At 44.2% G+C, this 576,716-nt stretch overlaps 11 protein-coding genes across 16 annotated transcripts; 5 read left to right on the top strand and 6 right to left on the bottom strand.

The window, feature by feature from the left end:
• The first annotated feature begins 5,015 nt into the window (after nucleotides 1–5,015).
• Nucleotides 5,016–26,410, top strand: MYOT (myotilin). 2 transcript variants are annotated; one of them, XM_075715549.1, is made up of 14 exons: nucleotides 5,016–5,078; nucleotides 5,631–5,772; nucleotides 6,404–6,427; nucleotides 6,984–7,103; nucleotides 7,707–7,965; nucleotides 14,410–15,012; nucleotides 17,190–17,340; nucleotides 20,218–20,319; nucleotides 22,354–22,403; nucleotides 22,978–23,110; nucleotides 24,223–24,430; nucleotides 24,904–25,069; nucleotides 25,596–25,729; nucleotides 26,238–26,410. In XM_075715549.1, the coding sequence occupies exons 1-14, from the start codon at nucleotides 5,016–5,018 to the stop codon at nucleotides 26,408–26,410; spliced, it is 2,328 nt and encodes a 775-aa protein (XP_075571664.1). The 2 variants fall into 2 exon arrangements, with proteins under 2 accessions (XP_075571664.1, XP_009491834.1); XM_009493559.2 differs by lacking the exons at nucleotides 5,016–5,078; nucleotides 5,631–5,772; nucleotides 6,404–6,427; nucleotides 6,984–7,103; nucleotides 7,707–7,965 and adding an exon at nucleotides 17,134–17,148 and having other exon boundaries at nucleotides 14,576–15,012.
• A 1,754-nt stretch (nucleotides 26,411–28,164) lies between these two features.
• Nucleotides 28,165–40,717, top strand: PKD2L2 (polycystin 2 like 2, transient receptor potential cation channel). The gene is made up of 14 exons (XM_075715616.1): nucleotides 28,165–28,216; nucleotides 28,384–28,485; nucleotides 29,768–29,901; nucleotides 31,165–31,421; nucleotides 32,181–32,402; nucleotides 33,016–33,244; nucleotides 33,686–33,856; nucleotides 35,394–35,575; nucleotides 36,868–36,988; nucleotides 37,708–37,809; nucleotides 38,975–39,054; nucleotides 39,170–39,215; nucleotides 40,034–40,155; nucleotides 40,609–40,717. The coding sequence occupies exons 1-14, from the start codon at nucleotides 28,165–28,167 to the stop codon at nucleotides 40,715–40,717; spliced, it is 1,929 nt and encodes a 642-aa protein (XP_075571731.1).
• Nucleotides 40,718–45,845: 5,128 nt separating this feature from the next.
• Nucleotides 45,846–84,993, bottom strand: FAM13B (family with sequence similarity 13 member B). Its single transcript, XM_075714803.1, has 24 exons — nucleotides 84,932–84,993; nucleotides 83,756–83,946; nucleotides 83,084–83,296; nucleotides 78,935–79,112; nucleotides 78,167–78,311; nucleotides 75,394–75,551; nucleotides 67,957–67,998; nucleotides 66,772–66,927; nucleotides 64,632–64,767; nucleotides 64,370–64,393; nucleotides 60,706–60,773; nucleotides 59,822–59,876; nucleotides 59,266–59,413; nucleotides 56,562–56,627; nucleotides 55,271–55,481; nucleotides 53,354–53,483; nucleotides 52,795–52,876; nucleotides 52,288–52,517; nucleotides 51,845–51,928; nucleotides 50,554–50,649; nucleotides 48,053–48,136; nucleotides 47,772–47,944; nucleotides 47,236–47,337; nucleotides 45,846–45,999 (listed from the first exon to the last, which is right to left on the bottom strand). Exons 2-24 carry the CDS (start codon nucleotides 83,910–83,912, stop codon nucleotides 45,876–45,878), a joined length of 2,862 nt encoding a protein of 953 aa, XP_075570918.1. The 5' UTR covers nucleotides 83,913–83,946; nucleotides 84,932–84,993; the 3' UTR covers nucleotides 45,846–45,875.
• Nucleotides 84,994–108,934: 23,941 nt separating this feature from the next.
• Nucleotides 108,935–110,160, top strand: LOC104026783 (thymosin beta 4 X-linked). Its single transcript, XM_009489902.2, is given in 3 exon segments — nucleotides 108,935–108,973; nucleotides 108,976–109,105; nucleotides 110,123–110,160. Coding segments are annotated over 3 exon segments (207 nt in total).
• A 15,818-nt stretch (nucleotides 110,161–125,978) lies between these two features.
• On the top strand, nucleotides 125,979–129,539 carry WNT8A (Wnt family member 8A). The gene is made up of 6 exons (XM_009492702.2): nucleotides 125,979–126,049; nucleotides 126,142–126,175; nucleotides 126,389–126,527; nucleotides 127,526–127,651; nucleotides 127,776–127,918; nucleotides 128,973–129,539. The coding sequence occupies exons 1-6, from the start codon at nucleotides 125,979–125,981 to the stop codon at nucleotides 129,537–129,539; spliced, it is 1,080 nt and encodes a 359-aa protein (XP_009490977.2).
• A 20,970-nt stretch (nucleotides 129,540–150,509) lies between these two features.
• NME5 (NME/NM23 family member 5) lies at nucleotides 150,510–157,835 on the bottom strand. Its single transcript, XM_075715617.1, has 5 exons — nucleotides 157,707–157,835; nucleotides 155,321–155,526; nucleotides 154,854–154,954; nucleotides 153,710–153,828; nucleotides 150,510–150,596 (listed from the first exon to the last, which is right to left on the bottom strand). The coding sequence occupies exons 1-5, from the start codon at nucleotides 157,833–157,835 to the stop codon at nucleotides 150,510–150,512; spliced, it is 642 nt and encodes a 213-aa protein (XP_075571732.1).
• Nucleotides 157,836–169,041: 11,206 nt separating this feature from the next.
• On the top strand, nucleotides 169,042–197,952 carry HNRNPAB (heterogeneous nuclear ribonucleoprotein A/B). Of its 4 annotated transcripts, none has more exons than XM_075715025.1 (8): nucleotides 169,042–169,330; nucleotides 172,468–172,636; nucleotides 172,723–172,881; nucleotides 173,292–173,423; nucleotides 175,229–175,337; nucleotides 175,431–175,583; nucleotides 175,662–175,746; nucleotides 195,107–197,952. In XM_075715025.1, the coding sequence occupies exons 1-7, from the start codon at nucleotides 169,074–169,076 to the stop codon at nucleotides 175,730–175,732; spliced, it is 1,050 nt and encodes a 349-aa protein (XP_075571140.1). In that variant the 5' UTR covers nucleotides 169,042–169,073; the 3' UTR covers nucleotides 175,733–175,746; nucleotides 195,107–197,952. The 4 variants fall into 4 exon arrangements, with proteins under 4 accessions (XP_075571140.1, XP_075571142.1, XP_075571141.1 ...); XM_075715027.1 differs by having other exon boundaries at nucleotides 195,373–197,952; XM_075715026.1 differs by lacking the exon at nucleotides 195,107–197,952 and adding an exon at nucleotides 176,002–176,326.
• PHYKPL (5-phosphohydroxy-L-lysine phospho-lyase) lies at nucleotides 178,416–187,729 on the bottom strand. Its single transcript, XM_075715023.1, has 13 exons — nucleotides 187,671–187,729; nucleotides 185,667–185,785; nucleotides 184,649–184,808; nucleotides 183,906–183,980; nucleotides 182,958–183,045; nucleotides 182,749–182,865; nucleotides 182,442–182,524; nucleotides 181,915–182,140; nucleotides 181,492–181,646; nucleotides 180,870–180,959; nucleotides 180,517–180,647; nucleotides 180,027–180,084; nucleotides 178,416–178,599 (listed from the first exon to the last, which is right to left on the bottom strand). The coding sequence occupies exons 1-12, from the start codon at nucleotides 187,727–187,729 to the stop codon at nucleotides 180,056–180,058; spliced, it is 1,332 nt and encodes a 443-aa protein (XP_075571138.1). The 3' UTR covers nucleotides 178,416–178,599; nucleotides 180,027–180,055.
• A 3,078-nt stretch (nucleotides 197,953–201,030) lies between the features above and the next one.
• COL23A1 (collagen type XXIII alpha 1 chain) lies at nucleotides 201,031–394,034 on the bottom strand. Its single transcript, XM_075715024.1, is given in 30 exon segments — nucleotides 201,031–201,253; nucleotides 201,256–201,375; nucleotides 201,377–201,421; nucleotides 201,424–201,513; nucleotides 202,969–203,055; nucleotides 203,738–203,791; nucleotides 204,308–204,334; nucleotides 204,600–204,653; nucleotides 204,746–204,817; nucleotides 205,255–205,281; nucleotides 206,171–206,212; nucleotides 206,941–207,012; nucleotides 207,385–207,474; nucleotides 207,964–208,008; nucleotides 208,800–208,853; nucleotides 210,423–210,500; nucleotides 210,999–211,043; nucleotides 212,362–212,424; nucleotides 213,035–213,079; nucleotides 214,215–214,241; nucleotides 214,680–214,706; nucleotides 215,494–215,529; nucleotides 222,031–222,057; nucleotides 222,752–222,778; nucleotides 224,663–224,689; nucleotides 242,110–242,136; nucleotides 246,024–246,031; nucleotides 254,186–254,230; nucleotides 389,447–389,516; nucleotides 393,819–394,034. Coding segments are annotated over 30 exon segments (1,818 nt in total). The 3' UTR covers nucleotides 201,031–201,082.
• A 3,831-nt stretch (nucleotides 394,035–397,865) lies between these two features.
• Nucleotides 397,866–410,441, bottom strand: CLK4 (CDC like kinase 4). The gene is made up of 14 exons (XM_075715899.1): nucleotides 410,355–410,441; nucleotides 408,223–408,282; nucleotides 407,414–407,571; nucleotides 406,126–406,351; nucleotides 404,816–404,906; nucleotides 404,352–404,418; nucleotides 402,506–402,622; nucleotides 402,223–402,389; nucleotides 402,025–402,119; nucleotides 400,812–400,941; nucleotides 400,396–400,478; nucleotides 399,854–399,933; nucleotides 398,532–398,619; nucleotides 397,866–398,446 (listed from the first exon to the last, which is right to left on the bottom strand). Exons 2-14 carry the CDS (start codon nucleotides 408,274–408,276, stop codon nucleotides 398,309–398,311), a joined length of 1,494 nt encoding a protein of 497 aa, XP_075572014.1. The 5' UTR covers nucleotides 408,277–408,282; nucleotides 410,355–410,441; the 3' UTR covers nucleotides 397,866–398,308.
• Nucleotides 410,442–423,628: 13,187 nt separating this feature from the next.
• On the bottom strand, nucleotides 423,629–451,262 carry RASGEF1C (RasGEF domain family member 1C). Of its 2 annotated transcripts, none has more exons than XM_009492592.2 (13): nucleotides 451,086–451,262; nucleotides 449,342–449,464; nucleotides 446,650–446,787; nucleotides 441,005–441,217; nucleotides 438,783–438,857; nucleotides 435,091–435,186; nucleotides 433,901–434,003; nucleotides 433,715–433,794; nucleotides 432,978–433,073; nucleotides 427,716–427,811; nucleotides 426,220–426,343; nucleotides 424,068–424,140; nucleotides 423,629–423,653 (listed from the first exon to the last, which is right to left on the bottom strand). In XM_009492592.2, the coding sequence occupies exons 1-13, from the start codon at nucleotides 451,260–451,262 to the stop codon at nucleotides 423,629–423,631; spliced, it is 1,419 nt and encodes a 472-aa protein (XP_009490867.2). The 2 variants fall into 2 exon arrangements, with proteins under 2 accessions (XP_009490867.2, XP_075571430.1); XM_075715315.1 differs by lacking the exon at nucleotides 423,629–423,653 and adding an exon at nucleotides 444,643–444,645 and having other exon boundaries at nucleotides 424,064–424,140.
• Between the last annotated feature and the right edge of the window lie 125,454 nt (nucleotides 451,263–576,716).

A 576,716-nucleotide genomic window follows, 5' to 3' on the forward strand; every position in this document is an offset into this window, starting at 1 on the left:
CATCACTTATAACTTAAAGAAAAGGAGACTTGTCAGAGAAAACAGCTATCTCAGTGACCTCCCAGTGTTTTCTTGGACACTGAATGACCTCCTCTCATCTTTACTGCTACGTTGGACAGCCACATACACAGCCTCATACACAAGACATCTTTGCACTCGCACAGAAGCCCACTACTTCAATCACATGAAACCAACTAGCAGTAGCAGGGCTGCTCAGCGTCGCAGCCAGAATCCAAATGCTCTCAGTACATTTACTCTCCCAAATTCACTCTGCCCTTTGAAGCAGCACCAGCCACCACGTTCAGCACACCTGAAAGTCTCCTCATTTATAAATATCCTGAGCCCCAATGTCATTAGGTCTCAATCAAAACCAAGAAATTCAGACAAAAACAGTGACTGTTCTGGTGATGAAGCTTATAAGCCTTTTATCTATTCCCATGAACTCTCCTTTATCCAAATCCAGTATTAACAGAAAACATCCAACACACTCACAAGAAGCAAATTGTGAATGGAAGCACCACAGAACAGGAGATGAGAACAGAGCATCTAACATAAACCATGCACGTGAAGAATGAGTTTGTCTACAATACAGGGTGCTGCAAGCAATGTGGATTTCAAGGATGGCTTCTGCTTTAAACAGTAGATGCCTACAGCAGCCGAGCACCAACAGACTTCCCAGTGGTGGGGTGTCCTCTCAATTGCCTAGTAGCATCTCCTTTGGCAGAAGATTAGCCTAGCCTTCCTCGAGCGCTGGCAGCTGCAACATCCCATATAGAGCTGCCTGTATTTACTGTGTGAACACTGGCTGCTTGGCGTGTTACATGGCATCAGTCCAGTTTCGCTTGCAACTTTGACAGCCATCGTCTTTGGCCGTGGTCTCTGCCATACCAGAAGCGCCACACAACCGAGTAACTGTCTTGAGCACAAATGCATAAACTAGTGCTACTCCTGCTAGGTGCTAACAGTCAGTGCCTGTTTTATCATGGCTGGAAACTTGTCAGAAGCTGTTCTTACTCATTTCAGTAGACCAACCTCTCTCCAAGATCTTGCTTCTCACTCCAGATAAGGTGTGTCCAACCTTGCTGAGCAAGCTTTCTGGAGTACCTCACAGTGCTTTCTTTGCTCTTAAACCACAGCCTGCCACAGTCCCCTCTGACCACTTCACTTACTCTTGCTAAGGGGCACGTCTGTGCCTTCTGTTTCTGTGCATGTCTTGCCTGATTCCAGACCGATCACAGACTTGGAAACAGAGTGGAACAACCGAGCGTGATGGCACATCTACAGGAGAATTAAGTCTTCTGTTGTACAGAAAAAAAGGGGGCATAGGTCCTCCAATGCAGTTTTGTTAATGCTGTTTCAGTCATGTGGAACGATCTTTAAAGCAGATATGTCAGCCCAGGAACTCCTTTCACACTCTACACGTCTGATTTTTCACAGCCCTTTTTCTTTAGAGGAAAAAACCAGGAAAAACAAATCAGCCAATTTTACAGGTCCTGAAAACTGACTATACTGACCATTACCTGAGAGACTGCAAGGAGGCAATGCAAACAGCATCACAGGGATCTGTGGCGGAGTACAGCCAGGACTGGTTTGTGGCGGGAACCCGGGGCAACTCAATAACATTGGCTTCCCAGGCCCGCCTCCCACATCCAAGGGTTTGGGATTATCCAGCAGCCCTTGCATCACAGCACAGCCCTGTTGATGACCACGTGACATAACCTTGGACAGGAGCCATCCTTGAACTGCTTGAGAGATACTTATAACTCAAGAGCAACAGAGAGAAATATGAAGGCCATGGGTGGTCCATGTGTAACCGCTTGGCTGGATCAGGGCCAAGGGTAACATACTGCAGGTTCGGATGAGACACACAGTGACATGTTCTCATCAGAGACATCTGACTGCCTTAGAGCGGCCCATTGTCTCACGTGGCTGCCTGCAGTTGTCACATGGCTACACCAGTCAAATCCAACTAGACTGCAAAATATCCTTCACTGTCATCGGTTATGACTGTTCTGTAGAGTGACAGAAAGCAGGAGAGAGAGAGGCAACAGATCTCAAATAAATTATTTGGACCAAATGGCCATGCAAAGCCTCTGAAGAGTTCAGATGCATATACTGATTTTATTTGATGAGATGGGTGCTTTTGTAGCCTACTGACCTGTTCGAGGTAACTAAATCCTAGTCTGTAGAGGTGCCTCCATATCTCTGCACCACGCACCTATCTGCATCTCTACAAATGTGACTCCAAGACAGGGTGACAGTCAGCTAGAAGACCCCAGATTTGAAGTTGCTCTACCTACCATGTTACAAATGCTCTAAGTACCAAACAATACCATATGGAACCGGGAGCATCAAGCACAGGATACAGACCATGAAGAAACACATACATTTGTCTGATCTAGAACATTGTCAGGGTGCAAAGAAACAACTGTAACCTTAAGGAGAGACTTCTTACTTGCCAAGCCACAACCACTCACACGCGGTTCTTAGCAGGCTGCACACACAAAGCAAAACTGCCACAAAGGCAGTGGTTCAACAGGGGAGGAGCTCCAAAGGGGACAGTTACAGTGGCCTTAGCAACTGATTACTCAACAACAAACAACAGCTTTGTAACCATCTGCCAATACCTTAAGGTACTGTTTGCATGACCACAGACACATACAGGCGCAAACACAGGACTTGGCAGTGTGTGACGACAACAGCTACCAGATAACTAAGGCTCTGAATTTGACACCGCAGGTGCTAAGAGTGGGAGAGGGTGAACGGCTGGCTTAATGGATGGGGAACACAAATCCCAGGGCACCCTTTAGCACGTCAGCAACTGAGGAGCATTGCATCACACCAAACAGATCGGCAGGGGACGTATATTGCTTCCACAGCCAGCAGAAAGTCAATTCAGTTATTTCCATGACTTCTCCTTGCTGACAAAGCAGGTTCAATTCCTGTAGCTCAAAGGCAGACGTAGGAGTGCTGTCTCCACATCTCCCACATGCTGCTGTCTCTCAGTCCGGACCCACACTTTTCATGCTCACTCCGGAATTGGAGCGTATGACAACAGCACTGCTGCTGCTGCAAGTTATTTATTGAGACCAGCATTTCTACTAATGCAACGGTACACATGCGAAACAGCAACATGAGATCATTAGCCTGCAGTACTCCACCAAGAAAAAGCTCTCTTGCCATAGGGCAATGGAAATAAAGATGAAATCTGTAAACCCTTCATTAATGAGTACCATTAACTACTTTTTTGCATCAATCCAGGATGCTACAGTCCTCATGTGAGAAGGATCTGGTAGCTGGTTTATGAGGTACCATTTTCACTTTAGCTAAAGTAACAAGGGTTTTCTTTAGAATCTTCCATCCAAACACAGAAAAATCCTAACTCCACCACAGAGCCAGGTTTCACAGGTGACTTGGGTCTTTTTTGACAAGGGTTCATTTCAATAACCTTGGTTAAATGTCTCCATGCTCTGGAGGTGACCTGAACCTACTCTCAAATACTAAGGATGCTTCTATTTTCTCTGGCACATACCACTTGCTCTCCAACCAGCATATGCTCAGTTCACAAAAAAGCCAGCACTGTGGTGTAAGGAAAAGGAGAGAGTTCCAAACACACTGATTTATGTTTTTCTTTCCAGGTTCATAGGGTAAATCTGAAGGCTAAGCCTCCTTGCAAGTCTCAACATCCTGGCAGGGCCAGAGGAATGTCACAGTAAGTGCAAACACTGTTGAGTCAAGTATATTCTACCTCTTAAAGTCTCTGCCTTCATCCTGCCCTGTTTATTTTTCCACACACACTAGGAAAAAGTGGAAAGCCACTGGTGTTTTGCTGACCATTGGTTCCTCAGCCAATGAAGTCTCTAGCAGCCGTTCAGTCCACCAGAGTCACACCATTTTAATTCAGCCATTACCTATTGACCCTCAAAGAGTAGGTTACACGTTTTTTTAAATTATTATTTATAGCATTTTAAAAATATTTTGCGAGGGTCAGCTCAAGCACACCTTCAGCAAGTGACCAAGAGACAAGGGTCATCATGAATATCAAGATCTGGACCCTAAGCTCTGGAAAAGGGCTTTCTGGCTTGGAATATTTCCTAGCCAGAACTGCTAAGAGAATTGATGGAGCAGGTGACATGACTGGAAATGCTTGAGGGGCTGCCACACAGCTTAGCCATTTGTCAGCCTACTTCAAAGATTCACTTCAGAACAGATAGTTGATTTAGAGCACATACTTGGTCAAGAGCTGGGGAACTCAGACTGTCTAGAGACACACTCACATCTTAACTCATGCTGGGAGGGAAAGAGCTGGTAATCCAAGTTATTTCAGAGAAAAGGCAGATTATAAAAAGACCAGTGCCACAGCAAAACAAACGCAAGCACTTCAGTTGCACATTTATATGCAAGACACATGGTTCAAAAGCTAAATGAGACAGATATGAGTGCACATCAATGTTCCACCGTGGAACAAGGACATATCTTGCACTGCAAATATTTGATCATCTTAAAACTGCCTTTCTTGCTTAATCAGGGACCTTACTGTAACCTCTGTGTCAGCTGAGCTTTAAAGGAGGATGTCAGGACAGAGTACCAAAGTTCCTGCTCATTTCTCTACATTCAGCCTCACTGTAGTTACCACATACACCACAGAAGCCAAGAAAAGCTGGACCTGGGACCACCTAAACTATGCAGGGATCCCTGTAGAAGGGGCAACGCTGGTCTTTACATAAAGACTACAAGATGTGGGCAATTAATTGGCTTAGAGCTATAAGACCAGCAACACTTACTGGTTATCAGCTTCTCTTTCCACTAACTTGGTGTTCACAGTCCAGGGAGGCGTTTCCTCTTGGAGCACTTGAATGGAGACTCTCCACAGGGTATTTATTAGGTTGGCACATGAACAACAGGTAAAACACTCCGAGATTTTCTTCTGTTTCAAAGTAAAGTGCTAGCAACAGAGCCAGGTTTCTGCATATGAGAAATTCAAGCTATAAAAATCACTCTTCTTTGCTATATAGATGCAGAGTCCCTCGGCGAGCCTGACTGGGTCTGCCTACGGAAGCACACCTGTGTTTACAAAGGTAAAGAGCACAGGTTGTCTGAACAACATTGCTCGTTCTGCAACTACTAGCATTAGATTTTAAGTTTTCTTGCTCCATCAGAAGGTATTTTGAGGCTGGAACATTGGTTCATTTACAATTCAAAAAAGCCAGCATGCTTCATTAGCGAGGCTATCAAACTAACATCTTAGTTGGTAAACGATCCAGACAGACAGAGCCACTTAGAAGAATTCATCTCATTTATTTCCTACAAAGGAGGCTGAAGTGGAAACCTCTCAGAGTAACCTCCCTTGTTATGTTGTATCCACTGGAATAGATGTTTTTCCTGCATTTGTATCTTTATTTAAATGCATAAGCAAGCTAAAGCCTTTACTGAGCACCAGTCTACAGGTGGAAAAACCTCCACTCACAACCCACTGCAAATGTATTTAGAATTAAATCAACCATTGTAAGTAAAATAAAAATATGGGCATGAGATCACCTTCTTCACTGAAGGGTGTACCATTCCGTAATAATTGCTCCAGTGGGGAAATACTTATGTCAGCCATTTAATATCAGTTTTTCCTCCTCCAGGGTCTACAAAACATAAAAGCTACGAAGGGTCAATTAGTGGTATTTGAATGTCGCATTTGCGCTACACCCACCTTACAGGTTCACTGGTACAGAGAATATGATCAGATAATAGATTCTGCCGATTTCCGAATACTGCGAAAAAGTAGGTATTACTATGTCTGTTTGATGTGCAGTAATTTTATTGGGACAATGTTAAGACCGGAACAAGAACTGCTATAAAAATGAGGAGATCGTACATGTTCACAGAGGCAGAGTTAAGTTTAAAAGTGTCAAACGGCCTGAAGTCACAGACTGCTGTACAGAGCCTGCGCTTCCTCTGGCAACGCGTGAGCAGATCAGGCACGATGGGAGGAGATTGCCGTGTTGTTAGTTATTAATGAAAGTACTACTGAGCCATGGAGGCATTGTCGCCATATATTATAACTACTGATGAACTCAGGAAAAGAATTGGCAATATAAGCACATTTTAAACAATTTATCGTACTCCCAGGCATAAGGTCATAGCTCCAGTGGGCCAAATTCACAGTAACTAATTCCAAAGTCAGTGGAGCTCTTTCTATAGCACCTCAGTGGAGAGGTGTTTGTACCATCAGGTTCCAGCCAAACCTGAGCTTCCCCTGTCCGGATGGTATTTCTCTTGATGGACAGAAAGGGAGATGGCCCCTTTTGTAACTGGGGGGACAGCTGAGGTGGGAAAGGAGGTGAGGGCTGAAGGTCTTTCTTCCATTCTGACATTATAACCATTTAATTTTTTTCTTTCTTATTTTGAGCAGAAGCTTGCTCATCAGCTGTTCCTGGTAAGTACACTGCACATTTTTTGTTAGACATCTTATTGGTTAATTACCCCAAGCTTAGTTTTTCCCACTTCATCCAAGATGAAACAATAATGTTCAAAGGGGAGCTAGAAGATAATATTCAGAGTCTGGCTAAGAGCTTTCAAGTTCTTGGTTTTGACACAAACACCTGAAAGGCCCCAATTTATTTCACAACACAACGAAAAAGGTACCATCCGTTTTACGTTCAGTCAAAGAAAAGTACCCTATATATTAATGAAAAACATATCAACCATTCTGACCTGTGATCTTTTCTGGGGTTTAAACTTGTGCAAGAGAAGACAGAATTTAGCAAAAACTTTGTGCCTTGTTTCTTTAAAGAGTCACAGGAAGAAAGAGACTTCCTTCACCTTTGTTCCTTCCGAACCCCTTGACTTCCTATGCCCTTTACATCACTTTTTTTGCACTTCATTGCTGCCAGGCCCCATCACTAAGTAGCAGTCCTTCTGCAAGGACCAATTCCTACAAGTTAACATTTGGTTTTTATGCTACAACAACATATCTGAATTTGTCATTTCAGAGGAAGTCTGCACCCTGGTTATTACAGAAGCTTTTCCAGAAGACTCTGGAATATTTAAATGTGTTGCTGCAAATGAATTTGGATCTGCAGCATCCAGTGCTCGCCTCTCTGTTTCCCCAGGTAAGCACACGGATCTCTGAGCTGAGCAACTAAGCACAAGAGAATTTGCTGCTGCTCAGCATCAGGCAGCATCACAGATATTTGCCAAGCAGAAGCCAGACCCAAACACTTTTGCAGGCTCAGCAGAAGACAAATGCCCCAAAAACACAGTCTGCTTGCGTACTTCTCAAAGCTGGATGCAAGTTGTTCCACATTTCTGCTTTTGGCCCCTCTTCCTCCTGGGTCAAGCATGACAAGGTGGAGATGTTGTTTTCTCTCACAGAGGAGTCTCATCCCTGAGCTTCACCCCTTCAGGGATCCCAGCTTAGCCCAACACATTGACTGTATCTATACCTTCTTTATACACGACTTGTCTGTCTTGTGCTGGAAGCCATCTCCAAGCAGAACAGCACCTTGCATGGAAACCAAAGCTCACCAGCCCTGGTGAGAAGTCAGGTTTGGCTAGCGCAGCTGTGCAGGTTTTGGTCTACACAGACCCCAGGCAGGTTGAACTCTCATCCACCTGCGCAGACACGTACCAGTTTCCCTTCCTGTTACTGCAGCATGTTGTACTGCTGAACCACCACTGCTTTCTACCTGACTTGCGGATAATTCTACTTCCAGGAGCAAAAGAGCTGGAAAGCTTTGCAGGCGCTGCCCACAGGCCCGCTGTGCAAGTCACCATGAAGAAACCCACCTTCCCTAGAAACAGCCAAACAGGAGCCAAGGACCAAGAGGCGGCTGGCCTGCCATCCTACAGCGCAGAGACCCCAGGGCTGGGCGGTCGAGCAGAAGCCACAAACTTTGGCCAGACGAACTCCAAGAGTGAAGCTGAAGATTTTCATGGAGCTTATGAGAATTCGCCTCAGGCTTCACCTCTGCGGTAAGACAAAGAGGAAAAATCACATCCCTGGGTTAGTTTTACACAATACTTAGAGGATGAACTTTCTAGAGACCCTGGTAATACAACTGCAAAGCTCCGGTGCCCCATACCCTAACAGGGAAACGTGCACATGCAGTAACCTGAGCTGTTTGCCTAAATGACAATGGGAACGTGTAACACCAGGCTCATTTTGACAGAGTGTGTTACTGTCTAAAGGCTCAGGTAAGTGCCTAATGGCATTTGCAGACGTTCCTATCTGTAAGTAACTTTAAAAGCATCACCTCAAATAATTAGCCTCTAGAAGACCTTTGGCTCCATAGCAGAGCATGAGGCAAAGGTCATTATACCTGGGAAATTTCAAGGTACTATTCTGTTGGCACCACCTTCCTCTGTAACCTTGGCCAAGTGGCATCACCTCATGTTTCTGTTTCCCATTCTGTAAGACAGCAATAGAACTCGAGATCCTGTAAGCGTGGTGCAGATTGTACCCGCAAAGCACTCTGTGGAGGAAAAGTACTGAACCAGCGACCCACTGGATAGAATGAGAACCATCCCACGCCATGGTAGGGACACTCCTTGCCCAGGAGGTGGAGATTTTCCCCCAAGAATAAAGTGTTCCCTCTTAAAACAAGACTCCATCCAATTTCTGCCCCAAATGCAGCTAGCTCTCAAGTAGCTTTGTACTTATTGTATTATTAGTTATTCTGTTTAATTATCCCAGAGAAACAAAACAAGTCAGAACACACATCTTAGCAATTCTATCCCAGACTTCTGTAGTGTTTCTCGGGTGTTCATAGGAATAACGAAGACCAATGGTGACAGTTAAAAGGTCCAAGCCCAGCACTAGAGGATCTACCTCCGTCCCATTTGCAGAGAGCTATGAGGCAGACGTGTGCCTCCTCTCCCAGCTGAATGCCAGCGTTGCATTGCAGCGATACTGTTACATCGTGTGTAAATGGCTGTCCGTGACAGAAAGCATTCTCTGCGTTACAGATTATTTTTGGATGTACTCAGCCACTTTAACGAAACTGGTTATTTTAACAATTCTGAACGTCCTCCTCCAAATTCACTACAGGAGAGATCATATTGCAGTATAGGTTTCTCCATGCACACGATTTTTTTTTTTACTAAATCACTGAGTTAAGATGGGTTTGCTTCAGCAACCTGCAGATTGCTAAGGGGAGGCTCTCAGTTTAGCCCCAAGCCCCTCCATGAAATCCAGACATGTTCCAGGGACATCAGCCGGGACCCGAAGCAGACCCCACCGCAGAATCAAACCCTGGCTGAAGCTAACTTGCATGCACTTTGGGAGACTGCAGCGCTGCAAAGCTGCAGAGGGCTTGCCTGCAGCCTGCGATGAAGCCGTGCATGGGCTGTCGTTTTCTCCAAACCTCACGAGCCAAGCATGTGAATGCAGCACCGTATTCAACTCAACTCATGCTTAACTACCCCAGGTCCAAACACCTAGAGATAAGGCTGAGTTTGCTTGGGAATATCTAACACAGACCCATGTTGCGTTGCTTGCAATCTTTACCTCATGATTGTTTTAACAAGGGCAGGCTGATAATTGTCTTCTGAGCAAAACTGAAAGCCTTTTATAAAATCTCTGGCATAATTACCTCTTGGAAGGAACGGGGGCAGTAGGAGACATTTGCTAGCTGTCCTTTTAGAACACGACTAGTCTTCCAACCTCTCTCCAGATTTCTCAAAGGCAGCAGGAAGCCTGTATTTTGGCATTTCTAACAAGCAACCTGTGGGGAAGTTCTTTTAGATGATACTCGCTGCTTAGGATGACTACTTGTAAAGTTTATTGCTTGCAGCAGTACCAGTGAGCTGTGGTTGAGTTTTTATTTTTAAAGTTCTGGTTAGTTTGAAATGCAGCACCTCACGTGCTGCATAGGGGGCATATAACACACCACCAAAATCAGCTATGTAATAGCTTTTAAAAATGTGGGTTATATAAAACATTAACTAGTGTATAGAGCTGCAGAGTGCTTTTGATTAACAGCAATGCTGAAACAGATTTTCAAAGGCATTTACGTGTCTCAAGGTACAGAGAGAAATCTACTAAATTTTCTAGATATACCCATCTGTGAGCATTTAAATATCTTTAAAGCCCACAGTCCTATTGCCACGTGCTTTGAAACATCGTTATGAATGGGAGTCAACATTGTAAATGTTGCTGTTACCTCAAGCTAAGCAATCATCTCTAATGACTAGCTGTACAATAACTCTCTCGTTAGACAGATTTAGCCGTATAACTCGCCCATGCAGCTTATATGGTTGCAACTGTATTACCAAAGACAAAAAGAAATACCGACAAAGACAGTGATGACAGAACAAAGCTATTAGTGGGAATAACTATAAACTGAATGAAGTCCTTGTACTCATAATTCTCCAAATTATTGCTTAGCAACAGCCACTCTACAAAGGCTAGAAAATGCAATTCTAGAAGACTGCCACTACCAGCAGCTCCTTTCTGAGCCCTTTCTATTTGCAGCTTACAGCGTCCTTCTCAACAGCCTTAAAGAAGCAGAACAAAATCTATACTGATTATTAAATTTATTACAGGAACTTAATCCAAGCAAAAGAAGAGGCTTCAGGCACTAAGTATACTGCCAGGTCTTTCAGGTAGCTTTTAAAGATTCCTTAATAATTAGCAAAAGATTCTTAACTTTTCCCTAGCCATTTGTTGCTATATGACTCAAGCAACTAGGAGAACCCGACCAGACGCGACGTGTCACCATTCACAGAAAGCAAACTGAAGCAGTACAGCAAAGCTCGTCTCCAACACCTTGCAGTGCTGGGCAGAGCACTATTAAGTTACCCTAGCACAGGCTATGAGATTTTTTTTTTCCCCCCTACCTTCTGCATCTCACGTTTGTCTGTTCCTTCTCTTTCACACGAGTCATCCTAGTTGCGTCCAGCCTTTTAAGTGCATAAAGCTGTCCTTAAATCGGTGCCTTGCAGCCAGCTTCAGTTCTGAAACGAGCACGCTGCACCCTCATTGAGGTCGATGGGGAGGCAGGGAGCCTGCCTGAGCACAGAGCCTGACCTTTAACATGCTCACAGCTTCCTACAGGGCAAATGACTATGCTACAGCCACCTTTCTTTTAAAGCACTCAACCCTCTCTGTGCAAACTACAGCATTGGGTTTTGTTTGGTTTTTTTTTTTTTTTTTAACCAGAAAAAGCACATAACCTCTCCAACAACCAGGGACCCCCGCTTCCTCCCTTAATGACTTTCCTGACGAGGAATTTAAATAAATTAGCACTCAATTAACACCTGCTACGTAGCTTTAGCTCACGAACGCTGGGCTGATGTTTAAATGCAAACACTAAATGGGGATTAACTCGTGAAGATGGCTGTGCTGAAAGGCTCGCCGGTACAAGGAGAGGCAACCGAAAGGCCAGGCGCAGCCCGAGCGGCGGTATTTACGGGCTTGGGTTTTTTTTTAAACAGCCTGTATGTTAGGCAAGAGTTGCCCAAGTATAATTAAGATACTTAAACCACTCTAGTGCTAATTTAAGATGTAATTAGGCGTTGAAGCCTTCGATTAAAGAGATGCAAATCACTTAATCTGCCAGCAGGATCTGTTGCCGTTCCGGTGCAAACATCTTTTAATCCAAAATTCTGGAATAATACACGCAAGCAGCAAACTATCATCAAATAATATTTTACCATCAAATATATTTCGTGCTATTCAGTTCCCGGCTCTTCAGACACATCCATGAGCAATGCCAACTGCTCTCGATTAAGCTCCGGGCTCGGGGGAGGTGGGGGTACCGGGGGGCTCGGTCGGCTGCGCTGCTGGGCGGGTATTTACACAACACTTACGCCTGGCTTTCAAGTATCTGTTGCCTTTAAGTACACAGCCTTAGAAGCAGTTAAAAGAGTGTTTTCACTACAGAGGCAATTAGCTACAGCCAATTAGTAAATGGATTAAAAAAAAAAAAAAAAAAGGAATTCCACTGAGATAGCGAAGTGGGATTTGGGGATGTTTAAGCATATTGCAGCAGTCGTTCCTCGCTGCTCCCTGACGGCTGTTATAGGAAAAAAAAAAAAAAATCCAAACAAACAAAACAAACAAAAAAACCCCAAACCAAACAAAAACCCCCAAACAAACAAAAAAACCACACCACACCACACAAAAGAAAAACCACAAAAAAACCCCCAAGCCCCCCAAAAATCCTTGCTTTTCGGGTCAATAGCGCTCGACTTCTTCAATTCTTCCCCTTCTCCCGCTGAAGGCGGGGAGGCAGCGGGGAGCAGGGAGGGGAGCGCGGCCGCCCCACGGCCGGGCGGGGAGGGCCGCAGCCCGCAGCCCCGTGGCCGTGGCCGGGAGGGAGGGAGCCGGCCGCAGCGGCGGAGCCCCGGGAGCGGTGCCAGCTCCCCCGGTGCCGGCTCCCCCGGTGCCGGCCGCGGGACGGGCAGCCGTGCCGGCAGGCTCCGCCGCTGCCCGCGGGCACCTGCCCAAAAACCGGGCTCCGGCCCTTACCCGGAGGCGTCCCCGCGGGCCGGAGACTCTTATTGTGACACGGGAGCGGGCGGGGGGCAGCGGGGCCCCGCTGGCACCGCATTAAAGCCGCGGGTCCGGGGAGCCGCGCAGGGGCCACCATGCCAGCCCGGGGCAGGCAGTGACCGGCCCTCCCCAAAACACTGCTTAAAGCCGGGTGGCAGCTTCTAGGCTGTAGGTAAGGTGCTGTGTTTGCTCGGGTTGGTTTGGGGTTTCTCCGTTTGGTTTTTTCCTTCTTTTTTCCTTCGAAGCTGCTGAGGGAGCTGGCGTGAGAAACTGGAGCGTGCGGGGTAGGGCTGAGGTGACAATGCACCTTTACGGTAACGTGGGACGCAGCAGGGGGAGAACCAAAACGATTTTTAAAAAGCAAAGTGTCTCTATTATTACTTACTGCTTCCGGCTTGTAAGGTCAAAAGTCTCTTTGGGTTTCTTTTTTTTTTTTTTCACCCAAATCAAGGTGGAATGATTTGAGGAAAAACGTAACTTATCCGTCGCTGTGACAAGTGAATCTGCGCGGCGTATCTTGTTGAAGCGCAGTATGCCGGAAAATAAAGTAAATGCCGGTTTCTGTGCATAGCCTGTAGGTAAAACGAATGAATCGCTGTGCAGGCAGCGATACGAAAGTGGTATGAAAACAAGATTCAATGAGTTTTCTGCACTGGTGAATGAGAACGTACCGTGGACAACGCTCCTAAACTTGGAGCCAGCTTCAAATTCCAAGAGCATGACAAGGGGAAAGTTAGGTAACTTTTACCAGAAAACCTCTGTTTACGTACAGTTAATTTACAACTAATATTGATAATTACCTTTAGGAAAGGAAAGCTTTGAGTCTTTAAAATGACGGCGATGTCTTCAGCTGATCTTCCCCCACGGGAATTTATGACCTCGTGGAGCCCTTCTTTGGGCTCTCCGATGAGAGGAATACAATATACTGTGTATATATAGCAGCGAAACAGCTGATCTCAGTGGGGCAAGATTACAATTTTTTCCAGCACATGTAACTCTGTGGATTTATATTCTCATTTTTTATTAGTAGCTTTATGCTTATTTTGGGGGGTTATTTATTTATCCTGGAGCTGAAGTTGTTTGTCAGTTTTAACAAACTTGCTCCGTTTGCTCTAATTAAACTTTCCTTTTTTGTAAGTCGATGGAAAGCCCACATTTAGATAGCAAGGACCTGCAAAATAAATGCAGGACCTCTGAGCAGTTCGGCTTACCCTACTTTATCCCGCAGCTATGTCATTCAGGCAGTAACAGCAAATCTCGGGAAATCGCTTCAAACAGAGAATCACGGTCTTTGGCATTCCAATCCCAAATCTCAACTGGATAGAAAAAGCTCTGAATTCAAAAACTATTAGAGAGGAAATCAGGATAGTTGATTTCAAAGGTTTCATTTTAGGCTTAAAAGTGGAACCTGTTTCATGCTTCCCTATGGTGTAAGGAATTTCTCGGCACAAATAGCCAATTCTCTGAGTAATAGTACTTCCAGTTTTTTGACAGGGCACAAAACTGCAGGACCCAGAGTTCTTTAGTTAAGTTGATACGTGGCAAATTACCTTGCTTAGCAGTAGTATCTATGGTGATCTGTAGACTTAGGCAGGTGGTGGGTCGTCTCAATAAACCAATTCCTATTTCTTTTAGAATTTACTGGGCTCTTGCAGATAAGATAGCCATGGTGAGCACTGCACCTGAGTCAGATAGTGACTTGCGAGGGTCACCTGTGTGACTTCCTATTGTAATCCAAAATGTTCATACAGTTCTGGAATAGTTCTAATCAATCCTAAATCTCTTCAATTCAAGCTTAAGCTTTAATTGTCAGTTGCCTGAACTTCGTACGCTTTGGATTGCTAATGACTGCTCACGCCACAGTATTTTTGTGATTCACATGGTGATGTACAATTCATTTTATCTGTATTGTCTTCCTTAAGGGAAAATCCACACCAAGAAAGCCTCTATTCTGCAAGGCAAGGGTTCCATTCTATCCAGGAGCCCAGCCAAGAAAGCTTTCGTGGCCTACCACCTAGTTTTTACCAGTCACCTATCCAAAGCCAATTATCACCAACAAAAACCCAGGACAGCTGTGAAACCTCTCCTATGAGTGTCCCTAATTTCCCATCCGTTTCCTCTATGTGCCAACCAACCATGTTTAACTACGAACGTCCAAAACACTTTATCCAGTCTAAGAATGTGTGTCAAGGGCAACAGCAGCCTCCGGGACCCGCAGCCTCTACCGAGTCAAGCAGACAAATCAAACAGTCCTCCATCCTAATACAGCCTCGTAACCCAAGTGGGCAGAAATTCTCCTCCTCGTCATCGCTGAGCTCTTCAATCACGCTCTCCTCGCCTTCCTGTAGTGCCCCTAAGGAATCCACATATCCCGTCACACCTGCATCTGCTCAGTCTCCTGCTAGCTCATCATCCGGGCAACAGCTTATATCCATGCCTAACCAACCCCCTGCAGCATTCCTGTGCTCAGTGCTACCCTCGCAGCCCGACTATAACAGCCAAACTCCTTCTCCTATGGAACCTCAGTAAGTATATACAGGCTTCTAACCTCCCCTTGCTTTCCTCTGGCCTGGCCTCTCCCATGCACTGACCATCCCAAATCCAGCTGTCCGGCAAAATGCCAGCTTGGCCGAAGCCAATGGTACAATTCCCATTGACTTCTGATGTTCGAGGCAGGATTCTGCATGAATCGGGTTAAGAGGCTGAGCGCTTGCCCTTGGTGTCTGCGTGGGAAGAGATGGGTGTCCACCAGGAATTAAACTGCACAGAAGTCATGGCACGGGCTGCTGTGCAGGTTTTCTGGGGTAGGTTGAACAGTTTAGTTTGATTTGATGGAAATCTCTTGTTGAAGAGTATCCGAAACAGAAGATGGACACGCATCTCAAACAAACTTCTCTCAACAAACATGGCTTATGAATGGGGGGCAGGGAGGAAGGCAGTAGTATTTCCCGCATATAAGCAACTTTAAGATTCCTAGTAAGTCTCAGCACTATTTTCAGGTTCCACATCATGATGAGACTCTACGCTCACCTACAATACCGTTTCCATTAATCATATGTGCTAACAGAAAGGTAGCCACTTGAAAATTTTACCCCTTCAGACCAAAGACCAAATTCTTTCCTGAATATGTATTATATCATTTTGCCTTTGGGCTGCAATCCAAATATCTCCCAAGGTCAGTGAGATCTCAAAGGGAGCTGGGTCTGGCCTTCTCACCAACTTGTATTCCTGCCAATATTAGCTGGAGGTCCTGGGGAAAGTCAGTGTAGAATATGCAACAGACACACAACCGAGGACATTAGAAAGGTGACAGGGGCAGGGCGGTCCTGCTGGCTTGGATATAAATTGAGGTTTAAGCATCAGTTTGTATTCAGGAAATCTGAATGTTTCTGGGGGTTGGTCTGGTTTTGTTTTTTAACCGCAGCACTGTGGGAAGCAGAAAGGTAAGACGGAGCAGGCTAGCTGGGGCACTCAGGAGTGTTTCTTAGAAGTACTGCAGGAGGGTGTGGGGGTTAGGTATGCATCTTGAATAACCGCTGGGTTTTGTGTACGTAGTGTGGGCTTGTTTGTTTTCATAGCAAAGGGCTTTGGTGCCTCACTATGCTTTTCACATAAGCTGCTCTTAAATGCAAGATCCTGCAAGTTGAGGAATTATTTTCCTCATTATCCTAAAAATGGGCAAATGAGGACATGAGACACATTAATCTGTTGGGCAAATTATTAAACTTTTTAAGTTATAACTTGGGCAAGATATTAAGTCCAAGCAGTGCTGGGAATACATACCAGAATTATAACACTTCTACCCTATTCCAGCCAGCAGAACAAATTCCCAAGTGACAGGAGGAAGAGGATTTTGAAAATAATTGCTGAACGCAACTGCAGCATATGAAGCCCCGCTGCGTGTAACGAACGGGGTTAGATCCTGCCAGCACAGAGTGCTGTGACCTCTATGACCTCTAGTAGACCTTCGCAACCCGTTTTGAGGGATGCTCCTCTTTTCCTAGCACCTTTCAGAATCAAGCCTGCTATCTAACTGCAAGACTTGATTGTGTCTCTTGGCTATGGATTACGGGATCAGGCTACATGGGGGGGTTGCAGCAAGGGCTCTTAAAGACCCAGCCTAGCTTGGGGTAAGCTTGACTATTGAACATCTGGACAGAAACACGATATGAAGTAACTTTCTGGGGCCAAGAAGAGGAGGAGAACTAATAAGCTATTTGTTCATAGCTAATGAACTAGTTTGTGACCTTGCTGTGGATTTGCAGCACCCAGGGCCTTTGTAACAATTGAAATTGTAGAGGAATGCAGTTTTTGAGGGAGAACTTGCTCCTGGACAGACTCGCATTGCTCGGTGGAGTTAGTGGCTCCCTCAAAACACTCCTAGCCTTACTGCACGCACCTGAGTTGGGGCAGGGACCACTGCAGGGTGTAAGGATGCTGAACAGTGACCCACAGCAAACTGCTGCGAGTGTTGTGGGGGGACAGTCAATGACTTGGCTAGACCATGATGCTTCCCCTTAAGTTTTTGATACTCAATTACATCAGCTGGCCTATCTATGTCCCAAATGCTTTACAGGTTCATTTGAACCACAGTGTCTAGGTAGCAGGTTCACATTTTTGTATGTATTCATTCTATGAAGCTGTAGCAAACAGTCAAGCAGGTCTACAGGAATAACTTTGTTTTCTCTTCCTGCATGAGTAGTTACTCACAACCAATGTATAACAAACAAGCTAGCATCAACTCTATGCAGAAGACATCAGACCAAGAAATTCGAGGAACAAAAGAGGCCCTCATTCAGGACTTGGAAAAGAAACTCCGATGCAAAGACAACCTTCTCCAGAATGGCAACCAGGTAAGAGAAATCTGCTGATTAAAGAACCAGTTTGCTCCCACTCTCGGTAGTGCAAGCAGGGATGCAGAGACTAGTTCTAGTGCCCCAGAGCCTGGAGCCTCCAAAGTGAGCTGAAAGCAGAAGGAAATGCAGGAGCAACATTGCTCAAATACCTTTACTCAGCACCTCAACAGATCCCAGCAAGAGTTCTTTGAGCCATTTATGACCAGAATATTCTTTCACTGTGAGGTTTCTGAATTATTCTGTTAGAAATCTTAGAATCATAGAATCATCTAGGTTGGAAAAGACCTTTAAGATCATCCAGTCCAACCATTAACCTACACTACCAAGCCCACCTAAACCAATCAAGGGTAGACTAGACTAAACCATATCCCAAAGTGCCACATCTACCCGTTTTTTGAACACTTCCAGGGATGGTGACTCCACCACCTCTCTGGGCAGCCTGTTCCAATGCTTGACCACCCTTTCCGTAAAGAAATTTTTCCTAATTTCCAGCCTAAACCTCCCCTGGCGCAGCTTGAGCCCATTTCCTCTCGTCCTATCGCTAGCTACTTGGGAGAAGAGAAATGTTAAAAAAAAAACCAAATCTCTTCCAACGGCGACTCCATTTTTAATCATGGCTCAGGGCTGGTGTAAAAGGCATAATTCTCAAAGATTTACATCCAACCTCTTTGTTTCCCAACACCCCCTTCGCTGTCATTTTTGCTATTAGAATGCAAATAGCTGTACTGGTGGGCCAGGTTCAGCTCAGCCCTGAGAAGACCATTCCCAGTAGTGGAGCAGCACATGGTTAGTGCATGATGAAAGCTGGCCTGAATGTGTGGCAAGAGAGAGACAGTTGCTGTAAGTCTGTCTGTAGGCATCTACTGTGGCAACTGAACGTCTGTACCTCCTGTGACTTCAGTAAGGGATGCTTGACTTCTGAAAGCCTGATGCAGCAAGATGACTTGGAGCTGCTATTGCCTTTCCATCTTATCCTATCATCGTGGCTGGCACCCACCTTTCAAGCTGTCTTTGAATTTGTGCAGTCAAATTAATAAGGCTAGGGTCAGGAGCGAGGTACATACACACAAGAGAAAGGTACATGTTTAGAGCCGTGGCACAAAGCTGAACTCTCTGCTGGGGATCCTACTGCCATGTTTAGAGCCGTGGCACAAACCTGAACTCTCTGCTGGGGATTCTGCTGAACATCACATCCACAGACAACTAGAAACCCAGGGAGAATCCCTCAGTTCTCCAGACACAATTTCACCCTGACTTTCAATGCTAGGGTTAATAAACCACCTCATATCATTAGAAACTTGGAGAAGTACCAATATTTGAAAGCTTATTCTAGACACCATCACCACATGTGGTAAAACTCTTTGATTTCCTTTTATATGAACAACAAATCAAAGAAATTACATGAGCTTTTATCATAAAGTCTGTCTCCTATAAGAAGGTCTCCTAGTCTCAGAACCTACTTATTTATTCCGCAGACGGACAAAATGCAATCCCCATTATCAAGAAATCCAAATGTGGGAGACAAATTTGCTTACCAGTAGGGAAGCATATTACAGCGAGCTAGAGCGAGCAGGTCTCTAAGGTGGGAACCTTTCTGCTGGCTGCAGGCAGACTGGTAAAAGCCCAGTGTTTATAGTTTCCATCTTCTTTTCCCTGAAGTAGAAAGGAGTTTTTCCATTACCATCAGTGGGAACAGGTTTGTGTCATATATATATAATTTTAAATATTGAAGGAAGAAAAAAAACAAATTAGGTAAAATCTGACTTAATGTGTCCCTAACAGGAACGTTCTATCTGCTGTAAGAAAGCTTGCCATTGCAAGCCAGCTTTTCTTCCCATTGGAAGCCAGGCTAAAAATAAGGCTTATGCAATCGCCATTCTGTGTCCTCCTCCCCTTGTCCTCCAACAACGTCTGAACCAACTGGCCAATCTCAGCCACACTTGATACAGCTGTAATGACCTCAGGGATATTCAGCTCTCGCAGGTTTTGCAAAAGGTCTCCCTTGCTCTCTTCTAAAGAAAAGTCCCACAAGCCTCCCCAAGCCCTTATCTACGCAGGAGTAGCCACACACGTCCTGTACACAGCAGAAATTCAGTCAGAGCTTGTCCTCACTTTGCAAAATCCAAACCCAAGGTAAACATTGTTGGAAGTGAAGTGTCAGGTGTTCTGGTGCTCGGGGGACTAACATACTCAATCTCTTCTAAAGTAACCCAACTGACAGAACTTGAATTTAGCTCTGCTCACATTCATCCCTGTGTGCTGCATCCATATTGTAGGAACTTAATGTTACATGACCGAGATGCATTCTTGCCTCCTCTCAGGACAGCACACAACATTTCATAAGGTGGCTGTTGCGCTGGCATCAGCTTCCCTTGTGCTTTCAGGGGTACTGGTGCTCCTCTCTGGCTGTTTCTGCTTCTGGCGTGGCTCTTGCTTTTTTGGGGGTAGGGGATGCTAGCACCCATCATGCCTCCAGCTCCTGAAGTAAATCCAGAGCTGAATGACTTGGGAAGTTTTCCGAGTGCTAACAGAAAGGTACCCTGGGACTTACTCTGGTTTCTGAGCTAATGCCATCAGCTACCCATAAATAATCCCAGTGGAGAAAGAGGAGGAGTGGAAGGCCACAGATGGCATTAGAGAGGCTTTGATGAACAGGCAGTTTAATCTTTTATGCATTTCAGCACTGTATATATTGAGGCTGACTTCAGTAGGCATCACTGCCTGCAAACCCTCTGCAACAGACGTGGTGTTTCTATTCAGCCGCTGGTTTCATTGACAACAGCCTGAATTTGTGGCACATTAATGTGATCTTACAAGCTGATCTGAAATAGTAAATGGACTTCTGACTAGAATTCCTCTCCGCTCTGCTTTAAGCGATTAACTTATGAAGAAAGAATGGCTCGCAGGCTGCTCGGACCAGTAAATGCTGCATCTGTGTTGGAAACACAAAGTGAAGACAACATGCAGAACACACAGGTAAATGGGGACCTGTCTCTAGAACAATGATTTCCTGGTGACTGTGCTGTGACCTGCTCGTACCTGAATAGGGCAGAGAGTTGAGGTTTTCTTGGTACCAGTGCAGGAGAGGGAAGGGAAAGGGACAGCTCTCTCTGGCAGAGCTCTGGATAGTAGGGATTTGGGGTTTTTTTGGGGGGGATGGTGGCAGAGAGGGAGAATTTAAGCACTATCCCCTTGCTGGGCCTGATCTGTAGGAATGACCTCTCCAGGGAGGAATTACAACAGCTGCCGCGCAGCATGTTACACCCTGCCTGTGACAGGCAGGGAGCAGCACAGCAAGGGATACAGGTACCCACTCTCTAAAAGCCCAAGTTCAGACTTGGCCAGGACAGCAAGATTTACACCTGTCACTGTTTGGAATAAGTGACATTGACTACAAGAGGTCAGGGATCGGTTGGGTTTTAGCCCCTCCAGGGCCCTGCAATCATTAAGAGACAGCAGAGCAGTTATTTTAGCAGTCCACATGCTGATAGACAAGAATCTGTTACTACTGGCATTTTCAGAAGCATTTTAGTTGGAGACTTGCATCGTTCGTTGGTTATTCAGGCCAGTTAAAACCTCTCTTTGGCACTTCTGTGATCAAAGTCAGTGGAAATGTCTGTGATGTGGCACTGGGTACCTGTGCAGCCAAAGAAAACATCCCTCCTGCTGCATGCACGCAGAGAGGCAGCAGGCTGGCATACACCTTCCAAAGTGCAGTTAGCAAAACTCTTCAATGAAAGAGACACTTCACATCACAGCAAGGGAGGAATATAGAATTTGAGCTATTTCTCCCCAACAATCACCTGAAAACAGCAGGCAAGAAGGGAACATTATGGATTCCAGAGAGAAAGGGAAACCTCATCTTTTGCAGAGAACAAGGAAACATTCAGTCAAAACACGACTGACAACTTTTCAGGGTGCATCAAATGCTGCATAAAAAGCAGGATTGGAAGGAGCGATTGGCTTATGTTTGGAAGATCTTATTCCCATTGATCAGTCTTATTTTTAAATATTGTAGTCACTGATTCATTCAGCCTCCTGATTCCTCAGGAACTTAACTACACAGTCAGTCCATATAATAGAGCATTAGAATTATCTTCAGCAACCTCATCCCTACAGCATCATTTCACAAGACAGGTAATAATTGTACAGAACTTGTGTGAATGAGCAGGTACAAGCAATCGCCTTTGGACTCAGCATTGAGCTCAGTCCAGCAAAACCCTTATTCGTGTGATGCTCCCCCTGAACTGAAGACTGCTTCTGTGCTCGAAGTTTAAACCCAGGCTTAAACGTTCCACAGGACTGGGCTACAGAGCACAGAACCAAGCATGGTGATGGCTCAATGCAAACACCCCAGAAATTTCCATGCAGTGTTTCCACTGTCTGACTCCATTGCTAAAATGAGTCACTGGTAATAAATTCTGCTTGTATTTTCCAAACATCCAAGTTCTTAGCAGGAATCAATCCTGGGTACTTTAGCAGATTTACTCATGTGATTGTAGAGCTGTCGGCAAGCTTAGTTGGTGCTGTGATCTAGAAAGAAAAATATTTTCCAGCTCAGCATGTGTTCATTGCTATTGGTACCATATTTAAGTGGGCACAATACAGTGCTCTTGCCAGCAATTCCACTTCTATTCCTGCTATAGGGAAGGACACTCCGTACTTAGCTCTCATTTTAGATACTGCCAGTAGTACTACTCCCCTTTAACAAAGGTTACTGGCTGGCCAAAAGTCTTGTGTGCCAAAGAAAACTGCTGCACCTACCACCTGTGCAGAGCGATGAGAAGTTGTCCCATTCTATTAATAGTACTTGTTACTGTCATGGCAAAGCCTAGGGTGAAAATAGAGTGTATTAGCTCCTGATGAAAGTTTCTTTACCTCTTGTCCCAATGACTTCTGAAGTATTCAGTTTGCTTTTAAGCAGCAGTATACTGACTTAAAATGGCTTCTCGTTCAGTTTATAGATAAAACTTTATAAGCTAACTCACCTCTCCTCTTCCTCTTTCCAAGCACCAGAACGCAGAAAACGTCAGACTGCAGGTTCCTACAACACATGTAAGGTAATGCATAAATTCGTGCTGCGCTACTCTTCAAGATCTTATTTCAAATGTTTCTAGACAATGTTAGTTCTACTTCATTACTTATCACTTTTTCTAAAGTAATAATTACTAAATTCATTCACTCCCTTTCAACTAAAATGCTACCGTTTGTGGATGGTTGACGATGCCTATGACCTTAATCCAGTTAATTCTAAGCATAACACTAAAGGTTTAAAGTTTCCACGTACCTGGGGCAAATATGCTTCGTATTCTAGAAGATAGATCTCTAGACAAAGCAAGCGCCAACAATGTAAATGACAACACATAGCATGATGAAACACAGACTACATTGCTCTTGTAAATTCTTTTGGATATTAGGCCAAAGATGAAGGTTTCATATGTTTTGCTTCTGTGTTGAACAACTTGAGCAAGATTAGTGGTCGATCAAAACTTGCACCTTACAGCTGAAAAACAAACCAGAACTGTAGCGTTGGATTCCTAAACGTGTTGAAGGACTCTAGCTGCAATCGGTGCTTCAATGTCATTTGCGCTATGGTAACTTTTACACAATTAACTGTTTCTGTCCACTTTTTAGGAGCAGACCGTCCTCAAGAGGAGATGAACGTGGACATGATGCAATCCAGGAAAAGTTTTTTCAGCCACGTTTTACACAAGTGCCTGAAGACGTAGTTATTGAGGAGGGACGATTCTGCAGGCTCGACTTCAAAGTAATACCAGCCTTTCACTTTCAGCCCCATTAGCTCTGTGGGGTGTGTGGCATGGAGGGAGGTCTCTGAGCCGCAGTGTCTTTGCACTTTAATGAGCCAGAGCACTAACGGCAGATGGTGCAGGGTTTCTCCAGGCAACATCAACAAGAAATAGGAGAAGGGTAAATCTTCCAGCATTTTCCCTTGGAAAATGTAGGTGGAATTAGCTGCATAAGAATATGGTTACAGCTAAATAGTGGTGAATATGGACCACCACAGAAGACCTTCTAGACCTCACTGGGCAGAACGAATATTAAGGCTCTGCTGAAAGAAGGCATTTAAGGAGGTGACCTTGTGCTTTGCACTGGGGCTCCACTGACTTCAGTGGACACATGCTGGACACCTGTCCAGCAAGCCTTGTTTAGGACTAGCCTGGCTTTAATGAGTCTTCCCTGAGGTAACTGTGCCCTTGCTGGAGCAGACAGTCTGGCAAGGAAATGCCCCAGTTACAAACAGACAAAACGCCGGAATGGCCTGAAGCTGCACGGCAATTGTACCAACCCTAGGGTGAGAAAGAACCTAGGTCTTCCACACATGCAACGTGACTGCAAAGGCTATTTGCTGACTGTGGTTTGGCTCGGTTTTTCCTAATCACTTCCAATCCATTTTTCTTAAGTAAACTCTTGCCAGACTTTGGCATTACCTTTAGCCATTTTGGTGCAAATTGCTTAACTTCTGAACGTCACGGACAACCTGGAGCATGTCCGCTGTTTACATACATTATCAAAACAGTATGGATGTGAGAAGTGTGGGATTTAAAGGCTGTTTGTCCCCTCCATGAACCCACAATGAGTACCTTTGGCCTAATCCAAACTACCTCACAGGATGGGAACAACAGGGGTTTGCAGGAACAGCATCCACTGTCTTGTAGCTAAAGCTCATCTCTCCACAGTGCCTCACGAGCCTTCCTCTCTGTGCAGCTCCACATTAATATTCAAACCTAGGCAAGACTGTAAAATTTTGCAGTAGGATCATGATTTGATCATCTACGGGCATCAAACTCCCTATTGCATTGAAGGGTTTTTATTATCTTAAAGCTGTTTAACTCTTCACTGCTTTCCTCTCCTTCACAGGTTAGTGGGCTGCCAACTCCAGATGTGATGTGGTATCAGAATGGAAGGATGGTTCATCAAGATCAGTTCCATAAAATGATAGTGTCAGAAAAGGGATTCCACTCATTTATTTTTGAAGCAGTCAAATCATCTGATGCAGGGACATACGAATGTGTGGCTGTCAACCGTGCAGGAGAATCATCTTTTGCAGTAAAAGTGGAAGTAATTGGTAAGACTGAGAGCACTGATTACCTGGCCACACATGGAAAATCACAGTAATCTAATGCCTTCCTCTGTGTGTTTGGGACATAAAACAATTAAGAACCAGAGGTAGATGTCCAGATATTCAGGCTCAAACTATAACAAACACCTTACCTTTTCCAAGACTATTTTAATACACACATCTGGGATGCCATATTTCTTCACGGCACTTCTAGCGGGGTATTTAGATGTAGTGGGATATCCAGAATGTGAGACTTACTCATCTCCCAGAACTGATAATGTATGTTGACTGACTCTCCTCCTAAAGCGGATTGTGTCTACTACACCCTTATGCTCATGGGAATTGCCTGTAGGCTAAGGAGTTGCAGTAAGGAACATGTGCCCTCCTGAATTTAGTATTCTGAAATCTTAAAAAAACAAGCCTGATATTAGCGTTCAATACTTACAGTAACCCCTTCTTGTCTTTCCCCTTTAATTTAGCAAAAGAGCACCACACACCTCCAACTTTCATCTTCAAGCCACAAAGCAAAAAGGTTTTTGAAGGAGATACAGCCAGACTCGAATGCCAGATCTCTGCTATCCCAACACCCCGGATTTACTGGAAAAGAAACAACGAAATGGTACAATATAATACAGACCGAATAAGGTATCCTACTAATGAGTTGGCTGTTGGTGTGTTAGAAAACAATAACCAGTATTTGTTAAGTCAAATTTGAATTGGCTGGTTTCTAAAAGCAGCAAGCTGGAAAGCTCCATCTGCCCCTCGTTCATGACACATGGAGAACAGGCCCATGTGCTGGACAGGCATGATGCTCAGTCTTGTTTTGAGGGCACAGAGAGACCACTAACCAAATGTCACTGTGAATTCCAGCAGCAGTTACAAGGCCCACGGAGAAGCATGGCTTTAGGACTGAAACACCCAATGCATTCACCATGCTCTGAGGCTGCGGGGCTACAGAAGGGCCTTGATATCACCTGAATGGTATCACGATGTGTTATCACCGGTGACTTGTAACACAAATGCAGTGTTTATCTCTAAATAGTTTACAGTGCCCTGCAAGAATTGTTCTTGGGCTTTCTCAGCCCCTCAGCATGTAAACTGACTCCCTGATTTCAATGTCTTCACTCCTTCCTCCTCCAAGCACTTACACACGAACACCTTCGTTTTTCAGCTTGTTACATGACAATACTGGAAGGATTTGTCTCCTGATTCATAATGCAAGCAAGAAAGATGCTGGCTGGTACACCGTATCTGCCGTCAACGGAGCAGGCGTGGCCACGTGCCATGCCAGGCTGGAGGTTGCAAGTGAGTACCACATCACAGTGCCACAACCACAACCGCCACTGGCACTTGTATTCAGAACAGACCCCCAAGATTAAACCATAGAATCATTTTGGTTGGAAAAGACCTTTAAGATCAACGAGTCCAACCGCAAACCTAACGCTGCCATTAACCTAAGCCGGGACTGCTGGTAGGATTTCTCTCCCAAGATACTGAAACTAGACAGAAAGTAACTATCTCAGGAAAAGCTCATATTTGTTTAGTGCCAAGACACTACATCATGTGTCCTCTGCATGCTGTAAGCATCTGCTATCTGCGCTGTTTAAAGGCTACAACTTGACTGATACCAAGAAGGGTGGTGAATATAGTGCTTTCCATAAACCTCTGATGTCTGAGGTATGGGCTTGTCTATTAAATTCTTCCTATGGGATTCCTGTTTTATGTTGCAGATAAAAAGCAATTGGGTTGCTGTACTATGGGTCTTTCCACAGCCTGGGAAGACACTGCAAGAGGCTTTTTTTCTCTCTTCCAGCACATCCACACAAGCCAATCCCAGCCCCCAAGCTGTTACGGGTTCGACCAACTTTTAGCAAGTATTTGGCACTTAATGGAAGAGGACTGGATGTGAAACAAGCTTTCTCACCAGAAGGAGAGTTTCAGCGTTTGGCTGAGCAGTCTGGACTGTATGAAAGCGATGAACTTTAACTAGAAATGAAGAGGAAAACTCACACCTATAAAAGACAATTACAACATAGATGCAGTTAACTGGTGATTGCTCTAATTAGCAAAATACCTATCTACATATTTTTACTTTGACTCTTGCACATTCAGCTGTTCCCATTTTATCATGTAGATTTTATTTATATGGGTTGGTGAATATAACCATTTACTGAGTATTGTATTTTAACTATAAAGCCTAAGGAAGTAGGCTAATTAGTTTTTACAAGTGTGGGTGGGTTTAGTTCCACCTGTGCTTGGTTACATGCTAAAGTAGATTGGTTTGTACTGCTTCTCTAATATCACTCTTGATGATAATATCAGAAGTCTGTACTGTCTGAATACTAAAACCAAATAGACTAGAGTGTTTTTATGAGAATAAATTAGAGGCAAATAAAATTTTAAATATTCAACATCAGCTGTGACTCTTCCTTGATGTCCCAAAACCAGCTACAGATGCCCGCCATCACCTGCAGCCTGGCCAAGATGGATCCTTACCCTACAAGCCTGCTGCTGGTCCCCTCCCTTTCCTGCTCTCCCCATTTCTTGTCTTCTGACAGCTGTCAACTATTTAGCATAAACTAGCTGCTGGCACTCCCTTAGCACTAAAACACGTCAGTGAATACTTTTTCTCCTTGCACACCTGACCCAAAAGCTGCACCGTATATCATGAAGTGTTAAGGCTACCACCTTTTCCCCTTCTTGCTCTTTTAATCGAGGAATGGCTACGATTTATCTGCCTCTTTGCTCGCAACAAGCTGTTGAGTTGAATCAGCCGAACAGTTTGCATGCTGCTATTCACAGCCACCTTGCTCAAACAAATAATAAGCACCACAAAACCTGATTTTGCCAAACTCCAACAAACCTAATCTCTTAAGATTTTTCAACTGCAGTCGCTACGGGAAAATTTGTGAGGATGGAACTCGCCTGAGCTCCTCTCGGGGGGTGCACAGCAATGCTGCTGCTAGTCAGCAAACCCCGTGAGCAGCTTCCAGAACGGGAAAAAAAAAATGAGATCTTGGCTTCACGCCACACGGCTCTATCATTAAATAAACCCCCCCAATCTGAACCGCCCCACACCCACTATGAAACTCCCAACAAAACCCTGCAGCCCTACCGCCACGCTTCTCCTCGGGGCTGCCCGGGCGATGAACTACAGCGAAGTAGCTCCCCTGCGCTGGGCTCTTTGGGGCTTGGGTGATGGAACGGACTGGTCGCCAGGTCGCCCGCGGGCTTCTTTGGCCCGCACGGACGGCGCGATGCGGGGGCAGGGGCGCGGTGCGGGCGCGGTGCGGGCGCGGTGCGGGCGCGGTGCGGGCGCGGCCCCGCTTCGCCGCACGCCCGGCAGCCGCAGCAGCGCCTGGGCTGCCGCCTGCCCGCTAACGTGCACTGGCAGGAACGTGCCCTGCGTTCCCCGCCGCTCTTCGCGGCACGAAGGGAGTCTCCCAGTTGGCTGAATTTAGCCTGGAAGCAGGCAGACGCTGCAATTCGCCGTGCAACTTCCCCCCGAAGGACGGGGAGCTGGAAGCGCGGGCTGTGCCGGGCGCGGCTGCTGCGGGGCGGGCGGGACCCGCTCAACGCCGCTCACGGAAATAAGGCAGCGATCGCAGCCGCGCCCCGGCCCCGGCCCCGCCGCAGGCGGCGAGGGGGAGCGGCCCGGGGCGGGGACGGGCCCCGCCGTCGCCCTCCGCCCGTTGGGATTCAAACGGGGCAGCGGCGGGAGCCGGCCCGGCCCGGCCGCCATGGAGCCGGCGGCAGCGCGGCCCGCGGGGGAGCGGCGGGCGGGCGGCAGCGGTGCGTGAGGCGGCCCCGCTCCCCTCAGCGCCGGCGCCGCCCGGGCCGCCCTCGGCTGCCCTCACCCCGCCGTCCCCGCGGGAGGGGAGCGGGCTGCGGGCCTCGGCGGGGGCGCAGGGCTCTGTCCGCTGACTGCCCCCCCCCCCCGCCGCCATTTCCCCGACCAGGTGCCGTGAAACCCCGGGGCAACGGCAGCAGAGACCTGGAGCTGAAAAGCACCCTCCGGGAGCTGGTCATCTACATCGTTTTCCTGACAGACCTCTGTATGCGTAAGTGAACAGGAGCCAGCAGTGTGCCCAGGTGGCCAGGAAGGCCAACAGCATCCTGGCTTGTGTCAGGAGCAGCGTGGCCAGCAGGAGCAGGGAGGTGATTGTCCCCCTGTGCTCGGCGCTGGTGAGGCCGCACCTGGAACGCTGTGTCCAGTTTTGGGCCCCTCAGCACAAGAAGGACATTGGGGTGCTGGAGCGTGTCCAGAGAAGGGCAACGGAGCTGGGGCAGGGTCTGGAGCACAGGGCTGGTGGGGAGCGGCTGAGGGAGCTGGGGGTGTTCAGCCTGGAGAAGAGGAGGCTGAGGGGAGACCTGATCGCTCTCTACAACTACCTGAAAGGAGGGTGTAGTGAGGTGGGTGTTGGTCTCTTCTCCCAAGTAACAAGCGATAGGACACGAGGAAATGGGCTCAAGCTGCACCAGGGGAGGTTTAGGTTGGAAATTAGGAAAAATTTCTTCACAGAAAGGGTAGTCAAGCATTGGAACAGGCTGCCCAGAGAGGTGGAGGAGTCCCCATCCCTGGAAGTGTTCAAAAAACGGGCAGATGTGGCACTTGGGGACATGGTTTAGTCTGGTCTACCCTTGATTGGTTTAGAGTAGACTTGGTAGTGTAGGTTAATGGTTGGACTGGATAATCTTAAAGGTCTTTTCCAACCTGAACGATTCTATGATTCTGTGATTTTCTAAGTCATCAAATGACTGAGGCGACTTCAACTGTTTGCAAGTAATTAACGTGTAAGCTGTGCCTCTTCCAGCGTTTACTGCTCACCCCACCTGTCATCCCCCCAAAAGTGTCACTCTGTGCTCTGCCATTTTTTAGCAGCATGACTTAATGACAACTGAAGCGGAGAAGCAAGGTTAGAAGCTGTTGTCATCCTCTAAATGTCTTCACAGAAAGGGTAGTCAAGCATTGGAACAGGCTGCCCAGAGAGGCGGTGCAGTCACCATCCCTGGAAATGTTCAAAAAGTGGGCAGACGTGGCACTTTGGGACATGGTTTAGTGGGCATGGGGGTGTTGGGTTGATGATTGGAATGATGACCTTAGATGTCCTTTCCAATATTAATGATTCCTAGTTTTTACTTGCATTATAAATAATCCAGCCACCGAGCCAGGAAACATGAAATGGCTACTCTACCGTTAACTGGTTTAGTGATGGACTGGGTAGTGTTAGGTTGATGGTTGGACTGGATGATCTTAAAGGTCTTTTCCAACCTAAACAATTCTATGATTCTATGATTCTAATTTCAGCCTGCGAGCATCCCCTCTTTGCCCCTTCTTTCCAGTGACCTTTGGCATGGTGAGCACAGACATGTACTACCTGAACAAAGTCATGTCCCATGTCTTCCTGGAGCCCCGCTCCTCTGAGGACAACAGGAGTGGTTTTACGAGTATTGAGAGCAGAGCTGATTTCTGGAGGGTAAGGCTTTCATTGCAAAGGTGTTTTCTTAGAGAGCAAACAAGGGAAGAAGCTCCTAGTGTTAATTCGGAGCAATACAGTCTGGCGGTTCTCCTAAAAGCCGTGTGCTAAATGTTGTGCTTTCAGCTGAAGAAAGAGGCAAATAACTTCTTAAATGCATCTGGAGAAATTCTGGGTACAAACAATAATACTGATACTTCTGAATAGTCAGTGGAGGAAGACAACAGGCCAATTAATTGCTGCATCATAGTCTCAATATTAGGCTTGGTCTGAAAAGAGCTTCAGTAAAACCAGAAAGATTTAGGGTTTACAGTTCTTTTGACTTTCAGCTGTTAAAAAAAAAAATTAATGATTTCCACTGGGGCAGCCAGGAGAATGTACCATCTTGATTCACCTGGTTTGTTGTTACATTACATTCAGTGTATTACAATTTCAGTGATGGTTGCAAAACACGTATCTCTGTTTTCACTACTAGGTAGAAGACTTCCCAAAATTACCAGCATTGCCCAGCTGACAGCAGAAGGCAAAGTTTCTCACCCTACTCTTCCTTAAAAATGGAAATGCCTGGTTATAACAATTCCTTTGGAAGAATTGTACTCCCTCATTATGGTGTCTGTTATTGCTAGTCCATAAAATAGTGAGCCCTTGCTATACAATGTGTGTGCTGAGGTACTAGAAATGGTTGTAATACATAGTCAGATGGTGCCAGACCACGGGGGCGTGTTGTTTTGTACTTGGAATAATGTTATCTCCAAGTTTAGTGCTCTCTATCTGCATCTAAGAAACACCCAGAAGAGGAGGGATTTTTTTCCCTGCCTTCAATATTAAATACTTCTTCATTTAGATTCAGATGACTAAAAGCCTAGTCAGAAATATATCCCAAAACAGATCTTCAGATATTAAGATAACCAACAGATTTTGTTAAAACAACACACAATGTTTGTGTTTAAACATATTTGTTTAGAATTCAGCAGAATTCTTCAATGAAACCCCAAAACAGACGTATGTTATAGTCTTACCCTGAATAATCCCATTACATGGCTCTGATAGAATTGCATAGGGAATAGAATTCTCTCATAGTAAAAAGATGTAAATATATCATATTTATAAGACAGTGTATAGGTGGGAATTGTTTGTATTCTAGCTTACACTCTGTAGCTGTCAGGTACCTGAGAACCCTGTAGAGATTTGTATGCTAAAAAAGTGGGGTAATAATGGTATTTAAATCTTCTTTTGAATCTTTAACCTGACTTGTACATATAGTTTGCAGAGGGACCACTGTTGGATGGACTCTACTGGGACAAATGGTACAACAACATGACATTAACCCTCCAGAACAACAACAGCCATATTTACTATGAGAATTTGCTGCTAGGAGTAGCCCAGATTCGCCAGCTGAAAGTACGCAATGACACTTGCTCCATCTACCCATATTTCCATACATTTTTAGACGGCTGTTACAGTGAATATCGTTATCGAGCTGAAGACAGGTCTGACATCGGTCTAAGGAACGAATCTGAGTAAGTCATCCTACTTCAGCAGAGAAATATTTCTGAAAACCTAACCAAATCCTTAATGCCACTATTCTTCAGTCAGTAACAACTGTACGTGCAGTTAGCTGAGTTTTTCCTCTTGTCTACATTGAGATAAACCATGGATTTGTTTTTGTGCCAACATTATAGACAGCAAGGGAAATTTATAGCGGAGAGACAGGAAGAACTGGAAACAGCAAGTCCAGTTCAGCAAAAGCACATGTTAATGGACCTGTCTCCGCTAACATCTCTGGAGAAAGAATCGATTATATGAGGCCTGAATTTAAATCACATGTTTATAAATAGGAATCATGCTAAAATGCTCTGGAAACAGAGCCAAAAGGCCTGCTTCACACACTTCATTTTGCATTGATTTAACCCAATGAAAGAACACGTGAACATGCCATAGTAACAACCAACTATGTAAACCAAAGATACTCCATTTACCTATAAAGGTTTTAAGGTAATAAACTGTCTGGCCCACATTGGGTGAAATCCATATTCATGAGCAATTGCTCTTTTGTGAATGTACCAAGTATTTATCAAATAAGAGAAATGGGAACATTATAAGGCCATATGGTCTCGTACATACTTCATGTAAAGAAAAGTGGGTTTTAAGGGTCTGGCTTATATGGTCAGTTGTGGATGCAGAAGAACACAAGAACTAACGAGGATTGTATAAAATATAAGTTAAAGCTTACTTCAGTTTCCATAAGCTGAGCTGCTTTGGTTTCCCATTTCTGATAGATGGAAATACACCTCAGCCTCCTCACTATCCCCATGGTACTGGGGATCTATGGGCTTGTACAGCAGTGGAGGATATATGTTCACCTTGCCTAAATCGAAGCAGGAGAGCATGGAGAAGCTGGCGTTTCTCAGGCGGAACAGCTGGCTCACTAGAGGAACCAGGGTTGTGTTTATTGACTTCTCAACATACAATGCTAACGTAAACCTCTTCTGTATAATCAAGTGAGTTCTTACCTTTACTACATGAGAAATCCAATTTACTGCGGCATGATGCTTCCATAAGGACACAAGGAAGGGCTGGTCGCCTCAGGCATACGTAGCCATGTTACTCAGGTAGCAGCTGGCAAGACAGTAATTCATTAAAAATGCAGAAATTCAGTTAGTGCAGGACTCGGATCCTTCCTTTCCTTTTTTTTTTTTTTTTTTATAATAGTTGGTGTCTGGTCTGCACAGCTGGTTGCTGCTGTCTATTGGAATAGATTTCGTAGCCTTTCACAAGGTCAAAGACTGGATTATTAGGCCTGTTGTCAGCTAGTGGAGGGAAAAGACTCAGGGTAGGGTGAACGTTTGCTCTTCTGAGACCTAGTTTCTTTAAAGACTTTTAACCAAACACCATAGCTTGGGTATCCCAAGAGCTTCTCTCTTCCCCCCTCAACCTTCCCTACCATGTAATACTCTTTTCATGGGGGACTTAGCATAGCCCTTACAAGATGATCTTACAGATGTAGGAGTTCCAGTAAGGTATTATTAATGTCATAAAAATTAATATTAGAAAATTAAGGGCTGAGATGATTTAAAGGAATGGTACCTAACACTAGTCCCCAATTTTTTTCAGGTTGGTGGTAGAGTTCCCTGCTACCGGGGGTGCTCTCACCTCCTCACATATCTACTCTGTGAAGCTCCTCAGATACGTCACGTATTATGATTACTTCCTGGCCTCTTGCGAAATCACCTTTTGCCTCTTTATCATTACATTCATAATCCAGGAAGCTACAAAAATAGTAAAACTGAGAAAGGAATATTTCACAAATGCCTGGAACTGGCTGGATTTGCTGCTGCTGGTGGTGAGCTCCCCCTTGACTTTCACCTCTGTGCTTGCCAGTCTAGGCTAGCACTGGGTAGACGGCCAACGAGCCAGAACAGCCCAAATCTGTCTGCTTAGAGTCAGTCACCCCCTGCTCTGCACTGGAGAGGCCGCATGGCCCACCATGCTTCAGCACACTTGAACTCTTTTCTAGCATAACAGAGCTAACACAGTAAAATTAGAACGTATGCAGCGTGTTACATAGCACAGGCCCAGGATTATCACACTATACAATTACAAATTATTTGGCCGCTAAAGTCTCGTATATACAGTTTATGACAAAACATCTAAAAAGCTCAGGATCTTCAAATCTGACCAAGGGCCTTTTGAAATCAGTACAGTCTTTCTTGTGCAAAGTGACAAGTCTGAAGAGAGGGGGTGTAGCTGGACTTCAGCATCACTTGTTTCTGCTTTCCTTCAGGTATCCATCCTTGCCATTGCCTTCAACATCTACCGCACTGTAGAAGTGTCCCTGCTGATGGAAGGGCTGCTTTCTGATGCCCATGCGTATCCAGACTTCTATTTCCTTGCATTCTGGCAAGTCCTTTACAACAACATGATTGCTGTCAACATCTTCTTTGCTTGGATAAAGGTACTGGTTCTTATTCCCTTTTTTTGTACTCAAGCATCATAGTGTTTCTTAAGCATAGCATAAACACTCACTTTTACCTTTTCATGGGCAAATTGCAAAGGTGGGGCTAAAAGGGAGAATTTTGTTTATAAGATTCCAGAAGAGTTTAAAATTACCTCCTTCTCATAAACATGGGTCACATAAATTCCAAGCCCATCTAAAAAAAAAAAAAAAAAAATTTGCACATGGGCAGCTGTCTCCATTGGAGCAGCTAGGAAATTACCATGGCCAAACAGCCGCCTCAAACAGTCTTTTCCTAGACCCAGTAGTACCCAGGTCACAGCCTGACCGATACAGATGGCATGGCTGTAATAGGTGAAGACATTCATAGCGTTTGTAGCCAAAAGCTATGAAAACAGTAGCTACTTTTTAACTGCAGAGGAAGGCAAAATGTGTCTGAACTTGATTCAGAAGTGGCTTTGTGCCAGGACACCTTTAATTTCATTCTTACTTGCAAATAGATTGGCTGATCTCTGGGCAGAGTAGCAAACTTCTCTAAGATTAGGGGCTACTTCTGTTCCTAACCAGGTGCTCTGAGGCCAAATCAGTCCCACATGTTTGCACGCCACTGGCTCTGATCTCCTAAACCTTGCTGGCCCTGACTGGGGTCTGCACCCCTTCCCCTGTACCCAGCAGACGTCAGTGACTTTGGTTTGGGTGGCCTCAGCGTTCCCAGTGACTGCATGAAAGTTGCCCAAGCTTTGCCTGATCCCAGGCTGCTTACAGGCCCTCTCCACGCTAAGGTATTTGTAAAACACCCAGCGCAAAGCGGCTGCGAAACAGGCAGGGGAGGTGTTCACGTCTGCCAGAAGAGATCGCACTTTACAGTCCTGCCCCAAGTACCTGGACATAAGCTGTCATGAAAGGTTGTGTCCTTTTAAAATAAACAGGCTTTTGGCCTTCCTCCGCCTCCCGGGCCAAGGCTACAGGAGGAAGCTGTTTGGGAGCACTGGCCCTTAACCGGTTCTGGGGACAGTCTTCCTCGTTACATCCATTCTGTACCCCAGCTGCACGTTCTCCCTGCATCATCCTCCCCTCAGACTGATTACTGTTCATTTAGCAGCGCAACTGTGTTTATAATTAATGACTGTCATTGAACAAGGCTTTTGTTCAGGCCTTGTTTCAGACCCAAAGTAAAAGAGAGCTCCTTACCAAACTCAGCCCATCAGGGAATCCGCAGATACAGGAGGGTGGTGTGCCTTGCAATCTCCTTGGCCAGGGGTCCATACCTGCTAGAGCTGATTGCACGTACCAGTACCCAGAGACCTGTCTACACACTCTTAGCTTTAGCACATAGGCACATTTGCCCTGCAGAATATTTATCTTCTCCAGAAACACACCCAATCCTAGTTCTCCTTACAGATACATACCATGCAACTTATTTCTAGGTAAGACTTAACCTGTAAATTATGATTACAGCTAACATTCCAGAAATTCTGTTAAGAAGTTGCAATATATTTTGATCCCCCAATAACAATTATGTTCTGTTCTCTTGCAGATATTTAAATATATAAGCTTTAACAAAACCATGACGCAGCTGTCCTCCACTTTATCTCGCTGTGCCAAAGACATCATTGGATTTGCCATCATGTTCTTCATCATTTTCTTTGCCTATGCCCAGTTAGGCCATCTGGTCTTCGGGTCACAAGTTGAAGAGTTTTCCACTTTCCAAAACTGCATGTATACTACTTTCTAAACTTTTTGATACAAAATCCCCGCTCGGTCAGGTGCAAACCAGTTTGTGCTAAGCAGAACTTAAGAGTACAGGTCTCCAACAGCTCAACTTATTTCATAGAGCAAAATCAGTTTTGTTGGCCCTACAATCCGTTTACCAAAGCCTTGATACATTCAAGAGAGACCACACGTACGTTAAACGGGTCAGGGAAGCATAAGAAGGGGAAGCTCAGGAGTCATTCACCCGACAGAGCTGTCGGTCCCCGCAGCTCTCAGCACCACTTTGCCAGGGGTCACCAGGCCCCCGGGCAATCAGGCAGGCCTGGCAGCAGGCTGTTCTCTTTTGCCTCTTTCAAAAGCAGGAACGTGAAACTACCCAACAGACACGCCGCTGGGTACATGATACAGTCCCCTGCATGAAAACCACCGCAGAAGTGCTTGGGAGACCCAAGTGGCTCAGAGCGCAAGCCGAGCATGTTTGCAAACAAATTACAGCTCTTTGAAGAAAACATCCAGGTGCATAGCCAAGAGTCCCCAGATCCCATCTGCTGGCTCTGTTACTTTCTTCCCCAGATATGTTTTTCAGCCACTCACTGTAGCAACAGCATCAGATCCATTCCACAAGCCAGCTGGAACTGGTTTTGATGGTCCTTGCACCTTGTAGCAGCCCTAACCTGTCACCCGCAGTGTACATTGTGTTTTAGCCCATGGCGACATTTCTTACAACTTTAGAGAGTTATCTTTAGTATACCAGATTGTTTGAAAGCAGCTTTTCATCTAAAATTAAAGCACTTCTAAAACAGAAAAATAGCTCGTTTTGGATCCGCTTGGATGTGAGACAGTTCTAAGATGCTGCAATACAGAGAGATAAATATTTGTCTTAGCTAGGACTAAGATCCCCTGTAGGGGGACCTAAGGGACCTATACCTTTACCTTCTGTGCTAACAGAAGATGAGGGATTATGAAGCTAGAACACAAAGGAAATAATTAAAAAAAAAACCAAAAAAACCCACCACCAAACCCAGGTGATTTATCCAAAATGAAAGTATTTTCTCATCCAAGCCATTTAAAAATTCCTTTGTACTTTCAAATTCTCAAATATATGCTAAATGCAGTTTACCACTGCAGTATTATCCTGGCTTGCCTTTTGATTACAGTGATTAGGGTAATGGTGAATCAGTCTCAATTGTATCTTTTGGGGGTTTTTTTCTTTTCTATTTTTTTAAAATAATGCTTACAATACTTCTCTTTAGGAGAAGCCAGTCAACCTCATTCTTGTATTTTTTTTTTACTCCCAGCTTTACACAGTTTCGTATTGTGCTGGGAGATTTTAATTTTGAAGCCATAGAAGCAGCGAACAGAATCCTTGGACCTATTTACTTCATCACATTTGTATTCTTCGTGTTCTTCATATTGCTGGTAGGTATCATCTTAAAAATGCTTACTTATCCTTCTGCATAAGCAGTAGAGGAGAATATATATGTTGTATAGTGCTCTGAGGCAGGGTTTTTCACCCCAAGATGACGGCAGGCTTGCCCTGGCTGCCCCTCAGTACACCACGGCAGAGAGACAGTCCAAATTCTTTTGCAGGAGTTAGCCGCAGGCAAGACATTTCACAGCTCTCCCTTCCTCCAAACAGCCACAAAAGGGGCTTTTGCACCACAAAACAAGCATGTTGCACCTTTCACTCTGCCGCACCACCCATTTCTCGAGATTTTAATTTCTGAAAACTTCATTGGGTGCTCTTGAAAACTGTATAGTGTTAGCCTTGTCAGGTAGGAAGGTTAAAGAGAGACTCCGATGGGACTGTGCAGGTTTGCTTTATCAGTTAGATTGATGTTTTCATTACTTGCTTCAGATTGAAACACCATCAGAAAAAGCTACAAGTATACGACAGGAAAGCCGTTATCTCCAAGGAACTGGGCCTTTTAGCCCATACTGCAGATGGGAAATAAGTGGTCTCCCAAAAATATTCCCTAAGATCCTAAGATTATCAGATAATTTAACTGCACCCAAAGCAGCTCTTCGATTCTATTAGTTACGTGCCCTAGCATGGAACAGCCCCCAAAACAACAGCCCCAGCATAATACAAATGCAATTTCCAGAAACAAATATCTAACTGCATCCTTCCTGTGCAGAACATGTTTTTGGCCATTATAAATGACACCTATTCACAAGTCAAAGCAGACTTCGAAGTGATACCCAGTCAAGAACTTCAGATCAGAGACCTCTTCAGACAGGTAAGTAAACGCTTCTGTAACTACCTGATTTAACTGAAGATAAGAGGAAGAATTCTAAGCTACATCACGAGCAAAGAGCCTTAAACAGCTGGGCCATAACCATTTGAGAATACCCAGTATTTGATTTTTCACTATTTATTTAAACATTTGGCAGATACAGAGACATCCTTCCCTCAAACCCACAGGAGCTCCTAATAGTAAGAGTAGCATGTGGGTGAGGGTGCAAGGAGCCTGCCTTTACTTCACCTTTTTAAAAGCCCTATTTAAGACCAGCCTGGTTTGTGATACATCCTGTCATCAGTTTTCTTCAAGAGCTTATTGTTGCTGCTCTTCCACACTGAGAAAGTAAAGATCTTCTCTGCATTGGAAGACAATTAGAAATACATACCTTTAAAACTCTACAAGGTTCAGACCATTTTTATGTGCCAGAAATGAGTACGAAAGGGCAACAAATCTTTTCCTAAATTTTCAGTTCAACTTGAAATTATGACTCCTCCTTTCCTGCCAAACACATACACTGAAGCCAAAGAGATTGCATGCAGTTCTGTTGCTGGGACAAGTCAGTAGCTCTGCCTAGAAACCTGACTTTAACTGGGGAATACAGCATCAGCAGCGAGATAAATAAGATTGAGAAACCTGCACATTCAGAGCGTGTTTCTCCGAGTTGGCCTACACTGACTGCCCTGTAGAGGAGGGCTGGCAGCCATATCTACCTGAAATTTTCCTGTAGGATTTTCTGAGTGGCCTAGACACAAGTTACAGTGCTTCTGCAAAGCTTAGGTTTCATTAAGGAAAAGGAAGGGGGAGTCCCTGGCCAGGATACAGCTAGGCTGGGCAGCAGCAGCACGCCTTAGATTCCCCCACCCACGCTCATTCTTCCTTCTTACCCGGGATTATAGTAAGAGTTTAAGTTTGCAGGCATATTCAGTTTAAGTCTTGCTGGATTTGGTTGGCTATTACCTTCAGGGATTTCATGACAAATTTAAGATATTGCAGAGTAAGTTCTCTGAAGGGAACAAAGAACGGGATAGACTGGCAGGATTTCTGTTTAACTGCCAAGGCACAGTGCTGACTGTTTGTTCCTTGCATTCAAGTCCTTGTGCAAAAGTGTCTCTGGTTAAACGCAAGCCGTTTAACGTGCCTGGCTTTCCCTGTCTATGTTCAGAGTTGCAATAAGGCCCTTGTCAAGCTCAAGCTGAAGAAACCAGAGATGGATACAAATCCAGCAGACGAGAGCTTGGAAAGGTAGGATCTCGGCGCTTGCTGCTACCCCCTGTACTGAGCACGGACCTATTCTCACAGGACTTCTGTCTCTTCTCATTGTGTGAATGACAAGCAAGGAATTTTCAGCCGCTAAAAGAAAGGATATTTCGAAGCTTTCAAATGGAGAAAGTGCTAATGAAAAGGTAGGCTTTATTCTTTCCTATATTCTTAGAAACTGCTGATTATATTTCAGAAGTTGAATAATACAAAAGGAGTTACGGTTGTCCCCACGGTTACTTACAAAAGCTATTTCTCCACAGGACACTATTTTTAACATCATAGGAATAGCAAAAGCTAGATCTATAAATAAAGAAAAATCACAAATTATGCCCAGAACTTCAAATGAAAGCTTGTTCAGGCAAGGTCATACACTACAATGGCAGAGCCGGCAGTGGGGTGAGATCCGTGTGTCTTTGCAGTGGTATAAAGTTGTGAGCTGGGCATATGCCCAGATGTTAAACAGAAACAGATGTCCGGAGAACAAGTTTTACAGCAACCTATTGGGTCATAGGCTGCATCTACAGCAAGAAGATAGATTACTGTAGCTTCCTTTTGCTTTACAAAAATAACGTTTTCAGCAGTCTTTGGTAGTTCCATATCTGGGGTAAGCCTGTGCAAGTACTTCTAAAACAATTTTAAAAAAAAAAACAAACCCAACATTTCTACAATAAGAGGGAAAATCCCCTTGGCTAGCTGTAAACACTACTACACACAATGCTTGCGATCTCTCTCAACTCTGACAAGCCGTGGGTATTCCTAGATCCTGTCTTTTTGTAAGGGCCAGAAGCAGAATCTACTTTCAGATGGAGAACGTTTTTCTTCCCAAAGCTGCACATCTCTCTTCTTGCATGTGTGCTCCCTCCCTGCACGAGTGACTGTGTCACAGGTGTCCCAGTGAGCCATGCTGGCTTTGTCTGGTTTTTTGGTTTGTTTTTTTTTAAATCCCTCTGGTGTTGAATAGAGCCATCTGAAGTTATCACCGCCACAGAAAGGGAAAGAAGAGCTTCACCAGAGGTATCCATCTACAGAGGACACGGACTCAGTCACAGCTCAGAGCTACGTCTCCACTGCAGAATTTCAGCAGTAAGTGTGTGCCAGTCTGTTCTTGCAGCCTTATTCCCATCCCCAGGCAGCTGCAGCCCTAGCCAAAACCCTCACTGAGTGACAACCTGAGAGACAGAAGATCCAACACAGAGTCAGTGATTTTAAGATATTTTAAGTGCTCTTATACTGGCTGACAACAGCTGCCTTCAGGGAGGGAAGAAGGAAACAAAAGAATTTAGTAGAGCAGCTTCTAAGGACATCAGTCAAGAATGAGGTGGGACAAGAATTTAAAATCTTGTCACTCTTCCAGAACATCTCCTTGTGGCTGCCCAGGGAGGGGGACAGAGGCTGTAAGACCTTGTGCTTGTGAAAGGGCGTTTCAGGACTTAGGCCCTTTGGCAGCCGGCACAAGCAAGCAAAGAGGAAGGTTGCAAATGGGAGTTTAAGGGCAGTGGCATCTCAAGGGTCTGTGGCTGTATCTGTGTGTTCTAGGCTCTGCAGGTATACGGCTGAGTTGGAGAAGCAATTAAATAAGACAAATGCAAAACTCAGGAGAATTATGAAAAGCATGCAACAGCTGAAGGATGCTTCAGCACAGTAAGATGCACCAGCTCATCTGGTAACAGAGATGGCCTGACTCTTCACACAGTTTAAATAAATCCCAAGTCGTCGCGCCGTCCCCCCGCACCTTTATTTTTTTTGTATTTCTGGATAAGAGAAGCAGGAATGTTAATAAAAGTATATAACATTGTTGCTTCTGGGTCTTTTCTCCGAGTGTTTCAGGTGCTGCTTTAACTCTGAGAAGAACTGACCAACCTTGCTAGAGCTCTGGGTAGGCATCTCTACAAATGCTGGGACGACATTTATTCCTCCGCCTCCTTTTGGGGCCGCGGCGAGACACAGACATGTAACCATGAGAGCAGAACCCGAGCAATGGCAGCATCCTGGGCCTGCTCCATAGCCTCCTCTCAATCTGCGGCTCTGCGTAGCCCAGCGCAACCCTCCATGGCCCAGCGCAGGCCGGCACAGGGGTCACTGGCCCTCGCTTCCCTGGACCGCTTTCTTTTGCAATTGCATCTGCTGCCAACACTAACACTTATTTCTCAACAATTCTTGTTCCAGGTACCTGTTGCTCCCAGAACAGGTTACTGTTGCCTTCAGAGAAAAAAATATTCTTTCAGGAAATCAATCAACCATTTATTCTCTCAGGCCTTGGCAGCTGGAACCACTAGAGGGCGATTTGCTTCACCCTTGCACTGAATTTTCAGAACATCCTTTTTATTCCTAAATCCATTTATACCCCTTGCCTTAGAGACAAGGTGTTACGTTCAGGCCAGAAACTATTTACTCCTGTGTAGTCACTAATAGTTGTTAATTGCTGGGATTCAGCCACAAGAAGAAATAAACCATGTCCAAATGCCATCATAACGTGCCATGAGAAAACACAGGGCCATCACCAGGCTGCAACACCCCACCTGCACCACGCAGTCCCTGCCCGAGGGAAGCGCTGCTGCTGTACATCTCAGCTCGTGCAAGACACGCAACCCCCAGCCTCCAAACTATCCTGAAACTTGTATAAATCCCACAGGGATTTATAGTATTACAAAGCCTTATGTCCCGCAGAGCGCTATCAAGCTACCAGACAGTCTCTGGTCTCTCTGCATCTAATCACGCCGTGGAGGAGCTGTCTCTCGGAGAGGGGAGCAGGCAGGCATTCGAAGGGACCCAGAAGGAGATTGCTTCAGCCCAGGAGCACAACGTAGCCCTGCGCCCGTTTGCCTGTCAGCGTTCACCCATTTTGTACTTCAGTCTCCTGGCCAAGCTCAGACATCCTCTCTCTTCTAAAAACAACCCATTCAAAATAAAACTGCCTCTTCCCTTCACTTCCAAAGGGTTCTTGTTGCTATGCAGTATCCCAGGACACTTGTCCTGGAAAACACAGGTCACTGATGATCTGTTTATCTTGACTACTCAATAACCCAACGTGCAGGAAAGCAGATGTATTGCACCTTTGGCATCTCCGACCTTTCCTCCTCCTGGCAACCCCTCTCGTACAAAGAGGTCTTGAAACCTTTGGCCACACTTACTTACCCAGACCTTCATGGAAGAGCTTTCAAGCACTCCTCATCCTTGCTCTACTGCTCGGGGGCACAGGAAGCAATCTTTATGGCTCGCCTCACTTTTCCCAGCAAGCTCCTAGCCCTGCAGTCACACAAGGGCTCAAGCAAACCTCTTTGAAGAGGTAAAGCTTGGAATACTGCAGATTTGCATTGTCTCAGAACTGGGTCTTCACAGCAAGGAGGATCTGTCCCAGTATCACTAAGCTTTTTGCACCCTCAAAAATACCTGTTTCTCCTCAGTTTGAGCCAACGGTGTTTAAAACAGGGTTATTTTCCTTCATTAAAATCTTCATAGTTCATCGCTTTTGGATTTTCATTGCACATGGATTTTAAACAGTTCCCAGCAAACCACTATTTGAGGGACTTCTGTCTTCTCATTAGCATCTTGATCAAAGCAACCTTCATTGAATAAAAAATGCTAAGGAAAAATAGAGGATGTAGAACAGATCTGTAGCAACCTTGTTCATTCTTCAAGCCAGCACCCTAAGAATTTGGGCTTTTTCCCGTCTGCAGAGGAAAGACGTGATCAGAGGGAAGGTTATTCTGTCCCACCCTTACAAACGTACTGAAGCCTGCCTTCTGTCTCCTCTCCCTCACCTTCCCAGTTGTTTTTCTTCTTCCCATTTACGTGCACTGCCACACATCCACAAGCAGAGTCTTCCCCTTCTGGAGTTCTTCCATCCCCTGCCAGGCCTTAGGCTGAAGAAAGGTGGATTTACACAAAATACAACACAAGAGTCAGTTTGAAAGACCTCGATCACTTTTCGTATGAACTTACATCAATATACTATGGAAAAAAATCTATTTGGTCCAGGGGAAAAGCATCCTCTTATGTTTACAGAGGTGTGTGCAGTAACAGTGTTTTCTGGCCACAAACCCAGCAGTAACTGCTGTGATACTGGTTTTAAGGCTCAGAGATTGTTACGGATATAGAGAGAGACTCAAACGCTGCTCAGCAGCGGAAGGTGTGTTCATTGGCAGTGAATTAGCCCAGCAACGGCTGAACCAGCTCCCTGCCCCATCTACTCCCGAAGCTGCTACTGCTGGAGCAGGAACGAGCGGGACTCACAGTTTGCTCCTGCGTCCTCACGCAGCAGGCTGGCACCCCAGCAGGAACTGAAGGCCACATCGCACCGTGAGCCAAGCTGGCAGTTTCAGGAGCTGCTTTGGTTACGCTTCTGCTGTCTCTGCCGAGAGGCACAGTCTAAAGAGGTAAAATAAGGCTTACACTGCTGCAGCTTCGCCAAGGGCTGTCTCAGCGCCTTGTGCCGGTGGCTCTGCGGGCAGGCTGCGGAATTCGGACCTGCCTCAGCAGCACCCTGAAACTACATATACATATAGGAACAGCGAAGGACTCGGCACTTGTTTTTAGGAGATGGCACTGGAGGAAAAAGCATGATGAGAAACAAAGATGTATGACAATAAAGGTTAAGGTACTTTTATTATAAAAGTCTATACAATGAGCACCAGACATAGCAATGCAATTATATCTGGTTTAGTTATATATATTCCATATCTATATATCCATATAGATATATAGGTTTTGCTTTTACCAAAGTAAAACTGTTATATCACAAAATGCCTAGTTCTACCATTTATTTATTGCTCAACAAGGATGGCACAAAACACACTCAGCATAACTGTTGCCATGCTTATCTACTATACTGAATAAACAGCCAAACACTGCATAACAAACACAAAGCAGCTGTTAATTCTGAATTGGAACCAGTCTGATCACTCACTCACTTATAAAAATATTGGAATCATATAGATTTAAGCATTATAAAGGAGGAATATATTATTTAAAACATTTAAATAGTGCATATTGACATTTTGCATGTGGTATATAAAACACAAACATTCATGTACAACACTATACAGTACACATTAGTTTCAATGTTTGGATACACCCGTGTCTGCAGACTGATAGAAAAGTAACTGAAGTGTACATTGCACAATGGAACTGAATAAAATTGATAAATGGTCTCAAGACTAGTTTAACCTCATAATTCTTTAAGGTCCCAGATCATTTTGCCATTTAAAAAAAAAAAAAAGCATACCACCAGTGCTCAATAGTTTTAGTGCTTTTCTTTTTCTGAATTCCAAAATTACATGCCTACAAGCAGAGTAAAACAAAACAAGAAGTATTCTACAGTACACAGATGAAATCTGAGCACTAAAAATCCTACTTTCAACCTATTTCATATGCTTCATGACAGAACAGCAAGTCTATGAGGTTACATGCTAGCCATTTCTTACATTGTGAGAAAGTTCATTTTTGGTCTTTCATAAAGCAGTGTGAATAATAGCTATGTTGACATTAGCCAGTCATAGAAACATGCAGTGAGAGTAGGTGCATGCAAAACATGGCCACAATAAAAACTGATACACTGAAGGAAAAAAAAAAATTGAGAAAGCACCAGTTAAAATTAACACTTAGATTTTGCCAGATCAAAAACAGCTGCTGATGGCTGTTGCAGAGCATAAAGCTAGTAGCTAAATCATCATTCAGCACAGCAGATGTGATACTCAAAATGTTATTTAGTTTCAACTCTGAAGCTAAATCATGCAAGGCCCATAAACTGTTTTGCTTATATCATAAGGGTTAGATAACTTATTGTTATTCTCCAACTGTAAAACAAAATCGTGATAAAGAGCAGTGATTCTTTCACTCAAAACCGACAGTTCACCCTGTGGTGCGCGTTAACTACACTGATTTTAGCCCTTATTTCAGGTACAGCGGAATTTTAACTGTCCTAAGCCAGCTCTTTTCTGCTGGAGCTACGCAAGTCTGAGCGCCATCAGATTTCCCATACACTGAAATGTTCATTATGTTCCTCAAATCTTCCGAAAGTGGAGATGCAGTATCCAATTCAGACAAAACACTATGTCGCCACTAGTTGATAAACAATAACTGATAAAATGATAAAGTGAACAACAGTAACATAAGTCCTGTAGGCAGCATGTGATATAACTTTTCAGTTTTCCAAGTTTTAAAAGACACTAAGCAAGGTCACTTTCTGGTTCGTCCACTGTCATCTTTATCAAGGAGGAAACGTGACCACTAATGAGCAAAATCCATAGATGTTAATTATTACTGTGTTACAGGTGCAATTTAGAATACCAAAAATTAAAGTTGTTCCACAGCCGTCCTTTGAAAGGAATTTCAGTCTGTTTTTTAAAATGTTCCAGGAAAAGGAGCTGTACATTTAATTTGCTGGCTTTTTTCCCCCCATAATAAAAAATAGGCAAGAGGAGTAGTTCGGTGTAGCATTATGGTACTAATAATTTCTTCAGTAATGCAAAAAGTTGGTAATAACAAAAGTCTCAAAGTTCTTGAATGCTAAAGAAAAAAGCTATGGTTGTTTTGGAACAAGATGGATGCATCTGTAGCATCTGTAATACAAAACTTGGATGGAAAGCGTGTTTGCTAAAGTTGGATAGAGCAGTCTCTAACTTAGAAATCTTACTTGCTCTCTCGACAGGACTTACTTACCCTTCAAACATGTTATAGTGGCACCACAATAAAGTGCACAAACTGGATTCTCCCAACAGTGCATGACAAATGAACACAAGCACCCAATATGTACAGTGGTTGTATACGGAAACATGTTATTCAATGGTTTGGAGGAACATAATTTAAATTGATTTTGAAGAATCTTGTTTGCTGATAAGGACTTCTAACAGCCTAAGTTTGGCTTTAATTTTCTTGTACTCCCTGTACTCATCAAGCATTGGAACCCGATCTTCTTTCTGTACGTTCCTGTAAGAAGAAGCACACTTAAGTTTCAAGAAAATCCTCCATACTGCAAGTCAAATACAAAAGCAGCAATGTGCAGTTATCTTACAGCAGATAAAAACATTTTTGGCAGCTAGTCACCAATAATAGACACATCGTTATATTTTAGTTCCTTGTAGTTAAAATTGCCATCACCTAAAAATCTGAATAGAAAACCCAGCAGCATTTATTCAGCACAACTGTTGCAGCATTGTTTATAGATAATTCTCTCAGTTCTTCTGGAGATTTTAACAACAGGATATGAAAACTTTAATTACAGATCCTGTATATACATTACAGAAAAATACAAATAAATTTAAGTCGATCTGCATTTTCACTGTATGTAGATTGACCCACAAACTGACAGCAGAGAATGACTGTTATTTAAGACTGGACTGTAATAAATTAGTCTATTAATCTGACTTATTTTTAAATCAACCCTTCATTAACCACCTCATTATTTGCTATTAAAGTCAAAGGGAATTCTGTCCCAAATTCAGTAAGTGTGTGATGAAGCCACGTTAGTGGAATTTGTGTGACCAATGGTCCAGGAGTTTCTAGTTAAGGAGAAATACAGTAGAAAGTAAAGTGAGAACGTCTGCCAGTCAAGAAAGTGACTGACCTCTTAAGAGAGCGGCCTTAGTTTTGTTCATGAGGTGATATATACCTCGAAAAACCTCCTATGACACACCAAGGGCAGCAGTTCAATCAAAATCATAACAATATATATTCAAATAAGAAGCCTAAAAGAACTGAACAATACAGAGAAGAGTAAAAATTATCAACCCCTTTCTTGATAAAGCAAACATCCACTGTCAGGACTGACCTACTGGAATAAAGGACAAATACACAAACTTCCCTGCCCTCTGTTAAAAACAGAGGGAAAATCTGAGTGGTTTTTTTTTTTTTTTTTAAATACATATATATAAAAAATACTTATTAGAACAGTTATTTTAAAATGTTATTTTTTTTTAATAAAAAACTCACTTCTTCCACTTTCATTATTATGCTTTACAGGCTGTAGTAGAGGAAACAAAACTCAAGAGCAGGCTTCCTCTGCTATTAAAAATACACAAGAATGCTATCTCCTTCAGGAGAATATTAATAAGAGAGACTAAACCAGATGAGATTCCATTTGGCAACATTCACATAGAAAGTTGAAAAAATACTTGGCTACAAAATGAGGCTGCTGTCCAGCATCTGGTTTTGTGCTAAACAAACCTTCCATTCTGCTGATAAAACTCCTCTTCAAATTCTCGTAATGTCTTACGTAGCTTCTTTTTTTCAGCTCTGGCTTTCCACAGTTGCTCCAATAATTCAGGCCTAAAAGTTTCAAGTGAAAGAAAAATACTGTTGGCCATATAATTAAATTTGAATTCTTCAAAGCATACGCAAAAACAACTGAGCTAGCTGCACTAATGATAAATCTGTCTTGCTCATAAGGAATATGCTATCTGTCTGATGGTGGAATAGTGAGAACAAACTAGTAGTTAATAAAAGGGTATAAAATTTTCTGCTGTCTACACAGCTCAAGTAAGGCTGAAGAAGGTTTAGAAGACACTAACAAGTCACTGAATACAAAAAGATCGTAGGTCAGGCACGTCAGAGGAAAGAAGGCTCATTCAAGCCAAACGCTTCCTGAGAAATGCTGAACATGCCACTCCCTTCTACCCAACATCATCTATTTGGCATCGTGACTCTAAGTGCAATAATTGCAACTTCTATACTAGAATTAGTCTCTTCTTATTTTTACATACATAGAAGCAGCGCGGGTGCTTGACAGCCTAAGGTCCCGGGTCAGTTTCTCTTGACCATCTTCAACATCAGACTCGGAGTTTTCAACTGGGCTTAAAACAGACTGTGTTTGGACAGCAGTTTTTAAGATATCATTCAGGTCTGCAGACAAACCATCACTTTCCTCCTCTTCTTCCTGAAAGTCAAAGCAGAAATTCAAAACAAATGTGAAATATTTCAGTTCCCTATTACAAATGCTGGGAAGTTGTGTTTTGTTTTGTTTTTTTAAATGCACTGTACATACCTTAATTTCTTCAAAAAAATGGGCCGTTTCACCTTCAATAATGGGCTGTAACATCTGCCCCCGCCTCTTGGTTGATGGGGAACCCTGCAATATTTTAAATTTGTTTCATTATATGCAATTAGACATTAAATGCTGTGTGCGGTCAGGATTTTGTTGAAGGTGCCTAATACCTAAAGGTATTTCTTCTTCCAGAAAAATAAAAGACTGCAAACATACTCACAGAGCACAAACAAAATAATCATATAACCCAAAAAGCTCAGATGCCCAAAGCATCCTTGTCATAGAAGTAAATGTTGTAGCTTATAAATTCACGTGAAAATATTCTTCTTCGGACTGAAAATAAAAAGCACTCGCTCTCTCCATGTTCTGTAGAAAGTTCATAAAGCGTGATGATATCTCTGAATTTCCTATTTACTCTCGTTCCTCCCAAACCAAACCACAGGGAGATTATAAAGTTACACAAGGCCAGAGCCATCTTTTTTTATCTTCTGCCAGACATACACTGGGAATAACACTGCCAGTTTCTTTTTCTAGACTACTCTGAAGGCCCACAACTGCAAGAGCTATGTAAGAGTTATCTCTTGCCACCTCAGTGTCGAGATCCTTTGAACTTCAGCCTAAAGAGGTGCCACTGTGCTGTACCGGAATTGCTGCTAGCTGCCTGCTGCACACATGCAATTATGCCCTGCTCATCCGTTATCCCTGGATGGCATAAGCAATTTTAACAGATGGACTCTTTGAACAGGAGAAAGGTGGAACACAAAAGCCACACAGACGATGACCTGTCAAAAAACTTTAATGAAAAGTAAATATTTTCCTGCTTCTTTGGGCATTTCCATACAGGCTTCAGAGTATGCAATTAGTATACCGTGATGCCATCAGAAAGATCTCATGGAAGCAAGTGTCGTATAAACCATAAAACAATTCTCGAAATACCTGGCACTGAGTATGTCCTACCTAGAAGCTACTACTCAACAATACTTGGTTATTAGAGAGCTCCACTTATCTGTCTTGCAGGTTTCAAAAGCAGAGGCCTGTGAAAAATATTTTACAGGTATTGTCTGCAAAACGGATTAGGAATTATGTTTCCAAGATCTCTTCTGAATATAAAATCCTTTTGGTTGGCTATTACCCATCCCTTTATTTCACAGCCAAAAAAAAGAGCAACTATGATATAGTCATAAGGCTACTGACAGTCACAGAATCACAGAATAGTTTGGGTGGGAAGAGACCTTTAAGGGTCATCTAGTCCAACCCCCCCTGCAATGAGCAGGGACATCTTCAACTAGATCAGGTTGCTCAAAGCCCCATCCAATATCTCAGCTGAAGAGTCAGATTTTTGAGGTGAGAGATGGATTAAAACTCAACTAATCAAGGGCACCACCAATAACCTATGGCTCACCAGTCACAGAGGAATGCTTAGGCATTTAAGAGCAACCCGTGTTTATGGAGTTCAGAATGGGATACTCACATCAAAGCCATCAAGTTGCCCCTAAACTTGAAATGTGACCACAATGCCAGTAACATTCTTCTATAAAAGCAGCTACCCAAAAATGTATGTGCAAGAAAGGAATGATCTTGAACTGGTCCCTTTATCTCAACGTACCTCAGCTTAAAGGGGATAGCTGAGGACAGTCAGAGTCAACATAAACAACTGATTAAGTTGCTGCTGAGTAAGCCACTGCCCAGCTATGTAGATGTGGTAGAGAACTGTCTGCATGTAAACAGGTTATCTCTCATCAGCTATGCAGTCCCTTCCTTCTAGAAGGGTCAAGTAGCTAATACTAAAACTGTTTTGTTGCAAGTCTGAGTCAGCATGCAAGATTTTGAAGAGCAAAGACAGCCAGCTGGTTGTCATTCCACAACTGTTTTCCAGGTACTATAAACAAGGTTACATCCTTGCACGGTATGAAAACTTTTCTTCCTCATCTCTTACAAGACCACCGAGAGAGGAAAGAAAAGACTAGAAAGCACTGCAAGTTAGAAGGAAATGAAGTGAAAACACAATGAAAAAGCACAGATGTTGCACAGACGCTGCAGGCATTGGTAACGTGTCTCACACTGGGGAAGCGTGAAGGAATGCAATGGTTCTTACGGCCATCCTATCACTCAAACCTCTGGTGACAGTAACCTGCAGCACAGAAGAGAGGCAAGCTTCACTGAAACTGGTGTTACTATTCTTGGGAGGACTAGAAGTACAACATGTGCTGTGGATCCATACCTAACACAGTGACTTGGGAACGTTTCAGCCACGGCAAGCTAGAACCGCTTATTTACTTCCACCGGGAACCATTTACTTCCCAAGAGCCATCAAGGTCACAGACAGCTTTGAACTGCTCTGCTCTCAGCAGTAAATCAAATGCCTCAAATACAATGACAACAACATCTTGTATCTTCCACAAGAAAGATGTATTTTATGGAACAGTTTTACTAGCTCTTCTAAAGGCAGCCTAGCAGTTCAACAGTGGAAAAAAAATAGAAATAGCATTTATTTTACTCACAAGAATAGGAGTAATGCTTGCTCTAGTTAACATTTGTTTTACAAGTCTGTATCTGTCATAAAGTGGCTTCACAATATGTCTTTCTTCTCTAGTAACCTAAAGGCAGAGAAACCACAGAATTAATTATACCAGTCACTCAATAATATACAAGCAAACACAAAGCGGTATGCTTCTCATGCCAGGCCACATACATTCCAATTAGGAACATAAAACTAGTTTAAACTGTGTGTATGAAATGGGGTTTATGCAGATAAAGGGGAATAAGTGGGTGCTTTTCCTCCTCTCTTTTCTCACTTTAACTCCCTATATTTTTCAGGAAGAAGTTTTAAAGACTTCCTAGAAGTTAGGGGAGCTTCAGTAGAAGCAAACCCTCTATCTTTAAAGACCCATGGAAAAGAGGGAAAAAGGGACCAAGAACTGGGGGAGAAGGCTGTGCCTAGCAATGAAGATGATTCTACAGAAATGACAGGGGAAAAAAGAAAGATGAAACTGTAGAGAGATTTTATCCGCTATCTGATTTAGTCTCAATTCTTGGCCACTGTGTACTCTTAAGATCTTAAAGGCTATCCTGAACAGTTACTGGCATTTTCTCCCTCAGGGGATTGCAGAACCAGTGCCAGTATCTCCAAGGCCATAATTCTTCCTTGGCTTTTAGACTGAAAGGCTTGGTCAGACTTACACGGCAGCGCTGATTATAAAGCTAGTGTGCCAAGACCACAAGGCTGATGGAATAGTAACTAGAAAGATCTTGTGATTGGACTAGTGATGCTGATCACCGTCCAAGATACAAATCCAGAACAGAACTTCAGGCACTAATTGCTAGTCACTCAGTCTAACTTCTGTATCTCCACTTATTTAAGATACATGCCACAAACTTAAAAAAAAGGAAAAAAAAAGGAAAAAAAAAAGAAAAAAGTGTCTTTTCATTTCTGCTTTTGTGAAATCCAGAACATTATTTCAGGCCTTTTCCCAGGAAATTCAAGAGCGTTGTTTATTTTTAAGATTTCTCTTTGCTTCACAGACATACAAGGTACCTAACAACACCAATCACTTTGTAAACTCCAATAACCTGCTGATCAGTGGAAAATGGACCTATCAATACATAAATTTTTTATAGAAGTCAACGTAATAACTTCCTCTGATGACAAGATGGAAACCAATAGATAACTCTGTTTTGGAGAAGAAAAAAAAAAACCCACACCAGCATCAAGTTCTGGTTTTACTACTGCACAAGAGTTACTGTTGTCTGTGCATACATGAATATAGTTTGATGAAGTAAACCAAGTATTACCGGCCGTCCATGTTGACTTTCATAATACAGGAGGCTTTTCTGGAGAGATGTTTTCTCTTCTACCAAATGGTCTTTTGTCATTTTCTGTCAGAAGAATAATTCACATTTAATCAAACACAAGTCATTTTAACAGTTTTTCTACATTATCAGCTATACAGATGCCTTAGCCAAGCTTAGCTTGGTTAATACCATACATCCCACCTTCATCCATTTAGAGCCATCCATTACTGTCAGCACTTGTAAATATTCTAATAAAGAGTGAGCAAGGAAAATGTGGTTCATCTTGATCATTTCCCCACAGAGTCTGAAATATGAATGCTTGGTAAAGGGCTGCTAGATAGAGGCATCATTTTGTCGATAAAGTTGTATCTGAAGTGGCTGACAGTGCTCTATTTCCCTCTGTTATTCTCTTAGAAACAGCCTATCCATAACCTTATGCTTACTTTTATATCTTCTGGCAAACATCTCTCAACTCGTTTTTCCTTTAATCTTTTCAAAATGAGTTCAAGTGTAGCTTCCTTGGTGGGCTTCTTCTCTTTCTGCACAACCCGCATCTCATCACCATTTTCTTCATCCTCTTGGTCAAGAGAGGAACCAAAGCTTTTTGGAAGAGTGTTACTTCGTGGACGTGTTTGAGGTATGAATTCTCCATCTGGGCTCCTCTGCTTTGCATCTGAAATAAGAAAAATCGCTCAGTCCAAAGGTTTAAAAGTAATAACTCTCTCTGTTCAACTGCAAATAAAGGAACATAACAGTTTGCATGGGCAAAGTTTCTCTTCTAATGAACTAAAAACAAAGCCACAAGAATAATTTTATTTTCATTTTTTAATAGTACAGAATCTAGAAATGAAACACTTTTACGGTCCTGTGGAATTTTACTGAATGACTTAGCCATTTTAGTCATGTAGATAATGTGTTTGTAGAAAACCAGGAACTGTAACACCCCTTACCTTTTATTTGCTTTCTCAATTTGGTAAGTTCAGTCATCCATTTTAAAACTTTTGGATTGGCTGCAATATCACTATAGGAGGGCTGAAAAGTAATACAAACACACTACATTTTATGAAAAGAAACACACTAAAATCTTGTTTGTAAAGACTTCTGGCAAGACTTAGTAGTATTTATGACAGCAAATGTGACTAGTAAGATGGATGCCACCAGACTAGATCTCAGTGCCAACATAAGGGACAATACTTGTGAAAATAAACTTGAAACAAGACATCACAAGTTGAACCAGAGAGTGGTAAGATGCTTCTGTCTCTCCACATATCTCATCTGATATCCCCTCAGTCTCACTGCATAAATGTCACTGCCTGCCCTTCTTTGGGCTCAGGCATTATGGCACATTTTCCAGTCCTGCTGTTGCTCAGTTCACTTTTGCAGACAGCAGCGTATAACAAAATTATGCTCATTTGTGAACCCACAGTTATTGAGTGATGAACTACAAGTAGTAATTTAGCTGTACCGTGCAGTCATTTATCCTGAGTAAAAGCAGAACTGGTAGCTTACCTTACTGTTTTTCTCTTTTTCAAATTGTTCCTCAAATTGCTTTATTTTTTTCTGTAATTTTTTGACAAGCTGATAAGGTGTCTTGTCTTCCCTTTTGTCATCTTTTGAGCTAAAGGATGCTCTTCGTGTTCTGTATAAAAAACATTTTTAAAGTGTCATTTAAATAATTAAACAAGTGCAAATAGCTTCTGTATTTGAGTAACAGATTACTTATTTCAGGTTTTTTTTTCTCCAGTTCATAATCCATTCTTCTTAGGTTTTCAGTCAGAGCTATTTACTTACTGAATCAAAATGCTTTGATCTGCTGCCTTCAAAATGTGATGCGTTATTTTTTCCTCTCTAATTTCAGTAATACCCCTAACAGAAAAACAACATTTGAAATTCAAGCCTAATAAACTAAGGTACTGTTAATTACATGGTCATTAAAATAGTTCAGATCTTTCTGGTGGCTAGGCTACTTATCTTAGATACTCAGTACTTCTTGAAATATTGGGCACAGAATAAAGCCTAGGCTAGAACCTACCACTGAACAATCCTTGGTAATTAGACAGCTCCACTTAACTGTCTTAGGCAAGTTATTAGATACTTATCTAAAAACCATCTACATCACCTAATCTGTTGTCCTTACTAATATATTTCTAGAGTATGTGATTCTAGTTTTGAATCATCTTCTGCACTTGTTCAGCTCCTTGACATTTGCTGCTTGTGAAAAGCCTTTTTATTTCAAGACTGACCATGAGAATTTTCTAGTATGTTTATTACACAAGGTGCCCGAAAGATCCCTCGACGCAGCTAGCGACATCTACGTCGTCTGAGATACTAGAAATACTAACCTAATAATCTACTAGTGTAGATCCTGATTAGTTTCAGGATGAGAACAGCTATTACAATCAGCACTTTTCTGCAGGTCAGTCTTCTGCATCATTTTAACAGTACTTGTCAACTACCTTCTGCATCAATAAATCTATGTCAGACAGAGAATTGGAGATTCTCAACTTGGTCTTTCCTGTTCCAGATTTTCTCATTTTGACAAGATTATTTCCTCTCTAACAAGCATGGAAATTCTTCTTAAATTCCCGTTCATAGTAACAGTAGTAGACAGTACAGGTCACAGGTTATTTACAGTTTTGGAGCATCACACTCCCCAGTGCCACACAAATAACTTGCAGCTTGTTTAGTTACAACTCTGCTTTCACACACTGGGTTAAATGGGCTCGATCCTCTAAATCTGCAGGAGAAGACCTGCATTAAGAACCCTACCTCTTCACTGTACTGCTCTCCCATGCCTCTCCCTCTTAACGGCTGACGCTTCCCTATAGCCCTTCTGAATGAAGGCTTTCCACAGCCCAAATAAAGAAGCTGCCCAGACTGTTACTGCAGACTTTAGATGCAATGGTTTCTATAACCTGGCTCTCTTTCCTGGGAGTGGATAACATGCTACGCAAAACAAATCCAAAATTATGCAACATGAAAATAGATATTCATGCTACTGAAAAAAAATAAAAAGCCAAAACTTACTTAAAATCATAGACCAGAAGTCCAGTAAAGACTGGTAAACAAAGGATATAAATACTATCTTCAGCCCAGGAAGTGCCATTACAGCAGGTTGTCAGAAGCCCTGACCAAATGCCAGGGAAATCTGTGCGAGCTTGCCCTATTTTTAAACTCTTTCCCTCAGCATCTGCCAGTGGCCACTTTGAGAGACACGATACCATCCCAGACAAACCTCTGGTCTGACTCACCATGGCAGTTCCTGGGCAGACAAAACAGCCAAATGGCCATATAATGCTACACTTGACCTTGGTCTTCAATTAATTTATATAATGAAAACCCATGAGGTTCTTAAACAGCTGTATTTTCATACTGGCAGTAACATCTCCTGTCCCCATACCCACCAAATTGCATTAAAATACGTACCTAACAAAAGAAAGTGCTTTGGATGAAGAATCTAACGTTTCTGGATCATGTAAGAAACGCTGGCTTTGCCCAAAATCCAAACTACGATGTGACAATATCGGATGACAATCCTCTTCCAACGGATGATTAGTCATCCTCCCAGCCTGCGGGGAAAGCTGAGCTTCTCCAGATTCACTGTCCTCCTGCCAAGATTTGAAAGCAGGAAACGGATCTAGAAGATAGAAAAGGGACACAAAATGGTACTTTTCTGTTAACAGAATTATAAACAAGAGTCAAAAGGAAATAAAAACGCGTACCCAATGCTTAGTCTTGTATGCTATAAAGGATGTGGTGTCATACACAAAGTGAATAAAAACATCGAAATACATCAGAAAGCTACAAATTCTGTCAAATAACAATTGAAAGAAAAAGGTACTGAAATGAAGTATGCACACTAGGATCCCTTTTTCAAAGTGTATCTTGAGAGTATGCATTTCTGAACATTTCAGCAGTGCAAAAGAGCCTTATTTATGTATCAGAAATCCGAAGTTAGAAGAATATATTTATTGTCCATTGCAATATTTTGCTGTGGAAATTAATTTTCATACCTTATGCATGTACTTTGAAAGATTATCCTCTTGGTTTTGAAGAAGGTAAGCCTGACAATACCTCTTTAGGTACAATACCCATTTGCTTAAGTCTTTTTAAGAGAGTGTTGCTGGGTTTTTAAGTTTAAATCCATCTTGACACCACTGAGAAAAAGAGATTTCTTAATTTGTGGAAGGTGATTTCTTCTAGGCATGGGATTCCAAAACAATCAATTTTTTTTAATCCCTATAAAAAGTTAGTTACTAACATCCCTTACAATTCTCATATATGGTTTTCTTGCTGTCTAACAAAAAGCTGACATGGCCTTCCAAGCACTTTAATTTAAAATCCCACCCCCCTTTTCCTTTCAGAGAGTTGCCTATATTTTCCAGTTCAAATCAGAAATTTGAAAACTGGGTTCAAAGTGTGCAGAACAACAATAAAACCCACAAAGTAATTTTTAAAAAAAATAACCCTTGTACCTGCTTTCCATTATACATTTACTAAGTATTATTGGGATTTTTTGTTTTGTTTTTAAGCTATGATCTTGCCTGTTTACACAGTACAAGATACAAGAAGGGGACCTTTTAGGAAAAAAGTAAACAAAAAAATTGCAGATCAGAATATTCCCAAGATTAAGGGACAGCAGGTGAAGGGTTAGTTAGAAAGCAAACCATAAACTATCAAAAGGCAGATAACTGAACGTATGGCGAACCATACTTACCCTCCCCTTCTCTCTGCAGATGCATTGTTTTGAAATCAATGAGGGGAAAAGTGATAGGGCATGGCGCTAATAAAATGAAAAAGAATGGCAAAAATACTAAAGTGAACACACAGCACAGTCAGAACAAACTATACATAACATGTAAAGCAGGAAGATACAGTACCAGGGGAACACATCCCATCTTTTGGGCCAGGCCCTGAGCACTCTCAGCTTCCAAGCAATTTCAATGGCAGGTAAGGATGCTCAGTCCTTAGCGAATTTGAACTTTTTACTGAAAAGGTTTACAAAGAACTGACACAGGAATAGTAAAGACTTATTATAGTTTAATAAGAGTCTCACGCATCCTCACATTAACAAAAGACAAGTTCTAAATACGTTTTTGCTCACAGCTTGTAAATAGAGATGGTGGTGATTTCCAAAAAGCAGGACAAATGCAGAGAAAACACTCAGAAATACAGATTAACTGATCTGCATTTTTGCCTTAAGCCAGCAAGCATCTAACGTTCATTTTCAAGAACTCTGTTGATTACAGGCCCTTAAGTTTTCTATCACATAGGCTTTAACAACCCAAATCTTGATACAAGATTTGGACTAGTACAGATTTCTTTACAAAGCCAATCTGCTTCAGGGAATGCCACAAGGACTTGCAGTGCCTTGGAAGGCTGAGATCCTAATAACCATTCTAAAAAGGACTCAAGAATAGCCAGAGTTAAAACACTTTGCAATGAAATAACCCCTCTTGCAAAATATCATGATTTTACTACCAAGAAGCTTATAATATAAATTTATATACAGATATGCTATTTTCTTTTCAAAGTAAGAGTCATAAAGCTATTTGGGTAAGTAAAACCAAGGCAAATTTTATGAGCAGATTTAAGGAAATAATGAAAATGGAAGCCACAAACCTTCTGAGAATACATATTAAATCAGATTAACACAAATAGAGGATGCAACAAAATGTAAAGTGCAAGTAAGCAATTAATGTAAATAAAACACTGAGAACATAAGCAGGATTTTTTTTTTTCTTTAACTTTTTCTAAAGTTATTAACTTGGGCAACAAGAACACAAATCTGGACTCAGTGTCTTCAGATGCCTGCAAATCAACTTCTATATGACATGATGTACTCTGAATGTACAGTTTGCTAAGGCTCAAGAAGGCCAACTAGCAACTATTTTACAAATCTAAGTAAGCCAATGGCAAGTTGCAAACCTCATCATTTGTAAAAGGGTTAAAAGGGAAGTATCATTCATGAAGGCAATTAATTTGGCAAACAGTCAACACTGGTGACAAATTAACAATAAGTTATCGCCATTTGAGCTTCAGGACAAAGTTTTATGTGCCGACATATTAGAACTATATGCTGTACTGTTAAGCTACATACATCCCAGGTATACCTCACTAATTTTAGTATTTATAATGCAGCAACCAGAAGTTAAGCGCAGTCATTCTTTGTTACCAGTGTCTTACTAACATTTCACCGTGACACTTATGGGCATCTCAAAGAGTAGCTGTCACTGGAACAGCCTGTTAGAAGTTAAAACCTCATCCCTATGTAGTAAATCTGTACTGTATCTGCCAAGTTGTATTTGCAAGTCTTTAAAATTGGAAACAAGTGTACTGTTGGTGGCAGTTCACAGTACTTTAGCAAACTATTATCACTTGCATTTCTTAAGGTGTGATGATTCAAAATATCAACACTAGGCAGAGGAAACAGGATATAAGGAACACATAAAAAGATAAGTACTTTGAAAAGAAGATATTGACAAGAGTGTTTTGCTCTGGTTACAAAGGGGTTATGTTTTTACACAGGTAAAACAGTCTAAGCAGTTATTACCAGACATTTGAGCAACAAAGGTCAGTAAAGTCACAAGCTTAGGGGCTTGCTACACCTGGAAGGCCATGAAGAATAAGGTCACAAACATAAGGAATCCTGTCTGCAAGAAAACTATGTTTCAAACTTTTTGCTTTTCCTAAATTCCAAACAACGGAGGGAGAAGTGGCACAGAAATAACATCCATCTGCAACTTTAACTTTTATTTGAAAATTTAGAGCTATTTCAAGTTGTCCAATGACACGGAAACCAACATCTGACATTCCTGATGTTTAAAACAAAACAACCAACAGATTTTTCAGAATAAATTAAATATAAATTGCTGTGTTTAGTAGCTTAGTGATTTTAAGTCAAATTCAGTTAGTGTTACTAGTGTAACTGGTGTTACAGTTACTTCAGTAGCTTAAATTTAAAAAAAAAAAGAAAAAACCACCCCAAGACACAGTGTGAATAGTAACTGTATGACATAATCAGAGAAAGCATTTTTAAGGACTTGCATGAGAGACTCCGGGTCCTGGGAACCATAAGTCACTTCTCAGAAAAGAAAAAAGAGGGGGAAAAAAAAAAAAAAAAACAAACCATAATAAAACCCCAAACTTGTAGTATGAAACTCAGGCTTTTTTGCTTTCTTTAGCTGCTCCTTTGACTATTTTTTCTTTACAGTTTAAGGTCCTTAATTAAGTTGCAGATAGTCTGAAACAAGATGGGACCTATGGCACAACTTGGTCGATCTTACCATGTGTATAGGAACATATTATTCCGATTGAACTAAAGAAAAAAAAAGCGTAAGTTGTCTGCTGCTTCTACTTTGTCAAATGTTCTATTTATCATTATTAGCTAACTATATTGTGAGCTAAAGGGTGAAAATTACCTTCCCATTTGTCACCATCAGATACATTCTTCAGATCTAGACGTGGTACTTGGACACCCAGAGCTTCCTCAGAAACATTAATGTTGCCATCCGCTGATACCTCTGAATCAGTATTTGCATTAAGATCACAAGTCTTGGTACTTGAATCCTGTATTTAAATAACACAACAAAACAATTTTATTAATATTTAGCAACTGGAAATCAGGTACCTAATCAGTGCCAGTTCCAGCATTTCTCGAAATTTTTTTTGGGGGGGGGGGAAATCTTCTTTCTTAACTCAAGGAATTATAAACAAGCTTCCCTCCCGCAATAGTATTCAATTATTTGCATTACAAAACATTCCTTACACAAGATGCGTAAGTATAAGCTTGTTCTGCTGCCAAAAGTTTCTGTGAAGCGAGATGATGAGATCTCTAACAGAGGTTTTGCAAACCTTGCAGCAGGCCAACCAACCTAAGATGTTTAAAGCTGAAATTATTGTTTTTCTTCAAATCTGTATTTCATGTAAGTTTATAAGATGCCGTGTATCTGTATATAAATGAAATCATAATCTTACCAGAAACATCTCTGAAGATATTCTATCATTGCCACCAAGCAGTATACTATTTTGCCTAAAGAGAAGATAGACCTAGTTATCATTTTAAATACAAGTTCTTAATGGACAGTAAATACTATACATTCCTTTTACATTTCAGTTGTATATACACCAGTCCAGTTTTAGCAGATATGCAATGCAATTCCGTAAAGTGATAACTAAAATCCTGGGGAGCAAAAGTTACACTACTTTCCCCCCCCACACCTCCCCTTTGCTCTTCACACAGAATTCCAAGCTGAAGCATGTAAACAACAACTGGACTTGAATCAAGTTGGAAATAAAAACAGCTCAGACCTTTATTCTCGAACTGGGAGTAAATATTTTAAAACTCAATTCAACTCAAACTGAATTTTCAATCAGTGCTGAACTCAAACTGTAAATGAACTTAAAGTTTTCCGGCTAATCACTATTACCAGCATTAATTCTTCAATCATTAAGAGCAATAAAATGTGCCAAAATATTTTAAAGACAGTAACTTTTTCTTTTATTTCTCTTGCCCGGAACATAGGGTTGTTCACAAAAAACCCCATGATATATATCACAGAGGTTTGTACTTATTTTCTCTTATAAGTGCATAAAGTTCCATACCTTTTATATCATCATAAAAAGGTAACTCTTTAATGGTTGGACTGGATGATCTTAAAGGTCTTTTCCAACATAAATGATTCCACGATTCTATTCTATGAACTCCAGCTTATCCTCTCTGTTTTCACATATGAAAAGTTGTATGTTTAGTTTCACCTGCCTTATGCTATACTGTGTTGTCACAAGTCACCCATTTGGTACACTTTTCAAAACTGAAGTTACACATTCCGCCATGTAAGTGACAAAAGAAAAATACATACCTTTCACTATTATTTTCTCCATCAATATCTGCATCTTTATCACACGGTTTCAATAATATGTCTGCAGTCTGTTGGCAAAAAGTATGTTTAGAAAGATTTGGGAATGGCATTCTCAGCTGAAAACATTTCTATAATGGTCACTGACCACAAAAAACCTCAAGAACTAGAAGCAGAGCTTTTTGTGTGGGGTGGAAATCATACTTTTTAATCATGCAATATTTTTACATCTAAAGTAAGGCCAGTAACCAGGTGTTTTAATCACCAGAAGACAGACAATTACTTTCCATCTTCAGCCAAACCACTTTTTATTACTACTTTTAAATATTAACACCAACGGTTCTTCTGCTAATTGTCAATCATAGCATGAAGTTTGCAGTGACTAAAATCATGGCAGTAAGTATATCCTATCTCAAAAATAACCGAGTTGGATGTAGACTTGTGCTCAGCATATATGAAATGAAACAAGTCTGACAGACTTTCTAAAAGGAGCTACTAATCCCTGTTACTAAATAAAGCAGCAACAGAACTGGAAGGGGATGAAGAAATGCTGGCATTTCTATGACACCATCTCACAAAACGAGTTCAGATGAATACATGTCACCATTTTGTTCACTAAAAGTTGGCACAGGAAGATTGACTACTTTAAGCATTTACACCCAAGCTCAGTACTTGATTTCTTCACAAAGCGTCTTATTTGGGGGAATTCAAGAAATTTGAAATTTGAAATATATAATATGTCATTTTAAAATAACAGATTACATCTGGTTTCAGACTTCAAGAAGTTCTCACAAATGATCTTTAAAATGTCTGAATACAAAATAGTTACCTGGAGAGTTCAAATATACACAACAGTTGCCAGTTCTACACTGCTGACAGTTATATTCACCCTTATCAGACAAAACTCCATTATTCTGTTTACATTCTTTCAGTCCTCAAATCAAATTCCAATTTGGGGAAACAATTTTTAATTACAGTGCATCTGTCATACTCCTGCAGATAATTTCCACCCTGGAGAGGAGCTGTGCAAGTCTTGCATAGTCACACTTACTGTAGTTGTGGAAACAGGTGCTTCTGTTTCCATTTCAGACCCAAAGGAGAACTCACATGCACATTTTTCATCTCCTACAACCCCACATGCCCCTCTCAAACTCCTTTCATACCAAAGAATTGGTATATTTCCCTTTAACATCTCCCCGAAAGATACAACTCTCCAGTAATATTTGAAGTTGTGTATTAACAAGAATATAGAAACTAATATTGAAAAAGCAAAACTTCATCCCAGAATGCCACCTTACCACTGCTATCAATGGACAGAAATGTATCAGAAAGCAAAAGAGGCCAAGAACAACATCAGGTATGACAACAAAAGCGCATCTATACATGACCGTGTGCTCCCAAGCATCATGTTCCCCTTTATATTCTTAGCACAGGAACGTAGTTGGAACTCAGAAGTGTGCATACTTCATAAGGAGCGTAATTCACATTTCTCAGCTGCTCTTTGAAACAACTGAAACTGCATAAAATGCACAGAAAAGCCACCAATTTGCAATTTTTGTTTCTCCATCTACATTTGTACTTTCTGAGTTTTGATTTCTAAAGCTCAGCATGTATTTTAACTGGGAAGTCAGGAGGAAGTAAAGTGTTAGGAGTTAACGAGAAACTCACACTCTATTGCTTTTGAGGGCTTTCCTTGTCAAAAGACTGAAAACCTAAACCAACTACTACAAATAAAAGATGACTTACAATAGGCAGTCAGAAAAAGACTTATGGCAGAAATATGGAACTCTACCCTGTACTTTCAAAAGAGTTCTTGCAAACATAGCATTCACCTGAACTGGATAAAATATCATCTAATTGCACCATGTTTTATGCATTTTGCACTATAGGATAAGAATCTAATAGTTTTTTTCTAACAAGATTTGGCACTAATGCATCAGGGAAGAACCTGGGCAATCAATACGTCCTGTGAAATTTTGTTTTAGAATCCCATTTGTAAATTCATGTGCTAGTTTAGTGGGAACAACTGAAAAATTTGGCTTGTTCAGTGATTCAAGAGAGTCATTTGGGATCCATGCAAGCAAACAGAAGGCTAGGAGAAGAACACATTACAATAGTGAAAAGCGCTATGGCAACATTTTGTTTTAATAAACTCATAGATTCCAGACAAGACTTGCAGTTTCACTATGCTAAGGCATCCATTTCTATCTTTTCAAGTTCACAGGCCCATTAAATTCTTCTAGTTAATTTAATTCTACTAACAATAGGTTTGCTTATCCAGTTATCTTTCAGGAAACCCTCAGAAAGATTTATGGACTCACAGGCAAGAAGCTAAAAACCATTGTAGAAAGTTCTCTACACACGTATAGCAAATCTCTCTACCCACAGAATTCATCATTTAGATTTATGACAACAAAAGTTTTACCAAATAAACAAGGTACTACAGATATGAATTTTTCATTAGAAGCACTGATTTGACAGCTGCATATGTGCTATTTCATACAGAGCCGTAGAAACTATATTCTCTTGCATATTACTGTTATACTTGATTTCATTTTTGTCAGCACATATTTTACAGCTTTGCTTCATTGCATAAAGATACTCCGAATGAGAGAGTGATGTCTGCTCACTAATAAAAAATGCCGGTACAGTTCAGGCCATCATTACACATTCAGGCCACACATACTACAAACCTTCACATTTGATTGTATGTGAAGATCTAGTAATTTGCAGCTCAGAGCAAAGCTGAGGCATGTTTGTTTTATAGGGCAAACAATTATTTCAACATTTACAGTTGCTACAATACTGTGCTTCTATTTAAACTGCATACAATACTTCCTTCTTTCAGTGACACAAAGCAGTTCAATTCAAGCATAATATATAAAAGCAAAGCAAAAATTAAATGTATGACACCCAATCATCCTGTGGTTTGTTGTTTACATTTTCAGTTGCTTTCTGAACTTTAACAGCAACTCCAAGTATCATTAACATTATATTTTCTGACCAAACCATTTTTTTAAAAATACAACTAAGTATTTTATTTTTGCAAGCATGTTAGCATCACATTCTAGTATGTGCTCATGCATATGAGCTCATGTATGAGCTCATGCTCATGCAGACTTTTCTGCTTTGAAATACAAATGGTCAACCCTGATACTTTTCAAGGTGGCAATATTAAGTATTGAACGTCTTCAGAAGGTTGCAAGTCTAATTTTCTTTAATTTTTCTTTTGCTGAACACCTCAAGTGTAAGAATTCTAAGTGAACACATCAGTATGGAGGGACACGAGCTATCAGCACAGCAAAGTCGGATATCTAAGTAAAGAGGTCCAAGGAGAAGTAACAGAACCTCTTTCAACTAGAAAGGAGATGAAGAGGTGTTGAAAAGAACTGGACAGCTATGTCTACCACAAAAGAAACTGGTAACGGTGAGAAAAGGCTGTAATCGGCTAATTACAAAGCCACATCTTCCTAGCACAAGCACAGTCAAGAGGCTGCAGAGTCTCAAGGTGACTGTTACTTCTACCCTTTCTTGATACACAGTAAAAGGTGTGACGAACTGTGGAATATGCTACGATCGCAGCTTTAGATCTTCTGCTCCTCAAGAACACTTCACTAACACAGATGCTATTCTAACTAGTGCTATGCTTGCTGATACACTGACCTACCTGAGCAGAAGAAAGGGCTGGTACCTGTGAAAGACCAAGAGAAAAACATCAGTCAGGGTCCAAACAAGTTGCACCACAGTACACAAAAATTTCCCTGTGCGTGTCTATGAAATGTGCACAGCACAGAAAGCAATTAACTGCACAGAGCAACAGCACCGTGTAAGGCTACATCAGAGCTATTAGGAAAACTTGGATCTCTAAAGCACTTTGCTAAAGTCACAGCAATTTATGATTTTCATATACAGGAGGCTCTTCGTCTCACCTGAACGCTTTCTTCTTCCTCAGTTACAGTATCATGTTTCATAGCTTCACTGTCTAAATCAGTGCAAACTAATACTTCAGAGCAGTCTCCTCTGTTCTCACTGCTACCAGTGTCATTATCTTCAATAACATCATTCCTGAAGATAAGAACAGAAAGATTTTAGCAACTTGCTGTTCCACCTTTAAAAGGAAAAAAAAAAAAAAAAAAACCCCACACAAAAAAAAAACCACCACACCAGCCTTTTTTTTTTTTTTTTTCCTTCAACAGTATCAAACATCAGGGGTTTGGTTCTTCTCTTCTGCCCAACAAAATTATTCTGACTAAAGATACTGGTAATATCTACAACTTCAATCACCTGTAGGCAAATTGAATTATTTATACTTCTGATGTTTTCTACAACAGTATGTGATAGACATATTAAAGTGTATTTATTTGATTCTTGTATTAAGGGTCAGGCATACATCCCCCATTTACTATGCTGACCTGAGGAACAGAAGTGTCAACAGCCAGAAGCAATGACATATTGAAACTACCGCGACTCGATGAAGTTGCTGTGGCTACGCTCCTCTCAATATTGAAGCCAGCTAGTTTACAGCTAGTATCACTACATTCCCTGCCAGCGAGAAATCCCATTATTTCTAATATTTAATCTTCCCAGAATTCAACTCAAGGCTTGTAACAGTACAACCAGATTAAAACTAACTTATACTGTATTTATGTCCATATATTCTTTACATTACACTGTCACTGTTACCACATGATTCTGTAAGTTCATCACAAGCCTTTGACTTCCTTGCTCACAAAGAATTCCAAACTACTTTAAAAAATGCTCCTCCTCTATCAGATATACAGATACGAAACAGGATTGTTCAGAAATTAACATTTTAATCCTTTTTTTTTTTCCTTAATTCTGGCAATTATTTTAAGTTAGTTCTAAGAATTCGGACTGGATCACTGCTTTTTTTTAGTTATTCATTTAACCGTGTATTTGCCTTGCACATAGTCTGCTGGCGGCACTGCTTTAAAGGACCCAGACGACCTCTTTCAAGAACACTATCATGTATCCTCTATTACGGTTAATCCACAGTGGAACGATGATCAGAAGCATTTGAAATAGTTACCATGCCAGAAAAGTATATTGGTTTCAAACCTGCAGTGATGGTACTTTCAGCCACTGCTTCTGTGAAGTCAGCCAGCCTTTAAAGCACTTATGGTGCAACCGAAGGCATTCAGCTACAACAGGTCTTTCAGGTGATTACCCACTTACAAATTACTTCAAAGATGTTAAATCTCTAACACTAAAACTCAGTTTTAATTGATCATTACCAGCAACGATTATTATTTCTGTGATCAACTGCTAACTTTAGCCTGACCTCTTGTCACAGATAAGACTTCTAAAACCAGTGAAGAATGAACAATTTAGAAAACAGCATTTGAGTCTCTGAATATTTCACGTATTTCAGGCCCTGAGCCACAAAGGAATTTACATATTTAAGTCTTACTTAACTACACATTTTTGGAGTTCAGGTATTAATAATGACCATTTGTTTTTAATAAAGCGCCAAAACGTACCAACTTCTCGATGCTGCCATGGCAATCACTACACCCATAACCTAGCAAGATTTATAATAAAAATAAAAGCTGATTAAATACGGCTGAAACTCTATGCAAATAAACTCACAGTGCTCATTCTATCCATTTTTAGCTGTTTTGTTGACACTGGCAGCCAGAGCAGTAAAATAGCTATGGTGACGTGGAAAGGTGGGGTAAAGAAACTGAAGCAGCACCTACAATAGCTTTCATATGGTAAACCTGTGTCTTAAGTAACATCAGTGAGGTAAGAATGAAAGCACTAGGGTAAATATAAGTTCTTGTGCTACTTGCACAGAATTCAGCAGCAAAGCAGTTATACTTCACAACATTTTTAGCTATAAGATCTATTTAAAGTATTTGCTTCAAGGGCTGTTGATTACTGGCAACTGATGGAAGCTGATTTGGTTTAACCATGAGATAAACTGAAGTTAATAGCAAGTCATAACTTTGCTTTGGGTCGAGGTGAGGGACTGGGGTAGTTTGTTTTGGAAGAGTTAAAATACATAATCCTGTGGAATTCATTACAGATACAAAAAAATCATCTTACTGGTTGTTAGATCCTTCCTCATCCCCGCTGGGATTTTTTGCTTCATTGTTACAGCCCAGTCTGTGTTGCTGTATATGTTTAAGATCATTATCTAAGCTGCTCTGCAGGTCGAAAAGGTGCTGTTCCACAGCTGCTCTAATTGTTCTTTCTAAAATGCTAAAAAGAAAAAAGACAGAAAATCCGTATTAAGAACTCTCCTTTTGCATTGATCAACTATGCAGAAAGGCAGAGATAACAAACTTCAGACATGATGGGAATCTTTGATGACAAGTACTTCAAGGCAAAAAGAGACTAACTTTTCCAAAAAGGCAGTGGAAATCACTGCATCTACTATCTTTTATTTCGTAAGATTTACATAAAGTATTATGAAGTCTATTAACAGAATTTTAAGAGTAATCAACACATTACAATGACTAACTTTTTTTTTTTTTAGTAACTATCCACAAAAACTTATAAAAGCCTGATATATTAATGTGACAGTAAAATCGTGTGTCTCTAGCAGGTCAGAGTCAATCCTGGAGCAGGTACCGCTTCAGCACAGCTGGCCATAACCCCTGCTGAACAGGGCTGTAATCTTAAGAGGCAAGAGCCAACAAATAGCAGACAATGAGCAAGTACCTGATGAAAGACACAGGATATACCCAGATACATCAAGAAGAGAACAGCATTCTTTAAAAACAGACTACTCTGTTGAGTTCTTCTTAGCCAGCTCATCCAAAATACGCAATTAGGCCTATAAAAAAAATCCTCCCATAAGAATCTAAAACTATTTTACCCCATTTTTAACTCTGGAATTGTGCGTTCATTTTTCCTCTGCATTTGCACACATAATTCCACTGAACTGTACTCAATATTAACAACTAGAAGTGGTGCTAAAAATACAAAGTGAATGCTATCGTAATTTTAAAGTCAAACACCTATGACGTATCTAAGTATAAACCAAAGCGTTTTGGCATCTCGATTCTACCATACTGTGCTCTCGTGCTTCTGCAGTCAACAGCACTGACACATACTAGGTTTTTCCTGCGTTAGTGTTAAATGCCATAAGTGAAATACTTCGCACTAGAATGTCTTCATTCATAACTGTAATCATCAAACCTACTGCATTTTTTTTTCTTGAAAGAAGACGTATCTTCTACGCATGTTCTAGTAACAGCAAAATTCAAACATTTTCATTATACTTACTCTGCAGAGGCTGGCAAGATACTTATGGGAGAGATATGAGCACTGCAATAAAAAAGAAATAAGTTAATGTAATGCAAAAAACTTATCACACTAAATAAAAGTCTTGAAGTCAACAGAAAGCAACTTAGAAAATACTTAAAGACTGCATGTAGTGCGGCTAATAAAAGTAGAATACGTATGTTTTCTATGTACATACTGATTTGCAGCCCCTTTATTATTTAGATGAAGAAATCTTAAAGAATAAGACAGAAAGTTGTGGAAGTAGCAATGCAGATTTCTGTCTCTCAAGAGCCAATACTCAGTATATTACGCAGCTATAAGCTCTCAGATGTACGGTCTTTCCCATGGGAAATACTAATCACTTAGTCTCCAAAGATTTCCTGACACCTTGCTTAAGAATGTAGATTTTAACCTTGCTGCCTAAAGCAAATTCCAAATTACTCTGCCTTCCTCCACAGCTGCAATTCATAGAGATTCTTCCCTGCCTGTCAGACTGTTGCATAATTTTATTCTGCAGCATTCAACAGATCTGCAGCGCTCTCCAAGGACAGCTACGTTTCGAGTGCAAGGCAGGTACCTTCCACAGGTTTTGAGACACTAGCTAGCACAAGCCACTTCAGCCCAAACTCCTAGGTGGGGTGGAAGGGTGGAAATCAGCGTAACTTACTTGAGCTTACTTGTATTAGTTAACTTACATGTATGTGGTCCCTCTGCAATTTTCTAGTAATATGATCAAAATTCTCTCATTATAACCAGAATACTGAAATTTTAGACAAAAGCGGCAGTAAATATGCTAAGAATGAAATAAAAGAAGAAAACTCTACTGTAAACAGCAATGAGTTCCAACTTACATATCTTATTCAGAAAAAAAATAAATACTAACTTTATTTCAGCTAGGAGGTGGGGATGGAGGTAAACAAATGCTTTTTCTTCCTATTATATATAACTAAGCTCAAAAAGCTGAAAAACACAGTTTTAGTCTACTTTTTCTTTTTAAACTATGCAGTAACACTGTTGGTAGCCAAAGCTGATTTTAAATATTATTTTCATGAATGCATAAAGTAAACTCTGAAATACAAGGGAGCTTGCCACTCCACTGGAGAACTGAACAGGTACTACCTCTGCAAGATAGTTTTGACTGACATTAGCCTTGCTTGCGCTAAAAAATGTAGACAAGTCTCTGCTTACCCAAGAAGAGTTTTAATAGAGGAAGGAATATCTTGGTTAGACCTTATCAAGTTTACTAGCAGTTCCACCACCAGAGAGGTAAGATAATTAGACTACCTCAAGCAGACTTTCTATTTTTTCTTCCTCTAAGTAGATGAAACACAAGCAATAAAGGACTTTCAATTAAACACTGGCTGAAAGGGAAAGTGGTTAAAATATTTATTTGAAAATAATTATGCCCTTTTGCCTTAGGCAACTTGTACTGGGCCAACAGCAGAGTACACTGTGTTTAAACACCACCATGTAGCAACTGCACAAGCAGGTGCTCACAAAAGTTTTTAATTTCTTTTCTTTCTTTCTTGGTTTGTTTTTTGGGGTTTTTATTTGTTTTTTTAATGGAAACTTGATTTTGAATCAAGCTTTTTTATGATTTATGTGTTTGTTTGCCTAGGTGAAAAACCGAAGCAGATCTATTTCAAATGCTTTGACAGAACAGGCAGCTCTAAACTACTACTTCAAAATAGACATTGCCACATAGCTTTGGTAAATTAAAGCACCCAATGTAGAAGCCAGATCCTGTAGCCACTAATTTCAAAGCTGCTGGATCAAACAACTGAGAGTGAACACACTGGCATTTTGTTTTTTTCTTTCAAACAAAGAAATGGTAAAAAAAAGTTTACAACTTAAGATATTTACATTTCATTGATATTTCTGTGCACAAAAGCTCAGCATAGCCCTACTACTTCTACAAAGTAAGCTTTCTGATAAAAAAAAATTTGTTTTGGCAATACTTGAAATAAAAAAAAATGAAGACAGGAAGCTGTGAGTAAGTTCAGCTTCATGAACAAGATAAAAGAGAGGAGGAGAAGGAGCAAGAATCTCAGCGAAAAAAAACAGTAAGATTTCAAAACACAAAAAATGTAGCTTTAAGTATCCGATCTCAGTATTTTCAGTAAGTTCTACAAAAGCTGCATTATAAAAAGGTATGCTTATGTTCTAAAAGTACTAATACTAATTGTATACATTGAAATCAATTTACTATTAAAAACACAGTCACTCCTAGGACAAATTGGGGGCCGGGGGGGCGATCGGAGCACAGAACACTGCAACACTCTAGTTGTAAAAGAGAGCAAAAAAAATTCAGTCAAGGGCACAAGTACAAATACTATTTATAGGAAACTGTGATGGCCTGGAATCCTTTTATTCTACCACTTGAGACAATGAGGAACTGTGTCAAGAGTGGGGAGAATCAAACTCAGCTCCAAAGAATCCAAAAGATTTCTGACATGGTTCACAACAAAATTTTCCATCTTACTGTGTGACCTTCAGCCCCCAGCGCAGGATCGTGCACCCGTGCTTTCTTTAAAGACCTTTAGATGCATTAGAGGTACTCAGCAAAAGATGTCCATAACTCAGCAGTATTGCAAAGCCTGAAGAATCCTCTTACTACGTAAAGAATATCTTACGTCTTCAACTAATCACTTTAGCAATTAAGCACTTTTTGAAAGAAATGTGTCAATCGCTCTTAGCTGAAAATACATTACAACTTCCAAACCAGCGTACCACAGTCCAAGGATACTTTTTAAAAGCTGTAATTTATACTGCTACACAGAGCCTTCATGCAGCATGACACAGCAAGACCCAGAAAGGTAAACATCTTTGTTCCATAATGCCAACCCAGTCCCAAGAATCCCTTTTGCACTGTCTCCCTACCCATAAAAAGTCCCAGTAAACACATACCTTGAGATAGAAAAATGCATTGACTAGAGACAAAACACCTCAAAGTTTTTCTTGGTAACTTACTGACTGTACACAGATTCTTATTTCCCATTTAAAAAAAAAAATCAGTTGTGACATCATTTCATTTCACAATATCTCCAAAACACATTTAATCTCACATAATTTTAAAGTTAAAAAAAAGTCTTATTTGCAATCATATCAAAGCAACATTTTCCTTTCATATATTTACCTGTGTAGCAGAACTTTACAGGCCATTCTGATTATTTTTGCTATCCCAAATGAGCACTTCATGTAAAAATGCTTCATTTGAAAAACAGCAAAGCGTGATGTTGGCTGCTGGTTATGCATGCTGCTTGCTGGGATTCAATGGCTGCTTGTCAGACAGCACTTCTGGAGTGCTGCACTAAACCCTGCAGTCTAAATAGAAATAGACTGCAACATGAGGTCACTCCTGACAATAAGCTGCCCAATCAACACTTGAAAGCTTTCCTAACATGTTGTTCACAGATTTTCTAGGATGGCAGTAGGGAGAAGTATCTGGATGTTAAAAGAGAGCATTAAACTAAAACAATAATATCTTTTCCAGCAATTCAGGCAGTTGTATTTGGTTAGCCTTGCTATACATGCATTTTGTCTCACTTTGTTGTTGTTAATATTATTGCCTCCCTCTCTCTCACTGATCAGAGCTAATTAAAACACAAAAGGGTTAACAAAACCATCACACAAGCAGTGAGGAGCTCGCCCTTATCACTGCATTTAATATAGACAAAGCAAACTGTTTACAGAACTTACTACTTGTCATATCTCATATTTTTACACATAGAATTTTGAAAAGCCCGAAGAACACACCAAGAGTTTTTATATTAGGCTTTTGACTGACAATATTTGAGATGAACTGCAAAAAGTAAAGCAAATACTGCTTGGCAAAGCACAGTGATGAAAAATTTGGAGTAATGACAGAGGAGGATTCTAAAGTGATTATTTCAACAGCACGTCTTAGAAGTCAGCTGCAATGCTGAGTCAGTAATCCTTTTCTCTGAAAGTCAAGACAGCAAAACCGAGCGAGCCATGGCGAAAAGGCTTCTGACAACAGAGAATATGGTGTTTCCTTTACATACACAATGTCAACTTGTGCGCAACAAATGCTCCCTGATTGGGTAACGGGCTTAAAGATCACTCAACAGGTTTATTTTAAATACCATTTTCAAGCAGTCACTAAATCAAACTGCATTAATGATTATCCACATTCTCACCAGATCTCTAACTCAAATTTTAACACCATGCAGTGCATTAAGGTCGTATGTTTCAGAAAGAGCAAACAGAACAAGTAAAGAAAAAAGATAGCAAGCAAAATATAAGCAAGTGACAGTCCAAATAACTTCCAAATAGAAGGAAGGTCATATACCCCATCGTATGAATCAAAATAACCAGTCTTTAACCTCAGCATTAATTAATGCAACCTCAGCATTCTTCTCCTTCCCTCCACAGAGAGACCAAAATATACAGATATTTGGTTCCCAAAATCTGACAACAGCAAAGAGGCAACAAAATTCCAGGTTAAGGAGCTGCAAGAATTGTGTTTAAGATCTACTTCTCCTCCTCTTCCCTTTATAAGCTGCTGCAGGCCCTATGTCAAGACAAACATCCCAATAAACCTGCATTAACATTTGCTTTTCTAATTGCTTTTTTAATATCAAGAAACTAAAACAAAAAAAAGCCATTAAATGAATACTATGAAAGACTTTAAGTTTGGAAAATATTTACAGTATTTATAGTGGTTAAAAGCTTAATAAAGCATACTTTCCCATTCTAATGTTTTTTTTTTTTAAATGTTTCCTGCAGTTCTGGTTTTACAGACAAAATTCTCTTTCTTCTTCTTCTACAGGATTCCTCCCTATCCTTCCCCACAAATTATGTAAAATGCCAACCATAATTAATGCTTATTAATTTTTAATTAGCTCTAAACATCAAGTAAAAATGTTTTCCTCTTCAGGCTATCAAATTTAAACTCTCAAACATGTTGAGTTTGCCACTACTGCTGCGCTTACACATTCCACAGCAACTAAGTACTTGTGAATAGTTAAATTGCTTTAAAACTTTAATTGGAAGAAAAAGCACTTTTGTAGAAATTCCAATTGGAGCAACTTTTTTTTTTTAACTCAAACTAAAACTAAACAGCTCTATTGCTGACAAGGATAATTAACTATTAAATATAATTTAAATTATGAAACAGAATTATATTTCTCTTGTTATATTTTACAAATTCTTGCAATGAAGTAGAAGGAAGCGTGCAGCCAAGCAGCTGAACACATTTCAACCTGAAATCCACATTCTTGAGACTACTCAGTCTTAGGCAGTAAACTTACTTGTGATTTTCCCTGCATTATTTCTTTTTTTAGTCACGCTTTTATTACAGATCCTTCCTCATCCCTCCCTGCAAGTTCTTACATGCCCATACCTAACCCATGCTGTACAGCTATGTAAACTGTAATACAAGCAAAGCAGCCTTAAAAATTAAAACTTGTGTAAGTAAAACAAATCCGTGTATTACAAGCAAGTACACATAAGCTCTCAAATGGAAGTACCATTTTAAGTTAACGCATCTCCTTTACGAAGGCTGGTCTTAATTAAAAGCTGACTCCCACTCCAATACTCCTGCCTGTATTACACTTTGCAACTTCCAAACTTGCTCACAGCTCTCTACCAGCAACGCCTATCCAAACAGCATCCTGGCTTGTGTCAGGAGCAGCGTGGCCAGCAGGAGCAGGGAGGTGATTGTCCCCCTGTACTCGGCGCTGGTGAGGCCGCACCTGGAATACTGTGTCCAGTTTTGGGCCCCTCACTACAAGAAAGACATTGAGGTGCTGGAGCATGTTCAGAGAAGGGCAACAAAGCTGGTGAAGGGTGTGGAGCACAGGGCTGATGGGGAGCAGCTGAGGGAGCTGGGGTTGTTTAGCTTAGAGGAGAGGAGGCTGAGGGGAGACCTTATTGCTCTCTACAACTACCTGAAAGGAGGGTGTAGTGAGGTGGGTGTTGGTCTCTTCTCCCAAGTAGCTAGCGATAGGACAAGAAGAAATGGGCTCAAGCTGTACCAGGGGAGGTTTAGATTGGATATGAGGAAAAATTTCTTCACAGAAAGGGTGGTCAAGAATTGGAACAGGCTGCCCAGAGAGGTGGTGGAGTCACCATCCCTGGAAGTGTTCAAAAAACGGGTAGATGTGGCACTTCAGAACATGATTTAGTCTAGTCTACTCTTGATTGGTTTAGTGTGGACTTGGTAATGTTAGGTTAATGGAGTAGATGATCTTAAAGGTCTTTTCCAACCTAAACGATTCTATGATTCTATGAAACAGATCCCTCCACAGAGTCTGGCTCTTAGGCAGGTACCACAGGTCCCTCCAGCTTCAGCAGCCATTATACCTGTTTGGACAATGCGAGACCTTGGCTTTCTATACATTTTTCTGATAACTTTTTTCTAAAAGCCACTTAACAAATTAAACCTCAGCTTGCACACAGGTGCCATATCCTACATTGACATTAACAAAGAAACACCAGCCTCTGAGATAAATTTAGTTGGCAGAGTTTAAATTAACTGAAGAAGGATCTTCAGGTGTTTTACAAATATATTAGCAAGTCAACTTTCACAAAACAGGGTATCCAGAGCCTTCATTTCAACACAAATTAAGGAGACTTTCTGGACCCTCAAACCAAGTTTTTTTGCAAGCAACCCATTCTACGAAGTCTCACATATAAACTTACAAAATGCCATCTTTGGAGTTCTCAAAGTTTCCTCCACATTGCTCCTACTAAAGGCCTTTCTGGAACATCTAAATTCCAGCCTAAAAATCATTCGTGGTCACACTTATCCCACTTGCTCTCCACTATCCTTTTGGTCATACATAGTTCCCTCTTCATCCCTGGTGTTTTCTCTTTCTAGCATATTTTCAGGAAGTAATCACAGAGTCTTCATTACAATTGTTTATGAAATATATTCCACTGTACTCTAGTGAAACAAGAAAGTACTTTCCTCATTTAACACCTGAGCGTAGTGGGCATAAAAAACACCTGGACAAATTCCAACAGGTTTAGAAATTAATCAGGGTCATGTAAGGACACATCTCTGCTCACTAGCACATGACAAGTAGTCCTCGGATTTCCCACTGAAAGAGTGGTGGAAAGATGGCACAGAATGGGTTTGTAACTACCAATATTCAGATCCTTTTTATACTTCTGCTACAAAATTCACTGTTTAAATATCACTTTACAGTTTCACCAAACTATGCCCTTTTTCCCTTTCTCTGCATAAATCACCATAGTTAATCCAATCTGAGTTCTACAGGCATTCCTCTTCCGAATTTGGGAACCGTTATTTTATCCCATATTTTACTACTACAAGACCTGCACCTGCTTCTAAAGCTTCAGTTTGTAGACACCACCACTTATCTCAAAAGCCTGACAGCTTCTCTCTCTCAGACAGAACAGTCTATACTCCAAACTTTAAATCCAAACTCCAAGGCAGAAAAAAGTTACCTTGTTGATGCTGCAATGCTCCTGGAATCCGAGAGACTCCCGGTCACATCTAGATGCACCACAGCTGGCCTTTCAACAGGTTTCTCTGTGCCATCTTCTGGAAGTTCTTCAGACTGCTCAAGCTTTACATCTTCCTCCTCTTCCAAGAGATCATTTATCTAATAAAAAGATTTATTCGCAGTTAATGGCTTGAAGTTCTTTTAAGAGGTCTGAGGAATTAAAAGAGCATGAGAGGTATAAAAACAACATACTTGTAATTTTTCAATTTTAGAAAAACTGGCACGTTATACATGATTTTATGTAAAACCATACATTCTACATCATAAAAAACCCTACATAACCCTTTTGAAACATCCGACAAAAACTGCAAAGAAAAGCACCTTTGATGCAGTAAATGAACACAAACAGAATCAAGGAACAACAAAATCCCAGCCACACTGAAGTCTCGAGGCACAGAACCTTTCTTCCTCTACATATAAAGCAGGTATGGATAATTCTCCTCTATTCCATAGGTAGCCTTATCCATATGTGAGAAGCATTTCCAAACCCTTCTATGGAAGGCAATGTAGAAGCCTAAGAATCCAAACTTTAACATACTGAATGAATACCGATAACAGCAAATGTAACAGCAAGAGCATCGAGAACTTTCTGTGAAGCCCCTTGTCTATTTTTGTTTCTTTGTTTCCAAACACAAATGTTTTTACTGAAGCTGTAAAATATAGCCAATTTAAAAACTAAAACAATATAGCCAACTGACAACTGAATACAGCCACCTTCATTTTTTAAAAAGCAACTATGTCTAAAACATAAAAAGGTTTCGAAAACACAACAAAGTTGTGATTCGCAAAACCACTCTGTGATTGATTACTGATCTCCCAAACTTGCAAACCCAAGATTTAAAGTATCAGCAGTAGCCTCAGGAAAATATGCTTTGTAATAGCTGCCACATGAACATAAAACAAAACCGCGGGATTAAGAAAAATTGAAACTTTCGAAGTTTAAGACTACAGAGAAGGCAGAGAAGAGGTATGCATTTAAGAGGGCTGCAATATGTTATGTGGCACTACATTCAGGGCAAGAGATGTATTTATCCCTGACCCTCCTCTGTAATGGCAGGCAGATGTGCCAGCGAAGCAAGGGCAAGCCCACCCGCGCTTGGTCGGCTGCCAGTGGGGCTGTGCCCAGCGTGGACGGGCCCTTCTGCACCCGGGGGAGCGGAGCCAGACGAAGTGCGCGGTTGACATCTGGTGGAGACACCGCGAAATTAAAGGGACACCCCGCCAGGCCTCAAACTTAGGGAAAAAACAAAACCAAAACCACACACCACACAGACTGCTATGCTTGGGAAACCCTTTCACTAAAACATATAATGACCCACAGACAAGTCAGTAATTTCAAAGCATGGCAGCACAGAGACCAACTAACTATAAAGAGCAGTCACCCCAACCTCCGGTGACAGCCCTCGGCCTCCGGTTGCAGAAGTTACAGTTTTCTGCTTCCTGCGTGCAGCAGGGCTGTGTCACTTCTCAGCGCTAGACATATTCCTGCAAAGAGCTAAAAAGACAGCAAACGCTGCAAAGCTGCAGCACTTTGCTAGAAGAGCTAGCAGAGCAGAAGCTGCTCAATCCAGAACTCGCTGCCCACGCTTGGCAGGCCAGACCAATGGGTGAGGTGTCTACTGCAGTGAAGAGGAAGCAACCAGCTGCCCTAGTACTTGCCTTACCTGTCTTGCTAGAGGAGGGGTTCAGGGGATAGTTAGGCTTTAAAAATTCAGTATTTCTTGTTACCTTCCTTAGCAACCGCTGGTTATTTACCCTTTTTCCTCTTTAAAGGAAATGCATCATTTCTTAAGCCAACTGAATATGAGAAAATTCAGTTTATAGCTTTCCATATTTCTGAGGAAGGGTTTGAGCCAAGAGTTTCTTAACAATTCATGAACCTGGCTTTGATGATACAAAAAGTACTTCTGTGCATTATCACTTATATACCACGACTTGTTAGAATTAAAAGTATTTGCCAACAGAAGAAGATTGTATCACAATACCACATTTTAATTTCCCTAACAACTCTCCATCTCTATTTATCCCAACATGACATGGTATTAAAATACCACTTCACAAAGTTAACTTTGTTGTGAGGAAAGGCAGAAGACTGATAACCAGTCACATGGGCCAGCGAATCTGCCAATCCTGGCAGTTGAATAATACGACACAGAGTGTTTCTATTCTACTCAGCTTTGTTTCTCTAATTTCAACACTTTTCCCCACTAATGTCAGACGATATTTTGAAGTCTCAGAATCAGAAACACCATTCAAAAATTTTGGCCTAGGGAAACACCACTGATAACATCATCAAGTGGAGTGCGAGACCCTGCATGTTTCTGTAAGACACACCTAGAAATATTATTGACCAAGACCAACAACAGTGTGGTTCTGCATTCGCTTCAAAAACAGTTCTCCATTCCTAAAAAGGTAATTAAAAAGCTATACTGTGTATATGGCATAACACCACCTGTGTTGGGCAGGATACCATTGTTGGTTTAGTGACTATGTATTTTTCTACATAGCATAGCTATACTTACTACAAAGCAACAATTTCATAAGCATACCTATGTTAAGAAAATGCATTTAAGGAAATACCAGGTTTTGTCAGTTTGCCAGAAACTACGAAAATGCATACTAAAGAAAATTGTATTTCAACATATCTTTCATAAACATAAACATGTATAACAGATACTCAAGTGATAACATATTGCCATTTAAAATATTCTTACCTGCTCAGTTATTGAGCTTAAATCATTAGTAGATGAAAAATCTTCCTCTTCATTTTCAAAGAATTCATAGTAGTTCTCCAGAAGTCCCGCCATTATTCTGCTAACTATTTCTTGTTCTTTCAGATCCTCCACATCTGTGTAAATGCTAAAAGATTTCAACACTGTTTTAGTTTAAAAATCTAAATCCAGCTGTTTCCCCAAAGAACGCCTGTGAATGACTTCTATGAGTAAGGGCTACACTTCACACCATTATCCTTGATCCATTCTGAACACACAGAACTTTAAGCGTGCCTTCACACTACTGCATTATAAAGCTTTATACTAGTTTATATTTAAAAGTGATGAAGTAACAACTATTTAGTCAATTAACTTCTCATGAAGAATATTTAAAATTCAAGTACTTTCCTGTTGAGAGGAAACCCCAGTATACCTTTGTACTTTAACAGCTTTCTCCCAGCACTGCCTTCTTGCTACAAATAGTAATCTACACACTATCTCTAAAATCTCAGTATAATTACAGCAATGCAACAATCAAATCAGTGGTTTCTAATGCCATAGCTCATAGACAAGCTGTTGTTCAAATCCCAGCAAAAATGGTAAGACAGAACTGGGGTGAGGGAGTGGGGGGGGAAACAGAAAGAAAATTATTGCCCAAAATATATTGTGTACTTGCTACTGTTACTCATGGACTAGGAGAGACTTTAGACTACGGATGTACACTGTCAAATTCACATAAAAACACTACATGAACTTTTATAACTAACTTACTGAAAAACATCCGGGCCAAAGACTGCAGCTAAAGAACTTGCCGACCAAATTTCTTCATGATGCGATGCTACGTTAGCTAAAAATTTACACAGAAACTTTAACAAACTGTAATTAACAGGTGGAAGCTGCTGCAAGAGGAACCTCAACTTTCTTCCAAACTCATCTTCATTATTATAATCTGAAAAATGTAATAAAAGCATTTTAATCACAGAAATAAAATAACTGCTTTTTCACATTTGATATTGATCAACTTTTTGACTCTGACAACAATTACTTACTTCTGAAGTACAACTAATTTGGTCAGACCGCAGCCTTAAAATGTCAGAATTTTACTTACATTTGCTCAGTCTGAGATTCTCATACTAAATTTCTCCATGGAAAAAGAAAAAAAAAAACCCACCCACCCCAAACCCAAACATATCTGAAGGGTATTTACAGTGGTAGTAGTTCGTAACAATCTATCTGTCCCAGCACCTCATCCTCTCATTTCAGTCTCTGGATTAGTCTCTTCCTCTCTGATCTTTCCAAGAAAGGCTGATAACTCATTTCCTATTCCATCACTCTTCTTCAATGTCAGAGGTTTGGAGGGGCGGTAAAGAGGTAGTCTTGTTTCCACAGCACAGTACCATCAGATTACTTTCCCTAATGATAAATTAAACTATAAATTTAATTTCTTCTATAAAGCAGAAATCAATGACCTAAACCAATGATTTCCACCATATTCTCCTCTCCAAGTCCAATCAGTAGTTTTTAGCATGTTTTCCCCAGTTAATGCTCACTCAAGGGCCTGATCACACAGGCTAGCTCCTCTGTATCCTTTCATTTTACCACTGCTAATAACAGTTGCTTTGCAGAAGAGCTCTAGAGCAACAGCTCCAGAGATAGTGAGCTAACTTAAAAGCTAGTGAAATTCTCCCTGTTTCAGACAAGCTACTTTGATACTTTCTCCTCTACAAGTATCACATTCTCATCACTCTCCTTCCTTGTATAGCACCTCACTGGTGAATACAAGCAATCTCAATGCAATCATCTTAACGCATAACTTAGCTTGAAGCTTGCCAATTCCATTTCAGACCCGAAAAAGGGTCACCATAAAACTTCCTCATTATCACCCCACAGTTAACTATATCCTTCATCAGAGTATAGAATCGTTGTTAGCACCATGCTCTAACCAACTCATTTGTTACATTACCAGCCTTACAGGTGACAAGGTTCAAAGAGTTTACAATTGTTTGTACCTAACAGAGAAGTTCCGTATAAAGAAATGTCAGGAAAGCAAAACAAGGGAAAAATTTGATACTAACAGGCCTCCCCTTCTTTCTCAGACATTTGAAAAGTCTTCTCAAATCAGTCAGAAAGGGAAAAGGATGCTTGAAGATGATGAGCAGTCACTCTGCCTCTCTAAATGAGAGGTGAGACATCCTAGATGACCCTGCTCACTGCAGGCGGGTTGGGCTAGATGGTCTCTAAAGGTCCCTTCCAACCCAAAGCATTCTATGATTAATATCAAATCAGTGAGTAAATTCCCTCTTATGTCTGTACAACAATACCCAACAGCAACTGTGCAGCATTTCATTTGCTCAGACGCAGTCAACATCTACAGTATTTGAATACAGGTAACCAGGCACAGAAAAGTAGTTCTCTCAACACAGTAATACAATAAAATGAATATATTATTGTTACATTTTTACTCTAGAAATGCATTTAGGAAACAGAACAGCAAGAGACCTTAAAAAATTTTTTTTCACAACGTATACCTTCAAAAAGGAGAGCAAGAGAGAGAGGTGATAGACCACCTTGCACATACACATATAAATGTTTTGTCTAACCAATCTGTCCTAAAATTTGGGTTCTAAACCACAGCCAGAGACCTAAAGTGAGAACTTCTTATCTGTAACTGAAATCCTGTGACACTAAACCATGGATACACACTTCTGAGACACATAGCCTAGCGCATTGGATTCAAATTCACACTTCAATTACTAAAATCACTTGACTTTGAGGAACCACCATTAGGCCTGCACAGAATGAGCCTCAAAAGATGTATATAGGCCACACCTTGTGTAACTACATTGTTTTGAGAACTAAGCTTAACCTAACAATACAGAAGGGCTGCTAAAGACTGAAAATACCAGAAGCAACATATGAATCCAAAATTACCACCACCTTCTGCATTTCTGTAAGCAGTTCCTCTGCCTAAAATGCAGTTGATACTGTAATTCTGGAAACTGAGATATGTCTATCAGACAGTCAAAATATCGAAAGCCAAAACCTGAGTAGAGGAAACCAAAACTCTAATTTTAGTATCAGGAAACAATGTTTAAAAGTTTATGTGTTTTGATTTTCTTGGTACAGATAACTTTAAATCTTTCTGAAATCACTTTCTTTTACACTTTTAAAAAGACAGTAAAGACAATAAGCTGCAAGTTTAAGTGAAGTTTCTCTGTATGTTTAACAAAAGGTAACTAAATGGGGACTTACATGCTGAAGAACAGCTCTTTTCCCAAAACCCCCTATGTAAATCCTTCCACAGTCATCTATTCAAAGATGGAAAAAAACCCATTTTCACACTATATTTTACAAGTCATAGAAGGGAATTACACTGTCACACCAAGTGAGTATATCTCAATCCCATTTCCAGTCCTGATAGGTAACATTGCAAATCAAGGTTCACAGCAGTATTAGCTGAGCAACCAGCAGCATTCTGCATTACTGTCTTAACAATCCTTCTGCATTTTATCTTTTTTTTCAGGAGAAAAAAAAAAAACCAACAACAGATTACTAGCTACTTAGGTCCAATGAACCCTGACATTAGCAATGCAAACCATATAGCAGATATATCGCTAATGAAATTACCTGTCCACTTCAGTTTCTCATTACTGCACAGGACAAAAAACCAGAACTTCAGCCTTAACAAGCTTCTCTGATCACTAGCTTCCAAAAATTGTTTCCAGCACAAGACTGTTCAGTGCCTCGCCCATCAGTGTTCAGCCTCTGCTCACCAGCTATCCAGATAACCACCCCACATTCAAAACTTCAGGATATACAGGCTACGAAGGGAGGAAAATGAAGCAGCTTCACATCGCTGCAGATAACCCTCCAGTTCAGCACTTGGTAAATATAGTGTAACAGCATATGAAAACTATGCTGTACTCACTTGTCCTACAAACCAATTCCTACTCTGAACAAACAGGACTATCATGAGGGTTATCAAGTTCTTGTCAGGAATAAACTCAGCAACAGAAAATTAAATCAAACAAAAATGTGCACCTTACACAGCAAAACAAGCCCAGCCCTTGGAGAGAAGTACAAACTGACACTAGAAAATGAGCAACGCTCCTGAAGAGTCACAGCCAGCAAAACCATCAGTTATGTCACAGGGCGCAGAACTCCGACATCAACGTACCCTTTAAGGACATTACTAACGTAGTGCTGCAAGACAAGCATTTTTACTAGTCAAGTTATGAATCAGCTCCAACACCACTCAACACAGCAGAGGCCAAAAGACCCAGGAGAGTGGATACAGATAGACAAATTGGGAATTGGTAAAGAAAATACTCTGACAGCATATGGGTGTCAATTTGAAAGGGCAAGGGTTTGCAGTATATGAAAAACATACTTAGCAACAATATGCCAATGACAGGTTTTTTTCCTCCTACAAATGAATTTTAAACTGAAAAAATCCACAGTGGGAGAGAAAATATGACATGAGTATAGGGCTTGAGATCTCTTCTCTAGTATACAAAAGCTGTTAAGTGCCACGGAAGCATAGGCAGAGTAAGTGAAATTCAGAGGAAATAAGAGAAAAACAGACAAAACCATTCCCTAGGACTTTGAAATGGCTTTGACCAGTGTCCCAGTATTCACACACAAGAACGAACATGGAATATTCAGAACTAATCAGCATGATATGTGGCAGCTTCACTATTTTCCTGCACAATGGACAAACTGTGTCTTTGAACCCAGACTGAGTTTCCTAAAAAAAGACCTATTTATCTGGGGTTTGTGCTAAGAAAAGGTATATTTGAATGCCTCCTGATACACACATTGTTACACAGAACACCAAAGACACCCTAGTGCCACTACTTAATACTGGTTTTTACTCTTAAAATAATAAAATAAAAACACTGAATCAAAACCAATTATTACCTTGAGAAAGTTGCATCAAATGTATGTGCAAACTGCCTGGGATGACTGGCTCTGGAAGTTCTTGAAGAAAAAATCTAAGAAGGCTAATAGCTGAGGGTACATCTGCTTCTTTAACCAGGTCCACATCTTCTCCGTTATCATATCGTTGCCGAAGCCACTCCACTGTCTCAGCATTCCCATTGACTTGAAAAAGTCCTTCTTGTTCCAGACCCCCTGAATTAGAAAGAAGTTGCAGAAATAAACTTTTAGATCTAGTATGGACAAATGTATCAGAAAATACTGATAATCAGATATACACAATTCACAAATTGAATGAAAAGACTTTCTGGACAACAGTTTTGCAAGACTTCCTGCAGTCCTTCTCCCAGCAAACACATTCTTATGCCCAGCTAACAATACAATAATAAGGTAGATGTTAACAGTACCTAAAACACCATTTCCTCTGAAGAATGCTACTGAGCTGACTGCATTCGTGTTAGCTAGAAAACAGTGAAAATCAAACATAACAGAAAAAGAAAGTGTGCCTTCCCCCCCTCCCCCCAAAGAGCCCAACCCAAATCACATCCAATTAAATATAAGTAACTTAAGAAAACAAATACTCTTCAGAAAACCACAATCTATTCTGTAAGAATAACAGCTAAACATATTAAAGTACAGCAAGATAATACATACCATGTTCCTCAATATAGTCCACGACATGGCGGACTATGAATGGAACCTCATTGTCTGGTTGCCCTTCTTGCTGCAGCTCATCAAGTGGAATTCCAAATATTTTGTTAGCAAGAACAGAGTTGCAGTTACTCAAGGAAGGGGAGGAGCTCTTCCTCATATCTTTTTGCAGCCAAAAATCAAAGCTGTCTTTTCTGTCAAATAAGAGGAATTAAAACCAAAAATTCTACTTCAATGTACGCTGTCGAATGTATTGGACTGTAACACAATGTATTTTAATTACCTAATGCAAATACTCTCCAGTCTCTCTCAATCAGTTCACTGATTTGATGAGAAGTTCTGTAATGACTCCAAATACAGCTAATTAGGTAAGTTACTATTACTGAGGTGTTCTGTTCAATCCTCAACAGAGGTCCAAGAAGAACATACATAGCAGCAAAGCAAATTCAGAAAATACTAGTTACAACATTGTTACTTAACTTCTAAGGTAGTTTGGGAGAGCTAGATTCTTCAGTACATTTTCTGACTATTTATCAGTCAGGCTTTGAAAATCCAACACAAATGCCTCTCGAGAGGAAATGAAACTAGTGGATTGTACCAAACCAAAACCCCAAGTTTCAGTTACGTGAAATGATTAAGTATTTTGTGATACACAACCGCACTGCAATCAACTTCTAATATATTTGGCATTTTCTGGTCTACACAGTAAAGCTTTCAACACCTGCATCAAATTAAAACTTTTACTGAACATAAAACCCCTCAAACTAGTTTCTAGAGGCTCAGTGATGCCATTCTTCCTACCACGCAGAAACTCAAGCTTTACTTGCAAGTCTTTGCTTGATAAAGGATCTAGATAGATAACAAAGGTATTACCAAAGGCAGCGTTAAGTCACTCGGTTAAACTGTTATCCTGTCAAAACCAAAGTATTTCTTCTAGCGAAGAAAAACCTCTCTTTTCAAAATAAGTAATAATAAAAAAAGAAAACATACTTGCTTAAATGCAAGCAACCACTTTCACAGAGGATGGTACATATAACATGAAGTACATATGGTTGCAGTGCTTTGACTAACAAAACTTAATTCTCTGTTTACTAATGGATTGATAAATTCTAATAGATTAGACATACTGAAATCCATACTTCCTTTTTTAAAATAGCCCAAGTAGTTTAAGAAGCCTACCTCAGAGTACTTAAACAGCCGAGTTTGAAAAACGTTTTCTGCGCCAGCTGCCCTCACTGACCAAGCATTCTTTTGTCATTTATGGTTGTTTAAGATTATGGCAAAAGATCAGCCTGTAGTTCCTCATTGAAGAATAGCAGAACTCGATCAGTACTTCAGCAGTTAATCTGAAAATAAGAAAAATATTATTAGACCATAAAGTTTTCAACAGTTTTAAACTCAGTCACATGTCTAAACATCACATTTGAGAAATCCTCCTAGTCAAATCATCAGTTTCTTGTTCTGAATGAGAAAGCATGAAGACCACATTACTGTGGCTCACCAGAGAGCACGTAAAAAAGCAAATCCCCTTTTTCGCTTAGGAGTTAACCAAACTTAAGGCGAAAGTTAGCATGGGACATGTCAGCCTTAACAATTATGAAGTCATTTTCAGACTCATTCATTCTTCTTCCAGAAAATCACGAAGGGCTAAGTAGGTTAGACATAAGTGTTTTATACTACCTACTGTACTAAAACATTTAATGGCTATAAAATTTTTAGAAGGATCTCGGGCACTGGTTTAACACACCATATTTAAACAGCATGACCAAAACCAAAATCCTAACTAGGGAACAAAGAGAGTCAACCAGTTTTCAGTGGTACAGATCATCTTTTCTAGAAAGTTATTATGTGTCCTAACTGCCAGTTCAAAGTCCAAGTGACCATCAGATCTAGATACAGGAAGCAACTTCCCCCAAATCAGATTCCTTAGAACCACCCACATTTTTGCCACCTTTTAGAATGCCGATTATAGAGTCATAGAATTGTTTAGGTTGGAAAAGACCTTTAAGATCATCCAGTCCAACCATTAACCTAGCACTACCAAGTCACCACTAAATCAGTTAAGGGGAGAGTAGCAACCCCACGCCTCCTGGCTTGGTGGCTGGATCCTTTATAATGAAAGTAAAAACTAGCAATCATTAAGATTGGAAAGGACCTCTAAGATCATCATTCCAATCATCAACCCAACACCACCACGCCCACTAAACCATGCCCCAAAGTGCCACGTCTACCCCTTTTTTGAACACTTCCAGGGATGGTGACTCCACCACCTCTCTGGGCAGCCTGTTCCAATGCTTGACTACTCTTTCCGTGAAGAAATTTTTCCTAATATCCAATCTAAACCTCCCCTGACACAGCTTAAGGCCATTTCCTCTTGTCCTATCACTAACTAACACCCCCAGGTCCTTTTCGGCCAGGCAGCTTTCCAGACGCTCTTCCCCAAGCCTGCAGAGTTGCATGGGGTTGTTGTGACCGAAGTGCAGGACCCGGCTCTTGGCCTTGTTAAACCTCATACAGTTGGCCTCGGCCCATCGATCCAGCCTGTCCAGGTCCCTCTGCAGGGCTATCCTACCCTCCAGCAGATCGACACTCCCACCCAATTTGGTGTCATCTGCAAACTTACTGAGGGCACACTCAATCCCCTCCTTCAGATCATTGATAAAGATATTAAACAAGACTGGCCCCAAAACTGAGCCCTGAGGAACACCGCTCGTGACTGGCGCCAACTGGATTTAACTCCATTCACCACAACTCTCTGGGCTTGGCCATCCAGCCAGTTTTTTACCCAGCGAAGGGTACACCCATCCAAGCCATGAGCCACCAGCTTCCTAAGGAGAATGCTGTGGGAGACTGTGTCAAAGGCTTTAGTGAAGTCCAGGTAGATGACATCCACAGCCTTTCCTTCATCCACTAGGCAGGTCACCAGGTCATAGAAGGAGATCAGGTTGGTCAAGCAGGTCCTGCCTTTCATGAACCCATCTGGACATTTTTCATGTTCTCAGCTCTCAAAATAGCTAGGAACCACAGCAATAGCCTTTTTGGTTTTCTGAGGTACTAAAAATTTAAATTGCAGCTTCATGACACAATGGAGCTGATTTGACATCCAGATACAGTCAAAGGGTCACCTCAGTCCCTTGATCTCACCCATTACCTGTTCTAAACTCAAGCAACTGTAACTGGGCGAAACTAGCTTGCGACATACACACACAAACACAACACACATCACCAAAACTAGACCATGAAAAGGCTCTCCCTGGCTTTAAAGTATACATACTGAAACCTTCTGTTTCATAATTTGAGATCAATTGGAGAATTCAGCTGATGGACTTGAGAAAAGTACCTTCCCTCTCTTTGTTCCCCCGCATTGGCTGTTGCTTCTATTCCACATCAGAACAAATCAACTTCACCTTCAAAGTCCTGACAACCTACTACTCTCATTTCAGTACCAAAATGCCAATCCATTTGTTAGCCTATGACACCAGGAATCTGGAGTCCTTCCCATAGTTTGAATAAATAATATTTTCCTGCTCCCAATCCTCCCCATACTGCACCCATGTGTTATGGGAGCTGGCCATATGCTCTATACAAGTCTGCTTCGTCCTCCTCAAAGTTTTCTTGCATTGAGACCTAGAGGAAAAAATATTTCAGGTTTAAGTGTTTAAATCTTTGCCTATTGATGTAAGCAATACTGACCAATATTCTTTCCTGTTCTTTGTCATCTGTCTCTGTCTATTGTCTTGTATTACACACAGGTTGTAAATCTGTTATGTGTCTCGCACAAGTGGATCCTGGTCTGAGATCAGGACTCCAGGTGAGCTGACAACAGAAAATGAAGGGTTATATTCTAGTCAACAGGCTTTTTTTTTTTTTTTAAACCAATCATCTTCCAATCTGTCATTGTGTATTCTTGCTTACTAAAAGATCCTGCCAGATTTCAACAGTGAAGGAGTCACAATTCATATATATAATTTATGAAGACACTGCCCAGCCATTTTTCTTATTGTTTTGGTATATTAAGTGATAGTCAACATAATCTTTGCATTCAGGTAGATTTCAATCAATCCCAATGTATCATGCAATTTTTAAACCATGAAAATGCACACAGTCTTATGTTCTCAAGTTCTACCAAAGTCAGCCTATCCACAATGAACCAGAAAGACTCATGTTAGCCAGCTGTGGGGTTAATGGCAGCTGGGAAAAAATCTTTGATGGATCTGCCACAATGCTTTGGGCTGCTTTGCTAAAACAAACAAACAAACCAAGCTTCAAAACAAACATCACCTAAGAAAAAGAGCAAATTAGAAGAAACCGCTTCTTTATAATTCAGCACCAAATGAACAAATCTTGAGGTCCAGTTTTCTTAGCAAAGGTAACTTTGTGCTTAGTTAGCTGACATAAAAGCATAGCCATTTTTACCAGGTGCTGCAGACAAATGGGCTACCTGAATATTAGTTTCAATTCAGGAGACATGGGGGGAATAATTTTTAAGGGGGGGGGGGGGGGAGATCTATTTTAACTAGCTTGGCAGCATAACAACGAAGTTGAAACAGCCTGGTTGTCTCACTGTTACAGCAAAACTGGATTTACAACCCCAGAAGTTTTATATGGCTTATCATCACCTAAAAGAATTAGTGAAAGTCTAATTTCCTCCCGCTCAGATACACACATCCTGATATACACACACTTCAATGTATCATTATACACACCAATTTCTTTTCAGAGCATTTAAGTCTTTTCCCTTTTAGTACAGGCTTTGGTGCAATCTGTGATACAATGCATTTGATACTTACCGAGTCTAGAAAAAGCTAGAAACTTTTTAAAAGTTATCTGACTTCGAGTGAGTTTTATTTCCTGTTATTTCCAACATTGTAAAAGTGAAGGAAAGGCTCAGAAACTGTTAATAATTAAATATTATATCTCCACTTTTTATATTGATCAACAGCTTTCCCAGTTGCCCTCCCTTGACTCAGGATGTATACCACTTCAATGCAGACACATACGAAAACTAGGACAAGATATATAACCTTCAGAATTATTTCTAGAGTCTTTTACAAATACTAAGCAATACTGTGGGTTTTGTAAGGTTGTTTTTTTTTTTTGCCATGATCAAACATCTCAGAAAACAGGAGCTGATCCATTCAGTCAACTATTCCTACTTTTGTCCATATTATCCTGACCCTTTTGAACATGTGCTTCCCCCTCCCAATTTCACAATCTACATGCTTCACAAGTCCAGTAAATAGAAACACAATAATTAAAAAGAACAAAACAAAACCCAACTAGCTTGTGCTTTATAATAAATATTGTGGTTGCATCTTTCTCAGTCTACCTCCCCCCCTTGTTACTACAAACATTTACAAAGACTCTCTAAGCTACAATAATGTTCTACAAAACTTAATTACAGAAAACTAAAAATACACCTTATTATGACCACATATTATACCACAATTTTACAAGAGGCTGGAAAAAAACATACAATGTCTTACCCAACATCTTGACCCCAAGCATCTTAAATGAGGGTAAACCACCGAGTTTCATTCTGTTGTGTATTTCAGTGCTCTCATCTGTTATTTGGCGGGGGGAGGAGGGGGGAAATCTGTTTTTTGGGTTGTTTGTTTTGTTTTTAAATAAGGCAAGTACTTCATAGAGTCTGCTGGGAAAACAGCCCCACGGGTTTCATTTTGCCATCATAATAGCATTCACTTATCTTGGCAACTAAAGAAGTATTCACACCCACATGTGAAATGCCACTAAAGAAAACACAGAATACATGGCTAACTTAATATTTGATGAATACATATGAAAGTTTAGACTTAAATTTAGCTCAGCTTTTACATTACTGGCTGAACTACAAATATATGGGTGTCATTTTAAATTAAAGTCCTCAGGGCTCTACCACCTTTCCTTAAAACAAAGGAATGAAACAAGAAGAAGTAAAAATTAAATAAACAAAAAAGGCTACAAACTGAAACCATGCCATAGGAATGAAAACATTAATCCTGCATCTAGAATTTCTGCCACAAGTCTCAACTATTTAAGCAATTCTTTTATTTGCTTGTTTCATCTAGCAAGAAATTCGTATAATCTGTGAAGCCAAAAATGAAGCTAACTGTGACTGCCATTCTGCTCTATTTTTACTATATTATTTCGTGGAATTAGCAGACCTCATCAGTGATTTTTTGGAATCTATGAAAAGTAAAAAATAAATGCAAGATTTTTAGATAGGAAAAAAAAAACCCTACTGTTATAGGGCAACAAAATCACCTGTCCCTACTTCTCAGGAAATACACCTCAAGTTTAGAATTTGGCTTTTTCAGTCCGCAGTGCTGTTATCCTGTGAGCCACCCACATGCCTGCACACAGGGTCCTAAGAGAACATATACACATCCTCCGGTACAAAGAGGACCAACGCTCATTTTCTGCAATACAAGGAGGTTTATTTACAAATAAAATTCCACAAAAACATTAAGATGTCCCAAAAAATTAGTTTTTAATCTCTTACTCTACATTTGATAAATAAAAAGAATGTATTATGTTACTTACATGACTGACTTATAACTAGACAAAATCTGTGATGTCCCTCTAGATGCATAGAGTAAACATACTTTTAAATCCAAATAAAGAATTTTTTTTTTTACCTAACTTTGAAATGGTCAAAGTTGTAACAGATTTCAAGAATTTCAAAATGATGGCCTAAACTTGCGACACAGATTCCAACTTGGAATCACAGAAACTTTCCTTGTGTAATGACATCACCCAGAGCCAGCTGCCAGGTGTGAGCGTGAGCAAGGCTTGCCTGGGAAACTTGTGTGCACCAGCTCGCTGTAGAACATACAGCCCTATTTGACAAATGCCGTACTACACACTATTTAATTTATGATTTTAAAAAAACGGCAACCAGAACTCTTCCCTTTGCTCTTAAGTTTCATCAAGATAAAAGGAAACAGATTTTTTTTTTTTTAATGTAATACCATGATCATAACAACTGACACTAACTGATGGTTTTTATCCCATTTGTATACTCAAATTACTGTTAGCATTCCCAATGGATGAAATGCTTTTGGGCAGAAGAGTCATCTGATTTTCAGCTTTTGTTCAGCTAACAAGTAAAAACAGAGTATTTTACTCATTTGAATTAATCCAGTCAAAATTGAAAAGATGGCCAGGCTGGAGCAGGGGACACAGCTTCGAGGAAAATAAAAAAACCCAAAAACTGAAAAAAAAACCCCACCCAAGCTTTAAGCAAACAAACAGAACACTACCACAAACTTAGGACACAAAAAAAGATAAACAATACTTGTCTCAAAAGCAGAGTTTAAAAGCATGCAGAGCTGTGCAAGTGCTTGAAGAGATACAGAATATCCTCCATGTAAAAAGAATAACAAATTTTAAAGCTACATTTAAGTACTCATTAATATATTTGAGTAGTCAAAACAAGAATTATTTAAAGAAGTTTTAAACCCAGCAGAATTAGCTTAAAATAGATTTTTAAAGCAAGATTTCCTCTTTTTGACTGTCAGTGAAATCAGCTACTGAAAGGCATTTTAGTCAGAAGTATGGATTGGGCTCAGTTATTATTTTAACAAGCTGGTCGTCTTAAAAATACATTCCCCATCCCCATAAGGGCATAATGTTTTAAAATATGTATAACTACAGAATTCAACTTGCAGTGTTGATGGGAAACCATGTTAGAATAAATGTCTTTTCAAGCAGACGCGACTTTCCTGCTCCCCTCATTTCTCAGCACGGTTATTAACTCTTCACTGACATGTTTGCTTTCTGGTTAAATAGGAAGCAAAAGGAAACAAGCTTGTTGCAGTTTTGCACACAATCACAAAAGGAGTCAGAAGAAGAACGCAATGCCAGCTCTTTAATTAATAAGCTCACTACTTGCACATATGTGCCTTCACATGTGTACTCATACACGACCTCAACTAAATTAGCTGAAATTCTCCCTCATCTGCCACTAGCGCTTCTGAGAGAGCCTCAGAAAATAGTCAACTGGCAAAATACTGTTTATCCTGACAAAGCAAATAAAAGCATGAAAAATACATCATCAGATTTAGTAGAATGCAACTGTAATGCAATTTTTGTTTCCCGGAAATGCAGTAGCAAGCCTTCTAATTTACAAATTAAAACAATTCAAATTAAGCCTTTATGTCCTTACCATGGAGAAAGCAACAAAACAACTCATGAAAGCTCCTCTGAAAAAGATATTACTAAAATTGACAGAATTCTGGATTTTATTTTTAAAATTTATAAGCCAAGAAACCATAGTGACAGAATTCTGGATTTTATTTTTAAAATTTATAAGCCAAGAAACCATAGTATTGATTAGTATTTATTTTCCAGTCATTAAAGTTTAGTCTACAATTTCAGCTGACAGAACTTGATTACACTTTCTCTGAAAAAGCCCATCATCAAATACAGGTCTTCACAAGAGGCATATCCAATGTCCAGAAAAGTGCTTTAGTTAGACTAAATAGAAAATTTAGGGGGAAAAAAAAACCTACAAAACTTCAAATTTTAAGCAGCAAATTAAGTGTTTAGCAACTGTGTTGCAATAACATTAGTAAAGCTTCAATACAGTGACTGATTTAAGCCACATTCCAAAAAATATTACATTTTAAACAAGCTGAGAGATCACTGAAATCTGTTAGCTGATTTTCAAGTGTTTCGATATGCAAAGATAACATATTTACTTACTAGATAAAGTCCAAAGGCTTTTTAACAGCATCACAGCAACCCATAATCCTTCCACAACTATATTGTAGCAAGAGGAATTAAATAAAACCATCAGTGATACCAGAAAAAAGTAGATGTTTGCTCACTGCTTCACACCCACCACTGAACGCTGCCAGATTTGCTCTCAGCTGCTGCTGCCAATGCACATGTGCGGAATCATAAAGAAACTTCCTGCTCGCGCAGATCCCATCACGTTCTTAACAACAGTAGTTAATAAATAAAAAGGCTTTTGTATCTTGTATAACAGCTAATTATATTCATCCCACTTGCCTCCCCCCAAAGCAAAGCTGTACTCCACCAACCACACACGTGTAACTGCCACTATATCAGATAATACCGAACTTAAGTGCAATGGCAGTTAAGTACAGTAAAGTAACAGACAGGAAGAAATTATCAGTAAAACTATGCAACTTGAGAGGTTCACGTTATAAAACCAAAGCAGTTTAACAATTGTCACTGCTGTTAAGACAGACTTTGGAACAGAAGTCAAGCTACCACAGATACACCAAAAAAGCAAACCATAAATATATAATGCATTTAATTTATTATACATAAGTTATCCTATTACATACATTTATCATCAGCTTGTTTCTCTCCCTCCCAAACAAGTGGGCAGAAATACACATTGGACTCAAAACATTACAAAGTGTCATACATAGCCCATTCACTATAGAAATACTGCCTCTGTCATAACGATGACCACGTGCCACCAAAATAAAGGCCAGTCTTAGTATCCCCACTGAAGGAGTAAGGCATTTCAATGAAGAGTTCAATTCTGTAGCAATGACTCTTTGAATTGCAGGGGAAGGAGGGAGAAAGAGGGGGAAAAAAAAAAAAAAAAAAAAAAAAAAAAAAAAAGAGAGGACTGCTAATGAGTTCTCCTCCACAACCAATTCTTGTCACAACTTGATCATGACCAAATTTGAAGATACCACCAGAAATCACAAGGTTAGTTTTACTCTGCAATGTCTACTAATTTCTAAGTAACCTGATTACATTAAAAGAGTGAAAGACAACAAAAGATCTAATGAAATGTGAAGTTCAGCAAAAAGGGGAAAAAACCTTTCAAATATACACGCATTTAAAAAAAAAATATAAAGGAAGAAAAGCACCACATTTGTAAGATTCCAGCTCTCTGATCATTTCAATTTTGTCCAAGTATTATTATCCTACCCAGCTGAGCACAAATTTTAATCCTGAACACACTGCAGGGAACACTGAACAGAAGAGACGTACAAAGAGAGCAGCCAGTGAGACCGGAACATGGACAATCAATTTGGGGTTCCCACCAGATACTCTGTTCTGACCAAGCAGCTGCCCCACCCAAATGTCCTTATGAATGTCCAGACAGTGAAGAAAATAAACAATTTAAACCCGTCAATATAAAAAAGCCTCTGCAACCACAGTCTTTGTTACAAGCTGTTTGAACACAAACATAATGCAGCATCTTTATTTTGTTTGTTACATTTTTCTTCTTTTAAGACAAATATACAGGATAAAGTTTCACACATTCACAGGTGAAAAACCCTAAGAGCAGAACTGTTTCTTACTATTGCAACAGAACTATTCATTTCACTATAATCAGAATATGGTCCTAGATCCAGCTGCAAAATATTAGCCATTTCTTGTACTGAATGACTCCACCCATATGTTGCAAACTTAACAGGTTTCAGCACTGGTTTCAGCACTGTAATCACCTTCTAAACTATTTTTTTTAAGACTTCAAAACAGATCAGCTCTACCAAAAAAAAAAAAAAAAAAAAGAAAAGAAAAAACCTGGTAGAAGATGCAGTAACAAATACATTATCTTTTAGGCTGTAAGAATACACAGAATTCATCTGAATTGACTGAACTTTCACAAATCCCACAGTTGGCTATGAAGCCAGTACAAAACTACAAAGCCAAACCTGAATCTACTAAAGCCTTGAGACAGCTGATCTTTATTCTCAAACAAAGTTTTTGCAGGCAAAATTTATAACTTACATAAAATAATAGTCAGCAAGAGACTGAAAAATAAATTGCCCAATTTCACTAACTTTCCAGAGAGCAATGCAAGATTCTTCTATTCTCTGCCTGAATACAATTTTGAGACACACAGCCTCTCTGCTGAATAACTGATAGATCAGTCACTTTAAAAACTGCATGACAAGTAACAAATCTCCCTCTTTCAGAGCCCTTCATAGAGGATTTAATATTCCTTCAATTCTGTATCTCCTCCTCAGATGTTTCAGATAAAGTGTTATTTTTTCAGTTCCTAAGTAACAGTCCTCACATCTGAAAAGATCGATAAATATATAACTGGGTCTGCAATACAAGAAAAAAAGTTAAAAGGTTTACCATCTTTCATCCTCACAGATCCAAATACCGAATTGCCCTGCAAGATGTCAATTCACACTCATCCCAATGGCTACTAGATTTTTTTTTTTGTGTGCTAACATAGCAGCAAAAAATAATCCAGCGTTACGCACAGAATTTAAGGACAACTTGAAGGCATTCTCTTACCGACATCACTTCCTCTTCCTTAGAGCTGCAGCTTGAGGGTGGAGGGGGCGGGGGGGGCAAAACAACCACCAAAAAAAAAATCCAAACTAAAAAAATCACCTCAGACTTGGTAGGTTTTACTCACTTTCTAATGAGCCCTAGAAAAGGCCATCACTGCTGAATTCTAAACATTTGACCAGGGATCAAAAGGCTGAGTATTTGAAAAGGGAAAAAAAAAAAAAAAAACCACCACAAAAAGCCTTCACCCGCAGAAAGCAGGGGGTGTCACAAAACTTAACCAATGTCTGTTCCAAATGCATGGAATGTTTCTTCAGCCTCACCTGCTTTTGCAAACATGCCATTATGTACATGAGAAAGAAAAGCTTCACTGCTTGCACAGGTTTTGTATTATGAGCCACACATGACAAATGTTAATTTAAGTCTTTTAATGAGCTTTTAGAAAGTCCTCCAATGTTACAAGCAGCACATACAGCAAGAGCCCAAACTAAGACTGCGCAGATAAAAACTATCATTTGCCAAACTATATGTTTTGACATGTTGTCCATGTCAAAATTTACAAGCATTAGAAATTAATCAGGAGCTCCTCCTAGTCAACTTCTTCAAATGTAACCATGAAGCACTCTACTTGATTGATTTTTCAAAAATAATACCATGAATTTCCAGTTTGATGCTTTCAAAACATTGAGATATTTGATTCGTTATTGTCAAGACAAGGAAAGGACCCCTGTGGTGCTAAACAATATACAAAATACAGACAAAGCACATAAAAAAGATTCTAAATACCTTCAAATCTATGCAGCAAAGAACACATAAGGCAATTTACTAGTAACGAGCAGTAAAAAAAAAAAAGATGGAAAACAAATGGACTAACAAGACAGCTGAATGTCATAATATAGGCCAACAAACTAGCTTTTTTTTTTTTTCTTTTTAGTGCTGGCAGATTAAACTGCACAGAAGACAGAAAAACTTCAAACCTAAATGCTAATCCAGTTCAACAATTTATTCCAAAGTCACATACTAACTATTCCATCCCTGAGGACACTCAGGAATACGTGCCTGAAAAAAATAAACTGTGTAGGCTTTAATATATTCAGATTCTTTTTTTTTTTCTTTAAACAGGCAAGAGTGATTAGCTGGCATTTACTTTCTTCATTCATTACCTTCCCCCCCGCCTTGAGCCTGACAGCAGTAACACATTTTTTAAAAATTTAAAAATGCAGCCAGACCAAGGAACTCGAGAGTAAGAGAGCTGTGTACTAAAAGTTCAAGTTGCAGTGTTTGATTGCAAGTTTTTTTGTTGTTGGGTTCCCCCCCGCCCCAAACCTGGAAGAAGTACCCTGACAGTGGAACATCTCATGTTAGAGCAACTTTTTGGTAGCAAGAAGCATTTACACTCAAACGTTTAAATCCCTAAGGAGCTTCCAAGAACAATGGAAACCCACACTGAGAGATTCCTCAGGAGATACATTTGGTCACAGGCTGGAGCGCTAAGTCCATAAGCTAGCGTTCTTAATGCTAGCGTTGCCTTCGTATTCACAGAAGATTTATCGACTACCCTTCTTTAACTTCTGGAACCAACTTTGCTGGCAGGGAGCTGCTAGGCTAATGCTGTCAGCGCGCCAAGTCCCATCGCAGGGGGGGACAAGGCTGATCCGCCGTGGGAGGAGGGAAGAGGCTCGGCAGACAGCTCCGCGGGAAGAGCCAAGAAAGCCCTGCTGGCTGTCAGGGCCGCCTCGAAGGTCCTACGGGCACAAGTGCAGCCTGGGAAATGAACGCACCGCTTGACAGCTCCCTCCGAGAGGCTCTAGCAACTTCTGCACCACGCAGCCCTGCAACGCGCCCGGCTCCGCCACCTCCGCCGCCCAGACGAGGAAGTTCCCGCGCCCCTTATCAGCGCTGGTCCCGGAAGGTTCCTGAAGCCCGGCGGGACACCCTCCCTGCCCCACAAGCATCCTCCAAAGCCCGGGGGGGGGGGGGGGGGGGGGGCCGGGCCGCCGCCCCCGCGGCCGAGGGGCGACCGCACCCCCCCCGGGCCCGCGCAGCCCCGCACGCCGCGCATGCGCCCCGCCGCCCCTCACCGTTGCCGGGTGACTCGCCCTCCCCGCCGTCCTCAGCACCAGCAGCAGGTTCCTCCGCCTCTTCCTACCCCGGGGGCCGGCGCGGGCCTCTCCTCGCCGCTCCGCTCTCCCCGCAGGCCTCCTCCCCTCGGCCGCCGCCGCCCCCGCCGTCTGCCGCGGCCGCCGCGCTGCCCGCCGCCGGGCGCCGTCCGTCCCCAGAGCCGCTCGGTCGCTCGAGCGCGCCTACCGCGAGCGGGGGGTCCCCAACGGTAGCGGCGGCAACTGGCGGAAGTGACGCGCTGACTGACAGGTGCAGCGCGCGCCCCCTCCCTCGGGGTCACGTGCTGCGGGGCGGGGAGGGGTCGCTGGTGGCGGCGGGGCGGGGCGGCGCGGAGGGGAGCGGGCTGCCGCCGCCCGATCCGGTCGCCTCAGGCCGCGGGCGGGAGGAGCAGGCCGAGGAGGGGGGGCCGGCGGCCGGGGAAGGGGGCTGCGGCGGCCCGCCCCGGGGCCGGGGGCCCGCCGTCCGCGATGGCCGCCCGGCTGCAGGCAGCCCCAGCCGCTGCCCCCGGGAGGAAGGAGCGACGACCCCGGGCTTGACTTCATGTTCCTCTTGCTCTTAACCTTAGGGTGGCTCGGCCATCCACCTGCCTCGGCCCCCGCGGGCTCGGGGGGGGGCCCAGAGCCTGACCGCGGCCGTGTCACCCTGCGGGCTCCCGCCCCGCCACGGTTTTGCGCTTCTCGTAACCATATTAAAATATTTCCAGTAAATTTTCCAAATTCAAGCGTCGAGAGCGATGGCTCCCAAACGTTTCCCAAGTGCAAGCGCGCCAGAAGTAACAAAGTGCCCTTTGACAAAGAGCTAAGGCGTTTTGAAATACAGAATTTAGCACCCTGAAACGAAGTTAGCGTCAGTGAGCGAGGAGATGCGAGCTTACACCAGAAGTGTTAAGAGCCGTGCCTGGCAGTCTGCGGTTCCCACATGCCACGTCAAAACTACAACAGCTTTTGCTGTCACGCAGTGCCAGCAGCCATAGGTGGTGGGTTTAATAAAGCGTTTCAGGAAATTTAGGATTTAGTTAGTAAAAATCGTCTCGAGAAAAGCTTTTCTTCCTGCGAAAAACTGACAAAGAATATGTGAAAGGAGAAAAAAAACCATAGAAGTAGGATGGGAGTAATTGAAACTTCCGTATTGCCAATAGCTGGGAGGGTTTTGTTTCAGGTTTTCCAACATGGATTCTAAATTTCATCTAGAGATACATTTGTAAGACTCATTAAGAGGTTTTACATTTAGAATCCGAAGAAGGGAGAGTCACAATCCCACAGTAAATTAGCCTGGTTTTAATCAGATCTAAAACTATATTTTCCTGCTAGAAGACTTGGTATCATTAGGAGGTGCCGTACAAAAACAATAAAATGCGTAGGGTCAGGGGAAACGACCTCTCGGGAGGTCTGTATTTGCTGTCAGTCTGCTTCCGCAGCAGATTTCTCCACTTGAACAGCTAATAAAATTTCCTCGCATCGGGATGAGGTTTCCGAATTTGTATTTTGTATACATAGCTGTGTTCTTTCTGATTCATTTAGCCTCATCAACAAAATAAAGATCCTGAATCAGAACAAGCTGGCAATTTTGTTGATGAAACATGGGAAAGCGCGGACTCCAGCTGGCTCTTCAGCAGATATGTTGGCCAGTTGACAGGAATAAAACTGCAAGAAACCTGACACAGAAAACACACGCGGCGAGAGGAGACAGACAGCAGAGGCAGGCAGGTAGGCAGGCGCTGCACAGCACCTGTTCGCTGGGTTTCGGTCCAAGACAGCGTCTTCCCTCCTCTGAACTGGCTCCGAGTGCGCCATTTCGTGCCAGCTTATCCTACCTCCTTTCAAATGCTTCCAGCGTTCCTTGCAGGGGGCAGACATATGCAGTCCCAGGCTGCCATTTTAGTCTTTTCTGCTCACTTTGTGTTCTCGCTGCCTATGTCTGAAAGGTTGAGGAGAACCTGGGAGTCCTGGTGCTTTAGCCGCTTTTTCTAAGATAGTAAATATAGCAGGAAGGGAGGCAACAACTTAATGAGCGGCTGCCTGGTTACACCCCCAAAATACAGCTATTGAAGGCATCTGCCTCTCAGATCACCGCTAAAAATTACAATGGAGCGATGTGGTAGCTGTCCCCATCCGTTTTCCACTATCTCAGGGCACAGCTCAAATTTTATGGTAGCGTTTTGTAATTCTCCCGCTTACGTGGTGCGCAGACTGCCTCACAGCTCAGACACCCAGCCCAGTTTCAGCAGTCCAGACAAGACGGCGTGGAGCTCGCACAGGCTCATTTACCCCCTCCGAACCCACAGGCGCAGGCAGAGCAGCCCCAGGGTGAGCTGAGGCTGTGCAGGTGCACGGCTGCAGTCCCACCGCATGATATAGGACTGTCACCCGCATGTCAGGACATATGACAATGCACTGCCTTGCAAGGAGTCAGTGACAAGGCCGCAGCGTGATGCTGCTCAGGAGACAAGGACCCATTCCCCAGCTGCTGCGCAGCTCCAGGAGCTCGGCAGATGCGTCTGGTCAGCATCTGGCTCCTACGACCGAAGAGCCAGAGTGCCGTGGCATCCGTGTCTCATCAGTAAATCCATGTCCAGGGTCACACCGCGAAGGGTCAGCCGTTCCTGTAGCTCAGTGTGTTATCTTACAAGCCCAACTAAGTTGCTCAGCCTAAAAGTTTTGCAGAGATTTAGCTGCTAGGTGCTCACAAAGTAACTCGGTAGATCTGAAATGATTACTATCTTAATTCCCTTATTTTCAGGAAGAGCTATTCATGAGCACAAGTCATTATTACCAGTATACATCACAGAAGAACTGGAGCCATATTTCCTTCATGGGTCCCCAATGTCAGTCCTGACCTAGTATGACCTTAGAATAAATACTCTCTGAACACTTTAGTTTCCAATTAAGTCTAGTTCCAGCAACAGCCCTGCATTATTCCTCATCAGAAATTGAAGAAAATGAAAGAAAAATAGCCCTATCCCAACTGTGCTCACTGTTGTACAAGGCTTAGTGCAAACTGAGCTAGAATACTCCAGGACTTAAATCAATTTTGCAATGCCATCCAGTCCTTTGAAGGTTGATAGCCTGCCGTGCAATTCTTTACCTTCATACTGGGTCATTATCTTACTAGAAGGAAATGGAAATCTAATGCATAGCAAAGCAAGACACTGTCTGCTGTAATACCTGTATATTACATGCCAACAGCTTTTACTTGGGGGGAAAATTATCCATATGTCAGCAAAGTATTTGCTTTTGGTTTTAATTGTCCATCTACAAACAAATTGTTTGATATACTGCCCTGGACTTGGAAGTGCTCAATTTTTGTCTTAAATGGATCCTATTGATGTCTTGCAAAAATATTGACAAACGTTAAGTCCTTTCAACACCAAAGAAGAATTAGCAAACAGTAACACTTTCCAGCTGGTTGCTCTGCAAAATGCTTTCCTTTCCTGCATATTCCATCCAGAAACAGAGACATGTCCGCAAACTGAGTCTTTACTTTGTTGTTCTTTTCCAGCATGATAAAATTTTCTAACAAACATTTTCTTTCAGGATGCCCAGCACAAGATACTTGGCCATGTTGGACAGCCATAACTCTCCATAGAGGCTCTTGAATCAGCACGTATCCCGTTTCTCTGGCTCGTGGTGTCCAAAAGGGCACCTAAGAATCAAAGTCCATTTGTAAAGCTTTGCCCTGTGTTAACAAATGAAGCTTCACAACGCTCAAGCAAACAGGTGAAAGAACCTATTTTATGGAAACAGAAACTCCAGCACAGAGAAAACCATTCATCTTTCCAAAGACTGTCTGCCATTACTAGACACATATGTAAGGATTTTTTTAAACTGAATTCAATATCAAAGGCACATGTTCTACGTAAATGTCAGACATTTTTACTCATTTTTCGACCAGAGTTCTGTGATTAAAATAAACATTCACAGCATAAGATTTTTTTCCTGCCTTTGAATACTTTTTGGATCTGAATCTTGGTTTTGGAACATCTGTCTTTAAAGTAGAGATCTAGGAATATGGGGCAAATGTGGCTTTTAAGGCTTGTTCACGTTTTAATTGCATGGTTGCAGACTTAACAGGAGATAATTCTTCCCTTCTTGAAATTCAAGGCATTGAAAGGTTAATTCAATCTTCTCAGTTCCATTTCCTTCCTTCTGTTCCCCTTCCCACACTCCCCCCCCATCTGTAGACATCTGAGTTATTTGAATTTTATGCAAGCTAGTATTCATCCAAAGGGAAAAATCAGTCAATGTATGCATCAGACAAGTGAAAATTACAATATTGCACACTTTCGGTTTTCACTTCCTATTTGCTTTTCTCTGCATTCACCAGAATGCAGGGCTGTGGACAGACATGAACTCATGCCCTAAAGCTTGTTTCCACTGAAAAGTTAACTTGAATTAAAGCTGGAATGTCCCCATCCCTTTTGAATTCCTGTTCTTTGTGCTCACAAGGATCTATACTTGAGCTGCTGTGGTGTTTTATCTTGAGTTGGGGAAAGGCTACGGTTCAAGTTAGCACAATTTGTCTGCTGCCAACACAATCACTCTCTGCTGCTCCCATGTTATTTCATGGTGTGGTCACTCACACTCAGCATACACTGACTCCAGAGGAATCAGTTTGAGCGTGCAGAGAGCTCAAGTTAACCCCGTTACAAAGACATAGCCTAAATAAGACTGCAGCTGATTTCTGCACTTTATATATATTTGCAAGAAAAAAAGCCATAAAAGTAGTCATTGAAAACATTCTAGCTTGGTCAGGTTCTGAAGAAATAGGTGTTCAGATGCCGTGAGTGGAAAATAGTCTTTTTTTTTTTTTTAACATTTTAGAGAAGAAAACAGCACTTAATATACTCACAGCTTTCATTTGAACAGGCAGAAGTTAACAAACTTGGAACTTAGTGATTACCACTTTCTTACATAATTGTTGACCTTGTACACAGTATGTAATACCTATGCGTTTGGCTTACTCTGTATAACAAGCTTATAAAATTGGAAAATTATTTTTGGAAAAGATGACGTATGAATCCCTTCAAGTAGAAATACAGGTTTTTAGCCTGGACTGCTCACAGAGTTCAGCTAGAAAAGATACTTGGCTGCCTAGTCTGTTCCTCTGCTTCAGCAGCCTCGTTTCCTTAAGCAGCTGAAAAACTTCAGGGTTTATCTTCTTTTCCCCAAAACATAAAACGTACTTAAGCTGCCAGGAGGTCCCAGGCTATTGAAAGTGGAATGATTTGGCAACACAAAGAGAAGTGCTGGTTAGGCACCCATCAAAACTACACCCACCGCTGTGTGTCCCAAAAGTCAAGGATACCATGCCTCCATATCTACCCTGGCACAACGTGGATTGGAACAACAGACCCACCTATTGTCCTTTTTCCTCTGGACAAAAAGAAAATCTGAAGTTAATATCAAGTTAGTAGTTCTCTGGATTTTATTACTTTATCTTTGATTGTCTTGGATTATGTTGGTTATCTATTTGCTGCACACTGGGTGCCACAATTTAATCTTCATAAGGTGATTTTCCTTTTGTTTAAAGTAAAGAGAGTGAGAAATCCAATGGTGGATTGTTTAATTCCAGAGCAGCCAGCTGCATTGAGAAGAGCCACATTTGAGCACGTTCCCAATGCTCACCCAAGACTTCTCTGTCTTACTTTTTCCCTAAGACCTGCTGCTTGCAAGAGATGCTTCTGTCCAGAGACAGGAAGGAGAGAGATTAAAAAAAGACTGTTAGTGAAGACTGGAAGTCATTCTAAACTAGTGTTTCTAGACCAGTATTCATTACAAACTGTCATATGCTCTATAGCATATTAACTAATGTGACTAATACATCACATGCTTCTTTCCCCACCCTGTCTCTTTGGGAAAGAAGCATGTGCATGGACATTTTGTATTAATTTTTTTTTCTTTCATAATGCACGCATGCGCCGCCACATTTTGCTAGAAAAGGCCAGGCCAAAGCCAAGTACTTTATGTTGGAAGACACACTTCTGGGTCAGATCTCGAGAAAGTTCTGCTGCAAGAATCTCCATCTGGTTAAACTTTTAAAAATTCACCCCCATACCGAGTTGTATAAGACCAAAAAAGAGGGAGAGAGGAAATTTCCACTCCCACTAGCTTATGTTTTCTCCTTTTGCTCTTTGCTGCAATGGGACTCCTAGTATAGATTGTCTAACCTCCAGAGCTATTTGGAAAACATGGTGTTGGAAAAAAAGCAGAAGGACTATCTACAGCTAGCCTCTCCCCTCATCCTCTGTACGCACCTACTCTTACGGCTCAATGGTCTCAAGAAGGAAGATGAAACACCTCAGGTAATGAAAAAACATAAAGTAGAAGACAAGTGTTGAGTATTTACACACTAGCAGTGCAGCATTACAGCAGACACCCTGCCAAAGAGAGATCATTGCCTTCCTTACACCCCCAGGATTCATTGTCTCTTAGCCTGGGAACCTGTCTCCGTTCCCAAACATGGATATTTTTTTTGGCAGCAAGATGGAACAAAAGGCACAAAGAGAACTAAGAAAACCTTTCAGTGAAGCTGTAGTCTTTTTTTTTTTTTTTTTTCCTCTTCCCCTAAGGATGGGAAACCTTCTGAGGGTAGCTTATAACACACCCAATCCTTCTACCTTTCTGGAAGGTGCTCAATGCTCATAGGGACCTAAAGGAGTTAGGGTGCTTGCAGATTCCAGCCCAGCTTTTGACCTTGAAAAATTAATCCCTTACCTTTAGCACCAAAAATACCACAACATTTTGAAAATGAAATCACTGGTATATTTGAGTGGGTGTGTTATTTCGAGACAGGACTAATGTGATTATAAAATCAGTCGTGTCAGCTTATTGGCTCAGCTACAGACACTGATCTGCTCGAGCGTCTGTTCCTCTAACCGGCTGCTCGCGTTAGGGTGCTTTGTCCCTCCTCAGCCCTGTGTAGAAATAGATGTGATCTGATTCCCACTGTTGCACCAAAGAGAAAGAAACCGCTGCTTCTTGCAGTTGCCCACCTAGTCTCCATGAAACTTGGCATTTCCAGAGCGCCTCTTGTGCCAAACGTGAGCACAGCATCCCCCCAGCCCATGAAATGCTACAGCCCTTTTTTATATATATATATATATGTATATGTATATGTGTGTGTGTTCCTGCAGCCCAGCCCCGCGCAGGCTGCGCTCGCTGCTTCCAAATGGCAACAGCCAAGGGAAAAAGCTGAGTGGCAGCAGGCTTCCAACCTCCCAGCCTCACTCTTCAGACTCCCCTCTGAATTTTTCTTTGCACTTGAGCTCCCTTTAAACATTTCCTCTCACCTATTACTGCATCCTGGTAGCAAGTATTTGTTTTCCCCTGTTTCTCTGTGGGTGTCTGACAGACACTCGGTGGCTTGCGCTGCCAGGCACGGTTTATTGCTGTCAGTGGCGGGTGACTCACTGGTATCAGAAGTGTCAGTCCTGGCAGGTTTGACTCAGCCCTTCATCCTTTGGCAGCAGACTGAAATAAAATGCAATTTCCATTGTGTCTGAGGCAGCTTTTCAGACATGGCCATACCAATATGGCTTTACATGCTTTATGTGTATAGGATCTGTAAAGATCCTATAGTTTGCTTGCTCCGCTGGCTTGCTGGTTTTTCTCACTTCTGTATGCTGGACCATTCAGCTGCCTCTGTGCACCTCTAAGACCGTTGTGGTTGATTGCTACCACAGTCATCCCAAGGCCAGGTAAATGCCATGTTCCCCTTAATGAAGGTGGTGCCTCTGAAATCCTGCCATTAAAAACCTGACAAATAACTGCTTTGCTGCTTATATAGCAAGAATATCTCAGTTTCCAGTTAAAGTAAAAGACATCTGAGTAAAATATCACCTACCCAGCTTTCCCTCCCATGACCAGGTAAAATACCACCTACCCAACTTTCCTCCCATGACCAACCTCAACGCACTGTGCAATGCCCTCAGGCCCAGCTCCAAACTTTCCATATGAAAAACTACATATGGCTGGCTGTCCTGCACCGAGTATGTAAACATGTGGCTTGAATCCAGCGTGAGCTGTGTTTGACCACAATACCGTACTTACAAGCTTCAGAAACTTGACAGGCACTTTATGCAATGGTCAAGATGTTTGTTATGGAGATGAGTATCTACAGATTTCAACTGAGAGTGAGAACGTGTAATTTCTCATCATTATGCTACGTGGACTAACATAGTTGCGCCTTGCTCAGAAACCCAACCCAGTATCAATTAAAAGCTTGGTCATCTTCAGCCTAAAAAGCCAAACAACTCACCCCAGACTGTTTCTAATACTAGGTCTGCCAATAAATTGGGCAAGTAAAATGGTGGTGGTGAAAAAACAAGCGTGCCCACGCTGTCTTAGCATGTTTAGGGAAGCCTGAGCTCAGCTGTGGATGCTAGGGCCAAGCCTGTGACTGTATACAGAAAACCAGAAGGGAGAGTCTTCTCCTTCGCTGTCCTGCACACTTTGTTTGCTCTCCACATCTGAGAGAATTTGCACCAGTCTAAAAGTTTAGGAGTTTTTCCCTAATAATATCTTGTCAGATAAGAGTTCTGTTACTTGGAAGAATGGACAAATATTTAAAAAACTGAAACTCATCAACTGCCTCAATTCATGAATCATTCAGATTGCATTTTAAAGTCTTTTCTGATCTTCTAAATCTGATGTCCAACCTAACAAGAGGTTAATATTCTCTCTTTAAACAGACACTAAGACTTTTCAGTGCCAAATCTCAGCTATGGCGTACACCAAATATTCACCCAGTGGCCACCTTCCTGCTTATTTGCAGGGGTTTTTGGTCAAGAGCACAGCTTTCTATTTTTGATGGTTGGAGTAAGGGGATGGAAGGAAGGGAACCGACTCCTGACACTAAATATGACTGGTACGCACACACATTGATTTTGCATGGACAGTCAGCGCAGATGCAGAGGTAACCAAGCCAGTCTGCACAAGTCAACTGAGTTTTTAGCATAACAAAAATGTAGCTACAGTAGTGCCAGGACAATTTTAGGTCCAGAAGCAGCACAGCCAGGTTTGCATAGGACTGAGCTCAATGGGACCCAGACCATCCCTTTGGAGCTCCAGCTGAGCCGCGTTGTGTGGGTTTTTCCACCACTACAATACTCCATTCTCCTTTACCTCAAATACTGCAGACACAGCCACAGAGACAACCTAAGGGCTGCTGTTTCCCAGGGCACGAAGCAACCCCTGCACTCTCTGAAGATACAGAAAAAGGGATGGATAAAGGAAAGAATCACTAGGTGGAAAGGAACAACTATTTATGAATGCTGATGAGTAAAAATAATATTTTTTTCTGCATTTGTGTTCATTATTTTAATTTAAACACACAGTGGAAGAAGAGGTCCTTAAAACACATTTAAACACATTAAACCCATTTTCTCCATGCACACATATCAGACTCAAACCCACTCTACCTAAGCCTAGCATGCCAACAGAGAGATCCACAGCACCTTCCTGGGGCGCTCAGTCAGCTGTGAGACATCTCTGTCTCTCTGGGCTTGTTGTCCAGGCTCCCTTTACAATCAGTAGAGAAACCTGGATACTCCTAGGGCACAATTAATTTTATCTCAAGTTAGTTGCCTCCCTATTGACTATCATGGAGCCTAGACAAGTAATTCAGATGGAGACATCCACAGTTACACAAGAGGAAACCCACACCAGCATGTAGGAGAAAGTGCACAGCCCTTCCCTCCCAAACCCGAGGGCCTTGAAAAAGGGTTCCCCAAGTAGTTTTGTGCTGCAAAGCGGGAAGCATAGCTGGAGCCATGTCACAGCCACAGGGATGTCCACAGCCCTTGAGAGCAGTGGCTCTAGGAGGTTGGTACATGTGATGTTCACACACTGCACAATCTTCACTCCATTCAGTTCCTCATCTAATACAAAACACGTCCTGCAAATAAATGCAAGGGCTATTAGCCATTTTCATAGAATCATTTAGGTTGGAAAAGAACCTTTAAGATCATAGAGTCCAACCATAAACCTAACACCGCCAAGTCCACTGCTAAATCACGTCCCTGAGTGCCACATCTACACATCTTTTAAATACCTCTAGGGGTGGTGACTCCACCACTTCCCTTTTAAAGGTTTTTCTGAAATTACATCACTCAGTGCCTACAGCGCACTCTCCCTTCGCTTCAACTGAAGAGGTTCCCTGCAAGCAAGTCCAGCGTGGTCCACGCCATCAGGATGGGCGGAGTACAGGGAACGGCCATGCAAGAAGGCCGGGCAAACGCGGCTTCTTGCCAAGTGAAGGCAGGAAGGTCGGCCGTGGGCAGCTGCCCGGTCTGGCTTGCAGAGCCACGTGCCGTCGGGCTGAGGGAGGCACCAGCATGTGGGTTTGTAGCTACCAAAACGGGAGCCAATGAAAGATTCATTGTTGTGCCTTTCAGGACACATTCCCAGATGCCAGCATGGTGCTCAGGCGGTGCTTATCTCAGATTTGGCCCTCGATTGCCGCAGTCGTACCACGATGGTGCTTAGAGTCCTCCTGAGCCCCGAGCGTGTGCTTCTGCTGACCTTGGCTGGTGGGGGATGATCCCCAGGCGCTTTGCTGAATGCGCCTAAAATCTCCCCACAAACTGCAGCACCAGCCCTTAAATGAACTCCAAACCTCACATTAACTCTGAACCTCAGCACTGCAAAAGAAGGGCAGGAAGGGAAATTTAAATATTATTGTCTTGGTAAACGAGGAGAAAAGAAAAAAGAAAAAAAAAATGTATTTTGGCAGTTTTCCATGTCAGTTTTCCTATTTCCCTCCCTTGTGCACTTTCTGCAGCAGCAATCTGTCCTTTCGCTGAACGCTGAGCAATCCCAGCACCAAACTAATCAATATTAATAGCGATGGGCTCGGGTGGGGGGGGAGGAGAGGAGAGGAGAGGAGAGGAGAGGAGAGGAGGGATTACCCTGACCTTTTTCAACTCACACTGCCTCAGACGGCCACCAAGCAGCTGAGGAGAGAGCAGCCAGACGGTAATGCCATGTGGTTTTAGTAGCTTTTATTTTTTCTTTTTTTTTTCCCTGTGAATATTTACTTCTGTTGTCTCAGTGCAGATAGCAATGAAGTCTGATTGTCTTCAGGAAGGAAAAAATGTAATTATATCAGCCATCTCCGGGCCAAACCTCGCCTTGATGGGAAACTCCACTGAAATCAGGGGAATAATGCCTAGGCTGGATTTTAACTTGTATTTCTATTAAAAACAGGAATTGGATTAGGGAAGTTTTGACAGGTGAAGCTTTGAATGCCGGTGTGCTTTGTGGATTTCTCTTATAATAGGGTATAATCAAACCCATTGAGCCTGCGACCGGGATATTGAGTGCGAGAGCAAACAAAGGGCTGGGTGAACCGGTCCTCTATTGTTAAGCGCAAGTGTCCACAGCAGCTCATGCAGAGCCAGGGGTACGTACGCGCTCAGGAGAGGCTGCTCAGAATTAAAGACGAATCCTATTAATTGAAACAAAATCATAATTGAAGCTCTTTGTTCACATTGGATTTGGGGTTTATTGTAGGCTTTCTGGTGAGCAGCATTCCTTAAAATAGAGGTTTGCGTCAGGAGGCGCCGTGGATTATTGGCAATTAATGCATTGTCTTGTCTTTATTGAGATATTTTTGTTTCCATGTGCAAAATAGGATTTTTAGAAATTTTGTCTGAGAAATCTAGATAGAATTCTATTTATGGCTTTCATCTTTTGCTCTGAAAGAGCCAAGCCTCAGGGAGAGGTCCCAGATTGAGGTGTTAGATTTGTGGGGGTTTTTTGAATAAACATTTTCATGGTATTTTCATATTTTTTCTTTCGAGCAGAAAATGCTTTGCAGATGGCTGATATCACAGCACTAGCTAATGAAGCCACGGGTGTGTTTTTTTTCTTTCTTTGTCAGGACCCATCATGTCCGACAAACCAGATTTTGCAGAAATTGAAACATTTGACAAGACCAAGCTGAAGAAGACAGAAACCAGAGAGAAAAATCCATTGCCCACTAAAGAAAGTAAGTGCTTATGAGGCTATTTGAACTACGAGTAGTAAGGACACAATCTGTATCGCAGTTCATATGCAAAATGAATACTAATCATAGGATTACTGGCTCAAACTCATCCCTGATTTTAACTGGGGATAATATTAAGGCTTGTACTCTATGCTGGGCTTCCAAGGGTACGAGTAGTTACAACCGACAGCACGTTTTGTCCTAAAAATCCTTTCTGATGGGATTGCTCTTGCTTCTGCTAAAAGCAAGACCAGTTTTTCTGCTGGACGCAGGTAACAGGATCAAAGTGTTTGTCATTCCCGTGTTCCCAGCCTCTTCGGAGGCACGGGCGCCCAGGGGAACCCTTGCGCACCCCTGGCAGGCCAGGCAGCATCCCCAGAAGGTGCCCGGGCTCTGGATTTGGTGTTACCAGGCAGATGAGCTGCTGCCCCCCACTGGTACCTGCTGCCAGCCCTGGCCAGGAGAGCTCCAGGCTCCTCTGGCAACAAGGCAGCAAGAGAAACCCATCATCCTCCTCATCTAAAAAGGAATCTTCCTTAGCAAAGCACCCCTGGGCTTTTCTGATGCAGGGTCTTCTCCCATACACGCACCGTGCACAGGCAGCCAGGTGAGGGTTGTGATTCACATTCGACTTTGGATGTGAAAATGGCATTTCTCTGCATTTGGACCAGACATTGGGAGTGGTTTCCTTCAGAAGAGTATCACTAACCACTTTGGATGTGTCAGTACTGATAGCCACAGAGATGCGCTGTACCTCGACATAAGATACCTGTTTTTTCCCTGTTTTATTATCCCTACCAATGCTAAAGCCATAAATACAAGAGGAGGTTTGCACACCGTGAACTGCACCCTACTAGCTACGCAGGCATGGGAGCGGGTTGGCATTTCCAGGGTGGCCAAAGAAAGCGAGTGGGGACTTAACCATCCCCTAGCTTTGAGAATGACCGTAGAAATCTGTATCCTGCGGAGTCGTTATAACGTTTATTGATGATGGTTTTGTTTCCTCTGTTTTTCTGGCAGCTATCGAACAGGAAAAGCAAGGTGAAAGTACAGCCTGAGCATAAAATTGAAGATGTGACTGCTGCTTCTTCAGTGGGGTGTTGGCTTCTGAGTTGGGTTGTTTTGTTTTATCCCCCCCCATCCCATGCTTGTTGCCCATTTATTTTGGCAAACATTTGCTCATTTAATGTTCCCCGGGGAATAAGTTTGTTTTGTGTTTGTTGAACAAGATACATGTATTTGTATTCTTAAAACTGTAATTCTGAGTTCTGTATCAACCCCATTTCTTGCCAAAAAAAAGCAATTTGCATAAAAATTGTTTTCCTAAACCTCACAATAAACAGGTTTCTTCTGATCAGCTGTCTTTGAGCCTTGCAGAAATAGGGTTTACACTGCAACTCTTACTAGCATCCTTCTCACTTTGCATTGCCACAGCATCTAGAGAGCACAGCCAGGTTGGGAAGAGCTACCCCAGGCACCGACAGGTCCCCCTGGTCAGCACGGGGCCCCTCTCCATCAGCATGTACGCCTGCATCCTGCAGAATCGCAGAGCCCCAGGCAGCACTGACCCCCAGGCACCCCCCGACTGCCTTCGCAGCCATCTGGAGACATCATTCCCTTTCCCTGTCTCGCTCAAAAGTGTGTTTCAGGGGAACTCTGAGGGGCAAATTTTCTATGCTAGTAGCTCCTAAGCTTTTAAACCCCCAGCTCGGCAGCAGGCATGAATAAGATGGGAAGCTGCTGGCCTGCTTCAGTCCTGTCCAACAGTAGGTTAGAGGTCTCAGGGACAAGTACGCGCTTACAAATTCCATGAAAAATTGATGGTTGGGCTGAGGAAATACTCAAATTAGCATCCCAGACGGGAGAAGGGCTGCAGCACCCTCTACACAGCTTTTTTCTCTCTTTAGCCTGCCAAGATCCAGCAATCAACCTTGGGACAACTGCAGCACACATAGCCTTTGGCCCGTCTCATGTCAAGCAATATAGGAATGCGGGAAGGTGGGAGAAGGAAAGAAAATTTATTATTGCACAGATTTTCTGGGATGAGAGAGAGACTTTCAGCAGCACAGGGGCATAGGACACAAACCTTCAAAGCAAGCAAGGACTTCCTAAATTTTCATTACTGGTGGTGCAATAACATCCCCATTGGTGTGCAGAGGGCTTGGCAAAAATAGGCTCTGGTAGCAGCTCAGGGGACTCTCAATTACATGGTATCACATTATCTCTGGAATTAATTTGCAATCATATTAGAAAAACAAGTGCTTACTCTGGGAAGATAAACTGCTGTCCCTGGAGCTTCGGTTTGATCCTACTTGTGCAGTGAAATAGAAATAATCCTATGTACTTCAACACAGTTACTCAGGGTTTATAGCTGCATAAGGCAAGGCAGAAACTGCTCTACAGGCTTCGGAAAACAGAAATGAATGGTTAGAGTGGCATTTAGAAAGCTCTCATTTACTTAAGGGTTGCTTGACATTTAATGTGAATAGTCAGAACTGTAATTAAACAACGGCAGCGTAGCCACAAGAAAGGCGACTCTCAGTGGCAACAAAACGTAAACAGAGGTGGCCAGGAGACCAAGGGAAAAGACATGGCATGCAGGACTAGTGATTTAGTCAGAGCTTCACTAATGTCAGTGCTATTCAAAGGGCCAAGACTGCCGTTTGAATCGCTACTCATCAGTTCAACATTGCTGCTGTTTTCTTTTCATGACCAAGTTTTTTTTGCACATTCTCCTTTGAGGACCTCATTCCCCTTGGCACTTGACTCTAAGTGGGGGAGCGGGGGTTAGGGTCTGCTGGATTTATTAATACTCATTTTTATTTAAAGGGTGAAGAATGTAAAAGGTTGAGCAAGGAAAACGGTGCTATCTTCTTTGTGACACATGCCCTCCTCTCACCCCTGCACTCTTTGAGGTCAAAAAGCCTTTGCCATTATTTAAATATCTACTTAGATGACAGTTTCTTCATGGAGAGAGCATTCGGAGACAGCGCTTAGAGCAACACCACCCACTGGACACTCGTACCGCTAATACCGTTCAACCAGATTGCCCATTACTTTTCCGCAGGATGACTTTTAAGCACCGTATTGCGCTCGGTGGGTAAGCCTGCAGACTGGACTTTCTCCTTGTTTTTGCCAGGAGACAGCACTTTGTTCCATGTGACGATCTCCCTCCTTCTCTGCCAGTTCAGAGCATCTGCCAACTCGCTCAGCACAATAAGCTCTAAATGACCAAAAGCCTCTTTGGCACAACTGAGCCAGTGGCCAGTAGCTGTGCCCCCAAATTCTCCCAGAAACTGAAGGTCTGGGCTGTGTCCTCAAGCCTGCACTTTGCAGGAGGAAGGGAAGGAAGGTCTGGCCAGAGCAAGAAAACAACAGAGACATTCTCCTCTCGTGTGTGCACAGATACAAAGGATTAGCAGTGCGGCTCTCAGGCGTGATGCGAGAGATCAGAGCACTGGTTACAGCTCTGGACATACCAGATTTGTCCAAGCACTTGGCTCGGAGCTGCTCCTGGTGCTGCTGCAGGGCTCGCTCTGCCCCCATGAAACCTCCCAGTTTAGCTGTTTGCATTTAAAGCCTGACACCGTAAACCCGAAGTTTCAGCACTTTTATTCACGTATCTCACCCCACTGAAAAGGCTATATAGATGAGAAACACCTTAGCCAAGTTCTCCACCCCTGGATCTGACTGCAAAAGCTGTCGAGGTACAGCAGAGTACGCAGTAGCTGCGTGCTGGGAAAAACTCCTCGAGGTTAAAGGCCAGATCTTCCCACCCTTCACCCACCTGCCCCAGCTGGACCAGGGCTTTATGGAGGGGCTTGGAGACTGTTTCTTTCACCATTAGCAGTTAAGAGAGGCTTAAAGTTAAAGACATGAAGTTACAGTACCTCAATTTGAGAAGCGTCCCTCTCTGCTGCTGTGTGAAACCACCACGGCCCAGGAACTGGATCACAAGACTAAAATTTGTCAAGAGCAGGGACAGGTCTGGCTCCCTGTTATCTTGATCAAAGAGCCTTACAGCCCTTATCTGTGGGGCAAGCTGGGGACACAGACCAGGAAGCTGCTCCTCATTTAAGACCGAGACAGTGAATTTTCATCATTCCAGTCATTATACTAAGGAAATATTTGTTCCTGCCGTTGGAAGGGAGCTATGAGATGAGACAAGCCAAGCCAAACACTTTGCCTACACCTAGGAAACACCTTCTGGGTGTTAACCTGCTCCTCACCTTCACTCCCTGGAAGAGCATCCTCCATCCAGCACCGAGGCTCACCGACAGCCACCCACTCCAGGAGCTAGGGTCCTTCCTCAGCCCCCATGCTGGTGGGCAGCTGAGCTGCAGACAACTTCATCAGCAAACTCAACCAGCTCCAGGTGGGAAACTTAAATATTTTTGCCAATTAGCAACAGCCCTTTGCTGTTTGGATCCTTTACATAATGAGGCGTTACCTTGCAACTCCTCCAAGGAAAAACACCTTCCATGCTAATCCAGTTACAGCAAAAAAATCATTCTGTGGAGATAAGCACCTGCTTTCTTGGCATCACCATGAAGCCAATCTTGCCCCCGGTGTCCTGGGGACAGGGCCAACCCCCTTGGGATCCTGGCTGAGTCCACCTGCCCCTGTGAGCAGAGGAAATCTGCATTCCTGTCGTTATTATACAGGAGTTAATTGATTTAATAAATCCCCTTAGGCAGGCATTTGATAACAGTGAAAGCCAGGGAGGACAAACCCTGAACCTAGCTCTCCTAAGAAAAGGGGGTGTGTTGCATCTTGGTTGGAACCCAGCTAAAACCCCCTGGAGATCCTGCTGATCCCAGCTCTGATACCACAGACCGAGTCCCAAAGCATACGCGGGGTTTTTTCCAAATATATTTTGGGGTTCTCTCTTATTTGGATCATTAGCCCCATGGTTGCTGAGGCATCTCACAGGGAATCTTTAGGTCCAGCTGTGCAGTGATGAGGGCAATTAGCTTTGGCCGGGTGGCTGGTTTACCACAAGAAAAGCTGAGATGCCCCTGCAAGGCCAAGGCTGGAGAAGTCTTAGCTTTGGGGAAGCACCTTTGTGTGTTTCTGCTCTGCTCTTGGTGGTGCTCCTGACACAGCAGCGACCTCTCCTACTGAGTGAGGAACAGGGAAAGAAACAAGGGGGAGATGTGAGGGAACACAAGCTCGGTGGGATGGAGGGTCTGAGCTGCGGTGGCATGGGAAGGAGGTCGGGGGGCCAGGAGCACAGCGGGGAGGTGCCCACGGCAGCAGAAACTCGAGGCAGAAGCAGCCAGGGTGGCTCTCGTGCCTCTGCCCAGCTAGCCCGTTGTTTTTGCAAAAACACAGGGTGAAAACAATAGTCTTTTAAAAAGCACTAACCTTCTGGTGCCAAGCTGGGGGAGCCTCCCACACCGCGCACAGCCAAACAAAGCCGCTGTGTCCTCCTGGAGCCCGGGCACGGGCAGCCAGCCCTGGCCGCTCCGCCTGCTCCTGCCCAGCAGGTCCGTGGGTCCCCGGCAAGCTCCAGCCGTCCCAACCTGATCCTGGGCACCGCGACGTGTCCCGGCAGCAAAACCCGCTCAGCCTTGAACGTAAAGCGCGGTGCAGGGATGGTTGGGGCTGAGCCAGAGTATGTGGGAGCAGGTGTGTGCATGTGCGGGGGTGTTTCTCCAGCTCAAACCCAACACCGCTCAAACTGACAGCAGGGTAAGCTCTCGTTTCATCTTCTGCGGCGGGTATCTGTGCCGGGAAAGGCGGCTCCGTGTGCTTTCTGTCTTGTCAGAAGAGCTGGCTTGGGAAGGAACAGTTGCTGGGGATGGTTCACACACATCTTGTACTCTGTGCTGACAACAGCTCTTGACAACTCCTACCATCAGTTGCAAATCTTCCAACACTTCGTGTTTGCTTTGGGGCCCAGCTCCAGAATTCATTCGATCGATGGGAAATCAGGAAAATAGGGGGCAGAGGGGGGAGCAAAAGAGTGTTTTTAGCTGCTGTGGTCAAAGAGACCCGTGAAAATGTGGTCTTTTAGGGCTCCAGCAGTAAGCACTGAACGAAAAGAATGAGATTTTTTCAAAATAAAACAACAAGCTCAGGAATTTTAAGCTGGTCTTGTGAATTTAGAGGCCAACTCAGTATTGAAATTTTTGGATTTGGCAAAGTTGCAACAAGCAGGGAAGAAAAAAATTATGCGTGATGCCAAGTAGGTGTTTTCAAACAGTATCTTGTTTGGGGAAAATAATCCCTCTTGGTCCGCTTTGTTTTCTCGTGATGATGCTGGAAATAATTCTCCTCCTCAGAGGGAAGAATTGGGTTTTTCTTTTTCTGTCTCACCACGGGAGCTACTCCAGGTCACAACTGACCACAGCTGGTCCCCCCATCCCTCCTAGCACCAGAGTCACCACCTCAAAGTGTTAAAGAAACACATGTGCGGGTCCTATATCACACATTTCGTTTAGCAATGAAGCAATCACCCATGCGATGCCTTGGGTGAAGGCACACCCTTTTGGGGCTGAGCCCAAGGGCAGGGGTTGGAGGCAGCAGGGATGCCCCAGGGCAGCAGCATTGCTCCTAGGACCCTTCTCTCCAAGGAGCTGGAGTAGCAATAGCTGATAGTGCTGCAATAGCTCCAGAACGGCTTTATAATAGCTCCAGCCTCCCCACCGCTCCTCCTGACTTGTACCGTTTTATTTCTGTCCTGTCCAGGCTCCTATTTCAGCAGGAGCTGGGTAACCCAAGCCCACGGCGCTGCTTCGTGCCAGCTCCAGTCACCAGCCGACGTGCATCGGCTCGGGCACGGACCTCACCTGGTACTGGCAAGGGTGGCAAGGAGCGAGTGTGCTCAGAGGGAGGAGGCGTCGAACAACGTTCGTGCCAGCTGCAGTTCTCCCACGTTGGCAGACATCCCCAGTAACGCTAATGACTTTGGTGGCATTAATCCAGACGAGATGCGGGCAGCTACAATGATATTAGCCCGGGAGCGGGAAGGCTGCGAGCGCTGCCGGAGAATTGCTCTGGCCCACCCAACGCTCCCCACAGCTTGGTCATGTACCAAAGGGAGGTGTTAGCTCTGCGGAGGGCTTCAGAGCAGGGAAAACCTGGAGGAAACTCCCAACGTGAGCAAGTGGGGATTTGCCGTGACTGCATAGTAAATATGGGCTTGCCCAGACCTCCCCTGGCCATGGGGCAGCCCCGGAGCGGCACGGCACGGCACGGCATAGCCTGGCATGGCACGGCACAGCACGGTGCTCCCTCCCAGGCCTGTGCCACCCCACTTGGATCCGCGCTGGCATCGCCTCTTCTAACGCACCCAGCTGAAAATCATTGCATCTCTGTTCTAACATACCTCTGGCACCATTTTATTATCCCGCTGCTTTAACATCCCAAGCATGACACGCACGGCCGGGGCTCCAATTTAATTTTTATTTCTCTTTCAATGTGTTTCAAAAATATCCCGGGGAATTGCAAATGTCAGGACGCCGGTGTGGCTGTATCGGCCACAGGAACCTTCCTCCCTGTTCACAATAGATAATTGAAGACTATTTAAAACGGGAGCTGCCTCGACGTGAGCATTGCCTCCTCACAGCGCTGACCCCGGCTTCATTTATTTTCTAGTTGTACAAAGCGCTAATAAAGCTTTAACTTACCTGCTTTTCTAAACTTTACGTCTGAAGCATTCAGCGGTGCACGGCCAAGAAGGAAATAAAAGAGGTTAACCTAAAATAGCACTCAGTATTCAGAATAGGCTAAAAAATATAAATCCCAGAGCCATGCTGAAATGGCAGGGATGCTTCTCTCCGTAACGCTGGGCTAAATGTGCCGACCGGCAACAACCGTCGGTGGCTTTGGTCTCTGCATGGGTGTGCACCGAGTCCCTGGGGAGGGGTCCTGCTTCGGGGGGCCGTGCCGCACTCGGACCAGCTCGGAAAGGCAATTTATTGAGCCTCGAGATTAAGCGCTTGGGTGCTGCTAACTCCTGCATAAACTAAATAAGAACCAAAAGACGGATGGGAGCAGGGCCCAATTTCCTCACAGACACCAGGTGCCTGCGGGCGGACCTGCCAGTGCCCAGCTTACCCCGCGGCTGGTGTACGTTAAGGATGCTAGCCGCGCCGTGGGGGATTTGAGCAAGGTAAGGCTGCCAGGGAGGTGAACCGGGCAGCATTTAGGAAACCTGTGCTCCGGGCTTCTCCCCTTGAGCAAGTCTCATCATCTCATTACGCTTCGGTTTCACCACGTGTGAGCTGGGAGCAGTGATACCGGCCGCCTTCGTGTGCAGCCTCCCTCCCTCCCGTTCACACAGGCAGCAGAACTCTGGTGCCGTGCAGGATCCCCAGATACAGCCTCCGTTATTTCCCAATAGTTGCGTGCAGACAAGCTTTCCTGTCCCTGAAAGGACGCTGTGCTAAAATACAGCTCCTCCTCACGCCGAGCGTGGCCAGGCGAACCACAGAGCATAAATATATAGAGATATTTTTTATTACTCATACAGCCTGAAAAAAAAAACCAAACCAGGGATGGGCCAGCCAGGCTGAGCAACGAGCATTGAAAAATCCCTGGAGGTTGCTGGGGATCACTGGGCGGCTTCCGTCAGCTGCCGCTTGAGCTGCTCAGGTGGGGGGGCTTGGCCAGCCTCTCCCATCCGTGCGTGTCCCCCGGCCACCCAGGGGCCACGGGACGTGGGTGGGTGCACGCGTGGCTGGGACAGGCTGGGATGGGTGTGCGCTGCGGGGACGTCCCACGGGGGGGAGCCGCGTCACCAGCCTGCGGGGGACACTGCCACAGGGGATGGGGGACACTGCCATGGGGACACTGCCCGGGGACACTGCCACAGGGGATGGGGGACACTGCCATGGGGACACTGCCCGGGGACACTGCCACAGGGGATGGGGGACACTGCCTGGGGACACTGCCAGGGGACACTGCCACGGGGACACTGCCATGGGGACGCTGCCACAGGGGATGGGGGACACTGCCATGGGGACACTGCCCGGGGACACTGCCAGGGGGGGCGGGGGACACTGCCCGGGGACACTGCCAGGGGGGACGGGGGACACTGCCTGGGGACACTGCCATGGGGGACACTGCCACGGGGGACGGGGGACACTGCCTGGGGACACTGCCAGGGGACACTGCCACGGGGGACACTGCCATGGGGACGCTGCCACAGGGGATGGGGGACACTGCCATGGGGACACTGCCATGGGGACACTGCCCGGGGACACTGCCAGGGGGGGCGGGGGACACTGCCTGGGGACACTGCCACGGGGACACTGCCACGGGGGATGGGGGACACTGCCATGGAACACTGCCATGGGGGACGGGGGACACTGCCTGGGGACACTGCCATGGGGGACACTGCCACGGGGACACTGCCATGGGGAATGGGGGACACTGCCTGGGGACACTGCCACGGGGGACGGGGGACACTGCCTGGGGACACTGACAGGGGACACTGCCATGGGACACTGCCATGGGGGACGGGGGACACTGCCCGGGGACGCTGCCCCATGGACACTGCCCCAGAATCGCTGCCACAGGGACACCGCCACGGGCCTCCCCGCGGGCCGCCGCACCCTCTGCTCATGCCGTGCCACACCGCTGTGTTTGATCCCGGCACTGTAGGATTTGCTCCATTTCCACCCGCTCTGAACTGACGGATGCCAAACACGCTCTATTCATCCTCGATGGGGCTGGGTAAAGCTCCCTCCAAAACTACCACAGTTCAGGTTTTCAGGGGGGAATATGATCAAGGAAATTTGTTTCCAAAGGGTGCCACTGGGAAAAATTCATCCCACAGAGTGTCCCGACGGGTCTCCGTGCCTGGAGGATGCTGACAAGCCACACCGGTGAGCCAGATCCCCACCTTACACGTTCCCATCAGGTCAACTTTAAGCCAAACAGTAAAGGCTTAAAACTGGTTTAGCAAAGCCAGCGACCTTGCCATGAGTTGTCACCTCACTCTGAACTCCGGTAACACTGGAGACATCTCCTCCCACCTCAAAGATTAAAAAACGCACGGCACTGCCTTCATCCACAGACTGATTAAAGCGTGTATATGAACACAACATCCATGCCCTGCTCCATAAAGAAATGGAAATACGCAGCTCGACGCCTGTGAAGACAGGCAAGGCAAGAAGAGCTTCCTTGGGGAACAGAAGAGCAAAGTGCCGGAGCTGCGGTGGGCACACCGGGGGAGCAAGCCCCCGAGCAGCGCGGGTTCCCCACCACCTTCTTGGGGCAAAGCACGTGCCAGAAGCAAGTTTTCTCCTCACTTTGTTTTTCCCAGCAAGAGTCAAAGTGCTTTTAAAGTTGCTCTCCTGCCCAGGATCCCCCAGAGGAAGCCTCAGCTTTGTGCACTCAGAATCACCTCCATCCAAAGAAATAAAGATGAGTTTTAAGAAAACAGTCATAGCTCAAATCACCGTTTTCTTCTCTGAGTCTCAAAACCTCCCACACTCGGTGTGCCAGACGCAGCCAGCACTGTCACACGTATCCTCCAGCTCAGAAGTTAAGATCTTTGGGCTTACTCTGTTCCCCGAGACCCAAAGTGGGTGGGGGACAGGAGGCGTGACAGAGCCACAGCCGGGAAGGGACAGTGCAAGGAACCACGCTGGGAAAGGCTGGGGAGCACCACATGAGCCAGGTTGTAATCAGTTAATTTAACTCAAGTTTGGCCAGGAATGATTAAGAAGGAGGTGATAATTTTCCTCCGTATCAAGTGCCCGATCTCTTCCTGGACAGGCTTTTATCTGCTGAGGTGACACATTGCCAGGACAGAGATCTGCTCCCCTCGCGCAGATGCCCAGGCAGTAACCTATCTGCTGCACTAACACCGTTTTGCATGACACTTCCTTTAAAGAAGGAGAGAAAAACAAAACACTTGTCCCTACTTTATAAGGCTGCTGTGTAAACAGCCCCGTAGGCTTTGAAGGACGCACCTAAAGGAGGCAGGTGAGGCGAGGCTGATCAGGTCTTGGAGCTGCCTCTCCACGGCCGACCGGGTGGCTGAGACTTCTCGGGAGTTGCCGAGATCCGGAGGTTGATCTAAACCCCGGTGTTTTACTCTGCCCCGCTTTTCGGGGCAGCTCGCGATGCGGCAGGACCAAGTTCAGACACGTCACTGCCCGCAAGTAGCTTTGCATCCGTTTTGGATGCTGCGGGGATAGAGGCAAGGAGTGGTCACTGGGATTTGGGAAACTCAGCCAGGACGGACAAACAGCCCTTTTCCAGGGGTAGATGCTCGGCAAGGAACAGTTTTGCTCCGCGGGAAGGGCCGGGCAAGTTTGGGGCAGGAGGTGTGACCTCCCTCCGCAGCGCAGAGGCGATGCCGCTGCCTGCGCCTCCGCAGAGGGACGTGCCAGAGCTTTCATCGGGACATTTGACTCTGCGGGCTCATCTGCCCATTGCCCCCATGCTGGGAGGGCAAGGGAGCTGCCTTTGGGAGTTTGGAAATGGGTGAGGACAGGGAGACAGAGGCTTAGGAGGGGAGCGGGGAAGTCACTGGAGTGAGAAGATAGCGGGAAAGTTCAGCTTTGAAACACGCAATGCAAAACCAGGGGGGAGGAAGGGGAAGAAGTGCCCTTTATCTGCTTGCAAGGGAAATAGCCTTGCTCTTCCCATGAGCAATGTCCTGGCTTGGCTCCTGGGCTGCGGTTGCTGTCTCGAGCGCTCGTGTGAGCTCCTGCTTCGGCGGGCATGCAGCTCGCCCGTGCCTCCAGCGCAGCAGAGCCCGCAGCCTTCCCCAGACGGTTTGGCCGGGGGTTGCAGGCTTCCCGGCTCGCCCTGCACCGACAAACAGCCATCCCAGCCAGACAAACCGCTCGGCTCCACGCCCCGGTGCTGGGGAAGGCGGCTGGGATCCAGGGCTGGCAGCGCCGCATGGGAATCTGGGGACCAACAAGTGACTTTCCTCAGGGAAACCGGCACTTCTGCTCGCAGGGCAAGCACCCCCCTCCAGCCGCTGCCCCCGCGAGCGGAGGAGCCATCGATCGGGCTGGAGGGACCCCAACCCATCACCCAGCCGGTCCCCCCCCGCCGTGGCGGGGCTGCGCTCGCCCGTCTCATTCCTGACGCGTGATGTGCCCGCAGCAAATTAAATCTCCCCCTCGAGCCCCCTGCCCTGCTTCTCGCTAATGGAAAAAGAGGTTTTTCCTCCCTCATTTGCTCCTCCTTCTCTTGGCTAGCCCAAACCCAACGTCCTGTGCGCATGGGCCCGACAGCTCTGTGATGCTCTGAGGCCATTTCTCTGACCCCCATTAATGCTCTTCCCGAATCACCTCAACAGCCCTTGCTGGGAAGCGTCCGCGTCCCCAGCTGGCTTGTGACTGGAAAAAATCAGAATTTGGTTCCAAACCCCAAATTTTTGTTTCCTGAAACCAAAAGACCTAAAGCCCAAACTGTGCAACCTGGAGCCTGCTGTGGTCCTTGTTTTTGGCATCCTGATGGTCCTGTGTTCTATCCCAGGATGTGTTTCCTTCAGTAGCAGAGCCTCTTACCTTGGACTTGCTCGTTCCCAGCCTCTCTGATGAAGTTTGCTCCTTGCCCCATCACGCCATACAGGAGGCTGTGCTGGGAATCAGGATTAAAAGGCAGAGAAACTGGTTGCATTGGTACAGCCGGGGGGGGGGGGGTGGGCAAACAGCTATGGAGAGACAGGAACTCCTGGAGACAATTTTGTCACTAGGAAAGCACACCTAAACCATCATGGTTGGACGTTTTAACCTTGTTTTCAATGAATGTTGGGCCATTTCTAACTATGTGCCAAAATAGGAACGAAGAGGATTAAGCCCGTGGGATAAGCGTGGCATAAACCCCAATTTCAGTGTCACCTCCATCCTCAATTACCATTCATTGATGAAAACATATTCATTATACAGGCAAAACTCCCACCACTGTTGCTGGGTCCAGGGCTGGGATCCTGCTGGGAACCGCAGCAGCCCGTGGGGAACGTGCAGTGGGCAGAGCAACAGGGACCTATTTTCCCCAGTATGGGAAAGTTGGGAAGACTTTAAAAAAACCCCAACAATTCCTGCATAGGTCTGAGCATGCAGGAGGATTGTCCCAGGGCTGCAGTCCTCCGTGATGGAGTATTTCGAAGCGAAGGGACACGTCCCCTTTGCCGGCTGCGTACAGACCAAGGCCATGGCATCACCCGCGGGGGCTCGGGCAGCTTCCCGGGGGAGCGATGTGGGAGAGCACCATAAAACATCCTCCACCTCGCCAGCAAGGGGTTGGCTTTCTAATTACCCAGGTGGATTTTTATTGTAACGAAGCCAGCAATGCAGGATTTGACGCTAGGGGTCTGAATGTGTCACCCGCCGAGGGCAATTTAGCAAGTAGCCTGTGCTGTATTTTCCTGTTGCCCACAGCCACGGGGCTCGCTGCCCCGAAAACCCGTCCCTATGGGACCCGCTGCCCGGCAGAGTGCGTGGCACTTATATAAACCAATTTATCTCATGTCTGCCTTCTCTTAAACCCCATATTCTGATGTGAAGAAGGTTTTGTGGGTGCACGGGGCTGTATGTACTATTACCGTCTCTTGACTTGGGGCAGATACCAAAATATTTTAGGGTTTCGATTCTCCTGTGAAAAGCACTGGCTGTTTGGTCACGTAGCAAGAAAATAAGAAACAAAGCATCAATGTTTTATCAGTAAAGCCAAGGGGCTCCAGCTGATGTTCAGGGCACTGCTTTCCAAACAGCCTGCCCTGCAACAGCGCGTGGAGCCACGGCAAGGTCCTGCTGTGCCACCGCGCTGGGCGGCTGACGGCTCGCTTTGAGGTCCGAGGCTGCCCAGAACGACTGACAGTTTGCTGCATACCCAGATAAATTCAACAGAACATCCAGATTTTCCCCCCCCGCCCCCCATCCAAGCCCAAACCAAAAGCAAGTTTCCAGGCAGTGGGAAAGCCAAAGAGAAATCCTTCGGCATCATTTCACAGATGAGATCTGCGGCTCAGGCGGCCCAGGCTGGGACCTGCAGGCTCTTCCCCCGGGTGACAGGGCAGCACCCAGCCCTGCTGCAGTCCCCCTGACCCCCCTGATGTTCGGAGCAAAGCACCAAAATCAGCTGCCGAACAGCTACACCCAGTCCAGCTCTCCACTGATTTACCCTGAGAGCTCAAGACCGCCCAGCTCTGCCTCAGTTTACCCAACTGTAAAACAGAGGCAGCTCTATTTAATCTCTTTTCCTGCAAGGACATTGCAATGAAGCGCTCTGTAAGTGCAAAATTTATTAACACAGCAAGACCAAAGTCTGCTTTTGCCTAAGGTGGGAAAGTCCAGCAGCGATATGAGTGGGATGGTTGCAGTCCCATCGGTCTGCCGGGCTGGATAAGCCCACAGAAGCGCGAGCACTCGCTCGCCGGTACTGAGCTGTAAATACAGAAAAACTGCAGCAGCGCAAGAAGGCTTGTCCCAGCACACTGCTTTGTTTGCTGACAGCTAGCGCAAGTGACAACGTTGCCAGTGACTTCTAAGATCCCTGTGACTTTAATTGGAAGGGACATTTTTAATAGCCCGGGCAAATAGCTGTGCGATCCTGCCAACGGCAGCGACTGCTCACGGCACAGCTTCACGCCCAGAGATGCTGTTATTCTTCTGGCGTGTGATAGGAATATCATGTGTGAACTGACATAGCAGACACGCCATTATTTTTTTTAGCTGTACAAGCTCTCTCAGACAAGCAAAAAAAAAAAACCCCAAAAAACATCAATATGCCCCCAGGGACAGCCAGACACAAACCCAAGAATGACCTGCATGCATATAGCAAATGCCCAGCAGATTTCCAAACCGTATGCTTTAATCAATGAACTTCACCGATACACGGGCAAGACTTTATTCCCAGTAATTGTCCTTTGACAGCTCTAACAAGCAGGATCTGTTTGGGATGGTAATGATTAAAATGCTGACTCACAGAGGGTTTTGCCATGCTGGCAGGACTACACCAACTTTGTGCTCACTTGGAAGGTATTTTGCATCCCTGCTTTTCAACCAATCTGCAATTTTAATCCTCCGGCTGCAAACAGTTGTTTGCGGCTTTGCCCAACTGGCTCCAGGTTTCCCTTCTGCAGGTCTGAGGGAGAGGGTTCTCCTCTCGCTCGCTGACAGGCCGCGGGACAGGGAGAATCCCCGTGCTTTCTGCAGCCAGGAACGGCGAGGAGCTCGCCTGCCTGCTCCTGGGAGCAAGGGAGGGAGAGGAGTGACAGCCCCCCGGCTGCCTGGCACCTGAGCTGACAGACCCACGCTTCAGACATCCAGCGCCGTGACGTGTAAAGCCATGGCGCAGGTTGCTGGCTTTGCAATGCTCTCATGCGTTTCATGGCAAGACAGCAAAATACTTTGCAGAAGCATTTAGGGCACAGCCTCCTGCCTGACGGCAGCGCCGCTGGCTGCGGCTGCTCGCCCGGGTGCAAAGATGGGGTTTGTCCCCGCATGTCCCCTTTTGCTCGTGGCGCAGCCCCCCCCGGTGCCACCTGCGGTGCCGTCCCATTCCCTTGAACCTCACATTTGCAGCCCCTTCCCGAGTCGCCCTGCAGTAATTAATGCCAGGAGACGGGCGGGTGTACCCGGGGGTCAGCTGGGGAGCTGAAAGGAAGAGGAGGAGGAGGAGGGCAGCGGCTCTGCCCTGCCATGGAGCCAGTGCCGGGCAGATGCTGCACCCGTGTGCCATGGCACGGTGCCTGGCAGAGCCGGGGGGCTGCTTGGCACGGCACAGCACGGCTTTTGGGCTAAGCACCCACGCTGCCCTGCTCAGCAGGCAGGATCCCTGCCCGGAGCGAGCCAGCGCCTGGTTGGGACCATTCAGCCACAGAAAAACAGACCAAGAACTTTCCATGAACACCACCTCGCTGTTGCTCCATCCGCAGCATTACAGCTCTTTACAGCCCTTAATGATATTGGCCGTAACTATTAAGAGGCTTTTCTGGGTTTGCTCTGATAAGGATTTTCCTTTCCTGAGCACAGCCGATGGCTCGGCAGCGGTGGAGGCCCCTCGCTGCTCAGGGGGTGCAGGCAGCGCTCCTGCCTGCAGAGCCAGCGAGCAGCCGGGCTTTTGCTGCGGCAGCCTCCGCCGTAGGGAAATTGCTAACCCCAGAAAACTGTTCCCCTAATTGCAGCGTTGGAGCATGGAGCAAACCACATAAATGATTCACACAGTGTTCCCAAGCTGCAGCCGCGTAAATTAGAGAGATTTCCAAACACTCCCGAGCCGTGCACGCTGTTATCGGGACAGAAACGCAGCAACTTTCATCGTAAAGAGGCGAGGAGGGAAAAAAAGCCCCGCCGTTAAACGCATCTCTTCAAATCAAGAAGACCTGGGAGGTCTATCCCCTATAGATCTTTACAGAACGGTTGTTAAAACTCCTCGGGGAGTTCTCATAGGAGGGAGCAGGCAGATAGCAGGGGAACTATAGAAATGCATCAGCTTGTTCTTTCGGAGGGGCGCAGGGACTGAGCCTCCGCTGGCAAGCAGAGGATGAAAAGGAGAAGGCGAGCGGACTCGGGGCCAAGAGAAAGGGATGGCTGGCGGTGGGGAAGAGAGTTAAAAGTGTCCCATTGTTAGGGAAGTTTGCTGTTCTTCAGCCCATCCCGCTCCCAGGGACACCGCGCCGCCTTTTGAAGTGCAACCTTAGGCGGTTCCTTGTCACCCATTGGAGCGGGAGCTTTTTTACCACATTAAGTCATTGGGTAGCAAATGAATGGGGGGTTTTGACTATTCACAGCTTCACCTTATAAATATCAGGGTTGCAGGTTCCTGCAGCTTTCCTCCATCCCCGTAGCTCACCTTGGGAAGGAGCGGAGGGAGGCGGCCCTGCTCAGTCGGGGACCTGCGGCACGGAGAGCTGCGGATCAGCGAAAGGGATCTGACCCCGCTCCTTGTGACAGCCATGAAGAGAAGCACCTTCCTCATCCTCTCCATCGCCGGGGTCTATGGCGCCGTTCTCCGCACAGCAGCATGGTAGGGTCCGGCTCAGCGGAAAGGACATTTTTTTAGGGATGCTCTTCAGCCTGTGGTAAACTCTGCGATTGATTTTCCTTTCTTTGTTTCAGGTCTGTGAATAACTTTCTGATGACAGGACCTAAGGTAATTAACACACGGGCTGTCAGGAATTTAAGTAGAGCAATTTTGGTTTGCAAATGGGAAATAGGACTTTTCCAAGGAACCCGATTTCCTGGAGCGTATCGGCTCCAAGTCCCGCTGAGTAGCGAGGGAAAGGACTCACAACCCGTTTATGCCCGTTTTCATTGATAACTGGTAAAACGCAGTGGCGTTTAACCCCGCTGTTTCCCGTGCCAGGCTTACCTGACGTACTCCAGCAGCGTGGCGGCCGGGGCGCACAGCGGGATGGAGGAGTGCAAGTTCCAGTTCGGGTGGGAGCGCTGGAACTGCCCCGAGAGCGCCCTGCAGCTCTCCACCCACAACCGGCTCCGCAGCGGTGAGTGCGCCTTTACCTGCCGGCACCAGCGTCCCCATCCCGGGATGCCCTCGGGTACGAGCTGGGATGCGCCTTGGAGAGAGCTGGGGCTGCTAATTAAGCCAACCAGTGGAGAAGGGTTTCTGTGTCCCAAATATCATGGTTGTTTTTCCTCCATCTGTATTAATTGGATGTAATAAATAGCGCTAACATTTTCCTAGGAATCCCAGGCTCTCTCTGGGTCTCTATCCGTGCTAGGCTGGAGCTCTGTCCTTCCCGCAGTGCCGCTCGTGGGCTTGCTCCTGCCACTTTGCGTGCAGCATCCCAGGGTGTGCAATGCTAGAGGCACCTGAGCTCGCAACGGGGAGAAGCGCAGGAGAGGTGAAGAGAGAAACCAGAGACGGGCACTAAGAGGCTGTCTTCATAAGAAAGTTGTGGATATATTTGAGTACTGACTGCTTCAACAAGCAGAAATCTTTTTTTTTTTTTTTTTTTTTTTTCCCAGAGCAGCATCTCTATTTGAATCTGTTAGGAAAGCCAAAAAAGAAACTAAACGAGAAGAGTGGGTGCAGACAGCTGTTAGCACAGGTTCAACCACCGCCTGAAACAAGACCAATGACGATTTTCCCCAGCAGGCAAGATCAAAGCACGGATATACCCCCCGAGCAGGAGAGGACAGAGAGGAACCGAGTGCCGGGGGAAGCCAGTGATAACTGACCTTGGCCAGAGCAGGATTGGGGCACTGCCTTAAGATCCTGCTGCTGCCAAGAAACTCCATCCCATAGTGGACACCTGCATAGTATTATGCCGAATTGCTGAAACCCTTCATGCCGAAGCCTAAAGCATCCAGTCACAAGCATTTAATTTCTGTCGCACCTTACCTTTTGCACAAACTGGTTGGTTTGTTTTTTTTTTTTCTCCTTCTTGCACCTTTGCAGCGCAGGAGAGCTTCATTCCCAATAAACTAGGACTGATGTCTGTGTTTGCACGTGACAGCTTTATTTTCCCCTCTCCCCCAGCTACCCGGGAAACGTCCTTTGTACACGCCATCAGCTCGGCCGGCGTCATGTACACCCTCACCAGGAACTGCAGCATGGGAGACTTCGAGAGCTGCGGCTGCGACGACTCCAGGAACGGCCGCGTCGGTGAGCCGCCATCTCAAGACGCGCTGACATCGCCTCTCCCATCCCCACACGCATCCCCCCGGATTTCAGGGCAGAATTTGGCCCGACGGGGCGGTTCTGTGCTTAGCGTGCGTCTGTCTTGCAGGTGGCCGAGGCTGGGTCTGGGGAGGATGCAGCGACAACGTGGAGTTCGGGGAGAGGATTTCCAAGCTCTTTGTGGATGCTTTGGAAACAGGACACGATACCCGTGCGCTGATTAACCTGCACAACAATGAAGTCGGGAGACTTGTAAGTCAAATAATAATAATAATAATAATGATGATGATGATGACGACGACGACGACGTCTCTAATGAAAACAAAGTCTGAGAGTCTGGTGGGCTGTTCAGGTCCCTGTCTCCAGCCCTCTGTGACAATCTAGGCCCTGTAGTGTTCACATGGGGAAAAAAATACAGCCAGAATCTGGCCCTAAACCTGAACACGAGGAACTGCAGTAAGAGTTGTTCCCACTTCCAGCTTCTGCAGCTGTGTGTAACACAGTTAACTACTAGCACACACCACTTAGTCAGAAATGCGCAGGTTTTATACTCACCTAGCACTTGTCTGGTCTGTAAAACAAAGCAAGAACCACCTTGCTTTCTTGCAATATGCATTTCCAAGCTATTTGGCTGGGGAGGCCAGGTGTGAGCTGGCCCCGCTCACAAGCTGGCTGCCAGACTCGCTCCTCGCCTGGGCCGGCGGAGGCTTTCAGCATCCTGCCAAACCTCCTTGTTTGTAAAAACAAGGACGGCAACACTTAACATACCTATCTCATAGGGTGTGCCGAGGCTTAATCTCACATAGATACCAGCGATTGAGACCTTATAAATACCAGAGGGAGATAGGTAGATAATATCTGTGAAGTGCTTCCCTGGAGGAGATGCAGAGAGGTCGGGTATGATTATTCCGAAGCAGTTTCACACATTTTGAATGAAACCTCTGAAAGGGGTGATGGGTTGATGCTCTGATGAGCGAGGTGAGCTGCAGACTGGAATGGCGTGAGAAGGGCATGACCTGACAAATGTGCTTTTGCCCTGTCCTGGAGAAACAGCTCCTGCAAGGGCTGGAGACAATAGTTTGTGCCCACTCATTATCTCTGTCCTTTTAATTAGCGAAGAGGGACAGATGTTTTCCAGGAACCTAAATAAGAGCATCAGCTCATGTCTTGGAAGGACCTGAAGTCATGCCCAGCACGAGCCACTTTTGACCCATTGCCTCCGGAATTGGCAGTGCTGTAGAACCTGGTTTGGGGATTTAAATAACGATGCTCTGCCGCTCCTAATTTCTCCACCTTTTCCACCAAGGCTGTGAAAGCCACGATGAAGCGAGCCTGCAAGTGCCACGGGGTGTCCGGCAGCTGCAGCATCCAGACCTGCTGGCTCCAGCTCGCCGAATTTCGCGAGATCGGGAACTACCTGAAGATAAAATACGACCAAGCCCATAAGCTGGAGATGGACAAGAGGCGGATGAGAGCCGGCAACAGCGCCGACAGCCGCGGGGCCACGGCGGAGACCTTCCACCACGTCCACGCCACGGAGCTCGTCTTCCTGGAGGACTCTCCCGACTACTGCACGAGGAACGCCAGCCTGGGCCACCACGGCACCGAGGGCCGCGAGTGCCTGCAGACCGGCAAGAACCTCTCACAGTGGGAGAAGAGGAGCTGCCGGCGGCTCTGCACCGAGTGCGGGCTCCGCGTGGAGGAGAGGAGGACGGAGGTGGTGGCCAGCTGCAACTGCAAGTTCCACTGGTGCTGCACGGTGCGGTGCGAGCAGTGCCGGCAGCTGGTGGCCAAGCACTTCTGCGCCCGCCGCGACGCCGCCGCCGCTGCCCCCAACCACATCAAGCGCAGGAACAAGGGCCATAAGAGATAGAGCGCAGCCACGGTGCCCGAGGAGGACGCTTTGGTGTCCCCGTGCTCGGCAGCCACCGGCAGAGCTGGGTTGGGAAGGAGCGTCCCTGGGGAGCTACGGGGTCCGGAGGGCTGAGCGGGCATCGCGCAAGGCGATGGGGCCTCCTGCGGACGGATGCGGTGAGATGAGGAAGCACGAGGCGTGGGCGCTGAGGGACCACCGTCCTTCTTGCTTCCACGGTTTTTTCCTCAATAGTTACCAGTAGCTTCTTTCTTTTCAGGAGTCACTTTATTTGCGTGTTGGACAGAGGAAAGAATTTAACTTTTTCAGTGGGCTTAACCCCTTGTGCCACGTCCAGCGGGTCAGCCGAGCCCGGCGGCGGGGCTCCAGCCCCACGGCAGGCAAGGTGGGGACGGCGCTGCGGCCAAAAGCGGGTCCCACTGAGCAGCTCCGCCCCGACGGCTCATGCACAGTGGCTGCTCGGCAGTATTTCCAGCGGAAAACTTCATGCACTTTCTGATGCGAGAGGGGGTTTTGCAGCGTCGTGGCGTGTGTTATTACAATGACTGCAGCTTTTTGAGGGCTTTGATAGGTTTCAAGCCAGTGTTTACAGATTTCATCTCTTCCCCCCTCCCCTTTTTATATTTTGTATATTGGTACCAGCACCCTTGCCCCAAATGGACGGTAGCTTCATGTATTTGTACCAGATGAAATTAAGCTGTTTACAATTTCTATTTTTTTTTTAAATTAGCAGATAAGAATTCAGAATTCTTTATGCCTAATGTTGTTTATTAATAAGTTGTATTATTGCTTAGCACAATCTGTTTTCTCTATATATTTTGACAGTATCCCTAAAGAGTTAGATTTTGGACTGTATTTTGCAATAAACACCACAATGAAAAGGATTGGCTTTTTCCTTTCTGGCTTCCTAGCAGTATGACTTTCCAGGCAAAATTGTCCCTTGCTGTGTAAAACCCAGCACTTCCAAGATTTCTCATCATTAATCCAAAAGCCACTGAAGCCAGCGAGAAGGTTGATCTCCTAGACCTCAATAAAATTTGGCTCCAGCCTTCAATCCCCGGAGGGCTTGCTTTAATACCCATCACCGTAATATCTAACCTTTTTCAAGTGCTGAGTACGCAGGCACTGCCTGGCTAAAGCCGATTTTGAAGCTCCCAATGCCTCTTTAATTTGCCTGGGCCCGACATCCCCCAGACAATGCGAGGCTGCCCCGCTTTGATGTGGAAAGCATCGGCACTCACTGCAAAATTCTTGGAGGCACGAGAGGAGCCCTTTGAACTGGGGGCAGGAGAGAAAACTTGGGGACAGTTGTGAATGCGTCTGCTGGTTCCCTGCTGCTCGGCGCGCAAACAGCCCCATGCCACGGCGGGGAGGGCAGGAGGGGACACGCGCTGGCTGCTGCCATCCCAGACGGGTCCTGCTCTTCTCGGGGCTTCTCCGGGGCTGTACTTCAGCCTGGATTGCTCCCAGGGAGCCAGGGCTGTGCCACTGCCTGCACCCACCGTGCAGGGCCAAAGGATGCTCTGCCAGGTTTGCTTTCAGCCAGGGAAGGAGGAGAAGGAGGAGAGACAAGTGAAAAAAAAGCAAAAGATTGCGCCCACACTACAAATGCTTTGATGGCATTGCGTCCAGGTATCCCTACGGCTCCTAGTGCAAACACAGCCTCCACACACGCTCGAGCCACATCAGGAAGCTCGAGGTGTAAAACGCACAAGTCGGGAAGCACAAGTGACTTCCACGCATTTATTTTTGCAAAGAGTGGTTTTGTTAAAGCTGGAAGGGCTACACCAGCGGGACATCCATTTGCGGGCCTTGTTTGCTGCCTTTGGAGCAGCTATTTCTAAAATTTCCGTAACTAATAGGCCACACCACCAAAGCAAAAAAACCCCAAGATTGTTGCATAGCGTTGCTGCAATGGCATTTACAACCCACCAAAATTTAGGCTGAACTGGAAATGATAAAGACAGACCAAAAAAACCCCAACCCTTTCCTGCATCTTGCACGCTGGCTGGCTTCTCCGCTCAGAAACACAGGCTCTACTTCTGTAATATCTGCTGTGGCTGCCTGGGCTGCTGCTGCCCCGGGCCAGCGCTCGGCAGCACCAGCCCCACGCCTGGGCACCCCCGGGAGCTGCGGGCACACAGCACTGCCAAAATCCCATGGAGCCACAAAATGAGGTTACACGGAGCACAGGAGAGCTGCTGCTGGTGCGCGCTCAGAGGAGGGAAGCACTATTTCACCAGGATAACTCCCAAGCACGCATAAAAAACCATCTTGCTGTATACCAATAGCAGGGTTAATAAACTGCACAGGTAAATCCCAGAAGATGAGGGCCTCCCATGAGCGACCACGCTCAGGACATGCTGTGTATCTTACACGTCTCTCTGCAGCATCTTTTCATGCTCTCAGCATCAGCTTTCCTGGGGAAAGAGGCTGCAGAGAAGAGCAGAGATGCTGTGGCCGGGACCAATCCTTCTCCCACTGAACCCTCCTGTTCCCACCGACCTGCAGCCAGGGTCTTCCTGAGCCAGCACTCGTATCCACTGCATTGCATTTAAATGCTAGAGATGAACTGTTCTTCCTTGAATTTGTCTAATTGCTTTTTTTAATCCATTTACATTTCTGGCACCCAGACTATCTAAGGCAACGAGCATATCTTATGCAAAAGCCAGAGACCAAATGCAAATTGCAGCAAACTCAAGAGAAAGTTACGCACCATCCCATGATACAAATTTCCATTCTCTTTTTGCAGCTTGCAGAAATACTGAGTCTGAGAAAATACAAAAGACAACTCTGTGGCTTAGAGCTGCACCTTGCCAGAGATAGTACAGTCCTGGGAAGCTGAAGCTCTCTCATCCTCCCCGTTGTTGCTTGGATACAAGAGTCATCAATTCTCACTACATTCACTACAAAACAATAGAAATTCAGGATCATCTTAATCCATCACAGCACTGTCAGGGAGCCCCTACACCCCTGCCCACGGGCACTCACTTTCAGTAACACCGCACACAGAAATGCCACGGGCAGGGGGCAATAAACCCCAAGGCTGCCCGCAGGGCACGATCCTTCAGGCCGATTTCATCATTTCAGCGGTGATCTTACCTGGACAGCCAACTCCTGCGCAGCAGTTTTCAAAATAAATAACAACACACAGTAGGGCAAAATCCTGTCATTTACCAGTTTGCAAAGACTCATTCTCTAACCACAACCAAAGAGCATTTGAAAGGACTGGTGATGTCTTCAAACCTGAATGTATTTACTCATGATTACCCAAAGTCAACTCCAGTTTGGGACACTGATCCCAACCACCTGTAGCTCACTGCATGCTTGGAGGAAGGGATGGACTGGCCCTACGAACCCTTGAGAAGGAACCTGACCGCCATCCCGCGGGAATAGTAGTGAGCCTAATTACAATGAAAAAGTAAAAATCTTAACTGGGGCCAGGTGCTGCAGATGCTGTATAAACTCAAACCAAAAATCCTGCTGCCTGCCCCCGAAGAGCTGTCGGTGCTGCCTCTCCCCTTTGGGGCCGAAGGCTCCTCGCAGCACTGGGGTGTGGGAAGGGCTGCCAGGGATGCCCCAGAGCCTGGGCTTCAGGCAGGGTTGTGGAGCTGCTTGGACATTCCCGGAGGAGCACCTTCATGTTTGAACAGGCTTTGCCAGAGCTGCTGCTCCCGGGGCGCAGCCATTCCATGGAAGAGTAGCCTGTGCCATAAGAAACCTGCGGGACAGCAGCTGGATTGGCCTGAAATCACCGTTGGCTTTGCGGAGCTTTACCACCACCTTCCCAGCAGTGTATTTGTGCCTTTATTTTCAGGACAGACTGGCTTATATTCCATTTTTAATGAGAAAGGGAAACATATTCTAAATGAAGAAATAATACAGTCCAGCTACAGCGCTACCACGGACCGGGGCAGGTTTAAGTCAGAGCTGCCTGCTCAGCTATCGATAGGGTTTCAGAAAATCAGTGCTGGGATATTTGCACCAGGATAATGGCCCAGGCTAAGCCTGCAAGCCTTCCCAGACCTTCCCATCTAACCCAGGATCATCACCGTCCCTCTTTCACCTGTTGCCTCTTGGCCGTGCCGTGCTGCTGTCCAGGCGCCCGTACCGGCACCCTCACCGGGAGCCGTGGCGAGTGCTCAAAAGCCACAGCAGCCGCCAGCTCACCAGCTTTTCTTCTTGTTTCTTCTTCGCAGTAGGTGGAAATGCCCCCACAGCCTAATTCCCCTTTAGGCAGGGAAAGGGGCACGACTCCACACACGGTGTTGGCCAGGGTCGCCTCCCGCTCTGCGCGGAGGAAAGGCGAAGTCCAGGTGCACGCCGCGCCAGCACGCTATCGCCAGGGACAGATTGCGCATCCCGGGGCGTGCCGTTCACGCGGAGGCAGGCGGGCGTTCACGTTCACCTAGGCAGCGGCAGCGCAGACCTCAGAGCCGCCGGCACGGGCTGAGGATGTCACCCGGCGCAGAAATTGCATCCGCGCTGTTGCTTTTGCTCCCTCTCCCAGAAGAGAGTGTGGGGACGGCTCTGATGGAGAGCTCACACCGTCACCGTTGGCCGTGAGCCTCGTCAGCCTCTCCCCACGGGCTGGCAGGGACGTTTGTGCTCGGAGGTTGACGTACCCCGGTGGGAAATACCTGCCCCAGTCCCCCTCCCCTCGACAGGCCGTGTTGCTGTGCAGCGACTGTCAGCAAGCTGAGAATGGCGTTTATTTAATTGGCAAAGGGCTTTGCTGTTGACCACAGAGGAGCAGGACAGCGTCTGCTCGATACAGTGACAAGCCCGAGAGGGAAACGGAGCCAGGAAGGCTACCCACTGACGAGCCACATGCAGAGATGGTCTTTGCAAAGCGGTTTGGAAGGGGCCGGGTTTCGGCCCAGCGCTGCTCCTTCCCACCCCACTCCCACCCCAGCTGGGGGCTGTGCTCTCCCCCGGCGCCCCGCAGCAGCCCTCCTTTACCCCAGCCTGCTTCACTTCAGCTGTTAAACTCCTCGCCTGGTGGATTACCTATAATTTATGCCGCCAGTGCCCTTTCATGGATTATAATTCTGTATGAGATGTTTGTGCTGTATCCTCCCCCCGTATTAAAGTGTCAGGAGTATATCCCCAGGCCATCCATCTTCAACACTTCCGCATGGGCTTGGCAATTCTCTGACATGAATATTATGGCTCTCAATGCAGAGTCTCCATCACTCAAGCTGACAAGTGTTAGAATCTCCTCTCTTGAACAGGGTAAGTGACCTTTTCATATGCAGCGTAGATTCCCGGTCACGCTGCATCTGGTGCAGTGAAACCAGTGAGTGCCAGCAATTCCCTAAAGTCTTAAAAAACAAGTCACATGTCCTTTTCGACTTGCAAAACCAACCCTTAGCATGACAAAGTTAAAGGGCCTTAATCAGCCCCTGGTTAGCCCCTGCTAGTGCCAGTCCCATAGAGGAGGATGAAAAAAGCATCTGTGCGATGCCTTCTGCAAGATTTATTGACGGGGTTTTTCAGAGAAAGATGGGGAATTTGGGTGTCTGGCTTGCTGGAGTATATAAGAAAGATTTTTGTGACCAGTTAGTGACTTTGAAACCTCAACTCTGACCCTAAGCAACATTTTTTTCAAGTGAGGTGCTTAAAGTTAGATCCCTAAACCGCACCAGCCTGGTTTTCAAAGCTGCTAAGCACCTGGGCTTCCCACAGTGTGTGCAGGAGCTTCCCTCTACCTGTGCCTTGAGAGAAGCAGAGGGAGACAACAACCCTTAAAACCCCTTCCAGCTCAGACCTTCACAGCTGTGCTGCAGTGGGGACACTCCAGTCCACCTTGCTTGGCAGAAGGGGAATCCTCTGGAACTCTAACTGTGTGGCGGTTCAAGTTAAATCCATCCTACAGAATTCCCACGTTACTCCAAGTCTTCGGTTAAACTGGTGCCTAATTTTTTTTTCTTCTCTAGAGAGCAAAGGTACTTTCATAGCAACTTTGCCACCTTCCCCTACCAAGCTCCCCCGTGGCTCATCACCAGCCCAGCCAACAGAAACTTGTTAACACCTTTTCAGCTCCCTCTTATTAAAGTTATGGCAATTAACAGCTTCACTATTTACAAAACAAATCCTCTTTGTAACACCTGAGAAAAAGAGTTACAAGTGTTTCCCAAACATTTCTCGGTTGGGGAGGACACCTACAATAACTGTCTACAGGGAGCTGGTGCATCTGCTCTCCCTGGCTGGAGAGGACAAGTCCGTATTCACCATGAGTTCCTACTGTGCTTCCATCCAGGAGGCCTGATCGGCAAGCACAGGTCTACTGGCCAAGTTTCTTACCCAAGGGTTACTCCAAGGGGAAAGAGGTGTACAGGGAACCTGGGTGTGAATTCATTGCCCACCCGCTGGTCCTCACTCGCCTCTGGCCGGCCACGTGTGCTGCTGCACCAGAGCCGCTTGTGGGTAAGGTAGGTTGCTCCCCTCCGAAGATGTCCCCACGGGTGGCTGGGGGGCAGCGGGTAACGTACAGCAGTTTTACACCTCTGTGGAGGGATTCACAAGCTTTTCTTTTTTTTTTTTTCCCCCACCTCTTTTTCTGGTTCCCTGCTCTCTCCTAGGATACATCCCATGCTCCCCACTTTGCAAATCACTGCCCTGGCTTACAGTGCAGTAAATTCCCCCTTTTCAAACAAGCCCCAAGGAGATGAGCAATATAACAGAAGACTGATGGATTAGAGACAATCAAATAAATGTAACTCACAACGGACTTTCAAAATTCATTCCTTCCTCCTCTATTCCTCTCCCACCCCACCCTCCCTTTCTCCAAACACACACAGTGGCCCCTAATTTATGACCAAGAAAGGTGACCTGTTCCCTAACGAAAACATTATTTGGGTGCAGAGGTGAGCTGGGACAACTTCACACGAGAGCACTCCCAGCCAAAGTGGACTCGGTCCAAACACTTCTGAAGTTTAGAAAAGACCCCCTCTAAAGCCTATATCACATCTCAGACCCAAAGTCATCCCTTCCAGAGGGTCTGAAATGCAGAGGAAAGGAGAGGGAGTTGGTGGTAACTCCAAGTGCAGTAAGGAGCAGAGGCTGATGACCACAGCTAAGGAAATGGTCACCAAAAGCACTTAGGAGGCAAAGACGAATAGCAATCATGTGGGACAGTTGGACAGGGCCAGAAAATGAAACGGAGTAAGTCTAAATCTGTTGTGGAAGGGGAAGGTAGAAGTTTACAAGGAGAAGGACGTGATGGGAAATAGAGAGGGAGGTCTCGAGTAGTATTTCAGCTTTTGTTTGCCTTCCTTCACTAGTTTGTCTTCAGTGTCCTACACAACATTAATCGAAGCCACTTGTGGGCACGTCCAGAAGAGAATAGCTCGTCAGGGGACATACGACCACAGAAGCCTGGACAGTATACGGCCCTTAATTTCCTCTTCTGATGCTTTCAGTAGCTCATGGGACGCCATAAAAGATGATAATGACGAGGTCAGTGGAAAGACTGTAAAACAGTGGGGAGAGGCACAAGCGTTACCTCACTTGGGCTCAAACTCGGGCCATGCACGGACCGCGTTTGCTGGTTGCAAGCTCTTCTGCTTGGAACAGCGGCTGCACTCCATGTCCCACCACACAGCCTGGCTGCCAGCGCTCAAAACTGCGCTGTGATGAGTTACGTGGTCTGAAATGTTGGGTTGTGAAGTCAGTAGGACTCTTGTCATTGATTTAGATCAAGCCTGACAGTTTGGTCAGACACAGACAAGGGTGAGGACAACGGTTCTCATGTTTCTTCCCAATTCCACAGTTCTAACTCATAATACTATAGCCCCTGGCCTGACTTTTCTAGGGGATCATCCATCAAGAATATAGCTGACAGCTTTAAACACAGTAATTTCTATTTCTCTCCCTTTTGCCCAGTGCCTTGAAGCTAAACCTACTCTGGCCCAGATCTCCGTCCCCACTCCTGCCAGGCAGACACTTCTGCGGGCTAGCTGCCACCAACTATGATAGGGACAAGGCACCTCCTCCCTATCTATCACTAAGTGGATTTCAAAGGCAATAAGCAAGAGAATAATTAAATTAACTCAGTCCTGAATACCTCCCGAGGTGCCGAGCATTCCCAGCACTGCAGAGCACCGCAGGTGTCTGGAGAGCAGGTAATACCAGTCGGTGGCAGGCTGCAAACCTGGCTCTGGGGGACATCTCTGCTGGCCCTGGAGCACCGGCGGCAGCCGATCCTGGACAGCAGTGCTGGGAAGAGACTCTCAGGATGGCTTTGCTCGAGCCAGCTCAGGTCCAGGAGTAGACCAGCTATGTTTAAACTTTGATGTGCTTAAGTTAACAAGCCCTATCCCAGGGCAAACACCATTGTACTTCCCAGCTTGGACTACTTCACCCTCTGCTCCTTGCCTCATGGGCTTTCCCCCTGAAGGGTGCCAGGACTATCACCTCAGGCAGCAGTCTCAGCTCCTATTTTACCAAACAGCCTACTATTTAAATTCCCTGTGAATCATCTATATGCTTTTGACAGCAGCACATTCATTTCCCTCCCCCCCCCCATCTACTACAGCCTGCAAGACTTGAATCTGGATTTGAGACAGCCCACAATTTGGGAGCGATCAGGTCACAGCCTTTGCTCAGCTCCATCTCCAAGGTGTGCATGGGGAGCCTGGGCCAGTGCTGGCCAGGATTAGTGGCAGGGCAGAGAACATCCCCACTGCAGAGCTTTATCTCACCGATCGCCAGAGAGGTCACAAATCACCGTCCGGTTCCTTTCAAGCAGTTGGGAGCACTAAATTGTACCTCTTGTATCCAGACACCATCCAATCTCCCAGGGCCAGGCTAGGTACATTGATAAGGAGATAGTGTAAATGGTCAAACAGGATGGAGCCCAAAATTCACAATTTCCTGTGCTTTAACCCAGTAAGTGCCATATCTGTGGAGGAGTCTTGCTTAGGTCATTTTAGATTATCTTACCTTCCAAAGGGGCTGCTCTGGCCAAGGATTTGCCACAGTTCTGCTTCAGTGAAGAGGATGTCAGATCTCACATGAAACTAAGTACGGGGTGCTTTGTACACTTTCAGCACAAAATTAATTACAGCTATGATCAAATAAATATTTGGGAAGAGTAACAAATAGTGCTATGAAGAGAACTGAGAGTGGCAGTCGGCACCTTCCAGCAGGAAGCCGAGTTTTAAACCCCAGATGGTCTTTGAGGCACTTTTACTTTCTCTGTTCTGTGAAGAAGATGTAATTAATTTCCACATCACCATTATTTGTTCAGTATCGTATTAAAACCACCGTGCCTCGTAACCAAGCTAACCACTGACAAAAACTCTTTAACTCATCCCCTTGAAATCCGACTGTAGGAGGACACTGACCTCACCCCAGGGAACTATTTTTCCTGGAGACTTTTTCTAACGCTAAAAATGCAGTTACATCTTGGTAGGCTATTAAATCCACATGTGAAAATAAACTCATCTATGATCTTGTGCATGCAATTTAGTTTCCTTTTAAGGAGATATAAATGCATTAGAGCATCCCATTAAAGCAATTTGCATGTCTTGCTTTATTTTCCCAGACAGGCCCTTTCTTCCTTGGAGATTACTGGCTTTTGGGAAAATCTATCAACTAAGGAGTTATGCAATAACAGACTTGTCCTTCAGGTGCTACTCCCTGGAACAAATGCCATCCTGGCCTGTGTTTTGAACGACAGGTAGCTTTTCACACAGACCTCTTCACCTCTGAGATACTTCTTTTTCACAGCCGCATGGTGATGGGGAAAAAAAATTAAGACTCAAAGCCTGGAAAAATGAAAACAGCAGCAAAACACTCCTGAGATAAGCAGATCGGTGCTTACAGGGTACAAGACTTGCTGGAGAGATGTGCCCCGCAGGATATACATTCGGCAGCGTTCGTCACCAGGGTCGCAGATGTCTGGGAAGCGAAGGGAGAAGAGCCGCGGTGGCAGGTCCGCTCCCCGGCTGTAGCCCAGCATTGTCCTCTGCTCTGTCGACTGAAGGTCCATCAATCAGCGCTCGGCAGCTATCGAATGATCGAGGGGCTTCTCCACAAGCACTCGGCTGCTAGAGACAGGCAGTGAGCAACGGGACATGAAATCTCCAGCTCGCCCATCTCACCAGTGCGTAGATGTTTCAGTGACGGACCAAAGACATATCCTTATTTTCTGAGATACCAGGGAAGACACACACACTCATCTGCTTGCTGAAAGACATGGATTCTCAAGACAGCTAAATACAACAAACTAGAAAAGGACTAATGGTAAAAACCAACAAAAATCCTTGAAAAAAGCTTTGGATGTGCTAGTCTTCCTTCTTCATAGAATTATAGAATTGTTTAGGTTGGAAAAGACCTTTAAGATCATCCAGTCCAACCATTAACCTACACTACCAAGTCCACCACTAAACCAATTAAGGGGAGAGTAGCAACCCCACGCCTCCTGGCTTGGTGGCTGGATCATTTATAATGAAAGTAAAAACTAGGAATCATTAAGATTGGAAAGGACCCCTAAGATCATCAGTCCAATCATCAACCCAACACCACCATGCCCACTAAACCATGTCCCAAAGTGCCACATCTGCCCGTTTTTTGAACGCTTCCAGGGATGGTGACTCCACCACCTCTCTGGGCAGCCTGTTCCAATGCTTGACTACTCTTTCCATAAAGAAATTTTTCCTAATATCCATTCTAAACCTCCCCTGGCGCAGCTTGAGCCCATTTCCTCTTGTCCTATCGCTAACTACTTGGGAGAAGATTCTTATTCGACCTGTGTCCCTACTGCCATGGACACAGAGGCTTTCAGCCTGCTCTCAGAGGTCTGACTGCCAATCCACCCGCCAGTCCTCGAGGAAGAAACGCCCTGGAGATTTCACCCAGGTTAGAAATAGCCCTCACTTCTCATGACAGCCCAGCCGATAAGACAGCAGTTTATGGTCCTGACTGCTGCTGCTATGGCGTGTTTTCCATTGCAAGTCACGCTAGCAAATTACAAAGTGTTCTTTCGCTGAAATGCCTTCAGTAGTATTTATATTCAATAAAAGCTCCAGGTTGCACAGATAAAGTAGATGATGATGTGTAGTTTCTACATTTCAAGTTTTTTAATGTATTTTTTTCTAACCATCCAGCACTTCTTGACACCCGCAATTTTTTTTTTTTTTTTCTTTTACCTTTTTTGCAAAAGAGGTAACCGTTTCCAGCAGAAGGCAATTTCTGACTAACTTCACCACAGGCCTGCAGCGCATGACATGCAAATGATACCACTGCAAATACGCAAGCAGATGGGGAAAAAGGTGAGTAATGCAGTTGCTTGGCAGAGAATCACAGCAGCCTGTATTCTCACTTAGAAATTTTAGAAGGCACTTGCTGTGATGCAAGAAGAGATCACAACGGGCCAAAGGCCTGGAGTCACGCGACGCTGGCTTCTCACTCCTGCCCCACCAGCAATAAGGCTTTGGGAACACCGAGAGGTCATCTGGAAACACCCCTGGGCTGTGGATTGGTTGGACGGCCTCCTCAGCTGTAATTTTGTCCTTTTTAGGATGCCAGAAAAATCGGACGTCCTCAAATCTGGCTTCAATCTCTTATTATCTCAAAACATCCCAAGCCACGTGTTTGACTCCCCGGCTTATGGTCTGGAGGAGCGGACAATCTGCTTCCCAGGCTCTGTCACACGAGATGGTGGAGAAAACCAGATGTAATCCGTTTTGGCAGTGGTATACATTTTCGTACTACTTTGCCGCTACGTTTATTTCCATTGATTTTTTTTAGAAGTACTTGTTCAGGATCCTACACACAACCAGATACTTAAAAACACTCCTTCCACATTAATCATGTAAGAGGAACAAAATATTTTGTGCTTATACTTGGGCTGGAGAGCCCTTTTTTTCCTAGGGAGTAGTGCACTCCATGACACAGGAGGCCTGGACCAAGCCCGTTGGCGTGCCAGAGCAAGATAATCAAAGCAAGATTGTTACGTCAGGCTTGGATATCCCAGGGAAGGACGCACAAGAGAAGGTTGTAAGAAAGGGAGCAAATTTATGCTTCCTGCAATGGCGAAGATGAATGTATTGATTGTGCCTGAAGGGATGTAAGAAAAAAAAAAACCTACTCCTTTTCTGCAGGACAAACCATTAGAACTAAGAAGCCTAAGCCAGAAGCAGAGCCTATGGGTAAGTGATGGCTCAATTTAATTCATAAACTAAGTTTAACTGCTTTTGCAGAAAAAAAGAGAAACAAGCTAACAACAACAAGAAGAAAAACCAACCCAGTCATGGAATCAGTTTTTGAAGTGTTTCAGGCAAGGAAAAATGCCCTATCCCCTGCAGTGGGCAGTCAAGTAAACTTAGAGTGTGGCCGGCAAGTCAGATAGCTGTTACAGAAGTCAGGAAAAGTCAAGCCTAGAATAAAATGTGCCATCAGCTGTGCACGTGGGCGCAGCCCCCTTTATGCGGGGGGTACCACACGTCCTCCAAAGTGAAGGTCCAGTTACCTTCTCAGGAAATTGTCTCTGTACTTTCAGTCATTTGAGAAAGCAATAGTTCTTTGAAACTAGAGAGCAATGCCAAAAAAAAAAACACCCCAAAAATCTTGATTTCCGCAACGGAAAGTCAGGTATAATGGCACCGATGGCAAGGACAGGACTGCCCAGTCAATGTGGAGACTTAGACTACCCCAAGGCAGCCTCTCTCCACTGCAACCCTGCTTAAAAGACTCCTCATCTCTCCTCTCCAAAGCCTTACTAATTTAGCTGAATGGGTTAATTGTGACTCATCTTATTATTTCTTCCAAAGAAAAGATCCAGAAAGTTACCTCATTCCCCTTAGGTGTCTGCACCCCCTGCTGTGGCCTGAACTTAAGACACCAGAGGAGCTGCAATATTAGCTGCACTGGAATGTTTTGGTTTTCCCTTGCAAAACAGGCCCATCTCTCCAAGTGTGAATGTGCTTCAGTTACCAAAATATACTTGAGAGGGGGGGGAAAAAAGGAAATTTCCATTTTCTGTATTTAACTAAAGAATTCCCATTTTTGTTGAAAGCAAACAGAAAAGGGCATGCCTCAACGTGTTCCCCTTGCACTATATACCACAGTAAGAAGAAACTTTTGGAAGACAATTTTTTCTCTACAGATTGAACAAATTCCCATCAGCAATCTGTCATCTCCAGAAGACCGGCGTGCAAATCCCACAACCTCTATGAGCAGAAACAATTTAATGTTACACATGTGCGCACATAAAAGACACATTTTATTTCTGGAAAACCCACTTGGCACCAGATACCGCTATTTCACATGCACAGGTGGGTTGGCACATACAAACAGTGACTTCTGAAAATTCTTTTGTGTTTAAACTTTCTCAACCATAAGGAAGAAAACCTGTAGCAGAACAGCTGATTAATACTAGGTGACAATGAAACAAGTGATTTTCATTGGAACTGGATAGATAAATAAAGATCTAATTTCTCGTCAGTACAAGGGAGTGAAAAGCAAAAGCTGCCAGTTCATACTGTCAGGATGTTACATTCTCAGGTCATACCCAAACTGACAAAATAGCATTCACCTCAGCAGAATTACACCAGATTATAGCACCTAAGGACATGGCCCAGCATCATCTTCTGTAATAAATCTATAAAAGCACACATAAAACCTTTCCTTTCATTTTAAAAATATACTTTACCTTACACTTTTTCCCTCATGTCAGCTGATGAAGGTCACATCAACTGTTTGTACCCAGAAAACAGCACAGGGGAAAAAAATAGCTTGAAAATGTAATGGTCTGTCAGTCTTGTCTCTCTCTGTCCAGGTCAGTCCTGCCTACACACACCCGCGATCGTCACTGAGCTGAGCAGAGTTCAGTAAGAATATTAATATTTGCAAGGTGGAGGCATCGGGAAACATTTTATTTCAGCGTTGCAGGAACAGGGGAAGACACAGGCAGCTGAAGCCGAGTTTGCAGAGAAGAGGAACACGCCTGTCCGCATCTGGCCTTTTCTCTACCTGTTCTCTTTGTTTCACAGCTCCAAAAGATGGTGTAAGCGAACACACTGTGTGGTTTCTTCTTGGATCTTTGCCTTTAGTGGCTGTAGACAGCAACACAGAACAGAAAACAAAACAGTGGGAGATGCTGCTAGAGCAGGGTAACACGGACCCTCCTGGTCACAGACTCACCTGTGTCGCTGGAGCTGAACTAGTCCAGCCTCGGAGCTGCGCTCCAAACCCGTTCAATACCGACACGACACCAGAATGATGCCGGGTCTGCTCGTTTTCACTTCCACAGATGCAGCATGACTTCTCACTCTGTCACAGCTCCCCAGCCCCCCTCTCCCACAGCTGTGTTACGTGAAAGTTTTCTTATGACTATTTTCAGTTGAAATGTTGTTTTGTCTGCAATTTATTCCCACGAAACTGAATTTACATGTAATTATTACCGCAATGCCCTAGTAAGAGACATGCTAAAATGCCATCTTTTCCTTTACTATAAGACGTTCTTATAAGACCAACCGATTCTTTAAGGTTGTTCTGCAGTACGTGCTATTTTTAAAAATAAGCCTTGGCTGGACTGAAAGAAAACTGGCCACTAATTTCTGATCACTGATTTAGGAAGTCGAGAAGTCATTAACAGACTTGTAACAGGCATCACTACAGCGATAGCAGCTTTCTCCATTAACACATCAAATCACACGCAGAGAAATTCTCTACACGTATTCAGGTAACAGTCACTGTCTCCAAAGAAACATTTCGAAACATGATATGCCAAATGATCCAAGCACCAAACGACGGGCAAACCTTGAGAACACAGGTGTTAAACTCCCCATTCCTACGTACAAGTAGGTACTTAGACACGCAGATCCCAGCAGTGCATATGCAGTAACCATCTGCTTGTGCAATCACCCGTATTTCCACTCCAAAGTCTGGCGCAGGCAATAGGTGCATGAGCACTAATGCTGTAAGAAAGAGACTGTTCAGCCTAGCAGTCCAGGAGGTATTGGATGATACGTGAATATTTGTCCATGTTCAGATGGGTAAATTGAGACGTTTGGCACACGGAAGGCTGGTGGACAAGCCTGAATTCAGAGTTTGGTAGCCTTGACCTGTATTCTGTTCCAAAACAGACAGTGAAGAGACTTCCTCCACATTAACTCAGACGTTAGATTGGGCTACAGATCCAGTACATGGTGCCAAATCTCCTTAACTGCAAGCAGGTGGTTTTGTTGAAGAGATATACTGGTATACTGCTCAGCTGATATGACACAAAGCTGGAACTAAAGAGAGATGGTTTTATTCTTGATCCTGCTGCTGCTCCAAAGGATGACCTGAGGAGAGTCATTTCACTTCTTTGTCCCTGACCTTCACACTTGTACCATTTGTGTACTTGCTAGTTCCCTTGTACAGCATGGCCTCATCTACTGCGGAGAGATGTTATAAAGAAACTAGGTATCGTTACTAAAACTACGTTTAGCGATTACTTAAAACTGTTCATTCCAGGAATCCCATGTATGTCTTAAAGAGGAACATTTTGCAGAAAGAATGAGCAACTGGTGAAGATACATCATGGCTGCTTCGTAGTGTGGTGACATTCTTTGCCATATGTATTGATCAATTAATAGCAGTTATAACACTCAGTTTGGAGAATGCCTCGACACCGAGTCAGTGCTCAGGTGAGGCAATGCTTTATTGCAGTTCATTAAAAAAAAAAAGCAATAAAAGTCTTAAGAACCATCACAGATCCCAACTACATGAAGCTAATAATCAGTATGATAAACTATCATTTACATGAATAGGAAATTGAACGGACATTTCATTTCCCATGCCTTTGTTGCTCCCATTCAATTGCACTGATGGTGTTATTCAGGGAAGCCAGCATGGTGCCTGTTTACAAGAGAACTTTGCAAAACAAAGACAGTCACGGTCAAAACTTTGCTGGTCAATCCAGCATATTGACATGGAAGACCTCTGTAGAAAAAAAAAAAAAAAAGTATTCTGAAATAGCTTCATGGGATAGTTTGGTTGGAAGTGGTAAGTAGCAGGGGATGATCTCATGGCTATCTAGATGTGTGGTAGCCACAGAAAAAAGCATCTGGTTTTCAAACAGAGGCTCGATCAAACTTTCCTCGCCTCGTCCAAGGCGAAAAATACCATTGCACAATTCCCTTAGCAAAACGGCAAATGACAAAGTGTTCTGCATGCAGAAAACAGTATTGTCCAAGTCTGGCTGCAGAGAAGTCTGGCACAAACTCTTAGCTTTCAATAGGAGCGGAGAATGTGCCATGCCAACATCTGGCAACACATTTCAGACATATGTATAACGTACCAGCTGAGCAGCTCCCAGAAACAATCCGATTTTCCTTCTTTCTTTTAACTAAGAGAATGGAATTGCTCCGGATTTACAATGAAGCGAACTAAAAGCACAGTTGGAACCACTGTTTTTAAGAAGACCTTGCTATGTCATAACTTTTCATGGTTCAGTTGCTAAATTACACATTATAAAAATAAGTAAGTGCAATTGAGAGACTGTGTTAATCTCAGAAGTTTAAACATCACCCTGTAATGACTGCTTTATATTGGCCCATAGTAAAGTACTTTATGGGGCACGCAGGGGATTTATCCGCACGCGTATGTTAAATACTCCTGGGAATTTTCTCACATAGAGAGATGAGGCCTGACACAAAACTAAATACGTACAAAACATTGCCATCATTCACACTGCAACAGGAATGCCACCCAGTAAGAAAAAACTTTTACAACACCTAAGAGAGATAAGAACCGATAGCCAGCATAGCAATAAGATGTTGCTTTTGGAAGTGCAGGATTTCCTAACCTGACAATCGGTGCAGATTCTGGAAACATAAGAAAAAACCAACTGTCCCCTTGCAAGGAAGTGAGAGCTTAGGCGTTGACTATAAATAGATTATAAAGACGCACGGGTGGTTTGCAGAGTAGTTTACTAAAGCCAAGAGTATTTAGAGCCAAATTAGGTTCTTGCACATAAAAATTCACTGGAATTTAGGGTGAGTTCATATGTCTTCGCTCGCCCAGGCAGTCTGGGGCTGACAGACTGCACCCAACTGCCTTTCGCAATTCTCTCTAGAAATACTCCATCCAGGCTGACTCAGAGATCCCAAGTAAGAAGACTTTTAAATAAAGTAAATATGATGGTAAAAAAGTTGTCTAGATGGTACCAGTGTCTTTTTTTTTTTCCCCCCAAATAATCATGCTTCAGAATAGTATCGCAGCTAAGCAAGAGTGAGTCAGCCAGGTGTTCTCAGAGGACAAAACATGATACCATACAAGACAAATGTAAGCATACCCAGCAGGCCACTACATGAAGTACTTTGTGTGAAAGCATCACCTCCCTCAGCTGTAAAACGCTCAAAAGCAGTAAACTGAAGAGAATTCTTAATCCTTCAGCGTTATCATTGTTAGAGTATCATTCACCCACTTGTCTGCAAGCTGCCTTCTTCTCCTACCAACCGCTTAGTCTTACAACAATGCCTCATTTCTGGCTCAGAAGACCAACAATAGGCTCTCCCCTGAGCTTATGGCAGCATCTCCCTGATCACTTGGCAGGAGGCAGCATAACAATAATTTGACAGGCATCCTCCCAAGGAGGCTCAACACATCAGTCACGCTGCTGACACACTCCACACCCAGAGGAGCTCATCCAGACTGCGGAAGATTTCTAGGTATGGGCAGCTGGTCCTGCTGGAGCATAGCTGTTTTTTCTGTTTTGCTAACAGCAGAACAAGAAGGTACCTATTTCCTGCGATGGTCCTTGTGACATTGCCATGCTGGTTCGATCTCAGTCTGCTTGAGTAAAGCAAAGCAGCAGGTAATCAGTAGAGAGGACTGAAGTCCTATTTCTAGTCCAAGAACAAATCTACTTACTGGCATCTAGAAGGAAATAGTACTGCAAAACCAATTGCAAGTTACATTTTTTATGGTGTTCAGTCTCTCTTTCCAACAAAATAAAATTACTCTTCAGAATTTTTTAAAAAGGAAATTGGAAAAACCACAGTATTTTCAGAGGATGCACATGTTGTTGGGTAGCACCAAAACCGACCAACATTCACTGTCCAGAATAAGACAAACGTTCTTGATCTGATTGCTCCAACTTAACAAATTAAAATTGACTATGACCCTTATGTCTTTAAACAGAATCTGGCATTCTAATATGGCACTGAAAAAAGTAAGTTTGAGTCACTCCTTCCCTTCACGTAGTGCCATGAGACAAACGTCTATCAGTTTATCACCAATGTACCAATTTTGCTTAGACAACTGTTGTTTAAAGGACAGCCAATATTAATCAAAGACAGACAAATCCTTTCTTCTTTTCCTACGTGAGAAAGACAGGGGTTTGCAAATCTCCACATAACTTTTTTTTTTTTCTTTTTTTTCTTAAAGTTGCTGAATGAAAGTCCTAAGTTCTGAACAGCGACTCATTTCTGAAGCTCAGCATTCTGGGATGCTCTGACTTACACAGGCAATGGGAAACTGGCTGTGGTTGAGGTTTCTGCCACCTTTAAAGTATGCTCAAGTTCCCTGGCAGTTTAACTGCTCTTAAAGATAATAAATCCCTTATGAGACAAGGCGGCTGAACAATCATATACTTCAGACTAGCTCAATCTGTATAGTTCCAAGAATAACTTCCAGTGCAGGTATAGCAAGCATACGATAAGCAAATTTCCAGGAGAAAGTCTGTTGAAAAAACAGAATTATGGGAAACAGACTGAACTGCTGGTTTTATGGACATAGCTCTATTCCAGCACTCAGGCAGTAAAAATGAACTCCCTCAAAGTTAAAAATACCCAATAAAACTCAATAGGCAAGGTAATTATTTTGACTCAACAGAGGGAGAAGACAGGTCACTCATTCCCAGAGAGTAGCTCACCTTGCTGACACCAAATAGTAAAGCCATCCTTCAGTTCATCTGTTTTTTCCAAAGCTATGTTTTCTGTGATACAGATTTATAACACTGGCCAAGTCTATACCACTCTGGGCCAAATAAAAACCTAAAGACCAAAAGAAATGTAAGCAGCACATCCTCCAACAGCCTCTCCTGTGGTGTTGCAGCTCCCCCAGGGGACCAGGCTGGTTGTCCATTTTACATTCCCAGGACTGACCTTCTGCCCACATCCTGCTTACTAATGCAGGTTAAACTCAGCTGTGAGATTTGCTGGATCAGTACTTGTCCTATTCGTACAAATACAGTGAGTCAGGGTGGCACCCAAGGGATGAAAGTATCTTCCCTCTTTATACCTTTCTCTTAGAAAAACAGAAGAGAACACCAGTCAGCAGTTGAAGGTGTTAGCTCTAATATTAGAGAATAAATCCATGATAGACATACACTTGAATGACTGAAACTTTATATTGCATGGGTTATAAAGGTAACATTTGCAACATCAGCTGCTTTTGCCCTTTCTCCCGGGAAGGACCCACATACTCTCTATGGAAGTTATGATCTTCTATAGGTACGGTATAACACAGGTCTGTCACAACAGCAAAACTAAAAACTCCAGCAGTAATATAAAGGAGATATTTATTGTCAAGCAGTATCACATCAAAATAAGTACAGAAATGCCATAGTAACTAACAAAGTACAGGAGAATGTCTTGTGAATTCACTGGATTTTAGTTTCTGGCATCTTCAAAAAAGAAATTTTTTTGTTTGGCTGACAGCAAACCACAAAGCGCAACTGTCCTGTAATTGGAGCAGACATGTATGGGGACAATAATGACAGGCAAAATAAATTAGTTGTAAACAGATCTGTTTACTGTATTTCTAAACAACTCTTTTTTTTTCTTCACATTTGAGGGTATGAGCTTGCTTTTTTATCTTCTTCTCCTACAACTCCCAAGATTTTTAGGTCTCGGTACTGTAGGGACCAGTTTTCTAAATGTTTATTCTCTGGGCTGGAATACTGGTTTATTCCACTGAGAAGATAAACAACTAGCTTAAGCAAAGTTTAATGTTACAGACAAATGACTTATGTTTCTGGTAATTACTCAAGTTGGGGGAGCAAGTTCTTTGATGAAAAATTATGAGATTGCTTGTTTGTTTAGTATTAGTCAAGCATACTAATTTCAGAGTTGTGAAAATGACATTGTTTTCTCTATCCTAGTCAGTCAAACCATAACATACAAAGCTTGAAGTTAACAGTGCAAGTACAGCTCTTAAGAAAATGAAAAAGCCTCACACTCCCCAAAAACTGAGTCCAGTTACTTTAGAAAAGGTAATAGTGCCGGATTAACCCATTGCCTGTCGAATAGCATGGCCCCTAACCCATTCTCTTGAAGTTCTCAAATAGAACACACTAAAGTTCAAGGGTAAATAACAATAAAAGGAAAACAACAGAAATCGGCATACCTTTTAAGAGCAGAAGAATACAGAAAACACCCTTAAGATGAGCTGTTCCAATTAAGCACCTTTCTTTCAAACAAATGTTGGAAGACAGCATTAGTCCTTGACTAAAAAACACCTTTTGTGACCTTTAATGGAAATCAAAGACTGATTTATAATCACTGTGCCTTTTGGCACTGAGATGGGAAAGGTACATTCAATGTACCTTCACATAAGTCCTTCAAATTACAGTCTGACAACATACGTCAGGCTTAAGTGAATCATCTGCAAGAGTGACCTTAGCTTGGTGATGTAATCAGCAATTAAAATTCTAAAGTTGCTAGTATGTCTCCAGCAATTGCTTTCTAAGTTACATCCAAGCACCTCCCTCCATGATGGAATTTGTGTCTGCTAAAGAAATGCTGAAACACAACTCTCAGTTTCACAAAGCAGAGGCCAGCTGTATGTCATTTTTGTCAATAGAAAAGCTACTAGAGCCATTACATCCTGGTTAAGCATAAGGTTATTTATCCCATGAAGATGCAGGTAGTTATGACAATAACATTTACTTCAGATAATATTGATTACCATAGCCAAGGGATACATATATATTTGTAATTTGGAACACTTGAGATGGTTTCCACTGAGCTCTCACTCCTGATGCTCTTCCTCAGTGATCTGATGCTGTAGCCTAGGCTTATTAGGATTGTTTTCAATCAACCAGTCAGCAAGCCAAGTCTGTGGAACAAAAAACCCAAACATTTTCAGTTTTCTGTTGTTTTCTATTAAGTGTATGGGAGAATATTAAAAGCATTACTTGAAACCTCTGATACATACACTCTCCTACCGTGCTGCAAAATGAAGACCTTTCAGAAAAAAATGGACATACGAATAACCTGTTTTTTCAAAATGTTCTTTTAAATCTTCACAGCTTACATTGCTTCTGAACAATTCCCACATTAACCTTCAGAAGACAACTTTTCCTGGCAACGTCTATCTTTGTGTCTGTGTAAGAACATTTGAGCCATACTTCAAATAATCCGGTCAACTCTTGGAATGAGGCTGTACAATATGCATGAAACTGCTTAATGAAATATTATTCCTGACAGATACTTTATCTAGGAGTCATTCATTAAAAGTGCCAGTCTTCTGCACTGAAATCACCTTATAGTGTCTAAAACTTAAAACCAAAACGCGGTTACTTTTTGAAATTCATCTTGTAAGTTTTTTCAGCAAATTGTACTTAAATAAGAACATGGGAGGTAGGAATGCCTTGAGTCCTAACTTCATCTGCCAATGTCTCAGCCTGGCCTTAGGCAAATTAACTCTTTGCCTCGGTTTCTCCACTTGTAAAGAGATGTTTTTAACACATCCTTATTTACTTCACAAGGCTGTTGACGATTAGTTTCTGGAATGCTAAGTACAACAAACTTCATACCATACTGTCAAGTGAAACAATTGATAGAATAGTAGACCAGTAAGGTAAGCAACACTCTCCTTTTATTACCAGGTACAAAAAGATTGGTTTGCAAAGAAAAGGACAAGCAGAGCACTATGACAATCCTCCCAGGTTAGTCAGTAATAGCAGAAGAACAGTAAGAACTCAAGACAGAAATGGAAAACAAACAAAAAAACCCCAAATCCCAAAACACAAAAGCCCAAAAGCCCTTAGAAAGACTACTTGTGGGGGAAAAAGAAATGTTTAAATCATTTGAGCCTGATTAAACTTATCCTGTGTTACTTAGGGAATTAGCCGAGACAACCTCTGTGCTGCTAGCAAGTAGTTCTGAGTGGGCAGATAGTTTCTGATGCCATCTTCAAAAAGAAGGGGGGGGGCGGGGGGGGAGGGGAGGAGGAATTGCCAAATCACCCCAGCTTCAGTTCTTCAGTTCCTGGAAGGATATGGTGGGGAGGGGGGGGAACCCAAAAAAAAAAACAACCCAGAAACATTCCATCAATCTCCCTGTAAGTCACCTAGCAGATAACAAACTGAAAAGCAATAGCCAACATATATTTCTGAAAAAAAGTAGTATCAAATCAACATTATTTTCCTTCTATTACAAAATCACAGACATTATAGACAGGGAAGATAGAGCAAATACCATGTTTCCATTTTAGTAAAGCTATTGACACTGCTTCATATAACTTTATAGCTTTCTTAAAAGCAAGGAAAAGCATGGTCTCGATGAAGTTACTATTAGTTACCACGTAACTGGCTAGAAAATTCTGCTCAGAATGCAGAGGTTAACTGGAAGCAAAGCCAAACAATAAGTTAGAGAAATGTGACTTATACGGTAAGGGGGAGGGGAATCAGTTTTTCATATAGTGAAGAGTTGACTGAAGGGAAAAAAGATGGTAACATTCTTCAAATATGCAATAGGTTGCTGCAAAAAAAGGAGATATTACATTGTCTCCAATGTCCTCTGGGGAGAGTAAAAGGGGAAGAAAAAAAAGTAATGGGCTTAAAATCAGAGCACAGGAGGTTTAGGCTAACTTTTAGTGAAAGCTTTTTAACTAAGTATAATTAAGCACTGAAACAGATTGTCTAGTGGACTGCAGATTCTCTATCATTTGGAGTGTGAAAGAACAGGCCAGACAAACATTTGCTAGGAATGGTTAGATACAATTGGTCTGGCCTTTGGGCAAAGGGATAGATGAAAAGACTTCTTCAGCTCTGTTTTCTAGATTTCTATGGTAACAGTGCCAGACATACCAATAAAGTGAACAAGTTATAAAGCTGGAACAATCAAAGTACATTTAATCTGACCTCATGTATACCACATAGTTCATAGAAATACCCCTGAATTTTTCAGGCTTTTTTTCTGAAATGTATCTTTTAGAAAAATGCGATGTTGATTAAAAACCTGATAATGATGTAGAATCCACCACAACTGCCAGTAAGTTGTCACAGTGATTAATTATCTGCATTCTTAAAGAAGTACTAGTGTGAACGACTCGAACTTTAAGAATACAAAAAAAATTTACCATATTTTTCCAGATGAAAGAAAGCTAACTTTGTTTAGGCACTGAACCCTCCCCACCACCACAAAACAAACAGGAAATTAACTCTAGTCTTTCCGTGAAGAACTGTAATTTGAATGACATCCACAGTTAAGAGGAATAATATGTGAGAGGAGGGCAAGATGTGTCAGCTTGATAACTAGAAAGGGGTCACAAGAAGACAGAAGAATTTTCTGCCAGTTTGACTATTCAAGATAGGTTTCACCCGAAAGAATCGTAATTCCTTTTCCTGGTGAACTGTGAGAAACCCAAGTAAATGCTAATCAATGCTGTATAGTCAAAATAATAGCTTATCCTAAAGAAGGATTGATAATATTAATTTAAATAAACATAACAGTGACAAAATATAGACAGCCTTGCTAAGAATTCTACAGTATTTTACCCAACTGTGTAACTACTGCCAGTGTGATTAGCACTGCCAGTGTGATTAGCACATACAAATCTCTATTGTATGAGAGCTATTTCATCTCAAATTTACTTCAGAAACAGTAAATAAAGTAAAAACTTGTATTTGACATCATATGATAGTACCCATTTACCTTTCCAGCCATCTGTAACAACTATGTGTTAGAAAGAGTTTTATAGAAGTCACCTAAAACACGCTGTCATTTCATCAAGGCTGATTTCATTTAGTCCTGGATCTCATTTCATCTGTTAACAAACCAATCAACTTCTTGAAAGGCAAGTGTTATTTGATTAGCTCATTAGCAGGTAGCTAAAACAGCACAGCTCTTTAAGAAAAGAGTAGCTTTCCTATACACAGAGACTTTACTAACACAAAGTAAATGCATCACAAAGCATACAACACAACACTGATACACTGTACATACCATTGGATCTGCTGGCTTCTCTTTACACAGTGCAGTGAGCCCAGCTAGTAACGTAGGCTTTACATAAAGGTTCAAGTAATCCCTAGCTCTTTGCCCAGCTGGAATTGGCTCCAAGATCACTGTAAAGAGTAACTACAGGTGTTGGAAAGCAGCAGGTGTTGGAAGCAGAGTGATTAATAAAAGGCATTCTTTCAAAGGTTGTTTATATAGGAGCTGTTGTTTTCCTTAATAAGTTAATAATACATAATGGTTTTTATAGCTTCTCCCACAACAAACTGCAAAGAAACTACCTGAACCCCTTTACAATGTCCCTGAGGTCATCTTACTAATTATAGACAATTATGAAAGGGGAGGAAATAGGATCACCTGGGGAAAACCTATATCCTTGAAGATGCATTGGGGCATGAGAGAAACAATATATCCCATGCTGAGTACTTGGTTCTAGCAGTGTGAAGCTGAAGACCCTAAAAATCTCACCTTAAGTCCAGTTTTGTCATTAGGGTGAGGAGAAGAGACATGGTTTACAATGGGTAAGGTTTGTAGGGAAGTGCAACATCTTCTATTAAACTGATACAGCTGACAGAAACAGACAAGTTTTTCTAGCAGAGTTTCCCTTGCATCTTTCTGTCAAAGAGCAAAGCCATCTTTCAACTGTTACATTACAAACAAGAGATCCTCTCCCAGCCTTTCCAGGTTCTATGGCCCATTTCTCTGGCACTTAACTTTGGAATTGCACTATCATGTGAGCATCCAGCTGAGGTTGAACAGGAATTACTCAGCCTGAGCCCAAGAAGAGTCAGTCTTCTCAAGCCAACAGGAGTCCCCAGGGCTGACAGTGCCAGACACGCTGGAGCATAATAGCTTCCCTTTTCCTCTCATTTACCAGCTTTATCCACTCCGATTCCCAGACCACAGAGTTTGAAAAGTAGAACTGCAAGTATAATGGCTCTTCAGATACATTTTGGTATGCCTTTCATAGCAGAAAATATCAGCTTACACATAAAAAGACTCACATTCTCATAGAGCAAACAAACCCAACCCCTTCTAAATCCAATTGTATCTAGAGTCTGGAGAGAGACAACTAATAACAGGTAAGGACACTATCCTCCCAAAGATTGGCAATGGATTATTTGCACCATTTTACCTTCTGGAAACATGAATCGAATTTCTCTTTCTGCTGAGGAAATGCTGAGACTGCCGTGAAGTGCATTCCTCAGTTCATCAGTCCCATAGATTGCTCTTAAGCTAAAAACAAGAAAAAAACCTGCTTGGTAGGCAACTGCAAATCCCTTCCAAGTGTCTACAGTCTGAGAGCATATAAAAGCAATATATATATGGACTAATTAACAAGGCATTGGCTCGATTTTGATATGAAAAAAAAATACTTAGCTACCTAAAATTCATGTTGATGCACTCAACATTCTCCATAAAATGGGTGAACTTTACATACTAAAAAAACAAAGGTGAAAAGCTATGTTAGACAAAATTGAAGAGATAAGAGGCCACTCCAAATCTGTATCTCTATTGTAAAAAAGAGACAGGGAAATTCTGGTCTCAATTAAGAGAAAGACAAAATCTTACTGACTTCACCAAGGCCAATCAGTGAGTTACCTGTGAGGGTGAGTTCTCCTAGCTCTTATGCTGTTTGATGGTCCAAGCAATTCCTTCCAGTATGAGATCGCACCATGTCTGGCAAGCACCATAGCGACTAAAGGTCCAGAACTCATATAGGCTGTTAAATTAGGAAAAAACACTTTTCCATATTGGTCTGCATAGAAGTTGCTACATTGCTCTGGGCTTAACTGGAGCTTCCGTTTCTATAAAGCGTAAAAGAAAAAAAGAATGAAAAAAAGCTTGCCAAATTAAGATAGCTTGCTACCTCAGGTAGGACACAGTCCTCTGGTGCAGACATATCTTCAAGTGCAGGAGAGCAGACACAGAGTAATGTCCAGCCTACTCTGAGTCTCCCAGATCTGACCTTCTTTGAGAGACAGAGTAACAAAGAGCAAGAGTTTTCCAAGTTAATTAACCAGACAAACAGGCCATTTGAGTAAAATGTCATTTTAGCCTACGCAAACTACAGCATTTTAAAACTGCTGGATGACTTAAAGTACAGTCAGGGCACAGTACAGAAAAAGCGAAGAGCGTTACCAAGGGCAGGATTTAATTACTCACCTGCTCCGGCATAATGTTCTACTTTTAAACAATTTTCTCTTCAGCCCACACTGTTAATTTTGCAATTGTTCTATTTTTCATTCAGTACTCATACTTTATGATTCTCACAATAGCTGCCTAGCCTGCAGGTGCCCAGGATTAGGACAAGTTTGGGAGGTTATCAGAAGGCAAAGGGCAGTCACAAAAAGAGAAGTAAAGAAAAAATTTTTTTTAAGTGCATTCTTATGCAGCACGAGAATACCAGAAGTTCAGATTCCTAATAACCTTGGTGCCAAAAGTCACTGGAGACATCAGAAGACACTATAAACATCTTGCCGTTAAAAAAAGTAAATAAAAAAGATCTCATTTCTCTCATCTTTTGGTACATTTCATATAAATAACACAACTAGAAAGGTAAGGGAGGAAATTTAAAAAAAAAAAGTGAAAAAGGGGCATTTATACAAATAAGAAAAAATTATTACATTTCCAGGGGAGCGGGGGGGGAAAAAAAATCTTAAAATTATATCTAGGAGCGCAATCATTGCTCACACAGTGCCACAGAGCCAGCTACCACGGCCAAGGGCGCTGCCGTGGGGCTGGCATCGGGAGGAGGAGGAAGAGAAAGAGAAGGGAAGGAAGAGAAGAAGGAGGCGGCAGAGGAGGAGGAAGAGAAGAAGGAGAAGGAAGAAGAGGAAGGGAAGAGAAGGAGAAGAAGGAGGAGGAAGAGAAGGAAGAGAAGGAAGAGAAAAAGGAGGCGGCAGAGGAGGAGGAAGAGAAGAAGGAGAAGAAAGAGAAGGAGAAGAAGGTGGAGGAAGAGGAGAAGGAGAAGGAAGAGACGAGAAGGAGAAGAAGGAGGAAGAAGAGAAAAAGAAGGCGGCGGCGGGGAGGCCCCGGCCGCGCCCCTCCGGCGGCGGCAGGCGCGAGGGCACAGCGCCCCCCAGCGGGCGGTAGCGGGGGGGTCCGCCCCGCCACGGCCCGGTACCGGTAAGCGCGAGGACAAACGCCCTGCCGGGGGCGGAGCGGCACTGGCGACCCTCCCCAAAAATGCTGCGGTATCCTCGCTTCACGCGACCCGGCGCTCCCGCTTTATTTCCCAGATTCTGACGCACCGTAATGAGCGTTTTTCAAACGCTCTTACAGCGCGAGTGTACGGAGAGCCCCGTAAAAGAGGCCGGAGAGAATCCATTTCTTACTAGCTGCCGGCAAATCTTCTCTTAACGCGATCTCTGCTGAAAGCCGCGCTCTAGAGCCTTCCCCAGCAGCACAGGGGCTGCCACGGGGGCTCAAGGCAACGTTCCCGTGGCCACCGAAATGCAAAACGCGTGGCCAAAATGCAAAAGGACAAGCTCGGTAAGGCCTATTTAAACGAAACATTTGTAATACATTTGAATACCCGTAAAGCCCGCTTACATTAAAAACAGCGGAAACAAAAAAAATCCATCAGATGGCAACTGGCCAGCTATCTAATTCAATTAATTTTCCAAGTATCCACTTGGCAAACGCATGCCGTAGGAAACCTTGCGATGCCAGAACGATACGCTCTCCAAAGAGTTACTTCAGAGAGCCCACATATCTGCTACATATGTTTGCTAAATCCTAGTTTATTAACAAAGTCTGTGTTTTTCTGTGGTCAGCAAAATAGTCGGTCTGTTCCGTTCCATCCCATGCACCAACAAAATGTATCTCTGCAGAATCTGGCAGCAGTGGTTGATGACATATGAAAAATACAAATTGATTTTTGGACGCACTAGCTTTTAGTTACTGGCTTGACTGCTGAAAGTTAAGATAAATATTGTCCTGATTTACAAACTGCAGTTATTTTCTCTGGAACACAGCCTGTTACCTGAATGATCAGGAATCCTGATCGGAGAATGAGATCCTCTATTTCTTCTTCTTTATCAATGACATCTGGTTTGATGAGGGCCAGAGTTCTTTCCACAAAAATCTGAGGTTCAGGCATTAACATCTGCATCCTGGCTTCTAAATTAGAATTCACGTGCTCCTTTTGAACTGCAATGACACCAGTTCATAATATTTGGATTTTGTCTACTGCACAGTCACCTGCGGTGACATTTACCATGTAACTCTAGTGTCCGGGTTTCAGCTGGGACGGAGTTAATTTTCTTCCTAGTAGCTGGTATAGTGCTGTATTTTGCATTTAGGATGAGAATAATGTTGATAGCACACTGATGGTTTAGTTGTTGCTAAGTAGTGTTTACACCAGTCAAGGACTTTTCGGCTTCCCATGCTCTGCCAGGGGCACAAGAAGCTGGGAGGGGGCACAGCCAGGACAGCTGACCCAAACTGCCCAAAGGGCTGTTCCATACCATATGGCATCATGGGCAGTATAGAAACTGGGGGGAGTTGGCTGGGGGGCAGGGATCACTGCTTGAGGATGGGCTGGGCATCGGTCGGCAGGTGGTGAGCAATTGCATTGTGCAGCACTTGCTTTGTATATTCTTTTATCGTTATTGGTATTATTATTTTCTCTTCCTCTGCTGTCCTATTAAACTGCCTTTATCTCAACCCACGGGTTTTGCTTTTTTGCCCAGTTCTCTCCCCTGTCCCACCGGGGGGGAGGGGGAGCGAGCAGCTGTGTGGTGCTTGGTTGCTGACTGGGGTTAAGCCACATCTAGGAACAGAGAGGGTCACCCCCATTTCACAACATCCACCTGAGATTTTCTCTGGACTAGTTAGCGCTCTGTAGTTCACACTCCCTTTTTCAGTGCAGTAGCATTTTGCGGAAACCAAGCCAAAAATTCACTGTTGTTAGCCAATCGTAAACTGTAAACTATTCTATTTCTAATATTTCACTAATTAACTCAGACAATGTATGAGAGAAAGAGAAGCGTTATCATACACTGTGCTACATGCCAAAGCGAGCCAGGCTCACAGGCTCGCTGTACTCCCACATCCTCCTTCCACCAACCGTGTGTTCCACCAAACCCAAAATCTGTACTCTCATGCAAGAAGATTGTGGTGTGGGACTTACTACTTGGAGCTAGTCCATCTGTAAGCCTCAGGGCCTTTCTCCATTGTTATTTAATTCTCATATTTATGGACTCAAGACAAAGTGCCAGTTTTCTAACTGATCAGATCGGGCCATTAGCAAGCTATTAGAACACAAAATTGTTCTGTGAATAGAGGAACTAGTGCAGACAGGTTTCCTACAGACTTACGACCACTGTCCTCCTTTTCCCCACTGCCTCCACGCTCGCAGCCCCAGGTCTCTCTCCCTCTGCACTGCACAAGACACAGGTACGCAGCCGACCGGCCAGCTCACTGCTGCAAAAATCACACATAATTGCTCAAGTTATACCTGCCTGCTCGGTTGGGATGATCTTTTCTGCACCTATACCTTTGAGACTCCTCGTTCGCTCTCCAATTTGGACGAACAGGCGACGGGAGGCAGCTGCCACCGCCCGCAGGGAAGACGGAGAGGCGAGCACAGGGCGGCCGGGGCTGCCCTTGCCTAGGAACCAGGCTGAAAGCGCACACACCCGGAGCGCTCGGAGCCGCCAGCCCGGAGCTGGAACACCCCGTCACGGACACGGGCGGCCCGAGGGGCCCAGGGCTCGATGGAGACCCGAGGAAGCGGCTCCCTCCTCTCCACAGACCCCTCCCCGCCGCCCGGCCCGGAGAAGGGCTCAGCCCCGCCTACCCTGAGGAGGCCTACCCGCCGCCACGCCACCAGCTCCGCCTGCTCTGTCCCCACGGCGGCTGCGACCGGTCCCCCGGCCCGGCCCGGCCCGGCTCGGCCCGGCGCCTCTAGGCCTTTCCCGCCGGCGGCGCCATGCCACTCACCTTCCCGCTCCGCCGCCGTTGCTAGGCGACGGCGGGCCGGCTCGCCGGGCGGAGCGGCCACAAGATGGCCTCCGCGCCCCTCGGCTGGGCGCTCCGCCGGCGGCGGGGCAAAAATGGCGGCTGGGGCGCGCCGGTCTGCGGGCAGGCAGAGGCCGCCGCCCTCGGAACGCGCCCCGCAGCCCGGGACGGCCGCGGTCTCCGGGGAAATAACCGAGGGCCACATCTACCTGGTTATGGGCACCGCCGCGATACGAGAGTAAGGAAGGGAGCAGCGTGATCTGGAGGGGAGCCATCAAAAATCTCGCTTCTCCGTGACAATAAAAGCTTTTATGTCGGTTTTACCTCGCACTCAGGACCGCTGAGGGAGGCGTGATCTCACAGCAGGCGTTCATAAACTGGGGTAACCGAAAAAAAAAGAATAAGCACACCCAGCCCTTCTTCAGGTTATTTAAATACCAATATTTATTGTGGAAGCACGCACAAGGTTTCCTGTTTACATGCCTGATCAGCATCCGCGGAATGGGGAGCTTAGAGTGTGCAGCCTTCCGGCATACCAGACGTACTAACCTGAACCTACAGCTCTCTCATACTGTTTTTCAGCATTTTTGCTTGAATTACAGTTTCTACCCCGTGCTACTTCACTTCTATCACAAAAACAAATGTGTAATGACTTAGAAACTCTTATTTTCCCAGTTAAACCATAATGAGGTGAGCCATAAACAGAGCTGGGGAAGCCGCGTTCCCTGGGCATTTTTACCAGATTTTACCACCATCGGGCCAATACCCTTGCTCCCTGCGCACTCCCTATTTTCCTGGCTCTCCAGGGCCGCTCCTGCTCGCAGCAATTACGGTACAGCCATCATCCATCCGACGTGATCTTCACGCCGTAGCCTGGCCCACAACCTGGAAGCCGAAGCGTTGGGTGCCGTGGCCACAGGCCCCTGGTATGGCCGCCCCGTCCGCCCTGTTTACGCCGGGCAGGGCTGCGTGCGTTGCGGCCGGCTCTCCGTGGAACGCTTTCCAGCTGGCCCGGCACTATCGGGGTGTGGACCGACGAACGGCGCTGATAACTACTGAGCTCACTCTTTTGGCCATGTCTCCTCTCACAGTTGGGCCTCATCCCCTCTTACCACCCATTTCTCAAAAATTGTGGGAGCCGAGGTGCTGGTAAGACCGCTGGCCTGCTGGCGAATTCAGCTGTAACTGGCTGTTGCGTTTGAGTCCTTGAGGTGATGCTTACAAAGAGACGAGAGAAAACACAGGAATATAGGCTTCAATTTCTTAATGAAATCAGACTGAAAGCAGATGCAAAGGAGAAAAAACAAAAAAACCCACCTTAAGAGACATAGGTGCTGACACTGTGTACCCTGGTTAGCAGAGGAAATAGCAAATTTACTGCAAAAGCTGGTTTTAGTGTAAGAAAAATCCACTTTGCCTTAATCTTTTTCATCAGTAGCATAAATAATGTAAAAATAGAAACGAGAAACAAAACTACGCAATTATTTCCTTGCAGCCCGTTTGAAATATGTTTAAAAATCAAAGACTGAAGTTTTTATTCATATACCTTAAAAAATAAAGGTTCCAAGTGCACAAGACTGAGTAATTCAGATACAGGCTTTCCTTCACTGACACAGGCACATGGCGTTTCTTTCTTGAACAGAGATACCTGAGCCAATATTTAATTCGAAGACATTGTAAACACTGCAACTACACGGAGATAATGGCTGAACATTTATTGGGAAAAAAAAAGCTGTTAGAGTTCACCAGTTTTTTTAGTTTACTTCAGAGCTGATTCGGCAAGAGTAATTTCTTTTGAAAGTCAACGAGCACAATTCTGACACCACTAGCTTAGATTCAGCAGTTCAAAGGCTTCCTCAGCCTGGATGAATACTTAAGAATCATTATTACATATGAAATGTTGAATTTAGTATCTGTGTAGAACACTGCTAACATTAATCTCTTGCAATTTCTTTACTGTGTGCATATTTTTTTTAGCTAACCAAGTTGAAAAAGAAAAAAATTATCTTTCCGTGCATCCTTATACGCTGCAGTTTTGCCGGGAGCAGGGTCCTGTGCGCTTCACTCCCCTCCATGGGCCCTCAGCCTGTGTCAGAATTTCTCCTCCTCGCTGTTTCCAGAAGCATTTCTGGAGGGCGGAGATTATCTAATTTTAGTACCTTGGAGAACCCTCCGCTCTCCAATGAGCGGGCGCCTGCATCTGGAGCTGCAGCCAATTACCCCGGGTTTCCTCCCGCTATGCTTCCCACGATGGTTTAATAATGCAGACTTACAAATTTAAAGTGGCCCCACATGTTAAGAGAAAATAACATTATGTGTTCCCTAACAAAGACATATCTTTTTACAGTAGTAGAACCTTGTGTCAATATCATTATCTTACATATATTATCTTTATAGTGCTTGGAAAAATATTTCTGATAACTGAAAGGCTGGTCTGAAGCATCTTCCCTAACTTCTGTAGGCCAGGGATGTGATTTTAAGAAAAGAAACAAAAAATAAAATTATAATTACAATGCAGTGAACCATTACAGTTCTGAATACTTCTCTGGACATAGCTTTGCTGCTGGATCTTATCTGTTAAGCGGTTTAACAAGCCTTAGTCGTCTCACTTATTTTTAGCTGGCATGGAATATAACAACACTGAAAGATTGTGGCTGCAGGTGCATTTGCATTCTAGTATCAACAGAAAAGTAACTTTTTAAGGAAAAATATTATTTCAGGGCTTTGTACTTCAATACTGCAAGAAGGTGGAGAAACTAAAGTCTTGTAGGCTGTTAAAAAAGAAGGAAAGAAAAACAGAATGATGAAAATAACAGTGAAGAAAAGCTAAAGGAATAGTAGCGACTAGTTACATTATTCAGAAATGAAACTTGCACATCTTTTAGCTTTATTTGCATTTTGATGTTAAGCACAGAAAAATGTATTTGCTTTAGTAGTAATTTACTAGCTTGCATTTACCACACATACAACCTTCATTGGCCACTGACTTTTTTTTTTTTTGCTTCTGTCTCTCATGGTAAACTGTCATACCTACCCACAGTACCAGCTTACCTTCAGCGCTTGCTTCATCCATGCTTGCTTTTGCAGTGCAAAATGTCTCTGACGGAAATCCTGTGATCAAGCTAACTTCCTCTCCTGCAAGCCTGCTCTCTCCTCCATTTCTGCCTTCTTACAGCTAAACAATTCTACTTCTGCAGCTTATCTGCGTGCCTGTAATCCTAGCTGGCTTTTCACTGCTGCTGACTAACCCTTGTCAAGCCTTCCTTGCTGCTCTCCTCTATTCTCACCATTTTCTTTAAAGATGACATTTACAAAATAGTCTCTTGATGCCTTTCCTTTCTACAAGTCTATAAGTGGCAATAACAAAAAAATCTTATCTACACATCTTCTGTAACTCCATGACTTGCCCTATTAACCTCACAGTATTTCATTTTCTGATCTTCCTCACACCCACTCTTTCAGTTGTTCACAGCTTCAGTCATTCAGACTGCTCTGACACCCCCCCCCCGCACCCACACAGATATGCTTGTCTCTTTTACATTAAAAAAAAAAAAAAAATAAAAAGCCTTTGGTAGAAGTGCTTCTTGTCATCTCACTTTTACAGGTCTTCCAATCGCATCTCTTGTCCGGTTCGACCCTAAGTCCCCTTCAGACTTGGTTTTGCTTCCTCTCATCATCTGAAAGCTTCTCAACCCATCTTAAACCAATCTCTTCTTTGGCCTTCAGTTACGTTTAGCATAGCTAGCTAAGTGTCCTATCTTAGCTTTTGCAATTATTCTCACCTATTGCTTCTCCACTCACTGTTTCAGCTTGGCTTGTCAGTACCTTCCCTTGCGTTTCTTTCCCTTTTCTGCAAGGCCAGCGGTGAGTGCTGTTCTTGACTCTGCTCCCTTCCAGCCCATTGCTCAACAGCCTAATGGGCAAATACAGATGTCATTGCCTCTCATTACTGTCTCCTTTCAAACTTCATGTGTCTCCATTGCAATTTAAAGTCTTGGTAATGAGCGTGTTAGACAAACCACCTGCCTGAAAACCAACCACTTTCCTACCGAGTTCTGTTACAGCCAACTGTGCAAAGGAGCGGGTGGAACCTTGCAGCCAGGAGCGTGCGGTTTGGGCTCACATTGGTCTAAACTGCTGTGGAGACGTCAACCAAGATGCGATCTTTGTTGTTTATTGACATGGCTGGGAATCTTGCTCAAGCTCTCCTCATGTCAGTTATTGTTGACATCCTTTTCTCTGTCCTCAAGAAATAAAGCATTCGCTTCCATTCAGAAAGCTCTGCAACACCGTTTTCTTAGAGTATCAGTTTAACTATGCTAGTTCTCCACATCTTTCCAAAGAGAGTCTTCTCTATCACACACAAAACTGTTAGCCTTCAATTGCCAGCCCATTCACGCACTGATCTGGTCCTACGTACCTTTTGCTTGACACTGAACGCGTATCTCCTATTTCCTGCCCGCCGGTACAACTGAATTCCGCTACTGCACTTTCAGATAAAGACCTTCCTGCTTTATCCCATGATGAGCTCCTGTTGAACACCTGCAGAGGCTGGCATTCACAACTTATTTTCTATTAAGTTCCTCCTCACCTGTATATAGACATCATGTATAGATACTGCATATAGATATTAGGCTTTTACCTAACCTTTTGGAGCAGAAATGCACTTGCACACGTTCGCTCTTTCATTGTTCTACGTAATGTTTAACATAATACTGGCTTGGATTATCCCTGAGGCCACTAAGCTCAGAGATAAGTATTCAGTGTGATACTATCCACAATGAATAAATGAATGTATGAATAAACTAATAAAAATATTTTATTTGGCAAATTACAAGAGGCAATCAGTTAAATAAGGCTTTTTTTGAAGTTATACTGTCAATGCTTCCTTAAATGCATCTTCTCTTAATTCCACGTAGCACAAGGCATCCTTTTTGCCTCTTGAGCACTTACTTTCAGCTGTACCATTAAAATCAATGGGATTACTTGCGTAGAGTTGTTACTCTTATTAAATTCATTTATTTGTACTGTGCATAAAGACTAACTCAGACAGAAGCTTCCTGTATTTTGTATATAGCAGGCAGTCTGTGACCTGAGATGCTTACAATCAATTTAGACGAGACAGACATAGGGTGTGGGAAAGGGATAAACTACATCAACAGTTTCAAGGCAGTGAATGATACGTTGGTTCTCTTTTTTTTTTTAGAAGAGGGGAACTAGAAAAATCAACACAAAAATGAGGAAATAGAGAAGATAAAGAAGAAAGGGAAGGAGGCAATGAAGACAGGTATGGCACAAAACTGGTATGAACAGACAGCAAGGGCAGGGCTTGGAGTAAACAGCAAGTTTGACAGAACGGCAAAATTAGGGCCAAGATCAGAAAGCCCCTACACAAGTAAAATGCAATTGAATTTCAGTCAACACCATGAATATCATAGTAATTACAGGATTTTAAAAAGCAGCAAACAGAATGATAGTTCTTTTTCTCAGCAGTATATGTGTCAGGTAAGGAGGATTACCACCCAGGAAGGTATCTGTGTCTTTTCCTTTCATTAACCACAGGCTTTAAGCGGGGAGTGAAATGCAAGGCCAAAACCCAAGTCACGACCCAGAGGAATTCTTTAAAATTACCTGTGCATGATGGGGCCTGGTGAGACAAATAATAATCATAACAACCCATATTCTCAAGTTTCTTGGTCTTCCATGTCTAGATATGTAAAGAGTGACGTCGTTAGTCATGCCAGTCACAGTTTTCAAACCAGGCTGCTTAGCCAGTCCACAACCACATTGTTGTCCTGCTGTTGGATATGGGACATGTAAGGCATCAAACAGCTGTTACAGTGGGGCAACTGGGAATCACAGAGAGCCTTGGCAGTTGGGCACTGCTATTTGGAATTGCCAAAATGAGAGACTGAGATGGACCTGACCAGGAGAAATGGGCACTTGGAAAAGAGTACAGCTTTAAAGCTGTTAAGCAGGAAAAGGATAACAACGTGCCAAAGTACCAGTGAAGGGCTGTGAAAGGAAAGATGAGACAGGTTCAGGAAAGCAAGAGAAATGGGGGGGGGGGGGGCGGGGAAGAGAAAAGAAAGAAAAGGGAAACATATGGAGAAGTCGCAATGAAATGACAATCATTCAAGTCCTTAGCAAGGCTTGATGAAATACAAAGGAGCTGTCTGGGGCAGTGAATCTTGCAAGGAAATTAAGTAATAAATACATCATCAAACGCACTCAGGTTACATCCATCAGCTGAGCCTAAACTTACATGACAGACTCATATAAACTGCTGCCAATTTCAGTTTACTCTCAGGTGCTGGTCTCCAAACTTGTAATTGCAGCACAGATGTATTTCTGCCGTCAGCTGCCACAGCTGCACACATAAAATCCTGCAAAAGGAAGTTGGACAGGGCACGAGGGTGGTAGCATTTGCTGCTTCAGCCATCCCAGATCAACCTGCAAATATCAGTTTGGCTGTAGTCCCCTGTAGTGACTTAAGCAAACGTGTGATATTTTCTAATTGAAGCAGGCTAACAGCACTGTATAAATGAATGCAGTCAGCTGACAGACAGTGGCTTAGTTGTTTTTAATCACAAACCAGACCTTTTCGGTACAGACCTGATAGGTTTACAATCTAAGCCAAAGCTGCCTAAAAAAAGAAAATCAAAATAAGTTCTTGTGCTGGATGTGTGCTAAGTTCCTCTGAGATGGTATAAATTAGGATAAAGAATAGCTTCTGAAAATTTTCTTTGCTTCTAACATTTTATTTCAAGTTCAGTACAAGAAAAACAATTAAAAAAATATATTCTCATAAAGATGAGCATCTTTATCAGATAACATATACAACCTGTCCGGCGGACATTACAATTTTCAGGCGTACCGCGTAGGTACTCTTTGTACTGTCTTTACTAGACCTGACCTCATATAACATTGTTTCACAAACTTCAGCCTCAAGAGCTGGTTGTAGAGCTTGTCGGTAGTGTACCCTACCCTGTCAGCAGGCTAGTTGGAGATAAACATCTCTAAAGATAAAGTTCTGAGATGTTGTAGGTTGGGATGAAAGTGTGGCAGAATACTTACAAATTAATATCCATCACAGACAGAGCACCTGGCTGACAAATCACACCTATTACGCTATGCTCGTGTGTTCTTGAAATTACTTGTGTTGGGTACTTATTTTTAGATTGCTTTGCTACTTTTCCATTTGTGACCAGCAAAAATGTGGGTGGGGAGGGAAAATTTACAAAAGCAAATAGCCACTATGGCTGAGGATTTAAAATCCAGAAATTGTAAGAAAATCAGTTGCAATTCCAGTTACAAATATGAGGCAGTCTGGCTGCAGGTGTGTATGGGTACCAAAGCAGAAAGCTCAGCGTGGATCAATTACAGTGCAAGTACCACAAGCACCAAAGCAGAGTGGCTTGAAGTTCTTGGCTGTAGCAAGGGGCTGTTTTTCATACAAACTTCCAATACTAAGCACAATTTCCTTTTTTTTCTTCTTCCCCTTAAGATGTCTGGCTTATAGCCTGAACCAAGGGAATGTTTTTATTAAAAAAAAAAAAAGGCGGATCAGGCCCTTACTCTGAACAGACCATGTTGATTTTATTTCGTGTTCATCTTTAACGCTCTGCTGCTTGTACTGCTACAAAGCTTACAAAAGCAAACCTAATGTCCCGTTTTACCAAGTTCCTACTTCAGAAAATGAATTCTATAAAGGATAAAAAGTGCTCCAAAAGCAGTTCACTGAAGGACAACCTAGATCCTAGCCCAGATTACTTAACAACAGAATGGATCACCATTTATTTTTATTCACAAATAGCTATGTGCACTCCTTCTGAATTGTAACAGCAGATGAAAATATGCAAGCGGAGCCAGAGGAGATATTTGACAGAGGGTGGAGCAAGGAAGTAATAATGTATGCATTCATTACTACAGAAAGTTAGGTAATGTTATTTTTTGCCCACAAGCAAAGGACTTAACTTCTTTTTATTTTTATTTTTTTTTAAGATGTAGCAGTAAGCTTTGGCTGTCTATCCAAAAGCCAAACTCTGTCCCTTTGACGCGGGCAAACGGGGTATTAGGAATGGTATACTGTACAAGAATTTGAAGTATGATTACAAGGAGCCGTTGCCTTCTGCGCTTTTCACGCACGACTTTGTCAACAAGGCTGATACATCCTTGGGCAAAAGGAGCTGAGGCCTAGGCACGTGCTCAGGGCTCCAGCTCCCAGAGTTATGCAATATCCAAATCTAAGTTTCCATCAAAACCAACAAATTCTGGCCCTCTCGGTTGCAAAACCAGCGGAGCTGGAAACATTAAGTAAACCTCTCGTACCGGAGTAACTGACTCAGTGTACATACCACATCTTAAGTTAAACCAGGGCAACTCTGTCAGTAAATACCGCGCCCGAGTCCCGGTCTGTTTCCTAACTTCAACCGGGCGGGAGGGCCCCGAGGGCCGGGGCTGCCGCGGGAGGGCTCCGGCGGGGCCGGCGGGCCCGGGGCGGCGGGAAGGGCCCCCGCGGCGCCGCGCTCGGCTCCGCCGCGACTGAAGGGCGGGGGAGCGCTGGCGCTGACCGGCTCGCCCGGGCCCCGCTCCCTCAGGGGCTGGGCGTCCTCCCTGTCGCGCTTGCGATTTTCGAGAAGCGGCTGGCGAGGACGGTACCGCGCAACGGGGCAGCCGCCGGAGCGGGCCCTTCCCCGCCCGCCACACAGGGACAAGGCGGCGGAGCCGCGGGCCCCGAGGGAGGGCGGTGCTCCCCCGCGGCGCCCCGCGCCTCCCCGGCTGCCCCGGCGATAGCAGCGCGGCGGCCGCCCTGCCGCCCTCCTCCCCTGGCAGGCGGGCCGCGGCGAGCCGCCCTCAGCACCGCGGCGAGAGGCCTCTGCGCGCCTCGCCTGCCCTCCCAGGCCAGCCCGCGCCCGCGGGCCGCCATTCGCCGCGCCCCGCCCGCCCCCCGCGGCGGAGCCAACAGGAAGCGCCGAACGGCGTGACTGACAGGCGGCGCCGGCCAACGAGGAAGCGCCTTATTGCTATGTGGCTGAGGCTCCGGCGGTATAAAGGCGGCCACGCGTTAAGGCTCCGGGCCGGAGAGTACGTGTCTCGGGGGGAGGAGAAGGCGGCGGCGGGGCCGGTGCGAGCAGCCGAGCGCCGCGGGGAGGGGTGTCAGCTCCAGCGCCTGGGGGGATTTTAATCCGATTCCGGCCGGCCCGGATTTTATTGGGAGCGGGTTTTAAAGTGAGTACGAGCGGGATGGCGGCGGAAAAGGGGGGGAGGGGCGGGAGCGGACCGGATCAGACCGGCCCGGCGGGGGGGAGCCGCCTCGCTGACCCGCGGGCCGCGCTCGTCTCTTGCAGGCGCCTGTCGTCCCTCTCGCCTCTGCGGACGGGGCAGCATGTCCGAAGCGGAGCAGCAGTTGGCGGCCGCCGCCGGCGCCACCCAGAACGGGCACGAAGCGGCCGAGAGCGCCGGAGAGCAGCAGGCCGAAACCGGCGGGGCTCCGGCGGCGGGCGCAGCGGCAGCGGTGGCGGCGACGGCGGGAACGGCGGCGGCAGGAGCCGGACCGGCGGCGGGAACAGCGGGGGCGGCCGCCAGCCAGAACGGAGCCGAAGGCGACCAGATCAACGCCAGCAAGAACGAGGAGGACGCGGGGTAAGCGCCGCGCCTCCCGCGGCGAGCTGAGGCGGGAGCAGGCCGGGTGTTGTTCCCCCCCCCTTTCCCCGCCCGCCCCCGGGCGCCATGTGCGGCGGCGGAGCGCGGCCGCTAGGCCCCGCCGCGGCCCTTCGGCGGGAGCGGGAGCGGAAGCGAGCGGGCGGCTGGCGCGCTCCGCCGGCCTGGGCCCGCTCCGCCCGGCGGGGGAGGGCGGCGGGCGGCCCTGCTGCGGAGGGATCGGGCGGTGCGGCGGCGGCCGTGCAGCGGCAGCGCTTCCTTTGTTCTGGAGCTGCCTTTTGTTGGCGCCATGTGGTGGCTGGGGGAGGGGCGGGGAGCGGGCTCGGTGCCTTCCCCGGCCGTAAGATGGAAGGGGCTTCGCCTCGCCCCGCGCTCTCCTCGCCCCCGCTCCCTTTTTAACGAAAGGAGCGGGTGGAGGGAGTTGTTTTCTGTCGGGGGGTGGGCTGCTTCAAACTTTCGGCGGATTGCGTGACCGATCGCCCGCGGCGGCGGTGTAGGTGTTTTGTATAACGCATGCTTTAAAAAATAATACAAAAAATTAACCCTGGCTTTAGAAGCTAGTCGGAGTAAGCCAAGTATTTTTGGAGGGAGGGAAGGGAAAAACAGCCCGATTGAGGCGATGTGCGGTGCCTTTTAAACCAGTAAGAGCGATTTTGGTGTGCTGCTTGGCAGCATTGTCAGAAAACGGCTTATCTCTCGCGAGTGATTTCTGGAGCAGTCAGCGTAGTTTCGCTGTATTTTGGTAGTGGCATCCGTGTGTACAAGAGAGTCATTTCTTCCCTATCGTAGTTGGTCTGTTTATGAATATACATGCTTGCTTGTCTTGAAAATTACCTGCCTGTTTCTCAAGTGGGTCTGTGTGATTCAAGCTACCCCATGTATTAACTGGAACTGCCTTATCCCTGGGCCCTGAACCAGAGGGTCGGTTCCCTCGGGTTGAACAGAGCTGAAGCCACAGTAGCTTAATAGATTTTGGTTGTAAGGGGAGGAGCAAGACTTGCACAAGTTTTCTGTAAGCCAGGGCCGGATGTACCTTTTGCAGACACTAGAAGGATTGAGAACCAGGCCTTTTAGCTGTGTGCGAATTTTTGTTATACTTTTTTAGTATTCTGCCCTGAAAAGTGGGTGATACTCTTTCCTTTTCTTGCATAGGAGGTGACAAGTTTCAGCCCCAAATGCGTATGAAATGAAACTTATAAGAAAAGCAGTTATTTAGAGGGATTAACCTATGTGGAAAACTTAGCGCTGTGCTAAAACAAGAGCTGTCCAAGGCAGAGTTAAGGGTGCTGACATTAGAGTATTTTGTTAAGAGCTGAAACATGCTTTGATTTAGCTGCATTAATATACTCATGAGGAAAAAAAGAGGCTACATGTAAAGAGTGCAATTGTCCAGTTTGTGTGGCCTCTGAAGGCAAAGCCAAATACTAGGAATTTGGTCTTAATTTCAAAGGCTCTATACTGTGTTATTTAAATATGTGTAGGTATCAGTCACTCCAATTACAAAACAAAGGACTGTAAATTATGAAGTGCACTATCTACTGCTGTGGTAAGAGATGAATTTAGCATGTGGCAATATCTCTGTGTGTACCACAGCCCCAACTCGATGGCATAAAGCAGCTAAAGCTGCCTCCAGACAAATTCCTGTCACCCCTCAACCACTGAATTTCTCTTGATCATTCTGTAAGTGTAGTCAATGATGACAGGGTGTGCTGTGGAAAACCACTGTCGGTCTGTACAGATCATAGCAGTGGTGCTTGGTCAGTAAGCTGTTGTGATGAGAAGGAATCCATCAAGTTACCTTCCTTTCACCTGTTATTGAAAGGCTTAGTAAAGGCCTCTTCTGTAAGGCTGTATTGTAATAGCTGCAAGCACACTGACTTTACTTGGACCCTGTGTATCATGCTGCATTTGTCAGTTAAGAGTGCACAGCTTGATCTTCTGAAAAAAATAAGGCTTTACCCTACAAAGCATATGGTTTCATCCAGTTTAAGGAAAAAAGGCAAAAAAACCCTATAGCACATACAGTTTTTTTCCTTGTGTTGCCTTTTGAATATAAATGGATGCTCGTTCTAGCAAATCAAAGTTATGCATAAACAACAAAAGGCAATATTATTTAAACACAGTCTAGTTTATAAAGTGCTGCTGGCTTCTAGTGCCAAATCTAGGTTGCCTCTAAACAGAGTAATGACAACTTAAACTGCTTTAGACTATAGTTAGATAAAAAGGCCTGAATGCTTTTAAAAGCTTAGTTTGTTACCTTGGAAACTCTGAAAATAGAAAATACAGCCATGTTATTAATGTTTTCATTTGAAGTGAGGCATTTGAAAAGTGCTTTATTGACTGATCTAAGTTTTGTTTGTGTTAGCTTCACTTATGTATTGCGCTTCACTAGTATTTCGTTCTTTGAGATGCTTCAGAGCATAGTTGGTGTGGGAAAGTGGGCAAGGAAGTACTGCATTGGCCTTTCACGAAAGTAAAGACTAATGGTGGAGATACTCCTGTAGTACTGATGAAGATAGAACTAGGTTCAGTAACTAAGCAGGAAGAAGTGCACAACGCAGTAGTTAGGGCAGGTCCAAAGTCCCATCTGTCTTATGTGACTGTTCTCGGAGGTCATAGATACCCAGTTTAAATTTTGCAGGTTGTTCTTGGGACTAAAATTTTTACAGCCATTTGCCCAAATCCTAAAAGAGCTCAAGTATTTTGCTTTTGATGCCTTATTCTATCCTGAATGCTTTCAAAGCAATAGGAAACATCCTTTCTTTCCAAAAAATGAGTTGGCAGTACTTTGATAATCAAAACTGCTTTGTTGCAAGTAACAGAATACTGTTGAAAGAGTGTAAATTACTGGTGAGGAATATTTTAAGCAATTTTTACTGTTTCTTGTAGCCTGTAATAAACTTCAGGGTGCATTGTGTCACTCCCTCAAAAAGAGGAACCTTTGTGCACTCCTGTAGTATCACTGGCTTTTGACAAGATCCAAAAATGTTTAACTTCCAACAGTTGGTCCTGTTTCTGACAATGCTGCTGAGGTGTGTACCACTGTGAGCATCTTGCTGCATGTGCTTTTCTGTAGTACTTCCTGAACCTAAATAGCTCTTATCTCTTTGACATTTCAGGAAGATGTTCGTTGGCGGCCTCAGTTGGGATACAAGCAAAAAAGACTTAAAAGATTACTTCACCAAATTTGGTGAGGTAACTGACTGTACGATAAAGATGGACCCTAACACAGGAAGATCCAGAGGCTTTGGATTCATTCTCTTCAAAGAACCTGGGAGCGTTGAAAAGGTGAATTTAAGCTTTATATTTCAGATTCTTCACTTCTAGGGGAGCCTTTTTTCAGCTTGAGTTAATCCTATCAAACTATCTTTCAGGTTCTGGAACAGAAAGAACACAGGCTAGATGGGCGACTAATTGACCCCAAGAAGGCCATGGCAATGAAAAAGGATCCAGTGAAGAAAATATTTGTTGGTGGACTAAACCCAGAAGCCACAGAAGAGAAAATCAGGGAATACTTTGGAGAGTTTGGAGAGGTGTGTAATGTTAGTGAACACTGAAACATACAGCCTCCAGTTGCTCTTTAGTGTACTAATAATTTGCCAATTGCAAATGAAATTAACTTCAGATGTGTCAAGCCTTCTGTAACTGATCCAGAGGCTTCCTGTCTTGAGAGCAAGGAAGGCACATACTGCACTAGATGCTGCCATTGCTAGTTAGATACCCTTGTCTTTAAATCAAACCATTTTATCTGGTGTTAAAATTCTTTTTAAGAGCTGTAAAATTGAAACCTCTGGTGAGAAAGCCAATGTTTGTATAAAAAGAGTACTGTAACTTTGGTGTTGCATAATATGTGTAGATAGGAAACTTTCTGTTTTACTATCCTAAATGCCATGCACTTAACTGGCTAAAATACAAGTCTGAAAATAATATTTTGTGTCTTCAGATTGAAGCAATTGAACTTCCAATGGATCCGAAGACCAACAAAAGGAGGGGGTTTGTGTTCATCACTTTCAAGGAAGAGGATCCGGTGAAGAAGGTTTTGGAGAAGAAATTCCATAACGTCAGTGGAAGCAAGGTAGAAACTTTGACTTGTAAATTTTTGTCCAAGTTATTAAGTATAATACCACTACATCGATAATCTGAAAAAGATTTTGTAGACCTCTGATTTCAAGGTACCCAAATTACAATAAGGGCAGCTTGAAATTTACCACAGGGTTTTTCTTTGCCATAAGCTCAGTTGCAGAGGGTACCAAGGTTCTTTGCCAATACTTGTGGCTTTAATACTTGCTATGTTCTAGGGGCTTTTGTATGTAAGGTATCTAATTGCATTCATTAAATGCATGTGGAGAAACTGGCTTATTTATGTATCAGTCTAGCAATATAAGCCATTTCAACAGATACATACCTATTTTAAGCACAGAGCACTTGCATAAATTCAAGGCTTACAGACATGTAACTTTGTAAGCAGCTGGCTGAAACTGGCTCTGCCTGACATGGGGGCAGCTTCTGGTGTCTTCTCCCAGAAGCCCCCCCTGCAGCCCTCCCTGCTACCAAAACCTTGTAATGTAAACTCAATACAAGGATCCAGAGAGTAAATGTGTGCTTATGGCAACTTGTGCCTGGTCAGCTGGTTATGTGAACTACTGTAAGAGTGGTGTGAGATGCTCTGAACAGCTGACAGTGTTCATCTGTGGGAGTAGCTAATAGAAGCTCATGCATTAAGCTAATGAGAAGAGGACTGGAGGCAAATGATGTGTGCTGGCTGGAGGTATCCCTCTTCCCTTGCTCTGTGGCCAGTGCTGACCATAAGCTAACTTCAAAGCCCTATTAGATGTCGTCATGCTGTCTGACACAGTGACTTAGATTGCACTTAGCTTAAGACCGGTCTTGACAGAGTAAACTTTGGCAAAGCTAATGCACTGGTAGTTGTCAAGACACTGTGGTTAGCGATAAAGCTTGTTTTCAGGAGAGATGAATGCTTATGTGCCAAGGGAGCTGAGAAATCATACCTGTACCTTGTAACTATGGGTCGGTTTTGTGTCATAGTGATAATAAAAAGAGCATGTTACCTTAAAGCTCCCGTGGTGACGAATTCCAAGCCAGGCTTGCTCAGGTGCTGCTATCGCAGGGAGTTGTTCCTTTCCCAGCAGCAGTTTTCATCTTGGGCTGTGCACAGATTCAGGAACTAGGAAGCTGGCTGACAGCTTGAACCACAGCTTGGGAACCTGTCTCAGAAATGTCAGTTGTGGTCGGTTTTAGCTGTTCTTAGTATTTGATGATTTCAGGTGTTGGTAGGTGTACTGTACAGTCCAACACAGATGCTCAGTGTGTAGAGTGTATGAAGGCTGCCAGGAAAACTCATTCTGGTGCATTTCTTGGAGCCTTGTTCATTCTGTGCAGCTCAGGTGAAATGGTCTAATAGCAACAGCCTTGTCCTGGAGGTTGTGCCAGGATAGAGGGCAGCCTTGTGGCTCCTGCAGTGCGGTGGCTATGCTGAGGTGGCCTCAGCACCTCTTCCACAGCGGACTTGATAGTAGAGAATAGGCAGTATTAACATACTCTGAAAGCAGTGGCCTAGGTGGTAGGGTCAATAATGGCTAACAAACTTTCTCTTCCATGGGGAAGTTGGTGGTAGGGAATTGGCAGTATAAAATTCTCTGAAAGCAGTGCCCTGCTTTGAATGGCCAACAGTGACTTAACTTTGCCCGGATGGCACAATAAATCAGACGCTTCTGGATATGCATTAGTCCTGGTCGCCTGACTGAGCACAGCACGTTTCCCTCCTTTGCCTCCAGAGTAACCTCTGGCTTTCCTAGGTGGTTAGGTTGGGTGCTGCTGCTATAAGACAGTATACACACTCTTCCTTTTTTTTATTTTCAGTGCGAGATTAAGGTAGCACAGCCAAAAGAAGTATACCAGCAGCAACAGTTCAGTAGTGGTGGAGGAAGAGGTAGCTATGGAGGAAGAGGCAGAGGTGGAAGAGGCGGCGGTAAGTACTACACGCACTACTTTAGTATGGACACATTCTAAATAAGTTGTGTGTACTAAAATGGGATTTTGTGGATGGTTTTCCCTTCTATAGCTCAAAGTCAAAATTGGAATCAAGGTTATGGCAATTACTGGAACCAGGGTTATGGGAATCAAGGATACGGCTATCAGCAAGGTTATGGTGGCTATGGAGGCTATGATTATTCAGGATATGGGTATTATGGATATGGACCAGGCTATGATTACAGTAAGTAAAGAGAACTGTATTGGGTATAAGCAAGCGTAACTAATTAGCAGTTTAATGCATTTGTCTTCTTGTTCATAGGTCAAGGCAGTGCAAATTATGGGAAGACACCAAGACGTGGTGGTCATCAGAATAACTACAAGCCATATTGATCAAACTTATTCAGGTATGCAGTGGCATGGTCTCTTTTGGAAAATGACTGCATAGGTTTTGTATACAATGCTGTAGATGGCTATTTCAGTTCTGTACCAAATTTAACTTTACAATAAATTTCTATGGCCTGTTAAATGTGCATCTTACTTGGAAGAGCTCCCTGGAAATGTTTTACATGTTTAATACTTACAGATAACTAGTTGTCTAGACAGTGTGGTGTGTAAATTTCAGCCTTGCTGAAGATATTAATTAATGATTTTATTAATAGGTTAAACTGAATCTGATTTTGAGGGTCTGCTTAAAGCTGCAGCTCTGCATCTAGGGACTGCCTCTTGGAGTTAACTATGGACTCTGCATTACTCCAGTTGTACAGAATGAGATGCATCTTAGGGAACCAGTGTCACTTTCCACCTTTTTATTTTGTATTGTTTTTGTGTCATACATTTCCTGTAATGGAAGTGTTAATTTTACTGTACTTTTTGGTACCTTTTTGGAATCTAATGTATTGTAAGGTATTTTACATGTGTTCTGATTCACCATGACATGGATATTGAAGCTATCCTAGCTTTTGAAATAAAAAAGGCGTAATCTAGTGTCTTGTGCCATTCTTCAGCTTATGTATTAGTAAAATGCCAGTATACTGTTCCCAGAAATTAGTTCATGGCAGTACCTGGATAGATGAAGAGTTGTGATGAAATGTTTTTAATCTTAAAACTAGAAGGCTGTATTGGTAGTTGTGCTCATGTGCAGTTAAGTGGCAGCTAAAAACTGCAGGCACTTCTGCCTGGAGGTTATGGAAGAGAACTCGGGTGGAAGGCCCCAGCTGTTGTGGAGGCTGTGCTGGCATGCTGGTGGCTCATCTTCTAGAGAAGTACAGAGGCTCAGTGTAACTGTGTTAGTGTCTGCGTGGCAGGGCTCTGCCAGGAGGAGCCAGAAGAGGCATAGGTTTCAGGTAGGGCTAGGAGGTCTAGATGGCATTGCAGGAGGAAGCGAAGAGGTGTGCAAGGAGCTAGCTGCTCTTTCACGTTTCACTGTCTTGAGTCTGAGACTTTTCTACAGGTTCTTAATAGTATGTATACCTGCCTTGAAAGACAGGTTAGATGTTAAATTACCAATGCAAAGTCTGAATTTTTGCAGCCTTTTTGCATATCAGAAAAGGCTAAGGAACTTCCACGAAAGTTGTGGGAGGAAAACCAACAAAGCTGCCTCTAAAGAGGCAGCTCTTTCTCTAGAGATGAGTGACCAGCTGGAAATATGCTCTCCTTTTTTGACTAGTTTACCACTATTTTAAGGCAGTAACTTATCATGTGATTGCCTGTCTTGCTGCAGAATAGGCCCAATCTCAGGTTTATAAATAAGTAGCAAGTGCTGCTGCACAAAGTAAACTTCTAATCTTTGTTGCGGTAATCAATTTGATTTTTACTTTCCTCTTAAAAGGTAAAGTCTGACAATTTATTTCTTGTAATAAATTCTATTTGAACAAATGGGAACCAGAAGTGGGATCAAACCAAGTAACTAAGGCAAGACATAAGCAGATGTTACTAGTGACCTTTTCACTTTTTTTAACAAGGGATGCAGTTATTCCTGCAGGTACTATATGTGCTGCTCCCTGCTGGCTGTCCTTGAAAAGAAAAGCTTGCTGTAAAGTTAGAAGTCTGTAAGACTTTTCTGGGGTTAAGTGGCCATCTTGAGTATAAAACAGATGCAGCAGACTTTAAATCTGATAGTTGACATGACAACTTTACAGCTGGAGTATGTAACCTAATGCCCAACTTGCAAATTAAAAAATTGCAGACCACTGAAACATGAGTACAGTATTTAAAAGTATTACTGTCTCAAGATTTAAAATTGAAATGCTTTACTGCATCCTTTCACTTGTTTTCTTACGAAGTAAAGGGTAGCAGAATATTTTTCTAGCAAACAGTTTGCCGTCTGACAGGGAATTTGCATAGTATCAGGACTGTACTGCTGCAGTATTTCTGGCGAGTGTGTTAGCAATAGTTTGTCAGCTGGCTGTTACGTTGGTGCTCTTTGGAAGTAGGTTCTCAGGTAATGCATCCTTGACAGGTGCTGTGGCCTTAAGCAGAAATTGAGGATATTGGTACTTAAATGCAGAGCTGGCTTTCCCTGCTTTGCATGAAAAGTTTGTGATACAAAGAACACGCAATTAATTGCCTGGTGAAAGCAAGGGCTGGTATGCAGGGTTGTTGCTTATGGCTGTAATGTACTCTTAATTTGCTAATCCTACTTGGATATTTCTTGAGGACAGAATATTTCTTAAGAACCGGTTTGGGAGCCATGGCCCTCAGCTGTCTGTTCCTCATGCATTTGATGTTATGAATTTGGGACTGAAGCTTTTGACTTAATCTGGTCACTGAGACGGTTTGTTGGATATAGTGCTACTAGGGACCTTGTTATGAAACTGGCTACTGAAACTGGTCAGAGGAGCCTGGGAAGGACTGTGTGTACTGGCAGCTAGAATGGCGTTTGCATAGGCAGCAGCAGATATTAAAAAAAAAACACAACAAAAAATCCCCCATTGGCTCATCTTAATTTTCAAAAAGTCATAACCTGAAAGCATGAATTTAGAAAATGTAGTTTATAGTAGCTACTAGAAATACATTCCTTTATAATAAGTTTTAGATATGCTGTTTTAAATAAAAACCAATTCCACACTTCTGCCAGAGTTGGAACAAGCTCTTGTAAAATTTATTTCTCCTAAAGCTTTTACTAATAACAAGATAACTGAAAATAGCAAAATCAAAGGTAACTATCTGGTCTAAGGCATGCTAGGATGAAGATTAAATGTGCATTATTATAGTAGAATAATGTTTTGTAGTAGTAGATCTTGAATGTTGTTTGAAACCTATGGAAAGAAAATAATGTTACGGGTTTTTTTTTTTGTAAAAGCATCATTAAAAAGAATCTACTTCATTGCCTCATTTTCACTTACATTACATGTAAGTGTCATACTAGTGCTGTACTTAGTTAAGAGGGTTTTTGCATTCTTGGTTTCCTGTAGAAAATAAAGGCATTTTTCTTGCTCAGTTTAGATTGTAGACAAGAACGTTAAGTCAATAGGCCTCTTAAGTTAAACTAGTGCTGTTGAGTAATCTTTCTGTTCTCAAGAATAAGTAGTACAAACAGCTGTATGTCTTTCCATTAACTTGCTAAATAAAATATTAACACATTTTTCTCATGCCTGCTATACTAATATTGCACTGAACTAAAAGCATGTTTCTCCTTAGCTCAGGGCCATAGCACTGTGGATCCAGTATGGTGGTTGAGGCCACCAATGATGACATTAGGTACCTTCCTGTCCAGGTACCTAGAGTTTTATTGGGCACTTGGTTTAAAAAACACTTGGTTGTCTTTTTAGTCAGAGCAGGTTGAAGGAGGACTAAATGTACCAAAGGGTGTTGTTATCAAGGTGTTAACTGTGAGTGTACACTGTGCTCACGAGTGTGCAGCAAAATGAGTTGCAGCTAGATGGTCTCTGTAAGCAAGCTACAGAGGGACCTCAACAGATACTAAGATTTACAAGGCTTGGAAGACTTAACAGGACTTGGTCTTACTGATGCCCACAAACTTCTGAGTATAGGGGTAAATTGATGGTTAAGTGAGAGATAACAGCCATGAACCTGAAATGATCCTGTGAAGTAGTCAAAGATGCTCAAGAGAACAGAAGGCAATACTATTTCAAAGTCAGATGTTCAGTAAAACAGGAGCTACAGTAGTAAAACTGCTGTTGATAGCTCTTCATAAAGCTGTTAGCATAAGTGGAGGTTCCCAAATTGTGGCATGCAGAATGTACAGTGTTCCTGCCCTTAAGGGCAGTTAAGGGGGGACTTGCTGAGTAGTAGTTACGCAGCTGGAACAGCTTCTGTCTGGAGACTTAAGGCACCGAGTAGCTAGCACAAAAGCTATGGTTTTTGTTGTGATGTGCATGTCATTTGCATGCCAAGGGTTAAACCCAGTCACTCCTAAAGCTTCCCAGAAAGCATAGCATGCTCTAGTGGTAGGCATTTCTGGGACGTGTTGGACCTAGCTTGCAAACAAATGAATACATATAGTGTTACTAGAAGTGTCAGACTCTGATAGAAGGTAGCTGTGAATGCCAGAGGTACACAAGCCTGGTCCATGCTTCTAGATGGCCAGAAATTCCTGCAAACTAATTTCAAGTAAGAGCATCTCTGAGGAAACTTGGTCCTGCACTGCTGCCAGTGACAATGCTTGTGGTTATGTTCAAGAACCTTGGCTTTTAAATAGTAAAGGGTGAATATAGATAAATACCTGCTCAGGTAGAACCAAGTGGGTGTTTTCTATTGCTTCAGACATTCTTTTTCCATATCTGGAAAGAGAAAAGTAACAAACTCATGACTTTGAGACAAGTTTTTGGACTAACTTGGTTAATACTGAGTGTGCAGAAGTTGTATAAAAAGCTAAAGCAGCAAATGCGCACAGATTAGGGCTGTCAAGAATGAAATTTGGACAGCTTTTATCAGTTCCCCTTGTACAGATGGGTAAACGCTTCAACCTCTGCCAAAGCAAAGCTATTTTAAAAGGCATATGCATATGTGGAGTAAATAGTTTTGTTAGAGAACTTTAAAACAGAGTAATTTAGAAGTGAAGGCTAAACTTGCATTGACTAAGACTCCTTTTCCTATGTGCTCAGCATCTACCATCTTGGTTCTATTTTAGCACTTCTGAAAAGCAGGCTGGGCACTGACTTTAAGGCAGTCCAACAGCAACTCTCTATAAGGCAGTTTTTGATCTGTACTACCTGTTAGTAGTTTGTCAATTGTGTCCACAACAAATTTTGCATCCTCCATACTGAAGCACATCGGAGGCTTGAATTTAAGCACGTTCCTTCCTGGCCCGTCTGTACTCAGTAGAATATATTCTTCCTTAAGTCTGGAAAGAGCAATAACAAAGAATTATGTTTACCTTTGCATGTAGTTCAGAAAAACACTTAACAAGCATCAGCATGCAGGCTGTACAAACAATGCCTTTCTGCACTGACCGGTTTCTTTTTCTGCCAGTTGGCTATATTTTAACAACTGTTGAGTGGCAAGGTTACTTTGTAATTGTGTGCTTGCCTCCCACATTGAGGAACTACATGATTGTCCCTTGTACCTTCTTATTAGATACTCTGCTTCTGCTGTGGCTGGGGTCCTTTCTGCTTGATCCTTGATTAAGTCCACTCCAATGAATAAGCCAGAACCCCTTTAAATGAAATAAAAATAGTCAGTTTGTGTCAGAGGAAGGAACTGCAAGTGAACTAAAAAAACCGAGAAGGGTTTTTGTGAGACCAAACCCTTGCTGCATGAGAATTACCTGATGTTTGGCTAGTGATAGGAAAGGTATTGCTGCTCTGAAGAAATGTAGTAAATACAGTGCAGACTTTTATCTGCTCAGAATGCCAGTATGGGACACAATGTTAAACATATTTTCCATCCAGCTCATTAATTCTGGTCTTTGCGCACTTGAAGTAAGACAGGAAAGTGAATTCCTTTAGCAACTAATAAATCAATAAAGCAGTACTGGCCTAGAATGGCAAAGTATGTCAGACTTCTGGTAAGCTCAATTTTGTTTTTATCTAATGATAAAATGATAATAATCACAGGCTGGTGATTTTTGCTGAAAACACAGATTTAATTATATTGTTTTTTTAAAAACCACATCAGTTGGACTTGAGTTGTTTGACTGACTGAACAAAAAAAAAAAGCAGCTAAAAATGTAAGGAAGGCACTGATACCTGACATCACCAATGATGGGATGCTTGATTTGCTGCTCCTTGAGTAGCTTCATCAAGAAGTTTCCTACTTCTGTGGCATGAGCCTGAAGGTGTTCCTTCTCAATCACATCTAACACAGCTAATCCAATTGCACATGAAACAGGGTTTCCTCCAAACTGAGTTCAGGAATAGAACACAGGTAGCCAGGGAAAAGGAAGAAAGATGCAATCTTGTCACTGAAAGTGTAGCCTCAGTCATACAATGAGCATACTGCTGTTTATATTGGATGGAGCCAGTAAACAGAAAGTTATATACTAGAAAGGTACGCATAATATAAACAGTAACTGTGTGGGTGATAAAGATTAATAAAAATGCTGCATGATTATCTAATTTTAATACTTAGACTCCTGTAGAGATGGAGAGTTTGGTCAACTTTTTACTTACTGTATTAAAATACTCTACTCCTGTGGCTGCAAATGCTTCTGCAATTTCTTTTGTTGTTGCTACACAGGCAATAGGGTGCCCATTTCCTATTGGTTTCCCCATAGTGACAATATCGGGTATAAAATCTTCTCCTTGAAGCTGGAATGCCCAAAAGTGCTTGCCAACCCTGCCAAAGCCAACTTGAATTTCATCAGCAATAAATACACCTCCTGCCTTGTGCATGTGCCTGCAACATAACAGATTTTATTGTCTCTTAAGAGGAAAACAGAACATAATATTTACTGTTTAAGAACATGCAGAAAGCATTACTCTGCAAGCTTCCAGGAAACAAACTTGTACAGGCCTGTATTCTATATCATGTGTTTAGAAGTGGGTCTTTGCCATACAAAGTTTACATTGTAACATGAAGGCATAGGCCGCTTCCTGCCTTTCAAGCTATATGCTACAGCAGGCAGAGAAGTTCTCCATCACCTGTATTTAGCAAGTATGGTAAATTTAAAAAGTTAAGATAATGAATGTCCACTTACGCTGCAACCTTCTGAAAATAGCCTGCTGGTACAATGATTTGACCACCCACGCTTGGCAGAGATTCAACAAAAAATGCAGCAATCTGAAATACATGTAGCATGTAATGTTTTGAACCCAGTATGGAAAGTTGTGGAAATTGTATTAAGAGTTAGCAAGCTCTTTGTCGTTAGATGGTTCTTGCATGATTATGTGATCTTTGCTTTATGATAAGTCCATACCACTTAGCTCAGCAATCCTGAATGGCATTGACAGCCAGCCATGCTCATTTCTAAGGCAAGAAAAATGGGTGAGGAAATAACTTTTTACCTTTCTGCCTCTCTTATGTGCTTGCTCAATAATATTTTTCACTTCATTAGCATAGGCTGTTACTGAATCTTCATGGTCTTCTCTGTAAAGTCCTCTGTATGTGTCTGGAACAGGAGCCTATGCAAAGGAACATTCATATATTCAGTATATATTAAGTAAGACTTCATTAAAGTGACAAGTAGTTGATAGGTACAGACTGAAGTACATACCACGTGGACCCATTCCTTTTGTCCTTCTAGATTTCTGAATTTATATGGGCTTATGTCAATCAAGGATGTCAGATGTCCATGGTAAGCACTTAAAAAACAATTAGCAGAACTAAACAGTAATTTCCTCAATAGCAAGAGTTATTTAGGATTAGCATTACTGATAGCGGAGGAGTAGCTAGGCTCTGTCACCTGGGGGGAATACACAGTCAGTCACACTTAAGCTGAGAAAAGCTCTGAGATTTCTATCGATTAACTTAGTAGTATTCAGATTTCTTTTGCACATCTGAATATAGGGGATGCAGGGGGAACAGTACTCCTTGTCACTGGTTTGCCAGGGCCAGTGACTAGAATCACAGCAGTGTAAGTCATAAGCAGTATTACAAGACTGCAGAACGTGGGAAGGGATGTGGCTGGCCTACTTCTAAATATCCTCCAACGATGGAGTTTCCAGTCTCTCTGGGCATCCCATTCTAATATTTGACCATCTTCGTGGGAAAAGAGCTTTTCCCTATGTCTCATCAGAATTCTTCAGGTTTCAGCTTCTGTCCGTTGTCTTTTTTTCCTGTCACCATACATCTTCAGGCCTGGCTCCATCTTTTCTGCTCGTTCCCATTAGACAGTTGTAGTTACAGTAAGATCTCCCTCTAGCTGTCTCTTACAGCTGAACAAATCCAATTTTCCTAACCTCTTATGGCTCCCTGCCCATCATGGCAGGCCACTGCCTGCTTCCTTCCAGTATGTTAATGTCTGTTGCATACTGGAGAGCCCAACCTGGACACAGTTCTCTGGGCTGGTCTCACAAATACTGAACAGAGAGAGAAAAAATTATTTCCCTCAACTTCCTGGTTACAGTCTTTCCACTAGAACAGGTTTTCAGAAATCCTCTGACCACAGACCAAAACTGATTCTTGTACCCCATAGTAGATAAAATAAAGATAAAATACTTACTGGTCTAAAACTATAACATCTTCATGTTTTGTATACTGGCGTGCCAATCTTAGGGCAAGATCATTAGCTTCAGATCTACAATTGAAAAATTTGAGAAGTGTTTCATTGCAGATGTCTGAGTTTTGAAATTCTGACCTCCCTTGCAGTGCTGTTTGCATCTGCAGAGAACAGACAGAACTTGATGCGTGTTACTCACAGGTCCTTTAGTAATCAGCACTCATTAGGTAGGACTGTTCACCAGAACAGAATCCATCTTAAAAAGCTGGAGTACATTTGGAAACAGTTCTTTTTCTTTGGGCTTTTTTTTTTTTTTTTCAGCTGTAGCTTGCTTGGGAACAAAACCCCTGCCCCAAGCAGAAATATGCATTGTTGCATTTAATTTAATTTTGGTAATAGAAGTAATTCCCTGTTTAGAAGACAAGTCAAGTCAGACCAGAAACTAACACAGTAAATATTTACATTAATGTTTTGTGGTCTGAGGCCTTCTAAACAGAATAAAACCCTTCTTAAATAAAGTGCTAGTTTATTTTCCCAATAGAAAGCTGGCTAAACATGAACTTCAGAGTCACTGAAGCTCTAAAAAGGACCACAGTTTCTTAAAAAATGAAAACCTCAAACCATGTTTTTTGTCAGTATCTAGTCACCCACACCAGATACGCAGTTGGCTGTTGATAATGAAGTATTTTACTTATCTGTATATAACTAGGGAAAACAGAGTATCAATTCTCATATACCTCACTTACCCTGAATTCAGAAAATAAAAGACGCATAACTTCTCAGGTAGCGTTTTTGAAAGTCTTTCTGCATAATCGACCAAGTTGTCATGAAGATAACGAGAATTTGTATTTAACAATTGATTTTGTTCATGGGCTGCTTTTACTATATCAGGGTGACAGTGTCCAACTGCAAGAGAGAGTGGAGAATGGTTTGAGAGTTCTTCCATATTATGCGTGGTGTTCATTAACTAATGCACACTGACTTGCCACTCAGATTTCTCTATTAGCACAGAGCTATCGGCACTGATGATCGTATATCATCAGCGGGGCATTAATGATATTGTCAGCAGAAGGCAATGTCAGTATGCCTTGAAAGCTTTCACTTGAAACTTTCTTTTTTTGCTCAGAAAGTTTGAAATTGCCTGTTACTGTGTTCTGTGGTTTGTAGTTGAATACTGGAAATGGATATCCTAAAACAATAGTGTCTAATTTTGTATTTGGATTTAGGCATTTGAATAATTCAGGTAGGGGTTTGGGTATGCGCAGGTAAGCTTTACCATCAAAGAATTATTAGCCCTGCTAGGGAGCTAGTGACAGCACTGACCATTTAGAGAGATTTCGAGTATTATAAGAAAGAAACAGCTACTTCATAATATACAAATAAGGCACCACACTGAGCAGCAATCCTGTGACAGTACCCTTAGCAGTAACTTTCACAAATACAACAAACTGTCAAGCCATTTGTTAGTCTTGCAGTTAGGTGCTTTACTTGAGCTTTCATAGAAAAAGAAAAGAAATTGTAAATTTTAGATAAGTATGTTTCTAGGAAGACAGAAGAGGAAGCAAGTCTGGAAAGCACATTCATGCGCACAGAAATTCAAATATGAACTGTAATTTCCCAAACTATAGGCTCAAGAGAGGTTTCTTCCACTTTTCCAATTAAATAACTCCTCCCGCAACACAATGCAACAGAGGTAAAAAGTACTGATTGTTCCTTGTTCTGCTTAGGAAAACATGGTATCAAATAACATTACTTTCAACTTACCATGAGCAACGTTATTTATGCAGTCAAGGTACCGTCTTCCATTCTCATCATACATATACTGGCCTTTTGCCTTCACGATCTTCACCGGGTCATTAGAAAAAAACAGCTTGCAAGAAGAGCTACAGCAAGCACCAGAAAGCAAAATAAATCTTAGTGAATCCTAAAAGCAACATTTTATTTGCTGTATTTTTTTCAGTTCAGTCAGTTAATCAAGAGAAAGACACTTTCCCCATTTGCCAGCACACGCTGTTATCCTACTTCTGGCCCCTAGAAACAAAGCCTGGGATGGGGAAGAGAACAGGCCTTGTGCTCTAAATCAAGTCAAACGTTCTTAGACATGCAGAGAAAAAAAAACACGCTCCAGAACTGAAAATCCTTCGCTAGGAATCTAATCACAGCACACAGATAGGACTTCCCTCTGCAGACAGTTTCATCCAACCTGAACTACGGTTCCTTACTGTCTACGCTATCTGCCCTTCGTGTTCTTGAAACCCTCTTTGGTGCCTTCCTCTTACCTCGTGATCGTTTTTATTCTGTTCTTGCTAAGCTCTTGATTTTCCAGATAGCACGGTGCGGGTGATTGTTAGGTCTGTATAGAGCTTCCCTAACCTTAGCTGAAACAACTTTGAGTGATTTTATAAGGCTGGGTCCACTTAAGCGCATTCGTTTTGTTTCAGTTTTTAAATAAATTGCCAAACAAGTAAAATTGAAACACATGTCTGCCTAAGGAGGAGTTGCAGAGATTTTGACTCTGAAAGAGCAATGCCAAACTTACATGCTTCATTTAGTAAAAGATTGCTTATACAGAAATAAAATAATCTGACCGTAAGGACAAAATCATTGTCAAATGAACATCAAAAGACAATGAGCAAATGAGAAATTGCTTCAGTATCCCTCCCCTACAGGAATCCTATACTTCCTGCGTGAGCTGGCAGTAGAATGGTAAAACAGTCAGGTTTGGGGTTTTTTTTGTATGCTTATCCTGACTGTTCAACAGATGCTAAGAAAGCACTTACAGAGGCTGGGTCTTGTTCCCAGTGGCAGGGCAAAGTTACAGGAAGAGTAAATACACAGAGTGGCATTCTCTAGGTTTGTGCAACGGGCACAATTCTCTCATTCCAGCATTTACTTTCAGCCCAATTTCTGGATTCACAAAACATATAAAGATAAAAAGTAGCCTTGGTTTTGATTTTTTTTTTTTTTAAATGTATATCAAAAAGGTACAATAGGAAAGCATTCCCACAGTTAAATATAACAGTTCCGCTGCCATTCCTGGTAGCAGTCTGCTGAATTAAGAATTTTTTTTTTAGGTCAGTTGAAGCAACACGAGTAATCGGAAGTTTAGAACTGAGTCTCACACTTAATTTTGTCAAACTGGGCAGACATATGTTGTTAATTCTGTCAGTTTTTGGTGTGCTAAGTTTTCCGAAAGGCTGTACTGCCAGCGCAGCAGGCCAGCTGCTGAGGCTCCGCAGCGGTGCAGGTGGGGTAGGTTCAGCGCAGCTAAGCCCACAGGAAATGCTCTCTAAGCAGTTTAAACTTTAAACAGGCACGCTGGGTATCATACAGGTTTTATACTTTAGTTTCATAACCCCACCTCCTTGAGAAATGCTCATTACCGTTAATTACACCAGCGAAAAAGTCAGACTTTGCACGCTGACAGCGCTGACTTTGCCCCGCGACATTGGTAGTTTGACCCTAAATTCTGGCGAGGCAGGAACTGGGTTGCTCCAGCCCCGGGAGCGATGGCGGTGCCCGAGGGCCGGGCTCAGGGCCGGGCTCGGAGCCGCCGCGGCCGACGGGCCGGGGGAGCGTGTGCGGGCGGCGGGGGCCGGGCGGCGGGGCCCCGCGGCGGCCGCTCCCAGCCTGGGCCCGAGGCCGTGGCGCCCGCAGCGCCGGGGCCGGCGGGACGCGGCCCTGCAGCCACGTCAGGGGCCCCGCGGCGGGACGGGCGGCCCGGCGGCTCTCCCCGGCCGGAGGGGCGGCGCCGCCCGCGGCACTTACCCGATGAGCTGCCGCCGCAGGGCCAGGGTCTCCTGCCGGGAGCGCTGCGCCGGCCTCATGGCCGCTCTCGCCGCCTCCGAGGCGCCCGGGCCGGGCCGGGGCGGTGCCGCCTCCCGCGGAGGGCGGCCCGGGCCGGGGAGGGGCCCCGCCGCTGCGGCGCCCCCTGCAGGCGCAGCGCTGCCCGCGGGACCCGGTGCTGCCGGTGTGCGCCCGCGGTACCGGTGAGCGCCGAATTCACGGGGGGGGGGCGTGCCTTACCCCGACGTTTAGCCGAAGCTGCACAGGGGCACACGCGTGTCTGCTGCAGCAGCGCTGTAACTGCGCACCTCCCTTACCACAGAGCCCAGCCCCGACCCCCAGCCGCTCCCAGCCAACGTCAAACGTAGCTTTAGGCAAGCTGACCTCCCGAGTAGCACGGTAACTCACCAGTGCTTTCGGGCTCCTCCGGCTGTACGGCTGGACTCTTCGCTTACAGCATCAGGAGCGGCGACTTCATCCCCGAGGTCCCATAGCATAAATCGGGGAGAGGCTGCTGGCAGCTCGTGTGGAAAGCGTACCTCGTGGTGTTACACCAGTGATGGTGGCAAATGGCCCCAGATCCCATTCTCTCACCAGGCACCTCGGAGGTAATAACATGCTTTTAAGGGCTCTTCAGGATCAATTACTACAGCTGTATCGTTACACTCCCTCTTTTGAAATACTTGCACATTGAGGAAGTTTCTTTTACAGTTGAAAATAATTTGAGGTGGTAGCCTAAGTGTTACAACTGTATTAGTTGTTCAACACGTACTTCACTATTTAAGCAAAAGTAAAACCAAACCATTTATATTGTTGTACTCCTGTGTGTGTGGTCAGTGACAGATAGGTAGACCTGACTGACTACTTGAGAGCCAATCCTAGGATAGGCAACAGTTAGGATTGAAAGAGGAAATGCCATCAGCAGATTAAAATGGTCCTTCCTCTATTCCTGTTTGATTGGAATTATTTAAAGAAAAACAGGAAGATAAAGAACCAGAAAGGGTGTTGTGGGATGGGTTGAGTCCTCTGCCACTGCGGGTGTTGTATCCCATAACTGAGTTGATAACGTTATCAGGCTTCACTCTAAAAGATGCCAGACTTTTTTTCCTTCCAAGTACAAGTTTGCATCCTTTCGTTTTAAACCAACAACATCTGTTAAGAAGACTCTAGAAAGTGGAGCAGACCCTTTTTAAAACTACACACTTGGCAGACTTTGTTGCTGACTAGATATAGCTGTTAATAATTATCTATAGTTGCAGTTATTTGATAAACACAGGAGCAATTTAAATTTTCTGTAATACGGAGAATCCAAAACCAAAGTGCTACGCGCTTAAAGTTAGGTTGAACTTAGGAAGTCAAATTCAGTTGTTGCATAAAAGTCAGGTTTTAAGTAACAAAAGACAGTGGAGGAAAAATTAATAATGGCTGTTAATCTTTATTTGAACTCTTGTCTGGTTAAGGTATTTAGTAGCTATTTATAATAACAACCTGAACATTTACAATTTGGAAAGTCTATTCTTGGTTACAAATGCAGAGTTCATTATACATATTCACACAATTGTAAAAGCAATCTGTACAGAGAGACCATTTTTTAAAATCCAGCCTTTGCTTTTATTACAGAAAGCACCAGAAAAAATATTTTTGGAGGTCTCAAGCTAATGTACTGTCCATTACAGCTTTAAACTAGAAATACATGATGCAGTACTAATTAATACCATTTTAACATGTTAAAACAATGGATAAGAAATACTGTTATTAATGCCTTCATTTTAAAAGTAGTTGTTCCCCCAAAAAATGAGTAAATAGAATACTTCTCATGGCACATACATGATTAAAAAAAAAAAAAATCACAAAGAGTTTGCAAATAGAGATGTTAAGTACCTTTTCTGTATTTTTAATATCTGTATATATTTCTTTTTAAAGGTGATACATTTTACAGAGATTTAGTCAGCTTTGTATAAAATACCATGTAAATACATTCAGAACAAAACTAATTTTTGCAAGGTGTCCAAACTGCACACACACGCAAATAGCCCTTTCTCTTCTGAACAGCCTTACTGGAGTAATGCAACCACTCGCATAAATAAGGGACACTTGCATAACATGGTAGAGGATTAAGCCCTATCAGCATAATTTCAAAACAAATATGGACAGATAAAGCACACATTGCATGTATTTTTCTAAACCGCATACAAATAAGCGAGAGTTTCATTTAGATTTTAAACACCAGCGGGTATAGTTTCTCAAATTATGTTGTTTCAGAAGTGCTAGTGTACGTGCGAGTTTTAAAACTTTTCTATATCCAAAGTAATTTAATGCAACAGGGCAGGTGGCTTTCAGTTTTGACCGTGGTATTTTGTGCTGAACATTCATCATACTGAGTATTTTTGATTGTTTTTTAAGACACCAGGAAAAAGAACCCCAAATAGTAGCGCAAAATTTGCTACATTATGAAATTGTCTATAAAACTGCACTCTGTTTATGAAGCTAACCCGCAAACACAACAGCACTCCAACTCTCATTCTGGCTGATGGCAATTTACTACCTCTCCTGCTTAATTTGGAAATTCAGTGGGTAACATGGGTGCTTTTTGCTTTGCAAAACCAGATCCTAATTTTTTTATGTAAATTGCAGAAATGTGAGTTTGATACGCACCCACCTATACGTAGTAACATCATGTAAAATGCACTTTTCAAAGTTAAGCATACAGCACACAGAGCATATAAAAAAGCAAGTGCTGTTAGTGTCATTTACAGATACTTGGGACATCTCCATTTTAAGTTTCTGTTATTAGTATCTACATTGTGTAAGAAACCACACACAGACACAAGTGAGCTGACTGTTCCATGAAACTGCGCAACTATGAGGCAACTTCTACCAGAACTTAGCGACCAGGGATTGATTGCTGTCCTAAGACGTAGGAGAACCGCAAATGTTAATAATGTATTTCTTATTCCACTCTTGTTGTCAATAATGCCAATTCTTACGCATTGAAAACTCATGTTTCCCAGCTTTCCTGTGGTTTTTCCCCCAGGCTCTCTACAGTAGTAGAGTCATACAATCTATTAAGTCCTTCTTCCATTCATGTCTAAGTGACAGGTTTTCAGCACTTACTTTAGCTGCAGATTACACAATAGTTGGACAACCCTTTTGTTGTGCCATCTAATGGTACACAAGCACATGGACAAGTTGCAGTAGTTCACCTGGGGACGTGAAAATACTAGGAAGTAATTTTTAGCTTACAAATGTAAATGATAATCAAGGAAAACAAAGTTTAGGAAATGGATTTTTTTTACTCACTGGTTTGCTTCAGTCTGCAGTAGATTCCCCAAAGTGGAGCTGTGAAGTATTTCAGACTGTGCTAATTGCGGTCAGGTTCACTGCAGTGTCAGGGACACAATTAAAAGGCAGGTGACTCCAGCAAGTGACAGTGAGACTGGACTAACTAGAGTGACCAGATGTTTTCTTCCCCCCCCCCCCTTCTTTTTTGTAAAAAATCACTATTGCAAAAGGGTCCAAGAAATACTCTTACATAAATGCTGTCCTGTGAGGCTGCCGAGGTCAGCATATGCCACAGGGATTGCCTTGGCAGGCTAAAGTGTCTTAGGCCTCTTGAAATCTATCCAAACGCTTCACCTCTCGCTTGAAAAATCTTCCTGGTTAAACAACTGGAGGGCTGGCTGTGCTACTCAGCACGTCAGCAGATACTGAACAGGTAAAACTTCGGAGCTTCAAATAAAATAAAGCAGTACCAAGGTTTTACTCCACCCTTGGGCACCTACTGAGGACACTCCTACCTATGCTAGTGCAAGTTGGAACCGAACTCGCTGATCTGAATTCAGCCAGATACCTACAGTACTTGTCCAGGATAAGTGGTTTGGGGACATTTAAATTTTTACATTTTTATCATTTGTTATCATCAATATGTTTTGCATATCTTAAATATAAATCTGTTGTCTGTAAAGAAAATAATTCAAAGCTGCTGTGCTCTAAAATTTAAAAATGGAAACTTGACAGGTAACCTACTACAGATAGATTTTATTTGTATAACGCTTTAAGTTGTCTGGGCAACAACGGGACTTAAAAAAAAACCCAAAAGAAGTGAGAATATGATGGTATTTTCCAATAAAGAAATACCAGATTTGGAAAAAAGATTAAAGTTTCTATCTATGCGCTCCTGTTTTATAAATATCTATTCAAACTATATAGTTACGCAAATGGTGTGCCCATTCCTATGTGTGCTGTCAATTAAGGGACAGTGTCATGGCATAACATTTGCATAAAATTTGTTTTTCTCTATTAAAAAAATATCTCCTCTAGAGGGCAGCATTAAATCAGTATTCAATGACCAGGAAACCTAAGCTCTAATACTCCTTTATCATACATACTAAATTTACAGGCTAATAAGGCACAGTTACATTGACCAAGGATGGTTATTTACCATTATGATAAAGCTGGAAATTTCTGGCATCTTAGTATTTTAATTAAGCTATGCATTACAAATGGGTGACTTTGTTCATTCTGGCCCAAGAGTCCGCTATATTTGGCTGATTGCAAAACCATGTGCTACGTATAAAAATTCAGATTCATTCTGAGCTGTGGGCTGGCGAGACAGTAAACACTGCAGACTGAAATCTTTGCTGGCGTAATCTGGTTCAGCACTGTTACAGCCAACACAGTTGGGCTCAGTTACAGCAGCTGAAGTGGGACAACTGAAGAGAAGAAAGTACGCAAACTAGAACACAGGCTTTCTGGCACGAAAGCCTTGGTCATCACAAACGTGCTTCCTGGGTAGTGGGTTACTGTAACAATCTTAAATCCACGGGTAATGGCCTCTGTCATTCTCCGTGGATTACTTTTGATCATTGCATAGGATATCTTGAACTGCTGAAACCTCACACGTGTTTTCCTGGTTTGCTTAAGGATTTCAGATGCTGAACTTACGGAATTACAGAAGTCAAAAGCTCACCTAAATATTTCATCTATTGGTTTCCTAAAAAGAAAACGCATCAGAAAGTCTCTTATCGTTAGAAGAAACATTCTTATTTTTAAATACACAGGAGAAAAATCCATACGGAAGTAGATTCATCACCATTATATATACAGCATTAGAAGCAGTGTATACAAGAAAGGCGACTCCCCCCATGTCTTGATTTTTAAATTTTTTTTTTAAAAAACCTAAAATCCCAGTGCATTAATGCTTGGAAACAGTTTCAGTTTGGAGTCAGACCAGGTTTTCTTTGCCACCTGTTTCATAACCCAGAGAGATATTCCTGAAGTCACTGGCCAAGCCCACAATTCAGCTGCAAAACTCTATATCTCACCTGTCCCCATCAGCACAGGCCAAACCATCGGGTTCACGCTCTGGCAAGGGGCCTCCCGAGCTGCCAGCACGCTTTCAGCGCTGAACTGGAGTTACAGACATTGGGGTAATTTGGCCATCTTCCCTTCCCAAAATCCACTTCCCCCCATGCTTACAGTCAGCTGCAGCATCACCGTTCCTGGAGCACCAGGGACCAGGACCAACACAAACACAGCGAGCAGCAGCTCTAGCGTTAGCCACGTAATTTTATTTGCCATGTCTTGTGGCAAGGTAGCCCTGCCTGCAGAGCTTTGTGGCTGAAAAACTTTGTAGGGGTTTCAAGTGAGTCCATGTGCCCTTTGGACTCAGTTTGGGAACTTTGCTTCCCAAATTGATTAGGCTACGGTATGTTAGAGAGGGGATGTTGGTAACTGGAAAGATGTCGTTAGCTACAATTTTAAATAGAACAAGCCTTAAAGAAAGCTGCGTGTCCTCTGCTCCTGGGCAGCAGGCAGACGTGGTTATCTTAACATAATGGCAATCACCATGCTTTCATGGTCAGTTAAATTAGACTAAAGAATTTTGGTTTGTAAACTAGAAAACAAAGATAAAACGTAAATTTGGCTGGGCTTCGCAGTCCCCCAAGATCAGTAACTTAAATGTGTTACCCAAAATGTCTGTTGATGAATCCATGAAGCTAACATACTAAATATTTTAGTGATCAAGATAAATCAATTGCTAAGTCTCAGACTGACCTACATTTCATAAGCATTAGCAGCCTCCCTGTCAATCATCTTTAATTGCTACTGACATCTAGTGGTAACATTTAGCTGCATTTCTGAATTCCTGTAAAACAATCTTGCATTCTCTCAAACCAGACAAAAAGACAGCGGTTTCCTAGGGGAAAAAAGGCACTACGCTTTGTGGGAGGCTGATAGTTACTGAGTTTTGAGCGAGACTGCCACTACTACCTAAAAGTAAAATCTGTTTTCATGAGCTATTTGCAAACTCAAAGTATTCCAAAAGACCCACAAAAACATTTTCATATGGAAAGAGAAAGTAATCAACTGATCTGGTGTGAGTTTGCTGAGCAAAGCACATTTTTTTTTAACTCTTCCCAATAAGATCATGACCGCTCTGAAACAATTTAGCATTTAACAACCTACTCTTCTAAATATGCGTGTGTGGAAAGCACATGGAAGTCTAAACAGATTTCCTCTTAGACGCTGAGCAATCGATACAAAAATCAACAGTTCCTCCATTACAGTCCGTCGATCTGCATGATACGATCGATAAGGAACACTGAGTTCAGAATAGAAAAGCCAAATGCACTGATCTCAGTTGAGGACTGGGAAGGACTTCAAGTGCAGATCCCAGCCACAACCCCCCGCAGCCGCCGTGCCCGGGGATCTGTACCGCGCTCTGTTCCTGGGAGCTCTGCTTTCCACGGGTCTCAGCTGCTTTGGCGACAGAAGAGGTTGGTAGAGTAGATGTACCACCAGCAGATCCTTGGAGATCTGGTTAGTTCCGCAATGCCGAAGCGGCAATAGGTGCCGTATACAGCAAGATCCGTACCTGTCAGCATTTCTAGTGGAAATGAGAGCAGCAGAAGTCCAGAGAGGCTGCTGCACACAGGCTGCCCATCTGCACGTGTGCAGTAAATCAGACGTCCTGAACATGCCAGGCTTGCTGCAGGTACATACCTGGATCTCCTTTGTATGTGCTGGACTCACCATAGTCAGGATGCAGAATAAACCTATGCAGAGAGGGCGTTTGCCTGGGAATTTTCAAAGATGATCACTAAAAGGTTTGGCAGCTGAGGTGCGGATGGGTGTGGATACCAGCCGCGGTCCTGTGCTAGGAAGATAATTGTAGCCTTCCTCCTTGACTGGCATGGAAATGCTGTGAGCGGTCAGGCTGTGCCTCGGGGACGGGGAAAAACAACCCCGGTTAAGAGGTTTAGTCGACTCCAAATGAGCTCTCTTCCTCCGTTACGAGCAAATGTCTTGGGTTCTGTGGCACCAGAGGCTCTGTTGGGAGGGGGAAGGCTGCCATGCAGAGCGATTAGAGCAATAGGTAAAGCACTATTCTGGTATTCTGTATCAATGTTTTGCAGGCCTGGCAGTGGTCACAGTTGATGCCTACAAGCACTGGATATTCCACAAGTTGAAGACGGAATACTGACTTGTTTACCTGAAGATAATAGGACTTCGGGGTATTTCCTCAGAGAAAATATAAATTTTAATATAATTTCATGAGCTTTGGAGGTTAGCTTGTCTTGTAGCTTCAGTGATATCAAACTTCTTCAAGTAGGAGCTAGATAGAAAGCTGTTTAGTTTTTGCCAGCGTATGTAAAACAAGACTTTTCTATCTGCATTGTAGATTGTTTGTGGACACTTCCAGATTCTTGTGCTTTCTGCAGTCATTCTGGGGACTGAACTCTCATTGATATCAGTAGAGGTTCCATGAACAGGACACGTGCAGGATTTTGAGTGTAGAAGCCCACAGTGTGGTTTGGAGTAGTGAATTGCTTTTAGTTTGGAGACGACTGGGGGAGATGGGAAGAGCAACTGTACATTAAGGGAACAATTACAGATCTTCTTCCCGGTGACATCAATGAGAGATTTGCCTTCAACCTTCCACAGAAGAAGATTTTTAGCTTTAATTTGGGACAGTAAAGGGGTTTTTCAAAAGCACTAGAAGCCAGTGGGAGCTCGTTCAGCTGCTCCTTATGCCTTTAAAAACCCCTGCACCAAAAGTGATAGCTAACAACCTGAAATTGAAGTAAATAAAATGCATTTTCATTGCTGTTTTGAGTTACATAATTCTTGTTTCTTGATTTGTTAGTTGATCTGAATTTACATGGATTTAATCTATATGGTGACCAAGAAAATGGTCAGTAACTGGTAAAGATGCAAAGTATAGCCACAAAGCAAGCGATGTGTAGGTGTAGATCCTAAGCAGCTAACAAAGACAGGTAACAAAACTTCACTGCCTACAGCCATAAGTCTCTTGTGTCCACATCTACCAAGCTAGATGGCCAGTTCAGCATTTTCCAGCAGGTAACAAATGCTCCCAGCTGACTAAAAGGATAAGCTGAAGGACAACTAGGACCCAGTCACAGATAAGAACTCACAGACATCAGTCAAACGTCACCCTACCTGTGTGGAGCACTGAGCATGTTCCTACTGTTCTTCAGAATATCGGAGCCGGAGCAAGAGCTACCTTGGCGCTAGGTCAGCTAGGACAGGGCAGGTTGCCCCTGGACAGTTGCATCCCTCTCTCAAGTCCTGTCTGGCAGTAGCTGCCAGAAGAAATGCAGTAGAACAAGGATCTAACAGAGGGTTCAGATCTACTCGATACACCAAAAACGACTCCCTTCTGTATTCTCTAAGATCAAGGCCACGAAGAGCCCTGACATAATCTGGTTTGATACTGTGGTCAGGCTCTTTATTTCACCTAAGACTCCTACACAGAGCCTAGCAACTTGTATTGGGCTAAAGTATTTCCTCCAGAAATGATCTGTTAAATCAAAAAGGCATTAAAGTGATGGGGATTGCATCACTGGTCTGGTTAGGATTAACCAGTCTCACCATTAAAAATCCACGCTTACTTTATTTGATTTTGTGTAGCTTCAGCTTCCACCTGTTGGATGGATATTTGTACATCTTTCTCTGTTCAATTTAAGAACTTGTTAATATAAAGCATCTCCTCCCTGTAAAGAAATCCGATTGCCTCTTGATCTTCATTGTAAGCTGAACAGGCTTGGCTGTAAGCCTTTTTCTTCCTCCCTGAAATAATTTTTTATGGCTTTTTACTGCATAATCTATTTTTTTTTCAACATCTTTAAAAATGTGAACAGTGGAATAGTTTGCAAATTTTTAATTGATCTCACTTAATGCCATATGCAGATACCAAAATCATAATCCTCCTTTTATTCATTACCCTGCTCTGCATGGGATGTGCCTGAGATGAGATAATTTAAAGAAAGAGGCCGAAAAAGGGGAGAGAAGGAAGAGGACAAGAGGAGTGTGCAGAGTTACAGAGTTTACAATTAACACCACGTAAACCAAGAAAAAACAAATGCAAATGAACCCTACAAACCAAGACAATTAAACACTCCAAACTGCCAAGTTTTGGGAACCCCAGCAGCAACATTATGTGTTCTGTTGTTTAAGAAAATACTTCAGCAGAGGCCCCCCCATCCTACAACTTTCTACACTGAAAGTATTACTAGGTTTTTGTGTTTTGAAATTCTGCAGTGGAGGTTTCTTGGGGAATTTGGGTTCCACAGTAACAAAGCGCTTGCACATCTTTAGCCACAGACCCCAGAACAGGACCCAGAGGTGCTTCCTCTTGAGAAAAAAAAAAAAAAAAAAGCTTTTCTTGATAGTAGTGGAAATAACCACAGGTAGTCAAGGTTGTTCCGTTTAGCCAAAGAATTGCTATTTCCATCGTATCAACAGCAGGTAGCAATGAATGGAGCTTGGCTTTGTTTCCTCTGCAAGTTGCAAGTCCTCTTGTTTGACCGGATGGTTTACAGCAGCTTCTTTCATTTCTAGGGCTGCATCCTTTTTTTCTTCTTTGTTTTCAGCCAGTTTTTTTCACCCTTTTAACGTGCATGTGCAATGCAAATACAGAGTTGAGATCCAAATTAGGATAGGGATTTCTCCCTCCTCCATGCGATAAGGCACACTAGGCAACACGCTGTCTCAGTACTGTTAGTTCACGCAGCAACATTAGCAGTGAATACTATTCATTGCCAGCTACTGTCATTGGTACCTTTATCAAATCCTGATGTTATGCGTATCTTAATGGGTTTGGGAGCTTTACAATATTTTCAAAGTCCATAAACGACAGAATCCAGTATAAAAAAAGGTCAATATATTACTGTTGAAAGTTTTTTTTTTTCCTTTTTTTATACAAAAATTAAAAAGATCAAAATATATCACATTATGTACATATTGTGCTTCATGCTTAGAGATCACTGAAAAAGAACACACAGACAAACATTTTAATCAAAGAGAAACGCTCCATTCATTACACTTACTAATCTTATTGTTAATATTATAAGGATCGGCATTCAGCTGATTTCTTTTAATATTAACAGTACATCCAAACAACTTACCACAGAATTAAACACTTCTATATGCTAAGGGTGTGCTCACATTCTAACCAAGGGTTTGCAACCAGTTAGTAACATGCTTGCTGTTAACTTGAGCTGTGTCCACATACCACATGTTTGAAACTGGGTTATTAATTCCACTCAGCTTCAGTGTCACACCCTTGTCGGAGAACGAGCTTACAGCATCCTCCTCCGAGTCTGGATCAAATGCTCATCTTATGGGGGGGACACATCTCATTCTCCTGGCACAGCCACCTTTAGCACTTACAACCCCGGCTGTTCCGGGCGTGTGACAGTACAAATTGCCCAACCCACGTGCACCCTGATTTACCGATTCGAGCACCGAAGCAGCGTAGTGGTTGTGGATTATGATTACGATGGCAGAAAAGTCTTTGTTTGGAAATACACGTTTTGTAACTCTGCGACAAAGAGGTAACTCATTGTAAAAGTCTCAGCTAGAGGGGTATGGTCTAAGTCACACGAGCGCATTTTGCAGAACGCTGCAGCCTTTGCATGAGTGGCTCTTAAACTGCCTGGGCCGTAATAGAAGCCTAGCCTGAGCAAGCCTGAAAAAAAAGGCATTGCTACCAACAATATTAATGAGAATAATTTTTCAAGCTTAGCAAGTTTTTGGAGCGGTGTTCCTAGCACCAGCCTACAGCTGTGGGGAACAAGGCACCAAGCTAGATGGAATCCTGCCATCTCCAGGCATGGCGTTACGTCTGCCAGGCACATAACCTGTTGCTTAAAGGAAGTGCAGCAGTACAAACAATCACCATGCAGCAAACAAAATTACTCAGGACCTACTCAAGGATATACAATTATTATTATTACCGTACCTTATGCCAACATCCTGCTACTGGCAGTCCGTCTGGTCCCTGCAAAATTGAATTTACAGATTTAATTTCCGTTGACAGTGACTTAAGTGTCAGTCCCCAAAACCTGAAGCTCAGTCTTCACAACGATAACAGGTTTAGCAGCACTGTTAATTACCATGCAAAACCCCTTTACTGTATGGGCACAAAAATAAATATGCAGGCAATGTAATCCATGTGTCACGCACAAAATTGAACACACTCCAGGGTCAAAAAAAAAAAAAATTCTACACTTTCTTTGTCATTTAAACAAAAAAGGAAATGTAAACAAATATAAAAATCTGGAAACACAGTTAACTTTATAATCTGCTTTATAAGGTAGTGTTTTTTGCAATCAGACATATATGTGGAAAGCATGATGTGGAAATGTATTTTTTGTTAATATGCTGCGCTTTTCAGTTTGGAGGGGGTGATGTAATTTTTTTTTTTTTTTTTTCCGGATGATACCTAATCATGTTAAATTCGATCCTGCAGTACTTAGTTTCTTTAAGAAATCCTGAGTCACTGAACTGATTGAAATAGGATGAGTTGTGGACTATGCAAAGGGAGTGAAAATATTTGTCTTTTTCTGATGGAGATAAAAAAGAAACATACAGAAATCAGAAAGCCAGAAGAGCTTACTTAACCAGGAGGAAAACACTGAAAAGGAAGGAGCCCCTTAGAAGAGGAATGGACTATGTATGACCAACTCTTTCAAGATACTTTAGAAGAAAGAGCTGACTTCAGCTGCCTTTTCTGATGCTGGATTTTTTTAAGGCTCTTGGTTCTCTGATTGCATAAATTTCCGCATGTAGAGCTGCAGAGAGCACACATGCACTGACCCTTCCCTCAGAGCTACCTCCAAATTAACTAGGGGTGGGAAGCCACGAGGATGTGTACGCAGCAGAGAGAACTGCTAGTGCAAATACAGGTCAAGATGCATTTTTACATTTTTTACTGTAAATGTCAGTCATCACATTTTTTGTATTCTGTATTGATTTTATATGTAAAATAGCCTATGCCCAATAAAACAGATGCAGTGAAGTAAGGTTACCCTCTCCAGCTGCTCACAGTGTAACAGGTCAAGTTATTTTCACATGCTTTCCTATAACATTAGTTAGAAAACATACACATTTTTCTGCTGACACCGGTAAATATTTTGGTCTGTAACTATTCATAAAAAAAAGTGCAACTTGTAGATTTGCCAGAGTCGTCTGGGGGTGAAGAGTAAAGGGGACAAGGCGCAGAGCAGTTGTTTGACCTAGAAAGATCCTGACCTGCTGTTAAAGCGCATCCTAACACCGATGCTCACGAGGTTGGTTTCTGCCCTGGGCTTTTTCTCCCTCCCATGCACTCAAAATACTTATTTTGGCCATCATAAAACTCCACGCCTTTCTACCGTGTTTCACTCGAGTGATTCCAAAATGACTTGTCAACTTAAAAAGAGCTTTGCAACCTGCGCGTAAGGCTCACGTTCATGCTCCTGGACTGAAAGCCATCACTGAGAACCCAGCAAGCCTCCACCGCACGGTGGGGTGGAGAACGAAGGCAACGCTCCCAGCCGACGTGCAACTAACCCTCACGTACAAAAGCAGGAAGATGTGCAAGTGCTTTACTAACTGGTCATGTAGTAGTTACGTATTGGAGAAATCACCTACTGCGGTTTACAATGCCTTCGATACGTGTAGGTCTTGTGTTTTCTATATAGTTAAGATGGGAAATAGCTGGTAAATATAACATCTCTGGGGAGTAAGTACGAGGAGTTGAAGCGGGCCTGCTGCTAGGAATTGGTTTTTGACACATATGAAAGTAATTTAACTTTTTGAAAGAGAGACAGCTTACTGGCCTTTTGTTTCTCTGAAGACAACTGCAAATCATCTAGCATGCAGCATTTTCTATGGTTAAAAAAAAAAAAAAAGAAAATAAAACAATGACCTTTTTTAGCTAGTCGTGCAGTGCCCTGTTCGGGGAGCAGAGCACGAACCTTCCTGCATGGCTGCTGGACTTCAACCTGAGCTCTGCGGGGCAGAGCTACGTGCTGACAAAGCAAATGCCCTTCTGATGCCTCCAGCCACCGCTCTGCAGAACTGGCCGTTCATCTGGGGAAGCCGTTTCAAAACCCAGGCTCAAAGGGCTGCAGCAGCACAGGCAGGAGGGGAACCAAACTGGGCCATAGGTGCCGAGAGAAACCAGAACTAATTTTTAGCATCTGTTACCATAAAGGGGCAAGCATCCCCTACGTGATCTCCCGTTGCTGACGCTCCTTATCTAAAGTAATGTTAATTGTGGGAAGAAGGCACAACACGCTGGCGTCCGTCCCCGAGTGCCAAAGTGAACCATCTTGTTCCAGCTCTGCTGCCTTGCCTCCTTCCTCTCCCTGGAGGGATTCGCTCCTCGGGACGGGGCTTAAGCCACAGCAGAAACACACACAAGCCATGCAAGAAAGAAGGAGAGCAGATACTGTACCACAGGGCAGGGCACGCTCACCCCGTCCAGGCCTGGTAAACCTGGGTCCCTTTTGCTGCCTGCAATGCTACGATCTCCCTGTTTGAAAAAATAGCTGCTTGTTGAGAATGATAAAGGACATGGGGGTTACTCAGACACCCGTGTTTCAGCGGAGGAGGACGGGTCCAGAACTGTACACCTCCATTTCTGATGATACGGCAAATCAGCAGAGTGGTTTTATGGTAGGGAATTCACAGACACATAGAGTCTGTGATCTGGGAAAGATCTTCTATACACAAACCAGAGATTCATGTTTGTAATAGTGCAGTGAAAACGATGAGGGTTAAATCATCCAGCATGTTGAGGGAGGAAAGGCAATCATCAGAAAAGAAAAAAATGAATTGTAGTTCACATTCAATCTCCAAGCAAAATAAAGCATATTGACTGAAGGTGCTTTTCGCCAGTATAGCAGAGCTATACAACAGCTTTGGTTGCCATAGATAGCTGTGCTGGCAGGGCAAGAAAAAGTCACATATTTAGAAAAGAAATGGGTTTTTTGGAACATGTTGGAGCAGGTACCTGGCACTGCTAGTTAGTTGCAGCTGAACTAGGGGCTAAGAGGTACATTTAAGTAGTTCTAGTTCAATAGTTCACATGAATCACTCATCTTGCAGCCTCAAAGCATTTTAGGGAAAGGATCTCTCTGGTTTTAGTCATTATATGAAAAATAGTAATGCAAAGGAGGTGTATTTTACCAGGCCAGATAGCTTCTTATAAACCAGTATAGATTTTCTGGGCCTTATCAAAGGAATGAGAGGTTCTGGAAGCAGAGTTAGGAGATCCACTTTCCTCAGGCTCAAACACCCAGGAGCTTTCCTGGAAAGCCTCGTTGCGTACGCGCTGCACGGCGGTGGCCCGGGACGTGTCTGAGAAGGGACAGATCTGAGCCGCGAGCTGCTATCTCAGGCGGAGAAACACGGGGAGGTCTCTTCCCCCAGAGGCACTTCTGGGCAGCCTGGGGAGCTCCAGCTGACCCATCCGATACATCTTCGGCAGCACTAAGATGCTACCAACTCCAACCCGCTTCCTTCCCCAGGCGGGAGAGCGAGAGCCGGGCTCATCCCTCGCTCGATTTGCAGAGATGCAGGGATGGAGCTGACCTTGTTTTCGAATCGCCTCCCATCCCACTGCTTCGACTTACTCCCCAATTTCAAACCTACTCAAAATCCTGGCCGGCAGCTTCACCAGGGCACGCTATCTCCCAAAGAGCGTTACTGAAGCCCATTGTTCCCGACTACAATAAGAAGGTCTTTACACAAAGATTCTTTATTTTTACTGCTGTGGCTTGCTCCCATCTGGCCAGAGAGGAGCCCTTACAGCGAGCAGTGAACTTCCAGCAGCGCAGATAAAACAAACCATTAAGAAAAGTGAGAAAACAATAACCATCTGCTCTGATTTACTGCAAAATAAAGAACTACCAAACCCTCCCCTCCCTTTCCCTGGCTGCAAAGTCGCGGCAACGCGTGCTTAGGATGAGTGAAATAAGAGACGTACCACGGGACAAGGCTGATCCAGTCCAGGAGGGCCTGGTTCCCCCTTCTGCCCTTTGGCTCCTTTTCTCCCTGGTATTCCTCGCTCACCCTGTTGATGCAACAGGAAAATATCAGGAACGGGAGGGGTGACGCTTCGGCTTTAACTCACACAGCGCTTGCAGAGTCCCACACCTCACCCAGAGCAGGGACATTTGCACTAGTGTAACCCCAGCCGAGTAATTAAATCACTGTGAAAATCTTCAGTTAAAGCTGGGTGGAGATACTTTGAATAGATATTTTTATAACAGAATGACAAAATGACTGGCTTCTGCTATAAACCAGGTTGGTATCTGACAGTAAGCGGGAAGCACCAGCTTCCAGCTACTGCCCTGCGCTCAGCTGGGCTCCTGCCTCCGGCTGGGCACCCCTTTATTTAAGGATCCCTGTAACAAAACCTTTGACTTGGGTCCATTTTCAAGGCCTATAAACCAAAACCAGCAGTTCTTTGCAACCTGGAGCTGTCACGCTGCTCCATTTTCCCACAGTGGTTGTGCCGGCGTGGGGACAGGCTTGCAGGAAGCACTTCCAAGCGGGTAGGAATTAAGTGCATGTCCTGCCCTATACTGGGACCACGTAAATACCTGTGCCACAGAAAAGGCCTTACAGCAACGCCCCGAGGGGCTGGAGAGGGAACCAGCACCCAGGGCAAGCATCGCTGCCTGCTGAAAAGAGTAGCCAGTCCTGTCCCCACCCCGCTCGCCCCACAAGCATCTCTAGCCATAAGCACTCACCTTCTCCCCTCTTTCACTTCTCTCTCCTTTCTCTCCTCGGAGACCTGGGAAACCCTATCATGACAATTTTTAAGTGGAAAAAAAGAGGTTTGTAAGTTCAGTATGTGAACGTCCCGGCATCTCCGTTCAACATAAGCAATCTCCAGCAATCAACCCATCCTCCCATGGTGAGGAACATGACATTTTCTTCCTTGTTCACTTGGTATCTCAGCAAATTCTTGGGAAAGCTAGTGCTTTACCTACCCCAGTACCATTACATCTATTGGAGATTTTTGTTTCACTGAATCCAACACAAATATTCTCAACGGGAAAGGGAAACCCCCGCAGCACCTTTAGCGGAGCAGCGACATGCGGTGTGGCACGGTCCCTGCTGTGCGGTGGAAGTGGTGCAGCAACTGGCCTCAGCTAAGCCCTCTCCTACAGACATAGTTCCATGGGCACCATATTTAAGGGAGAATAGTCTATACAGTCTTAGCTACATATTTTTCTGACAATCTCAAGCAATTTGATGGCCTTTACATACAGGTGTTCACATTTCTACATATCACAATTAATGTTCTCCATACTCACATCCAATCCTGGCTCCCCTGGCTTTCCCTGCAGTTGTAAAAATAAAAATTAAGACATGTCATACTGAGTTTGGTGTTGCAGGCAAGCTTATATCTAATTTGCTGAAATACTACGGCAGTGACAGCAGGGGCTCGCCCAACAGCCCCCGGCGCTCTCAAGGGTGCTCATCGGGGTAGTGCCGGTAAGCCCGGCTCTGCACTTCTGGCTGGACCCACCGCAGCAGGGATTTTATCTGCCCCTCTTTTAGGATTACACCACAACATCACCGCTCCTTTCCCACACTGATGATTACCTTCTCTCCTTTGGTACCGGGTAAACCAATGAGCCCTGGAGCACCGGGGAGACCCTTAATGAAAAAAGAAACAAGGCATTAGGATAGTGGCTGTAAAGCAGGTTTCTGTCGACGGCCAGAAATGAGATAACGGGAAAACAACTCACAGCAGGTCCAGTGTCGCCGTGGTCCCCCTTCTCACCGCTGTCCCCTTTTTCTCCCTTTGCACCATCCAAGCCCTGTACAAATGAAACGGCATCAACCAAGACGACCTGGCAGCTCTGCCTGGGACAGCCAGCCCGCGCATCCGCTGCCGCATCCCACATCTCTGGGATGCTTGTACCCGCGCTGCCGTTAACATTCTCCTCTTCACCAAACCATATAAGAAAATAGTTGAAAATACAGGTTTAAGCCTGTGGGTTTGGAAACCCTGACTTGCACGTGCTGCTGGCCCTCAGGACTCCGTGCTGGAGGAGGATTTAAGATCATAAATACGTTTGGAAGGAAAAATGGCTTGTTTTCCAAAACACCAACTGCTGGACAGCACAACGAAGGGACGTGTTGTCACAAACAGTGACAAAAAAATCAGTCCCCAGAGCTGACAGGCCTTTGTGAGCCTGTAAATAATGCACTGGCAGCCTGGAAACAGCGGGTGACATTTAATTTATTGACTTACTTTAGGTCCCTGGATTCCTGGAGGACCCTGTGGGAAAGACAATGGCGCATTTGAAAAAACAGAATTTAAAAACCAAACCCCAAAGTTTGCTTCTCAAACCATTTCTTGCTCAAATTATGGGCTGACAATGGCCAAATACTTCTTTTCAAGACAGGTGGCAGTTTATTTGGTTCTCCGACGTCAAATCAGGGGGAAGAGGAACTGAAAAGGGCCGCTTTGCGTAAGATGCAACAATAAAAGCTCTGCAACACGAGCTTTGGGGAGCGAGAGCGCCGCAAGAGCTTTGCTGAAGCAAGTGACAGCAAAAAGCTCTGGAGGGTGGCACCCTGCCACCACGATCCTCCGAGCCTGGGCAGGGCTGGGGACGCTTCCCAGGTTATAAATGCTGCCTGGTTTTGAAGCGCTGTCTCTCAAGGTGCGTCTTGGACACAGCAGAGGCATCCTGACCTTCCTGATGCCCTTGACAGCTCCTCAGCCTTTTGGAGCATCCGAGGTACCAAACACCTTAGATATCTGCATCAAAAGTGCTCCATGTATTCATCACCACCCGCATCCTCTCCCACTGCAGCTGATGGCAAAAAAACTTACCGACTTGGGCAAATTTGTGGGAATACAGACACCATCACGGGGGAACAGGTTTCCCCATCCCACAACATTTTCTCTTTTCCCCATCCCAAGGAATAACTTGGTTATTTGCAAAATGTGCCACAAGCGCTGATGTGCTCTCCTAAATCTGGTGCTTCCATCTCTCCGAAGATGGCACCCAACGCTGTAGCGCTTCCCTGATTTTTTTTCCCAGATTCACAGCAGCCCACAATGATTAAACAGAGCGAACCACCCTCATCCTTAATTAATCACATGCGATAACAAATCTGCAGCAATGCTCAATTGCATAAGCCACTTTCCAGAGTCCTACCATAGGGCCGGGTAATCCGGGAGGTCCGGGCTCGGGTATGATCTGCAGAAGGGAATTAAATGGCATGTTAACGGGGCTGGACACAGAGAGAAGACAGTTTGGGAATGGAAACCTCACACGGCCCAGAATCATGATTTAATGCCCTCTGATTTAATGGCTTTAATCAAAATATCTGCTAATCAAAGAGTTGCTTGTAGGATTTATAGATAAATGAATCTTAGTAAGCACATGAATCAAGCTAGCCTCTGAAATGAGAGGCGTGACCCATGCTACTCAGTGAATTTACCAGTCGCAAAATGGATGTATTGGAAAATGATGCAATTTTCCGCACAGACTGAAGGAAACCAGCCTTTTTGATTAAAAAAAACCCCGAACAAAATTAGAGGTCTCATGTCATTAATAAAAAACTGTCAAAATCTACCACTTTTTCTTTTAAGCAAAAGGCGTGAATAAGGAAAAAACGATGTAGAAATCCTGTAAAACTTCAAAGAGCCCAGTATGTTTTTAGAACAAAACATTATAACAGCAGCATCCAAGATCTCAACCATCAATGCAAAATCTAAAGTAACTTTGTAGTGCTGAGTGTGCGAGATGTTATTCCCTAACGAGCACAACCCATTTAGACACATCTGAAAGTTCTTCTAGAAAACAGTTGGGTTTTGCTCCCCTCTGCTACGCTGACGGATACGGAACCGGCGGCTCCAGCCTGCACACCCCAGTTTCACCTGACCCCGCGCCGTGGAAGAGGCTTTGTGGTGCCAGGATCTTACATGATTATTCTGCAAACACGGTGACCCGGTGTCTCCTTTTTCTCCTTTGTCTCCTTTTGGCCCTTCTGCTCCCTAAAAGATAAAAGTGTAACGCTGATATGGTGCATCTTCCAGGAAAGCAAAGGCAAGAGAGAAAAATACATTTGTCTTCCTCTAAACTCCAGTCTTGGCTCAAGCAAAGCTCTTGTTCATCCCCGCAGGGCTGTTTGAGAGAAGGAGATTTTCTCCTCCTTGCTACCAGCTTAGATCACCTTCTGAATAAGCCGTTATCAGCATCATTAGCAAAGAAAATTCAAAGCTCCCGCATCCTCCAGCTCCACAGTAATGCGGTGTGGACAGGCTGTTACTTAGATCGGCAAATCCCGCCACATACCGAGCATTTGCAGAGATCAATGCATTAAAGAACCAAGCAGCAGATATACAGGGACAGAAAGAGGGACGTACCGGTGGACCCGATGAGCCCATTTCTCCTGTCTCTCCTTTCTGTCCCGTGATCCCTGCGCTGCCCTGGTCACCCTTTGCTCCTTTGGGACCCTGGGAGTTTACAGAAAACAACTTGCTTAGGAGAAAACTGTTAAACACCCCCCCCCGCCATTTCTGCCTTGCTGTTGTTTCTCTCCACATCACAGCAAGAGCTCACAAAAACATGTTTTAGCGTTAAAACTTATATATGCCAGTTTTGCAGGCGCAGCAGTATTTGGCTGGGCCGTAGCAGGGATTGCAGCCATTTAGGGTTGGGAAGGTTTACAACAGAATTTGAGACAGTGTCTGCTGAACCACATGTAAAAGGAGCCGCTCGGCAGACGTGGCCACGAGCAGCGTCTGCATGCTCGTGGCTGAGCGCAGGGCTGTAAGCGATGGGCCATTAATTCAAGGAGATGCAGCTGAACATTATGGGGCAGAGCTTGCTCCTGGCAGGCTGAGATTTGCTTTTCGCAGTGGCAGCTCTCACAGACACACAGGAAACTTCTTTTTAACTGGGCTCCTGCAAGGTTGCGCTCGATCCAGCCGTGCCCCACGCACCTTTTCACCATCCAGTCCAGGTGGACCCGGCAAGCCCAGCTCTCCCTGAAGTGACACGAAGAGCCCATGGTAAGTTAAATCAAGAAATCCTCTCGGGAAAGCATTTTGCAAGGAAATGAGTTATTCATGTGTATCAACCGTTGTGGTTGTGGGTTTGGCATTGCCAGGCTCAGGAGCAGCAGCAAGGAGGTTTCAGTGATGTGCCAGCATTACTGGCTCATCCGAATTTGAGCAACGCGGAGACCTCGCGAGGCACTGAAATGCTGCCCCATCCCATTCTCCCAAGAGATGCTTTTCTGCAAGTTAAATTCTTCTTTTAAAGAAACTACAGCTGACTGTAGGTTACTGGCTATTGCTTGTGAAGCGGGAAGACGGCGCAGTCCCGCTTCGACACGGTGCCAGGGCAGCAAGAAGCGCACGGGGAGGGTGGGATGGAGGGCGGCTTGGCACAGCTTTTGGCACCGCTGGCCGCTCCTCACAACCGCTTCTCCCATTTACTTCTGCCTCCCACCGCGTGCAATGAGGAAACCTCAGAGGGGCCAGGATTTCACCCGTCAGGTGTAGGACTGGGAGTGGATTCGTTTCTGAGACAGTGTCCTCTGGAAGAGGCTGGAGACCAAAGAAAGGGCAACAAAACTTTGGCTTTTGTGCAAAACCCTCCTTTCTCAGCCCGAGGAAGTGTTCAATAGCATTTCCTTTACCACGCGTAGTCTCAAGCCCTGCAGCCAGCATCGCCTGCCTTATTTTGGCTTGGGAGACACTTGCTACATGGAGAACCACTAGCGACCACGTTGCTTGCTAGGAAATACCACCTGCATGGCAGAGGTTGGGCTCACCTTGGGACCTGGAGCGCCTTGGGGGCCCGGTGGCCCTGGGGGACCTGGCGAACCCTGAAACACAGCAAACAAACCAGGCACGAGCATGAGTAATATGAATATGGCACACTATCCTTGTGCTGCTGGGGATGAGCTGGGAGCAACCACAGCCTAAACTTGTGTGACCGGGGTTGTCCAAACACCACGATGAGCTCAGCTGACACAAAGTGACCTGAAGGGCCCGTCTGGCACAGGGGATGGTCATGCAAAAGAAAACACAACCTGAGCTAGCTGGGTGTACAGGTGCAGCAGTACATATGTTAAAAGGCAAAATGCCTTCAAAATGCCTTTAGCCAGAGGTGTGGCCCCAAATCTGGTAGTCTCTTTTTGCATTCTCCCTCCTCCGGCCAGCTGGGCTGGGGAGAAGCATCCTGCTGAAAACAGCAACAACCGGCCGGGGAGGTGCAATTAAAGAGGGGTAACGAAGGAGTTTGTGTGAGCACTAACAGCAGGACAACCTTGCACGCTTAAGGAAGCTATTTTTCTTGGGCACTGCTGGGTGCAGAGACTGTGAACCGCCTTGAGATGAACAAATATTTTGCAACTTGCAAATTATCTCAAATAGGAAAACTCATGGTCTCGCTCAGCTGAAAAACAAAACCGTATCACATCCCCAAGCACTTTTTTAATATGACTGCACACTCAGAACCTGTTACATTTAATCACACTGGAAGCCATGTAAAGCCACTCCTTTCCAAAGCTCCGTCCATTAGACAGGTTAGTGCGCCAATACTGAAAATGGCTAATAAGCAGGAAAACGGGAAAGTTAGCGAAGTTCAATGACGTGCCCCTCGGCAATCTCCACATGCAGAACACGGGAGAGGGTCTGCGCCCAGCAGATGAAGTCTCCAGACATTTGATGGAGTTTCTCCAACCACTGCACTCCACAAACTCCACTCACAAAGCTGCATGCCGTGCAGACATCTGGCAAATGGTAATTACCATCACTTTGTGTATCCCTGCAGCCTGTCATAAAACAATTAGGATGGTTCTCAAATAAGTCTGTAATTAAGTATCTATTCTATTCAGCTTCTTTTGTCTTAATGAAAATGGCAGGTCACTGCTCAGTCGGGCAGGTTAGGGCTCGGGCACCGTTTCCCTTCCTCCCACATCCCAACAACTGCTTGCAGAGAAAACTGCTCCAGAGGACGTGCAGTGAAAACCACAGCTCCACACCATGCCATGGGAATAACACCCCACAGCTGGCAGTGTTCAAGCTGTAATTTGGCAGCTCACACGCGTTGCATCAGGTGTTTATATGTCACAGGCTGCATCAGGTTGCTTTTACCTGCAGGATATTAACTCACATCCCGCAGTGGGATCCTACAAGCCTGATACACAGCCTGAGTTCACAGCCTCGAGTTTTGCCACTGGTTTTGCTGGTACATCCTAAATATCCTCAGCCCGCAGATGCAATAAGCTCTTCCCTCCCAGCCAGCTCTGTGCTGAGACCAAGATCTCGGCAAGGAGAAGTAGGACAGGGACAGACACGGTGCCACAACGTCACCGTGGCAGAGCTCAGCAGTTTTTCAGTCCTTTCCCATTAACCTGCAGGAATTGGCACGGCCTTGGTGCGGGGCTTACCTTGAGCGCATCCAGGATTCGGCCGTCGTAGTCGATCACCACGGTGTCACCCTGTTCCCCTTTCAGGCCGGGGGGACCCTACAACCGGGGACGAATCCTATTTAGTTTTTGCAGCATCTGAGAAGCAGGTGGTATGAAAGCAAAGACCTGACAGCCAGGTGTTTGGGGATTATCACCTTACAAACACCACTGATTTAATCAATTCCTAGTCTGACAGCTGTAACTCTCATCCAACCAAACCTCAAAAGCACATAGATTTGTGTAACTGAGAAGTGCATCAAAATCCTCACTTGATTACCCTACTCACAGCTTCCCTCCTGCAAAAAAAGGGTCACGGGATGGTCACACTGATAAGAAAATGGGACTTGACTGCATTTCCCAGAGCTATCTCCCACAGCAGCGTCTGGTACCTACATAATGATTTGTTTAAATACGCACCATCTCCATTTTCTAGCACTGAACTGATCCTGAAGCGATTCAACCACATACTAAGCAGAAAGAGGTGGTGGGGAACAGCTCAGGTCGAGGCAAATACACAACTCCAAACTGAAAAAGCAAACCCCTGAACATCCATACCCGGGGGCCGATGGAGCCGATTCCTCCCTTCTCACCAGGTTCACCCTGAAAATCAAAATCACATTTTCGGTTCAAAGAGACCAAAGAAAATATAGGATAGTTATCTTAAAAACGCTGTAACTACATGAGATGCCAAGATACGGTTTAGATTAAGAAAAAGTATGGCACCAACAAGGAACTGCTTCTCCTAGCAAAAAAAATAGATTTGACTTCAGAGCAAATATATTTTGCAAAAAATAACGTTGGTGTGAGCTAGTTGACAGTAAGAACAGATCTCAGCGCAGAGAGAGCAGAGCGGCCCGCTCGGGGCCGAGCTCCCCGTAACGGTGATGTGCCGTGCCGCGCTCCGGCCCCGCTGGCTGCTCCGAGTGTGCCAAGCTCCGGCTCTTTGTGCTGGAGTTTCACATGGCGCTCTCTTTGCTTTAGGCTGAATTTTGCATGTGGAAAGTTTCAGCTGACACGTTTAAACCATTTTTGAGGGCGAGTTTAAGGAAAAGGGCTGTGCCAAATTTGTCTATTTTTTTTTTTCCCTTCTGCCCCCCCCCCCTTTTTCTTTTTTTTCTGAAAGTTGGGAAGTTTTGGAAAGCTGTAGCACTCCCACAGCAGCAACCTGAAATTCAGTTGAGGATTCAAAAAAATATACCTTTTGCCATACCCATGGAAATCCATTTGCTGGCCAAATTAAAGCCTTCCAAAAAGTAAAAAATGGTATAAACGTAAAGACTCTCCATAGGAAAACTCAATTCAGCAGATCTCAGGGGGAACAAACCAGCACTACTACTATGGTTTTAGAAAATAAAGTGGCTAAAAAAAAAAGTGGCTAAGGGTCACCCGAGCCGACATTTCTTCATCTTACACAGTTTCCTGCCCAACAAGGAGCCACGACTGTTTGATATAGAAAACACGACTGGATACAGATCCTACTAAATAAGAAGCAGCTGAGGGGGGGAATAACAGCCCACGAATGCTATCCGGGTCTCATCATCACGACTTAACATATCAAGACTGTCTTATTGCATTTCTTGGCTGTTACGAAGGTCAGAGGAACAGGACGGCACTTAAGTGCCCTGGGCTTTGAAGTGATACCGCAGCCATCAATACATTGGATCAAAATGTGATCAGAGGTTTAGCTCTCCTGGGGAGGAAGAGGCAATTCAATGAAAAACATGCAAGGAGACGATTTTAAAAACTCTTACACAGATCACCAGGAAAAGGTAAAATACTTCTTAACATCCCCGATCCGTTTCAGTTTGGGCATTTTATGAGCCTTTTAGAAGGCAAAGGCCTAAAACACCTACTCAGCTGAAAGCTTCTGCCTCAGCAGCGCTGTGCCCAGCTTCCCAGCTAATGGGCTTCTATTTACCTTGGGTCCTGGCAAGCCATCTGTGCCGTTCTCTCCCTTGGGACCCAGGCTTCCTTTTTCTCCCTGAAAACAAGACAATTTCGACAAATGCTATATGGGTAGGATGGAGAACAGATTTCTTCAGGTTATAATTTTCTTGCTTTATCTTTACTTTTACATACATGAGTGAGCAAAGCTCTGCTTTTAGCCTGAAATACGTCACGTTGCCTAGGTGCAAAAGGGGAGTTTTTGAGATTAAAAATGAAGCTTCCAGGCTTAATGAGTTGGCTGCGGGTGGTACGTTCAGCCATAAAGTTGGCCCCAAAACCACAGCATCTGGAGAAGGCTCCTGTGGGGAGCCCGCTGCACCCTGCTCTGGGCAGTGCAAACGCACATCCCGAACCCCAGCTCCAGGCCACCCCCAGCAATGCTCCCCAATTTACTTATGCAAGAGGAGCCTCTAAATGGCAATTCTCTGCCATAGTCAACAAGCTGTGTTTGCAAACTTCTTCTGGGCAGAGCTACCATGGTGGGAGGTGGGGGTATGCTTCTCTTTCTCATTTTTTTGGTTCTTTTCCCATGTCAGGAGAAATGTGCTTCTCAACCTGCCTCAGCTGTGATACTGTGCCAAGAAACCAGACAGCAAAAGATGCTGCCAATCACATACATTAGATGGACACAGAGCAGAACATACCTTAGGGCCCATAAGTCCTGGTTCCCCAGGGATCCCATCATCACCCTGATCAAATAAAATATAAAAAGTGAGATACAAAGAGCTTGTACACACTTATCACTAGGAACCGTTAGGATCCATCATTTGACCCCACTGAGCGTTGCACAGACCTGAGACCCACTCAGGTTTGCAGGAGACTGGGGGAAAGCTGCAGCAAGGAACCCAGGAGGCTCCAGCATGGTCTTCTGCTCCCACCCAGCTCTGCCTCCTCTGCTCCTGGGGCAGTGGATAGGCATCTCCCAGAATTTGCTTACAGCAGGCCCTGGGGAAGGTGCTCTCCTGCCTTTAATAGAAATTAGATATTTAATCTATTTAGGCTTTTTCGGTACCAAAGACCACCTGCAAGCTGCCAGCCATGCTCATGGACTTCACCACAAGTGTCCAGCACGCCCATCTGCTGGGAGGAGATTTTCTTGTTTCACTTGTCATGCTTCGTTGTTCTCCTGAAGTAAAACCCCTTCATAGGTGCTGAAGAGGTTAATTTTACTGGGCAAGTTATGAAATTTTTAAGCCAAATTCTGGCCTGAAAAACACCCATGGCCACGTCTGTTTTGGGGTAAAGCAGTAAGAGGGAAAGGCTGGGCCCTGTCAGCGCTTTGGCTTCAGCTAAAGGCAGTGATTTATCTACTATTTGATGGCACCATGAGAAGAAAACATGGAGAGCTAAGACACATGAATCTCCCACAGTCTTCAACGCCTGACCCAAGCAGCATGCCTGTCCTTAAAAGAGTGGGCAGTCCCCATGAGACCGAGGTGCTGTGTGGTGATGCCCATCCCAGGAACCTCAAACCCATCACGGGGGCCCATGGGCAGATAACAGCCTCCAGGCACTTCTCGGTTCAGCTTGAATTCTTGGAGCAAAAGGGCTCAAGACCTACTGCTTTGTTTGGCATTTGCTATTTTATTCTTTGTCTATTGGGCAGATGTGATTGCAGCTTCTGGCTTGCTTGTGGTAATGAAAACCAGGCTGCAGGCACAGCCGTGCCCATGCTTGGGGCTCACATGTGCGAAAAACCCCAGGGAACATGAGGAAGGGCTCAGTATGGACAGCTACAGCCATGGCTTCTCCATCGGTCTCCGGTAATGGTTTCCCTAGTCGAGCACCAAGGAAAGCAAAGAAAAAAAAAAATCACCGCTTTACCTTTTTCCCTTGGATGCCAGGCTCACCCTTCAACAGCAACATACACATAGAAGAAAGAAGTTTAAGGACATAACAGAAAATAAGATCAGTTGTATGGATACTCAAAATTAATTGTAAAATTAAAATACGCAGCTTGCATTGATCTTCTTTATCCCCCTCCTAAATATAAGAAAGCACATTCCCACAGCACACCACCTTCCAGCCCCCCGTGGCTCCCTCCACGCCCATTTTCAAGGTTTTAACATGGGCAGTGGCTGTGCTTTTTGTGTAGGTGACACATTCAGACAGCCATTTGCAGCTCCAAGTCAATGGCTAATATGATACCTTAGAAATTCTGTATCTGATCAACACAGATGAGTACAAGTCCAGTGCAAAATATGTATGTTCATCTCCACCCCCTTTATGCAGCAATATTTCAAAAACTCATGTTAAAATTAGACAGATAAGAAATTATTTATTACCTACCTTTGGTCCTGGAGGTCCCCTGGCACCCTGTTGAATGCAAGAGTAGTTGGTATACTTGTTTGACTATAGAGTATAACAGGATAAAAACGTTTCCAAGAGTACTTTAATTCCCATGAAAAAAGGTTAAACGGATGCCAACTTCTCATCTTCCCTTACAAATACAGCCGTAAGTTCTCTGTGCTCCCAGTAAATAATAAATATTCTTTTACAGCTTGTGTATTTTATGTATAATGAGCACTGTTTTATCTGACCTAGACCTTAGTGAATTGGAGTTACAATGCCAAGAGGCTTCAGAGGGGCAGAAGTGGGGATACAGGAGCAGCACATCCCTCCAGAGGAGCCAAAGGGGCAAAGACTGGCCTCTCTCCTCCCCAGGGCACACGTACCCCTGGACAAACAACCATTTTAGGGCACCCCTGCACCAGGGGAGGTTTAGGTTGGATATTAGGAAAAACGTCTTCATGGAAAGGGTAGTCAAGCATTGGAACAGGCTGCCCAGAGAGGTGATGGAGTCACCATCCCTGGAAGCGTTCAAAAAATGGGTAGATGTGGCACTTCGGGACATGGTTTAGTCTAGTCTACCCTTGACTGGTTTAGTGTGGACTTGGTAGTGTAGGTTAATGGTTGGACTGGATGATCTTAAAGGTCTTTTCCAACCTAAACAATTCTATGATTCTATCTGTAATTTCCCATGGGGTTTTTTTGGTCTCCATAAGCACCGACACAAAACCGCTTGCTGCAGCGAGCCGAAGGGTGACATAAAGCAAGGGGGGCGAGGGGCACTCACACACAGATGCTTCTGGGCAATACTAACCATGAGGCCATCCTCTCCTGGCTCGCCTTTGAAACCCTGTAAAAATAAAAAGGCCAACATTGAAACTATTATGCCTCATTCTCCAAAACGCATAGCGATAATTAGGACGTTCAGTAGCATTGTGTTGCAGCCTGGTTTTTTTTTGGTAAATGAATTGCCAGTGATCTAGAGATTTGCAACAGGTCATCTGAAAGCTACAGATCAGGGAAGAGATCTCGGCTCTCCGAGTTACAACCAGCACCCACAAATACATGCTTCGAGTCCAGCTCTTTGCTCCACAAGTGAAGATGGAAGGTCCCCTCCTGCTCCCGTGGCCCCATGCCCCAATGCTTTTCTGTATGAGCGGCCAGCAGAGCCCAGCTCCTGGCCCAGGCCCAGGCTGGGGACCCAGCAGTTGGGGTGGCAGCCCTGGGGAAGGGGACACCCTTCACCCTCCTCTCCCTCGCTGGGCTGCGGACTGCCCGGCATGTGCTCGCTGCGCATCTCCCGTCCTTACAGGGGGGCCTGCAGGTCCTCTTGGGCCATCTTTTCCCGTGTCACCAGGAGGCCCCCGGGCACCTGGGGGTCCTGGCGGACCAGGGGGGCCAGTGGGTCCATCTCGACCTTGATCACCCTGGAAGAAGTTCACACAGACATGGTGAGATGAAGCGGCATTGGCAAGCGGTGGCCGCGGGGTGCCCATGACACATGCACTGCATCCCTGGGCCATCAGTACCCTGGCCTCCACTGTCCTGCAGGAATTGAGTTACAGCTGCCACCTGGGAAGGCTGGGAGCTCATGGCCACTTCATGCCCTTTGGGTCTGGTTCCTTAACCAGGATTTTGCTCAATGCCCTTCCAACAAGGTTTTATCTCATTAAGCCCTTGCCCAGCAACTCTCTGCATGGAACCACCAATTCAACAGCACCCAGAAAGAACACAGACCCAACAACATGCTGGCATGGAGCATGCACACACTTCCATAGCTTAGTGGACCACACCAAAAAAAAAAAAAAAAAAATAGCGCTTAGTAGTATTCTTTAAATACAGCCAAGGTCATATACTAACACCCAACGTAGCTCACACCCTGCATTGCCTGGATGCAAAGAAAAAAGCAGCAGCTGTATATCTGCGTGATTGTGAAGGTTTGGTAGGTGCTCGCTCCAGAGGGGAGCACCCCGTAGGGCTTCGTCGCCCAGTTATCGGCTCCTGACCCACCACCGGCCACCGCAGCCCAGCCCCGGGGCTGTGGCCGGGCACATCCGTGTGGCTGCACAATGGAAAGCCTCACGGAAAGGCTGTCTCATAAATCTTTTAGCAACATCTGGAAGGGCTACCACTGAGGCAGCATGAGGACTGTATTTAATATATGGTCCACCCTCAAATCAGGGACAAGTGTGGGATTTTCAGAAGTCCTTAAGTGACTTAGCAGCACAAATCCCATGGCCTTTCAACAAGATCTGTGCTCCTAAATCACTTACATAGTTTAAAAAAAAAAAAAATCCTATTGCGAATGCTGAATGCTGCATCCAATTATGTCAAGAGTCTCCCACTGAATTTTGCCTAATTAAAACATCACATTTAGAGTATGAGGATTTAGACAACTCTAGTTTTAATGCATTTTATTTTACAATACCAGCGCTGTTCATATGAACAGTTATAGGACTTTGCTGCTTGATTCCCAGTCCTCACAAAGGACCAAATGCTAAAACCCATCACTTTTATGCCTCTCTACTTTGACAAAACTCCCCCTAAATTCTGATGAGATTTCACTCAAGCGTGCTCCCAACAAGCACCTCTGAACATAGCCACGGTAGTGACAATTTAAAATAGCAATAGCGTACCTTCAGCCAGAAAGAAGAAACAAAAGCAACTCAAAGAATCACAGCAAACCAGGGGCAGCAGATCTGATACATCTACCTTGAGCACTCGCCGGCTAAAGACAAGCTGATCGTTAGCCAGAAATCCGTGATTGAGCCGGGGAAAAACCATCTAGCCAGGTAAAGTGAAAGGCAGAGGAAGAAAGAGCAAGAGTTTAAGATGAAAGCAGAGCAGAATAATGAGTTTTAAAGACTGTAACAATATATAACAATTTTTCTTCGACAATTAATTGATGCATGAGGAAGAAATAATCTAGATAGCCAACAGTGGTTGTTTTAACATTCTGGACACACTGGACCTTGGTAAGCAGTAAACAGACACAGGGAAACAAGTATCTCTTAATTAGTTTACTGCACAATAGGACATTCAAAGCAGCTGGGATACAGAGGATTCCCCTACTGCAGGGCTTTCTGCAGAATAACAAGCATTATTCCAGTAAACCCCACAGGGGATACATCCCAGCATTTCTCTCGAGACCAAATATTATATTTTTTTGCAGAGGCTAAAATGAATGCCGATGTGTTCCACAGCCTGCAAAATGCAGCTAAATCTCTCAGATTTATATGATGCAAAAACAACGTCTTCGGAGCATGTCAGTAGTCGTTGCTATTGTCTTTTAGCCTTTCCACTTATCTAGGGAGAAGCAGTAAGACGTTTTCTCTCTCAGGACACTGCCTGCGTCTCCCTTTCCCCTGTCCATCCCTGCATACATTGTAGGAAGACCAAAGGGATGGAGCAAAGCCATGAGAAGCCCCGTGGGAACACACAGCACATCTTCTGTGAGGACTCTGGAGGGTTTCTATGGAACAAACCTCTTGTCCAAATTGCCCAGGGAGCTTTTAAACCTTTCACACAAATAACTGATAGCCCCAAAACTCAAATTTAGGGTAAATAATGCATAGGCAAGCCCACCTCCTGCCCAGCCTCCCAGGACAGGCTTAGCAGCAAGTGTGCACAGGTACCTCGAGCATGGATGTTTTAACACACTCATCTCAGAAAGGGAGGGGAAAAGCAAAGTCAGATAGAAAAAAATAATCAACCTTGGAACATAAACCCCTCCCATGATTTTTTTCAAGCTACAGAGAGAGGCTTTAGCTCAGCCCTCATGTAAATACAGTCATTTTGGGGAGGAACAATGCTGAAATCCTGAGATTTTCGAAAATCAAGATGATGCCACATCGAAATTAATGGAGACACAGAGCCCTTGAGCTTGGCCAGGTCCTCCAGATACTACAGAAACCACCAGAAAGGCTCTACTGTGAGCAAAGGGTTTTGTGGTAGACCCAGAGAACCTAGTTTTGTGGCTTCTATGTGCATGAAGATACACAAGAACATTAAGCGGGATTTTCAGAAGAGCCCAAGGAGCAAGACAGGAACTGAAACTTTCTTATCCCTCAGATTGTTGAGCACCAGCCAAGTAAACACCTCCCAGGCCCAGCCCTATCTGTTGCCACGTGAAATGACAATTTGCATTTGCTCCGAGGCCAAACACACCATATCCCACCAAATCCAGCAATTGCACATTTAATTTTAAACAATCCCTGTTACAGATGGACCCATGAAAGGCGAACAGCCCCGATGGCTATTAAATACAGAACCACCATCTCTGGCCCAAGAAACATCCAGGCCATGGATAACCAGGCTCCAGGGGGGGTGGTTAAGTGTGTTGGAATTACACGTTGCTACTCCACGTTTACACTCTCCTGATGCATCAGGACACTGGGCTAACTGGCCTTTGGGTCTGACCCTGGGTGGCAATGGAATCTTAGAGCACAGAAACCTTGATCACCAGCAATTTCCAGCTCTAAAGTACTCGATTTAGCCATTTCAATATAATGTTCCAAAATAAGAAGTAAAAGTAAGTATCCATACATCTCTCTGTTGACTGTGAGCTCTGCAGGACACTTTCCATGCTGAGTTTTCACCTGCAGCGTGAACTTGGCAAGCACTTAATCTTGTTGCAAAAAGTAAGAGAGGAAAAAAAGTACTTTTCTGTGTGCAGCCTAAACTCCAGCCTGTAGCTACAGAGCCAGTTCAGCCACGTGGCCGGGCAGTGTTTAGTCCCACAGCAGCCCAGGATACAGGTGCAGACATTACCGGTGCTATCTCCATTGGCACTGGCCATCAAGCAGGAGCATGCTGCATGGGCCACTGGAGACAAGAGCATTTCTCTCACAAGCTGAAGCCCCTTTTCTCCCCCTCAAGAGCAAACGCGGCACTGTTGCCACAGGCACTGTGCATCCGCTAGCCCAGGTGTGCAAAGATTCATCAATCCCATCATCTGTCTAAACATCTGAACTATCAGTAAAGAACAAGATCACCCAAGCTAAGGTAAGAAATCCAGAGTGGTCATCCCAGTGCTGGCTCAGGGAGTGACTCTGGCTTGTAACAGCAGTCCTTTTCAGAGGTGTAGTCATTATGTTTGATTTTAAGAGACAAATATAAGCACAAATATCAAGGCACAAGAGTTCCAGCCTCGGCAGCATCCTGCTTCGACTCTCTCCTCCCCAGAGCAGAGGGAATCCGTTCTTGGTTTCTCCCTGTAAATACGCTTACATGCATTTTGTCAGTATATTTGAGCATGTTTATTCTCCACCCTTGTCAGGTGAGGCTGCACAACAGCCTCCCTGATGCTGTTTGCAAGCATTAGCTTCAGTGCCTAAGACAACCTGATATGAACTCCCTTCCTCAGCTCTCCAAAATCACCCTCCAGCATCTGCATTAGGCACACTCACACGTACAATAATCTCTTTTATTTTTTTGTCTGCACTGGCAGCAGGTGTTTATTGGAGACAGAAAGAGAAGCAGTGCAGACACGAACAGATTCAGTAGCTAATCCATCATTGCCTTCATCTCACTTCCACTGCAGACAGTCCCTCCAAAGCTGCCCCAAGCATTATTCTCTTTTAATCTATCATTCCTAATGATAATATTTTTGTGTTCACTGACACACACTATCCCCACTCCACCACCCGTAGACATGCACATTTACGAGGGAGGCAGCATTGGATATATTCCTAGTTATTTATCCTCCCGTTGATGCGATGACTTGCTGCAACACATCTTTCAAAATCAGCTAAACAAAGCCACCGCTGAAACTTGAGGAAAAAGATAGATGAAATTAAGAAATAAAAAATAATCTGGGCCAGATGGTATTGAGAAGTTCCATATCCAATCCACAACCCTGAGTGTCTGGAGACATAAAGGAAGCTATTTTCAAAGCCAGGCACCAGTTATTAGACCTATTTGTGGCATGGCTCTGCCAGGCTTGTTTCTCTCCCTTTCCTCCCAAATTGTGAACCTTTTTCTTACTCTTGTACAAAAAGACATAAATAAATGGAAAAGTAAAGCAAAATCCGGACAAGTCCAGGTCAGGAGGAAAAAAAGCACATGTTTTTATTGGTAGATTAAAACATAGGGCAAGTGTTACCTTGGGAGCCGGCACCCACGCCTGCGAGTCCAGACGGAGTCTGTCCCCAGAGCATCTCCTGCAGTGCAAACAGGAGCCGCGGCAGGAGGTGGGTTCCCACGTTATCCAGCAGCACAGACCACAGGGGCTTCGGAGCCTGAGCATCTCCTCTGGCATCGCCCGAGTCGCCAGCCCCGAAGTCATCCACAGCCCCAGCCAAGGAGTGAAAACTCATGTCTACGTGCCACTGAATCACCTCTTACAGCCTTTTCTGAGTATGCATGTGGGCGCTTGAACTGGGTTGAGACCTTATGCCAAGCCCCTCCTCAGCCGTTCAGGGCATAAATCTATCGGAGAAATTTTTGGAGCCCAAGGGTGACATTTCCGAAGGCACCCAAGGCAGTTGGGAGCTGCTTCAGAAAATGATGCCAACTTCAAAAAGTGACTTAACAGCCTCTAGGGGAAGAAAGAAAAATGACTCTGAGGCATCTCTGCCTGACGTCAACCACTGAGGCCCTGGCTACGTTTCCAGCAACCGCATCTAAACCTACCAGCCAACTCTTGGGTGCCAGCTCCGAATCCGGCCTCTGTGCGGGGCCCACACGCCAGAATCCCAGCACATCCCCGCTGCAGGGTTTCCAGCAGGTGCCCGTAACCCACGGCCAACCGAACCTCCATTACTGCGACGGAGCTCACCTCAGAAATACCTCAGACCTCATGGTGAGCCCTCCCGCCTCACCCTTGACATGGGAGACTTTGTGTTACCGCTGCCATCGCCAAAACAGTTTTCCTTCATCGTACAGTTACTTTAAACCCTTTATTTTCAATCAAAAGGCAGCCCATGCTCCCGGCGGTTAGCTCAACAAGAGAGGAAGAACTTTCCATCATGCACAACACCGTGCTGGGCCTTTCCTTGGGACACCAGGTCTTACCTCCGCGTACTGGTGCTCTAATGCCAACAAACAAGGAGCACAGCTTCAAAACAAACATGGAGTCTGCCTCTGACACTGGAAGAGGGAATCAGGGATAGCAAAGACCAGTACAAGCAAAACCCTTCATGAGGTACCTGAAGGTCTTCAACTCTTGTTTCCCCATGGTCAAAGTTAGGAAAACCACCACCACAAAGAGCTCCAATGGCAAAATTAAACATTTCCAGAACTGTTACCATACCTCAGTTTGCAGCAACAAAGCTGCACAAAGCCTTGTTTTGTGCAGCGACCAAGCCCAACCAGATTTTAGAATAAATCAATGTGCTGTGTCACTACTTACCCTTGGGCCGATGTCCCCTGCTTCACCCTGTGCGTCAGGCAAAACAGCAAGGGTCAGCTATTAGAGTTCAAATTTCAACCATGAAGGACCGAGCGCAGGGTCAGCTGGACGCGGGAACAGCACACAAGGGAAGTGGCAAGAGTCCTATTGCTTAACGTATTCAAAACCAGGGAGAAGAAGGGCTCGAGACAACACAATAGGGAATGATTCTGCCCTGGCAGGCGATGAAACAGATAATAAATCAGAAAGAGTGGATTGTTTCCAACTCCAAGGCTCCCCTAGCAACTGCTTATATCCTACACACGCGAGGATTAACATCACTTTCAGTACAGTAATGACCTTCTTTGGCTGCTCTAATTTTGTGGGAGGATGTCATGCAAACACAGAGCAATGAAGCCCACAGCCTTGCTCTTGAAGGAAAGCAAGCAGAGAGTTGGATGCCACTCTCCTAACCCTTAAGGGGTTACCAGGAACCCTGCAGCATGGATGAGCTTTAAGGCCACACTTATTCCTCCTACGTCTTTGTAAACTCTTTCTGCCCTCCTCTTCCTAGGGCTCTTCCAAAAGCAACCCAAGAACTCGCTGTCACGGCTCCACGCCCCAACAGAACCCAGTGGTAATGTCATGCTGATGTATTGGAGTAACCTGAACTGAGAGAATTAAAGCAGGAGGAGGACATACAGCTGCTTCACCAAAAGCCACATGTTAATGGAGTCTTTACCTTCTCTCCTTTTGGTCCTGGAGGTCCCTGGAAATACAGAAGAAGGATCTGAGTTAAGAAACAGCAGAATTGTCAATGCACACGCCACCAAAACCAAGAAGATTGCGTTCATCAATTCACACACCTGAGACACGTTTGCTATTATTTTAAGTTATACACTGCTTCACATGAGCAGCACACTACCAAAAAGCACCAACGAGGTCCCATCTGCTCTTGCCAGGACAGAGGACCAGATAAGGACCGGGGCAGGGCAGGCAGCGTGACAGCCGCTTGCAAACACGTGACTCTAAGTAGATGCAAGAGATTTCTTGAAGTATTAAATCACTTCTAGAAAAACACATGCTCAGCATATCATTACAACAATTATACATCTGTTTGAAATAAACAAGGAGGATGGGCTGCTTTCTTTGGCCTATTTGTTGAAGACATAAGTCATCTTCTCTCTAAGCAGCTTTCTGTAAGACAGGCAGGCAGAGACACGCTGCAGCCCCAAAGAGAAAGCAGCAGAGCCACGCTTTGATGTGCCTACTCTGCATCCTCCTTCCAGCACAAAAAAATACTGAGTCTTGGGGTTCAGCCCAATTCATGGTGCTTGCTGAAGCGGGACCTGGTGGGAAGGCCAGCAGAGAGGCTGACAGCGGCAGCATCTGCACCCCCACGCAGCATCCCTCCTGCTGTTAATTTGGCTCTAAGCAAGGCTGCTGGCCCCTAGCTCTCATGGAAGAGATCATGAACAGTCTGGTTTGAGTTTGGCTGTTTGATAAGTTTGCTTTTTCGTTGAGATTTTCCCTGCCTCTCACCCAGAGGTCTCGCTCCTGCCCGGTGCACACGCACAACTCGCAGCTGTTTGCATCCACATGCGTGTCCAGGGCAGCAGGCGCAGGAGCGTGCTGCTGGGATTTGCGCTGCTCTTCCATCATGGGGTTTTTGCTGTGAGCTGGCCTTCCAGTTTCTTGGGATTTTTTCCTTTTCTAATGCATTATTTCCAGATTTCTTTTCATTCACATTTGTCATCTTCAGGGGTAGGATAAAAACCAACTGCAGCATTGTACAGCTATAACAAAATACTCCCCAGCTGGCTAGAAATAAGTATCTGGAATAACTTTTTGATTGCAAAGACTGAATGACTTCTACCTACTTTGAAAATCACAGTTGGTTTAGGACTGGAGCTTGAAAAGATTTCAAATGGTGCCCTCTAGTGAATGTGGTGGAATAGAGTGGGATTCGGACACAAAATACAGAGCTGTGACCTCCTGTAGCAACCGTCCAGCTGAAGGAATCGGAGCTGGCTAGTGTTCAGCTAGCATAAAAATAAAAAAGTCTGTGTTTATGTAAAGTAAGTAAGAAAAGAGCGGAGCACCTGACTACCCAAAGGGCTTCCAAGTAAAAATGAAGTCAAGCAAACAGCTCATAAAATGAAGTCTAGGCTGTTCCACAAAGTATTGCATGGACACCGGGCACTCTCAAGCAGTTTCCACCTGGGCTCCTTGGGAGGCAAACGAACCCAGTTTGGGAACAATTATTTTTACAATACCACTTTGCAGTGCCAGGAGCACGCAACCAAGATTACTGGCTTTGCTTCTTCCGAGGTGCTACTGGAGTTTATTTCCCAAATTTGGTCTGCAGCCCATCTGCAAAGTCTCCACTAGCTGAGCTGGCACATGAGTGGGGAGCAGCAGCCGAGATGAGCTGACAGGTAAAGAAAAGCTCACCTCTAGCTGTGCCGGCAAGCTCTGGCTCAGAGTTTAAACTTGCATGTGTTACAGACCACAGAATGTTTTTTCTAAATGCAATTTGTCTCCTAAACAGTTATATATGTAGTAACAGATGAGCAATATTTGAGAATTTGCCTATTTATTGCAGAGCAGCATGAATAAAGACACGTTACATTTGGCACTCGGTGCTACTTACTGGTTTGCCATCCAAACCAAGAGGCCCCTGAAAAGGGAAGGAAGAGACAGTATTACTAAAAAAGAAATAATAATAATAAAAAAAAATCAATTCACAAACATAGCAATATCAGTCATGCTCTGAAATAGGCTCTACTTACGTACAGTACAATCTTTGGCTATGTTTCTTATGTACCTAATCCTTCGTCCATGCAATCCAGCAGGAAGGTTTCACAGAAGTACAGTAAGAGGCATCAAACAATTTGCAGAGTATAAAGGAGCGTGAGAGGAAGCGACAGGATTAGTGACAGGGACAGGGTGACACTGCTCTGGCACAGCGCTTGGTATCCCTGAGGTTTTTAAAGACTCTAAAAGAGCAGCAGTAAAGCATGCCTGATTTGGTTAAACCAAGCAGATCCCAGGAGCGATTCACATCTACCTCAGACCAGAACCATTTGTTTTATCAAAAGAACTTGCTGAAACTCTACCATTCTACCCAAGATGTGGGGATCAGCCATCACCCTCAGTCATAATGGTAAATCTCATTGATGGGAAGAGGTGTCTTGCTATGGAGGAAGGAAGGGTACCTCTGCCCCGTGGGCTGACACCTATGTGCTTTGCTCACCCGCAGTGATACAAAGCTGGAAACACACCTGTATTTTCAGGACCAAGGAGTTGGTCACCCCAGTTCTTCCTCAGGTCTCCCCTTTCTAGGGTTGCCACAGGAATACATGGTAAGTTGACACGATAAATGGTTATTTCGCCATCGTTTCTGGCATGCAGCCCGTAATTAACATGAAGCCACTGAACACATTGGGCCGTAGGAAACCTAGCTTTTGAGAAAGCATGCACGTGGGGAGACGCACAGACGCTCTAAGGCCCATGGACAAAACCAAAGCTGCCCCTGCCGTCAGCTGGAGCTGACACACAGGCACTTGGGGATGAAGAGAAGCAGTTCAAAACTCAACAGTTACGGTAAATCCCAGAAGAACTGCATTTCCACCCATCCATGACCTGCCGCCTGAGAACTTAAAACCTTTCCACATTTAAACCCAAAGAAGGCTCAGCCCTGCAAACCGTTCCTGAAGAGACACAGCACAATGTCTGCAAGTCAGCAAAGCCCTCAGACACCCACTTCCAACCCCAGATTTCCAGCACACGCTCACGTGCTTTGCTGGGCGAGGATCCGCTCCGGAGGGAGCCGCAGGCTGTGCCGAACAGCGGGCACTACATCCCTGCCCCGTCCCCGCGGCAAAGCACGGCTGGCAGCTCCTGAGGTCTCAGCCACAACCCGGCCTCGTTCTCCTCACTGCCTACTGCAAATTCAAAGGCTACGCTTGCAAAATGGTACCTTGGGGTCAGCACCCGCGCCCTCCTACCTCTGCCCAGCATGGCCACACGTGCGCAGCACACATGCAGCCTCCTGGCTCCTTCTGCAGACGTGCTGGGCTGAAACATCTTCCCGCGTTACAGCCCTGTAAACCCGGAGGACCTACCAAAGCCAACATAGTTTGGGCTATTGCATAACGCAACGATAAAGCATCCAACTTTTCTGTATTCCTTAGAGAACCGATCAGGGTGAACTTTTTTTAGTTCAGCTTAAATCTGTGATGGTGAAATTGAGCAAAAGAGAGTAAGGTGTTTAAGAGAAGCCAAATAGCTGCATCAAAAATAGCATCCGCAGCTCTGGCCATCAGCAAGGAATAAATCAGTCTGCAGTGGCTGTGGTGACGAGGCTTAGGATATGGGACACACACGGCTCTGTCAGGAAAAAGAGGTAAATCCAGGCGGCTGAATCCTGGGCAGGGCATCAGTACCTATGTTATAAAGCCCATGGGACCTGTACAAGAGATGTCCACCTGAAAATAAATGGGGATTTCTTTACACAAGAGATTTCTGAAGTGACCAAACATAGGTTATACTGTTCACTTGACGTGTATTGTTTCTCAGAAGGACCTACCAGTACACAACTGCTACGTAGCAGTAACGAAAAATATAAATGAATGCAGTTGCGTCCATTAATGCAAAGGCTTGCAGGTCACAACCAAACTACCACTACTTCCCCTAACACCCCCTCCATACTTTATCTCACCTTGATTCCTTACATTTTAACACCTGGGAAAGGCATCAGGTCCACAGAGCATCTTTCCTGAAACTATGATTGACTGAGATGGTTCACCTGAAGCTCCCAATGCAGCTCTTTGACCTCCGAGGACAAGTTGTAGGATCTGAGCAGAGAACTTACAGCATATTCAACTTCTCAAAGGAGCAGAAGTCCCAGAGATGGTTGTGGGTTTTTTTCTTTTTAAATTTACAATACCAATTCATCAGCTTTTAGCTATTCTTGTATCAGTCCACAAAGGGACATCCAGAAGGAAAAACAATGGCCTATTCAAAGGATGCTTGTTTGAGGGAAAGCATTTAATTCTTGAGAGAAACAATATCCATTGGGCTTTCAAAGGGGCTCTTTGCCAGCTGCCTCGCTGAATGGACAAGACTAACTCAGACTTTTAAATGTTTTGTTAGTCTGGGCTGGAGATTAATTGACTCTTCTCTACCTGCCCAGCCAAACGTCTGCATGAGCAAAAGCAGGGTTTCTGAGAGCAGCCAGAGGATTGCATGTGTAAAGTAGGAGAGGACATGTGAAATCTGGGCTTGCTTACTTGATTGCCTGCAACTTTCAAGAGCACTCGTGTGTGGAGATAGTTATTATCTTTTATTTGAATTCTGCTCCGTGTCATTTTAACTAAAGATGAAGGAATCTTTATTTTATTTGATAACTAAGGAACAGGAAAACAACAATTAACCCCCTATTCCCTGAGTCAAAACTCACCTCTACAGAAGTTTTCATTTTGGGGGGACAAAAATCACTTCTACTTAAACAACCAGCACAAAGTATAAGAAAAAAGTGGGTATTCTAGACACCCCATTACAGGGCCCAAGTAAGAGAAAGCATCGCAGTGCCTTCATGCTGTGCTTTTTGCCCAGGGATAAATTTCACTCGTGTTCACCCACTCTCAATTACAATCCTTTCGCTCCGAATCACACACATGGTGATTGCACTTTACATGATTAAATGCTCACTACATGAAGAGGGGATGAACTTTCTGCTTAGGACAAACCTAATGCTTTAAAACAAGGTAGAGAGAAAATGCAATCAACACGGTTCTGACTAAAACCATCACTGCACCAGCCAAGCAGGACAAAACCTATCGATCCCGAGTGCTTCAAGGAAGATGACACTGATGTGGTCCCAGCCGACATCATTCGGTGGATGTCAGAGCTTTCTTCTAGCTGTAATCAATTCAGATCTCGTTTTCTGACCACGCAGCAGTAAGGACCACCTGCGTTTGGTGCCAGGCCAACACGGCTCTGTGGGGCATCCTCCATGTTTGAAGAGAAAAGAGGAAACGTTGCTGTCAGTTTGATAAAGAAAATATATCCAGAATATCTGGCTGGAGCCATCAGGTTGCCAGGGCAGGAGGAGCGGGTGACATAGAGCAGGGATGAGCAGTAATTGCAGTAACTTGTGATGGGTAAAACCACGGCAAAGAGTAACATAAGCGCACGGTGTTCCTGCGGGTGTAATTACCCAAACCATGGTGCATCCCCCCTGCCATTGTCTGGGTGAGGACATTATTTATATAATGATATCTATTTTATGGTATATATTAATGATGTGTTATTTAATAGTATATATTAACAGACCTACGGGGTTGCATGGCACATGTTAAGAAGAAATGATTGATCACCGGCTAATGGACAGAGAATGGGCAGAAGAGTGGAAACACCTTGACCATGTAAGGGCTAAATGTACTCTGATGTGTAATTGTCTGAAGGGAGCCCTTCTAAGATAGGAATTTAAACTTTTTCTTTTAAAACAACTCTGAATCCCTGGACAAGTTTTGAAAATGTTGGTGATTAAATCTAGGGGCTTGATGTTCCACATTAGGTAGCTCACATCAGCCCTTCCTGTTAAATGCCTATTGCAATATCCTAATTATTACAGGCTGCTAAAAGGGGAGTAGACTCTTGTCTGTAAACCCTGGATCTGGGACACATGACCCTCGCCCTTAGTACTGGTTAATTGGATTTGTTCTTTGAATCTACTAGGGCTCATAACATTCTGCCTGGAGAGATAGTGGAGTCCTCATCCCTGGAGGTGTTCAAAAAACATTTAGACGTGGCACTTTGGGACGTGGTTTAGTAGGCATGGTGGTGTTGGGTTGACGGTTGGACTGATGACCTTAGAGGTCCTTTGCAACCTTAGTGATTCCTAGTTTTTACTTTCATTAAAAAATAATCCAGCCACCAAGCCAGGAAACAGGAAATTAATTATTACTCTACCCTTAATTGGTTTAGTGGTGCACTTGGTAGTGTTAGATTAATGGTTGGACTGGATGATCTTAAAGGTCTCTTCCAACCTAAACGATTCTATGATATTTATACAATGATGCTGTGAATGCAGACACAAGTCGGGTAAGACATTGGGGCCTGAGCAGAGCTTGTAGCTACGTCACGCGCTCTTGCTGCATGCCTTGGTTTGGACATGCAACATTTCAACTTCAGAGGAAGGGGCTACATTCAGATATGTTTTAAAACAAATTTCGTTTTGTTTCACAGCAGAAGCTCAGAAGTCTTAAGATGTAGCACCAAAATGTCACCTCTCATTGCAAAAATGAGACTCACCCAGTGCTGAGAGCAGCTGAAGGCTTGAGAACAGTTTTAGGTTCTCCGAAGTGAGAAGACGTGGAGCTTGCAAGCTGCGATTCACACGCAAAAGCTCTTCCAATAAATAATAAGTATTTCCCCCGTCCATCCCTTACCCCTGCCCAGAGCAAGCCTAGGTGCCAGCCTGGCTAACTGGCCCTCTGCCTTCCTCCTCTGGTGCCATTACTGCTGCTGGCAGGGATGTACTTGCTCTAGCAGCGTTACAGGAATTTTAAAGGGGGAAAATATCTAGTGAAAACAAAGCCAGAGATTATTGAGAGGACAATCCTTCCGAGTTGGGAAATCTTCTCATGGTTATTTTTAATGTTTCCTGCTCTGCTAAAAATTAGCACAGGGGTCGGAAGGAACCCTGCAGTCAAATTTTTAACAAATTCAAAGGGCTGCCTTCAATCTCTGTCTCTGTGGTTTCAAAAAATGGTAAAAACTTACATTTGAAAAGGAGGAAAGTGTCAGAACAAAAGAGCATGACAATATTTTAGTATCCCTGCGAAGGGCCCTGGGTCATTAGGCGGTGTGGTTCGCAGCTCAGCCAGGAAGCAGGGACCATCCTTTCCTATAGGCTATGCTGTAAATCTTCGCAAGCAGGATGGTGTCTGCTGGCGATGCGGTTCCTCAGCACATTTTTGTATGAGAAGAAAGCTCTGGCAAAAGCTGTGGCCAAGCATCCCCTGCCAGACACATCACAAGGAAAGTGGAGAAAGGCAGCCAGGTTGCTGTGGCTCCTCTGAGCTTCCCAGCTGAAGGAAAAGGGGAGAAGAGGGACTGAGAAATGAAATGCGGGTCCTCTAAACAGCAGCTGAGGACCACTGGTGCTAACTGCGAATGAATTGAGTACAGTGCTCCAGGATGTCACCTCGTCCTCGTCCCCAGTTACCGCTACCCCCTCCTTCTTCCCTAAAGTCCTCAATGCAGAAGGACCAGAAGCCCTTATAAAAAAATGCAAGTTTTTACTCCATCCAATACCACCTCTGCTACAGTAATCATGTGCCCTTCCAAATAACAGCATTTGAACATCTGTGAAAAGATAGACTCTACATATGAAATTGGTTATACGAGGAATTATCCTGCGCACACACCGACTGCAATGGCTGTGAGCCCGGGCAAGTCCTTGCTTGGAGGTTCCTTCTGCATCTGCCCTGACCTCTGGGGTCCCCGGTGTGAGACCTCAAAATTGTGTCAGCCTGCGGCACGACACAGTGTTGGAAACATTCCTACCAGGAGCTGTCGTATTTAAGCATTAGGAGCATTAAAATCACCATAGCTTCACGTTTAACTATATATAGCGTGGATAGTCTCACTGGAATGGGATGGGATTGCTGCACAGGGGAACAGCTAGGCACTTAAAAATAAATAATTTTTTTTCAGCATGAACATGATTATTAACAATCCTTTGATAATAATTTTCTCTGTTTCTTCATTTGAATAAAACTATTTCTGTATTGTCCAACACAAACTGCCCTTTGGTCCATGACTGCATGCAAACCTGAAAACTACTTTTTCATTACTATGTGATAGCTTTTTCTTCATTTTTTAAAAGCAAATAGCTCCGGAAGTTCTCTTATAAGCACAAAACAGCAATGTTGATGAGGCATGTTTTTTAATGTTTGTAAGACTGATTGTTTTAATTTGGAAAATAATTTACACTTGTTATTCCACGCATCAGTATATTTGTTTAAAAAGTGGAAGCAAAGAGTATTTGAAATGAGGGAAGCTTAACTAGCTTAGCTGCTCCACAATGGATACAGGTCTTTCAAACATATTTTCTGGGTAAATCAATAAAATGCCTTTTTTTTTTTCTTCTTTCGTATTTTGAAAACCACTAAAAAGTGAGGAGCTCCAAAGCAAGTCTGATAAATACCCTGTTGCCAGATTTAACGAGGAAACCATTTACACATGACATTCACCGAGGTCGCACTTTTGCATGAGTTAAGCTTTAAATCCATCCAACCTTTGTGATTTAGCTAACACCTTTTTGCAAACACAAGCACCTCCGGCAGGGCAGGTCCCCCCTGGCCATGGTGGCAGGTAGTCCGGGGGCTGCTCTAAGCTCCCCAGGGCTGCTGCCACCCCCAAATCCGCCTTGATGGCACCTGCATCCTAACCGAGGCTGACAGTGAGGCACCGAGACCACAGCTTTCTGCACACAAGAATCGGCTGATTTACAGTCTTCTCCAAGAAGGCAGCAAGACGGCATAGAACTAAAAGACAAGCCAGACACGGGTATTTATTTAGCCATTAAGTTGTATTCCTGGATTAAAAACTACTTGAAATGTCAGGCTTCACTAGCACATTTATCATGAGAGCAGCACGTAAGAGAAATTATTATTACCAGTGGCAGCTCCCATTTGGGACAGCTCTGGATTTAAAGCACAGCAGGAGGCAGTTGTGTAACAAAAGATGTTGCACAGCGTTTTCATTCGACTTCCCTCGATAGACCAAACCCTACATGTGGGATAGCACAAGATGCAAGAGGACTCCGAAACCCATGCACGGCCGCTTCTGCCTGTACATGTGTATTACCCCGGGTCTGGAGACAGCTGGGTGTACAAACTTTTGGGGCACAATTGGCTGCCACTGAGTGTTTTGTGAATTTAATGGGAAACCATCTTCTGGTTTGGTTCTCTCCCTCCTCTCTTGCATTTGATGCCACCGTCCTGTGTGGCCTCAGAGCCAGGCTCTCCTTGTTTGGCTAGAAAACCCCATTTCATTTTACAGGGGAGGGCAATTAGGGGTTCCCCAAAACCCATCTCCCTATGAACCGCAGCCCTACATGTAACATCTGACCCCAGTCTTGGGGGGGGATCCCAACGGTGCTGCTCTGGGCAGTGGGGTGAACAATCCCCCCTTGCCCGCAGAGCCCCCCGGCAGTGGCAGCTCTCACCTGTCTCCCAAATTTCTTTCCAAAAAGGCCACCTGAGCACACCCAGCCATTGCCCACAGCACCTGGTGGGGCTCAGCATCACCAAACCCCCAAAAGCTCCTCCAAAACCTTTCTTGGGGTGGAACCGCGTCCCACAGCGCAAGCTGATGGCAATAAATCCCCCAACAGAGGTGTCAGGCAAACGATGCAGAGCAGCAGCCTGATAAGGGCCAAGCACGTGTTAACAAACGAACCAAAAAAAACACAAATCTGTGCTCTATTCCAAAAAAAAAAATCTGTCCTCAGACTGCTGGGCAGCCTCTGCCCATTCTTTGATGGAAACAGAGCAGAAAGGAGCAGTAATCTGCTAAAAACTTCACCCATAATGCAAACCAGACTGCGGAGCTCTGCAAGGGGGAGCAGCCACCTCGGAGGCTGGGCTGGTCCACGCAGGGCATCTGGTGGCCACGCACAGCCAGCCTCTGTGACAAGAGCCCAGCACAGGGCACGCATAATCGATTGCAAGGGTTCCTGAAATCCTTGGGAAACAAAACCATTAAAAAACCCCAAACCCTATCCTGAGAATGCTTTTGGGGCAGCGCCAGGCCCTGCCCACTGTTCAGCCCCTCCTTTGCATCACCAGCGTGGGCTCACCGGAGCACTTGGGTTCCCAGCTCTCTTCCCAGGCATGCCAACCACGTTTATCAGGGCTTCGTGGTGGAGATAAGGCACCTTTTCTCCTTTTCCTTAAACACAAGATGCTCCTCCTTCCATCTGTTCACAGAGCTCCCTCCTTGTTTTACTGGATGTCTTCTCAAAGACGCTCAAGAAAAACGCCTGGAAGCAAATCTGACACTGACTGGGCCAAAGGGGTGGAAAGCAAACGCTGGGCTGGAGCTGCATGGGATACGGCTTGGGTTTGCGAGCAAGGTTACTCGGATAAAACACAAAGAAATGCCACAACAGAGCCCGTTCGTTCACTCCTCCCAATGCAAAGGGAAGGGAAGGAGTCACCGCAGCCAACTGCCTCGATTCCTGGGCCAGCAGCGCTCTGCAAGGAGCATCCCAGCATGTCAGATCAGCTTATCTGCTGCTCAGCATCATTTCAGAAGCAAGACCTCACTCATCTGTGCATCACATTGCACCAGTTTTCTTCCAAAACAACAAAGTGCTTTTATGGAAGAAAGAGTCCCCCAAATTTCTGAGGCTTAAATGAGTTCCATGTGTTCTGCGCAACTGCTTGTTTCAAGCATTTGGTGCCCAATTGAGTTTTGGATATTTTTTGTTTCATGTCCAACTATGAGAGAGGAGATGGCTTCTGTGGTGGGGATGCAGTTTTGAAGTTGGTAAGCAATTGTTTTGGAGGAATATCGATGTTTCAAGCAAACACTTCAGCCTCTTGCTGTCTTTGTATTCTTCCCCCACCAGTGCCATCCCTGGTTGACAGCTGCTGTTTGGATTATCTCTCTTTTGTGGTTAATGAGCAAACTTCTTGGTTTTTCTCAGTTTTCCTCTGCCTACAAGCCAAGCCTCGGTACCATGCAGCTGTGCCCAAATGCACTGGAAACCGAGATGCAGATGCACCAGCTGCACTCGCACCTGAAGCGAGGAACCAGAGGAAAAGCAGTACAAGAAGCCAGAAACCAAAGCCCTGCTTCAACCAGGCATTGGGTGGTGAAGGACCTTTTCCACCATCTATCCTCACAGCCATCCTCATCACCAAGCCTCCCCCTGCGTGAGCCAGCTTGGGATAAAGCGGCCAGCTGGGTCTAAGTCATCACCTGCAAAGCCATGCACGTCCTGTGTCAGAAATCTGCCTGCGCAGAAAAGTTCTCCTTGCAATTTTCGTCACCGCCTTCACCAGGCCCACTCCTCTCCCTGGCCAGAAACACTGGAAGCACAGAAGATAAACAAATGCATCTGCAATTCCTCTACTGGGTGGGATATAAGACAACTTTTTATTTTCCCTGTGGAAGAATTACCTCTAAATCAAAAGAAAAATAAACTGCTGCCATGAAGAGCTGGTCTTTACAAAATCATTGCTGTTTCCACATCAGAGAGCCAGTAAACGGACATAGCAGGGAAACACGCTGGATCTGCTTTCCCTCCTTAAAGAGGTTTTCCCCTCTAGGCAAATAATTATGTGAATTGGCCACAAAACTGATATTAAAATAAAATGAAAAAGACTAGAACTACAAAGTTTGCCTTGTAAAATGAGTATTTGTTACTTCTGTCTTTTGGGCTCTTACTGGGAGAAGTATGTGTGCAAATGACTTCATTCACAGGAGACACTCCTTGAAGTCTGAATATTTATGAGTAAAGATACTCAAGAGAACAAACACAGGACCAAACCCTAAATTACAGTTGTGACCTTGGTGAACCTAGCTAAGAAAACTAAATAGCCAGCTTACCAACAGAAGCCTTCATTTTGGGGACAGATACCGATCCCATGACACAGTATTTGAAAATATCTAAAGTCTAGCGATGCCAGATGTTAAATACAAAGTTTTTTAATTCTGCGCATGCACAACCAAAATACCCATGGAACATACAGGCACTCTGTGTCTGTGCATGAGCTACCACCCAGGGTCTGGAAAGCATCCACCTACTGCGAAAAAACAGTAAAAGTCTGAGATCCACATGCTCTTCCCTACAGCCCATGAGATCTGACCATGTAGCATGGTCTCCCATATCTCACATGGGATTTCTGGAAGCCCTCCTGAAGAGTTAAACCACTGCCTGTTGCTCTGGTTTGAACATGGAGCAATCTCAAGCTACACACAGCTCCTGCGACTCTCCCAGACTGCACTCTGAGCGTGCCCAAGCAGGACTTGGAGATAATTGCATAGATGGAGACAAGTCATCAGGCAGTCCAATTCCAAGTTAATTCTACAGTTCTCCTGTAAAAACAGTTTATTGTTAATGTCACATCTGGTTTTCTGGTGTTGCCATTTCCAAAACGCCTGGCGAAGTGCATGTCTTGGAGCTTTCTGGTAAACTCTGAGGGACCACAGTGGGACGAAGGAACTGCCACTAGGAACGGGCTTGGGCACGTGTTCCCCATTTCCCACACATCAGCCTGTCTGTATTGATAATACGTTTATGGCTCACACACAAACAGCTTGCACAGACTTTCCCTTGCTAAGTTATCTATACTAATTGAAATTCTTAACAAAACCCCAAACTCTGTTGGTTATGGCCAAGGTCTAGAGCTGCCACCAAAGCCCCTGTCATGCTGCGCCACTGTACTGGGGTCATGCAAGTCAAGGAACCAACTTCCCCTTCTGCATGTGCTCCTCCAGCCCCTCTCCCAGGCATCACCTCAGAAAAAACCCAACCAACATTTGGCTTCACTTTATGTCTTGAAAATTAATTAAAACCAGAGTTTATCATCCTTACAAGTCGATTTCCAGCTACAGGCATTACAGCTGACTTCAGTGGATAACTCTGGATTTACAACACTGTAGCCAAAGGAAGATATTAAGCTCAGTGTGCAAGGCTCCCAAAATAAAGTTTCTGAAGCTGCTGAGCTGCTTAGCTCCAACAGTTCCTTAGCATGATGTGGACTTTAAATACAAGAGAATGGCCTGTTCAAGAGTATTTCAGTTTTGACCGAGCAACTATTCCCCAAAAGGCGTGCCAGCGTTGAGCAATGCCTGTGTTGTGTCTCTCCTCTACCATAAGTCCATTGATTATATTGGTGTAGTTACCTGTCATTAGAAAAGGATGCTACTACTGAATATTGAATTATTTTGAATAAGAATCTGCATTACTTCTAAGCAGGCAGAACCTGAAGCCCTTTTCTCCCTGCCTTCCCAAAGAGTTCCTACTGTTAAGAGACACAGGCAGGATGATGCCTGGGCTCTTTCAGGCAACACATAAATGATTTACAAAATTCAGAAGGCAAACATTATAGGCCAGAGGAACAAAATGAATAACACTCTGCTCAACTAAAAATAGATGCTAATATTCTAAGAAAAATGCATAAAATAGGAGACAACTCTGTTTCACATCATACTTTTTTTCTGCAAAGCCTCTTCCCTGCTCTGCTTTTTATTAATGAAGACATGCACATGAAGTAATTCCCCTCATTAATCAACTTCATTCTTTTGGTTTCTTCCCACTTGAAGTGACAACCCTCCATTCGGGATGTCACGTAGCGGCGTAGCAGAGACCGATTTTAGGGAGGAACAAGTAGCAGAGGCAGACAAAACTCTCAAGAAACAGAGACTTTGGCTTCAAAAGGCCTCTCTGGTAGATGGGAAGAGGGAAGGGAAAGGGTTCTGGTGAACCACATATGCAGCATCTCATTGGAAAAGAGGAGAAATATCTTGTAGGAGGACAGCTGAGTAGTGAGAAGGCAAGTATAAAGTCATCCCTGCATGGGGCAGGGGAAGGGACAGAGGCAAGGCTGCTAAAAGCATCACCCAACCGTTGCTTCTCCCCTCCATACATTATGCGACTCCATTAAACAGCTACATAATGGGAAGATCCGCCTGCATGGAAAGGTCAGCTGCAAAGCCTACTTCCAGTTCGGCTCTTCCATCTGCTCCTCATTTTCTCTTTTTTTTCCTCCTGCCCAGATGCAGCTGCCTGCCCTGCTAACGTAAGCAGCCGAAAGCCCCACTGCACCAGTCCTCTGCACAGCCAATCCCTCTGCTCCCCTCCCAGCTTTACGAGGGCAAATGCCCCCCGACATGCTGACGCACTGACAGCGCATCAAGTCGAGGGGAACCACTCCACAGTGCAGATGCTCCTTGCCTCAGAAAGCATGGCTCGGGACAGGTCCCAGGGGATCCTGGTCCCAGTGCCTGGTTCTGCCCAACAAGAAACACATTTCCATCGTCGCGGCGGTCACACATCTGTTTTTGCTCTGCTCCAGCGTGCCCTCGTGCAAACCCAAGCTCAAACTTCAGGGCTGTGCTTTGGTTTGGGGATGGGCCAGGCAGTCTTCTGGCAAAGGCTAAAGGTGTCATCCAAATTTTCCTCGTCAATCTGATCTAAAGGCTGCTGTAATCTCTTCAGAAAAGCTGGCGATGGGAAGCACCAGAGTGAAACGATGGAGTTAAACCAGCAGCCGCCGGTGGCCCTCCTGCAGCAACGTCCTCCCTGGCAGCAGGAAGACCTCAGCACGCCCTTGGACCTGTGCAAAGCCCAGAGTGAGGGCAACCGCGGACCCACCACGATACCCACAGCCACCGGGCAGGTCCCTGAGCGAGGGGTTGCAAACACAGCGATACCACCAGGCAGGGCTAACCAAAGGTAGATGAGGTTGCTCAGGACCTTGTCTAGAAAACTATCATTTTTCTCTCCTGAACTGCTCATTTTGCAGCATTTTTACCACTGTTTTTCCCTTAGAGACCACTGCATCTCAATGGAGCCCTGTAAGCAATCTGTAATTACCAATTATTCTGGGATTTCTGTATAAAGGAATCATTTATCCTGTAGTTTTCAGTCACTGACACTGCCGGTTCACCCCAGGGCACCAACCACTACACACCTCCGTGTTACTCCAGACCACCACCACCAGCACAAAGAGCCAGAGGAACATCATGGTGTGCTGCAAGGAGGACCACACAGATGTCTACAACTACCTGAAAGGAGATTGTAGGGAGGTGGGTGTTGGTCTCTTCTCCCAAGTAGCTAGCAATAGGACAAGAGGAAATGAGCTCAAGCTGTGCCAGGGGAGGTTTAGGTTGGATATTAGGAAAAATTTCTTCACAGAAAGGGTAGTCAAGCATTGGAACAGGCTGCCCAGAGAGGTGGTGGAGTCACCATCCCTGGAAGCGTTCAAAAAATGGGCAGACGTGGCACTTTGGGACATGGTTTAGTGGGCATGGGGGTGTTGGGTTGATGATTGGAATGATGATCTTAGACGTCCTTTCCAACCTTAATGATTCCTAGTTTTTACTTTCATTATAAATGATCCAGCCACCAAGCCAGGAGGCGTGGGGTTGCTACTCTCCCCTTAATTGGTTTAGTGGTGGACTTGGTAATGTTAGGTTAATGGTTGGACTAGATGATCTTAAAGGTCTTTTCCAACCTAAATGATTCTATGATTCTATGTCAGACAAGAAGTGACCTGCCAGTTCTCCTCCACCTTCGGGGTAAAGCGCTTGGCTTCCCCCCTGAAGTTGTTTTAGGTAATTTTCTCTAAAAAGGTCTTCCAAGATTAGTGTTTTGGCATCAAAAAGAGTAAAAGCCTTCCCGCTCCCTGGTGCCTTCATTTGCATTCTTGCAAGCTCAGGAGGTGCAAGGCAGGCTCTCAGACTAAACAGATTTGCACCCCAAAACCCAGGAACTTATGATAATCACTGCCACTGTTACTATGTGCATATTACACAACCAAGATGACAAAAACATTAAAAAATTGCAGGTATTTTGGACACTAAATAGGTCGTCTGCCTTTCTCTGCCCTCAGCTCTCCAGAGAGCACACACATGCACAACCCACATTCAAGCCCCTGCAGAACCCGAATGATATTCAATATAACAGCTCTTAAATTGGCTCTTGGAGACCCTTCTGCCCCCCAGGAGCCGGTTCGCTCAGCAGCTGAAGTGAGAGCACAGCGAGTTGCAGGGTTCTGCCTTGTTCACCAGTCACTGGGGTCCAGGCAAGCCCGCCGGAGCCGCCTCTGCCCAACCTGGGTTGAATGCAATTTCCACTGTGTGTAACTGAATTACCTGCAAAGGACAGTTTTTATGTTGCAATTTCATTATTCGTTTAAACATGGTTACCAATCTGGCAGTGCAATTTTCACCCTTCCAACATCAGCTTTCCTCATCTATTAGAAAACCCCTGAAAAAGATTAGATGATCAGTCTGGGGGTCAAAAACATTTTAAAAGCCTCCCCAGCACTGCAATTAAAAAAGAAACAGAAAAATCTCAGAAAGGACAATCTTCAGGCAGCCTCTGAAGCAACTGATAGGACAAAGGCAGGTTTACGGCAGCGTGAGCTCGTGCCTCACCAGGGATATCAAAAAGGCTCTTTTCCCCTTAACCTGCCCTTGATATCAAAAGTTCACATTAAACTAATTACCTGCACGGTCTTTGTCCTTCTGTCAAATTTGGCTGAAATGGGCCAAGCTCAAAAGTTACTGGTGAAAGAGGAGAGAAGACAGACCCATGCAGCCCGTAGCCCATAGGAACCTACACCGAAATTCAGGCTGAGGTATGTGCTGTCATCATGTTCAATGGGATGTCAAAACCAAGTCAAATGAGACCAGAAAAGCAGCAAAACCCAACATTCTTCATAGCTGTTATTGGTAGCGTTAGTAGACTATGCCACAGGCCTAAAAATAGAAACTAAATCCTTTCTGGAGTTTAACAAAATAATAATGAACCTACAGAACTTCATAAAGAAGAAACTGTTTCTGCTGTAAAGTTTTATTGTAGGGCACAAACCCCTCCCCTTAGGATGTTAACTATGAAAATACTGAAAGCATGTAATAAAAGCTGTTTTCTCTTTGGGTCCCGTCTAAAGAGCTCTGGCTCACTTCATCCCTTTAAAGCTTCCATTGCTGGCAACTCGGTTATGCACTAGCAGCTCACAAATAAACTCAAAGCACCGCTAGCCAAGAGATTCATCTGGTACCACACCTACACCTCTGACACCAAACACTGTTTATTATCCTGTTGCTATTTCTGCATTTGCACCACATCTACCTCCTGAAACAGCCTGGAGTTTATTTGATCACCCTGAAGGGAACTAAATAATTAAATCAATTTGACTACACAACTGGATGTGATAAAGCCTGTCCATATGCTTCTGCTGAATAAGTCTCTCAAGCCTGCTTTATATGTTTAGTTTCCTCCTTCTTCAGGTACACATATTGCTTTGGAAATGCAATTATCATCACCTCCTTATTAGATAAACCTTATTAGCGTAGCCACTGCCACATGGATGCAGTAATTCAGTGTTTGCTGGGTTTGGCTCAGCCAGTTTTGCAAAGTTAGAAATAAGCCCAGCTGCACAGCTCTCCCGGACTGCAGGTCCTGGGGGAAGGAGAGAGGAGGGAAAACCTTTTGGCGACATTAATGCCATTTTCCCAGTGCAGATGGGGAGGCAGAGCTGGAGGTCACTGCCAGTCCCTGACAGCACCCAGGAGAGCCGGAGCAGCACCAAAATCCCTCACCAGGAGCTGGGATGGGCACGGTGCTGGGGCTGCCCACTGGGACAGGCTGGGGGTGATGCTCCATCCTAGGGAGAAGTCGCTAATTCCTCCCAGTGTTTCTGGTTTTCAGAGCTCTGCAACTAAACCACACGCACGAGCTTTGCCAGAATATGACCGATGCAGAGAAGAAGGGGGCAAACCTGCCACAGGCACTGCTAATCCAGAAGTGGTTAGCCACATCCTGCAAGAGCAGAAAGCCACCCTAAAACTGCTAGTAAACAGCCCAACTAGAGCAAATTCTCCCATCTTAATGTCTAATAAATTAAACTCCGCTGCAGCCCCTTCCAGGGCAGGTACCGCCTGAGGGAGACAAACCCCCGCGCTGCGCCCGTCCCGGCCGTCCTTCCCCTGGCAACCAGCAGCCTTGCGTGCTCGCAGGCTTCCCCCGCCATTCCCTCATACTCAAGCTTAATTTATTCAAATAAATTGGTGGAGCCCCAAGTACTTTCATGTTATGGATGCAATGGCAGCACAGGCTTGTTCTGCAAAATTAACCCCGTCTCACACCTCTCCCCTTCTGGGGCTGGTGCTGCTGGGGAAACGCTGCTCTCTTCCCCAGGGATGCTCACAGGGGTCCAGGGGAAATGAAAACTAAAACCAGCTCTGTATCTCCCTTCGATCCTCCTCCCTTGAGCTCCCAGTCCATCACACAGAGAAAACTCAATAGATGTTTCCATGGTTTATGGGAGTTCAGGGAGAACCAGGCCAGGGCATGAGGTAGCAGGGATGTGTTTTCCTAACATGCTCCTTCGGGGGCAGGGGGAAGGAAAAAAAAAAAAAAAAAAAAAAAGGGGCATCAACCACCGGAAGGAGAAGGCTAACTACTTTTCTTTACCTGATAAATAGAACAGCAGGACAAACAGCCAAGAAGCCCCTTCTAGAGCATCAGGCGGTGCAGAGCTCACTGCACCCATTCAAAAAGCAGGAGAAGAGCTGGAAATGTGCTGTGAACACAGAGGATCTACACAGCGATTTTTACCAACCCATTACGCTGAGCGCATGCACGGGAATCGCTCCCTGACAAGCCACCGAGCCCCTCGGAGCCAGAGTACCGCAGCCATCCAAGTGCATGAACGTGGACTAAGGGAGCCAGGCTGCAGTTTGGGATCTGGCCAGAACAAGGTCTCCCTCCTCCTGCAGAAAGCAGCTCAGAGCCTTTAACAGCCCCACGTTACCAGCTTTATTTCTCCCCCAGAAGGCACCTCCCTCTAACACAGAGACATTTCTGTGGTGCCCATGGGCATGGGAAGGGCAGCGCATCCCCAGTTACACTTCCGAGTCCAACAGGCTCGGCAGGACACCTCTGCTCCCAGGGAAAAATTTTTCGAGATGGGTGAATGAGGACCTATCTCAACATCTGAAGCTCTTTCACCAATGTCCCCAAATTTGGCCACCTACAGCTGTGAGTGGGACAAAGCCTTCACTAATTTTGCAGTCCAGTGAACTCTTAGGCAAGAGTGTGATTAGTACTGTGAAAGAGCTCAAGTATTTCACTCCTAGAAACATTAATGGAGAATATTGCACAGGCTCCTGAGTTTTCGGGCTAAGCCCCTCAAAAGCTATCACTGATAAAGAGGGATGGGAGGAGGAAAAAAAAAGAGACCAAGACAGGCAAAGAAAAACAAGTGTCATGGAAAAGACGGAGAGGACCACGGAGTGCAGATTAAAAGCGAATAAAAATAATAAAAGGAATAGCAGAGTTACCGGGTAACCATCGCGTCCTGACTGCCCCTGTGGTGGGGGAACAAGTGAGATAAAAGTCAGTCAATGCACCCGTAGCAGCGTGACAACACATAGCAGCAGGCAGGAGCCGGGGGCCATTGGCCAGCCCCAGGACTAAATTCTCTCCAGAGAAATCTCTCGGGGCAATTTTCCTATCACAAAGGTCACACCTGCAGCATATTTCCCCCGGATTTTGATCTCGTGCTTCCCTTTAGCTACTTACCGAGGCTTTTGCCAACTCACACCCATCCCTGCTGCCTGTGCTCAGTCTCTGCCGCCCCGAATCCAGCGATGTGCAGGATGCACACTGGATCCTGGCCGTAAGCCTGCTCCGGGACACGGGCACCAAGAGGTACGGGAACACCGGGTGCTGGGGAGAGGCCGGGGAGGCTGCGGCGCTGCTGAGCCCGCGGCCAGGCCAGCCCGTCTGCCCAGGGGCAATCGCTGAGCTTCAAACTCCTATTCCAGCACTTGATTCAATGACGGTCACCCCCTCTCAGGATCCATTCATTTCCTTGCAGGATGCAGCGCTCTCCGCTCACCTCTAAGCTCCGCTTTTGTTTGCAACGAAGCGGAAAGAAAAGTTGATGCTACAGGGAAAGACCTTACTTAGTCCCTAATAACACCTGCAAGACCAGTGGAATAACGCACAACCCATTCAGGAATATTTCACCTTTTCTGCTCTCCTCGGGGGAGTTCCCAAAGGCGTTTACAGCTCGAGCTGCCGTTAAACATGCCGCGAGCTACAGCAGAGGAGCCTGCTGCAAGCCAGACGGAAGGCAGATTCCCCGGGAAGGAGCTGTTAAGTATTAGCTGGTACGCGAGTAGGCAGTAAAGCGTGTATCTGCTACAGCAATGTCATCTGCTACCATAAACACAGGTTATGTCAGCATGCTGCGGATATACACTCAGATTCATACACTTCTTACGGCGTGAAATAGCTCCGGCAGCCCCCTCCGTACCACGTACGGGGCTTCTCCCTTCTTGCTAAGTGCCCCTGCAGCTTTTAATGCCTCCTGCAGCGCTACCGATTCATCCAGAAACAACGTCGAGTTCACCAGCCACCTATTTAACCGACTGCAGTCTTGGGGTGAAGTGTACAGTGAGATTTTTATGGAGACGTATGGCACTGGAGCACACAGAGATAAATAGGAAACACTTGTAACTCCCAGCCTTCGCTCGCTGGTGAGTTCCCCAGCCAGCGTGCTAATACATAAAGTGTTTGTTAATATCTGGGACTGTAAATGTTTAATTACAGTCTGTGGTAAGTCTATCCTTCAATTGTAGAAATTTCCTACCCAGCATGTGATTTTAATACCCTCCGAAACAGAGGTTTTATAGCACATCTGAGCAGAATACCCCTTACCCACAGACAGGACGATCAATCATCCGACAGCCACAAATCCTGTACCACAAATTCTAATAATTTCATATACACAACTAGCTTATGACAGCCAAAAAAATAAAATACCAGAACAACTGCTACTAGGGAACAACAGAATTGAGGATACAGTTTTAGCAGAGCGGGATGCTGTACATGTAAGATGTAATCGATTCCTTATGGCCAAAATCAAGAAACAGAAGAAACTAATAGAGTTAAATACAGTACTGTTGAAATAAAATAATATTGTGGTTCTGTGGGTTCTAGGACTTTTATTATATATATTAGGTTTAAAGAAGTCTCTGGCAAATGCTGTTTATGCTAAAAATGCAGGAATTTTTTTTTTTTTTTAAATGAACTAAACCAGGAGTTGCCTTTTAAAGAAGGGCAAGAGGAGAGGGAGGGGGAAAAAAAAAAAAAAAAAAAAAAAAAAGTCTTGTTTGTGTTAAATCTCCCCTGTGCTCCGTTTGCAATTCAATAGTGCCGTGGGAACCAGGAAATGAAACCAACAAGAGACAAAGAAAAATTAATAGTGCACCATATGTTGCCTATGTCAAATCGCATACAATAAAAGTGAACAGACAGCACACGTGAGGAAGCATAACCCAGCCGGCTGCGTGTGGGCTGATAACAGCCTCTGAGCAGGAGCAGAGCCCAAACAGTTAAATAAATCCATTTTAAACAAGCCAAAGTACTTTAATCAAGAGGAAAACGTCCCTTAAAAGATGTATATATGGAGTTTTAAATAAGCAGTATCCTCTTCATTTGTAACCTACCGTTGAGTGAGGAATTTGGTTTTTTTTAAATAATTAAGCCAAATTGCATGAATTGCAGAGAGGAAAAAAAAACCCAAACCAAATCACCAGGCAGAAGCCCTGTAGGGACCGGCTCTAGCACCCAAAAGGGCTCCGCAGCCACACAAACCTGCACTCGGCCTCAGCAGATGCTCTCCACGACCTCGGGATCTTGCCCGACGACGTGACCGCGATGCGGGGTTTGGTGAAGCAGGCAGCAGCCGCGCTGCCGGGGAGCGGTGTCGAGCTCCGGGCCAGGCACGTGGGAATTCACCTCCCAACGGTGCTCCTGCAGTCATTGCCCAAGTCACCACTATTCCAAAAACCTCACAGAATGACTTTCATTGTGTGGCTTGGAGAGGCTGCGTTGCAGTTTTTAATTACAGAATATTTACAGGAAAATAAATTCATTGACAGACTACATTTCTAAACACAAATAAGAAAAATTCATTTGTTTGCATTTCTCGAGCCAGAGTTTTGGATTTATTGCTAATGCTGGGCACAACTTTCAGAGCAAATTCATTCAGATCTCCTGTAAGGATGGTTAAGCCAAAGCTGTTAAGTCTTAAAATTTTCCTGATTTGCTCCTTCAAAACCTGGCCAAATAATAATTTTGCTCAAACCTCTCATAAGTCTTTACATTAAAAAATGAACTTGAAATAGAAGCAAAAATTCCAAGGGCTGAAAGCCATTAACTAAACCCACAGGCAGCGCTGCCGATCCCAGGAGAACCCAAGCCATGGCGCTGTGACAGCCCCCACGCTCCACGTGCATTTCCTTGTCACCTTTTGGCTTTTAAATAGATTTACAGAACTGGAAATTAATTAGCCCAGGAATAGTTAGCAAATTTATTCTTCCTGAACAATCCCTTTTCAACCCAGTGATGCTCTGCAGGAAGAGAATGATGTGAAGGAATGTCTCTGTTCGTGCAACAGCGGAGGAGGAAACGGCCTGTGCCTTTCCTCCTCCTTTGGGGGAAGAAAGGTAGAAAACCAGAAGCACCTAGTGCCCGTAACTTCTGTTTTAACAATCCCTCAGCAACGTGGAGGGCACAAATGAAACGCTGCTTTCTCACTCCAAAACCAGCGGGAGAACATCAGATTTGGACGTGGTGGTGGCACAGCCAAAGGCACGTCTGAACATTTGGAAGGAGGAGTTGACACATTTTCAACTATTACCCCTTCAAACAACGAATTCCCCATAAATTTTCTGGTTGCATTGGTAGGAAGGCTTGTTATTCTCCCCAAGACTTCAAAGAGAGAAGCAAGCAAGCTACAGCTTTCCCTCTAGCCCCCCTTGTGAGGCTACCAAACCAGTATTAAATGATAGAAACACAACAGATAAGAAAAGCAAGACAGAGCTTTAGAACCAATAAACCCACTAAAATGTTAAAATATTAGTATAGCACTCTTTCTGCTAAATGGAAGCGGACTAAAGAACTCTTTAAAGGGAAAACTTTTTTTCTTCCTGAATATTTTCTGGGTTTAAAATTACTGGAAGTCCCTCAGGGCAGCAAGTTAAACATTTTAAAACTTTTTTCCCCTCTCTATTTGTCTACAATCACGAAAAAATAAAATACAGCAGCATCTGGTACCAATTTTACTTCCAGACACACCTCTACAAAATAGTGCTGTGCTTTTGCAATGACACTGAAAGGCAGGGGAGGGGGGAAGGGGAAGTCTTAACTTTGTTGATCCAACAGTAAAATCCAGGATACTTACTGCAGGTCCTGGAAAACAAAAGAAAAACAAAGAAAAAAAAAAGCAATTAATTAATTACAAAGAAAAAGTATAATCTGATGAAACAGCACATAGCAGGAACGAAAATCAGAACGATTCAGTAATTTTCAGCTCAATTCCAACGTGATGAGTTTCCAGATACACTTAATGCCATCTGCATCCTCCTGTTACGGCACCATCTCACCCGTGCTGCCGGCACGGCAGCGCTTGCGGGGTGTAAACTCACCCTTGTCCCACCTTTCCCCCCAGTGCGCCTCTGTTCCCCCTTCCCCCACGAGACCCCGGCCACGTCACAAGGCATCGCCCCCGTGCAGGGCCTGGGGCGTCGCGTGCAATCGCAGAGCGTCGCCAGCAAAAAGCAGACGCAACCGGAATTTTAGGAGCAAAAAGCGCGTTTTCACCGCGGAGCTTGTTTTTCTTTGTGTTGTGCAAGAGGAGCTGGAGATGTACTTGCAAAAGCCAAAGGAGCGGTGCAGCGCCGGGGGCACCTGGCAAGGGTGTTGCTGCAGCCGCCACAGATCCCAAATGTCATTGTCATTTGGTCCCCATCCCTCCCTGACCTCAAAACACGTCACACAACCCCGTGGTCCTGCGTCACCTCCACGCGGCCCCTGCTCGAGGGCTTTGCTGTGCTCAGAGGCTGCTTTAAATCCGGGGGAAAAAAACCCATCACATCTACAATAGGCTTTGGGCACCGGTGCCACAGTCTGAAGCTGTGATTAATGGCAGTAGAAAAAAAAAAAAAATCTTCCCGTATTCCCCCGGGGCACAGGGGTCTGCGCCGCCTGTCACACCAATTTCTGCAGCTTTCCCACTGCTCGCCCAGGCTGGTGCTATGTGGAGGTGAACACTGAGCCCCTAATCTAATGCAATCCACATTTCACTCCCGTTCGCAAGGCAGCCTATAGCTTTCTGTTTGGGGCTTCTTCATGCTCCATTTCCTGCCTGATCAAAACCAGAAACTAATCACAATTAAAAAAGAAAAAAATGTGGGAAAAATTAAAATGGAGGAAAAAAAAAAAAAAAATCAGCTTTGTCAATCTTATATTATTCAGTAACACAAAACAAGAAGCATATTTCAAGCTAATGCATTTTCAAGGTTTTTAAAATGTGTTTAAAAATTAAAATGTTGAAAAGTGGAATAACAAAACCCAAGAAAAGCCTAAGAAGAAGGACTGAAAGCAAGCCGGCGCCTGCTGCCAAGAATTAGCCCCTTAACCTGCGTTCATCAGCTTCACATAGTCAGCTCCGCACACAACCACAGCCAGGAGCCCAACCAGTGTGGAGGGGAGGAGACAACCTCCAAATCTGCCTCCACACCCAGAAGTCTATTTTCTTGAGTGCTAAAATTCACACAGGCTCTTAGTTCGCTTTCCCTGGTTTAAATTCTTATGAATACAGAAGTTGATGGCTCTAAGCCAATTTATTAACTGAGAATCATAAACCTGATTTATTAACTCACTTATGCCAAGCTACCCACAAAAGCCCTTTTGTAGGAAAGTCAAAACTAAGTCTCAAATAAGCGGCAGTCAGGAAATTATTTTAATATGGGATTTCAATCATGTACCAATTATAATCTCCTCGGAATTTGTTGCCTTTTTCCTTTTCTCAGCTACTGGTTTTTCCCAACACGTGCAGGCAAGCGCTCTTTGAAAATGCTTTCCTCTCAAATACAGGAATCAAATTTGGATAGGGGGTCTGTATATGCAACACGGGATGCTCTCTATCCGCATCAGTGGAGTTACACTAATCTTTAGCTGCGCCGTTGGCCAAATGGAGCTAGACAAATCTTCATTAAGGCATAAAGTCAAACCTATTGAACTGATCTTCTCTCCTCCTAAGAACAACTAACCTTCTGGCTTGCTGACCATGTGTTTTAAAAGCTTAGCCACAAGACGCTTGTTTCCTATGGAAGCCAACAATAAATACAGAAGTTAATCATGTGCCAAGGGGCTGCCCCCCACTTGGCCGTCTCCTTGATACAGGCCCGTTGCACAAGAGACACGCTCTTTTCAGAGAAATTTGCCAGAATTTAATTTTGACTAGTGAGAATCAGTTTGAGAGCTCGAAAGGAAGAATGAAACCAGTTGGAAATTCTTATTATAATGAACAAAAGTTGGAAATAGGCTTTGTGTATTTAAAACTCCATAACAAATTAACTTGGGGGTTTATTTCAGAACGAAGAGGAGGAAGACAAAATAACCTACAAATACACAGGTTTTGGTCTACAACTGATTTGCTGTAGAGAAGGGAAACCTGCCATGCTTTTCCATGATCTGCAGCATACGTTACTGCTATATTGCCAGGAGTGAACACCTAGTCCCTGAGCCTGCAAGGGCATGGAGATATTTGGAAATGCCAAGAGATTCCTTAAGAGCATGAACAGTTGTGCTAGAGGGAGGTGAAAATAGAAAGTCATTAAAAATAAATGACCCAGATTTCCTGATCGACTAACATTAATGTTCTTTTGTATATCCAAAGACCTAGCAGGTCATGATGGTATCATCCCCAGCAGTACACAAACATATGGGAAATGACAGGTCACAGTCATTTATTTCCAAGTATTTTTGCAGCTTGGGAATTTTGGGATAAGCTACCATTTCTTTTTAATCTAGAAATCATTTATCATCCAAGCTTTCCTGTCATGACAGGAGAGAGCACTGCCAGGAGGGGTAAACAAAACCAGCCAGACCTTTCCAACAGGCCAGGAAGAGTCAGAGGAGACTTTGATGCTGCCCTTAATGGGCGAAGGACCTGGGCCCAAGGTAGCACACACACATCTGCAGCTACCCAAAGATGTAAAAAAATGATAATTTTAAAAAATGTACATATACATACACATAAATATCTATATAAAAACATATGTATGCGTATTTATACGCACACAATATATATACACATACACACAGAGTTATTAATCCAGGATGCTATAAGGGGAGTAACTAAGTCATGGGCAACAAGAAAGGAGGACAACTGCTACAGTCGTAAGAAGTCACGGAGGTCGGCTCTACATCAATCTGAAAACGAGTATTTGTCACTGCCTGTTGACCTTAATAATTCCTATCCGTGTCTCAGTGCTGGTGCGCACAGGGAATACGCTCTCCTAGCAAAGAGGCTCATTACTGAGAGCAAATGTGGAATAGATTAGATTTTTTCCTGAAGTTCAGTTATAGCCAAAGTAGTCCTCAGGTACAGGGCTGTATGTATGCAACTCATCATGAGAAATGCAGGGAGCAATGAAAAGCCCTGAATAAATACAAAGTTCTGCATGATTTACCCACATTCACGCACGCACACACATGCTTACTGAATAACAACAACTGTATATTTACATTTGTCCACACAATCGCACGGCCAAGGGGTTTGAAAGGGTGTTAATGTGTAAAATATGGGGTTTAAGTACATGTAGGGCTGGGAGAGAAATAATGTTTCCCTGCACAGAAATTGCTTTGCTTTTGTTCCTTAAAAAGAGCTTTAGATTCTTCCCTGTTCTAAATAAGGATATTTCTGTAAACAGAATAGCTGTAAGAAAAAAAAAAAAAGTTTGAATCAAAACTTTGTTAGAAGTTCAACTTAAAGAAACAGTTGTGGCATAATGTAAACTTGGAAACAAAAAGTCATGGGGGGGTGGGGCAGAAGACCGTTTTATCCCATTTCAACAATTTCAAAACATTTTCTCTACAAGTTTTTTTGAAATTGAAAAATTTTGTAATCAAAAATTTTACTGCCAGAAACAGCAATTTTGCCAAATCAACATTTTTCAATGAAATAACACTTCATCAAAAAATACCCTTCCGGGCCTACCTGTAAGGGCAATTTTGTGCCTAAAATGGCCAACGCTTGTTCCCTTCTGCTGAAAGTGTGCACAGCTGATGCAAACAGGCACCACCCAACGCCGCAGCGATCAGCTTTGTGTGTTTACGTCCACAGCCAGCTCTTGCTTCATGTGAGGAGAGCAGAGACATACTCAGAGACTTCCCAAACTTAACATTTCAAGCGTATTTTCTCCTGTTTTTTCTTGAGGGACTTTGAGGTTCAGATCAGTTTTTGGATCAATCTCCAAGCCAGGAGAAGAAAGCAGCATGCCGTTATGAGACACGTGAGCGTCATCTCCCACCATCTAGTTGTACAAAGACTTTGAACCAGTATTTAAACCAACTAAATTCCCAAATCCTGGATCAGATTCATCCATCCTTCAGGAACACCCCGGTATGGATCGATCTTTACAAAAATAAACGTAAAGCCCCGGAATGGCTGCACAGCCATACCCCATCCCGCTCACGTAGCACCAGCTGGCAGCAAGAGGGGAAGCAAAACCTCCCAGGTCCCCTGCTAAAATCCATGTTATTTCACAAACGCTCACTACAACAGTTGAACAGCATCCTCAGTGGGACATATCACGTTAAAAAAATAAGCTAACATGACATTAAACATGATTTTGCCTTTGGCATGGGAAGGGAACTGTATCGGAGACGTGTAAGCTGGCTGTCAGGACCAACCACAACAGCTAGTGCTGCAAAACTTTCCTTCCACCTCCCACTCGGAGAAGGCTGCAAATCCCACGTAAGGCTGTATTAAAATGTGTTTTTCTTTTTATACACCAACTGTTTCCAGTGGGTGGGTGCACGTGGGTCTTCAAGGCTGTGCTTGCTTTCTAGCCGTGCAAGAAACCGCTGATGCTCGTGTGCGGGGAATAAGCACGATGGGATTTGCGCGTTGGTCGTGGCAGGACGGGATGGAGCTCGGGAGACGCTGGAGTGGAGGTGGGTGCAGGCATGGCCACGCTGGGGGACAGCTGAAGGGCCACGTTGGGAAGGACACCTCCCCAAGGAGGCTGCTGCTGTGAGCTTCCTGGCCTCGTGGTAGCAACAGCAGAATAAATTGGTTTTTAAAAGTAACCTCTTCAGCACTGGTAGCACTCAAGCGGCTGTCGCTGCACGACTCCATCCCTGGGACCAGTTCTAGGACGCACGTGCCACTCCCTGGCCGCAGCCACGGAGGCGATTCCCGCGGGGCCAGACGACAGCAAGAGTACATGAAATGGGTCAGATGGAGCCGTTCGACTCGATCGCTCCGTGGTTTGTTTAGCTGGGCTGACAGCAGCAGAAACGCTCCCCCCGCACCTGGTCTTTGTGCTCGAGGTCAGGGAAGAGATGGCAGCGGGGATGACCGTGCCGCCACGGGAAGCTCGAGCCCTCCCCGGAGATGCAAAGCAGGAGGGAAGGCTGGGGTTCAGCACGGCCCCCGCTGCCCGCCGGCTCCCCGGGCGGGGGGAAATGTTGCATTTATGCTTCTCTACAACCCAACACGCTAAGCCAAGCCCGGAGGCAGGGCCCCGGCAGGACCCACTGCCTGCCCTCGGCAGCTTCCCGGCGGGAAATCGGGCGGCAGCAATGGTGGTTCACCCCCGCATTTTGGCAAGTACTTTTTGAAGCACGTGCAGCCAGGCTTGCCACCTCCAAATGGTCTAAATAGTTAATTTTTTTCCTAGAAACAGTTTAAAATGAATCTTTTATGGTATCCTGTCTTTCTATGGTAGAGAGCAGTTGTCTCGGCATGCTTTCAGGATGATGAATTCTTAGTTTAGAGAAACAGAGCTGTTGGATTATTATTTTTTTTTTAATTATATGAATCCATCATGGCAAAAGAAAAAAAAAAAAGTAAAATTCAGTCTTGGTTTAAATCAACAAGAGGGTGCAACTGAAAAGGGACAGAATGATCTCTTAAAAGTTTCCCTGCTTCTTTCTAAAAATTAGAAAAAGTTTTTCAACATAACCATTTCAACAATTGCCAGAAAAAACGTTCCCCTTGGCAGGGCTGAGACCAGCGCTGAGCATTCTGGCTTTACAACAGCATTTGTCTGGAGGCTGTAAAGCTGTAACCACACAGGGTCCCCGGGGATGGACACTATCATGCTACGCAAACAAAGTTTTATTCACGTTTATCAGCTGTAGCAAAGGAACAAGGACCTGGTTTATGTGTGGTCAGGTTCTCAAACAAATATAGAAATATATATTCAAGCTATCTATGAAAACAAACATCTGGCAGCTGGGCCAAAACCAATATACAGAGGGACGTCTGCTCTCTGCTTTTCTGTCTGCAGTACAGGGGAGCAATCCGCGGGGACTGCATTGCATTGAACGGATTTCGGCGGTGTGCCCCACCGAGGGCGTGCGTGCGTTTGCGTGCGCACGGGCGTCTGCTGCCACTGCCCTTCTGCTCCAGAGGCAGAAATCCATTCCAGCATCCACGCCATCGCACGCCCTATGGATCTCCCTTCCCCAGTGGTATCTCACTGTCCTCGATTTTCCTCCACAGTCTCAGAAAAATTCAAAAAAGATCATACGTTGTTATTAATGACTGACCTTTTTCTTTTTTATTTTATAATGCTTGTTTTCCTGCGGGTCCTGCATTGATTCCCTGGCAGCTTTCCGCTGCGTCAGAGGGATGCTCAAGTGGTGCTTGCGGACGCACCGCAGCATGAGAACAAACGTCATTTTCCAGAAGTTCTTGCATGAAACAGGGAGAAATGGAGTGAAGGGCAAGGGCATGCTCAAGCTCAGCGCTATCTCCCAAATTTTTGTATGGGCTAGACACACACCTTGGACAACGTTTACCTAAATGCTTACATATAAAACCCAAATTCATTGGCTGACCTCACCAGCTGCCCGTGGTTGAATGCTGTGCCCCACTAAGGGCTTTAAGGAGCACAGTGATATTTAAAAAACAACAAACAAAAAAAAGAATCAAAGCTACCTGGTGGCTATTCCTACAGCCCAGCTGCTGGGAAAATGGGGTTTAATAAAGCCGGCTGGGATCCATCACCACCCCCATGAGTGCAGTATCCACTCCTTGGCCATGAGTAATCCCTGTTGCTTCAGGAGCAAAAATATCTCAGAAAACACACAACGCACCATGAAATACCATCGATGGAAGAGAGAAGGGAAATGCCTGTCTGCCTTCCATGGAGATCAGTCCATGGCCCACAGCACAAACCCCTGATTTCCTTTCCCCAGAGTTAAAAAAAATTGTTTAAAATATTGATGATCAGAAAATTACACTGCCCTTTTTGAAAACGCAGCTGTGTATTTGCTATAGCAACGGGCAGCACAGAACAGCCTCCTCGCTACATAAAAATCAACCTGGTCCCCATTAATTCACTCAGCATTCAAGGACCTAAGAGCTGAGGCGTGTAAAATTTCATCTGCTGCTTTCCGACATGCAGAGGCAGTTGCAAACTGTGTGGCTTTCTAGGTACATCCCTGTCTGACTGTTTTTCTTAGAAAGAGCAATGCCAACCCCGTCCCTCCCCTCTCCAACAGCACTTCAGACCTAACAGCGTAATGTAAACAGCACTTTTCCCCAGCTGGAACAGGGTCAGTGCTTTCCCATTTCACAAGACGGGGGAAAAAAAAAAAAAAAAATTTAAACCAAAACCCACTAGATACCAAAACGACAGGGCCATATAATTAAAGTAAACAGTTAGCTAAAATAAAAAATTCCCAGTGAGGCTGGTCTGTCGTTTCACCCAGTCCAAGGGTGCGCCAAGCACTCGGGGGACGTGCCCGATGCCGGTGGCTGAGGTTTGGCTATCCCCGACCCCAAAATGCAGACAGCATCCATCACACGTGCAGGACTGGCAGGCAACGTATAGACACGTCCACAGGCAGGGAAGAAGCCAGTGCCCACCTCCCACCTAGCACGGCTGCGGGGTTTCCATGTTTTTGTGCTAATCCACAGTCCCGCTTCACTGCTGGATGGGATAATAATGGCCCTGAATGCTGCAAGGGAGAAACGGGAGGACTGATAAAATATGCAACGTCAGTGGGTGTTGTGAGGTTTTGGTCATTTATTTGTTTTTTCTGGGGTGTTTTGGGGTTTTGTGGTTTTTTTTGTTTTGTTGTTTTTTGGGTTTGGGGGAATGGGTGGTTGTTTATTTGTTTGGTTTTTTGGGGGTGTGTGTGGTTGGTTTATTTTTTGTTTTTTAGAAAAACCTTCATATCCCAGCACGCAGGCATGCGGGAAGCCCCTGTTCCACAGCCCATTCGATGAAGGTGACCTGCACCGTTCTTGAAAGGTTCCCCTCCAGCCCAGTGACGCCCGCAGGGTGCCCACCGATGCCACTGGGGAAAGGCGATGCTTACCGGGTTCTCCGCGCCGGCCGGGCTTCCCCCGCCTCCCCGGAGGGCCTGCGGAAAGCAGAGAGCAGATGGTTAGCAACGCCCCGCGGGCAGCGGCTTCAGGAGGGGACCCGCCACGTGTCCTTCCCTGCAGATCCAGACCGCCTCGTGTCTTCCCCCCTTTCCCAACTACCAAGAAAATAGTAGGCTGCACATCTTAAATACTGCTTTTTTCACAAAACATATAATTTCGGTGAATCATAGAATCATAGAATCGTTTAGGTGGGAAAAAGCCAAGGCTGGGCTCCAAGACAAGCTGGTTTTGAAGTTTTTGATGTTGCCCATGTAGTAGAGGCCTTCAATGCTCCAAAATTCTGGAAAAGACTTTGCAGAGCGGCTGGCAGTTCTGCGCAGTCTGTGCACGCTGCACATGGCTGTTACAGTCTTGCAAATCACAATATTTAAAGTATTAAAACGAGGAACAGAAACCTTTTGCTACTAATCGTTATTGAGTCAGAAGAATGTCCCGCGTGGATTGCTAAAACAGCCTAGATCTGATCATATGGCCACAGTTCCAGGCCCAGGTTTCAGATGTAAAACACTTGCTTGTTGTCTTACCCTTCTGGGTAGCCATGGCTAAATAAAATACCACAAATGACAAAACACCCTCAAGCAAAAAAAAAAAAAAAAAAAAAAAGCACTTAAACAGTAGACACTGATGCAAAACACTGCTCTGGCACGCGTTGAGCATCCAGCTCCCCGACGCAGCTGCAATGCCGCGTCCTTCGTGCTGTTAGCTGACGCGTTGCAGCCGCTGCGCTGCAGCAAGGCTTCCCTGCCTGGGAGCTGGCAGCAGCCACGCTCCCGCAACACTTGCGTTGCCAAATGGGGACAAAAAGTCACTTTTTGTAGCCTTCTGCAGCAGGTCAGCCGGCTCCGGAGGAGCATTTGCTGGGTGACAGCAATGTTAACAACGAAAAGCAAGACCTCACTTTTCACCTGTGAGACTACACTGCTCCCTCTCCTTCCTGCCGCTTTTTTTTAGGTTTAAGGGAAAATGACAATAAACAAAGATCACTAAATATTTCTGCCCTCCTATCAAGATTTCCTTCTGCATAAACATCTCTGTGCCCAAACGTGTAATTGCATCTCCAGCCACAGCCTGGAGTTTTTCTCTTCAAAGTTAGGATAAACTGTACAGTGCTCCCTCTCCCCAGCCCATCTGCACGTCTCCTGCAGACGCCCCGGCCCTCGCAGGTGGGCTGCGGCAGGAGCTCCAAGCCCCACGCGCTCCTTTCACCATGGGGACGGGCAGCCACGGGGACGGGCAACCACGGGGGGTTACCGTGCAAGGGCTTGGTAGAAAAAGTCTGTCGGATCTCCCAAAGCAACTTGCTCACAATTTTTTTTGGGGGGGGAGTGGGGAGGGGAGAAGAAACAAAAGAAAAAAAGAAAGAAAAAAAAAAAAAAAGAGACATCTTTTCCAGCCTCCTTAATTCTTGAAATCACGCAGATGATTATGCCACATTAAACCCAGGAGGAACGTTTACTCCCTCCAGGCTGAAGTCAAGCTGCTCTGGAGGGGAACCACGACTGATGAAGCACCTTTTCCAACACCAGAGACCGGAGGTGACCGAGCGATTAAAGCTCATCTGCCTGTACCACGCTCATGGCTAATTGTGGTGGTCTGACCCCTGGGCAGAGCCTGAGCCTCGGGAGGCTGCAGCCTCCCCGTGCACCCACCGCTCCCCTGGGGTGCGGGGGACTGCTTTAAACACCAGCCTTGCTTAATCCTTCCGTGCCTTTTGCTAGACTCCTCCTGGATGCATTTATAATCTAGGGCGACTCGGTAATGATTTTACTTTACCTCTTCTGCTAGCAGTGATGAGAAAGCCCGGGGTTTCTTAGGGAGGAGGAAATGGCCTAATGGAGCTGTAGGAGAGGGAGGCCAAGTTTTTAAACGAGTGACTAATGAGTTGGTAGCGATGCTTTTAGGCAATTTAGAGGAGGGCTGATATTGAAGGGCGAATGCACAGAGCTCCCACATAAAGCTCGGGTTGGAGCCTTTCAACTGAGAATGGGAGAATCCTGCAAGAAGATTCTGTTTAAAAAGAAATTTAATACTGGTTTTTGTTTTTTTTTTTTTTTAAATTTAAGGGATTTCTTAATACTTCATGCCAAAAGGGAAAAATTTCATGTTGCCTACACTGGAACAGGCTGCCCAGAGAGGTGGTAGATGCCCCATCCCTGGAAACATTCAAGGTCAGGTTGGATAGAGCTCTGAGCAACCTGATCTAGCTGAAGATGTCCCTGCTCATTGCAGGGGGGTTGGACTAGATGATCTTTAAAGTCCCCTTCCAACCCAAATCATGATTCTGTGATCCTGTAACTCTTTCCATACAGTCTTCAAGGAAACCTGTAAGATGGGTGCAGCACATGGAATTACAAGTATGGCATGCTTGTGGCAACCGTGAGACAAACCAAGGTTGGGGGGGGCGGGAGGAAATCCATCCTTGTCTGTTTTACTTGCTGTTTTTACCTGAAAGCAATTTGGTTTAAAAAAAAAAGTGTAGTATTTTGGAAACAACATCTAGAATCCTGCTGCCATTCAGTAGGTGAATATGGAAACATCTGAGGAGAGAAAATTTCAGTGGTGATTAAAAGAAGAACATCACACCCAGTATCCACTTTAGGCAAGACTTGCAAGTCGCAATCCTGTGATGCAGATGTGAGCGAGCGGAAGGACAGAGACCGCCTGACTCCCCACATCGAGAAGACAGCATGCACGAGTAACCCAGGAGTCGTTAACACCATCTGCAACCTCGTCCTATGCAGACGTGACTAAGTCCATTGTCTGCACAATTGGAAATTATTATTTTACCAATTTCTAGCCTATGCTGGGGGGGTCAGCTTTGGATACCGCTAAAAGAGCTGGGCACAAAGTGAATCCATATTACACCTCTTGTTTCCAACCCCTTTAAGAGACTACAAAAGAAATTAAGGAGGCCTGGGAATTTGTTTGAAGATAAATGTTCACTGTAAACTGTTACCTAATGACTCCATCTCCTAAGACCTTGCAGTTTGATGCTTGTTCAATATAATTAAGATTTATGTTGCATTAACGTCAATTGGGTAATAGCTGAGCCTTTTCTTCTAATTGTGCCAGCTCCACTGTATCCGTTCTGGGAGTTCTTTATTTACATTGTTATAAAAGACAGTTTTGGAGAGGAGAATGAATACAAAGCATAAACCAGTCTATTTTTAAACAACTTGTCACATTCAAGCTGAACAGCCTTAATCCAGGGTATAATATGCGATTTCTGACAACACGGTAAGCTTTCCAGTGAGATAACAGATTTAGCAACCCAAAGACAAAGGAAGAGAATGAAATATATTGCTATTTGGAAGCATTACGAGGAAAAGCTGATGGGTGCATCTAAAGAATAGCTACTCAGATACAAGGTAAAAAGTTCACAATAAATAGACTCAGTTGACTTAACTGTTCTACTGGCTAGCAGCCACTTCTGTCATCTACTGTGGGCGAGTAAATGAAATATTAAAAATCAACATCACTTAATAGTTCACGTAAAATATTGTTAAAAGCCAAAACCACGTACTTGTTTACAGAGCAGTAAATTACCCGTTAGAACTAATTTACCCATCGCAAGTTGGGTAACTGCAAATCAGGCTGCGCAATGAACTCCACAATCCATCAATAGCAGGAAAACAGGTCTATGGCACTATGTGTGCTTAATGTCTTTTTACCCCTTGTAATTAAATCAAATCTGGTCCTTGACCCATGTTCCCAGGCTTGGGAGGCTATATTGCTGCCTCCTGTCTGTCCCTTCAGCTTGATGGGCAAATTACTGCCTGCCTTACTGTTGGGCATAAGGTGGTAAATCAATGTTCATCAAGAATAAGGTGAGTTTAAAATGCCAGCAAGAAAAAGAGCCACAGCCAGCAAAACCTCACTGATGCGGGAAGATAGCTGATGCTTTTTAAATGTTATGCCAATGAAGCAATTTGTACCCAAGAACTTGTGGCACCAGGCTGGTGCTATCTTTTCACTTACACTTCTCCTACACATCACCCTTTTCAACTGAGAACATAGACACAGACATATTAACCATAAATCTGTGCCCATCTCTTTCTTCAAGCCATATGCTGCTGGGGCTCTCGGGGACTTTTTTGGGGGTATGTTGATACAAAGATGTAGTTGGGAACAACATTGAAGTAAAAACCTTGGCCAAGTGAAATGAAGACCTATCTTACTGGGTATCTTTAAATCAGAGGATTTCTTTTCCCTCGCAAGCATAGCACAGTGAGCTGATGATGTTGTAACCTCTTAATCACAACTGCCAAGCTTACTTTTAGGGCCTTATTTTCTAGATGAACTCATATCTAGCTCATCATGCTCTAACATGGGATTAGGTTTTACACCATTTTGGAGGGTCCACCTACTCACGTGCTTAATTTTCTTAAATCATTTGCGGGGGGTTTGGGGGTTTTTTTATTTGTTTGTTTTTTGGGTTTTTGAGAGCTTGAAATGGTTTTGATTCTGTTTGCCCTTCTTCCCTTTTGGCATTTTTCAAGTTGCCTTCAATACATCGGTGTTTTTTCAGTTAAAAATGAGTCAACCAGAAGAACAGCTTGAACAAATTGGTTGGTTCAGCCACTCGCAGAAAAGTGGATTATTTTTTTTTTTTTCATATGGCTTCACTTAGAAGGAAGGAGAACTTTGCGGCAGCGTACCGCGGGGTCTGGTATTGAGCACGAGGAAACCGCAGCCCCGGTTTAGCTGGCTGTTCCCGCACAAAGGCCAATTTACTTTCTTGTTCCCTGGGGAAAAGGTTTATGGTTCATGTGCAGAAGTCAGATTCTGCGATGCTTGCTCAGCTGATACTCATCAGGTATTTAAGTCAGTCTGCGGGCTCTGAGACCGCAGATCTAAGATTAAACAGTTTTGGGTCACAACACTTTGCGTGAACCTTTTTGGCTTCGGATTCCAATGGACCCAAAGATTCAAAGCAAATACCAGGCGCAGATTGGAAACATGCAGCACCTACAGTCCACAGAAGTTTTCCAAATAAAACAAAAAAATAATATCTAGATTCATTTCAAATTTGGCCCAAGCGCCCCAAAAACTCTCTGAAATCCTGGGCTGTTTTATGTTAGTAGAAAAGCCACCCAGAAAGCAACCTCTGGTTACTAGCTGAGGAAAGCTCCTTCCAGTTGCATACGTGATCCAGTTGCTTTCAAGATACAGAACAACCAACAAATTGTTTTCCTTCTTATACCTCCACGCAGCCTTTCTGAGCAAGGATACACACAAGCATCCTTCTTCCAATGTGTCAGGGAGCTGTGCTCAACCTTGCGAAGAAAGCTCCTGCTCCAGGAACCAAACTTGAATATTGCTGTTGTTATTGGAATAATAAAGGGGCAACATTTAAGGTATGTTTTGGCTAAAGCACCTCAGGACCTCAGCACTAAAGGTTTACAGCCACAAACTCTCCTTCACCTACAGCTGAGCTAAAAGGAGGGATATCCAGCGAGAGGACGGGATATGGCACACAGCTGGGGGGGCACAGTCTTAAACCATCCCGACAAGATGCAGCAGCGCAAATCCGAGTCCCAACTCTAACGTCAGCACTGACGAAACCTGCACACAGGGTATATTAGCTCAAGATGACACAACGTTTCAACGCCAGAGACAAATTTAGGGTGTTTAAGTGTTTTTCTTAATTGTAGCCAACCGAGGATCCTCTTCCCCTGGGTGGATGCTTGTTGCAAAAGGAAAAAAAAAAAAATATTCAAGCTCTTTCAAAGAGTGAAATGGTATATACACACATGCTGAAACCAAAGCGCTGATTATGCTCCATGTGAAACAACTGAGATGGTGCCGCTCGCTCAGTACTCTGGATTTCCCCCCCAACACCCTTAAATATTTTTTTCTTTTTTTCTTTTTTTCCCCGACACCCAGAGACAGTTTCTTCAAACAGTCAAGTGCATACAACTCTTTTGTTTAGTCACCAGGGCACGAAGATAAACTGAATTTGAGATATAAATTAAGAAGTGACTGGAATAAAGCCACAACTGCACTTACATCAAACATGGGATTTTTTCCCTCTTGTTATGGCTGGTCTTACTCAGGCTATTTCCAGATAATACGCTGGCACAGCTGCAGCACAGCACTGGGCAGGAGCCGATGCATGCACTATACCCCCCTCTATTTTTAAAACAAAAGGATGCATATTTTGGCAGCTGTGGGGGCTGCTATATACAAGGTAGAAAGGTTTTCATGGCAGATTTCAGTTTTCCACATCTGCACCGAGACAGCTGCTTCAGTACGAGTCCTGGACAGAGACAGTAACTTTGAAAGTCTTTCAGAAAGTAAGTGTCTATGCACAAACACGTACACGTATTCGGTTTCATGTTTCTTTATGAGAACAGTGACCATCTCTCTGTATTGCACCCATATGCTCCTACACGCTTAAAACACCTAGAAAGGTTAAAAAAAACCATAAGCAAGTCACAGTCTCTTCTTTTCAGAGACTTACTGGTTAGGCAAGTCAGGCACAGTTTTCTCAAAGTGAATCTGGACAATGAACACAGACTCCTTTTTCTGCTACAGGTACAAGCTAGAAAACCACGTAGTGATGGAGCTGGGAAACAGAAGTGATGCCAAACTCACACTGGAGTCCTCTGATAGCTTTTGACTGAAATTCATCACCCTTAGAGTATCTTCAGCACTAGGTAACTTAAAGCATCACTGCCTGGAACAGACGAGCAAACAGATAGCCTCAAGGTCTGCTTTCTCAGAAAGCATTCGTAAATTAGGCGTTTTCCAGCTCAAATAACTGCTAACACAAAGCCACCTCCGGGAAGAAGCAAGAAGTCATCAGCAACCAAGTTGCACAGAGTTATTCAGTAGATGGAGATAAGCATTGCTCTACTTGAGTCACTAAATTTGCCCCATGAAACACCAGCCTGTTTACAAACACAAGCAGCACATGCACATATTGGGAGTGCCTCTATAGCATGAGGTAGTTGTGTATTTCTTGCAGAAATAAGATAATTTTCATTTTCCAAGAACTGCAAGACACTTCTGTAAGGTAAGCAAGATAATGAAGCACTTATTGCTTCCTTTGGTTTTCAGTTACAATCTCACATTTAAACAAGTTTGACATGTTGGATTACAAAATCTCTCGTGAAACATTCAGATCTGACACAAAGTACTTGGGTTTTGATGAATTGCATTTTTGGAGCATGGAAGTACTCAAAGCTAATGCATATTATCTACAATCAGCATTAGCCATTCCAGAGCCAGGATCCCACACCAAAAAAAAAAAAAATAATAATAAAAAAAAAAAATTCTTTGTCATTTTCAATGTTATTCAGTATGCAAAAATCGCAAGAGAAGAGAAACCAGCAAGTCAAGATTTTGAGAGCAGCTGAATAATGTGGTTTCTTGTATGTGCAGAAAAGATCCCAGTAACTATAGAGAAGTGTATACATTAGAGACTTTAAGCAAACAATCACATACTTTGTATTTAAATATTATTCTTACACGAACACATTTGCAGACATAGTCTACGTTTAATGCCCATTTTGGCAGGATTTTGCACCTTCGTTGTTTCTCAGCTTCCTAAAAAGGAGAGCTCAAGCTGCCATGTGCAAACCATAAAGCATCTGAGGGATGGGGCCAAGCCCATCCTAAGAGCAAGCCCACAGCGATCATGCTAGTATCACCAACAGATTTCGCTTCCATGTTACAAATCAAGTTTAACATAAAAATCAAAGTTTTCCTGTTTCAAAACTCATCCAACACTGCACTATTATATGTCACAATTTCAGCATCTTTTTTAAAAAAAAAAAAGCTGTTAAATTCTTCCTCCTGTGGTCTTCAAAAGAAACATTTTTCTTCTGTTTAATCCTCTCCTCCCCTCTCCCCCCCCCCCCAAGCTTTCTGCATGCGGAAGGCATTTTCTCCACCTTTTTAAAAACTACCTTGTTTTCTACACATTGCCCCACAAGCAACATCATCTTTATAGAGAGAGAAGATCAGGAATAGCCTATCAAACAAATATGAAGTCAGCTTCTGGAGCTGTTTCTATTTCCATTATCTGCATTAACCCTGGACCAGGGCTCCACAACGCCATATGCTTCAAAAGACAGAGCAAAAGCACATCTTAGCAAAACAAAACCCACACAGCAAAATCCCTTCTGCATGGGATATATATGGGGAGAAAGTGCCACAGCTAGGAATATTTTCTTTGAGACGATGGTACCAGCAAACTACCGCCAGCACACGCGTGTCCCAGCAGATGCTGCAGATCAAGGGAAACCAGAGAATACAACATCAGGGATTTAAGTTTTGCTCGGAACTGACTACAACAGTCATTTGGTATTTGTGTGCTCCCGGCCAAGTTCAGCATAAACAAACAACAACAACTGGTTTTGAAAACCTAATGGTATTATGTTGGTTTAGCTTCCAAAAAGCCTGCAGTCTCCAGTAAGGCAATCAGGCAATGAGCCTGAAATTTAAGGCTATACAAACCAAAAAATTAATCATATCATTTTATCACAATGACAGCAGTGTCACACAAATAAATGTTTATAAACTATGGATATTAACAAGTTTGGCTGTTTCAAAATAATTTTACCCAATATAAAATATCCAGTGAAACTACCACGCTGCCTTCAACAGAGTTAAGTGGTGGAAGATGGACACAGGTGATCCTTTCTCCCAAACACCCCAAATGAAATTGATGTGTGAATTCATACTGTCCTCTATTATCCAACAAGAAGTTCACCTAGGAAAGCAGACCATCTGCAAGCAGCCAGTTGCTGACACAAGAAAAAAAAAAAAAGAGAAAGTAAAAGTCCTATCACGCATACAGGGTGACCCTTCTAATGGCATAGCATTAATGGGGCTCCTCGAGCAGGGCTGGGGCAAACCGCTTGAGGACACCGCGTCTCACCCACCACCCAGCACCACGTGGGATCTAGAAGCACGAACGTGGGCAGTTATCTCTGAAGCCAGGCAACCACAGCTGATGGTTTCAGGAGAGGATTCTGAGATGAACTACGTTGCAGCACAGACTAGGACATTACGTGATTACTGACTGCGTGTTACTCAATTTACTGTTTGTGCCAGTCATAACACACGCAAGATAAATGATCTTTTTGACAATGTCATTTAAAGGAGACATGATTCAGCCATCAGGAACTCCACTCTCTCAGTAAACGTGTCAGTGGAACAATGCTGGGAGAGGTACCCTGAGCAATGCTGCTAAAATGCCACTCAGCCCACAGGAAAGGGCTATTATTAACATTGCAGAGATTGGGATTTGTCTGAAGACAGTGGCAACAGATTCAAAACGATACTGTTCACTGCTAGGAAAACATCATCTAACTGGCCATTGGTGGGATGGAAGAGCAACCAGAAGAAACACAGGTAACAGCACCAAGTGAATTGAGTGGATGACTTAACATATTCAGGGGACAGACCAGGTGACTTCAGGGATTTTTCCCATTTTATTTGCACACAAATTTTTACACTGTGCTTATCACATCGATGCACCTAAACTCTTAAAAAAGCTCAATAGCAATGCAAACTTCTAAATACAAAACATACATGCTTCAAATGTCCTCATTTTTAGTTTCTATGAAAATAAACAGGTTTTAGAACAAGCATGTAAATCCTCTGTTTTGACTTGTGATGAATAAGGCTGGGGTCACGCTGAGATTTTTCTAGGTACCAGCTAAGGGCAGTCACCATCACGGGAGAGGACATGACATTTCTTGGCCAATGGGGTTTTTGCCTCCCTTCTACTAATACATTGGCAATAAATCTTACAGGAGCTTAATCTCTAACCGTATGCTTACAGCACAATTCAAATTCTCTGGAGATTAAAACCTTTTGTGAAAGGGCAAGTGCACAACAGTGTATTTGAGAGATACAGCCTGTGCCTAACAGGGTTGTAGGAAATACTCTGCCTTTTTCGTAGCTAGGGAAGTTCCCTTCTTGGTAATTTGACTTTCTACTTCCTAAAGTGTGAAAAACATTGGTCTAAGTTTAAACACCACTGAGCCACAACGTTTTTTAGTTATTTTAAACATTCCCTCCATCCTCCCAATAACGTAGAAGTGTGGTTGTATGGAGGAGGAATGGCACAACTGAAAATCAACTGTCCCATGTATACTAGCTTCTGGTTATCTCCTGTATTTAGGAACATCCAAAGTCCTTAGAAACCCTTATTTAAGCCACTTGGGGATATCTGCCTTTTCCCAAATTAAGCTCTTCCCTGAGGTCTGTGGAAGCTTTGATGCCAAAAGGCTTAAATCATGGCAACCACTCCACAGCAAGGCTCAGCTCTGGAGGGGGTTCTCCAGTTCAGGCTGTGGTGGTCTCGCAGTCAGCCCTTGGGAAGAGGCACATGGCAGGAGGGTGTCCAGGGAAAGCCTGGAGAGCAGCTGATGAAGAGCACAGCAAAAATAGGAGAAAAAAAATAAGAATAGAAGATCTGAGGAAAAAAGAGCAAAATAAATCAAAAGCCAATTACATTAATGGCCAAAAAGAGTCTTCAAGTCTAATAAAATATACCCATACATCATGCTGGACTAGCCTTGCAAGGAAGTATTTTCCTACTTGCGATATATTCTGGAGGATTGGAGGTGAGAAGTAGAGTCTCAACCTCGTAGAGGCTTCCCACATCAGGGCTGAAATTATAATGGAAAGAAAAAGGTCAAATAAAATTATTTCACTCCCAGAGCAGCAGAAACAATGTAATTTCTTCTCACAAATTGGGACCAGGTAGGCTGGCACAAGGTCTTTGGCAAAGAAACAATTTAGCCTCAAATTTGAGACCAGAGCAATAGCATTAGATCACTTACTCAGACTTAAGTTGTGAGCAGCTGTTTGGCTTTCATTTCACACAAAAGCGTATACTGTAAAAGGAATTCCTGGCCCGTATTCAAATGCTATATTTGCTCGTAAGCAGTGTTTCTCATTTTAGTCCTGATAACGCAATGAAATCGGTGATGAAAAATTTTTTACAGAAGATATGCAGAGGAAAAAAAAGTATTTCTTTTTTAAAGACTGTGTGTTTGTTGTGTGTTGAAATGCAATATTTAGACCTTCAGTTTTCACCATGCAGATGATTTAATCACCAAGCTTCTCCTCATTTTAACTGAGCATATAATTAAAGGTACGATAGTCTTCTCTCCCTGACAACCCTGGGCAAACACCAGATTTGCTGTGCGTAAACAGTTTGCTTTCCCACCCACCCAAAATCCTTCCAACAAGGGTATATAGGAATTTTTATGGAAAACATAGTTTCCATTATATAGACAGAACCAGCACGTGCTACAGTCATATTCACTCCATAGAAAGAATATGGTGTTTCCTGTAGCAAGTGTGAATGATCAAAACAATATAATCCTTTTTACTGCCATGTATCTGACCTGCACCGCACAGCTTTCAGCAGAAATACGCTCAGGCAGTCACAGTTAAAATTGCTAGCCACACTTAAGAGCTCCGATAAAAAAAAGCAATTAGTGACTAACTTAAGAGCAGCATTTGTGTCTCTGAAGAATTGGGCTTCCAGCCATAGTGCTAATCCCTGTCAAGTCTGAATCCAATTAACAAGCAGGAGCACGACAACTAATGCAAAGGCATTTATTTAAAAGAAAAAAAAAAAGAAAAGAAAAAAAAAGGAAAAAAGCAAAGAGCATCAGCACTTTCAGGCTCGACGCAGGCAACAATTGCACAAGTCTCTGGGCAACCCCATGAAACATAAAAGGCCACTCCAGAGATTAATTACAACTGCCTTCAGAAGGCAAGAGAACTCAATTCTAAGATACCTCGCCACAGAGATATGAAATCTCCCTTTGGTCATGCCCAGCCCTAGGTGACCAGGCTGCAGAGGTCAGAGCCCCGGGTGAAGGAGAGCTCGCTCCAGGCTGGGATGTGGATGCTCAGTATACAGTTAGCAATGCGACCGAGTACAAAACAGCTGCAGGGAGACCGGAGGTGGGGGAAAGGTATTTTGGCACGTATAAAAACATAGTTGAGATACCAGAAAGCATGCTGACATTTCTTTGGCACATGCCGTGCCTCGGAGGTGGTTGGCACGAGGTAGGGAACAGGCGCAATTAATGAAACGGCACGAGCCAACGCTCACAGAAGTTGCAAAGGCAAACTCTGCTATAGCCCTTTTCTACCATGTTTTGGGCCCACTCTGGCCCAGAATTCAGTGGCAATGGGTGGTTTTATTAAAGTGCAAAGAGGCGATGATATATTGCTCACACATCTGGGGAATGTTTCGGTAACAACTTCATTTTAGACCAAAGTCTTCTCCTGGGCCAATGCATCGCACCAAGCTGCTTCCAAGCGCACGGCTCAGCCGACGGCTTTCCAAGATACAAGGTATACCGCGGAGCTCTGCAAGTGCACATTAAACTTAAGAATTACCAAAATTACCACCGTAATTTGTTTAACCATGTTCATTTGCTTCCTCGACGCATCTTATTTGGCAAATAGTTTGTTTTATTTGGCTGTGTCAGGATCACCAGTCTCTCAAACAGCTCAAAAAGCCATAATGAAGTGACTGACTTTGCTCAGCTGCTTCTTCCAGATGCTTAATTCGTTACCAAACAGCCAAAGGCACCTTTCAGAGATACTTAGACCATTTTCAGCTCCAAAGTTTTGGTTGTCTATAAAGCAATGGGTCTATAAAACTTTTGACATGATGCATTCTTTCCCATTTTAAAGTAAAAAAAAAAAAAAAAAAAAAGCAGGATCGATAGGATAGAAAGCCACCAGTGTGGGAGATGCACAGTGGGGTGTTGGGTTCTTTTTTATTTAATAGTGAAAAGCATCTCAAAGATCAAACAGGAAATTTAAATTATTTCTGAGAATCCCAAAGGTGCAACTTTTTACCTCCAGATACTTGAATTCCTATCATCTGTGCATTTTAGAGATCAGCTAAATAAATGCTGGATTGCCAGTTTAACTTACCAAATGATATCCAGGAAAGGTTCAAAGGTTTAGCGGAGATGAGGTATTGTTGTTCTTTAAACATTGAGATAAGATGAAAAGAAAGAGGCAATTATTCGGAGGAAAGCTATCCAATATGTTACTAAGTTTGGATACTACCATCAGTTTCCACTTGTACTTTAAAGTGTCCCAAGTTTGAGAAAAACAGTGCAAAATATGGTGGAAGCAGGACACAAGGCCAGAGAAAGAAGAAAGGGAAATGCACAAAGCATCCGACTTTCTTTTGTTTGGTGTTAGGGACAAGGGCAGTGGTGGGATCGTGTGGACTGAAGCTGCAGATGTGTGGGCATGGGAGAGACGGTGCATCCTTTTGTCACAGTAAGGGACAAAAGATATGCAAAGCAGAATCAATATGTGAGACTTCACCTCCCAAATACGTCAATTTGAGGCTTGATTGAACTGTTTTATCATTTTATGAGCCATTTTGTCCACAGACCGCTATTTTCCCAATCATATGCTTCAGGTACTGCATGAAGACTTTTGCTAATTCTCCAAGTCTACCTTGTTCTTGAAAGACAGTATAAAGGAAAAAAAAAAAAAAAAAAAGGCAGGTCTTTCCCCGAAGCAGGGCAGCAGGGTTGGCCTTCATCTTTCACTGATTAATATACGATGCCTATTGCCGCATCTTGCCAAGTTTTTAACTAAAATCAGACCTGGATTTAAGACGCAACACAATAAGCCGAATCCTGCTTTCAATTTTGCTTTCTGGATTCCAGGATACACTTTTAAACTATTGATATACTGGATGTAATTTCACCTGAGGATCTAAGAGTACTTCAAGTAGAAACCTTGAGAGTCCTGCATGAATGTAGATATATTGCTGCCTAATTCTGAAATGGAGATAAATGAAGCCTTTGGGAAAGGTAGTTAACCACATATAAAAGTGTAACGGATGGAAATTAACACTGAAAGCCGGGGGCGGGGGGGGAAGAAACACAACACAAAAAAGCCCCCAACCTATATTCTGGTTTCCCTCTGTGGGCCACCACCCTCCAAACCATGATCCACAAAGCCACAATGAACAGCCATGAGCTGGTCAGGGTTTCATTAGCTGAATTCACAATGTCTATAGGTAAGTCCATCTGTGTCCTGGAAAAGTCCTGTATGCTGGTAGTGGTCTACAGGATCATAACCTTTTCAACCCGCTGCTTCAGCTGGTATTTTTCTCACCACAGATGACAGTTTTCTAGCATATCCGAGTCATTCCTCCAAGAATTGGGTTGGTGTCATTTGATTATTAATCAGTATTTATAATCAGCCTTTCAGCATTTATTGCATCCACAGCTGAATAATGTACAGCCGGTTTGTGTTACAGGATAGGGCTTTGAGGGATTTAGGGAGTACCGAGCAACGAGGCGCAGTCTGAAAGCATACCCAAACCCAACTTTTCCACTCACTGTAGGCTTTAGAAAACATGTAAAAAAATCTTGTCGAAGAGCAGGAATACCTATAGATCCAACAGGGTATTATAGAAACTAAATGTGGGTCTGCAGCACTACACTAAGAACTCATACAAAATAACAAAAAATGGTATTCTTTCCTTCCCTCTAAGTTTTTCTAGAGTCTCACAATTGAGTAAAGATTGGTTAGAACATGGTGCTAAGAACGCCAAGTTCACAGGTTCAATCCCTGCTCACTGCAGGGGGGTTGGGCTCGATGATCTCTCAAGGTCCCTTCCAACCCAAAGCATTCTATGATTCTATGATCACTTCTGGTTTGGGATTTTCCAAATAATTAGAAAGACCACAAAGCCAGAGTACATCCCCAAACTATATTTTGTTTTGCGACCACATCGTCTCCATGTTCTCTTAGCACTACACTTCAGCCAGCTCCGCACATGGCTGTGCATCCCCTGCAAAGCATACATTGCCTGTGTCTTGGGGCAATGCTGCCATACAGCAGAGAGCAGGTGTTTCACATTGCACAGCCCTCTGCCATTGAAAAAAACCCAACCCTAAATTAATCTGATACAGAGCAATAACATTTACTGAACTGGGGAGCAGAAAATCTTGTCCCCAGAGGGATACTGCTGGAGAGCCCCGTGCCCCTGGGAAGCGCCTTCTCCCGCAGAAGAACCTCATGGGAGTCCCCAGTCATTATTGTACATCAGCGCTGCACACTCACGAGTGATTGTACAGACCCACGACCAGAAAGCCTTCTGCAACCACAGTTAAAATTTGTCCTAAAACAGACTTTTGGCTGGGAGGGAGATGTTCCCTTACCCAGAGGCAGAGAGGCGCAATAACCCGCGTTACCCAGGTGAAAGAAAAATACGAAGAATGACATCTGGTTTCTGCACAACTTGGCTGTCAAACTTCTCTCTTGATGATGTTTCTGTTTCTTATCTTTTTGCTTGCATTTGGAGCTAAAACAAGTTCCATCTGAGCAAAGGAGCTGGCTGCCATGGGGATCAGCCCTGATGGGCCTCCTGCGCCCCGGGAGGAAACCTACCACGGCATCTTCACCATGTCTGGGTGATCATCTGGTGCTGGGCACCACCCCATTTGGTATGAGCCTCCCCTAACCCTTGGCATCGCTTCACCTCTATTTTCCTCGAAAGCGACGCATGGCCTTCCCCTTGGAGATGAAAAGAAGAAAAAAACCCAACCAAACAAAAAACCTTACTGTCGGTCACAACTCTGTCTCTTCGCTCCTTTTCACAGCCCTCTCTAAATCCCTCCTGCTGCTGACAAAGGCCATTTTCCACCTTCATTTTCTTCTGGCACTGTTGAATTACACATGTTTACATTTGCTGTAATACCATAAAGTAGAGTAACTCTTGCAAACACTCAGCCTAAATCCATATAATAATAAATCAGATTCTCCAAGAAACTATGTGTCACTTGTACAAAGTGGGAAAGTTTAAAAAAAAATCTGAATTATCGCAGCTGCTCCCCATCTCCCTCCAGCAACTCCTCAGCCACCTAGGAAAGCTGCTATTGCTCTGATTGACGGGGCACACTAACAGCCCAATGCAAGCTGGCTGATTGACAAGCCCTTTTTGTGTCTGATTTCACTCGGTAAACCTTTTAAAACATGTCAAGCAAATACTGCAGTTCAACAGTTCCCTATGAAACTTCTGCCAACACTGTTCCCTCTGGAGTAGGCAATTACCTTATTTATAGGGTTTGGGGAACAAATGCTGAATTTCTTTTCCATAATCATTTATTAATTGGTCTCATATTGAAAAAATTACTTTGGTAAAATAAATAAGATCCAGCCCTCGCTTGTATTGCTGCAAGAAAAATTAATTTTGCAAGAGTAGGGCATCCCAGGGCCAGCCCATCATGAGTCGACTCTCATGATGCCTGTGCCCACTTGCTCAGGATCTGAATGGGAAACTGGAGAAAGCATTCAGGAAAAAGACTACCTGTAGAATGGAAAAAAGAGAAGAAAGTCCCAGCTTACACAGATTCAGCATGGTTCAACTCTGAGCATTTATTGTGCAACCAGGAGACTTTTTTATATTTTGCAAGATGCATGCATACAGGACTCCCATTCCAGAGACACTGCTATTCGATATACATACACGACAACAAAAATGAGTTTGAATAGGAAATGGATGGGATAAAGAGGAGGATAAACAAGAACTAGGGTACTACTATAAATTTCCCGTGGTCATTTAACTCCAACAGCAGCGACTCAACTCGAGTTTTATTGTACCATTTTACATCCATGTAGGAGAAGTCACTTCAATCTTGTAGGTGCCACCTCTTTTTTCAGTTCTCAGATCACGAAAAAGCACCTTTGAAATTTCAGAGGTATGAGTTTTGCCTGAAAAAGCACAATTCGATGCTTACGGGAAGGGTGATTTTCTGCCTTTTTAAAATTTTCTTTTTTTAAACTACAGCAGGAAATTGCAAGAAACTAAAGTAAACTGGACACTTGACAATCACTAGAAAATATTTACACTAATATAATTATAACTGCCCAAAGCAAACAAACAGTTGCCAGAAACACAACTTAAGTTGATGGAATAAGAAATAAACACAAGAATAATGGATGGGTTCAGCCCAAAACCTTTGTGCACGTATGTCGAGCAATCCCTTCTCCTCCAGCACTGCTCCTGCACCACCACCTCTCTGGTCCTGCCTGATGGGCTCCACTGTGGACGTGGCCCAGGACATACGTCAGCGCTTTCACTTAAGCCACTGAAAACCCCAAAGTCTAAAGCATTTGCCTGCTCTTCCACTGGTTAGAGGAAGTGGCATCGGAGCCCAGGAGAGAGAGAAGCAGCTCACGGGGACACTGTAGGAGGTTTGCTCCCCTGGACAACCCTATGGAAATTATAAGCCTTTTTAACTCCAAAAAAAATTCTCATTTTCAAGCAACTGCAAAACCAGCACCGTTTTGCCATTTCCAAGCAGCTGCGCCAACAGCGCTGGGGAAATTGCACCTTTGGTAGGGCCATGGTGACCTGCAGCACATGCCACCACTGAACCAACCTGCACAAAACCTGAGGGGTTCATTTACACCTGACAGGCAAACCTGAATCTGTTTTAATGGATGTTTAAGCAGAACCACTGTGACAACCTGAGAAACATCTGAGAGACACTTTATTCTTGAAGTGCTGCTGCACCATCCGCAGCGGCTCCTGCCCAGCAGTTAAAGAGGGCAATTAACACCCACGCTGAGTGTAGCACGGAGGAGCACCATCTCTGATTTTAGCTTTTGTTGACAGTGGATGAAATCCAAATTTGTTGCTATGCATCCAAAGATTGCAGTTTGCATTTGGAACCTGGGTGATTGCGCCCTGCATTTAGGTTTAAACCCTGTTATTGGCCCGTACGGCAGCATGGCAAGAAGGACACGAGCAACAAGCCACTGCTCTGGATCCATCCCATATCCCAGCATGGAACCTCCTGGCAGTCCATCCGGCAAACTGGAGAAACCCAAACACGAGGCCAAGGCCAGCTTTGTTTTGCTTGTGGTAGCTTCATACCACAAACTGTTTAATTTTACTTTTTGGTTTTGGTCGGCTGTCTTGCTCTGGAAGCTGTGCAGAAGCAGTTACATCTCAGATATATACTCTGCAAAACAGAGGAACTGTCACCTTGCTCAGTGAAAAAGCAGAGCCCTTTCAGCAAGTCACTCGGACACTATCACCATGTGCACAGAGCAAGAGCCGGCAGAAGAAATTAATTCAGCACATAAGGAACAAAGGATATTGGAACTGCCAAGAGAAATACTAACTTTTCTCAAATGTAAGCCTGTTTGACATTGTTTCAACCATATTAATTTGCATACAATATACATATTGCACAAAACCAGGCGAACTAATGACAAAGTGGATAACGTCACAAAGCAAAGAACATCAGGGCACAAAAGTCAGTTTTTCATTGTGGGAGTTCAGGTATTTGAGTCCCCCCAAAGCAAACAAAACAGGATCAAACAAGCCCAGAGCACTCTCGCTTTCCCACCTAACCCTGGGCAGAAACCCACGCCAAGCACCAATAGCAGCTTTGCCATCTCCCCACTCCACAGGCTGAAAGCTCCCAAAAATACCACAGCCCATTTGGAAAAGCCTAGGATGAAAGATGCTTGACATACTTCCATTTGCATCCTCATTTACAGCAGCCCCAGACTCTCCGCAGTGCCGCACTAATCCCCAGTTCAGCCATCCCCAACCTCTGCCTCTGCCAATTACCCCAACCCTGACCCACCGAGCAGCGAGATTTAATCCTCCCCTGAAACGCTTCCAAGCCAGATTCGAGCTGCCAAGAAAGAATCCACATTCCTCAATTGCTATCACCCTTGACTATATGTTTTGTTGGCTGAATTATCTTAATAGAAATACGTAAGTATTCAGATGTGAGTGCATGTATATCCCCATGTCCGGAGAGGAACCTGCTTTGCCCTACAGCGATCACCCCGGGGAGCCCCTATTCTCACCGTGCAATTGAGATTTGTAGATTAACCCACCAAACTGGACTGGAAGCACAGACCATCCAAAGCAGTTTTTCCTGCATAAAACCAAAGATCTATTTCTAGAACTGGTCCACCACTTCCATACAGATCACTAGAAATTTGCTCTACATTTTCCTAGAAGAGAAGGAAGATTTTTTTTCAGCCTAGTTGGACTTTGGACACACTGAGCATCCCAATTCATGCCCAGAAAAAACTCTTTGGTAGCAAAAGGCCAAATGGGTCCTCATTTTGACCAAACATTGGCAACAGTCCTCTGTCCCTCCTCCTTAAAACTCCTTGGACAAAGAGGCTGAAGGAAAAGAGTCCAACTTTTCACTGAGGGATGCACAGAAACACTCTGTGCCTCCTAACAAGGATGGTTTCCATGAAAGAGTCATATACAAACAACATCTGCAAAAGTACTATAAGATTTAGACTTCCACGGCATCCTAAACAGCTGTCTGCTTGTTTTATGTCTAGCAACACATTTTATCCAAGAGATCTACAGCGGCACCTCATGGGAAGGAGGAGTGGTGTTGGGGGAGACGGGGAGAGAGCTGGGGCCATGTCCTACTAAAAAAAGCAGGGACCCATCTGTGCCCCAAATTGTGCATTTGGGCCTAAATAGAAGTTAGCTTTTTAAATGTGGAGAAAGCTACTTATTCATTTCCCCAAAAAAGACTGGTGATCATCACATAGATTTAAAGTAACCGGAGAGTACTGGGGCTGCCTAGTGAAGAAAGATGCCCTTTCCAAATACTGGCCTTAAAATTTCACTCCCTCCAAAAGAAAATAACTATTTTTTTCCTCAAACATCCAGACCCTTCAAAATAAAGATCCCAACTTCACTAACTTGAGGAAGCACAGGTCGTTGCAGCCCTAGGGTGCTCAGCACAACAGGAATTTCTTCACGCCCCTGACAAGGGGTTCATACCAAATAAACTGGCAGCATGTCCACTCCCCATTAAAATGAAATGTGCTCCTTCCTTTCTTGTGCCACACGCAACCTCCCCCACTAAGTTTCAAATTATTTTTTAATCTAGTTATTAAATGAAGCGTCTTTTTTATCTTAGAAAAGAAGTTTTATTTGTTTATTTGTTTATGATTTCTTTTAGAGCCAATGTAAGAGGTCAAATAAATTCCAGATGACATCCAGACTGTTTTGTATTTGAATTTTTGTAGTCTTCTCTTTTGAAATTGAAAGGAACACAGTATCATGAGAAAAACTTGAACATCTTTAAATCCCTGAAAGCAGCAGCATTAGTTTCAGCTTCCACTTGCAACAGCAGCATTGTCATGGCAGGATCTGTGCCACAAGATACCAACTTTTCTTGCTCAGTGGAGTGAGCATCTTAAGGATGAGATTTAATACTGGTTTTATCTTTATTTTTCAACATGTCTCATAGTACTCACTGGTTCTTACAATGCCATGGACTGGAAATCAGATGGTAGCAGGAATTGTATCTGCCCTATCCAAAGGTATTTCCAGTTTAGCAGTTGTGGACATGTGGTTGAGCGCTCAATCACAAACAAGCCACAACACAAAAAGAGCAGTCACAAAGAGCACACATTTTATTGCTTAGGCTTAATGCTCACGATTCCTCATTTTTTAACTCCAAGTCAGTCAATGGAAGCTCTGCATACGTTTCAACCAAGGCTCGATTTCCTGACATTAATCACAGTTCTAATTGACCAATGCAACTACCCAGAAGAGGCAGCATGTTGCATCTCAAAGCCAGTCAAGTTTCAGCCCATGACTTGCTACCCTTAACCTAAACCATTTGATGATAGAGGAGTGCGGAGGGAAACACTCTCCCCATCAGCTCTCCTTGACAAGGAAGCTCTTTGCTTGGCATCTGACTGACCTTTAAGGATTGCACCATGCATTTTAATGCAGCCAGGCTGAAGCTGAAGGCCAAATGCTGGAGGCTTGGAAATAAAATATTAATAATAATAATAAAGTATCTTTCCCTACTCTGTTTCCCTGTCTGTGAACAGACTACAAAGGTTTTTACTTGCTCAGAATTGCTGGTTTCCCAGCATTCACAAATTTTGGCCTCAGCTGTAGCTACTTCAAAGGCAACAGATATGGCTCGGAGAAAAAACAAAACTGGAAAGAGAAAAGATGCTGGCATTTCAGCAAAACACTGGTCACTTAGTGGGAACTCCTTAGGATCTGCGAATTAATTTCAGATTGCTTGAAATTTATCCCCTTGAGTCTTTTTGACACTTCCCATTATTTGCTATGCATCTCTCCACATGATAGTTCTGTCTCCACAACCCTTGAAAATTCAAAGAAAAAAAAAAAATCAAACTTCCTTTTCCTACTCATGCAAATCATAAGCCAAATAACTTGAATTTACAAGCTTTCATTTTGAGCAAAGGGTGGGCATAAAACTAACGCTAGCTCTAATTGTGTATCAGAGATTCCAGGTGAACTCCTTCCAGTGCAAGGACACAAGTAGATATTGGGAACATGGAAATGAGAGTCCCAGGGAGGCTTTGGCAGAGCAGTACCTTCCCACCCCGCCGGGCTGCACGCAAGGCTTGGTTTCATCTTCACTGTGCAAATAGGGGGGTTCTACCTAAACGGGGCTTGGGCACAGACCTGATTTTGTGCCAGTCTTACTGTGCTCTTTATTAAGGGAAATTTGAACTGAATTTCTTTTCCAGTTCCTATTTGCTTTTTTATCTCTCAAGAGCAACAATTGCAACAGCACAGTGCAATCAACACATGAGCTTCGCATTTGTCTTTTTTAAAGCATCTGTATGAATACGCAGGTAAAAGTACACATTTTGGCTAATATGCCACCTTTGCGATTTCTCTCCTGACCTTGCTGAAGTTTCAGCCTAATCACATCCATGCCTGTATCTTAAACCAGGGACACAACCAAGGAGCTAAGCTGGTACCAAGTCTTTCACATCTTTAATAGCTCCAAGCGATTAAAGCCAATGGTACAAGATTTAAGATGAGTCTTTGGATCAGCCCAGTCACGTATTTACTGTCTACTCGAGATGAGTTTCAGCAACCTCAGAGACTCCCTCCTGGGTTGTACAAATGGCACAGCCAAACCCCTCTCCCCTGAGCTTTGGGTGTTCTGGTTCTACCCAGCTGGGTGGGAGAAGAGGTGATGCCCTGGGGCACACGGTCCATGAAAGGGAGGGGAGGATTACTGGGAGCTATCTTGAACACAATTTGAGGTTGTAGCTCTTGCAGAAAGTTTGCCAAATTCCTCCACAATTGCATGCAGCAGGTAGGAAAGCTGATGGAGTCAAATGTCTGCAAAGATTAATTTCCTGCTCTGTGGCAGAGACGGCGCTGACTGGCCAGGTTTAGTGAAACAATGAGCATGTCAGCTAGATCGTAAATTGGTTTAAATGCTAGAAAAATTATCTGTTGGCTGGCAGGGCTTAATGCACAACAAGCTGCCTGGTGTGGACAAAAATTAATCATAGTCAAAAACAGATAGAGAGCTCAGAGCTTCATGGCATGTCTGTGTACATGCAGCCATAAGGAAAAATTGAGATTTCATCAAACTGGACGAACAGCCTGGAGCACAAGGCATCATTTTTGAGCATTTCCCTGCTGAGCATTTTAAATAGGTAAATGGTATTTTCACTGCCGTTATGATGAAAGCCATTAACTTCAGCTTGCAGTTCCTAAGGAGAAGACTGATGGCAGGGAATCAAGAAGCCATTGCACATCAGTTCAAACAAGACACGATTAGGTGTCAAAGCCTGAATTGCAGTATCCTTCTTGACTTATATTTTATGCCTGTTAAACCAGCAATATCCAGTCAATTCCTGGTTTGACTTGAAAAGTACCACCATTTCAACTCCTTTCACATGTTGTGATAACTATCTCTTCCAGTGCTATAGTCACAGCCACAATTCTTGCCTCAGAGCAAGATAATTCACGAAGCCCGTATTGCTGCATTACTCATTGCATTGTGTCATTTTTAATCTGCCTATGAACACACTGTAAATGCAGACATTAAATTGTTGCTTCATCACTGCTACTATAGAACTTATTTTATTGTTAGCCACTTGTATTTGACTACAGTAAAAATCACTAACTGTGCCAAATGAATATTTTGCTTAAAAAAAGAAATATTTATAAATAACTTAACAGTCTCGTTTTTCAACAAAGGTTAAATCCAGCATTTAATATTGAATTCTTGGAATTTCCATAGAGCTTTTCATGGGAAGAGATCAAAGAACATTTATACGATATTGTTATTCATATTTTACAGACAGGGAACACAAATCCTCAGCATTTAAGATGTTTAGCCAATAATAGCAGTTATGGCCAGGGATAGTGTCAAGTTTTCTGGTTTCCAGTTCAAAAGGCAACACTCATTCCGGGTACCAGCTGGAGAGCTTGTACTGCTGTGTTCACCCATGTACATGCTCTATTGCTGGCTAACTTTAAGAATCGCTTAGATACTCCCTACCAATTAAATTCTAGATACAAAAAAAGCTTGAAAGCAAGCATATTACTCCTTTGGGTTCAAATTTCTCCAACTACCTTTGCTTTTTATACTCTAATCGGCTGAAAACTGAAGTGCAACAGTTTATGAGAAAAACCCCACGTAGTCTTTTTATATTTCATTCCTGCCTACATGAAATAACTCCATATCATTCTGCTGATTTGCCAGTGTCATGATGCTGCTTCTGAAATTCAGAGCATCTATAAAAGGCCAACATTGTTTTAGGTATCATTTCTGCCACAGAAAACCGAGACCAGACAACCACCACCTTCTCCAAAGTGTAAGGCCCAGATACCAGAGAGAAAGTGGGGGTGTTTTCCAGTGAATATTCTGACTTAAAAAATAAATAGCCAAGAATTCAACACAACCATTTACATTTTCCAATCAAAAAGTTGGAAGCGTTCTGAATTTTGTAAAAATTGTTTTCCCTCTTTTCTTTCAAAATAGGAAGTGTCCAAGGCAGAGGATATTTTTATACAGACATCCTGCTCTAGTGACTTCACTATGTGGATATGAAAGATCCCAGCAAATATTAACGATATTCCAGGTGTCCCAGAGAGATACAAGACATGAGTGACCACGGTTCAACATCCTACCAGCGAAGACCCAGCCAGGTCCTCGCACTTGGCCATGCATCACATCAGTTGGGACAGGTCCCTTTTCCCACCACCGTGGGTCTTCCCTCCTCTGGCAAATCTAAGGTACTTAACCAAAACATTTCCCAGGTCCATTGAACACCCCTAGAAAAAGCAGTCTTCAGAGAGAACACTGAACTTTCTGTATCCCACCTTACAGTACTGATTATGAAGGAAATTTATCCTTTTCAACTAAAAATCAGAGCAGCACATGGGCTGTTTAGAGAATTTTCATAAGATGACCACATTGAATTGATTTCTAACATTAAGGCCCCAAACGCTTGAGCAGCAACACGTTTCCACATTTTTTCCTCCCTAGTAACAAAGATGGACGGTGACAATCATCCATTCTGCATAAGGTGCACATTAATAAAAAAAAAATTATCTGGAATTAATTGAAACTTGTCTTCATACCAATGTGAAGTGATGCCTTGAGAACAGGACTCTTTACTATGAACATTTTTCCTTTTACCTTCAACTGATTATGGTTTCTTTGCTTTTTAAACACTAGCTTCAAGCCATATGTGTCTCCACATCAGCTTATCTGCTGCTTTCAACTTCTATCAGCCCCTGTTTTTACTCAAACAGGAAAGAATACAGAATGTTCTAGTTAAAGTCTATTTTTGAATATAATAAAGCTATGCAAGCCCATTTCCATTTTCTGGTGTCTCCAACAAACAGACTATCCGAGTTCATTAGGACGACAGTTTCTTGGCAATCAAGTCATTTTTCATTGTGTCTATAGGAACTTATTTCATTAATCCTTTGGCTCGCTTACAGAACCCCATGCTTAGCACCAAACAAAAGGCCCCGCATTCTGTCATCAGGTCCACACCTTGGGCATCTTATTGTTGCATATGTTGCTGGGGATGGTGGGGCAAGGGAAGAAATCAAGCAAGGGAAGATCTAAAAGTCAGCCTAAGCAGGTCTTCAGCCTCACTTGTGCTTTTCCAGCTATTGACCTGACGAGGGTTGGGGTTCCCCCCCTTTTTTTCCCTGGTATTTGGGAGTAACACATAGGCTTTTAAATTCGCCCCTTTCTTTAATCACCCATCTTGGAATCCACTTCAGAAAATGAAGCTGTAATCTGCTACTAAATGACAAGGAAAATTTTCTGAAGCCCCCTCAGACAATTTAGCCCATGAGCCACTCTCCATACTTGCACAACTACACATTTTGACAGGATTTTGCAGCCCTACCTGCGCTATGGGTTTATCTCAGCGTAGTTTGGGAAAGGCTCAGCGCAAAGCCAGCCACGGGCCATGCTGAGCAGACGGCAGCCACAACTCGCAGCGTGGCTGGGGTCTCCTTGGCTGCACAGGCAGCTCCTTCTGTTGAGCCGAGTACAAAATGGGGTCCAGCTCTTGGCTGAAGCTTGGAGGCATGAGAATAGTGCAAATGACAACTGCTTAATATTAAATAGTAATAAAAATGCTCATATTAACAATAGTAAGAGATATTAATGCATACATGTGCTCACCATACAACCAAGCCTCATGAAAGGGAACGTTCCCCTCCCAGCAGCGGAGCTGGACAGGAGCCGAAGCACCGACCGGCTCCCGGCTGGGCACCGAGGCAGCTCAGCGGCTCACACCACCTCCGACACCCTCACTGGAGACTTTCCACTCAGCAGGATTGTGCAAACAGTGGCCCTCTGCTGTTCCTGAGGTTTTAGACTTTAAGTTAACTTAAAAATCAAATACTCTCGATCCCTCCAGCCTGCTTGAAGCACACCGCGTCCTTGCCTTCCCATCCTGGCCAGCAGCACAGCTATCCCCCCCAGCAAAACTCACCAGCCCAGACCACCCTGCTCGCCTCGCCGGAGACCAGTGTGGTGGAGCCACCTCTTTATTATTGTTTTGAGCTAATTAATTCATTTCCAGCCACAAAGAGTACAAAATTCAATAAAGGCATTTAGCTTCTGGTTTCTTTTGGCACCCTTCAAGAACCACTAAGGCGGTATTGCCAGCCCCGAGGCCAGACCTGAAGAGCACAGGTCCAGGCTCTGTGACTCTCTGAAGCTGCTTTGCTCTGGCCACTGGCTCAGCCTCATTACTCCTTACCACCAAGTAAGTATTAAACCAGTAGGATATGTTGCCTTTGGAAACACATTTAAGCAGAACATCCAACTTTAGCATGGGATCTAAATAACTTCTCAACATAATCTCCAGAGTGCAAGCTCTTCTAATATACACAGGAATTCCTCCTTTCAGAAGAAAGGACAAAAAAAGGGACAAAACACTGAAAACTGATCTTGCTTTCACATCAGTGCCCATTCCTATCTGAACAGGGAACGCTGCATACAGGAAAACCTGGTCTTAACGTCAACTGTCAACCACCACTCTGACGCACCATGCCAGGAATGAACTAACCCAACACAGAAGGACAGCAACAAAACAAGGTCCCGCTACACGTTTGCTCAACAGAACATACGCCAAGAGCAACTTCAAAGTAAAACCCTCCTTGCACGACACAGGCAGAGCCCAACCAACATTGTGATGAATCAAAAAAATCCCAAGTGACATCATCCAAGTGCTCCGAGGCTGCACAGGCTGGGAGCAGCAAGGCTGGAAAGCCCTGCCTGGGACGCGGTGCCAGGCAGGCATCGTGCAGGACAGGTATGCCAAGGCTGGCAGCACCAGGGGCTGACAATGAAAATAAAACAGGATTTTGTGCATACCCCCATCATCAATATGGAGCGGAGAATCTCAGTGCTTTTTGCGTCAGCTGGTATAAATTCACCTCTAATTTACCATTTCATAAGCTAGGGAATCTCTGGGAAAAACTATTCTTACACAGATACTTTTTGTAGTATAAATACATTACCTGCTGCTCCTTGCTAGAGCACGTATGAGCACAGAATCAGGCAGCAGAAATCTCTTAGGATTTCTTGGAAGAAAGCCTTTATGCTCACAAGTAACCTTTTACATTGAGCAAAATACACTCATAAAGCTGATCTTTGCAAAGGATACCCGCTGAGAGACACACGTCTTGTCCTCTCCTGGACTACTAGGCATGGGCACAGGCAGCGAAGCCTTTTCAGATGAGGTCCAAGCACATCAGTTTTAGTCCCACGGCCATAAGACAACAGAAAGGGGATTCAATTTTCTTCCCTCGAGCTTGGAGGGAAACATCCCTTTCAAAACGTTATTGAAATAATAAAACATTTCAATAACCATACAGCTGCAGAGCAGCAGCGCTAGAAGTACACACCGCGTTAAAGACCCTGGTAGAATTTTACGAGTCTGCTAAAAAACAGAACCCCAAATCCTCTGCAATTCCAAAACATGCAGACACGCACGCAAAGCCCCCCAGCAACAGCTGGCTTTAAAAAAAAAAAAAAAAAAAAAATTAAAAAAAAAAAAAAATCATCCTGGCAGAAAACCTCCAGTCAATACCACCAGCACAGCTGAACACCCTTTTGCACTGGTGTGCAACTAACGTATGGCAACAGGCATCAGCAGACAGGGATGTCCACAGCCACCTTCAACAGGAGAGAGAGGCACAAAACACAAAATTGCAAAATTTCTCAGCTCCAGGTACGCAGGGATGGCTTTTTTTTTTTTTTTTTCCTGGTAGGTGCATCCTAAGAGCAACAGCTACAACTCTTAGCATTGGGACGCCCAGTGCTGTAGGAACCCAGAATGAAGACAGAGTCTTTGCCCCCAAAGCCTTACAGCTCCTCCTGTACAAACAGGGGAGAGCAGCCATTTCTCCTCTAAAGACATGCAGAACCAAATTCTCATTAGGACCAAGTGAGACTGGATTATTTATGCAGGAAATTGCCAGTGCCCTGGGACTCCTGTTGTGGGGAAGAGCTTTTCCAGCAGCTTCACTTGGCCATGATTTCTGACACAGTTACTGTGGCAGGTCCGGACATCTGCTGGGCCTCCTCCTGGGGAGCCCCCCCAGGAAGCAAGGAGCTGCAGATGCCACCGCATTCATCTACTAACTGGAAGATTTTAAACAAAAGAGAAAGGGTGGTCTCACCCTAGGGATTAACTGCAGCAGGAAGGTCTCCTCTTCCCCCCTGCCCTGGCGTTAGAGGCCAGTGAAAGCGAGGTAGATAACATTAACTCAATTGCTGTGATTTCTCAAATCATTACAGCCAAGTATTTGCAAAATAAGAGCTGAATCATCCCAGGGTGGAGCAGGAGGGTGGCCAGGGCCAAGCACTTTGGTTTTGCACTGTACCTATGCAAAGAAATCCCTCCCCGTATACACAGTCTATCAGCAGAGGAACTCTACCTGTAACTTATTGCATTAGGGAGCAAGGAGAAACTGAGCAGACCAGAGGAAAAAAGAGAGGCTACAGGCCAGGACCAGGAGCTGACGAAGCCGTTTTCATCACTTCCAGCCCGGATTCAAGAATTCTGGTTTTTGCAAGTGCCTGGTGATGCCCCAACAGAGAAGGAGGAGGTGGTGTGGGAACAGGCTGGGGAATTGCTGGTACCTCCTGAACAAGGACACACACATCCGCATCCCCACCCACCACCTTTGATCTGGAAATCCTCTGGCTTTACAGTTGCCTCATGTACTTTAGAAAAGCAACAGGAGCCTGTGTCTCCAGTTGTACTACAAGTGTGCCTTTTCAGCGCTGGTTTCATAGACAAAGGTCTGATACCTCCTCCACCATCTCTTGTATTGATCCAGCACAGCTGAGGTGCAGGCAGGAGTGCTGCAGAGACCTGGCATGCTGGGAAGGAAATGAAAGAAAACTAGAAAAAGAAGATCGTGCCTTTATTTAAAAAAAAAAAAAAAAGTTACATACACAAACATACCACACACATGCACATATTTTGTTGCGAGAAGTTACACGCTTGATTCCAGTCAGAGTTTGTAGCTACAACAGTTTAGCCCACAGGACTAAGACTTCCATATAATCATTTTAAATAGGGTTTTCCACCCATTAGGCATACAGTAATTACTATGGAGGCACAACACTGCCTAGATGATAAGCAGAGGCTCACCACATACTAAAATTCTCACAGTTTTGGGTAGCGTAGATCTGTTGCACAGACACCTGGCATGCAGAAGTGGTGCCCACACACCTGTGTACATATAGCTTTGAACATCATACCTAGGAAAAGAAAATAAAAGTGCTGTATCCTAAGTAGATATGCCAGTTCCTGCCTTTTCCTATAGCCATCCATGCCATAAAACCCAATGAGCAACAAATGAGCCCCAGCATCTCCTTCAGGCAGAGCAGGAAAGCGCAGGCTGACGCGAGACCTGGAGGCACAGATGATGAGCTGGACCACAGCACGCTTCTGGACTTGGAGTCCCTACCTCCAGGAGACCTCCAGGGACTCAGGTTCCCAGTTTGGAGCCACGTGCAGGATGACCACGGCTGTAATAATTGCGAACTTTCAATAAGATGTCCAGCCACCTCTTCCAAGATGAAACTGAATCACAGCAAATTCATTTCCTGGCACAATTTTGTGGGAAAATAGCAGCATTTCCTTTCCAGTTTTATTGAAAAGTAAGTTCAAATTCAATAGCAACAAATAAACTAAAAACATTCATGGCTCTGGAAGAACCTGCATCTCCTCTGCCTTTATTAACCTTGAAGATGTTTGTCTGCTTTGGCAGTGATACGTATTTATAAAAACAAAAAAAGAAGAAACTCAACGAAACTCAGTGATTTATGGTCCCAATAAAGGTTCCAGTTAAAATCTGTAAAACCTTTGCAGAAACATGTAAAAAAAAGCAAGACAATGAAGTGGGAAAACTTTTCTAATGTGCCATTTTCCTCTTAGCTAAGCAAACACTTCTACTGAAAGAATTTACTGAAACATTAGATGTCCTCTTGCAAAATAAATGCAAACTACACAAAAGTCCATATTTTTCAGAGGTCTCTGTGTCTCCTCCATTCAGCAATTGGGTATTGGAAACCTGGACAAATTGCTTTGCAAACTGAAAAGCCTGGGACACAAGTTGGTTTTACTTCTTGTACCCCATGGGAAGCAGAGAATGGAATGGCAAAACAGATACTTTCCACTAGTTTTGTGGCAGATTTCCTCATCTTGGCAAAGAAATAGTTAATATCTCCACAATCCAGACCTCTTTGTTGCAAACTGTATTCTATATTATACAAATATAAACTTAAAACGCCTCTCTGAAGCTGCAGAAAGACTCCTTATTTTGTTTCAACTTATCAGAAAACTAGCACACTCCCCAGATTTGCAGTATCTGCAGCACTTTAGAGACCACTTAAAACATTAAAAAAAATTTAAAGCTAAATCTTGCTAGGAAATGAGGTACTATACTTTATATTCCACTTACAAGTTGATTTCTCTTTTCTGAAATTCTTTCAGGTTCCTGTTCTGTCTCCATTATTAAAAACCCACTAATGATCCACAGTTTATGTGAAATTATTGTTCCAGGTGCTTTTCTTAGCAATCCATTAAACAACATTAAATGCAATTTTAGAGCTAGTTCTTTAAAAAGTCAACATAATTTTCTTTTTCATCCCAATCTTCTCCTATTTTGCATGTCAATCATCTAAGTCTAATTCTTTTCAGCTGGAATATAAAAAAAATTTAATCTATTTTAGTGTAATGACTGTAAGCAAACAGAGCATGGTTCTGTTTTCTATTAGCTGACATTATAATCTATAGTAGCGATGGAGCTCACCCCCCTACACACGCATACGAATGAGTGAATCGGTTGAAGGTGGTGTCACTTTTAACAACGTGCAGGACAAATGAATGATGCAGAGCAACAGGCTTTTTTGGCACCCAAAGGCGTCTCTGCTTTGATCCAAAAGTTTTACAAACTTGAGGGACAACTACTTCCACCCCAAGCAGCTCACCCCCTCCTGCTCTTCGGGCTGAGGCTGTAGGTGCAGAAAGGCACAGCCCCCCAATATTGCACCACATTTTGATAGCCACATTGTCCCACCATGCACCTTCCCCATGTCACCAACTCACTCAGCCCAAAACTGCCCAGTGCCGCTCACCCCAGTGTACGTGTCCCGCTGCAATGCCCACTGCAGGCACCGACTCCTTGTAGCAGGAATGAGCTTTTATTCATCACTGGTATCTAAGCAGACTTCAAGGTAAATGGTCAAATACATTCCACCCCTAATCCAACAAGCGCTTCTGCAGAGCCAGCCTTGACCATCACCGCTATCTTTCAAAGGCCTGCTTGCTTTGCAGTTAAGACTTGGATAACCAGCTTCAAAGAATTTAGAGCCTGGACCAACAAGCAACATCTGTGGCCATATTATCCAAAACCCTATTTAAAAAAAAAAAAAAAAAAACACCAAAACACACAAGCTGCCATTTCTGAAGTCTCGATCTGACTCTCGGGACATGCCCCAGGAGTATTTCACTGCCGGTGAGCTTGGCTGATCCTGCACCTCATGAGCTTTTCCAAGAGGGTTGGAGAAGTCATCAGTGGCAGAAAAGCTCGCTGTCATGAAAGCTCCAAAATAGCTCACTGGTTTTACCAGCAGTATGAAAGACTTCACTAATATTTTTTTTTTCTTTTAAACTCCTTTACTCAACACTGGCTACCTTCAGGTGAAGGTATTTCTAGTTTTTTCCACTTCAGATGTTGTTTCTGATTTACTACATTGGTCTTCATGCCAGCAACTTTGAAAATATAAGAAACAGACCCTATGTATATATATAGCATCCGGGGAGCAACATCTTGGACAAAATCATTGAAATAACAGTAACAAGTCTCCATTTTTATAGTCTTTGAAGATATTTAGGCACTAACAGCAATCCAGCTGCCAAGAAATAATTCTTATCTGGAAGAGATGATTCTTTGCATTTGACTTGCCCAGGAAACCACTCTAGTAGTATCCAACCCACTTTGCAGAACCTCCCCCATAAAAGCAGAGAAAAAAAGAGTAAAAACCAAACTTTTCCAAGTTTTTTTTGTTTTTAAACAAATAGAAAAAACACTTCAATGAGTGCTTATCACCAGAAAAATTCCCATTCCAGTAATACTGCACAACGCTACAGCTCTTCATCACTGCAGGTTTCTTCACTGCATGAACTCCACCCTCAGCTGCAGACGGCAATACAACAGCCCTCACCGCACGAGTAGAAAAGTGCGTTGTTGAAGAGGCCCATCAGCAAAACTGCAAATAAGTTATATCAAGCAATACAACGTGACATAGGGGGGTAAAGTTCCATTAACAGCTGGGTTTAGGGGCAAGGTTTCTGACCGAGAAGCGTCAGACATTCACACCAGGGTGGCTGATGGGGAAGCGAATATAAGCAATGGCAGCAGCACTTTAATTGACATCTGATAAAACCTTGCAAGGAACCCCGTGTTCACTGGTTTTAGATAACGCCAGCCCCAAGAGAGGCACCACCTCTGAAAGTCTACCCTCCAGCTCGAGCACTCTTGGCGTGAGCTAGCCTTCAGTGACATGCATCCAGAAAGGTGCCCCATGTCACTGCCACCCCAGCTGCTTCTCCCCTTACAGCTAGAAAAAGACATTAAAGCCGAGAAGGCACCTTGAGGGCGCGAAGGCGAGAAGCCACCGGTTGGGCTGGGATCCCACGCTGCCGCCGTGCCGCATGGCTAACGCTCCAGCCTCGGCCGATCGCTTTCAAAACAAATTTTGTGTTTTTTATTGGAACATTCCAGTGGGGAAGGAGGCTGCTGGGAGAGCCGGGGCTGGCTCGCCGCCAGCCACATCAGCTGTAATCAGATTATACAGTAGTGGCTTCAGAAAGCAGAAGCATGTTTATTATCAAGCCACTAACCAGACTGACATTAATTTGCTTGAAGCTAAGCTAAAACAGTCTTTCAGAATCATTTTCTGATTCAGATCACATTTACTTAGTCGATGTAAGTATTTTTTGCAAATTATGCTTAGGGAATGATGGTGGTTACAGCCTATTTTTCATTTGCGATTATACAAGTCAGTGACTTTCTGAAAAAGTTTCCACTTAATTAAATTCTACTTTATTAAATTACTACTTTAAAAAAATCAGAGGGAATACTGTCCGTCAATGGGGGACACAGCATACATAGTGCCAATTTAAATACAGGCTTGATTGACATCTCTCTCTAAACCAGAGGGGCTATTGGTTTTTGTCAAGTGTTAACATGTCCGGTCCTTACTTGCAGGCAGAACCTGAACAATATGTGAATATTTTTGGCTACAATCTCCTTAGCCTCCATTTATTGAGGAAAAGCTCCTACAACACCTAGCGATCACCAAAATAAATTTAAAAAGGGATGCAAATGTAGTAATGTAAAAGTAGTGTCCCAGACCGCTACTGATGAAAGAATATCAGCCTCATCCCTTTTTGTTTGGCTGGCAGACATAACCACCCACAGCAATGTGTGCCATGCAAGCAGACATACGCAGGGCAACTCAGATCCTGCAAACCCACAGACACGAGGAGCTTGGCACGAGCCAGGTTACTCAGCTCCTTCGCAATAAGAAGCATCAACATATCCCAAGTCTCCTCCGGAGCGGTGTGTACGGCGCACAAATCCTGCCTTTGGACACAAGCTTGGAGGTTCATTTTCCTCCTGTCTTCATGACGGATATGAAATGCTAGTGGAAGGGAAGGAAAAAGCAGAATTTAAAATATGGGGAGTCCAAACCCTTCAGTAGCACACCTCCAAGTGATCCCGCTGGATACAATTTGCCCCAATCCAGCTCCACTCCAGCCTTTGACAAGCCGATGCCATGCCACGGGGCTTGGTCTCATTTCCCCTCCATGATAAATTGACTTTTTTTTTTTTTCGCCCTTTTTAAAAAGTTTTTCTAGTGGCTATCTTCAGTACAATAACGAATGTGCAAGTGATACATGGGATGATGCATCTCCTGCGAGCAGCAGATGGGGAAAACCCGCAGATGTGGCCAGGAATAGCTGTGCTAAATTCTGGCCAGAGGAATTTCATTCAGCCCATTTAAAGAGTCCCCTGCAACCTCAGCTGGACACCGTTTATACATTTATTTTCTATTTAAGTCATTACAGGCGTAAAAAGTCCCAAGCTACATTTCAGTAGCAAACCAATGATTTTCATACTGCTCGTTTGCAGCCTGTGAAGTGCGTTAGGATGGAGAGCAGTGCTACAGGGAGCATGTTATCAGCTGTAATGTTTCCAGGCTTTCCCAACTCCACAGATCCCCTTTCTCAAGTTCATACACAGCTTGAGGTTTAAAAAAGCAGACGTTGAACAAGAACATCCACAACTCACATGAGACTCACACTTTCCCCTTGCACCCGGGTGGTTTCTGAGCAGTAGCTGCCCAGTTTGCTCACAAATACCCTGAGCTGGATGCACACAGCTGGCATTTGCCCAGCCTGGCATCAGTGTTTCCCACCAAAGAATCTGCTTTTAAGATTTGACATCTAAACCGAGTGGGTGGTGCTCGCAGGGAGATAGGAATATAATGCTTTTGTCCGTCTTCTACAAAAATTTCTGTGCTTGATTTCAGAAAACTAACCTATACGTTGGAGAGACTATACCTTCTTTAGGGTATTGCATATGAAGAGGCTGTCTGGGTATGGATTTATCCACTTAGGATATAGTTATGTGAAACCATCCTGTTATAAGGCTATCAGTGTCCAGCTCTTGCAGGCTTTGCAATTCCCAGTTTCATAGAAGTTGAGACCAAACCACATAGTCTGCAGGGTTCATCATTAACACAGCTCTGATGGCATCCCTGGACAGAAACTAGAATACAATATTGCAACAGAAAACTACAAGCCACAAAAAAACCAAAACCAACCCAAACCTCATTGGCACGTATCAGGTGTCAATTAAGGAAAAATCTGAGCTGGAGTTTATAATAGCAACAAGAATGGAGGGCCCAGCACTAGCAAGGGAGGAGGGCTGCTTGCCAGCTGACGACTGATTGCCAATTCACACCCCAACAGCCCCACCAGTTACAGCCCCATCACCCCTCCCAGCTCTCCCAGTATTTTGCAAACAGATGCGAGCAAGCACTGCTCAGGCTGCATCGGGGTGGAGGCACAGGGTGGTAGAAACAGCAGGCACTACGTCCTACCAAGTCTCCCCGAGTGCCTGAAACCTCCTCGTTCAGTGCATCACAGGTCCTGCGCTGGTCTGCAGAAGTCCCACAGGAAAGTGGGAGTCAGGAAAGCTCAGTGCCTTGCGGGGCAGCATTTTCCTCCTCTGAAGATTATACATGAATATAAGAAGGTCAGCCAGTCCAGACTGGTCCGTGTTAAAAAAAATAAAAACAAAAACCCCTGAAACAAACAAAAAAACCAAACCAAAACCCACCAAACAAAACCCTTCATCCTTTTGAAGGACATAAGTAAATCACCTGCTAGGGACCAGACTTGTCTCCAGAGCAGTTCCTCAGGAGCATCAGTCACAGGCTACAGTTGCAGCAGTAAACCAAGTCTACTTGGATAATTTGGTGTGTTCTGGAAGAGCAGCTCCATTTCTGGAGCACACTTTCAGATGGACATTTCTCTCTGTGCCCATTAAGATGGTAATGGAAGTGGAATAAATATTTACTGACTAGAGTTTATTACAAGCTTAAAAAAAACCCCACTGGATTTTTCAACCTGCAGAACTAAAGCCCTTGTGAAAACAGGAAAGCAGTCTTTCAGCTTATCTTGGTCTAGAGAAAGTCACCCCGATTTCCTGCAAGTTATTTTAGCAGATTGACAAACAGATAACGATATGGCTAATAACAAAATAGATTAGAGACCAAAACAAACCCCCAGGTTCAGACAACTCTATCTGCAAGATCTATAGTAAAAATTTCCATGTTCAGTACTGAAAATGCCAGAGATTTGGGCAGGCAGGTGCCGGACTTGCCCACTACATCCTTGTCATCGTGCGTGACATCTGGTCATCTGGCAAGGAAATACCAGGGATCATTTAGTTTTAATTCTGACCAAGGGGACAGGCAAGGGCTTGACACGCTGCTGCAAAGGAGAGCAAAGGTCCCCCCCGGAGTTTGATGCCAGGAAACTTCAAACTGCAAAGATCCTTTTCTGAAGGAAAGTGAATAATCTGCTATCGCAAAGGGGGTTGGGGGAAGAATAACAAATCAGGAGGGAAAAATGTACTGAAATATTTACACAGCTGTTTTTTCAGGACAGCGCTTTTAAGATTGGCTGGTTTTCAGCCACACAGTTCAAAAAATAGTCTTAATCCATAAGCAGAATTTCCACTGCTGTGACAGAAATCAGCTTGGTAAAACCACTGCATGGGTTGTACGTGGCTTTCCTTTGCTAGTCCCATTTCAAACCCAGGTGCATCTTCAGAAGGACATGACACTATCGTCAATCTAACATTTGTAGATGCTTTCTGGAAAGAACATGTTTACAGGTTGCTTCAAATAATTTTTGCACATCCTCCCCAAGAAACCAACCAAATATAAAAGAAATTATTCCTTTTAAAAACATCAGTAGGATTTGCTAAGTGTGAAGGTACTAAAAAAATAATCCAAAATTACCAAGTTATTCAAACGCAAGATAATACTGAAAATGCAAAGAGCTAAAGTAAAAAAACCTCACATCTGATTTTACTTTTGTTACTTACAAATTAACATCAGTACAATCACTGCTTTAGGGACGTGGAAATACAACAACACTGCGGCATTTTCATCAGTGCCGGGACACAGTGAACGCACACCCGCTTCGTTTCAAAGGAGAGCTCTTTGGATCCACAACAGCATTCTTGCACTTCTTGCACAAGTTTTTTTTTTGAATTGCCATCAGGAAATATAATAAAACTAAACCAATTAAACTCCAGAGAGAAGTCTGGCCTGGTATTGCCTTCTGAAGGTGGCTTTTAGCCGAAACATTTATTCCTACTTTTATTCCTTAACCAGCAGGAGCCAGAGAGGAGCAGGATACCAGAGGTCCAGCCTTGGCCAAGGAACCAGAGAAGCCTGCCTTGCTTAGCCGAGAAAAACAAAGACAGATGGGACAGATTGCCATCTACAAGCACAATAAGAGGGAGATACACCCAGTTTTGTTTTCAAAAAGCTGTTTAAAACTATAGGACAGCATTGGCATAAGAGTAATAAACTGACCATGAACAAACCGATGTTAAAAATTAGGAGTTTTGCGACCAACAGAAGATCTGGAATAGTTTTTGGACAGACGAGTATGGACAAAAAAAATTGATTTCAAGACAGAGCTTCACAGATTTAAAACTAGGATCAAACAAATGTGATTACTTGCTGGGAAGTGCTCTTGGGAAATCGATCATCCCTGTCGCGTTTCCACCTCCCCAGAGCATCTCTGAATGATACAGAGGGAGCTGAATCAAGAAGTTTCCTGCAGGGAGTCTGTCAGGACAAACCTGATAGTCCACAGTCACCAGAGCCAAGCTGCATTAGCAACTATAAAACCCCTGACTCTTGGTAATGAAACTTCACGTTACTGTTTCAGCACAGGAACTGGCTGTCTGATCAATGATGGCATTTGCTGGATATCCTATTTAAATGTTAGTCGACATCAGCTGTTCAAGCGCTCTCCAAAGCTCCTTGCATCAGACCGCTGAAGGCAACCAGAATACATCAACACTTAGCTGCTGCACCAGGAGGAGGATGCTGATGGCACTTCTTCACAGCACGAGACGGGTAAAGCAGAAGCCATATGGGAGAGACACTACCCAACACACATTTTCTCACTACAGAGATCTCTCTATAGAAGCTTCTTGTTCTCTCTCCTACAGATTAAGCCAAACGGGGCTTTTTGTACCTACAGCCCTTTCCATTTAGTGCATGTGCCCATGAAGAGTTTCTTAAAGGTTCTCTTTCTGCATTATAATTTAATGTCAGAGATGCGTATCAAACCAGAAGACTAGCCCCCGTTTGAAAGAGGTGCTTACAATAATACATGACTGATTTTCCCAAGATAGTACAGTTGCATGTCTTGAAAACAAACCACAGGGGGAAGCAAACGAAATGTAATACAGAAGGATTACTCAGGCATTCCATATTATAGGTCTCATCACGACACTGATTTGTCATTGTATAAAATACCTTATTTTAAATAAACTTCCTAAAGATAAAACCAGCAATGTCTTCCAATTTCTTTAGCATAATGAAATATGTTTCATTACTTCACTGGTTTGGGGTAACAGTATGGGGAAATACTCTGCTTTTAAAGCAAGTTTTCTTCTCCCCAGGCCTCTTAGCATACTTTCAGGCTTGGATCACAAACACAATATAAATCATTTGAAAAAAGGCACAGAGATTTTAAAATCACATGAAGCATTAATGTATTTGGTTTTTTTAAACATGCATTATCATTTGGAGCTGAAGTACCTGACAGTAGCAATTTAAACAATGTAAAAGGAACAGATATTTTTATTTTATGCATGTCCACTAACTCATTAGTACAAGATGAATAGATTTTCAACGTATGGTGTAACAGGATCGTTTGTTAGTTTTTTGAACCCTGTTGAAAAGTTTATCGAAGCAGCTATGGAAAGTTCAAGTTCTTGTAAATGGAAGGAGCAGTACTCAAAAGTTTAAGATAATGTATCAGTGCTTTAATAAGTCTTGCCCCTAAAACATCGATTAGAGCAGGTGATAATTTCTTTCACAGTTTAAAACTTTCACATTGCTACATAAACATTCATACAGTGCCAAGAGCAGAATGGAAAGTAATTTTTACTTTATTCATTTGAAAGTATCAAATTTAGCTTCCACAGACCAAAGCCAGGAAGGAAAACAATTCTCTAAGTTGTCCTAAATTCAGCTTAAAATCAGTACGATACTTAAGCTTAAAACCAGAGTTTTCTTCCTCTCTTGACTTACATTTGCCCATGTTTCCTTGCCATACACAGGGGAGAAGTCACCACCATCATCCTCTCAGAGCCACAGGCTTTACTCCAGCAAATAATTTATTAAGCCAGCAACGGCAGACGTATGCTGGGAAAACTGGGACTTCATTGAAAAATTTGCAGAACTGGATCTATCTCAAGTTGGAAACTTTTGGTGGGGAAAGACAGCATTTGTGGGCAAGAATTACTGATTAAGTAACTTCATGGTCTCAGAAAGACCATTAAAGTTATGTACAGAATGAACTATTTGTCTACTGGACACATACAAGTTTTAACACACTAAATATACAGCTGAAAGTAAAGAACTGTTCACAGACAGACTTCAGTGGTACAAATCAACTCCTACAATTGGGATGGTTCATAGAAACGTTTAGGTTGGAAAAAGACCTTTAAGATCATCCAGTCCAAAATTGATTGGCTATATCAATGTATAGACTTTCTTTTGCCCCAAGTTGAGATGGGGAAAGACAGGAGATAAGATCTCTTGGATCTTCTTGTGTTGCTTCAACAATGTTAACATTAGGGATTTTGCTGCTACTAAAACTGGTAAAGCCTGTTTTCACTGAAACTGGGTAACAGCTCTGTGAGCAGCTCAGCTGAGGGCCAGAGGGAAGAGGAGCTGCTGGTCCAACCATCGCCACAGCCGCCTGCAATGGGGGATGGAGACGACCCCCCTCTACAACAACGCACATGGGCAAAAAAACAGCGAGGAGATCAGACTCAGTCATGTTGCAGAAGTCAACAGAGCTATGCTTATTTACACCAGCACAGGATCTGGACCTTACCTGGAGAGAAGTGCTAATCATCACAACTTGCCCGCATTTATTTTTACATTGTTCAAAATGGAGAGGAAAGGATGGAAAACAAAATAATCTCCTAAGGACAGAATGCAGCTGGAAGAACATGCATGATACCAATACTAATGCATGGAAACATCTGGCCAAGATGGGAAGGACACCGTATATTTCTCCCTCCTCATTAATGGGGACACATTGAAACCTGACAACGGCTCTGTCCTATGGAAATACCACGGCTCTCGTCATTCAGGCAGTCAGGCCTGAAACGCTGACATCAACGTCAGAGAGAGGGGGAAAAATTACTCCACTACTTCTGCTTTCCATTGAAATAAAAGTTTGTAACAAAAGGCAAGCGCATGCATTTGTTTTCCTTGGTGTGTTTCCAATCATGGCAGTGTCTCTAAGTAGTCAGGCTGCATCCGAGCCTTAAAGCTCAACAGTGTAGAGAGGGCAGATGATGTCCTGATGGCAAAAGCGGCTGTGTAAATCATCTCCAAATGACAGTGTCATACATGGAGAGCTGCTTAATTTGGAATGTGCCAAACGGTGCTTTTCCTCATCTGGCATCATCTGTACATCAGCCAACAATTCCTTCGGGGATTGTAATTCTTGCCATAGACAAATGTACAACAGATGCTAAGAAAAAAAAACAACCCAAAAAATAAACCTCCATAGAGGTAGCACAGCAGCCACTCCTGAAGTCAAAAGCAAAATTGTAAACAGCCACGAGCCCCTCTCGGTCATCTGGCTACCAACCTGCAGCATCGCCCAGCAGTGACTAGGCAAGGCAGCGAGGAAGGACGAGTAAGCGACTGAGAATTCAGACCTGGTACAGCTCAACGCTCCTGTTTCTGATTAGGGGTTTCCAGAATGACACATTTGAGAAGCATACAAATGCTAGTCAATTCTCTTGTCCCTTTTTTTCCAAGTGACACAGGACCATTTCCTGCCCACACGTTCTTATCAGGTGGTAAGCAGCAGCACCAAAAGGGTTCAATAAAAAACACCCAAAACTATCTGCTTTATGCTACTGTAATATCATTATGCTTTAACACAGTGGTAAAGCAACCCCCTTCTTCTAAGTGAGCAGCATCTATCCCAATGTGTCTATATGAGTTCAGTCTGAACAGACCCCAGTACATCATCATCTTAGGCCAGTTCATGCATTTTGCCAGAGCTGTAGAAGTGACTCTCTGCTTTGCATCCTCTGCACCTTGTAATAAGGAGATCAGCACTGAGAAACCAGTCTGCTTATTCCCATATTTATACATATCCACATGCTCAGTCCTCTGAGGACGTGTGTACCTTCATTTAACCTATCTCAGTATCCCATAACCATGCAGGAAATTCTCCTCCATATGCTAAAAACAAAAACAAAGAAAAACCCAACAACAACAAAAAAACCCAAACCACCAGAGGGTACAGTAATTTTGAGGGATGGCAGTTCCATATTTATAAATTTCCAGGTTTTCTTCAGCGAAATTATGCAACTATTTTGTCAACCAGGAAGAGAGAACTTTTCTGCCTCTTACATATGCAATTTAATTTGTTAGGTAGAGACATGAGACGCTGAGCAAAGTGTGAGATACAGACACTGGCAAGGGAAAACAGTATCAAAACCCACCAGTCCCACACAGCAGTCACCTGGACGGTCAGAGTCCAGGGTGAAGCATGTCCCTTATCCAGGCACAGCCGTGGTGACAGAGGGAGAGCGATGGCAGAAGACCACAGGCTGCCCAGGGAGAAGGGACACCGTTACTGTCCCTGAATCCTACCCAGCACATTCAACCCAGAGACCTTCGGGTGCCAGACTGACCTTCTGATCTCAAATGAGCCCAAAGAGCTACGATGATAGCCGAGTGCCTCAGGGACCACTTCAGTGGCAAGCTGCATTTCAACAAATTACTTTTTGTGAACGGTTTTGGAAGCAGAAATTAATGTCAACAGATTTGCAGATCAAAAGGAGAATTATCTACTCCAGTATGCTCTGTGTCAATAGACAGTTGTGAGAAGCCGTAAAAGCCTTATGGGTACAAGGCACAGACTTGCATGACATGCTCAGGAGTTAGTCACCTGTTGAGTTTCAGAGAGAACTTCTCTACAGCTGTTTCAAGATCTTCAGGAGTGCCCTACAAAATATCTTGCTCCTCAACCAATGTATGACATGGTTTCAGGTCTTCCAAAAGACCAAGATTTGCTGTTACGGTTGATATTTTTCAGCACTTCAAAGCCTGGACTGAGATTTGCTGCCCACTCAGAAGCCTGCTATCTTTGGCATCCCCCAAAGTTGAAGAAACATCAGTGTTCGGCTATTTTTGCTGCTGGCTTTCTAATCTAACGTTAACAGCCAGTGTCCACAAACTACATCCTGGAGCTCTTACTCAATTCCATGGAAAGTTTGCTGGAAGAAGGGATGAGTAAAGGTTACAACATTTTTGTCTTCTTATTTTTATTATTAGGGAACGCACAACAGCTGTACATCCAAACTTGGTATTTTTACAAGCCAAAGAGCAATCACGCTTTTCTAAACCTTGGCATGTCTTTAGCTCACTGTGCAAAAGTTCCAGAGGGCATGAGTCAGCTTTACAAACCCATAAAAATTTAATTATGGCTGATGATCATCCTTTTGTTTACACTGTATGTAAAATGCTAGCTGCTTCTGATACTCACTGCAGGAGCAAGACTTACCATCAATCTTAAAACTGTTTCTACCACACCAACGTGACTTAAAATGGCCCATTTAGGATGGAACAGAACCCACACCACACACAAAAGGTTTTGCCTTATTTGCCAAAAACTTGATTTCTCTCTCATACAGCTACTGAAACACTGCATGCTCTGGAGTCGTTCTTAAATTTAGAAAGAAGTTCAAAAAAACCACATAATACAACTAAGTTTCGGTTTAAAGAAAGCAACACGCAGCAGATCCTCTCACAGACTGCATGGCAACAAACCAACCTCAGGCCACACAGGGAACTGATTTTCTGATCTTACACAGACCTGAGCAGTACTGCAACAGGCTCTGGATAGACTCACACAGAGGACAGAAAGCAAACTTTTAGGTAATCAGGGTTATAGCAATCCCACTGCCCTTTGAAGGGAAAGGCCAGGGAAGTGACCCTACTTCTCTGGACCGCTGCTGGTGGTCAGAAGGACCACTGCTGACGGACCCCATGGTGCAGATCCCATCAACCCACTGCAACAGGGGAAGGAGAAGACAGTCAATTTTCCCTCTCACATAAACTCATTGCTCTTCTTTGATGTCTTTCAGTGGCTGCCCCCAGAGAGCTGCAAGACACTTAACCAAACTCACATCAGGATCTGTTTTCCCCATAAAGTAAGTATTTGCTGGTCGAAATTGGGCTGCAGGGAAGCACAAAACACTAAATAAGGAGGGTAACTGGCAAAGGGGTTTATATTCCTCCCCTTTCCAGCAACAGGTGGGATTTTTTTAATTTTTTTTTTTTTTTTTTTAAACTAATTCCAAGCCTGCTTGCACATGTCTTGAAAGAAAAAACCATCCTCCTGCAAGCATGGTCTAGCTTGAATCTGAATGACTCTCAGAGGAGAGTCTGCCAACATGAAAGTTCTTGGAAAGCTGCACAAGGGCAGTCCAAAGTGAGATTTCTAAAAGAAATTCCATCAGATTTACGTACTGCTCATAAAACAAGCCCAGCAGCTGGAAAACCCAGGAAACTTTCAAGGTTAGCCTGATTCCTCCATCCCATTCTTCTCCCCCAGTGACAGTTTATTTCAAGTTGCTTTTTCACGCATCCTAAGTACAGGTACCATGGGAAAGGGAAGTGCGGGTGCTTTCCATACAGCTGCCCAACCCACTGCAAAATAAGCTCATGCACTTGCATAGTGCTGGTCATGCTCGCAAGCCATGCCACGGCATCCCAGCTATTGAAGTCACAGTATCAGCAAGCATCTAAGCGGGGGCAGAAAGGACAAAGACAATTTATCCCCGCAAAAATGTTAGTCTAAAATAAGCATCCTCAACAAGCAGTCCTGTTGTCTGTACAGTCATAAATAACGGTTGCGCTAAGTCAAGCCCTTAAACAACAGGCCCGGTTTTATTGCTCTTAACACCCACGGTTTTCTCAGTAAGAACTGGTTCTGCTTTCTTCACTGCTAGGCTGGGAATTCAAATAGCTGCTGCTGTTTGAATGATAATAAACCAGGGAGTATCTTCCGTAGCAACAGTGGCTGGACTGTCCCCAGCGCCGAAAGCCCAAGGCAAAGTTGGTGAAAGATGCAGGGTGAAGTACTGATTTCTGGTCTTTGGTGTAAGCCAGGGGTCCGTGATACTGGCATATCCAAGGGAAGACTCCCCCCAGACCCCTTCCCAGCTGCCCTCCAGGACCATTGCAGAAGCCAATAGAGAAGCAAGTATCCACTCTGTGCCCTTCCTTCTCTCCTCCCAGCCTGCTGTTCCCAACCACACATGCCTATGCACAGACACCAGGGTTAAGCAATGAGCTAAGAAACAAAGGATATAATTACAAATAAGAAATTAAATACTTCAGTGAGATGTGACAATAAAATAAACTTAACATTATCTCTGCATGAAAGAATAAAGACTTGCAAGGTGCTACCAGGGGTTGCAAAAAAACTCAAGCGAAAATAAGGTCCTGAAAAGCAGTATTTCTCTTCCCAAAATATTTTTATGAGCAGGAAAAAAAACCCAAAAAAACCCAAACAACAAAGATGACCCTATGAGTATTAAACTTTTGGCACTGTACCATGAATTTCTAAGTCATGGATTTTTCCAAAGGGTTTCTTAGTGCATCTTAGCAATTCATAGAGGAAGTGACCCTCTGGCACAAACACCCAGTTGTCTGGGCTTTGAAGCTGTGGAGGCTTTTAGAAACGTCTGTATGACCCTTACTCTGATGTCCTGCCTCTGAACACCAGCTTTTGACCTTTCATGCCTAGAAAGACTTTCTGACTCCCAACCCTGACTTACCAGAGACTATTTTCTGTGCCTTTACAGCAATATTCCAATTTCTAAGGCTTCAAAAGGGGAAGGAAAGCACTAATCCATCAGCCTTTTACCACCCTTCCGGTGTTACACGTTGATTGTGGTTGATATCCAGTTGTCTTTAATGAAAATAGGCTGTGTAGGTCAGATACTAAATATTCAAATGCCCCGATGAGAATAAATCACTGTAGAATTATGTTTTCCTCTGTGTTTTCAACTGTTAGTTTTGAGGAGTCTTTTGGTCCAAAAAGAAAATACATTTGTAAGGGTCAAGTGACACCACAAAGACAAACTGCCTTTACAAGATGTTTTACTTAACCTAGTTACTAATGCTTGTTTCTTTACTTTGAGACCAAAGTATAACAGTTTCAAGTGTTTCTACATAAAAGTAAATAAGGAATTTGGTTGTGCAACTACACTAACATCTAGTTACTATGAAAGTAACCCAAAACATTCATCGTTACCCAAGGTCACAATCCTAATAAGAGCAGTCTCATGAGTGAGCTGGTGCAAAGTACCAGGAGACACACAGGAAATTTTTTTTCTATAATATTAGTAGTATTTGAACCTCTGTTGAGCACCTAGCAGAAGAAAAATAAAAGCCTGCCTTCCAAGAAGTGACTAAAGTAGTAGATGATTCAATAAGAAGAATGGTAGGTCATGTAATACGAGATTTAACACGCTCTCCCCTCTTTGCCAAACTGTCATGATTACTTGAAGACTCATTTGCAGCAGAGGTTGTCTTGCCCTAGGTAAGGATTAAAAACAGATTGTGAATTATGTCTGCTTCGGTGTATTCTGTTTTAGGCTTTATAGCACATACTGCTCAAAAGCAGGGAAAACTCACTTGCAACATTAGTAGGTAATTGCAACTAAGGGTGAATGGTAAATTTAAGCGCTAATTACCATTTGTAACACAAGCTAGGATTTTCACACAGGTTTGTGGAACTGGAAGCCTCAAAATGCAGCATTTATGTGATTTTCACCCTCAGACAGCAATGGATTCACAGAGAGGTATTATAATCCATGCTGGTGTGCATGATCACACAGCAAGACCCAAACCCAGCTCTTCAAATTCCCAGCTCCATGCCCCAGCTGCGGGAGCTTGCCATTGCCCCATCCCACCGCACTGCCACGCGCCTCCCAAAATCCACTTCCAAAGGAATGGGAGGTTGGCTAACTACTGTTAAAAGGAAACATAGGAAATTCCCTGTTGGTCATGTCAATGAGAGAGATCACGCCCAAAAAGCCTGTGGGAATGACCCGCCTAGCTTCCCAGCCAGACCATAATTGAACTTCTGTCCCAAGTCAAGAGAGTTCAGAAGCAGCAAGTTACTGGCAGCAAACTTATTATCAGAGATCCGACACAGCTCTTTCATCTCAGAAACTCCTATTGCCTCCTACTACAGAGTTTAAAGAGGAAAAACTTTCCAAGCCCAAGGAAATGGCACATGCGAACGAAGAATCCTATAAAAGAACAGCAACTTGGAGTTTGTAACATCTCCACTCGCTTTAAAAAGAGCACTGAAGTGATGGGAAGAGTCAGCTAGAAAGTAATCTGAAGAGATAATTTTATTTGCTGTCAGCACAGAACTTCCACACTGTGATAAACTTCTGCCATGCAGACGGGAAGTCGCTCCCTTTCTCATAGTGACTAATACTTCAAAAATCAATACGAGTGTCCCTCGGGCATTTTCCTTTTAGAGGCTGCTCTTTGGTGTTTAGCACAGAGTCAAGAAGTTGCACGACCCACGTTGCCCAGACCCCTGTGGCCTCATTGTACCACTGTTGGAGGTCCAGTTTCACCCTTCTGATTTTTCAAGTCTGTAGATGCTTTTCAAAACTCGGGTCTCATTTCACACACTGTGCCGCTCAGCTGCCTGCACATAGCAGCCATCGCACTTTTCATAACTTGGGGTTAGGGAATGCGTGTGTGTATTTTAGTAGTACTGATGATTTGCACCATCAGGAACTGTTCGCTAAGATCAAAGACTAACCATTTCTTTTTTTGACCAGTAACACCTTCCCTTTTCCCTCTCACACGAGTTTTGGTTGCTCTTTGTTAAGAAGCATTATCTTCCTCTTTGGTATTTAGCACTAAATTATTTGAGTGTATGGGTTTAAACCTCATTACAAAGCAAAAATCATTCCACATTTCTCCCAGAGACACCATTAAAGCTTTTAAGTGGGACTAGAAACATCATCCATGGTGGAGCACACAGATACTTGAAACACGGGAAAGAAGAAAACACAACAGCCCAGGGTTTTATGGTGGAGACTTAAATATGGATTTTATTAATGTGTTTGTCTAGCAGAGGCAATACCCCAGTGTCATTTTCAAAGGAGGCAAATTTTAGTTCTTGGAAAGGGTATATTAAAAGCGGTATTTAAACTCAATTTTAAAAACAAGCTATTTTTGCTCTTTAGAGTTCAAACCACAGCTGAGGGGAGCTGCTAAGCTTTATTTCCCGCACCAGCAAAACTACAGTGGCTCAAAGCAGAGCAAAAATCCGCCCCCCGCGGTACTCACGAGCTGCAGGGCTATGGATTTACTGCTTCAGAGAGCTAATTCCTACAGCTGCTTCCCAACACTCTAGCTCCTCATTTCCGCTACACTGAAAACACCTGGCTGAGAATGGACAACCCTGGGAGACCTGGTTGTAGATGTCAGTCTCGATTTACTCTGCCCAGCCTGAGAGGAAGGAGCTCAGTATTTCACATTAAAAAGAGAAAGATACTGCTGAAGCTCCAATTTTGTTCTGACCAAAACCCAAACCAAACCTTTTTTGGTTTAATCTGCAAGAGGGGAAAATAAATTTTGTTTTTCCTTCTGGGACATGCCTGCAAATCCCTGTGTCTGGTCAGGAGTTGTTGTTAAGACCCACATGAAAGGTGTCTCCAGGCCAATATGAATATCCACTAACCCCCTTAAGGCACACCCAACAGCAGCAGGAGCATGCAGCTTACATCAATCCCTTTCCTCCCTCCTCCTTTCCAAGACAGCACTATATATCTAGGACATGGCTCCTGTGCTTCAAACAGCCAACTTTTTGCAACACCATCCCCAACAGTGGAGCAAACGCCCCAATGAAAACAGCAAGTTCATGAAAACCAAGGAAAATTCCCAGCCTGGAGTCCCCATGCTGTTGTGTCCCATCCCTCCCCCAGCACCGCCTTCTCTTGTGGGATAAATGACTCCGTGTTTGTATTAGGCAAGATTAACTTATTTAGATTTGGCTGCGCAGCTGTCGTAAATCAAAATGAAAGAAAAATATCTTAAGCATAATCTCTGTTTATCTAACTGTTTCTGCCCATGTCTCTAATTTCTTCTTAGCTCCACACTGGAGCCCTCATAGATATTCCCATCAGCTGTGGCCGGTCCGTCTGCCAGCCATGGCCCCATCCAACCGCACTGCCCACAGAGGGAATACCGCAGCCCACGAGTGACTTTATTGGAGGTGTCTGAGTGAGCACACTTGTCATCAGCCTCCTCGGACATCTGAAGAGTCATTGCGGCTCCCTTTCATTGCATGTTAGCACATCAGTGCTAACGCGAATCTGCCCCGGCGTACCAGACGATAACACACAATGGTTCTTGTATGCACCCAGTGCGTTTTATCAAACAACCTAACCTAATCCTCATGAAAACATTGGCTGATGAAGTATATTGGCATCTACAAGATTTTTGTGGGCTGTTAAGCTGTTTTGTTCTGCATAGTTGTGCTTCCCGTAGCACACAAGCGGTGCCAGCGCTGGCTCTCCACAACGGTGTGGGCAGACAGAGCAGCTATTATGTGATTCAAAAAGGGTTCGTGTCGAGCCCTTGGAGCTCAGGGCATGTTGTGTGGGGGCCTCCCAATGAGAAAACAGGATGGAAAGGGGCTCCCCTGTCTTTTGCAAGCATGCCACAACAATCTTTAATTTATCTGGAAAAACCACTCAACATGGGCTTAATGTTTTATCCAAACGTTGCAAGTGTCACGGTGAGACTCTCCCAACACTTTAGTGCCAGCATGGTGCCAAACCCAATCTAGAACCAGTAATAAACCCCTCGCTAAACCACATTGTAAAAGATCCCTATAAACCCCACAAATACCTGATGTGATTCACATTCTTGCACCAAGTCCAACAGTGAATCCCACAGATACACACGGCTTACGTGCACCTCCAAGACAATTTTAACATTCCCTGCAGTAGAGTTTCTGGACCCCAAATTCACTGAAAGTTTATTACACTGTCGTAATATTTAGCATGGACATAATTATATTCCTACATCAACTGCTCTAGGCAAAATCCAAAATTTCTTCAGAGGAAGAAAAAAGAACAAACAAATTCTGCTGGTTCCCTCATCCCAATCACTTACAGTGCACTTTGATTCTTTAGTGTTACAACATTTTGGATTCAAAGGCAGATAAAAGCTCTAAACAAGCTGTCCAGTGCATCACAGACCTGTTCTGAATCTCTTGAGTCATAAAACTGTCACCCAGAAGTGGGTGGGAAAGAAAATAAATTTACTTGGTTTTTTTAATACAGAATTTACTTTAGATGATTTCAGGTGAATTATGTCAAGCAAGCCCACAGCTGGGATGTTTTCCACACACATCCATCCTCCTTGCCTTTAGGGAGGTGACATGCTGTCGTAACTTGGCCAGCACTTTCAAGCTGAACGCAAGCCAACCTAGAGGTGTTACTGTTGGGCTTCTGAGCCTGGAAGAAACGCGAACAAATAACACAATTTCCAACTTGCTAGAGGTAAAATGCGTGACTTCTCTACTTCGGCTTTGCCACTTATCTAGAACCAGCAGCGCTGAGGATGAAGCAATTTATCTTTCTATTCATCCAAAGGTTCTTCCCCTGCTTTTGGGAAGGCCATGTATTGGAGTCAGACCAGAGCCATGAACAACCGCCATGCATTTCAGTAATTATCCTGAAGCCATGAAATAATTTCTGCACTTTACAGACAGTAGACAAAGTGACTACAATTTGTCAAGCTTCGTTCACACTGTGCTTGAGGTGAAAACCAAACCCAAGTGCTCTCAGCTCCTCTAGTCCTCATCCCCTTACCACAGCACCTTTCCTTCCTCCATTGGGTGACTTGGCTCGCCAGCATTTGTGCTTATATTTACTACTGACTAGCAGTAGGACATAAGCAGCAAAAGCTAAACCCACAGGTTACTCCTGTGCATGAAATAGCAAGAGCAGGAGAGATGTGGAGAGCCCAGGAAAACCAAGATGAGAGCTGGACAGTTCGTTGAAGAAAGAAAAAGTTCACCATCTCCTTTTCCATCCCAAGCTACACTTGAAGAAAATGACATCCATCCTGCAGGTTTCGCCCCTGAGGTACTAGGTGTATAACTGTCAATTGACTGTGCTTTGAAACCTTTGTTTTTCATCAAAGTCTGCTTTTCCACACTCTGTGTGGAAGTACGCACAACAAGAACCAGACCCATCCTGGGTGGTATGGAGACAGTAAGCTCATCAGGAACCACGTACTCTACCATATGAGACATCGTTTTATTTGATGCCAAAGAGGAAAAGGGGGTGGGAGGAAGGAGGATATGTAGTGCATTTTCTGCCTCCTCTCTCTGCCCAGGCACAATCAATTTTTGTAAACTCACAGTGGAGCCTGCTTCCACCCAAAGGGCACTCCTGCAGCTCTTACACACATGTTCTATGTCTCAACAAAACATCATCACAAACAGCTTAGAGCAAATGCAACAGCCTGTTCTCCTGAAATTTCTGTTAGGAATGTTATTGGAGGGATTAAAAGTGATCAGTAGGGAACTTGCAAAGCGCTCTACAGCATGTATTAAAAAAAAATCTATACAAATACGTACACAGCTAATATTATAAAGTTATGTTCACACTGAAGAACCAGATCACCAGAGCCAAAAGGTAGTGAGTGATTTTGTTCTCAGCATACTTTTACTGTAACATTTTACAACCGTTTGACTGACATCAAGTTCAATAAGACATCATTAATAGGATTTTTGTTCAGTTTCAACTCAGATGTTTTTCCTGTTTCAAATCTCTCCCTACAAATCTCAAATTAGTTTTTATACGAGGGGATTTATCAACGTTTAAAAGAAAATATGAACATAGCTGATGCTTGAATTAGATACACTGTAAAAGCACACCAGGATGCGTTTTTATCACCAACAGGACACACGTTAACGCATCGTAGCCCTATGCTACGGTTATTGCCGGGCAAGGCCAGTGCCGTTGTTCCTAGCGACTCCTTCAAAGGGAGGAAGAAACCAGAGAAGCAGTAATTCCACAAAGAAAACGTGAATAAAAAGATCTATAATATTAGATAAAAGGTTGCAGTGTAACAAGGCTGCAGAGGAGGAAAGCTTTCTCACTTTTGCTGTGCTCCCACCAGAAACCAGGGTGGCAACAGGTCACTCTTCAGTTCTTCTGCAACCACAGTATTACCTTCATACAGAAAAAAAAAAAAAACCCACACCAAACCAAACACACCCAAAGATGATGAGGTGGCTAACAAACTTGAAAAGGGCCTTGTAGTGAATTGACCAAGCAGAGGTAGCATAAGCACAGAGAGGACAGCTGTGATCTGGTGCATGCTGCTACCTGACCTCTAGGAAAATGGAAAAGATAAAGTTTAGGTTGGCAGCCAGGAGAAACATCCTATCAGGAAGATGTACGAGCTCACAGTGTAAGCTCCCACAGGAAGAGGTAGAAAAGCAGTTTCTTGCTACTTTTAAAAAGCACCAGAATGGTTTTGTGAGAGGGCACAATCCTGTACAGGAGAAGCCAGAAGCACGGCAGGATCGGGGGATCAAGGAGATTTATCTTGTTTCAGCTTCAGTATACCCCACCAGCAGGTTTGCTAATGGCATGGCAGGACCAGGACCCAACTTTCCGAAACCTCTCAAGCTGAGATATCCCCTGGCAAGGAACGTGGGCAGCATGGGCCCATTTTCCTGCTGCCTCCCCCCCACACCGCGCAGGGGTGCTGGATGGAGCCTTTTCCTACAGACGGACTGCGAGAGGAGTGGCGGGGGAAGTGAGGAATTAAGGAGCAGCAATAGGCACCACGCGTTTTACCTCCAGGTGATTGGTAGGGGGCCAGCACATGTTGGAAACAACTATATTTTTTTACTATTCAACAGGGATCTAAGTGCGTGTTAATGAGCGCCTGGCCCTGAGCCCACTGCCAGGGAGAAGCTGTCGATCAGTACGGCCAACTCTCCCAGCACTGTTGTGAGCTGCAGGAGAATCCAGGCACTGGGGAAAAGCCAGTTTTGTAATTGCAGAGAGAAACTTTGGGACAAGGGCAGGAAGAAAAAAAAAAAAAAGGCAGCCCCTATGCTGAGCATCCCAAAAGCTGCAATTTGATGAGACTAAGGAACCCCAACTAATGAAGCCCCTTCCCTCAGACTTTTGTTGGCAAATTAGTGCAGATGTATAAAATGTGATGGATGAGGGTTGGTGGCACAGTGGCAGGGAAGGGTGTCTGGAGTGGGTACCCCGTCAAAATCAAGGCTGCCGCTCAAACTGGAGCACACACCAGTTACCCTGGCACACACCAAACCATCGCTGTCTCACCCAAGACCAGCACCATTTCCAAGTCCCACGAGACTGGAGAACACATGATTTCTGAGCACTAACAGGACAGAACGATGACATAGGCATGCCATTGACTAAGTATCAGAAATACTCACCAAAACACACCAGCATCAGGAAGGCAATGGGGGATGACACCTGGACCATGTCTGACCTGTGCTAATTTTTTCACTTGGAGCCTGTCCCACCAGTCACTCCAGCATGAAGCAATGATGGGGCAGCAGGATCCCCACAAGGAGAAGATCAGCCACCCCAGCACTGTGCATTGAGGTGCTTGTGAGTGCTGATGAGGGTGGCTTGGCCATAACTCGTCTCCACCACATAAACGCCACAAGTGAGAAGAGCCAGGGGAGGAAAAACTTAATAAAACATCAAGAACTCAGTGTTACATTAGCATAGGTGTAACTGCAAACGGACTATGCAGATGTTGAGGGAGAAGAGACATCAATGCCTCAGCCCCACCACCCATCTTTGTGGTCCCCTCCTTTCAGCAAACCTCCCCCAACCCAAACCCATCCTAACTATAAACAAATTAAAACCAAACTTGGACTCTCAAATGACTAATTTTAGTTTTGGATTTGTTCCTCTTTATTCCCTCCCCTAAAAAAAAAAAAAAAAAAAAAAGGAATAAGGCTGTAAGGTATAATGAAAGCAGCATGTGAATGCAATAAACCAACTGCAGAGCAACCTAAACACCCATGTGTAGCTGATCTGAATTATGTAAGGTTGGGGGAGATTCACAGCACGGGTTCAGCTCCGGCTTTGCCACGCAGCAGCACCTACAGCCTGGCACCAGAGACGGGCACGTAGCTGCATCCACAAGACCCCAAACTGCCAGGTGCCACAGAAAAGCATCACACACACTAATGGTTGTATTTTTTCCCCTCTGCTACCCCTCACTCCATTTCTGGACTTTCCTTTTGAGATGTGCTTCCCATCCCTAATGGCACCCTTCGGTGAGCCAAGAGCACCAGTCCAGCGGGGGTAGGGCAGACATGCAGCTTTCCTTGGCAAAATTCCTTCCCCCCATAATATCTGATGGAGACCAGACACCTCTGCTTGCTGTGTCACACTAAAGCAAAGGTATTTGTACTTGTCTTGGGTCTTTGGGTCATTTTCCAGAGCCGCAGCAAGAAAGCCAGCAGCACCATGGCACAGCCTCCTGCTCTGGGAGTTGGAGAGGCTCAACTAGACAGCAGCATGTCTGTGCTTTCAGGCAACATGGGAGCATTTCCAAAAGGAAAACCACAAAAAGAGTGCCTCAACACAGGATACCCCAGTGCTAGCAATAAGCTTTTTAGCAATTAAAAAAGTAAGCAGCTCCCAAATTGCCCGTGCAAGAGTCAGCTCTGCCTACAGCTGATATTTCTGAGAGAAACTTGCTTTAGGTACAGCAGGTAAAGAACAGTTCATCCCTTGGCTCTTTGGGTTTCACAGTTCAGACAACATTTCACATACCACGTGAAACATGAACACATTGTGCTTTAAGGAGATCAAATTTAGTAATTATAAATGCAATACTCCAGCAACATTGAGATTCAGCTGGATTCATCTCTCTGCATTTCCAAACAATATGGGAATTATTGGCTTATTAAGGTGAAGGACATCTGTGTATTTTAATAAAGTTAATACAGCTCTAGCAATGACTACCAGGACCACGACCTAGAAGGGCTTGTGATCATTTTGTAAGTAAAATAAGCCATCAATTCACCACATGGCCCAGGGCAGATTGCTGTGGGCTTCCCCAGGCCTTTGTCAACCTAGCTGAAAATCTAGGTAAAAGCAAGTTGAAAAACAGGTGCTACTTCTCAGGTGATCTCTCCTGGGTAAATCAAGTACAAGAACCTCAGTCACATTGGCACAGCTGAGCACCATCCCAGCACTGAGCACTTACATCCATGAGCAGGACTGGACAAAGAGTCCGCCCCAACAAGCCCTCTCTACCTTTCAGATACATCCCCTTGCCCTTTTTTCACAGCAGCAGGTTTGAGGTTTTCAGATGGTTTTTGTTTTCAGATGGTTTTTGTCTAGAAAACAAGCAGCTAGCCGCATACAGCCTTGGTTACTCCATGCGGCAAGAGGGCTGCTGCAATTACCCAAGCGTGTAACACAAGAAGTATTCCTTGGGTGGCAGCGCCAGTGGTACCCGATCAGGACCTGGCCCAGACTCAGAAGAGCCATTTCCACATTATTTTCGTTAACTGAGTCAGTTCCCAGCCCGTTTCACCAGGCAGAGCAGCAGACGCTACTTATGCTGGCACTGCTGCTGCAAGAAGCATCAGTCGGACAACAGATTGAAATAACTCCCTACTTCAGTAGGGTAACCAAGAGCAGACCTTGGCTCCCAATTCTTCCAGCTCCTTTGTAGCTCTGGATCCTAAAATAGAGCTAGGGATATGTTTCGAAGTTCTGAGGTTTTTGTTGTTGTTGTTGTCTTCTAAACTCCAGTCTCAGAGTCTATTTGCAAAACCACAGACCAAATACAAGCCATTCCGCAGTCATGATACTTTGTGGTAAGATTAAAAAAAGTTTGGAAGGACCTCTTGGTAAACTACGCACATAATATTTCAAAGCCACGTATAACTTCATTATGTAGTAAATCAAAATGACTTCAGCGTTTAAGCAGCACAATATTCTGTGGAAGAAGTTTTTTTTTAAACGTTTGTCATATTACAGAATTTACAGTCGTCCCAAACATGAAACATGGGCTGCAATCACGCAAGAGGATCCGCAGACCCAGTATGTGCACAGAGCATCACCAGCTGCAGCGAGGTTCACAAGGACAGCGGGGTTTCCTCACATAACAGAGTACACGGAGCTGGGGCCAGTACTCCCCTACACGCACCTGCACTCCAACTTTCTCAGATGTTTTGCGCTAAATAAGCGGCAAAAAGGCAGGAAATCCATGTTTTCAGTTTCCGGAAAGGTGTTCAGTACAACACCCACATATTTTTAATATATATATACCGATGCAACTCATCTGCACACACACACACAGATAAATTGCATCCATTATATATATAAAAAACGTCACATACGTATATGCAAGAGAAACACTTTACAATGATATCCCAACAACTTTGCAATATACTGTATAATGCAGATCTACTTGGGGTGGGGGTGGTAATGAATTGAAAACCTTTTCAACTAACCGTTGGCTGACAAAGATGGTAGCTCAATTCTTCACCCATGAATTCAAATCTACAGACTATATTATTGCTTCCTTCCCTTTCATGAAAGTGAGGAGAAGAAAGTTGCCTCCAGCAACCCCCAGTGATGGAGAGCTCGAAGCTTGGGTGATCTCCCACCAGGAGCTCTTCCTGGTGAGCCCCAAAAACCCACTACAGAGTTCCTTCCCTTCCACAGCACCCTGCTCCTCACTCCCCATTACCATTTGCAGGATTAGACCTTGAGCAACCAGATGGATAAAAAGGAGGTGCTAAACCTCCAGGCATCCATCCCTGTCCCTCAGGACACCCTGCTGCTGCTGAGCAGCCAAGGCTCCTGGCCCAGCTCCCCTCCTCTTGCTGGGCAGTCAGGAGCAGTACATTCCCAGTGTGGCTTTGCGCCCATGAGTTACATGGCCAAAGAAGAAATACACACTGCATTTACACCAACCAACCTTTTCTGTTGATTAATTCTTCAACCAGACCATTTCTTCTTTAAGTCAGAATATTTTAATCAAAGACATTCAAATCACAAAAATCAACATTTAGGGTCCCCCTAGCAATCTTCCAACAATACCACGTGCACTATCATTTTCTTTCTTAAAGGTAGCTATGTCAAGGACTTCTGCTGCATCCTTTCCCACCAGTCCACGCAAGCGCTATCTTGCTCACGCAGGTGCCTGGGAGCAGTTAGCGGAGCTCGACACTTACAATGAGATTAGCGTGCTAAAACAGACATAGTTTAAGATACAAAATGGCCTTCGTATCCTGCCCTTACTAGGTCATTTCAACCCTGACCTTGGTCTGCTAGGACTTCTTAGAAACAGGACCTTCAAAACTAATTCAGAATTATTCCCTGGTTGGCTGCCAAAGACAACACCACCAAGGTCCTTTTATTGGCAGAGTCTCTAGCACGACCCTTGTAATTCCCTAAATTGTACATTCTCTATGGATGAAAAGGAAAACAAGTAGTAAACCCATGCTTTTTTCCTGAAAACGTCCTCCTTGGAAACCTATTGTGCTTGGAGCTACGCCACTCAAATTCATCAGAGAGGAGAATCTGTTTATTTGCACATCAAGGACATCTTATTATTTCTGGATGTCAGTATGTAAATTGTCAAGTAAAAATTTATTTTTCCACTAGCTTAAGTTTTTCTCTGCTCTATAATTACCATAATCCAAGAAATGGCATGTGCTTCAAAGAGCTCCATTTTAGCCTGCTACATTCACATATGATCTACAAATCTGATTCGAAAAATGTCCTACCGGTATTTAGGATCTTATTTTTCAGTTGACTCAGAACAAACCTCTCCTTGGCTCCAAGAGATATTTGACATCTCTTAAAATAAAAACTTTACTGAAAAAACCCAATAATTAACAACTACTAGTCTTTGTATACTGATCAAAACACAGAAACATGTGCACGTATTTTGCCAATGGCACCACTCCAGTGCTCAGATTAATCAATTCCTGTACAGTTTAAAAATGTCTCAACAGGGCACAGTTAGCTTAAAACAACATACATGAAGAGAAACTCAGTAAAATCAGAACTCCAAAGAGAAGAAAAGAAAGCTATCAAGAGGGATCCGAAATGAAGAGCAACCGCTCGACAGAAGCGGCTCCTTCAGCTGACAGAGACACTAGCATTGGCGACAGTCCCAGCTCCCCAAAACTTAACTGCAACCAGAGATGCTGTGCAAGGCAACCTCAGGAGAGGTGGACAGCAACGATGGAGGCAGAGACAAGACTACATCGGCAGCACGTGCCAAGAAGCCATCAGAAGGTGGCAGTAAATGGAAAACCTCTACAGTCACTCCTAGCAGGAGCGCCAAGGTGACCTGGGATAAAGAAGAAAGTTCAGAAGAGCCTGATCCATGGGACAGAAGACCTGACTATGCCCCAGGAGGCCTGGGTTTACTCACTGTTGCCCTTCAGTAGCAACTTGCTCAATGTTACGGTGCTGTAGCCTTCAGCAAGTAATTTCTTTCTGTGCCTTTGCCTCTTAGAAGGTTTTTCATTTGTTCAAATACTCATTTGTTCAGGACAAGGCGTACCGTCCTATAGTTTGGGTTAGTATCTCAGGCTCTGCGGTTCTTAATTAAATGCTGCTGCTAATAATGAAAGGATACAGGCATAAGGGATGGAGTTAATTTACTTCTCAGATATCCTATTAGCTGCTTTCAGTAATCACACAAGAGCTCGAGGGTGTACATGTAACTGAAGACGACCCAGCTATCCCCGGACAGGGCAGAAGTTTCTTTCAAGCTGTTATGTTTTACTATAAAACCAGTAAATAACTAATTTTGAAAATAATCACAACAAATGACTCCATGTCCTTCTAATATTCCAAAGATGTGGGTCTCACGTTCTCGCAGAAAGAAAACTGAAGAACTCAAATGCAATACCAGGCTTTGATACAGAACATAGATAAAAACAGTAAAAGCACACAGCCTGGATTGACAGCTGTTTATCATTTAAAGCCCACACGATATTCTACATTTCTGCTCATGAAACCAGAAACTACAGCTGGACTGGACACCGGGGAAAGTCAAGAAGTCTTAGATACAGTTTAGTGTGAGTCTGGTGGGATTTCTACTGGCCTACATGGGGCACGATAGTGGGGTATTTATTTCAGAATTAAAACCTGCTTTTCAGTGACAAATACTCCACATTAATAGCAGCTAATAAGACACCCTACAATACTAAGGCTGGTGGGGAATATGCTGTTGCATTTCATTGAAGGCTTCAGACTTAACTACAGCAGCGATCCATCAGATAAAATACAACACTGCTTTTTTTTTTTTTGTGCTCTTCAATTTCATAACCATAATGCTCTGTGGAAGATTGCCCTGACGCTTGCATTCAAAAACCAACTATCAGAGGCATCTGCATACAAAAATATTTTCAGAGAATCCCTTTTGGTAATGAGGAGCAGCACTCCCATTTCACAGAACAGACATGGGAATACATTTAGGAAATACATTTCTTTCTGTATATAAGTTTAAAACTTTGAGTGATAGAAATCATTGCATGCTTTGGAATAACTAATACCTCTGAGTCTCAGGAACACCAGTACATGCAGGCTAAAGTATTCCTTTTATAAGCAAAGTACTTACGCCAAGTGAATTTTGTATATTATAAAGTCGTTATGAAGTGTAACTACTATGTAGTATAAGCAGACCTGAAACTATAAGAAAAGAAAACATGGGCAGGGTTTTGCAGTCAAAACCAAGGAGCAAATAATTTACTTTCCAGAGTTTTTCCTATATAGTCCTCATGACTGGAGGCAAGGCTTAATAGGCTGAATGTGTGCATACCCAACTTCAGATCCAAGTTTAATGGATTCTCACTTTACAAGTAAGTTTGTCACCATCTGAAGCAAAATGAGGACAATTTCTTGACTATTTTAGACCACTGTCTGACATCATTTGTTAAAAAAGCTGTTGCAGAGGCAGAATTTCCCATAAAACCCTAAGCCAGAGTGCTAGGACTCAGACTACATGTATGAGTTTGTGATGTTTTCTGGAACTTATGTCATACATTAGGGTTTGGCAGCAGCATTACTTCCTTCTCATTTTCTGTTGTTCATTAAAACATGTTGGGAACAGGGCTTAGGTTGTTCATGTCTCTATTGCATAATTCTGTGCTTTAAATGCTTATCAGAAGGTGGGAAGTCAAAGGGAATTAAAGCAAAGAAAAACTCCAGCAATAAGAACAAAGTCATGTTTGGGGAAAACTATCCCTAAAGAAATAAACCAGCAGATGTGTCAGGTGTGCTGAAGACAGAAGGCCAGACTGCTCCTCTCAGCCCCTGAGCATGTCTGCTCGTTAGGGGAATAGAGGCACAATAAAGAGAGGCAAAGCAGCAGATCTGGTGCCAATTCTTCGGGAGTTTCTGTCAACAACATCTGTGCTCATGTCAAGTGCTCAGATGATATCAAGACAAACTGGGCTCTCCCGCAAACAGCAGTTTGTAAAAATCTAGAAAGGAAATCTGGAACAGGGCTGAGAATTAGCATTAGAGCTGCTTTCATCATCTCGGCTACAGAGCAAATGCTGCACTATATTTGCCCGTTCCTGTGCCGCCATGGTACAACAGGCAGCTCAGCACCACAGCCTGGGCTGCCAGCACCAGCACTCAGATGACCCATTGACGATAGCTCCCAGACTGCGTGCTCTACCGCACTTGTCTCTTCCTTGACGCTCAAAGCCATCGTGCCATGGTTACTGCTTTATTTCTTCATAACCGCTCAAGGCTGCAACTGTCTCTCCAGCCCCTGGTGCCTCCAACACTCATCTCCAAGCCTCTTCCACAAGGCCGATGCATCAAGGCAATTCTCGGGCACCGCTGCAATAGTTCAAAGGGATCACATCACCCTCAGCCAGCCAAACGCGCATCATTCCCATGTAAAACAGTTAGGTAGAAATTCAGCTCTGTTTATTTGCAGACTTTGTACCAATGTGGTATGAATCAGCAAGGGGAAGGGGCATGCATCCGTAACTGCTCTGGGAATAGACTGGTTTGCTTACTCCAAAGGAAAGCAGCAAATTTATTTAATGCAATAGGTCAGTTGTGCAGTACTACATCCCTGGGGAAAAATTCTTCTCTATCAAGCAGTAACAAAAATAAATAGATCATTCTGTCCACCAGTCACTTAAAAGTGCTACAGCCCATCTGTACATGAAAGTAGATTTTAAGAGAGAGTTACCCATAATAAATTAAACTCCAGCTCCTCATTTAGTAAGTTATAGTCCCTATACCACAACAAGATAATTGGAAGTAAGACTGCAAGAATGCACTATAAACCTAGAAAGACTTTTATCAAATCCTAAATTATAAGAAATATCTGCAGACTGTATCTCACTGCATCATTAAAGTAAACATTTGCTACTTTAATCTCTTCCTATCAAAGAATGCCATCCGTCAAAACCACTTCTCTGCTTAGAAAATGCAAGCAGTATCAATTTGGTTATTTAAATTAGGGGTACTAGAAAAAACATCCACACTGAAATAGCCCCAGTAAAAAATAACCCCAGACTATTATCCAAAATGCTTGTTACATTTTACAGCACTGGACAGAGATTCAAATATTCAAGCCAATCCTCACTAACAAAGAGTCTGCTTAAAATTTATGGATATATTTCAACTTGTTCATAAGAGAATGCATTATTGAATGTCACTAGAAAAACCTTTATTAGAATATGTTTCTTTCAGTGATGAAATATGAGCAGAAACTCACTAAGGGAATTAATGTATAGCCACACAAAGACCTATATTGTTCCTTCTGGAGGTAACCTTTGGAAGCACAAATGAAAGCTCTTCACTGCTCCAAGCTTCAGAAGCAACCCAAATACCAAAAAACGAAAAACAAAACCCACACCAAACCCCAAACCTGCCTCTTGTATCTTTACCATCAAAAGCCAAATACAGCTCCTGCGCTTTGCCATCGATGCCTCACAGCTTCCAAAAGCCTGCTCCGTTTTAAGGAAAGCAGATGAAGCCCAAGAGACAGGGCTTGGAGCACACAAACAAGTTCCCGATAATCCACAGGAAAGGAGATAAACGGGTTCAACCTAGACCCCCTTGAGAAGGAAACAAGAGGAAGGCCTCTTTCAACACCACTCCCCGAATCACACGCTGCTCCGTTTACCATCACAGCGGCCTGGCAACAAAAGGTTTCAGCAAAACAAATAACCTCGGAAACATGGCAGTTTTTAAGGCAGTTTTTTCCTGGGGCTGGAGAGGGAGGAAGGGGAGATTCGGACAGGCCCTGCTGAAAGGTGCCTGGAGTCCCACCACGTGTTTCTGGGTTGGGCCCCTGGAGACTTTGCACCATGGAGGACCTTACCTGAACTAGATGAAAAGAGCAGAGAACTCACCGCTGACTTCTCTTATCTTCCTCCCTCTAGCAAAAGCCATCTCACCACCACTGGCTGGGGAAACCATAGGCACAGTGTCAAGTCTGGTGGGCTCAGATACCACTAAACTTCTCTGCTCAAGTGGGAAGAGGAGCTTCCATCTCCATATAACTTTGCCTTCACTTAAAAAAAAGATTCCCAAACCAATGTTCGCGCCATGCATTTTTTTTTTTTTTGTTTCCCTGCAAGTCTCACCTAGTGAAGCGCTCCAAGACAGTTCTTGCTTTCCCAAGATTAGCAGGTCCCTGTACTTCAAGCTGTCACTGCACAGTAAACTACAACCCCCTTTTCAGCTATGTTTGGTCTCCTATTGGGCAGCATGAAAAAGAACATTTTTTCTTAGAAAAATATATTTCAAAAAGGCTTGTATTTGGTACAAAAGGTTTGGTGGGTTTTCATTCCTGCAAGGAACCCTCAGTGGAGACGAGATGCTCCTGGGAGGTAGCCAAGGTCAGTGCTGCATTTCCTCTCCCCAGGGCAGACCTTAGTCATAATAAAAATCAGTGGTGGTTTTGGGGTTTTTTTTTTGTTGTTGTTGTTTTGGGGTTTGTTTTTTTGTTTGGTTGGTTTTCTTTGTTTGGGGTTTTTGTTTGGTTTTTTTTGTTATTGTTGGGTATTTGTTTTGGTTTTTTTTGTTGTTGTTGTTTGTTTGTTTTGGTTTTTTTACAAGCAAGGGGCCAGTACCAGCATTTAAAACAATGGTAACTCAAAGCTGCAGAACAGGCTTTAATATCTCTTTGATGGCATTCAAACAGCGGACTTGCTTTCAGACTCATTCATTTTTACGTGCTCATGTTGAAAATATACCTCCTCTGTTCTCAGGACCAGAGGTGCTCAGAAGCAACCACAGGGACTTACAGCTCAGGGAAACACATCCAAACAGAAGGCAAAAAAATTACTGCATGGGGAAAAACTCACCGAGACCCCGGGCCCTGCACAGATCTCCCTAAATCTCCACCCTGACAGTAACAGCCACTTAGCAATCAACAAAACTTTCAACATAAGTCAGACAAGCCCATGGGGCAACATATGATGGAAGGCTTACAGGAACAATGAACATATCTTTTTGGTTATAGCATTTTCCAGTTGCACGATAAGAGCAGGGAAAGAGAGCTGGAGATGACACTCCATCCTGAAGGGGAAACTAAGGCAGAGAGATTTATCCAGCTGAAGCATGAACTCCTAAATCCACGGGCAGGAACCCAGGAATTCTCAGTGATGTTTATTATTCTCTGAATACTTTCTAATAAATTCCCTCTTTACTACAAAGCCTGACTGATCCAACTGTACATATTTACTTAGTATTCTTTCAAGTGGCTTACAGACTGACTCAAAAAAAAAAAAAAATCCCACAGTGCTTTTTCAAGAAAAGCTAGATTCCCTGGTTGGATGCAATGGCAAATGTCTTTTCATTGCACTCCAGATGGTCCTGAACCTGAAACCCACACCTACCAGACTCACAGGTTTGTGGAGGGTCCATCCACCCAGCCAAAGCATGATGCAGTTGAGGGGCTGTTTGGCAGAGTAAAATCCCTATACCTTGGGGCAGAGACTGCCAAACAAGGGGGGTGGGGGTGGTGAATCTTTGCATAGTCTCAAAAGAAAAAAAGCAGCAGCAAAACACATGTTCTCAAACCCATCAGTTCTAGAGCAAGCATCTTGTCTCATAAGCCAGCAGTGCTTCTTCCCGTCCAGTATGTATTTCCTTATTCCCTTCACGTCGTAGGACTGATTCTTTTATGCCCTCAAATACATCTGCTGAGCAGCAAATTAAAGAAGAAATTCAAACCTGAGTACATCGATAAGTTTGACAGAGGCACCTGGCTTATAGGGACACCATTTTAACCTGCAACGCCATAACTAATCTAGTACCTTATGCATGAGAGAGGATTTTTGCCCTTACATGGCTGCAATTTGTGAAGGTGTTTTGAGCTCCCTGGGCTGACAGAAAGCCTGTTGCTGCAGGAATGCCCCCCGAGGAGGTCCCAGCCCCTGCAAGGCTGATCTGCCACAGGGCAGCTGGAGCCACAGAGCAGCAGGGTGAGGGCAACGGGTGGTGGAAGACATCTAATAGTGCAGCACAGTGGTGGGGTGGGAGATGCCTGTAAGGGGATACTGTTGGGAGCCAAGGATAATTACCATTAAAACACGGACAGGAATATAAACATGAAAACAAACAGTTTTAAATTGCCCCCTGCCTCCCCCTCCAAATATCTTTTTGATTTTTTTTCCTCCTCCTAGATAACGCACTTCAGCAATTATGCCTGGAATTATTAAAATCAATAATCTTCTCCTTGATAACTTCAGAAATATTTTGGTACCATTCACAAAACCATGACCGTTTGTCCATCACACTAACAGCATTTGTGTTACACTTCATTGCCAGTAGGACAAGATAGCCCAACATAACCCCAACAACTGCTAACTAGTGCCCACTGGGTTTCTCTTCAGCAACGCCTATCAGTGGAAAGATATTTGGGGTGGGCTTTCATAGGCTTTAGAAAAATCTGCAGAAGTGCTCAGTGCACTGTCTTCCAGCAAAGCTCTGCTCCTGTTCCCCAGTGGGTTGGTTGGTGCTCAGGAACGGGTGCAATGGGGAAGCAAAGAACATTGCAGGGCACGGGCTGTCCCCTGCCAGCCGCCCACCCCACAGCACCACTGACAGACGCCAGAAAAAAACCAAAACAAAACAACCACCAACGAACCAGCCCCAGCAATCTCAGTTCAGCTACACTCCTGGAAAAGCAAGACCATGTGTTGTTCACCTCAGGGTGAAGAAGACAGGAAGCCTCAACTATTTAAGAGACTCAAAAATCTGGACGACAATCCTCAGTGCCACATATGGCAGCAGGGGTTACTTCATTCAAGCTAAAACAACATGTTAGTAGCTTCCCCCCCACAACACTACTTAATGGATGAATCAAGGAGAGCAACCCTGAAGGGCAAACTTCTCTTAACCCTGCAAAAGGCATGTGAACTAAGTAGTACAACACTTCTGGGATGCATTCAGCATGTCCTGGCCTCAGGCCCAGGAACATAAATCTGTTCCTTACACTGGATTGAGTTTGCTTCAGTCTTTCCACTGGATGCAGTCCAAAGCCCTGTCCATCCCAACAGCAGCGTGTCCGCACCCCTCCATCCGCCCTTGCATGGTTCAAAAGTCTGGTCAGCTACAGCTTCTTGATTGCTCCAGAGGAAAGCCCAGGCCTCAGAGCTTGTCATGCTCAGTTAGTAACTCATGAGGCATTGCCACCATCAGTTCAGGGAACCTGGACTGCTCTCACATGCTGGGACTTTTCAGAACGTTTTTAGCAAGGAGGAAACCTCTTCAGCCCATGGCACCATCAATTACACTCAACAGCACTGGTGGCGGTGGGGGGAAAAGAAAAAAAAAAAATTTCTCAGGGGAAGAGGAGTCTGAACTCATGTTCGTGCAGACAGGCTCATCATCCCCTTTTCTTGGTTTCTTATTATAAGAGAAAATATAAGCAAGACCCCAGAGGATCAAAAGACAAAGTGTCAGTGTCAGATGATTCATGACCGCCCAGTTCCTCTTCATTTCAAGAGTGACAAAGTAAAATAAATTAAATCCAGCTGACTAAAACAAGCCGACCTAATTCGGATGAACCAGGAGAATCAAAAGCGTATGACAGTGTAAGCAGGAAAGCCTTCTTTTACATGCAAACAGCCCTCACTGTGTAAATGGCCAATTAATTTATGGGAGCCAGATGTCCCTGTTTACGGCTGTTGTTTACCTTGCTGCTCTGCCCTTTGATGGATTGATAGATGTCACCATTTTTCAGCAGTGGGTGAGCAGCAGGGCCACTGCCTCCCAAGCTGAAAGCCCTTGCTATCCCAACCCTGATTAATTTGCCCTCTCCCCAAACTACATTCTCCTCTTTCCAGACTTGGTTTGCAGTGAAACGTGTTTGCCTTAGTAAATGAAATGAAAGATGGTCCTCCTGGTTTTAAGAAAATCTTGTATAGAAACCAAAGCCAAAATCAGACTCTCTCCATATCAAAATGGGCAGAGGCGCTGGTTCCTGACACACACACCACAGAGCTCCAGCACCGCTAACGCAAAATTAAATTAAATGCAGAAAAAACAGCTTCCCCCAAACATATTGTCTATTAATATTTAATAGGAAAAAAAAAAGGAAGGAAAAAAAGAACAGAACAAAGATACATTAGATATAGCCACATCACAGCATCAAGATAATAAGCAGAGCAAAAATTTTTTTAAAGAAGATATGCCAAAGTTTTGCAGAATCAGAAACCAGTTTTATGTTTGCAGTACGCTATAAAGTAAAATTTAAGTCTAAAGACAACTGGAAAATTATAGGAGGTTGACAGTAGAGATGAAACTGTTCTAATCTCCTGGTTCACTATTTAAATCCATAGATAAACAAAAGGAAGAATAAAAGTAGCTTAAACAGAGGTATAAACTCATTAACAGGCACATTGTGACAGTCAGAATGACCATATTCTGTGCTAACCATTTTTAGCAGCTACTCAGCAGTTTAACATGCAAAATGAACTTGCTTATGAGAGAAGCTGCCACAAATCGATATCAATGTCCTTGTGCTCTATTGCAGTTTAAAAAAAAAAAAAAAAAAAAAATCAATGCGCACTGCCAGCTGCTCCGTGCATGCTCTCACACAGCAATGCAAAAACCAAGAGTTCAAGATAGAGAAAACATATTATCTCGCATCCATCAAAACAGATAGGACATTCCACATCAATGGTGGTGTCCATTTGCCCCTGAACACTCATGTGCAGTGGATTTCCCAATCAATATGCCGCTCCAGCCCTCATTTTAACAACGGCGCTCCCAGCAGTGCCCCTCTGGGGAGCACGCAGCTGGGCACACACAGCAGCCAGCTGTGCACCCCATTTGGATACCCTGCCTCCCGGATAAGGGACGAGGTGTGGATTAAAGCTGTAACGCCACAGCCCTGAACCCGTAAAATACAACAAGTTCTCATTCCAAGAGGTGTTCCCCTCCCCTTTCTCCACTCCCCCCTGCCCCCCTCCCCCCCTTTTTTTTTTGAGGGGGAAAAAAAAAAAAAGAGAAAGAAGGGAGGACAAAGCACTGAAGCTCTCATGTTCTCTAGTTTTGGAGTTTTCTTTCTGGGTTTTTTGGGGTTTTTTTGGGTTTTTTTCTTTTTTTTTTAAATGGGGTTATTCTGTTTGCTTACTGATGTTATCTATAGCTGCGCTACAATAGATTTTGATCTCAGAGTCCTCTGTAATTGTCAAAACACCCACTTTGATGCAAGCAGCTTGGGAGTCTGTTTGGCACCTTCGCATCATGCTCGGCAACTTAACAAATACTTTAGGACACTGAAGCCCTTGGATCTGAAGCTCCCCCCCTGCCCCATACCTCCCTACCTCCAAACCACTACAAAGTAATTTATTGCAACACATACTATTCAATAGCAAAGGTAATCTCTTTTCAAAAGCCCAAGCTTCTAAGTGTCCATGCAATTTATTTCATTGATGAGTTCATTTTTTCCAGCGGTCTTTGTAACAAAACAGTATTATTCATGACCAAACCTTGAGGCTTTCAGATCATTTTTTACAGAGATAAAGCTTCTATTGCTTCTAATCTGTTTGTAGTAAGAGCTGATAAATTGAACAGAAACAAGAACTGAGCGTAATACTAATAAAGGAGATCTTGATAACAAGACCTCCATCAATTGGAGCAACGTTTCCACTTAAGACAATGCAGCTGAGACAGGTCAGACACCTAAGCCTTTGTATAACTTTATATACACCTGCTCACTTAAGTGACATTCATTGGGATTAACACAACCAGCCTAATTTCTCTGTATCAGCATATTAAATAAGACTGAAACCAGGTTTTTTCTATTTTTATCATTTAATTTCTTCCCTTTGCTACTGCTGTATGTGGAGTTCTGCAACCTCCCAGTCAGCACAAAGCACCAACTGCTGAGAGAAGGAAAGCTACGCTCGTTATTTCCCAGAGTCTTCCAAGTTTAAAGATCAATATTATATTATATTTTCCTCTACAGATTTTCATCTGTTCTGTCTTCAGTTTGAAATGTTCTCAGCAGTGAACATCTGTTAGAAAATCTCTTACAAAACCCCACTTAGTCTATGGCCCTTTAATCAAAGAAGGGTGAGGGTATTAAGAATTTAAAATAATATATCCAAGTTTAAAAACAAATACATGTGTTTTCTATTTGAGAATGTGTGTTATTACTTTCACATTCTGACCTGTTAAGTACACATGCTCTACCACAAGTCTCTCTGGAATTTTGGCAAGGACCAGCATTTATTTAATAAAAGGCCTTATTAATCGTAGGACTATATCGTTGATACTTTGCATTTACACAGCACATTATATTTTCAAAGCACTCCAACATTAAATAATTCAAACAACCTGTATATTTGCATAGATGGATGCACACAATTGTAAAGGAAATTATGAAACGTGTTCGCATGTTTCTATATCTGAAAGAAATTATAACAACTAAATTCTTGAGTAAATTGAAGATAGTTCACTATTCTTGGCACTACGTTATGAGAGCGCCTCAAACCAAAGCAAAATTATTCCAGCATGTTTGATAAGGATTTGAGAGTGGGATTTCTCTCACCTGCCTTGACTTGCCTTTGAGGTAGAGCTTGCCATTAGAGCTGGTCACGCAGACCCCTTTACAGTCAAAGGAAAAGGTTGGTCATAACTCATTTCCCCTTAATGCCAGCCTCCAGAGAGGTCCGCTGTCCCCAGAAGAGCTGGCTTCTCACCATGGACTTTTAACTGGGTCTAGGGCTGAGTCCACCAGATAAACAATGGGTACGTTTTGGCATTCAACAGTGCACACGTTTAGGCAGACAAATTCAGCTTAGTGTCTGCCCATCTCTGGCCTGTTTAATTGGATAACATTAATTAGCAAGTTTAATGTAGCACATAAAAGGACCAAAGGCATGTTCTTGTTAATGAACACCGTTAGTAAAACCATGCATGGCAAATTATTCTGAGCCCATCACTGGCATATGGCTACTTACAAACAGTTTTTTCTTTCAATATTCATACAAGTTTTTAGGGGTCCGAAGACTCTTAAATGCCTCCAGCTATCTTATACTAACATTTGGAGGGTCCTCCTTTATTTTGATATGACAAGACTCCCCCTTCAAGAAGACAAGCAAGACCAGTTCCTGTGTCAACATAAGACACAACCATTTGTCCAGCTACGTGATGCTTTATTAAGACCAGGAAATCTCACCTGCAGCTGCCTGATTTTGAGAGATGGTGCCTTTTTACTCCACGGGGTGGTGTGGGGGAAAAATCAACCTACCAAAAAAAGTTCCCATGTAACTTCAGACCCATCCAGAGCTCTAGTGAAATGAACAGAACCTTAATATTTACTTGATTTGGGTTGCACAACCTCCCAAAAAATAGCTTCAACAGAACTCAACCTATGGACATGTTTCAGAAATAACATAAGCTTAATTCTAATCAGAAAACCACTACTGGATTATTTTTAATGAAAAGAGAAGGCCCAGTGAATACCCAAACCAACAATCTCAAAAGTTTGCTGACAAAAGGGTTTTACTAAAGGACAGTGACTATTTCAGTGTTGCCTACCTGCGTAGGCTGTGTAGCAGGAGCCAGGTGCTTGCTTTAAGCTCCTCCACAGCTGTGCAAGGATTTGCCTGGGTTTTGGTGCTCACATGCTATTATAACAACTGGCCTGCCAAACCCACAAATCCAGCTTTCTCTATAGTGGGTTAAGACTGCATGCCATGAGTATGAACAGGATTTAGACTAAAAAAAAAAAAAAAAAAGAAAAAAAATCATTGGGGATGAGTCTTCCAACTGCACTGCATGAGAGAGTACAGCCGTGCTGGGGGAAGAAAGCATTATGTGGTTCTGCTGTTGTCAGTTTTGCTGACGAACATGACAGCATTAGGAAGAAGTTGAAACATGAACATGTGCGAGATGGCTCTTCTCCTCATTATTAACCAGTGTCCAGTGGTGGGGATCAGGAGGATGGTTCTCCCAGGCTGAGGATCATCTCTTGCACTGTGCATGGTCCCAACTCCTCCAAGTTCCCTGGGGCAGGAAATAACTGCAGGATCTGTGCTCATGGGGGACTGCATTTACACTCTTCCCTGGATAAAAACCTAAACCATGCCAACCAAAACACCTAGGGGCCTCTCCTTGCTCTTGGGCAGGTACATGAAAACATGCAAGAACTATCTGTTTAACCGTTCCTTGCTGTCCCATAACTTTCATCATCCTTTTCACCCTCCTCTGCGCACTTTGGAGATCTTCTATCTCCTTTTGGAGAAGGGAGAAGACACACATACTGTTTCAAGATGTAGGCGAGGCCTAAATTTCTCTCGTCTTTCCCAATAATTACTCACTTCTCTCCCACATGCATGAATATTTATCTGCACCACACTTCATCTGTCATTTTATCACCTGGCACACAAGCAGCTGTTCAGAAATTACAACACAGACACACCACACATGTATCTTGTCATTAGAAAACAACCCCCAAAACCCCATGTAGTGGAGCAAAACCCCAACTGAACCATCCCGGCGTTTTTCACAACACATGTTCAGCTTTGACCTCAAGGAAAGCTCCCTGGAGAGCTTGTAACAGATGCGTCCCGCAGGCTTGTCCTGCTTTTATAGGAACTGCTTAGTCAAACGTCCCACCACACCTTTCAAGCTACTATGACAGCTGTATCTTAAGAAGTTTGAGAGAGGCTGGCTAGGAATAGACAAAGGAGGGACAAAGATTGATCAGAATGACGCATTTCGGAGAGATACTTTTAAAAAAAGCACAAATAAAAGAGATCATCATTTGGGAGTGCTGTTAGAAGTTGTCTCCACAAACAAAAGTTACCTCCTAGATGCATAAACATCATAAGAATTTGTATCTGATTCTGGCCACATCACTTCTACTATAACAAAAAAATGTGCATTTATGTATGTTAAAAAACTGAGAAAATTCCAACTGAAGAACAGAAAAAATAATTAGTGAGCAGCGATTTTACAATACAATAAACCAAGTTCATTGCACATCTCACTTTCTTCAAAGTCCACAACCGGATCACGCCCAGCCAATACATTCTCCAAGAAGTTTGAGTCTCTTTTCCCTTCTTATTTCCAAGAAAAACACACTCATCTTTCACCCACACCACACAATTTCTCCACTTTACACTGCAGGATTACAGTGGTTTACACCAAACAGGGATCTCAAACCTCCCCTTTTCACAGTTTATCATCACAAGAACTGAAATCAGCTTGCTTTCTACACGAGTCCACAGACCTCACCACTCAATGTGGACGTGAAAGCGCACGTCAGAACAACAATATTCCTGCTACAAAACCTAACATATGAACATTTAGCAGAAGACTTCAAACAATATAGTTGAATCATGTTCTCAATTGGAAACAAAGTCCTAAGAAAATAAACACACAACTCAAAGTGTTTCTACTTTTTTTCCCCTTTAAAAAACAATTTCCATGGACTCCTTAGCCTTCAGGTAACTAACAGTACCCCGATGTCCTGGTGATAGTCGTCACAGAGACAGAAGTTTGAGAGCTTCCCCACAACAACATCCCAGTGTGCTACTCCACTACTGCCGTAGAGAGCACAGCTCCAAGGAAGGGACTGTCAGACGGAGGTTTACAACACTATTTGACCCAAAGTCCCCAAGTCATATCATCATCATTTTCTCTTTTATGGAGACATGCCTAGGATGTTAGTATATACCAAAACCTCCTTAATTACTGTGGTTTCCCTTTAGATAATAATCAGGAAAATATATGAGTCCATGAAATCTAAATGGTAAACAACATGCAAGGGAAAAAAAAAAATTTGGGAAAAGCACTAATATCCTTGCTCTTATTTGTGTATGTAAGAGCCTCCCTCTGGGACTAGAGCCTGGTAAAATTCCATGTTTACAGTGCTTATGAAATTCAAGTATAGAGAGAACATATGATGGTACAGATTCCTTTAAAGATTTTATTACTTTGAGTTCAGGTCTGGTAGAATTATGAAGGTCTTCCCAAGCAAAAGCAATAAAGGCTTTACAGCATCCTGGATAGTCAGCATGTTTGTTTTTATCTTCTTTCTAGCCTTGTTGTTCTGCTTCTCCCCCTTTGAAGTTCGCTGCAGAATAGAAATGTTTTGGTGTTTGATGGTACTAGTCAAATAAGATTTCTGTTGCACATTGGTAACAAAATTCATTAACCCTTTTCTAAAGGGGACTGTTCGTAAACGTAAGGGTAACTATTAGAGCAGAGTCATCCACCCCTCTATCTTATCTGCAGGGGAAGATAGTTACTACCGACAACTTGCACAAAAATAAAATTAGTTTGGACTACAGAAAGGAAATCTGCCAATACAGCTGCAGGAGCAGAATTATCCTGCCTTTGCAGCGCCAGCCACTTTTCTTGTGCAAACAAGCATGGCCATCAAAGGCAGCCAACAGCTGAACATTAAGTTTCACCCTACAGAAAACATACAATGCAGGAGATTTGGAGCCCCCAAATAATACGTGACCACCTGTTTCTTGGGCAGACGCATCCCGCATGACGCTCATACCAGTGCGCTCACGCTGGGGATATTATTTCATTGCCATGCGTACCAGCCATAAATCAAAGCAAGAGCCTTATAGTTAGTGTTGTTAGCACCGAGCATTGCATTTACATCTGCAAACCACAAAAAAAGTTGCAGTGCTAGCAGCACACAATTCCCTTGTGTGCTTCAAAAAAAAAAAAAAATTTAAAACAAGTAACATAGCCTAATGGGCAAGCATCAAGCCTAGAGCTTAAATTCCTCCTCTTGCTTTTGATCTGCTGCTTATATTTAAAGACCTCCCAGGTTATGAAGCTGTCACATCAAGAGGCTGGAGAATGACAGCTGCAAACCTCGTGCTGCCTGTCAAACCCAGCCCAGAGCCCAGGACATTGCTTATTTTTATTGCAACATTCAATATTTTTCTCCTATGTTTATCTCCCAACTCCTCCTCTCCGTGCATGTGTAACTGACCACTCCATTGACTCTTAGCTACTCTGGCAAACTACTACTGAGACCACTAACCACACAAACCATATTACAAACACTTAAAATATCTTCTAAAATAGAGAAGAGTCCTGACTGCTTGTTCCATTCTTCAAAAGTCATTCTGATGTTCAGCACTGGGAGATCAATTAATGAGAAGGAAGTGTCACTGGACTCTGAGAAGACAAACCATTTCCTCTCTGACCCTTCAGGAATGACTGCTCACTCCTCAGCTATGAACATCCTCAGGAGAGAGCAGCTTCAAGCAATGGGGACGTCTGCAGATCTGCCCTGGCTGAGCAGTGACAGCCATCGCACGGTCACACCAACGGCTGTCTCTCCAGCTAAACACCTGGCTCCATGTTAGCCATCCTCAAAAGCCCAGCAACAGAAGGAGGAGAAAAGTACAGGTCCCCTTTTGGTGGGTGTTTTTGGTTTTGGGTTTTTTTTTTTCCCCCCAGTACAAACCAATGTCTTCAGAGAACAAAAGCAATTCAACAGCTTTGGGAAGTGAGCACACAAGTGCCATCCATAAAGGAAATTCATTCCCTCTTTGGAAACTAAGCAGCTTTTAGCCCTGCCAGGCAAATTTTACCCTTATTAGCAACGCTTGTATTTTTTGGCATTACTATGTTATCCCACCCCAGTCATGCACAAGAACCATGGCAAGTACTGCATAAACACAGTGCAGAGGTAATCCCTTACCCAAAAAGCCTTCAATGCATAAGGTAACAGCCCAACCAAACCAAGACAGGAGCACAAAACAACCCTAACAATCAATGTAGTATCAATGTCCTAGCACTCAAGCTTTTTTTCTTTTCTTTTTAAAAATCTTGATAGCTACAAAGAAATTTATGAGTGGGAATGAGGATGGGAATGCTAAGATGGCTTCACAGATGCCTACGTGCAGCTCCTCCCAAGCATGAAGGTGCTTGCTTGAAAAATGTGAGAATTGAGCAATAGAAGAGCTGGCACCAGCTTTGTGTTATTTTTGATGAAGATCATTTATTTTTCTATGAAGTTGCAACACTAACTGAGGTAATGGAGAATGCGTGTTTACTCTACGAGATGATTTTAGAACTTTATGTCTGAGAACTGAGCATATATTTCTTTCTAAATACAAACAGAAATAAACTTTTGCAAATGTTGACAATCAATTACAACCTAATGCGTGAATCTGTGTTCTGGCTGGATCAAGAGACCTGCAGGACCAAAAAGAGCGATGTCAGTATTAAAAGACTCCACATTCACAACTTTGGCAAGAAAACAAGCAAGAGCTGGAAGTAACTCAGTCTGGCAAAGAAAGTGACTCCCTAACATCAAAAGTAGGCAGCAAGAGACCAGGGCGCCTCTCATCTCCCAAAAAATGCAGCTCATGACGGTAACTGGTGCGGGTTGCTGATGACTGACACTGCGTGCGCAGTGCACAGGGTATCAATCAAGCTCCAAATGTGCAGCAAGCCATGTGATTAAAGGCAAAAACCACTATAAACCCATGTTAAGTCTGCCCTGCTTCTTAAGGCATGAGCACACTCTTCCAGGGGTCAAGGACAGAGCTCCACAAACACAATGAGAGGTCCCGCGCCAGACCCCCGGCACCAGCTGCCATGGCCGTGCAAGGACAGGGACCCCAAGGAGACAGCAGGCTTTTGGCAGGGATGGCTGCAGCACCTCCACCCTCCTCCTGCCCCAAAGGCACAAGCTTCTCAGCACGCGATGGAAGCCACCATCATGCAGCAACTCCTGCAGTGGAATATTTCCAGCTGCAGTGGGAGGAAAGGAAAAGCCAAGACGACCTCAGAGAGAGTCCAAACACAAATGCCAACTAACAGGGGCAAAAAGCAGTAAGAAAATGCGATGTGAGCTCAGAAAATAGAGGAAGAAATGAAGCCATCATAAGCAGCCCATCTAGGGTTTTTTGGCTGCATTATAGATACCACCATACAGATGGAAAAGGACACCTTTCCTAATCTTTTTAAGGCAGTTTACACACATAATGTACTTTAAAAAGCATTCAGTACAAGGCCACGGGAGAGCTTATGTTCAGGAATATCGGAGGAATATCAGCAATTTTTAACCACCCCTTTGGAACCTCACAATTAAATAATAAAAATCCCATACCATTATAGTTGTATCTACATAAATTTAGGAACTCAAAAAGTTGCATCCCACAAAGAGAATGCTGTGGAAGGCAGACATGCATCTTACTCTTCCAAAAAGCCAAATGGGAGTTGGTCCACTTATGACTTGGAAAGTCTTCCTCTAAGAAAAAGGAACATCCAATCTGACAGAATCGCCAAAACCATTCCGATTAATTCTTAAAATAATGGTTTACAAATGTGTGTTTATTGGCAATGCTCAAAAAAAGCAATGCTCAATGCTACACATATGCAGCTTTTTTTTTTTTTTTGCTTTTTTTTTTTTAAGGGCACACAATACAAAAATCAAAACAGAAGGAAAAAGAAAGGAACAAACTTCTTGTGAAATAAAGCAGCCCGAGAGGTTTCAGGCAAAAAATATGTCTAATTACTTAATTCAAGCCAGGAGAGAGACCTGCACAGAAGATATCCAATCTATTATTCATAAAGGAATACTAAACAAAATTCTAATTAAAAAGCCCAAGAATTCACTTCCCTATTAAACTCATGAAGAGACAATTAAAAAAAAAACCCAAACAAAAAAATCTTGCCTTCCAAATGTTTTTTTTTCTGATAGTTCACTGGAGTTCTCACAAGATCATCAAGCATATGGTAACAAAGCTTTGTTATCACCCAGGGAAAAACATCCCATAAGGTAAAACACTCCAGGCTTCAATCTGTCAGCACCCGCAGGGCGAGTGGCACCCACCATGCACCATGACTTGGGAGCAGGGGTGCAAAATAAACAAACAATTACTATTTGCAATTACTTATACTAAAAAAGCAAAAGCCCTGAACACCATTCCTCACAGCATTTTTTTAAACATGCAAGGTAAGGCAGGCTGAGGAGCCCCAGCTACCTCCTGGGAGCAAAACAGCTGCAGCACATCAGCAAGGTCATCTCTGGCCATGCCAGAAGCTCATCACTTTTCTCAGTCCATCCTTAAACTGAACACACACAGATGCCAAATAACCAAATAACAGCCAGTCATCTAAAAAGGCACAGGCGTTTAACCTGGGAACGCTCTTTTGCCAACCCAAAAGGGGTTGGGCATGCATGGAAAGGACAGAAACCTGGAGGACATGGCTGCAAGTACTATGTACAGCAGAGGAGGATGCAGATGGACAGATCCATTGGATGGGGCCAGCCAAAAGCAGGGGGCTGCTAAAATTAGCCGTTCTTGTTCTTCAATTCCCCGTTCCCAACCATGCACCCAGTCCCGGCCCCAGGCACTGCACATCTTTCCCATTTCCCTTGTCCACAACCTCATTTAACTGGTTTTTAACCTGGACAGGAGATCGCACACTGGCACAGCACGGTGTCTAAATAAGGCTTAGCTTAAACTAAGGCTCAGACTGAGGAAAGCCTCTTCCATTTCCCTCAGTCATGCCCTGATGAACTGGGAATCCTCTGAGAAGCTGCTCAGAAGCCCTCTCTAGTGATGCTGTGAGCTGTGTTGCTCAACTCCGGAAAATTTATATGGAAAGTTTCAGGAAAGTGTTTAAAAGTATCCTCTCATACACTGAATAGCACCAGGAAACTACAAGAGGACACTTCTAGTTTAAGACCCAAGTTCTGGACAGCATCTTGCCATTTTTGATGACAGCTGATGGGCAAACTAATGAAGACAGCAACAAGGACACAGCTACAAAGGTCATTCTTACGGACTTTCAACAAGCAATGCATTGTATTTCCTGCAGCATCCGTACTGCTCCTACCCAAAACACAAACGACACTGCACTCCAACTACAGCACACAGTTCAACACAAAGTTATATTCCCCTTTTGGGCGGGCCACGGGTTTATTTTTTGGCTTGGCTAGGAACAAAACCAAACTAGAAACCCTTCTAAGTACATCCAGAGTCTTCTGCTTTTGTGCACAAGCCTGGAGAGTCACCGCAGGCTTTCGGCAGGCTGGTCCTTAGCACTCCCCAGGCACCCCTGACCTCTCAGCCCCTTCATTTCCTGCCCTGACTTCACAGATAGCTGGCCTGAGAAAGCAGCAGGAGGGGAGGAAAAAAAAAAAAAGAAAAAACCACAAAACACAACAAAACCACCAAAACCCTAAAATAAGATTCTCGAAGCTGTGCCTCCCTCTCCATGCTCCCTGGGAACCCCCAGTGTGTACTCGGGCTCCCTGGGAAGCAGCTTTAAAGAAGGAAAAAAAAAAAACAAAAAGAAAAAGAAAAGAAAAAAGTGCTGAGGGTCTTTGAGCTGGTGTCTCTCAGCTCTTGTACTAAAGTGAACGAAGAATGAACAAAACCCCCAGCATCAGCTGGGAGCTGACAGAGAGTGATTGAGCAGCTCGCTTCCCTCAAAGGCGAGCCACGTGCTAACAACGGGGGTGTAGCACTATGTAAAGCCCTCCACCCACTCCCTCTCCCCGTCAAAAAAGGGTATGGGATGGCCGTGCAAATTTTTTTCCCCTCCTATTCATCAGGAGACCGCTCAAATACCTTCTGTTCCAGTGAACATACCACCGCAAGTGAAAATCCCATAAACATAGGAGCCAGTTTTACAGAGCAGGACTCCTACAGACAGGGAAAGGCACAAGCACGCTATGGATGAGGAATGAACACACACATCCCTATTACCTCCGGTATTTGCGGTGCTACAAGGCATCCCAGCTAGCTCAGCCCCAGTTCTTTAAACACTGTAGAAGCGCACTATAAAGTTTTTTTAACTTTTGTTTCCATAAGCGCAAAGCGTGGGGAAAGTCATCCCATGTGCTTGTCCCATCCGATGCCATGCCACCACCAATGTCTTGTTGGCTCAGCATCAGCAGCACCAGGGGACCAACTCAAAGGCATTACCACTAGCAAGGAGCCGTGCGGTCCCAGTCAAACACTAACAGTGTTTTAGTTTTATCAACGTTAGTAATCTCTATTGTTTTTCCAAATCTTATGCTAGAATGGGCAGTTTCCCCCCAAACAGCAATTCCTGGAAGCTGGGCATTGCATAAAAATCCCACTTTCCACCAGAGAAGATTGCTATCCCCACGGCCAAACAAAGCTGGGAAAAGGAGGATCTGAATGCAACAGGGGACTGAACAACTTGAAAATATTTCAAAGATACACTTGAACTGTGATGAAAGGCCATGATTTTAAGATTTATTTTAAGTTTTGGGTTTGTTTTTTTTTTTTTTTAAATTTTTTTGTGCTTATCAACGCCATTGTTAAAAATCAAAGTCCTTCTTGGACAAGCTAAAAAAAAAAAACAATTAAAAGCATACAAATACTTATTTCATACATAACAAATACTGATTTTGCCCTGCAACCGTTGCGCAGCACGTCCTAGTCAAAAGCAAGCTGAAACAGCAGGACCACTAAAAAGTTGGCACAGCAGAAATGAACCCCCAGCCCATTCCTGTGCGGTGGGTGCCCAGGAGAGCTGGGCAGCGAGGGGGACACACACCTCAACTACAGTTTTCAATGTCTACATGGTTCAAGTTTCTCTTGCAGCTCTATCTACTTGGAGGAAAGAAACCCTCTAGGGAGCTGGCAATTTCTAACGAATCTGAAAAAAGAAAAAACAAATAAACAAACATTATGATCCTATTAGCACTAAAAGTCTACAAACCCCCAGAAGATGGAATTTATAACAACACTGAAACAAGTGTAGCAAAAAGCATTGATACACAGCACAGTATTTTCTTCCTATAATTTGAAGAAATAATAATAAACAGTCATCATGATAAAGCTAAATTCTCCAGGGCTTTTCCTGATGCACCTTTTTCATCTGGGAAAAAAGTACAAGAACCCAACAAAACAGCACGAAGAAACGCCTGCTCAGAGCAAGATCCTGGGAGGCCGAGTTTGAGGGTCGCTGCAATGCTGTTTGTGCACTTCGGAAGAGAAAGCTCCTGGTCATCTCCAAAACTGGAGTAAGCGGTCCTTCACCAAACCTCCAGGAGCTGGGCGAGAGGCTGGTTTTGGAGGGGCTATGCCATCACGGATGCTTGGCCAGATGCCACCACGGTGGAAGCAGCTTTGCAGCTCCTCAGGCTGTGGGAGTCAGGGCAGTGGACTGAACGGCCCTGACTGTCTGGGTGCTGGGGGAAAAGGGTATAGTTTGGGATAACGAGGAAGTAGCAGGGGAAAGGTGGGAAAGTATCAGAAGAACAGAAAGGAAGGTCCTGATCAAGTTTCTCCAGTTAAATAGGAGGCACTAGGAACATATCACCCATTTCATCATTTTTCTGCCTTTTATTCAGCTGGAAAATTGGATTTATTTTTTTTTCTTCCCTTTTCTTTTAAGCCTTTTCTTCAGGAAATAGAGAGCATGTTTCCTTAGTGCTGCAGCACCATGAAATGCAGGATGCCCTCAGTGCATCTCTTCATCCAGTGCTGCCACCGAACAATGGATCGAATCGGCCTGGGCAACGAGATTAAGCTTAATGATTCCCTTTGGGAGCTGGAGCCTGCACATCCGACTTCATATACATGCCATAAACCACCAGCCTCCTCCAGACTGAGACGTACAATCCCCACTAAAGGGCTATAAAGAGCTTCCTTGGCAGCAGAGCATTCATGTACGCTGCACAGATCAAACAATTTTTTATGTAGGCCACATCAAAATTATAACACAGAATTTTCCATCTTTTAACCCAAAACACAGGCAAGGACAGGAAATGCCATACAACCTCCAAACTCACCCTAGTTTAGGAAGAGACAGGAATCTTGACTCGAAGGCAGAAGGAAAAACAATTTTGCCATCCCTGGCACAGAGATGAAAACCAGGACAAGAACTGCTTGTGCTGTTTCTCTGCCCCGCGGCACCCAACCTGCCCCGCACCCCCCACGCAAAGGGCCAGCTTGTCTGGCGCCTGGCGAGCCTTCAGAGGAGGGCAGAGCCCGAAGGAGGAAGCGCTGGTGACCGCAGGGCTGTGACCTTCACCGAGAAGAGGGCTGGGGAGCAGAGGGATGGCTTCCTCCAGCACAACGGTGAAGGAGAGCTGCGATATGGAAAGGGACCACGACGGAGAGGACGGCAAAGAGCCCAGGTGGGGGATGACTGCGTGGTGCTACACGCATGGGCAGTGCCGCCCTTGGGGACACCAAGCCTCTTCCAGCTGCAGAGACAGACCCTGACACGACTGCAGCCTCCCAACCCGCTCCACCGACACAAGTGCGTTAAGCCCCATAAGCTTCTTTGTCACTCTTTTATCCTAGACAAGACATTTCTTTCATTTAAAGCTTATAGCTTCCCCTCACTGCAGCTTGGAACTGCTGAGTTTAGGAAAAAAAAAAAAAAATCAAATGAGTTATGTTCAATGGGCAAAACAAAAGTAAAGTTCCAACCTGCTTAAGTTTCTAGCATGTAAGTCTTAAAATAAAATAATCCTTACGACTCCTGGCACTACAATTTATGGCTTTGTTTGTTTTGTAATAAAGTGTTAATTATTTGAATTGCTAGAAACAGTTCTGGGTTGTCATGCAAGCCCCAGGCTGCTAACCAGCTACTATGTAGGTTGTAGTCAGCTTAATAACCAGCTACCAGCGAAGAAACATTGCCTTGCTCATGCTGATGACATGAAGAGAGGCACTTCCAGTTCTGACACTCTGTGGGACTTCATCTTGTCTAATCCTTCCCAAATTAACTGCTTGTTTTTACTCTGTAATTGATTTTGTGATTAGCCCTTTAGAAGAAGGGTCAACAAGGAAAGGTTTGCAAATCCACCCGAGCTGGTAACACTGAGTGAGATCTTTACCTTGCACATGGCTTGTCTGACTTTTACCGAGTTTGCTGCCGCTTGCCTGCCTGCGTCACGGATGCATCCAGAGAAATTCATGCCGCCTAACTGCTGTACAGTGACCCTTATTAGTAAACCCCACTGTAAGCACAATTTCTGTGCAGAATCATTACTTGCTGTATTTTGAGAACAACACAGCCTACCTCTTCAGATAACTTCAAGCCTAGGCTACACGCGAGGTCAGGTCAGCAGTAGTGAATCAGACACAACTTGTTTCTTCCAAAGTCCAAAACATGGTTTCTTCTCAGACTAGAGCTGAGCAGTTATGGAGAGAAAACAACGCCGTGGGTCTGGTTGGCACTCCTGCTCCGGGAATGTCTGTGGGCAGCAAACACAATCCTTCCAAACTGCATTGCAGTTAAAAGCAAACACAACAATGAGGCAGTCCCCAGCCCGGCGATGCAATCTGTGCCGGGAGGCACCTCGCTCAGACACGGCCCCACCAGCGACGCGACGCGACAAACGCGAAGCCATTTCGCAACGAGCTGCTGGGGTTCACGCCACCAACGCTCCCATCCGAGAGCTGATCTCTCTGAATCCCAAATGGTGACTTGTTGTCTTGGGTCATCCTTTCTGGAGGAGCGCTTTTCTTCCCAAGATGGCAAGGGCCTGAAGAAGCCACTCATGTCTTTGATCTCTTTCTCTTGCCACAATACTAGGTAGTCAAGATTTTAGTATTTTCGAAAAATTTGACCACTTTGCATGCGAACACGCCAATACCTGAAACCAAAGTAAGGAGAAACCTAAAAGGGACTGCGACATAGGGCTGCTGTCAGCCAGTGAGACCAAGAAAATCCTCTAAAGACCACTGCAGTGAAGATTTATTTTAAACAAAAGCAAAGCGCAAACAAAAAATTCATTAGTAGCCACTCACAAAAGGTTCAGAGAACTTTACACAAAAGAAAAAGCCAACCCAAAGTCAGTTCCTAATGACAGAAATTCCTATAAAGAAAAGTTCTTTGTGCAAATAGCAAAGAAAGATTCCTGTGTCACTAAACATCCTTCTCCAGCTTTTCACCAGTCAGAAAACACCTCATTAACAGTTAATGTCTACATAATGGTTTCTTTTTACCACCACCTGATTTTTTTAAGCTTACCCAGCCTTGTCAGTAGACATCGCAACTTTGACCACAGCACTAACTATATAACCTGTCTGTCAATATTCCTACCTTTCAAATACAGTTCAAGACCATTTAAGCTCCCCCCACCCTCAATTAACAGCCACTTATGTCCCACTTAAGGCTGAAGTTTATAATTTATGATCAGATATGTTTCAAATCTCTATAAAACATCTTATAGTTAAAAAATAGCAGATAACACAGATGCAGTTTATCTGTCAACAAACAAGTAATACAGCCTCTCCCCTTTGAACTGCTCTACTTTATCCAAGGGTAGATCGAACTTTCACTGAAGAACATGAAGTCAAGTTTGTTGATTTTATGCTTCTCATTTTCAGTCTTCCTCCCTTGCCACGCTCCTCTCCCGTAGGGACCCCCCCAACATTCACCAGCGGTGACAGGTTGTTACCTCACTGCAGCTCCTCACTTTTCACTCATGAAATCCAAAAGCAGCTGCTGACACGAGCTGGGACACTTGTACGCTCCCTCGGTTCAGTACGAGCTGCTTCTCCAACACATCCCCTCAAGAAAATGTTGTTTAGGATAGAGGATCAAATAGATTAATGAAGAAAGTGAGAAAATTTAAACCCACATGCCTCTGCCATGGGTTAAGCCAAAAGGAACAGACAAAGAGATGCTTTCAGGCATGTTGTGTTCCTGGCCAAGCTTTTGCAGTTATTTCGGTCTGTACAGGACATGAGCATGGGAAAGGGATGGATCAAGCAGAGCTCCAACAGCTGGCGTAAAACAGCAGCACCTGTGCTCAATCTTGCCCAAAAGCCCAGGTATATTGCTCTACTCAGTGCCCAAATACACATGAAAAATGGCAAAGCAGCTTCTGTGCAGCCATGCAAGAAAGAAGCCTGTTCACGTTAGCTCTCACACTCAATCCACCAGGCTCCAGTGGTCTGAGTTTGCCAGATAAGCTTTGAGCAAGAATGCGAAGCCTGGGTGCTGCTCCAAACCCAAATCTGAAATCTCTGCTGCTGGCCCATCGCTGTTTGACTAGCACAGTCTGTGATGGATGACTTGCCACTGCTTGGAGTCTTACAGAGGAGATTAGATACCTCTCTAAAATGAGAGGTTTTAATCTGGTTTCTGGAAAAAATCCTGCAGTGGGGGGGTATCAAGCACAGACTTAACCACCCTAACAATTCTTTCTTGCCTTTAAAAAAAAAAAAAAAAAAAAAAAATCTAATCTGTAATCTGGGGGTGTCAGGCATCTGTTATCCAGAGCCAAGATTACAACCGTGTTGCTCCTATGCAATCACATAAACCTACATAAAATCTCACAAGACTTATCTCAAAGGAAAAAAGAAAAGATAAACATGAAATGTTTAATAACAACTGACTTGCTGATCAACAGGTGGCCATGGCAAACTACAGTGCGTCTAGAGCTCTTTTCTCCCAAAATCCAGACAAACCTTGACTAAGCAGTCATCACACTTCTCCACTGTGCACCCAAGTGCCTCAGGTGGCTTCAAAGGGAGCAATAGCTCCAGCCCTGAGCACCCACTGGGGGGTCAGGGAATCCTCACGCCCACCTCTTCCTCTGCACAACTCGGAGCAATGCACACTCCCACCCAACATCCCAAGGACACATTGACCTTTATTTGAAGATCACACCATGTTTTCAGAGATCAGGTATTACTCCCTATTACCCTTCCTCAAAAGAGGAGCCGTGCAAGATTGCAGCTCACACTAGCTTTATTTAGTGAAGAATGAATGACTTATGCCAGATAAAGACAGATACACATTACTACTTGGACTAGTATTTCCCTAGTTGCTACTGCACCGACGCAAATGGTGCAACTGGATCATGAAGTTCCTCTTGGAGCCTACCAAACTTGGCAAAACCTTCATGATGTTGCAGAACCTCGCCGCTTAACTGGTTAAAGATCTTCCAATTTGTGGGCTAAATCTGCTCACCCAAATACTCATTTGAAATGAGACATTTAACTGCAGATTGACACTTTGATGCAAACTGCTGTCATAACAGTGTTGTAAACTGGATGTCATCACAAAATAAAAGCTTCACTTTGAGTTAATGTTTCATTAAAATATCCTGAAGTGCTCAGTCTTAATTAAGAGTCAATGCTTTTCGTTATGTGCATTTCCAAATTACCCCCCCATAATTTACCATTTTTAGTAGGTCTTATAAGCATTTTATCCTGTCCTATAAAACTCACAAATACCATCTATATTCTGGTAACTTTTGTTTCCTAGAGGGGCATGACATAGGACACTTTTGGGGTCTCCACTTCTACACCAGTACAAAACCTCATTTGTTTTCCCCAACCATTTCATCCATGCAATCGCACCCGCAGCCAGCCCAGGTCCAACCACCTTGGCCTGTTATCAGAAACGTGCCCATTGCACATTCCTTCTCGTGTTGCAGGGCGGCACTGGGCAGCAGATGAACCATGTCACACCTTCTTCAACCCCTGCTGAATAGGAAAAAAAGGCTTTGAGATGCTGAAACTCATTTGCCTTATTATTTCAGCATAACTCTGATTTTGAGCTAAGAAAGTATAACCTTATTACTGAAGGTTTAGTTACGTTAGTACTTTTACAGCCTTAGATAGTGTATTTATCTATCTAGATTTAAAAGGCTTAACACTCAGTGGAGGGGGAAGAAAGGCAGAAGACCACAGCAAAGGGACCGTAAGGGCTTCATTTCACATTCATTACCAGGAGGGCTGATACCAAGTGTGCAAACAGCACCAAAGAAATTCACGGTGGAGATAAGGGGCCACACAAGGTGTTGCAGCACAACAACTGCTGCCATTCCCCTCTTTCTAGGGGAAATCCCTCTTTCACAGCAGGCAATGGGAGCTTTAGGGCTCAGCAGTGTGACCAGAGGAGCCAAATCTGCTGTGAGCACCAGCAGGATACAGGCACCAGCGACCACATCCCTCTATTCAACCCGAGGTGTTGAAGTAGCTCAAAAACACTCCTCGGGGCTTCCCTCTTATCCCAATAAGCATGGACAGTATGGCTTGCAAATGTGCTAAGGGCCTGAAACCTCTGTTGAGTTCAGCCAAGCTCTGAGGTTCAGCACCTTTGGGATAGGAAAAAAGCCACCAAAACATTATGTATTTTAAAGCTGGCCTTACATGTATCACACACACATTGCGTTCAGACCAAAGCCTGTCCTCCAGTGTGCACAATCTCTCTTCTAGAGAACATGAGCATTTACGAACAGTCAGTCTTTTAAAGATGGGCCTTTGATCTTGTTCCCAGTTATTTATTGAGATTCACCCCAGAGAGCAGTAAAATGTATGAACTAGTGGGAGAAGGCAGATTTTACATTTTACCAAGTTTAACAGAGCAGAGAAAGCCATATGCATTTTAAATATGACAATTTGCGCCAGCTCCGTTGAAATACAATCATACGTTTTTGAGCAGAAAAAGTCCAAAGCATTTCTAGCCGGTTGGGATATCTCTGCACACTTCACAGCCCCTCTGCTCACCTCCATTCACCTCCAACCCAAAGCAATATTAAATGCAAAGGGAAAGCATGGACATGTATTACACGCAAATCCAAGCTGCTTAACAAAATCTGCTCCAATAACACAATTACACATGCAGTCCTTTTGCAAGACTAGAGACCCAAGCAGGGTATTACCTCTTCATTTACATTCAGCCCTAATCTAACATGTCATGCAAATGGCACAGGAGGGAAAATGAAACCAAAAAACCTCCCAGACCCTCTCTTATCCCTGAACTACCAGACCATCTGCAGTTTCAAAGAAATTCTAGCAAGCACAGCTCAACATCTGCACCCCATTAAGATCTAATTTGAAACAATTGCTATTTGCTATCTCTCTTGTTTTTCCTGGGTAAAGCAGCTTTGATGTCTCCCAGTCGACAAAAATACATAAGAAATAGGCATTAAAAAATATCAACTGGAAGGTAGGAATTCGTTCACATGAACAACAGGTATCAGTGTTCAGCAAACAGAAACCAGAGCCCCGAGCGCTCACGCCTCCCCGGACACAACTACTGTACGGGGCAGGCAGATGTTGCCCCACTTCTTCATAACTATCATGTTATGAGTAACCACAGCTCACTTGAAGGGCACAGCCTCTTTGAGCCTGGGATTGGGAAAAGAGGATTCCCCGTTATCCCTGGGACAGCATTATCATAATTTGTTTTGCAAAACTCTGTGACAATTGCGAGTTTGATTTGATATAAGCAAGGAATGGCAAACCAAGATGTGAACCCAGGTGATTCATCCTTGCAGATACAATGTGCATGTTTTCTTTTAATTCCTCATACCTCAACTCTGACTTTGGATCTCTGGCGAGGACCCACCATCTTTTCTGAATATACATTTTGCATAAGTTGCTCACTGATGTTTTAAAAGAAGGGCAATTAAATCAAAATGAATTCATTTCAAGTTCAATACAGTAGATGCCTGGTATTTTAATCAACAGGGCAATAGCTTTCCACTTCTTTAACCTACAAGAGAATATGAATGTGTCGTGAAAATCCATCCATCAGCTTCCAAATAATCCATGTAGTCGAAAAGCTGATATTCTCCCCATATGTTTAATCCTACTATGTGACTCATACATTTATTTTTATCCTTATAATGAAATTATTATTACTGGAAAACTTCTCTTTGCTAAGTCAGTCTCTGTAGGTGCCACACATGAGTTGAAAGCTTATGAAGTCAAAGAGGGCCTTTGGTTTTCAAGCTAAGTCAGCTGGTGACCAAATGGCACATGTACTCTTTAAATGCAGATTTCATAAAACAAAGCAGTTGCTTGCCTCTGCAAAACTTTGCCCAAGCACAAGCTTCCTTAGATAAGCCAGAGGTGGCTGAAAGTGTATTTAGCATATGGGAATTCTCCAGTTTGTTTTCATCAGAATAAGAAAGACTGATCCTTATACAACTGTGGAAATAAAAATAGAACTGAACAGAAAAGCTCCAAGGCTCTGATGACCCAGAACAAAGCTGCAAGGAAGAGCCAGCACCCCTCCAGCGAGAAACACAGGGTGATAGTGCAGCAGCACCATGGGATACAACCCAGTTTGTGTTCAGCTTTGATCATATCTATCCTGAAGTCCCACCTGCCCGCCAGCACGGTCACTTCTCCACATTTCACATTGAAAAAACTGTTGCAGATGAAGGGCTAGATGGGGAAACACCAATACACACCTGGTGAGAGCAGCGTCTCACAGTGCTGCTGCTCCCCGTAGACTGTAGCAGAGCCACCCTCTTCTACGCAAGCACTGGTGGGAAGGCTTGAGGTCCACCAAGCCATAGCACAGTTCAGTAGCCAAGTGCTTAGATTTGGTAGAACGGGGGGGGGGGAGGGGGACACACACACGACCTCCCACCTCATTCCTGCTGCTCCCCCCCTCCAAAAGCCCTCAGTACACCCTGACTCACCCAGCATCGAAAAAGGAAACTACCCTCTTGTTTTGCATGCAACTCAATAAGGAGAAGAGAAGGCACTTTCCTAGCAGGACAGAGAAGTGGCAAGTGGGTGCCCAGCACAGGGGTCCCCCAGAAAGTACTAAGGTCTTTGACTCCATGTAGCAGCTCCTGTAGCCTCAACCCACACAACATCCTTCAGCGGTAACGGAGATGGGGGAAGCGGGATGTGTCCTGCGCTTGCCCCAGCTGGGTTTGGCAGAGACCCAAAAATTTAAAGAGCAGAGGAAAAGCAACTTAAGGAGATAAGCTTTACAAGTAATTGGGAGATCTTCCACCAATTCGACAGGCAGGGGACCAGGTCACAAACAGATGTGACTTGCCAGTATTTTTCTAGCATCCTGTCACCCTCATCGTGCACAGAGGCCGGTTTCCCAGAATTTTAGGCTAATGTACACAAACTCAAGGAGAAAAACCCCCAGTAACAGCGCTTTGGATTAAACCCATCCCAGTCAGATTAATCCAGTTTTAAGTTGCACATTGTGCTGGCAAACATGTTTTCCCAAGTCGTAGGTTATAAATATTTACAATTTCCGCAGTAACAAAATGTGAACAAAAAAACTGTGTACAGCTCATCAGGAACGGCGCTGAGTGCCAGGCACAAGAGCTTGGACTTGCAGTAGTTTCAGTTTTTTCCCCTGTGGATGTTTCAACACACTGTTTAACCTACCACTGCCATCATGGGAGGGGTTTAATCCAGCACTGCCCCTGGAGGAGGCTCTGCCGCTCGCTCCCAACTCCAGCTCCATCTAACCCTGTGCTGGCCCATTGCCGGCGTGACTGCAGGGTGAACCAGAATAGAGACAGAATAGAGATTACTAGGGACAAACAGAGAGAACAAGGTTAGGTTGGATCCCTAAAACTTATGGCAACAAAGGGGAGGAGACGGTAGAAGGACGAGAGCCAGCACAGGGTTGAAGATGCTCTTTTGGTGGCAACATGAGTAGATCCGGTTCATGTTGCCTGGGAAAATGCATGTTATGGAGAGGTGTTGTGTTTAAATGGAGCAGTCTAAGAGCAGGATTTCTCCAAGTGTAGCCCTCTCTCGCTGCCATGGGACCTGGGCAGAGATCAATGCAAAGATCAACCCAACACCAAGCATGCCACCAGGGCCAGAAGGATGCTGCACCTTTTGGTGGCAGCTCATCGTTCATCGATTTCTTGCAGTGTGAATCCAGACTGGAGGCTTTCTCTTGCCTTCACAGCTGAGGCGCCTTCATGCATGACACCATACATCTGTACACATGCATTTGCATGTCTAAACACATCTGCAGAAAAATAAATAGACAAAACTCAAATCTGGCACACGCCTCAGAGTAAGTCTCCTTGGAAGGCTTCTTTCACACCAACATGTGAGCAGGATGCTCCACCTTGTCTTTCCTCCCCATAAGGACCTGGAACGTGCAGAGATCTAGGAGAAGCCTCCAGACATGGTTTAAAATATGGCATTTTTGAACTGCAGCCCAGATGAGGACAGATACCCCATAACACAACCACCACTGGTGCATGCCTAAAAGCAGGCAGCTCAGCCCTGCCCGAGCCCGGTTCTGCCAGGGCTGCGCCCACCCAAAGCTGGGGAGCCAGCGTTTGCTGAGGCATGTGGTACGTCCCCAGCTTGAACAAGCATTAAGTAAAGACGAACAGTAGATGCTCTTCCTCCCTCAAAGTCCCCTGGTGAAAAGGCCTGCAGAATTTATCAATGAGAGCTGTAAACTTCCAGGAGAGCCTGAGTGTTTCATGTGGTATTTCAGAGCAGGGACATTTTCAGTTTACGTAAATAAAGCTGACAAATGACTGGACAGACATCTGAAATCCCCCGTAAACTAAATGAGGCAACTCAGCTTAGAAGTATCTCATAATTAAAAGCACTAGCTAACCAAGTCTCACACATGGCTGTAAAAGAGCCTGAAGAACCAGCAGCTGCCAAGGAAAAGACAGTAAATAGTAAACACACACACACCTTAATCCTCCTCGCTCGGCTGCTTAGCATCTGCTCATCTTTTCTCCACTCCTTTTAGGACACACACTCAAGGGCAAGAATGGATCATTTTAGGACTCCTGTAACTTGGAGGTATTTTTCCAACCACTCTGAGCCTATGAGGGAAACTTTTCCCAACCACATTTTGCTCTCCCATGGCATGGGAACAGCAAACTTCTCCCCTCATGTCTCCCTGCTGCTCAGGGCACCAAGCTGCCCCAAAGCCCAAGAGCACCTGCAAAAGGGGCTGACAATGTCTTGGGGCCACCCAGCTACTCGCCACAGCCAAGCATAAGGAAAAAGATGAGTCCATGCCCTCCTTTTTGAGCTGCACCCAGCCACCACATCAGCCTGCATAAACATGAAACTACCCATAGTAGCAGGTCCTCGCAGAACGCCAGAGGGAGTTTAAAATGCAAACCCCATGACAATCAGTGATATTTACTCTTTGTATTAAAATACTTCAAAGTTCTTCAGTTATTTAAATAATACTTCCACTTCCTACGGAAGAAATGAGAAGTGAGAGAGCAGGACAGCTTCCCCTGCAAGACTGGTAGCCCCACGCTTGTCCCAGCCTGCTGATAGAGTGCAGCGTTGCATTTCTAAATTCACTATCTTCAGTGATTCCAATTATCATATTTTAAACAACAGCAAAGCCACCGCACACGATGCTATCGTTAGGAATCTATCAAATACAAGAGGAGCTTCCACACAGAGACCAGGCAGCACAAAGCCAAGTTTTTATCAGATTTGTGTTTCCAAGGTCGTGGAAATGCAGTTTTCCTGACGTTTATGAACCCTCCTGCTCCGAGGGAGCTCTTGTAGTCCAAGGTTTAGAGAGAGCACTACTCTTTTCAGAAATGTCTTAAATTATGCCCTTTGGGAACACTCTATGCCATCAGATTTATCTTTTAATTTCTTGCATGGTTTACTCTAATCACAAAGTCTGCTTGCAGCTGTCCTGAGCCATGCAGCCAGTCTCTGGGGAAGCAGAGTGCCATATGAGGGCAGCGATACCAGGGCCACCAACTGCCTCCTGTCACCCACCTACACTCAGTTAAAAATAATAATAGTAAAAAACTCTGAGTGTCTCTTCAGCCATCTGACTTGTCCTCAGGCCTGAAATGGGAAGCCAGCAACAAGCATCATCTTCCTCTGAGGAACACTGACCTTTCAGCTTGTGGCTGACTCAGATATGAGCTGTAAACAACTGCAATTTATTCTTCCCCCGTAGCCATTTGTTCTCCTCTCCGTCTCATGGCGCTCTGCAGAGTTCAGCCACCCTCCCAGTCAATGTGCACCAATACTTCTGTTGTTTGAGGTAGAGGAATCGCTTTGCTTGGAACTATGTCTACTACTGCAGCACAGAGTTTTATTCTTGCTCAAAACATCAATACTGCACAGAGCTAGAGTAACATCTTTGAAAGCCATACCTTTCTTTTTTTTTTTTTTTTGCTTTATCACCTTTAAAAAAGAAACAACAAAAAAATATTGTACAATCACCTCTCCCTGATATCTTCCTTCTCTTCAAGAATTTCCTTGCCATGCCCCACATCACCTGGGAAATCTGCTCATCCCCGATACCTTTTCCAGCAATTCGATAACATGCCAGCAGATTTTCCAGCACCAAAAAGGCAGCAGTTCTACTGGCTTGACAGCTAGCTACTAACCTGAATCCAAAAAAACCACTCCGGCTCTTTCCTTCAGCATTACAGCTGGTAGAGCTGCATTTCCAGTTAAGCCTCACACCTTTCACTCGGCACTTTACAGGACGTGTTATTGCACTGCTCTGTCAGAAGAGAAACTGCACTTTACGGCCACCCAGATCACTGATCGTTTAACATTACACTGACTGTTCAACACCAAAAATAATAAGGTTGCAAGGGTGGTGGGGGGAAATCACTCAGGTTTCGGGATATTCAGCCAGTCAAATTAAGAGCTGGTCATACAAGCAGCAGCACGGCCGTGGGGGTGACTATCCGAGTACGTCTGCGAGGTGAAGTCTCTGCGGGACTGAAGCACTCGTGCTCAAAAGCACATCTGTCTTTCATAAGCGTATCTGCTAGAGTAATGCAAAGATATTGCCTCTCCCCTGCAAAACATAAACCTGCATAACACATTACTGGTATGCAATCGAACAAGCCCGTAACTCATGAATCACACAGAGCCCACGTCGCTCCCTGTGAGCACAGGGCAAGAAATTCTCCACTCGATGAAGCCTGTGCACACACAGCGCTATTAACTCTGTGGAAGTAATTTGTTATTAAAAAGCCCTGATCAGCACTGTCAAGGCACTAACTGGACTCTGACATTGTGGTCTCTAAACACAGACCTATATGGTTTTATACACATGGTTTTATCTTTTCTGGCAGAGTCACTTTGGTGAGGATGAGTGAGCACGCAGCTCAGGACGGGTTTGGCATCTGCTGTTCTCTTCAGCGGACTTTAGCTCTCGCGAGTGCAGCAATTAGGCTGTCTTGGTAAGGACAAACGCAAAATGCAATGTATTTAAGCTGATTGAGCTGGCCAGGTACAGCACCCTCAGGGACCCTCTCGAGGACTTGAGCTCTTCTGGTCACCCAAAGTGATTTTAGAACTCCAGCCCTGAGTAGAGAGATGTAAATGTAGCCAGAGCCCACTGCCTGTGGCTCCCAAGCAACCCAGAGCCTCCGTAACTGATGGCACCAATGTCATTGCTACCGCCTCAGAATTCAGCACGTATTACACCAAAATATTTATATGGCAAGCATCCAGCTAAGTGAGTAAGGAAACTGTTTTATGGTCCTGATTACAGCACAAGTCTCCACCACCAGCGATGAGCTGGACGTTTGCCCCACTTTTAAGTTCTGCCAAATCACAGCGTTTCCGCCTGCTATGAAAGCCTGATTCAGCCCCGATCGCCACCAGGCAGAGGAGTTGGGGGACAATGACATTTCTGGTTAGTTTGGAAAGTTCTTGCAATCAAATAGAAAAAAACTCTGGTGTATTTTAACATCAAAAGCACTACTGCAGAGACAACCAGCAATGACAGCTAGTATCTACATCAAACCATACGCCACTTTTGTGATCAACGGATTGAGTGGTACAAGCCTCGGCTTTTCTTTAGTTTTCTTTTTATTTATAAATTAAGTTGATTAAGAACAGAAGGAAGCAATGACTAATCCCCAAAATAGAAGAAAAAGGTTGGGTCAAAGTGACATTGGGGGTGGGGGAAGCTGTTGAGGGACACCGATTTCAGCTCAGCAGCACTTGTGCTTATCAAATTGTAAACCATCATTTCAGATTTGGACAAAAACATAATTGTCCAGTTCAAAACTTTTTCTTTCCTTAAGCTATTAAAAGTTTAGTTCCTCAACAAGAGAAATTTCTTTATGGAAACACAGCAGCAATGCAAGAATAACACCATCTGAACCCATACACTTCTAAATTGCCTCTTAAACCAACAGGGCAAGAGGCATGAATCCAAACAGACCTTAAGGTATAACTCAATCCAGTATTAATTCAGGAACTAGAACACAAGAAGCTTTTCTGTATTTGGTATTTTTCAAGTTATGGACACGATTCCTCTCTTTCTTGGTATGTAAAATGAGAGCCCAGACCCAGGTTTTAATTGCAATCCTCCATCCGTCTCAGAAGGCATCGTGGAAACTTCACTGATGGTGCCGGTTCAGAGATGAAAGGTGAATTACCTTTAGCAAGTTACCTGCTCAGCATCTGCTTCTTCCATGTTCACTCTGAGCTACCAATAGCATAGCTGTGGTCTTATTACTGCCAAAAAATCCGTAAGAGACTGAGAGAACAAGCTTTGCACCTGGCTTTGTCCTCAAAATCTACAACTAGTCTTGTGTAAGAGGAAAACTTTTTCTATTTTTATTTGCCTGCATGTTTATGGTCAGCTCTCAACCACAGATTAAAGAAATAATTTAGAAAAGTCTGATACGGGCAGTTCATTCAGGGGTCCAAGTGCCTTAAATGCTCTATTTCATGCCCTTCCTGATCAGAGTAATTTTGAAATATTTTTGTCTTTTTCACTACTTCCCTGAAAATAATTTAGTTGTACCTCTTCCTAGTTTTGGCTACTTGTTCCACTCCCAGTTTCAGCTCAAAAGACTATAGTCTACTCACAAGCCAAACGCACATCCCAAAGCCAGACTCGAGGGACTTTGTACTTAATCAAGTATTAATACATTTTCTGTGTTAACAGCGAAGTATTTGATGCAACCAGTTCCTCCTTTCTGATGTCTCCAACAGAGCACAGAAATAGCAACATTTTAAAGTATATGAGTCCAAGCGATGCATGTGAATGTAATTGCTGGGGCATTTTATGTGCTGCAAGGCTATATTGCAAGATGATTGATTTCTTATGGCTGAAACTGTCATGTTCGGGCAACATTAAGCTTTGAGTCACGGTATTTAATCTGTACTGTGTCACAAGATCTAGATTAAAGAGGACAATTGCATATTCTTTTCCAACCTTCCAAAAAGTCAACAAAAATATACCAATTGCAACAAATTAGGGAACCTGCGTGTTCCCTTCCCTTTCTTGGCTACAAAATACCACTAAACACGTAACTCATTCTTTTTGGGGAGTCAGAGGAGATGAAATGCATAAGTCACTATGGGAATTTATTGCTCAAAAGCAACAAGGGGAGGATAAGATTTTCCTCTCGGACCCCTACAGAATTTTGGGGCTGTGATATGCAGCTCCGGTTCCATGCTCCAAACTCCCAGGGAGAGCAAAATATCACAACCAAAATCAACAGGTTCGAAATACCAAATTACATTCCTAGCCATCAAATAAGCTCCCCAGTGAAAGCACTGCCCCGTACAGCTCAGGAAACCAGTTTCCACACCATCCTCAACCAGGGATTAGAGTCACCAGAGCTATGTTTTATGGTACGTTTCCAAGACCAGCTTTGGTTCACAGCACACTTGGTAACACAATATGAGCGTTTTCTTTAGGGAACAGCTACTTTCCTCAGATTTCCAGGCTGTTTATGAACCTGAAAGACCGGGTTAATACGTCAGTAGGCTTGTACAAGATTGAAACTGAAAACACGGAAAAAATACGGAAACTAAAACCAGCAACAAGTCAGAATTGGGACACACGCTGCCAACACCGGCACCGGGCCGATGCACAGTGGCAGGAAAGACTAGCAAAAAAGAGAATTGCATAATTGGCATTACCCAACCCAGAGAAACCCTTTCCTAGAGGACATCAATGGCTTTTGATGCCAAGCAAGATGCCTCCTGTTCCTCAGTCCTCTCCAGAAATGCAAACCCTGAGGCCAACTCAGCAGCCCTGGTCTCAGCAAAGTCTCAGAGATGCCTCTTCAGAGGCAGCTCCACATCGCTCAGTGCAGTATCCGTCCTCCACTGCGTTCTGCATCTCTGTCAGTCCCCATTGCAGCCAAAGAATTGGCTTAATTAAAATGCTCTGATTCCACTTAAATAAAATATATACCAGCTTTCTTCTCAGGTTACCAATTTAAAGCATGAGACTAAAATGCCTCATAAAAACTCTGCAAAGTCTAGAAGTGCCAAATGCTATAAGGAGCTAGGGAAAGCAATTATCCATCAGTTTATTTAAACTTGTTCACTGAAAATATCTAAGCAGGAATTTCACGCCGAGATAAGCCACTCAGTAAGGCGAGAGGTTATAGTAAATATATGAGCTTTTGTATATGTGCGGGCATAGGTTATGGCAGAGAGCATTAGGACTGGATGGCATTTCCAATTTAATCCCCTTTTTCAGTTGCAAATAGCTTTATTAAACAAATTTTGCAAAGGACTAAAGTTTTCCATGCGTCATCTGAGCCCAAAGGCAGTTTTCCTTGTAAAACTTTAAGCAACGTTAAGTCGGAGTTATGAGCGCTAGAAAATAAGAAAAACACAAACCCATGTTTTAGACAACCCATTGGTTGAAGGAGGGGGGAAAAAACCCCGTTCATGGGAAAATTTATTCACAATTATTTTTACTTAAAAAGCAGAATATTTCTGAACATATGGGCATCAGCATTTCCAACTGGGAGAGGGGAAACCTCTGGGCTAGATAGTCCACACATAATGAAATACGATCCTTTCCTCAAAGCCCTGACAATCTGAGGGCTAAATCCAGAGACTCAAATAGGCCAGAAAAACTCAAAGTAATTCACCAGCAGCCCATATTCTGAAATATGGGGAAAATAATTTTTTTTAAAAAGGTAATTAATGCATCAGTATGCATTCATCAGTCATCTTGATGCAGTCATCAAGTAAGGACAAAGTTAGAAACTCCTATTAAAAAAAGAAAGGCATTATCACAGCTAAGTCAACACAGCATTTAGGAAAAAAACCTAATGTTTCAAGATAACAACTGTTAACTCAACCCCCCCCAATTTTATCTTCCTAAATAATATTTTGCAATTTCCATTCAAAATGGCAAGCAGGAACCTGCCGTTCCCCACAGCTCCCCTTCCCCCTCCAGCCAGCCCCTTTCAGGAGAACTGTGAGAAAAATGTGATGGGAAAAAAGTTTCTAAGGAGAGCAGAGCAATGCTTTCACATGCATTTCTCTCCAGTTATTCCTCTTCTCCCAACATTACAATGTAATTTCCTCTCCAAGGTATTCTTTATCGCTAGAGATTAAAGGCACATTCTGCGGCTGTTTGATTTGGCCTGAGCTCAGATAAACAAGTAAACTGCAGGAACGCAGAAGTCGACAATCAAGATCAGTTGAGTTGACGGCAACCAGATAAAAAGAAGCAGGTCAGGGTCTGGTTTACTTCATTTTCTTACATATCCTCTTACCCTGCTACAGACAGGGCTCTGGGAGAAACTATTGCTCACTTACACAAAACTTTTTTTTTTTTTTTTTTAAGAAAAGAATTAATTAATTTTTGGGAAAAAATCACAGCTGAAGTCAGCAATTCAACAGCATCATCTTTTATAGCTTACTTTTTGCTGGAAATTAAAAAAAAAAAAAAAAAGAAACACAGAAGGATGCTTTTCCACCAGGAAGTTCATATCACAAGAAGTGATGATTTTTCTGCCACCTTCTGCCTTCCTCACTTGCTCTAAAGAAAAGGCACAATAGTGTACTTGCTGTCTTTCCTGTCCTGAAATGACAGGAGATACAGTGGGAAAGATTTTGGAGAGCCAGCACTGGGAATAGGTGATCTGTTCTATTTCTACAGATACACACACACGCATATATGAATATATATATTAAAGCACTCATGATTTTTTTTTTTTTTTTTTTTTAAATTTAAATGAAAGCCACTGCTCCTGCATGCGGAAGCAAATCTGGAGCAAGCCCCACCACACTGCACTGGGCTCAACCTTGACTCCTTATCCAAGCCCTCACCTCCCCAAAACCCGCAGCTCTGTACGAGCTCAGCCTGCACAGTACAGGTTTCTTGGGGAAAAAATAACCAACCCCACCCACCATCCCCACCCCCCCTTCCCAGGCCTCAAGCCCCTTGCACAAGGGCGGCCACGATGCAGGGTGCGTCGATACCTTGTGCCTCCACTTCTCCATCGCACCCGCAGACACCCAGCTTAACCTCCACGACCTGCCATGTTACACTAAACCAGACATCCTCACAAGTAGTTAAATTTCAAGAAATAGGTGTTTAAAAAACAAACCAAGACAACCCACCCTACAACATAAAGCTGGGGCAGTCAAGAACAGCAGCACTTTTTCTGCATTGCGTAAGTTTTCTCCCTTTTACCCCAAAAAGGGCCAACGTGACACACAGGTTGTTTCAACCCAGTTATTTACCACAAAACCAAGCCACTAAAAGCTCAAAGCTTTGTAAATTTGATCAGCTCTAGAGGATTCAATTTCCTGTATCTCCAAAGACAAGTATGGCAAGCTGCCCATTCCTGGAAAAGTTTGCCAAAAGGTATTTTAGGGCCATTTCCTAAATTCATTCATTCATAGGTTTTTTATTTCTTTTGGTTTTGGGTTTGGTTTGCCCTTTTTTTTTTTTTTTTTTTAATTAAACATTTGAGAAAGGGAGCTAGCAAACCCCTTATTTTTAGGCTAAAAATGTAAACAATAAATGAAGTTCCTATAGCAAGAAGTTAAAAAGAGGCATTCATGGCATACTGCGCTGGGAGCTTTATTGATGGTTAAAGATGTTCAGTTCAGCAGAGCTCAGGAAACATATAATATTGTTCATAAAAAGAACAGATTCAAGCTGAGCAAACAAAAGCTATGCATTTGCACTTATCCTCATAAATAGTTTAACTGAGGTAGGAATAAGCATAGAAAGGGAAGGGAGAAAAGCTCTTAAAAGGATAAGAAACAAGAAAATTTCTCAATTCTTAGTGGATTTACTCAGTCTGTTGCCTGCTTAGAGCATATCGCAAGCAGAAGATGAGGACTTCAAAAAAGCAGAAAGAAACTGAGCTCTAATAAAGATCTTGTTTTTATTATTGGGGTATTTGTGAGGAAGACTGGGCCAAGGGTAAGAGAAGAACAGTTTGGAAGCAAGTTTTTTAAGACCAGAAGGAGCTTATAGTTTTCCCTGCCGTACTGTGAAATGTTTACGTGGAGCGCGCAGGGTTGAGCTCTCGGCTCGTGGCGGATCTTAACACGCTCCTCAGGAGAAGTTTTGCAGCAAACAGCCCGCCGGCATTTTGGAGACCCCATTGCACAGAGCAGCTCCTGTGGTCTGCAGATGTGCTGCTGGTAGATACAACAAACTGGGGGGATTTGGTGTTAAAATAGCTTCAAGAACAACAAAGCAACTCCTTCAGCCTGACCACAAAAATTAATACATCTAGTAAATGTATCTTTAGGTCACTTTAAACACACTGGTGTTTTCAGTATTGCGTGGGATGCAATAATGAACTCAAATCCCACCAGTCTTCCCACCACTCGCCTGCAAGCGTAGGTGAGGAGGAAGCACAAGGCTAGGGACCAGAGGCTTGCGGGCTCTCACTGCTGGCCATGCCATGCGGCAGGGTCTTCGCTTTGCCCTCTATTACCAGCAGGATTTGTTCCCTTCCCTGCACTGAAACAAATCCTCACACCTTCTGGCGCAGCAGTGCTTCCCCACTGTATTGGGTTTGTGTGGCAAGGTTTTGGTAACGGGAGGGCTACAGGGGTGGCTTCTGCGAGAAGCTGCTGGAAGCTTTCCCCATGTCCAGTAGAGCCCAAGCTCCAAGACGGACCCACTGCCAGCCAAGGCTGAGCCCGTCAGCAACGGTGGTGGTGCCTCTGGGATGACATATTTAAGAAGGGGGGCGGCGTGCAGCGGGCGAAAAACAACAGCCAAATAAAAAACCTCCACAACTGCAGCCAGAGAAAGGAGTGAGAATATGTGAGAGGAACAACTCTGCAGCCCCCCAGGTCAGTGCAGAAGGAGGGGAGGAGGTGCTGCAGGTGCCGGAGCAGAGATTCCCCTGCAGCCCCTGGTGAAGACCACGGTGAAGACCACGGTGAGGCAGCTGTGCCCCTGGAGCCTGTGCCGGCCCACGGGGAGCAGAGATCCCCCTGCACCCGGGGAGGAGCCCACGCCGGAGCAGGGGGATGTGCCCCAAGGAGGCTGTGACCCCATGGGAAGCCCGCGCTGGAGCAGGCTCCTGGCAGGAGCTGTGGGCCCATGGAGAGAGAGGAGCCCAGGCTGGAGCAGGTTTGGTGGCAGGGCTGGGGACCCCGCGGGGGACCCACGCTGGAGCAGGCTGCTCCTGAGGGGCTGCGCCCTGTGGGGGACCCACGCTGGAGCAGGCTGTGAAGAACTGCAGCCCGTGGGAAGGATTCATGTTGGAGAAGTTCATGGAGGGCTGTCTCCCATGGGAGGGACCCCACGCTGGAGCAGGGGAAGAGCGTGAGGAGTCCTCCCCTGAGGAGGAAGGAGCGGCAGAGACGACGAGTGATGAACTGACCGCAAGCCCCATTCCCCGTCCCCCTGCGCTGCTGTGGGGAGGAGGCAGAGAAAATCGGGAGTGAAGTTGAGCCCGGGAAGAAGGGAGTGGTGGGGGAAGGCATTTTAAGATTTAGTTTTTATTTCTCATTATCCTACTCTGGTAATAAATTAAACTCATTTTCCCCAAGTCGAGTCTATTTTGCCCGTGACGGTAATTGCTGAGTGATCTCCCTGTCCTTATTGTGACCCACGAGCTTTTCCACTGTATTTTCTCTCCCCTGTCCGTTTGAGAAGGGGAGTGACAGAGTAGCTTTGGCGGGCACTTGGCATCCAGCCAGGGTCAACCCACCACACCCATCTCACTTAGGACTATTATTGTGATAAGCAACCTCCCAACCATCCAGCTTCGGCACAAATGACTCGCAAGCACATGAAAAGACATTCTTAATACAGGACGTCTGCAAGGTTGCAGGGAAAGAAGGCAAGATGCCATCAAGTCGCATAACCATTAACCACTCAGTTGGTCTCAATATACTGGCAGAAAATCCAGTTGCTACTAATGGCCCCGCTGCTGACAAAGCCAACAGACCTACAGGAACTCAGCCACGCGGCCCATATGCGTCTGGAGAAGACAGGCAGCAGACTCATTTCGGAGCAAGGGTTTTTGAGACAAGCAAGACACTTACAGTAGGTGTAGGAAAGCCAGCAGCCATGAGACTGAGGTCAGAGGAGCAATACTCCTCATCTGGGCCAGGGGAAGAATTTGAACCATGAAAAATTATGGTCTGAACAAACTGAGGTCTGAGCAACCACACTGTGCGTGAACCGCTGTCAATTTGGCCAAGGCTTACAGAGAGAGTCCCCTAAAACTTCTCCCTTCTCTCATTCCCATGCCAGAGGCACTCAGGGCTAGAAGCAGAACTCCATGGGGACCATGGCCTCCAAGGTGAAACGCTGCCTCCTGCCAGCACGATCCATGGGAAAGGGAGAAAGGAGAGCAAATCCCCATGGTCAGAGACCTAGGGTCATCTGCCCTGCTGCATTTCACCTTGGGGAACAAGAGAAGGGCAGATGAGCCACGATGAATCAGAGGAGAGCCAAAAAGCTTCACAAAAGCCACTGCAATTCATGCAGCTGTTCCCAGGGAGAAGATGGGCATGGAGCTGGAGGCACAGGCTGAAGAAGAAACTGCTCATGCGGAAGGAACAGAACCAAGCCAGAAAGGATTTAAGAGAAAAGATAATTATAGGAGTCTTAATTCACTCTTTAAAACAGCCTCCATGGATGGTATCTTGAGCTCAAGTCAGGGAATGATGAGTCACTGGGTTTTAACACCGCCATTAGCATGTCCAAATGGTTGTACTGGAAACCCAGAGCTGCACAACATACAAACTTTGTCCATGAGCATTCACTCTCCACTAAATCCAAACGTACGTTATTTTGGCAAAAGAACATATTTCATTTCACGAGTTTAAAAATATTCACTTCTTTTGAAACCAGAACATAATAAAGCGAACATGAAATACACAAGCAGCATGATGCTCATTTATTTCTTATACAGCCCAGAAGGAATGTAATTTAAAATGTGAACTTTGGCAATTCATCACACAGTCTTTCAGACTTCAGAATTTTCAAAGCAGCAGCTAAAATGAGCAAGATGTTTAATGTTGAGAAATGCCTACCACAAACACCAGAACTATCAAACATGATATTTGCCTTAAATGCACCAAGTTCAACTTGTTTCTGGTGCAACTCTCCTCACTCTGAGACAAGCAAATCTGGCATGCTGCTTTGAACACATCCGCAAAATACTATTTATATCATCACATCTAAAAATTCAACATGATTACACGGAAGACATTTTTTAATTAAACTATTTATAGACTGCAGGTGACAGCGCCATTTAAACCTGTTGGGTAAATCATACCTCTGCAAGACTTGCACAAGAGTTAAAGTGAGGACGTGTGTTCATCACTGCTTTGCTGGATAACACTGAAGATTTGTGCTAGAGATCTAAACATCTGTCTTATTTCTGAACCCGATTTGTTTACACAGCAGTTTGATGTATAGAAATAGAGCTTTTCACATCAGTGTTCTTCACCTGGGTCAATCCTGGTCATCCCAGACATGGTGTCCCCTGGACCAGGAGGGCATCAGGAGCATCCTCCGGGCAGGACGAAACGTGACAAACCACTGCACAATTTTTTTTTTTTTTTAATGTTACCACTGATGGAGGAACAGTGGCTTTTCCATAGGATATGTTGAAGTAACCAGCAAGCCCATTCACTGCTTAGAGTTAAAATTAATAGGCAACCTTGCCCTTCCTTATCTATGCGGCAATTATTTCCTAATGCAGGCAGCACAGTCATGCCAATTTTGCCCTCTGGGCCCCATGAAGCACACAGCCTAATTCACATTATCCGGGAGCAGCCAAGCCAAAAATTTTTTAGAGGCAGAGATATTCTTATATCTGCTCTCATTAAGCAATTTCCTGTGGTATTTACTGAGCGGCTGCAGCCTGCCAGCATGCCTGACCACTGTACCCCTCCCAACCCCTAAGTTCTTCAAGGTGTCTAATGTTTTTTATTTTTCTTGGGATTTTTTTTTTTTTTTTAGGGACTTAACAGTGATGCCCAAACAGCTGAGAAGTCTGGCCAAGAAAGCACAACCCACCTCTATTGCCAGAGTTATTTCTGCTGCTGGCTCTGCAGGAGTCTAATGCCATGTTACACTCATCTGTCCTACCAGGAAAGAAAACCCCAACCTAATCTAATAGGATGGTGGTTGTTTTTTTGGGGAGGGGTTGGGTTGTTTGTTTGGTTTTGTTTTGGTTTTTTTGTGGTGGGTTTTTGTTTTTCATTCTCTCTAAAGTAACCTGTTAGAAAACAATGAGAACTAGTATCAGACCTATATCAAGCAACCAACCAAACTCCTATTTCTCCTGCAACTTCCAAGCATCCCAATCCCAACTAACCTTCCAGGACTCCTGCAAGTCAGCAGCCTAATTTATTTCACACCTTATCCATCACTTCTCTGCAACTCCTTGAATACAGCTATACCCTTGCTTGTTTGCTGGGGGTGGTAATGTTTGACTCCAATATCACCTTCTGGAGAAAAAAAAAAAAAAGTCAGAAATTACTTGAAACCTTCACATTTCACAAATCTTCTGACATTTGGGGCTCTTATTTATGTTCAAAATTAGCAATTCTTTTTGCTATTGTGAGGCTTAGATATTCATTTCTAGTGAGGACTAAATGTCTCATTTAACTAAACAAAGCAGCTCAGAGGGTTAATTAAACATTACAACACTCATGATAAACTCCCAAGCATGCATTTATTTTTATTTATTTTACAAGCTGAAAAAATATGAAAGATTATAAGAGAGGAAACAAACAGAAATCCCAAGCTAAGCACAAGTTGGATTGAATTAAATTTAAGTCAGCCTGGACTTAATTGGTGACAACCTCTGCGAGGGGACTGAATTCATAAATGCCTCATGAATGTGGTAAAATTTGAGCCGAGCTTGCAAGATAGCTCCACAGTGGACTGTGTTTCACCACTACAAATTATGCTAATTTTCTCTCATTTCTCTACAAACCATCTATCTTCTTTCTCATTTAGAGACTGACAACATCACTGTAGCTGGCGTGGTTATATACTCCACGACGTTTTGCTGCCAGGTACAGAGGACACCCTTCAGATAAGGGCTTATTTTTATATCTTAAAAGAAAAAAGCAAAAGCATTTTCTCTGCATTAAGTGGTCTTAAAGATGTGATTTGAACTGCTCTGGAAGCATTTATATAATTGAATTATAATTTGCTTCATTTGGGCTTGCGGTCTCTTGTGCACTGTCCAGTGCACAAATCAGGCATTTTGTACAATTCAATTACAAATATACTCAGGAACCTTTTAATCTCGTATTAGGTTTCATAATTGATTCCTGCTGTCAGCATCAAGTCTCAGTGTTTGCAGAGTTCTCTCCAATCATGGGCAAAGTCTAATGGTGACTTATTTCAGATGTTTACAGGCAAAAAAGGTACAATTAAGTGTAACACATAGGTTATGATCTGGTCCCTAAAATCTGGCTTAATTACAAGAGTGCGCATAAATCTATCCATGTGTGCAGGGTGAGAATATTCAACAGAGCAGCAGCAATTTGTACTTGTGACTCTTTCCCTGCTACTTTTAAGCTCTGGGTTTTCCTTGGAAAAAGAATATATACACACTACTGAACTGTAAGGCAAAACCTAGAGTGTAATCAGTTTGCACCTGGAAGCACGTCATCTACTAGAAAACAGAATATTTGTATTTTCAGAAACTGGAAAAAATCCACAGTAGTACATCTGTTGAACAACCATCTTTAAACTCTTGCGTAAAGTAATGGAAAATGTCATGCTCTCCTGATAGAGTAGTGTAGGCAACAAGCTCCTTTAAAAACTAAAACCAGGTGTTACCACTCTGGATTTTAGTGAGAATAAACCCTGAACACATCAGTTTACAGAATTTGAGTGAATCACATGGGTGTTTTTCTAGAGAATCACCATTTGTCCTGTCCTTCAGTCTGCTCCGGCAGCATGGGAGAGCTCACTTCCCACAGAAGCCCACTCCCTTTCAAAACTATCTGAAGATCAAGAGATTGCATTAATCAAAATGTTTTTATACAATTAAAACAGCTCCAGCAATCACAAGCATTGCCAATGCTTTGAATAACCTACCAACTTTTCTGCGGAATCTACTGATATGTTGGCTTTTGCAGACATCCCTCCTTCTTATTGAGAAATTAGATAGTGTGTTTTATCACTTAGGAAAAACCAAAAAGTTCATACCAAAACATGGAACTATCTTAGCAGTACCAAAGCTTCACAGGACTATTTTCCTATTCTTCAGGCAGGTATTGGATTCAGCAGAGCAGATCCAACTCTGCTAGCAATTATACCCGCACAAATTCACAGGTCTTGAAGGAATCATCTTGGATTTATTCTTCTGTAAATCACAGCAATATTGCATTAAAGCCACAACCACAGCTGCCTCTGGGGTCAGTGGCCTGTCCCACCTCTGCCAACGTCCTCCAGCCCATCCACATCAGCTACCATCTTTTCACAAGTTGAATACCCTGAGACATACATCCCTCTCTGCTTATTCTCTCATCCTAATCCCTTGCAAAAATACTTACTTTTGGATAATAAATTTCACAATATGTAGAAAGTGGTTACCATTATACACTGCCCTATGCAAGGCGCTACTTTCTCTGTGCAGGTAGCCCAGCAAACCGAGATGGATGCTATGAGGAAAAGGGGCAGATAGACAGAACGTTTGGTGTGACAAAAGCAGAGCAAGTATCCACTTCAAAGCCCAAATTTAGTAGAAGGACTGATGCTCCATTTACCATTTTTTGTTTGTTTGTTTTGATGGTTCATGCGTGCAGTTTCACGAAGCAGCATCCAATTTTTCCCTGAAGGCTCTTTTAAAAATAAGCCAGTGAGAAGGAAACCTCCGAACATCTACCTAAAGTGAACCTCCAGAGTCATGACAAGTGTCAGACTAAGTTTTTCCCCTGTATGCTGGGGTGAGATCAAAGAAGAAAAAAAGCTTTCCACCTTCCACACCATGTGTTGTGTGTTTAAAAAAAAAAAGTAGCGGTCTACGTTTTCAACACATGATATTCATAATCAGACCACATCAAACAGTTATAAATGCTCCTTCAGACTAAACACACTTAAAACAATGCTTTTCACAAGAGAATTAGACTGCTGTGGCTTATCACAATATAAAAAGCTGTAGCTCGGGGGGGTTCCACAGAGCTGCAACAGTTCGCGATATGCAAAGGGGAAAAAAAAAAAAAAAAAAAAAAAAAGCAAGCCCCTCCAGCATGGAGGCCTGCACAGCCAGACATGTGCAAGCACAAGTGTGAGCCTAACGGGTGACCTTGTATTCTCCCGCTGGCATTTGAGGGTGTCCAAACACAGATGATGGATTTTACAACGCGGACTGTTAAATGTCACATCCTTCGACAGCAAGGCTTAGCCTTACAAACTAGTAGCATGACCCAGGGTGGCATGGGGTGGGGCTGGCTAGAGGAGGACACCATATCCACGGCAGATTTATTGGTTTGCATTACCCAATAGCACCACGTGGGCAGCGGATTGAGAGCAGCACTATCCCCCACTGCCAGGGCTGGCACGGCTGCAGATGGGGGCCTGGACCCAGCTTTAGGCCCCCCAAATCAAGGGGGATGTTGATCAAACCCTTCTGCACAGGAGGCTGGACAAGAATCCTCCAGCAACCCCTTCCCACCGATGTTTCTGCAATTCAAGGTTCTCTTTGGAAGAAAGAATAGCAGCCCAAAAAGTTCAGATGACAATTTTTTTCCTGGGGTAACAAAAAAAGACTGCAGAACAATTTAAGATTAGAGAATTTATTGCCATAAAGTGATTGTTTGCTTTTGAAGCATTTTTGCCACTCTATTACAACTACAAGAGTTTTAAGCAAACCAATAAAAGGACATTTAACAGCACTTTTGGGATGCTCATCATTCCACCCAAGTAAGAGACTCCGGGTGGTACAGCTGTTACTACCATACATCAGTTCATACTGCTGTAATCGCATTCCGGATTGCCTCGTGTTGCTCCTTTTGGAGACCCTACTCTACATGTTGACCTTACCAAGCCATAATATGATGATTTCTATGCTTGTATCTCTTGTTTAGAGCTGGACCAAATGAGTTGTTCGTGTCACCAAGGCTTGTAAGAGTTTCTCTGTTATCCCTCAGTTTTAGTAAAGTGCATGATGAGCAGCTACGTAAAGGCTTACCTGGGGGTCTTGACTTGGTTTCACAGTTACAGATACCAAGAAAAAAAGTGATCCAGCTCCCAGTCCCCCAGGATCATCCCAAGGTCTGGAAGCCAAGCTAGGTCCTTCCCACAGGAAAGAAAAATCCTGCTAATGGTACACGAGCCCAAAAAGAACAAAAAAAAATCCAGCTTCTTCCTTCTTTGCTAAACTGACACCACATCATTAGGATAAGTAAAATCCTACCAAGAGGATTTGAAATACACATCTGCTAAAAATGAAGGTGCTATTCTCACGCTGCAGCATCAGAGCCCTGAGTTTTAATACTTACGAAACGTCTCCAGCCTTTAAGACTTGTTAAGCAAAAGCTAGGGCTAAAGCTCCCCCAGAGCTACAGTTTTTTTATACTGTAATTCAACAGCAGTTGAATTCTCTTGTGAAAAGCATTGTTTTAAGCGTGTTTAGGCTGAAGGAGCATTTATAACTGTTTGACGTGGTGTGATTATGAATATCGTGTGTTGAAAACATAGACTACTACTTTTTTTTTTAATAACATAATATACATTTAGGCAGTAAAACTCAGAAGGGAAATGCTGTAGTTTAAAAAGCACAGAAAGTGCCAAGTAATAGGCAAAACTAGATGCAACAGTTTTATCCTGGCAGCACCCCAAAAGGGAAGGAGGGAGGAAGGGGCTCAGCCCGGGGGGCAGCCACCCCCTCCGGACAGCTTTCTCCAACGCGTGACAGCATCCTCTTGAGCCGAGAACCCCCGAGATCCAAACTGAACCACAGGCAAGGATAAAAGAGACACCGACACCCTGGACCTTCATTAAGTTACTTTCACTGTTTATATGCAATTAAGCCACAGATTGCAGGACGTAGGTCACCAGCTGACATCAGGAAGTCCACTTCAATAGCAAGGAAAAAAGAAGTGGTTAGATAATCCCATCAGCAAAGCAAGCAACAACTGGCAGAGAGCAATCCCTGTGTGATTGCATCACCTGCCTCGCTCCTGCAAGAAATGAGGGCGAACGGGACTGACACAAGGGTGATGACAACCTCGGGACCTTTTCCAATCATCATTTTAGAAGTTGACTTAGAAGATGTATTTGCCAATGGAGAGACAGACACACACACAGCCTCCTTCCCTGCATTAGACAGTCATGAACACGGACTTTACAAGCACAAGACTTAGTTGAAGATAGAAAACATGTCATAGCAGGATGAATCTTAATAATCGATCAGGTTGCAGAGCAAGCTGGCTATGTCTGCAGCTACGGTGGAATCAGGTTTTAGGTGCTGATTTTGTGTCATCAAGTGCATGGCACCAGAAAGCATGCTAGTTTGTGAAGTTTTGGTTTAGTTCCCCAGGAATCTCCTGAGTTAAAAACAACCAATACATTAACCCACATTTCTCTCTGTCATAGCTTACAATGGCCATTTGATAGCAAAGCAACTTCCACCTTGGGTCTGAAAAAAAAGATGCTCACTTAACTCATTTCATCCATTCTTAAGAAAATTCTTCTTTAGGAAATTCAAATTACTGGAAAACACCTGTGTCCAATTTAAATCACATGAAGCCGGTCTTACATCATGAGGCAGGGGTTCATTAAGTCACCCCACATAGATATGAAAGTCACATTGCTATGCTTACTCAAAGAAAAGTGATGAGAGAAATACCTTTTTCCAAGCTATGTATAGAATAGAATATAAAAATTTGTAAGCAACAGAGCCAAAAGCAAGTATTTTGTGCATCTCCCATTGGCCTCTAAATCTTGCATTTACAATAGCACAACCTCTCCATGGTTCACAGGTAGGACAGAGAGGGACCAAGTCTGAAATAACACCCGAATTCACTGTGCTTTAAAAATCCATTTTCCATTTAGTCCTACTTGTGGCAGCATTCTTTCTTTCTAGACACTGGGCTAAAATGGAGCTTTTTTAAATGGATTTTGATATTACAAGCTTGATGTGCAGTGAGGGACAAAGCAAAAGCAAGCTGGCCAGAAGGCAGCACAGGGCAGCAGGAGATGCCATGCAGCCTGCGATGGGGAGAGGCAGCCAAGTGCTGCAGCACGCACCTTCCAAATGAGATCCAGATTTCCTCCCTCTACTATTTGTCCAGCCCAAGAGGATGGGCCAGATTGTCAAAGAACAAGTACACTTCAGCGTATTGCTCTTAAACATAATTACACTGTGGACTAAAATGTACACACTCAGGACAACCAGAAGCAAGGCATCCACACGTGCATCTGACAGATTTCATTATCCTCTCCTGCGGTTTATGCTGAAAACAGATTTGTCAAGTACTTTCTATATTGCTATACCACACAACCAAATACCAAAAAAACATCAGTAACACTTAATTACTCACACTTTTTTTTTTTTTTTTTTTTTTTTTTTTTAAAACCTGCCTCAGTAACAGTGCCACAAATTACAAGCCCAGGTCACTTTGTTTCCAGGGTGCATATAACAATGGTCCTTAATTGAGGTTTCTGGGTGCTACATATAACACCACATGCGCAACGCTGATATGAAAGAAAGAAAAAAAATAACAATGCGTACCTTGCCTCTCCCAAAACGCACACCCACACTCTGCATACAAATTCCAGAGCTTGAAGATGATTCACTTTAATTACTGATCACACCAAAGGCTTTAGTAACAATTAAAATGACTCTATTGTCTTTTTCGTCAGGTTCAGAAATATCCTGGGGAGCTTTGAGTGTATCTGCATTTCTACATTCATACACAGCAGCCTGGTCTATCAAGCCGAGACCAGAAAGGTTGCAGAGAAGTCATCTCATGGGACTTATTTGGATTTTCCCTTTCCTCTTTCTGTCCACCCCAGGTGAGATTTAAGTGCCTTGTGTGGTGTTGGGATATCACCTGTGCTCTCTAACCTCACAAAGACCATGGCCAGGTGCTACTGAGCACTCCCATGTTAACATATCAAACAGCCAAGAAAAAAGGGCATCTGGAAGGTTTCTCTGAAAGTGAATCATGCACAGGCATGGATGCTCTGCAAATGGGATCCAGTTGGTATCATACTCTAAATGCGTTCAGTGTTCATCATAAAAGTGCGTCATTCCAGAGGAAACAGACCTGTGATTTCAGCCATGTTTTACAGTTGATCTGGATGTTTTCCTAACAGGAAAAAAATACTTCTCAGGAAACATCTCCCCCCTACTAAAGATTCTGAATGCTTTTTGTTCAACAACATTATAGAGATAGGAGAAAAAGAGTTAAGCTGCGAACAAAGATTTAACTCAAATCTTTATATTATTCAAAAGAACTTATTAAGAATTACCCGAAACTGCCAGTAAATTCTGCAAGCAGGACAAAACAAAGTCTAGCAACTGATTCAGAAAAGCCATGATGAAATTTGAAAAGTGCATTTCTTCTCTGGTTTGAGACAGAACTCCATGGGGGACAGATAAAAGTCGCGACAGCCTGCCAGCAACTCAGTTACCTGCTGTTCGAGTGCAGCATATCTAGAGATCTCACTCGCGAATGAAGACCTCAGCATGATATCTGCTGCTTGCAAGCAAAATGAAGACTCCCAGAGTGCTTTGTCTTACCCCAGTCCCCAAAACACAAAGCATTCACACACCAAGTGGGAGTATTTTGAGATGTCTATTTGCTGATTATCCACGTTCAAACATGTTTTTGCAAGGCAAGTTAACCCAACCTGAACATCACAATTCTATATTTCTGCTGTAGATGATGATGATATCGGATTCCGGAGCAGCCAAGTTGGCATCACTTGTCAGGGGCATCAAAAAAAACCCTGAAGAATAATGACATAAATCAGAATCAAATACTTTTAACAAGGGACAGATTTTTAGGTTTGAATCTAAATAAAGATCTGATCTTTCCATTCACATGGACACCTGCTAATTGCACTGCCAAAAAAGCTATAAACCTGTTAATGAGCAGCCAACTACATGAAGTAATAAGTCTAGAAATAAAGTCTTCCCATTTTCTAGATTCACAGTTCCTAAAATGAACCACAGAGATAACCTCTGGTCAGTTTTTTTCCTGCAGTCACTATGAAAATGAAGTTGATTTTGTATCATGTTAGTTTTTCCATGTGTAACTCAATTAGCATGAAAACTTGTATGAAAACCACATCCTGATGTTTGTTGGCTGCAGGAGTACAAAATCACTTACGTAGATCCCAAGCTGCTCTGGCCAGCAGAGCTGTCCGTCATTTATTTCACAAGTGCATGGCATTCTGGCACACCACAGGTTAGGGTTTTTAAAGACATTTGATTTACCTCAAGAGTACCCTGAAGAGTCAGCCTAGCATGAAAACACATACACATTTCATAAAGGTCATTCAAAAGTAACATCTGCTATTGATTCAATCTGAAAACTCATAACTAATCACTATAAGCAGTTACTTAATCTTATCTTTACTAAAAATTACTCAAAAGGAGTAGTCCCTTCTCATGCGTAAGATAACTTTGTTATTCATCTCTTGATTACAGAAATATAGGGAGAAAAAGGACTCTGGCTGGAGAATTATCCTGGTCCCCTCCACACAACCACAACAACATCACTCAAGTAGAACCACCACTTAGCACTTGCAAAATTTCAATTCAGGTGGGAAAGTTGAAGGCATACAAGAGTGCAGTGGTGAGCCTTCCCCCGCCTCCTTTTTCAACTCACTCTTCATAGGACAACGCAGCCTTTTGTCTTTCTCCCAAGATTTCCTTTAGGACTGCAGCCACGTTCACCGAGGCAAGGCACACTCATCTATAGACCTGGTAAACATCAGACTTCCTGCATTCATTCTCCAGAACAACCCAACCCGAGGCCGCAAGTGCTGCAAGGTCCCAACTCACCGTACCGAAAGCAGCCCCAGCACCTCCTTCCCGAGCGGCCAGGCAGAGCTCGGGGTTTACAGCAGAAAGCTGGGTGCGTGCCCGAGCTACCCCAATTGCCTTGACATTAAAAAGGACAGCAGACACCGGTGTTCAGAGGGAGCTCCTGAAGGAGCAGCTGCTCTGAGGAGGACGAGGGATTTTGTTTAAGGCTCGTAAGTCACTTGCTTTGCAAATTTGCAGTGACTGACCATTGGGGGAAGGGAGGAACATCTGCCACCGTGAAACCTTCCCAGTGATCAAAGGCACTTTCATGCATCTAAAACAACTCCACCTGCTTTGCAGCTGAATGTGTGAAACCTCCTAAAGTGATTTTAGGAGCAAGGCATTTACTTCTTAACAGTAGTTCTGCTGCGTTATGTCAATCTGACTGTCAAGTCCTAAGCGGCGCTGTGCGTTGCCGCCAGTCCCATGAACGTACTGGGACAGACAGATGCAGGTCTGACCTGGTGGAGCATTTCTCGTGCAGGCCCAACATCAACACCCCTTCTGTCAAGAAATTCAGGGCTATGCTTTGTCCCAATGGGTAAAGGACCTGCATTTTCACCCATTTCACTTCCAAGTTACCAAATTCCCTCTCTATGACTGCACTTACTAAAGAAAAGAAACAGGAGGCTGGGGAAATAAGAGCTGTGTTAATGTAAACAGGGATGTTTTCAGGCTGAAACTATTCAGGCCATTTAGAGTTTTCCAAACAACCCCAAACCTTTTTTCCAAGTGCTTTTCCTCATGGTTAAGCAACAGACACACATTAATTAAAGCATTCATTTAACTCAGGTCAGCATTAGTTGAAGGCCTTTTGGTGCTCAGAGGAAAAAGAAAACTGGAAACCATTCTAAAGAGAGAAAATTATTCACTCCCTGGATTTCTCACTACCTGTTGCTTCCTGGGGATAACTGCTTATAAACAGTCTTAATTTGCGATTTACATGTCTCAGTGCGTTTCTGCAACGGTCCTCATAACAAGCCAGACAACTGCTTTCTCCTTCCGCCTTGGTGGTTCGGGAGATATTACATGCACAGAGATCCTAACTGAGCAAAGTCGCCCTGGTTGCAGACCTTGCTGTGTCCTCCCAAAGCCCAGCATGGGGACAGCCCACCCGTGGCTGGGGACTTCATTACGCAGCTACTTAACAACATCGGATCTTACCCCCCCAGTTACAAATACCAATACACAGAAGTTCATAAGACACAGTCCAGTCTGAAACAGTCAGGACTATTTCATAACAACACAGAGTAGGCCTGGATGCCCACCCGTCACATTTACAGGTTATTACTGATACCGTGGATGCTTTGAAAGAGAGAGAGAGGTAAGGAAGCAAGACCTTCTTGCTGAGTTTATGCCACTCTTGAAATACGCTTTTTATGCACCTACCCAGTAGTCGATCCTCTCCCACTATTGAAAACATCCTGCCTCAACCATCACTCTCTCTAGAGGGAAAAGCATGTATTCTTTATTTTTTAATATGGCTATGCACATATATACACACACGCGCGCGCATTATGCACACACCACTCAAAGGCAATCCTATGTCAGGGGTTGCAAGAAGAAATCACTGCAGTTTAAAGGCAGTGAAATCAGTCCAGGCTAAGTAGTGCTGTAACAGAGAAGGCATTTACAGCAGAAATGCTTATGGCGTCTATAAGCATCAGTGTGAAAACCCAGTCTGGCACAATTCTTTATGGTTAAGTGTGCAATAAACAAATGGGTTTTAAAATTTTAGGTATGTGAAAACACATTAATATGTCTGCCTGAAGGATTCCAGGGACAGCCATAAACATTGTGGACATGATAAACTCAATTAGTTCAGTAAACAAACAAGGCACTGATATATTCACTTAGGAAACGTTCAGTGGCACATTATCAGGTTTTGAGTCATACATCCTACATTAACAAACAAAAAGACATTTTTGCACGTAAAGATGCATACGCTCCTCTTTAAACCCACAGCTACCTCTGCAGCAATTCCCATGCTCTTGGGACAATTTCTTAATTATGTCTGTTGAGTGGAGATAGTCCAAAGCCAGCTCTGACCACAGGCTCACGCACCAGTAAGCTGAGCTTCACTGGAACATTTGCTTAAATTGTTATTTCCAGTCCCTGCTCCCAGTGGGGATCTTGCCTTTGGCTTTCCATAGCAAGCATGAGCTGCCCGTCAGGCTGCTAGGGCTTCTGGCCGTAGATAATCTATTGCTGCTGCTGTGCCCACAGCTCCTCATTAGCCAGGACCTTATTAAACTCCAACAAACTTGCTGCACTGGGGAAAAGACCCCATCATGCTCAACTGTACTGTTTTGTCTGGCTTTTTCCAGGAGTCACACCCCCCATACTGCCACCAAATGGAAGATGCAACACAGTCGCTATTGCTTCTTTCAAGAAGCACAATACAAACTGCACTAGCACAAAGCTTTGATAAATACATTCTCCACCTAATTCTGTCAAGTTTTTGTTCACCTCAATGAATTCCCTCCCCCCCGCCCAAATAACATTGCTGATACATTCTACAGCAGAGCATCTTCGATGGAGGCCAGAGGTGCTGCATGAGGGACTACTTATGCTGGTGGTAGAGGAGGCTGGGCATCCCTGCTCCAGTGAAACAAAATCTGCATGACTGAAGCCAAAGTACACACTCTCCAAGCCACAAGTCAGTGCCAATATGGGGGGGGGGGGGGGGGGGTGGGGGGGGAATCCCTTTTTTGCAAGCCCCAGAACAGAATTGTATTAGGTCTAAACTACCTGTGTGAAATCCAACCACGATCCCATCAGAAAGCAGAATTTAATCCTCTCTTCCCAGCGATTGGAAGAGTTGATGTTTTCCTTGGCAGTCAGGTCTGTTTCAGAAACACATATTAGGAAAACCACAGCTGGAGAGAGGTGAAAAGGTGCATTTTCAGAGCAGATCCTATTTGGTGTATGTAGCAAGGATGAAGTTCATTTCATCAACACAGAAAACCCAGGTAATCTTCCAGCTTTCAGGAAATTAACAGCTTGATACAACAGCAATTCTGGATGTAGTCACCCAGGAAACATCGTGTTGATGCACAAGTGGCCTTGGAAATTCAGACCTGTGGAGGCAAACGTTCTCCTGCTCCCAAAACATGGGTCCCCCGATACAGTCACCACCACACACTGATGTCCCGTGCATCTCAGATTCTGAAATCCCAATTTACCAGAGGATGACTAGCCAAGATAATTAATTCTAACTACATATCTGCACAGAGTGGAGGGAAAGTGCATCTTTCTACCTGAAGTCAACATTAAGTTCAGTTCAAACTATTTCCAGCACCTCGCCCCCCTTGAGGCGTTGCTTCCCGCAGATGTTTGTGTCCCTTCCCGCAGCCACACGCTTCAGCCTGGGGGAAACAGGGGGGTGCGAAATTGTGCCCGCTGGGGCAAATGCATCAGAACTGGCAAAGAAATCACTCCTTCCACGAAAAAATAAACCCACACAATCCCATGTAGGTAGACATTAAGCTCTACGCGTTTCACAGCAAGAGAGAAAGGGGTTTGTGCGTGCACAGCCAGAGCCCGACAGCACCCAGGGCAGTTTCTGAGTTTTTTCTTTTTCGTCCTTGCACAAGGCATACACTAAAATATAATAACAATTAAAAAAAAAAAAAAGAGCAGAAAGATTTTTACTCCCTGGGTTAGACACTGGCTGCTAAAATGCATGTTTGTCTCAATTCAGGGCATGGAAAGTTTCGGATTTTAAAAAGAATTAATCTGTTTACCACAGACTGTATTAATTAGGGTTTATTGCAGAACTGTATTCTGTGCTAGAAAAACACCACCACATATTTATCAAATTTTAACCATGATTATTGTGTTTTATTGTTTCATAAACTTTGAAAATGTCATGTCATGATCTATTTCATCTCAGACTTTCCTTTCCATCTAGAAACCATTACATGTGCTCCAAGGAGAAGCCAACCCAGCTGCACATGTATGTACTACAGGATTCTGTTTGCAATGAAAATTATCTGCAATTGACTCTCATGGAGACCAATCTTCACAGGCATTCCGTGAAGCCAGAGCTAAATAACAAAGTATTTGTAAAAAACCATACGTTTTCCTGCAGGGGAGGAAAAAAAAAAAAAAGGTGGGAGGAAATACAATTAGTGCACTAACAGCAATTCCAAGCTAATGGAAATCTCAGATATCAGCAAAGCGCCAGAGATGCCTCACTGTGATTTCAGATGTTGGAGCACTGTAGAAATCCACAAAAAAATTCCAAATTTTTGAAAAATATTCAACTGGCACCAAAGGAAAACTGCATGGTATAGAGCCAAATAGCATTGCTAGTGCTTCTGCCTCGCCTAAATAGTGATGCTGGTCCAAGTGCCCCAAAAGTAGATATGATGAACTCCCGTATGCCAGAATGACAGTGGAGAACCATCATGAGCAGGCTAGCCATGCTGCTAGAGGTCTGCAAACTCAATTTTACCCCCATTCTCTCTCCCCTGCTACAGCAGCACTAAACTCCCAGCGCTGTTTCTTCGCTTCAGTACTTGAGCCCTCACAAGCTCCAGACCCTCTCACCTATAGCAGTGGCCATGCCATGCGCCAATCCTCCCGCCCAGTGTATTCCAGCATTCATGTTCCCACGTGGGAATTTTATTTACAGCCCCTCTATGGTCCCTCTTCTGTGGATTTAATCAGTTCAAACTCTGTGTGATAAGGGGAAGATGTCTGGGTGGGGTCTGAATCCTGTTTGAATTTTCTGAATTTACCAGTCCAATTACAGGGGCTCCATGTCCTCCATCTTTCCTTACTGGTTTTCCAGCCTCCACTGGGGCAGGGGAGAATACTTGGACAATAAAGGTTCCGTCTGTGGATGCCTACAATTCCCCGAGGAGCTGCTGACACCACACTCAAAAGGCATTGCGCTACAGGCAATCTAGCAGAGTGCTGAAGTCTTGCTTTGCTTAGCCCGATATAAGCATCCCACCAAGAGACGGGGACGTCCATCACCCCAATTCTTTAATTGTAACTGAGCCAATACTAACGGGCACTTTGGGAAGCGAGGTGAGCTCCGAAGCAGGGGATGCTTTCCATCCCACCACCCAGGCGCTGTGCCTGGGCGCCAGAGATGCAGAGTGGCACGGCTGTGCCTGACCCTACGCGAGCAGAGGAAGGACGGGAGATGCCAGTTACGGACGCTGGCCTGACAAAGCTGCCTCCCTCCACTACCACAGCCCTTGCCGGCTCCGCACACCAAGTTATTGACCACCGACCTCAAAGCTGTTACAAATAAGCAAATGCTTGGCTGCCGAGCACGACGTGAACAGCGGGCTCCTCCTCTGCCCCTCTGTCCCACCAGGGTCAGGAGCCACTATCCCATGAAGTCTTCAATGCCAAAAGCATCCAGCACAGAAACTGGTAAAACCAATCCATGAATTGCATTAAAACTCCATTTTCATCTCCCAAAGCAAAGGCCTCTACCAAGGGAGAGCCCTGTCATGCACACGCAGAGCCAGGACGCTGCTTTTAGGGAAGAAACAGCCACACAAGCTCCCTCCACCTCCCCAAACACGCTCCAGACGCAGGGAGAATAGCTCCCGGGCTGGGCTGGCTCCTCTCAAGGACGGACTCAAAAGAATCCCCAAACCCTACATAATTGATTTTATGCATATTGTGTAGATTTTATGCACATTTCCTATCTTTCCTGGCAGCAGACTGGATACAAAAGGAATCAAGTCCATTATTACTTGCTAAACAGATGGAAAAAGTCTCTGTCCCCTGCAAGAAAGTATCACTGAATAAAATTCAAAGCAGCAGTGCTAAAACTGCAACATCTAGGCCAGTTTTGAGCACGAAGGACTGGATCTCTGCCTCTCTCTGACCTTACAAAAAACCAAACAAATGTCAAAAGCTTCCTTTTTCTTCAGCGCCAAATACACCACTTTATGTTCAAGAAAAAGTGCTTCTACCACATCTCCTCCACACTATGGCTTGCAACACTTTTATCCTGCTTCTTATAAAGCCTGGGGAGTTCCATATTAGCTGATAAATTCTGAAACAATAGGGTTTACAAGTGCAAGAAACACTTTTTTTTTCCCCCTTTTAAACTTCTCTATTTGAAACAGTTTGCTGGGACTTCTGCCAGGATATGGTGGAAAGTTTTCACATCTGGGCTGTACAATTAAAATGTCAAAGCCAGAGATTATGTAGTGTATTAAGAGGAAATCTAAAGAAAAGCCACACGTTTTTAAGAGTCATAGTCTTCGCTGAATTATGCCAGGACTATCTCCTCATTCAGTGTGAGCCAATATTTCATATACTATTACAACTATTACAAGGATCTACAGAGTTTTTAAACTCTTTTTGCCACTTTGCCCCCTTCCCACCCCAGATTTCTTCCTCCTGCCCCACCAGCAGCAACACCTCGAGCATTCCTCAGCACGACGTGCACCAGTGCCGAATCTGCTGCAAGCACGCACCATTTGCTCTGCTGGGTTAGCAACTGGGATGCAGTAGGTGAATATTTCCAAAAAGTCTGGATTGTGAGGCTCTTGACATCAGATGGCAAAATGCATCTGTGTTGTTCAGACACGCTTTGATCACTGAACTATCAGTTACAGTTTTAGATCTGAGTTATTGCCATGCAAATGAAACAAGGTAAAGCTGTTCAGTACAGCACATTCCCACTCACCTTTTCCAGGTTTGCACTGGAGTCTGCAGACTTGCAGTAGGTTGCTTACAGTAGATTAACAGCATCGGAATAACGCACTCAAAGCCAAAGAAAGTGAATGCACAAAATTGTAGGATTGGGGAGCGATGAGTGGGTGTTGGACTTGGGTTCTTTGGGGTTTGGGGTTTTTTTTTGTTTTGCTTTAATTAAATCTTAGATACCAGCAGGCTCATGGTTTCCCCAAGCTCTTCTGTGCTGGTGTGAGCTGCAGGGGAAGCGCAGTGCTGGGGCACCAGGAGCAGCACTGCTCCGGTTTCTCTGACGTAACTTGGTGACCTGCGAGTCCAGAAGAACCCAGAAAGCAAGAGCAAGCTGGGTTCCTACAGGACCGTTTGCTCATTTGGGTTCTCTGTAGGTAGCAGGGGAATGATGAATTCAAGCTTAATAAAAGTTTCCGTATGTCAGTGTTTGAAATAATAGTCCCAACATTTTCAAATAAAATTTTTACCCAGCAATTCAGGGGGGTGTGTGTGGAGGGGGGTGTGTGTGTAATTTACATATACCCAGTTTCTACCAAACCGCAATCAATCTATTTCCTCCTGAAAGTCCCTCCTGCAAAGCAAGAGGTGTCACAGACCAGTGCTGTCCGCATGGCTGTACAGGGACACAGCAGATATTTCGTGGAGCCCTCCAATCCCCCATGAGGGCGACCAGCACTAGCCAGCACCACTGCATTTTCCCAAAAAGAACGCACAGCCTGCCTCGTCCTTAGCCCTGTCACATAGGTGCCGCACCCTGAGCTCCCCAGCACACATTGCCGTGATCCAAATAAAACCAAAATAATTTAAAAAATACACTCATTTCTTATTGATGGGACTATTCAATCCCCTATCTCATTTTTGCCAGTACTTCGCCTCAGGCTGTGCAAATAATTATGGGTTTCATTAAGCCCGAGTGGAGCCCAGATTTGGATAGCAGCGCCCTTACCAAGAACTAGAACTAATGGCTTTGCGATTTGATAATGTGAACCAGAGTAAGGGGGAAATTATTTTGGCAGAAGAGAGCAGAACTGGAACCGAAAGGTCAATCTATTTAAGGAGCGGTACCACAACATTACAGAATATACAGTTAAACCGCCTGCAGGAAATACGATCTTCTTCTGGGAGATCTGTTCAACAAGAGACATTGCAACAACTGGATGAATCAATGCATACACAAGCCTATTAAAATTATCCATGTCCTAATAAAAACCTTCCAATCCTAATAAAGAATATTTACAATGAGGGTGGTGAAGCACTGGAACAGGTTGCCCAGAGAGGTAGTGGAGGCCCCATCCCTAAAAACACTCAAGGTCAGGTTGGACGGGACTCCGAGCAACCTGGTCTGGTTAAAGCTGTCCCTGCTCACTGCAGGGTGCTGGGCTGGATGACCTCTAAAGGTCCCTTCCAACCCAAAGCATTCTGTGATTCTATAACCAGAACCAATACTGACCAACAAAAGCTAGAACTAGGACTGATGGCAACCCAAGGATTCAAAATTACATTCCTATTAGGAGCTACCTTAAAATTACAACTGATTTCTTGGATACAGCAGAGAGACCTGGGATTAACTCAACAGTGTAAAGTAAGGCAAGGACTCAGCAAGCATGGGCTGCACTGAAGGCTGTTGGAGGAGGACAGGCTTGCTGACTAAGTCAATGTCCTTAAGCACGTTGCTGCAAAAATGCATATTCCTGCCTAGTTTAATCACTGTGGTTCCCTCCTGCTCTTTTGAGAAAGGATTCAAGAAAGGGCAGCAGGTACCGCAGAGCATTTAGCAAGGGAAGATGAGATGGGAGAGAGGCTGGAGCTGCAGAGCAGGTTCCCTTTCATGCCCAGGTAGTTTGCGATGTTTGAATTACAGGCCACATCAGTTGTCTTTCCCCCCCAAAGTCATGTCTTACCCAGTGTGAAAGATACTTATGATGGAGATTTGTCTCCTTTTGTTTCTAATTATTCATATGCAAATCCATTTTGGGAGAGTGGGAAGACCACGACGGAAATGACATGTCAAGATACATAAACTGGTAAGGAAGATAAGCGAACCAGAGAGGGCTCCTCCAACCAAAAATATCTGCAAACTAACAACTTCAGTTTGCTATTCACAATTTAGGATGGATTATATATAGATGAGAGCTGAAGAGTCGCATGTGAACAGAAACAGAAATTGAAGACTTAAATGATAACACATTAGCGAAGTTCATACATCTAGGCTGATCCCTAAAAAAAAAAAAAAAAAAAGATGCAGGCAGAAGGACATGTTCACCTCCGATGTATTTTTACCTAGATGAGATGGAAGAAGCAGATTTTGGCTGCAGCTCTCCAGCTGATCAGAGCTGCACGCAGTGCTTGGCACTGGAAAGCTTCAGTTCAGCCCCATTTTGTACCACTTGCGGCTCCAACCAGCCAATCAGTTGGTGCTGCTTAAAAAAATAATAATCCTGTCTGACTTTTTAAGAGAAAAAAAGAACATCCAGCAATGTTTAGCTCTCTTAAAACTAGCGGAAAGGACCCTTTCCCTGCAGCAGTCCCACAGAGGTGTTCAAAACATGGACCTCCCATTTTCCCTCCCTGGGAATGACAGCCGCGATTAGGACTTGGCTGCACAAACCCAACGAAGCGAAACAAAAACATTTCACAGCCCACAGCATTCCTGGCTCCCTGTCAAAACGCTGGCAGCTGGGAGAGCGAAATCAAACCCTCCGGTCCCAGGCCGAGCCTCTGTCCCTTCATCTTCCTTCTTCCAGCTTTTGCACTTCAAGCTATCAGATAAGTACAAATTGCCTTTAACTGGCATTATTATTCAACATCTCAGGTGCTAACGGCTGTATCATCCACAGGCCCTGTCAGTGTGTCCTAATTTGAGTGGAAACAGCTTCAGTAAGTGGCCTTAATCAGAGGGGTCCTCCATCAGCCTCCCAGCTGAGAGCCGTATTTCAGCTGGCCCTCTTCGTTTCTCCTTGGCAAGGGTACAACCCCAAGCAGAAGAGATTAATGGCTTAAACCCAGGGCCCCATTTTACATTAAGCCAGGCTATTGCTAACTTCTACCAAGCACTGAGGTTTAAGAGCAGAGAGTTTGGCACCGGCCACGCAAAACCTGGCACCCATCAGCAGCGACCTCCGCGTCCACCAGCCCCACCAACAGCCATGAGCCCGTGCTTCATCAGCACGCACGAGCAGCGGAACAGCAATCAGCACTCACAGCCCGTCACAGGGCAGGATGCCCTTCCAGACTGGGGCTTGGGGTTTTGGGGGGGTCTGTCCCCCCCACCTTTGCGTTCTGTAACACCCACCCCAGACAATGTTTCCTTTATCCATAAACATTTGCCTGACTCCACCCTGCCCCAATATAGACACTCCACAAAAAAAACAAATCCCAACAAAAATTCCCAAAGACAATAGTGCAGTCACACAACCGACTTGTGGAAAGCCTGCCACAGACAGAAGCCAATTAGTGTTATTACTAACTTTCCCCCCACTGCCTAGAAAACCTCTTCATCTCTAAGAGTCACCATTTTGGGATAACAACCCACTACCTCGTCTACCATTCTTGCACAAACCCCACGTTGATGTTTCACCAGGGCCAATGGCCAGGGTTGGCCCCTGCTCTCCACCAAGTCCTGACCCCCCACTGAACAAAATGGAAATCCGGGATGGAGGGTTCAACCCAGCATTCACCCATCAGCAGGGAGCAGCCATATCAGGGACATTTCTTGAGCACTCAAACTCCTCTTCTTTTACAGACAAACCAGCTGGGTTACCAGCAGTGGTTTGCAAGGGTCTCCAGTGAAAGCACTTGCTCCAGAGGGTGGGGGAATACACGTGGGCTCTGCATCTATTCCAGAGTAAAAGCAATACTTTACACAAGTAAAGCACTAAAAAAAAAAAAAAAAACCAGCCAGGAAGGTGAAAACCCCTCAGAACCACCCTGTGGTTTAACATCTTGAAGTTGGGCCACTTCACCCTTCTACTAAGGATTTCTCCTCAAGGTGCACATTTTTTAGACATTTCTCACATTCACCAACTACAGCATGGTCTGCAGCAAGCAGACATCCAACTCCAGAGGGGATGAGTTAAAACAGACTTCAAACAACACACTTGTGGCCCCGGTCAGACCAAAAGCCCCCCTGGGGCAGCACACCACCTCCTGCACCAAAGAGGGCACAGAGAGCCTTGCTACAGCCTCACACCTCCAACATCAAAAACATAAAGGACTTCTCAAGATAGCACCCAGGCTGCTTCCATAGCTACCCACAGACCAGACCTTATACGAGCTCTTCCACACACATGCATATATATAAATATATACACACCTCCGCTTTCCTGCCTGCTGGCAATAAGTTTCACTCCAGTACATCTTAATCCCTCCCCTGTATTTTAAAAAGCAGGAAGATTCAGATATTTTAAAGACACCTGTACATAACACTGATTCCCAGGCTGAAAGGCAATCACAGCTAACATCAGCACGAGTGCACGCTTGCAAAATTGTCCCTTTTGCTGTACCTTCCCGACAACTGAGAAACAGCAAATGCCATGAGACTCACCTCAGCCATGGAGAGCACAGAGCCACGTCCCACCAGCCAGGAGCCCCATCCATGCTGCTGAAAAACCCCACAAGGGCTCAGGGGATCAACAGGAGACCTCGCAGGAGCCCACCAAGCCCATGCTTTGCCAGAAGAGCAGGCGGAGCCCCACAGACACACCTGGGACAAGGTTGGTGCATCAGGAGCAGCAGCTCTGCAGGGTTACCAGCAAAAGCAGGTGACAGCGCTGCTCCGTAACGGGCTGTGTGTGCAGGGGGAAAGAGCACGCACCTGGCAATGCTCCCCTTTGCAAGAAGAGGGGGAGCCACCCTATTGCCTTTTCTGTTCTCTTCCCTCAGAGGAAGGGGAGATGCCATGCTCCTGATGTTGCTCCTGGCTCCTCGGGAAGAGAAGCAGCAGCTAGTTTTGGGGTCATTCGTGGGGGCAGGGGGAACATGGGAAAGGGATGAGAGAAGAATCAGGCAACGCAGGCTCAGTGTTGGGATTTTCAGCCTGCAGACAGAGCTTCTCAAGCCGCAGGTGAAGTGGGGAGATCCTCGCCCCAGTCCCTCCGGGGTCACGGCCCCCGAGCAGCGCAGCTCCACCGCTTCCCAGGCTGGTGGTCGGCATCGCTCTTCCTTTCACCGTGAAAAAGGATTGTGAACTATACAATTAAGAAATGTTGCTTATTTTGTCACTTTTTAAACACACATTTGGATTTTCTTAATTGCATTAAGAGCTTCAATATAAATAAGTTTTAAAGTCTACCAAGTATTTTTTATTATTTTGCCCGGAGAAGGATGCTGCGAGGCATTTAGAGGTCCAGGGCTCCCCACTGGGGCTAACAGCACGTCAGCCATCAGGACAGCCGCTAAAGAATAAAACACTCCTACATGTGAAGATGCTACAAAATGGCATTTTGGGTCTTAAATTACACAGCTTCAATGCGTGCGTTTCCTCTCCCTTGAGCGGGCGCAGTTTTATACCCAGGAAAAAGCCAACATTTTTGCCATTTGGTGGCAAAGGCCAAACTCCTTGGGGTATCAGTGCCAGGTTTGACATTGCCACTTCATTACAGCGTCTCTGCATGGGATTCCTACCAGCGGCACTGGGCTCGCTGTGTAAAGTGGCTGGAATCCCCAGGTATGGCAGGCAAAACTTCCAAAATTAGGTATCAAATCAATTTTAAAGCAAAACAGTTCAACAAACTGTTGGGTGCAAACAAGACATAATTACAGCTTAAACCAAATCAGGATGGAGCCACCCAATTTCACCCATTCCCCGCAATGAAATCCCCCAGGGACAAGCTCTTGGCACTGAGCCGTCGGTCAGGGCCAATCTGGAGCAAAGAGGCCCTAAAACCTGCAATAAGCAGAGCCCAGAATAAAACCCACTGAAAGATGGGCATTTATTCACTGAGGAGGAGGAACGTGTTTGTCACTCCCTGCTCCTCTCTTTTCATTGCATTTTGCTTTGCCACTTAACAAGCACTAAAGAGTACATACACGTATATATGGGTTTATATATAGGATGGGATATATATATGTATAAAAAGCCTTCTTCCTCATAAACACCACCATGGGATGAAGAGGAGGGGGGCCGTGCCCAGGGTGGGGGAGGTTGGAAATGTCCGCTGACCTGATGAGGTGGGAGGGATGGGGAAGGGGTGCTTCCAACTTCAGATCCCCTTGTTAATTCAAAAAAGTGAGGTTTGGGGGTATTTTTCTTGCTAAATCCCAAGTCCCTACTTAAAAGAAACACAGCCTCCCCTTCTCTGCTTTTTTTTTTTTTTTTTCTGGTTTGTGTGTGCGTAAAAGCGGAGAAGCCTGGCTTTTATCAAAGGCCTGAATGCGTCTTTGTGTTGCTATAACCAAGGGGAACCAAACCAGGGGGATGATCACGCTGCTGCTCCTCCATATACTCCAGACCTCATGCGTCTGATCATCTCCAGCACAGCCATCTGCCCCCAGCACCGGGGCACGACCAAGCGCCCGGGGATGCTGCGAGGCACTGATGCACTCTGACCTTATGTCTGTGTAAAGAAACACTGTGAATCTTTTCACTCTGAAACGAAATGGAGTTCCTTAAAGTCTGGCTTAATTCACATTAAAACAACCCTCAAGGAGCTAAAATACAGTGCTTTCATCCTTAAAGTCAGAGTGGTCTGCATAATCTCCCAAGTCAGAGTTGAACACCCCTTCTTGGGGACTTTAACCTTATCTTTGGAATTAAAATTAGACTTTTATACAGTCCTGATCTACAAAATGGATAGATCCAAAAAATAAAAAAAAGAAAATGCGGCAGAAAAGAAAAGCACGTGCAACATCTGGCTGGGGTCAGGGCATCTCTGCCTTCACGCTCCAGCGTGGGATCGACATGCACCCAGGAGGAGGGCAGGGGCAGACCCACACGCAGCGGTCACCCCAATAACGAGTCCTGATTCAAGCCCTCCAGGACTGAGCTGGAAAAGCTGTGGTTTAGGATGCAAAGTTTAGGACAAAAATTTAAAGCAGCAAATGAACTCGAGAAGTCCCTGCATCCGTGGCACAGATGAGCATTATCGCCCACACCAACAGCGTACAACCCACTACCAACAGCATGTTTCCCATCTAATCTGCTTAACAATAAATAACCAGCTGTTTTCAGCTAACAGCAGCTGCCGGTAGCCAAAAAGCCAGGCTTCCTCTTAAGAAATGGGATATACATTCCTTACAGTTCCCTATCAGGACCCATTTTTGCCATCAGCCATGCCCTCAAGTCCCCCTGGGATGGCGCGTTAGTCTCTTGACAGGGTGTCTGTGCAACACAGTTGAACATATTTAAATGTTTGCATAATAGGGAACCAGAAGCATCATTATTTGGTAGTAGTTACTGCCAGAGCTTCCCAAAATATGAAGCAGATCGTATCAATACCAACTGTTCTCATCTTCCAGACAGATCTGCTGGGGGAAAAAAAAAAAAAGAAAAAGAAAAAAATCTGTTCAGCATCTCATCCAAGCTCTTCAATCTCTCTTAGCAGTGAAGCAGCACAAACCTGCTCAATCCTCCTGCATCAAGCGTGCCGCACGCTGGAGTAGCACGAATGGGGACTGCTCAGAGACAGCACAAAACAGGGAGAAAGCCCAGACAAACTCGAGCCAGAAAGAAACATTTCCAGATGTACTGTACTGATAGACCTCATCTCTACTAGTATTTTTTTTAGAAGCCTGACCACAAGCATACAGATGGATGGGAACTCCATTGAACCTATTTAATTTTTCTTTGTAAATACTTCCCTCTTCGTGTCATACTTGCTGGGAAGACGCCCAAGAGCCTGGGGTGTGTGGGGTAAAATTTTTATGTGGTGCACAGAGCTTGAGTTTAGGAGGTCCACCCAGGGGCCACTGGCCTCCATATGCTGCTTGTACAGCCAATGACCACCGTCATGCTACGAAGAGCCAGAAGCAAGGAAACATCACACGTGGGCTGGATCCAAGTCCACCACTGGAGTTGTCTTGACGTAAATGGTCCCAGTCAACTTGCACCAAAGGGGACCTTCTGATGAACAAAGTCCTGTGCCGTCAGGGGTCAGTGGCTCTTGTCATGGGGTCAGTCAGGGGGTTTAAGTAGTAATTTGTGTTACACAGCCATCCCCAGGTAAAGACTGGCTTTTCTTGGCCTTCAAGTCTTGTCATGATTGCAGTCATTTTGAAAAAAACAAACCATAAAGGGCAGCCGCTGTTCAGCAGAAGCCAAGTTCTCTTAATGTCTTCAATAAATAATTACATAAATAGAACAAGTTTAAGTGTGCCAGAAACATGAACAACAGCTTCAAATGCAACCAGTGCAGCCCCAAATCCCTACCCCAACCGAGATTCAGTATGGCCTACAAGATGAATGTGAGGTCTTTCACGAATACCTCCAATCTGTAGAAAAAGGTGGACTTCTGGCACCAAATTAGCATTTAACGCAGTGACAGGCTCTCTGGAGCCCCCTCCGTGAGCCCCCTGGCTGCACTCGATTCATCCTGCTGGTGCAGTTTTTTTTCTCCTTCTTGCCCCACTAGGTCACATTAAAAAAAAGCAAACGAGCACATACTGGGTGGGCAGGGGGACATTCAGGACCTGCCATCCCCTGCATTTCCAGCAGCTCTTTGCCTTGCTCTTACAAAGGGCTGTGAGCTCGATCCATCTGCCGCAGGGATGAAACCCAAGAAGCACATTGTATTTGCACAGGCTGCCAAATCCGAGCGTCCAGGAGCATCTTGGCACCAGCGTATCTTCTGCCACATGATAAAACAAAGACTGATGGTGACAAACGAAGAACAGGTGGAGGTTTAATTAGGTCACCAAACCACATGATTGCAACCTGCGAGGCTGCATTAACGCAAATGTTTGCGCCCACCATACTCGCGCTCGGGGTGGAAAGCCACAGCCTGCAGAGACGATCAGCTTCCCCTGGGGCTGGATGCTGCGTACAAGTGGTGGGATTACCGTGGGGTCATAGCTGGGAAATGACGAGAATTGCTGCCTCTTGGGTCCGATTTAGAAAAGCAGAAAGAAATCTGGCCTTTTTACTGTCTAGTTTATCACGGCAGGACAGGTGCAATTAAAAAAAGATCAGCAACTGAATCTGTCTCCTCATGCTACTTCTCCTTGCAGTGTGTCACCACGAGGACCCGTCACTCAGAGGCTGTGTACCTTGCGCACGTGCGTGGCGAGGTCCGTTCAATGGTCGGTTCCTGCACATCCAGCACCAACCCCAGCCAGGTACGGCCACCGCGTCTCTGCCACCCCACCCAGCACCCCGGGGCCAAGGGACCCCAGGGACACCGCTGCAGCAATGCTGCCTCCAGACTCCTCACAACCACGGATGGACAAACCCGTAGCCAAATCGTCCACACTGGCTGCTTTTTTAAAATAGCTTTTCAGTGATTTCCTACAGCCAAACCAGCTTCACGAAAAACGTAGGTGCAGGAGTACTCGGTCACATGGCTGCAGGAGAACTGCCACCCCCCTTAACATATCTGGGGACAAACCTGCTGGTGTCACACCACCTCCCCATGGAGCAAGGTCCGGGTGCTCTGTGTATCAGACATGGAAAGTTAAATAATTTCACTGCTGATCTAGATAGCCAGTTGCTGCAATAAAGGTAAACCCTGGTCCATGCTCAGGATTGGTTGGACTGGACGATCTTAAAGGTCTTTTCCAACCTAAACGATTCTCTATGATTCTGTGATTAAGACCAGGATGCACCAAGCTCAGCAGCTACTAAAGACTCTGACAAAAGTAGGATTTTCATGCTGTAAAATTCCCATTCAGGTTATTGCAGCTTCAGCTAAGAAACCCTTCAGCACAAGAAAATCCTGCCTCCTTCCTCCGCACCGCTGGCTTAACTGAACAGCTCACTCAAGCTAACTTCCCAAGAAGTTCTGTTATACAAATGTTTAATGATCTAAGCACATTTTTCCCAAACTCTTTGGAGGCATGACCCACTCTCGTTCTTTGCCTTCACTGAGTCCAAGCAGTTCCTAGAAGTTATTCACCATATTTACAGGTTTCCCCCCTTAACCTCTTTGCATCTTACCAGTGAACTGTGACACGTATTTTGAGAAAATAGACAAAAGTTTCCCGATCTCTCTCTGCTTTTATGTCTGAAATAACACCTGGTGCCTTAAGTATGATCCCAGCTGGCATGATTGATGCTTGGCTTGTTTCGGGTTGGTCGCGGAGGGGCAGGCGAGAAGCGCAGCGATCCATGCTTGTGGCCAGTATTTGGATTCACACTCTGGGCCTCGTAAGCCAGGCAAGCCACACTTCCCAGTGAGCAACTGTTGCAACATAATTACTTGGTTAAAATCCTATTAGGACTCTCAGCTACAGCCAACGATGGGTCTCACTCTCCAATTCACCTTCCTCCGGTGAAAATATGATGGTCAAAGGATGAGCAAATTTGGCAACGCAAAGGCATGCTATTCGGGTGCTGGAGTTCAGAGGAATACTTTCCTTTAAGGAAACTCTATTTAACAAGAGCTGAAAGGGACTCTCTTGCCCAGAAATCTGTAAAAATAACCCAAAAGCTACTGACAGATTTGCCCCTTGGGGATTAATTCCAGCCTTTATTGGAGCGACATGAGCAATGGAGATGTATTTGGGTTCTTTAAAGCGCACTACACCCACTGCCCCGCAACCCTACGAAGTAAAACAAATGACCATGTCTCAGAGCAACAAGCAAACAAGGAGCAAGGAGCAAACAAGCAGCACCAGGGTAAGAGCAATGTTTCCAGTCTTTGAATGGCAAAAGAGGAGATAACACCAGGTTTACGGATAGCCCGGGACTTCTCAAGTGGGAAGCCAAGGGCAGAGGCTGGTGGGGCAGAAGGGGCTGTTTGTCCAGCCTTTGCCTGGGCTGGTGCACCCTGAGAAGAGGCCAGAGGGATGGTTATTTAACAGCACCTGTCGAGGAATGAAGCAACACCCACCCAGGGCAGCGAGAGCAGAGGCGTGACAGTCATACAGCCCCTCTGCTCCGGTTTGATTTTGACTGCCGTTACCTACACGCTCCCAGCCGCATGCGCAGGTGATCGTGCTTACTCTGCAGCATGTATTTGTGCAACGCAAGTCACGGAACATCAGCCTGGAGGTTCTTGGCGGCAGAGAAATAAGGCAGCTCTTGCTTCAGGAATACATCAGTGGTAGCTGACTTCCCAAAAATCATTTCTGTGCTAAAACCTGCTTCTATCAACACTGCATGAATGATAACATCAACCTAAAGCATGCTGGGGTTGAAACACATTCCCATCCTGTTACACCCAGGATCGACAGGAGATGACAGCACTACCAGCTCAATAAGACGGCATGGAGATACAGTAGGTACCGCGCCAAGCGCAGTCTATTTTCAATAATCAGTTCTGCAAAGCCAAGTCGCTGCTCACGTGGGTGACATTAATCCATCATTTGAACAAGAAAGAGGAGGAAACCAACTGGAAGCTGATGGGGAACTCCCAGGTGAGTCAGTCCATGAGCATTGAACCAACCTGCTTCAGAGCCTCCTCTCTGGAAAGGCAGCGCTGAAGGGGCTGGCAGCAAAAAATATCTGTGCCTAGATAAATGACTTCATATGTCGAGCCAAAGATAAAGTTACACAGAGCTTCTCACAGAGGATATGGTCATCAGGTTTATTTTTGTAGTTTTCATTACACTCAAAATAACTTTGGCAGACTTAGAAAAAATAAATTTTCAAAGCCTTCTCCCATTGATGTCACCAGTTTTAATTAATTTTTGCTGAAGTGGTTTAAAGATGAATGCTGCTGGGAAAGGGCTGGTTCCTGGTGTACTGCTCTGGGCCTCCGTGTTCAAACGCCGGAGCTGCACCAAATGCCACCAGGATAAATACTGCCTCGGTCTCACTGGGAGATGGCTCTGGCCCATCTTCCTGCGCCAGTGGTTTTGAGGCCAGACTGCCTTTTAGCTCACGCCTCTGACTCCGTGTCAGAGGCGCTGCCAGCTCTGGGAATAACACTGGTGCCACGCTATTTCCTGCCTCAGAAAGTCCTGGCCACATCCAGCATTTAATGTCACCTCGGTAGGACATTAAATGTCACTGCTGGCCGACACAGCAGCTGATCTGGTAGGGTATTGTTTGGACGGGTGCTGAGCAGAGGACGTGCCTTCCCTTGGACACCAGCGCGCTGGGGAGCTCGGTTTGAGAGCAGTCCCCAAATTCCCAGTCTCAAATCTCCCCTTTGCTGCACACCTGGCTGTCACTTGCTGCTCCCTCCACCACCATGAGCTCCTCAAGAGGGGTGCAGAGCAGTGCCAAAAGTGGCTTTGCAATAGAGGAAAGCAAGCCAGCGCCAGCAGAAGTCCCCCTGACACTGCCATGACATACCTGGCTGCGGCCGCCGTGCCAGCAACACTCTCCGGACACACAGCAAGCCACAGAGCCATGAGAAAATCATTCCTCTACTTTCAAGAGGAACTTTGGGCTCCTTCCCCCTTGCCAGCCGGCACCCTGCAGCGCGCAACACATGCGCGAGTCGGACGGCTGAGAGGAGATGCCAAACCAAGCAAGACTCCCTCTCCCCCATTTATTTCCATCTATTGCAACCGCTCAAGAAAACAACCCTCCGACTCATAGGTTTCCGTCAACGGAGAGTCCTGAAGCCACGAAACAACTCTCTAAGCAAAGCTTTAAGCTTCCCAAGGATGAGATGGGGGCCCACCACTCTGCGGCGGCTGCTTTCCGGGACCTTCTGTAAGAAGAGGGAGGGTAGCCGTGCCCGTCCCAGGTAGCTCCCGGGAGAAGGCGGCTGGCGGCTCCTGCACATGTGGCGTGCAGACACGGCTCCAGATGTCCTCAGGGCCTTCCACAAATATCCGAAAGGGACTGGGCAACCGTCGCCAGGAAGGAGCTGATGGAAGGTAGCCAGCAGTAATTTCTATGCTCAAAGAGCGTTCTTCCAAAAGCTGCTAAGATCTGCGATCAGATTTTTGAAGGGGTAAGATTTGAAAACACGTTAAACAGAAAGTAAGGGCCTGCATTTAAATGGCACCATTTGTCAAAAGTCCTTCCCAGCCAGTTGTTCTTCGCTACTGAGGTGCTTTAACGCTTGGCTTCTGGCTCATTTTTTAAAATCCTGGCACAGGTTTTTCTGTGCAGGAGAGAGAATTGTGATTGTGTTTGTATGTTTAGTGCAAAAAAAAAATCCTGTTTATATTAATACCGTAATTCTAATGTCCTAGCCTCCTGCAGGCAAAGTCAGACCGAGAAAGTAAACCCTGCTGAAGCGAAGTGACTGGCAGGGTATGGGAAGGGACAGGGTTCTCACAGAAACTGTGGCAAAGAGGATTTAGGAAACATTTTAAAACTTGAAGATGTTGTAAAGCTCTTTGTCTCATTCTAAATCGTAAAAATTACAGAAAAATACTGAGCTGTAATGGTTTCAGTAGGTAGAAAAGCATCTCTTGATGTGACAGTAAGGAATAGTTCAGACATTTAAGCTCAGTAGCTGCAAAGCAACTCAGAAAAGCAGAGATCACCACTAATTTAAAAAAGAAATACTTGCTTTCATTTGATGTTTTTTCCATAGCTGTTTAACAATCCTGAAGGACTCATGACTCAGAAATGCAGAACTACCGACCCAGATACCGAAGATGTAAAAAGACAGCAGTAATAGAGAGCTGCTATCACGCAAGAGCGCGAAACAAAGAGCCGGCGTTAACAGAGCTCAGCGCATCCCATTTGGCCTGCTGGAAAACATCTGCCGTTTGTCAGGACTACAAAGCAAGTAGAGCCCTCTCCTCCTTGATCTCCAGCAATTAGGGAAATTCTGTTGTGCTAATGACCTGGGGAGACAAGGCAGGGAGAAGGCAGATAGCGAGTGACACCTGAAGACAACATGTACACCAGTAAAAATTAGGCAGATAGTTCAAGTGGCTGGGAACCACAAAATGTACCACGCCAAACTTCCACAGCAAGCTGGAGAAAGCTGATCCCCGTGTATAAAGTTAGGGTAAAAAATTAAAAAAATAAAAATAACAACAACAAAAAAATTGTATAAGTAATAATAAGCACAGCAAGAGAGCCTCTGGAGTTGCTGAGTCTGCAGAGGTAAGGAGGATTTTAAATGATCGGCTTCCCCAAGTACACATGGTTTGAATTGTTGAGAAATGGAGCAATCCGCCTTCCTGCAGGCTGGAGTACCACTCCGCTCTTCCTGCTGCCAAGCCATTATTGGGAAATATTTGTCACATATTAACTGGAACATCGGATTACTACACTGAACGTTTAACACTGTTTTGTAATATATACATACATTCAAAAGCATATGACACCGTCTCAGCGTGAATTCAAGATGAAGACAGGGATATGCATCATCCGGAGGCCAGGAAATTTGGAGTTAAGGCTCCGGAGCGCAAAGCCTGCGGACGTACTGTTAAATAAAAAGGCACACGGAAACACAACGCATACATTGAAATACGCCGTGCAAGGGCAGCCGAAAGAGCTGGAGATTTTCACACCCTTGGTCTGCAATACAGCAAGGACTAGCTGCCAGGCAGGACATTTTCTGCAGACTGGGGCTTGTTTTAAGCCTTTTTTTTTACTGGACTTAAGAGGAGATGCTTGCTCTCAGGGTCTAGCACCGTGCATCCAGCACCTCGAGCTCTTGAGGGACCTTCTCGCGGACCCTGAAGACTTTTGGCGCGGCAACTACTGTATTTAAGAGCCTTTCACGCTTCAGGTTTCAGAAGACTGTGCTTAAAAATACAAGGGAGGGAATTAAAAAAAGACTCCTTAAAAAAAAAAAAAAAAAAAAAGGCAGCACTCGGAGGCCACACAACTGCAAACAAAGTGTTTGCGAGCATGAAGTTTTAGTCTTGCTTTCAACCCACCTCCAAGTGCTCATCAGCTGGAGGCTGTCCTAAATGCCGTATAAACAAGTGGTCCTGCACCTGCTGGATTTTATCTTGCAGCGAAGGCTGCGTGAGGATCCCACCAGAGAAAGAGGCTGAGCATAAGGGGACGAGGGGCCTCTCTGCAAAATATTACAGGCCAGGCTAAGGGAACGACAATAATAAAAATATTGAGCTGCTGTTCCGCAGCAAGCCAACATATGGGGACAGCCTGTCCTGGGCCTGCCCGGCGCCAGCAGCGTGCAACCCCTGCGGCCGCGTCCCAAATAGCCGGGGGGGCCGAAAGGCCGCGCTCCGCACCGGAGCGGGGTCCCCAACCCACCCCATCAAGGCGTTTCGGAGCCCGACCCGCACCTGGCCCAGCTGCCCCAACCCCCCAGGGATGCTCTCCTCTCCCTCAGCCACAGAAATGCCCAAACGATGAAGGAGCCAAAGTGACACGAAGTTGCTGTCATCATGTGTCCCCCCCATTGCATTGGTTGAATAAATAAAGCAAAACGGCTCAGAGCAGCACACAGATGCTGAGAGCAACTATGGAGGAACCCTTCTGCAGCATCCCCAGTGTCAGAGCCAGGGTAGTAATTTTTTTAAGCTTTAAAAAAAAAATTATTATTAACGTTTTTCTTGACGATTGGGATGCCTTCGTGGCCCTGACGAAACAGCCGGGCCCCCTCTGCTGGCCACTGGCCACTGGCCCCTGCGGCTCCGCAGCGGCTCTGGCAGCCCTGCCTGCCCCAAAAAGCCCTGAAGGTCCCATTTTAGAAGTCAAGCTGAGCTACAACCACCCAGCTGAGCCCTATAGCCAAATAGGTGACTTACTGCAGAGCGCAAAGTGCAAAACGGGTGGGTTTTGGGGAAGGGGGGCTTGGGGGTTTGGGATTTTTGGGGGGGTTTGGGATTTTTGGGGGGAGGTGTGGGAGGTTTTTGTTTTGGTTGGTTGGGGTTTTTTTACAAGCGCTAATTTAGAGCTTTGCTGTAGTCAAAATAACTTGAGCCTCATTTAACTTTTAAATGGGTCATAGTCATCTTGTCCCTAACTGCTTTTAATGCATAGCAAGTTGTTGTTATCAAAGTGAGCCCCAAAAAGCACCACCCCGCCCTCCGAACCCTGAGAGAACCCCAAACTGACTCGCTTCAAGGAAAAACAGGTCTTGTTTAAAAGCAGCCCAGCTCGCAGGGCGAGCTCCGAGCGTGCAGCCTGCTCCCACCGCTGCCCGCAGCTCTGCGGGGAGCGAGTCCCCCTCTTCCCAAAGAGGCACCAAGGGAGGGACCGCACCGGCGTGGCGATGCGGAAAGCAACACTATCGACAGCTCTTCGGTGGGCTTGCTTCAAATCCAGTGATAAGAAGTCTTCTTAAGCTCAGTGAGATTTCTGGAGGAGGAAAGTCCCCCAAGCCCAGGCGTTTAGGACACCCACCAGCTTCCAGCCGCCCCTGGGAAGCGGGAGCGGGGCTGCAGGCAGGGCTGCCGGCTCTGGCCATGCTCCCCACCTCCCCCTGCCTGCGGGCAGGATCTCCCCGTCTCGCTGTCCCTTCCGTGGAGGGGATTTTCTCTTCCCCAGGGGCTGCTTTTTTGGTGCGCGGAGGCAAATTGAGGCTTAGCTGTTAGTTTGCAACCTGGCATAACTCTGCAGCAAATGTTGGCAAGGGCCCTGAGTTCTTGGGATGTTTCCGGACCGGGCTCTTTAACTACAGACCAGAAGGCAATTCAGCCTTCTTCAGGAGAAAGAGAAAAAAAAAAAAAAAGAAACACCTGTAAAGATTCCTTTGATTTGCTCAAAAATAGCTGAAAGGCTTCAGGACAGCTCAGCAGAGCATCCTCGCCTTAGCACAGCGCTCAGCTCCCGAAAGGTGGTAGCCAGGAGCAGCCACCGATGCCACGGCATTTCCTACACACCAGGAAAGCAATCCTCCTTCCTTCGGCTCACAAATTACTTTGACGTTCGTTACTAATGATTTCAACGAGTATTTCAGCAGCACGTGGGAAAACCTTCCCCCGCCTCTCTTCCCCCCAACTCTCAAACGCAGCAACTGGCAAACCCAGTGACCTGGAACAGAACTGGGACTTTCCTGGCCACAAAGGAGCCTCTTCAAGCCCAACTGCTTTCTGCAGAGCAAAGGAAAAGCCTCCTGGCCCCTGAAGCGCACCAGCAGCGCCCCGGTTGCGCAGACCGCAGCAAGACGCAGCCCGCAGAGCCCCGTGAGCCTGACAGACTTGGCTGGCTCTGCGCATCAGAAGGGAGAAAACTGATTTGACTGGCGGTGTCTGAAGAGCTGAAAATAAGCATGGTTTGTGTCTCAGCTGACGGGGTTTGGCGATAAGGCAGGGGGGCGTACAGGGCGCCCACAGGAGCCTTCCACTGGAAAACCAGTGAGTACAACTGCAGCGGCACATTTAAGAGCATCGTTACTGAAATATTTCCGAGGTTATTACACATAATCTTATAGAGAAAAAGTCCATCTTTTTTGTCCTGTGAGTATGAACTAACGCTGTGTGTGTTCTGGCAGGATTCACCTCCAGCATGTCAGGAAAATCCGAGACTGCCTATTTGCCTATTGTGCATCTACATGTAGCGTTCAAGGTTTGGGTTTTTTTCCTTTAAAACCCGAATTGAACTATCTGCTGCTTGCAAGGCTTTGTAAGACGCCTAGGCGTTCTCCCCCATCAAAAGCACTGCACATCTTTCACCCATCTTTCGCTACTTCTGTGAAAAGAAAAAAAGGAAAAGGCTTGAAGTGCCTCAGCCCAAAGTCATTCATGCCGTTCAGTATAACAGCAGAGCACTTAACGGAGCATTTCTATAAATGAGATTCCTTTACAAACTAATCTAAGCTGTTTATTGTTTCCAAGGAGCATGCACTTCCACAGCAGAACAGGAAGTTTTGACAGTTTAAGAAGTTCATTAAACTCTGGGAGGAAATTTAAACAATCAGTGACAGCTTTCATACAGCAAGGCAGCGCTGGAGAAGTCGCTACCCTCCTAAAAGGCAGAGAGGCTGCAGCTTTTAATTATCACACTTGCATTAAGCCCCAGTGATTTTGTTACTACTTCTAAATTGTTTTGGCCCAACACCCAGGGCTCACAACCGAGTAAAGCTATTTGCTCTTTTATTCTTATAGCCAAACGTCGCTTTTGTCCAAACCTCAAACTCCTTTATCTGTAAACAGGCCAAAGCAAGGCAATGGCAGAAGTTAACAGTCTCAAGCACAAGAGAGTGCTTCAGCTTGGAAAAAACCACTTCTTAGCGCATTTTCCTTGATACGGAGGAATATAGAAAATAGGAGAGGAGGAGCTCGGTGGCGTCGGTCCAGCGAGCAGGCGGCTCCCGGGCGGTCTGGCGCTGGCCGTGCCGGGACGTTTGCCCTTACCTGGGGGGCACATGCAGTCTGACGGAGCCTCTCTCGCCGTCCGCAGCTTTGCTAGTCCTTCACCCAGCTTCTGTTTGGAGGAGGAATAAAAATAATCATTTAGAGAACACATTACATCTAAACGCGGACCGCGTGTGCATGCCAACAGCCAAACCATCCAGCACGCTTCCTTCCAGCGAGAGGTAATAGTTTTGCCCTGTCATGTTCAGCCTCTTGGGATAATACCTCGTGCCATCGTAGCACGCAGAATATTAAATGTTTCTTAGCAAGTCGCCAGTCTGCAACCCTCGCACGGCAAAGGCTCCTCCTGCACATCTCAAAAGTCACTTGTGCCAAGCACCGGGGGCTGGATTCATCCCGACTCTTACAAGTCCCGCGTTCAGACGTCAGCATCGTCGCGGGCCGTTCGGTGGCAGGAACAGCGCAGGGGGAGGGAGCCCCTCTGCTCCACCACGGCCGGCCCCGGCACCGAGGCAAAGGCCCCGGGGAAAGCCCCGCTGCAACCGAGCTGCTTCCAAACAGCCGGGAGGTTGCGTGGCAGGGTGGTGATATTTGCACAGCAGATGTGACCCGATTTGGCCGGTTTTGTACTTAAAAGTCATGCTACGAGGAGCACGACAGGTTCTTTAGGAGAGGGATGAGGAGATGAAGGACAGTGGGGTGGTCACTGCCAGCGAGACCAGGGTGCTCACCCACCCCCAGCTCCACCAAAAGCAAGGTGTTTCCATCTCCAAAGTGAAAAACTCATCAGTGGGACTACTAGAACACGTAAAAATTCACAAAACTGAAGCAATGTCTACGTGGCATATTGCAGACAGATGTGAGCGCACTCTGCCTGCTCTCTAAGCCAACCAAAATGTTCGTGCCTGCAGTTAGGACACTGCCAAGCCCAAGTTAATAAGCCCTGATGACAGGTAAGTTATATGAGCTCAGGCACAGCGCTTCGTGGCTGGGGCAGCCCAGCAAGGGTGGGAACATCTCATCTTCACCCGCAATCGTTGCTCTCAGTCCTCCAGGAATGCCCTGTCTCACCTAAAGTATTTACCAAGAGGGAAACCAATAATCTGATAACTGGCGTCCCCACATTTCAAAGAGAGAAAATTCAAAGCACTTTTTGAATTCAGGGTGCTCAGAATTGAATTCTGCACAGCTGATGACCCAGGCTATGTTCAAATATTTCAACACTGTGGACTATTCAGGAATTAGGCTACCTGTGAATTAGGTTCTTTTCCTTTTATTCTGGTGATTAAGCAGTTTTATCTGTTGTTGAAATCCTATGCTTTCCTTTCTAGCTGCTCCGACGTGATGCTAAGAGGTCCTGAAAGTATCGACATGGTTTCATAGCACCTGACAGAGAAGTTGTCCTAAGGAAAGCATAACAGCAGAACGACCTGGCTGCCTTCTACAGCACATACGCCTCCCTTGAGAAAAAGTGGCAAGAACGTATCTGAAGAGGCTTTTCTGACAGCCCCTTGCAGTCTGAATATTACAGAGTCACTCAATTTTTCTGTTTATTTTAAAGTAATTTGGACGATGAAGATGCTCAAGGAAACGAAAATAAGCTCTTCCATCCTTTTAGTTCAGCAGGCATCACTGGCAACAGCAGAGGAGATCTGCTCCGGTCCTGAATCCTGGAGCGAGTCCTCTGTTCTCCCATTGAATTGTTCTTGTCATGAAACTGATTAATCTGGACACTCTCTGCCTACCACGGACAATAAATCCTTTGTGAACAAAAGAGTCCAGCTTTGTTTACAACAACTGGATGCTTCTAAAATCCTCCCGTTAACATTTTCCCTTCAGTATGAAAACTGCGCGCTTCGAACTGGGGCTTTTGACGTAGAGCAAGCGGAGATGCTGCCATGTTCGGACCACGCTGCTGGAAATGTTTCGGAGGTGTCAAAGCAGGACCCCGCCGCCCGTCCCGCTAAAGCAACAGCCAAGGGAAGGGCAAGGTCCCGCCACGTTAAAAATCAGCAGTTTCTCCAAAGTTAGACGGGTGCCTGTCACAGGGCCAGAAACTAAATCCTCGTTGTCCAAATCGGCTTTCATTGCCTTAACCACACACTCACCCTTCCTTTATTATTTCCTATCCTCTTTTACTTGCCAAACATTGAAACAACACTAAAAGGAACAGAGCCAGCGCGTTGTTTGCTGCTCTTTAGATGCAGCTCTGCCGTAAATTACGCCAGCAAACCCCCAGATTGGTATATGGGGTAATGCTTTTTGGGCAGCGACGGAGAACAAAGTGTGCTGGGTCATGCACAGGGAGCGTATGGAGCTTTGGTTTCACTTCTGAAATATTGTGGTAAACTTCAAAGGATGACCAACACAGAATTTAACAAAAAAACTTGACCCCAGGCACCAGTTGATGTTCATGATGATGGAAATATTCTCTCACTCCAGAAACTCTCAAGCACAGAAAGGACAGAAGTTGCCCGACGAGCGAGCGGTCTTATGTAACGGAGAGGAGTTTGGTCAAGAAGCAGACACTTTCTGAAACGTTACCATGAATGAGTAAGTTCATTTAAAACAACTGTTAATAGATAGCACAATCACTACCGTGCATTCCTTGAATCTGTTCCTCATTTCAAAATTTGCTTTCAGTATTGACAAAAGTTTGGTCATACTAAATGTTTCAACAAGCTCACTCTTGCATTAGAAACCCAATTATGTGGGTTTTGCGTTATTTTCCCCTGTACAATCTCCATCTCGGCGTTCCCAGTACAAAACAAGCTTTCCACACTTAACTAAATCTCAGCAAGAGGTTGCACATGATCTTAGGCAGTGCCACAGAAACCATTCCCATTGCTAAACACAGTTATTGGAGTAATTGGAATAGAACCGCTGCCACGGCTGGCAGGCTAATTCCTGCCTGGAGAAAAGACGTTAACTAGATTTTGTGATTACGCCTCGCAGGCACCCCCCTGTTCTGGTATTCAGGGTTTTCACAAAAATATTTTCTAGCATTTCCTTTTTATCACGGCACATCAACGCAACCAAGTTTCCAGGAGAAAGGACACGCTGTGGCGGTGCCGGCGATACCCTCACCGTAACTCCAAGAGTAACGAAGATGCAGCAGGAGGAATCGTTCACCCGGAGCAGCCTCCGTCCCCCCTTGCATCCCACCCGGCACCCAGCTGAACGCGCTCCGCTCCCCAGAGCTGCTCACAGCTGGAAGGCACTGCATACAAACACATTTTTGCACGACCGAGGCTTGGTGGCTGTAACGATTTTAATGCAGCACCATGTTTTGTACCCCAGTCAGGCCATTAATAAAATCCCACTGTAAAAACCTTCCCCAGATGTCAGAATCGATCACTCGGAGCGTCCCGCGGCAGCCCCGTAAGCCGTGTTGAACCTTGCTGCACTTTATGAACTACTGTTTACACAAATCCAGCAAACCAGCTGCGGGATCGTCGTTTCCTATGAGTGATGGGAGCCCTCCCTGTCCCCCTTGCCTGTAAAAAGCCTGAAACCTAAACACCGGAGTCTGGGGAAAGATAGAACCCTGGGACCAAGCGTAACTTTCCCCAGAGATTTGGTTCAGTTCTGGGGAAGGGCATCGGTGTGGGGAACTGTTCTCCCAGTAGGTGAAATCTTTCAGCACTGAAATCTTTACTATCCTTCTCCTAGGAAGGGGGGTGTCTGCTATGAGATAGAATCAAGCACAGGAGGTGGCACTGGTGACGCTGAAATCTTTATTGAATAATTTCAGAAAACCCTGGGAATGAAAGTGAAGTAAGTAGTTGCTAGTCTTCTCTACCCGCCGTAAATCAGTTCAGCACCGCTGGACCGCACAATACCCCGTGACGGACGGTCCAGGTAACGGGGACCGTGTTCATACATCGCTAACACAGAAATTGAATTACAGCCCATGACATCCAGAGATAAAGAGCGTTTAGGCGCTCGGGATGCCTCTGCCGGTGAGCGGGGCGAGGGTGAACGTCGCTCGTCCTCAAGCATCGCACCGCTCGCCTTTGCACCCGGGGCACCTCCTCGGTCGGAAGGGCCAGGCTTTGCCACGCCTCGCCGCGCACTCTGATTCCCAGAGACGGCAATAAATAGGGAAAAAAGTTTGGTTAAAGGGAGGAATTTTTTTTTTTTTTTTTTTTTTTCTCCAAAGGAGAAGAGCGGCCGGCGGCGCCGGCCCCTGCGCCGGAGCGGGGCTGAGGCGCCCTCGCCAGTTTCTCGCCCCGGTGCGGCTGGTCCGGCGCTGTGCCCGTGGGCGCTGTCCCCCGTGGGCGCTGTGCCCGTGGGTGCTGTCCCCCGAGGGTGCTGTCCACGCGGGCTCTGCCCCCTCGGGCGCTGCCCCCCGTGGGTGCTGCCCCCCGCCGGCTCTGCCCCCGCGGGCGCTGCCCCCGCCGCCACTCACCTCACGGAAGAGCTGCTCCACGCGGGGCTGCAGCGCGTCCAGCAGCGGCCCGGGGCCGGCGGCGCCCCGCTGCTCCAGGGCGGCCAGCCGGCCCTGCAGCTCCGCCGTCTTGGCGCCCAGCAGCAGGCAGACGGCCACGGCGGTGAGCGAGAGGAGCAGGCAGAGGGCGGAGGTGGCGGTGCCCGCCGCGGCCCCGGCGCCGCTGCCCGCGCTCATCGCGCCGCGCTCCGCGCCGCTGCGCGGGGACCCGCTGGCCTGCCGCCCGCCCCCCCCCGCATCCAGCGCCCGCCCTGCGCGCTGCGCGCCCCGCCGCGGAAGTGGGGCCGGCAGCTGCGGAGCGGCCGCTCTCCTCCGCTCGCCCCGCCGGCCCCGGGTCTTAAACGGAGGAAGCGGGGGGTGGGGGTGGGGGGGTGGCGGCTCCCCCGCCGCCTCCCCCCGCGCAGGGGAAGGGGGGATGCTCCGGCGCGGCCCGCCGCTCCCCCACGGGGGGGTGGATTAGGCGGAGCAGACCCCACCCCTGCTGCCCGCCCCCCCCCCCCCCCGCGGGGCCCGCTCCCCCCCCGGGGCCCGGCGGTGCGGGGCTCGGCGAGGGCCGGGGGCAGCCCCGCTCCGGTCCCCGGGGCGGGCAGCGGCCGCGGGCGCCCCCCAGCGGGGCCGGGAGGGTCCCTGCGCCGCGACCGCGGGCCCCCGGCCCGGGGGGCACGGGGCTGGGAAATGGCCTCGCCTCGCCTCTCCCTCGCCCTCTCCTCGCCTCCCCCTCGCCCCCTCCCTCTCCCTCGCCTCCCCCTCGCCCCCTCTCCGAACCCGTGCGCCCCGTCAGAGGCGCCAGCCGTCGGCGGGGTTCGTTCGTTCTCGTGCTACGGCCCCGCTGGGGCCTGCGATCCCGTTTAGGGGAGACCTCATCTGCGAGGCCCGGTGGTTTCCCCCCCGCGCGTCGTAACGTGGCGATTTTATCACAGTGAAGCGCCCCGTCTGCTTCAGGGAGCCTTTGGATGAGAGAAACTATGCTCACCTATAAGCACGAAGTACCCCCAGACTTTGCCAAACATCCTTGCATTTTTCCTCTGTTGCAGATTGCGTCAAGTCAACTCTTAACTCGCCTATAAAACATCCTCGGATGACTTCATGCCTGTCTAGACTCTGAGCACGTACGATACAAACCCAAATGTACTCTTTGCCTCCTGGCCACAGACCCCCCGTTTCTTGAAGTAAGGAAACGGCCTCAAGTTGCACCAGGGGAGGTTTAGGTTGGATATTAGGAAAAATTTCCTCACCAAAAGGCTTGTCGAGTGTTGGAGCAGGCTGCCCAGGGCAGTGGTTGAGTCCCCATCCCTGGAGGTACTTAAAAGACGCGTAGGTGTGGTGCTTAGGGACAGGGTTACTTAGTGCTAGGTTGGACTTGATGATCTCAAAGGTCTTTTCCAACCTAAACGATTCTAGGATTCTAGTTCTCCTAGGATAGATGGGTGAAGCCTAGGACAGTTAGAAAAACGTGGTAGGAGTGGTGTCAGTATCCAGTAACTGTGTTAGTAAAACCCACGCCTGCACGCAGCCCGACTGCCATGTTGTATGTACACACTGCTTTTCTGTGGCCACTATTTCCAAATCAGCCAGGCACATCTGCATCACTTGCCACCAGCTATTCCCTGCCCTTCTTCACATGCCTGAAGACACAAAGGAGGAAACTCCTTTTTTTTTTGTGAGCAATCTCTTCCTTACCTTCTCCTCCCCCTCTCCTTTCTATGACCCTGCTAAGACTGTGCTGACAAGCTCCGGCGATCACAGGTGCGCAGTCACTCTGAGGGAGCTTCCAGGGTGCGAAGCATCGTGTCCTAAAACATGTCTGTGGGACCTGAGCCCCCCCTTACAACAGGGACACCTGGAAGCAAGAGGAAGGACTGATCACAACCACAGCTGCTCAGCCCTCTGCCCCGAAACTCCTAACCCCTTTCCTATTAAGGTTAAATCCCCAGCTTGATTCTTCCCCTGCCCTGCTCAGCTCCTCAAGTGCTGGATCTCATCCGCTGTTGGCACTTCAGAGACAAAGCCTGCTCTGTTCACTTAAAAGACAGCTTTATTTTGTCTCATCATCCACGTGTAGTCAAATGCGTAACTGACCCGTTATGGAAACACGTACCGTTGGTCTGCCTGGCTGAACCATTCACAGATGTATGGGCCGTATTTTTAAGGTACAATAGCTAAAAATCTGAAGCACAGAGAAAGACGCCAATGGATCTTACAATTATTTACCAACGGCTACAGGCAGTTAGCATTAGTTTGATCCAAATATGTAAAGATTACAAACTACCCCCAATTATATTCATGCATTAACAAGACGACGGGGGGTGTGCACGTAGAAATGTCTTGCCCAGCAAGGACAAACCCACTGAGGGCAGCCCAGAGAGCAGGAGAAATCGGGCTTACAAAAGGCAGTGCCCAGCGCCTGGCTGCTGCTGGGGGCCAACAGCTCCAGGCTGCTTCCCCGGGGAGCCCGGGGACCTTGGACGCGTGCCCCTCCACACCAGCACCTCTTCAGTACGTGCCGCAAGGCCTGCAAGACTACTTGGCGCCTCGCTGCAGATGCCGTATTAATCTTGAGAGTGCGTTTTTCTTTTTTTTCTAAGTTTACTGGGAAAGTTAAACAGGTTTTTATAATACACGTATTTTTTTTTCTAGCACGTATCTCTTTTAGCAAGTGCAATGCATTTTAGTAACCACGTTAACAAAGGCTAGTACTCCTTAGGCAAGAGTACACAATCTTCCCCTTTCTAATTTTCATACAACTGTTTTATAGTTAGTTTTATAGTTATAGCAGCATATAAACTTCTCCCCCCCCTCCATCTGCCTTTGATTTGCATTGCTTAGCTGATACGCTCAGCCCAGCCCTCGCTTTGCCGCTGAAAGCATGGGATGGAAAGCACCGTGAGAAGATGCAAGGGAAGGAATTCACTCCTGCCCTCCTCGGTGCTACCGAGCTCACCTGGATGGCACCGTGACGTTTTCTGTCATGCAGAGAAGAAACAATGATGTGAACATCAACCTCCTCGGAAGGGGGTGTCCACTATGAGAAAGAATGGAGCACAGGAGGTGGCACCGGTGACACAAGATAAGCTCTCAAAGCCTCGTCCCAGCTGCGTCCTACCCCCAAGTCAGAGATATGCGTGTCTGGAGCCTCTTGCAAATTAAGCCTCCTCCACATCAGTAGAACAAGGACACCTGTTTAAAATCTCACTGTGCATTAGGACTTGCTCAGCAAGCACAAAACCTGAAGTCAGGCTCCTGTGGAGCTGAAACAATTTACTGTTTCCTTCCTTAAGAAAGGCTTGCATGGTAAAGTCAGGACCGAAACAAACAGCCAAAACTTGCTCACTGCATCCACACTGACAGCCTGAACGAACCCTGCTATGGAAGCTTCCCTTCCTCCTGCTCAGCAGCCGTCCCTGCTGCATCAAACAGATTAAGAGAGCGTTGAACAAGACCAAGAAAACATCAACTTAAACATGGAAGAGCAAAAACTACCAAACAAAGTGCATTAATGGGGCTTGGCAAGTAGTACCATTTTCTTCTCAACTCAGCACCCAAGTTACACTGAGAACCTGTCCTCCTCCTTCCTATATTATAGTCTGATGACAGTGTTACTTAATTTATCAGTAATTAGAGCTCAAGCTCCACAGAAATATGTATTTGAAGACTTCAGAATGATCCTGTTACTATTGCAAGAGAAGGGCTTAAATATGCCACAGTTCTGTGGCACGTGGTATTGCTCTGCATTTTTCTCCAGGGGCAGTACAAGCCTTCTAAAAACTTTTATCATGAAAATGCTGCTCTTCAATGAATCAAAACAATATCAAAAATATGAAATGTTACTTTTCAGACCTTAACAAAAAAAAAATTACCTATAAATACTTAACACTGAAAGCATCAGACGAAGTTTCCAGAGACTAATCAGTCAGCCAGCCGGAGTGCGATGCGTGCCGTCTAACAGAAAATCTGGGAAAAAGGTGACCCCCAAAAGAGATACCTACTTAGAACATGCACTGGTTTCAACCGTGTTTCAGAATGCTGTCACAAAGTACTATACAGCACGATTACGTAGCCTTAGCCCTTCAACTCTTTTCTTTATGACTAATAAAAGGAAGCTAGTTAAAAACATTTAGTATTTTCAGAACATTTCCTATTTTCAGCTAGCCCACAGACTCCTCGCCTGAAGTCAGATGCTTAACTAACCCCATCTGCAAAAGCAGAGGGGTGCAGTTTCAAAGAGAAAACAATTTTCAAAAATGAAAATTACTTTTATTTTTCACTTTGATACCCATAAGACTACAACTGTTCAACAAGGTAAACGTAACAGTTATACAAAACATATGTAAATATTTACAGACTTAACTGTACAAAATAATTTAAAGTTTACAAAAGTTTCATGCAACCTCTGTTGACTGACACAGTCTAGGAAATCTCCTTGGAGAAGCATAAAAGATCTTTGAATTTGTTTATTTACTTAATGGTTCAAAAAAAGGATGCTGCAAGGCTTCATCAAGAGTAATTCTTTTGGCAGGATCATATTCCAGCATCCTGCGAACAAGGTCAAACAGATTTTGATGATCTGTGTCTTGGCAATGCATGAATTCCTGAAAGAAGAAAAAGGAAGTCTTTTAGATAAGAGATCTTTCACAACTGCAAATCTAACAAAATAATAAAAATGTTGTCTCCTACCTTTAGAGGCTTACAGCGTCTCCTAACATATCGTCCTGCAGAACTGTGTTCATCCCAGTCCAATTGGTCGTGGTGAAAATAATGCTTTCTGCACAATGAGGAAAATAATTTTAAGATAGTGTCAGTGCCTGAAGCGGGCACATGCTTTTCTAAGAAGTTCTGAAACACCACAGAAGTGCTCCTGTACATCCCTCTGCATCTGGGAGCTAACATCTCTTTTAGCTAATATTTATTCACAGAGACGTGTTGCCTTTATATTACCATTGCCACAATATTTAGTATTCCAATCAACAAAGAAGCCACTGAAAACCTGTCCTCCATTACTGCCATTTAAAGAGATGGATGCTTTAAGGTGTTCCGAGAGAACAACTTGGTCTCATCTGCTATTAACAAATAAAAGACAGCTTGTCAATCTACCAACTTTTTACAAAATCAGATGTTCCCAAACATCTTTAAAAAGTGTACTGCAAATACACAAGACTACCAGTGCAAATAAAATTCTGACAAATCCACACCTCAGCATCACATTAACACTGCTACGTAAGCAGCATTTTATTTTTTAAATGCTACCTGAATCTATCCCAATTGCAGCTTTCTAAGCTTTTTTCCCTCATTTTTCAAAGTACATTATGAATCAGCTGGACAACTGTAATAAAACTAAATACATTACTCAACCCAGAATTACTGGAATTCTACTATAACAGGAGTTACAGGATTATCTAGATTAGCTGGCAAGAGGACAATTTATTTCAGAAAGAGAATGGACCATCAAATCTCACGTGCTCTCAATTTTGGACATACAGTGGGTTAGGGCAGAACCCTGTGCTGGCTGCTTCTCTTTGCAATGCAAGTGGGAAACTCCTGCTGCATGCAGTTATCTTTGAGGAAGAGAGAAGGATCACTGAAGCACACGTCTGAGGGACATGAAGTGACAGTGGAAGAGGCTGGCAGCTGTATTAGCAAGACAGCACCCTCTTTTTCCTCTCAATATAAATATTCTGATGACAGCAGGTTCTTTATTCGCGTTTTTTATAGAAAAATGGGTGTCTAACACTGTTCTGGTGACCATACCAAACTTAGCTTTAAAGACTTACGAACATTCATACTCAAGTTACTGGTACCTCAGACTAAAACCAGAAAAGAGGACTACCGTCAACTATTTAATTCACCTAAATCTGACACAATTTCTTGTAATAGACTAATAGGTAACAAGAAGCCTGGAAGTCTCTTTATCTTCAGAAGCTCATAGCTAACAATAGAAACATTAAGACTTCTCTTATAATAGGAAAATATCAGGCAACTTACTCCTGTAACAAACTTACCTGGATTTCTTGATCATGTGAGCTGGCAGAGGCCCTAGTATTCTTTCCATCATTGCCAAGTGTTCTTTACTATCATGCGTCTGTGGGGAAAAAGCAACAAATGCACTTACAACATTTTTCTACTCTCAGCCGCTTGGTAACAACGCTCATCTACAAACAAGATGTTTGCCAGCGTATTGTCACAGTATCTTTATACATTATCACCTTAAATTATTAAAAATAGATTACACAATGCAGCTTGTTATATAGCACTTCCCACAGTTAGGATGGCCCCTGAACAACAGAGTTCATAAACCAAGTATCTCTACTCCTAATTCCAGCCAGTATCTTCAGACTCTAGACAGGCTTCATCATCTTAAATAGACTGAAGGAGATTCCAAGACGTCACATTTTCATAGATGCGTGCTGTCTTTACAGTCTCATCTATATAATACTTAAAAAGCCTGTAAGGTTATGCCCTTTACAGTAACAGTTAAGTACATGGCATTAAAAGATCAAAATCAGTAGTAACAAAAATGTTCAATGTAACTTTATGTACATACCTGAAACACTGTAAATCCTAGATAATACTCAATTAGAATACAACCAATACTCCAAACATCACAAGGCTGTGACCATCCCAGTGCTGCAAAATAGGCAAAGTTTATGTTTTACTTTTTAATATATTCTCAAAACCTGTAATCCACAAAGCATACGCTCATGTTTCCATGTGCCTACTGATGCCCCTTTTCCCCCTCCACACCTCTCCCCAAACCTCCGTGGGAGAAGTGGGAAAGGAACATGTTTGGACTGCTGTTTTTGGAATATTTCTTTTATTGTTTACTGTCAAGAATTTGACCATCACCATTTGAGAGAGGACTGAATTACTAGAACCATGAGCAACTACTCCAGTTTATGAAGTAAAGACATCTGAATGAACTGTAATTAACCGTCAGAAGGTTTAAAAATACTCACTGACCTAAAATAACCTCAGGAGCTCTATAATGCCTTGTAGACACTAATGTGCTGTGATGCTCATCATCAAAAGTCGCACTTCCAAAATCAACCACTTTGATGTCTGTGTTTTTTAAAGTGCGTTCATCTCGCTTCTGCAAGAAAACAAAAATGCTATTTGTTAGTATTTTTTGAAAGAGTGCTTAGGCAAAAGGTGTTCATCACATTATCTTGTTTAACATAAAATGCTAAAAATTAAACTGATGTAACAAAACACTCCTTCCAAATACATCAATTCCTCTTCAGCTCAAGCTCCAAGAAAAGAGGAGCTGGTAACAAAGTAATTTAATCTGAATACTCAAGAGAGCCGAGTAAAGAAAGACCTTTCCCACAGTAACAGAGCTCCTTTCCTCTTTTGTTAACCTCCAAGTTAACTTCAGTTAGTTGTTATCTCTGTCCTGTTTTTTTTTCTGTCCACTGGTGCATACACTTGTTTATATAACTTTTGCTCTAAAATAAAATCAAGCCGTATGCATAAACTAGAGGCCGTGAAGTTCATACTGCTTTTCTGTTTCTAAGAAGTTTTTATGCTTTGAAAAAAAGAGCAGCAACATAAAAAGAAACTTGTATTTCTGCCAGGGCTGGAAGTGATTTGTGCAGACAAGTTCTTACCCTAACATTGTGTCTTAGCATTCTCTTAGATCTAAAAGGAAGACACTGGTCAAGAATAATCCTACTCAGGGCCCATGCCAATTATAACACTACCCAATGATCAACATCACATGTTGATGACAAACAGAAAATTCATCTTAGCTAGGAAGCCAAGGACTGCAAAACTGACAGGCACTTCAGACTCCAGCGTAATCAGATAGAAAGCAAGAGCTGACATTCCTCTCAAAACACAGGGATGCTTTAAAGAAAGGGATTCAAATGGCTTAAGAAATATGAAGGAAAAAACCTGGCTAAACTCAAAGCCATTAAAACAATGCTCCCCATGAATGCCAGAACTTCATTAAACAGCACAGAACTGAACTAGGGATCAGATGAAGCAGTTTAGTTTGAATCAGAGCAAAGTTACTCACTTAGCAAAAAGTTAGTACATCTCAAAGAGCACAAAAAATTTCTAGGCAACAACTCTATCACTTGACCTTTCTACACATACTTTTTTTTTTAAAAAAAGTTCAGATGAAGACAGAAGCAGCCCAATTCAAGTTGGGAGAAACAAAGAACAAACTTACCATTTTGGCATTGTACTTCACTATGTAATCAGACTCCACAAACAAAATATTTTCAGGCTTTAAATCCGTATGAGTTAGTTTATTATGGTGTAAAACTACAAGGAAAAGAAGAATAGTATTCCATAATTAATACATTAATTTCCTAAAGAAAAAGACAAAAAAAGAACATATTTGATAAGAGTATTGAGATTTACTTACAGTTTATAGACTGGCAAATCTGATAAGCCATATTTCTAATGTCATTAATATGAAATGGCAGAAAGCTGTTTTCCTTAATGAAGTCATAAGTACTAAGTCCCAGTAGCTCAAAAACAATGCAAACATGGCCATGATGATCAAACCATTCGAGCATCTGGACACAGCGGCTTAAAAAGAAAAAAAAAATGAAAAAGGAAAGATAAAAAAACAAATGAAAACTCAATTTATTCAATAATTATCTTCTGCAAATCCTCAGTATGCTGACTTCTACTTTTATACTTACAAAGTGCTGCTTGGATCCATGGTGTTTAAGTGTTCCAATACCTGTATTTCTGAACGGGCTGCTTCCCGGTATCTACCAACATTTTTCACAATTTTAACTGCTACATGCATTCCTCTCCTTTAAAAGAAAGTAAAGCATCACAAACTGAATCAATTATTGTTAAATACCTTCAGCCCTAAAGCAGCTTGATTTTAATAAAAGAAACACAGGAAGGTGTTACAGTCAATAAAGGTCATGGAGAATTATGAGTTGGATTAGTGGAATCTGACTTAAGTACACTGCACTCTTTCCTTTGTCAAATAGTCATACTATATGCTACATTAACTACTTCTCAGTCTTATTATCTCATCTAAGGTAGAATAAACATCAGGAATCCACATGCAAGGTGATTAAAAAAAAAAATCAGTAAAGTTCTCATTTGAGCAAAGTACTGCAAAAATTTGACATTTCTTCCTGCAACTTGCACAACTTGTTCTGGCTCTTTTCCAGTGCTCCGATGGAATCAGGGGAACTCAGTAACTTCTGAAGTTTAAATTCTGAGTATTTTGTACTAGTGAAAACTGACCTGCACTCAGTGCAACATTCAAACAGTAAGGCCATTACTTAAATGGCACACAGATACATATGGTTAATTCTATCCCATTCACTCTCAGACAATTTTAATTGTCTCTGTAGAGCTATTTAAGATTCTAATGACTTAAGAATACTGTCTGCCCTCACAACATGATCTCAAGCTCCTGGACAGAACAAACAAATCAAAGGCAGAGGAAAAAATACTAGAATCATGTCACAAAACTGCAGATATAAAACATATAGTTAGAAAAATCTGAGTTTTACTAACTGTTTAAAACTCCTAGCATATACAGAAGTAGTTCAAATACAACAATTTTCTTCTTATCCACCAAACATGCCATGCACACAGAAGTAACCATTCCATCAAAAAAAGGACTGGAGTACTGTGCATTCAGAAAAAACTTCAAAGGCTAATTCTGGTTATGGAGACTGAGGAAAGAAATTTACAGCTCAACCAATTCCAAGCAATTGCTTTCACAAAGAACCAAAACTACTTTCTCAGCACCCCATAGAATCATAGAATCGTTTAGGTTAGGTTGGAAAAGACCTTTAAGATTATCCAGTCCAACCATTAACCTAACCATACCAACATCTCACTGCATCATCTTCTAAAAGTCAGCCTCCCAAATCAATTCTGTACTCTTTACATACCCTCACATTGTCTGGTTATGGCAACAGCACTTGTAGAACCAACAGAAAAACATAATGATGCAAAAAATAGTTCTCCCTCTTTAAAAAGGGCAGATGATATACTTAGTAATTAGTAGTAGTTTGCGCCATATGGTTATATAGCTTGTATAGAAAAAAAAAACAACCCTATACTTACAAAAAGGTTTATTTTTTAAAGAAACCCTCTCTAGGCAGATGCTTCCCAAGACAAATGAGGTTAAGGGAGTTTATTTTTAAAGACAGATTCTCAAAAGGAAAAACAAAGCATTTCTCTGTATACCATCTTGGATAAGGTCAATACCATCCAAGGGCCTTTCACAGAGCAGTAGAAGAAACACAAAACATTTATATTATTGGAAAAGATGGCTGCAGAACCTTAAAAACAATCAGGGACAGATGTGGTATCACCTGAAAAGCCTTAAAAATTTTAAACTAGAAATAAGCTTACAAGGTAGCTCTCAAACCCAGTATAATTTCTTTCTTAAATATACTGCAACGCTTTATTTGAACTGCGACTTTCCTTTAAAGAAAGTGTCCCTGAGCTTTAACTTCCAAGTAGTATCTTTTGTCATGAGATACTCTTATAAAGATACCCAACACTTACATATCATGATCTATGCACTCCACTACTTTTCCAAAAGCTCCTTCTCCTAAAGTCGCAACAATTTCATCTAAAAAGAACAAACACAAGTTAGAATTATAAAACTACTTAGACAAGAATGAACATTATTAACGTAGATTTAAAAAATGTGCCATTACAAAAGCATAATTACTTTAAATCTCAGCATCTGAATGCATTATTTTATTGGACAGGTGTCATGAAAACAGTTAGCCAAAAGACTATCTCTTGTTCTAATCTCAAGATTCAAGTTCATTTACTAATTGGAACTTTTTGAACACAGTATTTAAATTCTACAGAAAAGAAGATATGCAAAAAAACAAAAAAGCACAAAAAAAACAGAACAAAAAGAGCAATGAAGATTTCTTTAGCCCCCCTCCTCTGACATACTATTCTAAACAGATTTTTTGCTGAAAAGTTTTTAAAAAGTGTTGAAAAATGTTCTATACATCTTGCTCTTAGAACGTCTCCACTTTCACAGATCAGGTGACCCTCCTCATCATCCTCTACACTCCTGGATCTTTTCCTTCGGTGACTCTTCTGGAAACGGCACCAAGATCGTCCAGCCAATCAATATATCAGAGTGAATTCAGGGCAGAATACGCAATTCATTCAGCGGGGAGATATTCAGGCATTCAGTTACACACCAGGCCACGAACAGTTGGCAGGAGCAATTTCAAATTCAGTCCCCAGAAATTCACAGGGCACAGTTTATGTTACAGAAGAAAAACATGGCAAGGAACAGATTTTCAGATAAATACTTAAAGTGATAAAGCAACAGAAAAACACAACACAATTTTGTCTCTCAAACAGTGGCTTAACTGAAGACAGATTAAGAATGCAACATCACTATTTCTAATACTTTGCTAGCAAATAGCAAAAAACAGTATTTATTTACACGTCTAAGCTTACAGTCAGGTGAAATGTTTCTATTTTTAAAACATACACATTATATAATCTAAATATATATATAAAAAAATCAAGTAATTTTACTTCCCTCATGTTTAGAGAGAAGAAAAATTACTCTGAAGTCCTTTATTTGCATTATATAATCTAATACAACTTGCTGTTTCTATTGCAGAAATGTGACATAAAACACCTGGAGCTGAAGATGTACCAGTGGGCATCATGCCAATAATGAGAAATTCAGAGAGCATGCCTTCAAAGAAGGCAAGCAGCAAACTTTTCCCATGTTCAGTAAGACATTAGCTGCCATTAGCCAGGCATGTGGCTTATCGAAGTTTTCTGGAATCAGGTGTAGAACTGTAGAGCTTGTTCTTATCAATTTACCAGACATGCACGTTTCATCGTTCCAATTAAGCTTACATTAAAAAGGCATGTCACTTCAATTACTTTTAGTAATAGTATGGATGACATCTCACAGTCTACCTGAAAAAGCATAGTGCACTATGCTGCAAAACTAAAAAGTGGCAACGGTACTTTGAAATAGGATAGTTACCTGTCTTCAATTTTGAGATAACATTTTTCAGATTAATCCCAGTGTTCTTAACTACCGGCCACCTACGCTCCCAGTGTATAACTAGTACTGATGATAATCCCACCCCCCACCCAACACTCTGATCCAAAAGCCTCAACTAAGAACATATACATATGCTCATAAATGGACTCAACTACAAATCCTTTTTTAGTAATACAGTATTCCTTAAAAGTACTGTGACCAGGAATTGAAGTTCTAGCAGCCATTTAAGAAGTCTATTACCACTAATTCATTAATAATAAAGTTAAAAATTACTCATACCGAACGTGATTGGTGACTGGAGCAATGATGTCTCTTATGCTTCCTTTTATGACTACTTTTCCTGCTCCGACCAGAGGATTTGCTATAGTGATGATGGTGACTCTTTTCATAGTCTCTGTGATAATGCCTGTGGTCATACACTTCACAGAAGTCATTTCTGTATTCCTCAACATATCTCCGGTCATGATGGTCTCTTTCATTTATGGCTCTATCGTCCAAATAATGACTGAAAATATATTTTAAGTGAATGTTCTCCACTTCAAAAACTTGAGGTTCCAACAAGATAAGTGACTTGAGCTGAGTTACAGTGTTACATAGTGACTGTCTTTACACCAAGAATGTTTTCTAATTGAACTCCCTCCCCAAAAATAGTGGAGCTTTTGATGTTACTTTATTAGGAATCTAACAACATTGTCAGTCTCAAATACATAGCAGCCATCCACATGAACAATATATAATCCGTCCAGTTTGCACAGTAAATAAGAAACTGACTCAAAAAAGAGAAACACTTCCTAATATACTGAGCAACTCAATTACAATCTCCACAGTCACAGCATAAATCACTCTCGATACAACAATAATCCCCTTCTGTGCTTCCAAAGCGCAAAGTGTCAAAAAACAAAAAGAAAACCTGGAGACTGAGAGAAGTAGCATTGTTCTTAGCGCTCTGCATTAAACACTAAAAACCTCAGAGAATATGTGGATCAAGGATCTTCTGCACACAAAAAAAAAAAGCCTTTAAGAAAGCTGCTGAGGCAAAGAGCCCCCATATTACTGTACACCTACCCCTTCCAGCATTTTATAAGCATGAGTATGAGCTCTTAAAAGAATTCCATGGGATCTTCTTCTCAAGGAAAAAAAAACAGAAAAACACATCCTTCCAGTGAAAGCAGTGTGGGAGAAAAAGCAAACCACCTCCAAATTACTAGGAGAAACTCATACTTACCATTGTATTAAGTGATTAAACAAACCTTCTCTTCCTTTTGTTCACATTAAGTAAATGAAAAGCCATACTTTTTACTTGAAATTTAATACCAAAGGTATTCAATACCAATACTTAACTGACAACAGTGAAACGAACTAGTAACATTTACTTGCTTTTATTAAAGAATTTCTATTTAATGGTTCAGGTACTGTGTTAACAAAACCAAACACCTCTTAAGCTTGTCTTAAGTGAGCCAAACCTTAAGGAATTGCCAACTTTGGGCACTCGAAATCTTACCCTGAAAATGTATTTATTTTAAACGTTTTAAGAAACATTAGTGCTACTCAATTCAGAGTCTTATACCTTTCTGAAATGTGATTTGGCTTATAGTGCTTGCTTTCTTGTCCACTGCTGTGGGACCTTTTCCTGCGTTTACGGCTGCTACTGTGCTTTCTTTGATCCCAGCTCTTTCTGTCGTCCCATTCAGGACAATGAGATTGTTTTGAATGCCGCATCTGCCACTGAAAAAAACCAAACCAACAAAACCACATAAAAGACAAAAGCATTACACTGGTATTTGTAGATGCAAGTCAACTACTGTAGTTTGATCAAATATGACAGAACTAGAAAGAACCATTTCCTCAAATAATTCTTTTTCCTCAGCTTCCCCCACATGTTATTTTGGTTTGGCCAATAGACATAGCTTTCTCATCCTAACACTGTGACACTGTTACGAAACACAAACAGAGATTAAATAGGCCGACTCATCTTCATTTAATAGCTTCAATCATGTCATTAAAGCCTGTTTTAAATAAACTCTCAAGTGACTAAACAGGATCATTTCCTTAGAATCTTCTGTCGGAGAGAGACCTTAATCTTCAAATATCCTCTCCGACAAAACCTGGATTCAGTTCTTCATACTATATTGCACGTAAGTTGCTACATGAAAGTCAAGCATGTACTATCAGTCTAAAAACTGCTCTCACAAATCTATTTACAGATCACCAGCAAATGGATACTTTTTAAAGTTTTAGCAACAATCATGGTGAACTCTGATATATTAACACATAACTCTGTAGTACTATGAGCCAAGCCACTATTTTTGAACCCTATCAGCATGCAAGTATGCTGGTGTTTTACAATTCAGCTGATTCACCAAAGACAAAACCCACCAGCTTCCGTTGCTGGATGTTATATGCAGGAATTCTGTGTTCAAACAGGTACATGCACAACTGAAAAAAAAAAGGAAAGCAAAGCACAGCTGTAGAATTAAGATTATAACAAAACCAACCATTATTTGTTTACTCCTCTTTGGCAGGAGTTTTTGAAAATAAGAGTAAGCTTACATAGCTATTTCAGTATATTCTGAAGAATGAACTAACACAGGACAAGAAAAAGTGTCCACAGTAAGCAGTGACAGCAAGTAAAGTAGTTTAGAAACAAAGATAGCACTAATAAAAAGAATCACAATTGCGTACATTTACACAGAACAATGCTGGTTGTCTCTATACCAGCTGGAAGCATTAAGGAGGAAACTTTTAGAACATGTAAATGGCAAGCCTGTTCTGAAAAAGGTTTCCTGATACTTTCATATTTGTGACAGGCTGGTAGCTTAAAAAAAAAAACAACCCACAATAGACACCTGCACCAATGTTTTTTACAGAAATGTGTTTCTAAAATACAAATACAATGCAACCAAAGTGACAAACTGTGCAAACAAAAAAAAAGTGACTGGTACACTCTTTGAGTCAGTCATGATCTAGGTCTCGCAAAAATCTTATTCACTTATGATACATTAATAAGGAACAAAAATACTAATGTTATCAAATGACAAACAAAAACGCCTGAAAGATCAAGACAAAATTAAAACCAATTAGCATTTCATATACATGCCTGAATTTCTTCTCCTTACCCAGCTCCAAAGTAATTTTCCTCTATTTTCAACCTACATAACTCAAATTATGAAACACCCTCAGGTTTCAGTTATTCTACCTTTGAGGTGAAGAGTTCCCCCCACACACTCAGTTATAGACGAATGGAGGATTTTACTTATAATTGCCTCCCCCCCTGCCCCCGCCATTTGGCAGAAGGCAGGCTGCATTAAGGCCCTATAGTGGACAAATATCTAAATAAAATCACCATTAAAGGGTCCTGCAGAGTGGGCCTTGGGGGTGGAAGGATGGATATTTGACACAGAAAACTGGAGAAAATGTTTAGTAGAAGACTAACTGCTGCTTAACTACACTCAAGTGCACAAAGAATTACTGGAATTAAGTTGCAAATTCTGTCCCTAAAGCAGCCAAGTAAATGGAAATGAGTAGGAAATTGTTAGAATCGGTCTGTGCAAGGCCCAAAGTGGCCCGCAATCCGTTTTACAGTACGAGCCACCTTAAGATTTTTGGACTATTATGCACTCCCTCTAAATTTATGCACCAAAGCACTTCACTTATGTAATACTGACAGCTGACATGAGCATATGCATTCCTATAGCATGTGGTCCTAATCCATATCACAGGCCGTTTTCAATCCCACATTCTGCCATAAAGTTTCTCAAACAGGACCTTTTGTAAAAGATCCATACATAAAGTGCCTCAGAAAGGCCACAAAAGTCCTGCCATAAGCTGCCTACACAGCAATTTCTAAACGTCTCCCCTCGAAAACTTGGCAGGCCGTACGGATCGGAGGAGGTGAAAGGCTTATCCCTTTGAGATGGCCAAAGTCCGCCGGGCCAGGCCGTTTTGAGCGTCTGGGGTACAGACACGCGGGAGCGGGTCCTACAGAAGACACCCACTACCCCAACCCACGGCCATGAAGTCCACTTCCACGCCGGTCTTCCGTCGGGAGGCCTCTGGAGCCGTGGGGAGGGAGGAAGGGCCCGTCTCCGTTGCCATCTGGGCAGGCGCCAGACACCTCCGTGCAGGCCAGGCTGAACAGCCGAGCTGCGCGGCCCCCACCCCGAAAGCACCCACGGCACACGAGGCCCCGGCCCTGCCCGCCGCAGCACCCCCCCCCCCCCCCCCGCCCCTCCCCAGAGGCCCTTTCCGCCACAGGAAACCCTGACCGGGGGGATCCTGTACCGAGGATCCCTCCTCCCACCCTAACACCTCCTCAATCAACCCCTCACGCAGGGCTCTACGCTCATCCTGCTCCCCGCGCCGCGGAGGCGACGCGAGCAGCCCCCTTCAACCAACCCTTCTGCGCCCCCTCTGCCTTCCCGCTGCTTCGCCCCCCCGGAAACGTAAGGGAGAGAGTAAAAAGGGAAGAAGAAAAGAGCCGGAGGAGGAAGGCCGCCTCCACCACTTACAGCTGGAAAAAAAAGGCGAGCGAGCCCTGTGTCCGCCCTGCGCACACAAACAAAATGGCGGCGGCGGCCGAGCGCGCAGAAACTGCTTCCTCCTCTCCTCCCTCTCTCTCCCTCTCGCGGCCTCTGTGCGGCGTGACGTCAGACGCACAGCGCAGCGGGCGGGCGTAGGACCAAGGCCTCCCCCTAGTGGAGGTGGGAGGAGAGGAAGAGCCGAGCCCGGGCAGGCACCGAGGGGAGGGCAGAGGCCCCGCCCCCGGGGAGAGGCCCCGCCCCCAGAGAAAATGCCCCGCCCCCTGGCAGAGGCTCCGCCCCCGGGCAGAGGCCCCGCCCCCGGGGCGCCATGGCGGCCGCTGTGAGGGGAGCGCGGTGCTGCCCGCCACACGCCTCGGCCTGGCCTTGACCTGCGCCCCTCTGGGGGAAACTTCTAAGGAGCTTGAGGCCGTGTGGGCTAGGGACCCAAATTCGCGCAGGGGTACAAGCAGCGATCCCGGGTTCAAAGGCTACCACCGAGCTGCTGGGCCGCCCCTCCTCTGGTGCCCGCGTCAGCCCTGAGCATCGCCTCGTTGACGGGGTGGAGCGGCCCAGAGATCGCACCGCCAACTAATTGCTCCTAATGAACTCACCAAATGTTGTGCTTAAGTAGTTAAGTGTCGGGGTTGATCCTACTGTTAGGCTCGGTTTCCCAGTCGCAACGTTTAATAGCTGGCAGGTACGTCTTGGGGGAGTCGTTCCTGCCTGATGCTGACAGGCTGTACAGTAAAATCCTGACCAAATTGATTATCCGCCCCAGTCAGCAGCTTGCGGCTGCCCCCTCCTCTGGGAGTAGCTGCTCCCACCGCTGAAAAGAGCGTGTGCGTTGCTGAGCGCCAGCACCCCCGTGTTCGCTGGTCCTGCGGGAGAGGCCGCAGGGGAGCTCCCCGCAGAGTCGGGGTGCGGGGAAGGCCGGGTGCCCGGCCTGGCCGCCCCTGCGTTACGCTGCTGGGGCAATGCCTGATTCGTACCCGGAGCGATGTGCTCCGGTGAGTCGAGCTTAGTCATGTGCTCCCAGCAGAGACAAATGCTTGCTTGCGCCCAGAAAAGCAAAACCCTGCTGTCACAGGTCTGAACTAATGCAGTACTGTACAGTGGAAAAAATATTACCAGCTCCTCTAGCAGTCATTCAGAGAGAGAAGTTAATAAGCCTAAAGAGATTGTTTTAAAGAAAAGCAAACGCAAAACGAGGAGAAAGTGGGACTGAAACGCAAGCTTCCAATTTATTAACTTACAATGTTTTATTTGGGGAAAATTACAAATCTCTGAAGCTAGTGGATAAATCAAAAAATTCCCAAACTCAGTGACTCGTTCCCAGGATAATTTTAGCAAGTTTTACCTCTAATACAGCAAGACTTTGCAACTGAAGGAAAAACCAGAGTATCTAAGGTGTAGTGTACTTTTTCTTGAACAAGTGCTGGTGTCTTTTTAATGCCAGTCCCCCAAAGTATTAGGAAATAGTACTAAAATCAAAACATACGTTTGGTTTCATGGTTTTAAAATTTTCATTAAAATTTGTTTGCTGGTGAGCTTAAGGTAAGCATTTAAATGTGGTTTGCACTAGAGTGAAAATCCTGTTTCTCTTCTTGGTTTTTTATAGGAAGAGAAACCAAGATATGGAGCGTTGATGGTTGTTTGTTGCCACGTGGTTTTTAAAAAAAGAACCTTTTTACCTCATAGTCGTGTACCAAATCTGTCAATGCCAAATATGGCTTCGGTGCCAGTGATTTACTATTTCTCATTTAGCATGTAAATGACTGGTTATTATTTATAAAACTAGCAATAACATCTGCAAAGTGTTAAGAGTTTTCCCAACATCCACTGATACAGCCCCTGCCTGAGGAATTCTCTTGGACCGCAAGCAGCAGGAAAAAAGATAGAGGGATAAAATTATGTATAGGAGGAGCGAGCATGCACATGTGAACATGCATGCAGAAATGTTGTGAACATGCAGAAAACATCCATTGACCCGACACTAGCCAACTGTACCAGATAATTACAGTTTCTCACTGATTTCTTATTCCAAGGGGAATGTCTAGGAAGGGTATCTGGATTTTATGGAAAATTTCTTGCTGAAAGGCTGCTGGCAAACCAGTGGCTGGTATCCCTGGCAGGGCAGAGAAGATGGGATGTGACAGGATGATGTTGTCTGCCTGCCTTGCCTCACTGCCTCTTCTGGGGTTTTACTAGGTCTTACCTTTGCTATTTTTGTCTTCCCGTATAAATAGACAACAGGCCCTCCAACAGGGTATAGTGGCTCAGGGACAATTTGGGGAAGCCCCTTTTAATGGGAAAAAATAAGCTAATGCTGAAGACACTACCAGAACTGACTACCTGAAGCAGGAAAATTTTGGTTCTAGGGTATTTCAGTTCCCTCCTGTCGGGAAGAAGGGTCTTCAGCCTGGAATAAAAGAGGTGGAAATAACTGTTGTTCATTATGAAAATGCAATGAATGGGGGCTAGTAAAAATTTATCATTTTCAGTCAGAGGTTTTCAGCTGACACATGAAAGAGGAGTAAATCTATCAGAAGTTAAGAATAATTCGCTTTTCGGTTGTGAACCTTTTTGAAGAAGAAAAGTGGTGTATAAAGGTTGCACTACCTTCACATCAAACATAAACTAAAGAAATTTCACTCTGAAGCAAAAGCCTTGCAACAGATTTTATAGAAAGTAGCCTCCATAGACATTGCAAAGCAGTTTCAGCTGTTGCTCTTCGTGCTGAACAAAGTGCTTTCAAAACCCCCTCTATAGACACTCGAAAGCAAAGCAGTATTGAAAGCGGTTAATTTTCCTTCCTGTTCAGGAGGTGGCAGTGGAGAGCCAGCGGTAGAGGAATGTCAGCTGGAATTTAAGTGGTGTCTCAGAGAAAGATAAAGTCAGGAGAAATTCACTGGCCGTGACTGGGTTATGTAGTGCAAACAAAGCAAGAGCCCCTCTAGAAATGGCCATTTTTAAGACAGGAATAATCTAACGGGGAAGAGTAAATTAGAGAAATTTAGTCTTTACAACACTGGGAAGGAAACTCATTTGAGTGTAGTTCAGCTACTACTGCTGTCAACCCTTACGGCATTTACTTTTGTTTATATGAGGTATTTCCTTGTTTAATTAGACTTTACAACACCAAATGTATTCAAAACTTGAGGAGAGAGTAACACACAATGCAACTATGCTTTAGATTGCTTTGTACAGCAGAATATGTTACAATTTAGTGTAATTATCCTGGTGGGACACATTTGTGCATGTATGAAAAGCTACATTCAAAACATTCGCTTCAAAATGCAATTTTGTATGGTCCCTCTTTCAAATGCTTTACAACAGTAGGTGATCCATCCTCACAGCAGCTATTCAGGAGACGTGAATCTCATTTCGTGTTCTCATTGTTCGGATACAAAATTTAAAGCAGGGGTTGTCTGCCTTGCCCAAAGCCTCAGAAAGACTCAACGGCAGAGCCAAAAATTCCTGGCTTTCAGTACTTCCAGTGCTGTGCTTGCTTTCTCTTAATTAAAGATGTATTGGTTTTGTTTTTCCTCCTTCTGGTTAGCGTCAGAGGGTGGCTGATTAGTAGTTGTGCTTTGCCTTTAGTTGTTTATGGATTTCTGCAGTTCCATGGTTTGGTTTTTATACTGATGGAGAGACTTTCACAGAGCCCCTCAATTGGGTGGTACCAGCTGTAGCTTTGCTTGGGAGCTCAGGGGCAGAGTATTGACAATACTGAATATAAGGGACTGAACTGAATGGGGATCAGACAACCACCAGGAGCATTTCTGAGCTATATCAGGGAAAATATATTATTCATTTCACAAATCACTATAAATACTGATCAAGGGAGCCAGTGTCCTAGATTGCTGTGGCATATATAAATTCTAAGAGATAATAGGAGCTTGGATGGGTGGATCAGCAGAAAGGCAAAGCGAGAACCCACTGACAGTAGTATTTCCACTCCATGAGAGTTCATTTTTGAAATGGATAATTTTATAACAGATTTTTTTGCAGATTGTGCAGTAGAATAGAAAAATGCAAATACTTAGCCAGGTCAAAAAGAGCAAGATATGGTTGTGGCTCAAGGACAAATTTTCCTTGTTAATGAGTTCTTAGAAGTTTGCTTAGGAAAGCAGTGACCCAGAAACTTCGTGTGGGCGTGGGCACTTGCGTTCATTCACACGTGCATTGGTGAAAAGTTGTGGCCAAATAATAGGATGGTTCTCTCCGAGCTGTGACAGGTGGCAGACGGGAATGGCCTACACTGCCCTCAGCATGTTCATACATTGTCTTTAGATATTAAGGGCAATAGAAACACCATGCCTTAAACGGCTGGCAGAGTTCCACTCGGGCAAGACGTTTTCGCTCCAGTGTTTAGACTGGTTTTTACTTCGGTAACAGCGCCATGATTGTCTAGGTGGGATCACCTTGGGCTGAGCTGACCTGATCCATCCCCTTTTGTTGCAAGGCTCACAGGGACGGTTGAAACTTCAACTTTTCTCACTCTCTGTTTGCGGCACAACTGAGGATTGAGCCTTCTGAGGATTGAAATGTTTTAGCCTAATAAAGTTTTAGGGATTTGACACTGGGAAGCCTGAATAAGCTACAGTTTACAGAAAATTCAGCCAGATGGCTTAACAGTCCCTTTTGGCAAGAGTTCTGACACCGTAAGAACACTGTGCTGAGAAAGGGGGTTGCACATCACACTTCTGCAAGCTTTGGAGTGGGTGACGCTACTTACATAGAGCAGAAGTCTGTGCTTGGCAACAGCAGGCAGAACCAGGCTGTGCTGAGTAGCAGTAACACACTCACAGAACCAATGTGGTGCAGATGCTTAATGTTACATCAAGAAAACTCCACCACTTGCATGAGTTTCACCTCTGAGCCTCTTTCTTCTTTATTTAAAAGAATTTTAAGCTACTTGAAGGAAGGATGTCTTTTACTGTACACGTTTACTGAAATGGGTCCCTCATCTCAGTAGAAGCTCTGTTTACTGCAATACAAAAAAAACCCCACCACATTTAAAACATGAGTTTTACCGTGGAGTTTTATAGGAACAGACTAAAAATACTCAGGCCCAGTCCCAGCTTTTTCTTCTCATTACGAAGAAGTTTTGAGTCTAAGACTCCTATTATCCTAAGATAATTTGTCTCTTTTCCTTGCAGTGTACATGCAGTGCAATGTTCTGCATGTGTGAGGATGAAGAGAGAAGCAGTAAAGTGGAAACAAGAGGAAGAGCAGAAACCACAGGTACTTTTGTGCCTATGCGCATATTCATGAATTGCCGTGTACAGTCAGGAATATCTCCGTATTTTTGGAATTTCAAAGCAACCCAAGTTTCTTTGCAGCCTATTCTGTAGATTTGTGGCTGTTGAAATCTGTACTACAAATAAAACTGAAAAACAAAATCAACACAGCTGAGCCTTTTTTTTATTCTTATTATTCTTATTATTCTTATTTGACACTCACATTACAAAATTTAGAAACCATAGACAGTTCAGGCAAACTGTTAAAACACAGTATAAATTAGGGGCGTTTAATATATAAATTCTATACATAGGTAAGTTAGCTCGAACATGACTGACAAAAGGATTTCATAACAATCTTACCACAACTGTATAAAAAGACATGGGAATAGGATGGGCACTATAATCATGAATGCAGGTTAAGACATTTTCCACAACAGCTATAAAGCGTAACAATGACCATGCTATTCTTGCAGTGTTTATGTGGGGTACATTATGCATATTACCATTAAACATTTTGCAAGATCTATGTACAGTCACAAAATCATAACAGCCACTTTCAAGTAACCTTACTGTTTCCTGCCTGTGCAATTAATAAAGTGTCGGTATTTGTTCTGAGGACTTCTAACAAAGCTACATAGTTTGAGTATTATGGATGGTAGAGGGATTTCAATTTGACCTGAAAATGCTAATCATAACATGAATTTGCTTAATTTAAAGAAAAAGATACAGGAAAAGCACAGCGCCTCATTACTATCGCTCACATGATCAGTATATACCAGTCTTTTAATCCATATTTATTTCCTAGCTTTGTTCTTTTTGAAAAATAAAATGATCATTTAGCTGCCTTTTTTCTAAGCACAGTTGTAAAAAGGAGTTACACCAGAAGAAATGCAGAACTAAAATTTGGATATCTTCATGGGGTAATTTTTTGAAAGGACATGCTTCCCAGGTGACCCTGGACATGACATTCAACCTTTGAATTTCTCAATCTGAAAATAAGGACAGTTCTGCCTACCCATTTTTACTCTGTGTTTTTAGGGCTGTGAATAAATGTCTTAGAATACTATGTTCTTGGAGTTTAGGTTTAAGACAGCTGGTACTGTTGCTAAAAGTGAAAAAATCTTAAAATCTGATTCCTCACCTTTATAAGCTGATGGACACTTTGATAAGAGTTCTGAAACCCAGAGGATAATTTATTTTCCATCTGCGTTGCATACTAGCAATGGTCTTTTTACAGACAGACTCCTAAGGGAAATACTTGTACATTTGTGAGAATCATATCTTGAACACACTTGAATTTAGTAGCTCTGTGTGTGCCTCTTTCACTAAGTTTTAATAATCAGGAGGATTCTATTGGAACAATTCCTTCTAGTTCAAGGCGAGGACAGACTGTAAGCGATAACCCAAGTTGGGCTGTTATGGAAATACATATGATGTCAACTGTCCAGACTACAGCCCGCCTTTTCTCAACTCTGTTTACCCATGGGCCAAACATCAAGAAACCATCATATGTTTAGTTGTTTCAAAAAGACTGGAATTTTAGAAGCATAATTAAATCACAAAAGCAGTGACGTAGTACTGACCGGTAACAGTTCACCGAGGAAGTCACGTTTCTCTGAAAGGTAGCTGGACTATGGAATTTTCTGGTCAGAAGTCCATTTAATGGGCTGTGCACATTTTAGAAGGAAGTTTCCTGTACAGATATTTAACTTACAGGACTCATGAGCTCTGAGCTCTAAGTCTTCGGCATTCAACAAGGCCTGGGAACATTGCTGTACTGCAGTATTAGTCTGGGTTGGCAGTTTTAGGGCCACAGGGATGAACGGAGGACTCCTGTTCTGTTCTGACAGCTCAGAAGTACGGTTATAGAGCCCTTGCATGGCAGAGAACTAGAAAAACGTTCCTATGGCATTTTGCAAGAGCTGTTTATGGAGCAAAATACTGCTTCTGTGGAGGGAAAGGCATCAAGGGAAGAGCGAGCAGTCTAAGCCACTCTGAATTTACAGCATTACAGTCTGCATCTGGCCACAGTGCAAGGCAGGGGATCTAGACAGGAGTTTCTCATACTTAGCTTTTTTTCTGTAGCTGAGGTTATAGCCTGAGTTTCAGTGTCTTGCACCCGTGCAGAGTGTATGAAATACCACCCATACAAGCTATTAGCTTATCTACATTTTGCATAATGTAAAAATGCAGTATATGATGTCTTGTATGAGCACTAGCTTAATGTATTTAGTATTTTTTGCATATCTGAAAATATGCAAAAAGAATTGTAAAAGAAATTAATACAAAACAGATTAGCTTTCAGATCTGCTCCATCCCAAAAGGTAACTTGTTTGCTGCCTCCTCTGCTCAGCTCGGAGCTCAGCTGCTCCACAGCGCAGCTGACAGAGGTTGCAGGGAAAGGGACACACTCTAAGGCAGCGTGCTTGCTTTCCAACATACCCAACATTAAAACAAAAGTATTGGTACAGATTTCTGCAGCAGTATTCCCCTGTATTCTCTCCTGCCTTAGCCTGCCCAGCTGCCATTGATATCAACAGGAAGATATGCACGGATATCTTGTTCCGCTCCGCTGCCATGCTGTGAAATATGAAAGTTAACAACCATCAAGGTATTTCTCATAATTTTTTTAAGTACTTATTTTTCCATATTGCTTAGATCTTAAAATCTCTGTCAACTGAGTAACAAATTCTTCACTGTTTCAAGTCGTCTAGAGGAACCTCTTTTATTTCAAAGAATTTTATTGTAATCTTTCTGTTGGATGGATAAGGAAGTAGGCTTTGCCCCAGGTGAACTTCCAAGAACTTCCTACCTTCCCAAAGGGATGTGTCCCACCATCAGAAACCTAAGAGTGCAGGCTCAGATATGAATTTGCATGTCAGCTTTGTCCAGGATCATCTCACCACCTCTGCATCCCCCGTTAGTGTACGTGCTGCCGTACGGACACCACGTAAGCGTGTGCTGTTCCCCAGCCACAGTTCAGTAATGCCCTGCACCAACTACCGAGGTAATTTCACTCAACAGATAATGTTAAAAAGGACAAAAGAAAAGAAAGCGTTTGGCCCATAGTTGAATCTCTGAGGACTGACAAAGGGGCTTTTCCCTATTTCCTTGTCACTCCCTAATCCCATTCTGCAATTACAACAATGGAAATAACCCATTCACAATCAAAGGGGGTTTAATTTCCAATGAAAGAGACACCTGAGACAGTAAGCTAATTTCTACCAGTCTAAAAAGCAAAAAAGGTTCTTAAAGCCAGAAAGTCAAATTTTGCTCAGACATTATTTAATTCATTGGATCACATTTAGTCCTTGAATTTGCTGCTGAAACTTCAACAACATCAAAGAAAATTTTTGCTAAGGCTGGATTTTCACCCTGTTAAGTGCAACCTGCCCATCTGAGAGTTGCACCTGGCTCAAAAGAAAGGCCAGGGACTATAGCAGTTCTCAATGCAATTTAATCCCTATGAATAACTTAAAACTGTACCATAGTGAGCAATTGCAGGACTGCTCCAAAGCCCGTCAAAAGCAATTGGAGTTTTTCCTCTGGCACGTCGCTGTGCTTGGGATCAGTCTTGTTCTACGGAACACAGTCATTGTTGGGCCAGATACTGTTAACTGTGTAGCATTTTTTACACTGATATGCATAACAGGATCTTTTCTACTATCATGCCTTCTTTTTGATAACTCCAATTACATATTCAGTAATCTGAGCTCTGTTCTAAACTGGATTTACAGTCATGTGCAAACCAGTGCTCATGTGCTTTAATAAAAGGTGCGTAAACTATTGCAACAAAACATGATGAAGTAACCAAGCTATCAGTAAGGGAACGGCTTGATTTTAAGTGAGTGCTTATCTTATCACCACATCCTAACGCATTTTCAAGCAGAGAAAAGTATCTCTACGCTTAAATTGTTTCTTATTTGAAGTGCTTTAGCAGCTGTGTCCACACTTTGTTAAAGTGCCATCTCAGCAGTGGCTGGGATCAGAGTTTGCTTCCAGGTCTGCGTGTCCTCTACCCACATGGGGAGCTTCCCGCCAGCTGACGACAGGATTGTGTTCACTGCCTAACAGAGGGAACGACGATATGCCGAGCTCAGCGTACTCTGGGGCACAGGGTTCTTGTGTGCTAGACTCATTTCAAGAGTCTTTTGCCGTCAAAATTCAGTCACACCCAGCGGACCTACATTCATCCACCTTTCATTAGGTAACGTGATTGATGCTGATGTGAAGTTGAGGGCAAGATTGTATGATTAAGTGTCTTTTGAAAGGCATTGAACAAGTTCATCTACGGACTTCAACACAAGCTGAAGGCACACAATTCCCTCATTGTTTTTCACTCAGCTTTTTATCTAGCCCCACATTGCAGAATGGTGCACTCAAGAAATGAAAGAGTAGAACTTTTGCTACCACTTTGATTACACTAGAGGAGGTGCAGAAGCGATTTCGTATATCTGGTCTTTTAAAATATTGCTGTATACACAGAAGCTAAGTTAATGCTTCTGAAAGACTCTGTTATAATATATTCACATCTTATTAGCTTAGGGTTTTGATACTAACGCTACAGACCGATAGCTCTAGCTTTGTTCTCTTCTCTGTGTAGCATTAGTTCAAGCAGCTGTCAGGGAGGCGAATCCACTGAAAAAAGTGGAATTAGAAAGCCATGACATTACTAATAGTAACCTGTCTAGATGTTAGTCTCATGACTACATATCTTACAGTGGCTTAGTGCTTGGTGTTAAGTGATATTGCTTTCTTTTCAGCATGGTAGGATGCTTTACACGTTTATAGCAAGAAAACATTTATTATTGGAGGTGCTTTTTCTCATTTTCATGTAATGTTAGTACATTTTTGGAAGAAGTCTATTTCCCAAATTGTTACCCTTTGTTTTCAGTTGTACTCATGCTTTGTAAAACCTGCTGGTGAAGCAAGGCTCTAACCACTCTCCCGTCTGAAGTTCTACACCCTAGTTAGGCCAAATATGAATTACAAATGCAACTGGCAGCTGTAACTTAAGGCTTTACATTCTATTTAAATCAATAGGATTTTAGCCACAAAATTATGTGAAGACCAGCTATGATTCCTAAAGTCTGTTTTTTAAAAGTGCTGTCTTCTCATTATAAGTTGCTGAGTACTCTCATCTCCAAGTCATTTTGCAAAGAGCAGCCAGCATCTCTGAAGATCAAATACTACGGATCAACATGCCACGCATCTCTCTAAAGCAATAATTGCCTCGGTGTTCACCAAGAGATGAGGATGTTTAGCACCTCTGAAAAAAGACCTTTTAAATGTGTGACTACATAAAGGCTTAAAGAAAATTTGATGTTTCTGCAAGTCCCACTAAGCCCTTAATACCTACCTAAATCTGACCTTTATGCTTCCATTTTAAGCACTGAGGTTTCAAAGTTTCAGACTATGGAAGTGGTTTAGTTTGCAACAGTGATAAACTTTATGAGATCTAATTTAACTCATACTTACAAAATTGCCTGAATTCATGGAAGGTGCCCAAGAATATAAAGTATTATCATGAGAAATCACATTTTGATTCATCTTCAGGGTGTCATAATATCATCTGTACCAGCCTCTATTGGCTCATTAGAAAAGGAGTGAGGATTTGCATTTTAAAAAGCAGGTTTTAAGAAAGGGCCCATCCACCTACATTCGGTTTCAGATAAATAAAAAAACATTTCCACTATGAAGTCACACTCTGCCTGTTAAAAAGATGCAGACATGAAGAAAAAAATGACCATTTAGCAAATGCACTTAAGCATTAGCATTGTTGTAGATATGTTTATGGTTATTGCTCTGAATTTGGTTGGAATTTAACAGGCTTTTAATGGCATCATTTTGGAAACGGTTCTGCTTGAAGGAATGGCTTTGTGTGTACGTTTCTCTCTATAGCTCTCCGCTCATGTACATAAATTAAAAAACAGCATATTAACAGTATCACCAGAATAATCATTCCCTGGCTGGAATGATGTTGTACCATCCTTACACTTAGTTCTTCCATACAAAGCTTGAGTAAACACATCACATTTTTATGTTCCACCTGCTTGAATTCATGCACTGATAGACCTATACGAAAAGGAGAATTAAAGTTCTGCCTCAAGCCCTACATATGCAAATCTAGAAGAAGCTGTCCCGCTCATCTCAGCAATTGCAAGAGCAGTGGATTCCAGGTGGCCATGATTCAGACTGCACAGGTTTTCACAGATCAAAACCCAACGTAAGAACTGCACTGCAGACAAACCTTTAGTATAGCACACAGAGCATGGCTCAGGCTGCTGTACTCCCGATCAGCTCAATTGTCAGAGCTGCCCCCAAACACTAGCTCACCAATGCCTCACATTTCAACAACTCACTCGGGCATGGATAACTTCTGAGGCCTGGCAGAGGGCAGGAACAGTTCCAGTTTTCTGGCTAAATACATAGGCCTACACAGCCAGGTTTTGTGATTAGCCTAATTTTTCAAAACACTACAACCACTTGGAATCACTCTGTATTGAAATAAAACTATTACTGATCTCAAAGAAATGGTTACATCCTTCTGTTGTAGACAGAAAGACTGGAACATCTGAAAAGGCCAGCATCAAGTCAGTAATGAAATGCAAAGTTCGATATCAATGTGGCATTTAGGTTTCATTTAAGCTTTTTGAGATCTTTTCTGGGGCAGGTAGGAACATTCCTTCCACAGACAAACAATTAGTCTGCTGTACTGCTAGGGCTTAGTTTTGAATCTAATATCCATATAGTTCATTAGCATTTAATATATGTGTTACAGTAGCACCTTGATTATTGTACAACTTTAAACACAAGACATAGTCCCTACTTCATATTATTTGTAAGGAAATGGTGAACATGGTTTAGATCCTAAAGATAAAAAAGAGAAGAATGGTTACCTGCTCATGAATGACAAACTCTTTAGTCTGAAACCCTTTGTCTTTTTAAAGCATACCATGTAGTTCCCGAATTCAGAGCAATTACCTCCCCCTTCCTATCCTCCTAGTATCATGTTGCAAAATAAACCGCACTTTATCGATTGGAACCTGATAGATTTTTTTCAAATGGTAATGCAGTATCTTTTTTCTTGAAGTGTGATAAAACCCTCTAAAAGATGCATCTCAGCATCAACAAAATTAGGGAATACACTACATACATTAAATAGAGGTAAGCTGAGTCCAGAGTCATTTGCTTCTTCAGTTCAACTTCAGCTGGCAGCGGGGGTGTCTTTAAGCAATACCGTCTGCACTCTGTGCCCTCCTCAGATCTGCCAAGATTCACAGTAAGAAAAGCAACAACGGTGGTGGGAAGAATAACTAAGCAATAGTCATACTTCAGATTGTTCTCTGTAAAAATTCATGGGGTTTGTACAACTGTCCCATGCTGATGCGGTCTATATGTGACATACATGTGTACGTAGGAGTGAGCGACGTCAGTTTTCATCCGCCGGAAGCTTATACCTGCAGCAGTCAGTGCTTTGTTCAACAAGGCTGGGAGACTGCTAATGTAAGATTAAGTTCGTCTTTCCTCATTCAGCAATTAACCAGATTGCTGCTGTGTCCGTGTTTGATTTAATTTTACAATCCTCAGAGGGTTTAAAGAGCTGCTGTCGGAAGCACCTGCTTCTGAAATATTCACGTGTATTTTTTGCTTTCCTTTTTTTATGCTTTTCCATTCTCTTCTGCAGTACCATGGTTATCCAAGCTCCTGATTTTCTTATGTTTTCCTTCAGAGGCAAAAGTTACAGTGATCCTGACGCAGTTTGGGCACAGCCACGAATAGTCTGTTTGTCCTTCCTCTCTATGTCTCATAGTTAGAAAAGCGTCATTGTGCACACAGTTCTGTTGATTTCGGTGGATGAATCCAGTTCATCCATCACATTAGGCAGTCAAAAAACCCAACAAAAAACTCAAACAAAAGAAATTGTCTAAATCCCAAACAGGCATCTTTGGAATCAGTAGTGCAAAATGTTTGCGGATTTCTTTTCCTTGACCTACTGCAATAATCTCTTAATCTTCAAGTCTTTCCTAAAATAGTGGATCTGTAAATTTAAAACATAAGAAAAATGAAAAAAAAGCAAATATAAAGGTGAGTTTGTTTTTTTTTTTAAATCACTCTCTTCAGATTCTCACTTATGCCAAACCGTTATACATCTCTTATAAGAGATGTAAACTGTAGGAAGATCCAGTTAACCTAGGACATTTTTCATCTACGCCAGGCCTGTTCTGCATGGGTACAGCACTGTATAAATGTGCAAGTGATATTCTTTAAATGGTGGATAATTTGAGATGACAATTAGCTTTTATCAGTGCAGCCTCAGCTCTGTAGATTAGTCTTAAATGGAAAAGAACTCCATCAGAGGTCACATTTGAAATTCCAGCACTTTACAGGCTTTGACTATCAGTGCAGCATTTTGGAGGTACTTTAGAAATGAGCTGGTAAAATGAGTGGTTACCTTAAAGATTTCCACCTGTCTTTTTCTGTCTGGTTTTCCGGACTTTCACTTTCATACGAAGCCAGATACAAACCTGGAAAAGGTAAATATGTGTTATTCCAGCAGCAATGGTAACCCCAATCTCTGCATTCTTGTATGTCCTATACTGTACCACACAGCAAGAAAAACTGTAAAACTTCATGGTCCATGGGGTAGCTTGTAATCAGTAGGAGACCGATGTTTAGCTCACATGTCTACCTTTGGAAAACTGTTAAGTTAATTTTGATGGAACAGTAAAGGAGCCCAGAGTTAAAATATGTTAACATGACCTTCTTATAACAACTACTAAACAGTTAAATGGTCTCTGGCTTTGCATGTAGAGATCTGGGCCCCTTTACTCCATCACAGCGCTGCTACCGAAGTGTTATATGAACATTAAAAAAGAGAGACAGCAAAAGCTGACAGCTAAACAAAGAAACTTTTTAAAATTAAGAATATTCCCATCACTTAACATACCTTTATCTTCCTCAATCTTTTTAAAGCTTATGGGGACATGGTATCTTAAATGAATACAAAACACCCTCAAGATAAGAATGAGTTACAGAAGCCAGAGAAGGAACACAGTAGAAGAAAGTAAGTCTTTTTTTTCTGCAAAAGTTTGCATTGTAGGATGCATTTTACGATACCAAAATGTGTCTAGGCTGTAGAGTCTCCTCTGCAAAAGCTGGTGATGCATTAATAGCTCACTGTCTTCACAGTATTTTTTTTAAAGCAGGCTGTGATTTGCATTCACACATATTTCCTCATTTCCCTGTTAAGCGATGCTTTACTCTCTAATGCTCGAACCATCTCAGTATTCAAGTCTGTACTACAACTGAATTGCATTTTAATATTCAAGTGTTGGCCCGCTATTCCTCCACACTGTGACAAGCATAGCACAGCTGCATTTCACATACCACTGCTGCATCTCTCTAATATATTCTCCCACCGTTTACGTGGGGCCGGTTGTTCTGCTCTGCGCTTCCCCTGGGTAACAGGGGAGGCCTGCTGCGGCTCCTGCAAAGGGCATCTCATGAAAGCAGTATGGGTATAGGGGAGGGCATGAGAGCGAAAATCTGCAAACACTTAGTGGGTTGAGGTCACCCTTTTTTGGTCCAGCAGCCTGAAAACTGTACTTTTAAACACCACTTCTGGGATACCCCTGACTTTCACTTTCTGTCCCTTTGGAGCCTAAAGCCAGAAGAAATTGCTCCATCCTATCTCCTTTCATATTATTCATATTCATATCCTCACATATTACTTCAAGCACATTAATTATTCTATTTTGACAGTCATTCTTCTTGGGATTTAGGCAGGATTTCTGAAACAGTATTTTGTGTTCTGAAGTAGTCTGTGAAATAAAAACTGCCTGGTCTGCTTGACTTGAATTAGTACAGAAAACTGCTTATAGAATCAAGAAAAAATAAACCCAGCACCAGTATAGCTGATGGCAGTATAGCTGTAGACAATTCTGTGCGTGACAATGTACCAAGAGGCAGCTGACATGAACCAATATGAAATGACACAATCTGGCATGCTGGATACCAAATTAAAGAGGACACGTAAGTATAAAAAGACAACCAGAGAAATAATTTCAGAACAGGGCTTTCATAGATACAGCTTAAATTAATTACCAGAAAAGATTTTTCTTAAAAATTCTTTTCTGTAGATAACATGTTTCTTTGCTGTAGTGGAGGAGGTCAGCTGGACTACCATCGCCCGGGGCTGTGTTCGCTGAAGAGGTGACAGTGTTGGTTTGTGGAAGAGATTAGTTCTGGCTCCATCAATCACAGAACGAGTGGCTAAGGGACAGCTGATATTCATAGCACTCCACGACATGGCTGTGTGGCCTCTTTTCTTGGTTACAAAAATAGGGCCACAATGGCAACTTCCTAGACATTGCCTTACAGAGAAGCTATGGACTAAAGAAAAGCAATCAGGCAGCAGCTTCATGAGCTTGAAGGTTATATTTGCAAAAACACGTTGATAGACTGGGGATAAACAAGCTGCATGACAGGAAAGCTAGGAAAGAACCAGGACTGGTCAGAGAGATTACCAAAGCATGGACCAGGGTGTTAACTACTAGTGATGAAGAGACATATTTTCAGTAATTAGAGAGTGTACAGAGTCTTACCATCTTCAGTAAAAATGGGAGCAGTATGCAAGTAGTGGATGATGTTAGGGTCTTGTTCAAAGGGACATTCCACTTGCTTCCACGTTATAAATTCTCCTACTTGCTTAGCCAGTTCCAGAAATTTCTGTGAACATAAAACCATTCCATTCAGATACAGTAAGATTATCTCACTAAAACAACCACATCCAAGCAGAAGACTGGGATCCAGGATCCCTCATGCCAACCACAAGGATATTAGGAGGAAAGAGCCTTGTATGGTTTAGATGGGTAGATTTTCACAGTTCATTTACAGGGGCAAGAGAGAGGAAAGGGTGCGCTATGTTCCTTCTTACAAGGCGACTCAGTTTGTACTTAAACGAAAATGTATCCATGAACACAGTTATGGGTAACACATATGTACTTAAGAATAGAGGGCATCAACTTTGATGGAACAGGAGGGAGCAGAATTAGACATAAATTACATAAAGTGGAGTGACTCCAACACCTCACAACTCTTTAGGTCTTGTAACAGTTCTGATATAATTTAAGGCAATGCCAGGCTCAGTATTTTATGCATTACTGACTATCTCACAATGCCAGTAACTGAAGAAGAAATTTAATGCAACCAAAGTGATGCTGAAGAAATGATTTACAAAGAATTTGAGAGCTCAAGAACTATTTTCCCACTGACACAGGGCAGTTCTTTCAGAAGCACCCCACCTCTGCCCCGCCACCGGCATACAAGAACACAGCCACCGCCATGCACAGCGCAAGGCAGAGCACCTGAGTGCCTGCACACTGCCACTAGCAACAAGTTGTACTGGTGCAAACCCACCCGCTCCAGCGCAGAACTGGGACTACGCAGGATATGTGACTAATACTACCTAGCGCCGGGGCTCTGAGGGAATATACATCCTTCTACTGCATTTAATAGAAATTCTTCGGTGTAAAACCTACAGGCAGGAGATAATACATTCGAATCCTTACATTGGCAGCATGACATTTACCTCATGGAGACAGTGACTGTGTACTCTATATGTAATTCTGCTTGTATTCTAATTTTTCTCTAATGACCACAAGTAATTTATGTCTGTCTTTGCCAAACCTCTTTATTAAAAATGAGAAAGGGCTAAAAAGGCAGATAAATAAAGTATAAAGCATTTTATACTGACTTGTTTCTCTGTGTGTGTGTGTATAGGAAAAATAGTTTTCCATTTTCTGAAAAAGTCATCTTCCCCTCCAAGCCATAAGTATAATCATTTATACTACTGACGCTGTATTTCTAGCAGCCAACCGACATCAAGCAAGTTAGGATGATCTGCTTGTAATATTTATATAAAATATACATATTAATTCTTTATAAAAACATTCTGGGATTGGTTTAACCTTCACACAGTCACTTGAGATCATCCCTTCTGGCATACTCAGTCTTTGCTGGTCTGCACTGAAATTACAGGCAAATGGTCTCAGATAGCGCTATCAGAATGGAATGGATAAAAACATTTTTCAGATCTTACTTCAAAGTTGACGTGTCCATTTGGAAGGCGATTAGCACATCCTTCATTCAAAAAATAAATGTCTTTGATCAATAGGCTGAAGAAGGGGATCACAATCTGTGAAGAGAAATGACATAACTATTATCTTTCCAGTTCAGTATTTTGTCTGCATGAAAGAACTCCTCAATCAGGAGAGAGGAGAGAAAAGAAATATTAACTTTTCAGTGTGCTGTGCGCTTAAAAAGCAGTACAGTGACAGGCAAGTCTAAGGGCAGTAGGGTATAGAGACACCTTCAGCCATCAGGAGGACATACGCTGAAATAAATATGAACTGAACACAACGTTCACTGAGCAGATAACATGACTAAGGAAACGCTAATAACCCGGTTTATTATCAACAGCATCACTGTTTGATGACAACATCAGACAGCAAGGAGCAAAATAAAATTGCCGAACTCTTCCTTTCTCTGTTGGGTCTTTATAAGCAAAGATGTTGAATACACAAATCGAGCAATTTAAAGACAGCTGGGAACCAAAGAACCAGTATCATCCCTGAACAAGGAAAGACAGACTAAAATTTGATGACCAAGGACTTGTCTACAAACAGTTAATCAGGAGCCATTTCATTTTCAACAGCTCCATGCATGGCTACCTCTTGAGGCATGTAATTTCCTTCCTGGCGCCTGATTAGTACAACCTGCTTCTCCAAATTAACTTGTGGACAGTAGGATAGAAAATATTGTTAGTTGACAGGAAACTGCCAACAGTAGCCAGAGAGATCATTGTAGCACTCAAAATAAACCCTGGGCATCATCCAGGGCAAAGTGGCATGTAGCAGTGACCCAAGTCTTCTCAGACCTGACCCATCAGAGTCAGGTCATAATTTGCTATAGAAAAAGTCTACTTCTAGGTAAGACTCTTGAAATTAATGGAATTATAGCAGGGATAAATTTGATGCCAGATGTTGTACGGCGGAAAGCAGCAACAGCACTCCTGAAGCGCATCCGCAGCACTTCAGTGGAGACCCGGAGCGCAGCAGACTCCCTCTGGGTCCTCCTGTGTCACAACTCAAAGGGAAAAGAAAGATAACACAAAGGACCAGTCCATGACAAAGCTGGGCCCCAGGGCTCTGGGATTCGATATTCAAATCTACCCACCTCTCCAGCACTAGCACTGTGATAGAAAAAGGCCACTTGGAGGGTTTGAGCTACAAGGTCAGCAGCCACCTCTGTGAGCATTTTCCTGCGGCAGCAACACCTGTCTTTTAAGCCACTAAGTATAAACTTAATCACCATGAACTCAAAGGAAAGCACATCGCATGGTAGAGTGTCCAAATGCTTCCACTGTTCTGTTTGTAACTTAATTGAACCGTAGCCTGTTAAGCGTGGACCAAAGTTAAAGTGCCCTCATGGCAAGACCAGCCAAGGGAGCAATCCTTTAGTTAAGTATTTAATGTTGTACTGTTATTCCATCTCATGCTGTACATCAGCTGTAACGGGATATGAAATGGACCTAGAACAGGATTGGCAGCTGTTATTTTCCAGTCTACAGCCTTCACGATGCAACAGTGAGTGTGCGCAAGTCACGGACGCAAAAACACTTACTGAGGCAAGGAGACTACAAGCCACTACCAACTCTTGCTGTGAAAATGGAAGCCAATTTCTGTTTCAGCTAAAATACCACATGCAGTAAACTGCTAAAGATCTGCATCTCTGCTGGCTTTTTTACGGGACAGCCTTAGATAAACTCTGTAATGTCAGTGCAATAGCCATAAAAAAGCCTGGATTGACACTCGCAAGAGCCACCGGCATTATCCTGATACATCCCACTGATACAATACAGGAATAGAAACAACGCACAGCCTAACCCCCCAAAATCCTGAGCCCTCCTATCAGGGTGAGGTGGAGCAATTTCTAGTCAAACTGAGCTAAGTGTGTTTCAGGATTCATTTTTATATCATGCAAACTAGATCAATCAACCTGAGGTAAAGAATACAATTCAGCCTATGTGGTTTGTTTTCTACCAAAAACGATGATAACTCTGCAACCAGTGTGGTCTTAAAAGGTGGAAAGATAACAGAGAGCTGGAGCCAGACCCTGATCCCCAGCTAGAAACTACTGCCGGGTTCTGTCTACGTATTTTTTGAAGGCAGATGCGCGTATCTTCTGCCCTGCTCCACGCTGCCTGGGAGCTAGGTCACCATCATTAGTGGTACTAAACATAAACAAAACGCCTTGCTGAGAGGGACGGTGTATGAATGTGGGCTCAATGCCATGCTAATACAGCTATAAAGCCACCAGTCAGCTCAGAGTGTGGGTAGAGCTTGTTCTCATCTGCATCCAAAAGGCGTCAAAGACATACCCTAGGATACCAATTCTCTACACATTTCCAGGGGATTTCTGCCTTTGGGTCATCATTTATTTCCCCAGTAAAAATACGTTACCCTGTATGTTTTGTTTTCCAAATTTTTGTAGGAAAAGCAACAGAAGTGGATATAGCTACATGCTAATGTTGGCTTCAATCCAGGCCCTTTGCTAGCATAAAATCTGGGTTAGTGCCAGAAACTCGTATTTCACTCCCTTTTGATACCCCCCCTGTGCCATCCAACCCACCTACATGCTGAAGGACAATTGCCTCCTGCAGAAAGAGGAAAGCTAATGAGATCAGACGTGTTCATAGTATCAGACGGCAACAACACACGGTACCACACTGTACATACTCCCAACATTTCAAAGCCAGAGAAATGTCATTAGCACAATGCAGGGTTTCCCAGGGGAACGACTTAATTTTGGAGATGGCATAGGTCAGCTGACTGCATAGATAAAGCCAGACTTAGTTCCTAACAAGTATACCCCTCTGAATTCTGCATGAAACATCAGCCCTTCTTCATTACCAGTTCTCTCACCCTGCACTTTGGCAGGTTTATTTCTCCTGCTGTATTGCACCTCTCAGCTTTGAGAGCTGCCTTGCCGTGCCTTTTTACAAGCCTGCTCCTGAGCAAGTAATGAGTAGTTATAACTACACCGTTTACACATGGAAAGAAGGGCTGGATTAGAACAGTGAGGACTGAGGTCAGGGGATCCTCCATGGGTATGTTGAGATCCGTCTCCTACAACCTGTGCTACAGTCTCGCACAAGCACCCTGAGGTTGAGGATGGAGCGGGTGATGAAATCAGGCAGCGCTCTTTGTGCCAGAAGGCCGGTGTCACGTGGAGGATTTGGGTGAGATGTGTGCGCAGAGTAGAAGGAGGGAGGGTGCCCCAGGTCACTGGCTCACCCTGTCTCCCTCTGAGGATATCATTTAGCCCCTGAGCTGTGCTTCTGTTCAGCTGCTGTTCAAAACTCAGCAGCCAAGACACCAGCCCTGAGGAGAGAATAAAGTAATGTTTCTGGTCAGGCTGCCAGTTAAATATTAGCTCCTCTGAGCCTACAGGCAGTTTTTCTTCCTGCGAGACATAACCCACTGCTCAGTCTGTTGGTCTACAACAAGAGAGCTCCCTCCAGAGCACCTTCCTTCTCAAGCAGATGGACCTGAAGCCTCCATCTGTGCTTCTGGGGCAGCCACTTGTCGAGAAGAGGGATGGAGGGGACTGGGATCTCCAACTCTTGTAAGCACAATTCAATTTGAAGATAAAAATTTTCTTCAGTGAGCTCTGCCACAAGTTTGCCAAGAAACAACATTTTCTATCAAAAAAGTGATCATGTTCTTTCAATTTTATCCAAACATTAAAATAAGTAACTGATAATCTTGCTTATAAAAAAAACCCAAAATCCTTAATTCCTACAGCAAGAATTACATGATCTGCTGTATCTGACACTAAAATACCCGGTGTGAGTAGCTACCAAATCATATACTTGAGCATTTTCTTGGACTAATGCTGTCTACACAAGGGAAACAGAATATGGGCTTTTTCTTATGTAAAAGAGATTCCTTTCAATCTAATAACCTCTCTGCCCTCAGTCTTAACCAGCTGGGGTAGAGATATGACAGAGATTGCTAACTTCCACAGGAAATTAAGTCAAACAACACAGGAACTGGTTTGAATATATATGATGGTTGCAGAAGAACTAAACTGCAGAAGCATCTCAGACTGACAGGTCCTCGCTGCGGTGTGTACGAGTTAAAAGAATTTCTCTGCCAGTCACAAATATCCAAAGCCATCGTCTCTTCTTTGGACAGAGAAATGCTTTTTAGAACAACTCAGCGTGCTCCCATCGCAGCTGAGTCAGCCTGCAACCAGATGCTGATCTCATTTCACTGTAAATGCTGTGAGATTCCATTAGCTTCAGCAGATTTACATCAAATTTACAGCAATGTGAGATTAGCATCTGGCCTGGCTCCTCTAGTGAATGAATACTAAATTCCTTATTATGCTTGTTCATGCAGTATCTACTTTATCTTAGCCATGCTCTGCACGGAGACTACCCATCTATGACTATGAGCAATCACAATGTTAAAAACACCCCTCTTTCATAAAACAAAAAAACCAAAAGATAATTGAATGGAGAAATAAGAAAAGTAACAAGAAACACACTGAGGCACAAAACAGGAGGATCCTGCACTAACCTCTCGTCAATTTGATTTTTGGAGCATCAGTGACATCTCAGAAAGCTACAATCTGCCACGAACACTGATCAAACACTTCGATTCTTGCTCACTGAGATGGCAGCAACAACCAAATGAACTGAAAATTCATGAGGACAGAATTTCACCCCAAATTTGCTGCAATGGATTCAGACCAGACTTCATTGCAGGACTTGTGGTGAGTCATCTTTCCCTAATGTAAATGAAGAACCACCTCATCTCCGAGTGCTGTGCCCTTTGCTCTCTATCTCAGTTGCACACGACACAGTAGGGGCTTGTCTGCACGGGGGCCTGGCTGGCACAGTTGTAAGAAAAGCGCAATTCCACCCGGACCTGCCAGGCTGGTGCTCCGTACCAAAATAAAAGCAATTTTGGCCTGTTCCATCTGGTTTATCAATCTAAACAATGTCAATTTTCCAGGGACATAGAGATGCTTGCAAGAAAGTCCTCCATGCTGTGTTGTCCTGCCCTCTCTAGCTCCCCAACGTCTGGGAGCAGGTCCACAAAAGCCCTGTGACCCATTTCAGACTCCTTTCAGCCACAGATTTATTTTTCCAGTTGCATTGAGTGGTGCACGAGCCTTGCATTGGTGACCCATGGAAGGGAGGAGAGCATTTGCCTCAAGTCTTTGAGCCACTGACTCTCAGCAGCAATGCACACCATACAACTGGAGATAAATGAGATGTGGTCACACCTACCTTCTCCCTGTTGCTGTGTGCGGTGAGCGATCTGTGAGCAGCCCCCCGCAATGCTGTTCTGTAGTTATAGAAGTTACCAGTAGGGTCCATCTGGTGCTAGATACATACAGGAAGACACATTGGTTAGAAAGCAACCTGGGTCCTCTGAAGACAACTTTACTCGCAGTTGTAGCAAACCTTGAACAGAGCCTAGCTTACATCTTCAAAACTCCACATGCACACAAAAAACCATAAGCCACAGGTACAATGAGAGATCTACAGATCATGGCTGTTTGTACCTTTGATTCTTCTAGTAGCAGCTTACTGAGCTTTTATGTGAAGAATAAGGACTGCACATTTTATATACGCCAAATCCTAATATCCTCAATACAAAAAACCAACCTTGGACCTTGTTCACTCGACATCCTAGGTATAGCTTGGGAGCTTTACACTCAGCATTGTGTCTGTAGCCAAACAAAACTGGCGCTGGTGGAAGTACTATGGCTTGCATATAGGCTCATATTTTGGGGTTTTTTTCCTCCTCCTATCTGAGTGCTCCAATTCCCCTCTACATAGCAGCAGCTTCACACCTTCCCCACTACACCTGGGAAACTTCAGCCAGAAGCTGACCCTCTGCCTGTGAAACATGTCTATAAACATCTCATACCTGGATAAAATTGTGAAAATTCACAAACAAGAAAAATCCGAATATAATTCAAGCAGTGTATCAGCACCTTCTTTTTTTTTTTTTTTTTTACCTCAAGAATGAAAAATTTGGCTGTTTTCACTTTTGACCAAGTCTTCTTTAGCCTGGAAACTGGACTCATATTCATTCCAGCTATGAGTGAGAAAGAAGAAAAAAAAAGCCATGGATGAGCATCAGGTTTCCCCTTTTCCCCATCAGTGTCAGCTGATGGAGAGACCTGGTTAGAAGCTGTACTTACAAATGATTGCCATCAGCGAATTAAAATTCCCTATGTTAAAGCACTCTCGGGCAACATCAATAAAGAATTCGATGACTTGTGCTCGCTGTTTCTTTTTTGCAGGCTGCAAATGAAAATATCTGTAATAAGCATATGCAGAACTGGAGGGCATCTTAGGTATTTGTTACATACATAGCAGGGGGCCCTGCACAGCTTGGGTCATCTGCTGTCAGTCACTGGCCCTAGTTCTGTTCCAGCAATCCAGTGGATGCTGGTGACTGGCAGTCTCTAAAATCAAAGCTTTCATTGCAGTGACACAGAAGAAATGCACAGCAATTCCCAGGCTCGCCTCAGTTAATGTCTTACCGCTGGAACAAGCAGCCCAAACAGCCCTGGAGCAGTGCCTCAGCTCCCTGCTGGCCTCCCCCGAGTCAGCGGGCACAGCAGCACAGATTTTCCTAAGGGCAGGATTTCACACCCGTACAACAGCAGCATCTTTGTCCCAGAAAGACTTTGTTGCACTGCATTAATCCCTTTCCCATCTTCTGGCCCTTTCAGCAATATGGCCAGGCCAAATGCTAGCTTGCGTTTTAAATACACATTTTAATTGGACTGGAATCACGCCATCTTTTCCAAAGATGATCTTCAAATGGTAATGCTTTTGAGTCATGGGCTACCTAGGCTGTTTATACCCTTACTATTCCTCCCTTCCACACCCTTTTCAAAGGAGAAAACATTCATTTCATTTTCATGGGGCCAAGTTAAACAAATCCAAACCAAGTTAAAAAAACACTGTAGTCACAGCTACAGCAATGGTCAGCAGGACAAAGTGCCATGCAATGGGAATTCGCAAGCACAACAGATCTTTAGGATGACAGATAACAAATACTGCTCCACTAGGATCTTTTCCAGCAGAAACCTCACAGGATAATTCAAGGCATTTTTTCCTCTCCTTTTCCCTGCAGGGTTCATTATTCCACACTGTGCTCCTACTATATCAAGAGAACAGTGCATCCCTCGTGTGTCGCCAGCTGTTTTGCGGTGTGTTTGTCATTTATCAGGTCGCTTCTGTGAGTGCAATATTACTAAAACTTACCGTCAGATGCTTAGCTAGGTCATAAAAAATAAATCCCCAGGTTTGCTTATTAATGTACGATCTCAAACTGGTACTTCAGGCACGTGGTAAAACATGCCACATACTTTTCACTTACCATGCAAATTTCTGTCGCTACAAGGTAGCAGAGCCTATTGAACCATTTCACATAGGCCTCAAGGTTACTTGTCTTCTTCTGTTCACTGAAACAAGTCTGGGGAGAAAAAAGCACAGAAAGACGTAAGTGTTTCAGTTAGCTGCCTGATGGCTAAGATAAATACTACACAAAGGTAATTACTTGGCCCCATCTCTCTCACGCACATGGAATACTGCATCAAGGGCCCCGTTCAAAAAGTCAGTGGGTAGGTGGGTGGCTGGTAGATGCCCAGGGTCTAGCTGAGCGTGTCGTGCTGCACAGTTCACACTGGCGTACAGAAAACAGCCCCATTTTGCCTGAGCAAGCGTTCACCAACACAGCCTGCACTGACCCTCGTTCACTGGGACATTAACAGCCAGGGCACTCCAGGATTCAGACAGCAACAACAGCATGCAGAAGAAGTAAGGCAAGCACAGTCTTCCACAGCATGCTCAGTTTGTGCCTTTGATTCCCAGACTTCCTTCACTTTAGTAAATGCAATCACCCACAGCCCCTTTCTGGAGGGGAGAGACTGTAATTTAGTGAACAGGAGATAAGCAAAAGAAAACATGGTTCTAGTTGCTTCTTCATGGGGAAAAAAATATTTCCCTTACTGAGTTTACAGGGTAATAGGCTCTCTAGTGACCAGCTCTGTCTTGATGGCTGCTCTTGAACAGGTCACTTACATGCCAGAGATACTTCATGGATAAGAGCCATTACAAGAAGCTTTTTTTATATGAAACTTAACATAAATTCCCATAAATAACTGATACAGGCTGTGGGAGCAGACACTTGGCTAAACTCTTCAAGTTCCTTTTGACATCAACAGATAATTTGACCTCAGCGGAGTGATAGGGCAGTTCACACAGCCTGAAGATGTTGCCTGGGATTATAAAAATTCAAGTCCTTTTCCCAGCCCTAAATTCTTACGCTGTCCATCTAGAACACCCTGCTCTCTAGAGTTCACGTGATTTATTTGAACATTCATTAACATCCACTAGAGGGTATCAGAGAATACTGATTTTTTGGTTTATTGAGATGATCATTTCCCACAGCTGTCATAAATACATGCCACTAAGAAGAAAATCACAAAGCATAAACACAGATCCATGTCAATGGGATTACCCTTATTATGTAAGTTAAACAAGTGACTAAAACCCCTTAAGACATGGGGCTTAACAAGAGTCTCAAGGTAATTTAAGAAAATATTCACCTGTGATTCTGTATACTTTTATATACATGTTTAGAAACAGAAATCACAGTACCATGCTATGGAGCAAATCTTAACAAGCCTGAAATTCCTAGCCACTTTGTGAGCAGACTAAGTATACAATAAAAATAGATTTTAAAAGCATCTCAAAGGTAAATGTCAGCAAGCAGCACGTAAATATCAAACAAAACAAAGGATACCCAAAGCAGCCCCAGCATATCCACAGCAGCTGCTTTTCTTGCACTCTGTGGTGTTGCTCCTTGCTATAGCAAAAAAGTACACAAAACCTAGGTTTCGTTCTGAATATGGTATTTCCGTCTCAACACTGCTGTCCTGTGCCAGGACATATGAACCACAGCTAATACCACAAAACTTGTGAAAAATGTGCAACAGTTAAAGTTGAAACAGACTGCTTTTTAAAGGTTAAGCTTTATAAATGGCAACAGTATTTAGCACCTCCCTAGCATCTTCCATCTGCAACTCAAAGTGCTTGATAAACGTTCATAAGTGAAGCCCTTTGAAGCCCTCATGCAAGAAAGATGTTTAATATGATCTCCAGCTGGAGGGAATTCAGACGAGAGCCAACTCACTGTGGTTAAGAGGGGTGGTCTCCATGGGTTGGGGAATGATATGGCACTCCATGTAAGGTTTGTGCTGCTACGTACAACGTTCTGCCAGGTCTCACGTGATCCCTCAGCTATGCGTTACCCTGGTGCGCAGGCTCTTCTAAATCATTGCTGGGACCGCTGGTCAGCCCAGGGAAAGGGTGGAGAAAAGTTGCAGACTACCTTTGCTTTCATCAGCCTTGCTGACTTGAATCCCAATAATTTGTTAGTGCCATGTCTTGTGTGAAAACGTTACGGCAGTTTTTGCTTTACTAAGTAGATCCTCCTGGGGGGAAGACATTGCCTTGAACTTAGAAGGCAACGCAGTGCGCATCCCTGCTTTGCACCTGGTATTATTGCGCTTCAGCGAAGTCACAGAACTGTTACTGGGCAGCACTTCTGTGTTCAGATTTGTATTTGAAGAACATGCATAACTCAAATAGCTTGTCATAGTCTGTCAAGATGATGTGCTTGGATTCCCCATCCCACCGTTATTTTCAGGCTCTCCACCTCTCATTCTAATCCTTCCCATCCACCTTAGCTGATGTTTCCTTATGTTTACTTGGTAGCCTCAATTTCTCTTCACATCTTGGTGGTACCCTGTGCTGGCCCTGCATTTAAAATTCTAGACACCGCTATAGCCGTTGTGCACACATTAGTTCATTACCAAACATTTCCTTCTTCCTCTTAGCATCCCTTCCCCTCTGTGGCTTTACACAATTTGATTTCACTCACTGCTGCCTCCCTCCCGCTCTTCCATAGTTCACTCAAATTTAGTGCCCTCATTTGATCTCTTTCATGTTACTTCCATACAGATATTGATGACTGTTCATTTTCAGTCTTGTTGCAGGTTGCTGAAAACTCACTGTGGCTAGTTTGATATTTCATGTTTCTGACACATCTTTGCTACCTTGGGGTTCCTTCCTAAAGGATGTGATCAATGCTCAGAATACTTGAAACACCATCTCTGACCACTCCCCTCTCCCTGAAACCAACTGCACAATCTCCATAACTCCAATAAGAGAAGAGCCCAATGTTGCACTTTTTATTCATCCATCCATCCATCCATTTTTTTCACCATTACAAGCTATTCTGGTGCTCTTTGGGCAGCACTATAAACAGATGTCTTCCTGTTATGTTCAGCATCCAAAGATGAAATTCTGCCATTGATGTATGATCTCAGTGGGAGCCCATATGCAGTTCTGGGGAAGAATTTTCCACCCTTTTTCTTTTCTGGCAGTATGTGAAATCTCCGACTCTCCCTCTCCAGCCAGGAAGTCTCTTTCCTTACTGAGGCACTCACTGAAATGCTGCTTCAAACCCCACTGGAATCAGTGGAAAGACTCCAACTGGCTTCCACGGACTTTGGATGAAGCCCTGATCAGGCACTCCATTCCCTGCGGTGCTTTGGGTTAAAAGCTATTGTGTAGGGAGAGAAGAGTATGTTGATTCATGACGCACTGACTCATTACTGTGGTGTCTGGGCACACGCTATGGGCATTACATCACGTCCAGAGTCTTTATGCCTTCAGCGCTGGGAACAGACATTCCCTGGTTGTGTACAGCCACAAGCCATCTGCCCTGGTCAAAGCAGGTTAGAGGGAACAAGCCAGAAAGCAGAACATCAGGGTTCTGGCCAGTCTCAGGCCAGGACATACTCTCACCAGGAAGGAATGGCAATGACCTGCCAGCGAGAGCTCTACCAACAGGTCCCATCCTTGCCGTGAGAATACAGGTCGTCAGCCGGCCTGGCCCTGATCAACACGTGCCCCAGGCCCTGCTCTCATGGATCTCATCACACAGTTCATCTAGAACAAACAGCGATCGCAGGAGACACTTTGCATGCAGACAAATCATACCTTGGTGCCATCCAGAGGGTCTTTATGTACAAATGCCTGCACAAACTCCTCAGGTCCAATGTGACTTAGCCTTTCCTATTGGGGGTGGGGGGGAAGAGAGAAAGAAATAAGAAAGCACCCCAGAATCTCTTCTGTTTCTCTTGGTAAGACATCCCCGTTATCTATAAGCTCTGAATGGTGTTACTGAACTGGTAGACAGCCAACTAGCACCAGACATTAAAATTCATAAGAACAATTAGAGTTATTTCAGCAGAAAGAAGAAAATGAGAATAAATGTGTCTCATTACTGACAAGCCACAGTAAAAGCCCCCTCCACTGCACAGAGACAAAGGTGTTGGATGCACAAGGCTCCATCTGGGAGCCAGCAGACCTCAGTTCTGTGCTTGGCGCTGCCACAGACCTGCTGTGGTCCAGCATTACTCAACAGCCTTGTTTTCCAGCTGTTAAAATGGCAGTAATGCTGTTATCTGGTAACCATAGCAATCTGTTGCTCATCTGCACAACACAGTGCTCTGACCCTGCCTCCCTTCCCACTGAAGCTCAGGTGATGCCCCGGGGTGGTGGCTCTGTGCCACTGGGGAAGGAAGGCATGGAAGATGCATGTGCTTACATTAAAGGCATTGCTTAAAATGTAGAGTGTCCCAGGCACTACCCAAAACAAGAGTAAATAAAGCATCCAGATCTCTTCTACTAAAAGACAGGCCACCTCCACCAGCTCCTGACCAAATCTGGCAGTTCCAGCCACACACTGGCCTTCTTACTAGGCTTTTCAATTCCCTCAAATGTTTATTAGAAAAAAAAAATATTTTCAGCAGGTTGTAGGCCACAAAGGTATTTCAGAGGAGATATTTTGGAATTCCTACGGCCCAAACTTAGGACACTCAAGCAACCATAAAATAAACAGTAATTTTGCTTAAGTGAAAATTTTTTGGCTACTCCTATGCTATTTCTCTTGGCTTCTCACCTTGCCACTGATAACTGCACAGGACTCTTACTAACAAATAACTGTTATTTAATAAGTAGCAAATAATTCTTACTAACAAATAAGCATCAGACAGTTTCAGTGCAGAGTAGTTGGTGTACAGGATGTAGTAAGTGAAAAAGAAGGTAGAGAGCATTGATTACAGTAAAGTGGAATGAAAACCTCTAGCTGCATCAGTTTTAAAAGTGCAGCGGTGCCCCAGTTACAGGGAATCTCTCCTTGGAAGACAGTTACTGTGGAGGAAAAGAAAAGCAAGAAAAAAAACTCCAGGCAAAAGGACTTCTACTCCCTGGCTTAAGTTATATAAAGCAAAGAGCCAAAGTTGCATGTTCTGAAAACTAACCAAAGTGAGAAGATGATCCTAAATTTGGGGTTTTTGAACAATTCCACTTCTTGACAAATCAAATATCAACTACCTTCAGAATTCCCAAGGCTAATTCCATGATATTCACTCCAATCCACAGTCCATTTCATGGTTTGTTTTTCCAGCCTTCCTCTCAAGGATGAACAGTGTCTACAGGAGGACAGGCAGCAGGGAATCATTAGAGCATCAAGAGATCTGCAGATGGCAGCAATGTTTTATGTTCTTCTGTGAACATCCAGGAGGTCTACACAGAGGACCTGAACCTGGGAGAACGGTGTGCAACACAACAGTCTGTCCAACATCTTGGTACTGAAATTGGAGTGATTACCATCAAAAGCCTGTTTGAGAGTGGACTGCAGTCCAAGGATGGAAACAGTGGGACTTTGTGTGGGAATGGTATTTGCACACCTTTGTATGTCCATGCACAAAGTCCCAAAGGGAAGAATGGAAAACATGCCAGACAACTCAGATGCTTCATGTATCTGAAGGAACGGACTTGAACTGTTAAAATTTCTTCCAAATTAACAGAAGGGCTAATGATCAGCCATTTCAATAACATCTTCGGGTTGTGGGGCTCAGAGCACCTTACAGACGTGAGAACCCTTGACCTTCCTGGGACTATGACTCGCATTTCACACATAAGCAAGCGAAAAAGGTAAAGTGATCTGCCCCAAGATGTGCAGCAACACTCTGATATATAGCTTGCTTCCCAAGCATCTCTTAACTTGTCAAACCCTGCCTCCTGCTGCAGTGCTGATACAGCACGGGATGTGCTGCAGCAGTGCAGACATTTTTTGGTTGTGTCTGGAATACTTAGCAGCTGATGGCTTAAAATAATATCTCTGCCTGCAGAAGTTGGGAACCATTCCCACTTACCAGCTCCACATGTGTCAGCTGCTGAGCCAGAGTGTAAGGGTCACTGCAGACACTCAGGATTTCTCTCTGAATTGATGGAGGTTTACTTTTAAAGGCAACCAGCTTATCAGAGACAGCAGCACTGATCTTGACAATCCCTTCTTGCCCATGGCTGAGGGTTGCAAGCTTCTGATTCAGGGTTTGCAAAAGCTGATTCATCTTTTTCCAGTAGGCCTGGAGAGACAGGGAGAGAAAGAAACATAAACCACCCACAGAACTTGACAAAGGAGTGTTTTTATGCTGAATTTCCCTTCTGCAAAATACTCCTAAGCCAGCAACAGGTTACCATTTTATTTTCAACAAGCCTATTTCAGAATAACCAGTTGGCTTAATTACAGTTCTGTTCTCTGGACCACAGAAACAGACTGCAGTCAAGAGAAGAGGCAGGCAGGACTGGTGGGTTGGGCTGGCACTGATATTCACATGTTCCTGCCAACATCAGGATCAGAGGAGAGGTAATGCTACAACACGAGTTACTGCAGCTTTCTGGAGCACAGCAGTATTTGGTACCTACCCTTATGTCAGCTACGTGTTGGCTGAGAACTCTACCTCTTAGCGGTGCCCAGTCAACTCTTATTTATTAGGAATAAGAAATATTTCTAATGCTATTCTCTCCATCCTTTTGAGGTGAGAGCAGCAGAAGCATGCTGCTACTTGCTACCCAGTTGGAGTGGTCTGAGTGTTGTGTAGCTTTGAGCATTTAATATCCAAAATATTAATTGCTACTGAAGGAAGCTCACATTGCATTCCAAGCACAGCCATGTGCTCAGCAGGATGATCATTACTAAGTTGCTCAGGTTGTTCTCAGAGCTGGAGCAGGTCTTTACAGACAACAAGCGGAGCCGCTGGCCGTGGAGGGTCGGCAGAAAGGAATGCCTTCAACTCTTCATGACTGACAGATGCAGGCATCACAAAACTGAGATAACCGAGAGAACTGGTGGATGGGCTTTAAAGACCAGGATTAATTGGAAATGTCCTTGGGCAAAAGCCTCACATGGAGCACGGGGTGTACCCTGCTGAGGAACACGGCCTCATGGCTTTCCCAGCCAGAGAAAGGAGCATCAGGCAGGGGTGCAATGGGTGCTTGCTCAGTTTCAAAGAGCATGGTCACTTAGGAAAACACTTTGCAGGATGGCCTACTACCAGCTCCTCTTCCAGCACAAAGGCACACAGTGGAGAGATCCTCTGGCTGCTCACAAGTGTAATAACTCCTCACTCCCCATCCAAACAGAATTTAGTAACGTCAAGTTGACAGTAACATCAGTTTGTAATCTGTCAGTGTGAAACCAGAGCTGGCACAGAGCCCTCTTCTGTTACATCTGTACTGCGCAGCAGATGTACACCCCGGCACCCTCCACACAGTCCTCATCATCACAACAGGGACTTGTCCAGAGTGTGCCTTCCCTTGAAGACCAACACACACTTCTGTTGCATCCCAAGCTGGATGCAGCCCAACTCTTGGGAAGTACTCCTGAATCCCATGGTTTAGATACAGCCTTTGTCCTCTTCACACTTTTGTAGACTGTGGATAGTCTTCACTGTTAGGCACTGACAGCACTCATGTTTTAGGTGTTCAAGGTGCCAGAAGCCAGAGTCAGTGCTCTTCTCACCTACACAGGATCCCATCTGCACACTGGAAGTAGCATCTCCTACTACTTCACAGTGAAGTATAACATGCTCATGTCTACTCTGTTTCCATTACAGTCTGAGGCTGGAAACCTTCAGAACATCCCAAGTGCTTCAACTTCTGCTGCAACACTTTAACTTTCATACAGCTTTTCTAGCAGAAGGTTTCACATTGCTGAAGAACCTCTCATTTCACTATGGGAAGATGCTCTCTTGAGCTGGGCTGGAACATGGGCCAGATAAGCAGGATGTAGTCAGGCTCTTTTGCAAAATAGAGCACCAGCTCTTGGTAAGTCCAAAATGAAGCAAGTACCTAGAAGGCAGGAGGGACTTGTCTTGGAGAATGACAACACATGTTCTATTCGGAAGCAAATCACACAGCAATGAAAATTGAGTGAGGAAGATGTAAAAATACTTTAAATAATTTTTAGAAAATAAAAAATGTTTTTTCGGTTTTCATCTGTTCCTGATATACACTAGCTCCCATGAAGAGAGACTACTGGCCTTCTTCATGTAAATCCTCATTCAAACAGATGGTCACACTTTTGATTCACAAAGACTGTCCTGGACCCAAACTACTAAACACTATCTAAATATTTCTCTGGTTTACATCCAGGTGTTTGCAAATCTCAGCATAGCTTATCAAGCTCTAGGAACAGAATGTTACTTTTCAGTGGAAACTCAAATAGCGACATATTTGGTATTTTGTGAACATATTTTGTAAACAGGGGAATTAATTTGGGGGGGGGGGGGGAGGGCTGGCACAGCACTACAATCCAAGTCTTCTACAGAACATAAAACTTTTAGCTGAAAAGCCAGTTCTCTTTCAAAAAGGAGTTTGGATGAGAAATCTTGGACCAGCCATGTCTGTGCAGTATCAAATTCTGCACTGTTTGGATGAAAAGCCAAAGTGCAACATAAAATTGCTTGAAAGACATGCATATTAGTCAGTCTTTCAATAAATCCTTATCAAGAGATCTAGTTGCACCTAGTTCTGTAGGGAATATGGCATAATAATACAGATACAGACATCAGTAAACAAAGACTCAGGTAAGCCAACCACCTAATAAATAATGAAATAAGACAGGCACTTAATGGACACAAAAAAGATTATTTAGAAATTAGAGCTCTTGAAGAGACTCACTGAAAATCGGTTGGGTGTACCCTTGCCTAGAAAGCTTTTCTGTGTGTGTTAGGGGAGAAATTAAAAAAAAAAAAAATTCCCACTTTTTCCGTTTTAAAAGCATTTCCTGCCTTCTTTAAACCATGTTCACTAAGTGAAAACAACATTGTTCATTACCTTCAACAGGCTGGTAATTACCTTGCCACAAAGTGACCCCCCATTGTACAGGGGCTGCATGCTGGACTCTATCAACCCATTTCACTTCGTTGCCACATTAAGAGTCAAAAGAAGCATACTACTGTTTAATATTTAAAGAAAATGTTTTGTTCTTAACTGGGAAAGTTCCTCTGAAGATGGCAGGCCTCAGCAGGTGGCTTAGGAGCTCAAATTTTAATTAAAATTTCTAACTCTAAATGCAAATCACAGCACTTACTAAGAAATGCTTCTCAGCATGGACACCTTTATAAGCATATCACAGAGCCTTTAGAAAGTGGACTCTACAAAGGACAGGAGCATACACGGCAGGGGAAAATCCTGCATTAACCTACATGGACTAGATGACTTCACAAATCTTTCAATCTTTAATTTCCATGATCCACAATGGGAACAAGAGCAACTTTCTTCCAAACAACTAATGGGCACCACCACTCTTTCGTGCTGTCCCTTAAAAAAGGAAATGTGCATTTGCAGGATATGAGCTGTTTCTTAAATTAATTATTGATTTTGCTCAGGCATAATCACTTGCAATTATAGTGCCTAGTAATATCTGAAAAACAATGATTTACCCCAAAGGGCACCCATAAGCATTGGCACGCAGCTATGCCCACTCCAGAGTGAAGGTGTGCAGCACTTGCTCAGGTTAGGTAAATAACTACTGCTTTGTATGCAAAAAGTTGATTTTTAGCATTTATGGCTCTTCACCAGGGCTGCTACTGCTTTTAAAGAGCACCCATAAAGCCCCTGTTTTCTGCTCTTTTGGCTGGTTCCTTCTTTCCAGTGGACATGATTTTGGTGGGTCTGTATGGGTTTCCTTCACTTCAGATGCTAAAGGGCTGCAAGGCACCTTTCTCGGTGGTTGACAGGGGCAAGTTCATTGCCTCTTCCCCTTGAGGGAGAGGTTTTACTGCTCTGGTCAATGGAATTGAGGACACCTTGGCTCTTTCTGAAAGTCCTTTGTTTTCCCTTCACCTCCATCAGTGTCATGCAGCTTCCCCTTTCCCACCCCTTCTCTCCAATGGCTGGCTAGTCCAGCCAGCCAAGCCATGCCAGCCTACAGCCACCCAAAAGTGCCAGCCGTGACGCCAGCCCAGCCCAAGGGCAGCTGTTTCAATTTCTCTTGTGTTTCATGTGGGTAGAAGGGTCCAATTTCATTTCCGTTGTGCTGCAACCCTAATTCCTTCTCTCTTCTCTCCACCCCTCTCTTTCTTGGACTCACGGGTATGTGCTTTTTGTTCTACTGAATTGCACCCATCTGTGGCCTGATGCCAGGCCTTGATGTAGCCAATGGAACTGAATTCTTCTACATCCCATGGTTAACCTAGAAGTAATTAGAGACTCTCTATGTACAATTTGTTCTTATCCTTATTATTTTCATGGATTTTGTGGTATTTTTAATGTTTCTGAATTAATTTATGGGATTCACCCACCTGAATTTGCAAGCAGGTCTCCCAGAAACTCCATTCACTGTGTCCTACTCTGCCACACACATGACTCATGCATTTGAACACCAAGACCATAGATCCATCTAGACTGAGTTTTGCCCAGCAGGCCACACATTGCTGTCTTCTGCTGCTTTCACGCTCCCAGAGAAGCTACATGTCCAAAAACATTTCTGTTTTCTTTAAATGTAAGGACTGTCCCTTGCTATCTTACTGTATCAGCCAAACAGGCTGGATTCAACAGGAGCTATCTCTTGGCCCACAGATCCTGTGAACTTTGATGGGGATTCCAGTGGCATCAGTCAAACTGTGATCAGTCTGCTGCTCTGTGCCTGCTCGCCTCCTGTCTGGGTCCCTGCTTTACAATATCAACCAGCTCAAGCACAGGGCCTGTGAACTCTTTTACACAGGAAGGACAGGCGGGTATAAGCCAAACCCTTGTTAAGATTCACTAATGAAAAAGATGACAAAATGCAAATATTGTTTTAAAAAAACCTACCAGACTGAAGACATGTAAAGTAAGGAATGGAAAATTAGATTTCGGCACAGGTGATCAAGGACATAAGCAAATGGAGAAGGTGAGACAAAAAAGGACCATAAATGCCCTTTGGTGGTTACTCTTTCACAACCACTCATTTTCTTAGAGAAAGGAAGCCTTCATCAGGTACCTTCAGGCAACCGATGATCTTTTTTTAGCTCCCCAATGCAATCACTTGACGACTGGCTGCTTTCTCCACTCCTCATTCACTAACTAAACATCCTGGAGTGCTCCCTGAGCCACTGCTTGGTCAGGATGGTTGGTCTCAGGTCACGATACTTCACTCCTCTGCTAGACTATAACTTGGGAGATCACAGCTCTGTTACTATTTGAATTGTGACCACCACATTCAGTCTATGCTGTGCCTCAGACCTTCCACTTGTAAAATGGGAATGTTATTCTCTTACAATTCAATGTGCAGTAGATAAATTCCACTGATCACTCCAATGTGTCCCTGTGTCACTGCCACAGGGGCACCTAAACTGAGAGATGTGGCTTTCAGGGAAGCTACTACAGGTTTTAACCGTCAGAGGAGAACAAAACTGTAAGAGTTCCCAGAAAGAGGCACAGAACAGAATGTGGCAAAAGGAGGAAAAGGAGGAACCAAGTGGGAAAATGAACATAACATCTCCACACAATGTCCCAGGTCAGACATCCTCACCTCATCACACGGGGCTATCCTGTGAATCATGTCTTTCAGATGGCCAATCATCCGCTCTTCCTGAAAGTCATATGGGAATGTCTCCGTCCACTCTGTCAGCAACTGCAAGATTTTGGGTCCAAATTTTCTGATCCGTGCCTGAAGTGGAAACCAGAACAATGGATAGGGATTGAAACGCGTTTACTCATTAAAGCCTCCCAGCAAATACGTATCTCACTGACAGTGGGGCCAGATTTTCAAAGAAGGAACTGATGGTTGCACCTGCAAAATCTGCACGCATGCAAACACATAGTGTGGTGCACAAATGATGTATTTTGGCATGCAAAATATACCAGTACTTACATGCATGCACAACTGTCTGTTTTACATGCAGATTTAAATATTCTGCACATGCCATTGGCCAGTTTATGGTTGGATGGGCATTTTGTTGGTGCAACCTTTATACCTTTTTTAAAAATATCTGGCCTTTTTGCTCATTTGAACTGCATGTTCTTCCTTTTTGTACTTACAACCCTCTTATGTTTCCATCCTTCCCTGAAAAATGGATTGCAACGTATTTCTTGCCCAACAAAGAGGTGAGTCTTTTGCTTTCCAGCTGTATGAAAAAATGGCTTAGTGACCACTGGCAGATGTAACATGAAGAAAAAGAGACGGACAAAACACCAGCACTTTAGTAACTTTACCTGGGCTACTGATAATGTTGCTGTCTTCCCACATGAGCTCAAGGTCATGATAGGACAAGGACACCCACTCACATACACACAGCTGATGCCCACTTTAGTTTTGGTGTAGATTTATCTGAGGATGCAGCAGTGGGAATAGTCAGGAAGATATGGGGCAAGGAGGGAAACGTGGAGAACAGCACAACTGGTGCATTAGTATTAGCTCAAAAGACAGGGAGCTTCCATCCTCCATTATCCAAGAACAAGTGAAAAGGAAATCGCGTTAAACAACAAACTGCATTTTTATTTACAGAAAACACAGACCAAAACAAACAGCCTTCTTCTGCGTCCTACGTACTGTAGCTAAAGTGTACCCTGTAATCAGGAAAAATTATACTCTTGAGCTCCACAGCTCTCTGCTTTTCAACCAAGGTGGTTAAAATGCATATTTCAGCTTTCCACCAACAACAGGTTTCAATGAACCACATCTCTAAAAATAACTGCTGTCAGCTAGCATTAAGCTCACGCTCAAAGACCAGCAGGTGGCTGCTAAAGAGAAAGCTTTATTGGAAACTACAAAGGTCTGGGGAGACATTTGCTCCAGCTGTGTAAACTGCTATTACGAATTGAAGGACAGGACTTTGTGCAAGTCACAGGACCCAAGTCGGAGGACGGGAGGTCACTTGTGTGCAAAGTTTCAAAGTCAGTGCCACTCTCAGGAACACAAAATCAGCTATGTCGCACCAACTCTGCGTTACTACAGGCTAGTCCAAAATGCAGACTCACCTCAGGCAGACTGGGAGATCTTCGTAATACAATAATGTTTCTCATTTCTTGCAAGGTTTAATGAGCAGCAAAACTTTGCCACACTTGCATTTTAATCCTCCTAAATTTGCATCTGCCATAGCATTGGAAAACAGAACCCATCACACCTCATAAAAATTGTTTTGGATGCTGCACCTCATACAGATATTTCTATTTACGCGGACTGTATGGGCAACCCAAGTATCAGCTTTCTATGTAGTCTGGCTGATTGCTCTCCATAGTGAGGGCAGAGCTCCTGTTACTCATACAACCAGTCGCCTGGGCAAAAACAAGCACACGTGTTCAGATGTTGGTGAGTCAGTATTTGATGCCAAAAATACTGTTTCAAAGCTGGAAAGGCTGATCTTGAGAATCATTTCAGAATTGTGGAGGTTTTGGAAAGTTGCAACTAATGCACATTCCTCTTCCCTCCACTGCACTGAAGATGCATCTCCTGCTCCAGGTAATGTACTGGATAGGTCTTCATCAATGAATAGGATCCAGCGGGATCCATCTCCACTGTAGCATCTGTGGGACTGCCAGAGGATGCACATGTGTTCTTGCACACTGTATCAGTCTGCACAGTCCTTAGGGCAAAACAGGAGGAGTGCTGACGCAGTAACAGCTTGGATTTTCTCATTCTGTTAGCTTGTCACAGCCTCACTACTGCTTCAACTCATTCCTGGCGTGCCAGACAGCGCCGCTCTGCAGCACGGCTGTGCGGACGATCTGTCAGTGCTGGCAACGGGAGGTTAGTGAGTAGCTGCATGCTGTTACGTAGCATTCAAAGTGACAGGCAAGGCCAAGAGGAAATATTACTGTACCAGAAGCAAGAAAGCAAAAGGGCAGACGCATTAAGTGAAAATGGGAAAGAGAGTGGTGTGTTGACATCTGCATTGGCAGTGTGTGAGGTTTACATCCTACCTCCTTGCATCTTGCAGGCTTCATCAGAGCCTTAAAGGAGTTAAGAAGGAAAGTCACCTGGGAAGACTGAGATGGGGGGAAAGGGAAAATTAGAAGAAGATTTGAAGTGACTAGTGCCTGGAGCACTGCTCTTGGACATGGATACTAGGATGCCTCAATGTAAGGATCTCAGCAGCAACCGTCATCTTTTATGAGAAAGTTTCATTCAATCCAAAGGGAGGCAAAGGACACACACCGGAGCCCAGAAAATTCTCTGCCCATTGAAAATACCTCACATTTTTCTGCTGTAAAGATAAACTAACCTTGTCCAGCACGGGGTCGTCCAGCCGCTGCTGCTCAATGCACTTGTGACAAACTCGGGACAAAAGCTCATGGGGTTCAATGAAGAGTCTGGAACTCAGCAGGAATGTAAAGATATAAGCTTTCTGTGGGAGAAAGACAAGGAGACCTGCTGTAAGCAGCCACACAGTGGGTAGTATTAGCCATAAAAGCCCCAAACTCCACAGTTTTTGCATTTCCACTGGGACAGACCTTTATGTCTAAAAGACATAAGGATTCCTGACCCTGAAAATGGAACTGGTTACAGTGGGTGCCGGAGGCAGTGGCATCTCATTCCTCCACAGCATCCACTTCCAGCCTTTGGTTGCCCAAACCCTGTGCAAACATCCAGCGAAGACAGTGTGTAGGTAACTCTACAGGAGCGAGCCCAGGTATAGGAGACAGCACACCCAGGGATGCACGGAGGCCAGTGAAAGCTAAACGTGTAGACACTCAGGCATCTCTGTGTTGTACTGAGTTGTGAGCTGCAGATGCCCCCAGATTAATCACATCTTGCGATAGCCCTGCAGGTCTCACCCAGCCTGTTTTAAGGAATATTTCATTTATTCTACTAACTGCCCCAAATTCATTTCTATCAGCCAAGCCATGTCAGATGCAGTCCCACAAGTGTGAAGCTGTGGGAAGCAGGCCTGTTGGATAAATCCTTGGATTATTTAAAGTATTCCAGCAGTGAATTTAAAATATATGCATGAATCCTCAGTTGTTTGCATCCTGACCCCTCCTGGTGCTCGAATTATCTTGTTTCCCCCAGACCTAGCCATGCTCCTGAGTAGCAGGTATAATATTACACATCACACATTGCTTAATGAGAATCTCACAGCCTAATCTGTCCATTACCTATTTTTATTGCCTTTCTGTTCTTTTTTTCAATGTATATGCTTCTTCATTACTTATTTTTTGCTGATCAGAAACTGACCTGCAGGTAATTTAAAACATGCTGTCTGCTCTGCATTGATAACTTTTGTAGTCTTCTAAACTGCCCTGAAATCAATGCTACTCTGTGCTTTGAAATACAAGCCTTTCCATAGAGATATATTAGCACTTAAAAGTCTTCCTGTCAAGGAAGACTCTGTCCTGAATGCCACTGAGGATGTGCAAAATCCAGTGAAGTCAATGGCTTGCAGGACCATAAAACAGCTTCCAGTTTAGATCCTCGCTGTTGGTGAAGAAACACCAAATATTCACTGATGGAGCAAGGATTCGGATCTGGATGTGCTGTCCAGTGGTGGCAACGTCGGTGTAAATATAACCCTAGGTAAAAAACCCATCAGAAGGAGCATCTCTGTTGTCACTGAGGGAATGCTTTGTACGTGCAGACTTCAGCAGCTCCTGAAATTCAGCTAATTTAAAGCCAGTTCAGACTTGAAGTTTTTTGCTTCAGTCTTCATCTAAACCTCTCTGGGATGCACTGCTATTTTTGAAGTGCTCTGACTGCTGTATCACTGATTCATCACCACCACAGCTTTCCCCCCTTACCCTGCTCTCTTATTTAAAGGCAGTATCAACTTTGGGATCTGCTCTTTCATGGGAACAATTATAGAGCAGTGAAACAGCATTTAAAGCAATGCATCAATTTACCCAGCTTTAATTGTATGCAGCTTTTAAATTAGCCCTCTTAATTCAAAATTTAACACATTTGCACTTTTGCATAAAGTGCTGCCCCAATTCATCAAAATTAAACTGTTTATTATACTGTGAATTGCTTACTTCAGGGTAGTAATCAGTGGTAGGTATGAGATGCTGGATTAGAGCATCCAGAGATGCTGAGGTAAGGTTTCCATCCTGGAATATCAGTCCTCCTTGTTCATCTTCTTTTGAAGTATGTAGATGAGGGCTGAAGCCACATGGGGTAAACATACTGGTAGAACTCAGCGTTTGGGGCATGCCTTCCTACAAAAGACAGAAACTCACGTCAGGGACAAGATCCATCAGATTCACAGCCACATCTGTCTTCTGGTTGGTTTGAAAAAACACAAGCCATTAATGAGAGCTTCCTGTTCCCAAAATTAACATGATTGCTTCACTGTAACCTCTTTTGTCATTGTCATTGGCAGATCATGCCTGCAATGGGAAATACACAGGAAAATGGGACATTTTGACTTATGCCTTGGGCCAGAAAGGGACATCAGCTGCTTTGGGCTCCCACCCCAATCCAGAGTGTTTGTGATGATCCCCTTTTTGCCACCAGCCCTGGTCAGTCCCATGTAGGAGCGGCGAGATACTTGGGACTTGAATTCAGCAGGTTCCTGAGCAGAACAGAGCTGTTCATTTGAACCTCTGTCCCCCTGCAAATGAGGCAGAGAGAATTTAGGGTGAGAGAGGGAGAGAAAAGGGGTGCCACCCAAGGCTCGCTCAGGATGGAACTTAAGAAATGCTCTGTGGCTCCCACGGGACAGGAGAAGCGTCAGAGTGAGCAAGGGGTGGCAGCAGGAGCAGAAGTCAACTGGAGGAGGATGGAAAAATGAAGGGAGTTGGAGGGAACAGAGAACGTGGGAGCTGAAGAAGAGCCTAAAGAGCAACGACAAGAGAAGTGAGGGAGAGGGAGAAGGCAGACACCTGCGCTATTTTTGGAGCCTGAAGTTAGTCAGTCCTAGATCTATACTTAGGCACTAAACAAATGTTTCAAAAAGATCCTGAGCCCTCATCGACTTCACTAGAGATGCAAAGTGCTCAGCACCTTTGAAAAGGAGGCCAGGCAAACTTGGAGCGTGTAGCCCAGTTTCAAGCTCCCTATATTATCAGCTCTCTGGGCTCTCCGGGTTGCATTCCAGGCTCCATCTCAATTTTGTGGCTTACAATCAGCTTTTAATGTTTCTTCTGTTGAGCAAAGTTGGTGTGTTCCTGAATTGGTGCAGGGGGATGACAGATTCTGCCCTGAGAGCTTTAAAGCATCTCCAGCTGCCTCCGAAATCCCCCCTAGAAGCTGCTCTGCTCTCAACAAGGTGTAGCATTATACGATGTGGACTGGGAAAAGGACAGTGCATGCTCACTCCCAGGTCAGCAAATATATCATCCAGAGCAAGGGACCCCTCTGTGACCTGACAACTTGCTTCGAAATTTGATTTTACTTGGTGTGAGGGAGGATGGGAAAGAGATGAAGGAAGAGAAGGGTCCTAGAGCCAACCTCTATGCCCTTGAGCAGCTACAAAACAATTCCCAGGACTCCGGCCCTCCCTCCTGAGCTTAACCTCTGTCTGCTGGAGGAGCAAGATCTGCACCCCGCGGCCTGCTGAGCCGGCACCGACCTCCCACGTAGGAAGGCACAGGGCCACAGGCTGGCACTGCCTGCCTGCCGCTACGCCTCAGCCTGCCGCCTCGTCCTGCCTGCTGCTGCTCAGTCACAGGCAGGCAGCAGATATGCTGTATTTTCCAATTTGTTTCTCTGCTCTATTCTTTACCCTGTTCCATCCAGTATTCTGCCTCTTCACCAGCCCACACAACTTCAAAAGCTGCCCCATGGATTTGGCTTAAAAACTTGAGTTTGCATTTCTCCCTCATATATATTGGTAAATGTGCTGTGACCCAGACAGTCAGCTTGGCTTTAGTTACACGTACAGTACGTTGTATTTGCTCCTGAAAATATCCTTGCGTGCAAAAGCACCTCTCTGCCTGGCACAATGCATCTACTCCCCCAAGCTCAGGCTGCTGCAACTTGCCAACTCAGAGCAACCTTGGGCCACCGAGGATGAGACAGGCAGTGTGCCTGTATGCCAGGCAGGGTGTGAAGCCCTGGGAGAGGCTGGGAGCTGGGTCCCAGCACCCTGGGAGATCAGGCTTTATGAGCAAAACTTGGGTGACTTCATCCTTCAAAGGAGGGACCATTCCCTGGGAGCCAGCGGTTCAGTTACTGCATCTTATCTCCTTCTGGGAGGCTCACACAGGCTGGGAGCGCGGGCTGCCTCCGGGATTTGCAATCAAACAAAAAGGAACCAAAATGTCCAAACCAACAAATTCCTGCCTTGACTGAAAAATAAGATAGATGTCAGGGATTTTAGTTTAGTTTAAAGACCAGAATATCTGAATGTCGTCCCAGCCAGAATGGAAGTTGAAGTATCTAGTTTTAATGAATGCGCAGATGTGCCTGTTAATAAGGCTCTGAGAGCAAGTAATTGCTGCTTTTTGTACACAGCTCAGACTCTGTGTAGTAAATGGGAAAGACTGCCAAATCTCATTTGTTACTTCTAACACGCTCTATGTTACGTCTTGTTTCTATGGCAATAATCCCAAGAAGGATTGCATGTCCATATAGATCAAGAAATAAATCTCATGGACATATAGCTGTCTAGATGAGGAAAAGAAAAAGTTAAACCAGCTGTGAACTTACAGGACACATCCTGGCTTCAGCATGAAGCAGAACTCAAAGTCATAATTTATTCAGTGCAATCCCTCACTGTCAACGCCATTTTTATTATCAAATAGAAACATATCTAAACAGGATATTGCCTGAACCTTTGCATCTCATTACATGAGAAATCTTGCTGAAATACACAGTAATGCTTCTTAAGAAAACTTACCATTTTTTGTTTTAAACTGAATAAAAACAGCTGTACAACTGTCACCGAGACAACCGTCTTGGGTATTGTTAAGAAATTAAATTTGGCTTCTTATTATGAAGTTCCTGGTTTAATCTCAAATTTTCAGGCAAGGCCTGTGTCATATCTGAGCTGGTGCCTGGTTGCCACCTTACTTGCCACTGAAGAAGACCTGAAGGTTTTAACATCATGCCTTTTTGCCCACTGTTGACTGATACTGTTATGTTCACAGCAGGATGAAGGCCAACTGTACAGAGACTAAAAACCTCTTGCACTACTAAGCTTGATAATAACTAACATTAGTATTTGGCAGACAGGAATTTAGGACAGGGACTTCTCTGCTCACAACACCTCATTTCTTTTTCTGTTCATGTAGTTTCCAAAGTACTCTTTTCAAAAGCACTAAATAGAAACAAGATCTTGCTTTGAAAGAGCCCAAATATGTGATTGCCTGCTGCAGGCAGAAGATGAGGTTATGCTGCCAATCACTCGCAGAATACAGAAACAACAAGGGAAGCACTGAGAAAGGAAAACAAACAAGCAAACAACCTCAGGGAGATTTGTCTTATTGTACTGACAGTGGTTTGGATGATGGAAAAGGTAGGCGGTGTAGGTAGAGCCAGACCCTTCTCCGAAAAGCACAGTGACAGGATGAGAGGCAACAGCCCCGGGCTGCAGAAGGGAAATTCCAGTTGAACATTAGAGAAAATCCTCCCCTGAGCGCCACACGAAATTAGAAGAGGGACCTGGAAAGGATGTTCAATCTCCATCCTGGGAGATTTTCAGAACTCAGCTAGACAAGGCCCTGAGCAACCTGAGCAAACTTTGAAGTTAGCCCTGCTTCAAGCGGGAGCTTGGACTAACAACCACAAGAGGCCCCTTCTGATTAACTTTTCTGTGATTCTAATACATGTCTGTCTTAAACTGTTGCAGTATTTCCCCATTTCTGGGCTTTTTAATATAAACCATAGCAAGTAAAAATCTAGTCTGGATCATTAGATATTTGTAAAGAAGTTGATGTTGGGTGTAAAAACTTTTTCCACTTTTCCTGGAAACAACAGCCCACACGTGGCAAAAACGGCCCAAAACTTCACTTGAAGACCACTTGGACTTAACCTGAAGTCAATGAGATTTAAGCATGTGAAAATTCAACAGATCCCTTGAACTTTAGTTCCATTCAACACACAATGTTTTGCTTTTCCTCTCATTTCAGAAGGAAATCAGATGCCGGTGTCAACCAAAATTTGCAGGATGATACAGAGATCTCAAAGATGTCCGAGTTCCTCCATGTGCCATAAAGCTGAGCAGCTGGATAGAGGAGAAAGACCCAAATTATTGACCTTCTGGGCAGAGAGCAGTGATGTCTGCTGACCTGTTGCTGGGCTCAAGAGAACTTGTATGGAGCTGAGAGACCTTACAAACACACTAGCTGAAGGAACAGCATCCACCAACCTTGCTAAGTACAGGGAAATCTAATCATGCAAGAAAAAGCCAAACCCCAAAGTTCCACAAGTTCTGCTGCTCTGATGCATACCTACTAAGACCTGGAAACTTCCAGCAGTAAATGTGCTGGAGGGCTGGTGCCCTGACTTGGGAAGGATATACTGCTATATGCTGGTCCCAGAACCAGACTTAAGGCTTGTGGGTTCAGAAGGAGCAGAGATGCTTTGCTAACAGCACACAGGCTCTTGCAGCAGTGACAAGGGTAAAATATAACGTGTGCCTTGAAGGACTGCTTTGATAAATGGTGCTCTGGAGGGAGCGCTGCTGGTGGGGGGATCTTAGTGAAGGGCAGACTTCCACACCCTGCCACGCAAAATGACTGATGATACAGGTGGCTGAACACATACGGCATTTAAACTATCCCTGTGCTCTAAAGGACTGAGAGCTGGAGATGTGAAAATGTCTCTGCACTAGTAAAAATTAAAAAATAAAAATGAAAAAAGAAAATGGAAGAGGAGGCTGTTTCTGGGACCAGTTTCCATTACACAGGACCTTCCATGTCGGAGAAGGCAGAGCGTGTGGCTCCTTCCTTGCCTACAGAAAAACAAGGTTATAAAATGGAAAAAAGCAGGCTGGACTCAGCACTGACATCTGCACAAAGGCAACATAAAATGCTACTGAGCCAGTACCACAGCATTTTGCATTTATTTTACCAAAATGTTAAGACCGCTGGCAGTGGCACAGTGCAATCAATAATCCCAGCTCTGTGCAGGTGGTGCTGAGCAAGGGGGCACAAGAAAGGTCCCTCCTCAACAAGTGTTGGGGCACTTTGCAGTAAGGTGTCCTGGTGACCCTCTGTCCCTAGGAATGAGGAGGACAACGGTGTCACACTGGATCATAGTGGGCTCCTCAATGTTCTCCCAGATCTTGGGGTTGTGTGTTCAGCTGAGGATTCTCTGATTGGGAAATGCAACAGCTCAAGCAACAGCTTGTTCAACTGTGGCTTTTTTGGATGATAAAGTTGGGTTTGCTGGAAGTGAGCCCATTGCCACTGCAGAGGAAATGCACTTCTGGGGTGTTATGGTAATAACTGGAAGAGGGAATCTTCTCCTGTATTTATTTCTACCTCTACTCCTTTTTACTGTTCTTCAGTTTCATCATGCACCATTCTTTGCTTTTACTAGCTATTACAAAGTGCATTTTCTTTACATTCTTTTAATATATTTCATCCTTTCATAAAATTGGAAAAGAAATTTAAAAAATAATGGCAATATACTGCTTTTTAATCTTTCTCCACTGGCCAGGACTGCTACGTATTCCAACACAGTGATGAATATAGGCAATCCATAGACACTTCTCACTACAAATTATGCAGTTTGCACAAAAATATTTAAGGACTTGATTCACTGAGCCAAAGCATGAGACCAAACGATCGCCAATGCTTGGGAGAAAAGCTACCCACAAACTCTGCACCTATCTACAGCTGCAAGTGCCTTGAAACCTCTGGGAAAACAGTGCCCAAAACTGGAAAACTGACCTAGGCATGGCTTAAAGAAAGGACTGCCTAACCACGCACATAACATGGGCCCACCAATCTGCAGCAAGAGAGGTTCAGTGTGGTAGGTGATGGCTGACAGGCCAGGGTGCCAGCCAGGTGACCTGCAGCAGAGCCACAAGGGTAAATACCCCACCAGCACTCCCCAACTCCACCACCTGCTGTTACAAACATCCCTGTGGCAAGCACAGTTAATGCTTACGTGGACACGAAATGTTCAGGAAACATTTAATGTGTTTTTCAGCGGCTTTGATGTGATAAGTGCTTTATCCTTTTATCAAAAACGTAATCACACTGTTTACTTTTGATCTTCATTTCATCTCAGCCTTCCATCTGCTCTGCCTCTCTCGAGGGGAAACAAGAGCTGGTGCCATGTGACGAATGGAGCGGGTTGCAGACTTATCTTCCCACCCACTTAACTTTCAGATTAACAAAATAAATAAAACCCTTCCCACTTCAGGGATGAAAGGCACAAGCTTTTGACAATCTCCCACCAGAATTACAGGAGCTAGAGAGGATGGTAAGGGAAGGTGTGGAGGTTAGGGTGTCCAGTTGCGCCGTGAGGGAGGCTCCAGTTTCACTCGCTATCCTGACCGTGATGGAGGGCTCCTCCTTGCAAGAACTCAGGACGTGCAAGTCAGTGCTCAGTGAGCATGAGCAGGGGATAAATCAAGGGTACAGGAGCCTCAAGGTCAAGCATAATTTGGCAAGGCACAGGCTTTAACAAATATAGCTAATCTACAGTGAGTTGGACTGGTTCTTACTCCCATCTGGGAACAGAGGTGGGACACATCTCCCATCCCATCTCAATCCTGAAAAAGTCTTCACTGATCCAACTTTCACCAAACCAGACAATTCAAGGAAGTGAAGACGGTTCATACTAAAACATTTTGGAAAAACATTTTGGAGAATTCTTGGCCAGCTTTAGTAACCAAACTTATTATCCAACCATTGCTAATCTCTTTATGTGACTTTGGAAGAGCTTTGCTGAACTATTTCCTCGGCTCCAAAAGCATCAGGAACTAAAGGGATGGACTAGCAGGAAAACAGAAAGCATCACAAGCAACCAGCATCTTTCCCTAGATGGATGTTGGCTCAAACAATCTATTGGAGTGTACAGGCCTGCAGCTCAGAGCAGACATACAGATCTCTTCTTCAACGTTTAGTTGCAATACTACCAAAACCAAGGCCCTGTTTGTTCTAATTCACATCCAGCTGAATCCTACCCCAAACAAAAGTCACTACTGTGATGGACAAACAGTAGGATAGGAAACTGGACCCAAAGGTGATCTACTTCATGCCACAGCTGGGAGAACCACCAACTCCCTGTCCTAGTCATTGGGCTTTGGGGTCCAAGCTATAACCAGAGTTACCATCTAGGTAGCTTGGAAAAGACTTTTGACTCCTAAACTGAGACTCAAGTAGGTAATGACTGAAGAAGCAGAAACAATTGTGCTGTGGAGCAGGTTGCACAGTGCAGGCGAGTTTCAAACCCTCCCCATAGACAAATTCACAGACACACAAGCTAGAGCCAGAAGGGTTTAGCTGTTTGTAGATGCATTATTTGGCACGAAGACACTTTTATCAATGACGCTTCTCATCTCTGCCACACGCTCCCTGTGGGACAGTACACAGCGTGAGTCCTTCAGCTGTTCCCCATGAAGCACTCGCCTTCTGCCGCATCCCCTGGGGAACAAACCCTGCTCCATGCTCTCAGCCAGGACAGCACGAGACACAGTTGGGTCTCACCTGCCTTGGTACCTGCCCACCACTGCCATACAAACCCTAAATACCGGTGGGCTCAGCAGAAACTTCAGTAACAGATGCTCATTCTTCTTTACGTTACTTTCAGTAATTTTCCAGCTATTCATCTTTGCAGACAAAAAAAAAGTCAGAAAATAATCATACTGAGTTAAAATCCAGATTTTTCTCTTTTTTTTTTTTTTGTAGGGAGGGAAGCAGAGGAAAGAGGAGAGAAAGAATTCTAATGTTTCAGAAAACAAAAGGAAAACCACTGCAAAGTAATTGCTTCCAGTTGTCAAGGCCACAGTTATAAACATTTTTTCAGCAAGAGTACCTGGCATTAACAAACTCAATGTATTTGATGCTGATGTAATTAGGAAACTGGTAGCAGATGTAACTTTCTTTTCGCCAGGCCATAAAACATTCAATTTACAGTACTTGAAGTTGTGAGAATGCAGAAAACTCAACCTGTCAATCCCTATACTGTTGGAAATGGTTAAATGAGCAATATAATGAAGCTATACAACTTAGAAACACAAAAGAATCACAAGGGAAGAGAACCGTGGGACGGGAAATATGGGGAAAAACACTTAACTGCAATATTCTCCAAACTCAGTAACAACGATGACATCTCCATGCAGGCTGGCTCCCTCCCCTTTCCTACCCATTCCTTGCAGCAGCTGAGGCACTTTAGTGAGATGCCCATGAATGAGACTGCAAGAGCAGCAAGTGAATTTAAGGGTTTTGGATATTTAATCAGAATTAGACAACAACTCCATTTCCTTTGATCCCACCTGGTTCTCACCTCTTACTCATCTCCCCTCCCAAACCCCTAAAGAATTTATCTCCGCAATCCTCTCGTGTGGTGCTTCCTTTGGGTGTTGCAGATCAGGAGGGGAAGGAAAACTCCTGACAAATCTAAACCAGCAATCGCAAAAAGCAACCTTGGGTAAAGTAAGGGAAAGGAGAGCAGAGCAGCGGAGAGCGAGAGCACAGCTCTACAATGTGTTGTGGCACACGGCGCTTCAGAGCAAGGGAGGGATGCAGGCCAGGAGCTTCAGGGTGCCTGGAAAACTTTTTTCTTTTCTTCTGTAAGATTTCTTTTGGGGGTGATGGAATTCCATTAAACCCCTGGTTTGGCCCAAAATGAAGTGTTCTGAACTGTCCTGGGAGTTGCTGGAGCCTGAAGTTCGGGTGAGTGCTGCTGCCCATTCCTGGGGAGGAGGGGCAGGACATGGCAAAGACCCAGCCCTCAACGCACGGTGGGGAAGGGGATGCACTGGGAAGCTCCGAACGGGAGAGAACAGGCTACAAGAGCAACCGAGCACTGGAGAAGCACCTAAAGCACAAACCCTCTTCATCCAGTTTTTCAAGTTAAAACTGAAACCAAAGTGACCTCTGCTGTAAAAAGCAGCTACAAACTCACACAGTAAGCAATTCTTCATGGGCTTCCCACTTCCCCATGAAAAAGTATTCTAATCCAAAAGAGTAATTCCAAAGATTTAGACCAAAAACTGGGCCCCACACCTCCAAGCCAGCATTTACACTGCCCCAGAACACACAGAGAGGCCCTCAGGTCTCCATCCCCTCCCTGCTAGCATTTGTGCGAGTCATGGAGCAAAGGCAGGCACAAAAACGATCCCAGCTTCTTCCTTTGCAGCAAACCAAACCAGAAGGGCCTGGTGCGAGAGGCACCTGCAGCATAACTTCAATCCCCTAAAGACATTGCAATGTGACAGGAAAAAGATTCAACTCAAACCCCACAGAAATAACTGGGCTCTGCATCTCACATGTTTACTCCAGGCTAGAACAAGAGCTTTTATTCTCTGAGATATGCACATAGCTGCATTCAAAGCCAGCCAACACGAGAGGCATGCGTACGTCTACCAGCTGAATTCTTTCCATCGTGTCAGTGAGAATGATCACAGCTACTCTGGTGTTAGAGGTTTATGAGAAATATCTTGCAGTCAAAATACTACAGTGAAAAACCAACTACGCTAACCAATTACCTCAAAATCTGATGGACGTCCCTCAGAAAGAGGCCCAATTTGTAGGTAAGGAGGCATTAAATCAATTACCAGCACGATGCAAGCAAGAACAAGGTCACCTTGCTGAAGAAATGCTTCTGTTTATGCTCACATCAGAGTATTTTGTTCGATAAAGAAAAATGGAAACCTGGTTATCATGAATTTGGTAGACTGGTCTGAAGTAGAATGTAAATCAGAAACAAGAAGATTTATGGCCAATTAAATTGAACTCCAATCAAAATCCCATTCAGGCAACAGTTCCCTGGGGGCTTCAATTTGTTAGCGCCACATTTTTTTAATAACTTCTTTTTCATGTAACATCAGCAATAATAACAGCCCTTCAATAACAAGCAGAGCCACGAACACATTATTTATCTTAAAATGCCATCATTGCCTGGAATCAGAAAGCACTGAAAGGACAACCCCCCATAAAACTGCAATGGGTGTAAACCTTTTTTTCTTAGTCTCAGAACAATTTATCTTTTCATTAATCTGGTTCAAGTCTGAAGTATTTCTCCTGAGTATTTCACAGTCAATGCCTGAGTTGGCATTGACCCTGGCATGAGACTTAACGCAGCCTCCGATGTCTCAGACACTTTCCCAATATTGCATGTGCATGTAAAGTACAGGGCCAGTGGCATATCTGTGCCTCGACATTATCAGATTTTTAGTAATATTAGAAGGAGAATGCCTACCAATATATTCCAGACACCCTTGACAGTACTCAAATGTATGCTAAAGGCAGCAGTCTGGATTTCTCTCACTTTAGGCTATGAAATCTATTTTCTGCTCTACTGTGCCTCTCTCCCCTTACACCTCCCCCTTCCTCCTGAGTTCCTGGTAAAACCTTTCGACAATATAAAAACTCTTGTGGTGTATAGGATTTTTTTTCTTTTTTTTTTTTTAAAAAGAAAAAATTATCCTTTTTCTTTCCTTAAGGAAAAGAAGGATTTCTTTTTCCTTAAGGAAAGAAAATAGAACACAAATGGAAACGTAAACGGAACAAGGAAAATGAGAGTGCTTAGAGTGGGAATGAATTACTGTACCTTTTGTTAAACACAGAATTGCAAAATTTGCCCCAAGTGAAGTCAGAGCTCAACCAAGCATGGACAGAGAAGGAAATCCCGGAACGAAACCATGCAGGCAGTGTTCCCAGAAACCACTGACATCAACAGGAGCCTTTTGGCTCAGTTCAGTCGTCGCTGACGGGCCACCACTGCGACTGCCTGGAAATCAGTCAACACTTGGATTTTCTCGCTTAGGCAGTAGAAGTGGCAAGGAGAGGAAGTTATTTAAGGATAACTAGCAGTTGTCAATCTGAAGGGCTGTGGGGTTTTGTAGGGCAGCCTGGGCTGTGGCATCATCAGACTCACACTTATAAACGAGAAAGCTGCTGTGGGAGTTTTATTTAATATCTAAATACACGGGCATGGCATTGCAACTGCCTTCAGACCTCAGCAGCCGCCTCCTCTCAGGAACAGCTTCTTCCAGGCCAAACCTGGAGGAATCAGAGCGGCTTAAAAGCAGCATGGCAGAGTCTGGCCCCTGTAACACCGACAGCCTTGCATGAGCAAGGACGCCTCTCCCCATCTAAACGAATGCTGTCTCCACCGCATGCTGTCAGAATTACAATGGAAAGCCCGTAAATAAAACAAAAATGCAGACCTCAGTCCTCCTCTCATGACATCTTGGTGAGAACAAGCCCTGACAGGAATAAAAAAGCCTCCCACACTAAGCAAAGCAATTCTGCTATTTATGCAGAAGGAAGAAGGAAAGCTGTATATCAAACAAATAATTACAAGAGCAGCTTTATCAGTCCCTGCTGATTACTCTCAGCTTGGTTTGATGATTCTGCCAGCGCTCCACAGGTTGTTCAGAGGTGTGCATGTCACAACATTTCACTTGCAGTTCTTTCATTTATTAGCACCTACTGCTACCTGTCTCTTAGTCAAAAATCTTGGCATACATTTAGAAACTGGTCTCCTGGAGTCTGTCAGGGAGGTTTAAGAATGTATAAATCATATTTTTATATATACACATACGTCCTCAGACAGACTCCACACGTGAACATGAATGCATAAAGATGTATTTTGGGTGTTTTATATATATATATGCAGTTATATAGAGGCACACACATTTTTTTATATAAGTGCACCCCCACCTCCCCAATAGGTAAATACAGCAATTCAAGTAACTTGCTTATCACTGCTCCAGTTTGGGTGGGACACATTTCATTTGACTTTTTTTCTTCCCAAATTCACTAAAATATTAAATGGAATAGGGTCTAATCTTTATCTCAGAAAACATCAATGCCTTCTGAATAGCAGCATAAGCTCCAACTGTCACCAACATCAATTTATCACCACTGTTAATTACACTGTATTTGAGCAATGCTCAGTTACCAGAATAGCACAAATATCTCAGATTTTTGCTCTTAATTGCCACAGTCTGCAGGCATCCCTGAGATTTATGTCCCACCGCAAGGAATCCGTTGTGGCAAGCACCTCTGTGCTTCAGTGTGCAGTGCCGAGCCGAGGGGACAGGCAACCGAGCACCCGATTTATGGTGCTCACGTCCCCTGTCCTCAACTCGCCTTTGAGAGCTGTGCACGGGACTGGGGATGCATTAAAGTGAGAGGTCAGAGGTGAGCCTGTCAACGATGGATCCGGCCATGCAGGCACTTTGGCTAACTCCTCCCAAATATGTCCTCAGCCCCGGGCTGGAGAGGCACTGATGATGACACTCGAACACAGGGCCTCACTCCCTACCAGGGAAGAGGGACAGAGCACAAGGGGTGCACCAGTGCAGCCAGCATCAGCATCTGGTCTTAGCTATAGATTTGGGTTATTTCATCCTAGCAGCCCTGGAGGGCTCCAGACTGACAAGCAGGCTCTTGTGCTGTATGGATGACATATGGACGTGTCTCCCTAAAAGAAACGAGCTCGTGAGCTTCTGGATTTCCCCTTCTGGAGCACCATCTGCGCCCGCTCCCAGTCCCACCACCCACTACCGCGGCGTGACCCGGAGCAGCTGGGCACACGCTGGCACTCGGGCGCTCGCCAGCCCCACGCTTCTCGCACGAGGCGAGAAAGCAGCAACGTCATCTGTAGCTGTCCCCAAATTTAAACACATTCATGCTGGAATATGCTCAGCCCACGCAAGTTCAACCTTTGTTTGGGAAGGCAAGGAGTCTTCTGCTGACAGATTTTTCTCTGGCTGCATTAAGTATTTAAAAAAAAAAAAAAGGAAAAAAGAAGAGACTCTGCTGACATTTAGGATAACACAGCAAGTCTGTAGCTAGAAAATAAATCCCTCAACTTCAGAAAGAGTAAATTTCAGCTGCAGCCCAAGTTCTGCTGCTGCCTCTTTCCCAAGGCACCGCAGGTGAGGGTGCTGGGCACATGCGGGTCCTGCCAGGGCTCCCGCACCCCAGGGAAGCGCCATGCTCAGCCCCGACCACCTCTTCCCCATCGGGCAAAGGGCAGGGGGGAGTCACTGCTGAGCTGACTAATTGCTCATTAGCCAAAAATTAACTCTGCGAGACACTTCTGTGATCACTGCTAAAAGCCTGTCATTAAAAGGGACTGCAGACTTTCATTCTTTGCTTTCTACCCAAGCACCAGCTACGTGATGCTCTGGCTTCGGGATTAGCAATCTGCTCTCGGAGAAACATGGGAATCACCCATGCTGAGCTGCCTGCGGTCCATCCAGCTCACCTGCCTGCCTCTCATGCTGGCCACCATCAGACACATTGTAGAAAGGGGCAAGAGGGCTGTGGAGGGCAGAAATGCAATGGTGTGCTCACTACAACAGCCTCTTTCTGCTCTCTAGAAGCTAGAGACTAGTTCATATCCTGAAGCACAAGATTTAATATCCATCCAAAATCTGCTATTGTTAGTTATTCTCAGTGCCCATATAAAATTATAAACTTCAGGAACCAGCAAGCAGAAGCCTTCCTAGAGCTATGGCAGGGAGCTCAGTGAAATACACGTGTGTGTGAGGATCTGACTATAAATATCAGGGTATGAATTTTTTCTTGGCATCATTCCGCTGATTTTTGTGGTATAAAAACCAGGGGTGAATATGGTCCAAGATATACACAAAATGAACTAAATTCTGAAGTGCACTTGCTGACCTCATAACTCTTCAGCAGTTGAAATGTGGGTTACAAAGCCAATTTCCATAAAGGACATGTTCAGTTAACAGTGGGAGACTGCTGACTCGAGCTGTGTGAGCACACTACTGAGATATTTCCCACATAATCTACATTCATTCCATACTTTTTGGAAGTGCTCCTCAAAAGACGGTGTCAAGGGTGCAAATCCTATAGAGCAGAAAGATATGTGACCCGCCAGAAAGCACAGAGCTTTTTTAACTCATTAGTCTGGTGCTCTGAGAAGCCACAAACAACACATAGGTTTTTTTCTTACCCCCACCCTCCAAAGCTGCAGGGTAGCAGCTTGCTTAACGTATAGGCAGCCCAGATGGGGACATGCACACCCCTCTCCGTAGTGTTTGAAGCAGAACGTGCTGTACAGGGACACAGTGAAAATCCCAAGTTTTGTCTATGGATAGGGCCCAGCATAAAAAGCTATATTCATTCATTCATTTTGCATATTGCTTGAGCAACAGTGAGGTTTTTAAAGCAGCAGCCACCACTGTTACGAAACTGTACTATTTTAATAATGTAACAAACTACCTGATACAAAATTTGAATGTACACCAGAGTTGTTACCCTGTGGCTAAATGTCTCACCCTTACTTAATCTTCAAAGACTCCAGACCTGCACAGAGACATACACAACAGGACTTTAAACACTGTAAGGGAATTTCTGGTAAAATTATGCATGTACAGATATGCAAATACGTAGGATTTGCAAAAGGAAGAGGCTAATGTCACCTGTAATCTCTCAAGCCCGTAGATTTATACATGCAATTGAAGAAAACCCTTGACTTTCCACTCCACATGGGAAATTGGATGAATCGCATGCTCAAATTAGGTCTGGCATTGGCCCATAGCTGGGGCCAATAACCATCTTATTTCTGTTCAGTGGCCACAAACTCAACAAGCCCTTGAAATCAGTGTGACTAGTCAGAAAGTATGCTTCTGCGTCATGGGGACAAGGGGAGTCACCTTTGCTCCCCAGATACAACCAATTGCTCATGTAAATATTTACAGCAACAAGGTTAGATATCACGTTTAAAAATTCAGTCTCCGATACTCGCAAATTTTCTAGGAGCGCTAATAGCAAAGCCAGAAGTGCGCAACTTGTCTTGAAAGTTTATTCAGCTAAATAATCATTTCAGTTTGCATAATACTAAAGGACCTGAGCCAGCAGCCTTTTTCAAACAAATAATATTGACGGGAATGAGCAAACACTGGTTTATGCTCAATTTAAGGCAATAACTAGAAGAAACATACAGCACGTTGTCAAATGGATATAAACCAAGCAGGAATATGTGCTAGGAGAGAGAGGCCTCAAAAGCTATTTTAATACTACTTTTAAGTAATAACAGAGATTAGTGGTCAAGACATCAGCAGTATGTCCAAAACTTGCACGGATGGGTTCCCAGTGCAAAACGCCCTGCACAGACCCAGCCTTTGGGAATAGGACTCAGGCTGCACTCACACAAACATTTACTGTCACAGGAGTTTGCAGAAGGATGGACACAGAACAGGTAAAGATTTCATTGCTAAATGCTTTGCCGTGATGTCCCCAGCTGCAGCTACGATGGACACAGCGTATGAGAATCTGATTAAGAAACAATCTGAACACCATAAAGGAAAAGCTGTGGAAACGAGGAACATAATGAAATGTGCAGCATTCAATGCAACCAAAACATGGGTTTGACTGCTGGTTTGTAAACAATACTAATTAGACCAGAAAATATAAGAATGGCAGAGACTCACACAAGCCTTCGTCAAAGTTTTCAGCAGTACAGCCGAGGAGCTGAAACGCCACACACAAACAGCAATGCCCCTTCTCCTGGTGCACTATGACACCACGCTTTAGACGTGGTGTATGGTTATTCTGTTCTTTGGGGTGGCACTTTAAGATCCAGGATGCTTTCTTTGCATTTCAAATTTTCAAATCCCCATTTCAGCAGTCCCTGCTGTACTTTCAGATGGCGCTGAAATTTCACAGTCAGTACTTCCTCAGTGACACACGCAACTACCGAGAGAATCCATTTAGAAGGGAACCAGAGAGGTAACCAGCTCCAAACCCATGATGAAGGAAAGACTACTTGTTACCTTCCCGAGGGAGATGGGGGAGAGTAAAAGTTAATGGAAAGATAATCAGGAACTCTTCAGGGATATCAGTTTATAGGCCAGGAGCATATATAACAGAGACTTGTTTGCATATCAAGAGACTAGAGGAGAAGGTGTGATAGCCAAATGCAGCTTATGAAAATATGGCTATCTGTAAAGCCGATAGCTTCTTCGCATGTGAAAACACAATCCTAATGCTCAACTTGGCAAGCGAAGGCTAAATAACATCAATATGTCTGTTTTGGGCAGCCTGTACAGTGAAATCGCTTTTTACGACGTTTACAGTGTTTTAAGCAGACATGCCTGGGACTCAGACAAACAAGCTGGGTTTTTTTAGGGACTTCAAGGATCCCTGCTTAAAATATCCACAAAAATGAAATACTTGAGCTTTAAAACAACATGGTGGAATTGGGTGCTTTTTAATGGTCAGCGAAGAAAAAAACAACTCAGAGCTTGCTGAAGAACACCACGCTATGCTACAAGAACAGGACAAGATGTAATTCAGCTTTAGACAGAGCTCTGGGTATTTACGTTCTTCAAAGAGTTTTACCAGATTAAACTACAGAGAAGCTGCAGTGTCTGAAAGCACAGCTGTAGCGGCTATTTATCCACCCTGCAAACACGAAAAGCAGCGTGTGTCCACAGCCATGTCACCTCACCTGGAGACCTCCCCATATCGCAGCAGGGCCAAGACTCCCTGTCAATACTGGCATGGGAGCCCTTTTGGGAAATATGAGTTTGCCTATATTTCCTCCTGTGCTGTAATAAGCATTTTGTTCAAGTATTATCTTCTAAATAGAGATATCTGTGAAGATCCGCCCCTTCACCCCAATACGCCGATTCACTTCCATTCTGCACATTTAATAACCACCCCCCAGGTGGTCCCTGCAAGTGCCACCGTGCTTCGGCCAGATCTGTGCCCCAACCTTCCTGCCAAGGCCAGCACAAAACTCTCCTTCCCTTCCTGCTCTGCACTGGTTGGCAATATCGCTACAGCCTATTAAACAGTATGAAAAGGAAGGATTACTAAAAGCCTTTCACTGGGCTAAGCAATCAAATGCCGGATTTTATTATTAGAATCTGTTTTGTCAAAAGGAGGATATTGGCCAAGATTATCTCGGTCTGTTTTGTGATCATTTCAGTGAAATCTTTCATGTTGGCCAAATCCAGAAATGTGGGGGAAATTAAGTTATTTAGCTCATTATGTCTCTTTTACCATACTAATGATCAATATTCTTCTTTATTGTCCAGGGCATTTTTAAGTGTGCACCCATCTTTCATAAATATGTAATTGCTTTCTTGTTTATAATTTTTATCAACATAGTGAGTATTTAGATGGCTACCACATACTACTTGGGGAGAAAAAAATTCCATCTTCTATATGGTACAAATCACCAACATTTTCCAGGACTGTAGCCCATTTTACCAGCCAAGTCATTTCTCAGTGGGAACTTAATTCCAAAATTCCCAAATCCTCTGCTTTAAAAACATCCCTTTTCATGTTACATCGGCTCCTCATTCCGCTCTGCTGCCACGCCGCACACCATGAGAAGCTGGAGTCAGGAGGTTATTCCAGAGCTCAGTCCATCGTTATTCAATGCCCATTTCTACAAAAGCCTCCAGGGAGCTTCCAATTTCCAAACGACCCTCCCAAAAAGAAAGGTTTTGTTCCAGCATCATGTCTCCATCTTCTCTAGAATCCTATGAATCTTTTTCTCCCTCTTACATCTGCAGATCTTTGATAATTTTCACCTCTTCTAGGCAGTTCAGTGACACTTTTGATTTGCAAGTGAGTTCAGGCAGGGATTTTTCCGGATGAGTAGTTTTGCTATCTGCATGCATTTCACTATCACATCAGTACTGGCTTTCTTCCAACCAGGAGACTTAGAAGAATCCTGAAGAGGTCTTTGTATTCAGACCAAGCCTTCTGCTGAGCTGTGGGCACTATCTGTAAAGTGACTCTGTGAAAATGACATCACTGTGTGGCAAACGTTCTTCCTACAGTAAATTTGTTTGGCATGCAAAGTCAAAACCGAGCTTTTTCAAATTGTCAGCATCTTGAGCTCAGTCTTGCAGCTAAATACCACGTTGTGTTCTTTCTACTTCATGTCTCGCACATCAGCAACAATACAAACTCGGCAATCAAACCTGAGCTGGCGTTTTTTGTGATGACTCACAGACCTGATTAAAATACAATTGCTCTCCTAGATCTGGGCTTGCTCAAAACGGCAGCAAATGTATCAAAGAGGTGTCTCTTAATTCCCCACCCTTTGTTCAGAAAATTAAACACACGCAGAGAAGAGACAGATGCAGTAATGGAGTGTGCATTTTACCCTAGTTTGTAACTGGTCCAACTCTTAACTAATGGGGCATAATGTAGTTGTACATGATGATTTCAGATGGGCGTCTTTACTCACGCTGAATTATGCACTGCGTGAGTAGCAGTAACAAAACCGCGCACTCACCAACTGAAGCACTGAGAAATAAGGCTGGAGTGAGACTCTGTAAGTTAAAATGACATTTAGTAGCATAACAGCCACATAACCTCGAGACAGAGGCTCTTAACCCATAGCAGGCTTATTTCTAATGCTGTGTTTGTCACAGGTGACATGAAGTTACGTGCTCCCCAGACAGCCGTGACACACAATAGAGAAACCTTCAGTCTCTCTGAAGGCAAAAATATTTGTCCTTGTCACCCAGCGAAAGATGGCAGCTCCAGCCCAGCGCATGTTGTAATCACACCATCACAGCAAACCCAGGGGGAGGAAAATTAAAGCAGCAAAAAGGTAGTGCCTACCTTTTGAATCAATTTATCTCAGGGCATGCCGGTAGCCCTCCTCTGCGAGACACCACTGCTGTGCACTGGCAACCTCTCTAAAGCAGTCAACAAATATCGACCTCTAAAACGCCAGCCAGGCTCTTCTGTATGAACCTTGGATGTGACTCAGCGTGGGAATACATCTTCAAAAGCAAGAGTTTCAGACAGCATTCTCTTAAAAAAAAAAAACCAACCCTCCCAAACAAACAGTTCGTTTCAAATCACCCTTCCTTCTTCCTTTTGTTTTTAATTGCACCAGGAATGAGCTTTCTGGGCTACTATTTTAAAAGTCTAGGCCTAGGAGAAGTTCTGCCAAGTCCTAGCAAAACACAATGTAATTTTAAAATTACAGTCTGACAAACTGCTGCTTTGAGAGAATGATCATCTTCTAAATGACTGGGCAGGCTGTTTCAAATCGCTGCTTTACATGAGCTAGAGAAGGGGCGGCAAGAATGTGTAGTGGTCACTGCTCTAACTCCATACAGGCCCCCGACTTCAAAGACAGCTGAACATCACCGCACTGCTAGTGAAAATCCTAGGGAATTGCTCTGCAGCGTCCTTGCTCAGCCTGAATTTGGTTACTGCGTTGAAACATCAGGTGGGTACCAAGACAAGTCTGCTTGCACCTTCTCACAACTCCAGACGGATACCACATGGCCCCGTCAAATAACAATAAATCATGTCTCCCAGATATGATTAAGTCCCTTTGTGTTATTTAAGTCTGAGCTGGACTGAGCACTAGAGAACATTAGACAGAGGCTGGGCACACAGGGAACAGCAGCGATCACCTAAACACGTCTGATGCTCTAGACAACACTCTGGATTCAAGGTGGAGGTGGGACTGAAAAAGCAGTGACAGATGATCTCGGGGTCTCACCAGAGATGGGAGAATCATTTCTTTTCATTCCTCCAAACTCCTCTGCAGCTTTCAGACCTGTCAACAATAAAGCACTGCCTGGCAGGAGCAAAGTAGTCCAGGATAACTCTGCGACATAGCTCTTCCAAATCGATTGGAGTGATAGGCAATGGCACCTCCACTATCCGTCCTGCTCCAGAATCCCACTCAGCGCCTCCTGAGCCACAACATGAAGGGACACGCAGGGCAGATTTGAGAAACCGTCAAAGGGCAGAGAAGACTGCCACCTGCCCTTTGCTCCGCGCAGCCGTGCTGCAGGTACCAAGATGACGCACTGCACAGGAGAGGATGACGAAGGGCCAGGAAGCAGCTGGCTGAAACTGAACCCAAACTTCAGAGGCATGATGCTACTCAACAAAGAAAAGTGGTTTGGAGAAAGCTCCAGCCACAATGCTGTCTTGTAGCCCAAAACAAGCTTGTGCCCTGCAGTCATCCACCCTGGGTCCGGGCTGAGGGACAGCGTGTGACGTGCTAGCCACATCGCTGACAGCCTTGCTGGCAGGCAATGAACAGCTTTTTGTTCCTGTGTGTGAACGCATGTCCTTCAGCTAACTTCCCAGAGGCCATCAGACTTTGAACCTGAGTATCACCACGTCCCTACGGCAAACCATCCACAGTGCCACCTCCCAAGGTGCAGGGCCCCAGAGAGCCAACACCAGCAGCGCAACCTGGGGCCACCTGCACCACAGCTGCTGCCTCCAAACAAGCAGGGTGGGAGGGCGAAGCAAGAAAAATGAGTTGTCTGGTGAACATTCAATCATGGCACAAGCTGATTTACCCAGGGTGGAATTCACCCCTGAATTTGCCCTGGAGACGGAAGGGCAAATTCATTTTTAATAGTTTACATACTTGAAAAAAATTTAAACAGCTTGAGACACTGCAGCCCAAAGCAGGCATGTGTCCCTGTCTTGCAGCTTTAGCAATCTGCAGAGCTCTACTTGCTGCTGGCTGTAACCTAGAGCATTAACACTGTACAAGATTTATGTTTAAAGCATATTAGTAACACTTTTAATGATGAAGGAGGCATTTTAGCAAACAGTAAATTCTGCAGAAGCTGTGTTTGGCAGAGTTATCGATAATCCTACTTATGACAAGGTGCAATTTACAGCAAACTGGCAGTGGAAAGGAGATACAGGACTTACGTGAAACAAAAAGATAATACAATATTATTCCATTGACTGTGCTTTCTCTTAATTGCCTTGTTATGTACACTTGGGGCACACAATCTATCATGGATGAAGTTGTTTGTTCATAAAGCAGCACGCAAGAGGTTTTTAATCCAAGATCCCTCTAGCTGCATTTCAGGATTTATTTCAAAGTTGTCTTTAATTTTCCTATTTTGTGTAAGTTTATCCTAATATTAGGAAGCACTGCTCTGACAAGAAACTGCTGTGCTCAATTGTGCTACTCGTACCGGATTATGTGACTGCTCACCAAGGCTTTACTTGGTAAGACTGCACAAAGAGACATGATTTGCAAAACAGACTGCGGCTCTCGTGTCGCTCTTCCCTGTCCCCGGGTTTGCAGAAGGGCTGCTGGCCCTCAGGACAGAATCCAACTAATACTCATTCGTGCACGTCCAAGTGACCCATGATCGACGTGCCAGGTTCAGTGCACGTATTATAACCAAGGCATCAAGAATACGTTTTGCACAGTTATGAAGCAACTCTACCAAACTGAATGCCAGAATTTTAATGTAACAAGCAAACTCTACCCCCAAGAATGTATCTATCCTATTAACACATGAAAAGAAAAACCCACGCTGGAAGCTTTCGACATTGTAGAAAGATGCATTTGAGGCTTTAAAATTATTTAAATTATTTGTTTTCTTTCCAACATTAACTCATCTTCAGGTGTCTGTGTGGGAGGGCAGACAGATGGTTACTCAGCTGAGGAACTTGAGGCTGTTCTGGCTTTGTATAATGGTAACAACCAGCAGAAAGAAGATGGGCTTCAGACCAGGCCAAAGTCCAAATACAGGAGAAGAGGCCGTGGAAACGTCATTTAAGGGAACTGCTCAGATCTAGCTTTTGTGTGGTTTTGCGTCAGCTTAGGTTCCCAAGACTCTCACAGATGGATTTGGTCATTACACCACGAACAGCTAAAAAGCCTAAGGTGCACATTTTTATACCATATATAGTGCTAAGAATGCAAGCTACGCTGGGAATGAAGACGATGATGAATGAATTTATTTTATTTGTAGTTTTAATTATCGGGTAAATTCCATTTACCACCTAGAATGTGAATGTGTTTTATTACAATAATATGCCTCCGGCACCATGCCAAGACAGAGCTTCCAAGCAAGGGGGAGGGGGCATTAAATTGTGCTGGCTGGTGTTGAAAGCACTTGACATTTCTCCATTTCATTTCCTAGGTGCAACATCGTAAATAAGCTCAATAAACTGTTGCTTACAGCCCTGGCCAATTTGAAACCCTACCTGATAGATTTATTTCAAGTATACCCTGTCCTCCAAAGGTGCTGGGAAACAACAACTTATCACTGCCAACCTGTTATTTCTAGACCCTACATTGTCTGTAGCATCAGCAAAGCCATTTCCAGTGCTTGTTTGCAGAGCTGTTGAGAGTGACTGGAAGCTGATGGTTGCCTGAACTCATTGCTGAAGACGCAGCAGATAAGCCGAGTGACATTTAGTTGTCCTACGTCCCTTGCACTGCCAAAAACAGAGACCACAAAAATGCAGAAATAGATTTGGAATTTTTTTTTCCAATTCATATTCCACAGTTTAGGAGAACTAGAGAATTATTTCTTGCTTAGGATAATAACACTGGCCAATCTTTTTCTATAGCTTTACTCACACAGCAATCAAGTTGACTTGCACCAGAATAATTAAAAGTTTTTCAGAATTTTCTCTTATAGAAGCCATCAGCTTGGCATTACCTGCCTCTGGTAAACACAGAGCAAAAATCAGCTGAAGGTGTTTCTCGAGGTGTGCTTGTTAAAATACACACATGTGCTTGGCATCCTCCATGCAGATAACTGATGTTAAGAGGGCCAGGACTTGGAATTTCCAATTTGTGGAGAGCCTTACCTTAAAACAAACTGCAGATGAGAGTCACGGTCTGCTCCATTAGTTCAGGTATGCGGTGAAATTAGTGAAACCAATTCAGTCCTGGGATCCGCCGCCTTAGTGACAAGCAGTGCAATGGCTTTGTACAGCCGATGCAAGCTGGGAGCTCACACCACAAGAAGCGTTTGCAATGCACGCCTATCTTTGGGTTCTCCGACTCAGAAAGCTATTTCACACTCAGGCTGTTACGCTGCTCTGGCTGATATTTCAGCTTGCAAAATCAAACCCTACCCTGTTCATCCCTTGATACGGCCATTTGCCACCCACCACCCTCTGCATGCCCAGAGTCCTACGGCAGCATTTCCCTCTCACACATTCAATGCAGCAGTTTGGCCTCTGATCCCAGCTGGAGCTGCCAGGCAGAGAGAGACAGTCCAACAGACTTCCACATTATCATGGCTCTCCATGAATGACTTCAAAGGAACACACAGATCCTATCTTCAGGAGATTAGCTGAAAGTGTACCGCCTGCGTAGGCAAGCTTGTTCCAGTCTTTTATCCTGTAACTTGCAGGATCTCCATACAGCAGAGAGAATTCAAGACCACATTTGCCAAAGCCTCCTACGCTGGGTCTGCAGGATGGTCATTGCCAGCTGCCAGAGCTATAGAGAGGATGGGACAACCCTTACAGCCTCTCCTATAAGACAGAGAAGTGTTTATTCCAAGGTACACAGCAACTACCATTGTTTTGGTTAATAAGTATTCAAATCTTGTCCTGTTTTGAGTTCCAGAATTACTTTTACTGGTTAGTTTACACAACATAACATAATTACATTTCCACGAATACAAACTCCATTTCCTGTCGTGCCTTTACATTCAAATAAACAGCTCAGCAATACATAAATGCACATGTCTGAAGGATAGCAAGCCCCTGAGAGCTTTAGGTGCATCCTTACAGGAAAGAGCTTTGCCCGCAAAGCAGGGAACAGGAGCTGCACCTGCCATGAACAGTAAACAACACTATTTTGAAAAAGTACATGTGGGTTCCTGTGTGCAGCTGTTGAAGCCCAGGGGAAGCTCCATATGCTGCTAGATTTCTACTTAGCGCTGTCAGAGCTTGCTTGGGCTCTGCACAAGCTGCTGTGGATGGGGCTGGGACAATCCCTGCTCACAGCTCCGTGCAAACACAAATGCTTTTCCTGAGGTCAGATTTCCAGTAGCACTGCAGCTGCAGCAACCGCCAGGTAATGCCACCCACACCAATGCTCTCGGGCACATTTGTAAAGTTTCACAAGTGTCTCCATGTTTGACAGACTTTCTGGATTCCCAAACATCCTACCAGGACAGCACTGGAGAACAAGGGACAGAGAAAAGGCCCATTCTCCATAACTTCTGCAGCGGCTCACATGTATTGGAGAGATCTCAGTGAAGGAAACATAAGCTGAGCTTCACCTCCATGTCCTGCTCATGACAGCTGGAAGAGGAAGGATAGGGCAGAGAGAGAACAAAATCACCTGGTTGCAGTTTTCTCCCAACAGCTTCAGCTCAGTGCACTGGCAGGCTCCAGGCTGGGCTGCTGACTGGCACCCCAGCTCCAAGAGCCAAACCCCCTTTGCTCCTCCCAGCCCGTGCACGCTCAGGGCTCCTGGCAAGGCCTGCCTGCAGGGTGTTTCTGTTTCCTCACTGTAAACCAAAATGCAAGTGAACCTCAAAGTTACACGGCAGCAAAGATAAAGATGGTGCAACTTTCCCTCTCCTGGATGAAACTTTGGGTTGTGCCAACTGGTGCTGCATTATGCACATCTCAAACTGTTCCAGCTCTGCGTTAGCATTCTGGAGCACAGCTTTCGCCTCCTGCCTCAGAGACCAGCCCCTGCTTTACATAAATCTTTAATGAAAAGCTCTGCCTCAAGCACCGATGCCTACGCACAAAAGGCAGAGTTGAAAGAAAACATGGTTTTACCTCCAAAAAACAGAGCAGTCCTATGGATAGCACATGGAAATTATGCTTGCTACATGTCTCTAAGATCCCTGGAGCACCACTAAAGAGAGGGCAGAGCATCAAGAAGAGTGAGGAGCTGGGAACAATTATAAGTACTTTCCAGAAAGGCAGGAAGGAGAGTTGTTCAACTGTGGTACATGCTAAAACACAGCAGGACTGATCCAGTCTCCCGACACACATGTCTGCTCGATGCACATGCGGGAGGTTGTAAGGCTGTGTGTGCTGGGTCACCAGCATTGAATGCTCCACAGCAATCATCAGGAGACTGATGTTAAACTCTCGAGATTTAAACACACACGCACAAGTCTATCAACTTTATATTCCCTCTGGGATTCCGAGCGCTTATGGTTAATGCTGTCAAGTGTTTCTTTCACGAATTTAAAGGCTGTAAATGTCCATCTCCCGCCACAACACACGCTAAGTAGAAATAAGAAATGAAACTGAGACTGTACTGTTGTGAATCAGGACTAGGAATTGTGATTTTAAGACAAAACTAAGTACCATGAAACTAAAGATAAAATTTCAGGATCTAGCAACACAGTGCGATAAGGACAGTTGTGGTCTTGATGCAAAACAACAACCAGGAGATGTCACAAGGCCTGCAGAGCTCAGAATGCAGACTGCAATGCAAAGACATCAAGCATTTAGGGCTTCATACTATAACACCTGATTGATGTTTTTCAAAGCAGTCTACAGGAATTAAGGCATGTATCTTCCATTAAGATTAATGGAAAAATGTTTGTTTAAATCCCCAAGACTGCCTTGAAAAAGAAGTATTTCAGCTTCACAACCTGGATTGGATGCCTAAATATTCAATTTTAATATTCACATCTGCATGTAGGCCCCACATCAGTAAATCATTTAAACATGTGTTTCAACATGCAACAGCCAATAAGGCTACTCATGTGCTCAAAATTAAGTAAACATATAAATGTCCCATCCAGCAGAGATGGGGTTGCTCACATGGTTCTGTGTTTTGCTGAACTGCTGCCTAAAACCTGCAGAGTGGTTGCCATAAGGAAGTTACTATATTGCCAACAAATACCATAGTGTTACCATGCTTATAAATCAAGGCAAAAGGCACTATCAGAGACATGCTCCAAGTCAGGCTGGTGTCTCGGAGACATCGGTTACTTGTGCACCTTGGCTTTCTCATACATATTTTGGGCTCCCAAATCAGGGATCTGAACTAAGTTGAAAAACTGGACCCAACTGAACATTCTTAAAATATCCCTTTAGGTTTTCTGAGCAGCAAGAGTCCTGGACTAGGTCTTCTGTATCACATAAGCAGCTATTGTGAGGATTAAAAATAAAGCAAGAAAAACCCTTCATCCCCCAAAACAATACCTTAAAATAACAGTAATGTGGAGTAGAACAAACCCTCCTCCCAGCTAGATTTCAAATGCACAAAATACAGAGGGCTTTGGCAATTCAAAATACCCTCAGCTTTGGCTCTCCTTACCTCTACAGGACAGCACAGGATGCCTGGGGACAGGAAGTAAACTCAAGAACTTGAGCTGCGTGCCCAAAGATGGACAGGGGGTTGTTACACCCTTTGGGATGAGGCATTTTGGGAAGGACCACCATGAACATTTGGACCTAATCTCCGACTTGGGAACAGAGGTCTCTGAAAGCATGGAAGTATTTGGATCCCATCATCTGATTCTTGCTTACCCTGCTCAGCGTAAGAGTCTGACAATAAATTAATGACTTCATGCACACAACATTTTAGCTTTTTAAAGCCAAACAGCTATTTGTGGCTGCATTTTGAAACTCAGAACCTAACAATAATCATATAGAAGCTCAGCAGTTTCCATTTGCAGGCACATCCAAGGTAAGCAGTGTGTAGGTAAGACAGCAGTTGGATGTTAAACATAATCTGGTGCGACCAAGCGCAGCATGCAGGAGAGATCCTGCTCTCCCACCGCTGCCTGTTGCTTCCCTTGCAGCAGAGAAAACAACCAGCAGACAAGCGGGGTGAGTCTGTTCAGTCTGCTGATCTAGCAGAAAATTAACACACCAAGAGGTAAAAAACCCTCCAAGGACTGCTCTGCCCCTTACCAAAACTGAACATTACCCACAGGATGAGCCCAGGGAGTCCTCTCCCATCAGCCACACAACCTGCAGACCCGAGGCAAGGGAGAGGGAGGAGATGCACAACTGCAAAAGAGGGAAGAGACTGTCCCTTTTGGCATCAGTTCACAGGTAGGGTAAAACCTTTCAGCCACGCGCTTGGTGAGCAAGTGGCAGCCAGCACACGTGGGGAAGGAGACAAAGTTGTGGTTTTTTGGGGCTAGCCAGCAGACAGAGGCAGGTTTGCAGAATAATACATAACCAGTGCACGCAGAGATGAGCACATAAAAATCACAGCATGCGGCTGGCAATCTGCATGATACTTTCCCACAGCTGTGCCAAGAAGCACATTCAAATGGAGGGCGCACATTTGGCCTCCCCTCTGTACAGCTGTAAGCTTGGCTGACGTCTTGCCAAGCACAGAGGAGTGCCATTTTTCATACCAAATCCCTCCTCCCTCCCTGAAATCCTCCATGTATTTTTGTAATTCGGAAGAGCACACGTGGGAGAGAGGCAAGAGGACTCACCTAGCCAGTGTGCATTCATGGTTAGGTGCTGAAGGTATGCGGCCCATCTGCATGGGGGCAGCAGGCCCATGTCAGCAGGTACAGCCACCGCAGCTCACTGTTGGACAACTGTGCAAAATTCCACCGCCTTCCTCGGGTGGCTATCACAGTCTGAGCATGTGCACATTGTCCTAGAGGGACACTCAGCTAAACTCAACTGAAACAATCTTTTACTCATTGCACTGGTATTGCCAGCAGAGAGAAAGCAAGTTGCCGTATTTTCTGCAGCCCTTTATTCATATTCTATCTGGTAAGGTTATTATCCTGGCTCTTCTGCAGGCAAACACCTTTGGCACCCTCATCTTCCCAAACATACACAGACCCTTACTCCTACATTATGGCAAGACAAGGACTTACGTGAACAGGTACTCGGAGTCACAGCACACCCTGCATAAGGAATGGAGTTTCCTTGAATTCATTTCTGTGTGAATGACAGCCTCATTTTCAAAAAAAAAAAAAAAAGCAGCTCATTTTGATCCTTCTGAGTAATTCCACTGATTGGAGCCACCGGTAGATTGCTCTGTGGCTCATTGATTACGCTCAATGTGAATAATTGCATTACTAAAATAGGCTGGCTCAGGCACCGCTGCGTCAGAGCAGCCAGGGATGGCGGAAATGGTGCACCCACCTGTACGAGGGCCACCCGAGCACCCTGACTCCAGAAGGACTGTATAAGGTGCTTGCGCAGCTGCAGAGGACTGACCTCCAGAAGGTCTGCAGCTTGTCTGTTCTTCCCTATGGCTGTATCTTGCTCCCGAGTGGATGGGTCACCTCGTGCCATGGTCCCAGACGTGTATTTAGTATGCATGACGGTGCTCCTGAGGGCAGCGCCTACACGAAGCAAGGCTAAACATGCTGACAAAGGCAAGGGAAGTGACCTGGAAATGACAAAGTGAAGCAAGGCAAGGATCAAAGATGAGGCGGCCAAGGAGAAATGTTTGCATGGTTATCTCAATAAAGCCCACCAAGGAAAGGCGGTGAGTTTTGTCTGATACAGTTGGTGCAGTGCAGGCATTGCTAGGTGTCTCTGGTTTGGGCAAAAGCTCTGTAGATTGGCAGCCAAAAGATTAATCTTGTGCCGCCCAGAAGTGGTAGGGGCTACACATGGAAGGAAAAAAAGCTACTTTATTTTTTCATCACGTAGGATATTACATCAAACAGCAGAGACACACTGTCCTGAGCACAGTAACAGCTTCCTGGCAGCAAGCACAGAGCAGCCACACAATTCTGAGCAGCTTAAACTGTAATTCTCAAAGCTGAGGTCCCTTTTTCATAACAAGTAGCAGCAGAAAAATTACATTTAATATGCAGAAGAAATCACTTGTAAAATCAAAGACAAATTCTAAAAAACTAAAAAGCTACTTTCCATGACAGATGATGTTTTAAACACCACAAGAGAGAAGAAACTTCTCTTAAATAGGTGCCAGTTAATGAGATTTGGTAAATGAGTGCATTTCCTGTGCAACAAACTACAGACTTCCACTTCCAAAGTATATTACGTTATATTGGACAAAGGCCCATTATTCTGGAATGAAAGATTGCCCACTGAGGGCTTGCACTAAAGTAAGTATTCCAAGAATATCTTCATCCAGGAATACAAGCAGTGTATTTGCAAGTGGAGGCCAAGCAGCCCTTAAATATACTAATAACTCCTAAAGGAATTAGTACAGTCAAAGATTAAGCACTTAGTAGCCAAATAAAACACGGTAGCTGGGCCTATTGGTTTATGCAAAAGCTCAGGAGACAGAGCAATGAGCTGCCTCTTGTGAATATAAGACCCTCGGGGCAGGTGTATGCTCTGTAGTATAGAGTCATGGACTGCCTCTGTACCCCTGCACTACACCACACAGACATCACATCTCTCGGCCTGTCTCAGTACCCAGGGACCACAGTGTACTTTTGTTTAAACAGTGAACTACAGTGTGAGCTGGTTTGTCTGGAGTTAGCTGAGCATTTGGGCACCATGCCGCCTTGCGGGGTACGGACAGGATAGGGTGAGCATCTTTAGCACTGTGCAGAAGCCCATGGTGGACTTGGGCATTATCATCAAGTGGGTGAGTGCACAGCTTGAGCACAAGATAGTGGTGGAGACCACAAATGGGATATGTGTTCCCACTTTGCACTGGAGGACACAGACACGGCAGCTTTCCATTGCAGTCCCCCAGACACCCTAAACCCGCTAAGAGATGGCAGGGGTGTCACTAACAAAGTCGACAGAAGAGAGACCAGTCACAAGGCCAGTGTGGTTTATAAGGACTCTCCCCATCTCAAGCTGTAACGCTCCCAAAGCCACTTCCTCCAAATTCCTCCCAAAACCTTGCCTACAAAAAGCTTTACGCCTCAAGGGCTCTCCGTCCAAATGATGGGATGCTCACCAGCGATTCACACAGCAGGCTCCTGGGCAGGTAAGTCATTTGGGATAGATACCATCTTGACCACACACTCTGGGTGTCCGTTCCCTAGGCCAGCAGATGATAATCCTTAGCAGACTATGTACTACTGACACAGAAAGACTATTCAGGTGATTCTCTGGAATAATAAGCATCAACCTTACCTCCTCAGGAACGTCTCTCTGAGCTATCTTACTGCAAACAGCCAAAGTCAACTCACCAGGATACCAAACTCTTGACTTGCATTATGGTAAATTATTCACAGCAGGAGTGTCACTTTAGCAGTGTAAAATTCCTTGCTGTTATAAATATTTTCACATCATAACTTTCCTTCTCTTATACCTGTGGAGTCTTGGACCACACTGGTTTCCTCACCTTTAGACGATGCATAGCTGTTCCCACACAGAGGACAATCCCCAACTTACTGGAACACAGAGGAAAGCTCTCAAGAACCCTCTCTAGACCTTCAGAAAGAAGAGAATTCATTAATTTCTTACAGCACTTTCAGTGATTTTTCCCATTCCCCCCCAAAAAATCTCCCTTTCCTACCAGAAGAGCCAACTATGCACACACTCCACCTTCAGTATAGTGAATATATATTGATACAGGGTGAATGCCTCACAGTACATCTTTTTACTTCTTTAATACCCTGACTTTTCCCTATGGCTGTTTGAACTAAATCCGTTCTAAACCTTAACTGTATTTCTGTACCAATGATTTCCAATTCAAAGGCTTTGCATTGCCAATTACACACATGCATGCACATACCTACATGTGCATCTTCTGTTAATACTTTAAGCGATACTTGAATCCTTTAACGTTCTCTTCAAGGCCTTTTACTATTTTTCCACAATGCTATTTAGGCTACCAGTTAACCCCACTGAAACATCACTGTTGCCTGATGCTCTTCCAACAGCGGTGGGAGACAGGACCATGTCACAGAACCATGCATTCATCTTCGCATATGCAGGTACGAAGTCCTGGATTGCCTATAACCGTGTTTTTGCTAACTTATCTAGGGATGAAGACACTTAGTATTTCTTATTCACAACTCCGCTTACCCACATCTGTTTTGGTAGTTCAGCGCAGGAGTGCTGAGCCACGTTACGAGAATCATCACTTTTTCTTCAGTCATCTGTTTGGCATGGCCAGTGCTATCAGTTAACACAGATTTTGCACGTTAATAGAATGACTAGGACTGTACAGCAGCAGGACAGCAGATCCTATGCTATAGCAGCTAGGACACATCATGACCCTGATCTCCTATAGCATGCCACCCCTGAAATGGTAGCAGGGAGGAGCACTACTTTCCATTTCCAGGCCTGGTTTCATGCTGTCAACCACCCCGAGGCGTGGACGTGGGCAGCAGATTAACCCGTCACAGACAGGATACGGCTGATGTCTACAAAGGGCTTATCCTCCCCGCAGCTTGTGCCAAAATAGCTGGGGAAACAAGTGGAGACTCAAGCACCTGGGTGTTCCCCAGAACCTCAATTTACAGTCAACCTCCCAAGAAGCTACTTCTATATCTATAAAGTCTTCAGGACCATATTGGTCCTCACCTGTAGGTGGTAAAAGAAAAACAAGAGTAGAAATAGTGCCTTCCACAAGCCCTGGCTGCCTGTGCATTCTTGCTGGTAGCAGATCTTTGATTTCTTAGTCTTGGTGGTTTTTAAATTGTAATCACCTGCAGTATCCTGTTTGGGAAAGCATTTCTTAACATGCTTTTCTCCATTGGGTTAAATGCACATTTCTGTGCTCTGATTAAAAATTGAGACTTTTTCCTGATCAAAGGAACTGGAACTTCTATGTCGCATAAAACACTACAGAAATGAAAATACACTTTTCCTATTATGACCATAAAAAAAGAAAAAAAGAGAAACCTTCCTACATAAACATGATAGAACAGACACTCAAGTTGCATACTAAGCATTTTACAGTGGTTTGGGAAAGAAAAGAAATACAAAATTTGAAGTTAATATTCCTCATGGAATGAGATTAGAGATATTTATGTTACGCCCTACTTGAACCAGCACAGTTATTTTCATCTGCACTAATAAAAATAAATCAGAAGCTGATCTTCCATGCATTAAAATTACCATTTCATGCAACAGTCACAACGTTTCTGAGACATATGTGCCCTTTGGAACTCCTGCCACAAATAGAGCTGAATTTAGGGACTGCTGCATGCACAAATTTATTACATCAATTCTTTCCAAAGGAGTATATTGTCATGTATAAAATGCAGTGTGGACAGCTAGATAAAAGCATCCAGCACTGAGTAAAGACTCTTAGCTTTCAAGAGGAAAATAATTTGAACCGAACAACTAAAAGCAATAATCATATTGCATGGCACCAACTGTTAGGTGACCAGCAGAGCCTTGTTTGGAGCACTCATCACCCAGCCACAAATTAATGAATTCGCAAGCAGTCCCTCTGTCTGCAGCTCAGCCTCTCAGAAAGATGCTCATTTGCAGAGCAGGATACAACTTGCTGTTGGACAGGAGTTCAATATTCATTAACCAAAAGAGCCCCCACTTTGTGCCGCTGCCTGCAGTACAAATCATCTCCTCACAGGTTTTGTCAATCCCATCACCCGCCGTTTCGTGAATGCTGTACCTGGAGACACCGCACAATACATCAACACTCCCAGCCCTCAGCCGGGGCGTTTTCACAGCCAGAGCTCGGAAACCGCAACCGCTTTTTGAGCAATGCAAATTGAAAATGTTGGAAAGACAAAAGGTTTCATCTCAAATTTGCATACGGCAACTTGTCCTCGCCATAGTTCACTCTTCGAAAAAGGGCTATGTGAAAAGGGAGAATTGAAGCGGGCAGTTGCACGTTGGGAGGTTTACTCCAAATCCTCCCAGGGAGCCTGCGGCAGGCTTGCAAGTGCATGCTTTTCTTTTGCAACCCAGGACAGTAATACATTCAACTGTGCTAAAGCAAAATTGTCAGGTGCACAGATTTAAGGAGATAATACAGTAAAGGGCTCAGGGACTAGATAGAATCATAAAAAGATGCAGGCAGATGCTGCTTCTTCCTTGCTATTTACTATCAGTTGTCCCTGTTGTTGTATTGGATGGGGACGGCATAGCACAATTGCTTCAGAGGAAAGGGTGCCTGGGGTAACCTCTTCCTCAGCCGTCCATGGCATACTCTCATGACCCAAATCCAAACCCAGCTTGCCCCTGATCACCCCTGCTCTTGTGGCTCAGAAAAACTCTGGTCACCAAGGCAAACAGCTGCATTCAGGTCCGTGAGGCACCAGACATACAAGTGTTCACTCTGCCGTAGCCAGCACTGTCAGGTGAAAGTCTAAGTTGCTTAGAGGTCAAAGATGACCTTTCTTAGATTCTTCTGTGTCTACATTTCTACTGCTGAACTCTGCAGTAAGTCTTGGCAATGTGCAGATGATCCAAGAAGCTCAGTAAAGGCATGGATGAGAAATACCTAAGTATGGTAGATACCTAATACTATATAAGCTGTAAAAAAAACTAACCTGCTTTCAAATCTCTGGAAGCCACACAGAAAAGATCTTCAGAGCCATCTGCTTGGTCCCTGTAAGCACTCAGTCCCACAGGTCACACTGGAAAAACAAATCCAGCAAACTGGAAAGCCCCGCAGCCATCTTTCTAGTAGCACATGGGTTGAAATCTGCTACCCCAGCGCTGGGAACGCTTGCTTTATCTCTCTCTCCACTGCATGCTTGAAAATGCTCTGTTTAAGACACAGCTATGTCAAATAATCTGTCACCATCTTTCAAATAACTCACATTTTTCAAGTGGTCTCATAAAATGCGGGGCTGCACACGCCACAAACACTGACATATTTCACTAATACAATCCAGTAGCAGCAATATGGAGAATATTTATACAGGTCTTTATTATTTTTTATGAAAGGTAAACAACCTTTTGGGGAAATGGTGACTTGTGCTGACACCACCTTTGTTTCTAGGAAAAAAAATACCAATGGGAGGGTCAGAGGCTTTGCAAATCCAACTCATAGGTACAAATCCCTCTGGTCCTGCTGTGGGAAAAAAAAACATTCTCTTCTTCCCAAGATTTTACTGTCATTCATCTTAAAAGCTGGTCTTGCTAAACTAGTTACTTGACACAGTAATTAGTAGAAATAGTAAGAAGATATCTATAAATAAAATCCAGATATTGACTCAGTGAGTCTTGAAACACAAGTTCCCAGGATTTAAAAGTCACCTCCTTGATACACTTTCATATCTGGAGGTCAAATACTTCTAAATGAGAAAACGAGTGATTCTGCTCATCATTGCAGGACTAACGCTAAGCAAAGTTAGCTAGCCACATGCGCTGGTCTGCTACAGCATTCCCAAGGCCAGGAAGCAGTAAGATTTCACATGTCTGAGCCCAAGTCTTCTTAATTTTTGTTTTGGTAATTGGGGTGGAGCAGTTTTGTCATGATTTTAGCTGTTGATGAACAATTAAGTAGAATGCCCTAAGTAATTCCTTCCTGATCTACTGAGGAAAGCCAACACACATTCAAACTCAAGTGAGAGAAACCAAAACTAATCAGAATGATGCAATATTAGCACAAGTCTTCTCACCAGGTGGAAAGCCAGGAAACCAGCACTGGCTTCCCGCAGTGCCAACAGTGGGGATCACTTCAGCGCTCCCAGCCCAAGCTGGTGAGGTACCAAAACCTCAATTCTTTGCACTTGTGCTTTGCTTGCTGACAGCAATAACACCCTTTGAAGGCCATGCCAAGGCAACTCCACATCATTTTTTTTTTCCTTATGTTTTCTGGTATTCTGCCTTTGCTTTACAATATTGCAGACTAAAGACTGTTTATTTCTACTGATATTTCACATTAGCTCCTATCTTTACAAAAAAGATATCTTCCATTGCTAGTAATGAACCCAGCCCTCTTCTACTCCACAGGAACAAACTTTTCAATATTTTAAGCACTCACAGAATGCAGAAGGACCTATACACAGACTCTTGTGAATCAAGTAGTGGATCCTTGTTCAAAGCAGGGAGACAAGCCAAGGTAAAAGCTGATGTGTTCTGGTTTTTGGTTTTTTTAAAGCTGGCCTATTGATAAAGAAGGACCTCAGCCTCACTCCCTGCTGTCACAAACCAATACCGGGAACTGCGGGCTGAGCTGTGCCTTGGACCCACAGTGTTCGCTTTGCAGGTGCAGAAAGGGAAGAGGCCACCACGTTGTCATGGTTTAGCCCCAGCAGGCAACCAAGCACCACCCAGCCGCTTGCTCGCTCCCCCCCCAGTGGGACAGGGGAGAGAATCAGAAGAGTAAAAGTGAGAAAACTCATGGGTTGAGATAAAGACAGTTTAATAGATAAAGCAAAAGCCGCACACATAAGGAAAGCAAAACAAGGAATTTATTCAGTGCTTCCCATTGGCAGGCAGGTGTTCAGCCAGCTCCAGGAAAGCAGGGCTCCATCACGCGTACCAGTTACTTGGGAAGACAGAACACCATCACTCCAAACATCCCCCCTTCCTTCTTCTTCCCCCAGCTTTATATGCTGAGCACGACGCCGTATGGTATGGAATATCCCTTGGGTCAGTGGGGGTCGGCTGTCCCAGCCGTGTCCCCTCCCAACTTCTTGTGCCCCCTCAGCCTGCTCGCTGGTGGGGTGGGGCGAGAGGCAGAAGAGGCTTTGACTCTGCGTGAGCACTGCTCAGCAATATCAAAAACATCTCTGTATCATCAACACTGTTTGCAGCACAAATCCAAAGCATAGCCCCATACTAGCTACTATAAAGAAAATTAACTCTATCCCAGCCAAAACCAGCACACACATGCAGGACAACTGCTCCAGCCCAGCCCGGCTCTGCTGACCAGCACTTCAGCCCTGAGCTTGGCAAGGGCTGTTTTCCCATTGAATCAGCCAGGCACGTGCAGGGTCCGCATTCATGGCTCTGGTGCTGTGGAAACCAGGAACTATCTGGAGTAACTGGGAAAGAAATTGGGAAAACCCATTCCCCTTCTCAGCTACAAATCACCATGGAGACTTCAGCCAGAGCCACATGAAAGACCCAAGTGATGCTCTTCCAAACACCTTTTTCCTGGGAGGTTGTTTAAGATCAAGACCTGCTAACTTGAAACTGTCAGTTTTTACTACTTTCCCTACAATTTTTGTTTTGGTTCCCCTGTCCATCCTTCTGGGACACCCCTGGCTGGGCTCCTGCCTTCAGTCCTGACGCACTTCTCCAACTGACATTAGTGCAAGGTTGCCAGGTAGGCAGCTTACGAACCACCCCTTGACAGGAACGAACACCGGGTTCCTTACTGTGCTCTTTATTCAGGCACTGGAAAACCATTCATGCACTCACGCTCATGGGCTTTCCCAAGCTTTCACAACAGAGGACTAAGATTTGTCTTCAAGCTCTAGAGGAAGGTCTGCACTGAGGGAGAGTTTCTGCAGTCACCATGATGAAAGATGGGGAGCAGATCTCTCTTTCCCCTTTGCAACTGAATGGCATCTGCTCCCCAGATCACGAATTGCCCCAGGGTGCCGATGGGACAGGTCAGCACCCTCCCTTCCCTGCCTGCCTTTGGGAGCCTGCTACAGGGAACAGTGCCGGATTTGTGTGGTATTTGTTTGCCCTCCCGAGGAAGGGCAAAGGCACAGTATAGCCCGAAGGAAGAGTGATGCAGGACTCAAGGGACCAGTCTGGCTTTTAGGGTGCCAGCGCTTAACTCTTGTGCTCTGCTACATCACACAGCAGCCTCTAGACAAGTCCCATAATCTCACTGTCCCTCTGTTTCCGTCTATCAAAAGTGGATAACAGCCTGTCTCTAACATAGAAGGACGCCTTGATAAATGTGCTAATTATCACCAGACACCCCACCCAGCAAGCAAGAAAATAAAGGCCATTTATTTGCCTAAAAATCTTCCAGTTATAAAACCACTACCGGAAAAGTCTGCAAATCAAGACCCTGGAACCTGATTTAGTTAAATCAATGAGAATTATATCATTAATTTATAAGAAAGCTCAAACCTAACAGGAAATTGTTTATATTGACCAGCACACAAAATCCTTTCATCGAGCCGCTCAGCAGTACCTCCGCTGTCGAACAGCCCTTGCAGCCCAGCTGCACCTCCGCTGCTCCATTTGTCATCTCAGTGCACCATTTGTTCCTCAGAACACAGATCATCTTACCCAAAGCAGTTGTCATGCGTCTTCCTAGTCCCCACCATCTCAAGCACTTTACACATTCCTCTCCACACGTGCTCATAAAAATCACTTGCCATAAGAGTTTTGAAATGGGGCTTGTCAAAACATCGAGATAGAAGGTGTGCAAGACAGAACCTCAGACTTCTTGTGCTACTCGCTGAAACACTGGTACACACAGCCTTGTACAATAGGCTTTTCTTTCCACAACACACCACCGAGATATTTGGATGTGGCTTGTAAAGGAGAAGAATTCTGCCGGGAGGGGAGGCAAAAGAGACACAATCTTAAAAGGAAACTTCACGCATGTAAAAGCACACAAAAAGTAAATCTGGCTATCCATAACAGAAACAATTAGGAAGTGATTTAAAGCACTTTGGAAATACTGTTTCAGTGGCTGGCTGAACACCTCCTTTAGAACACAAATATTTGGCAGGCTATTTATAGTCCAAGGGGAAAAGCTCCCAATTTCCCCTACACAAGTACAGCAGGCCACAGTCTGTTCTCAGTGAAGAACATAAATTTTGAGCACCTCCAACAGACATGAACAAGACACTGGATTTATCTCGATTTAACTGACTTCAGAAAACTTAAAGAAGCAATACTCAAGACAAGCGCTCTCAATCTCAAAGACACTCCAACCCCTACTAGACCTGCTATTGTGTACTTAGCAATTGCCTATTTATTGACTGCAAAATGTTGTGGATCAAGCCTTAGTATTTGCTAATATCTCTGCTGAAATTGGCCTTTAACGGTCCAATCCAACTCCCATTAATGAGAAAGGAACAACACCTATTTTCTTTAATGAAGTTGAATGGAGTTGTCGCAGTTAGCATCTGATCAGGAAAAATAAAACATTTGGACCAATTAGTCTTACTGACTGCATTTTATCTGATATGAAAACTTCAAATCTAGGGCCACAACAGAGAAATAACACTGCTGTTTTCAAATTTAAAAAACAAACAAACAAACAAAATGTTGAGAAGTGGAAATCCACTTCTTATTCACTTGGTGTAATTCAGAAATAACCCTGGCAAAGCCAGGGCAGCTCCAGGAACATAAATACACAGTGACAGGGAAATCCAGCCTACCATTCACATCACATATTTCATGCTTCTTTCTATTTCACAGTAATACACCAAGTTAAGCTGCTTATTAGATGGGCACATTCTCCTAACCACAGCTAGACTTGTATTTTAAGTTGGGCTTGCCATCAGCACTGTAATCATAATTCTGCTGTCATTTATGGTTCCACTTTGGAAGATACTTGCTTTAATACACAAACTGGATAGCTGTTAGCACAGCTATACCCCAGAAGAGTGAGGCATATGAGTAATGCCACGAGAGGGGCTTAGAACTATCCCTATTTATACAAACCTCTAGCACATCTTCCTAACAATCTATACTCTCAAATACTTCGCAAATAATGACCTTCCTGAAATGACCTAATAACAGCTAATAACTGTGCCATAAAGAACAAAAGGGTTGTTGCACAGAAGGTCTTTCATGGAATGAAAAAAAAAAACCAACCAAATTTTTATGAGCAGAATCACTAATGGACACATGGTTCTCACGCAATCTATTCATTTTTAAGAAATACCTCGTATCAGATAATGAAGTTGTCCTAGAAAACAAAAAACAACCCCCAAAACAGCAATTTCAACACACACACTGCAGTCTGGCAGCTTATGAATGAAATGTTCCGTAGGTGTTTGTGTACATTTATAATTTACTACACCACATTAAGAAATAAGACAACTGCAAACGACAAGCTGATGCTCTCCCAGCTGTGTACACTATGTAATGATATCTTCTACCAGGGCTCAGCCAGTCTCGCAACCAACTTCTCACTTGGGAAACAGACAGAAGGATCCAAATCATCTCCAGCAACTGAGTAACCAACGGCAGTGACTCTGCCTTTATAAAGTTTGTATTGCTGATGTTTTAAAGCAATACACACTGAACATCTGAAATGCTGCTTAACATATGCATATGCCAGGAACAAAAGTACAAATCCCGTCACCGATGCACAGAACAAGTATGCGAGGCTTGCACTGACAGTCTCTACGGAGGCTGAGAGGAACAGAAATCTCTCCTCCAGGTCTTGGCGCAGCAGCAGCCATGAGAGAGGCTGCTCACCTTGTCCTCCAGCAGTGCTCAGAGATGGGAAGCACTAATTGCACCTCTCCCTCCATCTCCTCTCCTTGGAGCAGGACAGAAAATGCCAAGGGACACTGCTCCTTAGCAAGGACAAATACCATGGCCTGTTGCCTGGTTCTCACCTCTCACATGTCACATGCACAGGGCGCAAGTGGTTCAGTTAGGCCAAAGTTCTCCCTCAGGTCCTGAAAGAGAAGGGTCCCATCTCACCTTGCTCTACTCCAGACCTTGCTTTCATCCTGCATCCCAAACTTCTATAACATCACTGCTAATCTCACACAAAGGCAGACATCCATATCTGACAGCTCATGTAGGACCAAAGAGCCAAGTACTCGACATGGCAGTAAGAAAATAGCTAACAGCCTGTAGCCTTAATCTGCAAATGCCCAGGCTCAGATACTGTCCCTACTGACTTCTGAAGAACTGCTCACATGCCCCAAATTATTAAACTATTTAATATATCTGCAAGATTACAGGTTTAATATACATGTCAATTTGTCACAACAATGTATTTTAGAGAGTTCAAGCCCTGATCTTCCAAACCTTGCTTGCTTCCTGATTTGGCTGTGTTGGATGTGATTGACGCGGTAACCATTATTAAAATGACAAACTCATTTAAAAAAAAAACAACTAAACAAAAAACCCCAAACCACAGAACAACCATGCCAAACAAAAACAAAACCAACTTGAGCACAGAACTACTTGACTCTGTCAGGTCACGACTCTGATCATGTGCCATGACCCAAAAGGATAAGTCAATAAGCCAAATTAACTCCTTCACCTGTCTTTCACTTCTTTTTTCCCCCCTCCTTTTTCTGCCAATAGGTATTGTACCTTACCTTGACCTTTGAGAAAAACACAGAGGACCCCAATGCATCTGTGACCAGGTGACAGCAGGGGTCGTCTTAGGGACCCCCAAACATCTCCAACTATTAAAACCACTGGATTTGCAGCAGTTCCAGCTGTTAGATTGCAGGAAGGGAACAGGAACAAGCTGCTACTCGAGTAAAAATCACACCCAGTCTGTACGTGGAGAGTCAACCCAAAGATTTTAAGGCTTCGTACCCAAACCCAAGGGATGCTGTTTTCTGAAAGACATCAAAGTCAGAGCCACAGGCACTGGGACTGCAAGGTCAGACCCTCTGGAACACGGCACCAAACTCAGACAGCCACACACTTAGCTTTAAGCATGCTCCCAGCTCAGGAAGAAGTCTCTAGATGCAGTTTTAAGCACATAACTAATCCTATGAAACTTAGAGAGACGCAGGCTTTTCTTTACATCCTCACCAGGAGCAGACTGCAGAGAAATGCCTCGCTGATTCAGGCCTCATGCAGTGACTGGGTCACAGGATAATTTATACAACACGTATCACATGCTCTTGATCTTTCAAACTGAGTTTCTCTATTGGATCTGCTGTTGGCAGTTGCACCTGTACCCTTGGTGAATTATTTCATACTGTGTCATCCTAATGGCTGAATCATAAGTGACCCATGTAACTGTAACCCCAAACTCCTTTCTGTGCATGCAGATAAGGAAGCTCTGCAGTTTCAGTTCTGTGAACAAGATGACAGATTTGAATGAAGTAATGGAAAAGATTGGAAGATCTCAACAGCCATCTTTGCTCTCTGCAGACCCACTGAGTACACGCAGCATCTTACCTGTGTTCCAGCTTCAGTACAGCTACAGTCCCATGGCAGCAATCCAGGGACGGCCACTGAGCCCTGATGCTTTCAGAGGGCACCTTCTCCAGTCCACAGGGCAGAGCAAGGGACTGCGTGAAGGTGTTCCTGAAGTCTGTTCTCTTGCCTGACTTCTATCCCTCTGCATGATCCTCGTTCCTATACCCTCTCCTGAGCTCCAGCCCCACAGAAAGCATCAGGCCTTTTGCCGGCACCAATGTGGAACGTTGCAGCTTCTTGCATTTGTGGCTTTCTCTATCTGCTTTAATCTGTGGAAGATGCATGGAGCGTGAGCCCCAAGCCCAGATGACCAGGCTGTACATGGTGTATGATGTTTATACACATCCACTGGAACAGACTATACATACACATTCAAAACTGCTGTAATCAGGAAATGAGCCATGAAATGTGTAAGCAATGGCACATTAATAATCTGTTTTATAGCTTAAATTAGAATCTCTGGAATTTCACAGCCAGAGACTTTTAAATAGGTCAGAAATGTGGTAATCACACTTAATGATTGCACTGTGATATGCACTGCATCAGAGCTAGGAGTGAGGAAACCTGAGCAGAATGGATATGAACTACTGGCACATTCCAAAAAGCATTTAACGAACATCAAGAACAAAACATAAAGCCCAGGCCAGAAGTTTTTTTGCTCTTGGTCCTGCTCTTTGGAAATGAGCTGTGAGATTCCGTATGATCACAGAGATCAAATGCCGTAACTCTGTATCTTCCTTTTGATTAGTGCTGCAGATTAGCAAAGCATTTGACCACTTACAATTAGTGAGCATTTAGTGGTGAAAAGAAAGCCTTCCCCAACCGAGGAACATGGTTTATTATTGTACCTGCCCATGCACATTTCAGCCCAGGTAGGCAGAGTTAAAATACATTCCTTGGTATCAGCGTTTTGATTTCTTTTACAGAAAAGAGCAAGAATCGACAGACCAATCGCAGTAATCTTCTAGGCTCCAAACCAGGGAAACTCTTCACAATTTTTCTAAGTTTAGACAAATGCTTATGTTCTCTTCACACCAACCTGACTTTAGGTACAATTAACCTGATGGAAAAATTGTGGAAAGAATGAGAATTTCAGCAAAATAGACAGTCGCTGCTAATTAATCCTGTCCTGTTAAGCTGCTGAGGCATAACCAAAAAGGTAAATGAAGGAAAAAAAAAATAAACCAGCTATATTCTGTGAAAACAAAGTCAATGTTTGTCTACCATGAAAGTACAAAGTCAGCAGGGGAGACTGCTTGGAAGCTTATAAGAAAGCAGGAGAGAAATATTTTTTTTTGTTTCTTTTTTCCTCCAGTCAAACTTGGCTTCTTCTAAAAAACAAAGCAAGGCAAAAGATGAAAGGCCCTCTTTTCTGAAGCCAAAGATGAAGAATACAAAGAATATTAATGACTAAGAAGTCTGTCTGTAAATGCCATGAGCTTAGCTGTAGTAGGGACAAAAAGGAAGAACAGCACTGCTATTAACTAATGAAGTTTCTGATCTAACAAGCAGTGATGAAGGCTGATTGGGTCATTTACGGAAGGGAACGTTAGTTCAGAAGAACGCCGGTTCCCTACAGAAGATAAAAGGAAAGAGAGAAAGATGCCATTATACAAACGCAAAAGCTCAGGATGGTTGTGGTTCATTCACAAAGCACGTAAAGGCAGTAAATTTCCAATTAGGGCTTGGCTGTCCCTTACACATGTTTGCACATGGAGGTGCACCAGGCAACTAATCTGCAGGAAACTCAAGAATTGTTGCAAATTTGTCACTTGCCTTACATCACAAAACATTGGATTTTGATGAATCGCATTTCCTAAAGAAAATTTCGAAACACATGGATGCTCGCCTTTGTCACAGTTATTTGATCTGGCTCGAGCGTGTCTGGCCACCGCAGCTTCCGAGGACCACGGCATCCCGTCATGGTCCAGGAGGGCCTTACCGACGAAGGACAGTGCAGCAAGGTGGGCACGTGCCAGCCTCTCACCTCCACGCCGCCCTGTGACAAGTGCTGCCGTGCAAGATCAGTGCAAAGCACATTCTTCTGCATTTGAAGTTTGACCGTTCTCTTTTGAGAAATTCTGTGAACTCAAGGAAATGAAGGAAAACAAAACCAGGCAGGAAAAAACCCAAAACAAGTCGGAGCCAAAAGCGACACTACGCAAACTTCAGATTTGGAAACTGATTCATTTGCCAGCTCATAGGCATACAAACCTAATGCGTCTATATTTATATGCATGGACTCAGGCTCTCTGCTCTCTAGAGGCATTCTGAGTATTTTTCAATCAGCAAGAAATCAAGAATCACTGCACTTACAGGAAAGAAAATGGAAAACTCCCTCTTTCTCTAAGCTGTGATCATTCAGGTTACAGGAGTCTTGAGACAGCAGCTCTCCTTGCAATGTTCAGCAAGACTGAGAGACAGGACAGATACAAAATTTTCTCTGAGATTCTTCCTCTTGACAGGCCACTGCTCACTCCTGCACAGACTGTATTTTGGATTGGAGTCTGACCCAGTAGATGATATGAGAAACCTTTGTGTTGGGATGCAAATCTGGGGAGCATTCTGATTGTGTGAAAGATGGCAACGTTTAAAAAAGCAGTGCCAGAGAGCTGTGCTGCTGCCCCGGCCGTAGGGGCTGGGCATTAAAGGCTGCAAGTTCAATGCCCAGCTTCGTCCATAACCCACAGTGGTCTCAGCAGATCACCAAACTCTCTCAGCATCTCCTTCTGCAAAACGGGGATAACAGCATGTCGCAGCAGCATCACAAAGGTATGTTAATGCTTGTAAGCACTTTGTAGATAAGGAACATCAAGACAGCAGTTAGCAGAGGGATTTGGGGCACAGACAGACGTAAATCCAAAGTACTCATATCATATACTCTTTTTCAGACAAGCATAGCTGCAGATCAGCTCCCTGCATTTAGTGGTTGTGGGCTCCATCCTCTCAAGATACTGAGCGATCTGCCTTTGATCCAAAAAATGAGTCCGGGGAGAATATTCACATGTTTAATGTTAATCATATGCTTAGATCCTCTGAATCTATAAAGAGGATAAAAGAGAAAAGTGTTCCCCAGCTCCAAAACAAACACAAATTCCCTGAAGTTATATTTAGGACATGAGCAAACATTTGACCAGCAAAGGAAAGGCCTTCGCTATGCGCCTGCTAAGCTTCTGCATGCCTGAAGAAACCTGCAGGTGGGAAAAGTGTCCGGAGTGAGTTTGCTTAGACAAAATATTTCTAACATAACCAATGCAATGCTATTAGAAAGAAGCACCCCAGAGCATTTTCCACAGGCAGAACAGTCCTTGAGCAAGGGAATGAGGAAAAATAAATGAAGTTTACTTAGGAACTCACCACACAGATTTCAACTTATGATTATGAATGCATTTGCTACTACTAATTCCTTCATTTATTAACTGTCTACTGTGAGAAAACAGGTCTTCCTCAGAGGACAGGCACTGCCACCCTGTCCTCACAAACACCATGTGCCATCAGCAGCACCTAGGAAGCATCTTCTAACTCTGTATCGGGAGCAACAATACTAAACCAAATGCAGTGGATCCCCCTTAAAGCCTTGTTCATTTTAAGCACACACTGCTCTCTCTCAGCTATCTGAAACATCTAACTCAATTTACATCCTGCTAAACTCCTGGCGTAGCTAATGGCTTGGGGCTACGAGTCTCCTACGCTCGCTGGCCAGAGTGTCCAGAATCTGCTCTTGCATCAACCCCACCTTGACTTGTTTCCTGCAGGTGCAAGTCCAAGTCCGTGGAGCGAGGACACAGTGCTCCTTTTGCACAGCTGAGCTCAGCACGGCAGGAGCAGCATCAGGGTGCGCCAAGCTCCACGTCTCAGCACGGCAAGAGCAGGTACCCGCAGCATCAGGGTGCGCCGGGCTCCACGTCTCAGCACGGCAAGAGCAGGTACCCGCAGCATCAGGGTGCGCCGAGCTCCACGTCTCAGCACGGCAAGAGCAGGTACCCGCAGCATCAGGGTGCGCCGAGCTCCACGTCTCAGCACGGCAAGAGCAGGTACCCGCAGCATCAGGGTGCGCTGAGCTCCACATGGTCACAGACACACTTCTGCAGAGCAGAGCGCTTCAAGCTACATCCATGACTGCAGCATGGACCAGATCAGCATTTGCAGCATAAACAAACAACTGCCTTCCAGAGATGCTTTTCAAAACTCTGTTAAACAAGCATGTATAGCGAGAAAAGCCTCCGGCAATTAAAGGACCACTATCCAGAGCTTCATTGCTTTAGCAGATCCGTAAACATCATCCAGCTTACTCACAGCAACATCACGCTTCGCCAGCTATGTGAAAAGGACAAATCGCTCTCTTGCCAGCGTAAGTCGTCCAAAATGCTAAATAAGGCTGCTAATTACTTCTACGGATTTTTAAAGAATCCTTTAAGATTATTGTTCCCAAATTTGATTAAATAACACTTTAAATCCTTTCAGCTGAACATCATTAGGTGAAGTTGACTTGATGGTATAACAGAAACATTTTCTGCTCAACTAATGGCTTTTTGAGAAGCGTGCTGTATTTTAACAGTATACACCACTTTTAACTTGAACCAGAGGGAGCTGTATCATTTGCGCTTACAAAGGGTTAACAAGGTAATTATCTTCCTTGGTTGGCTGAATTAGAGCTATACAAAACGCCTTGCCTCAGAGGAGGCAGAAACGTATTCCTATGTTCACCTGCCATAAATCAAGAACCACGAGGGATGGAATTACATCTCTGGGTGAGGGTGCAAGAAGTCCAAGAGAAGTTAACACAGCAGTAGAAATGCTGGTTTTGTTTCTCCACCTCCTTTGCAAGACACTTTGCTGTCCCAAGGTTTGTAGGTACTACAGAACAACAGAAAGTTCACTGCTATTGCAACTCATTAGCACAAGCTGGCAGACCCCGCCACTGGGGAAACCCTCTGGAGAGGACTGACTTTCTTTCTCACCATTTTCCTGGAGGAAGCAGCGCTGTCTCTCATGATGGGGTAAGCTACAAGGCGTAACTCCAAGCCTGTGCAGTCTCAGAGCATCTCTGACAATAAGCGAAGACCTCTTAGACATCTCTTGTGCCTCTGCTTTGTTCGGTGCCTCCACTAATATCACCCAGGAGGACAACTCTAGCAGACATTATTGCCAGGCACCTTCCCTTGGCTTGAGCCTTGACTGCTCCTGTGCTCTACCATTTCTTTGTTGTAATCTACAGAGAGACAGAGGGTAACAAATGCACTCCCCATCCTCACCATTTTACCCAGTCATCCTTCCCCATCCTACACATGCAGTCCACTCCTCCTCCCATCCCTAACAAAATAAGTGAGATTTAGAGTGTCCTGGAAAGCAGGACCGGAAAGCGCCCGCAAAGCGCATCTTTCAGTGCCGAGGAGGGCAGAGACACCTCCAGGCAGGAGGTGCCATTGGCTGCGCCACAGAGCGCAGGTATCCCACAGCAGGAGCTGAACTGGGCGAGGACTGCCAGAATACACCTTTTGTGCTATACTGGCTTGAGAGCAGTAATTAAATTCCAGTCTAATTTCCTTCTGATCTACAGCTCTAACTCCTGAATGACTCCCATTAAGTCAATTACCGATGCGGTGTCACTCTGGATTTTTGCCTTAAATAAGGAGCCCATGAAGCTAATAAAACAATGACAATCTTTTTATCTATGAAACACCTGCCCAGGAAATTTCTTCTGTGGAATATAAGCGTCCATATTTTAGGTTTCAGTAACTACACAAGATGTGCTGCCACCACTACCCTACTCGAAAAACACAGGGGCAGGGAACTGTATTAAAGGACCATCAAGTCTAGAGAACACAATCCGAGCACAAATGGTTCCTCCTCTGCACTTTGCTTTTCCCCCCTCATCTCCCAGTGTTTCATGCTGGGCCAGGGCATCGCTGAGGGACCAGTGCCCAGCGTGGGTCCTCACACAAGCCCCCAAAACACCCCAAGCTATACGGTGTCACCCAGGAACACCCTGGGTATAAAGCCATCCCTGACAGATGGGGTCGGTGCAGCTGCTCCCATGTCCTGTTAATTAGGTACTACGGACACGCTCACGCTGTAAGCACATCTTTGACATAACATAGCATGACAATTTCTTCAGAGTCACAGAAATGCAGAGCATACAAATAAACCTGAGCGCTGAAACCATTTCATTGTTCAGAAGAATATGCACATTGCACCTGTTACGACCAAGGGCACTGCCTGTGCCTTGGAGCTGATTATTTCAGCCTCTAACAAGCCCGTCTGTCTTGGAGGACTGTTAAATTCCAGGAGTAAATAAAGCAGAACAAAAATTATTTTACAAAAGGAAATCATTACCTAACATACAGAGAGAGGTCTTTAAAGCCAAGGTAAAACAATCCTCAAACTGACATTTTTCCCCTGAGCTTCTTACAACCGCCGAGTCAGTTTCAAATTAAATTTAGCTGAAAGAATATAACTCTGAGATTGATATTGGTGAAGTCCTACCCTGAAACAAATGTTTGGGAGTCCAAGTGCAAGCCCCCCCGGGGCAGGACTCCTAGCAGATAGGAGGGCAGGACGCTGGCGGCGACGCGGCCGGGAGCGCTCCCGCGGCCCCCGGCCCGGCCGGGGGGAGCAGCCCGCAGAGGCGGAGGCTCCCGCAGCCCCCGGAGGGAGCCGGAGCCGGAGCCGGAGCCGCGCCGCGGGGAGCAGGTGGCAGAGCCGGGCGGGCAGCCGGTCCCTGCAGCCCCGCCGCCAGCCGGGCCCCCGCCGCCAGCACGCGTGGGGAGGGGGGTGCGCGGCGATTTTCAGGCGGAGAGAGGGGAACCGCAGGAGCGCGGGAGAGGGCGGCAGCATCCCCGGCTGCGGCAGCGCGCTGCGGGGCTGCCGGGGGAGGGGAGGGCGCCGGGACCGGCCGCGGCGGCACTCACCGAGCTACGCGCGCCTGCTGCCCCCGCTGCCGTCCATGGGGGCGGCGGGGCGACGGGAGCCCGCTGCGGGCGAGAGCCGCCCCGCGATCCGCCGCATCTGCCTGCCCGCCGCGGAGGAGGAGGAGGAGGAGAAGGAGGAGGAAGAGCAGAGCGCACCGCCCCGGAGCCCCAGCGCAGCCCGGCCGCAGAGCGCCGCCTGCCCGCCGCGCCCGGGATGGGATGGGATGGGATGGGATGGGATGGGACCGGACCGGGGGCGGCGGCGGGGGCAGGTGCAGCCGCCCGGGGGGGCGGGACGGGGCGGGACGGCCCGGCCCGGAGCCGGGCGCGGCCCCGGGGCGGCGCAGCGGGGGGAGCGGGGCCGGCTGCGCCCGGGGCGGTGGCGGCCGTGCGCGGTAAGGGGGGGGGGGGGGGGGAAAGGCGGAAGGCGGCTGGAAGCGCCTGTGCATAACGTGGCCGGGCGGGAATCCGCCCCGCGAGGGCTTTTAATGAAGTACAGATGTTCCCTAATATAATTATATCGTCCTCTTCCCGATAATTGGCTTTGGCAGTCGTGCCGATCGAAGTGCCCCGCGCGGCTGCCGTGCAGCCCCCGCCCGTTCTGCGGCAGCGGGGAGCGGGGGCCTCCTGCTAAAGCCGCGGCCGGAGCCAGCCCTGCGGACCCACGGCCACGGGAGAGGCCCCCACGGAGCCAGGACCCCGCTCCTGCGGACCCCGCATCCAGCGACCTGCAATTTCAGTGGAAGCCTTTGGCTCGCAGCAGGTGAAAATAAGGGGCGACGTTTATTTACTTATTTCTTAAAGTGCATGTCCTTAGAAAGCAAAAAGACTGGGCTGCTTGTGGGAAGGGAGGACAAAACATCCGAGTCATACAAATGAAAGGTTACTGCAAATGTTGGGGAAGGGCCATCTTACCGAACAGGAGCACGGCACCGTTTTAGGATGGCAACAGAGAACGTTCCGGCTGTTTGAGCAGGACCAGCACCCCCCCTCTGCTGCTCCTTCGCTTTACCTGTATTCTCAATGGGCCAGGTGAGCTGCAGCTGGTTAAAACACTCCAGTTCTCCCCAGCTTGGTTTGTCTTTAGAGAATTTGCCAAGGAGGACACGCTAATACAAGCCAGATGTGTGGGCGTTTTATGCGTGTATGTGGGGAAAATGGATCAAGCCCACAAATTCATCTTGCAGAGGACAAGCAGCCAACGCAAGGTAATGATTTCTAGTCCCTACAGGCCCCAGACCAGAGTTCTTTCACCCGATGACTCAAAGCTGAAACGCGGCCGTGCCATGCCTGCTGACACTTGGGTACTATGAGGAGTGTAAATACTTTAGATAAGCAGGATTAGGGAATTCTCCTAACCCAGGGTTGCTGAGGGGAGCAGCAGGCAGCCTGCACATCTGTACCTCTCTCCATACATCAGCCCAGGCAGTGTCTAAGGAACTGGGCTTTCCTGCGTGTTAACACAAAATGTAGGTTGGAAGTGCGCTCCCCCGCCCCCAAAAGAGAGCATGTCCTGCCCATTCCTCTTGCACGGTCCAGGATCTCAGCCACCAGTTTCTATCAACTTCTTTTTGTTTTAAGTGAAGGCAAGTGACTACAGTCCTTCAAGATGACCAACTTCTCAGCTCAAGCCCACAATGATAAGCCACACTCCATTTATTTATCCATTTAAATATCCATTTGGTATTTACCAGATGCACTGACATTACACCTGTGGACTGAGAATTATTTTGCACCTATGCGAAGGGTAAAGGGGTAGCTCTACCCAGAAACTGGGGCTACATCAGCATTAATTCTGGCCTCAAGGCCATGCTCCAAGCCTGTCCCCAGGCAGGTTTTCCCTTTGGAACAAACTAGCCCTCCAAACTAGCAGGCAAGCTCAGCTCCAAGAGGGTGGCTCTGCAGGCCCAGCTTAAAGACAGCTAGAGACACGCTGAATTGCCTGCAGCCACCAGCCCTCTGCACACAGATCTCTGTCAGGGATGGTAAAATGCTCCTTGTTTTTGCAGCTGTGCTCTGCAGATTTCTGAGGGACACAAGCAGATGGGGGGTCTCACAAGCTGTGCGTGGCATGGGGCATCTTTGGTTTGCCTTCAATTGGGCCCCTCTGGGGTTTTGCTCACCCTCTAATACCCCCATGGCTGCTCAGAAGACAGGGAAGCCTACATGAACACAGAGAGATAAGTGATGCTCTGTCTTCCAGCCACTATTTTTCATGTGTCTGCTTTCTGTTCTGGATTCAGTTGAGATCCCCAGAGAGTGAGGGCATGGGGAAGGTGTAATGTCAGAGGCAGCTGTGTGTATTCCCTGAGCACTCTGTGCCGCTGCAGCGGATGGCTTAGGAGGCAGGACAGGGATGAAGAAGCTAAGACTATTCTTTCCTCCAGTTTCACTTCAGCTATGGTAGAATCTTTTCTTAGAAGGATATAAATACAGAAGAGGTGAGAGAAACACAAAATCAACACAACCTGGAACAACATGGCTTGAACCAGAGGACAGGCAGCCTGACAGACTGACCCCACAATTTCTTTCTTAAGGTCTTTTCTATAAATGTTGACTTTTTTTATTTTAAAGACCCATCATAATTACAGGTTCTCACTCAGACTTTCCAATCTTCCCCTAAAACAAACATAGAAATCACTTCAGAGAATCACCGAGTTTAGTTTTCCCTCAAGAACAGATGCAGGAAAACATTCACCCACAATAGGGGAGTCCTCCAGCTTGTGAGCTCTTGAGTGAGGATACAAGTAGACTCGCACACTTACCTTATTGGCAACATCTTTGTTTTTCTTATGCTTCATGGTCCTTTCAGCAGTCTTTTCCTCACCCCAGTTCTACAGATCAGTAATTTTCAGCTGTGTCTCATTGACTCGATTTTTCTACCATCTTTCCAGGTGTTAAGCTGGCAAGTGTGTGATTTCCAAGGATCAGCTTTGTCAAAAAGAGGAGGAACAGTATACTTACTCTTCTCTGACCTCTGTTATATTTCCCATCCTCCACTCGTTATTAAAGGGAGATGGTTCAAAGCTGGCTTCAACTTGTTGCCTAGATATTCCAAGGTAATCTTCTTCAGGCTTTGCCCGTTTCAGTGTACGTTTTGTTTCTGTGCCCCTCTTCAAGTAGGTACATGTTGTTTCCTGAAGCTGTTCTCCTGGAAGTAGAAAACAGGGAAGCTTACTGTAGAATTCAATGAATAACAGGTCAATCATTGATTTTGTTCTTTATTTCATTCCATTTTAAGAATAAATGCTTTCTTAAAAGAAGGTAACGTAACTGTTTGATCCTGAGCAAATAAGAACAACGCCTTTTTTCCCCTGGTATAAGGCACCTGTCCAACATTTTATTAACTTTGCTAATTGCATTAAGCATCCTGCAGTGCTGAACGGTCCTCAGCTGCTAATTCCCAGATCACTATAGTTTAGTTGACTGTTAAATGAGAAAAATTCATAGCAGGAAAAAGAAAAAAAAAAAAGACATTTTAGACTCACAGTAGCAACCAAATGATCATACAGTTCTGAATTCCGATCAGCTCCTCGCTGTGATCGTATTTTATGAACTACTGGAAGATGATGTTAGGACTCAACACCATGAATACGACACGCTTCTAAGCTGTATGGGCACAAGTGAGATTGATTGATGGATCTTACATGTTCAGACATTTATACAAACAAGATAAATTAGATTTCCATATGTGAATATTTTATGCAGATTTTTATGCAGATAATTTGTATCTGCTCTTTCATTTTGTTACCTGTAGTATTACATGTGAACATAATAATAAACTGAATTTACATACACAAATTACTGGAAGGTCTGGATCTGGCACATTGGGGAGTAATTTATGGTTGGAATCATTAGCAGTGTGATAACTATTTAGACAACTATATGAAATGAAATAAGCACTTGTCAGAGGAAAAATGCATTGTTATGAAAACTGGAATTGGTATAGTCTCAAACAGAAATGTAGTCTGTGAAAGAGAGTTAATCAGCAATTCTCTCCTGCCACTCTCCTGCTTTACTGCTTTTCTTGCTTCTTTCCTCCTTTTCCTGGGGTGAAATCCTGCCACCCAGAAGCAGAGAGCTGGGGAGGCAGAAGCAGCCGTACCATGCTGCTCACATGGAAAAGCAGTAAAGCACCGCTCAAAGCAGAGGGCTGGCGGACTCCCTGCGCCGCGGGCTGGTTGCTCTGCCTGCAGGGATCAAACTGCACGTGCCCGCGGGGGACCCCATCCAGATATGGGTGCACCACACACCAGCACTGGCTGTGCGTGCACCGTAGGCTTGACATTTGGAAATGTTTGGCTTCATAGTTTTGGTCCTGACAGTAGTCAAGACCTGAATTCTGCTCGAGAAGTAACAGGAGAAGAACCAAGGCTAGAGGGGACGTATGGAAGAAGCTGCAACTGTCCTGCAACCACTGCCAGGCAGTGGTTTCCAAGTGACATGTATCCAATTTTCCACTTTTAAGAAGCCCGAGGGCCTTTTGACCATGTTTTTGTGAAAGGAGTATTATTTCTGCCTTTTCTTATTTGATCCCCAGGGAACCCATTCTATAGCCAACCAGAAGAAAACTATATGGAAGGAAGCAGAAAAAAAAAAAAAAAGCCAAAAAAAAAAAAAGCCAGTCAAGCTACTGCTAATTATATTAATTTATATATGTTTTTTATAATTAGCTTGTTTAAACATTCATTTCCTTTCTTCAATAGAGACCATATCTCTCCAGGACCCTCACCGTGTCCATTGTCTTTGTGACAGACAGTAGAGGTAGGTACCAATTACTCAGCTGTTATTTAGTAAGTACTCCAAAGTACTTTGATGCAGCAGCTTTGTAAATTCTCCGTAGCAGCTAATTGTCTCATTTTAATTCATTTTTAATGAGACACCTGGGAGAATGAAGAAACATCACAAAACCCCAAGAATATTTTTGAGTTGGTCTCCCAGTCCCTCCTTATTTCTGCCTTCCTGAAAAAGGACTTTTTGGTATTTGCACACAAAAGGTGCAGCCCCTTAGCTTCACCCAGCTGTGCGACAGCATCGTTCTCTGCCACATTGTAACCCATCTCCCATGGGCAAGGGAAGACAATGGTAGAATCTATAAAACACCATGGAAGGAATCCAGAGTGAAGAGCCCTCCGGTCCTCAGGCGTTCCACATCTTCATCACTTCTGTTTCTCTAGGCAACCCAGCCACATTTCCTATGTTGCTGGCAGGCTGTAGAAGGAAGGGTAGGGTTGTTGCTCATCATCATTTGACATGTAGATGTGATTCTCAGACAGAAAGAAAAAAAGGTGGCAAAGGGGTCTATTTCCTTCATCAGGAGCTGACTCACTCCATGCTTTTTTTGTGAAAGGTGTCCTCTGACAGCTTGGTTTCCTTAGTTAAGATCGATATGCAGCCTCTTGATTCTTACACTGCTTAGCGTTATACTCTGTGCTAACTTCAACATACACGTTTTATTGGCTCAACAGGGGAGTTAATTCCAGCAAGACAGAACTGCCCAAATCTCTATCAGCAGTTTGGCTTCAGGAAGTCATTGACACAGCATCCCGTTGGTCTCTGCTGCTGTAATGGCTGGAGGAGAAAGGAGCATGCTCCAAGGCAGCCATTAACTGAGCCACACAAGGAGCTCATAGATCAAACCCAGCACTGAGAATTGCACCCAGGAGAAAGAGCACTGGACATTGAGGAATAGATGTGGTATGTTCTCAGTTTAATTAGAAAGGTACCTGTGGTGACACATTGCCTATGTTTTCACTGAGGGATTTATCAAAAATCGAAAGGCACACCCAGTAAGCCTTTCACTAAGATTCCACTCTCACTTTCGGTAAATAGCTGTGCTCTTTTGTTAGCATTGTGATAATTTATACCAGGTGAAGCCTGTCAGCAGGCATAGGGCAGGTGCAGCTGGTCCACAGCCACCACAGGAGTTATCATCCCAGGAGCAGCATCTCCAGTTGTCCCCAAGGACAATGGCTGGAGCCCCTCATGGTGGGGCTAAGCCCCATCCTTGCCCCTCATTTTACATGACAATCTCTGTCTTTAGCTCTGACATCTCAATGAGAATCTGGCAAGTGGTCAGGTGTATAGGAAGACCCACAAGTTTCAGTAGGAGCTTGAAAGTAGCTGTGGATGCTCTCTTACGCAGAGCTACGGCTGCATAATCACAGACAGCAGATGTGCACCCCTGGTTGGTGCTGGCCTGCCCAGATGCCTTAGCCTGCAGTCACTAACTGGTTTCAGCGGGGGAGAATGCTGGTCCAAGCTCAAGATCTTTGATGCTTAACAGTATAATAACATTTAATACTATTAGTATGCCAACAAACTGGCTGCTGCTTTTGTATGTATTTTAGCTGCCTAATTCATAAAGGAGCTTTGCACGTTTGGAGTACTGAGACAAGGGGCTTGTTGATTCCAGCAGAAGAGCTCTCGAGCCTGTGGTACGGCCATGGTAGAGTGCCTAGCACAAACACTCAAGAGTTTTATCCTGCTCAGCTGCAAAACTCCCCTTGAATTTTGCTGCTTCTGGGAAATGCCTAAGAGTGAGGTGAGCTGGCTCCTTCCACAGAAAGCTGCAAAGCTTCTGAATTTGTTTGATGCTAGGGCCTGAAGGTTGTGTTGTGACCATAGGGTCAGGGAGAGCGTCACTTTTGGGAAATGAGCATTGATGTATTGAATCTAGTATTACAGAAGAAAAAAGCTAAAATCCCATAGCATTTAAGAGTCCTTTGTTGATGAAGATTATTTTGACAAGACATCCAGGAAACTTACTTTCTCACTGCAAATCCATTTTCAGGCTATTTTTGCCCTTACTGTGTTTCGTCTCGTTTTCTAAGATGGAATTTTTTTCACCACAGATGAGATCCCAATTTCTTTCCAGACTTGGACAATAGTGCAGTTGAGGAGGGTGACAACAACAAGCTGCTTCTCAAACTACCACACAAAAGACTTCAGTCAGGATATTTACAATAAATACAGGCACCGAGTGTGAGGGCTCCCATTTCCTGGCAGCATTGCTTAACGCAGTGTTTTCTCTGGAAGGAATCTATTACATCAGTGGCCTCGGGAACGTATATTGAGATGGTTTAATCAGAGTTGAAAATCACAGTACAGAAAGGGGCTTCAGTTCTTCTGGCTGGACACAACGTACCCAATTTGGGAGCCACTAAGGAATTCCACTGATACCAGACACATTCTTTAGCTCATCTCTGTCCAGCGTTAAAATGGCTGGTGGCAGCATCATGGCCCTGATTCAGCAAAGCACTGAAGCACATGCTAAACTTTAATTTCTTCAATTAGACTTAAATACGTGCTTTGGGCCGAGGATATGCCACAATACCCACAGAAATCACAGCGCCGTTCAACAGGTAATTTGTTTTGGCCAGTGAATACCTCTGTAGGTGAAGGTTTTGTCAAGTTTTCCATACTCCTGTCTGTTGCTTGGGTCTCCCTGTTGACTTTATTCTTACATTACTAGGCAGTCTTTCAGGACACAACACTTCCTCCTCATTATGTATTTGTACAACAGCAAGTACAAATAAGGCTGTAGTTTTATAGCTCTTGTAACACCACTAATAACAACAGGAATGGATTTAAGCACAGGCTTTATTGTCCTCTTAAATGGAGGCTTATATTTAGAGTCCTTATCTTTCTTGTGTTTTCCTCCACGTGCGAAATGGGTCTTTACTCAACCCAGCTTGCTTTAGATCCCCATGGGGCAAGTTGTCTGTGGGTGCAATGACGTCTGTTTGAAGGGAATGATATTAAGTGAAGCGTAAAGATTAAAAGGTCTGGAAAACTTCTAAGACTTCAGCTGACATGTTGAGTAATGTCAAGGTTGTGGCAAGATGACAGAAGCCATGTTCCAATGTGGCTTGGAAGCTATGGAAATGCAGAATGTTTCTGCAGTAAGTTAATCTGCTGATAAGAAATTAAAGCAGTGGTTAATTAAAGAGCAGGCTCAAGGGAAAGCTCAGCTGAGCCTACAAAGTTATTGCATCAGCGATACAGCGTGCGGTTTGAAAGGAAGTACCGTACGTAGGCAGGTAGCCTGCAAGAGACGGGCCCAAGCCCACTCTGCTCCACCAGCATAAAATTGATTGTCAGCAGGAGCAGATACAGACTGATAATTGTCAGTAAGTTTCGGCGAACGCTGGAATCGGCTGCTTAATTGCGTGAGAGTTGCAAGAGAATGATAAAGGTGGATCTAACTCATTATCCAGGGGCAAGTTCTAACACTGCCGGACAAACATTTTGCTGAAGGGTCTTTCTTAGGTATCAGGTTTTTATCTGAATTCTGTTGACTGCATTCCTAGGAGGAGGAAAAAAGCCTGCAAGAGCAAACCCTCACCAAGAGAAGAATAGTAAGTGTTTGACTGACAGTCATGTACTTTTTGTTTTAAATTAGATTTTTCAAAGGGGTAGGGTCAAGGGCTTTCTGTTGCAGAAGATCAAAGGTTATATCCTTTGCTCATCTAAACCAACTTGTCTTCATTGAGTCCTTTGTTGATTTGTAGCAGCTGAGTGTCTCTACCAAAAATATAGACCAGACACAGAATCAGCAGCACACCCATGCCTGCTCTCCAGTCATGAAATAAAACATGATTCATACCCCAAGCACAGAAGTGGAATGCAAAAAGCAAACAGAAGACAAGGTGAAAAGTAATTACATTCCCATAATTGCAGATTAAAAAAAAAAAAAAAAAGCGTAATGCCAAAAATTGTTTATTATATTCTTTCTCTTTAGAAACTGGTAAAACACAAAGGCGGGCTCTTTATCGGATCCCATTTTTTGGCAGAAAAATAAATATTGTTGTAGGAATTATTGCAACACACATACAATTAAAATCTTCAAACTAATATAAGAGCTATTAAGCTGGGCTGGAATATATAGATCATATTTAAACTGAAAGGAGGTAAATAATCTATTGCTCTTATGTGATTGCCATTAGCAGAAAAGGAAGTAATGCAGAATTATGATAAATGGTGCAGCCAGCAATGGAAGCTGTGGCTAGCGTCCCTGAAGGAGACACCACCCAGAAGCGGTGAGTAAAGAAAGTAGTAAATAAAGTAGTGACAAAACTGAAAGTACAAAATCCATTCCATAAACCGCAGGTTTGAATGTGGAAAGAGTTCTGATCTGACGACTGAAATTGCAGGATGTAGGAGCACCGGGGTAGCGAAGCTTTGGCTAACCTTACATTATAATTTGTTGCCATTTAATCCTGCTGTGTGACAGGCAGGTGGGTGGATGTGTGTGTGTATTGGGGCATGGACTGTTTTCCATTTCAGCCCAACCTGGAAGGTGATGGTTTACTTTAATTAGTTTTAACTGGTTCAAATTATGTAAACATTAATTTCACACTTACAGGTTGAGATAATAGATACTGTCAAAAGAAAAATTAAAAGAAAAATGTGTGCACAAGAGTAGAAAGGGCTCAGCAGCACAGCGGAGAGGAAAACTCTCTGTAGAGCTCTGCAAGATGAACAGAGCAGCCACCTTGATCAGGTATTACCCTGTAGGAACAAAGTATTTTCTTAGTGAGAACATAAAGTGATTTTTATTTTTGCCACAGAAAACATTTAGGCTTGCTGTCTGTGATGGAGTCTGTGTGACTTGAGAACCAGCAGAGTAATAGTGTGTGTGTCCAGTATAGTATCACAAAACACAGTTTATTTGCCTTTTCCATCAGAACACACTCTGTTCCTATGGAGGCATAATTTTAAAGATCAACTCTCTTGCTGCCTCAGAAAGCTTCTATTGAGACAGAAATCTCCCAGATAACAGAAAACTTCTAGGCCCATTCTCTTGCATCTCAGGCTCTGTCTGTCCATTCAGGAGTTTATAGCAAGCTCATCTTTGCAATAACAGAGAAACTTTAAAGGAGGTCTTAAAAGGCCAATGATTTCTAATAGTGTCCCTGTCCCCCTTCCTCCACTGTTGTCTCTTTTTTTCTCTCTTGTTTCTGGCAATCAGTCATCACTGCAGGTCAACTCTGGTAAAGAGAGAGATCTCGCACTGCGTTTGGAGGGTATCAAGATCTGGTAACAGTTTGACCTTTTGTAGCAACGTGTCCTGCAGGCAAAGGGTCCCTTCCTGGCAAGCTCTGTTCTGAACTGGCATCCCACCGGCACTGTCTGTAGCGCCACGTGGGTTCGTGGTAATGTTTGGTCTTGAATGTAAAGTTAGCTCCTGAGACACCTCCCCAGAGCACCTCATCACCGCACCAGGACTGTCCGCAAGAGCAATCGCTGCATTTCCCCAGCCTCTCATCCGCGTGCCTGCGCTGTGCTCTGGTGCAGGCTCTCCTGCCGGTGACTGCAGCTGCTTCTGGCTGCCCAACGGGGAGCCCAGCACAGCCGACCCGAGCTGCTCATAACAACCTCTTCACTGTTTCACATCCCTACTATGAGACTACTCCAGGTAATGTTTTTTTCCTAGAATGATGTTCCAGAGGCTCAGACAACAGTGAAGAGGCTAAAGTAGGAGTCCTGGACCAAACCTACTGCATCACTGAAGCTGAAAGCCCCTGGCAGGAGCAGTCCGTGCCCCCACATCTCCCCAGCTGCAGCAGGGCAGCCAGACCCATGTGCCAGGCTTTCCCCAGGGGGGAACCTGCTCCTGCTTGTCCCATAGGAGGGGATCACAGACCCTAGGCTCTTTTACAGAAAAATGACTAAATAAAAAAGAAAACAGAAATACAGCAGGCAGCTGCATTTCTTTACTTTCTGATTTAGCCATCCAGAGTTATACTTACAAAGGGATAGTAAACATTGTTATCTCCATGTACTAGGTGGGTGTGAAATATAACTTGAAGGACACACTCTCAAAGCTATTACTGGCTTGCTTTGTGCTGTAGACTTTTCTAATAGAGCTGAATTAAGTTCTCTGTACTGTATTACAGAAGGAGATGGCATTTATTTCATATCCAAAGACGCCGGCCCAGACAGGTGGCAACACAGGCCTCCACCAGCAGATAGAGAGGAAAAATACAGCCCGGTTCTTTAGTGTATTTGTTTTAACATTTTTCATTCCCAGCATTCAATTAGTCAGCAAGGTTAATCTTTAGCTAGAGCTCATTGCGAAGACTGTGTTTCTTTCCTCCTTTCTGCTGGAGTTCCCTGTGCATGGAGCCTTGAGGTTGTACATCCGCAAAGGTAGGGACTGACCTGGGGAAAATGCAAAGTTGTCCCCTCGTCCCCCAAATTCTCCCTGGCTGAGCAGGCAACACGAGGCTGCATTAGTACATCCGCTCTGTTGCCATGTTTCCCACTGACCCAAGCCTAGTCCAAAACAACAACAGCCCCAGCCAAACCACCAATGATGTTATATTTGCTCTTAAATGTCAAGCTGAGGAATTTGCTCCAGTCATGTCACTTCCTGTGCTGAAATCGAATTTCGGCAGCTGCACTGTCCACACCAGTCAGAACTAGCTCTTGGTGCATTTCTGAGTGGGTTTATTGCAGCTCAAAGCTGTCAGGAGAGGCAGAGCATAGATGCTTCAGGAAAAAAAAAAAAACCAAACCAACAACAAAACAAACCACCAGTAGTCATACTTCACACATGACCTCATTTTTTCTGAAGAATAGAAAAAATTGTTAAACCTCAGAACAAAACCTCCAGATTGTGAACTTTAGAACTCTTCCCAGCAGAGTACCCTTTTCTTGCCCCAGACTGAAACGCAGGCGTGAGAGTGCAGGGCAGCCGAGATGTGATCACTCCTTTTCTTTTTGTTATGCGGAAGTTATGGGAAGACCAAGCCAGGACAGATGATTTGTCTGTGCATTAGTCAGCCAAAGAACTCATACTGTTGCAAAACAAAACCACTACCAACAATAATTCAGGCCCTCCAAGGAACATGTCAGGGAATGTAAAAGCTGGAGACCAAAGACAAGTTGGGAGGAGGGGGAATACTTGCCTCCCCTTGACATGAGCAAAATACTGACACCAGTCATACCCGGTGGTGCACCACGTTGAGGTCCGCGAGCGAGCTCCGAGCATGGCCCCGGCTGCGCAGGTCTGGACGGTGGAGCAAAAGCACCTCACGTTAGTGCCATACTAACTGCGGAAGCTGGAAAGCTCCTGTTTGTGGAGCTACCGCAACCAAAATTAGGTGAGAGAACACCACCACACTCGATTGCACACTATAGGCTTGCGCCTTTGTATCTTTGGGGCTTTATCTTCCTTGATACTTCAGAAAAATAAGCTCTGTGAGACATTGTCGGTTACATACAAATGCAAAACATCAAGCAATGGGAGAGGATTTTAAAAAGCTCTTCACAAGAATGTGATAGGTCCTGTAAGCAAGGAGAATAACTGGACTATGAAATAGCCAGTCAATATAAAAGGATACAGAGAGGCCAAAATCCTGGTAATAGATTTTATCTGTCCAGACAAACTAGAAAACACCATCAGGGAAAATGAGATTGGAAGTCTGTTTGGTTTTGGTGCCGAATTGTGTTTTTATTGCTGAAGTGTATCCAACAGGGAACGGAGTTGTACAAAATTTGATTAAGCAATAAAGGGGCTAGACTGAAGTTGGGCAGAAGGGGCAGAACAAAGCACACGCTGGAGAGATTTTAAAGGCAAAGTGCACCAAAGGAGAAAACTAAACCTCTCTGAATGGTAGGCAGGCAGGCAAGATCAGTTTCCAAAGTACATTATTCTGTGATTAGATGATAAATCTAGGCATTATGTTATTTATTCCTAACAACATCCAACCCTTTTGTCTCCATTATTTACAAAGTCCACAGCTATTTGGCAAACAGGACAGAAGGAGAAGTGTCAGCTGTAAGGGGCTCCTGCTTTGAAGACAAATAGACAAGCAGACAAAGAGTCAAGGAAAGGCTCTAGTGTTTCAGCTGCGTGGCCGAGAGCCACTTCTTTGTAGCATATGGCATACACTAACAGGTTTATTTTCCATGAGGAGGATGTATAAACTGTCTGCAACTGCTCTTCACACTTGTCACTCTAAGTCAGATAATTTTTCCAAGGCATCCTGCAAAAACAGCCCCCCGGTTGAAGCTGAACAAAGAATTCGTGGATGCCTTGCGGATTGTTTGGGGAGCGAAGGGCCGGTCTGCGCAACCAAAGTGCGGTAAAGCACACAGGGAAGCGTGTCAGGGAAGCGTGTCAGAGAAGCTGACAAAGGCAGACGGATGCGATATGAAATGAGAGCAATTAAATGAGGAGGGGCAGGGCTGGAGGGGGGCACTGCTGGGAAATGGAGTGAAATTCAGGTCAGAGAGGAGAAGCAGCAAGTGGCAGCGTGTCTCTGCAGCTGTCCCAGCCGTGCTGCGGTCCCAGCCCAGCGAGCTCTCGTCTGCGCCGGCGGCCCTCGGGCTCTCGCCCCGTGCCCGGCAGTGACCGGTGGGTACGAGGGCCGGCCGGCACCTGCTGCCGGCCCCATCGAGCTGCAGCCTGCCCCGAGGCCCGTTAGACACCGTGATTAATATGCAGAGACCAAAGTGACTGGCAAAGATAATTACACAGTGAGTCAATTGGCTGGCAAAGTTAATTATGCAGGGAGTCAAATGAGTGGCAAACCCGAGTGACTGAGGCAGAATAAAGAAACATTTGGCAGTGACAAATGGCAAAACAAGTTACTCAGACAGGGGGTCAAGCAGGCTGGACACTGGATGCATTTTCCGGCAGCCGAAGCTGGCACGGTGTCAGCAAGAGCTCGCTGCCTGGCGGCATCACTCCCGGCATGGCTCCCCGGGCAGGGCAGGAGCGCTGGCGGCACAGCCCTGGCTCCAGCGGGACTCGCACCTCGATCTGCCTTTGCCTCAATTACTCCGTAACCTCAAGTCATTTAGCTTCCCTCTGCCTCAGGACTGCTCCCTGTCCCCATTGCACCATATGAGGAAGTATTTTGCATTCTTCTTCAGCCGAATATAAAGCAGATGTATTGACCTGAAAGGGAAAAATATTAACTAACTCAGAAGCGAATTGTGTGTGCGCCCTTGCATGCATTCTCAGTGCCACCATCAGCAATAACCTTCCGGCACACTCAGGAGCTAAAAGGAAAGTCACCGTTTTTCTTCTGCCATTAGCAGTCCAAAGGGGAAAAAACGCACGGGCTCAGACAGAAGGGTTTTTACCAATACATGCCATCTTAACTGGAAAACAGCTAGATTTATTTCTCCTGACTGTGAGCAATGGCATATTTTTCAAGGGCTTAGTGACGGAAGATGGCACAGAGCTTTGAGATCCCTTTGGGAAAGGTTACGTACTTTATTTCCATATATATTAAATTGCAAAAATAGCGAGAGCCCTAAAGTGACCTGCAAAGGGCTAAAGGGAAGCAGGTAACTGGGACCTTTTTATTCTTTACAAGGTATAACCAAACCCAGAAGTGCTGAGATTCTCATGTGTTTGGTTTTGTTCCTTGCTTGTTTCTACGTTAGATATCTAACATGAATGTTGGTGTTAGAGTCCCCCAAAATTATGATATGCCTAGAAATTACAGAAACAAAATTGAGCAATTGAAAAAAGAATGTTTAATCCTACTATCTGCAGTAGTTTGGAGTTTGTTAGTATTTACTTAATTCTGCTGGCCAGTTGGCACAGCTGGACAATGGAGGGCTCTGAGACCACATCTGTTGGGAAAGCTCAGGTATCTATAATGCAAATTTGCACACAAGCTCTCCAGTAAAAGAAAAGAAATTAAAAGTTAATGTTTCTTAATTGCCTACGAAGACAGTTTTTCCAAACTATACCTGGCATTTGATGGATAAACTCCATTCTTTACATGCAACATTTTCATATCTTACTTGAGCATTTTATTTGAGAGCAACATATTTCTTTTGGGGTGAATTATGCTGCTGTGGTCATGAGATTTTTTTAAAAAAAAAAAAAAAAGGAAATAAAAAGAAGGAAAGGCAACCCCGAAACACTAGGCAGTTTAAAACAAAGGAAACAAATAACAAAAATAACAATAGCAGAGAATCAATGTGGTACATGAAAAATAAATCCTTTCTAGGTCACGCTTAAATTTGCATTAATGGCCTTCTTGTCAAATTATCTCAGGGGAACTTCGGATTAGCATGCAAAAGAAGCATGATACAAACTAGAGCAGTAATACTTGTTTTATTTACCAGACCATTTTCTCCAAAGGAACTAAATGAGAGAATTTTGAGGGATCTGACTTTCATCTTTCGTAAAGGAAGCAGAGTCAGGAAAAACTCACTGTAATTAGCAGCTAGTCAAATAATATATCATTCCTCCCTGTATTTACTCAGCAGAGTGTACTTTAATCATGGAAAACATTAAACTGACCCTAGCCATCTCCTTCTATAGACCAGCTCAGGAGCAAATTGGTTCAGTTCTTGGATCAGCTCTTAAGAAAACAAATCTTACCAAGCGCACTTCAAAGTAAACACAGGGTATTCCCAAATCTGCATCTGAAAACATATTTGATAAATCAGATCGAGGGTGGAGGTAAAAAGAAGTCATAAGCATTTCATCCGCCAGTCCGATATCTAAGAGAGGTGAGGTCACCTAAGGTTTGTTGCTGTTGTTTTGGAGTAGCAGGGCGGCATTTTGACAAGATCTGAGAATTAATAGAGATCCTGGCTTTTATTGTCAGCTGGAGTCCCAGTGCGTGGTGAGTAACTGGGTATTCCCACTGCTTCAGCAGATCATGTGGGATACTCACCACATCGGGGTTTTGATCCACGCGCTCTATCAGCATGAAATGAGACCTCTGACCCTAATCTTTTCTTCTTATCATGCAGCTGTACAGAAAGCATTTATTGAGGATGCTCCATGTCTCAAGTGTTGTTAGTAGGTGGAATCTGGAGGTGGTTTTACACTGCTGCCTCTCTCCTGGTGGGTCATGGTACAACCTGTCAACTACATTTTTATTTACCAAACCTGTTATGGTTTACTACATAAGCAACCTACTGCTTGCACAAAGGAAGCCTGGAGATAACAAATGGACTTCTGCACCCAACTCTGAAGGGCATGTGAGCACACAGATATAAAGGCTGACACTCCCTTTGTAGGTTAGACATTCGTGCCATCGAATCTGTGCTGTCAGAGCAGGGAACCACACCAGGAAGCCTCTTCTCAAATGCTAAAAATCTCACCACTGTCTCAGCAATATACCAGATACAAGAACACTGCTGTTATCATTACTTCAGGCTGAGAAAATTGAAACAAATCCTTCGAATGAAGAGTCATCTTTACAAATAGCCGAGAGCTGCCACATCCTTGGACTTTGTTTTGAAACTCCTCTGAATTTTAAAGCTAGTCAAGACTTTGCAGCTGGAGTGGGAGTAGATAATCCAGCCCAGACACTGCTATGGGAAAGAGCCTCAACAGGGCAAGAGAACAGGCATAAAACACCGCAGCTGGTGGAAAGCAAGTATACCCACTTTATGGAGTCACCAATCGTTACAGGGAGCACAAGGCAGCAGAAAAATCATGCCAAAAGAAAATTGAAGACAGCCAGCACAGGACACAAGAAAGCTGCTGAAAACTTGCTTTTAAAGGTTTGGCACCTACAGTGAATACAGAGTTACCTGTTTTCATCCTGGTATTCAAATGCTGATTTTCAGAAATATAAGCCCCATATATTAACGTGGTTTGATCAGCAGTTTTATACTGCTCAGCCATGGCTGCTTTCATTATCTGCCACCCATCTGTACTGTTGGTATGCTTGGCTCTTTTACAGTGTTGATCATGTCTGATTTAACATGCCAGGCTACATTAACAGCTCTGAAACCCAAATGGCCACACAAGTCCTGAAAAAGCGGTTGGGCTGCTTTGCTGTTGTTACACACTATATTCCCCTCCTCATTGTCACTAAATCCAACTGGAGAAGCTCTTCTAGGGGCAGACCATTAGCCACTGAACACCCCAGGGCATCACAGCAGCCCACAAAGCTGATGCTTTCTGCCAGCCGACCAGCAGCTCTAAAATGTGCAGAGTTTGTAAGGTTTCTGGGCACCCCTCCTCCCCCCAATTAGTCATACCAGTGACTTCTCTGTACGAGGAATTAGGAAGAGGAAAAAAGATTAGCTTTTCCTCTGGCTTCCAATTTAATGAAAGGCTTAGAAGTTCAGTGAATTCAGAGAATGTAACCTTTGGGGCTTTCATGAAGAACAATGAAAAGAATAAGAAAATCTAATGTTTCTCATATAAGTATATCCCTTAAAACTGTTAGAAATCTTAGCTTTTTTGGTGGAAACTTAAATCAGAGGCAGATCAGAGTCTTGTCAGACTGCTATAAGATTAAATAGTCTATTAATCAGAAATCAGATTAACAACACTTTGTGAAAGCCAATTATGTGAGGAAAGCCAGCCTCTTGTTGCATTGCCAAAATATTGGATATATTTTTTTTTTCTTATTCATTGCACCATTTTAGACCAAATGTTTTGGCAGCTTAATTAGAGGCAGGTGGTGCCATTGCCATAATTACATAGAAGTCCTCATATTTTGTCATCATGCTTAATTAGAGCCGTTGATTCAGCATGAAAGAGAAGTATCCTGGCCAACAAAATATTGCAGCAGTCTTTATGGGAAATGCAGTGCACCTTTAGATGAGAGCTGCCTGGTTTAGAGGATGCCAAGTATTTATTTCAGGTTTGGGACAGTACTGCCTTCTCCAGTAGGAAATAGTTATATTAAACTGCAAGCTCTCAACCACAAATGAAACTCAAACCCACTGCAGTGAATGGCAAAATTCCCATTGACTTAATTGGGACCAAAACCTAGCTGGCTTTCCTGAACAGGGTAAGACTGATCTGTTCAGGGCGAATATGGGACAACTCCACAAATATAAGTGAGATCAGAATTTGGCTCGTTAATCTCACAGGAGTTGGGCTGGCTGTGGCCAGGGAAAGCAGGGCTGGGTCTGGCTTGCGTGACACCTCAGGATCACAACCCTTGGCTCGCTCCGCTCCGAAAGGGGATAACGCTTTTCTCACGAGGTCCTGGTAAGACTTATACTGAGGCTGTAAAGAGAGTGGTCATCTTTAGTTCAAGGTCATAAACAGAGCCTACAATTCATTCAACTAGGAGTCTGAAAAAATGGATAAAGCTTCAACCACTATTGCCACCTTCATGGATCTCTCCAGGTAAAACAGTCCTGTAACTTGCATTGCACCAGCTGGTACAAATGGGAAATTCATGTCTCATGCCAGCCAAACGGCTGATTTTTCAGAGTGACAGAGCAAGTGTGAATGGCAAAGTTACAGCCTGTACATCCCTAGGAGTCAAATAACCTCTCAGCCTCAAATGGTCCTTGTGGGCTAGGGAAGTTGTGTCATGGCACACAAGGGAGTGGCTCAATCTGCATCACATCACAATTTTCAGCACGCCAGACTCAACTCCATTCAGAGGTACCAGGGTAACAACCCAGAGTAACACCCCTGAACACACAGCGTGCACCACGGCTGATCCTAACTGAAACAGATCTGTTTTAACACCTTTGCCCTCTTTCCCATTTCTGCCATCCATTTTTTACAACCACATGAATTATCTTATGATTGTGCCCCATAGACTGAGCTCTGGGGGTCCTGTATAGCTCCAGCGTGTGGAGCTCCCTCTGATCTGGATATGGTGCTTCTAGCATCAGAAAGCTATTAATCAAAATCAGTGCTACAGGATGTAAGTAATAAAGTCCTTTAAGCACCACATTTCCCTTAAGCCTTCTCATTTATCCCTGAGATCTTATACTGCCTGTTCAAAGTTAGTGGCAGGACTCAATTTCCCATCTGTGCTTGCTAATTTCTTGCTGATCTTACAGGTTTTAGACCATTCAATCCAGATAGCTCTTCTATGGGGAATGAGGCCAAGCTAACATATCTCAAAGAACAGACCAGGAAATTCACTGGAGGAAAAAGCCCAATCCCCCTGTGACTCCTTGGTCATTTGGGAAAGTTTGAGGAAATCAGTGCCGTACTTCCCTCTGCTTCTTTGAATTTGGAGCTCACCTCCCATTTACATAAGAGAGGCAGATCAGTTACCAACCTAAATAATATTTTGATTTCCCTATCTCAGGCTATTTCTGTGAGCCTGATTCTTTTGGTGTAAAACTGATGGAAGCTCAGCTTCTTATCAACAAAAAGATCAGGGTTTTCCCAGTTCATCTGGGCACAGTGCTGTCTTCAAGAACTGTGAATAAATTGCAGCAATGATACATTTTATCCCATTTCTAATGTATGCAACAATTTTAAAACCTTGTGGCTACTATTACATTTAATGCCAATAACCTAGCAATAATCTTATTATAGCTGTACCTTCAATGAAGTACTTAAGATGTCACAAAGTCTTGTAAAGCGCAGTCAACTCAACTGCCTGAGTAAAGATATTGCAGATTATCAGATTTTAGGGTGTTTTCCATATACATAGCTAATAAATCCTGAAAGGCATTAAAAAAAAGCCCAACAACAAATAAAGACTGAGGCTATGAAAGACCTTATTTAAGATATTTTTGTAACTAAAAAAAACAACAAGTATGTCCTGGCCCTTCATATAAACTCTGAAGCCTGCAATGAAGGAAAAAAAAATCTTATAAAATTAATCCCTGGACTTTTAAGTTTTCAAGAAATAGAACATGCTTGTCTGACAGCATTTACCTGAAAGGAGTGCTCAGCCAAAAAGAAAAGCAAGACCAAAGGCTTGAGACTAAAACTTGCATTGTTTTTTGTACAGGGAGAAGGGACGGGAAGACAGAATTGAGCAGTTGTCAGAATCACAGCTTGATGTGTATTTCTGCATTTCTGTTTTGGATGGACTCCAAGTTCCAAATGAAAATGCTCTGCCCTATACTACAAGGGAGTTTTAATCCACCCCAAATTTAGCAGCAGCAGCAGCAGCAGCAGCATCCCTTCCCCCGTGGCAGTGAGCATTTAACAGAGCACTACTGCAGTCATTTCCCTCTTTTCCAAATCCACCACTACAGAGAAAATCTCCATGTTTCATTTTTATTATTTTCCAAATGAAATGGCAGGGAAGTTTCCCCAAGGGAAAACTCACTGCTCAGTCCTACAAGCTGGCTGGTTCAGCATGCAGCTGAGTAGCGGCAAAAACACTGTGAAGACTCCAGCAGAAATAGCAATGCCTTTGAAAGGCTCAGCCTGTGCTCCCAGACATGCTGGCACAACTCCACTCGGTCGGGTATTGTGCTGAGGCCAGGCTAGTTCAGGTGCTCCCAAGCTGTCATCCATGAATCCAACCCAGGCAGCTGAATGCTTCCCTCTATATATGCACACAGCTGAACGCCTACAGCCAGTAGCAGTAATGGTGGCAAATAGGTAAAGTGAGCTTTGGGAACCCTAGCTGAGTTGAAACAAGACTGTAATTCCTTTGGAGGGGAGAAAGGAAACATTGGTACTTCACACAATCACAGCTGGATGGCACGCTCCTCACTAGAGCATTTTGCTTTGTTTAATTACCCAGGCTTTTTCTATTTCAATTAAAGGTGTTTCCTGGAAATGGAAGAACTGCAGACACAACACAAAAAGTATGTCTGTAGATTTTAAGATGATTCTTATGATGGTCATAGCCAACTTACAGCATCAGAGACACTCCACATCAAGCTCTCATCTTGTTTGGACAACTGTACCTTTGAGATATTGTAGATCTGTCTGTAGGTGATGAAGAATCCACACCCTCCAGAGACCTTGATCAGCCCATCTGGAGTAGCATATCTCTACATTCTTATATGAGAAATTTCCCAGATAGAAGTAATTTTTGCTCAACAGACACATGGAAGCCCAGCCAGCAATAGGGCTGATTTTCCTCATGGAAGAGTCAGAAGCAAAAGCAAACACTTTGCCTAGCTCCATGAAGCACCCAAGGGGACCAATATGCTCATTATCCCTCCATCCATTGAAGTTTGGAATATGGTACTTCCTGAAAAGACGAAATTCACATCTCAGCAAACATTACTGATTCTAAATCCATGAATTACTTTAAATAAGAAAGATTCCAATGAAGAAAATAATTTTGGACCAAAACCAGTTCTGTTTCTTTGGTTTGGGTTTTCATGGCATCCTATAGCAGCGAACATCAGCTTCCTTGAGAGGAGATGTTAAGCCTCTACACAAGACAGATGCAGGGCAGTACACCTTCCTGGCACATCCCTTAGCCTTTAGTATAAGAGACTTGTTGCCTTCCTGAAGCATGAAGGTTTACCATGTACAATATGTTACAGGTCAAGAGAAATTATCACAATGATCTACCAGTGCATTTACACACATCTTGCCTTGCATTCACCAGGGCCATGCCCATGGGTTCAGGGGTTCCAGCTAAGCTCAGTCCTGGGCCTTCAGTCCCTGCTTCAGCTACACGGGAGGAGTACCTGTCCCCAGCTCTCTCGCACCACTTGTAACTTACTTCTAGTTTCAATTTTAGCGACTCCTGCTATGGTCTACAAAACATATGCTTTTCCCTGGCCATTATAATACCTATGCTATGTAAGGTTGGGTGGAAAGTGTTTTTATCTGAAAACCACTCGAAGCAAAATGATTCTTGTCAGTTTTATTCATTCCATGGAAGAGAGAATACAAAGTGCGTGTTGCTTTGGCAATTCTTATTCCTCCCTTGCTAGCTTGAAGAAAAGTGATTGTTGCCACTACACAGACGCAATGTGGGTAGGGCATGATTATACCACCTTTGCTGGTATGGAAGAAATATCCTATGACTTAATATCATATTCTTATCATTAGTATTCACCCTTTGATCATGCACTATTGGCTTTTGTGCTGGTTGATTCACACCCCAAATAAGTAACAATAAAGAGGGCTTAGTTCAGCACACGTGTTTCCTTTATGAAGGCTTTGTAGTAACGGTGGCTATTTGTTCATTGTTGCCCAATACTGGCGTCACTAGAAAATTTTGGAATGATGTGGCAGCCATCTCCCTTTCTGTTGTGACACGTTGTCTCCAAGAAAGGCCAGCTGAAGGAGTTGCAGGGTGCACAGTTCTGATTACGAATGAAGGGTATTTCTGACCATGCCGCTATGAGTGGTGCTTGAAACAGCCACAAAGAGGCTATGATCACCCCAGCGTGCTTAGTCCTGGTGTTTCCCTGTGCTGCTCAAATGAGAATTAATTAGGTCTGTTTGCAGCTCATGGCTTGGACGGGCGTAGTCTTTGCTGGGTAAAAAACTGGTTGGGTGGCCGAGCCCAGAGAGTAGTTGTAAATGGAGTTAAGTCCAGTTGGCAGCCGGTCACGAGCGGTGTTCCCCAGGGCTCAGTTTTGGGGCCAGCCTTGTTTAATCTCTTTATCGATGATCTGGATGAGGGGATTGAGTGCACCCTCAGTAAGTTTGCAGATGACACCAAACTGGGTGGGAGTGTTGATCTGCTGGAGGGTAGGATGGCCCTGCAGAGGGACCTGGACAGGCTGGATCGATGGGCCGAGGCCAACTGTATGAGGTTTAACAAGGCCAAGTGTCAGGTTCTGCACTTGGGTCACAACAACCCCATGCAGCGCTACAGGCTTGGGGAAGAGTGGCTGGAAAGCTGCCTGGCCGAAAAGGACCTGGGGGTGTTGGTAGACAGCCGGCTGAATATGAGCCAGCAGTGTGCCCAGGTGGCCAAGAAGGCTAACAGCATCCTGGCTTGTATCAGGATTAGTGTGGCCAGCAGGAGCAGGGAGGTGATTGTTCCCCTGTACTCGGCGCTGGTGAGGCCGCACCTGGAATACTGTGTCAAGTTTTGGGCCCCTCACTACAAGAAAGACATTGAGGTGCTGGAGCATGTCCAGAGAAGGGCAACAAGGCTGGTGAAGGGTCTGGAGCACAGGCCTTATGAGGAGCGGCTGAGGGAACTGGGACTGTTTAGCTTAGAGAAGAGGAGGCTGAGGGGAGACCTTATTGCTCTCTACAACTGCCTGAAAGGAGGGTGCAGTGAGGTGGGTGTTGGTCTCTTCTCCCAAGTAGCTAGCGATAGGACGAGAGGAAATGGGCTTAAGCTGCACCAGGGGAGGTTTAGGTTGGAAATTAGGAAAAATTTCTTCATGGAAAGGGTGGTCAAGAATTGGAACAGGCTGCCCAGAGAGGTGGTGGGGTCACCATCCCTGGAAGTGTTCAAAAAATGGGTAGATGTGGCACTTCGGGACATGGTTTAGTCTAGTCTACCCTTGATTGGCTTAGAGTAGACTTGCTAGTGTAGGTTAATGGTTGGACTGGATGATCTTAAAGGTCTTTTCCAACCTACATGATTCTATGATTCTTGATGGTCCACTTGTTTTTTTCTAACAATGTTCATTGCTGCTATCCTGGTCCAGTGTTCCTTGACACAGGTAATAAAAATTCACAGGAAAAAAGTGCCCATGAAACAGGAGGGGCTCAGAGGTGTCTGCTTGTTGGATAACTAGCACTGACCTGGCCATGCCAGCTCCTTTCCACAGCAAGCTGGTGTGGGGAAACGAGAAAGCTTCAGAGCTTTCCAAGTTTGCTGAACAAGGCTGTCACTCAGCAGCCCCATCAGATTTCAGGGTATGGACACCAGTCCCGCAGCCACAAGCTTGAGGAAACATGGAGTTACTTTTGACAGGGACTGCAGTCCTGAACGTGAGAAGCTGGGTGTCCCATTACCAGTCCCTCAAGCCCTGTCTCTGCCTTTTTTATATTTTGAAGCTTTCAGCTGTACTTCAAAGGCTTTGACCCTGCAATCCTTAATCAAGAAAATCAAAAGGAATTTTACTAGATTAAATCAAAAGCAGATTTACAAGATTAAAGACTGTAGAATGAGGAATTCAGGTTGAAAAGGAAAAACTCTGAAGTGCTCAATGTAGAGTAAAGAAATATAATTTCCTTAGGTGTCTGGGATGGGGATTTCCAAGTAGGTGTGATGCAGGAAAGCACCCAGATCCCACTGAAATTCCTGGGACCCTGGCACCTAATTGCATTAGGGCACTTTAAAAATCTCAGTCATGCTTAGGAATTGTCTGTGATAAAATTTAAGTGATATATTTGCCCTTCTGTTTTACAAGGCAATAGCCCAATTAATGTGTGGATAAACTAGGAGGCCAAAGGGAATTGGATTATGTCTGAGGAAAACAGAGGAGCAATTAAAGTATCACTGTTATAGGAGAGATTGAATTAACATAGTAATGAAAACATTCCTCCCTGTTTGTGAAATGGGGCCTAGGTCTCCAGTTTTGTGTCTGGGGATTATGAGCAGCAAGAGCCCCTTGTAATACTCTCTCAGTTGACATCCCAGCCATCATGTCATTGCAGACGAGGTGGCTGTACAGGGAGACTGGAAAAGAGTAAAGGTTCATGCACCTCTTTCTGCCCCAAAGCTCCACCTTCCTGCCAACCTCAGGCTCCCTCTCACATCCACACCCAGGGGCTGCTGATCTCCCGCTTCCAAGCAGTACTTCAAGTTTGAGTCTAAGTGAATGTTTTAATTAACAGAGAGCAAATTCTACGTGTAGCAATCTTACTAAACAGACAAATCCAACGCTGGTCATGATTTGCCCTCAAAATTAAAATGGTGCCTCCAAGAAAACATAAGACTGTCTTACAAACCCACAGAAAACTATAACCATAAACCAAAACGCCTTAGAGTAACAGAACAGCCTTATTTTGACCAGTCTGCCAAGCCTATGGCAGGACTGTAATTCTAGCCCATGGGCCTGTTTAGCTTTACTAAGTATAAAAGTCATGAGTGGAAAAAAAGTGTACACAATGTTTATTGCTAGTTCATGGCTTCTCTTCTGCTGTTGTGCAAGAGCCAGAGTCTAGCTTATAGCTCAGACAGTAATATCGGTGTGCACAATGGTGGAAAATAAATTATTACTTGGTGTAACAGAATGGCTTCTGAAATCATGATGATAATGCTTAATCACGTACTTTGCAGACTATGTTCCCCAGAGTCATAAGGATGCAAAACAGTGCTGGAAATACATTAGCAAGAGAAAGGAGGACTTCCACCGCTCTTACAGCTTTGTAAAACTCTGCATTTTGCATTGTCCTTTCTGGGGATGCGAGTTTAGCCCTGGGAATATTTAACAAACTGACAAGCTAATGAGTTTTGCCAATGAATAGGCTTTCAAATTTAAAGCTAGGGTTGGGTTTGTTTTAATTGAGAGTTTTGATAAAGCCATTTTTAGTTGTGTGCTAAAACGTACTTGCTCACACACCAACATGGATTATGTTATTGCTCAACTGGAAAAATAGTAGCAGAAAATTACTACTCCTAATCCACATGCTTGTGTTAGCAACCATATGGAGACTAGCTGAGATGATGTGTAAACAAGCTGGCAATATGGTTTGGGATTTTTTGGTTTGGTTGGGAGTTTTGTTTGTTTGTTTGATTTTTAAAGGTGAAGAACACATTATAGTCACAAGAAGCCAAGTTTCAAGCCAGGCCCTACTTGGGCAATCCAGCTTCTCAGTGTCCAGGCTCAATTTAGCACATTAGGCTGAACATCAAAGCCAATTTTATGGAAGACATTATTCAAACTTGCCAAAGTGATTTAGAGGCATCAGCTCCATTACATGCACCTTTAAGACTAAGGATGATTTATATGTGAACAGCCTGTTTGGGGGATGTGAAAGATTGGTCCTTATATATAAAAGATGAGATATACCTCAATTAGAATGTAAGGCAGGAAAACTCTTATAATGTTATAGAAGTCAGGCTGGATGATTTAAATGGCTTAATTCAGTCCTTAAAATATACAACTATGATTTTCAAAGCCAGCGACACTAATCCATACCAGACTATTGTTTAACTCCCTGGATTTCTGGAAATCTGCCTATCAAGGTGCGTGTCAGCCAAGCAATCAGGGTTTTGCCGAGTTTGGTTAAGAGCTCAGGGTATCTTCATTTGAGGGCCCAGATTCAAAGTCATTACCAAATATCTCCTTTGACTGGCTTGGTGTGGCAGGGTCATAGCAATGAGCCACCCTAGCAGAGTTCAGTGCATCCATATGTGGTATGTTCACACCGGCCGGGATGGGACAGGAGCTCAGCTTGGTCCATGTGCCTGCTGCATCCCCACAGCCCGTGCAGGACTTCAGTGGCATTAGCTCAATCTGCACTAGCACGTATACAAGTAAACCTTGAATTTCAAACACAAGTAGAATTGGGGCAAATTTCTTGCTTAAAACCCGAGCTAAACCAGAAGTGTATCTGAATAATACTAAAAGTCCAAGGCAAACATTCTCACTAAGTCCCTTCCACAGAACATGACGCATCTGTGAGCAGACCTGACGCATCTGTATGCTGTTGTGAAATAAAACATGGGCTTCTCGGGATCCCAAAGGCTTACAGCTGAACAAATGGCTAAGTCTGTACTTCACAAATATTAAGTCCCCTTCAGTGTTAAACTCTTAAACCTATCCTCCTAATCCACACTGACTAACAACAAAAGTGTCTTTAATCACATGTAATCTAATTGAATGCTTTCAATCTCCATGCCTGTAGATCATGAAACAAACTCACATTGCACATACGTTAGCCCAGTTTTGCAAAAATAAGAGGTATATCACCACCCTTCCAGAGAGTCACGTCAGTCTGCTCCCAGCGCAGGATATCTGCTCCACAGATCATCCTGTTAACCTGTAATAACCTCACAAAAACTAAGACACTTCACGGTAACCAAATCTTTCTTGTTAACTCTACTTCCTGGGGCAGGCAACAACTGCTGCAGGTGGAGTTACACAGCACAGCTTGGAGGCCAGCACCAAAGTCAGAAGTCCTGCTCTCTGCCTTGCTTCAGCTCTGACATTCATCAGCCCTTGTGCTGAGCCAACTCTGTGGCCATTCAGAAAAAAAAAAAAACACCAACCCCAAACAAAAACCTTTTGGTTTTGGGAGCCTAATTTTCTGCTTGATTAACAAATGGATTCAGCTCCATGCAGGGCCCAAGAAGCATTAGATCCAACATAATGCAGGTAGAGAGAGCAGAAGGGAATAGGGGAGAGGCCAAGCAGTCCTTTCCTATTTGGCACCAGTGGGTTGGACCCATGGAGAGCCTGCCCCGGTCCTTTCATATTGGCAAACACACACAGAGAGATATCCCAGTCACTTGCCCTTGTGCTAGTCTTGGTAGACAAACATAAACTGCTTCTTATTTGAGATCACTAGTAGTAAAAACTTGCAGCTGCTGTCTGTCCTCACCCCTACAGTTACTGTGACATGCCAACTGCAGACTTCATTCCTGTGCACTGCTTCGTCCCAGGGCTGTGCCCTGTGGAGTCTGGCTACGTGCTCCTAGAGATAGATGTGGCAAGAACTCACTCTCTACCCAAGCCTGCAAGCACCATGACAAAGATACTACTCTTGCTGTAGAGCTGGCTGCTGGCTGACTTTGCCCTTCTTGTTTAAAGTTGATTTGATCCCATAGGTTACAGCATTTGAGAAGACTGCAGGGGATGTGTGGTATTAAAAACCAGAAGCACTATAAGAAGCCAGCCCTGAAGATGCCTAACCAGAGCTGAGCAATGGCTATTGAGCAATAAATATAGAAGTTGATGAATTATTGAGGAAAGAGAAGCCTTTTTCATGCAAAATGTCCTTATCAAAATTGGCTGAGTCACTGACTGCAAACTAGATATTTGAAGACGTTATCCTGGTTTTAGCCAATCCCAGTCCCTATGAATGCATCCATTATTCCTAAATATCCATCAGATTTTGGATCCAGTTGCTGCAGTGAGACCATTACCAGTGCAATTAGCTTGGGCACATGCACACCAGGTCCAGTGTCCCGATGCGGACATAAAAGACTGATGCTCATAGAAGCAGCCAAACAAATTTTCTAGCTCATTTGATTTTAAAGTGTGCAACAGGAAGATCTGAAGGGACATTTATTTTTCCTCAAATTGAAATGCTTTTAATCTTCCTTGGAAAGGAAGCTTCTTCAGGTTCCTTCCTTACTTTCTTCTTTGCCTCCCCTCAAGCAGCAGCCCCTCTGCTATTCTAACAAGCTCCCAGTCTCTTAACACTTCAGTGCATTCAAACATTTCTTAACAAGTGCCTAGAGAGGGAACAGGAAGAAGGAAAATTATTATTTTCAATCCATTCGCTAGTCAAACTCTTACATTTTAACTGCACTTAAGCTGAAATTCATTAGCAAATTAAAGGTAAAGGATTCAGAATAAGAGTCAGAGCAGCTTTCTCAGAGATGATTCCCTGCACTCTGGTTATTGAATGGCTAAGGAAAAAAAAATCCCCATGAATATAAACATTTTTCCTTCAAAACCACTTTTAAAAAAAGCTATTCCTCTGAAACAGTGACATTTTTCTTTAAATGGTTAATATTAATAATTCACTAGTACTGAAGTGATTCCAGAATTTTATTTAATTTTTGAGCTAGAGCTTTGCTTTTATTTTCAGAGGTTTAAGTCAGCCAGCATATAATTGAGATTATGTTAACATAACAACACAAAGACCATTCTGTGGTTAAGGCCCTACTAATATTCAGGAGCTGTAAGCTCAATTCAGCTTCTGCTCTGGAACACATGTGGGACGCCGGGGAAGTCATTTAGTCCGTTTGCTCCCAAAAGCATATTTCCTGCATCTTTTCTATTAGACAATAAATAGAGCTTAATAGTAAATCAGACTTCAGTTTCAGGGGGAAAAAAAAAAAAAGAAAAAAGAAAAAAAAAGAAAATTCCAGGATCATTTTTGCCCAAGACCTGCAGCCTTTTCATGGAATTGAAGCCCTACACTATTTATTCAATTTGCATGGGATTTTGGAAAGGCTGGGGCTTCTAGGAAAGTAGGAAATAGTGGCCATTCGGACATGCATGTGCTCTGTCAGAAGTCTGGGAAGTCAGGTCATTTCCATAAAACCACTCAGATTTGACAACTGGAAAATTCCTGTTCAAGAAGTTCCCTATGAGTCTTGCATACAAGCTCCAACTATAAGTTCTTTAGGATAGAGATAAGCTCTAATTACCCAAATGTATAGATATTAGCAACGGAGTATACCTGCCATTACTTGATACTTCCACGCGCTAAATGATAGCGTGTGCCTAATGGGGACAACTTCTTTAATACGCAAGATTTGCGTTACGGAATTATGAGGAACCTTTTGACAACAGCCGCTTTCAAATGTCTCATTTACACTGTAAAAGCTGCTGCTTCCTGTAATAATTGGGAGGGAGAGGAGGCAAACCACAGGTAAGCTGATCTGCTCCTCCAGGTGCCTGTGCACACAGCTCCTGCCAGATCAAAGCGGAGCCACGCACGGAGGCCGAGGGGAGAACTTGGCCCCTGGCACTTTACAGAAAAATATGCCGGAGCATGCCTTGTATTTAGTCAGGACCTGGCACGTATCTTTGATGTGTGATAACAGCGAGGCAGGTAAAAGCGTAAGGGGAGGCCTAACAAGTTATAGCATAGGTGGGAAATGCAGTTACAAGTCCGGGGTAAGTTGAACAAAATAACATTTGTGCTTTTCTAGACATATATTCTCAGCCCTGAAATGATCCAGGCAAAGGCAGAAAAGCACAAGATCCAGAAACCTGTGGACAGTTAATAAACTTGGAGGTAAGATGAATGACCTGAGAAGTGATACCGCTGTGGCTGGTGTGGGGGATCAGGAGGAGCTGGTCGGACTACAGGCACATAGTTCATTCCTCTTTGCGCATGAAACCCCATTTCATAAGCTGCTTTAAGATAGCAGCTCCTTGATGCCAAGGTGGTGGCACCATGTTTAGACAGGTGTAACTCATTACCAACCAAACTTTGTAGACCTCAAGACACCAGCTTGGTTTTGGTTCCACTAATGTTTGCAGTATCAGGAGCAAACTGGATGTGAACAATGTATTTCTTATAAATTAGTATATTTGCATCATATTAAGCTTTCTCCCTAATGACAGAGATCTGGTAAACCACTTAGATTTTGGAGGTGGTTTCTTTTTGGAAATGGCCGCAGAAAACACACAGGCTGAGCCTAACCACCATCAACATTGCAGATCGTGTCTGAACTTTGGAGGTTTCAAGTACTCCTGTATAGCCCATCTTCTCTCTCTCTCTCCTTAATTTCATATATCTTTGTCCTACTCAGGAATTAGCAAAGACAAGAAACAATTCCTGCTACCAAATTTGTAAGATACTGTTTGAATAATCTTTATTAATCTTTGAGGAAGGAAACCTTTCTGCCTAGTTACCCATATTTGAAGTCTGGGGTACTTCAATGTGTAATGTTCATACATGTTTTCCACTTACAGGCCCATAGCATGAAGATTTCAGAAAGAAATTAAGTCAGTTTTCTGCTCTCCATTTCACATTTATTGTTCTTTAAGGAAAAAAAAAATCCTTGTTGGATTTTGTAAACGAGGCTTAAATAAGCACAGTAAATTTGTGCAGGGGAGTCATGTTTGTGCATGCTGCACACGTTTGAATGGCAAAAATAAGCTACTATGTAGAAATCACAATGTTGTTACGCACCTAACAAACCCCAAAAAAACAACTTGGCCTGATTTGACTGGGTTTACTTTTGGAGGATGCCTTCAGCAAGCTTTTGTTCATCTTTGACTTTACAAGGAAGCAAGTGCAAAAGGACTGGAAGATGTTCCTTTGAAACTTTTCTATGTAAGGGAAAGAGAGAATTTAAATTCCCTAGAACAATGAAAAAAAAATGTTTAGGCTGCTTGTGAAGATTCTTATTTCCTAAATTAATTATTTTCTACTCCTCTTAAAGATGCAATTGATTTGATGGTCAGAAAGAATATGACTACGGAATCCACTTGTTAACAGCTATGAATCATCAGCCTTCAGTGAGTGACCAAATGTTGGTTCAACCTTCTTAATCCTACAAACACCACCAGCAGGTCTGATGATTTTGGCGGTCAGCATCACCCCCAGGAGAGGAGGGAGGAAGAAGGCTTAGCAAGCTGGATGGTAAATAATGGCACCAGATCATCTCTGCCTTAGATACTGAGAACCTCCTGGTACAACTGGAATTGTCATTTAGAGCAGATAGCATTTTTTTTTTTTTCTTCAGTTGTGATATTCTGACAAACTTCAATTTCAGACTCAGAGTTCTTTTACAGAATAGTCCTTGAAGACTATGCTGCATAAGTACAAATCTAATTATATCCTTGGCTTTGTCCAATTAGTTTTTAAAACTCAGCTTTCAAACCACAGAATAAATTTGTTTAAAAGGAAAAGGAGTTTTTAAATAACAAGATGTCTATCGTACAGTTTTAACAAACTTCACACAAGAGCATGCCAACACTTTTCTGAGCCATATGTGGATTTCTGTTGTCAGTCAAAAAATCTTGAATACCCCGTGCAGGAACTACTGAATAAAGCTGTTTATATTATAGAAGTAAACAGAAAAATTTTGGATGATTCTTTGCATTTCATCATTATTACCAACTTAAGGCATTTTCAAACACATTAAAGTTTGTATTGTTCAAAAACCATCAAGTTTTATGATTAGAAAGAGACATTGCATTTAGTATGATCTTTAGAGCCAGAACAGCTGTAGCTGACTACAGAGCTAATGCTCTTCAAGCCAAGAGCCAGCTTTTTGTGTTGTGATTATACAATGCCTCACACCAGAAGTTTATCCTTAAACCAGTAACTCCTCTGACAGAGGTTTACCCTTTAGGGTCAACCTGGTACAGGACTGAACAGTCCCATTTTTGACTGAACCGAGTTCTTGTGACTCTTGTGCCCTAGGAAGGCTGAGGATTCAAACTTGCTATCACAGATAAATCCTAAAAGCAAGGAACTCCAGGGCGTCAGTTCCCTGTTCTATCTCCATCATCATAAAAAACACAAGAGCAAGGGCCAACACCACAGCTCACTCACACTGAGAGCTGCAAGCCACAATCCAGCTGCTTTGGCTGGCGCAGCCCTTTAATATCTCTGCAATTCCCCAGGCACTGCTCTCGTTTTGCAGCAGGATGAGCCTGAGCAGCTAGTTTGTACTCAGCCTGATGCTCAGCACACAGCATCCTCAGCTTGGATAGAGCCATCTCAGCTGTGATTAAAATCCATAAAGAACAGCAAACTGAAGAAATACTATTTTCTTTCCACAGCTCATCATCTGTGCTTGTGTTTTCCTGGGACAGCTCAGCTAATCTATAGGAGGCCACCGAGGGTGCACCTAGAGCGCTAGTGCGGATGGCACTGTTAGCTGCAGTGATGGCACATTAAGTCAAAATCCTGGCAGCATAAGAGACAGCTGGCCCTACACTGATGATGATGATGAACTTCTCAAACAGGAGAGGTTTCACAGCTAGCAGTGGGTTCTTAGCAGAAGCCACTCCTCTGAGTCAGTGCTCACCTCAGGTGTGGGGACGGAGTTCTGCTGGAGCAGATGGGGCTGAGGTTAAGCAGAGTTTTTAAAGATCTTGGCTTGCGTTTTGTAAAGTGAGAGTACTGGGATTAGCATCCTGGTTGATACCTGGCTCTGCCACCAGTGTTTTACCTCTTAACTGTTCTAACTATGCCCTGTGGTTTCTGGGGATGTGAATGGGTCTTTCCTGGGACTCAAGCTGCTGGGTAGTGGTTATTATCCCCGCTCTGGTCCAAGCTACAGAAAGGACCGCTCCTAGGGTCCTTCTGGGCTGGGTCTAATATTCCGAGATGCTGCTGGAATGCAGATGCTTTCAAAACAGGACCACCTGGGAGGCCATTTCCAGGTCTCCCACTGATATTTATTGATGCACAAGTCACCTTTTATTATTTATTTTGCAGAGCGAATGTGACATTAGAGTCCAAGTGTGCCAGGTCCCAAATAAATACAGCTGAGCAAAACCAGTGCTCTGATACAGCTTCACTTACAATGACACCCCCAAACCAGAGCAGCTGCAATCCAAACAAACGAGACAGACAAGCAACAAAGAAGCAAAATAGCACAAATCGGGTGACCCACCCTTGCTCACATAGCCTTCTCCCTTCGCCACAGACCTCCTCTTTCTCCAGGGCCCAGCTCAGTGCTTTGCCACAAGACTTCCCTCCCTCGCTTCCCCAACATGTCTTCTCCTCCATCCTCAGAAATGCAGCTACTATGAACTTCCAGCTCTGTGTGGACTGTATGCATCCTAAGCATGTTTTAAATGCTAACAATATTCCAAGGGGTTTTACACTATACAATGGATGCTGCAGTGGAAAGTTAAGAGTCCCTGTTTCAAATTCCTCTCTTGAACTCTTAAAATCAGTCTGGATTTTTGGTTTTTTTTAAAGAATTTGCACTGATAACAGCCTCCCTCATTTAAAAAGGAATATAAATTTTTATCAAAACCTACTAAAAATGCAAATCATTGAATCTTTGCTATTTTGGAGAACGATAGTTATGAGTTGACAAACAGTCTACTCACCATCTGAGAGAGCTTGTCACAACACACATAAATTAACCCTCCCCCACACACAAAGTACGGTAATCTGAAAAAATGGATTTTTCTTTTCTTCTACTACAGCCCACGGAGAATTATCTTCTTTGCAGAGCTTCTTGTGATGTATTGCTGCTCAATCATGCATGCACCTTTGAAACAGCATCACAAGTTCTTCCTGACAGAAAGGAATGTGTTCCTACTCCAAGGTTACCTTTGTTCAAAATATACAATAGAAACTAGATGCTAATGAGAAAATAAATGCACAGCACAGTCTTTGGAAATGGCACTGCTGAAGCTATCACCTTGCCTGAAGCAATAAATTCCAGACGAGCACAGACTGTGTTTTTAAAATTTATCACCACACAGACTAACAAGCATTGATTATATGTTTTTCTTTGAGTAATTGCCAATATCATTAATATGTTCAAAATTATACTTAAAAAGAAAGCAGATTCTGTACTCTTCTACAAAGGAGAATATGTATGAAGACTAAAATTCTCTGTCAGAGGAAAATCCTGACAAGCCCCCAACTTCAGTTAACTGGGTCAAGTTCAGTAAGGAGGTAAGATTGTCACTGAGGTTAAGAGCAGCAAGGGATCAGGGAGAAGTCCTCAGGGCCCACAGCTGGGCCAGCCATCACCCTCACGTGGGACCCAAGCCCCCTTCTCATCCCAGCCAGCAGTCCCTGTTCAGGACTTCATAAAGAAACAGAGTTCAGAAGCTCTGCAAATGCTTCCAAAGCAGGAGATGGACCGGCTCCCACTGCTCCTTCATCCCTGAGTTGAAGTGAGTTGTGTTTTTCTATGGCAACCTCATTTACATCCAGTTAGCTTAACCAGAAGTGATTCTGGGGGCTTCATTCCCCTTCATTTGGTACAGAAAAGCCAGAATACCGCCCCCCCCCTTCAGAACTGTTCCTATAAGTTAATAGCAATCCTTGACCATGAGCACTTAGCACTTATGTCAGCACAGTCTTCCATTGAAAGAGAAGCCAAGGGCAGGGCATAGCAGTGGCACAGTTCCCAGTTGCTACCAGGAACACCATAGAGAAAAACAGGGTAAGGAGAGGAAAGCACCTTATTTTCTCACTGCATTTCAGTGCTGTTCCCAGGTCTCTGCTACACCAAGGCATAGCTGTACATGACAACCATGTGTCTCGTTGTGGCTGTCAAAGAACTGACTCTTAAGCAGTACAGAAGATAGTAGTTAAAATACCGGATTCAAGCAGGATCCTCACCTCTAGGAGAATTGAATTAACAGTATTTCCCAGGGGAAGGGCTTGCCCTACCCTGTTTGGGAAGTTCTGGAAGTGCCGCCAGGTTAGAGAGACAGGCGCAAAAGCAGAGATGAAGCCCGACTCCACAGCTCTCCCTTCAACGCTGTAAACAGAAGGGGTCTCTCACAGTCCTTCACATCCCCTGCCCTCTCACCAGGGCTTTCAGAATCAAAACGAGACCTGGATTAGCATTTGTTGCACCTACCTATGTCATATTTCTCACATTGCCACTCTATGTTTCAGCCAAGATGCTGAGATCCTATCTCAAAGAGGCAGCAGGAACAGGAAAGCTCTGGATAAGGAATGATACATTTTTCCCTACATAACATTATAGATAAGAAATAAGCTGCTCATTTATCGGTTGTCACCATTCTAACAATGCTAAAACTCTTATTTCTGAATATCTTCCTTAAACATGTCTTGAACAATTAACTAGTGTAAAAAGAACAAAATAACCAGAGCCCAGTGCAGATAAGAGAAATATCTTTGTGGAAGAGGAGCCTTAAGAAATCTAGCAAACATTAGATATCTATCACGCACATTCTAAATTTAAGATTGAGGGTAATTATTTTAATGTGGAACTTTCAATCACTGCTCACCCTACAGAGCTTCCCCCCGGATTTGAGTTTGAGTAATGTAGTAATGACAGCATTACCACTTGTAATAGAAAGAATCATTACAGCATCATTATCAAGGAATTACTCTTGCAATTAGTAATAATTCCCACATTCACAGTCAAATAAGTAACAGTTTCCCCATTAATTTCATTTTCTCTGTAAGACTAGAGTAAGCAACTATTCTTATCACTGTGTTTTAATACACCTGTCTGCCGCTTTGTCTAAATAGTTCCTAATCCTCTGCTTTCAAAGAGCACTGCATCTAGTCAGATGATTTCACAAGGATCGAACTACATGATCTGTCAGGTTACCAGGCAGGTAAAAAAAAAAGAATTCCTCATGTCTGACCTGGTTCTACAATGTACTCTAAATGGAAATCACGCCCTTCAGATGCATTTACAACAAGAAAAGAATGATAACTGAGGACAGTGTAAAACATTATCCTGTGTTCATCCAGTTGTTTGCAATGGCTCCCTAACTACTACTGGCAAGTAGTAGCTCACACGATTATTGCTGTATAATTACCAGGAATACATTCCCATTCACACAGGTTGATCCAAAGCCCGTTCAAGCTATCAAGAAGAGCAGCCCAAGTTCAGAGTTCAGGCCCATGCAGTAGGTGGGAAGGGTTTTGGTTTGCTTGTTCTTCTGAGCGCACATACTCCTCGGGGGAGGCTCAGGTAGTAAGGTCTTCCATCCTTGGCTAGCTTCTATTTCAAGAGCCCCTCCATCATGGCCTGCCCCTTCAGATGAGATTTCAAGGTAGAATTTAGACCTGCAGTTTTACAATATGTGCATGAAGTATTTTGTATCACAATGAACTGTACAGACTGAGGCTATGGAGTATTTAGTTTCTTAAGACAAGAAATCTCCCTCTCACCAATACAGAACAATGATGCAATGTAGGGCAGAGGAAGGTTTTTCTGGTACTTCCAGTGATGCCATTGGCAGAGGTTAACTTTCAGAAATATTCTAATGTTCTCTGGTTGTTTATCCTGGGCAAAAGTTTGGCAACTCAGATAAATTTCTTCCATGCAAAATTGTCCTGCATCATGCCATCCTACATCCAGTCCTACTGAAAAAAACGGTCTAAAATTCAAAACACTGCACTCCCTACTGTAACTACCCAAAATGCCTGCAGCCAGTCACCCTCCCACTGCAGGCGCTGGGGAGTGAGGAAGGCCACAGCACGCATCTGCACTCCGTTCCTCTTGGCTGTGGCAAATGGCTTTGCTCCATGGCAGCCTTAAGGAGAAAGTGCTGAGCACAGCACTCAATTCGAGACCCTGGCTCCTTCGGACAATACCTAAGCGGGAGCCAAAATCTTATGCTAGGTATGGACACTGAATTTCTGAAATCCTTTTGTAAATTCTAAGCATGCAAAGAGAGAGAACGAAACAACCAACCTTATGACACAGCCTACGTACTACATTAGATGGATGTGCCAATCTTATGTGTAATTCTATTACATTCCCCTTTATCCTCCAGCTTAACTCTTTGCAGAAGCCCTCCTCAGTGAGATCTTACAGTTGCTTTATATGAAATCTGATAATACATTCATTGTTCTTCCACAACTCCAAGGCATGTATTTTCTTAGTAAATCAGACATTCAATACACAGAGGAAAACACTGTAAAATAGTACAAGATACAGAAAGCAGTATTCAGATTACTATCAATAATTAAACAGTTACCATTGGATAGTAAATCTGCTGATGTTCCTCACGCAGATTTTTCCCACTTCGTTGATGTTACATAGTCTCTTTATTTCAGCTCACGTTCCCTTAGGACTGCAGAGGATCTCTTGAACCATCACAACAACTCTGCTATCACGTACTCCCATGTCATGCAGGTCCTTCAGATACTAATCAAATGCCAATTTATGGCTATTTTAAGTGCCTTGCCTACAGTATATTTACTGTGAGCCTTTTCCAGATCCCTGCAACTCTCATACTTGGAAACCTCCTCACACTCAAACTAAATTTATTGTCAGCTAGACTGTAAGTGTTCCACTCTAGTGCCAAGCATAGAAGTATCATAGCTGCTATTGTCTAAGACTAGAAGAAAAGCAAAGTCTGCAGGGAGAGGTAATATCTTTCATTAAATCAATTTATACAATGGGAAAGCACTGGGCAAGCTTACAGATGCACAGGCCAACTACAGAGCTCTTGTCCTTCCTGCTATCTATCTATTCCTCTTGTATTTATAGCCAGCAATCACATTCTCTCCTTAGTTTTCATTTCATGAAGCAGTACGAGCCAAGCTGTTTCTCCTATGAGAGCCTTGACCTTCTGTCTTAGGATCAGAGATTCCTTGCTCTTCATAGCAAGACCATCCGCCATAGCATACCTCTCCCAGCCTAGGATTGCAGTCTGCTGCTCCACTCTTTCAACCAGTGTCCGAGAAGCAGACCAGGGCCCACCAGAATAATTCTGCCTGTTGGAACCAGAATTTCAAGCATCCTCTGATTTTTTTGTTTGTTTGTTTTTATTTGCACAGTCTTATCACAAAGGAAAACCATGCCATGTTTACATTAACAATTCCAATATCAGTAACAGACACGTGTTGCCTGAACCTGAGCGATGATTTCCATTGTTTGATACTTAAAACAACCCTGGGTGCTTTGCTTCTGCTCCCTAATAGTATTCATAATTAGAGATCCACTTCTAGTGGATCACTTCATTGTGAAAACAGCATCTCCCAGCTTTAGCATTCATGGGAAGTAGTGGTGAAGGGCCTATCACAAAAATTGTTAATGCCACAAGTAGGAATTCTGTCCCCACATCACTTGTACAAATGAATATGTAGTTTGCTTGGTAGAAAGGTCTCATTTTTGGATGATTGTAACTCATTGTGCTTTGTAAAGCCCTGAGGTCAATAAGTTTTTTTGCTACAAGTGAATGAAAAAAACTTGGCATTCCTCCAATCGTAGTAAAATGAAAAACACCAAGATGTCTCAGAGCAATTTGTTCTAGCAGAATGCTCGGGCTATGGGACTTGAGCACAATCCTGCAAGCCAAAGCTCTACAAACAAAGCCCTGTATTTATAGCAGATCTCCTCCTTCTGGTGTTGTTGGGATTTTGACTTGCAAGTGCCATACAAGGACCCAACTCAGCTATGAGATGCCCCTATTTTCTATTCCTGTGCAGGGCAGTAGTGTTCACAGTGACACTCTACCCAGAATCCTGGAGCCCGGGTGGAAGGAAGAAGATGGAGACTGTGCTTTTGATTAGGCTTCTCTCCTTAAAAAACACAGAGAGGAAGTCCACACCCAAATGAGTGTGAAACAGTGGCCTCTATGGCCTTTGATTTCAGCTCCAGAACAAGAAGTTGAAGTTGCCTGACCCTAAGCCCAAGCTAATAAATCCTATTACAAAGCAGCTATGTTGTTTGCAGTCATAAGAAATGGTCGCTTCTCTGCTCCCTGATTGCTTTGTACAGCACCTAGCACTATGGGGGGTGAAGAGGGTATGAGGGGTTGGAGACTGTTGTCTTATTTGCGTTGCAAGTATTTTGTTTACAGAGGCAATCACTATGCTCAGCAGACTGAGTGCTGCGTAAAGATCATAAAAAGGATTTGCCATGAATTAAAAATGAACAATGCTTAAAAATCCCATTTTCCTATTCTCTCAGCAGCATGCAGCACAGCAAGGTAACTTTTCAAAGAAAGCCTCATCAGTTCTGACACTTTATAAAATGCAGAGCCTGACCTGTTCAGCATTTACATAGTTCACTGATCAATTAGGATGCAGCACTAAACAGCAGTGCTCAGGACACAGATATTTCTCCACCTTGGCCCTCTTTGACCTCCCCACACAGTAATGAATTTTCTTCCTGCTTGCCCTGCAGAATGCATCAACCTTAATTATCCCACAAAAGACCAGCGTTGACCCAAATTTATTAGAAAATTGAGGGACTGTCATACTAAACTAAAAGTCTGATGTCACATTAAAGTTAGCTCATAGCACTGTTATATATCTCTGCAGCCAGGACTGCAGTGCAAGTCAGCTCTCTCAGACTGAAATGCACAGCAGCCTCACAGGGAACCAACAGTCCAATGCTGTCGGCAGTTTTCCGCTCTCCTCTGTCTACTGCAGGGTCCCAGCATCCTCCAAAGTCAAGTCAGATCTGAGGTCTCTCTAGAGCTGCTGAGTGTCATGAAGATGGAAAACAGCAGCCACAAAGCCAACCTGCCTGGACAACAGGATGTGTCCACAAGCACGGTATACCCGGCCCATGGGAATGGGAGTCTGAGGACCACAGCACTGATTGGGTGTTGGGAGACCAGGGCTCGGAAGAGACCTTGAACAAGTCATTCACCTCCTCTGTAACACAAAAGCTGAGGTCTTCCACACCAACTACTCTGTTAAAGGATCTAATCCTTTATTAATTAAAGCTTGTGGCTACAAGGGTATTTCCATGCGCAGCTTCCACCAGTGTGAAAGTGTTAGGCCTAGATTGTAAGGATCTATTAAATATATAGGTAGGCTCCAGACAAGAGCAGTTAATTAAAACCCAATCATAAATCAGTGTAATTAGAAATAAAATAAATGTGAGAAGTAGCTGTAATGAGAGCTCTTCGTGAATACAGAGGAGACAAATCATGCAATTGTGTGCCAGTGCAGAGGGATCATGCACATTTCCCAATATCTAAGTTACAGTCAAGGTGTTTGCAAGCATAAAAGCCTCCGTAGCATTTCCTTTTGTTTTCAGTGCCTTGCCTGTCCTCGTACATGCCCAGAGCAGTGGCAGCCTATAAATATAATCAGTATGGATTGATGCACATACAACCATTCTATTTTAAGTATTACGTTTTCTGAGGCACTTGCTGGGACTGAGGGCCGAGCTAGAGGACAGAGGCAGCTGCACAGCAGATATGTGGTAGGGCAGAACTTCTTGCTGGGAAAATCCATCGTCTTTTAAGTATGAAAATGAAACTATGGCTGGAATATCAAATGTACACAATAAACCCAGCTTACTGACCAAGGGAAGTACCATTGCTACAGCACTGTTCTCCCATGCAAGTAGAGGTGCCTTGACTGAGCCGTGCTTTTTCCAGGAATTGATGGGAAATCATGCTGTTCAGTGCATAAAGGAATCTTTGCATAGAGGGTCATTCAAGTCAAAGATGCCAATTTTATCCAAATTATAAATAGTAATTAGAAATCCTATCTCTCGGACAGATTTTTTTTTCTTCAAGGAACAAACACCCTGTATACTGAACCAAAAGCATTAAAATGCATTGAGTCTGCCTGTGAATGAGGTCCTGAGCTACCCCAACCCTATTCTGCTGAACCCAAGAAGATGCTCAGACCCCAGCAGGTTTAATTTCAAGTGACATCTGAGGACCCAACAAGGTCACACAACCCAATACAGCCTTAGAGCTGGGGGAAGCGCGGGCCTGTGTCCAGGTTTTGCACCTCTGGTCCAGTCTAAGGACTTCAAGAGGATCATTACAACTTAACACTGCTGTATGCCCAGCTCTTACTATGAGCCAAACACCTATCCTACCAAATAATCAACAGTAGATCCCTTGCCCAAGTGAATTAGCACAGTAGGACTCAAGGTACTCTGCACAATCTCCTAAATGGCTTTTATACAGCACTGTTTGGAAGATTTAGAAGATTATACTGTGGCAGTACCCAAAGACTTCAGTTAGGATTGGAGTCCTACAGTGGTAGATACTGTATAAACACATAAGAAATAATTTTCCTCTGCACCTTCTTCCCCAAGGACCTGCAATTTTACTGGCGACAAAGCTTGGAAAATGCTGCAAACTGCCCTGATGGAAACTCATAGACAGAATGCAGCAATGCAGATGTATAGCCCAAAAGCTCTGAAATGCTGACACCTTTAAAACAACTATATAGTATGTATCAGCAATTCCTGCAGATCTATGAATTATCAGATCTACCCTTTTAGACAAGGAATCAGTTTGAGACAAACTGCATAAGATTCAAAAGCATTTTTTTCAAACTCTAATTCATAGTTTTCATTAGCGATTGTTTTACAGTGGAAGTAATGGAGCAGGAAAATTACATACTTGGTATATTAAGTAGCTAACTTAAAGCAGCTATTTAAATCCATGTACTGCTCAGCTTCAACTCCAATGGAAATTGTTTTTTTTATTTTTGTCAGCTTCTTTGCTGGTGTGTATCAGTGTAAAGTCCAGGGAGTGATACCCACTTCCATCAGATAAGAACATTTCATATTATCTGCTTGTCCAGAGGAGCTGGCTAAAAATTTGACTGCCCATGGATCATTCCACTCTGGAGAAATAATTAATGATGGAGTCTGATACCTTTGACACAATCCTGTTTGCTTTCAAATTATGTACAAAGCCTTGTTTCCCTTCATACACCAGGAATGAAGCAGCAGGAGAGCACTCCAAGTCCCTTTTTAGCCAGCAAAAAGCTGCATTCAGCATTTTCTCAAGGCTGTGCTGCCAGTGCTTTCTCTGCTTTCTCATCTGAGAAAGCAGCAGTGCTTTCTCATCTGCTTACGTAGATGATCTGATGCTGTTCTGCCAGAGCCATGGAACAGCATCTTGTGAAGACCCTACAACTCCTCTGACTGGTGACTTCAGCTTGTGCTTTTAGTGGATGCTTTGACATATGAAGGAGGAGATCGGCTAGCTGCTGTATTTTTCCAGAATGAAGAGGCAGCCATTAACACAAAGGTTTACTGTGACTAAGCAGTTACTAGATTTCATGCAACTTGTAACAAGACAAATTATACTTTCTATATAGCCAGTTCAAAGAACTGGCAGAGTCACAATTTTGGGTGGCTTTCTGGTCACTGAAGTGCTTTGGGGTGTGGGCAAGTATCGAGCATGTTGCTCTAACACTAAGATGGGGCCTGTCTCTATGGCTCCAGATCTGATCTCAGCTATTTCTGCAGCTTCTCCCCTTGCCTGGGACCAGCACTGGGAGCAGGGAGTTTCACTGCAGCCCTTTTAGCTAAAAGGCCAATATTTTGGCATTATAACCAGCTGACTAAGGCTACCTACACACATAGACTTAAGGCACCCAGCTGCCTGGCACCAATATAAGGCAACTCAAAAGCACGGCATGGCATGTACTACTTTTGTGTTCAGCTCCGTACTTCTCTTGAAGTGGAATCCTTCAAGGTTGAAACCTAGCTTTATTTTTATATATATATATTTTTTTTTTTTTATCATCATCATGTATTGTCACCATCCTAGTTCCATTTTAACCCACATGCTGAGGCGGCACCCCACTGTTCTGCTGCTTGTTCCCAGACTATGGACTGCACCTCTAAAACACACGCATGCGCATGCAGTAGCACAAAAGCCAGCCCTGCATGGGTCTGCACTGCCCCTTGCAAGTTTGTTCAGGAGCATGTATTCCCCACCACCCCACACTGCTGTATTTGCACATGGAAGATATTTGCATTCAGATAAGTCTTTAAAAGCCCTTTCGCATTTGTTACAGGAGCCATCATCAGAAAGGTGGTGTATATCAATGTGCTAAGGGCGAGAAGTATTGATGTCTTTCCGAGGTTTATTTGCAGTATGGCTGAAAGACCTAATATTAAGAATCAACAAATCGAGCCATCTCACTGCTCGGGGGCAGTTTGGAGAGGGTTATGGGGGTACAGGGTAAGCGCAACAAAACAGGCACAGTGCCCTGCGGCCAGGGTATGAGAGAGGCACCCCCAAAATACTGGCAGTGCCAGGAGCAGCGGAGGGTCAGATCCTGCAGCAGGAACACCTCCACACAGCAATCTGGAGCCTACCTGCCATGTCTGATGCTCTTCTCACACAACAAAGAGTGGCCGCAGGTGATTTCCCAGCACCTTGAAGTCCAGGTGCTCTCCAGGGGCCATTTGACAGCAACTTCTCTCCCAGCACCTTGCAAGGGGCTGCTGTGGAGAGCTGGGCTCATCCCCTTGTCCCTGCTGAGGAGCCAGGGCCTGGGCACAGGAGTACATGCACGGACTAAACACCCAGAGGAAACAAAGCAATTTTTTTTTTTTTTTAAATAAAAGGTTTTCCTTGTTATGTTTGCATCATGGGGAAGAGCTGCTCCATGGCTACTCCTGCCCCTGTCCGCAGATTCCAGCACCAGGCCCAGGCCCATGGCACATCCCCATGCAGGGAGCAGCAAAGCGGATGGGCATAGCCCGGCCAGCCCTGCTCAGCGTTCAAAGCCTGACAGCAAGAGGGTGCTGAAAGCATGGTGGGGCGTGAGGGCAGGACATGGCACCTAACCCTGACAAAGTGGTCCTGTCATGGCAAAGGGCACATCTCCTCCTGGCCCCCAGGCAGGAGGGAAGCCATTTTGAGGGAGGCAGGCGAGGACAGCCATTTTATAGTCCCCCAGAGTCAACACCTCAGCACTGTGCCTGGGGGGAAAGGCCCTCCCTGTGCAGGAAAAGCACCTTTTTCTTGTTTCTTATCCCCATTTTCCTTTTCTCTGGAGTGCAGCTGGTGCCTTCCTCCCGAGGGCAGCTCTGACAGTAGATAACAAGACTGACTAGAAATGGCAATAGGGGAGTTAGTTACCTCAGGTAAAGCCAGTGGTGCCTTATCTGTGAGGACACACAGAGATCTCCTCCCTCCCGGAGGGCTGTTCCTCCCTCACAGGTTCACCCACATCAGTCTCCCTAGCTCTGAGGAAGACTCCTGCCAGTTCAGGGCCCCTTTCCAAGCACGGTGGCCCAGGCTGTGTGTGGCAAGGGAAGGATGCCCACCGGCAGGGCAGAGACCTGCCAGAAACTCCAGCGTGGGCCAGTAGCAGGACTCGGGGAAAACCCGTCTCCTAACCCCTTAGACAGGGCAGTCCTGTTTCTTGTACAGCCCTGCTTTTTGAAGGGGATATAGGATCATGGTGGTGTTTGCTCACTCCTGGAGGAAGGGCTTGCAGGGAACATCTCACTCTTTGCTAAGTTGGGTGTGCCATGCCCTTCCAGGGAGCCACAAAAGCAAAGAGCACCAGCTCCGAGATCGGCACAGGGGAAACACTTCACCTGCTTGCAGCCTGTAAGGGGGGCAGAAACGCTGCCAGTGGCTAAAATGTATTAAGCTGTGCAACAAGCGCGGGTTTTAATCTGTTACTTTGGGAAATGAATTTCTAACAAGTTTTGCAGTTTCCCCTCCTGCTCCATGGGCCCTGTGATGGTCATTTGTCGCTGCTGCTCAGAAGAAAGGCGATTTTCAGGAAGGCAATGAGGCATTTGACAAGCTTTCCAGTTAAGTGTGGAAACATCATGCACTGTCATATAATAGCACTGTAAGCAGTGACACCTCTCAGACAAGTTGTATGGTTACATCCCTAGGTAGTGATGAAAGCTCCTTTTGTTAGGTTAAAGAAAAAGCTCGGGAGGATATGCTCCAGAACAGGGTAAAAAACATGATTAAGCAGGAGATGATTAGATGCTCAGTCGCACAGACATCATGCAAATAAATTGGTGTGGAAATCAGAAACCCCTTAATAGACTGAGTCCAATTTTGCAGTCCTCACTCAGCCCAGCCTCCCTGCAATGGTTCAGCCTTAGGTCACTTGCTGGTAATATTATTACTTTGCTGGTTTGATAAGCCTCCTCCACACATACTCTGATTTACATAAGCGTATAGACAAACCCTGCCAATGACATTTGCTACAAACTTTCCCAAAGTCTATATTGAATTAGCTTTTCTCCCCAGGCAATCCAGGCCCCTGTGTTGAAATCCTGCAGCATTTCCTCACAGAGCAGCTAAGTCCTGCCTGACATAACCTGCAGGTGTTTATTTAGTGCAAGAAACAGGCTGCAATGGAAACAGCACCCTTTTGACCTTGTTGAGTAAAGGGATTGCAGAGACTTTAAAAGTACTCTTTATTTCAGGGGCCATTAATTGAATTGTGACCGGTCTCCTTGCCAGTCCTTTCTCTCAAGCAGCATGGGAACGTGCATTCCTTGTCCTGCCAACCTCCTAACCTTCTGAAGTCTCCTGCTCTCCCATTTTCCCAGCTAAATTCTTCCATCACAAACAAGATTTAATTCATAGTCTGGATAGCAGGTAGAGGTCAGTGGGAAGATACAACATGGTATATGTTACAGTAGGAATGAATAAGCTTAAACACCTTAGCTCCAGTGGAGAGTGAAACCTAAAAGAAGGTGCAGCCTACTTCAGTCAACACTTCCTTATCACTGCTTCTTGTCTTTCTAGATATATCCTGCTCTTCTGGCTCTTCACACAGAAAATACCCTTGCTCGTGTAGAGTGAGCCAGTTCTGTGGTTATGCCCGAGTAATTGTAACATACGTGGGTGTCAACCAAAGGGCAGCAAAACTGGTTTAGCTAGCATACCAAGGGGTCTGGCAGAAGGTGCCAGTGACACCAGTTTTGACTTAGTTCTGAAGTTACAATTGCCATCTCCATCACAGTTTACTAAGAGCTATCTATGTTTTTATTCTAGCTAGCCAACTCTCTCCAGTTCTGGTTCTGAAAGGATAAAATATAGGGCTTATTTCCATGTTGCCTTGTGCAGTTCAAGATCTCATTTTACAAAGCTCACAAATTACAGCCATTTTCCTTTCACATTTACCTGTGCTTTTACATCTGCATTGCACTGGTAAAAGGCTAAGGTCCAAGGCAAAGTTTGAAGCTTGTGATAAACAGTGAGGCACTGACCTCAGACATCAGAATTGTTTTCTCCAGGAACTAAAGAGTATCACAAACCTCCCTATCTCCTAACCAATGTACCAGCTGCGTATTTCTTCAGGCTGACTTCAGGAGCATTCAAAGCAAATCCCGTTTGTAGCACAGACAAGAGATGCAGAGACACACAATGCATCTCTCATGCCAGCCACGAGGCAGTTTGCTTAATGGTTACAGGAAGAGGCTTTGACACTGTATTAATGGAGGTTTTATAAGAGCCTACACAGATGAACATAGGAAAAGGGAGATTCAAAGTGCTCATAATAAAATAATCACTTTTTGCTTATGTCCCTGTTTAATTTGGCACCAAATGAATTGTTTTCTGCAGTAAGTTTCTGACATTCTGTCTACAGATTGGGGTGTAAAAGCCACCCGAGGGCAGCCAGTATTTTGCAGGGCTGCTTCTGATTCCGATCGTCTCCGGAACAGTCCTGCAGTACACGAATGTATTGTGCATTTGGGGGTTCAGCCTTTATTCTGGATCCTTACAACAAATAAGAATGTGAAACAATGAAAGTCAGGAATAGAACTTGTTGGACTTGCTTCTATTCCTATTTATAGCAGTTTGGTTTAGCTGCATTCATTTCAACAAAAGCTGGATAAGGTTCAGAAGCACCAGTTCAAACTGGGGCAGTGTTTATGCATGTACCAGCTTCACTGGAGCTGATACAGTGGAAGCATCAGAATTCCAGCTGAACGCATCCTTAAGTGCAACTGCAAGGTGATTATAGAAATCAATGAGAAGGAAATCCATTCCTTCAATCTCAGACGTCTGTAGAAGTGGCACCTTTTTTTGCCCAGGGCAATATTATGGGTTGTCTCAGTTTTACCTGTTTGCACTCTGAGTGGGGTTTGTCAGATTTCCAGCTGTTTAGAACGTCACATCTCACACTGAAATAGCCATGAAACAAGACAGTGTTTGTAATAATATAAAGCAGTCACTTACCCCTGAACATGTCATTTATCTCAGACCAGAACACCAGAGTAATAACTGGGATTAAGGATAGAGCAGTCAAGACAAAAATAAAGGTAAATCAATCACTACATTAGGATATTTGAAGAATCATTTGCATGTACTCAGAGAGTATGATACTTGCTATTAAGCCCAGCTGTAGCAGAGTCCCAAATTCATAAATATTCATCAAATAACCTTTTAACAAAACTCAGCGACTATGATAGTGGCCAGCTACTGTATTCAATCTAATTGAAAACCTGAGAAGTAATGAAATGATTGCATGTCTGTCTCTTCATTAAATCAGTGTGCAAATTTGCATAGATTAATTTGTGTCAAATTAATAGCTCCGCTCTTGGCTTGTAGCCAAGAGGACTTACGATCAATCTATAGTTTTAATTCAGTTCTGCACTTCCAAAATGTTCGGTGGTTTTCGCTATTTTAGAGACAGAAAATCAGAGCTGAATATGATTTTCGCCACTTCTGTCATTTCTCTTCATTTCTTATGTTATGACGATTAATGATAATAAAATGTGCACATGATTAAAAAGCAGAAAAGAACCATGCAGTCTCAGCCATGGAGAACTGACATCTGGTTTGCTTCTCTGGAAATAAAGTCACACTGGAAGGCTTGAATCCTCAACTACCTTGAATTCAAGACAGGGTGGTGTATGTCTGGGACTGAACAGACAACTTACTGGTGGGGCCCCAGATATTTTTGTACAACTTTGCATGTCATTCATTCATCAGGACCCCAGCCCACCATGCTCAGCCTTTCCAGAGGATGCAGAATTTGCTTGATCCCCACGATGTTTAAAATGTATTTAAATACACTGAAAAATAAGAGTGTATTTAAACACACTAATGTTCGATATGCTGAGCTCTGTCAAGAAAACAATGATTCCTTCAGCCTTCAGTTACTTGAAGTTAATAACAGGGATAGACAACGCACTCATTTACATTGTCAGCTTGCTTTTATTTTTTAACCTACTTTTTTTTTTTTAACAATCAGGCTTTAATTCAGGACATTTGATTAATCAAACTCAGACCATCTGCTGCAGTCCTGTCTCCTGCTGATCTGCATTGCCTGAAGTCAGTGACATGTTTCAGGGCTGCAGTCTCACACTGTCTCTTCCTCTGTCAGCTGTTTTACTGCAAATCTGTTCCTTTCACCCAGCATACAGTGACTGGGCTTTGTTTACTCTGATGACCATTTATGATAGTTGTAGTGCTAGACAATTTGTATCAAAATACGGAACATGTGCAAAAGCCAGTTATACAACAAATTGTTATATCAGCGTGAAAATGCTATGAACCAAAGAAATCATGGCAACCCAAAGAAACTCTTCACTAGAAAGAACTCTTCACAATTTAAATACTTCTAGCAGCAACAAACAATTTTAGCTTTCCCACAGTTACACTTTCAGCAGTAATGGGTATTCTGCCTTCATGTGATTTCCCACCCCCACCCCCCACCCCTTATGTTCAGAGATGTACTCAGAAACTCAGAGTGAAGAGCTAGGCAGTATTAACTTGCACAGCTTGGGGATTTTGATGACATTAGACCAGTTTTAGTCTAGCAGAGCATGCCCTAGCACTGGATGTAGCATGGCTAAGAGCTGCTACTCCCTCATGTGTTTGTGGGTGTAAACGCTGTGCTGGCCAGCTATATTTGGAAGGAGAGAGGCAATATGGCCCTTCAATAACTCTACCATCCAGCAGATCCATAGCAGCTTTCAGAGTCACGTGGTGATAAGAAGCATGGTTAGATGGCAATAAGGGACAGGATAAGGTTCAGTCACCATGCAAGACCTAGTTCTTGGTGATGTACAGGCCTTCTGCAGATGGATGAACATCATCTTTGTTGACATCAGATGTTGGAGTCAATCTCAGAAGTCAAGTAGGAACAGCACCTTCAGAGAATCAGCACTCTGATGACTTTTGATGACTAAGTAGTCATCAAAACCAGGGGGCAGATTATCAGAAGATATCAGAACATGAGACTGAAAATGTGGTTATCTAGTTTCCGGTGGTAATTGCTGAATGACAGAGTATCAAAACACTACTTTCCAAAAAGCAGACCTGGTTTTTGTACTTGTCTTGCTGGCTACCTCCGAGATACTCGACTCTACTATGTTCCTGAATGTCTGAAGATAGGACTCAGCACACAGAATTGTTGAGTCAGGAGACTCTCCAACAGATTTATTGCTGCATTTCCAAAGGATCAGGGCTCTGCTGTGCTGAATGCAGCATGGAAGAAGGGAGCCATGCCCTGCCCTAAGAACAAATAGGCTAAATAAACAAGTTGAGGGAGGAAAATAGGAGCCCAGAAAGGTGAAGGTTACAAGGGGAGTGATGGTATTCATGTCTTCTGAGGCAGGGACTGGTGTCCCAATACATTACACCCAGTTGTTTCCTTAGAAGTTGTTTTACTAACAGCATCTGCAGTAAAGAAATGGACAGAAGTCTGCATCACACAGACTAAATGAGGAAAGCATGAGAAGGGTTTGTTACGCTACCTAAGTAGGAAAAAAAAAAAAAAGGGGGGGGCAAAAAACCCCGCAATGCTATTTGAATGATACTCATCAGCAGAGAATATTGGTTTCTCTGTACCTCCATAGCACTTTGCCAGCCAGAAGGCACAAGAGGCAAGCAAAGCTCATGATTTCCAAGCAGAGTTTCAGTTTAAATGGGCAAGGAAAGTACTGCAGGCTTTGAAACTGAAGTCTCAAACAAAACCATCCAGATAAACTGACTTCTACCAGTGGTCAGTTACTGCCATGGGGAAGGCACAGCTCTGCACATCCCTGGGTTTGAGCCAGCCCTTGCTGGTACCTGTGGAGCTCCGTAAGGAACTGAACACGCTATGCTTTGCTGTAATGGGACAATAGCTATCTGAATGCCTTCGATAACAAGCATCCTCCAGCTACTGAGGCTAACGCAATAAAGAGAATTTCATTTTGGCATAAGAAAAACCAAGGGAACGACATGATGTATTGGCAAAATTTGAATTATACGAGGCCAAAGAGGCAGCTTAAAAGAGTTAGGCCTTTATTAATCAGGTAACAGTGATGCTGCATCTCAAAACAGGCTTAACACCTGCTAATTTCATTTCAGTGCTGCTGAAGCTGAGTCAGCTGACCAAGGCTCTTCTGGATCTGGCACATTCAGAGCAGCAAAGATATTCCTTGCCTTCATGAAAATGTTTTCCTCTCTTTAGTAAGGACTAAAGGGGAAGGGGGGAGAAAGGATGGGTGCCTCCCTTCTTTAAGCCCACCAATACCCTGTGCAGCTAGAGCTGAAGGGAAAGAAGATAAGCATCATCACAGTATTCAAGGAAATCCCTTAGATAAGGGCTATTACATTTGCAACACTGGTGGAGGTAAGGGAATATTTTCCTTCCTCTTACAAATGAGGATTTGGAAGAGACGGGGTGAGTTTCCCTGAGTTGGAGTAAGTCAGTGAGAAGCCAGGAATAGACCCAGTCCCTGATCCCTGCAGCAGACCACAGACTCATCCTCTCATTGCCCTCTACCCCCTGCTAACTGACTATCTCCTGGTTTCTCAAAGTACCTTTGCCCTGCTCTTTACTTTGGGGAGGACAAAACTGATCTCTGGATTGCTGCAGTGAAAGCAAGCTCCTGCTACCAAGGAAGCTGCCCCAGAAACGGAGTGAAAGCTGGCAGGTAAACTAAGCACTGCTGAAGCGTCCCAACTGCTTCTTCCACTACCCAAAATCAGCTCAGCAGGGCAACTGTTCCAGTGGGACTGGGCAGCCCTGGGCAACAAAGCTGGTTCCTTTCTTTCTTGTGAATGAACCAGTGAATGTCAATTGACAGTTCCATTCATTATAAGCTCTGATTTTACTGGAAACCCAAGCAGCCCATCACCCAAGAAAGTTCATCTGCACTAGAGTTTGTTTTCCTATCCATTTTGCATATATGTACTTCTCAACTGCATGTCTCTTCCATATTCTTAACACAGTATGTGCTACTGTACATGCATGCCATACAACGCTAACGCACGCCAGGATGATAGTGTTGATATGTGACTTGCAGAACAACCATGGCCCAGATGCAGAGCCAGCCTGGATCTGCCTGGGCTCGTTAGCAGAGGCACAACACTGCTGGAACCTGACTATACCACTGGCTTCGCAAAACCATCCTGGCTCTGAAAGCAGCTCAATAACTTCTGCTCACAACTGAGAGGCCATTCTATATGAGCTCTACTGCTTGCAGAGTATTTTGTTTCAGTTGCCCATGTTTATGAAAAGTTAAGGTTTCAGTAACTTGACAGAGGACTTGAGGCAGATTCTACAATAAAAGGACTGTGGTAGACCAAATTCTTTATTTTCTTATTGCTTTCATTCTGTTTGGAGACAGTTTTCACCCCAAGGCTAATGATGAGAACACTGAGTCAGATTTTTATAATGGAAGCCATTTTGCATCCTCAACTACATTTGCTATCGGTGGAAACTATACTGCTAAACCTGTGTGTTAGCTCAATAGCTGATAATACAGCATACACCTCATTTTCCATGACAAAAAGGTATAGTAATAGCAAGAAGCACTGCAAACCAACCATAATATACTGAAACAGAACTTACTTTACTAGGATTGGCACTTACTACAGGCTTATATGGTTCATTTACACGGTACAAAAGACAATTGTGAAATGACTGGAAACGTAATATGGAAGAACATAATTGGCCTTGCTGAAGATAGATAGGTGGTCATTTATAAAAAGTAACCGTCAGAAACAAAGGTTGGATTGTCTTCTCAGTTTCACCAAGGTAAAGCAGCATGATTATGAGAGCAAAGAAAACACCAGATATTTACTGTCCAAAGGGCTCAGGCTGATTTAAAGCAACTACTTTAAGAGGTAACTTTTTTGGATCCTGCCACATTCCTTGCTGGCCAGCTGGAATTTTAACATTCTCATGTCTAACTGAGGTCCAGAATTTTCACAAAGTAACCGATTCTGATGAATTACTTGTGGTTTTCCAGCCAATACTCTTGATGCTTATCACACATTGCTTTGTTCTTCAAAAATAGATTTCCGCTGTCCTAAAGAAGGGGAATGGACTGAACTTCTCATATCAGGTCCATTTCTAGCATCAAAACAAGAAACTTTAAGGGTCTAGGCAAAGATCTCCGTTTTTCCTTTCTGACGCCATTTCGTTAAAATGAATTAAGTGACAGTCCTCCATCCTTGCAAGAATTCCCAGTTTGCACCTCTGTAAGGCACAGAGCCCAAGGCAGCCTGCCTGGCTGCCGTATGCCTGGAGTGTGCAGATGAGACACACTGGGAAGAAAGTCATTTCTATGCAGCGAGACACTGAGGCCTTTGTTCTGGGTCTTGCAGATGCTCTACTATCAACCAGAGGTCCTCAGCTAGGAAAGGATAGTTACAGCAAATATTCAGGTCACCTGAAAGACAGTAGCTACTGTAGACCAAGCAACACCTTACTGCCAATTCCACACCACCCACCCCACCACCCTGAAACTCTTATGCAGTCATAAGAAGTCTGGGGAAAGGTTTACTTCTTCTCCCCAATCTTTTTCCTCCTCAAAGTCCTGGTCCTGTAAGTTATCTGTTCTTATACCAGTATAAACCATCACAAACTACTATGAACTCCACCAAGAGAAAACTATCATAAATAAAAGGAAGACCTGAATAGCTTAGAAGTCCAGACTATTGGGAAAGAAGCCACAAGAAACCACCCTCGAACTTCAGGTGTAAAACAAGTCCTTCGTAAATGTGTGGTATAGCCCACTGCAGTGAAAGACAGCTTACAGTGACAAGAGGATGCAGCAGACACAAAAGGTCAAGCGCTTTCCATGCCTCAGGATCAAACATCCTTCATCCTCTGTTCAACATTTTTTATTTTCAGAGCTCTCAGTACAATAGGTGTTGAACTCTTCTGAAAATCACTAGGTACCTGTCCATGAAGAGCTGCTAAGTACTTTTATAAGTTCACCCACTTCCAGAGCTGTCAGTATTTCATAAACAGTGTATCAAAGTTCAAGTATAATGATTGTGGGCAAAAAGCCAGTAGAAACAGAACAAAAAATTTCCAGGAATACAAGAATTAACTTGACCATATATCACTAAACTTCTTTGCATACCCAAACAACCCACAAACAATAACTGTGGTTAGTTTTACAGAGGATGCTATGCAATCATAACAAAAAAAAAAAACCCCATACAGGTCTCATATTTTTAGCAATCCATAAAGAACAGGAGAACTTCAGCCCACCTTTACCTTTCCTGGGACGCAGGCCTGCTTCCCTGGCAGCCTATCCCAGGGTACTCACAGGAGCCTGGGAGCAAACTGTGAGAAAACAACCCACTTGATCTCATCCACTTCAAAATCCACGGAAGTAAAACACTGCAAGTGAAAACATTCAGCACCAAATTAGCCCAAAGACTACTGCTTACCTGTGACTGAAGAACCACTCACATTGCAAGAGAGCTTAAAAAAAAAAAAAATGCATAGTGCAGTAATAAGGGAGGGAGGGAGGGGGGGAATCCCCCTCAAATTCACGTTAGAGTAGCTACACCCCCTTAACAGATAACTCACTAGAGCACAGCTATAAAACATCTGGGAGGGGGTGTGTTGCAGGATGGAGGGGCAGTGCACAGCTGGCAGTGATTCAGGGCTCCTCATCAGCTAAAAGGATGTTCCTTCTCTACTGCCAGCTGCTGGGGAGGGAAGATGGAGTGATCCAGGTGAGGGGCTGTTCGCACCTGGAATAATTTACCAAATTAATAGCTCTAAGAAGCAAAATGTAACCCTTCTTTAGATCCAGCAACATTGGAGAAGGGGTCTTACTCCAAAGGCGAGCTTTCTGGGATCTCTGTGTGTGTCTTGCTGTGCTATAGAGTAATTAGAACAGCTAAAACCGAGACACAGGAGCTGACCTGATTTCCCATACCAGCTTGATCTTTGGTATTTTGTTAACAGCAGTGCGCCAGCCTGAGCTGCAGGACAGTGCAGACAAGGTGCAGAAATAAAACACAAGCGCTATAGCAGCCGCATATGTTCCTTTGGGAGATTTTCCTTCAGTCTCTGTAAGAACAGATGAGATGCGAACGTGAACGAGTCTCCCTTCAATATCATGGATCTGCCTGGGAGCAGAGAATTCCTGGAAGAAGAAAGCTGATCTCTCTAGGGGAAGATTTCTTTTTTCAAATGACATTTAAAGACCACATGGCCCCTTTGTATTTTAGGTACAATAGCTAAGCAATAACATTAATCCTTTGAATTTGCACTTCCCACCAGCAGTCCTAGCATGCTTGACAAACATTTAAAGTGGGCTTTTCTGGAGCATCTGTGGTATAGAAGTATTTAGAAGTATAAATCACAGAATCTGCAATGCTTTAAAAGAAAATGCACACTTAATGTTAACTTCCTCCTTGCGGTGCTTCTGTGCCTTTGGCGTTATCAGGGCCAGGGTTCTCAATGCTGGTAAAAATGTGTGCCTAAAATTAGGAGTCAGATTTATGCACTTAAATAAATATCTAACTCAATAAAAGTGACCTGTTTTTTTGAGGGTTTTTTCATGCTATTGTTGTATCCCAAGAGAAAATCCTTTTCTTTGCAAGGTGATTTAAAGTCTGCATCTTTTCAAGCCTGAGGGTGAACTTTATCCATCAACCATAAGAAGAAACATCCCTAAGTAAATTTGCTTTTTTGTTTTCAGAGCTACTCAAGGACATTTCATGCCTCCACTAGCCCGTTTACACTAACTGTCACAGCTCTAAAATTAAAAGCATGAGTGGGGAGGTGAAGGTCTGTGCAGAAACCTGGTACAAACCCAGCTGGGACAGCTGTGTACAAAGCAGCGGGCTGTGTTTTAACCAGGCGGCTGTGCATTGAAAGTGCAGTTTATGAAAAGGTGGCAGGCTGAGCCCTGAGTCTTGCAGGCTGCCGTGTTTGGGAAAAGGCTAACCGAGCACCAAAAATCCTTTAGCTTTCACCAGGTTGTCTCCCTTACCCACTGGATCCAGAACACCGAGTGACTCCTGAAGAGGAGAGTGCTGATACAGGGACACAGGAGACGGGTGCTCAGTGTCTCTTCCTAGAAAGTGCTCTCTTCCCCTGCTGTTGCCCTGAGGGGTGACTCTGCTCCCTCTCTTCCCGCTGCCAGAATAGCTAAGGCCACGATGGCGATTCCTCAGCCATCACTGTAGCAGCCAGGCACAGAGCAATGCTAATTCATCACTGAATTTAGAGGCAGTGAGCTGCTGGCTTCCCTGCGGTCCTCATTGCGACGACCATAGGTACAATCTTTGCTAGAAAAATGGTGATTCACCACCTATCAGAGGCGGTGGCTTCAGCTGCTCTGCTGGATCAGAGCTCTGCGCTGAGCTGGGAGCTCTGGTGAGAGCCAGACCTTTGCCAGGCTAATTTATATATTTTGTCAGCACGCTGGAAAGGAGCCTTTGGATATATTTTCAGCTCATGTCAAAACACCACACATGTTATTCTGATCCTAGCGCTTACGTTCTAAAATGCTTTAAAGCTGCTTTCATATTTGATATTTTTAAATAAGGAGTGTTTACATATACAGTACCATGGCGACAGGAAAATAAAAATAAAGGCAAGAGAAAAAAATCCACTAATGCATCAAACTCTATTTAGAATGCATACATCATTAACATATCTAAATTAATCGGTAGAGTCCGGATGTCTTATGACTACCATTTCAATCAATAATAGAATAGGTATGATGATAAAGTCCCACTACAAATACCTTATAGATTTTAAGGTCTGTGCCCAGTTTGACAACATCCACCATATAATAAAACCAGAGAATGTGAATCAATCTCTTCCTCCAGCACCAGTTCTCCAACATCATCCCCCAGGGATGAGCCTCCACCCTCTGACCACTGGTGTTACGACCCAAACTAGAGCTCACATGAGGTGATGATGCTTTCTCATGATTTGCTGTTGAGACCAATGAGGCACTCCGACCTGCTGGCTGGTCCCACCTTGCTGGCTGCTGCCATTGCTGTCTTTCCTGAGGTCTCTTGGACCTCAGGCAGGAGCAGGCTCTGGTCCAGATAAACCATTCCAGCAACCCTGGTCCCCTTTCTTGAAGGACTGTTGACCATGCTTTCACGTGAGTGGAGCTCTCGGTACTCTAGTAACACAAAGAACACAAGTACATTCATTTTATAACATGAGGATTCACAAAACATAAATAAATATCCTTAAAATTTTCCCAGGCACCAAAGCAAAAATTTACTTTCATGAGAGTTCTATTTTAAAAGATGAGAAACCCAGGGGGAAAAGAATTTTTAAAAAGCACTGCTCCATGAAGACAATTTTTATTGAGCTCTGAAAGCAAATTGACTGCACTCACAGGCAATACTTATTAAAGTGTGGTAACAGGAACAGGAACGCAACACTCGTCTTCCTCCCACTGCCATTTATTACGGGGTTGCAGACTACCGTTCTACTACTTGGATCTTAGCTATTGAAGTCACAGCCCCTGGGGGCTGTAAAAAGTTGCTGCTGTCATATATAAATCCATCTTCTTCATAAAAATGACATGGTTTGACATGTAGGGATAATATTATAAGGTAACTACCATGGAGGTTTCATGCTTGGATATGTTCAAAAAGATGTTTCTCTTTATCCCTGACCACAAATACTTGTTGATGGTTTCTTGTCAGCTGTTTGAAAGCCTTACAGAACTGCTATCTCTGCTGGGGTCTGCTCCTTGGCTGAACTTTTCATTAACCTTTGATCGTTCTCTGGAGTATTTTTTTACTGAGCAACTGAAGAATTCCAAGTGCTACAATGCATTCATATATGTGTGGGGGAGAAGAAGAGGAGGTAAAGATTTTTATAGACATACATGTACATCTTGTACAAATACACACCCGAGTCCTTAACTCTGAACAGGGCTAGAGAAAACACAAATGGGTTCTTCTATTTTTAAGATATTGCAAAATCAGATGTGAGACTAAGAGGATTTATTCTCCCCAGTTAACTTACCTCTCATCCAGCCTCTTCACCCCAGGGAAAAGAACAAGAATGGTTTAAAGGGATTTGACATCCCTGTACTCCGGGCAGTGTGGAGGTCTCCTGTGCAGGCACCCTGGGGACAGCCCGGCTTCCCCACAGAGGTGCACACTGGGGTTTGGACAGAGCCTGGCATGAGAAGGTGGAGGTGCTGGAAGACTTCAAGCACTGCTGCAGTCTATGAGGACATTTGGGGTCCACCAGTCTGCTGGTCGATTCAAAAGAGCATGGAGATATCAAAATCCAGCATGTTCTCCTGCCCCTTTTGGCTCCAAGGTAAGGTGTGGTTTCTCCCCCCTCGCTATGGCGAGGTAATTTTAATTCACGTCTTGTCTTGGGCTGCCTGCCTGATCTCACCTCCAGTAAAAGCCTGTCCTGTCCATGCTGGGCTTGCAGACAGAGAAGCTCAGGAAACACGATGGGTTTGATGCTGCTGCTCTCCAACCAGTTCTAGCTGAATTTTGCAGATGCAACTTGTAATGCAAATATAATTAACCCAGGCTCTTGTTCTCTGCTGAGGTGATAAGTACCAGCAAGGCTGTGTCTCTTCACAAAATCTCAGGTTTGCAAAAACCTAAAATTTCATACACACCTAAATAGCAACCAGCTGCAGCAGGCAGTTTGAAAGCGATGGGTGAGATGCCCGCTTCCCTCCTGGGACACTCGCTGTGCCCTGTGGTGGCAGCTGGTTGGCAAGGCTGGCCGCGAGCTTGCCAGCAATGCTGTCTGAAGGCAGCAGCACAAAACCCCTGTGAGGGGGTCTGCACATGTGTCACAGAGCCACGGCTTTTTGGCATAATCCCTAAACCACTGAACACGGGTTCATTCATTAGGTGGCACAGCTCATTAGAGCGCTGTGGATGCGAATACCCATTGCGATACATTTTACCTTTTGTTCCGCTCCTTTGCAAGTTTAACTTAAAAGGATTTTCTCCAAAGCAAACACACTCCACCAGGATTTGTTCACAGAGGTGCTCTTATGCATTTAATTCTTTTCCTGTGATATCACAGTATTCACCAAGCTCTCCACAAGTCATTTTTAGCATCCCTTTTCCTCCCAACAACCATCATGTCAAACAGCTTGCAAATCCTCCCTAGCTTGAAGTGCAGGGTAAACTTGCAAGCTGGCAGCTGCACCAAATTTTCAGGAATACGGAGCAGCTGTGGTCATGATTCTTCCCACTCGCTCCTGTTTTGCCAAGGCAGGTTAATTGTTTCTTCATGCAAGCTGTCACCCTCGTGCCAGAAATGCCATTAGATTCGGTGTATGCTGGGAACTGTAGTCTTTTGGGAGATTTGCGCTTGTGAGGATGACACAAGATTGCAGTCCAGCTTTTAAGGCTCACCCTGATTTGTATTTTAGATGATTGTGTTTTGTTTCACTAAATGGGTTTCTCTGTACCAAGGATATAAATCTCTATATGTATCTATGAGTACAGGAGTGTAATGAATTTGAAATGCCTGAAAATAAACATGGCTCTTCTGTTCACAGCAGCTCTGCTGTTTCCAAAAAGGATTAAATAAATAACAGCATGTTACTTAATCATAGCAAAATGTGGAAGCTGAATTGATTTGGGGATTTAAAGGTGTTAATTTTGTTTGGGGAAATGCCTAAAGAGAGTGCTGTTAAAGATAAATAAATGGTTCTGGTCTCTAGCTGCCTGCTTGAGAAATGTATAAAGGTTTCAGGGCAGGTTTTTCACAGCTTGCAGTCTTTGCTTTGCGCAGTGCCCGTAAGCAGCAGAAATGGCCATTAGTGGTGTCTGAAGACGAGGTTACAAGGGCACGTTCCCTGTCTCCATGCTGGGGGGTCGATGCCCCCTCTGCTGTGGTTTTGGAGCACTGGTTTTAATTCACATGGATCAAATTCATGGGGCAGCCCCACACACAGCTACATGTGAAGGGATGGAAACTGTACATGTGGGCAGAAACAGGTCAGGAAGGTGGGAACCTCTTAGATCGGCTTGGCTGCTAGAGAAATGCTTGAGTAACTGCACCCAGAGCTTATTTCTGATGGGAAAAAGGATCTATTTTAATGATGTATTTGATATGAAAGGGCACGGCGCTTCAGTGCGTAGCTTGCAATAAGAGGAAAGCAGATATGACAGCTGAGGCTTCACAATGTTAGAAATGGGCCTTTCAGACTCTAAGACAAGAAAAACAAACACTGAAGGACAAATTTATGGCTAGAATAATAGACTGGTGGGTTTGGGGGAACATGCCTGAAATAAGCTTCCTTTGACAGCTTCTATATTTGTCTCACGCTGCCTACTTTTCATGCAGTGTCCCCACCCCCACAGACTCCTCAGCTCTAGGTAGGGCTGGAGGTTTAACTAATTCCTCAAAGCGCAGCTAAACTGTCTCAGGAATTATCATCGCGAGTGCGTACGCCGTGCTGCAGAGCAGGAGACAATACACCTCAATACAACTTGGGTTTGCTGTGGTATGGAGAAGGGCTTGTGGGATGCTCAGGATGTTATCGGTTAAGGACCAGAACTAAAATACACAGAAAGTTGTTCACAAAAGGTAGCAAAGTATTTTTTTGGTAGCTGACAAAAAAAGCCAGCTTGTATTTGGGGAGGGAGTTACAGAAATGGGAAACCAGTTTCAGAATCTGAACTGGGTATATCAGAACACTGCTAGCTATATTTATATATGGGAGGGAGAAGAAGACATGTAATATATATGTGTGTATATATATTTGGAGTTGCTTGGTTACTCAGGCAGTTTGACAGTCAGGCACGGCTTGGCATTTTGTGCCTTTGGGAGCTAGGTAGGATGTGGAGAGCTGGACAAGCATTTGGTGGCAATGGAAGAGGAGAATTTCCTCCCCATTGCCCTTCCCTGTCAGGCACTCTGCTCTTCCACAGGTCCTCCCAGACATATGTCATGTTGCTCTGCATTACCATTAACCCCAGAAATTAACTGATGGTAGCTCTTTCTAGTACACTCAATATTCTATTTTCTTTGGTTATGCCTCTCTCTTCATTTTATCCCATCGAACCCCGGGGACATTGTTAGTGCTCAAAGTCACTTAACCTTCCGTGTCTTAAAAGTGACCTATCCATATCTGAACACTCTCTTTTTTACACATTAGCCAGTCTTGCCCATTTAACTGCCTCCTTAAATACATTAGAAGAAATTGCACCGGTATGGATTTCTTTCACAAAGCTTTCGGTTTCTTCTCAATTTATTTTCTCTCCAAGAATTGTATTTCTGCCTTTACTTGCCAAACCCTTAGTTTCAGGTTACTGACTTTTTAGACACATCTCTTGATGGACTAAATGATTTCTTAATTTCTGCTAAATGTTCTAAAATTAAATAGAATGTCAGTCCAGTTTTTAAACATACCAGCAAATTCCTTGCATGTTGTGGCTTTTTTAAGTAATGAAGAGTTTAATTTCCATATAACTACACAAAGCTTTGTAAAGAAATTGTGTCATTTTCTATGGTTTCACAAAGTTGAAGGGGTAGAAAAACTACCAGGATGACTGCCGAATAAACAACTGTACAAATAAAACAGCTCAAGCGTACAACACATTCAACTTTCATATTCTCCTGGTATGCGATAGACAGATTTCCATTTATATTTCTTTGCTATCAGGACCCACCATAAAATTTTCAGAGATACCCTTGCTAGGTTTTTGATTGTTTCTACAAAATAGGAGCACAAGATTTTCAGAGAATATTACCATATTTCATCTCTTGCAAAGACTCGCACATTTATTTAATTCAGATACTATGAAACCTCTAACTGGTTCTCATTTTCAGGATTGGGGCCTAAGTAGTTCTTTCAAGCTGTTTCTTTTGTCTAACAGATAAATCAGAATACAACAGAAAAACTCTAAAAGTGAAGAAATTCCACCATAGTTGGAATTACTGAAGGTTTGCTTTCCTTTCCTAGACATCTTGAGGACCCAAAGCCAGGGAGTCCAGCACTGTTCTTCCAGTTTTCACCCTTACCATTGTAACTCTGTTTTTCAGTAATGCAAATGCACTGTTTCCAACAAAAGGGTTTACTGCAGTAGTGGCTATTTACAGCCAGGGGAATATATTTGGCTGCTCTTTCTTCTACCCTCTCTGGTTTCCTACGACTCCGAGGAGTCTGTCCACATTGTGTTGTCAAAGCAGAGACAGTGTTTGTGCACAGGCAGCCAAACTACTTAAGGTTCATTTTAGTCTCCCCGGTTTCTAGGATTACCCATATGCTTGTAATGAGATTTTCTGTCGGACAAACCTGAACATGATTCTGCAGCCTGTGGTGGGAGGGAGAGCCCAGAAATTACCTGAGACACCAGTGCCCTTTAACGACAGCTCACCTAGCAGGGAGCTGGGCACCCTGTGTAACCTTCCCAAGCGAAGAACTGTATGCGCAAGACACTTTGCTTTGGTACTGTTTAATTTGGGGTTTCACTCTTACTGTGTATGCTGCTCCATTTTCATGATAGAGATGAGTTAGTACAATAGGCTCTGCTTCCAGAGCTGAGGGCGAGGAGATCTAAGCTGATGCTCCATTCTGGGGGGCACAACCAGCCCCTGGGGACACCTCACCCATGTGGTGGAAAGTCTGACTGTGCTTGAGGACAGGTGGGGTCAGCTGTAATCTTTATGGCAGAGTTTTCAGTGATGCCTTCCTTAAAACCAACCTAGGATGTAAGCTCTTTAAGATAAGGGACCAATACTTTAAAGGCCTGACGATGCAGGACTATTTCAGTATACTTTCATGTCAGGAAACCCTGAAAGTACCTTGTTCTTTTTTAAAAAACCTCTTTCTTACATTCTTACATGACTCCCTCTCCAAAAATATAGTCAGGCCTTTCAATAACAGCAACCAAAAGCTAATAGAAAGTGAGTGCATCAGCTAATCTACTGTTGTGTTAGGTAATTTTATATATTGGCTTGCTAAGTAATAAAATAAAATAAATCAGTTCCTATCAAATGTTTCCTGAATGCATTTCAGCCAGAGCTTATTGTTATTTATTCATCTGTTGGATTGCATCTGTAAAAGCCAAAGCTGTTTCAAGAGTGTATGTGACTGGAATAATCTAAATGGAGAAGCCATAAGTCGGGAACGAAGCCAGCAAGTCATTAATTAAGGAGCTGTACAGTTTGCAGTCAGACTTGTGTATCGTGAAAACCACCTAAAATCAGTTACTGTCTTCTTCCAGTTGCAGAGGTATCACCATTTGTACGTCACCAGATTAACACGACACTCGGAGCACACGATCATCGACCATGGTGCTTTGGGCAGTAAACTGGTGCGGTGGACGTGCAGCTCTTCGTGCATGAGGTGTAGCAGCCAGAGCACCGGAGCGGTCGCCGAGCGATGCGGTGTGTGTGCAGAAATGCTGTGACACACAAGTGTCGTGTCCAGGACTGCCTGCAGGATTCGATCTCATGTGCAATCTCACCTTCTCCCATCCCACCATATGAGGCTGTGCAGGGCTCAGAGGAGAGCTACAGTGCAAAGTATCAGCTTTCTGCTCCTAGCTTGGCATGGCTCTATCTTCCTATAAGGTATACATTATTCTTTGCATCCTATATACGGTGCCAAGTCTGCATGTCTAACCACATCTATCCATGTGTGTCCGAATGGCCCCCGTTTCAGAAATAGCTGAGAAGGAGATGGGGAAGCAAATGACAGCAGCTGTACTTTAAAACTAAAACCATTTCAGATCCTGCAGGTCTTATTTCATCATGTTGCTTTTTTGGCCTCTCTCAAAAAGCCTTGTGTAGTGCAGGCAATAGAAATGTGCCTGGCTAGCACAACTGGCTGCTTCTGTGTCACTACGCTTGTAACCCTTTTGACTGTGCTATCAAAGTGTGGCTCGTACCGTTTCAACAGCAATAGAATTATGTATTTAAATTACACTTTATCTTTAATTATCATTTGAAATATGTACAGTTACTTAGCCAATTTGCATTTGAAAATGATGAAGTAGAAGATTCACTGGAGAACAACAGCTGCTCAAACAAATGAAAAGCATTTTCTTCTTTTATTTACCCTGGAACAATAAGAATGGATACAGCATCTGGTCTTCCATGAGGTCTTTGCTTCTTACCCAACTTCCAGCTGGAATGACTGAGAGTCAATGGGATCTACTGACCTTCCTCAAGGTATCTAGTGATGCCACCCAAAACAGAACAAAGCATCCTGGCTGGATGCCTTTCATGCTAATCCCTGAATCAATACGTTTCCAAGATCATTATTGGGCTTTTATGTACTGCCAGAAGATTGCGTTCCAGCAGTTCTCTCATTCCCTGTGTTGCATATCCTTTGAAGCATTCTACGTTGTAAATCATTTTAACCTTCATTGTACATTGTGCTCCCTTTGTGTAATAATCCGGAGTGTGGGAAACCATTTCATCATATCTTCCCAAACAGAGACTGGAAAGCTGTAAGATAAAGCAAGATGGAAGTTGAAGTTGTAGCTAAAGTCCTTTTGAGTCCTTGAAGTGAAGGCAGGGTGTTTGGAGGATGCTACTGTGGCCTTGCTTCCCGCAGCATTCCTGTCAGGAACAGTAAGGTAGCTCTGGTTGCCTAAAATAAAGGCACCTGGATGACAACTTCCCATGGCCGAGATATTTATTTTGTGTTTAAAAAAAACAGTGACATGCTAAGACTTCAACATCTTACAAGGAAAGGAGTATGGTGCAAATCTTCATCTGTTCACAGAATGGACAAATCCACCACCGACAGCTCTGGACCTGCACCCTCGAGGCACTGGCTTTTGGCAAAAGACCCATGGGAGGTACAATCCCATCGTCTCCAGGGACATCATGGAAAACAAACTGCCTGTTATTGTGAGAGGGAACAAAGTATGGGAGAGCAGCAGGCACCTTTGTCTTCTAATTAGCACCGATGGCTAAAGCTCTTTAGAGAAGGGACTTTCCCACTGTGTGTTTGCAGAGAGGGAGCTGATCCAATGAGGGCAGCTGAATGCTGTGGTATAAATAATGAACTACACAATAAACACTATGAGACTGGTTCAGTTGAGGGAGAAAAATAAACACAGCAAAGAAATTCATCATGTTAGTTAGAAATCCCATGTCAAGACCCAGCAGAGATTCTTACTGACTTCCTCAAAGAGTCCAGATTGCACATTATTCCATAAGTATAAAAAAATACTTTTGCACACCAAACTTCACAATGTCTAGCATCCACCTAAAGAGCAAAATGAGTGCAAATTTCCTTTTCAATCTGTACTCAGTGTCTAATGTAAGCCTGACCTTTTGAAGAACTGTCTTTGCATATTCTTCCCCAGTGGCAGTGAAGAGTTACTGCTTGATCTCTCCTCTAGCAAGAAAAAATTAACAAAATATTTATTTCAACAATGGTTGTATATTAGCCAACCAGGGAACCTTGTGATGTGCAAGGAAAACATTTGTGTAATAAACCATGATAAGGGCTGTGAATACTGCCAGTGCTGCAGAGCTCTGGGCTCAGAGCCACTCTCCTGGCTTCGTTCAGATGTTGCTATTGATCTAATCTGTAGTGAGATGGTCACAGGAGACACCCCTTACATTATTTAGCTTGGATTTGGGGTTGGATGGGGACTTCTTTTGTTGTTTTCTTCTTTATGCTTCATTTCTGTTATTATTACTATAACACGTCATTAATGAATTTCACAGGCAAATGACTCTCACCTGTCATGATACATTATTAATGAAGAGTGATGAAGATGCTGCATTCCTCATACACTCAAGCAACGTGACCAGCTCCAAACTTGCAAACTACCTGCAGCATAATGCAGGGATTAGCCACAGAAGCACACAGGCGACAATGGCATGCAGAAACATTGAGGCAGGCAGCAATACAAACATGGGCTCCTGATTCCCACATAGCTCGGAGCTGAGCAGGAGCCAGCAGGTCTACTTTATGCAAACACACAGAGAAGCCAGAGCCAAGGAGGATATGAGAGATGCCAGCTCTCCAAGAGATTGATATCTGACAGGGGGGAAAAAAAAACCACCCAGCCAAAAGGATCTGACATTATGATGCCCTGCTTTGCACAGAGATGCGATACTGGCCGTCTGTTAGTCTGCACATGGGTGCTTACCACTCCTGAACTGGTGAGTCTCAGCATGCTGAACCCATTATTTGGGTCTGGAATTCCTGCCCCTGATGCCCTCCACTCCCATTTACTCAGTTCAGGCACTCTCAAGGAAGATTTTGATGACAGTTGCAATCGTAGCATCATAGATGTAGGGAATAAACAGACCCAACTCTCAATGGCTACTAGTTTTTGTCTGTTTTCCATACAAGCATTTCTCACTGGGACTCATCCTGGAAGCAAGAAAGTCCACAAGGAAATTTCCAGGAGCAAAGGGTGAAGTTCAGGCTCCAAGGAGGTCCCTTCTGGCGGGGTTACTGAGCCAGCAGGCAACCCATGGCCCAGCTCCATGTAAATGGCGGGCTTCATTGTCACATCTGCTCCTGGGTAAAACGAGGGATTGAGCAAGAATAAGATGCACAGTTTAATGACTTATCACACTTCATCTGTTGGCTATTTGGAGGAGTTCAATGTCATTAGTGGTGTACAGCATCTAGCTTAATGGGACTCTGGATGTAGCAGTCAATCTGCAATACAAGCTGTATGGAGGGCACACAGGGTACCCCACCTTCAGTGCTTTCTTCTTTTGTGCTTATTTCCCCCTTTACACAAACTAAAAGTCACTCTGAATGAAAATACCTGTTTGCTCTTTGTCTATGGAAGGCCCTAATGCATACCTGCACTGCCATATTACCTCCCCTGCACACACACACATCCAAAATGTCAAACTCATCTCCCGAGGTTGTCAGAAATAGTTATCATTGCAGCCTGAGCTCTTGAGATTGCAAATGGTAATGCTGAACCATCCAAACAGGAGATGTCATTCTGTCACCATGAATGACAGATGATTATGGCTCTTTCTAGATGCCTGTAATTAATGTTACTTTTTAACTTTGACATGAACATCCAGAAACCCAGTAAATGGGGAAATCCTTCAGAAGCTTTGGCTTTCTTTTCCTCTCCCTGCTTCCTTACCCTACAGGTTTTTAAATAAATTAAAGAAATCACCGGCTGTTCCCCATAAAAAAATCCTAGAAGGGAAGCTGAAATGCAGAGCCCCAGATAAACACATGGACAAATATCACAGCTAAGGCTGAAGCCGGGCACTGGGCACGCACAGTCCTTCCCTGTCAGTGTTCAAACATGAACAACAGGGAGAATGGTGCCTCAGAGTCACGTTATCTTGAAAATCAGGATTGACTGCCACCAATCTCTCTCTTTGCCCTATGCCTCCTAATATCCTCTGCCATTTCTGTCTTTTATCACCTTTTTGCATCTATTTGTTGACATTTTTGCTCCTGACCTGTGGCAGTAGGTTTCATTAGGGCAATACAATTTAATATGTGGTGGATGCACTATGCCAGCAGTGGACTCAGGTACCTGAAGAGCGTGGTTAAGAATAACAACTCCCTGCTGCATATCCTGTATTGCTGTTTAACTACATGACGCTGAACATCAATCAAAGAAGGATTAGACTTTTCTGGTAATAGATAAACAGCAAAATGAACAAGATCATCTAAGCTCTTCAAACAAAATGATATACATTTTAGTCTATGGAAATTCAAACCAAGACTCGGCCAGAGAAGAGGAAAAAGCAAAACAAAGATTATTGAAAGCTTATGTTTAAACAGTTTCAGCCCAAATATTTACTGATGACACAAAAAAGAAATGATCATATGTTTTGCAATGAAGAGCTAGACCCTTTAATTGCATAGGAAGCCAGGCTTGGAGAATCAAAAGAGAAAATAAGCATGCCCCCTGCAGAATTCACTGTAAAGCCTTTACATTTATTTACATTCTCATTTCTCTTTAACCTACATTCCCCCTGACAGAGGGGTTGTTTTCGGTAATAATTCTTTTCATATGGGCCAAGTCTACAAGAAACTATTTGCAATTCATTTAAAATATGGATTTTGGAATCTACTGTAAATCCCTTTTGCTAAGATAAAAAAGGACCGAGAAGAAATAACACACCGTTTAATCTTTGGGCTCATCAAGTCCTGGAAGATTATTTTGACAGTTAATTTGATGTATTTAACTGAGCTTCCAGCCTACACTGCTTGAAGAAAGCCATCATTTATGATTTGCTGGTGTGTAGGAGCATCCCAGATAGCTGCAGTGTCTTTTGAAGAAATATTTACGAGGGGAAAGAGCATATATTAATGTTTCCTCACTGTTCTAGCTCAATCCTTCCAAAATCCTCCGTGCATCCTGTGTGCCTTTTCCCTGGCTCAGGGGAAACATTATGGCTGTTTCTCCCCCAGGGAGGGATGGCAGCCTGGGATTGCAGGTGAATGGGTAGCAGGGAAGGCAAAAGGTCTCTGCTATGTGCATTGGGCTCCTCCCAGCAGCCCAGCCCTACCTGTTGCATCTTGTAGTGTAGAAATGGCTTCATTCCTGTATTCCCTAAAAAAAAAAAAAAAAAAAAAAAAAAAAAAGGCTGATCTCCCCAAGGGGACTGCTGTGGCCATTAGCACATGGACATGCATAGCCAAGGGATATCGGTGCTGCAAACCGAGCGGTGTGCTGTTGCCCTGTGCCAAGGCATGGTCAGCCTGGGCTACAGCCCATGGGAGGAGTGGCAACAGAGCAGCTTCTGCATTTCCATTTCTCCCCTTGTTTTCTTTAACTGCGATATTGCCATGTCAAGTCATGCTGCTCAAGGCCTGAGAGAGGTCCCCTGCCCCGCGGTGGTTTAACCATCCTCATCCTTTCAGAGACAGGTAAAGGCTGTGGCCACATAAAGTACGATTTTGCAGAATTTCTTCCTGAAGGTTTGCACATTTGGGCTTTGGGAGAGAAAAGGCAGCAGCTGCCGTGCCCTGACAGCCCCAACCACAGGAGAAACAGCTCAGAGCTCAGGTGCAAAGAGGGGGAGGTCGGAGCAGCAAGGCTGGGGACGTGTCCTGGCCACCACACGTGGAAGTGGCATCAGCCACCCCAAAAACTGCCTTCATTCCCCAGGGAGCAGCTTTTCTAAGGTGAAGCTCGTTGCAGTGCAAGATGCCAGGACTCTCTCCTGGAGCCAACAAAGGCTCCCGGGCAGCGAGCACTCCTGCAGTAGCTCTCTGCAAGTCAGAAAACAAGGGAGGCTTTTGTGTTACAAATAACAAGAAGTAGGTCAGATCCCACAAATGCAAACAGACAGGGAGGAAGGTGCTTGCATTTCTTTACTCTCATCTTTGGGAAGAGCTTCATAACAAGGACCAAAAGCCCTCGAAGGACTGTGCTGAAGTGTGGTTAGCTGGTCCCTGCTGGGGTGCTCGCAGCCGGACATCGCTTGCGACTGGCACAGTCTCCTTGCACGTACCAGAGCAGGAAGCCCCTGCCACGCTTGTGTGATAAAGTCCAAAAATAAACCACATGGAGCTGCAGGAGCTGAGGTCAGACCCTTCACTTGGTTTAACAGAGCTCCCTGCTTGTAGGTGATGCTCAGCAGAGCAGCCCATTGAACAGCCCTCAGAGAAAAACACAAGCATTTCTGGGCATACAGCAACACGTCAGGCTCAATTTGTGGCTCATTAGCATTTTCAAAATCCAAATGATGAAGCCTTGTTATCCCCTCTGTCACCTTGGTCTCGAGGCCTGAGGAAAGCAGGGGATTGCCCTGTGATTTAACAGGGTTGGGGTTGTGCCTGGCACAGCCGTGGGGAGGGGAGAGGATGGCACCAGCCCGGGCTGGTGACTGGAAGCTACCATGTCCCCCTGCTCCCTGTCTTACTGCAGGCACAGCCTCATTCATTTGCCATTTACACCCCTATAATGCCTGCTTTAGACAAAGGCATCCCATAGCCTCTAGGTACATGCAGTGCTGCCCAGGCGAGCGAGGATCCGCAGGGCAGGAGGGCAGTATCAGCTGCCTCCTGCAGCTCTGCACTTTGCAAACCAGCCTTCATTGCATTTTCTCTCTTCACAGACAGAGTGAAGGGGATGCAGAGAGCAGGTAGGGCTTGGGGAAGCAGCCAGCAGCAGAACAAAGGTCGTTCTGCTAAAGCCCCGTCAAATGCTTTATCCCCTGACTGCACTTTTGGGTATTTTTGGCCAGCAACCCAAATTTGTGTCTATGCATATTCTTGTCCTTCCCTTTCCGAATGCATTTAGAGGAAATAAGCCAGCAATTTTCCTAGGCAAGGTTAAAACTGTAGCACCATTTAATTAAGCTGTTGTTTTAAATGTGCTCTGGTGTTCCACCAGCCTGTTGAAGACCTAGGAGCTGATAAATACTTGTCTGCAACTTCTTTCTATATCGTGAGAGAGAGAACATTTTAATTACCACCCTCTGTCCCATTTGCAGCCAGACAGTTTACAAGCTCTCCACCATGGTGCAGAAGAACAACAGTACTTTTTGCCCTCCATATGATGCCAGGCACTCGCCTGGGAAGTGGGCTGAACAAAGAAGGCTCGTGGAAAGAAATAATTGGGAGCACCAAACAGTTTACAGGACAGCATCCTACAGCTTGTCTGTTAGCAACAGAATAAACCCATAAATGGGCCAGATCTTCCGATACAAGGAGCTGGCTTGGTTGTATTAAGCTAAGATAATAAATAGGAGCCAAGTAACCGTGTGTTAATCCTATCCCCAAGGTTCTTCTGTCTCAAAACCTTGGGGCCAAATGGTTTTGTTGCCAGACTTTGACCTCCTGTCCCCAAATCACAGCAAATCTTGAAGCGCAATCAGATGCAATTTGCAGCAACAATCGCAAATATGGAGGCTCCCAGGAGCATACTTCACATATGCACGTTTTTCCTCCAAATGCTGGAGTGTCAAAGAGTTAAAGAGCTGGCACTAGATACGGTGGTACATGAACAAGCCGCACAGCAGCTATTCAGCCTGGCTGCAGCTTTCCTTGTTATGAATATCCCCACTCCTCGAACCTGGTTGCAAGTCAGTTACTGCAGCAAGAGAAGCCAAAATTCATAAAATGCAGCGAGGCAGCTATTGCCAGGGCCTGATTTGGGATGACACATCAGGGATGTTTGGGTCACCCTGCCTGGTGAAAAACTCTGAGTTGTACTCCCAGACCACAGACACTTTCCAGCTTTTCAGGATCACAGAGTGAGCATCCGAGGGAGCTCTGCAACTGGAAGTGCCCCAGCAGTACCCGAGCACCAGGGAGCTTGGGAACACAAGCTCCTCTCCTTTCCTCCCTTAATTTCTGACTTTACCAATTTTTTACATTGGCAGGCACCTGGAAACTCTCACAATGAGATTTTGCAGGGTGTGTGACAAGGCAAACCCTTTGCCTTTACTGGGATTAAAGCAGGGATTTTCACGGGTGAGTGCAGGGCTGGAGGCAGAGGCAGGGAAGAGGCACATTCAACCCTCAGCACTTGCCTCCACTTTGCACCTGCACAAAGAGGAAGAGCTGACACCCGCTCACCCCATGGCATGGAGGCTTAGGGGCTTTTTTTGGGTTCACCTGAATCCATGGCCCTCTGCAAAAGGGGTCAGATCCCAAGTCTGCCCATGGCAGTAAAATTATGCTCACTTTTTACTAGTATATCTGAGATTGGAGTCAGTCCTTTCATTTACTGGTTGATTGAGGACTACTTAACATGCCATGGCACTAAGAGGCAACCAAGAGACTTTCATGTGCCAGCTGATCCAGGCTGTAAGCAGGGCTGAGAATCCAGCCAGTGACTCGTAATCTGCTGTAAATGATCCCATCTTCCCTACCAGCATCAACCAAGCGACCCAAAGCATTTCCCATCAGAGATTTAGCATATTCTTACCATAACGGAAGTACATAGTATTAAAAAAATAATTGCATTTTTTTCATTATTCTTTATGACTTAACAACTACAATTCCAAACTACTTGTCTGCAGCTTGACTATTATAAAACTACATTAGTGAATGGGACCTCATTTGCTGAAGTTGACTCGCTTTGGGCCTGATCTAAGCCCATTAAAATGTCTTTCTGCTGTCTTGAGAATATTTTGAATCCAGCTCTGCTGGTACCAAGCACACTTGAAGCGAGGCAGTGTTGTCTGGCTGAGGAAAAACACTTCCTAGCAAATAGGCAGAGGCCAAAATCACGCCTGACAGAATTCTGCTAATGCTCAAAACATAATGCCAGGGAAGAATTAGGCCTTTGCAGTTTAACCTTCACTGTGCATGTCCTTGGGAAGTACCAAATTGGATAATCACAGAAGCAGCAAGAAAAAAAATTCTCATTATAAATATCCACAAGATCACATGCAATCCAGCAAATCCTGTCTAAATGAAGGAAAATAAATTAGGAGAGCATACTGGCCTGCTGATTAAAACTCAACCCACACTCCCCATGATGAGCTGGACATTTGCCTGCTCTTCAGATACTGCAACCCCCCACAGACAGCCCCTCTGGCTACCAGTGACATTAAAGGTTGAAGCTCCCTTGATTTTAGGAAGAACAGGTATGATGGGACGGGCACTCCCCAGCGTTTAGCTTTATGTGGGGGAGAAGCCCTTTGCCGTGCACTGACAGCCCAGAACCCCCTGCCCCCTCCATCATCCCTGGGGACAAGCTCTGGTGTCACCCGCCATGGAGGGATGTAGCTATAGGAGCACAAAGCACCTCATTCCCATTACAAACCAGGGCATAGTTGCAATTCAACTCACTTTGCCTTTTTTGCTTCATCCGCAGGGCAATGTTGCTGCGTGCTGCCCCGGCAGGCACCACGTGTGCTGCTGAGCCCTGCCTAGGAAGGCTGCAAAGCCCAAATCCTGCCTGCCCTGCCTGCATCAGAGCAAGGGAAAACCTGCAGGCGTGGGCATGGCCGTCGGCACCAGCAGGACAGGCAACAGCTCAGGATTGCTTTACTGACACCAGAGCCCCAGAGAGAAGCGCCATTCAGGTAGTGGACTTGCTTCTGAAATTCATACCTGAAAAATCTCTTTAAATGTTAATGATTCCTGGGCTTTAAAAATCTGATTCCCCCTGAAATCACCCAGCTCCATTGGTAAATGCCTATACATTTTCCTCATTATTATTAAAAGCAAACCTGTTGGCAATTGTATAGCTAGACCCAAATTTGCTTCAAAGAGAGCAAAATAATAAAATAGGAGGAGAAGGAATATCCCTTGCACTCCCTACCAAGCCCTGATTAATTTTTCATTTACAATTATTTTCTGTGCGGCACTCGAGAGTTCAGGTAGTAACATTAAAAATTCCCTGTGCCCTCAGCTTTCCCTAATTAAAATTGACAACCCTCATTTTGAACCACAAACATAATTACCCAGTCCTTCTCACCGACTTGATAGCTGAGGTTGGTTGTTGATAATTTATGAGCATAAGAGATGAATAACAAAGCCGAAGCTCCAAGAAACCTCTCAGTTCCTGCCTTTGAAGTCACGAACACGCCAGCAGCAGACGAAGCTGCTCGAAGGTTGTGCCTATGGTCCTTTCCCGAGGCTGTGCCATGCCTCTCGCCCACAATGGTGACATCCGTGGGACTCATGATCCCACTCCAAGTGTTGGGAGCAATCATCCAAATTGCTTTCCTGAAGGGTTTGCAGAAACATTACGGCAGATGCTCAACACCAGCTGCACTGCAGCATGAAAACTGCCCCAGGGGCTGGCTCGGGACACCCCAGGAGCGGGAGACATCACTTGTGTGGGCACTTCAGTGTTTCCCTGTCCCTACTTGAGAAGCCCCTGCCACCACCCCAAGCCAGAAGCCCAGCTGACCCTGGCTTGCTTTCATGGCCCCATGCAACACGCACCAAGCGACTCTTCCCAAGAACAGCCTGAAAAATAGTTTCCCCACACTAGAACATAATAAAAACCATTTTTTCCCCAGGTCTTCCAACATTTCTTTACCACCTACAAAAACCCCATGCCTTAGCAACTGGACAAAATCCTGACCATAATAAATAATTTTTTTGTACTTAGCATCGCTTATCCAAAGACCTCCGTGCACGCTAGCAGCTCTCACCGGTGCCCACGGCAGTGTGAAGCCTGTTTGCAGGCAGGAGATGGGAGCACGACACAGGCAAGCGGCTGCCCCCAGCAGGGAGGGACAACGGCGAGGGGGACAAGCATCACCCACCGGTGACATTAACACCTGAGCTGTGCAGCCACAGGGTGAAGCACAGCACGCCAAACACTGGATATTAAGAACATATCTGCTTAGGTGCATTAATCTTGAATACAGACACCGAAATCAGGCGTTTCTTCTTTGTGTAGGAACAGACTACGTGGAAAACCTCTTGCCTGCACACCAAGGCAGGAGGGAGGCAGGGACATGGTAGGCAATGTCTTGCCTGTGCCTGAGCATCCCTTTGCCTGCAGACTGCCCTCCCTCTGACAGCCGCAGGGGCTCCGGCCAGGGAGCAGCAGCCACACTGTGATGGACATCACTTAATCACACTTCGTTAAGCAGCAATGTGCATCAGATCTCACCTGCATCTGCCTGATTGCCTGTACCTGCCTCACTGAGGTCTGTGATGGGAGGTCAGGGAACCATCCCATGCCTGCGGGCTTGCTCTGTCCAAGTCTGGCAGCACCAAATTTGCTTTGTAAATAGGATAAAGCAAGCTTTGGGCTGAATCTTTCAACAAGACCATACAACACATGCTAGCTGTGGTAGCTTCAGGGAAGCCAATACCTCCAAGAGACCCTGTAAAACCAGCCCCACGCAACCCATCCATCCCTCGTAGTCTGGCTTTTGAGGAGTCTGCGTTTCCCTCTGCACAGGGACACAGGTATACCCAGGGCACAGAGATGCAGCCATCGCTCCTTCTGCAGGCAGAAAATAGGGCTAACGGGTCCAGCGGGTGTGAGGAGCATTAATCACACATGTGATGCAGGTGGCTGGCACCAGGTGTCGGCCAAATTACTATTTACATCAGAGGTGAGGGGAAGGGAAGCAACAAAAAGAAAAAAGGAGCGGCGATGCATTTCAATGACCGCTTGCTGTTGGGTCTATTTAGAGAAAGCTTTTCCCAGCCTTGCTCTGGGGGAGAAGGGTAGAATCTCATTTTTGGGCTGTGAAGCTCAAATGCTACTTAGAGCAGAGTGGCAAAGCCTTTTCTCCAAGAAAAATCTCTATCTTTCCTGTGTTTAAAGATGGCAAGAACATGTGGTTGTTTTGTCTATCAGCTCTTGGACAGCCCAACCTACTGCAACTGCCAGGAATGTGGGGACTGGGTGGAAAACAGAGAAAAATGGAGAAGAGAGTGAAGCACAGAGGGAGGATTATTGGAAATGCATGTATAAATGAAATAGCGTGCTGAGATCTAGGCAACATCACTGAGCAATGCAAAGTGCAAACAAACAGAGCAAAGCTATACTGTTCCCTTTAAGGTCAAAGCTTTCTATAAATTCACAGCAGAAGCAATTCAAGTGCACTCTGTTCTCGCCTAGACTTTCCCCAGACCAAAGGCTGTTGTATATCTGCATCTTTAAAGAAGCTGTAACACTATCTGTAAAGGGCAAAAGAATCCCACATGAATTATCTGGTTTCTTCTGCTGTTTATGGGAAATTTGATACATTTCATTGAATATGTGTACCTGCTCATTGCTCCTCTCTGAACTGCAAATAGCATGCGGAGTGCCAGGGCTATAAAAGGAGCATTGCCTCTTTAGTGGGTATTCTCCCTGCTAAATTACAGGAGTCAATAAACGAACATCTACCCGGGCAATTAACACTCTCCCCCCCGAGCTGGCCCAAGATGATTGTAATGATGTTTGGTTGGATTCAGCACAGACCAAAGTACCACCATTTTTCATCTAAGCTCTGTGCACGCTCAAGGGTCCATAGGGTCCAACATCAGTAAACTTGCTATTGCCACTGCAACGGAGGAGCTTGCCCCAGCGGGGAAAATAATTGCATGGCTATTATTATTAGTTTGCTTGCAATCCCACAAAAGAAAGCAAGTGTGCTGAAAGAAAAAGACAGAAAAGAAGTTGCAAAACTTCTGGAAATCAAACACAAAGCTCCTCTCTGTTTAGGCTAAAAGTATTTTGCTCTGCTCTCAATTTAGGGCTGAATGAGGTTTGGGGTTGGTTTTTTCCCCCAAATTTGTGGGTTTCAAAATGAAAGGAATGTAAAATGAGAGATTTGAAGAAGAAAAATCAAAATGGCTCATTTTGGAAGTGTTAAAATAATGTTTTGACTTTCAGAAGAAATTTTTATGTGAGCAGCCTGGTGAGGCCAAGAAGAATTCCTGAAACATTTGGATATTGGCAAATCTACTGGAAAAAATTCAGCTTAAAACGCAGCCTATCTCTGCCTCCAGCTGATATGGGGGTTTTCCTTTGACTTCAGGTTGTTCCTGACCTCTCTTTCTCTTTTGCTGTTTTCCCTCAGGATACTGTTACTTCATCAATAACCTACATGAAAAATGACAAACTTCTGGAGAGCAATTAATATCTATCCATTTCCTTCTGCATTAACAAAATGCTCCATTTACAAACCATCTCTGCGTGCTAAAATCTAGACACATGCCATGATTGTGCCCATTTGTCACCGACCCAACCCAATGCCTGCTCAGAGAGGGAGTGGGGCAGTGCCAGTCCCCGGGAGCCTAATCCTGAACCAGGACAGGAATCTCAGCCATGGAGAAGCCTGTGTAAAGGAATAACAGTGAGGTTAGGGGAGCTCAGCATCACCCCGAACGTGTTCTGGATAAATCAGGACTGGGATTTTCTCTGGAGGCTTGTGAGGAGTGTAGGTTTGTGCAAGCATCAGGGCATAGCTCAATGCCAGACTTATCCGTGCTATCAGTCCTGTGCAGGAGAAACTACTGAGATCTCTATCAGAGCCACAAAGGAGAGATTTTTCATTCTCAGCCCAAAACTAGGACGGGTAGAAGGTCACCACAGATGCTTTGCTTTTCCCACCAGAGCAGGATTGGTGCAAAGGGAGTCACGGATGTTTACAAGGTGGGTGCAGAGGGGTCCTGGGAGAGTTTTGGGCAAGAGGGCTTTTCTTCGTGCTCACATGCCTGCATTGAATTAAAAAGCACACGAGTTGTTTTGTGCACAGCTGCTGGCACCAGCTCGTATCACAGGTCTGCCATCAGCACAAAAAAAAAAACTTTTAAGAACGTCTCATTAAAAACAACGTGGGCCAGGATTTTCCCAGTCCACACAAACAAATTATACATCTTGGCTCCTACCGTGTGTATAAACAAAAGAGCTCCTTTCTGGGATTGTGCTGCTACTCAAATATATATTAATATGGTTTTTAAAAACAAAAATTCCCTGAACTTAAAGCACAGTGAGGGAAGTAGACAGCTGGGCTGCAGAAATGCCTGCCAAGGCATTCCTTGCTCACGCTGTGGTCCAGGCAGCGACCTCCCCGCTGCTCCTACCGCTCTGGGGACCAAGCTACGCGCTGCCCATCCTATCACTTCAGCACACAGAGCCTGAAATAATTATGCAAAGTTTTATCACTGGCACAGTTGTCAGAAATTTCTTTTATTTTTAGTTCACCCTGTACAGCATCTTAATTGTGCAAGATCCAAGCTACTGCTGTCCCCAGTCCTCAGGGGATTTGGCGAGGGGGTCTCAAGGAGACCCAGGCTGCTGCCACTGAGGCAGGAGTGAAACCTCAGCATCTGTTTCTTATGGATGGAAATAGGTGCTTTTGTGCTAATTAAATACACGTATTTTATTTTGCTGTGGAAGCTTAGCTGTTAGTGATTTTAGACTATGTTCTCTAGCCAGCTGTGGTTTCTTTAGGCTAGCGAGATGGAAGAAAATGGACTTTTTAGTTTTGATCTAGTATTTACACTGCTCTTACAGTTGAAGCAAAGCACCTTACAGTTACCAATTACTTTTGTCTCTCTAGCCTCAGTGTGAAGTAGAAAATCCCTGTCTCCGATGAAGGGTAGCGAACTGAAGCACCGGACAAACTCAGCGTTTTGCAGAGCTGGGGGACTTTGGGCAGTGCCATGAGGGAAAGCCAGGACCAGAACCAAAACCCATGAGATTTGGTGGCATGGTGACCCCTCCACTCCTGCCTAGCACCATCCCCGAGCCTCCCCATGCCACCAACAGCACAAGCCCTTGTGAAGTAGCTCCTGAATCACAGTTTACAGCCCAGCATAATTAAATGAGCCAGCAGAAATTTTGCTCTGTTTTGTCCGCAGGGCTGTGAACCCCATTTTCACAACACAAGACTCAGGTGACCAGTGAGTCAGTGAGATGGGTGCAAATACCCCTTGGCCCTTCTCGGTGCTGCTGATGAGAAGGGCGTGGAGAATTTGGGGCAGATCCATCTCCTGCTCTGCCCCTTCACAGCTGGGACTTTTTGGTGCTCCTTCCTGGATGAACCTGTTCGAGCAACACGTTCCCCTGAGGGCACATTGGGCAACCTCCTTCTGACTCATGGTGCGTAGGAGTGCGCCCAACAGCATCAATCACTTGTGTCCGAGTGAAACACTTCAGTGACACATCTGGAAAATTCACCTACCACCAAGGAGCTCCCCAGCCCTTCTCCTGAGCTGGGAAGGCCAAAACAGGTTCTCCCAACCACGGACCATGTTATGGTGTTTGTACAGCAGCTGCAGACACAGAGCTGTGTGTTGTAACCCAGCTTGGTCTCATCACTAATCGGCAACAACAAACCCATCTCTCCATTTCTAATGGTCCTATTCCTGTCCCTCCTGGGGAGCCGAACCTGGGGCCAGCAGCCCTGCTCACACCTCAGCTTGGGAAACCATCAGTGAACCAGACCTTGTTGCCCAAATCAAAGCAACTCAACCCCCAGAAGTTTGCTTAGAGCTTCAAGTTCATTGAATTTGCATCTCCCAAGGATGCCAGCTGCAGACAAAGCCTCCCACATTGCCCCTCGCACCCCTGCAGTCTCCACGGGCTTTGTGTTGCGGGAGAAAGCCCCACAGCACATCGGTGCTCACACTCCACCAAGGGACGAGTGCGACAAGCCAGCGCATGGGGCTTTTGGGGGGCAAACGGCTGTTGTAAATAGCTGGCTTGAAGTTTAAGGGAAATAAAAAAAAAAAAGAAAAAAAGAAAAAGAAAGCAAAAAAGGCCTAAAGCCACCTATTCCCACCCCCCCAACCCCATACCAATGGCCAGTGGATCTACCAAAGCCTGCACATCGGCACACCCCAAGCTGGGGATTTTACAAGTCAGGAAACAATGAAAGTTGTTAAAACTTTTATAATCCCAAACACCCAGGATTCACGTGGGTGGTTTTCACTGACAGGGTGAGCGAGCTCCCCACTCCAGGCCAGGC

The sequence above is a fragment of the Pelecanus crispus genome, chromosome 8 (assembly GCF_030463565.1).
Source record: "Pelecanus crispus isolate bPelCri1 chromosome 8, bPelCri1.pri, whole genome shotgun sequence".
NCBI lineage: Eukaryota > Metazoa > Chordata > Aves > Pelecaniformes > Pelecanidae > Pelecanus > Pelecanus crispus.

What these genes read in the sequence shown, in the direction of transcription:
- HNRNPAB (XM_075715025.1), top strand. Translation starts at nt 169,074, where the DNA reads ATGTCCGAAGCGGAGCAGCAGTTGGCGGCCGCCGCCGGCGCCACCCAG. An exon ending in AAGAACGAGGAGGACGCGGG is followed by an intron (nt 169,331 to 172,467) that starts GTAAGCGCCGCG and finishes TTGACATTTCAG; the next exon opens with GAAGATGTTCGTTGGCGGCC. An exon ending in AACCTGGGAGCGTTGAAAAG is followed by an intron (nt 172,637 to 172,722) that starts GTGAATTTAAGC and finishes ACTATCTTTCAG; the next exon opens with GTTCTGGAACAGAAAGAACA.
- RASGEF1C (XM_009492592.2), bottom strand. Translation starts at nt 451,262, where the DNA reads ATGCCCCAAACGCTGAGTTCTACCAGTATGTTTACCCCATGTGGCTTC. An exon ending in AGCTGACACATGTGGAGCTG is followed by an intron (nt 438,858 to 441,004) that starts GTAAGTGGGAAT and finishes CACCCCCAATAG; the next exon opens with GAAAGGCTAAGTCACATTGG. An exon ending in CCAAATTTTTCATTCTTGAG is followed by an intron (nt 433,074 to 433,714) that starts GTAAAAAAAAAA and finishes GTATGTATCTAG; the next exon opens with CACCAGATGGACCCTACTGG.
- NME5 (XM_075715617.1), bottom strand. Translation starts at nt 157,835, where the DNA reads ATGCAGATGTTAATGCCTGAACCTCAGATTTTTGTGGAAAGAACTCTG. An exon ending in CAGGATTCCTGATCATTCAG is followed by an intron (nt 155,527 to 157,706) that starts GTAACAGGCTGT and finishes TACGCTTTATAG; the next exon opens with AAACGGAAGCTCCAGTTAAG. An exon ending in AGAAGCCAGCAGATCCAATG is followed by an intron (nt 150,597 to 153,709) that starts GTATGTACAGTG and finishes TTTGTTCCACAG; the next exon opens with ACTTGGCTTGCTGACTGGTT.
- PHYKPL (XM_075715023.1), bottom strand. Translation starts at nt 187,729, where the DNA reads ATGAGGCCGGCGCAGCGCTCCCGGCAGGAGACCCTGGCCCTGCGGCGG. An exon ending in CATAAATAACGTTGCTCATG is followed by an intron (nt 184,809 to 185,666) that starts GTAAGTTGAAAG and finishes TCTCTCTTGCAG; the next exon opens with TTGGACACTGTCACCCTGAT. An exon ending in TATTTTCAGAAGGTTGCAGC is followed by an intron (nt 182,141 to 182,441) that starts GTAAGTGGACAT and finishes GTTATGTTGCAG; the next exon opens with GCACATGCACAAGGCAGGAG.
- WNT8A (XM_009492702.2), top strand. Translation starts at nt 125,979, where the DNA reads ATGAAGAGAAGCACCTTCCTCATCCTCTCCATCGCCGGGGTCTATGGC. An exon ending in CTCCAGGAACGGCCGCGTCG is followed by an intron (nt 127,652 to 127,775) that starts GTGAGCCGCCAT and finishes TCTGTCTTGCAG; the next exon opens with GTGGCCGAGGCTGGGTCTGG. An exon ending in ACAATGAAGTCGGGAGACTT is followed by an intron (nt 127,919 to 128,972) that starts GTAAGTCAAATA and finishes TTTTCCACCAAG; the next exon opens with GCTGTGAAAGCCACGATGAA.
- FAM13B (XM_075714803.1), bottom strand. Translation starts at nt 83,912, where the DNA reads ATGAGGAAGAGCTCCTCCCCTTCCTTGAGTAACTGCAACTCTGTTCTT. An exon ending in ATCTTGCCAGCCTCTGCAGA is followed by an intron (nt 66,928 to 67,956) that starts GTAAGTATAATG and finishes TTTTCTTTTTAG; the next exon opens with CATTTTAGAAAGAACAATTA. An exon ending in GTTTGCCAGAAGATATAAAA is followed by an intron (nt 51,929 to 52,287) that starts GTAAGCATAAGG and finishes TTCTTCTGACAG; the next exon opens with AAAATGACAAAAGACCATTT.
- PKD2L2 (XM_075715616.1), top strand. Translation starts at nt 28,165, where the DNA reads ATGGAGCCGGCGGCAGCGCGGCCCGCGGGGGAGCGGCGGGCGGGCGGC. An exon ending in CCTGACAGACCTCTGTATGC is followed by an intron (nt 28,486 to 29,767) that starts GTAAGTGAACAG and finishes CCTTCTTTCCAG; the next exon opens with TGACCTTTGGCATGGTGAGC. An exon ending in TCTTCTTTGCTTGGATAAAG is followed by an intron (nt 33,857 to 35,393) that starts GTACTGGTTCTT and finishes GTTCTCTTGCAG; the next exon opens with ATATTTAAATATATAAGCTT.
- MYOT (XM_075715549.1), top strand. Translation starts at nt 5,016, where the DNA reads ATGCAGAGTCCCTCGGCGAGCCTGACTGGGTCTGCCTACGGAAGCACA. An exon ending in CCTTCTCCTATGGAACCTCA is followed by an intron (nt 15,013 to 17,189) that starts GTAAGTATATAC and finishes CTGCATGAGTAG; the next exon opens with TTACTCACAACCAATGTATA. An exon ending in TGCCAGGCTGGAGGTTGCAA is followed by an intron (nt 25,730 to 26,237) that starts GTGAGTACCACA and finishes TCTCTCTTCCAG; the next exon opens with CACATCCACACAAGCCAATC.
- CLK4 (XM_075715899.1), bottom strand. Translation starts at nt 408,276, where the DNA reads ATGTACCTGTTTGAACACAGAATTCCTGCATATAACATCCAGCAACGG. An exon ending in ATGGATCCAAGCAGCACTTT is followed by an intron (nt 402,390 to 402,505) that starts GTAAGTATAAAA and finishes TTTCTTTTTAAG; the next exon opens with CCGCTGTGTCCAGATGCTCG. An exon ending in GACGCTGTAAGCCTCTAAAG is followed by an intron (nt 398,447 to 398,531) that starts GTAGGAGACAAC and finishes TTCTTCTTTCAG; the next exon opens with GAATTCATGCATTGCCAAGA.